This window comes from Mastigoproctus giganteus, chromosome 5 (genome assembly GCF_048544385.1).
Source record: "Mastigoproctus giganteus isolate SK-2022 chromosome 5, ASM4854438v1, whole genome shotgun sequence".
NCBI lineage: Eukaryota > Metazoa > Arthropoda > Arachnida > Uropygi > Thelyphonidae > Mastigoproctus > Mastigoproctus giganteus.
In genome coordinates, this window is record NC_143579.1 from 110609939 (window position 1) to 111186654 (window position 576716).

General features: G+C 38.2%; 2 protein-coding genes across 3 annotated transcripts; both read left to right on the forward strand.

Annotated features, from left to right (window-relative positions):
• The first annotated feature begins 15002 nt into the window (after positions 1-15002).
• On the forward strand, positions 15003-307712 carry LOC150085638 (transforming acidic coiled-coil-containing protein 3-like). 2 transcript variants are annotated; one of them, XM_090374148.1, is made up of 14 exons: positions 15003-15114; positions 39109-39642; positions 109010-109175; positions 147482-147534; positions 163780-163849; positions 169765-169807; positions 203601-203784; positions 215912-215965; positions 218114-218295; positions 246615-246726; positions 261673-261765; positions 269555-269661; positions 286565-286685; positions 307086-307712. In XM_090374148.1, exons 2-14 carry the CDS (start codon positions 39127-39129, stop codon positions 307149-307151), a joined length of 1767 nt encoding a protein of 588 aa, XP_090230274.1. In that variant the 5' UTR covers positions 15003-15114; positions 39109-39126; the 3' UTR covers positions 307152-307712. The 2 variants fall into 2 exon arrangements, with proteins under 2 accessions (XP_090230274.1, XP_090230275.1); XM_090374149.1 differs by lacking the exons at positions 15003-15114; positions 39109-39642 and adding an exon at positions 85153-85300.
• Positions 307713-366472: 58760 nt separating this feature from the next.
• Positions 366473-422081, forward strand: mspo (M-spondin). Its single transcript, XM_090373403.1, has 5 exons — positions 366473-366704; positions 389760-389968; positions 403741-404133; positions 420708-420876; positions 421347-422081. Exons 1-5 carry the CDS (start codon positions 366515-366517, stop codon positions 421550-421552), a joined length of 1167 nt encoding a protein of 388 aa, XP_090229529.1. The 5' UTR covers positions 366473-366514; the 3' UTR covers positions 421553-422081.
• Positions 422082-576716: the final 154635 nt, after the last annotated feature.

Genomic DNA, 576716 nt, shown 5'->3' on the forward strand with positions numbered 1-576716 from the left:
CTTAACAAACCCATATTGTGTCCTAACTATAACAAGCTTTGTCTAGATGATCTTGCAGTGATTTAACCAGTGCCTCCATTAATTTCCTCCGAACAGAACTAACAGGTCTGTAATTATTCGTGTCATCCCTTGATTCCCCTTTGTGAATTGGGGACACATTTGTGCATCTCCAGTCCATGGTGACCTCCCCCACTAGTCCAAGGAAGCTTTTATAATGTTCAATTTCTCTTCCACTTTGCTCTCAGTTATTACAAAATCATTTAGCTCCCTGCTAGAGTTTGACAAGATTCTGGCCTTCAATTTCCTACAGACTTCCTCATGTGTGAATGTAGATGCAAAATACTCATTTAATTTGTCAGCTACCTCAGCAGGTTCAACAATTGAATTGTCGATATCAAGTGGACCAATCTGATTCCTTTTAAAGTTTACATAAAGAAGTTTTTGCTGTTTGGTGGTCCTGGAAAGCACAGCTAGGATCAATTGGCTAGTAGGGTTCGGGACAGGATTCAGGATGGCAGTGGTGGGGCTATGGTGTCTTGGTTGCACTGGTGTCCTATTCCCAAGCACATTTATTGCTTGCCTGGTAGTGGGCATCCCGCTCCTGAGTGCATTTATTGTTTGCTTGGTAGTGAGCATCCCTTTGGGCTCCATGTTGGGTGGCGAGCCCAGGCACTGGACAAATACAAAAATTAATGCTTCAGGTGCCCCAACCCTGTCCCTATCTGCAAATATAGACGGAGAGACAAATAGCGCTACTGCTGCAAAGAGACAGCGAACTGATCTACAATTAGGGCCTGTTCGGAGGTTTGTAATTATTCTTTCAGCCAGCGGGAAACCTATTGGAAAACATTTTTATACAGAAAATGTTAGCAGGCTTCCCTAATTCAGTTAAGAGGCTCCATTCTGCGGACCTTAATTGAAACAAAAAATAATAGGCAATCTGAGCAGCTACTCCAATCAGAGGAATACCGATAACAGTGACACCATGTGGAACACTCAACTCATTGAGAGGTGTCATTTCAGAGTTGGACCTCAAAGTTACCAAGGAGGAAATCTGCTCTGAATTAAAACCACAGGGAGTGATTGCCGTTAAGAGAATTAAGGAGCATAAAGTTGGAAAAGTTGTTTCCACTAGAAACAATCCTGACTTAACTCACTGACCTGTCCTGATAAGATTAAAGCTAAGTCAACTGTCCAGTGCATCCATATGTTCAAAACCGTTTACAGTGTTTTAGATGCCAGAAATATGACATCCTCAAATGGCCTGTCGTGGAGTCCATGCATTTGCTCGATGTGGTGCAAAACACTACGAAACATCATGTTTGGTCATAAAACCCATCTGCATTAACTGCCAAGGAGAACATCCAACCTACTCACGAGCATGCCAGAGGTGGAAAGAAGAAAAATATATGTTCAGCTCTGCCTTCATCTGTTGAAGGCAGAGCTGAACATATATCAGGAGGCAAGGAAGATGGTGAAACCTCTAAATATCAACAAACCCACCTATGTTCAGAAGGTAGCAGGGAGATGTTTTATTGGACCTCAGATGGATATAACCCATACCTCCAAAAGTGTTGTTCATTCCCATCCCATGTTACCTCTTAAACTCATTTAGATTCAAAAATCTGCACAGAAAGATCAATTAGCTGCCACACCCATATCGGTAATGCTCCAACAGTAAAAAGCAATTGCCAGTGATAAGATCAAAAAAGTTTGAAGTACCCCTAGTACTCGAGAAAATCTGGATGTCGAGGAGATGGAGGTACAAGAGGATTCAGTCTTGGAACTTTGCCGAGGAGGAAATGGATACAGGACTGTCCATACTTCCCCAAAAGAGATAAACCCGATTCCGAAAAATAAGCCCTCAGTACCTCGGAAGCTTCCTGATGGATCCAGCAAGCCAAAATAATGGCTGAATTCCTACAATGGAATTGTGAATTCTGGTGAAACAGTGATGACCAAGGCCCTCCTGCAAAAGCATGAACCAATTTGCTTTTGCCTACAGGAGACATACTTGAAGGCAAACGAAAACCCTTTCTTTCATAATATCACCACCATCATTTGTAATGACAACTGGAGATGGACCTGCTCGTGTGGCTGTTGCTATTCTGGGCAACCATACCCCATGTCAACCTATTCTGCTCGCCACTAACATAAAAGCGGTAGCAGTTTGCCTTACAGTAGGGTTTTACTAAAAGTTTGTTCAGCTTATTTGCCACCTGGGGCCGACATCTGAAAAGACCTTGATTTCATTGTACAGCTGCCTACTCCTGGGCCGATTTCAATGGACATAACACCCTGTGTGGTTGTGCTGACATTAATGGAAGGGGACCGGTCAGAGTATATGCTCACTGACCTTTCACTTTTAAATGTGGGAACTAACCTTTTTCCACATGCCTACTTGTATGTTCTCTGCTATTGATCTTTCTATATGCGCCCCCTCTATTCGCCCTTCCCTGACTTGGGAGGTAAAGGAGAACCTCTACAGAAGTGACAACCAGCCTACTTAATGGGAGGCCATGTCCACCTTTTAGGTTACCACAATGAAAGATTGATCAGGCTGACTGAAATGCCTTTCAACATCTGGCAGCCTGTGAAATCAGTACAGTCAGTCAGGAGCCTATCAATGATGCAGTGGTATGTCAAAGAAAACATTGTCAATGCAGCTGCAACTGCAATTCTGAAAGTATATACCTAGTAGTTTCTGCCATTTCCAAAGCCTTGGTGGAATGCTATATGCACAGCAGTAAAAAAAAAGGCACAAAACAAAGCTAGGGAGATATTTTGACGATATCTAACCAACAGCCAATCTATTAGCCTACAAACGTGCACGTGCAAAAGCATGCTATATTTATAGCCAGAACCAAAAGGCATTGTTGCTCCACTTTACACCCACTATTACTCAATCAACCAGCACTAAAGCTGTCTAAATCTGGAAAAATGAAGGGGAAATATAATCGCGCCCTTCATTGGTCCTGGAACTTAATGGATGTGTCCTTGCAGATCAAACAGCAATAGCCAGTACTATTGGGGAGACCTTTTCTATCATATCGTCAACATCTTACTTCCAACAATTTCTGATCCTGAAAGACAAACTCGAAAACAGCCAATTAATTTCACGTCTAAAAATTCATATCCTTATAATCAGCCCTTCACCAGAAAAGAGTTAGAAACAGCTTTAACTCTTACCAACACAAGTGCTGCTGTACCAGAACACAGCCATTACGATATGATCAAACATCTGTCGGCAAAATCCATGGACAACTGCTGTGTCTATACAACAGAATTTTGTAAAAGAGCAGTGTCCGGATTTCTGGCATAAGACGTTCTTGCCTTTCCTAAGCCAGGAAAAGATCCCAACAACCTACCATCCTTTGCTCTGACTAGCTGTCTGTGCAAAATCCTGGTAAGAATTTTGGGCTCCTCTCCAGATTGCAGTGCGGCTTCCCAAGGAATACAATGGAAAAAAAACTGCGTTACCTTAAAAAAGTAACGTTTGTAGTGAAATGTATAAGATATTGTTTCAATACAGTCATTTTGTTTGTCGCAAAGGTATTGCATCAGACAGTAATTGGACAGTATCCTGTTTTGCGGAGGTGTAAACATTGCTCCATGTGTTCAGTTGACACCACGAACTATCCAAAGACAGCTTTCGGATTGTGGTCTCTATGCATATTGTTGCAAAGCGCTTACCATCGCTCCGCTACTAACCCCCATCTCATATTATTTTATTATACCGAAATTCATCGTGTTAGTAATCCTATTAAATATGCTTTATTTTTTTAAATTACGTAATTGATATTATTAATTGGGAAAATTATCAGAAGAATAACTAATATTGGAAATCGTGGAAAGTCATCAGTTAAAGCTGATGAAGCTTTCTTTTACTAGTTAATACTAAATTGTATTCTTTCATTTTACTCACGAAATGGAACAATAATTAACGCTACATCATTTTTGTTCCACGCAAGGCAGTTGTCTTTTGGACAACTGCCCTTGAAAGAATGATGAAGTAACCTTAAACCTCACAAACAAGCATGTGTTGCGACGATATCCAATAATTACACATAATTATTACCGATTATTGTATTGTGTCATGATTTCTTAGCCATATGCTATTTTGAATTCATAAACGGACATAAAAATCGTGAGTTTGCTTACGAAAGCCTTATTTTTTCAGTAGGAAGTTAATTTAGAACTTTCTAAAAGACTTTATTGTTCTCGTTTATTCTAACGTTATGAAAACTCTAAAGTAATGAAAGGTTATTAGATAATTAGTTTAATGATCATTTTTCATCTACATGAACAGGATGCCGAATTAACATAAGAACGTAATCAGTTTTTATAAACTCGAAGTAGCGTACTGCCCGTAAGTTACGAGCAGATGTTTTGTCAAGGAGTAGAAAGAGAAATAGTTTTTTTACACACAATTATACTAGAAATGTGTAGGAAGGAGAAACGCCTTGAGAACTTTGAAATGTTAGACGAGTCAGCTCTAGGTAGATCTTATCGTGTCTAGAGAGGGTGGTCAAAAGCTTTATCCGACGAATGGGAAAATTCCGTTATTTTGATTGCCACAAGAAAAGGCATAAATATGAGTGCACTCTTTTGTGTGGTAGGAGAAAAGAAGGAAAGGAAGAAGTGAGAAGTTCTCAGTAAAAGTTGTTTTGTTCTTAGTGCGACTCGACTGAAGAAGTCGCAGGACGCCGTAAGGAGGCTTAGGCCGAATCCACCCTTTTCTAATGTATGATATGCTATTGAGAAAGAGTATCAACTAACGTTAACATAGTAAAACATGAATCTTTAAATATGCATCTAGTTTGCGTTAAAGTTTTCTGTTATCACCGAACCTTGAATACAAGAAGAGAGTATAACGACTCCAGATCGACATTTCATCTGTAGGGCAAGTTTCTCTTCGCAAGTGTTTAGTTATGGTTCATCAGGGTATATAATCTCCCTAGCTTATATACCGATCCCTTTTCTTTCGGCCTCTCTATATTTAAAAGTATATTAATCATCTTAACAAACGAAACTTAAAATATGAAACTCTATATCCAAAAGTACTGTACATCAAAAATCTCAACGAATGAAACTTAAAGAAAAAGCTGTACTTGTTCATTGACTATTCTTGAGCTCTCCAAATATTTTTGGCTACATTACCGTTATTTTAAAAGCGATTTGGTATTTGAATTCATAAGAGTAAGGATAGGGAAGTAACTACCTTATCTTCATTTGATTGAAAGAGCAATTAGTGACCCTCATTGATTCAAAGTGGAATAAAGTCAAACAAATGAAAGTAAATAGAACTGATTCTACACTAGTTGTCTAGAGGTCCACACTGATAAAATTTTCTGCTGTAATGTTGTTTTTAATGATAGTTTTTGTATCAGTTACGAAGCATTGTATCTACTTTCTTTACCTATTAAACTTGTTACGTTTATAGTTACACAGTTATTGTTTCTGTCTTCTTATTTAGAACAAAACTCAACTTGAATTGTTAATTGAAACCTTAAAATTGAAGAACGCCCAAGTAAACTTATATCACTTTAGCACATAGAAAATTGATAACTTGTGAGAGTTAAATTGACCATGAAGGTCTATGTTCCTAGACCTTGGAATTATCTGGGTTAATGCGGACCTTATTCAAATAAAAGTTAGGACAAACCCATGATGGACATAATAAGGTAATAAACACAACGCAAACTATACATTTGTCTCTGCAAGGAAGGGCACACCCCTTTTGATAGGGGGCAAATCTGTCCTAAACTCCATTGCGAGTTAAAATCACTATCCCCCTGCTACAGGTTCATTTTCCCTCTTTTTAATCACGCCACCTCACTGTAATGATTAACAAGACAAAAATAAATAAGCATCCTGAAACCCCGAACCTGCCAGCAATATTGGACCAAGTAATGAAGAAGCGACTTGCTTTGAGCTAAAATGCATGTTTCTTGGACAAAAGAGAGCAATGCGACACTATCATCTTTTCTGACGAATCGAAATTCAACCTGCATGGCTCGGATGCGAAGCGATATGTCAGAAGACGAAAATCGGAGGCATACCATCCTGACTGCACAACACCGACTGTAAAGTTTCCTGCCAGTCAGATGGTCTGGGGATGCATAGAGGTGGGGCGAATTAAGTTTATTGGTGGAATGGTGAATGTAGAAACCTATAATGCTTGGAAAAGTGCCTGAAACCCGTTATTAGGGATCACACAGATGCCCAAAACTGCACTTTTAAAGGGACTCAGCACCTTTCCACACGGTAAAATTGGTTAGTTTTATGCTATTCACCGGTAGATTTGATGATGAGTTTGGCTTCTTGTCTCACAAGGCTTAAAATGAGGGAAAACACCAATGTTTTCCCTCATTTTTCTACCTTAAGGTGCAGTCATACCTCAGAAATGCTGGCATTACAGTGTTGGACTGGTCTAGATTTGAACTTTATTCAAAATTACATAATGTCCAAAATTGCTCTAAAGAAGCCAACAAATAAGATTCAGCTACAGGAGAACATTGTAAGGGTGTGGTACCATGAAATTGGGCAACTGTATATCCAGAAGTTGATTAACTGTGCCAGATCGTTGAAAGACTCTAATTGCAGCTTGAGGAGGAACAACAAAATATTGAGGACTTATTTTGCTGGTTTACAGTACGTAATACTATTTTTTTTTTTTTTTTTTTGGGTCAGCATATAAACGTCCCACATTTATATGCTGACCCCATATAAATGTGGGAAGAAGGCGAAGATAAAGAAGACAGTATGTAATACTATTATGTCAACTTGTCATTTTAGTTTTTACACGTAATGCAATAACATGTATATTTGGTTGCCATTTGCATGATTTCTCATATTTCCATTAATTATGCATTTTACTCTTTGGGAAGATATTTATGGCAATTAGGTATATCACGTGGAGTGTTTTTATTTTATTTCATTCACAGAGATGTATGTCCCATCTAAAAAATGCATTTCAAACATTTTTGCAACCCACAATGCAGCGCAAAACACATTATTTGCACAAGTGATGCAGTTTTTTTTCTGACCGCCACTCTAGGTCCACAGATCTACTCTTAGTGCCAGCATATACAATATCACCCTTTGTGCCCTTAAAAGATATCTGTTTTAAAATGTCATCTACTTTTCCCTGACAAACATAGTCTGGTCTTGTTCCACCTTTTTGCACAACATATTTCCCATCTCCCTGACAATAGTCAACAACAATAACTGTGTCCTGTGGGACTAGTGCATTTTGCCCTGAAGATTGCAGCTGTTCCCAATGCATTAGAGTGAGCTCTGTCATTGAATTGGGCAGCTGAGTGCTTGATGGGTTTCCCATTTTAATTCCTTCCTACCCTACTCTTCAAAATCTCATGGACCCCCATTAAGAATGCTAAGTTGGTGCAGTTTCTTGACACTCTCTGCACAGCACACACAAAAAACATCCTCCTTGGCTAGGTCATGTACTGTTCCAAAGAGTGCAAAAATATCACAAATCGTACATTTTTTTTAGGGTTGTGATGCATGATAGAATTTCCCCCTTCCGTTTACTCCCGATCCACAGCACTTCCTCTACTTTGTGGACATTGCTTGCTGCTCTATTCTGGGGCTTGATTTCCGTTTAAATTCGAATTAATTAATTAACAATGAAAATTAATAAAGTTAATAAATTTAATTTATTAATAGACTATGCTACATTTGACTATATAATACCATACTAAGCTAATGCAATGATACGTATTATGCTATCTAGTTTTATGTTATACCTTACACTGCCTAAGTTCGAGATATAGGCCATCAAGTTACGCTATACCATAACAATCACAATGTTTAATTGGTTACAGCATATCCTTTTCTACTGGTTACATGCTACCGTACTCGCACCCGAAACTCCAATACAATAATGGTATGAGTAGCGACTCGTAACCTACAAAATCTCTAGCTAAATTTAAAAAATAAGCTAATGAACGCTACTAAGCCTATTTAATCTATTTGTAAAACACAAATTAATATGATAAAATGTGTAAGAAAAACTTATCGTTTCAGAAGCTCAAGAAGTCTACCAATAGGCAGACTAATACTGATTTAAGGGAATTATAAAATCTAAAAATGGGGAAAAATTCCATAATGCTTTAAATACCAGTTTTTACCTAATAATGTTAATTACAGTGTTCTCTTTGAATGCATTAGAAAATGCTTACTTTATACAGACTTCTTTATATAATGCTATGAATTGTGCTCCTAAGAAAAAAAGAATTTCAATGTATAATGTTCCGTAGTGGTCTGTTCAGTTGAGCAGATTGGGAAAAGTGGTATTTCACAGATTAAGCTAATACTGATGCTATAGTTTTTAAGGGAATATATAAAATTAAAAGAAGGGAGTATCAAAAAGCTATTTACTTATAATCATAAGCATAAGGCATGGAAACATTTAGTTTCTACTGTTGATAATAGTAGCCCATGGGGCCTACTGTTTAAGATAACTAGGAATAAGTGAAATATCAGTAATTTCATTAGTACAGTAATATATCTGATAATATTGAAACAAATAATTGGTATTCCAGTATTGTCACAATTACTAACAAATTATTCTTAACTGATAATTTTTTTGAAGATACTAAGCAACGGGTTGTAATTTGATGGCAGAATTGTCAATATATTGGATCCTCTGAGTTTGAGTTATTTACTATTAATGAAGTTAAAACTATCAGTGGTAGTATTAACATAAACCAAACAGCTGCAATTGATTTGATGGAAAAAATGGTATCAAAAATGCTGTTTTTTCTTGAAATATTGCTAAATATGTGTACTATATGTATAATTCAGACAACTTTCCCAAGGTTTCAACCAATACTTCCAATAAAAAAAATAAAATAAAAAAAATTATTATTTTTAGGCCACTGAAATAATTAAATTCATCTGCGGTGCTGTGTTATGTCTATTAATTGCATGTGTTCTGTGGTCGATTTCACCCCAGTTTCTGGGTGAAAAACCTTGCTATCTACGCCTTCCAATAAACCAATACTTCCATGGGCACTGTTCTTCTGAATTGGCTTCTATAATCCCCACTCTCTCTCTTTCAAAATAGTCCGAACAGGTGCCGTCAACCAACATCCATTTACTATCCAACTTCAAACTCACAACCAACTTTTCATCTTCCTCATTTATTCATTCAACTGCCGTTTTCTGGAACAACCTTCATACATATTTCCTGAAAATTACAGTCTACAGAAGTTCAAGTCCAATGTCAACAAATATCTTCTTTCGTCTTCTCAACCTCCAACCCAAGCACGGTACTAAGTACTATAGGTTCTAATACATCTCGTGTTTGTGGTTTTCATAAAAAAAAAAAAAAATATATATATATATATATATATATATATATATATAATTTAAAACTTATCGTTTGCGGGAGCTGCAAAACTTGTCCAACACGTGGATTAGATACCCTTATCGATACTAAATAATAGCCTACAAAATCTCTATCTAAGTACAAATTAAGCTAAAGTATTGTTAGTAGGAATATAAAGCAACTCTAGAAAATAAATTAATATGCCAATTTAAGTCAATAAAAAAAGCAAAAATTTAAGAAAACGTCTCTATTAGCTGGAGCCGTAAAAACTTTGATTCATTGATTTATTAAAAAAGAGATCTTTTGTATAGTAAATACAAGTCCCAAGCAGTTATTTTGCACTTGGAAAATGCAAACGTGGCTGAGTTATTCAGCTTGAGTCAGAGTTGTCTGTAGTTTTCCTTCCTGGAAACTTGGGTTTTTCATGTAGCAAACTGGAAATAGACTAAAGCCTTCTTTTACAAACACGATATGCTTTAGTTGCTTTAGTTGCACATCTCCCAGCTTTAGTTGCTTAACTATATTTGCGGCAATACCTGGAAGTTTTCCTCATGTTCCGCGAACCAGTCTCAAACAATCCGGTCAGTGTGGCATGGCGCATAATCCTACTTAAAGACGGCACTACCAGAGGGGAAGACCCTTGCCATGAAATGGTGTACCTGGTCAGCAATGATGTTTAGGTAGGTGATAGACGTCGTAGTGCCTGGCACATGGATGACTGGACCCAGGGTATCCCAGCAGAACATCGCTCAAAGCATGACATTGCTACCACTAGCTTGTTTTCGTCCCACAGTGCATACAGGCGCCATCACTTACCCGTGTAAATGATGCACACGTACCTGGCCGTCCACATGGTGCAACAGGAAACATGATACATGAAACATGATACATGACCTGGTACATGATACATGATCAAATGTGTGGGAGCTATATTTCCCATTTAGTTTATTTCTCGGGGATGCAACTGCTGTCATTGGCTGGATTCACAAGTTGACACGGGCTTCAAGGCTAAAAATATTTTTGAGGAACTCAGATTTTTCTGTTCGAACAGAAATTTTGTTAGGCGTGACCAGAGGAAAATGGAGGAAATGCTAATAGAAAAATAAATTACAAGTAAATAATCTGTTTTGAGCACACTAGTAAGAATATCCGAAAACAAATAACAACATTAAGGACATTGCACCTGTGCCTATTATGGAGCATCCTCCACTTTGACCAGCTACTCTACATACTCACTGCAAATGTTCAGTCACAGGGACGTCCAAAAATGGCCAAAGGAGGAAAATAGACCAACAGTATTAAAGTTAACAAATTTAGAGGACGAACAAGTCGATCATTTCAATTTGCACAACTCATAACAATTTCTTACAAGTTCAATTTTTAGCGTTGAGAAGTAGTTTTTGTTATTAAATTTAATTTTAAAAATTTGTTTGTATTTTATAATTATTATTATTATTAGTCATATGGTGAAAGGAAGCCTGGGGCTTATGCTGCACCAGCCAAAAAAAATTTTTTTCTGAATTACCCCGAGAGAGAGGGAATCACCAAGAAAAAGAAGAATGATGATATCCAGCTCAGAACCCTGGGTGTGCCAAGATCATACTCACCAGATTTTGATAGAATAACACCTTATTCAAAATTAACCTTACAGTATTTCAATTTTTCATACAACTAATTTTTCCATAGCACTGATTGAATTTAGAAATTGCGTATTTTGTCCTTGAATGTCAACCTTAATTAGATTGTATAAGAAATTAAATTCTTCTTTATTCACCCGTAAGTACAACTTAAACGCTTTTCATCTTTTTCTAAGTCCTGCAGTAAATGATGGAATTCGTGTTTTTATTATTGCATACTCTCTTTTGTGTTCCCAACTATAAAAAGGCACATGCATTTTTTTTTTTCTTCAAAATCTGAAGAAGAGGATGAACTGTAGCAATTCATTTCGCTTCAGCTTTCCTCTTTGATGAAAGCTGAAGTGAAACATATACAACGTTACAGTAGGGTTTCCAGACGCAATCCATTTCGGTGTATAATACTCCTTTTTTGGAATTATAATAAATTTCCAAGATACCCTTTTTTTAAATTTGAAATGTGGTATTTGAAAAAAGCAGAAATCATAAACCACCCTGTTTGGATGATTATATAGGAAATAATTAATTGTCGATAAAGTAGTTGAAATGCCCCCTTAAAGACTCAAAAAACGACATTCTATCCTATTTACAAAGAGGGTTTTAGAATATTTATATTACGCTCACTTTGTAACATTTTACATTCTACTTGACTTCTTTTTTTATTTCATTGTAATGTTTTAAGACTCACCGAACAAACTCTTTTTTATTTAAAATTCCCAATATTGATTTACTGTACGAAAAATATGTTCTGTTGAAATCACTCCATAGAAATATTGAGACAAAAAACTTCAAAAATACCACAGATGTTTGGATAAAATATTTAAATACATACTACGTACGTAATACAGAAAAAAAAATATATTAATTTTGTTTTTGCTTTGCCTCACTCAAGCGCAATGAGCGAGCGAGTATTTAGCGTAATGTTTAACGCATCGGAAAAGGATAGAAATAAATTAGACCTAAAGAATGTGGAAGGAGAACTGTTGGTGAAAACAATTCACAATATCACATGCTAAGAATTTTACACATATGCACTAAAAATGAAAAACTGTTAAAGGAAATTTGCTCAAATGAAAAGTATTGCTAGGTAAATATATACAGTATATATATTTTGATAAAATAAATTAGGTTTACTGAATATGTACTATAAACAATTATGTAAAACATTTGATGTTAAAATTTATAAAAGTTTCCTTTAGTGTTTATAACTCTTGCAATAAAATTTTCCGAATTAAAGCACAGGCTATAATTCGGTTAATTTTATTAAAATTTGACTAATTTTCTATTCCATGAACTTGTAAAAATCAATAAAATATTTGTTATTAAAATTGTTCGTTTTTCTTAAGATATAATGCGAGTACTCCAAAACGAGGAATGAAAACCCCCAAACATAAGCATGAGTACACCTAGATCAAAATTTTGATCTGGTCACCCCACGTTACAGTGATGTTTCTTCTAAGACCGACTTCACAGTTTACACTAAACAGTGACATGACGAGAGTCCCGTGACGTGATAATAGTTCTTCCGCCTTAAGTTTCGTATAATGGCAGATGTGCAATCCACTGATCTAAACGAATGGTTATGCTTGATACTACGGAAAGCTAGCAATCCTTCTTGGGCAGCGAGACATTTCCGTTCACCATTTACATCTCTTTATTATTATTATCATTATTATTATTAGCTGTATGATGCAATGAAGCCTGAGGCTTATGCTGCACCAGCCAAAAAAAAAAAAAAAAAAAAAAAAAAAATTTCTGAATTACCCTGAGAGAGAGGGAAGTAGGAGAAGAAGATGGGAATCAAAAAAGAGAAGAATGATGATATCCAGCTCAGGACCCTGGGTGTGCCAAGCCCATACTCACCAGATGTGAGCCCATTTACGGCTTGCACTTTTTCCTGCAACTTCTTTGTACTTCTTTTTGCAGTGTGCTGTGAAAACAAACTGAATTTATAATTAATTACTATATGTGAAAGCCATCTGAATCACATCTTACTGGATTATAGTGCATCTATTGGAAATAGGGTAAGCTCTTTTAATTAGTAATTCATTTTAGGAATTAACGTTTCCATTAATCTATGGTCTAATTTCATTTATTAATGCATCAGTAACTAAGGCCATAAAGCAAAGCGTAATTAGTACTTAACAAATTACATTTTTAATTACAAAGTAGTATAAAAATGCGTATTTTACTTGGAAGAAATTTAGAATTGCCTTCAGGGTAATCCCCTCCCCAAATTCATCTTCCAATTAGAGATTTTGTGAAGTGGCAACTCTATTTATGCTTCATCATAGTTTTAGTTGCTTTAATGTAAAAATGTGAAAACAAAAGAGTTTTTATCACGGGGGCTCACTTTTTATAAAGTTGAATTCCTGAGACAGTCTGCTTCTGGTCTTACTAATAACATTTTTTTTTTGCATTTTTCTTTTTCTCTTTTTTTTTGTAAGAGCTTGTGCTTTTATTTGTCAGTAAACTTTTCTTTTTTTCTATTATTTAACTTGATGAACCATCTTATTAAAAGTGGTTTATTACGAATATAAATTATTATAACTGTAAGAATCTATATTAGTAACTTGCAGCGTGTATTAGTACATACCCCGTAAGTCAGAAACGATGCAATTTCGGGTAGATGTTTATATAAACTTTTTTTTTCATTGTTTTCAGGTGCTGGATCGATCCTGAAAATACTGCCCTGAAACATCCTTTCTATGGATGGATTGAACTCTGTTTTCAATTGTAACCGAAATACTGAAAAAGTGGATATAGTACCTCCTTATGATGTTAGAGGTTATCATATTTTATTGTCAAAGCTGAAGTTACTGATGAGTAGTGGCACAGCTTTACAAGAGGTCTAAGATTGTCGTGGAGTGGGGTAACAATGCAATAACTGTGGGTCCAGGCGTAAGACTGCCATATTTTAAAAAATAAGAAACTGAATATACTTGCAGAGCTGTGGAATGAGGCGTGAACCAGCATCGTGCGCATGAAAATCACGAACATGTAACTGCAAAGTAAACTATTTTTGAAATTTACAGTGTCTACCTCAGATGACTCTTTGTTTGACGTACACTGCTGTTGCATATTACAAGGGCAATGTATAACAGCAATGTAAACGTTGACAGGTGAATCAATAAGCGACCGACAGGGCTAGCCGAGTGGGTAAAGTACCTGCCCGGCAACCCAAAGGTCGCGGGTTCGATTCCCGCCTCGGGCTTGGATCAAAGTACTGTAAAAACCTTGGGAGGTGCAATATGGCCACAGAAGCCGATGCGCCAACAACTACCAAATCAAAAAAAAAAAAAAAAATCAATAAACATTATTTTATGATGGGTTTTCTTTAAATAGATTTAACCTGAACCTTATCCATATAATACGTGTTACCAATGCCAGATTTAGGACCTGACACTTATTTCTATAGGCACTCTAAAATAGGGTTGTGGAATCCTTGGGGGTTGTAACCTCAGACCAACAGGATTACTGATAGTGTAGGGCTTCCACCACCTTGGCGAAATTGAGCAATTGCACAACTGCAACTCTGTAAATCAGGCCTTGCGTGTTACTTATAAAACGATTGCTATAAGTGCTTTAGTCCAAACAGTGACTCGAAAAAAAATATTTCCACTTCTGAAATGCGTCAATTCAATTTTTGACATCAATTTTTCATTGTAACGAATAGAATGACAATGTTGAAAAAAAAGAAAAGAAATAAAAAAAAAAAAAAAACAGGACGACTTATCCTCCAGTTTCATCATAGTCCAGACAACAGAGTCACTTCTCTCAAAGGGGGGAACGTCTACGGTTCTTTCCGCGACTTTGTTATTAAGGACTAAAAATATGCGCGCAGATCCCAGACTACCTAAAGCGAACATTCTCTTTGTATGAAGCAGGGTCATGCTTTTGTATATTCGTACCTGTTTGTTTCCTTTTATTTTTTTCTTTCTTCCCCCTTTTTTTTTTTTTTTTTTGTTTTAAGTTATTGTAAATTTTGCCGGTAGGAGTAAATATGACTCTTCCGTTAAGAATAGCGGTTGATTAACGTTACTCATTTCGGGTATGTGTTGGAATTTTGTAATATGGGGTTGAGAACTGGACTTGTGAACATGCCTATAATAAAGGTTCAACAAGGTAAATTAATTTATGCCTCTGGTATTTATTTTTTAATATAGGAATTTCAGATATTTAAATTCAGTGGCAGAATAGGATTTCGTCAATCGTGGCTCGTTACATTCGAAATGACGCGTGATTTTCCTAACTTGAATCGTATATTTCCGATATTCAGATATAAGTGACAACGGGACACATGACATAACATAGTTACATCACGAAACATCGGTTGTTGCTGAACTGGAGTTTAGTGCACCTTCCCGAAGTAGCAAGTTTTATCAGTGCTAATCAAATATCCATCCACCTACACATGGAAAACGTTATCCTCTCTTGGATTGGGCCCTAGTTTACAATGTTTCGATGGACAACTCTCCGTGGTGGTCAAGTACAGTGCAGAATAATCAGTATCATGATGTGAAAAACAAAAGGTTTTATTGTTTATAGGCATGTGGTCAATTTTGAAAGGATGGTCACATTTTCATTGGACTGATCTTCAATTTTGAATACAGAACCAGTATATTCTGTCACCAGTACTACTGCATTCTGACTTCCAGAAGAAAGTGGGGTTATGTTTTCAAAATATTTCCGAGTTGTGTAATTTTTTTTTTGGCTGGTGCTGTATAAGCTTGCTTTCTTGCATCATATGCCAGTCACTTATACATAATAAAACCTTCTTTTAGTTTTTTGCATGATGATTGCATATTTAAACAAGTCGTATTTATTGTAATGCCCACGTTATTTTGTTAATTGAAAGATGAAATAGTTACTTTATTAGATTAATTTGAATGGAAGTATAATAATGCCTCACACATAGCTGAAAAGTCAGCATGATCACCCCAGGGGCTCACATCTGGCGGGTATAGGCTTGGCACACCCAGGGTCCTAAGCTGGATATCATCATTCTTCTCTTGGTGATTCCTTTCTACTTTGACTCTCTCTCAGGGTAACTCGGGAATTTTTTATTTTTGGCTGCTGCAGCCTATGCCTCGGCTTCCTTGCACCGTATAGCTAATAATGTATTTTAGAATATGAGGTGTGATCAAAAAGGTTTGAGGACCGACTTTGTATCTTGAAATTGCAGTGTTATAGAGAGTTGGCACATCACGTTTGTTGATTCATCTAGATGACAATCATTATAATAATCCATGAATCACCCATTTATCTGCACTCAATTAGCACTTGATGAATAGTAGGTGATTTATGTATTCTCTTGCATTTTTAAAATGATCAATTTTTATTAAGCATTGTTTCTTGAACTTTTGTTTCAAGTTAGGAAAAAGTGCAACAGGATTTGTGCAGTAGAATGGGAAAGTGCCACAGTGTTAGAAACAGATTGTGGAGAGGATGCTATGCGTCATTTAAAGACTTTTCAGTCGTTCTCAAAGTTTAATAGATGGCTGCTTGTTCATCTGGCGCTTCCGTAGCTAGGTGGGAAGGAGCAGCAGTGCGTAGCATATGCTTCTTGATTAGACCGGGGTTTGAGCCCGTCACCACCAAATACGGAGGATGCGGAAAGGTCAGGGAATGACCACCGCATATTCCCGGAGCAATATGGCTTTAGTTGCTAATGCTCCTAAAAACAAATAAAATAGCTTGTTCATCTCAGTGAACCTAGTTCTGATAGCTCATAGACTTCAGAAGCTTATGATTCAGTTGCTCATGTTTGTGATCTAATCACGAGTTACTGACATTTAATTACACACAGAGTTGCAAATGAAATTGGTATTTCTAATGGGACATGTCAATCGGTTTTAACACAAGATATGGTAATTTGATGTGTTTTAGTCAAGTTTATGCCTAGAATCCTCATTGATAATCACAGAGCAGCAAAGTTTCATATATCAGGATTTTTTTCAGTCTGCTAATGATGACCCACACTTTTTCTTCCATCATTATTGTTGAAAAATCGTGGATATATATCTTATGACAAGGAAATAAATGGCCAGTTCTCTCAATGGAAGATGTAATCTTCTCTGAGGTCCAAAAAAAAAAAAAAGCATGTTTATTGTATTTTTACCTCAGCTCATTATGAATTTTTTCCCACATTGTGAAACAGTGAACCAGCAATATTACAAAGAAATTCTATGCTGGTTCTTTGATGGCATCTGGAAAAAAAATCGTGGATATATATCTTATGACAAGGAAATAAATGGCCAATTCTCTCAATGGAAGATGTAATCTTCTCTGAGGTCCAAAAAAAAAAGCATGTTTATTGTATTTTTACCTCAGCTCATTATGAATTTTTTCCCACATGGTGAAACAGTGAACCAGCAATATTACAAAGAAATTCTATGCTGGTTCTTTGATGGCATCTGGAAAAAAAAGTCTCTTTCATTGTGACAGATTGCTCTTGTGCAATCTGTGCTTTCAAAATTTTCTGGTTGGCAGGGTGAAAGGGGCCCTATCTGCCCTGCTCACCGGATTTAGCTTCCTGTGATTTTTTTTTTTTTTTTTTTTTTTTTTTTACACTTTCCCTGTCTTAAGTGTAAAGGCCTCTTGAAGGATCATATTTGCAACAACCAAAGAAATTATTCAGAATGCAACAGAAACAGAAAAAGCATGTGGCTTCCTTGCACTATATGGCAATACTTTTACTATTATTAGTAATTTTAAAAATAGTGTATTCTTCCAAAAGTTTCAGAAGTGTTGAAAGTAGTGTCTACAGTGTCAAGGAGACTACTTTGAATGATAGCCATCTGAATGAGAAACTTCATTTCTCATTAGTTCACTCCCTGAACTTTTTGATCTTTGATATTTGACCTTTTACGTTTTGGCACAGTTAGTATTGTGGAAACTGGGTTGAGGTAATGTTGCTGTCTTTTATGCTTCTCCAGGAATTATTATATTGAATAAAAGGGAAACTAATAAAAATTGTTGTTTTTAGTCTTATAATATTGTGGCAATAAAATTAAGATTAAATTAGCATTAGTAGTGGCATATGATGCAAGAAAACAAGCTTGTACAGCATCAACAACAACAAAAAAAGACACTGCACATTTCACCTATCCATTTCCTCCAAAAGTTTTAGTTCTTCCTTGATTTATTTAAGCTATCAACTTCCACAATGATCAATGGAAGTTTGTGCCAGCAGTCAGCCACTTGCTGGTTAAAGGCAGATTTCTGCAACCGCCTTTCCTCACTTTGAATTTATGTCCTTTCAAGTGCGTAATATGAGCAAGAGGTAGAATTCCATCAACATTGAGCTTGCTCAAACCATTCAAAGCCTTAAACACCTCAATCAGATTGCCTCGCAGGTGCCTAGGCTCTAGATACTGAAGCCTTTCTTTGTAAGAGCACCTCTATATTCCCCTCACTGATATTATTGCCCTCCTCTGTACTCATTCCAGCAGCACTACATCCAGTGGCATGCTGAAGCCAGATTGCACTGACTCGCATGAGGTGATTGTTAAATTTTCAAGAATTTTGCAAGCCAGTTGTTAAACAGACAAATGTGGACATGTTTGTGGACATGTGTATATGTAAAGGGTGGCTCCTAGAATGTTTGTTCAACTCCGCCTTGTATCTCTGTGAAGAACAGTATCACTACAAATAGGCCAGATATGTGTGTGACATCGGTTTGTGTGTATTATGCATGTGTTCTGTTGTTCTGTTCTGGCCGCTTGGCTACCCAGAAGCATCAGTCACCTGGACAGATGATTCTTGGTACTCGTCCACACCACGGGAAGGTGGGCCAGTCCATGTAAAGCACATACTGTCTCAAGAGAGACTTTGACCCACCTGATGTTGTCAGAAAGTAGGCCAGGATCCTCTGGGGCCCATTCCAGAGGAAAAAAAAAAAAAATGATCACCCATGGTGCTGGCTATGGAACCGAAATTATTAAAATAAAACATTTATAAAAATAAATTAATTAATTAAATCAAAATAAAAATAAAAAAAGCCAAATAAATTAGTAAACAGGAAAAAAAAAAAAATTTATGATAATATATAAATGCATAAAAGAAAGTGATGCTACTAAAAAAAAAAAAAGATAATAATAAATAAATACATAAAAGAAGGATAGTGGTGCTGCTAAAAAAAAAAAAAAAAAAGAAAGAAAGAAAGCACTTAATTTTGTCTGCAGGCTGAGGGAAATTTTCACTTCTTGAGGATTTGAGTTTATATATTATTAAAGGAGATCTAACCAGCTATGCATCAGCAGGACCATTGTGCTGCATCCTGTTAAGATCTGTCGACACTGAACGCCTTCGAAGAAATATGCCTTGAGCGAAAGCCTGAAGAATGAGATATGACGCTGAGCTTTGAAGCAATGACGACTCCTGTCCTAGTTGAAAATTAGTAAGTGCATGAAGAGGATGTCTGAGATCCTACAGGGAGCAATGAAACAAGATGTGATCCCAACTCTCTGGTGATCCACACAAACAGAGGTCTTTTTGTGATAAATTGAACCTAAAAAGACTCTGGTTCATCGATCCATGCCCTGTCAATAGGTAGGACGTGAATATGTCCATGCAGAACCACAATCGAACATGTTTATCAAGGAGAAATGAAACTTGTGGTATAAATTTTCTTGTTGTTGCACCAACGGGAGCTGTATCCCATCAAGACTGCCAGATGTTAACTAACTCGTTCCACAATCTCTTTCTTTCTCTTTTAGCATCATCTTGAAGGTTGATGGTTATTCCAAGAAATTCAGTCTCAATCTGCTTTTTCAGTCTGTGTAAAAATACTCTATAAGTAACTTGCAAGTCTAAAGATAATGTTCTGGCTAGTACTTGCAGAGCTTGCGTCGAGACTGCCCTGCATGCTTTAACTAAACACTGCAAGGTGGTTCTCTGCAATGAGGCGAGTTTTGCTTTGAAGTGTTTGAGCCGTGCCCTGTGAAACCATGTGCCGGCAGCGTACGTGATTAGTGAGAGGAAAACTGCATTGTAATAGATCCTTAAAATTTTTCTTGGGAGTCCCCATTCAACACGGCACACCCTAACAATTGCACCAGTAAATCTACGTATTTTAGATGATAAGTTTGTCAAGTGAGGAATAAAATTGAGACTGGAATCAGTTACCACTCCTAGAACCTTGTACTCTTTAACTATGGGGAAGATGAACATTGTTGATCTTGACCAATGGAGGACGAGAGATATCCAACTTTGATCGAAGAATCATCATCTTTGTTTTTGACAAGCTGATTTTAAGCTTATTGGTCACAGTTCAATCGTAGAGATCCCGGAGAACAAAATTTGCGGTAGTTTCATGATCAGCCCTAGAGTTACCATTTACCAAGATGGTGAGATCGTCTGCATACGCTGTTATTTTGATGTTATCGAAAGATTGGGAGAGCCACTGCTGCAGCACCATGTTCCATGTAAAAGGACCCAATATAGAGCCCTGTGGGAACCCTCTAGATACTGATCTTGATACTTGGCTATGTTTAGCCTTGACTATTATGGTTCTATTGGCAAAGTAATTATGGATTAAAAGGTAAAGGTGGTTGGAGCACCTAGCCGATCGCAGACGCTCCAGGATGCTCTCCCACCAAAGGGAGTCGAAGGCGCCCTCGAAGTCGATGAAAACGGCCAGTGTATATTTATGTACCGAGTTTTGAACTGAAGAGACAAAGTCCACAAGAGCATCCTCGCAGGAACGTCCGGGACAGAACCCATATTGACTCCTTGAAAGCAGATCCTGTTCTACCAGTAGGGTATTCGATCTAATGGCCATTAGTCGCTCTAGCAATTTACCCAAATTAGCCAGCAGAGCGATCGGCCTGTACGATCTAGCCGTTATGGAAGGCTTATTCGGCTTTCTGATCAACTTAACTAGAGCGACCGTCCAAATTTCCGGAAAAGTTTCTTCCTGAAGGCATCTGTTGAATAAGTTTAGAAGAACATAAGGTTTTAATTTCAAGACTCTGATAATAAAAATATTTTCTACAAGATCTAGTCCTGGGCACTTCTGAACATTAACTTTATGCGAGACAGCCTGCAGTTCATCCAACGTAAAAGGTTCGGTGGTTGTTGATTACACATAAAATTCATTGTCTGATCGGATTTTAGAATGAACAGCCAAGTCTGAGGTAGGATCATCCAACAGAAAAAGAGCATCTAAGATTGCATTTGCAGAATCATGCCAGTTCAGTGTTTCCACGGAGTGCGCCACAATTGAGCCAAATATGTTAGAACAGAAGTTTTTCCTCTTACAATTTTGTATAGAAGACCCCAAGGGTTAGCATTTCCAGAGGTGTGAACGAAATTCATCCACGTTTCACGCTTTTGAGAGGCAATCAAAAGCTACGTGAAGGCCTCTTTTGAGAGGCCTTCACGTAGCTTTTCCTCAATGAAGAATACTGCTGGTAAAAATGATTAACGTCCGCTTGGGGCCAGTCTCTATGCCTTTGGTAGTACCTATGGGCTCGATGAACTTCCCTTCTTAACTGGGATAACTCCACCACGAACACAGAATCATGCCTTTGGTAGTACCTATGGGCTCGATGAACTTCCCTTCTTAACTGGGATAACTCCACCACGAACACATCTTCTGATTAACCCTCTTTTTCCTAGAAGACTTATATGACACTTTTATTATAGCATTTTAAATATAGTTCACTTGATGAGGAATAGGTGTGGTTTCAAAAGAAGCAAGTTTCTATTCATCAAGGTCCAGAAGAATGGAAGAGTCAAAAGCATTCCAGTCAATATTTCTGATGAAAAATCTTATTAATTCTGGCTGTGAGAAAGTGTGTGAAGATGGAACGGCAGAATCAGGGGAAAGCATATAATAGATGACTCTATGGTCACTGGTGCACCAGTCCCTATAAATGACTCTATGGTCACTGGTGCACCAGTCCGTATACACAGTCCATATGAGAGTGATTAGGCTTGTTGTGAATTGAAACACAATGATTAATTATGAAGTCCTCCAAGAGAAGGCCACGTGCATCTGTAGAAGAGCTGTACCAAAAGTTTGATTTTGCGTTGACGTCCAATGAGATCAATATATTGCTATTCGGTCACTAAGTATTTATCACAGTCTCGAGGTAAGCAAGAGAGTGATTAAAGTCCTCCGATTGAGGGCAATAGAGAGAAATTAAGTTTTTTTTTTTTTTGGTAGTTGTTGGTGCATCAGCTTCTGTGGCCATAATGCACCTCCCAAGGTTTTTGCAGTACTTTGATCCAAGCCCGAGGCGGGATTCGAACCCGCAACCTTTGGGTTGCTAGGCAGGTACTTTACCCACCTAGCTAGCCTGGTCGGCGAGAAATTAAGTAAAAATTCATTACAGAGTGTGTGACAAGAATGCAGGTAGAGAACTGAGTGCAAAATCCATCAAGAACCGTGATGTCTAAAGAGTCATTAAGAATTAATATACAAGATTTGGGATTCTGGTCAACGGGTTGTATTATTCTTATTTTTAACGAGTAACCCAGGATTTTAGACTGTGGTCCAGACTGGACGCGTGCAAAATAAGGCTCTTGTATAGCGACAATATCAATACAATTTGTCTCGGCAGAAAGCCTAATCTCGTCAGCTACTGCCCGAGATCACTGCCCATTTATCTGCATAATCCTCAGACAGCCTTTCTGCCTCACAGAAGAAACTGGCGTAGAACCATTTAGAGAGGTAGTGTTGTTTACATTATGTACAAAGTGATGAGTCAAATTATTCATAAGCGGTCCTTATTCTTGCGGTTTCTAATGCTCTTTTATATTCAGGACATTCACTGTCCTTTACAGAATGGCTGTACTCCCATTTATGTCGCTTGCAGTTTGCGCAGCAAGCCGCCTCTTCCTTATGAGGGCACTCAGAGAAAACATGACCACTGTGGGCACAGTGACCGCACGAAGGGGATTCGTGGGAACAAAACTGTGCAGTGTGCCCATATCCTAAGCAGAGGTAACACTTGGTGGTTACAATTGTAAACCGACGGAATTTGTGAGGACTCTAAGATAAGAAAATCCTTTCTTGTGACAGAAGGCGTACATTCTTGGCGGGAAGCTTATTACCCAATTCAAAAGTGACAACGATCTTGCACGGGTAGTAAATCTGAGAGCAATTTCCTATTTACATTCCTCTAAGGAAAATCCATTGTCAGCCAAGTTTTTCACATGAAGATTTTCGATTATTTGTTAAACAGACAATGGCTATAAACTGTAGTGGCATGCACTTCCACAATGGCTAGCAACAGTTGGGTGATACGCTTGTATGTGATGACATGGAAAATCTAGCCATGGTGCGCTTATTTCAGCATCCTTTGTAACAAGCAAGTGTGTTTACAGAAAAGTACAAATGGCTTGAAGTAAAAGAAGGTAAATTAGGATGTAAGAATTGTTCAAAAGTTATGTATTTAGGAGTAACAGCAGAAAAAACATGTCCATGTGTCCAAGGAATGGCATGTATATTTAGTAACCACAAATGGCAATAATAGAAATACAAGGCAAGCTTCTTTATGAAAAAAAAATTAGGGAACATGATGTGTCTAAAGTCCATATTAAAATTCAAGATTTGTTAAAAGAATCGGCTAATGACTCAATTTCAAATTTAGTACATAAATTAAATGATAAAAATATTGTTGCTACCGTAAAAAAAGTTTTCAATACTCTTTATAGTTTGGTAAAATGTACCTGGCCTTTATCTGATATTGAGGTCACGTTGGAATTACAAGAAAAAAATGGCGTAGATATAGGCATTTGTTTGTATATGCGATACAGTGCAACAAGAATAGTGGAACATATCGCAAATGTTACATCTGACTACATCCTAAAATGAGATCTCCAGACCTGTTTGCAGTACTCAAGGTGTGGCCTGACCATTGCCTTATACAAATAGATAAATTACCTCATTATCTAGCAAAATTCCTGTATATCATTGACAATACCGTATGAGCTGTTCTAGCAGCCTGTCTGCAGTGTTCAGAAAACTTCATATATGACTGCAGAATTACCTCCAGGTCTTTTTCATTCTCCACTACTGTGATTGTAGTACCAAACAGTTGGTACGTTACTCTGGGGTTACTGCTACTTATATGCAGTACTTTGCATTTGTCAATGTTAAAACTTCATTTGGCACTTCTCAGCCCATCTGCCTAACTTTTCTAGATCCTTTTGCCATTACTGTCATTAACAACCCTTCCAACCTTTTTATCATCTGCAAACTTGGACATTAAGCCTGATATATACCTTCATCAATATCATTGATAAATACAGAAAACAACAATGGGCCCAACACTGAACATTGGGGGAGTTCTCTAATGACATTAGTCCACAAAGAGCACTGCCCATTGATTAACAATCTGTCCTCTCCCACTCAGCCATCCCTTTAACCATAGCAGAACTTGCCCTTGCCTTTTAGTGATATGATAGTTTTGCCACTGAATTGTTATACATTTTTAACCCTTTTTCTGAAAGTGTAATGTGTTGATTTACTGCATGTGTGTGTGTGTGTATTTGCACTCCAGTTCAAAACAAATTTATACTACATTGTAGAAACCATATAAATTGCATTACTATAAATTGTTTTGCAAAACAAGCATGTGAGCTGTCATGATTGCTCAAATAGACTTAATTTTCTTATCATGAATAATTAAATATTGTGTTGGTAACAGAATTTACAAAATCACCTCTTTAGATGTACAGGCTTTCCACAAACCTTTACAGATTAAAACATTATTGTATGAATAGGATACATGATACAAGCCTGAAACCATTCTAGTGATAGATGTTATTCTCAAGTTTTAATTAGACATCTCTGGCAACATGGCAGATTACTTCACAAATATGTTCTTAAGTTCCATAATGTTTCCTGGTATAGGTGAAATGTATAGCTAGTATTTCTTCCTTATCAAAATCAGCTCCCATAGTTCAATATCTCTTATACACAATTTCCACCACCTTATATGCAGATGACTTTAGTATCTCATGCTAGTAAATGAGAATAGTATAGCAAAAATTGTAAGGAACCAGCAGTAAAGTAATGACATAGATTGAAAATAATGGTTTCCACTTATCAGGCCAAAAGACTGTTTGTGTTTACTTTTTTCAGAAAACTAAATCTCCAAGATTTATGAAAAAAAAAAAAAAAAAGGAAACACTAAATCATGTTGCAAATCCTGCATCTTTTTTATGGCTAAACTTGGTAAGGGAAAGACAGTTGTAGGATAGATGTGCAGAAGTTTGCGTTTAGCCAGCGGGTGGTTGATTGCTGGAACAAACTTTCATCTGTCGTTGTAGAAGTTGATAGCTTAAATAGATTAAAGGCAGGACTTGACAAACATTTGGAGTGAGTGGGTGGGTGAAATAAGGGTGCTTTTTTTTTTTTTTTTTTGGCTGATGCTATATAAGCTTGCTTTCTTGCATCATGTGCCTATGCTAATGCTGAGGGGCAATTCTGCTCCTGTGTACTAAGCCAACCTAAAAATAAAATCAACTGAAATAAAATAAGGAAGATGAAGAAAAAAAAAAAAAAGCAATGCACAGCACTAGTAGCACAAACACATGGCCCCCACCCAAGGAGAACACCCATGGTCACTAAAGAATGGGTGACCATGTTTTGTAAATGAATAAAAATAGAAAGAATTGGAACCTGTAAGCAGTACCTCTTCAAGGGGACATCAGTGCATGTTATGGCTATTGCCTATATATGTTATTTTAACCTATAGAGGGTAGTGGGCATCACATGCTTTTTAAGTTTGCACTTTTAATTATTTACAGTCTGGTTTTAGTTGTAGGGACATCCATTGGTACATGGTTGGAAAGTGGCCAATGACAAATATCCTTTTTGAAGTTCACATATGCTAACGTGCCCCTGAAGAGGTAGTGTTTGTGAGTTCCTAGTTATTTGTTTTATTCATTTAAAAAAAAAAAAAATCTTTTTTATCTCCTGCACAACCACTCAGTCAAAGGCATCTACAATCAATTATTTTGACAATGAGTACAATCAATAACCATATTTAGTAATCACATGTTTTTGAACTGCAATCAACTCAACCACATGTACACATTAGTACACTCTTGCCCTTGAAAACTTGGCTATGTTGGATCTAGAGTAGTGCTCCTTTGTTGAGTGTGGCCATGCATCTTGGGCAGGCAGTTGTGTGTTTGCATTATGTGGTGATGAGTGTTCCTTTTTTTTTTTTTTCTTTTGTCTTCCTTATTTTATTTCAGTTTATTTTGTTTTGCATAGGAGCAAAATTTCACCATGCCAAGTTTAGCCTTAAAAATATGACAGAAATTTTATGTTTTTGTAACATGGTTTAGCATTTCCTTTTTTCATAACTTTTGGTAATACCCCAGGGGCTCACATCTGGTGAGTATGGGCTTGGCACACCCAGGGTCCTGAGCTGGATATCATCATTCTTCTCTTTCTTGGTGATTCCCTTCTACTTTTGACTCTCTCTCTCTCTCTCTCTCGCTCTCGCTCTCAGGGTAACTCGGGAATTTTTTATTTTTTTTGGCTGGCGCAGCATAAGCCTCAGGCTTCCTTGCACCATGTAGCTAATAATAATAATAAAATCAATTCCTATAGTAAAATATAGTGACAAAAATCCATCCAGGTTTAGAGCTGAATCTAGGAAACCATGTGATTCATATTTTTCCCATGTTTATTTTCTTGATTTTATCTTAGATATGGAAGCTGAATTTCTTAGTTAATATCAAGTAGCTGTGAATAGTGTGCTTCTAAACACCAAATATTCTGAGTCTTAACAGCCACTTTATATGGAGGGGATTTGATTGTCACATGTTGTTATATATGTACCATGCCATGGTGCAGTCACACCTAGACTATGGGTCTCTTATCTATAATAATTGCTAAATTAAGTGCTTTACCATGGCTCTGTACATCACAGTACCTTAAGTATTGCTCTTCATGCCTACTGCACATGTCCAATCCAAAGTCTGTATACTGAAGCTTATTATTTTCCACTTTTCCTCAGTGGCAAATTTTACTCTTGAACTATCAAAATTGAAAAGTTAACCAACCCAAGTTTTAAATATTTATTTTCCCCAAAATGGGGAAACATGCCAAGTTTAGTGAATGATCTTGAATGCATGCCAACAGTGACATGTCTCTTTTGAGAAAGTGCACACCAAGAAAGTCAAAGAGAAAGTGCACACTAAGTGCACTTTCTCTTGCACTTGTTGTGTCCCCATCTAGTGGAAAGCTGTTTTGAGTGAACGCTTTCTTGTCATGTTTATTGAAAATGATGAAATTTGAATGGTGTGTGAATATTAAGTTTTGTTGAGATCCTTAAAGGTCAGCTACAGAAATACGCAAAATGCTCATTACAGTTTATAGAGGCAGTGCTAATGATGATGAAAATAAGTTCTCAAGCAGTTGTGAGAAAAATTTTTTGCTTCAATGTGAAGAAAGAAACAGTTTCTTGTCAACATCTTGAAAAGATCTAAACATCAATGAAATCCACACCATCACTTGACAGATTGATTTATGTGAGGAATTTCTTGGGAGGAATGTTTCTTTCATTTGGCTTAATTCAGGCCATTTTGACTAATGAATGAATGAATGCCAAGTGTATTGCATCCATTGTCACTCAAGATCAAGGACTGTATTGAGCCCCCATTTTGTCCGAGTTGTCGGTGATGCAAGCTGTGTTAGGTCTTCCATTTTTAATATTATTTATAATAGATAGAGTTTTAGGATTATGGATATGATGTATAGACTTTAAAGCTAGAAGACAATATCATCATCAAGGCCAAAAAATGCATGGCAGTCAATTTCATTACCATGCTGATTGTAATTTTTTTGACAGTCATTCGAATTCATTTTGCAGCGTGCCACTGTTAATGCAGTCTACTACCAAGAAATGTTTAAGTGGTTAAGGGAGGAAATGAATCACCTGAAAAATATCCAAATTTTAGCTCCATCACTATTGTAGGTGTGTCAAATTTTACTTGATTTGGTACCATACAACTTTTGGCTATTCCCAGAATAAAACAGGACATGAGAATAATTGAGTTGATTCCAAGAAATCCTGTCAAACATGATTGACCACCTAAAGGCATTCACAAAAGGAAACTTCCAAAAATTTAACTAGTGGCAGATGTGATGAAACAAGCATGTCGAAGAATATTAACTACATAAATATATATCATTGAATAAAATTATTTTTTTTTTGCAGCATTCACCAAGAGTTTTGATTGCAGCTATCTTCACTGTTCTGCCTTGTGTACTCTCACTCTCTCTCTTCCTGTCCCACCCACCCACCCACCTTTTGCATTTGGGATTTCCTTTTATATGACACACACACACACACCTATCTACCTCTTACTGTGCAGTACAGTTCTTATAAATATATACTGAGCTCTCCAAAACTGAAGTAAGTACAGCTGTCATTCTTCTGTTCCCCAATTTTTCTACTCAATTACTACACTGCAAGATACCTGGTAGTGGTGATAGTTTTACGCAGTCTTAATGATATTAGAGAGCAGAAAGATTTCACAAACTTTCATCCTGTGTTATTTTTAATATGAGCTGCTTGCTCTGCAGAAAAGAAATTTCCCAATTTTTCTACTCAAATACCACCACTGCAAGATATCTGGTAGTGGTGATAGTTTGATGTAGTCATGATATTAGAGAACAGAAAGATTTCACAGAATTTCATCCTGTGTTATTTTTAATATGAGCTGCTTGCTCTGCAGAAAAGGACATGTCAGTTGAACTAATGAGACTAATGGCAGAGAAAAAAAATGCATGGGATGCATATAAATTATCAGGCAACACAGAAGCCTATGGTAGATATCTAGTCTGTGATGAAGTCACAGAGGAGGTTAGGCAAGCGAAGGCAGATTCTGAGAAATCTTTGGCAAAGGATGCAAAGAAAAACAGCAAAGCCTTCTTTACTTGTGTTAACTCTAGAAGGAGGGGGGGGTGAATCAGATTGGTTGATATCGATGGTTCGACTGTTGATGATCCTGCTCAGGTAGCTGACAAATTGAATGAGTATTTTGCATCTACATTCACACATGAGGAATTCTGTAGGGAAGTGGAGGCCAGAAGTTTATCAAACTTTAAAAGGGAGCTAAATGATTTTGTAATAACTGAGAGCAAAATGGAGGAGAAATTGTTGAAGTTAGACATAAGAAAGGCACCTGGGATGGATCTATCCCATATATTAAAGGAGGCAGCAAAGGAAGTAAACAAACCCTTAGTCATAATTTTGAGAGCATCCTTGAATTCAGGGGACCCCCCCCCATGGCCTAGAGATGTGCAAATGTATCCCCAATTCACAAAGGTGATCAAAGGGCTTCTGCTTCCTGTGCATCCTTTTTCCAAAACATTAAAGCAAGTGCAGAATGGCATAAAATGTGCCGCTCCTTTCCATACAACCAACCCTTTACGTTAACAGAACTCAAAGAATCATTAAATAGATCATCCAATAGTGCTGCTGCCCCGGATGGTATTTGTTACATTATGCTGAAGCATTTACCTGAAAAGGACTCGCATACCTTGTTGATCTTCTACAATTGGACCTTCAGTGAAAATGCCTATCCTTCCTGGTGCCATTCTTTTATTATTGCCATACCAAAACCACGCAAGATCCTTCCCTGGTTCAAAATTATAGGCCATATCTCTCACAAGTTGCTTGGGTAAAATTTTTGAAAGGATGGTCCACACAAGGCTCACTTAATCTTGGAGTCACAGAATCTGCTGCCAGATCATCAGTACGACTTTCGAAAAAGCGATCTACCTTAGACTTGCTCATCAGATCCGAATCTCACATTCACAATGCCTTTGTCAGGAAACAGCATCTAGTTATGGTCAACTTACACTTTGAAAAGGCATTTGACATTACCTGGCATAATGGTATTCTTATGAATATTTACCATCTGGGACGACTTAGGGGCTGTTTGCTTGAAATAATTCAAAATTTCCTGCGATTGCATTGTTTTCAGGTCCAATATAAAAACTCTCTTCTTCTCACATTCAAGAAGAAGGAGTCCCGCAGGTATCGAAACTTAGTCCAACGCTATTTGCAATCAGAGTTAGCAGCACGACAGAAGATATCCCAAAAACTGTTGAAACATATATGCATGCAGATGACCTTACCATTTCCTGTCAGTCTCAAAGTATCAATACCATCGAATGGCAGCTCCAACTTGCCATAAACAAAATAGAATCCTGGACTTTGCGGAGCGGTTATCGACTATCAGAAAAGAAATGTACCGCAACTCACTTTTGCAAGTGATGAGTTCTCCGTCCAGATCCTGACTTGCGAATAAATAATACTCCAGTCCCACTTGTCACTATCATTAGATTTCTTGGACTGATATTAGATAGCAAGCTGAACTTCCAAGCTCGCATTACTCACTTAACTACATGTCTAAAGCATTTGGACATACTTTGATCAGTCTCGTCCATGTCTTGGGGAGCTGATCGGTATACTTTAATGCATCTTTACAGAACTTTAATCCGGTCATGCTTAGTTATGGTTGTCCAGTATATAACTCTGCCAGAGGCACTACTTTACAACGTCTAAATGTGATCCAGCACAGTACTCTGAGGACTGCTTTGGGTGCTTTCAGGACTTCTCCAATCCAAAGTTTTATATTGAAGCACTTGATACTCCATTACATCTTTGTAGGAAAACATTACTACTACAATATGCTGCTAAGATCCAGACTCTTCCATCGCATCCCAGTTGGGAGTATCTTTATAATACTAAGTGGGATTTTTTCTATGAGAGCAAGCCAAATGAAAATAGAACTGCTTCACTCAGGATTAAAGAGCTTGTTCAGAGCTGGAATATCAATTTCAGTGATATTTTTCAGGACACAACTGCACCTGTTCCACCTTGGACGTACATTTCTGCCTCCTACAATGTACACTTTGTTCAGTGGGGAAAGAATGTCATACCCTCCTGCAATATCAGGCAGTTGCACTCAGCTCACTCTACTCTGACCTTCCATACCTATAAAATCTATATTGACATTTCGAAAACTGCCAGTACGGTTGGTGCTGCTGCAGTGTTTCATTCACTTACTGTTAGTCTCATTGCTATTAGCATGCAGCATCTTCACAGCTGAATTATATGCCATCAAATTAGCACTTAGTAAAATTATTGAGCTTTCCATCTCACCTGCCATAATTTACACCAACCCCCTCAGTGCTATCTCTATCATAAGGAAGAATTTCTCATCCTATCTTGAAAGACATCCATTCCCAGCTAATCTCTTGCAGCATGTCCAATCAGTTTTTGACTAATTGGACTCTGGCTATTCTGGCATTCCAGGAAAGTGCTGATCTTACTGCTAAACATCCCTAATTATCTCTCTCATAACATCCTCAGGTTCTTCACACTGACTATAAACCCAATATTCGCAAAGCATGCTTCAGTAATTGGTCACATATCTTGAAAAGTAACACCAACAATAAACTGTACCAAATAAAAGAAGAACCAAAGCTATGGCTCTCTGGCTTAAGACGAGACAGACGAGAGGAAGTAGTATTGGCAAAACTCATCTCTTCCTATTATTGGGAGAAAACCCACCTCAGTGCTAATCTTGTCAGATGCAACTTACAGTCTGATTTTCTGGTTGATTGTCCCTTGTATTCAACCATCCAGTCAAACACTTTTCAATCACTCTCCATGTTGATTATATCACCTGATTTATCTAATTTCTTAGGAAATGAAGCAAATATTGAAGAACTTTTACTGTATCTAAAACATATTGGCTTGTACAGGAGCATATGATTTAACATCTATAACTATATATTGCCTATAAATAAACAATGAACAGACACATTTTGGCCTCAGTAGCCCTTGTGTCGTTAAGCCCAACAACAACAACCAGATAGCATCAGTTATGAAATGATTAAGCATATTTCACCAGAATCTGAAAGAGAATTTGAATCAGAAGGTATTTCAAAAGACCTTTGTAGACTTGGCCCTGGAGTCCCCATTTTTATTAAAACTGTTATCACATCAATTTTTCCAAGTTTATGTAGGATCCATTTTCTCTTGGGCCTTTCTGCTAAGAGGAAGGAGTGCTTCAGGAATTTGGTTAGGCCACATCTTGAGTACTGTATACAGGTCTGGAGGCCTCATTTCAAGAAGGATGTAGAGCTGCTGGAACGGGTACAGAGAAGGGCAACAAGATTAGTAAATGGAACAAAGGGTTGCTCTTACGAAGAAAGGCTTAAGTTTTGCAAATTACAGAGTCTGGAGACTAGGCACCGGCGAGGTGATCTGATAGAGGTGTATAAGGCTTTGAATGGTTTGAGCATGCTCAATGCCAATGGGATTCTTCATCTTTCTCAGAATAATCACCTCAGAGGGCATAAATTCAAATTGAGGAAGGACGGATGTCGGATAGATGTGCGGAAATTTGCCTTTGGCCAGCGGGTGGTTGGTTGGTGGAACCGACTTCCATCACTTGTTGTTGAGGTTGATAGCCTAAACAAATTTAAAGCTCAACTGGACAGGTATTTCGAACGAACGGAGGGGTGAAATGGGAGAGGGTTTTTTTTTTTTTTTTTTGGCTGATGCTGAATAAGCTTGCTTTCTTGCATCATATGCCTCTACTAATGCTAATGCTAAAATTTCATCCTGAACCTGATTTGAGGCCTAGACAAAATGCTATTCCAGTAGTTCTCTTGTTGCCTCTCAAACATGCTGCTGTAGAAAACTCATCCAATAAATCCACATATGCCTTGCTAGTGTATGAGTGACCAATCCACATGTTCCAGTCTATATCTGAGAAGTTAAATTCCCCCTTATAAGACACTCTGATTTACTGGCCCACTCTATTTCTGTGTATAATTGTTGATTGTACTCATCAGAGTCATTAGGCCTATAACAAACTCCTACACTACTTTTTGCTTTCCCAGTGCTTATGTTACACTGAACTGACTAAACATTGCACTGTCCATCTATGTCAACTGGATGCACTTCCTTAGATTTTGTGTTTCTTAACTAACAACATAACCCACCCCCACTTCCCATCCTTTCTGTACACATTGTACTCCTCAAATTCCAATTCTGCATCCCTTATATCTGAGTCCACATCTCTGATATCCCAACAGTATCTGCCTTGGATGTCTTAAGCAGAATTTCAAATTCATCAAATTTATGTACTATACTTCTAGCATTGGTGTAAATGTAAGTACACATGCACCTGTTCTTAATATTAGCTACTCTAACACAGCTTATGTATTTACTTGTTTCATGACTCCCAGCAGTTCCTGAACTCCCCAGCAATTTGCTTTCCGGGCTGCTACTCATTCCGATAGAAGCAGTGCAAGAATCATTATCACTTCTGCCTGCGGCTACTGTTAATCTATTAGTCTGTGAATACTCCCCCACCCCAAGGTAGCAGTTTTCCGACTCGCCTAACATTGCCTCGACAGGATCAGCAAATATTCTTGCACCCTTTATATTTAAGTGTATCCCATCACTGTAAAAGCAAACAAGCACAGACCACACTGAGAAAAATTCTACCACAATCTCTCCAGGGCTGAATTGATTGATAAGGATCTCATCATATACTCCCTCCTATTATATCTGGGCAGGATTGCAGACACTTTCAAATTTAACCCCCTAACTTGTGACTGTTTTTCAAATAGACCTGTACTTGCTAAGTAAATCTGTAGATTTCCTACACTTAATGTCATTAGTGCCAACGTGTACAACAATATTACCTTTTGTGCCCTTAAAAGAATATATCTGCTCCAAACGTCATCAACCTTTGCCCCTGGCAGACATACCCTGGTCCTATTCTGCCTATCCTTTTTGCACAATATATTCCCTGTCCCCCTGAAAATAGAGTCACCAACAATAACTAGTTCCTGTGGGACCAGTGCATTCTGCCCTGAAGGTTGCTGTGTTGCCTGGTGCATAAGAGTGAGCTCTGGCATTGAGTTGGGCAGCTGAGATCTTGATGAGCCCCCCATTTTAATTCCTTCGAGGGCATCCACCTGACTCTTCAAGCTCTCATAGACCCCCCATCAGAATGCTGAACACTTCATGGGGGGTGCAGACCAATTCAACTTACTATGCCTTTATTGTGCACTAATGCAGTCTAAATTAGACTTTGGGTCTCCAGTATATGCATCTTCTGGCAACAGTGTACCTTGATTGCTTGATTCACCATCAGGCTATCCATATTGCTGCTGGAACATTTCCAACATTTTCTGTCCAGAGCCTATATGTGAAAGCAAATGAAAACCATTGTTATCACTCCCATGGAAATAGCCTTTGTATGCTTTTAAACTGAAATCCCTGCTGGACCATTCTAAGTAGACATTTGGTTTTGAGCCATGATGGGAAAACATAACTAACTAATAAACAGAATGAAGCTGATACTCTAGCTTCTCTATACTTGTAGCTCTATTTCGGTGCACTGAGCTGAGCATTTTGACTTCTTGCAGTTTAAGATGGCTCAAAATTGGAATTTATGGGATCTGCTGTCTTTCAAGGCGTTATATCTGAGCAGATTCTCCATGAATGCAGCAGCATCATCATCATATACATTGCAGAGCTCCACTATAGAGTTGGCTTTGGATCACATAAGAACTTGCCAATACCAGTGGTTTTTTATATATATTGATTCTTTGAGCACATTATAGGTTTTATTATCATTGAGGTACAGATAAATCAGATAGATAATCTCTGCATAGATAGATAAATTCAGCAGATAAATCTCCTCTAATATAAATTTGATGTTTGTTTCTGCTGTATCCCTAGCCATATTGGCTAGGAATACAGTACAGCAATTATTTACATGAAATTATTTACAATATTTTAAGACCCAATAAAAATTAAGGGCTGTTCAATACTGTAGTACATTTGTGGTGAGAATTACTTTTATGGTGAACAGGTGTTATTATTTCTTTTTTACTTTTTTTCCCACTTGCATTTCTCATCTGCATTCATACATGAAGTTTTTAGGAATGGGAATACCAGAATTGCATAAAGTTATAAATGGGATCTAAATGATTTTGCTATACCTGAGAAGAAAGTAGAAGAGATATTGCTGAAGCTAAAAGTAAATAAGGTACGTGGCACTAATGGGGTCTAGTTATGTTAAAAGAAGCAGCAAAAGAGGTAAGCAAACCCATGGCCATAATTATGAGAACATTCTTAGATTCAGGTGAAGTTCCTATAGGTTCAAGGTGTGCAAATGTGTCTTGTATTCACAAAGGGTGACGTGAACAATTATAGGGCTGTAAGCTTAACATCTGTTCCAAGGAAAATAATGGAGCCAGTGATTAAATAAGTATTGCAGGATCATCTTAACAGGAATGGAATTGTATGGAAATCATAACATGGGTTTGATAATGAGTAGGGATCCTGTCTGACCAATCTAGTTAGCTACTATGAAGCAGTAACAAAGGAACTGGATGCACATAATTTTAACATCATATATTTAGATTTCAGTAAAGCTTTTGACACTGTTCCACAGGAAACTGCTGTACAAATTGTAGCAATGTGAAATTAGGGGCAAGTTACTGCTATGGATAAGGGGATGGTTGAATGGCAGAAGTGAGAGGGTAGTCATAAGTGGTACTGCTTTTCTTGGACAAATGTTAGCATTAGCATTAGTAGAGGCATATGATGCAAGAAAGCAAGCTTATGCAGCATCAGCCAAAAAAAAAAAAAAAACTTTCACTTCACCCCTCTGTTCGTTCCAAATACCTGTCCAGCTGAGCCTTAAATTTATTTAGGCTATCAACTTCCACAACAAGGGATGGAAGTCTGTTCCACCAAACTAACTGCTGGCTAAAGGCAAATTTCCGCACATCTCTCCTGCATCTGTCTTTCCTCAATTTGAATTTATGTTGTTAGTGGAGGCCCTCTTGGTTTTGTGCAAGCATAACTATTTGCTGTTTCAATATGAAAACAGCATTGAATCGAAGGCATATCAGGCTTATTTGTGTAAATTTCAGATGATACAAAGGTTGACAAGGTAGTTAATGATGGTAATTAGAATTGTGAACTCTGGAATAATTTTGAACAACTCGTATTCGATACTCCTTTTTTTTTCATTCTTGTGCTGGACTGGAGTGGGAAGGCAGCAGAAATAATGCTGGACTGAAAAAAAGGTTAATAAATATAGAAAACAATAATCCCAGCACTGAACCCCTGCGGGATTGCACTAATAAAATTAGTCTATGAAGAGCAGTGTCCATTAATAACCACTCTGTCTTCTCACACTCAACCATTCTTTTATCCATAGCAATAACCTGCTTTTAATGCCACGTTGCCCTAGTTTATACTGCAGTCTTTTATGTGCTACAGTATCAAAAGCATTGTTCAAATACACGTATATGATATCAAAATTATTTTCTGCATCCAGTTTCTTGTTACAGCATCATAGCACCCAGTCAGATTGGTCACACAAGATCATCCCTTAACAAATCCGTGCTGTTAATGCAGTATAGTTACATGTCTGTCTAGATCAGGGGTGGGCAACTTTTTTCGTCAGGGGCCGAATGAAATTTTCGTATCATGATGCGGGCCGAATGAAATTTTCGCATAATGATGCGGGCCGGAATAGATTGAACAATTTAATAAAAAAAAATCAGAACCTAAAAAAATGTTATATTACTTGAATTACCAAATTATTAATGTATTTTTAAAAAAAATATCTGAATGTCCAATTATCATTGAAAATGCGGCATTCGGCATCAATTTTTCATTTTTTTTTAATTGGCTCATTTTATGGGCTATAAATTATATTAAATTAAAAATTGTAATAATTAGAAAAGGCATAAAACATAAAATATCTCGCACCAATATTATTTTTTTCAATAAGAAGTCAAACCCAAAGGAACTTCGTTCGATCGATGCTACAATAATAATTAGGAAATAACTCTTTGACGCCGCGTAGAATCACTTGGTTACTGTTGTACTGGCTGCGATTCCCGATTGAACTGAATTAAGCCGAACGTTTACGGCGAGTGTAGTCAGGTATGGATTTTCTATATTTATGCATTTACCGAGGGGGCTGGATTCAACATCGTCGCGGGCCGGCTGTTGCCCACCCCTGGTCTAGATGGTCCTGCATTACTTCTTTAACCAGTGACTCCATTATTTTCTGTGGAACAAGTTAAACTAACTGGTCTGTAATTACTTGTCTCTTTTGATCCAAACGGTGTTGCGATTATAATACATTTCTTATTCAGGCCACTTTTACACAAGGTCTCATAAACATAGCCATAAATAGTAGCTGTAGTCTCATCTGACTTGCTATTTAATTCTGTTAGCTTAATCTTTGAGCCACCATTTTTCCAGTCAAAATAATGCACAAGAATAGGAAAAATTTTTAGAAATCCATGATTAGTGGCGTCAGTGGAAACTCCAAAAAACTGTACATTCTGCAGGGACTTAAATTCTTCAACTGGATAGGCTGTTAAGACAGAGTTAATTATGACTTCAGTCTTTGTTTTTCCACAAAAGTAACCTCCTAGCAGTATCTGAATTAGAGCATATTGACTTTAATAATTCTGCTGTATAAGGCATCGATTTATAACTGTGGCGTTGTGCCGCTGTATGAAAGGAAAGGGTTCCTTCAGCAACAGAAACTCTTGCATCAAGCCTTTTAGGGGCATTTACTAAAAAGGCCGTTATCTTGCTGCAAGATTTTTCAAATATCATGTTCTTATGTTTCTCTGAATTCATGTGGTGTCCAAATCACCTGAACACTTGTTAGCAACCAAGATGTAGCTTTCCAGACTACAAATGATACATTCTGCCTCCTCATCTACTCTTCCCTTTCGAAAACCTGGATATTTCATCCTAAAATCATCTGTAAACTTGCACTTCCTTTTTGGCATAATGGATATTCCTGAATTTATGTAAATTAAAGAATTATATTAATTTAAATAGTAGAAATAAAAAATTATTTGAAGAAATGACTGATTACTTCAATTGATAATTAAGAAATATTGCATTCATAAGAAAGAATAAATTTGTGACATTTTTAAAATTTTCATGAAACATTAATAGTTGAAACATTTAAAATTATAAAGCCATTTTGAAATGTCTGTAGGTTTTGTAAAAGCAGTATTTTTACAATTAGATATTACAAAAACTATGCTTACTCATAAATAAATATGACGAATTTAAGCTGGACATATCAAATTATTGTTTATACCAACTGCTGAAAGAAGAATAAAAAATGTGAGATCTCTTAAAAAAAAAGTGCAATCGTTATTTTAATTTAGAATAAATTCACTTAATTAGAATGAATTTCAGGTAAAATAAATAGCAAGATAAAATTTATTTTGAATTGTCTACTCACCAAGAATGTAAAAGAGAATAAAAAAAAAAAAAAAAAAAATGGAGTGAAAAAGTCAAAGTCAGAAGTAAAATTCATTTGCACGAACAAAATGTCAAGAACTCTAAATGCATGATAAACTCCTCAATGTCTGATCTGTGTTGTTTACAGCCTGAAGTGGAGATTTTTGGGATTACTTCCACACATCTGATTGGTGTACACCTTACAAATTTTACCAATGATAAGGATCATGAGATTTTCAAATTTTAAGAGCCAAAATTCCAGATATTTTCAAAATTTTAGAAATTCCTCCCAGACAGTTCGTGACATAAAAAATGAGGACATGTCTGGGAAAATGAGGATCGATGGCAGCTCTAGCTTTGTTGTCTCATAGCCTTTTCACCATATTACTGAGGTCCATAATATTTCAAAATTGAATTGTTCATGTTCTATAATTATGTTATTTTGCCATAAGTAGTTAAAATTTGTTTTCAAGGGGTTTCCACATAGCAGTTGTAGTTTTTTTTTTTTTTTTTACTAATTGTGGTATTGTTTTTTTTTTTTTTTTTTTTTTTATAGGATGTGATGAGATATGTATGCTTACTAGAAGAGCCTCTCATTTCACAACATATTAAGCTTCTTGATTTTGCTTTAGAAGTTGTGAAGCATGGGCACTTGGTGAACTAGTTATATTTTACTTAATGCTAAATTTTAGTTCGGTACATTTAAAACTTTTAACCTCCCATGCTGTAGATAGCATTTATTTAGAACATTTAATACCATTTTTGTGCTTGAAAATTTCATGGATATTCATCCTTGTATTTATAGACTTTACCCAGAAGAAAGATGGCTGAAGATAATATAGCTACACCAAAATCTACATACAAATTTCAGTTAGATGAAAATATTAACCCATTCCAGACTAAGAGTAAGTTACAAAGTTCGCCTCAACAATCACCATCATCACTGTGCAATGAGGATAACCAAAATGTCATTCCAAGCAGCTCTCCATTGCCATCACCAACTGTGAATAAATCAACTCCTGCCAGATCTCAAACACATGCTGCCTCAAAGCGTAAAAAGGATGTAGAATGTCCACATGCACATGCTTTGCCTTCTCAGAACTCGGAGCAGTTTTGTACTGAAGCTGTGTCCTGTGATTTAGGGACACATTGTAGTCTTCCTGGTGGTTCAGATTTAATTGAAAATCATTTATCAAATGGTATTGAAGAGATAGTTACAGAGAATTCATTTTCTGTTCATAGTACAACAGACATCTGTAAACAAGTAGCATCAGTGAGTGCTTTAGTTCGGAAAGCCTTTGTAAGCGATGAAACATCAGCTCACTCCTTTCGAGAAATGGTAAGCTTTACTTTAATTTAATTTATGGCATAGCATAATTTTTAAATGTGTTAAAGTAATTTCATTATAGTTTGCTTAGGTCCAATTCAGAGAATTATTAGAACAAATAATTACATTTACAAAATAATACTGCAATGTAAATGCCAAAAAACTGTTATGGCACATGTAACAGTTTTTTGGAATTTCATATTTACAAAAGAAAAAAAAAAAAAAAAAAAATGTAGTGGAACACGAGGCGGCAGCAGGAAGCTGAACTGTAAAATTAGCTTTTTTTCTGGCTATCTTGTCTTTCAAGTAGATGGTTGCCTTGTTTTCCATTCATTTGTAGTTATGAATTCATTGTAGTAATACTAGAGGAAAATTAAAATTTTTATTCATCATCAGCAAGTAAGGTACCTCTGAAAATTTTAACACTTACATTTAGCTACTTTAAATTCTGAAATTGGCTGTCCTAGTTCTAGATGCATTTTTACTCTCCCTAACATGTTTATCCTCTTCTAAACCTACATTCGTGATGATTATGAAGTAACCAGGTGAAAGTGTAATACTTTGCAATATTATAAAATTTTCTGTTATTTATAAATGTGACTTAAGTGATCTAGAGCAAAAATGAATTGCATAATTTAACATTATAGTTGCGATATAGTTGATATAGTTGTACACGTTGGCACTAATAATATTAAGAGTAGGAGACCGGCAGAATTACTTAACAAGTACAGGTCACTGTTGAACAAAATCCGAGAATTAGGGTTGAATTTGAAAGTGTCTGCAATTCTGCCCAGACACGATAGGAGGGAGTATATGATGAGAGCCTTGTCGATCAATTCAGCCCTGGAAAGATTGTGCAAGGCTCAAGGAGTAGAATTTTTTTCAGCCTGGACTGTACTTGTTAATAGGAGAGATTGCTTCTACAGGGATGGGATACACTTAAATAGAAAGGGTGCAAGAATATTTGCTGATGCTATCGAGGCAGTGTTAGGTGGGTCGGAAAACTGCTAGCTTGGGGGGAGACAAAGACCAATAGATTGACAGTAGCCACTGGCAGAGGTGAAAGAGATTCTTGCACTGCTTCTATTAGAATGAGCAGAAGCCTGGAAAACAAGATGCATGGTATTTCAGAGACTGCTGGGAGCCATTGCAGTACCAGTAAACACATGGGTTGTGTTAGGGTAGCTAAGAATAGAAACAGGTGCAGGTATACTTGCGTGTACACCAATGCTACGAGTTTAGTAAATAAATTTGATGAATTTGAGGTATTGCTCAAAACATCAAAGGCAGATATTGTTGGGATATCAGAGACGTGGTGTCACACAGATATAAGGGATGCAGAACTGCAATTTGGGGAGTACAACGTCTACAGAAAGGATAGACAGGATAGGAAGGGGGGAGGGGTTATGCTATTAGTTAAGAAACACATAAAAACCAAGGAAGTGAAGCCAGTCGACATCGCCGGACAGTGCAGTGTTCAGTCAGTTTGGTGTGACATAAGCATTGGGAGATCAAAATTGAGAGTAGGAGTGTGCTATAGGCCTAATGACTCTGATGAGTATAATAAGGAACTGTACAGGGAAATAGAGTGGGCCAGTAAATCAGAGAGTCTTATAATGGGAGATTTTAATTTCCCAGATATTGACTGGAATTTGGGGGCTGGTTACTCACACACTAGCAGAGCTTTTGTGGATTTATTGGATGATTGTTTTCTACATCAGCATGTTCGGGAGGCAACGAGAGGGAGTAATACTCTTGATTTGATTATCAGCAGTGATTCTTCATGCATTAAGAATCTGCAGATAAATGAACCGCTAGGTGGCAGTGATCACAGTGTGCTGAAGTGGGATTTACTCAAAGAGGTAACTACCATTAGGGGTAAAGGGAAGGGTTATTACTTCCGTAAAGGCGACTACGATGGACTGAGAAAGTATTTAAATTCTATACAGTGGGACCAACTGATGATGTTACCAACAGCAAATTCAAAATGAGAAGCATTCAAAGAACTTATCTTGGAAGCTACTAGGCTTTACATACCAACTAAGAAATATTGTTCAAGGTTTAGGCCAAAATGGATGTCAGATGAACTAATGAGGCATATGGCAGAGAAGAAAAATGCATGGGATACTTACAAATTAACACATGACACAGAAGCCTATGATAGATACAAGTTGATATGCAACCAAGTTACAAAGGAGGTTAGGCAGGCAAGGGCAGATTACGAGAAATCCTTGGCAAGGGATGCAAAGAAAAACAGCAAAGAGTTCTTTATTTATGTAAACTCTAGAAGGAAGGGGATGAATCAGATTGGTCCACTTGATATTGATGGGTCAACTGTTGATGATCCTGCTCAGGTAGCTAACAAACTAAATGAATATTTTGCATCGACATTCACACATGAGGAGTTATTCAGCAAGGGGAATGCCAGAGGTGTATTCAACTCTAGCAGTAAGCTACAGAATCTTGAAATAACTGGGAGTAAAGTGGAGGAGAAACTGTTGAAGATAAACACAAGAAAGGCACCCGGGGTGGATGGGATCTATCCAGTTATATTAAAGGAGGCAGCAAAGGAAGTAAGCAAACCCTTAGCCATAATTATGAGAGCTTCCTTGGACTCAGGGGAGGTACCCATAGACTGGAAATGTGCAAATGTGACCCCAATTCACAAAGGAGGATCAATGGCTGACACAAGTAATTATAGACCTGTGAGCTTAACTTCTGTTCCAGGAAAATTAATGGAGGCACTGGTTAAAGAAGCACCGCAGGATCATTTAGACAAGACTTCAGTTATAGCTCAGACACAGCATGGTTTTGTTAAGGGGAAGTCTTGCCTGACCAACTTGATTGGATATTATGATGCAGTCACAAAAGAACTGGATGCAGGGAATAACTTTGATATTATATACTTGGATCTTAGAAAGGCTTTTGATACTGTTGCACATGGAAGACTGCTACACAAATTGGAGCAGTGTGACATTGGAGGCAAATTGCTGCTATGGATAAAGGGGTGGTTGAGGGGGAGAAGACAGAGTGATAATCAATGGACACTGCTCATCGTGGACTAATGTTATTAGTGGAGTCCCTCAGGGCTCAGTGTTGGGTCCATTATTGTTTTCTGTATTTATAAATGATATTGATGATGGTATATCAAGCTTAATGTCCAAGTTTGCAGATGATACAAAGGTTGGCAGGGTTGTCAAGGACACTACTGACACTATGCTGCTGCAACAGGATCTGGAAAGGTTGAGCAGATTGGGCTGAGAGGTGGCAAATGAAGTTTAACATTGACAAATGTAAAGTACTACACATGGGAAACAGCAACCCCAGAGCAACGTATCAACTCTGTGGTACTACACTGACAGTGGTAGAGAATGAAAGGGACTTGGGGGTGGTTGTGCAAGCAGATATGAAGTTCTCTGAGCAGTGCAGACGGGCTGCAAGAGTAGCTCATGGAGTATTGTCAATGATATACAGGAATTTTTCCAGCAGGGATAAGGAGGTGATTATTCCATTGTATAAGGCAATGGTCAGGCCACACCTAGAGTACTGTATACAGGTCTGGAGGCCTCATTTCAAGAAGGATGTAGAGCTGCTGGAACGAGTACAGAGAAGGGCAACAAGATTAGTGAATGGAACAAAGGGGTGGTCTTACGAAGAAAGGCTTAAGTTTTGCAAATTACAGTGTCTGGAGACTAGGCACCAGCGAGGTGATCTGATAGAGGTGTATAAAGCCTTGAATGGTTTAAGCATGCCCAATGCTGATGGGATTCTTCCTCTAGCTCAGAATAATCACCTGAGAGGGCATAAATTCAAATTGAGGAAAGACAGATGTAGGATAGACGTGAGAAAATTTGCCTTTAGCCAGCGGGTGGTTGGTTGGTGGAACAGACTTCCATCCCTTGTGGTGGAGGTTGATAGCCTAAATAAGTTTAAGGCTCAGCTGGACAGGTATTTGGAACGAACAGAGGGGTGAAGTGGAAGTGGGTTTTTTTTTTTTTTTTGGCTGATGCTGCATAAGCTTGCTTTCTTGCATCAAATGCCTCTACTAATGCTAATGCTAATTATATGCTCCTGTTGCATTGAACTCGATTCCATAGTATGTTCAAATTAATATTAATCGAGATCAGTGAATAGTGCCATATGGTTCCGCGAAAATCACTTAAATTTTACCTGGGTGGTCAGTTAAATTCACCGGGTGGTTCTCCCATTTGATAGGTCCTGGGGAGAACACTGCATGGAAGTCATGCATTGTTAATCTGCTATAGTTTGGCTGTATGGGATATTGTCAGCCTGATGAAAATATATATAGTTTATTTACATGTAACTGCTTTACAAAAGAATTAGAAATGTTGATGTCTTTTTGGATTATCGGTTGAACATTATTGTTATGTGAATGTAGATATCAAGTTTATTATTTTATAAATTTTAATTTATAAAAGTTTATAAATATATACATAATTATTTACTAATTTATTTTACTGTAATACAGTGATATTAAAAAAAATATAACTAAGATAAACTTACTGAAATGCTTTGTAATAGTAGCAACTTCAATAATTGAAACTCACTAGATGTCTCTAGTTAGAATTAGTTAGTGTTTTTTTTTTTTTTTTTTTTAAGAAAACCGCAAACACGAAAGGTATTAGATCCCATAGTATTTAGTACTGTGAAACTGTGATTGGGTTAAAGGTTGAGAAGACAGCAGATACTGGTTGACTTTTGACATCAATTTCTCTAGATTGTTATTTTCATGAAATGCACATTAAATTTTTTTTCTAAAAACACAGGTTGAAGAGATAAATGAGGAATAATAAAAGTTGGTTTGTGAGTGTGAAGTTCGTTAGAAAATGGATGTTGACTGGTTGTGGCATGTGTTTGGAAGAGATTTTAGATGCCAATTCAGAAGAACTGTGCCTGTGGAAGTATTTATTAAAAGCCGTGCAACAGAGACAGAATATCTATGAGACAGAGTAGAGAGACTGTAAGGGATGGACTATTAATTAAACTGATTGCCCTCTTTCAAATGGAGTCTAGAAGCCTCAAAGAAGTTTGGGTGCACCACCCCAGATGTGGGAACTGTTCTATGGTAGGGCATGTTTTGACATTTGTACAAAGTGAGTAATTGTTTAGAAGAAAAGTAACATTGAGTGCGAAAGAGAAATCCTAGTTTTTTTAGATGCAGAGGAGGCAATATTTGTGATGTGCTTATGCCAAGAGAGATTAGAGGTCAGGGTAATCGATAATAGAGATATGTGATCTTGTCAAGGGGATATAGCACTATTTTCAGGCTATTATTGGGCAAGGTTTCTCAAACTTGAAGGTGAAATAGAATATGCTATTATCAGCAAAATTATGAATAGGATTTCCAATCAGTAGAAGAGGGTCATTTATATACAAGAGGAAAAAAGTTTTTTTTTTTTTTTTTTTTTTATGAAAATCCCAAACACAAAAGGTATTTGAATCTTTTGTACTGTGCATGCATTGAATTCAGATTCAAAAGGTGAAAAAAGATAATTGACATTATGTAGGTTGTAATTTTAGGGAAAAACATGTAGGGGAGGATCCATAAAACAGAAGTTGAAGAAATAAACGAGAAAGAAGAAAAGTTGGTTCTGCGAGTTTGAAATTGGAAAGTAAAAGGATACCGACTGGTTGTGGCATATCTTTAGGCTGGTTTGGAAGAAAAGAGTGGGAATTATAGGAGCTAATTAAGAACAGTGCCCATGGAAGTAACTATAGAAAAGGCATGCAGCAAACAGAACATCTGTTAGACAGACTGGAGAGACTTCATAAGAGATGAGTCATTAATTAATCTAATTGCACTTTTTTTTTAATGAAGTCTAGAAGCTTGAGAGAGGTTATGGGGGCATTGTTCCAGATGTGGGAACAATATTCCATGGTAGGACAGATTTCAGATTTTTACAGAGTGGGTAGTTGTAAAAGTTTTGGAGAAAGGGAAAACAGTTTTTTAGATGCAGAGGAAGCAATATATGTTAAGAATGAAAGAGAAAACCCAGTTTTTTTTTGATGGAGCCGAAGCAATATTTGCGATGTGCTTATGCTGAGAGAGAGAGATAGAGAGAGATTAGAAGTCAGGGTAATCCCTACTAGAAATATGAGATCTTGTATACATATCTGAGTGTCATTGAAGAAAAACAGGAGCAGAAGAATCCTTTTTGTGAGATATAAGAGGTTTGAGTTTTAGAAGGATTGAAATTAACTAAGTTATCTTTGCCCTACTGATGAATTACCTGGAGATCAGCTATAAGGAATTGGTAATGAATAGTCAAAAAAGCAGGGCAAGGTTTCTCAAACTGGAAGGTGGAATGCAATTTTCTATCATCAGCAAAACTATGGAAGAAAGCCATTAATATACATGTGGAAAAGAGTGAGAGAAAGAACTGAACCTTGGGGAACACCAGTATTAGTGGGGAAGGGAAGTTAAAAGATAGAGAGCTATCTACCATCACTCACTGCGATTGATGGTAGATGGGTGGCCAGTTACAAAAAACAATTCGCAAACTATAAAATGGAAGCTTATTTAGAAGATGTTTATGCCAAACACAATCAAAAGACTGAAATTTCAAGAGCAATTTCTTGAGTTTTGCAAAATTTTTCTTTTCAATGTGTCTATAGATGGGTAACATAAGCCAGAATATCACCAGTGGATAGATTGACGGAATCCATACTGGTGATCGTTGATCAGATGGAAGGTTTCTAGATAGTTTAAGAGTTGGCAGTTAATGGATTTCTCAATTACTTTAGAAAGAGTAGAATTGCATTGTTGTTGTTGTTGTTATTTGGTTTTTAGGAGCATTAGCAACTAAGGCCATATTGCTCCGTGAATATGCGGTGGTCATTCCTGACCTTTCCTCATCCTCCGTATTTGGTGGTGACGGGCTCGAACCCCGGTCTAATCAGTAGAATTGCATTGGGATGATAATTGGATGGAAGGGATTTGTTATCCTTTTTTTAGGAATTGGTTGGATATAAGCAAATTTCAAAGCAGAAGGAAAAACACCTTTAGAATAAGAAAGCAGCAGAACAGGAGTAAGTTTAGGAGTACAGGTTTCAAGAACAAGTGGAGAAATTCCATCAGGACATGGAGCTTTCTTAGCATCAAGACTATTCAAAATTCTTCTGTCATTCTTGAGACAGAAGATCACTGGATTGGGTATAATGAGAATGGTAAGAGGTAATTTATCAATATTATCAATACAAGAGTTAGAGGAAAAGCAGTATTCTAGCAGGTCAGGTTTATCTTTAGTTGAGGTGGCAAAAGAACCATTGGGTTTTAACAGAGGTGGGAAAAAGTTGTGGCCAAAAGCTTGCATGAGACCAGAATGCTCAACTACCATTTGAACAAGAGGCAAGTTTACTGCTCTTAGCCTGTTCAAAATCTAGTTTGAACTGATTAATAACTGCTTTACAATTGTAGAGAGCTTTGGTGTAGGCAGAAAATGAACCTAGAGATTTGAATGCAAGCCAATTACAGTGTGTAACATTCTTATCCTGAACAGCCTTAGTGCATTTATTGGAAAACCAAGATTTAGATGAAGGACAAGATTTTACAGTTGAGCATGGAATAAAAAGGATTTCATTCCTGCAAGAATAATTTCACTGACATGATTTAAAAAAATGTAATCCATCCATGGAAAAGAAGAATAGAAAGCTGGCAGATCATCCCATTTGGCATTCTTATAGTGCCAAACAGCACAAGTTTGAAAATGGCCGTGAGAGATTACTGTGATTACTGCACTGTGAGCACCCACGCGCTCCATGTGCTGGTGGGATGCCTTCTCCTGGACTTGGAGATTGCGTGCTGGGGGTTGCTGTACCAACATTCCAAAGGAAAAATAGTCTCCCATATAGGATTCACCACAGACCCAGCAAACTCCAAAACTGTGGAGAACAGACGGATTTTACAACATGTGAAATCACTATGGCAAAATTGATGGAACCTCACTAACAAAAAGCTCCATTACTAAGAGGTTTATACCGAATGTTGGACAAGTATATCCACTCTCCATTGCCTGGTTTTCGCCCAGACTCCAAATCACCTACCTATTGACCGGCCATGGCTCATTTAGAAAGAGGCTATATGACTTTGGAATCTCAGCTACTTCGCAATGCTCCTGTGGACAGGAGGAGTCGTGGGAGCACCTGGTCTACGAGTGTGACCACTCGTAGACCAGGTGCTCCCTGGACCTCAGATGTTAACTATACACCAAGATTCACTTGCTTCTTTGAAACCAGGAGGACATCATTCTGCAAGAGGAAGAGACCTACAAAGCCTTCACACTTTTTGCACAAAATCTGTTCAAAAGACAATGGACCCCTTCCCTTGAGTGGAGGTATCACAAAAGTTCACAAATAACAGGGGAAAGAAAGCACCGTTCGAGACAACAGCCATCTCTCAATGGCCAGAGTAATGGAAAGACTGTGACTCAACTCGGTCAGAGACACCACAGAAGACAAGAAGAATCATCTTGCCTTGTTGGGCACCTGGATTAAAGGACATCCAAGGTGGTCATATGACTCATCATACACTGTTTCTATCTTAAACGGTGCTTTCTTTCCTCTCCTGTGGGGAGTGGGGGCTTTGTCCCCACCACTCCTTCCCTTCCCCAAATCTCTTCCCTATGGTGGGGCACGGGCCTGCTCCACTGCAGTCGCGGGGCCATCCTCTCTCTCTCTCTCTTTATCGGCCACTTAATTCCTTTTATTCCCTCCAGTCTTCACCTCCCCTTTACTGTTGACTTTCACAGCATTTTCAACGCTATGCATCAAAATTTCTTGTCCAACCCATTTAGGCATATAGAAAATATTATTTCAGCGTATAGCCCCTTGCCAACTTCTAATTTATTCTAACAATTGGTAATAACTAACCGCGAGGACTTTTTTTTTTTTTTTTTTTTTTTAGGTTCTAGCCACTGAAATCCCAGGAAAGTAGGTGGCAGGACCTGCCAGAGTATTATATAGGTAACACCCGGCCGGTCTCCCCTTGGTGAGGTATGGTAACGTCGGGTCCCATTAGGGGTCTGGCAACTAATAGGCCAGATGAACAAAGGGCACAACATGCTACATACCACATGACTCATATACTTTTGAATCCCTGGGATGTCCGATACAGTGTACATACGCGGAGATGGGAGAAATCCCAGGAGCCATTAGACCCAAATATACCTATACCCATCTGGCAAAGTAGAGGCAGCGAGATTATACACTAGCTGATTCAGATGCCTCCTAGAGGGTTACCAATATGTTCAGCCTGGTGGACTATCTAGTGGCTGACCTGTGTAACTATTTTAGAGTTATACCCTTGAAATGTAAGGAAGATTAGATCTCGCCATGATGCCCACCATAATCTCAAAAGACAACAATCATACTGTATGATGCAAGAGATTGGGTTTTGCTGGAGACTAAACATGGGTTTCACTACTACAAGCCTCCAGTAAGCAAAGTGGTTGTATTGCACTGGTTGATAAGAGTTATCTATTACCTAGTATTGCCTGGTAAGAAAGAGGGATGCCATTCCTTTTTACGGTGCGAACACTACTACTTTACCCCTGCTTATGTTGGTTCACATCCTGGGTAGTCACTACCACTGTATTAGTGCCATATTTCAAGACCTGCACACAGGGGTTATACCTAGGGTTACTAATAGTCACACCATTGTGAAGGTGCAAGAAGAGGATTTGGTTGTTGCAGAATGACCAGACTCCTCTGAACTTCGGTCCACTTGACTCAAGTGTTACCTGGATATCAGTTCCATCAGCATTTTAGATTCCCAGGTAGCAAGCCCAGCTTGTCAAACCTAAGAGAATTATTGGAGAAGTCATAAAACAGAGAGCTGTCTACCATCACCAGCTTAGAGTGGCCGACTGGGCTAGCCAGGTGGGTAAAGTGCTTGCCTGGCAACCCAAAGGTCGTGGGTTCGAATTACGCCTCGGGCTTGGATCACAGTTGCGAAGACTTTGGGAGGTGCATTATGACCACAGAAGCTGATGCGCCATTGACTAACAAAAAAAAAAAAAAAAATAAAGCTTAGAGAGTGATCAGAGAGAAACTGTATACCCAATTGCAAAAAACGGCAGTCCATAAGATGGAAGCTTATTTAGAAGTCCGTTATTTCAAACATGATCAGAAGCCTTATGTCAAGAGAAAATGCTTGAGATTTGGCAAACTTTTCCATGATGGGTAGTGTGGGCTAGTAAATCAGAATGTCTTATAACGGGTGATTTTAACTTTATAGATATTGACTGGAACGTGTGGGTTGGTCACTCTCACAATACCAAGACTTTCGTGGATTAACTGGATGACTGTTCTCTACAGCAGCATGTGCGAGAGGCAACCAGAGAGAGTAATAGTCTTAATTTGATTATACACTGGTCAACACAAAATGTTACAAAAACGAAAATACCCAATCTTGTCTAATTTTATGCTGCTGAACACGAAAATCACATTAAAATTTGGTGTTTGGTTCTTGTTTTTGAATTGCAGTTGGGGTCCCATATTAGTGAGTTACTCTACATTATCAACTACAGCTCTCAACAAAACACACGACAACACTGCATTTCAGTACCACCACAGTCTTATCACATGTTTGGCAACTGTCGCCTTGCTGTGCATCACATGAGAAGTTGTTACCTGAAATGAGTCTTCATTTGTGTTGCTGTAATCCTTGAATACTGCTTGAATACTGGTGATTTGTTCTCAGTTAACGGTTGTTCTCTGCGAGATTCCTATTTTTTGCATGGTATTTGTGCTCTTATCACATATTCGGCAACTGTCGCTTTGCTCTGCATAACGTGATCAGTTGTCTCAAATGAGTCTTCAGTTTGTTGCTATAATCCTCGAATACGGCTATGTACTGAGTGATTTGTTCTCAGTTAACGGTTGTTCTCTGTGATTTCTACTTTTTGTACAGTATTTGTGTCATTTATGATTAATATGCTCCATAATTGAATAGTTTGGATGACTTCTGTTACGTATGTGGAGTAGTCACTTTAGTTTCAAGAAAGCATCCCTTAACTCGAGCCATAAAAAAGGCCTGCTTCTCGAACTTTGGGTGTATTAGCTGAGGCCAGAAGTTTACAAATTCATTGTGACTGTTTACATATTGAATTATTAGTGGTAGCTGGATTTTCAGCACCACAGTCACTCCTTGTAGCTGTGCAACCACTGGATCACGGCTAGCCCCCAGTTTTATTCTTATGTTCAGGGCTTTTCTGTAAAATATAAACTTCCAGATTGCTGAGGAAGTTCCCTAGAAAAAGGGGAGCTCGGATCTCCTAGGAAAATTTTTAGAAAATCATGCCATATTTTCTAATTTGGGAGTTTAACAAAGTCCTAAGCAGTTAGTTTTGAATGATTTCCCCCAACCCCTGAGATCTCAAGAAAAAAAATTATATTATTATTTTATCATTTTGGCTGCTTGTTGCTCTTTGCTGCTTGCCCTGCATTCTTCTTTATTTGTTGCAATGTGTTTAATAAAGTTACCTTTTCCTTTATTTTATGCTTCAATAATATTGCACTTACACAATAAACAGTATATACATTCACAATCATCCCCAGTGATGCTTTTAATCACTGAGCATTTTCATTAAGTGCTAATTTGACATTCACATAACAAAAGTGTAGTAAATTGGAAAAAAATTAATTAATAAAACTAATTCAATAGGTATTGTTTATTGTTCAAAATGATTTTATAAAGATTTCCACAGAAAAAGCATGTTATCATATTTCTTATTGCGATTTTTTTTTTTTTTTTTTTTTACTGTTTGTCTATGGCTAGATGATGGCCCTGAATAAGCCATAGTTTTATTAAGTATTGTGATTAGTGAATGCTTCGGTAGATGAGTCACAAAGTCAAGCTGTGCATCTAACTTAATTGTCTGCTGATGCACAATGGCATTAGTAATAATAAATAATTTTTATTTTAAAATATACTGCCATGGGGGATGTCTTTGTGTGTGCGCGATGCAAGGAGTGTATCGATATCAGGCAACAACTCAGCATTCTTGTGGGCCTATGAGAGCTTGAAGGACAGGGTGGATGCCCTCGAAGAAACTAAATTGAGGGGCCCATCAAGCTCTCAGCTGCCCACATCAACGCCAGAGCTTGCACTTGGGCATCACGTGACACAGAGGCAACCGCCAAGGCAGAATGCGCTGGTCCCAAAGGAACTAGTAGTTGTTGGTGACTCTATTGTCAGGGAAACGGGGAACATGCTTTGTAAAAAGGATAGGTGGAACAGGACCAGGGTATGTCTGCCAGGAGCAAAGGTTGATGACGTTGTAGAGCGAATATCATCTTTTAAGGGCACAAAAGGTGATATAGTTGTACACGTTGGCACTAATGATATTAAGAGTAGGAGACCGGCAGAATTACTTAACAAGTATAGGTCACTGTTGAACAAAAGCCGAGAATTAGGGTTGAATTTGAAAGTGTCTGCAATTCTGCCCAGACACGATAGGAGGGAGTATATGATGAGAGCCTTGTCGATCAATTCGGCCCTGGAAAGATTGTGCAAGGCTCAAGGGGTAGAATTTTTTTTCAGCCTGGACTGTACTTGTTAACAGGAGAGACTGCTTCTACAGGGATGGGATACACTTAAATAGAAAGGGTGCAAGAATATTTGCTGATGCTATCGAGGCAGTGTTAGGTGGGTCGGAAAACTGCTAGCTTGGGGGGAGACAAAGACCAATAGATTGACAGTAGCCACTGGCAGATGTGAAAGAGATTTCTTGCACTGCTTCTATTAGAATGAGCAGAAGCCTGAAAAACAAGATGCATGATATTTCAGAGACTGCTGGGAGCCATTGCGGTACAAGTAAACACATGGGTTGTGTTAGGGTAGCTAAGAATAGAAACAGGTGCAGGTATACTTGCGTGTACACCAATGCTAGGAGTTTAGTAAATAAATTTGATGAATTTGAGGTATTGCTCAAAACATCAAAGGCAGATATTGTTGGGATATCAGAGACGTGAAGTCACGCCGACCAGGCTAGCCGAATGGGTAAAGTACCTGCCCGGCAACCCAAAGGTCGCGGGTTCGATTCCCGCCTCGGGCTTGGATCAAAGTACTGCAAAAACCTTGGGAGGTGCAATATGGCCACAGAAGCCGATGCGCCAACAACTACCAAATCAAAAAAAAAAAAAAACGTGAAGTCACACAGATATAAGGGATGCAGAAATGGAATTTGGGGAGTACAACGTCTACAGAAAGGATAGACAGGATAGGAAGGGGGGAGGGATTATGCTATTAGTTAAGAAACACATAAAAACCAAGGAAGTGAAGCCAGTCGACATCACTGGACAGTGCAGTGTTGAGTCAGTTTGGTGTGACATAAGCATTGGGAGATCAAAATTGAGAGTAGGAGTGTGCTATAGGCCTAATGACTCTGATGAGTATAACAAGAAACTGTACAGGGAAATAGAGTGGGCCAGTAAATCAGAGAGTCTTATAACGGGAGATTTTAATTTCCCAGATATTGACTGGAATTTGGGGGCTGGTCACTCACACACTAGAGGGCTTTTGTGGATTTATTGGATGATTGTTTTCTACATCAGCATGTTCGGGAGGCGACTAGAGGGAGTAATACTCTTGACTTGATTATCAGCAGTGATTCTTCATGCATTAAGAATCTGCAGATAAATGAACCACTAGGTGGCAGTGATCACAGTGTGCTGAAGTGGGATTTACTCAAAGAGGTAACTGCCATTAGGGGTAAAGGGAAGGGTTATTGCTTCCGTAAAGGCGACTACGATGGACTGAGACAGTATTTAAATTCTATACAGTGGGACCAACTGATGATGTTAACAACAGCAAATTGTAAATGGGAAGCATTCAAAGAACTTATCTTGGAAGTTACTAGGCTTTACATACCAACTAAGAAATATTGTTCAAGGTTTAGGCCGAAATGGATGTCAGATGAACTAATGAGGCATATGGCAGAGAAGAAAAATGCATGGGATACTTACAAATTAACACACGACACAGAAGCCTATGATAGATACAAGTTGATATGCAACCAAGTTACAAAGGAGGTTAGGCAGGCGAAGGCAGATTACGAGAAATCCTTGGCAAGGGATGCAAAGAAAAACAGTAAAGAGTTCTTTACTTATGTAAACTCTAGAAGGAAGGGAATGAATCAGATTGGTCCACTTGATATTGATGGGTCAACTGCTGATGATCCTGCTCAGGTAGCTATCAAACTAAATGAATATTTTGCATCGACATTCACACATGGGAAGTTATTCAGCGAGGGGAATGCCAGAGGTGTATTCAACTCTAGCAGTAAGCTACAGAATCTTGAAATAACTGGGAGTAAAGTGGAGGAGAAACTGTTGAAGATAAACACAAGAAAGGCACCGGGGTGGATGGGATCTATCCAGTTATATTAAAGGAGGCAGCAAAGGAAGTAAGCAAACCCTTAACCATAATTATAAGAGCTTCCTTGGACTCAGGGGAGGTACCCATAGACTGGAAACGTGCAAATGTGACTCTAATTCACAAAGGAGGATCAAAGGCTGACACAAATAATTATAGACCTATGAGCTTAACTTCTGTTCCAGGAAAATTAATGGAGGAACTGGTTAAAGAAGCACTGCAGGATCATTTAGACAAGACTTCAGTTATAGCTCGGACACAGCATGGTTTTGTTAAGGGGAAGTCTTGCCTGACCAATTTGATTGGATATTATGATGCAGTCACAAAAGAACTGGATGCAGAGAATAGCTTTGATATTTTGATACTTGGATCTTAGAAAGGCTTTTGAAAAGATACTGTTGCACATGGAAGACTGCTACACAAATTGGAGCAGTGTGACATTGGAGGCAAATTGCTGCTATGGATAAAGTGTGGTTGAGGGGGAGAAGACAGAGAGTGGTAATCAATGGACACTGCTCATCGTGGACTAATGTTATTAGTGGAGTCCCTCAGGGCTCAGTGTTGGGTCCATTATTGTTTTCTGTATTTATAAATGATATTGATGATGGTATATCAAGCTTAATGTTCAAGTTTGCAGACGATACAAAGGTTGGCAGGGTTGTCAAGGACACTACTGACACTATGCTGCTGCTGCTGCAACAGGATCTGGAAAGGTTGAGCAGATGGGCTGAGAGGTGGCAAATGAAGTTTAACATTGGCAAATGTAAAGTACTACACATGGGAAACAGCAACCCCAGAGCAACGTATCAACTCTGTGGTACTACACTGACAGTGGTAGAGAATGAAAGGGACTTGGGGGTTGTGCAGGCAGATATGAAGTTCTCTGAGCAGTGCAGACGGGTTGCAAGAGTAGCTCATGGAGTATTGTCAATGATATAAAGGAATTTTTCCAGCAGGGATAAGGAGGTGATTATTCCTTTGTATAAGGCAATGGTCAGGCCACACCTAGAGTACTGTATACAGGTCTGGAGGCCTCATTTCAAGAAGGATGTAGAGCTGCTGGAACGAGTACAGAGAAGGGCAACAAGATTAGTGAATAGAACAAAGGGGTGCTCTTACGAAGAAAGGCTTAAGTTTTGCAAATTACAGTGTCTGGAGACTAGGCACCAGCGAGGCGATATGATAGAGGTGTATAAAGCCTTGAATGGTTTAAGCATGCCCAGTGCTGATGGGATTCTTCCTCTAGCTCAGAATAATCACCTGAGAGGGCATAAATTCAAATTGAGGAAAGACAGATGTAGGATAGATGTGCGGAAATTTGCCTTTAGCCAGCGGGCGGTTGGTTGGTGGAACAGACTTCCATCCCTTGTAGTGGAGGTTGATAGCCTAAATAAGTTTAAGGCTCAGCTGGACAGGTATTTTGAATGAACAGAGGGGTGAAGTGGAAGTGGGTTTTTTTTTTTTTTTTGGCTGATGCTGCATAAGCTTGCTTTCTTGCATCAAATGCCTCTTCTAATGCTAATGCTAAAAATAAATATTTTGTTGTTGTTTTAACTCCCACTTTACGATTGGTTCACTGTATGATCAAATCACTTTATGATGGACTCTTCAGAATACTGTTCCCTATAAGGGACAGTCAACGTGATCATGTTTTTGCAAATTGAATATTAATTCTATTAAATGGCGATATCTTTACTTTTATAGATATTGTTACTTTATTACCTTACCAATTAACAGTCTGTGCAGGTAGCACAGTGGTATCGTCACTGTCCTCCCCACACTTGCATCATGGTGCAAGGAACCTTTATGGACTCTTTTCATTCTGTGACTGAGTTAGTCAGTCTCAGGCACAGATAGTAAGGATTTTTCCCGAGAAACTGGGGTTTTTCGTTGAGCAAAACAGGCAATTCGACCCGAGGACCCACGCAATTTACAGACACAATACACATGAGTACAGTGGGACCTCGTACGGCGAATGCCCCATACGATGAACCTTTTGCACCACGAACCCGGCTTCGTGGGCCCAGGCTTTAATTTAACCTCTTCCCTTACTATTTTTCCTTATTTTCATGTCAAAAAAATACAAATTTTTTAAATAACGATTTTTATTGCTTTTATGCCGTGTAATACGGTGCTGATTATGGAATAAATTGAAGTATTCAATGAGATATTCAGTGTTGTATATTCCTAGAATTATCATCCCGATCAGAACAGCAATATTCTTCAGTCATTATCCATTATTAATTCTTGAAAACAAAACAGACAACCTCGTGCAGCACAGTGCTCAGGAAAGAACACCAGGTGACAACAATATGCAAGGTATCAGCAGGCGTCATCTGACGCTTGTCTCAGATAAAAATATTCCAATACTCCAAGAAAAGTGCCCACCGGCGAATGGCCACAAGAGCCATATTGCGATGAATACGCTACTTTACCATGTGCCGATGGCATCACCCAGGTGACCCTTCTGCTTCTGACGGCTTCACTCAGGTAAGTATTGAAAGAACACAAATTTGTACACGACCACGAGCTATCTCGGGATAATAATTTGACATTAAAATGCTAACCCAAGTTAACTCGGGATAATCAGGGAAGTGGTTAATACAAAAACAACACACAATCTGTTTTATTCACCATGTCTTTATTTTGTTTCAGGAAAGTTCCAAATTTGTTTTTTTGATAAGAGTTTAAAAAAGATTTTGAAAAGATATAAAAAATGGGTCCTAAGAAAAGTGTAAGTGTAAGTCAGCCCAAGAAAAAACACTCAAGAAAATCACTATTGAAACCAAGAAAGACATCATTGCCAAGCATGAAAAAGGACTAGGGTAGTTGATCTGGCAATTGAATATGGAGTCAACAAATCCACTATTGGAACCATCTTGAAGAACAAGGAGACCATCAAGAATTGTTGAGGTTGTAAAGGGAGTGACCAGATTAAGTACCCTAAGAAACTCTATCATTGAAGAAATGGAGAACTTGCTGCTACTGTGGATCAACCAAAGGCAAATGGCAGGAGATACCATCAGCAAAGAAGTCATCTGTCTGAAAGCCAAGCACATCTATGCTGACCTGAAGGAAAAACCCCAGGTCCAAGTTCTGAAGAATATGAATTTAAAGCAATTAGGGGGTGGTTTGAGAAGTTTAAGGGGAGGACTGGCATTCATAGTGTCATAAGGCATGAGGAGGCAGCAAGTGCCGATAAATTTGCCAAGAAATTTCAGAAGCTCATGAAAGATGAAGGATATCTACCACAACAGGTCTTCAACTGTGATGAAACTGGGCTTTTCTGGAAAAAAATGTGCAGTAAAACCTACATCACAAAGGAAGAACAAGCTCTGCCAGGCCACAAGCCTATGAAGGACAGGCTGACCCTCCTCTTTGCTGCCAATGCTAGTGGAGACATGAAGATCAAGCCTCTCTTGGTGTATCATTCTGAAACACCAAGAGCATTTAAGAAGCACTTAATTGTCAAAGGTAAATTTGGAGTCTACTGGAAATCTAACCCAAAAGCTTGGGCTACTAAGCTTCTTTTCAAGGACTGGGTGCTTGAAGTCTTTGCACTTACAATGAAGAAATACCTGGAGGGAAAGAACTTGCCACTGAAGACTGTCCTCACCATGGATAATGCACCTGGCCACCCATTTGATTTAGAAGATGCTCTGGAATTGGAGTTCAGCTTCTTGAAGATTGTTTTCTTACCTCCCAACACTACACCTCTAATTCAGTCAATGGACCAGAATGTCATAGCAAACTTCAATAAGCTCTACATCAAAGCACTTTTCACCAGGTGTTTTGAAGTTTGCCATGCTTCCAGCTTCATGACATTGAGGAAATTTTGGAAGGAAGAATTTAACATTGTGCCCGCCATTAGACTCATAAAAAAAAATCTTGGTGTGAAGTGTAAGTCAGGAACCTGAACTCTGCTTGGAGAAATCTGTGGCCAGCCTGTGTTCAAGAACCTGATAATGGAGCCCAAGTCATGAAGGTCATTGTGGCAGTAGCTAAGGACCTGGACTTGGAAGTGGAAGAAGATGTGGAGGAGTTAATAGAGGAGCATGATGTGCAGCTGACCATGGAAGAACTGAAGGAGCTGCATAAACATCTGGTTGGGGAAATGGAAAAATATATTTCCTCAGAGGAGGAGGAGAAAGAGGAAAATATCACCAAAAGTCCTATGCCATCAGCTATTATCAAGGAGATTCTTCAGGACTGGAAGAAGCTTCACAATAGGGTGTTGGAGTGGCACTCCAACACAGCTGAAGTGAACAGAGTGGGGGACCTCTACAATCACATAGTGCTTCACTATTTCAGGAGCTTCCTTAAAAAGAGAGAAAGGCAATCAACACTGGATAGATTCTTCAATGCTAAAAAGTAGAAACAGGCAGAAGAACTTGAAGAACCTGAAGTTTCTGAACATGAAGAACCTGTAACCATGAAGATGAATAAATAGTGTATGTAGATGGTGGCCTTTTTTTGTGGAGGGTCTGGTACCAATTAATTTATTTCCCATAGGATACTATGGGACATCACGTTTCATACCACGAACTGGTTCGTGGAACGAATTAAGTTCATGGTACGAGTCCCCACTGTATATGAATTAACTTTCCTGGTGATGTTTTTTTTTTTTTTTACCAATTAACACAATTAAATGATATGTGAAAATTGGAAGAATATTTTCTACAGGTTAGCAAAATAAAAATAAATTTACGCTTATGTACATAGCTTAATTAATACTGTAATATGTACATACTAATTAATTGATATTTCTGGTTGACTTTTTTTTTTTTTTTTGTTGTTGTAAAATTTAAAACAATAAAAAAAGATAAACAATTAATAACAAAGAACACAGCACGCACTAATTGCAACTAACACAATGCATGCAAGAGAGAGATAGATATGGAGTAACAAGTTTACGAGGTTTAAAAAATAGGAATGAAGGGAAGATTCTGAAATTTGTTTTTTATATGATTGAAGATTTCAGTTAAGGGGAAACACATTTCACCACAATAACATAAAATATCGCAGAATTCCAGCTATCAGTGTTATTGCAATGCAATAAGATTGAGTTACTACCCGTTTATAATAGATTGCACTAACAGAAAAGCCCAATAAACTGCAAAGGGCAAATTGTTTTTATTGTTATATTGCAGTGACTACGATCAGCTTACGATTGTCTCTGACTGGACCTTCTCCTTCCTCTCAGACAATAGCAGGGTTTGTAAAAGTGTTGACCATGTATTTTGTTTTTGCATCCTTTAGCTGAAGTGATTTTTTGTGTTGTGCTTATTTTATGTAAATTTACTGTATTGAATTCGTTTACGTACAACATTCTGTAAACTGATATGTCCCCTAAAGAGCACGGTAAGAAGAAAATTTCAACTTCTAAAGTCTTGGAATGAATTACCAAAAAACAGTGTGTTATTGGGTTCACATTATGATATTTTCATGATGCAATGGTGTCTCTGGAATGGATTAATATCGTCAAGTGGGGAGGGGGGGGGGGTCCACTGTATTTTTTTATTTTGATTTCTTTTAACTTCAGGAATGCTATTCTGGCAGAAAAAAATCCCTGTTTATGTTCCTAAATCCAGATTTATTGTTCCTCTGAATTTTAGTAGGCACGTTGGAGCTTCATTTAACAAAATATGTTTTATCAAATTTAAAATTATTTCTTTTGTCATAAATATATACAAGGGCTGGACAAAATAATGGAAACATTTGATATGAAAGTAGAAGATTTTGTAATGGCTATAGGTATTTATGAACATGTAGTGATGGCTTTTATTTTTATTTTCTTGCATGTAGTACTGTGAAGGAAAGACGATAAACGCTGACATTTATTTAGGGGTAATATAAAAAGGTACATGAAGAAAGAGACTGACCTGTCTGAATTCCAAAGAGGTCAAATTGTTGGTGCATGTTTACTAGGGACTTAGGTGACTAAGACTGATGAATTGTTTAATGTATCCAGAGCAATTGTATCAAAAATGATGTCTGCATTCACCAAATATGGAGAAGCAAAATCTTATAGAAGAATTGTGGTGTGGCAGAAAATCAGAGCTGACTAAATGAGATCACTGGATCTCAAAACATAAAATTACTGCTTCAGAAATAACTGCAGAACTTAATGGTAACTGCAGAACTTAATTTCATAAAACTGAAATTATGGCAAAGTCATTATGTCAGGCCACTCATTACTCGATGATTGGAAACATTTTTATATTTTCAGAAGAATCATCATTCACACTTTTTACAACATCAGGGAGAGATTGTTTGGTGAATGTCAAAGGAAATGCATCATCCTGAACTGACTTGTGCCAATCATCAAGCTTGGGGGAAGATCAACAATGGTTGGGCGGCAATACAATATCTTGATATTGTTTATCCTATCATCATCCTTAATGGGTGAATTATTGCCACTGATTACCTTGATATTCTGAGTGACCAGGCCCATCCCATGATACAAACATTGTTTCTTACAAATAATGCCCTGTTTCAAGATATGCTCCAATACACACTAGCAGATGTGTTCATTCTTGGTTTGAGTAGCATGAAACTGAGGCTAAGTATCTCCCATGACCTGCACAATCAACAGACTTAAATGGGCATATTTGGAGAGGTAACCAAATATGTCCATTTAAGTAACCACCGTTTAAGTAAACTGTAACCACCGTTTTTCAATCTAAATTTGTGTTATCCAAGAAAGTGAGGGTGATATCACTATTTAATTTACCAAATCTATTTAAAGCCTTAAAAAAAATCCCTTTTTCTTATGCAGTCGAAGCTTTATATAACAATCCCATAGGGGAATGAGAAAAATGGTGTTTATATTGGAACGATGTTATACCGATTGTTCATAAAATCAGCAACAAAACAAGTAAAAGCTTGAAAATTTAATTTAATGCTACTAATACAATATAGTATATGATCTTATAATATGTATTACAGTATTAAACAAGAAAATGATTGTAGACTGCAGTAAGGTTACAATTAAATTGTAAATTTTGCTATATAGGCTACATACCTATCAACATCTAACAAGAGAATTGTTTCATACTTGAAAATAATTTGTCAAAACATGCTAATTTGTTTTAAAAGAGAATTATGAAGGTGCACGATAGCAATTATTTCACTTTTGCAGTTAGGCTGCACTTGAAAAATTCAACGTACAAGTTCTAATCCTTGATGACCACCTTTCACTGAAACTTGTTAAACTACAGTACATTCCTCATCTTCACCTACAAATTTCATAAGATTCCATTATGTATGCAATGAGTTCCTCTTCATTCGAGCATATCCTGAAACATTCAATGCCCACATCCACTTCTGTGTAATATCTTTGAAGCTTAAGTTTTCTTGTAAGTTTAGGTGATGACTCACATGCTCAAATATTGCTTCTTTATTATTGTATTGTTCTTCGCAATTAATAGAGAAAAAAGCATGCAAAACTTCATGCATTGCATCATTCAAGATGTAAATCCAGCATGTTTGAAGCATTTGGCGATCACTTTTTCATCTCATTGCATCCCATGCTGAAACACATAAATACATTGCCTGCAGGATGTCAATTTTGCATCGAATTTTGCTTTAATAGCACAATTTTGTTTAATAGAATTCTTCGGTAGTTTTTCTTAAAATTACTTTCCTTCCATTCATTTTGTAGTGTCCATGGCTGCATTTTCGCCCCACTTTTTTGACCATGACTAGTCAAGTTTCTGGAACCATCCATCTGAACTTTTGAATTCTTCAATATCCATTTGATGTGCAAACGATTCGACTTTAGCTTTTAAAAGATTACCATCTACGGGAATGTTTTCTGCATGCATCATCACTAGCCATTCCAAAAGTACCGTTTCAAGATCCGAATACTTTGCCTTTTGTGCTTGAATCCTACCTGGTGCAGCAGATATTTCTAAACTTTCAACTTTTTTCTGATGTTTCAGAATAGTGAACAGAGTACTCATAGGGAATGCTGAAATGTTTGGCTGCAATTACTTTAATGTATTTGAAGCATTCTGCCCTATTTAAATGCGAATATTGTAATAAAAAAGTAAAAATTCAGATTAAGAGGTAGACATTTATAGTCGTTATATAGAGAAATCCTTTTATTTTCAAGGTTATATATACTGAATGTAAAATAGCATTAGGTTAATGAGAAATTGGCTGGGACCAACCATATAGGACATTTAATGTGTTGGGATGTTAAAAACAGGGTTGCTGTAAAGAGCTCGACTGTAGATGCTTTGTTTCCAGGTACTGCGATTTGAGAAACTGAAGTCTTTCTTGGTAAGAATACACTGTTTTTTTCTTGCACTGTTGTCTGTGACTAATCTTGCCTGCGTTTGTTCCAAAAGATTCACATCCTTCCTAAAATGTGGCATCCTAGACAATGGATGCAGTACTCAAAATGTGGCTTAACTTGTAGCCTTATACAAATGATAATCACTGGCAAACGTGCTTGAATATCATTGAGAGAATACCATGAACTGTTCTAGCAGCCTATCTGCACTGCTTAGAGAACTTCATGTCAGACTGTACAATTACCTCTGTGTCTTCTGTTTTTCATCTGATACAACTGGTATGTTGTTATTCTGGGATTACTGCTGCTCATAGTACAGCCACTACCCGACTTACATAATACTTGACTTACAGAAATTTTCCTTTACATAAGTTTTTGCCGGCTGGTGCAAACTTAAAAAAATCGTGGAAACGTATTTTGTATTGTAGGAATAAATGGAGGTATAGTGAAAATATCGTAATGTGAACCCGATAGCACATTTGTTTTTTTGTTTTTTATTGTTTTTTTTTTGGTAATTCGTTCCAAGACCTCGGAAGTTGAAATTTTCACTATATATAATTAAGCTATTTATCTCCCTAAAAGGTCATGTTTATAATGGAAGTTGCACTACACTTTCATCATTATCATATGTTCCATTATAAGAATCAGTTTTGAGAATGCCTTTGTAATATTTTTCTAAAGCATATTTCTGGAAGTCACTACCATAAAACAATTTGCACTTTCTGGTTTATTGGGCTTTTCTGTTAGTACATCTAATTATAAACAGGTAGTAGCTCAGTCTTATTGCATTTGCAATAAACCTAATAACTGGAATTGTGTGAGTTTTTACGTTATTTTGATGAAATGTGTTCACCTTCACTGAAATCTTCAATCATATAAAAAACATAAATAAATTTTCAGAATCTTCTCTTCATTCCTATTTACTTATTACAATGATGAAGGGAAAGCGACCAACGGAAATCTTCAATCGTATAAAAAACAAATTTTTCATTAGGAAATGAGACAAAACAAAATTGATTTAGAAATGAAGATGAAAATGATTAAGAAGTATGAAGCAGGACAAAGTTTGTCATCTATTGCGCGGAATTAGTTCTCGCTGCTTCAACAGTGAATACTATTTTAAGGGACAGTGCATGTATAAACGAACATGTTAAAGGATCAACGTATTTCACACGGGGGACAGTCCGCCCCCAACAGTGATCACAAAACAGCGTTCAGATGCTATATTGAAGATGGAAAAACTATTAATGATATGGATAGAAAATCAGATTCAGAAGCAAGTGCCCCTGAATCTAACGGCCATTCAAGCAAGAAGTATTTATGAAGATAATGATAAGTACGAACCCCAAGCCAAGTTCATGGCAAGCGATGGGTGATTTAATAGGTTCAAGCATCACGCTAATTTCCAAAACAAAGTATGCAGTGAAGTCGCTAGTTCCGATTCTGCAGCTGCAGAGAAATTTTGTGATATGTTGGGAAAAACCCTTCTAAATCTCCACAGCAACGTGCTGATCAGCTGGAGTGTTAATTCTGGCAACAATGCTCGAAAGGTAAAACTTGCTGACTTTATGCATGTCTCCTCTCTCTTTTTGTTGTAATTTTATAATTTCGAAAGTTTTGTAATTTTGTACACTTGTAATTTTTCCTGCGCATGAGATAAAAAAATCGAATAATTCTATTTACGTGTTTGTCTGTCGAACATTTCTTTTTTGCTTCTATCAAATTCAGCGTGTGGAATTTCCCTAAATGCTTATTTAGGGAAATTCCGACGAATAAAATTCGACTTCCGTATCGTTCCCGCTAATGCAACCCTTATGTTAATCCAGGAGTGACTGTAATACCTTGAATGCATTTATCAATGTTTAACATCAGTTACCACTTCTCAGTTAATCTGCCTAATTTTTCTGTCTTGTTATAGTAGTTTGTCATTAACCCACTAACCTTTGTATCTGAACACTTAGACATAAAGTTTTATAAGCCTTCATCAGTATTGGTAATAAATCCTGAAAACAGGAAAGGGCTCAGTACTGAACTCTGATTGACTCCGCTATTTATTATTATTCCAAGAAGAGCATTGCTTATTTATAACCACCCTGGCTTCTGCCAGTCAATCATCCTTTTATCCATAACAGTAACTTGCCTGTAATGCCATACTGCTCCTGTTTGTATAGCAGTCTTTAATGTGGAATAGTGTGAAAAACTTTATTGTAATCAAGTATATGACATCAAATTATTTTTATATCCAGTTCTTTTGTTACTGTATCATAGTAGCTAATCAAACTGGTCAGACAGGATCACCTTTTAACAAATCCATGCTGTGATTTCAGTAGAACTTCATTCCTGTCAAGCTGATTCTGCCATACCGCTTTAACCTTTGATGCCATTATTTTACCTGGAACAGAAGTCAAGCTTACAGGTCTATAATTACTCACCTTGCCCTTTGATTCCCCTTTATGTGAATAGGAAAGATATTTATGTGTTTCATCCTTTACTTTTTAGCATTAGTAGAGGCATATGATGCAAGAAAGCAAGCTTATTCAGCATCAGCCAAAAAAAAAAAACCCTCTCCCATTTCGCCCCTCCGTTCGTTCGAAATACCTGTCCAGTTGAGCTTTAAATTTGTTTAGGCTATCAACTTCAACAACAAGTGATGGAAGTCGGTTCCACCAACCAACCACCCGCTGGCCAAAGGCAAATTTCCGCACATCTATCCGACATCCGTCCTTCCTCAATTTGAATTTATGCCCTCTGAGGTGATTATTCTGAGAAAGATGAAGAATCCCATTGGCATTGAGCATGCTCAAACCATTCAAAGCCTTATACACCTCTATCAGATCACCTCGCCGGTGCCTAGTCTCCAGACTCTGTAATTTGCAAAACGTAAGCCTTTCTTCATAAGAGCAACCCTTTGTTCCATTTACTAATCTTGTTGCCCTTCTCTGTACCCGTTCCAGCAGCTCTACATCCTTCTTGAAATGAGGCCTCCAGACCTGTATACAGTACTCAAGATGTGGCCTAACCATTGCCTTATACAAGGGAATAATCACCTCCTTATCCCTGCTAGAAAAATTCCTGTATATCATTGACAAGACACCATGAGCTACTCTTGCAGCTCGTCTGCACTGCTCAGAGAACTTCATATCTGCCTGCACAATTACCCCCAGGTCCTTTTCATTCTCCACCACTGTCAGTGTAGTACCGCAGAGTTGATACATTGCTCTGGGGTTACTGTTACCCATATGTAGTACTTTACATTTCTCAATGTTACACTTCATTTGCCACCTCTCAGCCCATCTGTTCAACCTTTCCAGATCCTGTTGCAGCAGCATAGTGTCAGTAGTGTCCTTGACAACCCTGCCAACCTTTGTATCATCTGCAAACTTAGACATTAAACTTGATATCCCATCATCAATATCATTCATAAACACCGAAAACAACAATGGACCCAACACTGAACCTTGAGGAACTCCACTAATAACATTAGTCCACGTTGAGCAGCGTCCATTGATTACCACTCTCTGTCTTCTGCCACTCAACCATCCCCTTATCCATAGCAGCAATTTGCCTCCAATGCCACACTGCTCCAATTTGTGCAGCAGTCTTCAATGTGCAACAGTATCAAAAGCCTTTCTAAGATCCAAATATATAATATCAAAGTTATTCCCTGCATCCAGTTCTTTTGTGACTACATCATAGTATCCAATCAAACTGGTCAGGCAAAACCTGCCCTTAACAAAACCATGCTGCGTCTGAGCTATAACTGAATTCTTGTCTAGATGATCCTGCAGTGCTTCTTTAACCAGTGCCTCCATTAATTTACCTGGAACAGAAGTTAAACTAACAGGTCTATAATTACTTGTGTCAGCCTTTGATCCTCCTTTGTGAATTGGGGTTACATTTGCACAACTCCAGTCTATGGGTACCTCCCCTGAGTCCAAAGAAGCTCTCATAATTATGGCTAGGGGTTTGCATACTTCCTTTGCTGCCTCCTTTAATATAACTGGATAGATCCCATCCACCCCAGGTGCCTTTTTTATGTTTATCCTCAACAATCTCTCCTCCACTTTCCTCTCAGTTATTACAAAATCATCCAGCTCACTGCCAATGTTTACTTTACCTACATCATTCTCCTTCCTGAATAACTCCTCATGCGTGAATGTAGATGCAAAATACTCGTTTAGATTGTTAGCCACCTAAGCAGGATCCTCAACTGTTGAACCATCAATATCCAGTGGACCAATCTGATTCATCCCTTTCCTTCTCGAGTTCAAGTATGTAAAGAACTCCTTTCTGTTTTTCTTTGCATCCTTTGCCAAGGATTTTTCGTAGTCTGCCTTTGCCTGCCTAATCTCCTTTGTGACTTGGTTACAGACCAACTTATATCTATCATAGGCTTCCATGTCACCCATTAATTTGTATGTATCCCATGCATTTTTCTTCTCTGCCACATGTCTCATATGGGCGCCTCCGTAGCCAGGTGGGAAGGAGCAGCAGTGCGTAGTACATGCTTCTTGATTAGACCGGGGTTCGAGCCCGTCACCACCAAATACGAAGCATGCGGAAAGGTCAGGGAATGACCACCGCACCGGAGCAATATGGCCTTAGTTGCTAATGCTCCTAAAAAAAAAACCCCCAACAACATGTCTCATTAGTCCATCTGACAACCATTTAGGCCTAAACCTTGAACAATATTTCTTAGTTGGTATGTAAAGCCTGGTAGCCACCAAGATTAGTTCCTTGAATGCTTCCCATTTTGAGTTTGCTGTTGGTAACATCATCAGTTGGTCCCACTGTATAGAATTTAAATACTGTCTCAGACCATCATAGTCGCCTTTACGAAAACAAAAACCCTTCCCTTTACCTCTGATGGTAGTTACCTCCTTGAGTAAATCCCACTTCAACACACTGTGATCACTGCCACCTAGTGGTTCATTTATCTGCAGGTTCTTAATGCATGAAGAATCACTACTGATAATCAGATCAAGAGTGTTGCCTCACGAACATGCTGATGTAGAAAACAAAGTATAGTGTCAGTATAAGCAAAAAATTCTTTTCTACTTTTCCTTGCCTTCCTAGCCAACGACTTGTCAGCTTACTTAAATCTCTCCTCCCTTGTTTGCACATTAGTTTATACTTACTGTTGGTTTCTATGTCCTCTGCTAATTTTTAAACATCCTATGCATTTTTCTTTTCTGCAACTAGTCTCATCAGTTCATCTGACACCCATTTAAGTCTGAACCTTGGCCAGTATCTCTTAGTTTGTGTGGAAAAGCTTAGAAGCTTCTATCATTACTTTCCTGGATGTTTTCCATTTAGAATTTACAGTTGTTATTGCTGAAAAGAATTTAAAAACTGTCTAAGGCTTGTAGTCTCTGTTATGAAAATAAAACTTCTTCCCTTTACTCTTGACAGTAGTTATATCCTCAGATGAATTCTACATAAATATATTATGATTTCTGTTACCTGGTGATTCCTTTACCTGGCGATTCTTAATGCACGAAGATTCATTGCTGATAGTCACATCAAGAGAGAATATTGCTTTCTTTTGTTGCTTCTCTATCATGCTGCTGTAGAAAACAGTCATTAATAAATGTAGAAAATTTCTGCTACTGAGTGACCAGCCCAGTAATGTTGGTCATTAACTGGAAGTTTAAAATCCCCAGTTACAACTATATAGACAAAGTGTGCTTTGTCTATATAGTTGTTCATTATACTCATTGCAGTTATTTGTCCCACACTCTATAACATTCTCCCACACTCCTTTTTGCTTTCCTATGGTGGCCAAGAAAAAGTCCTTATGCCACACCAACCTGATTAAACATTGCATTTGTCACACACATCAACTGGGTGCTCTACCTTAGATTCCATGTGCATCTTAATGAAAAGCATAGTCCCCTCCTTTGTTGCCTTTTCTGTACAGGCAGAGTCAAAAAGCACATTGAAAATATAACAAGAGCCACCCTAAGCGCAAGTAATGCATTAATGAAAAAGAGAATACCTAAAAGAAATTATGTGCTTTGGTGATGCCAGGAATTGCAGGACCTGAGGAAAAGGGTCCATCATGTTTGTATTTCCTGGACCCGGGCAGAAGTTGATGCCCTCAGGGAGTCTTATAAAGCCTTTAGAAATGAATATACCAAGTTAATAAAAAAAAAAAAAAAAAAAAGCTCTTTCATGGAGAAATTTGGTATCCACTACAGGAAATGCAGATTCCTGGGGGTGTTATATATATAGGATCATGACTAGTAAATGTCCCAGAGGGGAAATTATACATACTACCATTACCTCTGATGGTAATCAAACACAAACTTGGGAAGCATCTATAAGTAATATCCTAGATGCACTATTCCTAAATAATGACTAGCCTTTCTCAGAATCCCAGCAGCAGATTCTAACTGAAAATGCTTTGTATAGCACAGACCAGATAGAACTGCCTTTCACACAGGAGAAACTGCAAATGGCTTTGGAGAGGATGCAAGATAATGTCTGGGGTGTGTGTGTGTGTGCACTAAAAAGTTTGCCACACAATTTCCTGATCACATACTTGCACTGGTGAACAGATGTTTAAGCATGGGATAGTTTCCAAATACCTGGAAGCTAGCGAGTCTAAAATTCCCACTAAAGAGTCCTAAAAAACCTCCAACAGAAACCAAGGTCATATAGACCAGTTGACCTCCTCCCAGTCATGGGAAAACTATTAGAAAGACTCTTACTATAAGATTTGCTAACTATTACAGTGAAACATTTGACAGGCAATTTGGACTTAAAGGGGTGTCTTGCACTGAAGACACAATGACCTACTTAATAAATGTTGTACATTCTTGCTCAGCAGAAGTACGTGCTGGTCATATTTGTGGATTTTGCAGATCATTTAACACAATATGGTGGCCAAGAATCATAAGGTGCATGTGCCATGCTAATCTCTCTCAAAACCTATACAGATATGCCAATAACTATCTAAATAATAGTCATTATGGTAAGGACTTGGTACTGAGAAATCTCCCGGTATGTAACTAGACTATGTCCTCAGGGATCCTTCTTCTGGTCTGTAATGCTTGACGAATTTCTATCAATGGACATAAGACAAGTAGACAGTATTACCTATGCAGATGATGTCATCCTAGTCGTAAAAGTACATAACAGGGTTTGCCTGGAAACACAGGCAAACTCTGCCCTAGATAAGCTTCATGTTGAGCTTGGACCCACAAACTGTGTTTTGAGCGAAAAGACAATGCTTCTGCCCATACTCACCAGATGTGAGCCCCTGGGGTTGGTGCCTTCGTAGCCAGGTGGGCAGAAGCAGCAGTGCGTCGCATACGCTTCTTGATTAGACCGGGGTTCAAGCCCATGACCACCAAATATGGAGGATGCGGAAAGGTCAGGGAATGACCACCGCATATCCCCGGAGCAATATGGCCTTGGTTGCTAATACTCCTAAAACCAAATAACAGCAACAACCACCACCACCACCCATGGGGTTTTGCAACAGATTTGGGAGCAGTGTTCCATGGTAGGGTGGGGTGGGTTTGCAATTTGTTCAGAGTGAACAGTTGTTTGGAAGAAAAGTAATACCGAGAGCGAAAGAGAGAACTTAGTTTTTCAATGCAGAGGAAGCAATATTTGTAATGTGCTTATATGAAGAAAGATTAGAAGTAAGGGAAATCCCCAATAGAGATATATCATCTTGCCTAGAATTCAGAGTGTTGCTGAAGATAAGCATAGGAGAAGAAGAATCCTTTTTGCAAGATATAAGACAGGACTGTCTTTTAGAAGGAGTGAAATCAACTAAGTTATCTTTGCCCCACTGGAGAATTACCTAGAGATCAGCATTTAAGGAATCGGTAGTGGATATTTGAGAATTTTAAACTGTTTGTGCATGGCGCAGTTTCTCAAACTGGAAGGTGGAATGCAATGTGCTATCATCAGTAAAACTATGGATAGGATTTCCAGTCAATGGAAGATCATTAATATACAAGAAGAAAATAGTGGAAGAAAGAACTGAACCTTGGGTAACTCCAGCATTAGTGGAGAAGTTAGAAGTTAGAGAGCCATTTACCATCACCTGCAGTGAGTGGTCAGAGAGAAAACTGGATACCCAATTGCAAAAATCATTTGGCAAAACATAAAATGGAAGCTTATTTAGAAGACCTTTATGCCAAACACGATCAAAGGTCTTTGAAATATCAAGACCAACTGCTTGAGTTTCACCATACTTTTCCTATTTATTTGCCCATAGATTAGCATTAGAAGAGGCATTTGATGCAAGAAAGCAAGTTTATGCAGCATCAGCCAAAAAAAAAAAATAATAAAATAAAATAATAATAATAATAAATAAATAAATAAAAAATAACCACTTCCACTTCACCCCTCTGTTCGTTCGAAATACCTGTCCAGCTGAGCCTTAAACTTATTTAGGCTATCAACTTCCACGACAAGGCAATGAGGAAAGAGGAAGAATTATTCTGAGCAAGAGGAAGAATCCCATCAGCATTGAGCATGCTCAAACCATTCAAGGCTTTATACCTCTATCAGATCACCTCGCCGGTGCCTAGTCCCCAGACACTGTAATTTGAAAACTTAAGCCTTTCTTCGTAAGAGCACCCCTTTGTTCCATTCACTAATCTTGTTGCCCTTCTCTGTACTCGTTCCAGCATCTCTACATCCCTCTTGAAATGAGGCCTCCAGACCTGTATACAGTACTCTAGGTGTGGCCTGACCATTGCCTTATACAAGGGAATAATCACCTCCTTATCCCTGCGGCGCCTCCGTAGCCAGGTGGGAAGGAGCAGCAGTGCATAGCACACGCTTCTTGATTAGACCGGGGTTCGAGCCCGTCACCACCAAATACGGAGAATGCGGAAAGGTCAGGGAATGACCACCGCATATCCCGGAGCAATATGGCCTTAGTTGCTAATGCTCCTAAAAACCAAATAACAAATAACAAATAACCTTATCCCTGCTAGAAAAATTCCTATATATCATTGACAATACACCATGAGCTACTCTTGCAGTCCGTCTGCACTGCTCAGAAAACTTCATATCTGCCTGCACAACCACCCCAGGTCCCTTTCATTCTCTACCACTGTCAATGTTAAACTTCATTTCCCACCTCTCAGCCCATCTGCTCAACCTTTCCAGATCCTGTTGCAGTAGCATAGTGTCAGTAGTGTCCTTGACAACCCTGCCAACCTTCGTATCGTCTTTAAACTTGGACATTAAGCTTGATATACTATCATCAATATCATTTATATATACAGAAAACAATAGTGGACCCAATACTGAACCCTGAGGGACTCCACTAATAACATTAGTCCACGATGAGCAGTGTCCATTGATTACCACTCTCTGTCTTCTCCCCCTCAACCACCCCTTTATCCAAAGCAGCAATTTGCCTCCAATGCCACACTGCTCCAATTTGTGCAGCAGTCTTCCATGTGCAACAGTATCAAAAGCCTTTCTAAGATCCAAGTATATAATATCAAAGTTATTCCCTGCATCCAGTTCTTTTGTGACTGCATCATAGTATCCAATCAAATTGGTCAGGCAAGACTTCCCCTTAACAAAACCATGCTGTGTCTGAGTTATAACTGAAGTCTTGTCTAGATGATCCTTCAGTGCTTCTTTAACCAGTGCCTCCATTAATTTTCCAGGAACAGAAGTTAAACTAACAGGTCTATAATTACTTGTGTCGCTCTTTGATCCTCCTTTGTGAATTGGGGTCACATTTGCACATCTCCAGTCCATGGGTACTTCCCCTGAGTCCAAGGAAGCTCTCATAATTATGGTTAAGGGTTTGCTTACTTCCTTTGCTGCCTCCTTTAATATAACTGGATAGATCTCAGCCACCCCAGGTGCCTTTCTTGTATTTATCTTCAACAATTTCTCCTCCACTTTACTCTCAGTTATTACAAGATTCTGTAGCTTACTGCCAGAGTTGAATACACCTCTGGCATTTCCCTAGCTGAATAACTCCTCATGTGTGAATGTCGATGCAAAATATTCAATCAGTTTGTTAGCTACCTGAGCAGATTCAGCAACAGTTGACCCATTGATATCAAGTGGACCAATCTGATTCATCCCCTTCCTTCTACAGTTTACATAAGTAAAGAACTCTTTGCTGTTTTTCTTTGCATCTCTTGCCAAAGATTTCTCGTAATCTGCCTTCGCCTGCCTAACCTCCTTTGTAACTTATTTACAGATGAACTTGTATCTATCATAGGCTTCTGTGTCACGTGTTAATTTGTATGTATCCTATGCATTTTTCTTCTCTGCCATATGTCTCATTAGTTCGTCTGACATCCATTTAAGCCTGAACCTTGAATATTTCTTAGTTGGTATGTAAAGCCTAGTAGCTTCCAAGATAAGTTCTTTGAATGCTTCCCATTTTGAATTTGCTGTTGGTAACATCATCAGTTAGTCCCACTGTATAGAATTTAAATACTGTCTCAGTCCATCGTAGTCGCCTTTACGAAAGCAATAACCCTTCCCTTTACCCCTAATGGTTGTTACCTCTTTGAGTAAATCCCACTTCAGCTCACTGTGATCACTGCCACCTAGTGGTTCATTTACCTGCAGATTCTTAATGCATGAAGAATCACTACTGATAATCAAATCAAGAGTATTGCTCCCTCTAGTTGCCTCCCGAACATGCTGATGTAGAAAACAATCATCCAATAAATCCACAAGAGCCTTGCTAGTGTGTGAGTGACCAGCCCCCAAATTCCAGTCAATATCTGGGAAATTAAAATCCCCCATTATAAGACTCTCTGATTTACTGGCCCACTCTATTTCCCCGTACAGTTTCTTATTATACTCATCAGAGTCATTAGGCCTATAGCACACTCCTACTCTCAATTTTGATCTCCCAATGCTTATGTCACACCAAACTGACTCGACACTGCACTGTCCAGCAATGTCGACTGGCTTCACTTCCTTGGATTTTATGTATTTCTTAACTAATAGCATAATCCCTCCTCCCTTCCTATCCTGTCTATCCTTTCTGTAGACATTGTACTCCCCAAATTCCAGTTCTGCATTCCTTATATCTGTGTGACACCACGTCTCTGAAATCCCCACAATATTTGCCTTTGATGTTTTGAGCAATACCTCAAATTCATAAAATTTATTTACCAAACTCCTAGCATTGGTGTACATGCAGGTATACATGCACCTGTTCTTTTTCTTAGCTACCCTAATCCAATCTATGTGTTCATTTGTACCCCAATGATTCCCAGCAGTCTCTGAAATATCCTGCATCTTATTTTCCAGGCTGCTGCTCATTCTAATAGAAGCAGTGCAAGAATCACTTTCACCTCTGCCAGTGGCTACTGTTAATCTATTAGTCCTTGTATCCCCCCAATCTAGCAGTTTTCCGACCCACCTAACACTGCCTCGATAGCATCAGCAAACATTCTTGCACCCTTTCTATTTAACTGTATCCCATCCCTGTAGAAGCAGTCTCTCTTGTTAACAAGTACAGACCAGGCTGAAAAAAATTCTACCCGTTGAGCCTTGCACAATCTTTCTAGGGCCGAATTGATCGACATGGCTCTCATCGTATACTCCCTCCTATTGTGTCTGGGCAGAATTGCAGACACTTTCAAATTCAATGGCTTTTTTTCAACAGTGACCTGTACTTGTTAAGTAATTCCGCTGGGTAACATAAGCCAGAATATCACCAATGGATTGACACTGACAGAATCATTATTGATTCTGTCAGTGTCAATCATTATTGATTCTGTCAGTGTCAATCTTTACAATTATTGATCAGATGGAAGTGTTCTAGATAGTTTAAGAGTTGGCTGTTAATTTCTCCATTACTTTAGAAAGAGTAGAAGTAATTGCAATTTGACGTTAATTGGATTGGAGGGATTTGTCATTCTTTTCAGGAACAGGCTGAATGTGTGAAAATTTCCTAGCAGAAGGAATAAGAAAGAGAAAAAGGGCAACACAGAAAAGGAGCAAGTTCAGGAGCACAGGTTTTGAGAACAGGTGGAGAAATACAATCAGGAACTTGAGCTTTCTTAACATCAAGATTCGTGAAAATCCCTCTGACATCCTTTTGACGGAAGACCACAGGAGGCATTGAATGGAGTGTACTCGCAATGGGGAGGTGGTTTGCCTAAATCATCAATACATGAGCTGGAATTTCAGATCAGCCTTATTTTTGGCTGAAGTTGCAATAGAACTATCTGGTTTTGACATGGGTGGGAACAAAGATGTGGAAAAAGTTGCTGCGAATAGCTTTGGCAAGAGACCAGAAGCTGAATGTCTTATTATGAGCAGACTTTAATCTGCCCCAGATTGATTGGAATAAGTGGGAGAAAAACTCATAATGGGAAAACTTTTTAAAATAAACTAGATGATTTGAATCAGCATGTTAGAGAAAGTACTAGGGGTGAGAATATTCTTGACCTCATCATTGTCAACAATTCAAATAATATCACAGGGCTTAAAGTACAGGAACTATTGTCATGAAATGATCATGCATTTGTCAGCTGGAAGAAGAAGAAAGACACAGTAGTTAATCTGAGAACTGGGCAGATTGCTGAGGGATTGCAAATACATTTGAATTATGGAATACTTTTAAAGAAAAAAATCACAGAAGCCATGTAGCATACATACCTTTAGAAAATACTGCAGGAGGAGGATGATGCCGAAATGGATGACTGCACAGCTGGCTGGTCAAATAGAGCAGAGAAAGATAACATGGCAGAGAGAGAGAGAGAGAGAGAGAGAGAGAGAGAGAGAGAGAGAGAGAGAGAGAGAGAGAGAGAGAGAGAGAGAGAGAGTTGATGTGTAATAGGTGAGGGAGGCCAAGGCTGCATATGAGAAAGCATTGGCTAAGAGAGTAAAGAATGGGGGACAAAGAATTTTTGATGCAAATATATGGAAGAAAAAAGCGAATCAGATTGGACCCTTGTGCACTTGTTGTGAGAAAATCTTAGACAACCCAACTGATGTTGTGATGACTTGAACAGGTACTTTGAATCTCAGTATTCTCCCCAGAAAATTTTGCCAGCCAGGTGGCATTATGAAGTAGCTGGGTGGAAAAGTGTAATACTTTGAAATATATTATAAAATTTTCTGTTATTTATAAATGTGACTTAGGTGATCCAGAGCAAAAATTAACTACAGGGATGGGATACACTTAAATAGAAAGTGTGCAAGAATATTTGCTGATGCTATCGAGGCAGTGTTAGGTGGGTCGGAAAACTGATAGCTTGGGGGGATACAAGGACTAATAGTTTAACAGTAGCCGTAGGCAGAGGTGAAGGTGATTCTTGCACAACTTCTATTAGAATAAGTAGCGACCTGGAACAAGGGATGTTGGGGGTTTCAGGGACGGATGTCAGTCATTGTGAAACAGGTGGGTATATGGGATGTGTTAGAGTGTCTGGGAATAGGAATAGGTGCATGTATACCAATGCTAGAAGTATAGTAAATAAATTTGATGAATTTGAAGTGTTGGTCAAGACATCAAAGGCGGATATTGTTGGGATATCAGAGAGGGTGTCACACAGATATAAGGAATGCCGAACTGGAATTTGGGAGTACAATGTGTACAGAAAGGATAGACAGGATAGGAAGGGAGGAGGTGTTATGCTGTTAATAAAGAAAAACATAAAATCAAAAGAAGTGCATCCAGTTGATATAGATGAACAGTGCACTGTTGAGTCAGTTTGGTGTGACATAAGCACTGCGAAAGCAAAAATTAGAGTAGGAGTGTGTTATAGGCCTAATGACTCGAATGAGTACAATGAAGAATTGTACAGAGAAATAGAGTGGGCTAGTAAATCGGAATGTCTTATAATGGGGGATTTTAACTTCCCAGATATTGACTGGAACTTGTGGGTTGGGCACTCACACACTAGTCAGACTTTTGTGGATTTATTGGATGATTGTTTTCTGCAGCAGCATGTTCGAGAGGCAACCAGAGAAAGTAATACTCTTGATCTGGTTATCAGCAGTGATCATTCGTGTATTAGGAATTTGCAGATAAAAGAACCACTAGGTGTCAGTGATCACAGTGTACTGACGTGGGATTTACTTAAAGATTTAATTACCATCAGGAGCAAAGGAAAGGGTTTTTGCTTCCGTAAAGGCGAGTACAATGGTCTCCGACAGTTTTTAAATTCTGTACAGTGGGATCAACTGACGATGTTACCAACAGTATATTTTAAGTGGGAAGCATTCAAGGAATTAATCATGGAGGCTACTAAAAGTTTCATACCTATTAAGAAATATTGTTCAAGATTTAGGCCTAAATGATTGTTAAATGAACTAATGAGACTCGTAGCAGAGAAGAAAAATGCATGGGATGCATATAAATTATCAAGCGACTCAGAAGCGTATGGCAGATATAAGTTAATCTGTAATCAGGTCACAAAAGAGGTTCGGAGGGCAAAGGCAGATTATGAGAAATCCTTGGCAAAAGATGCTAAGAAAAACAGCAAAGATTTCTTTACTTATATAAACTCTAAAAGGAAGGGGATGAATCTGATTGGTCCACTTGACATCGATGGTTCAACCGTTGATGATCCTGCTCAGATAGCAAACAAACTGAATGAGTATTTTGCATCTACATTCACACATGAGGAGTTATTAAGGTTTGAAAATGGCAGAAGGTTATCAAATTGTAGCAGGGTGCTTAATGATCTTGTAATAACTAAGAGCAAAGTGGAAGAGAAATTGTTGAAGTTAAACGTAAGAAAAGCACCTGGAGTGGATGGGATCTATCCAGTTATATTAAAGGAGGCGGCAAAGCAACTAAGCAAACCCTTAGCCATAATTATGAGAGCATCCTTGGACTCAGGGGAGGTTCCCACTGACTGAAGATGTGCAAATGTATCCCCAATTCACAAAGGGGGATCGAAGGGTGACACGAGTAATTACAGACCAGTTAGTTTAACTTCTGTTCCGGGTAAAATAATGGAGTCGCTGGTTACAGATGCATTGCAGGATCATCTAGACAAGACTGCAGCAATAATTCAGACACAGCATGGGAAAGTCTTGTCTGACAAATTTGATAGGATATTATGATGTGGTTACAAAGGAACTGGATGCAACAAATAATTTTGATATCATATATTTGGATTTCAGGAAAGCTTTTGACACTGTTGCGCATGGAAGACTATTGTACAAATTGGAGCAGAATGGTATTAAGGGTAAGTTGCTACAATGGATAAAAGGATGGTGAAGTGGGAGAAGACAGAGGGTGGTAATCAATGGGTGCTGCTCTTCTTGGACTAATGTTATTAGTGGAGTCCCACAGGGTTCGGTGTTAGGTCCACTGTTGTTTTGTATATTTATCAATGATATTGATGAAGGTATATCAGACTTAATGTCGAAGTTTGCAGATGATACAAAGGTTGGCAGGGTTGTTAATGACAGTAATAGCACACTGCCATTACTGTTAATGACAGTAATGGCAGTGTGCTACTGCAACAGGATCTTGATAATTTGGGCAGATGGGCTAAGAAGTGGCAACTGAAGTTTAACCTAGACAAATGCAAAGTACTGCATATGGGTAGAAGTAACCCCAGAGAAACGTACCAACTGTGTGGTACTACATTTAAGGTGGTAGAAAATGAAAAAGACCTGGGAGTAATTGTGCAGTTAGATATGAAGTTCTCTGAGCAGTGTAGACAGGCTGCCAGGGCAGGTCATGGGGTTTTGTCAATAATATATAGGAATTTTGCTAGCAGGGAAAAGGAGGTGATTATCCCTCTGTATAAGGCAATGGTCAGGCCACGCCTTGAGTACTGCGTACAGGTCTGGAGGCCTCATTTTAGGAAGGATGTAGATTTACTTGAGCGTGTACAGAGAAGGGCAACACGATTGGTGAGGGGAATCAAGGGATCCTCTTACCAAGAGAGGCTTAAGTTCTGCAAATTGCAGTGGCTGGAGACTAGGCACCTGCGCGGTGATCTGATTGAGGTATACAAGGCCTTGAATGGGTTGAGCACACTGAATTCTGATGGGATCCTTCCACTTGTTCAGATTACGAACCTAAGGGGGCATAAATTCAAATTAAGAAAAGACAGATGTAGAATAGATGTGCGGATATTTGCCTTTAGCCAGCGGGTGGTTAATTGCTGGAACAAACTTCCATCTGTCGTTGTGGAAGTTGATAAGTTGAATAAATTTAAGGAGGAACTGGACAGGCATTTGGAGGGAATGGTGTGATTTTTTTTTTGTTTGGCTGATGCTGCATAAGCTCATACGTTTGCTTTCTTGCATCACATGCCACTACTACTACTACTACTAATTACATAATTTAACATTATATGCTCCTGTCACATTGATCTCGATCACATAGTATGTTCAAATTAATATTGATCAAGATCAGTGAGCAGTACCATGCGGTACTGCTCACTGATCAGTACCGCAGTTTAAGCAATTCTCACAGTACCGCATGGTACTTCGAGAATTGCTTAAATTTTACCCAGGTGGTCAGTTAAATTCACTGGGTGGTGCACCCATTTGATAGGTCCTGGGAAGAACGCTGAATCTCTTTACTGACGAAAGACTTTTCATGCTGAGAAGAGGCTCTGCAAGTGAGATGGAGCCATATGAAGTTATTGATGTTGTAATTATAGGTGATTGTTTATTAGAAAAACTTTTGAGCATAAAGGGAAGTAAGGCTTCCGGAGTTGATGGCATATAACCGCTAGTTTTGAGGGAGGTGACAAGGGCATCTTTGGACTCGGTGGAAATTCCTTTGGATTGGAGAAGTGCCAATATATCATCAATACATAAAAGTGGTTCTAGGAGTGAAGTTGATAACTACACACAATTTAGTTATGGTGGTAAGAAAAATCTTAGAGGCAGTGATTAAGAGTGCAATCCAGGGACATTTAGAGAGATATGGCATTCTGAAGGACACACAACAAGGCTTTGTTTAGAGTAAATGCTTAGTAACTTAGTAGGCTGTTTTGACAGAGTTACTTATCTGGATTTAGGGAATAATTTTAGTATAGTATAAGCTTTAACAGTTTGGGATTACTAGTAAGATTCTAAGATGGATTGCTACATGGCTGCAGGGCAGAAGACAGGGTTGTGATTAATGGATATTGTTCAGATTGGTGTAACTTCAGGAGTGGGGCCCTCAAGGATCACTTCTTGGACCACTGTTATTTCTCATTTCATAAATGACATCGATGAAGGGATAGAAGGCGTGAAGTCAAAATTTGCAGATGACATAAAGATTGGCAGTGTTGTTAATGATCAGTGCCAAGCAGCACTCCTTCGGTATGACTTGAGCACACTTCAAAGATGGTCAGAGGGCAGCTATGTTTTAGTGCAGCTAAATGCAATGCTTACACTTGAGGAATAGCAGCTTACAAATAAATTATAAACTTGGTGCGGTTTAATTAAAACCAGAGGGGGAGGAAAGGGAACTGGGAGTTACAATACAAGCAGATATGAAGTTTTCTGAACAGTGTAAACAGGCAGCCAGGAAACCCATGGTGTTCTATTGATGATTCATCAAATACTATCCTGTAGAGATAGGGGGATCGTAATCCCACTGTATAAGGCAACTGTAAGATCACATTGGGAATACTGTGTTCAAGTATATGGAGACATCATCTGAAAAAATACATCGAACTTTTTGATAGTTTCCAAAGACGGGCAACTCGAATGGTGAGATTGGCAGAAGGATGACCATATGATGAAAGACTGATTATGTTGGCTTCAGAGCTTGGCAACTAGGCACCTCTGAGGTGATCTGATTGAGGTTTACAAGGCTATGAGAGGGATTAGTAAAATAAATGAAGGTGGAATGCTCACTGTTCTAAAGAATTCCAGAACTAGGGGTCATTAATTCAAATTACAGGGCTTGAGGTTTACATTAGATTGTAGGAAATTTTCTTTTAGCCAGTGAGTTGTTGGAACAAATTGCCATCACAGGTAGTTGAGGTTGACAGTTTGAATAAATTCAAAGGTCAACTGTGTGACCTTTGAACACCTGTGTGAGGAAGGAAGCATATAATTTGTGTTTTCTTATCTATTTAGTAGTTTTTTTTTTTTTGCCAGTGCAGCAAAAGCCTGTGGCTTCCTTGCACTATATGTATGGCAATTACTATTACAATGCTTAGCTACCATTTGAACAAGAAGCAAATTTACTACTCTTAGCTTGTTCAAAATCTAGTTTGGACTGATTAATAACTGCTCTACAATTGTTGTCAGCTTTGGTGTAGGCAGAAAATGAACCTGGTGATTTGGAAACAAGCCAATTACTATATGAAACATTCTTCTCTTGAACAGCCTTACTTAGCACATTTATTGGAAATCCAAAGTTTAAATAAAGGACGAGATTTTAAGGTGGAGTGTGGAATAAAAGAACAATTTCACTGACACTATCTGAGCAAATGTTGATATCAGACGTTTTGAAACAGTAATCCAACCAAGGAAAAGAAAAAGAAAGAAATCTTGTATCAACCCATTTTGCATTCTTGTAATGTCAAACGACACAAGGTTGAGAATGGCCACCAGAGAAAGGCTCCATTGGAAAAGAGACCATCACCAATTTGTGATCTGAGGCACTTAGGGGGACCACTCACCTTGACCATGTACTTAGAAGGGTCGTTTGTGAGAAAAAAGGTCAAACATGTTGGCTGTACGGTTAGGATTGTCCAGTATTCTGGTAGGTAAATGAACAATCTGTGTTAAGTCATTAGTGATTGCAAAAGCTAGCTGGGTCCATGTAACTAAAAAACAGAAGCCAGCTGGAGTTGTAAACGTTAAAATCACCAAGAAAAATTACCTCGCTGTTAGGAAAGTTGGACCGGAGAAAATCAAGTTTCAAAGAGAGGAAGTCAGAGTTCCAAGTGATTAGTGGAATTGGGAGAACAATAGAGGCAACAGATGTATGTGGTAGAGAGATTTTAAGCCAGAGGAGATTGAAAAGAAGAGATTCCAAATTACTAAGTCTCTAACAGGGAATGTCAGAATGGAGATATGCATAAGTACCACCGTTGAAGCGAAAGGAATCATACAGCGAATAAATCGGACCACTGAGATGAGCTGTGTTGAATCAACTGATAATTGGGATTCTCTCAGAAAAAAGTACATGGGGTTTGGCAGACTGTAAGTGGAAAAGGACATCAAGTTGATTAGAACTGAGACCAGGTATATTTGTGAAATTAAAGAGGAAGTGTTTGAGAGCTTTAGATCTTTTCCAGATAAGTTTGTTCTATTAGTTTGACAATTGTGGTGTATTCAGTAGTAAGAAAAGGTGGGGGGGGGGGACATTGTATGAAGTAATGAAATTTTTGGATATGTTGTACATGATAAGAATATACCTGGCTCCTTGGCATAACGAGGCCTCAACACACTACTTGGATTCCCTCCAGTCACCTCCAGGCAGAGTAGAGGCAGCAAGATTATACAGTAGCTGATCCGGAAGCCTCTGGGAGAGTTACCAATAGTTTCGGTCCAGTGGGCTATCTATTGGCCGGCCTGTGAACACCGTTTTAGAGCTGTACCGTCGAAATGTAAGGAAGATTGGACCTTGCCCTAAAAGACATCAATCATACTGCATGGTGGATGAGATCGGAGAAGGTTTCCTGTAACTTTGCTCTGGAGACTAAACATGGGTTCCACCACTTCAAGCCTCCAATAAGTAAAGTGGTGGTATTGCACCAGTTGATGAGGAAGCCTTGTGCTGCACCAGCCAAAAAAATAAAAGAAAAAAAAAAGTAATGTAATAATAATAAAAAAATTAAATTAAATAAATAATAAAAGAAAAGGAAATAGAGAACCTATGCATTTCCCTCCTCCCATAGATAATTATCCAGCTGTCCTTTGAATTTCCCCAAACTGTTGGCCTGTATCACCCATGTAGGTACTTATTCCAGTAATTTATAACTCGCTGGCTAAAATAAAACTTCCGAAATCCAGGGGCCATAAATTCAAATTAAATGTAACTTGAATTTATGGCTCCTAACTCTAGAAACATTTATAACCATGAAAATTTCACCTTCATTCATTTTACTTTTGCCTCTAAGAGCCTTAAACACCTCAATCAAGTCATCTCTAAGGTCCCTAGTTTCCAAGCTGTGCAACCCACATATTCAAAGTCTTTCCTCATATTGGTGCCCTTTTGTCAATCTCACCAGGCAAGTTACCTGTCTTTGGACCCTTTCAAGAAGCACAATGTCTTTTTTTTTTTTTTAGGTGTGGTCTCTGTACTTGAACACAGTATTCCAAGTGTGGTCTAACAATAGCATTATATAATGGAATTATGATATCCTTATCTCTACTAGCAAATGTTTAATAAATCATCAATATGACACCATGGGCCTTCCTTTCAGCCTGTCTACATGCTTGGAGAACTGGATGTAGAGCTGTTGGTTCTAGTACAGAGAAGGGCAACAAGATTAGTGAATGGAACGAAGGGTTGCTCTTACAAAGAAAGGCTTAAGTTTTGCAGATTACAGTGTCTGGAGACACTGTAATCTGCAAAATCAGATCATGTGCGTGGTGATCTGATTGAGTGTATAAAGCCTTGAATGGTTTGAGCATGCGCAATGCTGATGGGATTCTTCCTCTTGGCTCCTAGCTCTAGACTATAAATTCAAATTGAAAAAATACAGTTGTAGGATAGATATGTGGAAGTTTGCCTTTAGCCAGCTCGTTTTTTTTTTTTTTTTGTTTTTTTTTATGTAAACCCCAAACACAAGAGATATTAGAACCTATAGTACTTAGTACTGTGCTTGGGTTGGAGGTTGAGAAGACGAAAGAAGATATTTGTTGACATTGGACTTGAACTTCTGTAGACTGTAATTTTCAGAAAATACGTATGAAGGAAGGTTGTTCCAGAAAATGGCAGTTTAATGAATAAACGAGGAAGATGAAAAGTTCGTTCTGTGAGTTTAGAGTTGGACAGTAAATGGAAGTTGGCTGTTCAGACTGTTTTGAAAGAGAGAGCAGGAATTATAGAAGCCAATTCAGAAGAACAGTGCCCACGGAAGTATCTGTAGAAGAGGCATGCAGCAGAAACACTACTTCTATGAGACAGCAAGTGGAGAGACTTTGTCAAAGATGAATCATTAATTAACCTAACTGCCCTCTTCTGAATGGAATCAAGAAGTCTGAGAGAGGTTTTGGGGGCACCACCCCAGATGTGGGAACAATATTCCATGGCAGGGCGGATTCTTGATTAGACTGGGTTCGAGCCCATCACCACCAAATACGGAGGATGCAGAAAGGTCAGGTAATGACCACTGCATATTCCCGGAGCAATATGGCTTTAGTTGCTAATGCTCTTAAAAACCAAATAACAAACAAACAGTGGTGTTGTTAATATATACACAGGTGAAAGAACAGAACTTTTTTCTTTAAGGCAATAAATATTGGAATCCATAGTATTCTAGTATCAGAAAAAATGCATTGATATTAGAGAACAGAGTCATCTACCAATACATAGGGAGCTCTCAGAAAGAAACTAGTTACTCAGTTGCTGCAAAAAATCAGGTGATAGAAATATGCATACATGGGCTTTATGGCAGATCCAATTGAAAAATCATAGAAATGTCTAGAACAATTGCAATTGGACTAGAGAAGTGACAAAGGACATGGTATCACCTGTAGATAATATTGGTGGAATACATTTTCATGATAGTTAGTCAATTACAAACAAAGAAATGTGAATTGTGATTAAATTTTTATTGTCTTGTAAACTGTTAAACCACTTAATGATCCAAGGAACAGCTTTTGTTTCAAGATCTGCTGAATGCCCTTCTTGGGTTATTAAAACAAAATAAATTTTCTGTTTATGCTCTGGGATGACCATGCTGTCAGAGGAGTTCACAAGCTAGAGAGAATATAAGAAACAGCACCATATTTATCAGTCATGGGCTTGAAGCATGTGTACATATGCACCCTCGTGTCTTACCGCTCAGCTATGGTAGTCCTTATTAGATGATAATTAATGAGTTGGAAGATTTCAAGGTAATGTAAAGGCTAGCAATTAATGAATTTCTCCATTGCTTTACAAAGAGTTCAGGTAAGGACAGTTGGCAGAAATTTAAATCCCCTTCAATGGAGGAAATAGTAAAATAACTATCAATGAGGAATAAATAATATTCCGCACTTTCACACATATTCCTCTTTTTTGCTTGCCCAGAATTAATCAAACATTATATCATTATCAAATTTTATAGGCAGGCCTCTGATTATATCATGTGTGAACAATCCCTTATTTCCTTATTTCCAGCTGTTTCACTGGCTTCATATAAGAAATCAAATGTCCTTGAAATTTTTCATAAATCTTTTTTTTTTTTTTGAATAATTGTTAATAAGCTGAAATAGTGGTCTTATTAGCCGTTATATGGGATTGTAGGTCTGGGATGTTGCCCCAAAAATGTCACTATTATTCCCTGTGCATCCCCTTCCACTATTACCAAAGATAATACAAAAAAAACAAAAAAAAAAAAACTAGTAATCAACTAGTTTGGTTTTTTTTGGATAGTTGCATCTGACTTGAAATTTGCCTACAAAAGAAAAAATGTTAATACATCCACTTTGCTAGTAATTACTCATCTCCATAATTTTTGGATTATTTATTTAGGAAGCTGGTTTGGCTTTATTATTTTCTCTTCAGGTTTGTAAGGATTATTTACATATTTTTTTCATTGTTAATTGTCTATATAAATGTTTATTACAGACCAGGAAGGCTGGTGATAGGTGCAATGTTTTGCATTATTTACACCTATCAAAATGAGGAAATATATCTATCACCCTTGCCACATTTGGTAGTACGGAGGACACAAGGGAGGAGTGGGCTATGCAATGATCTGTAGGTGTTACCGTCAGACAGCGCTGTTGTCGGTTACTAAGGAACGGAAAACCGTAGTAGAATACAGTTGGTTATACAATATATATCTAGTCGTAAAGAAATTGGAGTTACGTGTTAGCGTTCAAATTATTAATGATGACCTAGTATGAGGTTGGTTAACACGTCTAGTCAGGCAAGTAACTTACAGTTCAGTTGGATTTCCTTAAAAATTCCCTTACACACTAACTGTGAAGCAGTGCCGTGTGGATAAAATGATGTGAGAGAAGCATGTTTGTGGTGATCTCATGCCCTGCATTGAATCGATTTATTTATGTTCATCCGAGGCTTTTGGAATATTATGTGTGTATTTTCCAATATCTTTGAGGTTATTCACAGTATCTTGCAGTTTGACGTAATTGATTTGAATAGATAAAAGCATGTGGCCATACAAGCACGTGGGTGGTTTGTGTTGCGCTTGCAGTGAGACTTCTCGTGTGTATATTACTTTAAGCCCCCCTCCTCTTTTTTTTTTTTTTTTTTTTTTTTTGAATTATTTCATTCGTTATTGGGTTAACAGTTAAATTCAGGCCACTCTGAGGCGCCAGTGGAATTCGTTCACTATTCTGAATTTCGTGAACTGATTTTAAAACTAGAAATTTCCCTAGTCATTTTTAATTAAAATGGCTTGTACCTGAAACCTCCATTTTGAATTGGCTTACGTTTGTGTTGGAGTTACCAGTTAATATTCCCTCCTCCTTACCGTTTACTTCCGACGTAGACATTACTCTAGAGCCAAGAATAATCTAAAATATCTAGTATTGACTTGAAATATTAAGTCTTGTTGTTTATTACAGTAAGACCCCCCGTATCCGCGGGGGATACGTTCCAAGACCTACCGTGGATGGCTGAAACCGCGGATATAAGCGAACACCTGACCCCACATATAACGTGATTTTCTTGTACATACATACGTATAATAAAGTTTAATTCATAAATTAAACGCACAGTAAGACATTACCAACATTAAATACGGTAATAATAAAGTACAGCAGACTCTCGATTTTAGGGATTGGATTAACCGGGACACTTCAAGACTCCAAATTAAAAAAAAAAAAAAATCAACCAGAAATCATCAAATTCTAGTAATAACCAGAATAGGTATAAACAGATATTTTGCAAGTCGTAATTAAGCGACTTGCAAAATAAATGAGAGAATTAAGCGGTTCTTGTCACTTAATTCTCTCCATGTACCGTGTCGGACGTTGGCGATCATGGTCTTCAACATCTCTCGATCTTTTGCTGTTCTCAGTAGGTCTAGACTTCGTACATTCATACAGTTGGTCAGATGAATGTACGAAGTCTATACCTGCTGAGAACAGCAAAATATCGAGAGATGCGGAAGACCATGATCGCCAACGTCCATAATTAACGGACACGGTACATAAAGAGACTGAGAATTAAGCGCCAAGAACCGGCGTTATAAGTCGTCATTGGGAGATTAGTTTACCTATTATCTTGCAAACCCCTGCTGTCTTCATACCTACCTCTGAAAAAAAAAAAAAAAAAGACCAAATGTTTAGTTTGATTTAGTGTGTCGAGTCGATTGTTGTGTCCCGTCGTACCGCAAAAGGACAAATTTTGTTTCGTTTTTTATGTCAGGGATGTCGGAATTTTTTTTTTTTTGTTTAGAAATCGCGAAAACGAACGGCCAACGCAAGAGTTATCATTATAATTAGCCATATGGTGCAAGGAAGCCTGAGGCTTTTGCTGCACCAGCCGAAAAAAAAAAAAAAAAAAAAAAATTTCTAAGTTACCCCTGAGAGAGAGAGAGAAATAGAAGGGAATAATCAAGAAAGAGAGGAATGATGATATCCAGCTCAGGACCCTGGGTGTGTCAAGCCCATACTCACCATATATGATTTCCTGTGCTTTCAAATTAAACAAAAACTTGAAATTATTCAAAAGTTTGAAAACGGTGCATCTGTTAAATCTCTAAAGAACCATTATAATGTTGGTGACCAAACCATATGCAACATTGTAAAAAATAAAGGAAAGCATCATATTGCACATGCGAGTTGTAAGTTGAGTTCTTTCGTTTTTTTTCCATAGTTAACCCCGGGTAACTGAATCAGCAGATACGGGGTACAACTGTACATTTTTTTTATTGGAAGAGGTGATTATCTTTTGTCGATAGGAATTTGTTATAATTATGCAATTAGAAAATAAAACATTGATTAAAACACTGCTTTTCAAACCTCTTTTGGTTGCAGAACCATTTTGCAAATTTGAATTGTAAGAATTAATTAAATCAAAATCTGTGATTTAAAAAAAAAAAAAAAATTAACAGAACAAGCCAAACCTTTGGGACCTCCCGAAACAATTTTTAGAACCAAAACCTTTTCCCTTTTCAAAAAAAAAAAAAAAACCCACAAGAAAAGGAAACAAAAAAAATAATAAAAATACAGTCGGTAATCACAATTTGAAATATATATATATATATATATACACACACACAGTAAGTCCTCGACTTACGCGATTAATTCGTTCCAGCGATTTCTGCGCAAGTTGAGAAACCACGTAAGTCGAATAGTGCCTAAATATGATGTATATTCGTTTGAAAGGAAAATTCAAGAAAATCAACTAATATTTGGGAAAACTTTTTGGAAATAAAACTATTCAGTATCCTATCGAGTACATACTTGTATATAAATATAAAAACATAGTTGAAAATACCCATTCTAATTGTTTATTATTATGTTCTCAGACTCCGGAGATTTTGATGTGTCTTGAAGTACATATCCAATGATGTCTGCACTGTAGCTCTTTTTTTTTTTTTTTTTTTTTTTGTTGTAAATCAGTTGGTAACATGCAATTGCTTCAATCACTTTTTCAAATCGTTCGGTGTCTGGATCCTGAGCTTTTAAGCCAGCTGGTCCCTCGTTGATCATTTTAAAGCATTTTGCCATTTCCTTAGTATCAAATCATTTTCATGGTTCAACTTCTTGTACATCCTCCGAAACCTCGTCTTCATTTTTATGATCATCAAGCTCCATTAAATATTCATTGCTTAATTCCTTTCTTTGACTTCGCAATAATTCAGTGAAGTAATTTACCTCTAATTACATCTTCATTTTCTTCACTTTGCAAAGCATCTTGAACAAACTGGGAATGGGGGGGATTTTCTTCCAGATGGCATTCATGGTTGATACTGTAATTTCACTCCAGGCAACATATGTTTTTAACAGCTTTGTAAATGTCGAATCCTTTCCAGAACTGCTTCAGTGATCTAGCATTCTGTCCTTCAGTGGCCCTTACTGCCTGTCCAAATGTTGTTCATAGATAATACTTTTTGAATGTCTGTATTAGACCCTGATCCATGGGTTGAATGAGGGAAGTTGTATTTGCAGGCAAAAATACACCTGTTATGTTTTCGTGATAGTCACACATAGTTATTTGGTGACCAGGTGCATTACCAGCTAGCAGTAATATCTTAAATGGTAGGTTGTTTTTTTTTGGCAATATTTTTTAACTTCTTGCACAAAATGATGGAGAAACCAGCTCTGAAAAATTTCTTGTCACCCATGCTTTTGATTGGACTTTCACACAACAAGTAGCAATGCCTTAGAAATTTTTTTGAAGGCCCTTAGATTTTTGCTATGGTAAACTAACATTGGTTTTATTTTGCAACCTCCAACAGCATTTACACCAAAAATAAGGGTTACTCTGCCCTTTGATACCTAAATCCTGACATAGTTTTTTCTTCTTGCAATGTGTAAGAACGATCTGGAATTTTTTCCCAATGTGAACCAGGCTTGTCTACATTGAAGACCTGTTGTAGTAGGTAATCCTCGTTTTTGATAATTTCTGCCAAAGTCTTGGGGAACTTCGTAGTGTAGCTACTACTATGTCTGCACAAGCAGCCTCACCTGTAACTTTGATGTTAGCCGAGTGGTCAGGAGCGGCAGTGCAGTAGCACACACTCTTTGAGTAGACCAGGGTTCAAGCCCCTGACTGCTAAATACAGTCGATCTGCCAACCCGCACTGGACCAGCGTGGCAGATTATGGTCCATTTCCCTCGGCATGAATTGTTGAGGAGGTTTCCATCCTGCAGTGGGTTGATAATGGCTGCAGTTTTAGTGTAGCACGGCCCTTAAATCTTTGAAACCATCCTTGGCTTGCAATGAATGTTTCACTAGCAACATTCTCACCATGTTTGCACTTTAGTTCTTCAAAAAGACTCGAGGCTTTTTCTTGTGTGAGCATATGACTAATCGGCATTTGTTGTTCTTTAATGTCTTCTATCCAAATCATCAACAATTTTTCCATTTCTTTTATTAATAAGCCTCTTCTTTTGAGTGTGATCATAGATTGTACTGTATTGGCACAGAACATTTTACGTGCTGCACAATCCAAACTTTATCTTTTATAATGGTTTTAATAGTCGATTCATTCTTTTCATAATTTAATTTTAATTTAATTATGAAATTAAATTATGATTAATTTAATCTAATTCCACTGTATACTGAGTATTTTTGATTCATCAAATAAAAAAGCAAGATTCTCATTAATGGCATGGAATGCTAATTCTGATGTACCTGCTCTAGCCGCATGCACTAAAGCCAAATGTTGTCTCGTTCTCATATTTATCGTACTTCTTGTGGACCCTTGGTACGATGAATTTAATTCCTTATGAAATGTTGTATATTATGTCAATAATTTATGTTGAAAATGGCAAAAGTATTGTTTTGATTGTTTAGTTCAGTCTGTAGTTTCCAAATGGGTCTAGACACAATTTTAAACTCCGTATCCCTGAAAAGTCTATTTAGTTGTTTGTGCCAATGCTCTGTTTATGGGAAGGAAATAAAGTATTTTTTAGGATTATTATTATTGATTAAGATTTTCATTTGCAACTTATTTTTAGCTTGTATTTTAATCAGATCAATGATAGGAAGAGGGTAGCCTCTATTTGAAAATCTATGAGTTAGTTTGAATTTCATTGGTTAACAATGTTTCCAATGTTGAATATTTATATACGTTCAGAAATTGATTAAACATAACAGATTGTTTGTACACAAACAGATAATAGCTGTCGTAATGAAGGTACATGCCTGTATTTGTCGGTTTCCGATAAATATTAAACTGAATGCTGTTAATGAGTGTAAAATTCAAGAAATTTAATGATTTTGTTTCAGAGTTCTCCTTTTCAAGTGTGAAACGCAGTCTCAGGTGGATGTTATTAAATGATTGTAAGATATCCTGAATAGTATTCGTGTTAGTGATACATAGAATATCATCCAAGTATCTGCCATAATACATTACATCTGGTAAAAAAGGGTTCAAATATACATGTTCAATATTGTTGAAAGGTAAATTTCTGACAAGTGATCACTAAGGTTCAGGCCGAGAGAATGTTACTTCCTTTATTAGACAAACAAAGTAACAAATTTAAAATTGAGAAAGGAGTTTGACAAGGAGACATATCTTTGAAGTTGTTTATTGCTGCCCTTGAGGAAGCTTTCAGAAGATTAGAGTGGTCACAGAAAGGAGTCAATGTGAATGGAGTTCCTAAACCATTTACGATTTGCACATGACATTGTGATCTTAAGCCATAATCCCAAAGAATTAGAGGAAAATATTAGTTATGCAGAGTTGGTAAGGATTTCAGACTAAAGATGAATATGGCTAAAACAAAAGTAATGATGAACAAGTATGCCACAGAAAGGGATATAATCATTGAAGGAGCAGTAATTGAAAAGGTGGATTCATATACTTATCTGGGAGAAGTCATTAGCTGTAATAATGATAAATGGCTGGAAGTCAATTATTATTATTATTATTATTAGCCATATGGTACAAGGAAGCCTGAGGCTTATGCTGCACCAGCCAAAAAAAAAAAAAAAAAAATTCCCGAGTTACCCTGAGAGAGAGAGAGAGAGAGAGAGAGAGAGAGAGAGAGAGAGAGAGAGAAGTAGAAAGGAACCACCAAGAAAGAGAAGAATGATGATATCCAGCTCAGGACCCTGGGTTTGCCAAGCCCATACTCACCAGATGTGAGCCCCCGGGGTTAAAGAGAAGAATAAATTTTGGATTGATAGCATTCAGGAAATATAGTCACATACTGAGGAGCAATATCTCAATTTGTCTGAAACGTAAAATATTGAACTAACGTATACTCCCCACCATGACTTATGGAAGAGAAGCTGAGAACACAGCAAAGAATGGAATGAATTATATTAAGAATCAGACTGTTAGATAAGAAGAGAAACACTTGGATTAGGCAGCAAACTCAAGTAAAGGACGTCCTTATCAAAACTAAAGAACTAAAATGGTCTTGGGCAGGACACAGCTCGAAGACATGATGACACATGGACTAAGAAAATAACAGAATGTTACCCAAGAGGAGCTAGAAGGAAACCTGGAAGACAAAGGCGGAAATGGATAGATGAAATTCATTGAGTTTTTGGGTAGTAAATGGATGACCATTGCACAAAGAACTGGAAAGTTGCCGGAGAGGCCTTCATCCTGCAGTGGATTGAAAATGGATGATGATGAAGAAGGTTTAGGCCCATTTGTAATCCAAAGATTTGTTTATATATTTTATCGCTAAATATTATAAAATTAGCTTCAATCAGGAGTTTAATAAATTGAAAAATTTCTTTTTTGGTAATTTTGGTATGATTGATAGGTATTGTGTTGTGACTCAACATGTCCCATACTATATCTAGAGCATACTCAATGTTTACGTTCGTATATAGGGATATACTATCCAGGGAAAACTGGTTATCACTATTTTGTAATTTGCAGCTGTAAATAGGGATGTTACATCCCTATAGACAAATGTAAACATTGAGTATACTCTAGATATAGTATGGAACATGTTGATTAACAACACAATACGTATCAATCACACCAAAATTCCCAGTAATGAAATTTTTCAGTTGATTAAACTTCTATTTGAATATAATTTTAGAACATTACGCCATAAAATATATAAACAAATCTCTGGATTACCTATGTGCATGAACCTTATCGGAAATTTAATTTAATCGGACATCAAATATACACGATTGAACATGTATAATTGAACCCTTTTTTACCACGTGAGGTATTATGGGAGATACTTGGACAATATTCTATGTATCACTAACACGAATACTATTGAGGATGTCTTACATTCATTTAACATCCACCCAAATGGTATCAAGTCATTCAGAATTACTTCAAATATTAACACTAGCTCCAGTTAGTTGGTCCATATAGAAAACAATGGAAGAGTTTAGTGTCTCAGAAAGAATGGTCAAGAAAGCTAGAAAATTTAAAGCAGAAGGAATCATGGCCACACCTGGGAAAAAAGGAAAAATTCCAAACCATTATGAAGCAGTGATTCTATATCTTCACACTCTTGCTTTTTTAAAGTTGTACAAAGGGTACTAGGAAAGTTTTGCAATATGACGCAACAATGAATCACAGGAAGCTGCTTGTTGCTGCATGTTGAGACACGTTCATACGTGCATAGTAGCCGCCGCGCCAAGTCGATGGGCTCAGTTATTCATTAGTAGTGAGAGTGTAAAGTGCTTGCAATGGCATCGTGGTCACGAAATGAGATAAGGACAGTTTTGCGGTATAATTTCGTGCGTGGTTTAACCATAGACCAGTGCTTAGAAGAAATGACTCTTGCACTAGATGATGATCGTCCACATCGTACAACGATATTCAGGTGGTATAGAGAATTCCAAAGGGGAAATTTCACTCTTGAGGATTCGGAGAGGCCGGGAAGGCCACAAACATCAGTTACGGAGGAAAACGTTACTGCTGTGAGGAAAATGCTTGACGAAAACAGGCGAGTGACCTACCAACAGATAGAGGATACTTTGGGCCTAAATGCACCAGCAATTCGTTCGATTCTGCAAGATCATTTGCACGTGAAGAAACTTTGTTCTCTCTGGGTGCCGCATCAACTGACTGAAGAGCAGATGACACGACGTGTGACTTGGTGCCGGGAGATGTTAAAAAAGTTTGATAAGGGACAATCTCGGTATGTGAACAACATCGTGACAGGTGACGAGACTTGGCTATACTATTAGGATCTGCCGACCAAGGCTCAAAACAAAGTTTGGGTCTTTGATGATGACGACACACCCGTAATTGTCAGAAAATCCCGATCTGTAAAGAAGAAAATGATAGCTGTATTTTTCAAATCGAGTGGAATTGTGGAACGTGTCGTTTTGGACACGCAGAAGACAGTCACAGCTAAGTGGTATACTGAACAATGCCTGCCTAAAGTCATTGGATCTATGAAGAACCTGCGGCCAAGTCAAGAATGGACACCTGGTACCTCCATCACGATAATGCTGCAGCTCACCGTGCCAAAGCCTGCACCGAATATTTGACCACGACAGGACTGAAACTTCTCGAGCACCCTCCCTACAGTCTAGACCTTGTTCCCGCATGTGAAAATGAAGCTAAAAGGGAGGCGGTTTTCCAGTGATGAGGACCTTCTACGGGCTTGGGACAACGAGTGTGATTTACTCCCTAGTGAAACTTGGCAGAACTGGTTTAAAGATTGGTTTCGGAGGATGGAGAGGTGTATTGAATGTAGAGGAAATTACTTTGAAAAAATTAAATAAACAAAGCTGTATTGCAAAACTTTCCTAGTACCCTTTGTATTGTGTTTTAAATAAATTTTGTTGCAATTATAACTTCTTTCAAGCTTAGAAACCAATAGAACATCATCGTTATGCTTGGAATCCTGAATAATGACCACTTTTCAGGCTTGGGAACTTGCATTAAAGAAAACCATGAATTTATTTTCTTGGGATTTGCACTCCCATTGTAAAATTTACAGATTTTTTGTGCATTGGCAATATATACTTTCTCCTTAAACCAAAGGGCAGAGTAATTGCAAAAAATTTCACTCTTGTAAATGCAATAGTTCGGTCCTTATGAAACTTCACCATCAAATAAGTATGCAAATACAATGCATTCCGGTTATTTGGGCCACCGGTTAATCGGGGCAGCCGTTTATTTGGGGCAAATCTTAAAAAACAGAAACCAATCGAGAAAATAGCTGGGGTTTACTTCGCTTAATTGGGACAAAATGCCGTTTAATCGGGGAGATTATCCTGCGATTGTCTCCGACCGTACCACGTAGTTCGGTCGGATTTCTGGAGGTCACAGCCATAAAACAATAAAAACAATTAGCAGTCACCTGTTTATTGGGCTTTTCTGTTAGTGCAATCTATCATAAACGGATAGTAAACTCGATCTTATTGAATTTGCGATAATACCGACAGCTGGAATTCTGTTTACATTTCCATGGAATCTTCAATCATATAAAAAAAATAATTTTCAGAATCTTCTCTTCATTCCTATTTTTAAAGTTTTGTAACTCGTTACTCCGTTCTCACTTGCGGCGTATATTGTGTTACTTGCAATTTGTGTGTGCCGTGTTTTTTGTTATTAATTGCTTATCTTTTTAGTGTTTTAAATTTTAACCCCAACCCACAAATGTCAGTGAACAGAAATGTCAACTAGTTTAGTTAGTATGTACATATTACAGTGAGTATTAATTATTCCGATTTTCACGTGTATATTCTTCCGAATTTCACGTATCATTTAATTTTTTAATTGGTAAGGTAATAAAGAGTAAATTTGTGCTTAATATCCTGTTTTCGATAATTAGAATCGCTGTTTAATTGAATTAAAATTAAATTCACGAACGTGATCACAATGACCGGGCTTACTACACATCGTATAGTGAACGGTACTTTGCTGTAGTGAGTTCGTCGTAACGTGATTTCATTGTACAGTGAACTAATTGTAAAGGGGGGGGGGGGATACATTGTATTTTTAACCATTTCCGTGAAACCTCCGATAATTGGGGCAGCTGCTTAATCGGGCCAAAATGCACTAGTCCCGATGTGACCCAAATAACCGGAATCGACTGTATTATGTGGAAAATATAAAATGCTTAAGGCCATTTTTTAGATCTTAAGTAGCAACTGAAAAACCATGATTCTTGTTGCTTAAAACCTGCACTTTCCAGTGGTGGCAAAAACAAGAGAATTGAAGGTGTCCCACATTAAGATATTTGCCCCTAAAGATAGGTCAAATTTTGACTTTCTAATTTTGAGTATCTTTGAAGGAAAATATCTCAGCCAGCAAACAAGTATAAGAGCTCATATTTAGTTAGGCTGAATTCGTGCAGATGTTAAATGGAATGCCCAAAGAAGAAGGTACCAAAGGTTTTTATTTCAAAGTTATGACTTTCAAAATCTTGCTTAAATTTGGCGCGACAAATTTTGGGTGCCAGTTTTTTAGGACCACATTGTAAAAAATGTGAAGGTTTTTGAGCCTGGACACCAAAAGTTTTGCATTCTGTGCAAAAAGTTAATTAGGTATACCAAGTTTCAGTGCACTACCTCTCAATGTTGTTCAACAGTAACACTTAAAACTTTGAAAATTTTTTGTGATTTGCTCTGCATAACACAAGTGACCTCCACAAAATAGGTGCTGATGCCTCAAGCATACTATATTTTGAACTGAATTTTTGCACAGCTTCTTTGAAAACCTGTTTAAACATCTACACCAAGTTTCAACAAAATTGAAGATGATTGAGCAGGGACCATCTTCAAAATTAGGCCACTTGACATGGAATCACCCAAAAGCCAAAATAACAATTCTTCAATGAGCGGTCCTGATATTGCACTACTTTCAAACAAAATGGCTAATATGCCATTTATTTCAAAGATGAAACACTTGTGTGATACTTCTTTCTGGACTTGCTGAAGCAGCCGACAAGCAGCTGCTTCAGTTATTCACTAATGGGTTAACTACATCACCAGACAAACGTTAACATGTTAAAAAATGTGTGTTCCGTTTAGAAGACTGTTTAAAAACAAGTCCTTTCATTACTGTATTTCTCGTAATAGACACAAGATATGTCTGTTACAACTTTAACTTGAATGCACCTCATAAAATGATGTTAAGTAATTTATCGTTTATTACATAATGCACCAACGTATATTATGAAATCAATTTTATTGCAGTCTAAATTTTAATTGTCCTCAAAGAGAAAATAAAGAACATTTCACTTTTAATTAAATAATGGTAAATTCAGTTATTTCTAGTATAAATCTTTTAATAGGGTTATGAGAATGTCTAACCAGTTGGAGATCTGTTTGCTAGTTTCAAAAATTTTAATAAATTCTTGGTAAAAGCTTTTAGTAATTGGTTTTTAACCTTGTAGTTCAGTTCAGTTTTATTTTTTATACTTGAATACTGTATTTCATAAATAGCAATTTGCTTAAACATACACATGCTGTCTCTCTTGCTCTCCCCCTTCCTGATCACTGGATTTTGACCACCGCATAGTTCGCAGCATTAAAAGCCAAATGGCTTTGCATTAGAGCAGTGGTAATTTGCATTTGGTCGTGCAAGTCAAAGTGATCAGGTAGCAGTTATGGGATATAGTAAAAGAGTTTCAAAAGGATATGATTGTGGGAGCTTGTACATCTGTTCCAGTATAGAACGAAGAGTGATTCCATATAGGAAATAGTATGTCTTGTCGATTGCTCACGGCCTACTTTGGTTAAGGTATACAAAGTATGGTGTTGAGAGGTTAAACCACCTCCTGCCAACAGAACTGTAAAGGAGTACACAAGATGGATGTTCATGGTAAACGATGGCTGCAGCTGGCTGTATTGGCTCAACGGCAGGTCACTGTGAGACAGTTGACATCTCAGTACAATATGGGGAATGCAGAAGAATATCCCGAATGATGATGTGCTGCACACTCAGATGGGATTCCATAGCAGGCAACTCAAGAAATGCCTTCTCACTGTTAATGCCAACTATATGCTGGTTAGACACCGTAGCATATGGTCCAACGTTTCACTAGTGAGGTCTACCAGCAGCTATTAGGAGACTGTGCACTTTGCCGTGTTGTATTTTTTTCCCCCTCCAGACAGAAACTGGATCTTCCAAAACAATAATGTGCCGTGTCATTGTGCCCGCACTGTGCGAATTGTTTGTGGAATGCATTGAAGTTATCTTCCATCTTGATTGGCCTCCAAATTTGCCTGATCTCAATCCTCAATCCAGTCAAACACCTGTGGGGAATGGGAAGTGGAACATATGGACATGCAGCTGTCATCTATTTTAACACTGGAAAGCCTTGCAGTCAGCGTTGCTGCAGATCCCCTATGGACGTCCATAGACATGTATTTGAGTCATGCCTATGCGAATAGTGGCTGTTATTGTAACCCAACACAGTAATTAGGTAGGTAGTCATAATTCAGTGATCGCTATGCTTGGGATCACTGAATTATGATCACACACACACAGTGTGATCATAACACAGTCTGATAATCATGTCCTTCATAAGATCACACCTCACATTCACTTTTAGGCTCTCTTGAATGTATTCTTGGATACAGTGTAGGTTTTCAGAACCCCATATTTGAATATTGTGTTGATTAACTTTTTCCCAAAAAGTGAAATGTTTCCTCATTGGAAAACATAACATGACTCAAAAAAAATCGTGGTTTTGGTTGATGTGATCAAGAATATTGATAATGAAGTTTTGTCGCTGTGGTTTGTCACTCGACTTGATTTGTTGAATCATTTGCAATTTATAGGTGTACAGATGTAGCCACTTGTGTATGATACTGTGCAGAGTTGCATGGGGCATGTTCAATTCTCTTGATGTACTCTTGAATAATTTCCACGGGCTATGAACAAAGGCAGTACATACCTCTTCAACTTGCTATTCTGATATGCTTTTTTTATGACTTCCATGTTGCTTCTGCACGATACTGGTGTTAAAAAATGTTCCGTACCATCTGCATATACTTTGGATCAGGTAATTTGCATTTTTGTTGAACACACATCTAAATTGCCTTTGAACCTGACAACAGATTTGTTCTCTGCAAACCCCACTATTGCCTGCATTTTCTCTTGTATTGATACCATTTTTACACAAACGACAACAGCACTGGCCACAACAGCCTTGTGACCAAGGCTGTGCCAGTGCCATTCAAAACATCAGCAATGAAACTTGACCATACTCCCCCCCCACCGGGGGGGGGGGGCTTCCACTACGTTGCCATAGGTACAATACATGAATTTTAACCAACTTTTAAAATCAGGGACATTCAAAAGGGATAGATACCCTGTATGTGTTTTGCCAAATATATGAATAATAATAATAGTTCACCCAGATGATAAGGCACCCTGACTGAATCCTAGAGTCTCTGATTCAAGATATCATCAATCTAAAGGCTAAGGACGAAGACACCACACACCCGGCAGAGTACAGACTGATCACCTGCTTCCCAACAATGTTCAGGATCATGACCAAGGAGATGGACAGCTTGGATTGCTAGAATATCATGGCCAACAGCAGAAAGGATATAAGCAGATAAGCAAAGGATGCAAGGAGCAATTGACCATTGATGCAGCAATTATGGAACAAGCCTACAAGAACTACTGCAATCTGTACATGGCCTACATTGACTACCACAAGGTCTTCGACTTCATACCCCACAAAGTCAATGGGCGTCTCCGTAGCCAGGTGGGTAGGAGCAGCAGGGCATAGTACACACTTCTTGATTAGATCGGGATTCGAGCCCGTGACCACCAAATGCGGAAGATGCAGAAAGGTCAGGAAATGACCACCGCATATCCCTGGAGCAATGTGGTCTTAGTTGTTAATGCTCCAAAAAACCAACAAACAACAACAAAGTCAACCTGACACTGATACACTTCCTAGAAGCAACTATGGCAAAGTGTTACCAGGGTGCAATCACTCTATAACTCTGGGAAAAAAAAAAAAATATATATATATATATATATATATATAAACAATTCAAAGGATACCCAGTAAAAATTTTTTGTGTTCAGGAAGGTACAGAAAATCACAGATTTTTATTGCTAAGCAACATTAAAGCAGGCTTGTTATTTTTAAGATGGTCCTCAGAAGTGTAGTGCCACTGTTCTAGGGTTAAGAACCATTTAATTTAACATAATTGTTAAGAGGTATAATAATGCATGGTATTGCTCAAATTGTAAAATAAGGTTTCAGGGACATTGCAAAACTGAGAAGACATTTCTGGAATCTTCGAGCATAGCTTGTCAGGTGATCCTTTAAAACTAACGATCCTGCATTAACCATTAATTAATGATTAAATATCTGAAAAATTTTTTATCTTCCTAAATATGGACAAACCGTTACTGCAGTCATCTGAAGTTTTTTTTATATGTTGTTTTCACAGAGTTATTAAGTCAAAGTCAATGCAACAAGGCATCATATGTTTAAGAGTATAAATAATCTGTATACTATTGGTGTAAATACACCATAGAAAATTCTTAAACGAAAAAACTACATTTGTAGCGTGAAAGGGCATCATTTTATCTGTATCTCATATTGTGCTCATCCTTCACAACGAGTTGCCTTGTATTGCACTACCTCGAATAAGTAATGCTTCACTAAAAGAGAAGACTTACTTATTTTCAGTGGGCACCACCACCCAGATGGCACCGTTTCAAGGTTTGTTTGTATATGTGTGGGATAATAACTCTACTATCCACTTGTTCCTATTAGACTTAGAAAAGCAAAAGGTAGAAAGTTATAGTAGGAGTGGAAGAAAAAAAAGAAACTGTGTAGGAGAATGAAAGGGACAGTAACTCCTTCAACTCACACCACTCAAAAACTCATAAATTCCTCGAATAGGCAATGCTTCCCCAGTAGAAGACTGTTGTTCTTGGAAACTCCGTGAATATTAGTCTCCCCCGGTGACCGTTTCAAGGATTTTTTTATATGTGTGGGATAATAACTCTACTATTCACTTGTCCCTATTAGACTTAGAAAAGCAAAAAGGAGAGGGAAAGTTATAGTAGGAGTGGAAGAAGAATGAAAGGGACAGTAATTCCTTCAACTCACACCACTCAAAAACTCAAATTCCTTGAATAGGCAACGCCACCACCACCACCACCACCACCCAGACGGCACTGTTTCAAGGCTTGTTGGCCATTCAATTCGTCTGACTGCACAATTACCCCCAGGTCTTTTTCATTCTCTACTACCCTGAATGTAGTACTACACAGTTGATACATTATTCTGGGGTTACTGCTACCCACATGCAGTACTTTACATTTGTCAAGGTTAAACTTCAGTTGACACCTTGTCAAGATCTACGTGACAGTTTACCTTTATATAATATTGATACATAATGCAGATATTTCGTCAGGGGATTACACCTGATTATGTATCAGTAAACTGCATTTCTGTGCCTATGTATAGTTATGGAAGAAAAATATTAAAAGGAAATTCAGTGCGGAAAAAAAATGTTTTTTTATTAAACAGGAGGGCAAAAGAAGTAAATTCTTCCATAAAAATAGGGAGGGTAGTCCCAATACAGCGTTCGTGAAAAATTAAGGTAATAAAATTAAAACAGATCAATGTGTGTAGACAAAGTTGAATCTGAAGGAAGAGTAGTTTTTTTAAATAGGACTAATTTAGTATGCAAACATTAGATATGCAAAGAGAAACTGAAATCAAAATAGGTATGTGGGCATGTGGTATGGGAAAAGGAAATAAAGCGAGGTAAAGGAGGGGAAAAAGGATGAATAAAATGAGGTGAATATACCTATTTCGATTTCTCTTTGCATATCTAATTTTTACATACTAAATTAGTCCTATTTCACCAAACTACTCCTTCTTTAGATTTGACTGTCTACATACACACTGATCTATTTTAATTTTATTGGCATTTTGTTGCTTATTTTATTACCTTAACTTTTACGAACACTGTGTTGGGACTACCTTTCCAGTTTTTATGATAGAATTTACTTCTTTTGCCATCCTTTTTAATAAACAATTTTTTTTTGTTCCACACTATTGGAGTTTCCTTTTAAAATTTTTCTGTTATAACTATAAGTAGGCATAGAAATGCAGTTTATTGATACAAGTCATCCACATTATCTTCCGAGTCACTCCCTATGTCACTGCACTTCTATTTGTCGATTATCTTTTGACTGTTCACAGAGGCTGCAATTCTTTCCTCACTCGGGTTGTGCACAACGGGAGCTTCTGCATCCACTTCAGTCCAATCCAGGTCATTTGCTTTTACACTGCCGCCAAATATGTTACAAGCAACCTTTTCTTCTTGTTCTGGAAATGCTTCTAATTCAAGGTTATTATTAGTGATCTTGTCTTTTCCAATACACTTTTTCCAGCAGTTTTCAATTGCTGTTGAGCTTAATTTCTCCCATGCTAACCAATATTTCATTGTTAACATTTTCAGAAATTTTAAAATGTGAATTTCTGAGTTCAAAGCACAAGGAAGTAGCTCACAACGGTGTAGAAACACAACTCTGATCTTGCCATCTTTTGATTTCAGGACATCAGCTGAAGGATGAGCTGGCAGTGATCCAACAATAATAGAGCCTCTTAGAGTTTTTTAGAAAGCAAGTGGTGGTACTAATTAATTTTCAAACCAAGTGGCAAAAATATCACTCATCATACTTGTCGGGGGGGACGATTATGGTACAGCCCTGTTTCATTACGGTTGTATAACTGTTTGTCTGTGAATTCACCATCTTGGATCACTTTATGCAGAAATTCAGGAAATGCTGCTGTAATGTCACCAAATGCAGATTTGCTTACAAGACTAACCTGGGTTATCCCATGACAAGCCTTCCATCTCCAAAGCCACCCTTCAGAAGCTTTAAATGTATCATCATCATCTCCACCAAGTGACTTATAAAATTTACGTGTCTGGAGGGCGCCTCCGTAGCCAGGTGGGAAGGAGCAGCAGTGCATAGCACACGCTTCTTGATTAGACTGGGGTTCGAGCCCGTCACCACCAAATACAGAGGAGGCGGAAAGGTCAGGGAATGACCACCGCATATCCCTGAGCAATATGGCCTCAGTTTCTAATGCACCTAAAAACCAAATAAATAACAACAAGTGTCTGGTGCTTCAAAATCATTATGCTGCTGTAGAAACCACTTGTATAAGTGGTGCACACGACTGTTTTCACAAAGGCTAGATTTCTTTCTTTGGAGGCATATTTCATTTAGTACATAGCTTACAAATGAATGCAATTTTTCTCTCTCTTTCATCCAGTTACAGATTGTTTCTTCTGGAATTCAAACTCACAAAATATACTGCATTTTGTTTCTCCATTCTTAACTATTTCAATAATCTTTATAACTTTTCTTCAACTGTGTAATATTTTATTTTGGTGGCCACGCAAGTGTTTATTTTTGATGTCCTAGAATATGCTGTATTTTGTGAAAACTGAATCAAAACCAGACTGCCTATCCTATCATACTGCTGAAATGAAGTTGTGATTTCTCCAAACATCACTTGTTAGTTCATATATATTTTTGTCTAGTTTATTCCTTAGCAGTTTTTGCTGTCCTGTGTAACTTCTAGTTGAAGAAAGGATGTCATATGCTGTTATTTGCAAAAATTAATTTGTAACTAACGTAATGCACATAATGAATAGTAGCCATATTCCCTCCACAGATATCTGTTCGTAATTAGTGTTACACTGATATACAGTACTCTTTTATTGCATATGTAGTTGAGGGGAAAAACTAGGTATCTACAGTAATTAGGCTCTGACAAGCCCTGTTTATAAAAATGAATCTGCAGCTGAATATTGAATATATCGAAGCAAATATACAGCTAATTTTCCGGTATTCACTTTTTCCGATATGAAATCGCTAGTTTTTTAAACACACTACTCAGTTTTAGTTTTTAATAATAAAAAAAATAAAAAAAAAATTTAGTAAATACAGTAAAACTTCTATTATCTGAACCATCAATTATCCGAAATCCCCCCCCCCCCCCCCAATTACATATCTACCTTTAGTGCACAGGTTGTTATGCTGAAATATTACTCCTCTTGTTTAATGCATATGTTTCTGATTACTGTATTTATTTGAAGGTATATGCAATATAACATAGAAATAATCCTAATTTGTCATTACAGGAGTTAAAAAGCTTTTAAAGTCTTTTTGAAAATGGTGGAGGTACATTGAAGGATGACGTTTACAATGCAGATGAAACTGGTCTTAATTGGAAGTCACTCCCTCTTAAATCACTTGCATTGCGACATGAAATGGCTGTTCCTGGTTTCAAAGCTAACAAACAGCATGTTACAGTTATGGTGTGTGCAAATGCAAGTGGACAGCATGTTTTACCATTGTTGGTGATTTGAAAATGCAAGAATCCAAGATGCTTTAAAGGTGTGACTTGCCTAACAGTACGATATAAAGCACAGAAAAATGCTTGAATGAATTCCAATATTTTTTTTGGATTGATTTAGCCAAGCTTTTATTCCAAGTGTGAAGAGGCATCGCAAAAATAAGGATAAAGCTGGTAAAGTTTTGCCAATTATTGATAATGCTGCCCTCCTCTTGAAAAACTGAATTAAATTGATGAGAACTTCATTGTCAGGTTTTTATTCCCAAACGTTACAGCGCTGCTGCAGCCAATGGATCAAGGATGTTATAGAAAGACTAAAAAAGAGGTACAAAAAAAAAAAAGCCTTGGGTCACTTGCTGCTACCAGAGGGGAGATGAAGAAACCGTGGTTGAGTTTTCAAAGAAACTCAACATTGGATTGTTGCTACATGTTAGCAGAACCCCAGGGAGGGCCCTCACATCTGGTGAGTATAGGCTTGGCACACCCAGGGTCCTGAGCTGGATATCATCATTCTTTGTGATTCCCTTCTATTTCTGATTTTCTCTCTCTCACTCACTCACACACACACACACACACACACACACACACACACACACACACACACACACACACACACACACACACAGAGGGTAACTGGGGATTTTTTTTTTTTTGGTTTGTGCAGCATAAGCCTCAGGTTTCCTTGCACCATATGGCTAATAATAATGCCTGGAACATGTCGGAGGGAAATCTGAAAAAGGCATGGCATAAACTTTGAGTGCTGCCAAAGAGGTGGTCTCACACACATGCAAGATTTGAATGACAATGTAGGTGAGATTGTAACTTTTATTTCAAGGAATTCGCCTGTTTTGTGAGTGTGGGCAAGATGATGTAGAGGCATGGTGAAACAACAATGCTGACAATTCTGTTTATAATATTTTAACCGAAGAAGAAATTGTTGCATTAGTCCAGGGTGAAGTATGTGCTGACTTTAACCAAGGTGATTTTGATGGCGAAGAGGAAGCAGGGAGCTGGCCCACTCATGCGAAGGCCTTCACTGCAATAGAAACTGCAACGGCATGGCGTGAGCAACAGTCTCAATGTAGTTCTATGGAGACACTGCTATTAGAGATTGAGAGACCTCTCCGGAAAAAAAAAAAAAAAAAGTCCGAATGGTTCAAAGAAAAATTCAAGATTACATATTTTAAAAAATAAACCTTCCCAAGATTCATTATACTCTTATTTGTGTGCAATTACTTGTTTGTTTATTTCTGTTTATGTAAAAAAAGTGTGATTTATAGTTGAAATCATGAAAAACAATTAGGTAAATTAAAAATAAATATAATATACATTATTTCTTCAAAACATTTTGGTTATTATTTACAAACCATTTCCCAAATCAATTATTTTTTATAATACTTCATATTTCAAAATACAGTAGTAATAAACGTGCGTACAATAAAGTATACAAGAAGGCTTAGTCTTAGCTGTGTCTACAGTAATGTCAGGACTGTTGTCATTAAAATGATTAAATTTGAACTCCTTGTCAGGATGCTAATGCTGACATAATAGGGCTAACAGAAACAGTGTTACTCAGAAGTAAGGGATGATGAGTTGTACTATAGGGGTCTGAGGAGCATTATTTAAACTGGTGATGGTACAGGTATGGTGTCTTGGTAGACATCACACTCCCGAGGACATTTATTACTTACAGGTAGTGGGCACCCCCATCTGGGCTCCATGTTTGGTGGGGAGCCTGAGCACTGAACTAATACGAATCCTGATAATCTAAACTTTTCTTCTGGGACCCCAACATGGTCCCTACCAGAAAAGAATAACACTGATACAGACAACATCACTCTAGCAAAGAGGCCCAGTACTGAAACCCTATTAGGTCCATCACCCAAATACCTGATAATTCACTGAACTGTTGAGAAGCCCATGAGGAAATTGTCAGTTCTTTATTCAGGAAGGGTTGGCAGGCTTTTCTAAATCTGTAAAATGGTTGCATTCTGGGGACATACTTAAATACGATAATCACTCCAAACAACTTCTCCAAGCTACCTCCACTTGGGAAATGCCAATTATGATAATACCCCACAAGACATTGAACTCGTCCTGAGAAATGTGTGAATTGAATCTTCTTGAAGTCTCTGAAGAGATCTGTTGTTGTTTGTTATTTGGCTTTTAGGAGCATTAGCAACTAAGGCCATATTGCTCCGGGGATATGTGGTGGTCATTCCCTGACCTTTTCACATCCTCGTATTTGGTGGGCATGGGCTCGAACCCTGGTCTAATCAAGAAGCGTGTGCTGCTGCTGCTGCTGCTCCTGCTCCTGCCCACCTGGAAGAGATCTGATCTGAGCTAAAGTTGCAATGAGTAGCAGCTGGAAATGATAGATGGAGGGGGAGAGATTGGTTTTTAAATTTTGTTTTGATCATAGATGGGCTGATCTTGGGGTTTGTCATTGAAATGTCTCCCCCCCCCCCCATTTCTACTATTTTCTGTGCTGGAGGAGGAGTTGATGTCGGTGTCAAGAGACTGCAGTTTGTTTAGCAGCAATAATATATTTTCATAAACATCATCGCTTCATTTTTCTTCAAAGAATTTCTTAGGTCCTTTGATGCTTTCAGGGGCATTATGTACATTGAATTTGTTTCCTGCATCATTTTGTTTATAACATTAATTTTATCTAAAACATCATGCCAAATTAGTACTGAGCAAATAAATTTAAAAGTGGATATTTTCGAAAGTTATACCATTGGCCTGCATTCTAGAATCTATATCTTTATTTATATCAGCAATTTCTAAAAGAGTATTGAATACTGCCTCTAATTGAGTTTTTATTGGCATATTGGCATCAACTTGACTTTCCTGTCGTGTATTCAACAATGTTTTAAAATTTGCTTGGTAAATGAGTTTTCATAATACTTAGTTTTTTTGAAGCCGAAAAGTAGTATAGTTCTTAGACAATATAAAATAAATTCAGTGGTGTCAAAAGAGATTTTTGCTGCATCGTTCACTTCCAAGTTTAAATAATGTGCAGAATAAGGAATATAGAATACGCAAAAATTTTTTGAGGATCTTTTGTCGCAATCCGTTGTTTTCCATGCATATTTGTGACGTTGTATCCTTGGCTCCTCAAATTATTCAGTTTTTGCAAGTAGTTTACTATAAATATGTATAATCCTTCTGCAGTCATGTCATCTACTGTACAAAATCCCAAAAAAAAAATTTTTACATATATAAATATTTTAATTTTGGAAATCCACAAATCTGACAATAATTGCTATCTGTTCTACATGGCTTACATCAGGGGTTGTATCTAAAATAGAGTAATATTTAGCCATTCTTACCTTTGTCAAAATGATTTCATTCATTGCATCTGCTATAATTTTAGCTATTTGGTTTTGTATTTCACCTCCTAAATAATGTGTAATATTATTTAATGTCGATGTTTGTATTCTGTGTAAATGTTCTGCCATAATGTTATAAAATTTTGCTATGGTTTCTGCCAAATGAACAAAATTCCCATTATAACTCTCATAAAGTTTCTTGGATGTCTTCTGAGCACTATAGATTGCCTCACCAAAACCTGAATCATGTTTATTGTGCATTCAACTTCAGCACACAAATATTTTTTCTCATTTTCATATAGTCTGTCTTGTAGCATCGATCTTTATTTGTTATTTTTTTTTCTCTTTCAAATCAGATTTCGATTTTGAATACTTAACAATATTCTTGATGCGCATGTCACTTTATTCATGTTTACTAAGAATATGTGATAAATGCTGCCAATCTTTGCACCATCCCTGAAGAGTTTGGAATATAGATAAAATACAGAATCCTTTGAGGTAGAATAAAGTAACCAGGATCTAGTGATTTTTTTTTTTTTTTTTTTGCCATTTGGAAGAATTCATGTGTAATAAGTTTCCAAAAACTTCCTACCTGTACTATCTCTTGGAAAGTTAAATTTTTTTACTTGAATTTGATAATTTTTAAGAAGAGTGTCCCCTTATTTAATATTCGAACACATGGCTATGTACCTGGATTGCCAGAAAATACATTCAGTTTAATAGATTCTTTGGGTTTTTCTCTTCCAGTTCTTGAAATTCATCAGTTATGGAAGTAAAAGTTAAATTCACATCCTGCTCCATCAATGACTGAACTGTGCTGAAACTAGTAACTGAAGGCGTTTCCTTGTTTATGGCATTCCATCTGTTTTCCCCAAAAATTTATTCAACAAATTAAATCATTTTCTTTCATTTTGTTCTCTAATAGCTTTCTGATCCCAATAATTTTTTAAAATTTTCTTTCTGACATCTGAAGTAAATAATATAATAGCTTAGTATTTTTTCTTAGAATTTGTAACATTTTGAAATAATATGTATGTAACAAGCCACTAAAAATTTTCATAACAAATAAACAATTGCTATAATATAATTATCCAATCATTATGTAGTAATCTTTAGTATTAGTATTTAGTATTAGCAATGGCCACATGGTGCAAGGAAGCCTATGGCTTATGCTGTACCAGCCAAAAAAATAAAAAATTAATAAATAAATAAAATAAAAAAATAAGAGAAAAGTAAATAGACAACCTATGTGTTTCCCTCCTCCTGTAGGTAATTTATCCAACTGACCTTTGAATTTCCCCAAGTTATCAGCCTCTACCACCCATGTAGGTAAACGTATTCCAGTAATTTATACTGGAATAAGTCACTGGCTAAAATAAAATTTAAATTATGTCTATGTAATACTTTGTTAATTGTTAATGGTGAATGAATATTAGCATATACACGACCTAATGGTCATTTACCCTATTTGCTAGTGATAACAGGGGTTTCATCCACATTCAGCTTGAGTGTGTTACTGCTCTTCTGCATTGACTACTTGACCACTTCAGGTTTTTTTTTTTTTTTTTTTTTTTGTAGTTGTTGGCGCATAGGCTTCTGTGGCCATAATGCACCTCCCAAGATTTTTGCAGTACTTTGATCCAAGCCCGAGGCGGGAATCGAACCCGCGACCTTTGGATTGCCAGGCAGGTACTTTACCCACCCGGCTAGCCCAGTCGGCACTTCAGGTGTAAAGTTCTCTGTTTTATATTCTGTTATGAACACACAGATTAGAGGACTTTATATCTAGTTAGTTGGCAGGAATGCTAATCTTATTTAGTGATGATTTGGGCTCAAACCATGGTTAATCCCATGGACCAAATCATCTAGATGATCTAGCATATAATTTGCTGTCGCTGCTCTGCCAGTTTTGATTGGGAGTAGTCAGAGTAGTGTATATGCACTGCAGAAGCCACCGTGGTGTGTTAGAGTTTGGTCCTTGCCATGTGTATAACATATCTAAATACTCTCATCCATATATAGTACTATTAACCAACAAGAAAGAAATTAGCAAGAAATATTCAAAAATAGGTATGCACTAACCCTTGGGTTGTGTCACAGCCTAAGGTGATGATGATGACAGCAAGCTTCTGGATTTAGTGCCAACTTAAACATACATGAAGTTAAGGTTCTGTTTGTTTTAATCTGTAGCTAGCAGGGTGTATTTTGTTTTTTAATTATTTGTATTTTGATTTTTCTCAATTTTCAGCTGTATGTGCAGTTCATAACATACCAGATTTGTACATGATGAATTGCAACTTCATTTTCCACATGGATTTGTTATTTATTTATTTTTATACATTCTTACAGGTGGTCTCATCAGCTGCAGGTGATAATTTAGAAAGAAAAGTGACGGACACAGAAGCAACAGAAGTATATTCTACACAAATCTTAGAAGAATGGACAGAGAATCAAAGTGAGGCTGGCCCTGATGTTGCTGAATTAACAGCAAAGGAATTTAGAGCTGCCACAGAGTGTATGTTTATTTTGACTGTATTTAATCACAGTTTAGTTTTATACTAATATTAGTGAAAGTCCTGAATTCTATGCTTACCGTGTGGCAAAAATGTCACTGACTCCTAGCTTAAGTACTTAATATATGATGATATCACATGGTCTGGATCCCCAGAAAGCTCCTTTGCTGATAATTTCAGTAGCACCTGGCATGTAACAAAGATGCTTCCTTCACTTTGGCTTTAATATTTACATTATTATAACAGGTAGAAACTTTAAATCTTAGTAAGTCGGGAGGTGTCAAGTATAGTAAAGTTGGTGACATTTGAAGGATAAGGTAGCTATGGAAATCCATTCCATTTAGCAGGCAGATTCATTTAGGTCATCTACAGCTATATGAAAAATGTCAGTGCAGCGTGCTAAGCCTCATAACCATTTATGTTTCCCGTGATTGGTAATTGGGGTGGGGGGGCTTCTACATATACAGCATATTAGTGTTATACTGTTGCAGGCCCATTGAAGAAGTAGTTTCGATAACTAACTAGTAGACATAAGCTCCTGTCATGGATGAGGACAGCAGTTCATTGTGTATTTGTTGTGGGGAAGGGGACCATCGTAACTTGGTATACGATGGTGAGAAATGTGTTAACTATTTCCAGAGCAAGTTCTGTGAAAGTGTTGTCGTGGAACTTAGCAGTGAGTTTTGAACTCTTGAAAATTCATAAAATGAAAGCTTTGTGTATAAATGCTTTTAAATATGAATTTGTTCAGCAAGCGGCTTTTTGAATTAATAAATATTTGTAAAATGAAAAAAATTTTTTTTGTATATCATCATCAGCCATTTTCAATCCACTGCAGGATGAAGACTTCTCCAGCAACTTTCCAGTTCCTTCTGTTTTGTGCAATGGCCATCCAATTACTACCCACAAACTCATGAATTTCATCTGTCCATCTCTCTGTTGTTGTCTTCCAGGTTTTCTTCTAGCTCTTCTTGGGTACCATTCTGTTATTTTCTTAGTCCATTTGTCATCATGTCTTCAAGCTATTTGTCCTGCCCAAGACCATTTTAGTTCTTTAGTTTTGATAAGAATGTCCTTAACTTCAGTTTGCTGCCTAATCCATGTGTTTCTCTTCTTATCTAACAGTCTGATTCCCAAAATAATTTGTTCCATTCTTCACTGTGTAGTTCTCAGCTTCTCTTCTATTCTGTGGTGAGTGCCCAAGTTTCACTTCCATGAGTCATGGTGGGGAGTATACATTGGTTCAATATTTTATGTTTCAGACAAATTGGGATTTTGTTCCTCAGTATGTGACTATATTTCCTGAATGTGTATCCATCCAAAATTTATTCTTCTCTTGACTTCCAGCCATTTATCATTATTACAGTTAATGACTTGTCCCAGATAAGTATATGACTCCACCTTTTCAATTACTGCTCCTTCAGTGATTATATCCCTTTCTGATGATGATGAACAAGTATGCCATACTTGTTCATCATTACTTTTGTTTTATCCATATTCATCTTTAGTCCAAAATCCTTACTAACTCTGCATAACTGATTAAGTTTTTTCCTCTAATTCTTTGGGATCATGGCTTATGACCACAATGTCATCTGCAAATCGTAAATGGTTTAGGTACTCTTCATTCACATTGACTCCTTTCTGTGACCAGTCTAATCTTCTGAAAGCTTCCTGAAGGGCAGCAGTAAACGACTTTGGAGATATTGTGTCTCCTTGTCAAACTCCTTTCTCAATTTTAACTTTACTACTGTCTTTGTCTTGTCTTGTCTAAAAAAGGAGGTAGCATTCTTATATATTTTCTTCAAAATCATAATATATGGGGTATCTATGCCTTGTCTTTCCAGTGGCCGAAACGTTTCCTTATGGAGTCAAATACCTTTCATAATCCACAAATGCTAGACATAATGGTGTTTTATATTCATTTGCTTTCTCCATTAGCTGTGATTTTTACATGAAGGTGATCCATAGTTGGGAATCCTATCCTAAAGCCAGCTTGCTCTTTCAGTTGATTCTCATCAAGTATTCTTTATAATCTGTTAGTAATGACCCTTGTGAACAACTTGTAGAGGTGGGATAGCAAACTAATTGGTCCATAATTTCCAGTTTCTGATTTATCTCCTTTCTTATGCAGCAAAACAATGATTACATTATTCCCCTCCTTAGGCATCACACCTTTTCTAATGCATTTTGTGAAGAGCCTTGCCAGTTTTTGTGTCATGTGTCTTCCTTCCAATTTTAGCAACTCTACAGTAACTTTATATTCCCCCATGGCTTTCTGATTCTTCATTTTCTTCAATGCGTGTTCTACCTCATCAGGAAGGATATCAGATATGTTGTATGTGTTACTAATTTGTGATCCCTCTTCCCCACTGCTGGCATCATTCCCTCGCTCCTTGTATAACTCTTTATAGTAATCTTTTGCTATTTGAATTCTGCCTTCTCTGCTATTTATAAGTACACCATCGCTATTCTTCAGTTTCAGTATCATTTGTCTTTCTATATTACTGCTCATGGCTTCTGATTTAAATCCTTTGTTTTCCCTTAATGTTTGTTCTACTTTTCTTGTGTTAAATTTTCTTATGTCCTCTCTGAGTCTCTTTCTAATGGCTTTGCATAACTCAGTATACTCAATTTTTTCCTTGTCAGTGTTTTTCTTGCTCTTCATTTGTCATCTTCAGTTCATCATGACAAGTGTTTCTTGACTAATTTTTTCTTCTTTGGATTTCCTTTTACCTATAGGTTTCTTGGGCTTTATCACTTTCAGAAAGTTGTAATATTCCTCGTTGATATCTTAATCCTGAACAGTCTGCAGAAGCTCAAACTTGTTCTTAAGTTCCAGTACATACTGCTTTTTCTCCTCTTCTGTTATCTTGAAGTCCTTTGCATTATTTACTCAAGTCAGTTTTTTCCTTTCTTTTCTTACATCTATATCAAGTGTGTATCTTATCATTCTGTGATAACTTCCAACATTTAACTTGTTCAGGACAGTAACATCATTCACAATATCTTTTCTGTTAGTGAGGATGAAGTAGAGTTCATTAGTTGTTAATCCATTTGGGCCCTTCCATGTCCACTTTCTGTTCCCCCTTTTCTTGAAAAAAGTGTTCATTGTCTGTTTTAGCATTGAAGTCCCCCGTAATGATAGTGTAGTGTGTTTTCTGTTCATCTAGAAAACTCAATTTCGGTGTACATTTCTTCAACCTCTTCATCATCATGGCTCGATGTTGGTGCATAAATCATTATAACTTAATCATTATAACCTCTTAGAAATCATGAGTAGTAGTCTTGACACCCTTGGTGATGTACCTTTGAATTCCAAAATATTTTTTTATATCTTTATGGATAGAAATGCTTTTTTTTTTTTTGTATATAAATGCTTTTAAATATTAAATACTGTTTAATGTTCTTGTTTTGACTTTGTTGCTCAGTATTATAGTGAAATTATCTCAAAAATCAAATAAATTTTTAAAAAAATGCACAAAAATCTATAAATGATAACGATGACTACATCTTCTGTTTTCTGCATTTTACCATCTCTGTTTTCTTGCAGCCATCAATTATAAACTTGGCTAATGATTAACTAGAAACATATACACTCAATGAATGCTAAATTATGACCATCCCATCTGTAATGGACTATTTTATAGCTCGCAGTATAAAATTCCGAACAGCTTTGTACTCTAGAGTATTGGTAATTTGTATCTGGTCATGCAAGTCAAAGTGATAAAAAGTATCAACCTAGTAGTTATGGGATGTAGTCAAGATGTCATGGAGTTTCAAAAGGGCGTTATTATGGGAGCTTGTGTCAGGCTCTTCCATATTGGAAACAGCACATGTTGTCATTTGCTCATGGTGCACTGTGGTTAAGGTGTACAAAGAATGGGGTCGAACAGGCCAAACCATCACCTGCCAACAGAACTGTAAAGGATTACACAAGGTGAATTTTGTGATGAGCAAAGGATGCAGCACGTTGTATGAGTGGAATGGCAGGTCATTGTGTGGTAGTTAACACAACACAATGGGGGAATGCAAGAATAATATCCCAAATGATGATGTGCTGTACACTCAGATGGGGATCTACAACAGACAACCCAAGAGACACCTTCTCCTCACTTCTGGTCATTGTTGATGGTGAATGCTGTGGTGCCAACTACATGCTGGTTAGACACTGGAGGACTGGAAATGAGTGTGCTGGCTGGATGATCCAAATACCTGGTGCAACATACCGGTGGATGCCTTTGTGAGTGGTGCAAACAACAGGTCTGTGGATCCGTTGTGCATGGTGTGCCCACTCTCTAGGCAGGTGGCAGTGTTTTCTTAATGAAGGGTGTGTTTTGCTGGCAAGAACTAGGACCCTGTGGTGCGTATGGACCAATGTTTCACAAGTGAGGTCTGTTGGCAGTTCTTGGGCTATACTAGATGGGTGCTTAAAGTGACTGCGTCAGCTGGCATTGTGAACCTCCAAAACAGTAAACTAAACTTAACATTCCTAACGTCAGATCGTTTCAAACTAGGTATGTTTCTAATGTTTCATTGGATACTACCAGTGACTCACCTTTTCTATTGTCAGTTGCAAGATGATGTATGTTCAAGTTGGATGTATTGCGCATTTATGTATACAGTTGATTGCGAGTAGAAAGAGAAAACGATGATAGTGGATTCATCCGGCAAATTCTAATAGGTTAAAAATAGGACAGTTTTATATTATGTTTGAAACACAGGAAGTTTACCGAGAAGCTTTTATTTTACAGAATGTCGATACAGTGTTTTGATGAACTTCTAATGTAAATTAATGAAAAAATTGCAAAAGTTGATACAGTGTTGTGGAAATCAATACATGTCAAGAGAGTTGCTGTTACATTAAGGTAAGTTAAAAATAAATAAATAATATTTGGAAAATTGTTTGTATTTTTTATTAGTGAATATTAGAAATAAGTTAATAAAGTTGAATTGAATTATACATATCTTCTAATTCATTTCTGGTACATATTACTGAAAACAGTGATGATTCCAAATTTACAGTGAAGCTACAGACGTATCTGCAATTTTGGTTTGACTGTTTCTTGAGGTGGCCAAAATATTTGTGAACACTTCTGTAATTTTACGATGGGCTTCAACTGCATTTTCTGATGTTAAGCTATCCATTATCAGTGCAAATGATAACAAAAATGCCCTGTTTAATCCGTCACTCTGCCTCTCCTCCCCCTTTGCATTGCCATTCTTTCTGAGAGAATATTTGTAATGTTATTTGTTGCGGTGACCAACAAATCTTCCCTTTTTCTTTTCATTCTTGCTGACGTTGAATATTGAGAAAGTAGTTTTCATTTTGTGGTTTATTTTTGAAACCAGTATTTCTTTCATTAATTATGGGAGCTCATGTCGGAAACAGCACATGTTGTCATTTGCTCATGGTGCACTGTGGTTAAGGTGTACAAAGAATGGGGTCAAACAGGCCAAACCACCTCCTGCCAACAGACCTGTAAAGGATTACACAAGGTGAATTTTGTGGTGAGCATGTTTTGCACTTTTATTTTCTGTTTCATCTGTACATTCAGGTGATGGAATGTTTGATTCAGTTACATTTTCACTTGTAACAATAGGAATCGAAAACTTCATTTGATTGAATTAAATGTATCATTTTCTTTTAATTGGTGGTTGTCCACTTAAAGTTTTCCTCTGAAGTTTCATATATGTAACAGATTATGACGAATGTTTTTCCACTTTTTCATTAGGTCTTTCCTTAGAACAAATAACATAATTAATTAATCAATTAATAATAAAGATATAAATTATTTATGAAACTATACATTGGATTAATTTGAGTTTTACTTTTTTTTACAGATATTTAGCATCAGGAATGACTTTTACGGAACTGGAGTTTGATTTACACATTTCGAGAAAAACCATACCATTCATAATAAAAGAAACGTGAAAAGCAATATGGGAAATTTTATCACCTCTAGAAATGCGAATTCCAAATGAAGAATTATGGATAAAAATCGCACAACAGTATTTTGATACCACCCACTTTCCAAACTGCATTGGAACATTGATCAAAAGCACATCAGAATTAACTACCCTCCCAACTCAGGATCAGAATATTTTAATTATAATTTTTTTTCCCCTCAATTGTGTCATTAGGAGTGGCAGATGCAAACTATTGTTTGTTTGTTTGTTATAAGGCCATATTGCTCCGGGGATATGCGGTGGTCATTCCCCGACCTTTCCTCATCCTCCTTATTTGGTGGGCATGGGCTCGAACCCCGGTCTAATCAAGAAGCATGTGCTACGCACTGCTGCCCCTGCCCACCTGGCTACGGAGGCTCTACTGTTTCACTACAATAGATGTTGGTGCTTATGGATGCGATGGTGATTCGTACATTTTTTTTTAAATTCAGATTTTGGAAGAAGATTGCTAATGAAACAACTTAATTTGCCATTAAATAGAGCTCTCCCTGATACAAATGAGCTGGCAATGCCATTTCTTTTTGTAGGGGACGCAGCATTTGGACTGACTGAAAAATTAATGTGCCATACCCATCAAAAATTTTGAGCAAAGAGTGAAGAATTTTCAATTATAGATTAACTCGAGCAAGGCGACTTGTAGAATGCATGTTTGGAATACTGAGCAGGTAAGGGAGTGCATTTTTCACTCTAGTGTAGTACCGAATCCCCATTCTGCTATCAATGTAGTAAAAGTTTTGCATAATTTTGTGAGAAGGGATAGATATGATTTGGAAGACACATTAACTTGTGAGATGGAGTATTGAAAACAACAGCAGTTGGAGAGTGGTCTTCAGGTGTGTCAATAAGGAATTCTTTTTCTACGTATTTCACCGGTGTCAGCACCCTTTTATGGCAAAATACTAGAATATAAAATAACTTTTTAACTTATTTTTAAAAATAAATATTAGTATTTAGTAGAAAATTAATATTCTGAAAAATAAGAAACTGTGTACAATAAATTTGAATAAATGTATGTGGCAATCAAATTATTTATAAATTATTTAATACTTTGTTTCACATATAATAACTTTCAAAAAAATCCTTTTTTAGCCCTCTGGGGTAATTTTTACCTGGTTCAAATTTCAACCAATAATTAATTTTTGAAATGTGTATCATTATAAAAATTGCAATATTTGTAACAATACAAAGAATGCTACCACTAATGGATTGTTCACAAAATATTGTTATTATTTTTATTGTTACAAAATATTTCAGTATTTTCTTGATGTGCATTTGATGTTATTATAGAGTTTTAAAGGAGAAATTCTTTTTGAGTACACAAGCCAAAAAAATTCGCCATCCAGTGTCATGTGCTGTTATGAAGTTTTCATTTCCTGTTCTGATCTGCAATATTCCCTTTGGAATATTTGCTTTGTAAGTAATTGCCAGTATTCCATTTGGGAATATTGGAATTACTTATATCTGTTAAAGAAGCAGAAAACGAAGGTATTTTGTGGAAGAGAATTTTTCCTTTTATTTTCTTTTATTTACTTATTTCTATTTGAATTTATATTATTTATTTTACCCCTGTACTTTAGCATTACTGGCAATTGCTGCAATTATTTTTGTGCAACAGCTCCCCTCAAGCACTAAGGCCCACAAGATAAAAGGTGTCCGTGATTTTCCTTTTAATTATCTTCGGAAATATATGATCAGTTGCTGTGATCGTAGCAGCAAATGGTGTGGTAACTCACTAAGTTTTATTTGACGCATCAACAGTGACCTTGGCTGCACCGTGAGTGTGCACAGAATGACTCCTACGTGCACTGCCTCAGTTAGTGTCAGTAAGATGGCCACTGCCAGTTTGCTTAAACTGATTAAACCAATATTATAGTTTTGTCTGTTGGCACGTTTTATCTGTAACACATCAGTATTGATGTTGCACTGTTATGACAGATTTAAATTCAGCATACCACAACACACACTGCACTTTCTGTTGCACGGTCACCATCTTACTGACACTGAGTGAGTGAGGCAGTGCATGTAGGAGTCATTCTGTGCACACTCACGGCACACACACAGCCAAGGGCATTGTTGAGGCATCAAATAAAACTTAGTGAGTTACCACACTGTTTGTTCTATATGCTGCTCTATATGAATGTATAATTTGACATTCCCAGAACAGAGCTAAAAACACAGATTGGCCCCCTTCCCAGGAGAGAACATCTGTTCATCACAGAAGAGGAAAACTATAAAGCCTTTACAACCTTCACACAGAAAGCATTTGAAATGCACAGAATTATCCAAAGAAAGGCAATTCAACCTCCCCAACAACTAAACAATAATCAATAGTAAAAATTGCCCACGTTTCCCACCACACCCAGTATTCTGAACCCTGACAGAAACCTGACATGACAAAATCTGATTGACATGGGTACTCCTCAGGACCACTGCCACGTGTAGGAATTTGGAGCACACCAAATAAGCAAACATGTAAGGCATTGAGATGTACAAGCAGCCAGTGAAGCAGATTAGCTGAAAAATATCAGTAAGCTAGTAGCAAGGGGATGCAATGTAGAATGAAAGACAGAATGAATAGGGTGGGCATGGAGTGAAAGAGTGAATTGGGAATTATGGTAAAAGGGAATAAATATCAGTTTTGGTGAAAGAAAGAGTGACCCAGCACGAGGGAAAGAGAGTGTGAATGAGTGTTATGGTGAATGGGAATGAGTGGAAGAGAAAATGTAATTGGCCAAAAGAATACAAAGTTAATTACTTATCTTATTTTATATACTAACAACACAAACGCTATCACTGCATTCTCCCCTGATCTGCAAAAAACTTGCGGCTAGGCCTGCACTACAACTGAACAATAACAGTAAGTTGAGGTGCCCAGAGAGTGCAGTGCAGAAAGCAAGAGTCGAACAAATGAAATGAAAGCCAGAAGAATGAATGAGGGAGTAAGTATGTGAGAAAAGGAACACAAACCATAAATGTTACAGTTAAGTACACACTAACTCTAGTTTTAATCTTTTATATTCTTGCTTATTTAGCTTAACTATTATGCATTAGTATTTAAATTTACATTTGTAAAAGAATAAGAGAAGTTTACCTCAATATGATATGTAGAACACTTCCATATGATACTGTTCAGAAATTAAAACTAAAACAATTAAAAACTCTAAAATCTTACATTACAGTAAGTAATAATTAAAAATCAAATGAACACCGTAATGTAAGATTTTCGATTTTTTAATTGTTTGCATTTTAATTTTTGGAGAGTATCCTGTGTAAGTGTTTTGAGGTAAATTTTTTATTCTTTTACAAATATTGATATCAACGTAGTTCGTATTGAGCATTATAGCTCTGGTTCATAATATTAGATTTACGTTACACACCATTGCACTCCCCCCCCCCACCTGGTGTGTGCCAAAAAAGATAAATGAGTGAGTGAAAAAATAAAAATAAATAAATAATATATATATATATATATATAGGTAACCCTCATATATTACAGTAGTTTGTTTCCTACAAAATCTCGTGTTATGCGAAACCGTATTTATGTGGGACTAAGACTAGTACAAAAAGAGGGGTTACGTTCCAAAAGCTAACAAAAATACAACTTTTTTATTTAATAACTATGGGAAACTTAATTTTTATAGAAGTAATAACTTAATATTTTAACTTTATTTTTATAGTAGCAATAACTTAATAAATATTTTAACTTTCTTTTTATAATAGTAGTAACTTATAGTAATAACTGAACAAACATCTTGCCTTGCAAACTGTGATACCTATATGTCAGATAATGTACGGTCATTTAATTTTCTTCCTCTTCATTGCTGCTAAGCACAATCTCTTCTGCTGCATCTAGATTTCGTGTACCTTCTGCTCTCTTTAAAAGTCACGAACTACACGCTTCGAAGTTACAATTTTTTATGGTCTCAAACAAGCACAAATTCAATAGCACAGAACCTAACCCAGAGATCCCCCAACAAAATATAGTGGACCCCAGCTTTAAAGATGTAAACACAAATTTAACTTTATTCTCTTACTAATTAACAAAGTTAAATGATACTCGAAAATTTTTCTTATGCCAAGAAACAGTTGCTTGCAATTTTTTTTGATGTATCACATTGGCAATGAAGCTGTTACGTTTCAGCTTACTGCTTCCTTTCGTTGCTTTCACAATAATTTTCACAAAAAAAAAAAAAAAAGAGAGAGAGACAGATGTTATAAAATTATTTGAGATACAGAAAGACACCGAAGTTAAGTTTGAAATGAAAAGTTCAAAATTCGTTTTGGAGGGTGGCGTTTTGTTCCCTTCAACATTCGTTTTACTATTTCAGTGGATATTCTTCAGCAACTTTCCTACTGCTTTGATCTTATTTAATAATAATAAGGCTCTTTATTAACTTAAATTGTATACATTCATGATTCAGTACACAGATAACCAGAGAAATCTAACAATAAATCGTCCGTACAAATCTATACTTCTATTCAGTACTGTTTTAGAACAATACTAAAATAGAAGTAATATTTAAAATAAATACGGTAAGCGCTGGTTATAGTGATCCTGTTTGCAAATTGAATTTTGATTCTAATAAGCGAAAATCGACAAATATTATCCAGAGGCTATAAAGATAAAGATATAAAGCACAAATTTACACTTTATTACCAAAGGTTTGTTACCAATTAAAAGATACGTATAAATCGGAATATTTTTCCAATTTTTTGTGTTCCGAACAAAATAAAAATAAATTTATACTTACAAATACGTACAAAGCTTAATTAATATACATTAATTAAACATAACACTTTGTAATATGATTATAATTTAAAATAGTCACTTATTTTAGATTGCTTTAAATTATCGCTGCTAAAAGTCTATAGATTTTTTAATATTGTATAACAGTCTATATTCACAATCACTTGCACCAGTTTCTTCCAGTGCTCTCCTCAGGATGACTATAGTTTCATGAGTTTGCCATTTTGTAACTGGAATTTGTTCGGGTTCATCTTCATTTTCCTCCTCCTCGGCAAAATTATAAGTAACAGACTGGGCAATTTCTTCATCTGTTAAAGATGTAGATCATCCTCTATGTCCACCCAATCATTAAACTGTTCACCCATGTCTCTAGGCTTTTCAATGTCATCAGTATCATGACTTGGTTGCCCATCACGAATAATTAATCCACATTTTTTAACAGTTGCTAATGCAGGTTTCGGAAACTTCATTCCAGCCATTCATTGTCACATGAAGTGCATCCAGAATAGTTATCTGCTTTGTGATATCGGATGATGTTCCCAAACCTTCATCTATAGACTGGATGATTCTTCACCTCATATGCGATCTATAAAAGGTCTTAAAGGTTTTATTATTCCCTGGTCGAGAGGTTGAATCAGTGATGTGGTATTTGAAGGTAGAAAAACTAATTCAATGTTTCTGAACTTTAACTTTGGATGAACTGGGCAGTTGTCCAAAACCAATGCAATTTTTTTGTTTTTCTTATCCAATTTCAATTATTGGCATATTCAATAGGGAGCTGTTTTACTCATTTAAAACATCTAGGCAATTTACTCTTTCTGATAACTAATGGCTTTATCTTGATTGTTCCTGTCATGTGGCATGTTAAAAGAACTGTAATCTTGTCCATGATCTTCTTTCCTGCAGATGCAGATTAATTTTTAAAAATCATGCAGTGGTCTGGGGTAGCCCTGTAGTACAACCCTGTTTCATCTGTATTAAAAATGTCTTCAGGATTATAAGTGCCTAACACAGTTTGCCAAGTTTTCAACCAGGTATCAGCTGCAGAACTATTGGATTTCTGTTTTTCTCTGTGAAGTTTTTTGCAAACAATGTCATGTCTCTCCTTCCATCTTGTCAGCCATCCATCTGTTGCCTTAAACTCTTTGTATAGTTTTTCAGAAAAATCATTAGCTTTTTGAAGAAGAATGCCACGATTGATTGGTGCATTAAATGAGCTGGCCTGTTTGAACCAAACGAACAGCGCTTCATCTACTGTTTGGCATTTCCCTTCATGCTTCATTTTTCTGGTTTCACTAATCACTTTAGTGTTTAATGTGTGATGTGATTTTAACAATTTTGAGAAAGATGACTGAGGCATTCCTAATTTTACTGCTGCTTACCTTTGAGACATATTGCTTAAGTTTAATTTATCGTACATTTCTATAATTCGTAACTTATCTTTTACACTCAAATTCACTTTCTTTCTGTTCACTGACTTTTTTTTGGTAGTAAAATTTAAAACACAGTAAAAAGATAAGCATTAATCAATAACAAAGCACATGGCACACACAAATTGGAACTAACACAACACACAGAAGTGAGACGAAGTTTAGCTATAGAAATGAATTGCAGATTTCAGTGAAGGGGAAACACATTTCACCATAATAATGTAAAAACAAAGAATTCCAGTTATCAGTATTATCTCAAATGAATAAGATCGAGTTTATTACCCATTTATTTCACTAACAGAAAACCCCAATAAACCGGAAACTGCAAATTGTTTTTATTGTTATGGTTGTGACTGCCAGAAATGTGCTTTAGAAAAATATCACAGAGATGTTCAAAATTGATTCTTATAACCAAAAATGTGATTCTAGTAAACGATGAAAGTATAGTGCATTTTATTGATTTGGATCAGTTCTTTGAAATTTGATTCTATTGAACAGCTAATTCTAATAACCAGTGATCACTATAACCGGCGCTTTCCTGCAGATGCAGAGGAATTTTTAAAAATCATGCAGTGGTCTGGAACTTAACTTTCTGATTCTTCTCAGCATTATATAGGTCATCCTAGTTCAGAAACATTTCTTTTCCGATTTAAATACAACATTTTGCCTTTATTTCTTTGTTGGAGTAGTCTTTTAATGCTGTGTTATACAAGGCAGGCCTCCTTTCCATCTCACAAATAAATTTCTATATGTCAAACATCATCCTCCCCATGGAATAACAAACAAACAAATGAAGGCGTAGAAGGAAAATGTCAAGTTGCTGGCATTTTCAACGCCTCTGACAGCGTTAGCAGGAGTTGAATGCCAACTAACATCATCCAACATGGGGTTTATAACATCCATCTAGCTTTTCCCTCTGTTTGCAAAGGCATTTCCAATGCCGCACTTTTAAGTGCCCATCTAGTACAACCCTTAGGAGACCATGTTGCATTTTTTCTCCCAGACATAAATGGGATCTTCCGTGATGATGTGCTGTGTTGTCGGGCCTGCTCTGTGCACAAGTGGTTCGTGGAACACTGAAGATATTACCAATTTTGATTGGCCTCCTACTTTGCATGTCCTCAATCTAATTGAATACCTGTGGAATGTTTTGAAATGGGAAGTGAAGCGTATGAACACTAAATGATCATTTATTCCAACACTGTGGAAAGCCTTGCAGGCAGCATGGCTTCAGATCCCTTAATGGTGTTTTCAGACATCTTGTGGAGTCAATGCCCAGCTAACAGCAGGCTGTTATTTGTGCAGACGGTGGCCCAACACAGTATTAGGTAGCTGGTCATAATTCCTTTATCACTGAGTGTATAAGAGATTAGCAAGAGCACATGATGCAAGAAAGCAAGCTTATATAGCATCAACCAAGACACACACACGCGCCATTCTCATTTCACCCATCTACTCACTCCAAATGGTTGTCTAGTTCTGCCTTGAATCTGTTTAAGCTATCAACTTCTATGACAGATGGAAGTTTGTTCCAGCAATCAACCACCTGTTAGCTAAAGGCAAATTTCCACATATCTATCCCACAACTGTCTTTCCTCAATTTGAATTTATGCCCTCTCAGGCGATTATTCTGAGCAAGAGGAAGAATCCCATTAGGGTTGAGCATGCTCAAACCATTCAATGCTTTATACACCTGTGTCAGTTCACCTCACAGGTGCCTAGTCTCCAGACATTGTAATTTGCAAAACTTAAGCCTTGCTTCGTAAGAGCAACCCTTTGTTCCATTCACTAACCTTGTTGCCCTTCTCTGAACTCGTTCCAACAGCTCTACATCCTTCTTAAAATGAGGCCTCCAGACCTGTTTACAGTACTCAAGGTGTGGCCTGACTATTGCCTTATACAAGGGGATAATCACCTCCTTATCCCTGCTAGAAAAATTCCTGTACATCATTGACAAGACACCACGAGCTACTCTTGCAGCCTGTCTGCACTGCTCAGAGAACTTCATATCTGCCTGCACAATTACTCCCAGGTCCTTTTCGTTCTCTACCACTGTCGGTGTAGTACCACAGAGTTGATACGTTGCTCTGGGATTGCTGTTTCCCGTATGTAGTACTTTACATTTGTCAATGTTAAACTTCACATGCCACCTCTCAGCCCATCTGCTCAACCTTTCCAGATCCTGTTGCAGTAGCATAGTGTCAGTAGTGTCCTTGACATCCCTGCCAACCTTCGTATCGTCTGCAAACTGGACATTAAGCTTGATATATCATTTATAAATACAGAAAACAATAATGGACCCAATACTGAACCCTGAGGGACTCCACTAATAACATTAGTCCACGAAGAGCAGTGTCCATTGATTACCACTCTCTGTCTTCTCCCACTCATCCATCCCTTTATCCATAGCAGCACTTTGCCTCCAATGCAACACTGCTCCAATTTGTGCAGCAGTCTTCCATGTGCAACAGTATCAAAAGCCTTTCTAAGATCCAAATATAGTAAACCCCCACTATTCGCGGGGGTTACGTTCCTGAGAAATGTCGCGAATACCGAAAACGCAAATACTGTGTTATGGCTCCCATAGTAATAAAGGAGTTCCGTTCCAAAGTATGAAATATATAAGAAAAACTAGTCTACAATTTTGTCTACGTATGTATTATATGTACCTTCATAATATGACTATGTACATAGTGAAATGCAAGCATATGGCATCGAAATGAAAATAAGAAACAATTTAATATTAAATGTAATATTTTTAGAAATTTCAAACCAGCGCCTTTCCTAGCAAAAAAACTTATCCCGCCAGTGCTATCACCAGTTTCGCTAAAGTGTTGATAAAGGAGTTTTCCCTTTTCACGAATGATGAGTGAACTTAACGGAATTTTATTTTCAGTTCGGTCTTCTATCCACAGATTTAAAGCCTTTTCCATTTTTTCTAATTTAACATCACGCATTACAGAGCAAATTTTTGAAACAATTAGCATGTTTTCACGGACACTACGGCGGATTTTTTCTTCCGATTTTTTGATTGATCGTACCGTTGACTCATTGATTTTATAATGTTTTGCCACTGAGGAGACACTTTCATCATTAGAAATTTTGTCTAATAACTCAATTTTATTCGCTAATGTCATCACCTTCTTTGATATTTGCACATTTCCCTTGTTATTCATAGCGATATTTTTGTACGGGTTAGAAAGAACTTGTCCACAATAAAGTCACTTTCTTCCGTTAACACACTCGAGAAAGTCTGTTTTACACTGCAAAACGGTAGATTTATCACTTTTGTAAGCATATCAATTTAAAAATTGATAAATTTATTCAATTTATAAGCATATAAATTAAAGGCAAACGACGAAAACTTCCATGGCAAACGCATAACGTATACAGAACAAGGATTAGCGAGAAATATCCACTCTCGCGATTTTGTCACCCCTCTCCCCTCACCCACTGAGCGCTGTTTTGACCGAGAAAGATAATTTTAGCCATGCCCATGTTTTTTTATGGCGGAAAATGTTCACGGCACTTTAAAATTCACATTTTTTTAGGTTTCATTTTATATTAAATCAGCGATTGCGAAACCGCGAATACAGATACCGCGAATAGCAGGGGTTTACTGTATATGATATCAAAATTATTCTTTGCATCCAGTTCCTTTGTGACTACATCATAGTATTCAATCAAATTGGTCAGACAAGACTTCCCCTTAACAAACCCATGCTGTGTTCGAGCTATAACTTAAATCTTGTCTAGATGATCCTGCAGTGCTTCTTTAACCAGTGCCTCCGTTAATTTCCCTGGAACAGAAGTTAAACTACCAGGTCTGTAATTACCTGTGTCTCCCTTTGATCCTCCTTTGTGGATTGAGGTCTCATTTGCACATCTGTGGTCCATGGGTACCTCCCCTGAGTCCAAGGAAGCTCTCATAATTATGGCTAATTATGGTTTGCTTACTTCCTTTGCTGCCTCTTTTAATATAACTGGATAGATTCCATCCACCCCAGGTGCCTTTCTTATGTTATCTTCAATAATTTCTCCTCCACTTTACTCTCAGTTATTACAAGGTTATCTGGCTTACTGCATTCCCCTCCCTGAATAACTCCTCATGTGTCAATATAGATGCAAAATATTCATTTAGTTTGTTAGTTACCTGAGCAGGACCATCAACAGTTGACCCATTGATATCAAGTGGACCAATCTGATTTATCCCTTCCTGTAGAGTTTACATAAATAAAGAACTCTTTGCTGTTTTTCTTTACATCCTTTGCCAAAGATTTCTCGTAATCTGCCTTTGCACAGATTACGTGCAAAGAGTTCTTTGCACGTAATCTGTACTTGGTTACAGACCAGCTTATATCTATCATAGGCTTCTGTGTCACCTGTTGATTTATATGTATCCCATGCATTTTTCTTCTCTGCCACATGTCTAATTAGTTCATCTGGATTTAGACGGGAGCGCTTACTGAATCATTTTAAGACAGTTTGTTCCTAACAATCACTGCCATTGATATTGTATTCTTATAATTGAAACTACCTTGAAAAACATGTATACACTGAGTTGGTTTTGCATTAGCAACACCCCCTTGTGTATGAATTGACTAGTCTGTGTTGTTTGTGAATTATCAAAGTCAGGAATGGGTGATATAAGATTGTAGTTTGCATATGCGGCAGTCAGTTTTTTAAGTGTCTGCGAGGAAGAATAGGTCAGTTGAGATCTTTCTGCTTTTGAACCTGGAATGATTGTGTGGACTGGCCTACAGATGCTATATCTTGACAACAGCCATCATGGTTAAGTGCTCACATCCTGTAGTGTCAAAGTGTACTGTGACTGGCTCAACGATTAATGAGCCAAAGGTTATGTGGGATAGCCATGTGTGGTTAGTGCCTGTGGTGAACATAGTGTCTTGTCTTATTACATGCCATTGATGCAGCCCATTAGCCCAGCTAACCACCCAGTATGATATAGGAATAGCAAGACCAATATCCACGTAGCCTGTGCTGAACGTTAGCTCATGCAGACCATGCCAATTGACAGCTGTGACGAGTACCCATGCTCACTGCGAGAAACAAGACCTGTGCTTTGCTTGGGCACGTTATGAGCAACACTGGACCTCCGACATGTGGAAACTTGTGGAACCCAGTCTGATGTATCCTGTTTCCAACTGAATCGCAGATAGGTGTGTGAATGAATAAATAATACAAATTAAGAATAAATAAATGAATAATAAAATTAAATACAATGACCTACCTGTTTGACTCCCTCCTCACTTAGGTACCTATCCAGCTGACTGAAATCTTCCCATGCCTCATCCACCCATGGAGGCAACTTATTCCAGTAATTAATCAACAATTCTCCAACTAAAAGAAAACTTCTTGCAATCGAGTCTAAACCTCTTTCCCTTTAATTCGAATTTGTGGCCTCTAGTTTTGGTTTAAGTCTTTCCTTGTATGGTTGCCCCTTTTTTTCTGATCTCATCAGGCATGTGTTGCCTGTCCAGAGACAGGCATATAAGGGAACTCAGTGTCTTTTTTTTTTTTTTTAATTTTATTATTTTTTTTTTGATGCCTTGTACAGTGGGATTATGACTTCCCTATCTTTACAAGACAATGTTTGATAAATCATTGATGCAACACTATGGGCTCTTCTTGTGGTCTGTATACACATTTGAATGTCATCTGACTGTATTGTAACTCTTAAATCAATTTTTTCCTCTACTGTTTTTAATTCATCTCCACCAAGTATATACACTCCTGAGCCAAAACATTATGACCACCTACCTAATAGCATGTTGGTCAGTCTAGTCACTGTGATAGCTGCTTGCACCCAGCACGTCATTGACTCCACGAGACTGCAGAAATTGTCTTCAGATATCCTTGACCAGCCAGATAGAGGGACATCCCAGAGTTCAGCAGTGGAGGAGTTTGCCTGTAGACGTGGTAGCGAGCGGACGTGCACAAGTGTAGAACTGCTTGATTGGTGTACAGCAGAGATCACTGGATCGCAATTGTTTGCAGTTTTGGATATTTCAGTGTTTTTAATATGGATTCCTGGATCACAAAGAAGTATACAGATGAAGAAAAGTAGTTTTATTCAAGTAAGCTTTATTATTAGCAGTTGTGTTTACATATTGTTGGACTTTTGAACACATTTTTGTGCGGTGCAATCATACGGCACCAGTGGTAGAGATCCTACTGTAGAAGACCACGTTTTTGGATCCGCTCAGGAGTTCAATAATTTTGATTGTTTTAAGTTACAAATTAGCTCTAACCAATTATTTTGGTTGGGAAACATGAATATGACACAGCTTTAAAACTATTTTTAGTTTTTAGAGCACTTTTCTTAGTTATAGATTTAAAACAGCCAAAAATCTGCCAAAACGGAAATTGCTACAAACTAAGATTTTAATGGGTCTAAGCTAGCAAAAAACATATTGCTAGATTATTTAGAGCAACTAGAACCACTCAAGAAAGTGAATTAAAGTCGAACATAATGCTGAAAAAATTATGAAAAACATAGACATGGAAAACGACTTGGAAGACCTCCCCAAGCTAGAAGCCAGAATACTCAGGAGAGAATCCCCAATGAATACAAAAACGAAGATCTAGAAACTGTCCTCCTGACCCCCTTAGTATAAAGAAGGCTAAAAAAAAGAGAGGAATCAAAGAGAGAACAAAAATTTTAGAAGGTGAATCTTAGTAAACTGAAGAGAAAAAGACACTTGACGAGCGCCTCCGTAGCCAGGTGGCAGGAGCAGCAGTGCGTAGCACACGCTTCTTGATTAGACCGGGGTTCGAGCCCGTGACCACCAAATACGGAGGATGTGGAAAGGTTAGAGAATGACCACCGCATATCCCCGGAGCAATATGGCCTTAGTTGCTAATGCTCCTAAAAACCAAATAACAACAACAACAACACTTGACAAATTGACTACCTTTACTGACCATGTAAAACATGAAAAAGAAGTCAAAACTTTACTTAAAAGAATCCATGCACAAGCAGACCAACAGAATAATTTTTGCAGTAAGACTACAGATAGTTAACTGAGTCTACACTTGAACAGAGGCTAATTGAAGTAAATATTGAAAATCAAGTACTTGAATCAAAACTTGAAGTGATTACTGAAGATAAAAATAATTACAAGACCATGAACACACTGACTTATGCTGAAGCATCAAAGGCCAATGGCAAAAGTGAACCTACTCAAGCTAAAAAAAAAAAAAAAAAAAAAACAAATCAGGGAAATGCCATCAAAGAAAGAAACATAATAATATTAAAAGCAAAGACAGGCTCTCTACATGAAAGAGCAGTGAGGCTGTGAAAGATAGTCATCACTAAGCTCAAGCCCCACCTGAAAGAAGTGAAAGTGAATGCAGTGAGAAAGATAAATAATAATGGGACATTGATTAAAGTTGCAAACAAAGAGGACACTCACAGAATAGAGACTAATCCTGAGGTCCAGAAACTAAGCCTGCAACCTGAAAAACCTAAAGGGAGAAATCCCAATATACAGCAATACCCTGCATTGCACTGATAATTGGTACCGAAACTGTTCCGTGTTATGTGAAACCGTGCTAATTGAGGTATAATTATATAATGAGTTTTAATTGAATGCATACCAGAGAAAGTCTATAAATAAATTATAATAAATTTATAAACAATTTGCACTTGATAGCCAATTAAAAGGATTTGAAATAAAAAATATTGCAAAAATTTTATTAATGAAACGGTAACTTCATGAAAGATGAGGAAAAAAAAGCTTTATTGTTTATTTTGGTATTTCAGTAATGAAGTCATCTCTTCTTTTTCCCAGCGTACAAGTCTTTGTAGCATTGAATCCCATCTTGTAAAATTTGCCTTATTTTGACACTACAGTAAACCCCCGCTATTCGCGGGGATTACGTTCCTGAGAAATGTCGCGAATACCGAAAACATGAATACTGAGTTATTGCTTCCATAGTAATAAAGAGGTTCCGTTCCAAAGTATGAAATATATAAGAAAAACTAGTCTAAAATTGTCTATGTATGTATTATATGTACTTCATAATATGACTGTACATAGACAGTACATAGTGAAATGCAAGCATATGGCATGGAAATGAAAATAAGAAACAATTTAATATTTATTAAATTGTTTATTAAATTATTATTAGAAATTTCAAAAAAATCTTTCAAACCAGCGCCTTTGCTAGCAAAAAAACTTATCCCGCCAGTGCTATCACCAGTTTTGCTAAAGTGTTGATAAAGGAGTTTTGCCTTTTCACGAATGATGAGTGAACTTAACGGAATTTTATTTTGAGTTCGGTCTTCTATCCACAGATTTAAAGCCTTTTCCATTTTTTTCTAATTTAACATCACGAGTTACAGAGCAAATTTTTGAAGCAATTAGCGCGTTTTCACGGACATGGCGGATTTTTTCTTCCAATTTCTTGATTGATCGTACCGTTGACTCAATGATTTTATAATGTTTTGCCACCGAGGAGACACTTTCACCTTTAGAAATTTTGTCCAATAACTCAATTTTATTCGCTAATGTTATCACCTTTCATATTTTCACATTTCTCTTGTTATTTGTAGCCATATTTTTGTATGGGTAAAAAAGAACTTGTCCTCAATAAAGGCACTTCTTCCGTTAACACACTCGAAAAGGTTCGTTTTACACTGCAAAACGGTAGATTTATCACTTTTGTAAGCATATCAATTTATAAATTTATTCAATTTATAAGTATATAAATTAAAAGCAAACGACAAAACCTTCCATGACAAGCGCATAACACATACTGAACAAGGATTAGCGAGAAACATCCACGCTCGCGATTTTGTCACCCCCCCCCCACCCACTGAACGCTGTTTTGACCGGGAAAGATAATTTTAGCCACGCCCATGTTTTTTTATGGCAGAAAATATTCATGGCACTTTAAAATTCACATTTTTTTAGGTTTCATTTTATATTAAATCAGCGATCACGAAACCGCGAATACAGATACCGCAAATAGCGGGGGTTTACTGTACATTCAAAATTCGGATCTCCATTCATAATCGCCTCGCAGGCCATGTGAACCCCCTCAAAACTTGTTTCTGTTGAAAATTCTTTTGGTGCCACTTCAATGTTATCCACTTCAGAATTGTTTTCCTCTTCTTCATCTGCAGTTTGCTCGTCAATTTCAAGGAGAGTTACGTCATCTGAGTCATTTCTATGTGATTCAGTGCAGTCACATACATTGGCAGTGTCCAAAGTTTCGAATCCCAAGTCTTTTCTGATTTTCACAATGTCCTTGAGATTTGGCACATGTGCATGTGAGACAATAGAGTTAGCACCACAGCCTATATGTAAGCATACCTAGGCTATGACAATGCAGCATATATGTAGAGTATGTGTCTAGGCTATTGAATGAATTTTAATATGTACAGTAAATTTTCTACTTAACCTTAATTGAAAACTGTGTTATAGTGAAACCCGTGCTGTTTGAAGCCGTGCTAAGCGAGTTATTGCCGTACTTATTTTTGATATAGTAGAATCCACCCCTGAAAGCTAATTAATGACGGACATATACTACAAGAATTTTAAAGACATAATGACCATTGATGAATTTGCAGAGCAATTCCAGTTAAAGAGAGGCACAGAGCCAAAAAAAAAAAAAAAGGCAGTTGAATGTAATAGCAGAAATACAGCAACAATTAAAAGGACAACAGAGAATCTATGCTGGCTGGACCAGCTATAGATTCAGGGAACACTTCCCTGTTCAAGTGTTATTACTGTCACAAATATGCACATTCTGCTTGTGATTGTAGCCAGGAAACGTGTCTGTGGTCACTGTGCAGCCACTGACCATGACTTTGAAAACTGCAAAAACAAAAATCAGCAGGCAAAGTGTGTTACTTGTAAGTCAGCTAGGCTGTCTGATCATTTGCACAATATCTGGTAACAGGGGCATATAAAATGCCCCTGTTACCAGATGACCTGAAAATAATCAAATTAATCCAATCTAGAACCAATTATGGATCAGATTGAGAACATGAATGTGACAAGGGCTCTAAATATCATCCAGTTGAATGCTCAAAGAGCACATGCAGTTGTTGATCAGATCAAACTCAAGTTAGAGGAAAATGATATAGATATCTTGGTACTCCAAAAACCCTACACGCATATGGGTAAAGTTTGGGGATACCCAAGAGGCTATAAGATCATAAAATGCACCACAGGTGTCCCGTCCCTTCTACTGCAATAGTTGTAAAAAAATACTGACCTTACTGTCACAAAGTTGGGTCACCTCTGCTCCCCAGTGGCAGTGTGTGTGCACATATCACCAGTGCTGTGTTTTGTATTATTTCATTGTATTCCTGACCAAGTGAAGATAAAAATCACACTATTGAATATCTACAAGCACTTATAGATTTTCTACGTAATGCTAACATTATTGTGTGTGTGTGTGTGTGCTGATGTCGAGAAGACAGCGAGCAGCCCTGTAAAACAACACGCGGAACACGCTACCAGCACATGGATGGAGCTGCTGGTTAACCTTATGGTATGGCCATGCAGAAGACAGAGCAGACACACAATTACCAGTCACTGAATATATAGTTACGTCCACATTTCAATTATTAAATCGGCCATATAACCTAACAACCTTTAACAGCACCACGTGGGAAAGTGACATTGGTGTCAATTTTGCTACAAATTCAATAACTTATAAAATTACAGACTGGTGTGTCCAGCCATCGCGGACCACATCAGACCACAGAGCATGATCATAGAGATCATGGACCACATCAGATCATCAGACTTTCAAACTAAATAAACAGTTACAAACAGCTGAATAATCACTGTTAGATATCAAAGGTATAACATAAAGAAAGGAAATTGGAATATCTTCACAGAATTTACAACAGCCGAGCTGTAAAAGCAGAAAATTGAATGGTCTAGGTCAGGAGTGGCCTACTTAATATGTGATGTGATCTACTTTTTTCCTTCAAAATGTGCCGCAATCTACCATCTCAAAAATTACATTGCACAAGGTGCACAAATCGAGGGATGACTGTATATTTAAAATTTGTCGTGATCGACCGAAATTAAATCCACGATCGATTCATTGGCCACCCCTGGTCTAGGTCAAACAACAATTATAGCCCGAGCAACCATGCACTGATTATAACAAATGTCTTAGAAGACGAAATGCACAAGGCGTAATTCCTTATAGGTTTAGGTAATTAACCATATAATATCGGTGTAGATACACCATAGTTTACCCATAAATTTGAACTACGTATGTTTTTTTGTTTGTTATTTGGTTTTTAGGAGCATTAGCAACTAAGGCCATATTGCTCCGGGATATGCGGTGGTCATTCCCTGACCTTTCCGCATCCTCCGTATTTGGTGGTGACGGGCTCGAACCCCGGTTTAATCAAGAAGCGTGTGCTACGCACTGCTGCTCCTTCCCACCTGGCTATGGAGGTGCCTACTACGTATGTAGTGTAAAAAAAGGCATCATTTTAATAGCTCAAGCTATCTCATTGTGAAGGCACCCACAATATGAGATACAATTAAAATGATGCCTTTTACACTACATAGGTAGTTCAAATTTATGGGTAAACTATGGTGTATCTACACCGATATTATATAGATAAATGTCATAATAAAAACAGCAAACCTGTCTATCCAAAAGAAAAAATTGAGGAAGCAGGTAGTTCCCTGGTGGTTCCCTGAACTGACTGTACTCAGGAGAAGGGTACACCAGGCAAGAAGACATTTTCAAAGAGCCAGAACGTCTTAGCTACAAAATGAAGTTGATGCACTGAGAGAGTTTTACAGAACTCTCAAGCACCAATATACTTCTCTCATTAGAGAAAAAAAAAAGAATCCTGCTGGTACTTGGTGGGAAGTTGTGGAAACACTGACCCTTGGGGAGTTGTCTACAGAACAGTGACCAACAAGTTGCCAAAAGGAGATGTAATAAACTACAGTTAAACTAGATGGAACTTCTGCCTTATGTTGGGCAGAGTCTGTAAACAACATCTTAGAACTGTTATCCAGACTGAGGCTGGGGATTATTCCCCTAATCAGATTGGCATTATAAAAGAAAATATTCAATATGAAAATGCCAATATAGACCTCCTTTTACAAAATGTTGTAAAAGGAGGTCTATATTGACCTTTTACAACAGAAGAATTAGAAAAAGTCAAAAACAACAAAAGCCCTGGTTTTGACCTAGAGGTTGAAATCATCAAAAAATTAGCTGAAATATCACCAGATAAACTAATAGCCTTATACAACCACTGCATGACAGAGGGTACATTCCTTGAGATCTGGAAAAGGGAAATACTAAGATTAATCCTGAAGAATCCAGAGAAACCTCCCACATATAGACCAGTAGCTCTGCCACCAGTACAGTCAATCCTTGTATAACACGGGTTTATATTACACGAATTTGATCATACACGATTTATAAATAGGGGAACGATATCTTATATAACACAAACCGAATTCGCTTATGCACGAATCGCCTTTGTGTTTACAAGAAATGGCAGTCGAATGCAGAATCACCCCAACCGAACGCAATACGATAGGAATGAAGAGAAGATTCTGAAAAAATGTATTTGTTTTTTATATCAGTAAAGGGGATACACATTTCACCATAATAACATAAAAACCAACACAATTCCAGCTATCAGTATAATCGCAAATGCAATTAGATCGAGTTTACTAACAGATTCCACTAGCAGAAATGCAACTGGAAATTGTTTTTATTTTTTTATGGTAGTAACCCCTAGAAATGTGCTTTAGTAAAATGTGAGGTGTTAATAGTGTATCTCTGCCTTTACGGTGTTGTTTATTCAGTTGCTACAAGCGTTCAGCTTTGTTTATGTGTATCAAGCGTGCCTCTTCGTTTTCTAATTGTGCTTTATTCCCTAAAAGTGATAAAATGGGCACATGTGAAAAGGACGCATCCTGGCGAAGACACTGCAGATTCAGAGAGAAAAAGAAAAGCAATATCGATAAACAGAGGCGGACTGGATCAAAAATTCTTACCCAGAAAAATTTATAGTGGCCTCATACTATGGTTTGTGGCCAAAATCACACCGGCCTCTGGCCCACTGGGGTTTCCCCGGTAAGGCTTATGGCCAGTCCGCCTCTGTCGATTGAGAAAAAATATGAAATTGGGAAACGCTTTGAGCGAAATGAAAGACCGTGTGATATTGCATGTGCTACAGACCTAAATGAGGCAACGCCGAGAATTACGAAGAATGCAGAGAAAATAAAAACGACTTTCATAGCAGGAACAACTCAAAGTGTAATTTAAAATCCATTAGATTAAGACACAAAGAATTGAAAGAGATGGAACGGCTGTTATCTGTTTGGATAGAAAATCAAACAAAAAACAAGTCTGCTTACAATAGAAACAAAAGCATTAGCAATATTTTATTACATAATAGTCGTAATAAAATACATAAGTATTTTATTACGACTATTTATTGTGTTTGGTAATGTTTTGGTTACAAATGTGTGTTCAATCTTGGGTGGTCGGCACCTTACCCTATTTTCCCATAGGGCCTGTTGTTTATATTGCATGATTTTATTGCATGATTATATTGCATGATTATTGCATGATATTGCACACAAATATCGTGCTATATGAGGACTGGCTGTACTAGGGAAAATATAAGAAAGACTAGTTTACAATAGAATATCTGTGTATTTATACAGAAGCAGGCTTTCATTCAAACAATCAGTGTGGTTTTAAGCAGGGCAAAACCATACTGATTGACAAAAATTGACAAAATTACATGTTGGCAATTTTTGTAGACTTTTCTGGGGCATTTGATTCACTCTGGTGGCATAGTGTCCTTTGGAGACTTGGTCAGACAAATGCCCCACAAAATCTCTATAAGGTAATAAACAGCTACCTTAAAGACAGAAGTGTCTCAGTTCGCACAAGATTCCAGGAATTGAGATGCCCTGTGAACAAAAGTTGTCTGCTGGGCTCAATCCTTAGCCCCTTCCTCTGGACAATTATTCTAGATGAATTTCTGGCCTTGGATCTGGGCCCAAGTAAGCAAGCAAGTATGTTTTAAGATAGGGTGGCCCATATAATGTTAGTTCAACTCCTCCTTATTTCACAATTAAATAAAATCTATTTAACAATAACAGAATCTCCACATTTAGCATTAACAATGACATTATTAGCAGCCAATACTTAATCCCCAAAATAGAGGACAAAATTACAGTGTAGTATTAACTGAACATTTTAAAGTTAATTTTTAAAAAAAAGTTTAAAGTTAAACAACTTCTTTAAATTTAACATAAATTTAACATTTTAACATTACAACTTTTATCAAAATTCACAAGTAGATCCAAATAGATATGACTGCTAACAAAATGAGTGCTTTAATCAAAGCTGAATTCGATTTCAACAGTGTATCTAATCTTAATACAAATTGTGAATACTTAGTCATCACTTCCACAACCATAAACACCTACATCCTTTTTATATACCTAATCCGGCAGCCGAATTGAGTGCATGGGTACAAATCGTAAGATAAAATCATGAAATCTACAGTTATTTACAAGAGGTAAAAGCCACTTAAAGCTTAAGATACAAAGTAACTTTATTGCACCTCGTTGCAGTGTTATTTGTGTTGGCCAGAAAAGCACACCTATTTGGAAAGTGTTCCTGGCAAAAGTCTGCAAAGACCGATAAATTGTTCTGCGATGATCTGTTTATCAAGGATCTTAATTCCTCCCTAAAGTAGTCATACAAAGGTGAATGATACAATGCATGCTTCCAACTCTTGCTTTCTCCACAGCTACATAAGTCAGTTCTGGAAAGTCTGAATTGAAAACGTTTCTGGTTCAAGGATCCATGCCCCGTTATGCTGTAAGACGAGTAGATGTCAAGAAAAAACCAACAATTTTGCTTCTTATTAATAAAATGGTGAATGATACAATGCATGCTTCCAACTCTTGCTTTCTCCACAGCTACATAAGTCAGTTCTGGAAAGTCTGAATTGAAAACGTTTCTGGTTCAAGGGTCCATGCCCCGTTATGCTGTAAGACGAGTAGATGTCAAGAAAAAACCAACAATTTTGCTTCTTATTAATAAGAAAGGAAACTTCGGGTATAAATGTTCGTCACCAGCCTGGCTGTAGTTGTATCCCTATTGGTCTGCCAAATGTTCACACATTCATTCCAGCAACGAGATCATTCCTTTTTTAACATCCATCTGTAAATTTAACGTTATGCCCAAAAAGTCAGTAGGTATTCTCCTCTTTTTGATACAGTAACAAAGATCACTGTAAGCCACATAAACATCTAGAGTCATTTGGCCAACTATAACCTGCAGAGCCACCATAGAAACAGTTCTGCATGTTCTCAACGTAGATAATAGCATAGTTCTCTGAAGCGAGGCAAGTTTTTTTCTGTATCCGAATAATTCCCACCTTATGAAGCCATGCACCAGATGCATAAGTTACCATAGGGAGAAAGACTGCATTATAATAGAGTTGCAAAGTTTTCCTTGAAAGTCCCCAGTCAGTGTGTGATGCTCTTGTCAAACCACCAGAAAATCTCCTGATTTTTATCATTAAGTTCGTGATGTGTGGAAGAAAAGAAAGATTACTGTCAATGATGACACCCAGAAGCTTAGTCTGATTGACCAGTGTAAGTCAGATGTTATTTATTTTCACTAACAGTGCTCTGTTTGTTTTCAGCTTCCCAGTGGAAAGCCTAGTCTTTGCTGACGATTTTATTCTCCTTGTAAAAGGAAACACAAGAGTGGTTGTAGAGATCAAATGTCGCTCTCATCCAACTGCAGGAGTGGGCACAAATGCACATGCTCAGAATATTACCTTAAAAAACTAAATCCATACTGTAGAAAAGAAACCTAAGGAGACCTCCTCAAATTAAAATTACTGAAAAAAATGGTATCACAACTAAAATACCTAGGGGTTGATTTTGACTCAGAATTAACTTTTTATCCCCATTTGGCATACTTGGCAAAAAAAAAAGTGATAAACTCTGCAGGCAGGATTGCCAGGATCAGTTGGGCTGTTTGGGGCTCAGAAGGATCCTGGCAATCATATACCAAGCAGTGTTCTTGCCTGTCATCACCTATGGAGCCGGTGTGTCAATTACCTGCATTGCCATAATCAGAAACAGAAACAAATTAGAGACAATAAAGAAAACAATACTTCTCACTATCACCAGAGCATGTTGCACTGTGAGCACATTGGCACTGCAGGTGCTGGCTGGTACTCTCCCATTTTACTTGGAAATAGCCAGAGGAGGCTTGTACTACAGTCTTAAGAAGGGCATACCCATAGAAATTCTGGGGATAGCCCTTGACACAGCCAATAACATCAAGGCTGAAAGGAAAAGAATAGCCACAAAGCTCCACGAGCTATGACAAACAAATTGGGAGCAGGAAACCATAAGTCTGGTTACCAAAGGGTATCTGCCACAGGCAGCAATGGTTAGCCCAAAGCCACCAAAGTGGTACCCGCCTCGACTTTTCACAACCATTTATATTGACAGGTCACAGCTCTCTAAAGGCTAAATTAACTTCCTTAGGGCTGACTGATGACCCATATTGCACCTGTGGCAAGAGTGAGGACTGGACACACATTCTTTATGAATGTACGATTTATGACATTCCTAGAACTCAGTTAATAACAGAAATTGGCCCCTCACCCGGGGACAAGAACATTTATTCATAATAGAGGAGGACAAATATAAAGCTTTAACAAATTTCACACAAAAGATATTCAAAATGTGAAGAAATATCCAAAGAAGGGCAATTCAGCCCCCCCCCCCCACAGCATCTAAACAATAACCCATAGCTAAAATGCCGAAGTCCCCCACCACAGTGATGATGACATATAAAAACTGATGCTGACTGTATCCGGCACCCTGACAGGCATCAGATTTTGACTAAACTGTGTTGACAGCTCCCCCCCCCCCCAAGACTTACCCTGCCTTGTGTAGGATCTGGGGGGGGGTGTCCCATACCTAAAGAAAACAAAGTTGGGGGGTGTACAAGCAGCCAGGGCATCAACTTAGCTGAAAGATATTAGTAAGCTAGTAGTAGGATGATGCAATGCAGAATCTAAGAAGGATGAATGAAATGAATAAATGAAAGAATCTAAAAGCATGAGTGAATGTGCTGGGCACTGAATGAATGTGGTTGAGTGAAACCGAAATTTTGGTGAAAGGCTAAAAATGTGAAGTTATGGTAAAAGAGTAAGCAAGAGAGAATGAAAGTAATTTTGGTAAATGAAGATATGAATGAGATTGAGAACATGAAATACAAATCAGTTTAGTATAGGTGATTAGAGAATAACACCAACACATTAAGTTAACTACTATCAGCACAACCGCTGCATACCTCTTTGGCATGCAAGATATATAGCCAGGACTGCACCCAAACTGAAAATTTAATAGTAAGTTCTGGGGGCCTGAGGTAGCAGTGCAGTGGGAATGAAATGGAATAAGTGAAAGGAATGGACGTATGAGTGTGAGAGAATATATCTTTAAAATTTTTAATAAGTTACATAAATACTAACCCATAAACATCTACTTAATTTACCATATTTAACTAAACTTATTTTCATTGTGCTACATTACACTATACACCATTGCATCCACCCCTGGTGTGAGATTGGAGATGGTGGATGTGTACAAAAAATACAAGAAAAAAAAAAAAAAAATTAAAACTTGACAGAAATGCAAGAAAAAGTACAAAATAGTATAAAATGGAAGCTGAGTGTGAATGTAGATTATGAGTGAAGTAAATTGTCATCCTCCCCAGGTAGGATGATGGGCAGAAGACTCATTATGGCCCCCTGCCCATCCAAGCAGACACCATGCCGTTGCTACTCATCCATCGTGTGAGATGATGACACTGCTCAGGACTAAACCCTGAGCAGTGTGGGACAGAGCACCACACCAGAGCTCCAACATAGGGATCCCTTTCCCTGTGATCTTTCATTCCTACTACCTGCTTTGGTTGTTCTCTCACTCCCTTATTCTTCTCCCCCAACCTGTGTGGCCCTTTGTCTGGTGGGTTAGAACCTTGAACCACTGCCATCTGTCAACTCCCACCCCAGGGCAGGATGGGCATTCTGTCTTGGGGGCCTCTACTGTCCCTTCAACCAGGTGGGTGCCTTTACTATTGCCCCCCCCCCATTCTTTCTCTATACCACTTTAACCACCTCCCATTTCCTGTTTTCCCAATACTACTGTCAAGCTTTTACTTTTTTTTTTTTTTTTTTTTTTTTTTAACTGGGCTCTCCCTGTCTGTATCCTTGGCTATCACAGGGTTCACCCTGTCAGTGCTTTACACTCTCTACTGCCTGACCTTTCCTCCTCGTGGTGCTGGATGGTAAACTAGAGGTTTTTGTGTGAAAATACAGGCCCCCTGGGCTGAGGCCAGATGAACGACACACACACAGTAGCACTACATGAACTCACTAGCCTACATAAACCTGGCCTTTACAGAGTTTTGTATTCATCACATTGCCTGATGTGGAGTTGGGGGGACCCCCTGGAGCCACATTACAATTAACATTATACACTATACAGTTCATCAATGGAGCAAGCCACTGGTATGGACTGGTAAATAATGCATCCCACAAATGTTAAATGGGATTGATGTTAGGGGAAACTCAGTGGCCAGGGGTGCACACAAAATGCTTGGCCATGATCCATTCCTGCACAATGCAGGTTTTGACAGGGGTGTTGCTTTGTTGAAAGGATCCAGTGCCATCTGGATACATGATCACCATTTTGAGCAAAACTTGGTTTGAATAAAGCCAAGTTAGGATCTTGGCGTGAGGATTTGTTCAGTGGGAATGGGAGACCCAATGATGTTTATGAAAGAATCTTCTAAACCATGATACTATTGCTGCCAACCTGTTTTTGTCCAATCATGCAAGTTGTAGTTGTTCACCTGCTTGCTGTCAAATTTACACCTGTCCATCAGCCTGATGAAGCTGGAACTGAAATTCATCAGACCGGGCAACTTTTTTCCAGTTGTCCAATGTCCAGGAATGGTACTCTCATGCCTGCTGTCAGTGGTAGTGTTGATGACTGTTGGTCAGCATGGGCACATGTAGGGCTATGTGCAAGAGCATCCGCTGGATGGTGTGCTTGGAAACATTTCTCTGTGTGTCCTGGTTGTTTGCCATTAATTGGGTGATTGTGGGCTGTCTGATGGGCAGATGGCTCAGCTGGTCACCACTTGCCAATCACTGTTCTCCTCGACTACTGGCTAGTGATGGTCTTCCTGTTCTGACATATTGGGTGGTTGTGTGTCCCCTCTTCAAACTATCCCACCACACCACTATGGTGGCCCTCAAACAACTGGAGTGCCTGTTGTTGCTGAGATGCTGCCCCCCCCCCCCATCTCTTTATAGCACAACAAATCATTTTCCATTCAAACTATCAGGTCCTTCCATTTTCCCAATTTGTGGGCTCCATACTGACAAGCACTATGCGTGCAGTCACTATATATGCTTCCTTGATCAATGACGTCATTCCTGTGTGCTGTGGGATGCTTCCAATTATAGAGACAGGGATGGTCATAATGTTTTGGCTCATGAGTGTAAGCTATTTTGGGTTGTATATAAACCTTGAGGTGAGAAGTTCAGCTTTATGTTTGGAGAGGACTAAGTCATTCAACTGATTTTGGGTAAACAGGTTGAACTCTGATGTCACATTGTTGGCTATGTACTCATAATCGGCTGAATATATCAGGTCTCTGCCAATAGCACCTCTCTTGCATTCCATTTCACCTTCTAAAACATCTAGTCCATTTCATAAATGTACCAGAATTGGCATACTATCACCTAAGTATATATCATCATCAACCAGTAATTCAGCCTTGTGACTGGTCTGTTCCTCTGATAAGCTGTCTCCACCTCCTCTCTCTCTCTCTCTCTCTCTCTCTCTCTCTCTCTCCTGTGCCGTTTAAGTTCTTCAAAACTACCCCCCCCAGGTATTTTATTTTCCACTACCTTGAGTGTGGTACCACATGGTACGTTAATCCAGGATTACTGCTCCCCATATACCATACCTTGCATTTAACAACATTAAACATCACTTGCCATTTCTCATCCCATCTGCATAATTTTTCTAAATCTTTTTGCAGTAGCATATCTTGATTGCTAGCATTAACCACTCTGCCGACCTTTGTGTAATCTGTACACTTAGACATTAAGCCTGATATACCATTATCAGTATCATTAATAAATAATGAAAACAATAATGGGCTCGGCACTAAACACTGGGGAACTCCACTAATAATTTAGTCCATGGAGAGCAATTTTCATTTATTACCACTCTTGTCCCACTGAACCATCCCTTTATGCACGACAGTAACTTGCCCTTAATGCCACCCTGTTTCAATTTGTACAGCAGTCTTTTATGTGCAGCAGAATCAAAAACTTTCCTAAAATCCAAGTACAGGTAGCCCTCGTTTTGTGCTGGTCTGATTTGCAATAGCGCCGATCACTAACCGCAATGCCATTTTTATTTAAAAATAAAAATGGCATTGTGGTGTGTGTTTTTTTGCACTTTTTTTATAAATTGAAAGTTTAAAATCGTTAGACAAAATTTATCGGCATCATACTGTGCTATGTATCGTGCACTGTTCACGTGATTTAGGACAATCTGAGCCTATCAGAGACAAGAAAGATTCCCGCCCTCAAAGTAACCACCCGTGGATGCAGGTAGCAAAGGTCCATTGCGGTGAAGCATTCAGTTGGTTGTTGTTTATGCTATTTACATGTGTTGGAAATTTATTACGCTAACATTTTTTTATTAATTGTGCTATTAATAAATTAAATAATAATGATAGTCATAGCCGTATGCAGTTTTTTTCCGATCGTGTTATAAAGTTTTTTTAATTTAATAGAATAAAGACACGCCATGTCTGGTAAAAATAGTTAATTGAATCCTAGCAATATTCGGAGGATGGAATCTGTTGAAAGCCACCCTAATGTGTGTAGGGCTATCGACTATTACTATGAAGAATGCTAATAAAATAAAACAATCTATGCACAGTGGTAGGTAAAAGTTTTGGTGCCCGGAACCTAACCCTGTGATTTCCAATTGACTCCATTATATAAAGGGTTCCATTTGTGCCTGTCCTCCCAGGAACCTAACCCCAACATAAATCGAGGGCTACCTGTATATGATATTAAAATAATTTTTTGCATCCATTTATTTTGCTATTGCATCATAGTATCCAATGAAATTGGTCAGATAAGATTGTCCCGTAATGGTTCTTGAAGTATAACTGCGCTACTGTCCTGCAATACTTCTTTAATCATTGACACCATTATTTTCCCTCGAACAGAAGTTAAGCTAACAAGTCTGTAATTACTCGCATCACCCTTTGATCCCTCTTTGTGAATTGGGGATATGTTCGCACATCTCCAGTCCATAGGGACTTTCCCTGAATCCAAAGATGCTCTCATAATTATGGCTAAGGGGTTGCTTACCTCCTTTGCTGGCTCCCTTAATACAATTGGATAGATCCCATCTGATACCCTTGGTGCCTTTTTTTGTTTATCTTCAACAACTTCTCTTCCACTTTCCTCTTAGTTATCACAAAATCATTTTGTTCCCTATTACAATTTATCAAACTTCTGGCATTCGCTTCCCTAAAGAATTCCTCATGTGTGAATGTAGATGCAGCATACTTATTCAGTTTGTCAGCAACCTGAGCAGGGTCATCAATAGTGAAACTATCAATATCAAGTGGACCAACATGATTCATCCCTTCCTTCTAGTGTTTACGTAAATAAGGTCTCTACTGTTTTTCTTTGCATCCTTTGCCAGGGACTTCTCATATGCTGCCTTAGCTTGTAACTTTATTGCAGATTTCACCATAGGCATCTGTATCACCTGGTAATTTATATGCATTCTATATATTTGTCTTCTCTGCCTCAAATCTTATTAGTTCATCTGTCATTCATTTAGGTCTGAGCCTTGAACAGCATTTCTTAGTTGGTATGAAAGCCTAGTATCTGCTGTGATTATTTCCCCGAATGCTTCTCATTTAGAATTTGGTGTTTTTAACATCATCAGTTTATCCCACCAAATAGAATTTAAAAACTGTCTGAGACCACTGTTTGTTTGTTTGTTATTTGGTTTTTAGGAGCATTAGCAACTACGGCCATATTGCTCCGGGATATGCGGTGGTCATTCCCTGACCTTTCCGCATCCTCCGTATTTGGTGGTGACGGGCTCGAACCCCGGTCTAATCAAGAAGCGTGTGCTACGCACTGCTGCTCCTTCCCACCTGGCTACGGAGGCGCCTTGAGACCACTGTTGTTACCTTTGATGATAGTTACATATTTCAAGTAAAACTCATAGTACACTGTAATTGCTGCTACCCTGTGGTTCTTTTATCTGCAGATTCTTAATGCATGAAGAATAACTGCTGATAATCAGATGAAGAGTATTGCTCTGTCTTTTTGCCTGAATAACATGCTTCTGTAGGAAACTTTTATCCAATAAATCCACAAAAACCTTGCTAGTATGAGAGTGATAAACTCACAAGTTTCACTTTGCAGATATGGTAATAAAACATTTATTACCATATCTGGAAAGTGAAAATTTCCCAATATAAGACATTCTGATTTACTAGTCTACTCTATTTCTCTGTATAGTTGTTCATTATACTCATCACAGACATTGCCTGTATATGTAATGATTATTTTCCCTGCCATTGTTTTAGTAGCTGATAATGGGATATGTTGCTTTAAAAGAATTTTAATTTTTTAAAGGAAGTTCTTATTTTGTCATTTTTGTTAGTTCCAGTAATATATACTTGTCGCTGTGCACATGGCCTTTTTATCTCCCCCCATCTCTTAACTATTCAAAATGGGGAGGGGGAAAGCAGCTCACTAATTAAGGCAATTTACTGATTAAATAAACTAACCCCTGAACATTAAACTGCAACTTTTTATTTTTTTATTTTTTTCACTGTTATACCAACTTCCATTGCATTTTGTATACTTCCCGTGAAGTAAAATGACATACTTTGGATGTGTGTTGTAAAATTATATTAAATGTGTAATAGTACTAAATCTTAAATTTATAAGGTGTATTTTCCAATATATATTTGAATGTAGTTGAATTTAAAAAAAAAAAAACATTTATTACCATATTAAATCATCAGCCAATGTAAGGACTAAAATATCCATCTCAGGAACATGTACTCTTATTATAAAATTAATGATATGAGCAAATTTTATTGATAAAGTAAAGAATGTGAATAGTCAATTTACAAATGTGTATTTTTACACAATTCTAAATTCAGTTTGAAATTTATTTAACTTGAATTGAATAATTTGGAAAGCATGATTTGAAATTGCAGTCCGGAAAATAGCATGTAATCTAGGCATGGGAGGGGGATCAAATTAGAGAAGTTGTTAAAGCCAGTGTTACACAATTTGGCAAGTACCTTGAAAAATGCCAGTTCCATGTGCATTGTCAGAACACAGTAATTGACAGCTTATACCAAATTTGTCTAAACAACAATTATTATTTGTCTGGCAGATGTGCCTTAGATTTCTTAAAAATTAAAAAAAAAATAAATAAATAAAATAACTACTTGACTGTTATTTATGCAGTTTTAAATGGCTTAATAGAGTTCCTGAAATGGAAATTAGACAAAAGATTTAAACCTATTTCCTATCAAAAGGTGAGTCCAGTGTACTTAATAATATTGCATTCTTATTAACATTTCATATCCAACTTTGAGTATCTGTTATTGTGATAAATTGAGCAGATAACAGGCCTCCAATTTTGCTTCCAAGCATTCCTGGAGTAAGAGTACAGATCTTAAAATTTTTTGCAGTGACAATGTGAAACCCTTGAAGCTGAAGGAGCAGTTTCTTCAATTCATTCTGGAATTTCTTAGATAATCTTTAAAAGCATTTCAGTAAAAGAATGCCCAATTTGGGTCATCAGGTGTCAAAACTTGGATTTGTTCTGGTGAAAGAACCTTGCTTCTTGAAGCATCTTACAAAGTTGCTTTTTTAATTGCAAGAATGACATCACACACTGCAGAAAGTCTGAAGGTAATAAGACGTTACCGAAGTTTTGTTCCCTTCAAACGGGTGAGCTGGTGTATGTTAAAAAAAAGCAAAAGATTTAAGGTAACTTCTTTACAGAAATAAAATTATTCATTTTAGAATTGCTGTTATGGCTTCAGTATACTGAACAAAGTCTGGAAGAATTAGAAACTAGCTCTTATAATATTAAAAATAGCAAGAGCTTTTTAAGACAGACAGACACCTCACTGTCTGTCTGTTTGGTTAAATAATCATTAAAAGTAGATGAAAAAATTTTAGTTTAAAAAACTGATCCCATTAATACTAGATCAGTAAGCCATTAACTAGAAGTCATTGAGCTAGTTAAGTGCAAGCTAGCCTTTTTAACTTCAGTTTGTAACGGCAACTGGATGAAACTGACTGCACTATGACACACTGGTAGTTTCATCCAATTGCATGCTGAAATTACAAAAGCTGTCTTGCACTTAATTATAGCTTGATGATTTGTAGTTAATGAACATTTGTATTTGGTGTGTAGTTGTTGGTACCATAAAAGAAGCCACTTTTTTGACCCTCTTCTTGCAACAACGCAAGCTTCAAACATTCCTAGAATAATGAGCAGGAATGTCTTTGCCAAACAAGTGTTTGAATGGAAGAAATGTCAATTTGATATGCACAGATTGTCTTCCACATGAGATTTTGCCACCTTGATAAATAAAGCTCGTCATGCTTTTTACATCACTGCAGTCATTTTAGGCAACACTACATCACTGTAAACACTGATTTCTACTCCATGTTCTGATGCTACATCACTGTCAGAGACAAAAATGGCCTGATAATCACTGTACAGATGAACGTCATTTGCACCAAGGTGCCACGCCATCACCAGTTAAGTATGGACAGTTGAAACCCATTGGGGGAAGGGTTATAACATACTGGAGAAAAGCTGTTCTGGAAGAGACATTATGCAATATACTCTAATTGTGTGGTGAAGTGAAAATATTGTTGTTTACTTTGCTTGTTAGTGCTAAATTCGTGTGATTCAAACTTTCTAAAGCAGCAAATGTTAGTTAATCTCATGCTATGATATCTTTGAATATCTGTTTTTAAATATCTATTCAAAGAATATCTATCTTTGCATATCTATTTAAAGATATCATATTCAAAGAATATCTATTAAAGATAGATATTCTTTGAATACGAACAATCTTTGCATATCATCACTTTTTCCTCGATCATTAAAAAAAAAAGTTAAAGCTTGTTTGAAGATAATAAAGTGCTCAAAACCTATTGGTATTATTATGTTTATTTTCAAACTGGAAATATATACATAATGGAATCAAACATTTCGTGGTTTTTTTTTCTTACCATTTCTTCAGTATCTTTGCAATATCACCAAAAGGTCACTCCGGTTACAAGAACTATGTACACATTTCCAATTTGGAAATAAACATAATAGTACCAATATAAGTTTTGAGTGCTTTATTATCTTAAAACAATGCAGTTTACTTATGCATCATGTTGCTCAAGGAAAACTTTAGGTTAAAGTTTGTTGCACTTGATGTTGAATAAGAAACTAATTACGAAAATGCTCTGTAGTTGTCTTAATTGAATGCGATTGGTTGTGCTATTATCCATAATATCTTTGACAGATGAGATTGGTTCTGTAAAATGTCAGTAGTTTAGCTTCCATACTGTGGAGTCCTTAGCTGAAAGTTGTTCCAATATTTGTATGATACAGGCCATAGCCACTAGACTGACCACCTATCGAATGTTGCTTGCTGAGCCCTGGGCTAACTCACTCCCATTGTTCATCCCCAACACACACACACACACACACACACACACACACACACACACACACACACACACACACACACACACACCATTGTTTGAAGTCAGTTGAAAATTTCTGTATGATATAGACTACCGCCCAATCAAAGATTATAATTATCAGATTGATTTTTTTTAAGGTTACATCATTGACTGAGTCAGCCATTGTATTTAATGGTAATTGAATACTTAAATAAAAGTATTAAGAGAATGTCAATATATTTTTTAAAATTCTTTGAGAAATATTAAATAAAAACTTATTTTTTCTCGTAGTCCTGAAAGATCCCTCAGCATTTGAATTCTTGCAGAGAGCTGGAAATTCAAAAGTGAGTAGAAGTTAGCATACATTTTGGTATTGAGAGTTAATGACCATAATAATCCAATTAATTATTAATATTTAACTTAATATTAAACAGATATTAGTTAGTAAAGTTGGCTTCTTCAAATGCTAATTTGAAGAAGCCAACTTTGGATAGCTCTGAATAATTTAACAATGGACTCTCACTTTTGCCGATTTTTGAAATATCCTTTGTGGGGGGGGTACCTACCGAGTAAATCTGATCGGTCACGTAAGCGACATCACCTGCGGCATCTGCTAGAGGTGCTTCCTACACTGAGGTCACTAGTCTGTGCAGAACACTCACTAGTAATATGATTAGATTAGAGCGCGTGATGCATTTTTCGTGACCAGTACGATATCTCGAGTTCTAACTTTTTGGAATTTTTGAATAGTATGACATCACAATTTTGAAATAAATTGTGATGTCAAATAAATTGTGTTTCAAATAAAACATCCTTTTATTTGCAAAGAATAAAAAAGTCGGGCAGACGCGCAACTTTTTTATTCTTTTTTTTTTTTTTTGCAACTAGGGAAATATAATGGATACATTTTTTTTTTTTCATGAAAAAATTTTAATATTGAGAATAAAAAATAAAAATATTTCCCATATTACAAATAACGAATTATTGCAAAACATTCTAGAATATAAAAACAAATATTACATAAAAAACAAACTGTTCTAGAAAAGGTACACAAAAATCACAGATTACATGAAAAAAATATTGCATAAATATTCAAGAAAATTTTATTCTAAAAATTGCCATATGCAATTTACTGCTTTATTAATATTTGTTTTCGATCTTCTTTGCTCAATAGCTGAGCTGTTATTACAGAAGAATGATTTGACATAACGATCCGGATCAAATTGAACCAATGGGTTTCCATTTAGATGTATGATCATCATAATCTGCAATGTGTTTAATTGTCAACATTATTCATTCAGATGATATTATTCATTACCCAGAAAGCTTGCTCAGCTTCAGCACTGCTAATCGCATTGGTTTCAAAGATATTTCTGGCTTTCTTAATTGTAAAGGGAATTTTACTCTTTTAAAGATAAACTGTCTTCGACAAAATCTCTAAAATCATTCATTTTTATTTCATATTTTATCAGAAAACAAATTTCTTATTCCGTTTTCACAGTCTTGCCACCGAGACGAAAGTTCTTTCAAATTCCACGATTTCCAGTAGAATATGTTATAATATCTTAGTTGTCTCAGTCCCAAACCCCCTACGTTGCTACTGTCATTAGTTAATACTTGAATCACTCAGATATTCAGCTACTGTGACCATGTAAACATAGACGGAGAAATTTACTGAAACGCGTGGATCACTCACTTCTCCGAAAAACATACGCCCGTTTGTCGGAGTAAAGGGGAACCACAACACAGGTTGACCAAAGGCTATTATCCATGTCCGAAATCTTAATTCTCTGACTGGCTATGGAAAGCAGATTGACAAGCACGACTTCTCGGAATGTGGCTGCATAAGTTTTACGAACACCGCTAACGTAGAACGGTAATCTTTTCACCTTTAATTCGTGCTTTCTAATTACCTAACGGCCAGAGGTGAGAACAATGCATACAAAGTTCTCTCCTAATCTGTTCGTTATATGGAAATTATTTTCGTTCTACGGAAACTACTGTATTTTAAATGTAATTACCAAGGGGAATTTTAAAAAATAATTCGGTATAAAGAAGTTGGTTAAACAGAGATCCGACTGTAATTAAATCAAAAATGAAGCAATTCTAAAATACATAACCGATCAATTGCGCCATTAAAATGCTGGGAATGGCCCCCGCTCGTCCCACCTCAATAATTGCATCCAGGATGTCATTTGTAAAATAAATGATCGTCTCAACAATGGGCTCGCAAATTTTTTAAAAAAATAACAATGGGCTCATGCGAGCCCACTATAGCTCACCACTGCTAATTACTGTTTTCAAATGTCAGCATTTATAGTGTTTTAATCATGCATAATAAGTTCTTAATATTCTTCCCCGGCAAGATTACCAATTTCAGCCCATTAAATTTCAAGTTAATGAAAATGTGAAATTCTATGTCAGTGGTTTTCAACCTTTTTTTTTAATAATGGCACCCCTCAAGTAACAAAGCACCCTTTGTTTTGTTTTGCGGCATCCCCACTCTTTTCTGCCTGTTAGATCTGATTCTCTCTCAAATATATATATATATATATATAAAATATTTAAAAAATATATGTTATATGATAGTTATTACAATAATATAATTATAAAAATTACATTTCATATTACAAATTATATATATATATACAGTATATAATTTTATTCTTTATAATAGGTACTCCGTAAACATCAATTATGGATCACCACAAAATTAAAAAGATACTGTATACCTTTTTATAATGAAATAAACATAATTTTTTTAAAAAATAAGTTTAAGTAACTTAAACCCAAATTACATGGAACCCCTTGAATGTTGTTGTGGCACCCTTAGGGTGCCACAACAACATTCAAGGGGTGCAGTGGCACCCTTAGGGTGCCACTGCACCCCGGTTGAAAACCGCTGAATTAGGTTGTTATTATGTTGTATTCTTTAAAACCTAGATGACTAAACTTTGTGCAGCCGCCTTCAGTCAGTTGCAGGAGGTGGTCTTCAGCAACTGGCTAAAACTGTACTAGATATCATGAATTTATTTATGCCAGGATTAAAGTTAGAGAACAAAGTTTAGGAACATGATAAATATTACCCAGAACTTTTCTAAGGAAGTTCATAATAACAAGTTATTTAAGTCATTTGAAAGAACACTTATACAGGATAGTTGTAATTAAAATTCAGCAATTTGAAAGACTGTAGAAATGAAAAATGTTAATTGCACAGAGTTGATATTTGAAATGGATAAAATCCAATGTGGAAATGAAAGGCATGGAAAATGTATTAGTTCAAAAGTGACATAGATTAAAATTATCACTGTTCTCTTGCTAGTTGTTAGTTCAAATCACATAGTATAGGTTGAGTGCTGACTAAAAAATCTAAGGGAAACAGTCCATAAACGTTGTATGCATAATGTTTTATTCTTTGTATGTTGGAGTTGCTCATCAATACACACACACACACACACACACACACACACACACACACACACACCGATGAGTCAAAAAATTATGATCGAAGCAACTGCAGGTGAACTACGGCATGGGTCAGGACACGGTATAAAAAACACCTGATACTGAGCTCCGTTAATCAGCGTTACTCTTGTTCTTCAGATGGGAAAGGCAGCAGACTTAAGCAAGTTTGACAAAGGCCAAATTGTAATGGCCAGACGACTGGATCAGAGCATATCCAAAACAGCAGTCCTGTCCATGCCATAGTTCACCCTGGTATGTGGTAACAGAAGGGCAACTGTGGTGCAACTCGCTGCTAATTGGAATGCTGGTGACGTGACGGGAATAATGTGTCATAACATACAGTACATGGAACCCTGCTGAAAATGGGACTGCGCAGCTCAGGCTGCTCAGAGTGCCCATGCTAACCATGGGTCACCAGCGCCAGCACCTACAATGGGCACGCGAGCATCAAAACTGGACCTTGAGTGACTGGAATAAGGTCGTCTGGTCCGATGAATCATGTTTCTGTTGCACAATGTGGAAGGCTGGGTACATGTGCATACATCGTTTACTTGGGGAAGTGATGGTGCCTGGATGCACTATAGGATGAAAACAAGCTGGTGGTGATGGTGTCGTGCGTTGGGTGATGTTCTGCTGAGAAACCCTGGGTCCAGTCATCCATGTGCCGGGCACTCTGATGTCTACCACCTACCTAAACATCATTGCTAACCAAGTACACCCTTTCATGGCAGTGGTCTTCCCCTCTGGCAGTGCCGTCTTCCAGCAAGATAATGTGCCATGCCATGCCATCCAGATTGTTCGAGAGTGGTTTGAGGAAAATGAGGAAGACTTCCAGGTATCGCCCTGGCCTCCAAATTCCCTATTAATCCCATCGAGCATCTGTGGTTCATGTTCGAACAGCAACTCCGGTCTGTGGCGTCCCATCAACAGACCTTACAGGAGTTAAAGGATCTGCTGGTTACGTGTTGGTACCAGATACCACTAGACACATTTAGAAATCTTGTAGTGTCCATGCCTCGCCGGGTACGAGCTGTTTTGGCTGCTCGTACCTGTCCTGTCCTGTCCTTGCAAAAATCTGCGATTACATAGTCAGTGAAAATCTTTAGCTCGTAATCAGACAATTAGGGTCTTCAATAACCTGCACAAATTTTGATCCGTACTACTGAAACTCCCAATGGCTGTTAACAAAATTTCAAAAATTTCTATAGTTCTCATGTAGAAATTAAAGATTTCTACACGTCTCAATTAGTATTAGTAACGGCTGCATGGTGCAAGAAAGCCTATGGCTTATGCTGCACCAGCCAAAAAAAAAAAAAAAACCTGAACAAAATAAAAAATAATAATAATAAAATAAATAACTAAATAATAATAATAATTAATAAAAGGGGGGGGGGAATTAAACCTATCATCCTATGTGCTACCTTTACCCGAAAGTACTATCCAGATGACCTTTGAATTTCCCCAAACTGTTGGCCTCTACCACCCATGAAGGCAACTTATTCCAGTAATTTATAGCTCGCTGGCTAAAATAAAACTTCCTGCAGTCCAATCTAAACATTCCCCCCCCCCCCGTAACTTGAATTTATGTCCCCTAGTTCTAGCATCATTTATAATCTTAAAAATTTTGTCCTCATTTATTTTACTGATGCCTCTCAGAGCCTTAAACACCTCAATCAAATCTCCTCTAAGGTGTCTAGTTTCCAAACTCTGCAACCCACATATTCGAAGTCTTTCTTCATAAGGACGCCCTTTTGCCGATCTCACCAGGCGAGTTACCTTTCTTTGCACCCTTTCAAGAAGCTCGATGTCTTTCTTTAGGTGCGGTCTCCATACTTGAACACAGTATTCCAAGTGTGGTCTAACGTAAGCCTTATATAATGGAATTATCACGTCCCTATCTCTACTTGCAAAAGTTCGATAGATCATCGATAGGACACCATGGGCCTTCCTTGCAACCTGTTTACAATGCTCAGAGAATTTCATGTCTGACCGTATCGTAACACCCAAGTCCCTTTCCTCCAGTACTGGGTTTAGTTGAACTCCACCAAGTGAATAAGTTTTTTTGGGATTACTGTTTCCCAGGTGTAATACCTTACACTTTGTTGGCTTAAAGCACAGCTGCCATTTTTCTGACCATTCCTGAAGTCTATCTAGGTCTCTCTGAAGAAAGCTCAGCTTGACAGTGATTATTAACTACTCTACCAATTTTAACATCACCTGCAAATTTAGACATCACGCCTTCTATCCCTTCATCAATGTTGTTTATGAAAATTAAAAACAACAGTAGTCCTAATACTGATCCATGGGGAACCCCACTTCTTACATCAACCCAATCTGAGGAATAGCCATTTATCACAACCCTCTGCCTCCTGCCCCGAAGCCATCCTTCTATCCATCTAAGGATTTTCCCAGTGATTCCAGCCTGTTCCAGCTTATAAAGCAACTGCTCATGTGGGACTGAGTCAAAAGCTTTGCTGAAATCTAAATAAACACTGTCGAAATTATTCCCTAAATCCAGCTCGTGAGTGACCCTTTCGAAATAGCGAACCAGATTTGTTAAACATGATTTTCCTTTTACAAAACCATGATGAGTATCCTCGAGAATTTCAGTTCTATCCAAATGATCCTGAATTCCACCCTTGATCATTGCCTCCATGATTTTCCCTACTACTGAAGTCAGACTGACAGGTCGATAATTTCCAACTTCACTTTTAAAGCCACCCTTATGTATGGGAGATACATTTGCACTTTTCCAATCCAAGGGAATCTCTCCAGAGTCTAGTGATGCTCGCATAATTAGCCTCAATGGTTCAATGCACTCGCTTGCCGCCTCTCTTAAGATTATAGGATATATTCCATCAACTCCAGGAGCCTTACTGGTCTGTAGGCTCGAAAGTTTTTTCATTAAATAATCTTGCGAAATTTCAATATCATTAATTACATATTTTTTAACTTCGCTCCCACAATTTCCCATTGCCACAAAAGGCTTTTCATTTGTAAATATCGATGCAAAATAACTGCTGAGTTCATCTGCAACGGCAGCTGGTGTATTTATTACTATCCCCTTTCCCTTACGTAAAGGTCCCATCTGGTTTGTCCTGCTTTTCTTGGCATTTATATATGTGAAGAATTCTTAACCCCCCTCTTTGCTTTGTTTGCTAGTGATTTCTCATTTACTGCCTTTGCCTGTCGAACCTTTTCTGTGGCTCTATTACACATCACCTTGTGGCTGTTATAGGTTTCAGTACTTTTTATTGCTCTGTAACCTTTCCATGCCACCTTTTTCTGCTCAAGTAATGCGGCAACTTCACTATTCATCCAACTTGGAACCCTTCTCGTGGAGTATTTTTTTAATGGTATATACGCATTCAAGGCATCTGTGATTAATGTTTTAAAAGCGTACCACAGTTCAATTGTATTCATTCTCTGCGCAATATCTACCCAGTTAATAGAGGCCATGTAGTACCTTAAGGCATCGTAATTTCCTTTTCTGAAATTAAAACCTATTCCTTTGCCTTTTACTTCTGCTACCTCTCTCGTCATCATCCACCATAGAACTCCGTGATCACTTCCTGCTACTGGTTCCTCTACTGTCAGCCCTGTTATGTCATCTGATTCATGTGTGATGATGAGGTCTAGGATATTCTTTTCTGTAGTACTTTCCCTGACATGTTGATACAAATAATAGTCATCTAGTTGATTTAAAAATTTTTTTCCCCATGTCGAGTTTCCTTCCCATTTACTCCAATCAATTAGAGGCAAATTGAAATCACCCATAATAAGGCATTGACGCTTACTTGCCCAATCCATTTGCATGTAGAGGCTTTTGTCATAATCTTCACAATCACCTGGTCTGTAGATTACTCCTACTCGCATTATACCTTTGTTTCCAACTATCAATAATCATATACATGTGCTAAAAAAAGTGAATTTAAAATTAGTGCTCATCTAATCATTGAAGCATGCATGCTTAAAACTTGTAACGAGTTGGCCCATGTTCAGCTGTTGAAGTGCTTGGACCTTCGACAAAAATAATAATGGAAATAATATTCAAATTTAGAGAATAAAAAACACGTCTATAGCATTGCAAAGGTATATTTTCAAAAAATAATTTAAAACAATTTGTTTTTAATTTAAAAAATGGATTTTTCATAGCTGTGTTTAGAAAAGATTGAAAATAAAGGTGACATAAAAAAGGAAACCGTTTTGAATTTTTTTCTTTAAGACCACACACTTGTGGTCACTTTGGTCCTTGATGCCTAGAGGAATAACGAATATTTGCATTCCCAGTTCAGGGTACAGAAGGGGCTGACATCAAAGACATTATCAGGATATTGCAAATACATTAGATGATGATGTTCCATTATATTTAAATTAGATGATGATGTTCCATTATATTTTCCATTAAACTGATGCATTGCCCTAGATGTTTGGAACTGTCATTTCAGTTGAAATTGTTGATCAGATCCATCACATGATAAAAGAACAAGAAAAGCAGATTGCCCACTGTGTAGTCAATACTCTTAAAATGTTAGAGGAAAGAGTTCCACACACTCTGGGTCATGTCCTGGGAATGAAGAATGCTTCTGGATGTTAGGTTTTTAAAAGTTTTGATACCTGATTAAAACAGTTGTGAAACAGACCCACAGTGAAGCATCTTTGTCATTTTGAAGTGGATACAAATGATGTTATGATTAGATTTGTCACTATGGATAAAATCCTTGTCTTCCACCTGCAAGGAAGAAATCAATCTTAGTGATAGAATTACCTGTTCTATCCCAATCTAAAGGCCAGGTCCATTTCTTCAGTGAGCAAGGTGATGGGATCAGTTTTCTCTGATTCTGAAGATATGCTATTAAGGGATTATTTCGAAAAGCACCCAAGAGGAGTCAGAATGGATGAATAGGTATTATAATACTGTTCAGACATATTTGCATAAAATATGGACACTGTTCATCGTGGACTAATGTTATTAGTGGAGTCCCTCAGGGTTGTGTCCATTATTGTTTTCTGTATTTATAAATGATATTGATGAGGGTATATCAAGCTTAATGTCCAAGTTTGCAGACGATACGAAGGTTGGCAGGGTTGTCAAGGACACTACTGACACTATGCTGCTGCTGCAACAGGATCTGGAAAGGTTGAGCAGATGGGCTGAGAGGTGGCAAATGAAGTTTAACATTGACAAATGTAAAGTACTACATATGGGAAACAGCAACCCCAGAGCAACGTATCAACTCTGTGGTACTACACTGACAGTGGTAGAGAATGAAAGGTACCTGGGGGTGGTTGTGCAGGCAGATATGAAGTTCTATAGCAGTGCAGATGGGCTGCAAGAGTAGCTCATTGTGTATTGTCAATGATATATAGGAATTTTTCTAGCAGTGATAAGGAGGTGATTATTCCCTTGTATAAGGCAATGGTCAGCCCACACCTAGAGTACTGTATACAGGTCTGGAGGCCTCATTTCAAGAAGGATGTAGAGCTGCTGGAACGAGTACAGAGAAGGGCAACAAGATTAGTGAATGGAACAAAGGGGGTGCTCTCACGAAGAAAGGCTTAAGTTTTGCAAATTACAGTGTCTGGAGACTAGGCACCAGCGAGGTGATCTGATAGAGGTGTACAAAGCTTTGAATGGTTTGAGCATGCTCAATGCTGATGGGATTCTTCCTCTTGCTCAGAATAATCATCTGAGAGGGCATAAATTCAAATTGAGGAAAGACAGATGTTAGGATAGATGTGCTGAAATTTGCTTTTAGCCAGCGGGTGGTTGGTTGGTGGAAAATTTTAACCCCCACCCACAAATGTCAGTGAAAGGAAATTTCAACTAGTTAGTATGTACATATTATAGTACGTATTAATTATTCCGATTATCACATATTCTTCTGATTTTCACATATCATTTAATTTTTTTAATTGGTAAGGTAAGAAAGGGTAAATTTGTGCTTAATATATCTTTCCTTTTATAACCTGTGGAAAATATTCCTCCAATTTTCTCTAATTAGAATTGCTGTTTAATAGAATTAAAATTAAATTCACAAATGTGATCACATTGACCAGCGCTTACTACACATTGTATAGTGAACGGTACTTTACAGTTGTGATTTCATTGTAACGTGATTTGATTGTACAGTGAACCAATTGTAAAGTGGGGGGTTCCTTGTATTTTTAACTATTTACGTAAAACTTCGGATAATTGGGCCAAAATGCACTAGTCCTGTGTGCAAATAACCGGAATCGACTGTATATGATATCAAAATTATTTTTTGCATCCAGTTCCTTTGTGACCACATCATAATATCCAATCAAATTGGTTAGACAAGACTTCCCCTTAACAAACCCATGCTTTGTTTGAACTATTACTGCAGTCTTGTTTAAATGATCCTGCAATGCTTCTTAATTAGTGACTCCATTATTTTCCATAGAACTGAAGTCAAACTAACAGATCTGTAATTACTTGTGTCACCCTTTGATCCCCCTTTGTGAATTGGAGATACATTTGCCCTGAGTCCAAGGATGCTCTTATAATTATGGCTAAGGGGTTGCTTACTTCCTTTGCTACCTCATTTAATATAACTGGATAGATCCCATCCACCCTAGGTGCCTTTCTTATGTTTAACTTCAACTATTTCTCCTCGACTTTGCTCTCAGTTATTACAAAATCCTTTAACTCCTTGTTATAGTTTAATAAGTTTCTGTTCTCCACTTCCCTATAGAATTTCTCATGTGTGAATATAGATGGAAAATACTCGTTCAGTTTGGTAGCTATCTGAGCAGGATCATGTACATCAAACCATCGATATCAAACAGACCAATCTGATTCATCCCCTTCCTTTTAGAGTTTATATAAGTAAAGAAGTCTTTGCTGTTTTTCTTTGCATCCTTTGCCAAAATTTTTTCGTAATCTGCCGTTGTTTGCCTAATCTCCTTTGTGACTTGATTACAGAATAGCTTGTATCTACCATAGGCTTCCGTGTCACCCGACAATTTTTGTGCATCCCACTCATTTTTTTCTCTGCCACGAGTCTCATTAGTTCATCTGACATCCATTTGGTCCTGAACCACCCTAGAACAGTATTTTTTATTTTGAACAAAAAACCTAGTAGCTTCCAAGATTACTTCCTTGAATGCTTCCCAATTAGAATTTGCTGTTGGTAACATCATCAGTTGATCCCATTGTATAGAATTTAAAAACTGTCTGAGACTACTGTAGTCACCTTTATGAAAGCAAAAACCCTTCCCTTTATCCCTGATGATAGTTACACCTTTAAGTAAATTCTACATCAGTACACTGTGATCACTGCTACCTAGTGGTTCCTTTATCTGTAAATTGTTAATACATGAATGATCACTGCTGATAATCAGATCAAGTGTTACTCCCTCTTGTTGCCTCCCTAACGTGCTGCTGTAGAAAACAATTATCCAATAAATCCACAAAAGCCTTGCTAGTATGGGAGTGACCAACCCACAAGTTTCAGTCTATCTGGGAAGTTAAAATCCCCCATCATAAGACACTGATTTACTGACCCACTCTATTTCTCTGTATAATTGTTCATTGTACTCAGTCTTTAGGCCTATAACAAACTTCTACCCTCATTTTTGCTTTCTCATTGCTTTTTTCGCACCAAACTGACTCGACATTGCACTGTTCATCTATGTCAACTGAATGCATATCCTTAGATTTTGCATTTCTTTACAAACAGCGTAACCCCTCCTCCCTTCCTATGCTGTCTATCCTTTCTGTACATATTGTACTCCTCAAATTCCAATTCTGCATCTCTACATCTGAGTGACACCAAGTCTCTGATATCCCAGCAATATCCACCTTGGACGTCTTAGCTAGCACTTCAAATTGATCAGATTTGTTTACTATACTCTTAGCATCGGTATACACGAACCTGTTCTTACTCTTAGTTACTCTAACACAGCCCACATAGTTACTTGTTTCATAACCCCCAGCATTTCCAAAAATCCGCAGCAACTAGTTTTCTGGGCTGCTGCTTGTTCCAATAGAAGCAATGCAATAATCATTTCCACCTCTGCCTGTGGCTACAGTTAACCTATTAGTCTGTGAATCTCCCCAAGCTAGCAGTTTTCCAACCCACCTAACATTGCCTCGATAGCATCACCAAATATTCTTGCACCCTTTTTATTTAAGTGTATCCCATCGTTGTAGAAGCAGTCTCTCTTGTTAACATGCACAGATCATGCTGAGAAAAATTCTACCCTGTGAGCCCTGCACAATCTCTGCAGGGCCGAATTTATTGACAAGGCTCTCATCATATACTCCCTACTGTCGTTTCTGGACAGTATTGCAGACACTTTCAAATTTAACCCTAACTTGCGACTTACCTTCTGGATCAAGTCTGGAATGCTGTTTTGTTTTTATAGCTGTTAATTTTGAGAAACCAACCTGACATAAATATGTAGACCTGAAAGGTAGCAATGCTTGTATAGCCATTTTCGATAATTGTGGATACTCATCTAGAAAAGAAAGCCAAAATTTTTCACAAGGTGCAGCTCGGTGAGATCTTCCTTTTGCTGAATGGTAATTTCTGTTGATGAAGAAATTTCAAAAACAAAGGGATCACAAATCTAATACAACCTTTTTTTTTTTTTTAGAGATACATTGAATCATTTGGAAAAATTCTTAATTAGCATTGTTAGGGAGGTGGCACTAATAGCCTTTGTAAAATGTCAATATTATTAACAAAATCAGAAAAACATGAACATTTCAGTATTATTACGCTCAAATTCAGTTTTCCAAAGATTAAGCTTCTATTTTATCACTGAGTATTAATTATATTTGTTCCCTCTTCTTGGGGACTTACATTTAAATCATTAAGTTTTTCAAATATATCAACAGGGTAACTAAGTTTTCCATTTTTGATATATAAACAAGAGCAAGAATCTGATTGTTATCCGATAAAAACAATGAAACTTCATGTTTGAGGTCAAAATGATGTCACAACACTACCACTGGACTACCACCTCTTTAGTACATAAAAGAAGCACTTTATAAGCAGATCTCATTTCGAAGTATGGTGAAAAGTCTGCTATTTAAGCTTCTACTTTTAATAAAGCTGATCACACTTACTGTATCTTTAAACACTTCACAGGGAGAACAAGAGATTCAGCAATAGTGTGTAATTGCAATTGTTTTCCTATTACATATGAAACTTCCAACAATGCTCAACACTTCTAATTGAGATGTATAAAGCCTTGAATGGTTTGAGCATGCTCAATGCGGATGGGATTCTTCTTGCTCAGAATAATCGCCTGAGGGGGCATAAATTCAAATTGAGGAAAGACGGTTGTAGGATAGATGTGCGGAAGTTTGCCTTTAGCCAGTGGGTGGTTTATTGCTGGAACAAACTTCCATCTGTCAGTGTAGAAGTTGATAGCTTAAACAGATTCAAGGCAGAACTTGACAAACATTTGGAGCGAGTGGATGGATGAAATAAGTGTTTTTTTTTAGCTGATGCTATATAAACTTGCCTTCTGGAGAAGTAAGGGGTGTTTTTTTTTTTTTTTTTTTTTTGGCTGATGCTATATAAGCTTGCTTTCTTGCATCATGTGCCTATGATAATGATGCTCCTAAAGCTTTACAAGAAACTGCCATATTTCTTTCTTTTTTTTTTTTTTATTGAAAAATTTCAGACCTTGTATGGCACCTTTTCTGTTTTTAAAAATGGATTCAGTTGTTTTTCATTAGCTTTGGGCGTTTCATAGGTAAGTGTCTTTTTAATTTAATAGGTTTCATGCTTTCACTAGCCAGTTTTTCGTAACATATTACGCACACAGGCCATTGCTCATCATGAACAACACTAAATGAAGCTGTACTTTATAAATTCCTCTTCATATTTTCTATTCTTTTGCATTCCTTTTGATTTGGAATATGATGGCTCTCTACCAGAAATTGGCGGTTGCACTACTATTTAAATAATGTTAGTGTACAAATTTTCACATGATATATTTATTACCATATTAGCTTCTGAAGTATCTGTAGCAAAGTTATTGTCGTTACTCCTTGGCCGTTTTTCTGATTACCTGATTGTTCAAGGTAAAATATATTTTTTCTTCTTAAAAACAATGATAAAGCATGAAACGAGCAATATAAAAAGTAGAAAAGTAGCAAAAGAATGAAAAACACATCCAGGTTGACATGAAAGCACCGAATTATGAATCAGAATAAAGCGTGTGTGCAGCAGACTTGCTATTTAAAATATTTATTGTCACCACCACGTATTTGCACCTTTAGCCAATTTGAGAATATGTTCTGTAGGAAACACGAATTAAGATCTAAAGGGATTACCGTTCAGTAAGTATACTGAGAAGTATTACTACATACTGAGAAGTTGCACTAGTCAGCTGCTTTCTGTGTGTGTGTGTCCATAGCCAGAGAACAAATTAAGGCGTATTCACAATGCGGACAATAATAAAGAATGTCACCCTAACAAAATAAAGTGGCAGTAGAGTTCATTCGTATCTCAGACTTAGAGTTGCTTACGTGATGTGTAAAAAGTAATTTTAGCAACAGTTTTTTTTAGCTTTTATGTACACAAAAACTAATTTTATTTAAAAATTGTCATGACTCCTTTAATTTATCCTCCACAGTTTGCACACCCGTGACTTAATCAGCTTCAAGACTGCATGGTGCCTCTTGGCACCATGCAGTCTTGAAGGCATCTGTATGTGCTGAAGGGAGACCTCCCAGTCATGCTGCTAGTCTTCCAGATTAGCATTACTGGGATCTAATGCTCACAGCTTAGGTTCTAGTGTTTTTGCCGAGCACTGTGACCCATGGAAAGGGGAGCCTGGTGGTTGAGGGCCCAGCTTCAACACACCACTTTAGCTCATACTTCGACAAGACAGGTGGTCCTGGAATAGCTTTCTCAGGATTAATCAGCTAGTGGGTTTGCCTGAAAGAGTCAACCGTTTCAATGTCATGCCCCTGCTGTCGTGGTCTGAAGGACAGGATTCAGGCTGGCAGTGGTGTGGGTATGGTGTCTGGCATGCCCGAGCACATTTATTGCTTGTCACATGGTGGGTACCCCATTTGGGCCCTGTGGTGGTTGGAGGAGCCCAGGCATGGAACCAAAAATAAAAACTAATATGAATCCTGATAATCTAAACTTTTGTTTGTTTAGATTTTTTCTGGTAGGGACCTCCAACACGGTTCCTACCACAAAATATTGGCACTGATGCAGACACCACCACTTCATAAAAGAGGTGCAGAACCACCACAATCCTATCAGGGCCAACAGCTAGATATGTGAGATTTCATTCAACTGGTAAGAAGCCCATAGTGAAGACGTTTCCCTTCTTTATTCAAAAGGGTTGGTAGGCTTCCCTAAATCTATAAAACAGCTGTATTCTGAGTAATGTATCTTTAAAACATTCTGAATTCAAATTTTTTTTCTAGACTTGTAGAAACAAAATTTGAAAAGCACTTTGAACAGCTCCTCTGAGCCACCCTAGTGGGAGAAAGGCAATTATGATAACTCCCCCACAAGACACCAAATTCATCTCGAGGTGTGATCTCTGAATGACATCTTCTTGAAGTGTCTGAAGATATATGTTCATAGCTAAAATCTCAAGGAGTGGCAGCTGCAAAAAAAATGTACGTACATGGAGATGGGAATCAAAGCCCACCTAGAAACCTCATCCTTATTTTCAGTATGCCAGAGCCTCATAATTCAGTCAGATCTTAACAGAAAAGTACGTTCATGTGTTCCAAACCTGTTAAGGTGTTTCAAGTGCCAGAAATGTGGATATTTGCAAATGACCTGCTCTGGTACATGTGCTCAGTGTTGGTGCAAAGGACCATGCAATTACATCATATTCAGCTACAAAAGCTCTTTGCATTAACTGCCAAACAGAGCACTCTTCACACTTGTGAGTTTGCCAGAGGTGGAAGGTAAAAAATAAAAATACAGTGGCAGAGCCGAATATTTTATACCACGAATTGAGAAAAGTAGTAAAATTGAAACACAGTTTTTCAGAATGGTTAACATGCTACTTGCAGGAATACCAAATTTTAAAGCAATTTATTATTATTTTTTAATGCCCCAATCTGCACTATTAAGCACTTCCATTTTTTCACACTACACTCAAGGATTTCTTAGACACTAAGGTTACTTGCACAGCAGCTAAAACAAAATTGATTTAGAGACCACTTGTACCTACGATGTAAACAGAAACAGGTGAAATTTAGTGACAGTGTGGATGACTCATTTCTGTAAAACAACAGATGAATTTCCAGGATAAAGGAAAATCATTCTCTCCTAATTCTCTAGTAGGATGCTTACAGTAGGAAATAGGTTGATCAGACACAATGTCCATATCGGGAAATTGCCTTAATCTTTGCCAATGGCCATGGACACAGTGAGTGGTTGACCAGCACCACTTTTCTGTACAGTAATGTATAGGTTTTACTTCTTCTTTTTAGCCATTGCTGACCCACTGCTTGGCAAAGACCTCTCCCAAAACCTTCCATCTTTTTCTGTCCTGCACGTGGTTGGCCAGTTTCCTCCTGCAGGGTTTTACTGCCACCACTAAATTGTAAAATGTTTTAGATCTTAATTTGTGGAATTCATCCCTTTAGCTCTTGAAAGCTAAAGGATTAATTCTTAATTCTTTTAGCTCTTAATTTGTGCTTTCTACAGCATCAGTTCTATTGCCTAAAGGCCAGAGGTGCAAACAGTGTGTACGCAGGTCTTTCGAAATCATTCGTTATATGGAAATTTTCTTCGTTATATGGAAGGACCAGGGGGAAATAAAAAAAAGTTTGCTACATAGAAAAAGTCACTATATGGAAGTTCATTAAAGAGAGATACGACTGTATTTATGATTTTATTTATAGTGTTTGCTTATTTTCATCAACTGTGATGCAGATCAATCTCCAGTTCTAAAAGAAACTAGCAAAGAATAATTCTTGAATAATCTTTCAAAGAGTATTCTTGAGAATATTCTCATTCTCTGAGATTCTCTACATGTCTTATTGTAACTTTTATCTTTTCCTTGATTCAGTTAAAGTTATTTAAAAATTAAGATTAACATGAATAATTACTTGTAATTATTACTGTTAGGAACTGAATTTGTGTTGATTAATTTTATCCTAGGCTCTTCAGGATTCAGCCTTAGCACGATTATCACTTTATGTTAAATTTGATCCTCTCCTGAGCAAATTAAGTAAGTTATTTCTTAAGTAGATATTCTTTAAACATTAACTGTTTACTCTTTATTTACTGTTCATTTTCTAGTTGCTTATTTTATTATTATTTTTTTTATATTGGATATACTGATTTGATTAAAAATAAACAGCCTTGGAAATTGAAGTTTCTATGTTATTTAACTTGTATGAAATTACGTTTTCACTGGTAATAAACAATGAAGTGCCACTGTAGTAAAGCTTTTTACTTTTTTTTTGGTGCAGGTTAGCCAAGTATAACTTTCAGGCTTAATCACTATAATACAAAACAAAAGAAATATCAAAAATAAAATTCTTTTATATAACCCTGTGTGTATAGTACTTTTAAGAATTTTATAACCATTCATGGCACCCCTAAGCCTTAGCAAGATATGTACAGTCTGTCCTCGTATAGCACGATAGTTGTGTTCCTAGAAACCCTCGTGCAATGCAAAATCGTGCAATATAAACAGCAGGCCCTATGGGAAAAGTGGGGTTAGGTGCCGACCACCCAAGATTGAACACACATTTGTAACCAAAACATTACCAAACACAATAAATAATCGGGTAATTTTAATCGTTATAAAATACTTACGTATTTTATAACGACTAAAATACGTAATAAAAAATAATATAATATTTTTATTATAATATAATAAAAATATTTATTTTTTTATTATTTATTATATTATAATAAAGAATTTTTAGTATTTTTTAATACTAAAAAGTATTTTTTACGAATAAAATACTTACGTATTTTATAATACGAAAGTATAAATTATAATAAGTAAGTCGTAATAAAATGCTTGCGTATTTTATTACGTAATAAAATATTGCTAATGCTTTTGCTTCTATCGTAAGCAAACTTGTTTTTTGTTTGATTTTCTATCCAAACAGATAGAAAATCGAAAAACAGATAGAAAAGACAGCCGTTCCATCTCTTCCAATTCTTGTGTCTTAATCTAATGGATTTTAATTACATTTTGAGTTGTTCCTGCTATGAAAGTTGTTTTTATTTTCTCCGCATTCTTTGTAATTCTCGGCGTTGCCTCATTTAGGTCTGTAGCATGTGCAATAATCACACGGTCTTTCATTTCGCTCAAAGCGTTTCACAGTTTCATATTTTTTCTCTATCGACAGAGGTGGACTGGCCATAAGTCTTACCGGGGAAACCCCTTTGGGTCGGGGGCCGGTGTGATTTTGGCCATAAACACTAGTATGAGGCCACCATAAATTTTCCCGGGTAAGAATTTTTGACTCAGTCCACCTCTGTTTATCGATATTACTTTTTTTTTTTTTTTTTCTCTCTGAATCTGCAGTGTCTTCTCCAGGACGCTTCCTTTTCACACCTTTTAAGTATTTTACTCATTTTTAAAACACAATTACAAACGAGGAGGCACCCTTAATACACACAAACAAAGCTGCGCGTGTGTAGCAACTGAATAAACAACTCCGTAAAGGCCGAGATACACTATGAACACTTCACATTTTACCAAAGCACATTTCTGGGGGTTACTACCATAAAACAATAAAAACAATTTCCAGTTGCGTTTCTGCTAGTGGAATCTGTTATAAACTGGTCGTAAACTCAATCTAATTGCAATTGCAAATTATCGATAGCTGGAATTGTGTGGGTTTTTACATTATTATGGTGAAATGTGTTTCCCCTTCACTGATATAAAACACATAAATACATTTTCAGAATCTTCTTTAGTACTATTGTGTTGCGTTCAGTTGGGGTGATTCCGCGTTCGACTGCCATTTCTTGTAAACACAAAGGCGAATCGTGCATAAGCGAATTCGGTTCGTGTTATATAAGATAACGTTCCCCTATTTATAAATCGTGTATGATCGAATTCGTGTAATATAAACACGTGTTATACGAGGACCGACTGTACACCTAAAATTATCAGGAGGCAAAATGTTCTGCTGGATGGATTTACCTGCATTGATTCAGAGTGATACAAAAATATTTTTGAACAGAAATAGGACCAGAAAGAAAGAATAGATAGCAAATTCAAAGAAAGAATAGATAGCAAATTCAGATAATAATCTTATCAATTGCAGAGTAGTTGGTAAGATATTCAAAAATAGTTTTTGCACGATGAGTAGGGACATTGTCAAGGAGTAATTTTTCTTGCCCCAGATCAGGTCTCCATTTTGATTGCATCTGTTAATAACATGACTTCCTGGTTTAAATTCATAATGAATTTTGCCTTTAAAGCCAAAAAAAAAGAATTTCAATATAGCTTTACTTTTAGATCTGTTAATTGGGATTTTGTTCTTCCTTGGAGACATGGGAGGCTTCCATTCAGAGAGGATTGATGTTTTATTTGCTAGTCATAAAGATAACACTGTTTTTCATTTCCTCTCACTATTGTGCTTAGAAATCCTGTATCACAATGACAAATTTCAACTAGCTTAAAATTCAAATTATTTTGAGTTCACTTCTTGCTCTTTTCACTGTTTAAAAAATTAAGATGTGGTAAGTTGGCAGCTACCATGATATCCCTCTTGATATGCAATTTCTTCCATTCTTTAATAATTGATACAAGTAATGCTTCTAAAACAGGACACATTCATTACACATTCATTATAAATGTAAACTCTCCCACATTTATAAGTCCTCTGAAATAAAAATATATGAAAGACTAATTTACAATAGGATATCTGTGTATTACACAGATGCAGGCTTTCACTCAAATAATCAGTATGGTTTTAAGCAGGCAACTCTACGGAGGAAGCCATACACCATCTACTGATAACAGTAAAAAATGCAGTGTTTGGGTGGCCTCCAGTGGTTTCCCACACCTGTGCAGTTTATTCTGTGTGGTGGTACAGTACATTGTAAAACCAGAGTTGTCTGTTGTTTTGTGTAGTGTTGGGTTGTGTTGTACTCTGGCTTTTTGCTGCAGGGGCGGCTGTTGGGTCCCCACATTACCCACCACTAACCTCTTGGAAGTAGCCAGGCAGTCCCAAATTTCTGGCAGGGCCTGCCGCCTAATTGCCTGAGCTTTCAGTGGCAAGGACCTATTTAAAAAGGAAAAACAAAAGTGTAGCTAGAATTAGGGATATAAGATTGAAGAGGGGGGAAGACAGAAATATGGGGATGAAAGAGAAGGCTTCCCCAAGGAAACAGTGGAGACTGGTCTCCATCAGGCGAAAAGGAGAGATAGACATGGGGGTTAACAGTAGCTGTGTTAGGGTGCAAAGCTGTAGGTCACCCCGTGCACTGTATGGTCAGGATCGACAGTCTAGTACTATCAGAGTAATTGTCCAGTCCTGTAGTAGTGGAAGTGTTAAGTACAATTGTTTTATGTTCATCCTGGGAAGGAGGAACTCCTTCATTGGTCTTATTAGGTATGATATTGATGCCTAGTTAGGGCTCTTTATGGTAGGCATCCCACACAGAGTTGGCCACTATCTGCAGTAGGTGAAGAGCATTTATGCAGCAGTGGTCTTGCTGGTAAGGGTTATTTTGTTGGTGGATGTGCCCATGGTAGGGTCTTTTGCCTTGTGAACAGGTCTTGTGCGTAATGAGTTAGTGTGACATAGTCTCTTCTTCCCATTCAAGGATGTGGTGTTCCTGGGTTTTTTTGGGAATTTTTTTTATCCTGGTCATGAGGAAACGTCTCAGGTCCTCATAGATGTCACAGTTGTACATGAGATGGTCCCAGCTCTCATGGGAACTGCAGAGGCAATATAGGTCGTCTTCAATCCCTAGCGATGTAATTTTCCCTCTGATGGACCCATTGCCTGTTGGCAGAAGAATAGCATACATGCCAGGGGAGAACCACTTTGGGGATTTTTGATACACTGTAGCAATCCTCAGAATAAATTTCCTTGTGACTTCCCCTTTTAGGGACTGTGACCATCTAGATTGCCATACCTATTGCGTGTGCATTGTGAGTTGCTTTTTCTCCACTTTGTTGTTGGTGTGGTCTGTGGTAAAATCCAAACAGGAAGTAGAAACTTCTTTAGAGAGCTTGGAGAACATTCCACGTCTGATTATTTCGAGATCTAGAGGTAGTGCACCAGCCAGTACTTTGAGAGCATGTGGGTAAGGTGTCTGGCATGCCCGAGCACATTTATTGCTTGTCAGGTGGTGGGTACCCCATTTGGGCCCTGTGGTGGTTGGAGAAACCCAGGCATGGAACCAAAAATAAAAAAATAACATGAATCCTGATAATCTAAACTTTTGTTTTAGATTTTTTCTGGTAGGGACTCCCAACACGGTTCCTACCACAAAATATTTACACTGTTGCAGACACCACCACTTCATAAAAGAAGCCCAGAACCGCTGAAACCTTATCAGGGCCAACACCTAGATACGTGAGATTTCATTCAACTGGTGAGAAGCCCATAGGGAAGAAGTTTCCCTTCTTTATTCAGAAGAGTTTAGAAGGGTTCGTAGGCTTCCCTAAATCTATAAAACAGCTGCATTCTGAGTAATGTATCTATAAAACATTCTGCATTGAAATGTTGTTTCTACACTTGTAGAAACAAAATTTGAAAATCACTTTGAACAGCTCCTCAATTATGATAACTCCCCCACAAGACACCAAATTCATCTGACCATGCAGCAGGCCCTTGTATAGGTGAGAAGGATGTTGTTTTGAATCATGTCTAGTTTTCTTCTGTTGACAGTGGTGTATGGAGTCTACCATGATGCAGTATGATGAATGCTGGTGTTCGTCACATTTACAGAATTTTGCATTACCGGCACCGGATTTGTGATTCATGATCATGCCCGTCAACTCCTGTTATTTTTCTGACATACACTGAATGGACAGAATTCATGGGATACCCGGTTCCTGGGCAGCGGAACAGTGATCCCTCTCGCTAGTGGATGAACCCACTGCTTGGTAGGTATATAGGTACGCTGCATTCATGTAGATGGTGAATGCAGTGATGCAATAGAACCATCTGGTTTTGACAGAGTTGAGAATAAAAATGGGCAAAAGTTGCATATGTGGTATTGTTGTTTATTATACTTTGAACAGCTCCTCAATTATGATAACATAATTGAGGAGCTGTTCAAAGGCACACTATAGCCATAGCACATTAGCTGTTATGGCTATAGTGTGCCGGCAAAAGTTGCTGCCAATATCAGGCGAGAATGCTTGACTACCATTTGGACAGGAAGCAATTTTTCTACTCATAACCTGTTTTAAATCTAGTTTGTACTGATTAATAACTTTTCTTTGCAATTGTTGTGAGCTTTGGTGTAGGCAGAAAATGAACCTGTAGATTTGGATACAAGTCGATTGTGATATGCAACATTCTTATCTTGAACAGCTTTAGCACATTTATCTAATAAAACTCTTAAAATATTGTTTATGAGCTACATAAAAAGTAATTTAGAAGTTTGTAATGCAAATGTAAGTGAATAACAGCTTACAAAACTCACAAAATAGAGGTTCTAGGTACATAGTTTATTAAAAAACAAGTTATCATAGGAAATGTGTGAGAACAAAGTTATTCCCCACCCAGATTGAGGTAATTAACACCTAAATATCTTTATTAACAAAACTTCAGCTGCTGCTCTGTATCATGTTATCAAACTTAATTTGTTTGTAAATGGAATGTTCAATATCAAGCCGCCCCACCTAAATAAACTACGTAACAAGTAGGTAGTTTATTGTGTGTATGGCATTATATGGCAGCATGATTTTATTATCTTTTAACTCTATCTGATAATTTGGGTTTTGAGAGCGAATTTCTGAGTCATATTCTATAGCTTCAAATTATGAGATGAATTATTAAAAAAACAAGTTATCACAGGAAATGTGTGAGAAATAAGTTATCCCCTCCCCCACCATTTTCATTTTCATTGTATCATAAAGCATTAAAAGTAATGCTAAGTGAATATTATATATATTTTTTATGATAATGTTGCTGAATTTTATATTTTTAGGTAACAAGACACAGACAGCAAAAGATAAAGGCTGTCAGAATAGGTAATAATCTTTCTTTTAATATCAAAAAGTTGGTTTTTCCACAATTCATTTAAATAGTATATTCCAAAATTAGACTTCCTGTAGTTATGAATTCTTATTGTTAACTATCTTCTAAAATGTGATAGAAAAATAAATTCAAAACAATGGTTATCAAACTGTTGAGTGTGTTCCCTCTGGTGCACAGTGACATTTCAAGTGGCACATGCTATGGTAATATATATTTTTATTTGCATGAAACCTTTGCATTTCTTTCTTTATGGTTATTTGAAATCAGAAATTAGTTTCACAACCTCTGATTTTTCCACAGGTATACCTCACTTAATGATCATTCATTATAAACAAAACAATTGAATTAACTAATGGGACATGATTATTATGAGTATTGACTGAGTGGCATGCGAGTTTTAAAAAGGAAAATGTTGCTATCAAGTACTTTTGTTTATTTAACATTTTTATTCCTAGATTTATATCCTATCCAAATGCCCATACACAACCAAATGTCTGTTTGAATTTGAAATATTAAAGATGTAGCTGTCAACTCTCCAGATTTATGACAGTGACTCTTTTTTATTCCTTCTCCTGCACACAGTCCTGGCATATTTATTTATACAGGGTGTTTCAGTTAAACGTTTCAAAACTTCTAAGAGGGGTAGGGTACATCCTGACAACTCGAAATCATATAGCAATGTGGGGTCGGAAATGCTTTCCTGAAGCGGTGTTGTACACAGAAGCACCATAAAGAAAAGACACCGTAAGTGAGAAATCGTTTTAATAATACATGAAAAGAAGCAAAAAGTACACGGATTACCGTAGGTACATGGATTATCAAGTAGATAGGTCTAACCGGACCTATCTACTTGATCTTTCTGCAGCAAGTATTGCCACAACTTTTGAGAGATGAACAGGTTTCTGCATCGACGCAACAGACAATGTGGTTCCAACACGATGGAGCCCCTGCCCATTATAGCGGAGATGTTCGTAACTACCTGGATGTCACATTTGGTCAACAGTGGATCGGACGTGGTGGTCCCGTGCGTTGGCCTGCTTGGTCACCCGACCTATCATGTCTTGATTTTTATTTCTGGGGTCATATGAAATCGCTAGTTTATGACACCCCTGTTGACAATGCTGAGGAGCTGGTTGCAAGAATCGCAGTAGCTGCCGAAGAAATTCGAAATTCGCCTGGAGTATTCCAGAATGTTCAGATGTCCATGCGTCGGAGATGTGAGGCGTGCATTGTAGCCCGTGGAAGAAACTTCGAACACTTACTTTAATCCATGTACCTTTTGCTTCTTTTCATGTATTATTAAAACGATTTCTCACTTACGGTCTCTTTTCTTTTTATGGTGCTTCTGTGTACAACACCGCTTCAGGAAAGCATTTCCGACCCCACATTGCTATATGATTTCGAGTTGTCAGGATGTACCCTACCCCTCTTAGAAGTTCTGAAACGTTTAACTGAAACACCCTGTATATTTAACTATGGCTTCTCCTGGCATATTTATTTATTTTTACAAAAAGTTATAAATATGCTGCTCTGCTATTAAATTTTTAAAACAATTCTGTGAATATCTGTGCATAATTTTTTTCTTCATCTCTGGTTAAGGAATTGGCAGTTGTGTGTGCTAATCTATGTTGCATGTGGTATGCGAAACACTTGGTTTGTTACATAGCACAGTGTAAATGTGATATGTAACAGCAAATTGCCGCATATCACAGTGTACAAATTTGACTTTGTGGTGGATATGTTTTAATGCTGAACTGCTTAAATGTGTGGTACAGAGCTAAATTTGATTTAACCATATCCTGAAAGATACAATGGAAGTACATGCAGTATTTAAGAAGGCAGCATATACACAGGATTTTTTCCATTTGTTATAAAATTTGAAAGTAACAAAAGTAACGCATTTGTTTAGATTTTTCAGTGTTAAGTGGTTGAAAGTGCAATGTAATAAGATATTTGCACACAAATAAGTGAAAACAACATTCTCTGTGCGAAAATAAATGCTAAAATAAATGTAGCATTTCCAAGTGAAGATGATAGCATCTAATGCTCTTTTTGTAACACCCTTCCCAAATCCCTCTTATCTTTAATTTGAACTAGCATCTATTGCACTCCCAGTGTAGCCATTGGGCCTGTTAATAGTGGATATAGAGGTACCAATAGGGAAAAAAACAGATAAAATATCCCTCATAGCTGGATTATAATTTTAACATTATAAACAGATGTTATCACTTGGGTTATAAATTATTTTAATAATAATTTGTTTTATGATGCACAACTATACTAGGCCCCGGGTGCCAAGCGAATGTGATCGAGCGTTTTCTCTGTACTTAAAAAGTGATTATCAAAAGCGATCTAAAGTTATATTAAGTTACTGTCCTTAAGAAATTTATTTTTTATATCAGCTACTGTCACAAAAAGTACTTGTACAGAGCAAGAAAGAAAAGCTACCTTTCTTTATTTTTCATACTTCTTTTACTAACACCTAATACTCTACGCTTGGTCACACCAGGCACTGCTCCTGCCTCCCCGTGGCGGGGCCGGAAGTCTTGGCAGAAAAGCTCATCTGCCAAGGACTAAAAGGAGCAAACATGGATCAACATGCCTTTCCGCCTCTCGAGCCGACAAGCTCTCGGCCAGAGTTAGACAACGAGCATAACACGTCGCAACCCAAGAGGATGAAAACCACTTCCTCAGCGACAAATTGTCCTGCATTTCTAATAATGCACTCTCTTGGAGATCAGCCTCTCAGTAAGCTCTCTCCGTTTGTTATCCAAAAACATCTGGAAAGTCTGGCAGGATCGCCTAAGACAGTCAAGAGGCTGCAATCAGGCGACCTACTAGTGGAGACAATAAACCATGGACATTCGCAGAAACTACTAAACCTTGCCAACTTTGCTGGAATTCCAGTAAAGGTTTCTCCCCATGCTACCCTAAATACATCCAAAGGGATTATATCCAGCTGGGATCTTTTGAATGTCACGGAGGAGGAGATAATGCAAGAACTTCAAGACCAAAATGTCATTGCAGTCAAAAGGATTAAGACTAAAAAAGACAATATACTTGCACCTACAAGGAACATTATCCTCACTTTCAATACACCAAATCTACCAACATCGATAAAAGCAGGCTATCTACATTGTCGAATTAGGCCCTACATTCCTAATCCTTTGAGATGTTTTAAGTGCCAAAAGTATGGTCACTCTCAAATGGCATGTAGAGGAAATCAAGTTTGCCCCAATTGTGGGTCCTCTGAACACACTCAAAGTGATTGCTCAGCAAAAGAAATGGCCTGCCCCAACTGTAAAGGCAACCATCCTGCCTATTCCAGGTCATGCGAGAAATGGAAAACTGAAAAGAAAATTGTGACATATAAGATTGAAAATAAAGTAAGTTTTCAAGAAGCAAGGAAAGTAATTGCTCCCAGTTTAACTAAGCGTACATACGCCAGTATTGCGCAAAAGTATCAATCAGTGGGCACCCAAACCGATGTTACAATACCTACAAACACTTCAATTTCTGACTGGGCTCGGGCTGTTCTCTCCCAGCAACAATCCAATACCCCTAAGCAGATGAACCAGGCAAATAATACTGCAATTACAGTACCAGCAACATCTCCTTCTCCACCCACAGTGACTGCTTCTACATCAAATAATCGGAGCTCACATTTAAAAAAGAATATCCCAGAAACATCTATGGATACATTCGACTCATCTAGACAAGAACCTATATTAGAATTACATGCGGAAGAAGAAATGGACACCGGTCGACCATTCTTTTCCAAAAAAGACAAACCAAAGCCTGAACGTCACAAGCCAACCACATTAAAAAAGCAGTCAGATACAGCTTCTTCTACTAAACACCAATAATGCCTTATATTCTACAGTGGAATTGCAGAGGATATCGTAGCAACCTTAATGATATTCAAGTCCTAATTCACCGCTATTCTCCAGTTGGTTTCTGTCTACAGGAAACCTACCTAACTCCACAAATTTCCACCAACATTAAGAACTATGTCATCTATCGACAAGATCGTAATACTTCAAATGCTGCCCGTGGAGGTGTGGCCATCTTCATCAGCTCAAAGATCCCGACCAAACAAATTGTTTTGCAAACTGATATTGAAGTTGTTGCCGTACGTCTGATAACCCAGATTGCGTTAACACTAGCATCGGTCTATCTCCCACCAAGTCATACTTTCTCTTACCAAGATCTTGAAAACCTGCTAATGCAATTGCCACCCCCGGTCTGTCTGTTGGGTGATTTCAATAGCCACAATCCCTTATGGGGATCAACAAAAGTAGATACACATGGCCGATTAATTGAAACTTTTCTAGACAAACAAAACCTTACTGTTCTTAATACTGGTGCACCCACTCACATACAATTGCCAACTGGACAAACTTCTGCAATTGATCTATCAGTATGTTCCCCGACTCTGTATCCAATCATAGAATGGTCTGTTTTAGATGACCCCTTGGGCAGTGATCATTTTCCCATTATTTGTGATCTGCTCACTGCTCAACCACCATTAGTCAATCCCTGCAGGAAATGGAAGTTTTCTCAAGCCAACTGGGTCAAATTTAAATCTTTAGTCACCCTGGATGAGCAATATATACGGACACAGTCGATAGATGAAGCCACAGATTATATCACTTCACACATACTATCTGCAGCTAAGTGTTCAATTCCATTGTCGAATCCGCATTCCCGACAGCACCATAATTATTGGTGGAATGAAGACTGCACTAAAGCAAAGAAGTTAAAAAATAAAGCATGGAATATATTTCGCAGATCACCAACCACGACTAATCTAATCAATTACAAGAAACTAAGAGCGAAAGCACGTCTCATTCAAAGGCAAGCCAAGAAGAATTCTTGGATTCATTTTGCATCTACCATAAACAGAAACACTAACTCCAGGTTAATATGGAAGAAAATCAGACAGATTTCTGGAAAATTCCCTACAACCCCCTCACCTATTCTTTCATGGAATGGGCAGGAACTCTCAGCTCCTGAGGACATAGCAAATGCTTTGGGCGAAACGTTTGCTAAAGTTTCAGCGGTGTCAAATTATTCGGCGGATTTTCAGAAAATAAAGACCAAGACTGAAGAACGAGCTATAAACTTTCGAACCTCAGTCTTCCTTCCGTATAACCAGCCTCTTCAATATCACGAACTCCTACATGCCATGAAAACGACACACAACGGTGCTGCTGGGCCAGATGGCATATCTTATATCATGTTACAATACCTTGGTGACAAAAATTTACAAATACTACTGGTCTACTATAACAGAATATTTATGGAAAACATTTATCCCATCTCCTGGCATCATGCCACAGTTCTTGCCTTTTTGAAACCTGGAAAAGACCCTACAAGGCCAAACAATTACCGACCAATTTCCCTCTCCAGTTGCCTCGGTAAATTACTTGAAAAAATTATTCATAATCGACTTGTTTGGACCATCGAAACACAACACCTAATGAGTAATAAACAGCATGGCTTTCGTAAGAACAGGTCCTCCTTAGATCTCATGATTAAAGCAGAGTCTGCAATTCGCAATGCCTTCGTAAAAAATGAACATCTGGTTTTGGTTTCCATTGACATAGAGAAGGCATTTGACACTACCTGGCGTCATGGCATTCTCAGCGACCTCCATGCCCTTGGTCTAAGGGGCAACCTTCCTATATTTATCAGAAACTTTCTCCAGAACCGTTCGTTCCAAGTCCGATACCACAACTCTCTTTCTAAGACATTTTTACAGGAAGAAGGAGTGCCACAAGGTTCTGTATTGAGTGCAACCCTCTTCGCCCTTAAAATTGATTCTATAACAAAAGAACTCCCAAATACAGTTGAGACCTATCTTTATGCGGATGATCTATCCATTTCTTGCCATTCTCAGAATATGAGATCCATTGAACGGCAACTGCAGTTATCCTTGAATAAGGTGCAAAGTTGGGCAGGACTCAATGGCTATCGTCTATCTCAGCAGAAAACTGTTGCAGTCCACTTTTGTAATCAACGAAAAATGCATACAGATCCTGAACTTCAGATGTCAAATTTTCCCATTCCAGTGACCAACAATATCAGATTCTTGGGATTAATCCTTGACAGAAAATTAAATTTCCTTGAACACATTAAATCGCTACGTACTTCCTGCCTTAAAAAACTGAACATACTGAGAGCTTTATCTGCAATGTCTTGGGGAGCAGACCGTACATCTTTGCTTCTGCTATATAGAGCATTGATCAGATCCCGTTTGGATTATGGTGCTCCAATCTACGATTCTGCCCGAAAGAGTACACTACGCTGGTTAGATCCTATACAGCATAGTGCACTGCGGATTGCCCTTGGCGCATTCAGGACATCCCCTACCCAAAGTTTATATATTGAAGCACATGAGCCCCCTCTTTGTCTCCGCAGGAAAACACTACTTCTTAAGTATGCAGCCCGAATACAAAACTGCTGTCAGCACCCTATTGGGCCGTATCTCTTTAATCCACCACTGCAAAACCTTTATAGAAACAAACCCAGTAAAATAAGACCGGCAGGCTTACGACTAATTGAAATAACACAGAGTTGGAATATTCCTAATGTCAACAGGCTAGACATAATGAAATGCTCACACCCACCTTGGACACCTCCTCCACAATTAACTTGTGATACTTACCTTCAAAAATGGGGAAAGAATCTTTTACCGTCACTGAACATGAAACAACTCCATGCAAGCCATATTCAGAAATATGCTAGTTTATTGCCAATATATACTGATGGCTCCAAATCACACTCAGCTGTTGGAGCAGCAGCAGTATTTCCCTCTACAATCATTTCTACTTCCCTTCCACCTGAGTATAGCAGCTTCTCTGCAGAACTTCATGCAATAAAGTTAGCTTTAGAAAACCTGAATCTCTACCCATCTCTAAAATATATTGTATATACTGACTCTCTAAGCTCAATTACAGCAATACAAAACTTTCGTTATAAGGTTCATCCTATATTAAACCAAATCAGAAGCCTATTATTAAAAATTGAGGAACGTCATCAATCAGTGACCTTTTGTTGGATCCCAGCCCATTCGGGGATAAAGGGGAACGAACTCGCTGACAAAACTGCCAAAAATCCAACAACTTATGATTTAACCCTTGCTCCTATTCCAATCTATGACTATAATCATATCATACAAACAACATGTCTTGCGATGTGGAAAGAGATATGGGACACCCAAAGCAATAATAAACTTTATCAGTTGAAACAGGATCCACAGCTTTGGCGCTCTAGCATCAAAACAGTACGAAGAGAAGAAGTAGTGCTTGCACGAGCACGGATAGGACATACATATCTGACTCACCTTCACCTACTTACAGGAGAGGATCCTCCTCATTGTCCACACTGTTCCTCGCACTTATCAGTCAAACACATTCTCGTTGACTGCCCTCACTATGATCAGGACAGAATATCCATCCTCCTTTCCCTAAAAAATTTTCCGGAACCGAAGACATTAAAAAATATTATAGGTGACGATGCAAACATCAATGAATTCTTCTCTTTTTTGAAAAAAATTGGATTGTATCATAAATTTTAAAACATCACTCTAATAAGCCATAAATTGATTCTATCCAAAATTTGAGTTTTATTATTTTCCTATGAATAGGCACACTATAGCCCCAGCAGCTTGTGCGCCATTAAACCCCCATCACAACAACAACAACAACAACAACAACTATACTAAAAAGAGGAGAAAAAAAAGAAGTTTCAATTAAAAAAAAAAAAAAAAAAAATCTGTATTTGTGACCAAGTTATGATTATCTAAATATGGAGTTCTAAGATAAATAAAAATTAAGTTAAAATCTAAAAAAAAAAAAAAAAAAGAGAGAGAGAGAAATAAAGGAAGAAGATACAAAAACCGTTGCAAACCTTATGACACAGTTGGTAAATGGAGAGTATGAATGCTCCATCAGCCACAAGGATTCCGTCTGTGTGCTTGGTAAACAGAGAGCATGTGCACTCAGTGTAATGCTCAATAAAACAACAAAGAGCAATTGATTGCAGGTTGGTGAGTTGGGTTGTAGCGAGTACAAACATTGAAACACCAGTTATGGTGTTTCAATGTTTGTACTGCTCATTACTATGAAATTCAAATGCATTCTACTAACTGGCCATTTTGTAAAATTCTCTAACTTGTCCCATTGTAATGAAATGTTTAATTTTACACCGGGAGATGATTGCTGGTTGGTAGCTAATATAACCAGCTGCCAAGTGGGAATGTTTTACATGGCCATATGAAAATTTTCACTAAATGAAGAATACCCCCATTAAATGTAGTTCATTTCAGTAATTTACATATTCACAAGTCTGCAACATGAAACTAACATCTATAATAGCTAGGCAATCTGAGTTATTCTGGAAAGTGACGATACGTGGTACTCTATAGAAAATGATATTTAATAATTTGATACTAATGCAAAAAAAAAAAAAAAAAAAAACCAAACTTATGTACAAATGCTAAGTACATTCTATTGGAGTGGTTACAAGAGGACAAATTAATCACACAATACAAGTATCTTAACAGTAAGGTAACGTTTTGAAACTGAACTGAGTAACATTAGGCCTAAAGGGAGTAACAAAGGTAAGTTACAATTAAAATAAAAATTAAGTTTATGAAATGATTTAAAAATTAAATTTTATACCAAAAAAATAAATATAGGGTGTTCAAAAAAACCGCTGTTATTATTATTGTTCAATAGGTTATAATAAGCCTTGAATAGGTTTTTATGTACATTGTGAACCTGTGACCCTCTTACAGCTCTGAGGATGTTAAATCTGTACTCAACCTTCCACCGTATATTGCTTAGATAAAATCAATGTGATTATTTCAGTTATTCTGATTGTAATGTTCAAAAATCAGGAATTGGTGTTGTAAATATCCTATCCTTAACATAACTCTTCCAAAAAAAAATCGAGCAGAGTTATATCAGGTTATCAAAGTTGTATCGAGGTTCAGTTAGTCCACCATGACTAATCGAGCAGAGGAAAACTGAATGAAGAATGGTATATACAGCAGAATACCAGTGAGGTGGGGCGCCTCCATTTTGTTGGGGGAAAAGCATTCAGGCTAATATTTCTCCAAGTTTAGAAGCATATAATTCTCTAAAAGGTCAGGGTAGATTGCTCTGTTAATTGGATTTTTAGGGGGGAAAATGGACCAGTAATCAGATTGACAAAGCCCACATCACACTGACCCTAGGACTACCACACATTTTTTCTTGCACTGCATGGGAGTTCTCAGACCCCCGTAAATTCAGACATTTTGCCAATTTACATGTCCGGAAACACAAAGTTGCTTCTTTAGGAAAATATGCTTTTTTAAATAACCAATATCTTTAATTAACTGCAGCATTGTGGTGGCAAACAATGTGATGGCCTGCGTTTTGGCAATAAATGCTGTACCACTTGAACTTTATAGGCAAATAATTAAAGCCTTTTATGGACGACATCACATACTATTATTTCTGTTTTAAATTATCGTAAAGCACGCCAAATTGACTTTCTTGGCTTTAATAGAACGCATTAAGAATGTTCTCTTGAATTTTTACGGATTATTGTGGCTGTCCTTTACCTTTGTCATGCAGTAGATTTCCAGTTTTCTTGAACATTTTTAATTGATTCATAAAAGGTTGGAACACTTGGGGGATCATTCCCAAACATCTGATGATAATTACTTTGAACCTGAATCAGTGAATTTGTAGCAGCAAGCAGCAAAACACATAGAGCTTTCTCTTGGAAAGTAGAAATTTTGTTTTATGACCTACTGATGCTACCTTCAAACTAGTGATTGATGGCACACCCAGGGTCGTGAGCTGGATATCATCTCTTTCTTGGTGATTTCCTTCTACTGCTGACTTTCTCTCTCTCTCTCTCTCTCTCTCTCTCTCTCTCTCTCTCTCTCTCTCTCTCTCTCTCTCTCTCTCTGGGTTACTCAATTTTTTTTTTTTTTTTTTTTTTTTTTGTCTGGTGAAGCATAAGCCTCAGGCTTCCTTTCACCATATGGCTAATAATAATTACATAGGAAACTAACTTTTTGAGTTATTTTTTATAATGATAAAACTACATCTGTTATTTCTTATCAGATCCAAATTTATGGACTTTTATAATAATAAACTTTTTTTTGGATACCCTATATTATAAATAAGGTGCTTAGAGGGGAAGAGGCATTCTGCGTGTTATCAGACACTCAGTCTAAAACACTGATGGATCCAATATCTTTCTATTTCAGAAGATTTAGGAGAAGTCCGGTTGTTCTGCCTCTCTAAAATCCACTGGTGGCAATGAACGTGTAGATTGGTTCTCTTCAAGACGTCTGGTCAGCGTGAAGAGAAAAGACCAAACCCTCCAACACGACAAAACAAATGGCCATCAGTCCCCAGCAGCTTTCACGCCTCCTCTTACAGCAGCAAGAGGATCAGAGTGGAAGCGAGGGTGCTAAGAATCTCTGGGTACGACCAGGCTGCCATGCACAGAAACTGAACTTGGCCTGTTACAACGTAAGATCGCTCATCAGTGAAGACAGGATATTAGAGTTGGAAAAGGAATTAGAAAATGTTAATTGGAATATCATCGGTTTGGCTGAAACAAGAAGAAGAAATGAATCACTTAAGTTTATTATGTGGAAATCTGCTGTACACCAATGGAAACAGTGAAAGGAGCGAAGGTGGAGTTGGGTTTCTGGTCCATAAAGGTATAAAAAACAACATTTTGGAATTCAAACATCACCAAGGATGTCAAGACTACTACTCAGGATTTCTAAGAGGTACAAGCTAAAGGTTATAATGATTTATGCACCAACATCGAGCTATGATGATGAAGAGGTTGAAGAAATGTACACCGAAATTAAGTCTTGGAGATGAGCAGAAAACCCACTACACTATCATTATGGGGGACCTCAATGCTAACATTGGAAAGAGACAAAATAGCGCAGAAAGGGGAACTATAGGAAATTTTGGAATTGGTGAAAGACTTGTGGAATTTGCAGAATCTTAAGGATTGTCAGTAATGAACACTTTTATTTTCAAGAAAAGGGTGAACAGAAAGTGGACATGGAAGAGTCCAAATGGATTAACTACTAATGAAATCAACTTCATCCTCACTAACAGAAGATATAGTTTGAATGATGTTACCATCCTGAACAAGGTAAATGTTGGAAGTGATCACAGAATGGTAAGATGCACACTTGATACAGATGTAAGAAAAGAAAAAACTGACTCAAGTAAATAATAAGAAGGTCTTTGAGATAACAGAAGAAAAGCAGTACGTACGGGAACTTAAGAACAAGTTTGAGCTTCTGCAGACTGCTCGGGACCAAGAAATCGACAAGGAATATTACAACTTTCTGAAAGTGATAAAGCCCAAGAAACCTATAGGTAAAAAGAAATCCAAAGAAGAAAAAAATTAGTCAAAAAACACTTGTCATGATGAACTGAAGACGACAAATGAAGAGCAAGAAAAACTGTGTCAGCCTTTGATCCTCCTTTGTGAATTGGGGTTAAATTTGCACAACTCCAGTCTATGGGTACCTCCCCTGAGTCCAAGGAAGCTCTCATAATTATGGCTAAGGGTTTGCTTACTTCCTTTGCTGCCTCCTTTAATATAACTGGATAAATCCCATCCACCCAGACACCTTTCTTGTGTTTAGCTTTATCTTCAACAATTTCTCCTCCCCTTTACTCTCAGTTATTACAAGATTATCTAGCTTACTGCCAGAGTTGAATACACCTCTGGCATTCCCCTCGCTGAATAACTCCTCATGTGTGAATGTCGATGCAAAATATTCATTTTGTTTGTTAGCTACCTGAGCAGGATCATCAACAGTTGAAATCATCGCTATCAAGTGGACCAATCTGATTCATCCCCTTCCTTCTAGAGTTAACATAAGTAAAGAGCTCTTTGCTGTTTTTCTTTGCATCCCTTGCCAAGGATTTCTCGTAATCTGCCTTTGCCTGCCTAACCTCCTTTGTAACTTGGTTGCATATCAACTTGTATCTATCATAGGCTTCTGTGTCATGTGTTAATTTGTAAGTATCCCATGCATTTTTCTTCTCTGCCATATGCCTCATTAGTTCATCTGACATCCATTTTGGCCTAAACCTTGAACAATATTTCTTAGTTGGTATGTAAAGCCTAGTAGCTTCCAAGATAAGTTCTTTGAATGCTTCTCATTTTGAATTTGCTGTTGGTAACATCATCAGTTGGTCCCACTGTATAGAATTTAAATACTGTCTCAGTCCATCGTAGTCGCCTTTACGGAAGCAATAACCCTTCCCTTTACCCCTAATGGTAGTTACCTCTTTGAGTAAATCCCACTTCAGCACACTGTGATCACTGCCACCTAGTGGTTCGTTTATCTGCAGATTCTTAATGCATGAAGAATCACTACTGATAATCAAATCAAGGGTATTACTCCCTCTAGTTGCCTCCCGAACATGCTGATGTAGAAAATAATCATCCAATAAATCCACAGAAACCTTACTAGTGTGTGAGTGACCAACTCACAAATTCCAGTCAATATCTGGGAAATTAATATCCTCTATTATAAAACTCTCTGATTTACTGGCCCACTCTATTTCCCTGTACAGTTTCGTATGATACTCATCAGATTCATTAGGCCTATAGCACACTCCTACTCTCAATTTTGATCTCCCAATGCTTATGTCACACCAAACTGACTCGACACTGCACTGTCCAGTGATGTCGACTGGCTTCACTTCCTTGGATTTTATGTGTTTCTTAACTAATAGCATAACCCCTCATCCCTTCTTATCCTGTCTATCCTTTCTGTAGATGTGGTACTCCCCAAATTCCAGTTCTGCATTCCTTATATCTGTGTGACACCCTGTCTCGGATATCCCAACAATATCCACCTTTGATGCTTTGAGCAGTACCTCAAATTCATCAAATTTATTTACCAAACTCCTAGGATTGGTGTACACGCAAGTATTCATGCACCTATTCCTATTGTTAACTACCCTAACACTACCCATGTGTTTACTTGTACTGCAATGATTCCCGGCAGTCTCTGAAATATCCTGCATCTTGGTTTCCAGGCTTCTGCTCGTTCCAATAGAAGCAGTGCAAGAATCACTTTCACCTCTGCCAGTGGCTACTGTTAATCTATTACTCCTTGTATCCCCCCCAAGTGAACATTAAAATCACCAAGGAAAATTACCTCACGGTTAGGAAAGTTGGACTGGAGAAAGTCAAGTGGCAAAGAGAGGAAGTCAAAGAACTCCAAGTGATTAGTGGAGTTGGGAGAACGATAGAGACAACAGATGAATTTGACACAATGAGGTAGAGAGATTTTCTGCCAGAGGAGATTTCAAATTACCAATTTTCTGATAGGAAATATCGGAATGGACATATGCACAAGTACCACCTTTGAGGCAAAAGGAATCATACAGGAAATAATTTTTGCAACTCAGATGAGCAGTAATTGAATCAACCAATAACTGAGATTCTGTCAGAAAAAGCACATGGGGTTTGGCAGGCTGCAAGTGGAAAAGGACATTGTTGAGATTAGAATTGAGACCATGTATATTTGTGACACGAACTAGGAAATGTTTAGGAGGTTTAAATCTTTTCACAAATAAGCTTACTCTATTAATTTGACAATTCATGGTGTATTCAATAGTAAGAAAAAGTGGGGGGGGGGCATGCTGTATGAAGTAATGAAATTTTTGTATAGGGCGTACACATGGTAAGAATATACCCAGATCCTTGACATAACGTGGCCTCAACAGTACCCCCCGCATACACACTACTCGGACTCCCTCGAGTCACTGTCTGGTAGAGTAGAGGCAGCAAGCTGATCCAGAATCCTCTTACAGAGTTACCAGTATGTTCAGTCTAGCTATATCCTCGAAATTTAACTAAGATTGGATCCCGCCGTGATGTTCATCCGAACCTCAAAAGTCATTAGTCATACTGCATGATGTAAGAGATGGGGAAGGATTGTCTGGAACTTAGCTCTGGAGACTCAACATAGGTTCCAACACTTGAAGTCTCCATAAACGAAGTGGTGGTATTGCACCGGTTGATGAGAGTTTGGCTGTCACAGACTGTCCGGACTTTGCCGAAATTTGGTCCACTTGACTTGAATGTCCCCCGAATATCAGTTCCATCAGCGTTTTAGACTCCCTGGTAGCAAGTACAGCATGTCTGGCGTATGTCTGTGACAACCGCAAGGACCAGATTCTGTTCTAAATAAAAAAAATTAAAATAAACCATTATGGATATAAATTTAGTCTCTTCTGTTATCTATTTTAGAAAACATATGCATGTGAAACCTCAAACTTGCACATTCACACAGTTATTTAAAATAACAATACACATTATATATACGAGGACTGTTCAATAACGAATGATCATAATTCCTCCCCTCCAAACATACTTTTGTTAATCACCTATATTTTGTTGGTCATTTTCCAAGTAGTCTCCATTTGATGAAATGCACTTACTCCAGTGTTTCTGACATGCTGTTGAGAATTGTCTCCGATGTCTTTACAACTTCATTCTGATGAATGGAAATGCTTGCCTCACAGCTCCTTATTGAACTTCGTAAATAAAATAAAAGAATTGAAGAGTGCAAGATCAGGGCTGTAAGGCAGATGAGAAATACATTTGACAGTAATTCTGGCAAGTACTCAATGAGAGTATGAGCAGTGTGAGGTCTCACATTGTCGTGATGCAGCATCCACACCTTCGTGTAGTTGTGGTTGTTTGTGCCAAATGTGATCCCACAAAGTGTGCAGCACAGTTTTATAGTAAGGTCCTGTAATAGTCCTTTGATGTGGCAAAACATGCTGTTAAACCATTCCTTGGATGTCAAAAAAGGAGATGACCATAACCTTTCTTGCAGAAGCCACAACTTTTGCTTTTTTCGGTGTTGGTGATGATGTAGATTTCCAAACAGAGCTTTGTTGCTTGCTGGTTGGGTTGAAATAATGAAGCCCTGTCTCATCCACCATCATCACCTTATGCAGAATCTCACCATTTTCAGTAACTATCTGTTGGAGCTCCTGACGAACCTCTATGCAAACTTGCTATTGCTCAGGTGTGAGTAGTCTTGGCATCCAGCATGCACAAATACAAGTCATATGCAAATAGACATGGATAATACTGTGCATGCTTCCTACTGATATTCTCAACATCTCAGCCACTGTTTGCTGTATACAACAATTTTCTCTTACAATTACAGAAACAGTGTTTAAGCTTTTGTGTTTGGTAGAACTCCAGGACCATCAATTTTTGTGATTGAATCATGTCCATCTTTAAATATTCTAAACCACTTGAAAACTGTGCTATATGGAAGCATAGATTCATAAGCCTCTTTTAACATTTCATATGCTTTAGCTGATGTTATCTTGAGATGGAAACAAAATTTGAGAGCACTCAGGTCAGGAGGCAGGGAGAGATTATGCTTTTAGTTAAGAAGCACATAAAATGCAATGATTCAGCTGACATGGTTGGCCCGTGTGGTGTTCAGACAGTTTGGCATGATAAGCACTGAAAAACAAATGACAGTAGGAATGTGTTATAGGCCTAATGACAGTGATGAGTACAATGATCTTCTGGGGCCCTAACAAGGCCCCTACCTAACCGAGATGATAACACTGACAACACCTCTGTCAAAAGAGCCAGAACTGAGGATAAAACACCATCTGTAACACCACTTTTCCTCATTCTCCATTCGACTGGAGAGCAGCCAATTGGGAAGTTGTCACCCTTCTTTATCCAGAAAGGATTAGAAGGGTAGGCAGGATCACCCAAATCTGTAAAACGACTGCGTTCTGGCGATCTTTTGGTCGAAGCTATAAATATAAAACAGGCAGAAAAAATCCTAAAAGCCACATCAATAGGGGGAATACCTATCATCATAATCCCCCACAAAACTTTGAACTCTTCATGAGGTTTCATATCAGAGTGGGACCTTCTTCGTGTTTCTGAAGAAGAGATCTGCTCTGAATTAAGAACAAGGAGTGACAGCTGTCAAAAGAATATCAATGAGAAAGGATGGGAATCTCGTCCCTACCCGAGTTCTCATCCTAAAGTTTAACAACCCACGACCTCCAAGTTCCATCAAGGCAGGCTATCTAAACTGCCCAGTGAGGATTTATATCCCAAACCCACTGCGGTGCTTTAGATGCCAAAAATACGGCCACTCACAAACATCTTGTCGTGGTAATCCTGCCTGTGCTCAATGTGGTGTTAAAGACCACGAGAGCAAGGAATGCTCAGCTCCAAAACCTATCTGTGTCAATTGCCAAGAAGAGCATCCCGCCTACTCTAGAGCATGCCAGCGGTGGAAGGATGAAAAAGAGATCCAAAAGTTAAAAACAGAACTGAATATCTCCTACCCAGAGGCCAGAAAACGTATCTAACCAATAAATAGTGGGACACCTTCGTATGCCCAGAAGGTTTCTGCTAAGTGCACTATCGGTACACAAACTGAGATGACTATACCACCAAAAGAGTCATTCACCCCGATTGCACGCTATTTATTGAGCTCACAAAAGCCCACCAAAAAAACACAGTCAGCTGCCACTCCTGCATCTGTACCTCCTAGTGTTTGGCGCCTCCGTAGCCAGGTGGGAAGGAGCAGCAGTGCGTAGCACACGCTTCTTGATTAGACCGGGGTTCGAGCCCGTCACCACCAAATACGGAGGATGCGGAAAGGTCAGGGAATGACCACCGCATATCTTGGAGCAATATGGCCTTAGTTGCTGATGCTCCTAAAAACCAAATAACAAATAACAAACCTCCTAGTGCTCCACCACTACCAAAACCAAGTGGTAAAGAAAAGCCAAAAGCTTCACAAGAGTCATCCATGACACCAGAAACAATGGATGTAGAGAACAAGGAGGTACCGGATGAATCAGTCTTGGAACTCTTTGCAGAGGAAGAAATGGACACGGGACAGCGTCCATTCTTCCCCAAAAAAGATAAAGCCAAGACTGATAAAAGTAAGCCCTCAGCACCTCGGAAGCTGCCTGATGGACCCACCAAGCCGAAGTAATGGCTAAATTCCTACAATGGAATTGTCGTGGATTCCGGCGAAATACTGATGACATCAAGGCCTTCCTGCAAAAGCACTAGCCAGTTTGCTTTTGCTTGCAGGAGACTTATCTAAAGGCAGATGATGATCCCACCATGCATAACATCACAATCTTTCGTAAGGATAGAATTGCGGATGGTCCTGCTCATGGAGGAGTGGCTATCCTTGTGGGTAATCAGACCCCAGTCAGCCCTTGCTAATTACAACCAGCATAGAGGCTGTTGCAATTCGCCTTACAGTGGGATTTTTATTAACCGTGTGCTCTATTTATTTGCCACCTGGGACTGACATCTCCCAGGAAGACCTTGATGATCTTGTAATGCAGTTGCCTCCCCCTTTCTTACTTCTTGGGGATTTTAATGGATATAACACCCTGTGGGGTAGTGCTAACATTAATGGAAGGGGACGAGTCATAGAGCGTATGCTCAATGACAATGACCTTTCCCTTCTAAATATTGGAACAAATACCTTCTTCCACATGCCTACCCATACCTTTTCTGCCATTGATCTGTCTATCTGCTCCGCTTCTCTACTCCCTTCACTCACTTGGGAAGTGGAGGAGAATCCATATGGAAGTGATCACTTCCCTGTGATAACCTTGTTACACAGTGGGAGCCCATGTCTTCCCTTCAGGTTACCACGGTGGAAGATTGATCGGGCTGACTGGACTGTCTTCCAACATCAGGTAAATTTTGACCTCAGTACGGTCAGTCAGGAGCCGATCAATGATGCAGTAACGTACATCACAGAAATTATCGTCCAAGCAGCTGCGAATACTGTTCCAAAAACAACCACCCGGTTTCCACCATATCCCAAACCTTGGTGTAATTCCCAATGCACAGCAGCAAAAAAGGCTCAAAACAAAGCGTGGGGGATATTCCGCCGATATCCTACCACGATCAACCTTATAGCCTTTAAATGTGCACGAGCCAAAGCACACTATATCCGCCGTCAGAGTCAAAAGGAATCGTGGTTCCGTTTTACATCATCTATTAACCAGTCTACCAACTCTAAGATTGTCTTGGATAAAATCTGGAAAGTGAAGGGAAAATATACATCCCACCCTTCTTCAATCCTAGATTGTAATGGATGCACTATTGCAGATCCAACTGCAATAGCCAATTCTCTCGGGGAAACATTCTCTAACATCTCTGCAACATCTTCGTATTCCCCAGAGTTCCTGGTCCTGAAACCTAAACTGGAAAAACAAGCACTTAATTTTAAGTCTAAGAGCATCTATCCCTACAACGTAGCATTCACTATGCAGGAACTGAAAAGAGCCCTCGCTCTTTCCAGAGCAAGTGCTGTTGGACCAGATGGCATCCATTATGAAATGATTAAACATCTTTCACCAAAATCTATGGATTATCTGCTCTTTCTATATAACAGAATCTTTATTGAAGGGCAGTTTCTGGATTCCTGGCGCAAGGCAATCGTTCTTGCCTTTGCTAAGCCAGGAAAGGATCCAAAATTCACTACCAATTATCGTCCTATTGCTCTGACTAGCTGTCTGTGCAAGATCCTGGAGAGAATGGTTAATTCTCATTTAATGTGGTACTTAGAATCAAATGACCTTCTCTCCAACATTCAGTGTGGCTTCCGAAGGAACCGGTCCACTTTGGACCATCTTATTAGACTGGAAACATCCATCCGGGATGCCTTCCTAAAACGCGAACACTTGGTGTCGGTGTTCTTTGATATGGCGAAAGCGTATGACACAACTTGGAGATTTGGTATCTTAAAAGATCTGCATAGCCTTGCTCTTAGGGGGCAACTCCCCATTTTTATTAAAAACTTTTTAGCCAATCGATCTTTCCAAGTTCGTGTGGGATCCTCACTCTCTCATCCCTTCAGCCAAGAGGAGGGAGTACCACAAGGATCAGTATTAAATGTCACGCTTTTTGCCATCAAAGTAAATTCCATCACAGAACAACTTCCTCCAACTGTAAACAGTGCCCTCTATGTTGATGACTTTAGCATACTTTGTCAGTCATGCAACATGAGGGTTATTGAAAGACAACTGCAGAAATCCATTGATCGCCTCAACTCCTGGGTACTTGCAAATGGCTTCAGGTTCTCGCCGGAGAAGACCGTTTGCATACAGTTTTGTCGTAAGCGTAATCTTCATTCCGAACCTGAATTAAGGCTCGGACAATATGCTTTTCCAGTAGCAGCGGACACAAAATTCTTGGGACTCATATTTGACAAAAAGCTGACCTTTCTAGATCATATCCGTCAGCTCCGCACAAAGTGCACAAGATGCCTTAATATTCTTCGCTCTCTCTCCTCTACATCATGGGGTGAGACCGATGCACCCTTCTACGGCTTTACTGTGCACTTGTGCGATCCAAATTAGATTATGGGTCCCAGGTATATTCTTCAGCCAGAGACAGCGCCCTTCGATGGCTGGACCCTGTCCATCATCAGGCTCTTCGTATCGCTACTGGAGCATATAGAACATCTCCTGTTCAGAGTTTATACGTCGAAGCAAACGAACCACCGTTATCGCTTCAACATAAGCAGTTGTCTTTAAAGTACGCTTTAAAACTGAAATCCCTGCCAGATGATCCAACCTGGCCATTCGTTTTTGAGCCACGATGGGAAAATTTATACAATACCCATAAGACTGCCAATCGTCCTTTTGGTATTCGTCTCCAAGAGCTACTCAAAGAACTTAATATCAAGGTAGACAAGGTTGCCCAAACACCAAAGCAACCCCTTCCACCCTGGCATGCTCATGTCCCGGCATGTGACTTATCCCTTAGAAATTGGAGAAAGTCGGATACTCCATCATCAGTCTACCTGCAGCTTTATTCAGCACACCAAGCTGAACATTCTGACTTTGCGCCAGTTTACACAGACGGTTCGAAGTCGGAATCATGTGGGATCTGCTGCTGTCTTTACAGACAGCACTACATCAGAGCAGATTCCCTCTGAATGCAGCATATTTACTGCAGAGCTGCACGCTATAGAGTTAGCCTTGGATCACATCAGTAAATGCCAATACCAATGGTTCATTTTATATTCTGACTCTCTCAGCGTGTTACAGGCTTTAATAACTGTGAGATATAATTCTCATTCAGTTCTGTCTAGCATTCAGCAGAAGATTCACTTTCTCCATGAACGTGAATATGATATCCTCTTCTGCTGGATTCCCAGCCACATTGGGATTATGGGAAACGATTTGGCTGACACCGCAGCCAAATCAGCAATTCCCAGTAATAATCGCTGCCTGTCAGTCCCCTATACAGACTACAAGCAAATAATACACGAGAAAATACACTCCCAATGGCAGGATTCGTGGAATAGACAGACTGCGAATAAATTATATCATATAAAGCCTGTAATTGATCCGTGGCAGTCTAGTCTGCGCAGGAATCGTAAGGAGGAAGTTGTTCTTGCCCGGACTCGCATAGGACATAGTCATTTGACACATTCTTTTTTGCTGAGGGCTGATGACCCCTCCTATGTGTGAGTCTTGTGGCACAATTTTATCAATTAGACACATTTTAATTGATTGTCCAGATTTTAGTAATATCCGTTTTACTGCTTTTAATCATCTGACTGAGCCTTATACACTCAGTCAGATTTTATGTGACAATGACCATGTGTCTGCTGTTTTTAGCTTTTTGCAATCAGTAAACCATTTTACTCATATTTAAAATATCTACTTTGTTATTGTTACTTGTTTACTGATATTTGTCTTTTACCGTTTATACTTGTTTTTTTATACTTTGACTTGGTGACCTAATTCTTTAGGCCACTGAAAAAAAAAAAATAAATAAAAAAATATTTTTTAATGACCAGTTTTTGGCACATTATAGCCTTAGTTGTGCGCCAATAAAACCCAAAAACAAACAAACGAGTACAGTGAACAACTATACAGGGAAATAAAGTGGCCAGTAAATCAGAATGTCGTATAGTATATAGTGTGTTTAAGGTCTAACGGCACCAAGGGTTTCCCCCCATCTCTGCGTAGTTTACATTGTTGTGTGATACAGTACACTGTACAGGCCAGAGATTTAAAAGTGTACGGATATTGTTGTGTGTAGTGTCATGTACCATTGTTCTTTTAGCCATTTAGCCTCTGGGACCCTGGTTGGTCCCAATGTTTCCCACAGTAAGCCCCGTGGAGGCAGACCAGGTACACCAGTAATTTGTTTTACTCTGGCAAGCCCTGCCACATAATTTCCTGAGATTTCAGTGGCTAGGGCCTTAAAAAAAAAAAAATTAGGGAGATAATGCTAGAATTGGAAAAGCCTGGTAAACGCGGTTTAATTTTGTCAAATTTAAATCTGGACGTGTGCTAGTGTACAGACAGAGTAGGGGAGAAAGAGAGACTGAAGGCTGGGGCAAAAGTCAAAAGTATGGAGATGAAAGAGAAGATGACTCCAATGATTTCCAGTGGGGCATGCCCATGCTCCACCAGGAGAAAGTGGAGGGGAAGGAAGGAGACAACAGATCATCTCCTCCCCGCCCTCCACCAGGATAGGGAAAGAAAGTGGGTGAGGCTAGGTGCCCTACCCAGATTGCCAACTGGCGAGGTAGCAGCTTAGCTCCATTCAAAGTCTTGGTTTTCACAAGGTGTCCAGCCAGGGCCGCCAACTGACAATATGGCAGCATAGCTGTGGTCTGATTGGAGAGTCCATTTCGGTGTTTGTCTTGTCTTATGATAAGAGGAAGATGAGACATTGGTTTTGACTTCAACCAGCACAGTTAGTTACATGCAGTTTTGGGCCGACCGGGCTAGCCGGGTGTATAAAGTTCCTGCCTGACAACCCAAAGGTCTCGGGTTTGATTGTAGCCTAGGGCTTGGATCAAAGTACTGCAAAACTTTGATCATACATTATGGCCACAGACCATACATTTTGCTCAAAATGCCATACATTTTGGCCATACATTATGGCCACAGAAGCCTATGTGCCAACAACTACCAAAAAAAAAAAAAAAAAAACATGCAGTTTTGGTCCTGATGGGATGGGAGTGTGTCTAGTTTAGTGTTTGTTACATCAGATCTTTGTAAAGGAAGTGAAGAATCTGTTCAGTTTTGTGATCAGATTTTTTTTTTTTTTTTTTTATAGCAGGATAGTGGTTGTTTCTTATTCAGTTTTGCCAGTGTTGCTGTTCAAGCTGTGGTTCAGTGCAGGATTCATAGTGATGAGGTCATGCTAAGTGGTTGCCAAGTTTCTTGGTTGTGGTAGGGTTCTGCGCCTTGTGAACAAGTCTTGGGCAAACTTTGTGAATGGTTCGTCATCAAGTAGGCAGTGTTTCTGGTTCCTGGGATTGTACTGGAGCTGAGCAGTGAGAAGGGCCCAGAGATCTTACAGATGGCAGTCGAACATAGAGTGGTTCCCAGGAGCCACATGCACATAAGGGGTTGTTTTCGATGCCTAGCATGGTTAGTTTGCTGTGGATGGTGCCATGTCCAGTTAGAAGATAGGTAGTTTGTAGTCCTGGTGAAAACCAGATTGGGGACTTGGGAAACACCCTGTCAATGCCCAGTACAAATTTTCGAGTTATTTCTCCTTTGGTGGAGATTGTCCACCTTTCCTTCCAAATTTGTTGTAGGTAGGTCGGAAGTCTTCTTTTCTCGCTGGGTCTGTTGCTTAATGGATCTGTTGTATGGTCGATATAGGTAGTGAGTTTGTCTCTACTGAGTTTGTAGAGCATTCCAACACACATGACCTCCAGGTCAAGGGGTAGCACCCTTGCCAGTACCTGCAGTGTGTGTGTGTGCGTGTGTGTGTGTGTGTGCGTGTGTGTGTGTGTGCGCGCTAATCGTTTTACATGCCCTGGTTATGTTAAGAAGAATTGGCCTGTGAATGGACTCCAATTTTCTCTTATTGACTACGGTGGAGGCCTTGTCAAACCATCCCCCACAGGTGTTAAGGGATTGTGGGAATGAATGTGGCTTTATAAAAGAGAGCCAGCGTGCGTTTTTTCCAACCCGCAGTCTTGGCAGGTCACCCAGGCCACCATTGCTGTGTATGTCCTGATCTTTCTTTGTATATAGTTCAGGTGTAGAAGGAAGGATAAGTTCTTATCTATTATTATTCCTAGGTGCTTTAGTTCAGTGACAAGTTTGACTGTAATGCCATGGATCTTGATCTGTGGTGGTTTTGTTGGTACCAGGGAGCCTTTTAGCAAGATGGATTGAGATTTTGCGAGTGATATTGTGAGGTGGTGGAGTTGTACCCAGTTCATAAGGATGGTGAGGATGCGATTTGCATAGGTTTCAAGTTGAGCCCTTGAGTCAGCGACCAGTATTAGTGATAGATCATCTGCATAGGACTGAGTGCGGACCTCCCCAAGGTCCATAACCAGGAACTCGTCCAGGACATAGGTCCAGAGCAACCTCCCAAGAACCGAGCCTAGGGACTACCTCGGTAGATTTTCCTCTTCACTTGGCAATAAGGTGCCTGGACTACTACACTTCTGTTTGTTGGGTAGTTTTTTTATGCGTTATAGAGGTTGTGGAGTTACGCTTGCCACAGTTGGCCAAGGATGCTCGGCGGCCAAAGAATGTCTTATAATGGGAGATTATTGATTTGGAACTTGTGGGTTGGTCACTCAAACACGAGTTTTATGAATTTATTGGATGAATGTTTTCTACAGCAATATGTTAGACAGGCAACAAGGGAGAGAGAGCAATATTCACGATCAGATTATTAGCGGTGATTCTTCATGCATTAAAAATCTGCAATAAAAGAATCTCTAGGTGGCAGTGTTCACAGTGTATTGATGTGGGACTTACTTAAAGATGTAACTACCATCAAAGGTAAAGGGATGGCTTTTTGCCTTCATAAAGCAGACTACATTGGTCTCAGACAGTTTTTAAATTCTGTACAGTGGAACCAACTAATGATGTCACCAAGAACAAGTTCTGAATGGGAAGCATTCAGGGCAATAATCATAGAAGCTACTAGGCTTTTCATACCAACTAAGAAATACTGTTCAAGGCTTAGACCTAAATAGATATCAGATGAAGTAATGAGATACATGGCAGAGAAAAAAATTCATTGGATGCATATAAATTGTCAGGGGATACAGAAGCCTATGATAGATATAAACTAGTCTGTAATCAAGGAGATTAAGCAAGTTAAGGCAAATTATGAGAAATATTTGGCCCAGGAATCAAAGACTTCTTTGCTTATGTATACACTAAAGGAATTGGGATGAATCAAATTGGCCAACATGACATTAATGGTTCAACTGTTGAGAATCTTTTTCAGGTTGCTGACAGACTGAAATAATTATTTTGCATCTACATTTACACATGAGGAATTCTCTTAGGAAGTGAATGCCAGAAGTTTATCAAACTAATAGAGAGCTAAATGATTTTGTAATAACGGAGTGGAAGGTAGATGAGAAATAGTTGAAGTTAAGTGTAAGAAAGGCACCTGTGGTGGATGGTATCTATCCAGTTATATTAAGAGTGTGAACAAAGGAAGTATGCAAATCCTTAGCCATAGTTATGAGAGTATCTTTTGATTTAGGAGAAGTCCCTGTGGACTGCAGATGTGTGAATGTATCTTTAGTTCACAAAGGGGGAGAGGATCAAAGAGTGATAAGAGTAATTAACATGACCTGTTAGCATTACTTGTGTTCCAGGGAAAATGATGAATTAAAAATTTACTGATTTAAAAAGTGATGCAGGAGCATCTATAGAAGAGGGCAGTTATACTTAAATCACAGCTTGGGATTGTTAATGGAAACTCTTGTCTGATCAATTTCATTGGATACTATGATGCATTTACAAAAAGAACTGGATGCAAAAAATAATTTTAATATCATATACTTGGATCAGGAAAACTTTTGATGCTGTTGCACATAAGGCTGTCATACAAATTAGGCAGTGTTCCAATGGGGACAAATTACTGCTGTATAAAGGGATGGTTAAATAGAAGAAAACAAGAGTGGTTATCAATGGACACTACCAGTTTATATTGGAACCATAAAACTGCACTGGGCAAATATGGACATGATATTGGATTGGACATGATATTGCCAAGGGGGATGTCTTTGTGTGCACGCGATGTAAGGAGAGAGAGGAAATAAGGCGACAACTCAGCATTGTTATGGGCCTATATGAGAGCTTGAAGGACAGGGTGGATGCCCTCGAAGGATCTAAATTGAGGGGCCCATCAAGCTCTCAGCTGCCCACATCAGTGCCAGAGCTTGCACTTGATCATCACGCAACACAGCGGCAATCCCCCAAGGCAGAATGCGCTAGTCCCACATGAACTATTAGTTGAGTTGTTACTGACTCTATTGTCAGGGAAACGGGGAACATGTTATGTAAAAAGGATAGGTGGAACAGGACTAGGGTATGTCTGCCAGGGGCAAAGGTTGATGACGTTGTAGAGCAGGTATCTTTTAAGGGCACAAAAGGTGATATTGTTGTACATTGGCACTAATGTTATTAAGAGTAGGAGACCAGCAGAATTACTTAACAAGTACAGGTCACTGTTTAAAAAAAGCTGTGAATTAGGGTTGAATTTGAAAGTGTCTGCAATTTTGCCCGGATACGATTGGAGGGAGTATATGATGAGAGCCTTGTCAATCAATTCGGCCCTGGAAAGATTGTGCAAGGCTCAAGGGGTAGAATTTTTTTCAGCCTGGTCTGTACTTGTTAGCAGGAGAGACTGCTTCTACAGGGACGGGATACACTTAAAATAGAAAGGGTGCAAGAATATTTGCTGATGCTATCGAGCCAGTGTTAGGTGGGTCGGAAAACTGCTAGCTTGGGGTGGGGGATACAAGGACTAATAGATTAACAGTAGCCACTGGCAGAGGTGAAAGTGATTCTTGCACTGCTTCTATTGGAATGAGTAGCAGCCTGGAAAACAAGATTCAGGGTATTTCAGAGACTGCTGGGATTCATTGCAGTATAAGTAAACACATGGGTTGTGTTAGGGTAGCTAAGAATAGGAACAGGTGCATGTATACTTGCATGTACACCAATGCTAGGAGTTTGGTAAATGAATTTGAGGTATTGCTCAGTACATCAAAGGCAGATATTGTTGGGATATCTGAGACGTGGTGTCACACAGATATAAGGAATGCAGAACTGAAATTTGGGGAGTACAATGTATACAGGAAGGATAGACAAGATAGGATGGGAGGAGGCGTTATACTATTAGTTAAGAAACACATAAAATCCAAGGAAGTGAAGCCAGTCGACATCGCTGGACAGTGCAGTGTCAAGTCAGTTTGGTGTGACATAAGCATTGGGAGATCAAAATTGAGAGTAGGAATTTGTTATAGGCTTAATGACTCTGATGAGTATAATAAGGAACTGTACAGGGAAATATGGTGGGCCAGTAAATCAGAGAGTCTTATGATGGGAGATTTTAATTTCCCAGATATTGACTGGAATTTGTGGTTTGGCCACTTACACACTAGCAAGGCTTTTGTGGATTTATTGGATGATTGTTTTCTACATCAGCATGTTTGGGAGGCAACTAGAGGGAGTAAAACTCTTGATCTGATTATCAGTAGTGATTCTTCATGCCTTAAGAATCTACAAATAAAGGAACCACTAGGTGGCAGTGAGCACAGTGTGCTGAAGTGGGATTTACTCAAAGAGGTAACTACCATCAGGAGTAAAGGGAAGAGTTTTTGCTTTCGTAAAGGTTACTACGGTGGTCTGAGACAGTTTTTAAATTCTATACGGTGGGACCAACTGATTATGTTACCAACAGGAAACTCAAAATAGGAAGCATTCAAAGAAATTATCTTGGAAGCTACTAGGCTTTACATACTAACTAAGAAATATTGTTCAAGGTTTAGGCCTATATGGATGTCGGATGAACAAATGAGACATGTGCCAGAGAAGAAAAATGCATGGGATACATATAAATTAATGGGTGACAACCTATGATAGATATAATCTGGTCTATAACCAAGTCACAAAGAAGATTAGGCAGGCAAAGACAGATTATGAGAAATCCTTGGCAAAGGATGCAAAGAAAAACAAAGTTCTTTACCTATGTGAACTCTAGAAGGAAAGGGATGAATCGGATTGGTCCACTGGATATTGATGGTTCAACTGATGATGATCCTGCTCAGGCAGCTAACGAAATAAATGAATATTTTGCATCTACATTCACTCATGAGGAGTTATGCAGGGAGGGGGATACCAGAGGTGAGTTAAACTCTGGCAGTGAGCTAGACGATTTTGTAATAACTGAGAGGAAAGTGGAGGAGAAATTGTTGAAGATAAACATAAAAAAGGCACCCAGGGGGATGGGATCTATCCAGTTATATTACAGGAGACAGCAAAGGAAGTAAGCAAACCCTTAGCCATAATTATGAGAGTTTCTTTGGACTCAGGGGAAGTACCCATGGACTGGAGATGTGCAAATGTGACCCCAATTCACAAAGGAGGATCAAAGGGCAACACAAGTAATTATAGATCTGTCAGTTTAACTTCTGTTCCAGGAAAATTAATGGAGGCACTGGTTAAAGAAGCACTGCAGGATCATCTAGACAAGACTTCAGTTATAGCTTGGACACAGCATGGTTTTGTTAAGGGAAAGTCTTGCCTGACTAGTTTGATTGGATACTATGATGTGGTCACAAAGAAACTGGATGCAGGGAATAACTTTGATATCATATATTTGGATCTTAGAAAGGCTTTTGATACTGTTGCACATGGAAGACTGCTGCACAAATTGGAGCAGTGTGGCATTGGAGACAAATTGCTGCTATGGATAAAGGGATGGTTGAGTGGAAGAAGACAGAGAGTGGTAATTAATGGACACTGCTCATCGTGGACTAATGTTATTAGTGGAGTCCCTCAGGGTTCAGTATTGGGTCCATTGTTATTTTCTGTATTTATAAATGACATTGATGATGGTATATCAAGCTTAATGGACAAGTTTGCAGACAATGTGAAGGTAGGCAGGGTTGTTAAGGACACTAATGACAGAACGGTGCTGCAACAGGATCTAGAAAAGTTGAGAGGTGGCGAATGAAGTTTAACATTGACAAATGTAAAGTACTACATATGGGAAGCAGCAACCCCAGAGTGACGTATCAACTCTGTGATACTACACCGACAGTGGTAGAGAATAAAAAGGACTTGGGGGTAATTGTGCAGGCAGATGTGAAGTTTTCTGAGTAGTGCAGATGGTCTGCTAGAGTAGCTGATAGTGTCTTGTCAATGATATACAGGAATTTTTCTAGCATGGATAAGGAGGTGATAATCCCCTTATATGAGGCAATGGTCAGGCTACACCTTGTGTACTGTATACAGGTCTGGAGGCCTCATTTTAAGAAGGATGTAGAGCTGTTAGAATGACTACAGAGAAGGGCAACAAGATTAGTGAATGGAACAAAAGGTTGCTCTTACGAAGAAAGGCTTAAATTTTGCAAATTACAGTGTCTGGAGACTAGGCCCCTGCGAGGTGATCTGATTGTGAGGTGTATAAAGCCTTGAATGGTTTGAGCATGGTCAATGCTGATGGAATTCTTCCTCTTGCTCAGAATAATTATTTGAGAGGGCATAAATTCAAATTTAGGAAAGACAGATTTTGGATAGATGTGCAGAAGTTTGCCTTTAGCCAGCGGGTGGTTGGTTGGTGGAACAGACTTTCATCTTTTGTTGTGGAAGTTGATAGCCTAAATAAATTTAAGGCTGAGCTGGACAGGTACTTGGAACGAACGGAGGGTTGAATTGGGAGCATGTTTTTTTTTTTTTTTTTTTGGCTGATGTTACATAAGCTTGCTTTCTTGCATCATATGCCTCTACTAATGCTAATGTCCACAAGTGGCCCATTAATGTAATTATATACGATCTGGCGTCTATGCCACCAACATGGTGGCCTAGTGGCTGGATTTTTCTCGGTGTCCTGGTGGCCCAATCCATCCCTGGGCACTACCCTCCTTGGAATAATGTCATTAGTGGAGGTCCCCAAGGTTCAGTGTTGGGCCCATTGTTGTTTTCGATATCTGTTTGATATTGATGTTAGCCCATCAGGCTTAATGTTTAAGTTTGCAGATGATACAAAGGTTGGCATTGTTATTAATGACAGTTGAAGATATTCTGCTGCAACAAGGTCTAGAAAAATGAAGCAGATGGGCTGAGAAATAGCAATTGAAGTTTATCATTGACAAATGCAAAGTACTGCATATGGGTAGCAGTAATCCCAGAGTATTGTACCAAGTCTCTGGCACTACACTCAGGGTAATGAAAACAACATGGCCTGGTGGTAATAATTGTGTAGTCAAATATGAAGTTTTCTGAGTGGTACAAATCAGTCTCTCAGGACAGCTCATGGCGTTTTATCAATGATATTTAGGAATTTTGCTGTCTGGGATAAGGAGATGATTATCCCATTGTATAAGGCAGTTGTCAGGCCACAACTTGAGTACTGTATAGACGTCTGGAGGCCTTATTTTAGGAAGGATGTAGAGCTGCTGGAATGGGTACAGAGAAGGGTAATGCGACTGAAAGGTAAAAAAGGATTGCTCTTACCAAGAAAGGCTTCAGTTCTGCAAATTGCAGCATATAAAGACTAGGCATCTGCAAAGTGATCTGATTGAGCTGTTTAAGGCTTTGAATGACTTGTGCAAACCCAATGCTGATGTGATTCTTCTCCTAGCTCAGACTATACACAAGGGGACAAATTCAAATTGAGGAAGGATGGTTGTAGAATAGATTGGGAAGTTTGCATTCAGCCAACTGGTGGTTGATCGTTGGAACAAGCTTTCATCCATTGTTGTTGAAGTGGCTAGCTTGAATAAGTTTAAGGAAGAATTAGACAAACTATTGAAGGGGATGGATAGTTGAAATGGGACACCCCCCCCGTTGATGCTGTATAAGCTTGCTTTCTTGCATCAATTACCACTATAAATACTAAGATCACTACCTGTTAAGAACCACTCCCTGTCTTCTACCACTTGTGCATCCCTTTATTCAAGCAGTTATTTGCATCTAATGCCACACCAATCTTCATTAGTATCTTTTTTGATGTACCTTATGTCAGAGGCGCCTCCGTAGCCAGGTGGGAAGGAGCAGCAGTGCATAGCACACGCTTCTTGATTAGACCGGGGGTTCGAGCCAGTCACCACCAAATATGGAGGATGCGGAAAGGTCACGGAATGACCACCACATATCCCGGAGCAATATGGCCTTAGTTGCTAATGCTCCTAAAAACCAAAACAACAAACAAACAAACAAACCTTATGTCAGAATTATTTTTTGCATCCAGTACTTTTTTTGCTATGCTGTAGTAGCCAAAGATCGGTCAGAGAAATTTCATTAGTTATTATTAACCATATAATGCAATGAATTCTGAGGCTTATGCTGCACCAGCCAAAAGAAATTTTCCAAGTTACCCTGAGAGAGAGAGAGAGAGAGAGAGAGAGAGAGAGAGAGAGAGAGTGTCAGAGTCAGAGTCAGAAGTAGAAAGGAATCGCCAAGAAAGAGAATGGTGATATCCAGCTCAGGACCCTGGGTGTGCCAACCCCATACTCACCAGATGCGAGCCCCTGGGGTTAAATGAATACATACTGTGATGATTTCTGTCTAGCTGCATTTCTATCAAGAATTTTTCCTGGAACGGAAGTCAAGCTTACAAGTCAGTGGTTACTTGCTTCTTCCTTTGATGACCCTATATGAAAAGAATAGACATCTCTAATCCATAGGGAGCCTCTCCAGAATCTGTTCTGTGATAATTTATCTCATCAGTTGATGTATCATCCATATAGGTATAAACCTTGAACATTATCTTTTAGTTGTTACAAAAAGTTTGTAGAAGTTGGTAGCTTCTACAATTTCTTCCCTGTATGCTTCTCATTTAGAATTTTTAGTTGATAACATCAGTTCTCCTCCACTGAAAAAAATTTGAAAATCTAAGAGCACTGTAGCCATTTTTGTGTAAGCAAAATCCTTCTCTTTGCCTTTGACAGTAGTTACACCTTCAAGTATATTTCATAATAAAAATGCGAGGAACTCTAGGACTTCTTGTTATCAAGTTTAAATAATAATTGTTCATTAACATCTTCAAAAATAACTCGCCCCTGCTATTGTGCAAGTGAGCAGCCCACAAGTTCCAGCAATTATCTAGAAAGTTAAAGTCCCCCTAATTATAAGACATCGATTTACTATATAGCTCTTCATTATACTCATAACAGTCATTTGGCCTATAAATATACCCTTTCGCTCATTTTTGTTTTTCTACTTATGTCACATCAAACTTAGTCAGCATTACACTAGGCACCTACATTAACTGGGTGAACTGATTTAATCTGCATGCTTCTTCACTAAAATCATAATCCCCCTCTCCTTTCCTTTCCTTTCTGTAAATGTTGTGCTCTCCATCTGCATCCTCCTATGTCTGAGTGGCACCATGTTTCTGATATTCCTGCAATTTTCACATTTGATGACTTAACCAAAAATACTTAAACTACATTAAAATTCATTCCTCCAATTTATTTATTATACTCCTGGTATTACTGTACAATCTGTGCACCTATTTTTTTTTCCCCTTAGTTACCATAACACATCCCATGTAATTGCTTGTCCCAGTGGGCCACCAGCAGGCCATATAATTCCCCAGACTTGTCAACTTGCATCCATAGCATGCCACAATATATATATATATATATATATATAGTAGATATGGCAAATAGTTAACAGTTGAAAGGTAAAATATTCAATTGTGAAGGTGATGCAAACAGTGGAAACTGTAGCAAAAACCAAAAAATCAAAGACCTAATAAAGGTGAGAAGAGCTGATTAATGCCATCAATGTCTAGATAAAACATTACATCAGTCTTAATAACTATGAACATAGTATGAACGAGTAGGTGGTAACTAAGGGATGTGATATCAATCCTAGCTGACTTTGGTCCATGGTATAACCTAGTAGGGAAACATATAATTGTTATAGGCAAAATAAAACAAATAAATAAGGATAATTACTAAATTCCCATGTCAAGCCAATTGCAGTATAGATTGGTGGATACACATTACAAAGGACTTTATCGAGGGCTAACCCTTGCAATGTGTTTACCTACAATTAGCGAGCTATCAGTTTCTGTTGTCCTCTGCTTGTTATACCTGATGAATCATAAGGTATCATAAGGATATATAATTCGTTAAGATATACTAGATTATAGTATGAGATATTTAGATAAGGTGGGGGGGGAAACAATTTTAAGGTGGTTAACAAGCTAGATGACTTTAGCCCGACCGATAGCCCAGACCATGAAAACAATGTAAAAACCAAATAATGGTGATAGTAGAGAACCAATAATGCTTTATAAACTTGTTATTTGATGATAAAAGATAGTCAGCTATGCTAAAGAAAGGAGAACGGAAACAAGGTTATAGGAAGGTGATAGTACCTCAATCCCCCTCGAATTGCTCTAATAGTTCTTGAGGTATGAAATGTAGAAAAAGATAGTGTATAGTTAAAGTGAAGGAAGAGTGGTAAAGCAATTACTTCGGAAAATACCGGGAGCGTAACTTCCCGTCTCTTGTAGTAAGAGAACCTGGTATTGCAGTAGAGTTGTATAGCCAAAATTTGGAAAGCATAAAATAATATAAAATAAAATAAAATCAAATAAAATAACATAATAATATAAATTATTGAATGAAGAAAAGAATGGCTAGTTCCTGATTACTTACAGCAATGTGTAACTAGTAAAGCAGACTTACCACAAAGCTACGACGCGGGAAAAAAACCATGTTGTGGCATGCGTGTTAAAATATATAGGTATTGTATATGATGCCAGCGCCCTCTTACTGGCAAGTAGTTGGATGCGAAAATAATTTATAGCTTAAACCAAGATGGCCTGCGAGCCAACGGTAAGCTAGGCAGGTGGTAGATGGTTCTCCTGAAAAATGAAGGAAGAGTAAGGCAAGAAAGAAGCTAAGAATTGATTACTGCCTTAGAAGCAAATACAGGTACAACTTTTTCAATGAGTGTAAGCTGTATTAAATATGCTCCTAAGGCAGTGCCTAGTTATATACATATTTACATAGTTACATATTTACATATTTACATACCTAGTTATATACTGTTTTCCTTAGTTACCACCTACTCGTTCATACTATGTTCATATATATATATATATATATATATATATATATTTTTTTTTTTTTTAAGTGTTACAAATGAAAGTAAAATAAAAATAAATATAGATGGAGAAGTTATTAAACACACAATGCCAAGCCTAGTTGAAGAGAAAAAAGAGAGAATGTTAAGAACCTATTAAAAAAAAAAAAAAAAATCATTAAGTAGAATTAACAGGCTAATCATATGAACAAAAGCTGAAAGAAAGAAAGAGGGGAGGATAATAGAGATAAAAATTATAAAATTCATAAATAAAAATTAAAGAATTAAAAATTTTAAAAAATTATAAAAAATTGAAAATTGGTACATAGATCAGGTATTTCATCAGGGGGCTACACCTGATCATGTACCAAACACTGTATTTCTATGTTTTTTTTTTTTTTTTTTTAATCTATATTTATATTTTATATACATATATCCTGTTTTGCTGCTTGGCGCATTCAGGTACACGTACTGTTTTCCTATTTTTCCCCCCTTCCACTTCTTCGTTTTCATATTTCATATATATATATATATATATATATATATATATAAAACTTTAATTTTTATTATTTATTATTATTTATTTATTTATTTTATTTTTGTTTTTGTTAAGTGTCTCCTTGCCCATCCAGAATTCTGTAGGCTGTAGGGAGGAAGCTATAGCTGAAGTTGATGCTGGAGGAGATGCAGAAAGACCAAAGGATGCAAACCAGTCAGTGGAAATTGGAGTTGACGGTGCTACTGAAACCATGGCAACTAAAGAATTAATAGATTTTGGTTCATCTCCTAAGAAGAAAGTGAGTAACGAATCTCTTTAGATAATCCCTGTTTTTTTTTTCTTTCTTTTTTTATGGAAGTCTTTTAAAATTTCTTGCTGTATGATACAAATTTTATGTAAAGTACAGCTTAATAATACAGTGTGTGCTACTGCTGTGAATGGAATTTTTCCCCAATCTAAACATCCATGTTGTAAGAGTGTCTGTCCCTCGATGCTTGAATCAAATTGATAAATTTGATTCAAGACAAATTACAATTAGCATTCACCTGTTTATTGGGCCTTTCTGTTAGTGAAATCTATCATCAACGGACAGTAAACTCGATCTTATTGAATTTGCGATAATACCGACAGCTGGAATTCTGTGGGTTATTTTGGTGAAATGTGTTTACACTTCCATGAAATCTTCAATCATATAAAAAAATATAATTTTCAGATCTTCTCTTCATTCCTATTTTTAAAGCTTTGTAACTCGATACTCCGTTCTCAATTGTGCATATTATGTTACTTGTAATTTGTGTGTACCGTATTCTTTGTTATTGATTGCTTATCTTTTTACTGTTTTTTATTTTAACCCCCACTCACAAATGTCAGTGAACAGAAATGCCAACTAGTTCGTATGTACATATTACAGTATGTATTAATTATTCCGATTATCACGTATATTCTTTCGATTTTCATGTATCATTTCATTTTTAATTGATAAGGTAATAAAGGGTAAATTTGTGCTTAATATATCTTTGCTTTTATAGCCTGTGGATAATATTCCTCCTATTTTCGCTAATTAGAATTGCTGTTTAATAGAATTGAAATTTAATTCACAAACGTGACCAGTGCTTACTACACATCGTATAGTGAATGGTACTTTACTATGGTGAGTTCGTCGTGATTTGATTGTATAGTGAATCAATTGTGGGGGGGGGATACATTGTATTTTTAACTATTTACATGAAACTTTGGATAATTGGGGCAGCCACTTAATCGGGCCAAAATGCACTAGTCCCGATGTGTCCCAAATAACTGGAATGGACTGTATATTTTTAATTAGTTCAATTAAAAATTTTATCTGGGGATGGCGGTGAAGTAGCCAGAGTGGCACATAAGAAAACATAAAAGGAAGAAAAAATGCATGCTAGTACTGTAAAAACTGATGTGTTTTGTAGCTTTGGTTGTTATGGTTGACTTCATTGGTACTGATTCCTTCACCGTTTCTTGTATTCTCTCTTTCTCATTTATTATCATGTTCACTGTTGCCACTGACAAATCTGAATTCCCTGCGATACTTGTTAATGTTTGGCTATTTTCATACATCCTTATTATTTTAATTTTCCGATCCAACTCGATCACTTTCCTTTACTCGATAGATTTACTAGTACCACTGTCACTTATTCTCTTAGTCAGCACCATGATAACAGTACAAATTAAATATTCTGAAAAGAACTTCACACGGTTAAGGTGACAACTTGCTATTATCACCCCACATGAGCTCACATTTTACTAAAGCATATTTCTGGAGGTCACTACCATAAAACAATAAAAACAATTTCCACTTTCCGGGTTACTGGGCTTTTCTGTTACTGCAAGTCATTGTAAACGGGTAGTAAACTCGATTTTATTGCATTTGCGATAATACCGATAGCTGGAATTCTGTGGGTTTTTAAGTTACAGTATTATAGTGAAATATGTGTACCCTTTACTGAACTCTTCAGTCATAAATAAAATATAAATAATGTAACACAAGTCTGAAGCTATGTAAGTCGGGGACTTACTGTATCAAAAAATGTTCAGCAACCTACGTAAAAAGTATGGCGATAGATAAAAAAACTTACCACATACTACTCGCATGCCCGATACGATGTTTCCTTTTATTTTTTATGATGTTGATTTTAAATCTAATAGCTTCCCTTTATTTTTTACAGTGTTACATATAGTTTAGTCACCAGTATTAGAATGGTTCATTAGAGATTTATCGAATGCACCATTTTCAAACTTTTGAATAATTTCAAGTTTTTGTTTAATTGAAAGAACTCTTCGTTTGCCCATTATTTTTGTGATTTCTGAACAAAAAAAAAATAATAATGAAATAAATTGAATTGAATTGAATAATAATAATAATAATTCCGATATCCCTGACATAAATAGCGAAACAAAATTTGCCTCTTTTGTTGTGCTGACTTGAATACAATAATCAACGCGACACACTAAAACAAGCTAAACATTTGGTCTCTCGCTCTCTCTCTCTCTGGTTTTTATTTCTTTTTTTTTTTTTTTTTTTTTTTTTTTAGTGGTGAATGTTGAAGACAGCAAGGATTGCAAGATAATAGCAACCCCTGCTATTATCTTGCAAGGGATTGCAAGATAATTCCCAATGACGACTTATAATGCCACTTATATACACAAAACATTTGCTTATACCTATTCTAGTTATTACTTGAATTTAAGATTTCTGTTTTTTTTTTTATTATAAATTTGGAGTCTTGAAGTGTCCCGGTTAATCCGATCTCAGTAAATCAAGTCTGCTCTACTTCTATGCCAAAAATAAAACTCTTGAAAATTTTAAGCGCAACTTCATCAGTTTGACTGAACTTTACCATCACATTTTTTTTCAAAAAAGTAAGTTACATAAGCCAGTATCTCATGATCGGATCAACAATGATGGAAACCATATTAGCAATCATTGATCAAGTTAATGGATTTCTGCATAACGTTTTAAGATTAAAGATAATAAGTGTACTGCAGTGAAGGAATGATTTTGTCATCCTTCGTGTTGGAAGTGACTGAATATAAGAAAATTTCCATGCAGAAGGAAAAACATCAGTGGATTAAGTTTAAAAAGTGACACAAAACAGGAGCACTGGTTGGTTTTTCAAAGAAGAGGAGATGCCATCGGGACCTGGAGCTTTCTTGGTCTCAAGAACTGTTCAGAATTCTTCCAATTTTTCTGATAGAAGTGATTTAACAGGATCATTGATACAAGAGTTACAACAAAATTAAGATGCTAACATGTCAGCTTTATCTTTAGCTGAGGATGCACTTCAACCATAAAGTTGTAATGGAGGTGGAAGTATAGATGGCATAGCTGCCAACTTTCCAGATGTACAGTGGTGAATCCATATTTTTTACCCTTCTCCCTCCTCGTTGATGACAAAGATTGTCTCTTTCTCTTTGAAAAACTCACCTTTTCTCTGTTTTTCTTTTCATATGAAAATAATAAAACTACTTTAAAAATTGATATATATATTTTTTTTTTCTTAATTTTGAAATTTGTGTTTATTTTTATTAATGAACTGGCTGTCAGTTGTTCTGTTGTAGTCATTTTGCATAATAGGAATACAAAATAATAGCATTGTTCTATCATGCACAGTCATTTCCTAATACTTACATAGTGAGTACTAGGGAATGACTAGTAAATAGCTAATAAATAGTCTTTAAGAAGATGCAAGATTTTTAATTTACTATAAAATCTGAAAAATGGTAAACATGTTTTTAGTCTTGCTAAACATGTAAATGTAAAATGCCTTGCGTAAATGTGATTTTTCAGTGTCAAGCACTAGGAAATGTGATGTAATTAGACATTTTCAAACAAATAAATTACAACAGCATTCAGTGAATGGAAAGAAATGCAAAAATAGATGTTGCATTTCATTGTGATAGTGATATCGTAATGTAAACTGATGTTTATTTGCATATTTTGTCATAGAACATAATCTTCCTCTGAGTTGTGTCAGTCATGCAGGGGATGATTGACACATTCTTCAGATTACGTTTCCCAGTAGTGAAATAGTAATAGTCATATATTGCAAGGAAACGACCTGCTTGCTGTCAGCTTCAACTACCTGTGGAGGCAACTTGTTCCAGTAGTCAACTTGTTGGCTAAAAGAAAACATCTTACAATCTAGTCTAAATCTCTTCCTCTGTAATTTGAATTTATAGACCCTTATTCTGGAATTCTTTTAACAGTGGAAATTCCACCTTCGTTCATTTTACTAACTCCTCTCAGCCTTATAACCCTCAATCATCTCTGAAGTGCCTAGTTGCTAAGCTCCTGTAGCCCATATAACTCAAGTGTTTACTGTTATGGTTGCCCAGCCAATTTCACATGCAGGTTATCTGTCTTTGGACCCTTTAAATTGTATGAATAGGGAAAGAAGAGGTACCAGTGACTGAAAAATAAGCCATTTTCAGTTGCTACAGATGGTAGTAATCAAAATGATTCCAAGCTATATTCCATTGTGGTAACCTTTTGTAATTATAAAAAAAAATATTGTGAAATTGAAGGCAGCTTGCGGTCATTGCCAACACTGGAAGGTGGCTGTACAAAGTACAACAGTAAACCTCTATCTTCCGAACAACTTTAAAGCATGTGAGATTCCTTCAAAAAAACTCACTTATTATTGATAATGCACCTGCTGTAGGAACTGGAGTAGCAAAGATACTAAAAGATTGAGCATGATGTAACAGGTTGTCCTTGTCATATAAAATTTTAAGCTGAAAATTCTGAGCTGTATGCCTTTTTTTTATGAAAGCAGATAAATATTTGGTGGAAATTTACCACTGTCTAGGAAAAAAGTGCCAAAAAGGAAAGACAGAGATTTAAACAATTTCAAGTGATTCATGCGACTTATGTAAAAGAGATTCTGCAGTGAAGCAAAGTGTATACACATTGGTTGTTGTTAAATGCAAACTTTTAAGACTGGTAAAACAGTTTCAACCATTGACAAGTCTGTTTAAAGAAGAGATTAGAAGTGGTGAGAAAAGCAATATGAGCACTCTTCCAAATTATAAAAAAAGGGAAATTGAAAAAATACAAATTGATGAATTCTGATAAAAGCAGTCCTAAACGGGCCAATTGAGCTGATAATCCTAAGCATATTTTGCTCACTTGTGGAAAGTCTGCTCAGGTTTTTCTCTTCTGTCTTGAATAAACACCATTTTCAAATATTCCACTTCTATGTTGGAAATTAATTACCATAGCAGACTAAACCAGAAGAATGATTCTGACTTAGTCACAGTCATTTCCTGCCAGGAAGAGAAGATTCTGTTCTCTTGCTCAGTATTGAAGTACTTTGTTGGCTGCATGTGACAACATGGTGCAGAAGTTCCATTGAAATATGATGTTCCTATAAATGCTTGGTAGCACAAATTTCATCAAATGGCATCAGTTTTGAAATTTTTTTGTGGACAAGTTTCTTGTACAATTACACCAAGTTTCCTTTTAATTATACCAAGAAGGTGCAATTAAAGATAAAGAAATAAATGAAGCAATAGATGTTTTGCAGCATAATTTCTGTCAGTTTCAGTGTTAGAACCGACTATAAATTGTTTGGCATTCTAACAATTACTCATAGCAGTCCTGAGTTTGAGAGAATATTCAGCTAGCTTAGGAAAACAAAAACTGAATTAAAAGCTTCCTTTTCTGGCAAAAGCTATGGATATGCAATTGACAGCAAGGCCAGTGTGGTGAACAAAATTTCTGAAGAGTTGAAACAACTTTACAAACTAAACAAAACTTTCCTGTTTGCAATAGTATCTTTTTTTGAAGCAGTCATAACCAGTTAATGTGTAATGGAATATTCAAACAAAAATTTGCAGACAGAAAAATGTTATGTACTGGCAAACACAATCCAAATGGCTGTATTTTAATATAAAATGTGCTTTCTCAGTGAAATTTAATTTCTAGTGTGTTCAGAACTTTAAAAAACCTGATTTTTTCTGAAGTCAAAATTTGGTAGCTATGGAATGGGCAGAAGTTGCTGCCAATAGCTTTAGCCATAAGGCAGAAAGCTCAACTATCATTTGAGGAAGAAACAACTTTTTTATTCTTGAATTGTTTGAAATTGAGTTTAGACTGGTTATATATATATTTTTTATTTTATTTTATTATTTTTTTTTTTTATAGCTGTTGCAAACATTAACATAGGCAGAAGATAAAGCTAGAGATTTGGATACAGGCTATTTTTGATATGCTAATTCTTATCTTGAACAGCCTTAACACATTTATTGGAAAACCAAAATTTGGAGAAAATACTTGTTTTTAGATTGGAGTGAGGAATAATGGATTTCTTCACTGCAAGAATTATTTTACTGACATGATCTGAGAAAACATTAGGATTGTAGATTGGTTTAAAACAATAACCCAATGAAGGAAAAGTGGAATAGAAATTATGCTGCTCATCCCATTTCGCATTCTTGTAATACCAAATGGACAGGAGTCTGAAAGTGACTATGAGAGAGAGAGAGAGAGAGAGAGAGAGAGAGGACTCCATCGGAGAAAAGACCATCTGTTTGGGATCTGAAATACCTAGGGGTCCACTTACATTGACTGCGTACTTTGAAGAGTCGTTGGTGAAAAGATGAACAGTGTGATAAGGATTGTGTGGTGTTCTGGTAGGTAAATGAATAAATTGTGTAAGGCCATTGATAATTAGTTGTCCTTGAGGGTGCCGCAGACATTCTCTCAGATGAGACATGTGCTTGCTATATGGGAGTCTAAAACGCTGATGGAACTGATATTCGGGTGAAACTCAAGTCAATTGGACCTAATTTGCAAAATCCAGTTGGTCAGTGCCAGCCAGATATAATGCCCGGGTGCAAGTCCTGAAATACAGCACCCAGGTGCAAACCAGTGTAAGCAGGGGTAGAGTTGTGGTGCCCACACCACATGGAGGAATGTTGCCTCTCTGTGTTACCAGGCAATACTAGGTGGTAGGACTCTCGTCAACGAGTGCAATACCACCACTTTGCTTATTGGAGGCTTGAAGTGGTGTAACCCATGTTTAGTCTTCAGAGCAAAGCTCCTGTAAAAACCTCCCCCATCTCTTGTCATGCAGTATGATTTGATGTCTTTTGAAGTTATGATGGACATCATGGCGACATCCAATTTTCCTTACATTTCGAGGATACAGCTCTAAAACGGTGTTTGCAGGCTGGCCACTAGTTAGTACACCGGACCGAACCTATTGGTAACTCTCTATGAGGCTTCCAGATCAGCTAGTATATAATCTCGCCGCCTGTACTCTGCCAGATAGTGACTGGAGGGAGTCAGAATAGTGCGTATGTGGTGGGGGGTGGAATTGTTGAGGCCATGTTATGTCAAGGATCTGGGTATATTCTTACCATGTGTATGCCATATCCAAAAATTTCATTACTTCATACAGCATGCCCCCCCCCCCCCCCACTTTTCTCAATACTGAATACAACATGAATTGCGAAACTAACAGAGCAAACTTATCTGTGAAAAGATCTAAACTTCCCAAACACTTCCTCATTCATTACACAGATATACGTGCTCTCAGTTCTAATCTCATGATATCCATTTCCACTTACAGTCTGCCAAACTTGACATACTTTTTCTGACTGAATTTCAATTATTGGTTGATTCAACAACTGCTCATCTCATTTGTCAGAATTATTTATTGTATGAATCCTTTTGCTTCAAAGAGTGGTACTTGTGCATATGCCCATTCCGATTTTCCATGTCAGGGACTAAGTAATTTGGAATCTCCTCTTTTCGATCTTCTCTGGCTTAAAATCTCTTTACCACATTCTGTCAAATATCTATTGTCTCTATCGTTCTCCAAACTGCATTGATCACTTGGAGCTATTTGACTTCCTCCCTTTGAAACTTGACTTTCTTCAGTCCAGCTTTCCTAACGGTGAGGTAATTTTAACGTGCACAACTCCATCTAGCTTCCGTTTTCTAGTCATACAGACCCAGCTGGTTGAGATGCTGAGGCTTTTTCAATTACTAATAATCTTGCACAGATTGTTCATTTACCTACCAGAATACAGGACAATCCCAACCATACAGTCAACATGCTGGATCTTTTTCTCATAAACAACCCTTCTAACTACACAGTTTAGGTTAGTCTTCTTGTTAGCACCTCAGATCATGGTCTCTTCTGCAATGGAGGCTTTCTTTCACAAAATTCTGTTTGGCATTACAAAAATGCAAAATGGGATGATCTGCATGATTTCTTTTCCTTGTAGGAATGGAATCCTTTATTTCACACTCCACCTTAAAATCTCGTCCTTTATCTAAACCTTGGTTTTCCAATAAATGTGCTAAAGACTGTTCAAGAGAAGAATGTTGCATATTGTAATTGGCTCGTATCCAAATCTCCAGGTTCGTTTTCTGTCTACACCAAAGCTCGTAACAATTGTAAAGCAGTTATTAATCAGTCCAAAATGGATTTTGAACAGGCTAAGAGTAGAAAACTTGCTTTTTGTCCAAATGGTAGCCGATCATTCTTGTCTCTTAAGCTATTGGCCCCAACTTTTGCCCATCGCTGTTCCCACCTGTGTTTAAACCAGATGGTTCTATCGCCACTTCAGCCAAGGAATTGAGTAAAAGTGAAACTTATTGCCTTAAGAACAATAATTTTTAAAGCTATTGACTGAAAAAATATATTCCTGGGATGGCTAACTGCTGTCCCAGGAATATTTTTTTTTCAGTCAATAGCTTAAAAATTATTATTGTTCTTAAAGCAGTAAGTGGTTCCTTTTCTGGAATAAACGCATGATGATAATAATAATAATGAAGCTGGCCTACTAGCATCCCAATTTTCTTCTGACTCGCGTATTAATGATCTTGGTAAACCGCCTCCCACCATTCCCAGTACATTTAATTCAAAGCCTCTTGTGGTCTTTTGTCAAAAGGATGTGAGAAGGATTTTGAGCAGTCGATGCTAAGAAAGCTGCAGGTCCTGGAGTTATCTCTCCACTTGTTCTCAAAACCTGTGCTCCTGAACTTAGTCCTGTTCTGTGTCATCTTTTTTTCACTTTCTTATTCCAAAGGTGTTTTTCCTTCTGCATGGAAATTTACTCACATCCAGCCAGTTCCTAAAAAGGGTGACAAATCCCTCCCATCCAATTATCGTCCCATTGCAATTACTTCTACTCTTTCTGAAGTAATGGAGAAAACAATTAACTGCCAACTCCTTCTGTCTAGAAACCTTCCATCTGATCAACGATCACCAGTATGGATTCCATCAGTGTTGATTCACTGGTGCTATTCTGGCTTATGTTACCCATCTTTGGACAAATTCAGTGATAAAGTTTGATGTAACTCAAGCAGTTGCTCTTGATATTTCAAAGGCTTATGATCATGTTTGGCATAAAGCTCTTCTAAATAATCTTCCATCTTATTGTTTTGTAATTGGATATCCAGTTTTCTCTCTGTCTTCTAACTTCTCCACTAATGCTCGTGTTCCCCAAGGTTCAGTTCTTTCTCTCACTCTTTTCCTCTTGTATATTAATGACCTTCCATTAACCAGAAATCCTATCCATAATTTTGCTGATGATAGCACATTGCATTCCCTCTTCCGGTTTGAAAAACCTTGCCCTACTCAAACAGCTTCATCTCGAATATCCACTGCCAATTCCTTAAATGCTTATCTCCAGGTAATTCTCCAGCGGGGCAATGATAACTTAGTTGATTTCAATCATTCTAAAACTCAGTCCTGAGGCGCCTCCGTAGCCAGGTGGGAAGGAGCAGCAGTGCGTAGCACACGCTTCTTGATTAGACCGGGGTTCGAGCCCATCACCACCAAATACGGAGGATGCGGAAAGGTCAAGGGAATGACCACCGCATATTCTCGGAGCAATATGGCCTTAGTTGCTAATGCTCCTAAAAACCAAATAACAAACAACAAACTCAGTCCTGTCTTATATCTCACAAAAAGGATTCTTCTGCTCCTGTGGTTATCTTTGATGACCCTCCGATTTCTAGGCAAGATCATATATCTCTATTGGGGATTACCCTGACTTCTAATCTCTCTTGGCATAAGCACATAACAAATATTGCTTCCTCTGCATTTAAAAAAACTGGGTTTTCTCTTTCACTCTCGGCATTACTTTTCTTCCAAACAGCTGTTCATTCTGTACATATCTGAAATCTGCCCTACCGTGAAATACTGTTCCTGCATCTGGGCTGTTTCAAAAGAGGGCAGTTAGATTAATTAATTACTCATCTCTAATGGAGTGTCTCCACTCTGTCTCATAGACATTCTGTTTCTGCTACATGCCTTTTCTATAGATACTTCCATGGGCACTGTTCTTCTCAATTGGCTTCTATAATTCCCTCTCTCTTCAAAAGCAGTCCGAACAATGCTGCAACCAGTCAGCATCCTTTTATTGTCCAATTTCAAACCCATAGAACCAACTTTTCTTCCTCCTCGTTTGTTCCTTCACCTTCCTGTCTGGAACAACCTGCCTTCATACGTATATCCTGAAAATTACAATCTACGTAAGTTCAAGTCTAATGTCAACAAGTATCTTCTTTCATCTTCTCAGTCTTCAGCCCATGCACAGTAATAAGTAGTATCGGTACTAATACCTCTTGTTTGGGGTGGTCATTAAAAAAAAAAAAAAAAAAAACAGCAACAATTTCTGAACTTCAGCATCTCTAACAGCTGAGTCCATGTGATTAGAAAATTGTTGCCAGCTGAAATCATATATATTAAAACCTTCAAGGAAAATCATCTCACTGTTACGAATGTTAGACTGCAGAAAGTTGGGTTCCAAAGAAAGGAATAGTGAGAGTTCTGCGTTATTAGTGGAGTTGGTAGAATGATAGAGGCAACATATGAATTTGTCAGAGTGGCATTAGAGAGATTTTAAGCCAGGGGAGATGAAGAGGAGATTCCAAATTATGAAGTCTCTGACAAGGAAAATCAGAGCAGACATATGCACAAGTATCACTTTTGAAGTGAAAAGAATCACAGAGTGATTAGTTAGGTCATCTAAGATAAGTAGTGGTTGAGGCAAGTGATAATTGAAATTCTTTCAAAAAAAAAAAAAAAAAAAAGTAAGTGAACCTTGGCAAATTGTCACTGGAAATGAATATCATTGAGATTAGAACTGAGACCACATATATTTGTGAAATGAACAAGAAATTTTTTGGGTTTGGTTTAGATCTCACAGATGATATTGTTCTGTTAGTTTGACTCTTCCATGATGCATTCTGTAGATAAAGTTAAAGTGGTGAGGACTGACATGTATAAATTAATGAGAATTGTGACTATTTTTCATACACGGAAAGAATATTCCCTGCTTCTTTACACTGATTTGCTCTGTAGTCTTAAACATGATTATCATCACTTCAGGTCTCCAATAAGCATATGGTGGTATTGCACCAGGCAGTAATCAACTGGTACTTCGGTGGGCAGGAGCAGCAGTGCGTAGCACACACTTCTTGATTAGACCGGGGTTTGAGCCTGTGACCACCAAATACGGAGGATGCGGAAAGGTCAGGGAATGACCACCACATATCCCTGGAGCAATATAGCCTTAGTTGCTAATGCTCCTAAAAACCAAATAAAAACAACAACCAGAACAGCTAACATCAGTGAACCTTATGCCTTGAATATTGAGTACTTGATTGATAATTAACCTTGGCAAATTGTCACTGGAAATGAATATCATTGAGATTAGAACTGAGACCACATATATTTGTGAAATGAACAAGAAATTTTTTGGGTTTGGTTTAGATCTCACAGATGATATTGTTCTGTTAGTTTGACTCTTCCATGATGCATTCTGTAGATAAAGTTAAAGTGGTGAGGACTGACATGTATAAATTAATGAGAATTGTGACTATTTTTCATACACGGAAAGAATATTCCCTGCTTCTTTACACTGATTTGCTCTGTAGTCTTAAACATGATTATCATCACTTCAGGTCTCCAATAAGCATATGGTGGTATTGCACCAGGCAGTAATCAACTGGTACTTCGGTGGGCAGGAGCAGCAGTGCGTAGCACACACTTCTTGATTAGACCGGGGTTTGAGCCTGTGGCCACCAAATACGGAGGATGCGGAAAGGTCAGGGAATGACCACCACATATCCCTGGAGCAATATAGCCTTAGTTGCTAATGCTCCTAAAAACCAAATAAAAACAACAACCAGAACAGCTAACATCAGTGAACCTTATGCCTTGAATATTGAGTACTTGATTGATAATTAACTCTATGAAAATTATATGCTATTAAATTTCTTTATGCGATTAACTTTTATCTTTATGTTCATTTATTTATAAATGATGTATTAGCTATTGCAAACATACTAAAAAATGTTATATCATTTGTTTCCAAATATTTGAAACAACACTAGCTATAAATTTAATTACTGCTTTCATAACCATTTTTAGATGGATGCCACCATTACCAGCAGGCAGTCATTGTCCACTTCAGCAACACATCAGGTTTGTATTTATCTTTATATTTCCATTATATTTTGATTATAATTTATTTGTTATGATTGTCATATTCATTTGATTCTATGTTTTCACCCCATATACAAATGACGGCCATTTTTAGATAGGAGCTGGAATCGGTTATGAATGTTCCTACCAGATTTTATATTACTGGTCTTATTTGGCTAAGGTTAGAAATACAGCAGACTCTCGATTTACTAGGATCAGATTAACCGGGACACTTCAAGATCCAAATTTAAAAAAAAAAATCAACTAGAAATCATAAAATTCAATTAATAACTAGAATAGGTAATAAACAGATATTTTGCAAGTCGTAAATAAACGACAAGAAACGACATTATAAGTCGTCATTGGGAGATTAGTGTACCTATTATCTTGCAACCCCGCTGTCTTCACACCCACCACTCAAAAAAGAAAAAGATTACAAATGTTTAGTTTGTTTTAGTGCATGGATTGTTGTGTTCCGTTGCACCACAAAAAGACAAATTTTGTTTCATTATTTATGTGAGGGATGTCGTTTTTTGTTTTTTTTTATAATAACTTTTTTTTGTTTATAAATTGCGAAAATGATGGATAAACACAAAAGAAGTGCACTTTCAGTTTAAACAAAAACATGAAATTATTAAATTTTTTTTGGAAATTGTGCATCCGTTAAATCTTTAAAGAACCATTATAATGTTTTTGACCAAACCATACGCAATTGTTAAAAATAAAGGGGAGCATCGTATTGGACACACGAGTAGTACATGGCAAGTTTTTTTTATCTATCGCAATATTTTTTATGTAGGTTGCTGAACATTTTTCGATACAGTAAGTCTCCGACTTGAGCAACTACGGATTTACTTAAATTTTTTTTTTTTTTTTTTTTCACTTTTTTTTAGGATTGTAAAATTAAAAAAAAAATAATAATAATAAAAAGCAATCAATATCGACGAACACGGCATGCACAAATTGCACAAGTGAGATACGGAGTAACAAGCAAAAAAATAGGAAAGAAGAGAATATTCTTACAATTATTTATGGTTTTTTTTATGTGACTGAAGATTTAAGTGAAGGGGACGCACTTAAATCATCCCTTTACTTAATTTCCTGCATAAGTCAACATGAGCATGTTGACCTAGGATAACAGGCTTTAAATTCTGCAGTTATTACTCTGATCCATTGGCTACAAAAATGAAAGAGGGGGGAAAAAAAAACGTCAAATGAGTATTTGGGAAGAAGAATTCAAAATTAATTTTGCATTGAAGTGATATTGCTAAAATAGTAAAATTTTAAAAATCTGTATTCTCCTTGGAAATGTTAGTGATTGGGTTGGGAATGGGGTTTGATATAGCGAATCATTGCCCTTGCGGGCGGGGAGGTCTTGCTGTGATAAACAACTGAGGCCTTCACTTAATTTACTTCAGTATTGCCACCGAACAAAATGTTGATATGATCCTTTGGAATGTTAAAGCCTGGTGCAACTTTTTTTCATCATGGAAAGTGTATTTGATGGCATTCACTTTAATATTTTTGTTTGGCTGTAAACTCTTCATATTCTTTTTCAGCATAGATATTATTTATCTGCCACTTGATTTACACTAGCAGAATCACTTTTTTTTCTATAATTTTAATGCCACATAAAGGTACTGCCACTTCTATAAGCACTCAAAGATAACAATTTTTAAGACAAACGGTTTTAGGCTTGATAAAAATAGTCCCTTTATATGATTTCGTAGTAATATCTGCTTTGTTGTTATTTGGTTTTTAGGAGCATTAGCAACTAAAACCATATTGCTCCGGGGATGTGTGGTGGCCATTCCCTGAAATTTCCACATCCTCCTATTTGGTGGTCATGGGCTCGAACTCTGGTCTAATCAAGAAACATGTGCTACGCACTGCTGGTCCTGCCCACCTGGCTACGGAGGTGCCAAAATCTGCTATATGTGAAACTTCAATGTCAGATGAAAGGTGTCTTTCATTGAATACCAATAAAGTCTTCTTTGCGCAACTGCTCATTCCATTTTCACAGGGGAAATGGTTTTATACATTTCCATGAGGGCTCTGTTGCATCTCTTGCTTAAGGCTTAAAAGAAGAATTTGTGTATTTTTCATATCTTTTCTTTTGTTCTTTACTGTTATTATCTCTATTTCCAGGTACAGAAATTATTTAGTGAAGAAGAACTGAACCAAGCATTAAAGATGCAGGAATTGCTTTTTCAAGACAAACTAATAAAGAAAGATGCAGAATATAAGGAGAAGATTGAAAGTTTAGAAAGCACTCAGCAACAAATTATTAATCAACTTCTTTCTCTTCAAAGAGCATTGATCACCACAAGGTATGGTTTTCATTTTATTTAACAGTTTCATTTTACATGTACATAAAAAGCAGACATTGACTATGAAATTTGATGTCTCATTGGGTCATAAAGCATTAGTTTATACCAGAAGGTTTCCAGATTAATGAATCTCAGTTTTTATTAATGTTTTAATTATCAACTTGTAATAAAGAATAAAATAAAGCATAGAATTTTATTTCTCTTTAAAGAGCATTCAGATTTTCTTAACTGCACCAGTTAAATATTTAATTTAATCTCATTCAAGGTAAGTCCATTTAATCCTGCTGAATTTTATTAATTGAATTTTGTGCATGACGTTGAGGAAATTTGATCCACTGTTGTTGTAGGACATGTTTTCCTTAAAAAAAATTTGGAGGGTTTTGCATGTCGGTTAATTAATGAAACTCAATTTGATGAAAGGCTTTGTGCTCAAAACACACATGCATATATGTGTTAAATATATATCTTAAATATAATGCCTGTGGAGAACACCATTTTCTCATATAGATCAAGAATGAACAGCAATAGCATCTTTTCAGTAAGTTTTCCCCTACCCTGTTGCATACTGAATTTTGAAAGAAGCACCTGAAAGTTACTGAGTTATACCAAGTATATGCTATTCATATGATAATGGAAAACCCAACCTGCTATGCAGGCAAACAAATTGTGATCAGCTGTAAGCATGCTGTGAATAGTGGTGGTGGAGAGGGGGAAATAACTCACAAAACAAAATTATAATTTCAGTTGAGCAGTTGACAGACAAGTCATGAAAAAATGATCAGTAAGCAGATATCTGAAAATCCCAACCTCCTAATCTGTGTAGCATTAAATAAAAAAAACTACCTGTTTCACCAACACAACTTCTAAATTCTGAATAAATTTGGAAGATTTCCTTACCCTAGACTAAAACTTACAAAAACATAACTGACTGGTTCAGAAGATAAAAATAGCCCATTTCACCAACAAATTTTTAAAATATATTCAAACATTGCTTAGCATAGTCACACTTAGCACAAGCTTGAATAATGTCCAAGCTAAACTGAAAACACTATAAACTGCAACAATAAGAGGTGCAGAGATTTTTATATATAAAGAGAAAGAACATTACAGCATTCCTTTGCTTTTATAAAAATTTTGTGAATTTTTGATAGGTTTATTGACAGGCAGTAATGTTTTTTTTTTATTATTTTTTATTATTATTTTTAAAATTAGTGTCAGATTAGTGCTTAATTGTTTTATTTAATGTCTAACATGTAATTTGTTATTTTCAGCAGGATTTTTGTGTTCCTCTCTAAATCTCTCTCCTTCTCTCTCCCTCCCCCCCTTTGTCTATTTCTGAAAACTTGGAGAAATAGAGCATTTATATTTATCATACTTTAGTGAATAGTCCATATGTGTATATTACACAACAGTCATAGGTCATTCTGCCTATGACTGTTGTGTAGTATTTATATTGGATGGAGGCGCCTCCATAGGCAGGTGGGAAGGAGCAGCAGTGCATAGCACACGCTTCTTGATTAGACCGGGGTTCGAGCCCGTCACCACCAAATACAGAGGATGCGGAAAGATCAGAGAATGACCACCGCATATCCCGGAGCAATATGGCCTTAGTTGCTAATGCTCCTAAAAACCAAATAACAAACATATTGGATGGAAACAGGAATGTTTGCAGTCATTTCTAAATTATTGAGAATTATGGAAGCTAACTCTAATATTCCAGTACAATTTTCCTGTAAATTGCATGGAAAAAGGTAGGGGGGGGGTTATGATGAAATCAGTATTTTTTTATGGTTTTTAATGTCTTTGCAATTATTTTTCTTTTTTCAGTTCAAGCGATTTGAATGTCACACTTGGAAGCCAAGATTTCACAGCTGCATGACAAACTCCTTAGTGCCTGTGAATTCACATACTCACACATTGAGTTGGATGATGCAGTCAGTTGTTTGAAATAAAAGCTATTGGCCATAACTGTATGTAGCCTGCCCTCTCTTGCTATGTTATTACTACAGGATTAGACTTTTTTGGCCATGTTAATGGTTTTTGAAAATTTCTGCATCTGACAATATCTGTTTTAAATGCGGTACATTTCATTATGTTTGTGTTATTTATTTGATGTATAGGACTATTATAGTTTGGTGTTAATTGAGTTGGCTTATAACAAAAAGAAATAGTACTTCCAAGTGTAGTGCACACTGAGACAAATTCCTTAATATCTAAGTTGTATAATGGGAAAGGACTTTTTTTTCTGCATTCATAGATGCCATAACATTTTTCATTGAGAAAATAGCATTATGCCAGTGTACTGTTTCCTAGCACAATATGAAACTGAAAAACAGACTCGAAATGCCTTTTGCAAAACAATAAAATCAGCTTGAATATTAATATTTTATGTGAATTACTATTAGGCAATAAAAATAATGCAGTTAATATTCTGAGAAAATTATACAGTGAAAGCAATAAATAGAAAAAGTAAGGTTTCTCAAATATCAAAATGTTACTTGATCAGTTTTGAAGTGCTTGTCTGAACTTCTCCACTTTCAGGAATAAATTGGTTATTTATAAAGAAAAGCATCATTTGTTATAAAGTCATATTTATATATAAATGTGTTTCATTTTTCTTTATTTCTTAAAAACTTCAAACATAATAAATAGGATAAATACACACATGGAGGGGGGTGATTCACCTCCTCCATTGGTACAACACAAAAAAGTTGTGTGTTGTACCGATGAAGTAGTATAATATGTGCATAATCAGGCTTTTATATATAGTGCCTTTGCTTACACCATTTGTAAGTTGATTTATTTTGTAATTGGTCCTTTTCACATCGAATACAAAAGTCACAATGCAAAGCAGTAACTAAATTTGCTTTTTTAAACTGGATGACACTAGAGGCTTTTCTTATGGAGAAGCCATTTGAACAAGTTTTCCTGGCAGACATTAAGAAAAATTACATTTCTTGCAGGATATCTAAAAAATATATTTATAAAAAGTTTATCAGACATTTGTTATTCGAAAATTTACTGTATGCATGGTTAGTGTTTAGTGATATCTGAAAGTGTTTTTTTTCTTCTTTTGATTCAACCTGTATCTATATTCTCCTAAATCTTGTGCTTGAATAAATGTACATTGTAGAATAGGGAAGCATTCTCACTTGATTCTAAATACACACATTATGTTGGATTTAGGGTTGTTGTTATTACTTTAACATGCTATGCTAAGACTGATGTAAATTATGCTACAAGTTTAATATTTGTTTACCATTATATTGTTGCTTTATTACAGCCATTTTCATGTAGCTGAGTTTATTTGTAGTGTTAACTTATTTATTTATTTTTTGATATAATTTATTGTTCAGTTTTCATTAGGAACAATTAACGAAATACTCTCCTGCCAAAATGTATGGGATATTTATAGTTATGAACAGTGTATTTATTAAAAAAACTAATAGTATGTATACCCATCTTTTGGCTATTATGATTCAATAAGATTAGTAACAACACAGAGCTGCAGAGCTCAATGACTTCTACGTTATTACAATATATTTAAAAGAGTAAGAGATTACCTCAATCTTTTGCGTAGAATGCTTCCAGTCAGTGCTCTCCAAATGTAACAAATAAAACAAAATAAATGGATAAAATAATTTAATGAATTCTTTCACTCATAGAGATATGACCAATTCAACATGCAACAGAATTGAAAGCCAAGAGCCCCCATCCGATCCCAAAACACATCAAACCAACTCAGCAAGACCATGAGTGTTAGAAGACATTGTGTCAGAATAAATAATTAAAATCATGATTAAAAATTGGATGAACACAAATTAAATGAAATCACAACTTTTCCCTTCCTTATGCAGATGTCATAAATGAAGTTCTTGAAAAAAAATGTTAATTACTGACATTCCTCAAGAAACTGCAAATTCCAAAATTTCCCATAGTTTCCATTTCTGTGTTGGTTTGTCTTTTTCCAACCTTAGCATTGAAGTCACCTAACTGTCACATACTAAACCTTAATTTAAAAAAACGCTGCTATAGTGACAACAGGAAACTTATCTTCCCCAACAAGTGTTGACTCCAGAAAATGTACAAGGCACCACTGAATGAATGGCTAAGTTTCATATTTATAAAGTTGACAGAAGGAACAAACAAGATGTTTCCTTCAAGTCAAGAGAGAACTACAAAAAGGCTTTCCACACAGAAGAAAATAACTTAAGCATTGGCTGTTCTTGTCATCTTATTAATTTGTAAGCTGGAAATGGAGCTTCATGCTTTCATAGTGGATGAATATTTGGTGGAAATTTACTAATATCTAGAAAGTAGTGCTAAAAGGAAATATAAAGTACAGGTAACTCTCGTATAACATGGTAGTTAAGTTCCCATAAAATCTCATGTAGTGTGAAACTGCGTTATACGGGACTGAGAACCAGTACAAAAAGTTAGGTTCCTATAAAATCTTGTGTAGTGGGAAACCACGTTATACGGGACTAAGAACCCATACAAAAAAGGGATGGGGTTGCGTTCCAAAAGCTAACAAAAATACGCCATTTTTTTATAACTATCAGAAACTTCATTTTTATTAAATGTAGTAATAACTGAACAAACGTCTTACAAACTGTAATACATATATGTCAGATAATGTATGTTCATTTAATTTATTTACACCTTTCATTGCACGAGAATTAGAGAATCTATAAACTAGTATAGGTTTTACAATGTGATCTCCTGATGCATTACTGCACATGTGTAATGTTATACAATCTTTTGATGCCTTAAAACTTAGTGCAGCTTTCTCTCTTTCTCTCTCTCTTTTTTGAAATAAATGTTCTGTTGGGCATTTTTTCCCACTGGCATTGAAAACTTGATGTGGTGTGTATCCGTGCTATTCAATAATTTTTTTGAAATTCCTCTGCATACTTCTTGGCAGCTTCATTATCAGCCAAAATTATCGGCCAATGCACTTTTCCCTTGAATTCTTATGTTATGTAATGAGAAGTGCTTTTTAAATCACTCAAACTGGCAACAAACTGCAGATTAACTGGAAGATTCTCCATTTTATTTTAAATGCCTATTAATTTTTATAAATATTGCTGTCTAATGGGATCATTTTTTACTGCTATTGTCAGTCCAAATACTGTCAGTACAAATAAGAGTGACTCCATGTATTTGGTCCACTCCTCGTGCATGAGTGCATTAAGGAGTTTGTTAATTGAGATGTCCAATGACTTTAGTTGGTTAAGACCTCAAAATTACTGCTAACTCCAAGTTTAATTGAGCAACCATCCTTTTTGTTGCCTCTTATGTGCTCTTGTGGAGTACCGTAGATATAAACACTGTCCTCCCACACCACCAAGTAGAAAATACCCAGCTCTAATCCCATCAGTGAAACAAGGAATTTAATGGACTTTTTTTTCACAATGAGTTAATTGGTCTCAGATGAGGGTTGCATCAATTTTTTTATCCCCAGAATTTCAAGTTTTTTCAAGAAAATAGGCAAATTGACCACAGAATACATGCAGTTTACAGAATATTCTATTGCCCGAAATCCTTAGTTGTTTTGGGACTTAACACCCCCCCCCCCTCCACCCACCCATGCCCTCTTTTGTGTGATTTGAAATGGATGCACAATAAAAGAGCTAGTTTATTTGGGATCGCCACCTGGATATTTTGCCTGTACTGTTTCTAGTCACAGCTGAAGATTACTGGGTACACCTGGTATACCTTTGTATCATAAGACATAGGAGTTTTAGACAACAATATTTGGGGGGGGAGGAGTGCTTCTTACGGTGGGAAAAATAAATATTGAAAGTACATAGAAACAAAATAACAAATGAGTAGATTTCCACTGCTGCCTATATTCTTTATCAACTTTCAACAATATTGTTAAATTTTGATTTGGTGTCTTTTTTGACAGCTTTTAAAATTCAGAAATTAAATTAAAGACAGTTGCGATTGAGACATGCCAATAGATAGCAGAAACTTCGTTTATTACAGTACACCCTTGATAACTCACTCTGACAATTTCTGATCAAAACTGCCACAGGAGTAGTGTTTTAAAATTCTTAATTTAAACTATGTTTAATAACTCAACAATTTTGCGATTTAGTGCTGTAAAATTGTCACCCCAAAATGTTTTTGTAAATTAAATTCAGGCAATTCCAATATGAGTGTCAGTGGCACATTCATTACATCAGTTCACAAGGCATTCATGTGCTCCCTCCCCCCTTGTGTGTGTGCATGCATGTTTTAATCACTTTGGTAAAGTTATTTAATATTTTATTTCTGAGCATTGACCCTGAGTTGCATGGCTTTTACTGTGTGTTGTGAATTGGCACATTAAACACTGCCAGTGCATTCTCTGTTTCAGTCTGTTTTGTACTTTTTTCTTTTGTACTAGATGTATATACTCCAGAGAGAGTCACAGCAGTGCAAGATGACACTAAACTAAGAATCTGATTATCTTGTATACAGCCCTTCAGGCTGTATACAAGGGGTATAACAAGAAGAAATTTTTAATTTGTGCTGAATTTGAGATTTCTCCTGATATGTTCTCAATTTATCCACAAATAGAACTGCAGGGCATCCAGATGTAGACCAGTGTGTATTAAAGTGGTGTTTTTTAGTGTCAAGATCTTTCCTTTAAGTGGTACTATAGAAGGATAATCTCTCAGTGTAAAAATTGTCATTACTGATATAAGCTTGAATTATTAGTTGGTTATGTTATTATATGTTATGAATCTAAAGTTACTTGATAGAGATTATTTTGATTGAATTAATTCATCGCTGTATTTTGTTAAAATAATCTTTCAGCATTAGATGAATTATTAGATTGTTATGTAAAGCATATGGGCTTACCTTGAAAAAAACTTACTTTTTCACTGACAATTAGTTGTTTTGGTTTCACAAGTATGAGCAAGTGTAGCCCATCCTATATAGTGCCATCACGAGTGTATCAATAGAGGAATGACTAAATATGGTTAACGTACCTTCTTAAAGTTTGGTACATGGTTAAGGCAAAAGTATTGTAATGATAGTTAAAGATATTACAAAATGTTTAAAAAAAATTTCACAATAGTTGTAAAACAAAGCTTACCAGATGGTTATATGTGCACTTGGATTCTAAACTGTTTAGGACCAGAGGTGCTCAGATATCAAAGGATTAAAACTTCATAGTGTAAAAAACATTCTAAAAGTGAAAAAAAGAAAAGGTCTCTTTATTCTCTTTTTCCTCCTCTGCCATGTGTACAGACAAAGTACCACGTCTCTCCCCACCTCAAGCTCAGCTGGCCATCCATGCCAACTCCTAATTCTGTATCCTTTGCTTACACTCAATCTTCAACTTCTTATACTATACTACTATCTTACATCCATCCTGAGAAATTTCCAATACATCCCCTTTCATAAATCATTGATGGACACAGCATGGCAAACCGTTACTTGGGACCTTGGAGACCTCCACACTGCGGCCGACCGGGCTAGCCGGGTAAAGTGCCCGCCTGGCAACCCAATGGTTGTGGGTTCGAATCCCGCCTCGGGCTTGGATCAAAGTACCGCAAAAACCTTGGGAGGTGCATTATGGCCACAGAAGCCGATGTGCCAACAACTACAAAAAAAAAAAAAAAAAAAAACTTCCCCACTGCAGGCCATCCAAAGAAATGAACAAGCTGTCAGAAAAAAAGGCTGGCCAAAAGCTGCTGCAAATCAGATAATTGAGACACTCAACAAGGACCATAATATGATTATCCATGCTGAAGTATTGAAAATTGAGGCCCACTTATGCTTCACTCAGGATTGATTATAACCTTGCTGACTTTTTCTATCCCCTACAATCCCGCCTTGTGGATTCAAGGGATCTCACAAGTGGTTTTATGATGCTGTGATCTACTCTGTCAGAATATCTGTTTCATTCAGTCCACCTGACAAAATGGAGCACAGTCTAGAAAGCTGACCCAATTGCCAACATGATGCACCTGAATGTGAACTGTTGGTTACTTCAGATGTGAATGATTGCACTATCCCTGTAAGAGTGTCTAGGTGATCTTAGCCATTTACCTCAAGGACCTGCCAACCAAAATACCCCACTTGCACAACTGTTAGTGCTGTGAGACCAGAAAGATCTGTTATCAGAATACAAGAAGCTTGAGTGTCCTTGACCTTCCCTCTCCATATGCAGATATTTTTTGTATTTCTGAAATCCAGCTGGGCCAGACTGAGGAATTCTTGATTGTAGCAGGTTTTGGTTACCCATTTTCTTTTGGAATTCTATGGAGAGGTGGCATTTCTTTTGCAGAATCTTACTCCTCTTTCCAGTCACTGAAGGATCCAGCAAGTTTCTGGAATTTGAGGTAGTTAGGCTTACTCTCAAACATGGGATGGGAATGCTTGATGTGGTCATTCTGTATATCTCCCCCCATCCCTGAATCATGGTTATCTCACTATGGTTCAAATCAACTCCATGCATTGCTATGTGAGTTGTGTGTGGAGACTTAACTTCCTCTAAAGCTGAATTACCTGAAAGTCTGCCTCACATATAACCTGGCAGTTTTAGACATTCCATCTGGCCACATCTCAGTCAACAAGAGACAATTTGACTTTGTCTTCTCTTTAATAACTATATGGGTACTATCCCTGCCAGTTACCTCCTTTGCATTAGATTGTGATTCTGTTGCTTTCCTAGCTTGTTTGTCAGCATGCAGTTTTAACCAGCCGCAGAATACCAGAAAAATGTCTTTCCGTGAACTTGCTTACCTTGACACCAACAATTGCAGCTTTGCTGTCTCAATCATCTGCCATATGTTGGAACAGGACAGATGTGGAGCCTACAGTCTGTCTCCTTACAGCATGGCTAAACTTTGTAGCAAATAACAATACCTTCAGTCTGTAACCCTCTCAGCAAAAACAAGAGTGTGGTGGTGGTCATCTGAATTTATAACTTTGTCCAGGCTTAATTAAACTCTGCACCAAAAATGGAAATCATCAGGAATATCTAAGGTTGGATTGTTTTTTCAAAAGCCAGAGATATTTTCGATAGAACAAAATTCCAGTGAATAGGATGCTACATCCACCACTCTTGATAAAGGTAAATGTCTTTTCACAGAACAAAATCAGGAATTTCCCTGAAATGCTAAATCCTATTCTTTAGCTGCCTGAGAGTATTAGTCTGTGCAACTCTCAGCAACTGCTGAGTTATGTATCCTGGATGTCACTAATTCATGTGTGTAATGAAATTCTAGGCCTCCACTATTTCCTACCAGAATAAAATATTTACATAGCCAGATCTCTTCCCAAAATTGCTACACCACCCGACGCCTCCATAGCTAGGAGAGCAGGAGCAGCAGTGCATAGCACACGCTTCTGGATTAGGCTGGGGTTCGAGCCTGTGACCACCAAAATATGGAGGATGCGGAAAGGTCAGGGAATGACCACTGCATATCCCTGGAGCAAAACAGCTACACTAACCCTCACGATCCTCTTCAGACCTAGAACAAGGGCATCCTGTTTTCTCAAACTGTTAGAAAAAACCTTGCTACTGATCTTAACTTCTCAGTTTTCTCCAGATTATCCTTCATAAATACATTACTTCATAAAGAATAGATCATCTGTCACAAGAATCTTTGACTGTAGTAATTCTAAAGTTCTCTTTAGTTGAGGCTCCAGTTAGCCGCTCTCGGCTGGAGAGACTAGGTTTTTTCTTCCCAGTGAGTTATTCTGAGTTTTTCAGCTCACAAAACATGCAAATTGGCCCATGACCTGAACAAGAGTCCTTGAGGGCCTTTGAGGTCAAAGAAGCAATGGTTATAACATATTCAGGCTGCATTTGATTTTGCTAGTGTTGATGCACTGCTTAAACTGAAAATTTTTGTATGGTCAGCAGAAATGTGCTGCATTTCATCTGCTCCTGCAGTTAGACATCCGTGGCGAATCATTTAGCTGATCCATCAACAATGATCTGATGGGGAAATCATATCTAGGCTGCTGTTTTCAACACTTTTACTCATCTACGTCTGAAGCAACAATGAACTTATGCTCTGCTAATGATGTAAAAATGAAGATTGTAAGTAAGTTACTATTGCTTGCCTCAGTGACACCTCAGACCTCTTCACTGAATACCCAGGCCAGTTTGGTCTCAGGATAATCCAGACAAATTGACAAAGATAATTGGAAACAGACACCATCTCACACATTATTCCAGTGATCTGAGGAAAACGAATTCCAGTAGTTGATATGCATCCAGACTTGGGAATAATTGTCGAGAATAAACTCAGGTTCTGCCATCATATTAAAGCAGTGCAGCTGAAAATGCTTGGAATGCATTTGATAAAGAAGCGACAACACGTATGCAACCAGATCGTAAGGAAACATTCTCTTGCAGTTTTGTACAAGCCAGTAATTTGAGTAGCAGTGTAGCAGTGCCCTAGACAACTTTGAAACCTCTCTTTGCAATGAGATACTCTATGTTGGGCTTTCAAACACAATTGCCCTCTTGTCAGAAGCGCAACAGTACTGTCCAGAAAGTGGACATGGAAGAGCCCAAATGGATTAACAACTAATTAAATCGACTTCATCCTCACTAACAGAAGATATATTGTGAACGATGTTACCACCCTGAACAAAGTAAATGTTGGAAGTGATCACAGAATGGTAAGATGCACACTTGATGTAAGAAAAGAAAGGAAAAAACTGACTCGAGCAAATAAATGATAGGATCATCTAATCTGATAAGTGCACAGCTCATCAATTACAAGTAACCCTCATATAACACGGTTAATAGATTCCTATCAAATGTCGTGTTATGCATGACTAAGAAGTACAAAAGGGGGCGTTACGTTCCAAAAACTAACAAAAATATGCCATTCTAGATTTCGTGTATCTCCTGTTTCTCTTTAAAAAATAAGTAATCTGGGTTTGTTTGCTTTTGCTGGATAAATTTTTGTGAATTTCATCGTTTGGAGCTAAGCGTTTTTGAAGCTCCCTTTTGAACTTTGGGCTCCTTTCATTCAAGAATCGGCCCCGAGTGCCAAGCGATAGTGTCCAAGCGATTTTCCTAAGTGATATATAGTGCTCTTTCTAAGTGATTTCGTTATATTTTCTCTCCAGTGCTTTCTCATCCTTATTTCTTTATAAGTGGTTCTGTACTTAACAGATCCTAAGTAAGAACCCAGAAAGGAAAATTACCTTTCTTTTCCTAGTATATTTATTAATTTTCGCACTAACAAACTAACCTCTCCAACCGCTTGGCCACTAGGTGGCACTGCTCCTGCCTCCACGTGGTGGGGCTGGAAGTCTGGGAGAAGAAATCCACTCTCCCAGGGCTAAAAGGAGCAACAATGGACAAAAATAAACAGTCCTTGTGTGGATCTTATGATTCAGAGCTAGACAAACATAATCCAGATCATGATGACACAAATGTATCCCATGCGAAGAGACAAAAAAAAGAAGGAATGGATAAGACCACACCACTCTTTCTAATACTACACTCCTCCACAGACCAACCATTGAGTAAGCTGTCCCCATTTTTGATACAAAAATGTCTCGAAAATGTGGCTGGCCCTCCAAAAATGGTTCGGCGATTAAGATCCGCAGATTTATTGATCGAAATGTCCGAACATAGACATGCTGAGAGGCTATTGAAAATATCTACTTTTGGTGGAATTCCCACGAAGGTTACCCCACATGCCACCTTAAACTCCTCTAAAGGGATATTATCAGAGTGGGATCTATTAAACATATCAGAGGATGAACTTGTGCATGAACTAAGAGACCAAAACGTGGTACGAGCCAAAAGAATTGTTATTAAAAGAGATGGAGAACCTTCTCCCACACGGACGGTGATCCTAACATTCAAAACGCCAAATCTAAAACTTGTCATCCATGATTTTTTATTAAAGGTGTAGTGAACTTCCAAAGATTTTATGCATCTAAAATATCTTGGGTTTTTTGATTTTCCGATGACTAAAAGTCTTAATTTTTCACTTTCTGTCATATTCATCCCTAAAAGCAAGTGTTCTATTCGGTAAACATTTAAAGAATAAACCCATTTCGTCAGCATTAAAAACATCCTTAGGTTCATATTCTTCCAAAATCTTCTTTAAGGTATTGTTCCTCCAGTCTTCTTTGCTTACATTAACACTTTCTCCACAAATAACCTTTTCCACAATTCTGTGGCGCTTCTTAAATTTATCTAGCCACCCAGTGATCGCATTAAATTCTGTATGTCCAAGGGACTGAATAAATTTCAAGAGCTTGTTGCTTAATAATTGGACCCAATATTGGTATATTCTTTTCACGTATCATTTGCACCCATTTTAGAACAGCTTTATCAACATCTTCGTATATACACAACTTAATTCGCTTCTTGTCTGCTTCTCCTTCAATTGCATTTAAAATTGATTCTCGATTTTTTAAAATCGTAGATAAGCTGCTTGCAGGTATGCCATATTTCTCCGCAACATCTTTTTTCTTAAAACCGCGGTCAATATCATGAAGAATCTTTACTTTATCATTAATACTTAAACACTTTCTCTTCAACATTGTTTTCGCAATTGTAAAAATCAGCTCTTGCCAATACACACACCGCAAACTTCATGCGCTGGCCATATAGCGAATTGTTAGTACCGCCTACTTAATGACGTTCACTTGCCAATTCAACAGTATCACGTGACCTTTCCTATCAATCACTTTGAAGAAATATACAACTTTGTGAGTTTCTTTTATTCTGCTTTCATTCATATATACACGAAAGAAAATTTATGGTTAATGTATGCTGTATGTTACTTTTCAGAAAAAAAATAAAAATACAAGAGCATATAGCCTATGTAATTAATGACATAGTTCTAAAAGAACAAAATAAAAAAAAAAATAATAAAAATTCATGAAAACCATCTACTGGAAGTCCAGTTAGATGAGAACGGACATATCATATAATGTTTGACAGGAAGGTCATATGGTACGGTTGAGGTGAGAAGCGAATGTAACTCAGTAGGCGTTACTAAAATCCGACTATGGTAGCATTCTATGTATTGCCGCTGCAGCACACTAAATGTTTACCTCAGCGAATTTCATTTTCCCCTGAGCCAACATCAATTTACAAATCTACCCTATTTATTGTAAAGTTTGTGACCACTTTTAAGAAACCCATTCGGTTTTATAACTGTAACAAAAATGAAACAAAGGCTGTCCTACGGGCATCAATGGTCACAAGTATTCACTAAAAGGTTGATTAATTCCAGATGCTAATGCGCCATTTGGAGGGATGGGGGCCATATATTTGAGCTGCTGTTTAGCAGTAAATGCTTGAAAATCTTCAAAAATGCTATTACTAATTTTTTTAAAAATTCGTTATAGAGAGACTAACACTCCACTATATGGGGTTAATTTTACATTTCGTTTCAAGGTGCAATGTTTTGCAAAAAAATTCGTAATATAGAGAAATTCGTTAAATAGAAGTTCGTTATAGAGAAGTTCCACTGTGTGTGTATATATATATATATATATATATATGAAATGTAGAAAATTAATAAATAACTTATGTAAAGTTAACTAAACAAGAACTAATTAATGCCATCCATCCATATCTAGATAGAACAATTCATCAGTCTTATTATATATTTTTTGTATAGTTTAAGTACAATTAGTAAAATAGGTAAGATATATTTCATATAGGATAAGCTGGTAGCTACTTAACCCTATAATAGCCATAACTGGTCCACGAGGCCAAACCTAGTAAAGGATGATCATTAGTCAAAGCAAAAGTAAAAATAAAACAATTAATAAACATAGTAATAATATATATCAAGTCAATTATAGGTAATAGGACACATTGAAAGGGACTTTATCGAGGGCTAACCCTTTCAATATGTCCCCTACAATTAACCAGCTATCAGTTTCTGATATCATCTGCCTGTTTAACACAATCAAAAGGTAATTCGTGCGATAAATGGATAAGTATAATTAAAGTTAGCAATAATTTTGTTGTTAACAGGCTGGATGACTTTAGCCCGACCGATAGCTAAGACAGCAAAAGCATATGTTAAGGAAGAAGAGAAATAAATGAGAACCAATATCCTTCAATTAATATCATATTAATAAGTACAAAAGGAGCATAAGCTAAAAAAGGAGAACGGATTCAAGGTTTAAGAATAGCAATAGTACCTCAATCCCCCTCGAATCACTCTAATAGTTCATGAGGTAAGAAAAATAGAATATGATAGTAAAAGTTAAAAGTAAAGGGAAAGCTATAATGCAAATGTACGTCAGATTTTACCGGAATTGTAACTTCCCATCCCTCATAGAAAGAGATCCTGGTATATCATAAGTATAATGAAACAAAATATGATAATATAATGTATTTTGTGGAAAGGCTAATTCCTACATGCTTAAATCGTGGTAAAACGTTACGTTAAGAAAACCAAACTAATTAGGCAAAATCCAACTTACCACGAAAATGAAATATAAGAAAGAACACGCTGTAGTGCACGTGTTATTTTATATCCAACGTTAGCAGATGCCAGCACCCTCGCAGTTCTGACATGTAATTTAGTTGAGAAATAATTAAATAAAGTAAGCCTAATAGCAAAAAAAGGGACCAACAGCATAATTCGACATTTGGTACTAAAATTCAGTATTATATTAAGAGGTGAAAAAATAGTTAGATATAAGGTTCTCAGTAGAAAAAGATGGCTAAGGGGGAAGCCATGAATTGATTACTACCTCAGAAGCAAATATAGGTACAACTTTTTCAATGAGCGTAAGCTATATTAGTATTGCTCCTGAGGCAGTGCCTAATTATGTACATATGTACAGGCTCTGTAGATACCACTAAAGTCAACAATACAGTAGTTGAATAAGTACCAATAAGGAGAGTAAAATATTAATGCCGCAAAACTTTCTACATTTGCTAATTAAGATTATTATAAGAAGAATAATATTTTATAACAACACATACCTATTTTGGCATTATGCATGTTCACTGGGTTGATACTGGTGAGGGTATCTTAGTAGGATGTTGAATTAACTATTAAGGCTAGTAATTAACATTACTAGCCTTACAGCATTCAATGCTTTAGGCCCACTGGAGGACTGTTATGCCAATAATGTAGTAGCCAAGGATAGTACTGCTCATAATAATACACCTAACAATGTTGCTCACAATGGCACGCACCCAGCTAATATAACACCTATAGATAATAATTTCTTAAAATTCAATACCTGTAAGGACATACGTTGTCAAACCTGCCCTTCTTTGAATACTAAGCATTACACTAACAATACAGAAGCTCAGGCCTTTTGCCATGCTACTGGTATTGTATACCTTATTACATGCAATACTTGCGAAACTAAATATATAGGACAAACTGGGGGTGAACTGCACATTAGAATAAATGTACACAGATCGCATATTAAAAACTATGTCAACTTAAAAGACATAGAACTGCAACACTTCCAGTTGCACAGCTTCAATAATATCATGATCACCATTTTAGAAATAGAGCATAATAATAGTACCAGGTTAGAATTAGAAAACATTAGCATATTGAAATATAAAACACAGTATCCTTATGGACTTAATAGCTTATTCAATGGGCATTGTTACACCAATAAAATAACAGATTCATAACCTCTTTCACATGATTAAAAGACCCATACCTATAATCAAAAAAGTAAAAACTACCTCCAGTAAAACTACTAATACCTTTAAAGCAACCCATTTTTTTAATAATACACTAGGTAGATTTATAGATGTGCTAATATCATGGGATGAACCTATTATACAAGTTTAAAGCATAGCAAACTTAGAGCTTTAGCAAAAATCAATGCAACTTATAGCCATAATAACATACATCTAAACCACCTGCTTAATGATATTTTTAAATACAGATTTAGCAAGAAAAATAGTATTACTAATGAATATATCAACATTAAATTTAGCTATAACTTGTTGGATCATATAGGTATAAATAAACTTATAAATATATACAAACACGATCTACCTATTACCAATTTGAACATTTATACCAGATTCAGTTATAATAAGCCAATAGGACTTACAGTCTGTAATTATAAGCAGGTTGCCTGCAACTTAGAAAAGGGTGATATTGAGGCAGAATGTTTTTGCCATTTGCCTCAATATCATAAGTATGTGGATAAGGATCACAAGCATATCATTACAGGTGACCTTAGTATTATTACTGACCCTGAATTATGCACATTGCTATCCTATGGATTTAAATATAGACCTAACACTATCTGCAATACCAATAAGATGTATAAACAAATACATTTAGGCCTCGTGCACTTTTGCCTAAAATTAACATATAAGCACAACATACCATTAGAAGCCTTCCACAAATGGATAACCCTTACATATCAAGCTGTTTATAAACAGGTTGGCATTATACATAAAAATAAACAGCCTACCAAGACCTTTGATATGTTCAAAATAAAGCAACTTTTAAAAATGTTGCAAGCTAAATTTATTATAACTACCATATCTAGTATTACCAACATTATCATGTTGGTAATGCTAGATAAACATGATTATATTAATAAGTTAGATTCAGTTGTGTCTGATACCTCCACTTATCGTGAAGTAGACCCAGCACTGTTTACCAATTTGGTAAATCAATACAATAAAATGTTAACCACGTATCGTAAAAACGACTACATTACTATGGTTCAGTTGAAGGAATTGAAGTCCAGCACATATTCCTGCACATTTCGGTCAGGTAAAATTACACAAGACTGGATTTCCTATTCAACCTATTGTTTTCTACAGGAACTCGGCATTTTCAGCCTTAGCCACACATCTATATAACATTATAAAACCTTTTAGACAGGTTATACAATTTGGGATTAAGAACTACGATACTTTATTTAATAATCTTAAAGGCCATAGACTCGGCGACAGTGACAATTTATTCTCACTAGATGTTACTTCATTATATACGAATGTAAGCGTTGAATACACATTAGATATTATTTGGGATATGTTAAATAAAAACTCGACACCGATTAATTATACGAAGCTGCCTATTAAGGAAATTTTTCACTTAATTAAACTGTTAGTTGAGGCTAACTACATCACCTTTCGAGACAAGGTGTACAAACAAATTTTTGGATTACCAATGGGTTTGAACCTGAGTGGCTTAATGTCAGAGATCTATCTCTCAACGATTGAGCAGATACATTTGACACCTTTTCGTCCCCGTATCACATACTATGGGAGGTATTTAGACGATGTCCTAGTTATTACCGATAGTAGTACTATCCAAGACATTTTACATTCGTTTAATAATATTCATTCTAGACTTAAATTTACATTGGAAAGGGAAGATACGGATACAAAGTCATTAAACTTTCTAAATTTCATGCTTACCCGAGACTCAAATAAAATACAATTTAGCATCTATCGAAAACCCACAAACACCGGTATGCTTCTACATTATAATAGCTATCACCTGTTCACCTACAAAAGATCGATTATCTTTAATCAATTTCTAAATGCCTATAAATATTCAACTACGGATTCTGCTTTGGACTCGGAAATACAAATATTAACTAGCAGATTCTTAAACAGGGTTATTCCATTACCACAATAAATCGAATTAGGGTACAAGCTAAGGATAGGATACAAAATACTACACCAATCAACAATAGCAAAAAATACTTTATTTCTGTCCCATATGTTGAACAGTGGCATAAACAGCTTAACAGATTCTTTAAAGATAACGAATTTAAAATTATAGCTAGGCCTATACGGAAGTTACACACTATACTGAACAATCGCTCGGTTCTTTCCGCGTTCGCAACACAAATTAATGATCTGGTATACAACATTTCTTGCGGTGATTGTGACTCGTCTTACCAAGGTTCGACGTGGTTTTCTCTTAATATTCGACAAATCAACACGAAGCCTCAGTTCGTGCTTCTTGTTCAGCAGCATCAGAATTAGCCTTTCATGCCATTAACGAAAAACACAATTTTTTATTTAACGAGGCCAAAATACTTAACGTTCAATGTAATTATACGCGACTATTAATTGCAGAAACCGTTGAGATTAAATTACACGAGAATTCTGTTAATGTTTGGCGGCCATATTTGATCTCCGATGTGTGGACCTTTACGCGCATGCGCGAAGACATATAATCACTATTTAAGTTGCAGGTTTAACCCGATTCGGTAATTTTCATTCCTGTGATCACGACATACGGCCGAAAAGCGTTGTCAGCTTTAGGAAGGAAAATCTTTTTGAATATTTTCGTTAGATTCTTTTAATTGCGTTAATTTGATTTTTAATTGTTTTAAATTGATTTTGAATTGTGTTAAATTGATTTTGAATTGTGTTAAATTGATTATTTAATTATTTATATTTTTACTTTAATGTACCGGTAAGTTGTCGGTTTTTTTCGTTTTTTCCGTTTTAATTTCTGGAGAGTATCATACAGAAGGGTTCTACGTACTATATTGAGGTAAACTCCTCTTATTATTTTACTAACATTATTATCAACATAGAACATATTGAGTATTACAGCTCTGAGTCATACTATATATACATTGTATATAAATTCCATAAATCACCCACTAGTTTTAGATTTATCACTTCCTGTAGGAATAGGTACTCAAAAATTCCACATAAAAAAACTAGTAGAACTACTAAGTATTATTTTTAAAAATATAAATAATTGTAGAATTATTCTCAACAATAACCCCATTTTAGAATATTTAAACAACAATAATCATGCGATTGAACATATCAATACCTATGACTTCAAATATCTGTTTACCAGCATTCCACACAACAGTTTAAAATATGTGTTCAGTAACTATTACACAGAATATAATAATATATTGCCTTGCATGCAACAATATTGGAATGACCTAATAAATCTTTGCATTTTCAATAGGTATATCTACAATGGTACCAATATATATTAGACAACATACTGGTATTGCTATGGGCGCATGTAGCTCTTGCCTGGTTGCCAATCTTTACCTGCATTACTTTGAAATAAAAATTAATAAGGAAATAACTATGTACAGATACATTGACGATTTAATTGTATTCAATTATCCTAACTTTCTCACCGAAATTTGCAGCTATTACCCACAGGAACTAGAAATAGTAGTTACTAATAAGCTTAGTACTAAAATAGCCACATACCTGGACATAAACATACAAGTACAAAATAATAAAATAGATACCTATGTTTACGACAAGCGTAATGCATTTGGATTTAAATCCATTGACCTAACCAATTGGCATTCAAGTATCTCCATAAGGATCCACAAAAATATTATTTTGTCACAGGGTATTAGAAGAATCAAAATATGCAATAATGCAGATAATATAATCAGCACACTTATAGATTTTAGACATAAGCTAATCGACAATGGATTCCCGGAATGTTTTATTAATATAAACCTACATACAGCTATTTTGATAGCTTTAAATAAATACAATTATCATCTTAACCAGCAATACATCATAGCCAAAGTTTTGCGGCATTAATATTTTACTCTCCTTATTGGTACTTATTCAACTACTGTATTGTTGACTTTAGCGGTATCTGCAGAGCCTGTACATAATTAGGCACTGCCTCAGGAGCAATACTAATATAGCTTACGCTCATTGAAAAAGTTGTACCTATATTTGCTTCTGAGGTAGTAATTAATTCATGGCTCTCCCCTTAGCCATCTTTTTCTACTGAGAACCTTATATCTAACTATTTTTTCACCTCTTAATATAATACTGAATTTTAGTGCCATGTGCCGAATTATGCTATTGGGCTCTTTTTTGCTTTTAGGCTTACTTTATTTAATTATTTCTCAACTAAATTACATGTCAGAACTGCGATAGCGCTGGCATCTGCTAACGTTGGATATAAAATAACACATGCATTACAGCATGTTCTTTCTTATATTTCATTTTCGTGGTAAGTTGGATTTTGCCTAATTAGTTTGGTTTTCTTAACGTAACGTTTTACCACGATTTAAGCATGTAGGAATTAGCCTTTCCACAGTCCGATCTTTTCCATAAAATGCATTATACAAAGGGTACTAGGAAAGTTTTGCAATACAGCTTTGTTTATTTAATTTTTTCAAAGTAATTTCCTCTACATTCAATACACCTCTCCATCCTCCGAAACCAATCTTTAAACCAGTTCTGCCAAGTTTCACTAGGGAGTAAAGCACACTTGTTGTCCCAAGCCTGTAGAAGGTCCTCATCACTGGAAAACCGCCTCCCTTTTAGCTTCATTTTCACATGCGGGAACAGTGCAAAGTCGCAGGGAGCAAGGTCTAGACTGTAGGGAGGGTGCTCGAGAAGTTTCAGTCCTGTCGTGGTCAAATATTCGGTGCAGGCTTTGGCATGGTGAGCTGGAACATTATCGTGATGGAGGTACCAGGTGTCCATTCTTGACTTTGGCCGCAGGTTCTTCATAGATCCAATGACTTTAGCCAGGCATTGTTCAGTATACCACTTAGCTGTGACTGTCTTCTGCGTGTCCAAAACGACACGTTCCACAATTCCACTCGATTTGAAAAATACAGCTATTATTTTCTTCTTTACAGATCGGGATTTTCTGACAATTACAGGTGTGTCGTCATCATCAAAGACCCAAACTTTGTTGTGAGCCTTGGTCGGCAGATCGTAATAGTACAGCCAAGTCTCGTCACCTGTCACGATGTTGTTCACATACCGAGATTGTCCCTTATCAAACTTTTTTAACATCTCCCGGCACCAAGTCACGCGTCGTGTCATCTGCTCTTCAGTCAGTTGATGCGGGACCCAGAGAGAACAAAGTTTCTTCACGTGCAAATGATCTTGCAGAATCGAACGAATTGCTGGTGCATTTAGGCCCAAAGTATCCTCTATCTGTTGGTAGGTCACTCGCCTGTTTTCGTCAAGCGTTTTCCTCACAGCAGTAATGTTTTCCTCCGTAACTGACGTTTGTGGCCTTCCCGGCCTCTCAGAATCCTCCAGAGTGAAATTTCCCCTTTGGAATTCTCTATACCACCTGAATATCGTTGTATAATGTGGACAATCATCATCTAGTGCAAGAGTCATTTCTTCTAAGCACTGGTCTATGGTTAAACCACGCACGAAATTATACTGCAAAACTGTCCTTATCTCATTTCGTGACCACGATGCCATCGCAAGCACTTTACACTCTCACTACTAATGAATAACTGAGCCCATCGACTTGGCGCTGCGGCTACTATGCACGTATGAACATGTCGCAACAAGCAGCTTCCTGTGATTCATTGTTGCGTCATGTTGCAAAACTTTCCTAGTACCCTTTGTATTATCATATTTTGTTTCATTATACTTATGATATACCAGGATCTCTTTCTATAAGGGACGGGAAGTTACGCTCCCGGTAAAATCTGACGTGCATTTGCATTATAGTTTTCCCTTTACTTTTAACTTTTACTATCATATTTATTTTTCTTACCCCATGAACTATTAGAGTAATTCGAGGGGGATTGAGGTACTATTGCTATTCTTAAACCTTGAATCTGTTCTCCTTTTTTTAGCTTATGCTCCTTTTGTACTTATTAATATGATATTAATTGAAGGATATTGGTTCTCATTTATTTCTCTTCTTCCTTAATATATGCTTTTGCTGTCTTAGCTATCGGTCGGGCTAAAGTCATCCAGCCTGTTAACAACAAAATTGTCTAACGTTAATTATACTTATCCATTTATCGCATGAATTACCTTTTGATTGTGTTAAACAGCAGATGATATCAGAAACTGATAGCTCGGTTAATTGTAGGGGACATATTGAAAGGGTTAGCCCTCAATAAAGTCCCTTTCAATATGTCCTATTAGCTATAATTGACTTGATATATATTATTATGTTTATTAATTGCTTTATTTTTACTTTTGCTTTGACTAATGATAATCCTTTACTAGGTTTGGCCTCGTGGACCAGTTATGACTATTATAGGGTTAAGTAGCTACCAGCTTATCCTATATGAAATATATCTTACCTATTTTACTAATTGTACTTAAACTATACAAAAAAAAAAAAAATATATATATATATATATATATATATATATATATCCAATATTTCAAATTAAATAAAATAAAACATAAGCCAGTAGTATGGCAAAAACTGTAGATCGAAAATTAACATAAAAATAACCCAAATAAACAATCGAATGAAATATACAAGGATTTCTGGGCTACTATTTATATCTATTTTTTCTTTTCGTTCGAATTGTTTATTTGGGTTATTTTTATGTTAATTTTCGCTCTACAGTTTGTGCCATACTTACTGGCTTATGTTTTATTTTATTGAATTTGAAATATTGGATGTATTTCAGCTTCATATGGAGGAATTGCATGTTGCTGCCTCTAATGAATGCTTAATTATTTATTTTTTGATTTCATTATAATATAACTTTATTTAATATAATTCAATGATAGTATATATATATATATGTGTGTGTGTGTGTGTGTGTGTGTGTGTGTGTGTGTGTGTATTTCATATGTATATGTTTACATCATATGCGCCCCATGTTTCATGATTATTAAAAATAATAAATAAATAAATAAAAAACTGCAGCACATAGCACAGTTGTAAGCAGAGCTTGACTGAGGAACAGGCGTAGGGCTCCCAGCGGGAACCTGGAAGGACGATATTATAAGGATAATTCTCCAAATAATACTCAAACACAAATACTTAGAAATAATATATCACTATTTACATTTTCTCTTTCTTCTATATGTTAACAGTCACAAAGTCTTGTGAATGAAGTTTTTGCTGCTAAAGCATGGAAAAAGATTTTGAGGACTGAAAGCTATAAAAATTAGATTTGGCTTTGTCATCACTTAATAAAGACAGATTCAAAGTATTTCAATGAAAGGTCACAATCATTAAACCTGAATGTAATGAAACCTATTCAAAGGAAGTTCCTTATTCTGGATATGTAGGATTTCTGAGGAGGAGAAAAGGGAAGCGAAGGTTATTAGTTAACAGTCTTTGACAGTTTTGTGGATGAAACAGAATAAAGAACAGTTTTCTTTAGTGAGCAGATTTTTATTGTTCATTAGGTGATAGTGTGGAAGAACATCAGTGAATTCTATTATGAAGTAAGTTTTTCAACAAAAACTCGTGTAACCAAACATTTGCTTTTTTAATGAAAGAAAACATATTCTCCCTTTCTTTTACTGAATCAGTTAAAAATACCATAAAATATTGAAATACCAAAAGGTGAACACTAACCAATTTTTGTTTTATGAGTTATATCACCAACAGATTGTCAGATTTTAAAAGGGGTAAAGAAAATATTATTATTCATGTGGGGACAAATGATATTAAACGTATACGATCTGACGATTTGTTGGAAAAATACAGGACCATGCTGAGGAAATGTCGCGAGCTAGGCCATAATGTCTATGTGTCTGCAATTCTGCCCAGACACGATAGGAGGGATTATATGTTAAGAGCCTTGTGGATTAACTCAAGACTTGAAGGAATCTGCAAGGCTTTAGGGGGTAAATTTCTATCAGCATGGCCCACACTTGTAGGTAGAAGAAATTTGTTTTGTAGAGACGGGATACACTTAAGCAAAGGTGGTGCAAAAGTTTTTGCCAGTATTATTGAGGATACCTTAAAGGTTCAGGGAAACTGCTGGTTAGGGGGGATGTGGGTAATACTGACACACGTTTATCTGATAATATTGGTCAATGTAACTCTTGCACATACCTTAAGAGTTCTTATCTGTTACCCCAACTGGACGTATTATCTAGCTGTTCTGGGGGCAAAGACGTTTCACGTGAGCGGGTAGCTAATATCAGAGAAGAGGGCCTAAAAAACTTCAAGGGTTGTGTTAGGGTTGTTAAATATACAAGAACAGTAAATCTTAATCGTTTATACAGTAACGTTAGAAGTGTCGTCAATAAAATGAGTGAATTCGAACTGCTGGTTAAAACAAGTAACACGGACATAATAGGGCTTACAGAGACGTGGTGCCACCCGGAAATTGGGGATGATGAGTTTCAGTACGGCTTGTATAATGTATTTAGGAAGGATAGGTTAGATAGCAGGGGTGGTGGGGTAATGCTTCTTATCAGAAGCAGCCTGAGTCCGATGATAGCTTTCCCGGATTCAGACATTTCACATGCTAGTATAGAGTCTGTATGGTGTGAGATAGTTGGAAACAAAGGTATAATGCGAGTAGGAGTAATGTACAGACCAGGTGATTGTGAAGATTATGACAAAAGCCTCTACATGCAAATGGAATGGGCAGGTAAGCGTCAATGCCTTATTATGGGTGATTTCAATTTGCCTCTAATTGATTGGAGTAAATGGGAAGGAAACTCTACATGGGGAACAAAATTTTTAAATCAACTAGATGGCTGTTATTTGTATCAACATGTCAGGGGAAGTACTACAGAAAAGAATATCCTAGACCTCATCATCACACATGAATCAGATGACATAACAGGGCTGACAGTAGAGGAACCAGTAGCAGGAAGTGATCACGGAGTTCTACGGTGGATGATGACGAGAGAGGTAGCAGAAGTAAAAGGCAAAGGAATGGGTTTTAATTTCAGAAAAGGAAATTACGATGCCTTAAGGTACTACATGGCCTCTATTAACTGGGTAGATATTGCGCAGAGAATGAATACAATTGAACTGTGGTACGCTTTTAAAACATTAATCACAGATGCCTTGAATGTGTTTTTAATACCATTAAAAAAATACTCCACGAGAAGGGTTCCAAGTTGGATGAATAGTGAAGTTGCCGCATTACTTGAGCAGAAAAAAGGTGGCATGGAAAGGTTACAGAGCAATAAAAAGTACTGAAGCCTATAACAGCTACAAGGTGATGTGTAATAGAGCCACAGAAAAGGTTCGACAGGCAAAGGCAGTTTATGAGAAATCACTAGCAAACAGAGCAAAGAGGGGGGGATAAAGAATTCTTCACATATATAAATGCCAAGAAGAACAGGACAAACCAGATGGGACCTTTACGTAAGGGAAAGGGGATAGTAATAAATACACCAGCTGCTGTTGCAGATGAACTCAACGGTTATTTTGCATCGATATTTACAAATGAAAAGCCTTTTGTGGCAATGGGAAATTGTGGGAGCGAAGTTAAAAAATATGTAATTAATGATATTGAAATTTTGCAAGATTATTTAATGAAAAAACTTTCGAGCCTAGACCAGTAAGGCTCCTGGAGTTGATGGAATATACCCTATAATCTTAAGAGAGGCGGCAAGCGAGTGCATTGAACCATTGAGGCTAATTATGTGAGCATCACTAGACTCTGGGGAGATTCCCTTGGATTGGAAAAGTGCAAATGTATCTCCCATACATAAGGGTGGCTCTAAAAGTGAAGTTGGAAATTATCGACCTGTCAGTCTGACTTCAGTAGTATGGAAAATCATGGAGGCAATGATCAAGGGTGGAATTCAGGATCATTTGGATCGAACTGAAATTCTCAAGGATACTCAGCATGGTTTTGTAAAGGGAAAATCATGTTTAACAAATCTGGTTCGCTATTTCGAAAGGGTCATTCACAAGCTGGATTTAGGGAATAATTTCGACATTGTTTATTTAGATTTCAGCAAAGCTTTTGACTCAGTCCCACATGAGCAGTTGCTTTATAAGCTGGAACAGGTTGGAATCACTGGGAAAATCCTTAGATGGATAGAAGGATGGCTTCGGGGCAGGAGGCAGAGGGTTGTGATAAATGGCTATTCCTCAGATTGGGTTGATGTAAGAAGTGGGATTCCCCAAGGATCAGTATTAGGACCACTGTTGTTTTTAATTTTCATAAACGACATTGATGAAGGGATAGAGGGCGTGATATCTAAATTTGCAGATGATGTTAAAATTGGTAGAGTAGTTAATGATCACTGTCAAGCTGAGCTTCTTCAGAGAGACCTAGATAGACTTCAGGAATGGTCAGAAAAATGGCAGCTGTGCTTTAATCCAACAAAGTGTACGGTATTACGTCTTGGAAACAATAATCCCAAAATAACTTATTCACTTGGTGGAGTTCAACTAAACCCAGTACTGGAAGAAAGGGACTTGGGTGTTAAGATACGGTCAGACATGAAATTCTCTGATCATTGTAAACAGGTTGCAAGGAATGCCCATGGTGTCCTATCGATGATCTATCGAACTTTTGCAAGTAGAGATAGGGACGTGATAATCCCATTATATAAGGCTTATGTTAGACCACACTTGGAATACTGTATTCAAGTATGGAGACCGCACCTAAAGAAAGACATCGAGCTTCTTGAAAGGGTGCAAAGAAGGGTAACTCGCCTCGTGAGATCGGCAAAAGGGGCGTCCTTATGAAGAAAGACTTCGAATATGTGGGTTGCAGAGTTTGGAAACTAGACACCTTAGAGGAGATTTGATTGAGGTGTTTAAGGCTCTGAGAGGCATCAGTAAAATGAATGGGGACAAAATTTTCAAGATTATAAATGATGCTAGAACTAGGGGACATAAATTCAGGTTACGGGGGGGAAATGTTTAGATTGGACTGCAGGAAGTTTTATTTTAGCCAGCGAGTTATAAATTACTGTAATAAGTTGCCTTCATGGGTGTTAGAGGCCAACAATTTGGGGAAATTCAAAGGTCATCTGGATAGTACTTTCGGGTAAGGGAAGCGCATAGGATGATAGGTTTAATTTCCTTTTTATTTATTTTTCATTTTATTTTTTTTTATTTATTAATTATTATTATTTAGTTATTTATTTTATTTATTTATTTTTTTTTGTTTTTATCATTGTTTTATTCGGATTTTTTTTTTTTTTGGCTGGTGCAGCATAAGCCATAGGCTTTCTTGCACCATGCGGCCGTTACTAATACTATATCTGATCTGAGTAGTATGTTTAAAATTGAAGCCGATAATTCTTCGTAAAATTTTTGTACCCATGTCAGTTTCTGCATAACTTTATGCAAAATTACTCATTTTTATTATTATTATTTTTTATTTATTTTTTTCCATAATCACTGCTCTGCAACCTCATATTTGCATTCATTCCATTGTATTTTTTATGTATAAATGACATTTATATAGTATGAATCAGAGCTGTAATACTCAGTATGTTCTACGTTGATATTAATATTTGTAAAATAATAAGAGGAGTTTACCTCAATATAGTACATAGAACACTTCCGTATGATGCTCTCCAGAAATTAAAACGAAAAAATTGAAAACTTACATTAGAGTAAAAAATAAATAATTAAAAACCAATTTAACACAATTCAAATCAATTTAAAACAATTAAAAATCAATTTAGCACAATTAAAAAGAATCTAACGAAATTCAAAACGATTTTCCTTCCTGAAGCTGACAATGCTTTTCAACCGTATGTCGTGATCACAGGAATGAAAATTACCGACTAGGGTTGAACCTGAAACTTAAATAGTGATTATTTGTCTTCACGTATGCGCGTAAAGGTCGACGCATCGGAGATCGAATATGGCCGCCGAACATTAACAGAATTCTCATGTAATTTAATTTCTACGGTTTCTGCAATTAATAGTCATGTGTAATTACGTTGAACGTTAAGTATTTTGGCCTCGTTAAATAAAAAAGTATGTTTTTCGTTAATGGCATGAAAGGCTAATTCTGACTTTTAAATTGATTTGAATTGTGTTAAATTGGTTTTTTATTTTTTACTCTAATGTAAGTTTTCAATTTTTTCGTTTTAATTTCTGGAGAGTATCATACGGAAGTGTTCTACGTACTATATTATGGTAAACTCCTCTTATCATTTTACATATGACATTTATATAAGTATGCATTTTGTAAAATTTCATTAAATGAAATACATAACTTAAAATCAATGTTGAAATAAGAAATTAATCCGTACTGGGTGTTTGTCATTCACTATGGAAACTTTTCCGTAACACCCCGAAGCAATTTCCTGCTGCCAATCAATTTTATATTGTGATATTATTGAACAGCTCATTTTAAATGGCAGCAGCTATCAGTTGTGGATTGGGATGTCTTTAAGAATCATATACAGTGCTTGGTTGACATTGGGAAATGCTACCTCATGAAGCTACAGCAAAGTTTCACATGACCTTGTATAATTTACAGTTGCCAAATATATTAATTTGAATAGTACTTAAATATGCTCAGGACCTAGAGTAATTTCTTGATTACTGAGAATTTTTTAACATACTATTTATTTTTAAAAAAAACCAAGATTTATGAGATTTCCAAACTATACTTCTGAGTTTTATTTTTGAATAGGTATATATTAATGTCTTTATTTTGTTTAAAATAATCTGGTCAAGACCTAAGAACAACTTTTTTTTTTTAATTATGCTTTATAGGGAGGTGACAGAAGAACTCATTAGGGTGTTTGCATCATATAAATCAGCAAAAGATCAGGAAAGAGTTGAAATGACTACTGATAGTCAGAAAATAACAAAAGAAAGAGACCAGGTAAAACATTAAAGAAAGCTTTGTTATTCGATGGATTAGTTATTTCCTGAGTTAACCCATCTGAAATATCGAAGTTTATACAACTCAGATTTTACTTAAATAAAATGTGTAAATCAGCAAAACTTATTCCTTGATCTTATAGTTCTAGTTTTCTTTATTTACAACTTTTTCAGTTTTCTTGTATACTTCCAATAATCTTGTGTCTTTTACAGTTGTAGAAATTCTCTTCTTCCAGATATTAGTTGAGTTCATTTTATATTTCAGATACACATGTTTTTTGATGATAATAATAATAAAAATTATTAATTTCATTTCATTATTATTTAATGATCTTCATAAGCATAGTGTACACTACAATCTTGGTGTAAACATATGCATTGATCTGTTCTGAACGACATACAGGCTTAAGGGTTCATCATTCAGACACATAAAAAAGCATAAAAAAATTGAAAACATATTTTTAAATAAAATATGAAACTAACAGAAGAGTATAACAGATTGAGAATTATATTGATACAGGGGATCCTCATTATCTGAGGATAATTAGTTCCAGAAAATTCCACTTAAAACGGGGACCAAATTTTCATAATGTTTATTTTTTAAATAAATGAAACTAGGCATATTTTAAGAATTCAAGATTCTATATCTATATAATATCAGTGTAGATACACCATCAACAACTCTTAAAGAAAAACTACGATCGTAGAGTGAAAGGCATCATTTCATCTGTATCTCATATTGTGCTCATCCTTCACAACAAGCTGCCCACGTATTGCACTACCTCGAATAAAGTATCGCTTCACTAATAGGAGAAGACTATTGTTGCTTATTCTTGGTGGGCACCCACCCAGGCGGCACCATTTAGTGAAACGTTACTTATTCGAGATAGTGGTAACTCGTTGCGAAGGATGAACACAATATGAGATACAGACAAAATGCCTTTCACACTACTACCGTAGTTTTTCTTTAAGAGTTGTTTATGATGTATCTACACCAATATTATATAGTAATGTTTATTATGTACTTTTACATAGTAAAAAAAAAAGATGAAGGAACTGAAAAATGAAAAAATTATTTTATTAGACATTTTTTATTATAATATGTTACACAATGTAAGGTTGATTGAAGTTGCACTATTTTTCAGTTGTACGATTAAAGAATGAATCCGAAGTTGTTCGGTTTTTTTTTTTTTTTTTTTTGCTGTTTTTTTTTTTCAGATAAAATTGTGTTGTAGCATTTAGTTATGTATTTAACTTTGCACCTAACTTTTGTTGCATGATCATGAAGAAGATCATTCTTACAAATAATATTTAAGTGCCTGGTCAATTTTCTCAAGGGTAAAAAACTTTAATTTTCAAATCCTTGTAACTGCAGGGACTCGGATAATGAATACTCTGATACCGAGGACCCCCTGTAGCGTAATTTGGGCAGTTCTTATTTTACAGAAAAACTATTCAAAATCAAATTTGTTAATGAATTTGATAAAAGGAATCGACAAAAGCCTGTCAAATCAGAAAATCTTATTACACAGGTCAGAGAGAGAGAGAGAGAGCACTTAGACTTGGTGTTTTTTTTGGGGGGAACATGAAAACCAATTTTATTCTGGCTAGATGGAGTGGAAACAACTGAATTATACTTTGAAAAACAGTGTTAGAGACTTACTCCCATTAATTGTAATACGGGAAATATACCTTCAGTATATTGCCCTTATTAAAAGTAATGAAAATTAATAATATAAATGGGAACTCTGATATCACATAGGTCCATTTTAGTATATGTTACTCTGTCCCAAGCAGCAGCTTAAAGTGTTAGTTAGCTGCTGCTGACCAGATGAGAGAACCATGGTGCATAAGTGAGAGGAATTGGCCTGCACATATTTCATAATGATAGTTGCTTGTGAAATATAAATTAATTGCTGTTTAAATTTGAATAATTTTAACCTTAGATTTCAGATAGGATTTAAACAAAAGCCTGGATTCAAAAAAAAAAAAAAAAAAAAAAGTTCCCTGATTTAGTTGGTTTTTCAAATGTGGATTAAAACGAGTTTTTTTTTTTTTTTTTTTTTTTTAGAAACAGATAAATGAGCCAACTTTTGAGTGTTAAGATACAGTTCAAAATGCAGAGGAGGTCTTGAATTGTTTGTATGATCAGATTAATTAACTGTACTATTATGAAGAGCTTCCTTGGTTGGTTGGTTGTTGGGTTTTATTGCTGCATTATCAACTATAATGTGCCGAAGAGCTTCCTTGACAGATCAAGAGGCTTTTCTGAATAATACTGTTATTAAATAATTAATGTTACTCTTTATTATCAACAGTGTTCACAATAAGGATCCTACACATTCTTTTGGTGGCATTGATCTATCAAGAAATGGAAATTGGTGAAAATGAGCAGTTCAACCTGTGTGGAGTGTAATTGGCTTTAATTTATAAAGAAATTGGAAGGAAATCTTAACAAAACTGGATCAAGAACAGGTATAGGAAATGCAGACTATACAAAGAATCCTTCATTATTGGCATAATCAGCAATATTACCCGAAACAAAGGCATGCAGTTAGACATTAACAATATGCAAATATTCACAAGTGCAGAGTAATAGAACAGATAAAAAAAACAAAAATAGAAACCATAATAATTATACCTTAAAAAAGATCCTGTCCTCCTAGCATAATCTCGAACCTACCCACAGAACTAAGACACTCAAAAATATATGCCACCGAACAGATATCTACTCCTACAATATCCAAACACCATTTTTTCTTCTCTCTCTGATTATTCTCACCCTCAGATACAAATTGGCTCAGGAGACCTTAAGATGAGTTTTGATTCAAACATTTTTTTAGTTTGAGAGTACAGTATAGAACATATAATTAATTTCAAAACCGCTGTCTTGGTATGTGAGGCTGATGATATAAGGACAGCATTACAAAAATGTAAGTATTCACAACTATCTAATTAATTGGAAACATAGCCAGAACTGTTTAAACGTTTGGCATAGAGGTGCTTCAGTTTGTTCAGATTGTATCATTTCAATAATCAATTACTTAAATCTACCACGTGATATAATAGTAGTCGCAATTAAACAATCAATTAATTATATCACAATCATAGACATCTGTGTATTTAAGTTTAATTAAATTTAATCTAATTAACTAAATTATTTAAACTGTTAAAATTAGCCTTTACCTGATGTTTACTAAAAGCTGTCAGTTGACTAATTCAGGATCTATTATGCATATAATTGCTAAAGGCTAAACGTTAATGTGTAATCAAATTAACAGTTCTATGTAAATCACCATAATTTACTAGTTCTGCTATCTTTACAGTCAGTGAAGAAGTGGTATAGGAAGTACCACGAAGCATCTGAGAATAATCTGTAATTATTTAAGAAATAAAGGCAGATTACAGCCGACGAAGGTTTATGTGCTCGTTATTTCTCCAATTTACATTTCCAGTGTAGGCAATAATTTGTAAACTGATTTGAAAATAGTGGGGAATGATGAGAGAAAAAGAAAAGAGCATTATTATTATTATGCCTAAGGTGGCACCTAGACTTCCGTCTATCTTCACCTGATAAATTCAGTTTGTGCAGAACCTCTGCGAAACAGACCTGTATAGCAGGCCTCTTTGCACATCATGGAGCAGCTGGCACCTGGACAGCTGCTCCTTAATGGCCGCCCCTAGTCACTTGGTACCGGGCCTGGTCTACTATTTTAACAGTGGCTCATGCACCAAAATCCCGTACCCAACGTAATTAGTGCCATACTGGTGGGTGCCAGCGATCCCGCTCCAAGGCTGCCCGCATCTGAGAGCCAGCAAAAATATATATATATATATATAATAATAAATAAATAAAAAAAAAAAAAATATATATATATATATATATACAGGTAGTTCTCGACTTTACAAGTTAATTCATTCATAATGTGCACTCGTGAAGCGGGAATTGTTTCTCATAGACATAAGGTTAAAAATAGGGGTTACATTCTCAACAATGAAATTAGTTTTAGTTTAAACAGTGATTGATTTATCGAAAGAAAAGAAAGCACAGCCTGTAAAGTCAAGAAAATTATAATAATAGAGAAATTATTTACGACTTACAAATGTTAAAGAATATTGATCACTCATTATTGGCTCGGCACTCATTGGTTTGTTGCACAAGGAGTCATCTTGAAATGTTTCAAGAGGCATTTATTTCCATGATAATCTTCTCTTATAATTATAAATTTCATGATTGCATGCATAAGCATTTTTTAACAGCACACACAAATTGCAACTAACACGATTCGTGTGGAGTAACAAGTTTACGAATCTTTAAAAAAAAAAAGGAATGAAGTGAAGATTTCAGTAAAGGGGAAACATTTCATCATAATAACATAAAAAACCACACAATTCCAGCTATCGGTATTTTTGCAAATGCAATAACATAAGAGTTTACTACCCATTTACAATTGCTTGCAGTAAGTAACAGAAAAGCCCAATAAACTGGAAAGTGCAAATTGTTTTTATTGTTTTATGGTCGTGACCTCCAGAAATGTGTTTTAGAAAAATATCACAATCTATTCAAAATTGATTCTTATAATGGAACATATGATAACAATGAAAGTGTAGTGCATTTTAATGATTTGAATTGGTAACTAATACAATTTACAAACCACGCTCACGACCTTTTATATAGTCTTAAGGTCACGCTCATGACCTTAAAAATGACATTTTAAAGAGTTAAATAGTTTAGTTATACAGTGAAAATTTCAGCTTCCGAGATCTTGAAACGTATTACCAAAAATGAATGTTATTGGGTTCACATTACAATATTTTAATGATACGATGGTGTCTCCGGAACTGATTAGTATCGTAAAGTGGGGTACACTGTATTGTATAGCTACGCATGTGGTTTGGAATGCGGTATTTATGAATGTTTGACATTCATTTTTTGCAATTCATGTTCATATTTTCAATTTTGTTGATACTTGATACTTAGGGGGGGGGACTCGTAAAGCAAGAACTGCCTGTGTGTGCGTGTGTGTGCATGCGCGCGCACACAGTGCATTCCAGTTAATTGGGGCAGCCGTTTATTTGAGGCAAATCTTAAAAAACAGAAACCAATCGAGAAAATAGCCAGGGTTTACTTTGCTTAATTGGGACAGCATGCCGTTTAATCGGGGCAGGAGACTGCAGCACTGGAGATTACGATATGATTGTCTCTGGCAGTACCACGTGGTTCAGTTGAAATTCTGGAGGTCATAGCCATAAAATAATAAAAACAATTAACAATCACCTGTTTATTGGGCTTTTCTGTTAGTGAAACGGACAGTAAACTCGATCTTACTGAAATTGCGATAATACCGACATCTGGAATTCTGTGGGTTATTATGGTGAAATGTGTTTACACTTCCATGAAATCTTCAATCATATAAAAAAATAAAATTTTCAGATCTTCTCTTCATTCTTTTTTTAAAGCTTTGCAACTCGTTTCTCGGTTCTCACTTGCGCGTATTGTGTTACTTGCAATTTGTGTGTGCCGTGTTCTTTGTTATTGATTGCTTATCTTTTTACTGTTTTAAATTTTAACCCTCACCCACAAATGTCAGTGAACAGAAATGTCAACTAGTTCGTATGTACATATTACAGTACATATTAATTATTCTGATTATCACGTATATTCTTCTGATTTTCACGTATTTTTTAATTGGTAAGGTAATAAAGGGTAAATTTCTCCTTAATATATATCTTTGCTTTTATAGCCTGTGGAAAATATTCCTCCTATTTTCGCTAATTAGAATCGCTGTTTAATAGAACTAAAATTCAGTTCACAAACGTGATCACAATGACCGGCGTTTACTGCACATCGTATATTGAACGGTACTTTACTATGTTGAGTTCGTTGTAACATGATTTTATTGTACAGTGAACCAGTTGTAAAGGGTGGGGAGATACATTGTATTTTTAACTATTTACGTGAAACTTCTGATAATTGGGGCAGCCGCTTAATCGGGCCAAAATGCACTAGTCCCGATGTGTCCCAAATAACCGGAATGGACTGTATATAAAAATAGATAAACAAACTAAAAATAATAATAATAATAAATAAATAATAATAAAAAAAAACACATAGCTAATCAAAGTGTATATAACCAGATCTTAATTATTAAGCATTAAATTATTTCAATGTCTTCTCTGTTGAAAAACATTACACAGAACTCTTGCAGTGCTTGAAAGTTAGCCTGATTAGGAGTAAAATCACTTTCACAGCCTCTAACTAAATTCCACTCTGCATTTTTAGCCTTTCTCTATGTTCAACATACGAACTACAGTCATATAATAAATGACTCGAGGTCTCGGGTTGACCGCAAGTACATAAAGGAGAACTGACTAGAGCAAAGTAATGTAGTTTAAAATTCAATAACCCATGGCCAGTTAAAATAAACGATGTTACCATAGAAAGAAAAAACCATTTGTTGTTACTATCATAAGTAAATGTAACCGTTGGAATGAACAATCTAGTCACCTCCCCAGTTACACTAAGATCCCATCTCTGTTGACACATACCAATCAACTGTGTTAGAACATTTTTCTTAGCTCTAGATATCTCTAAAGTTAAGAAATATTCATGAAAGAAACAACTATGCCTTTTTTTTTTTATGTAATAACAAAAGGCCTGATACACAATATACAAGTCTAGAGGCAAATGCCCTTGCCAAAACCTGCATAGCATTTGTTGAGATTGTTCTGCGCAAACTAGAAATAACATAAAGCATTGTGCACTGAATCGATAACAATTTCTGTTTAAATTTAACGTTAGTAACTCTGAAGTACCATGCTGAGGCTCCATACGCAGCTATGGGTAAGAAGACTGCCGTGTAGTATAAATTTAAAACTCTCCTTTTGAACCCCCAATCTGACCTAATTAATCGAATTATTGCTGCACTACGTTTTTTAACTTTTTCGTGTAAGTAATTTAAATATGGATAAAACGATAATCTATCATCAATTCTTATACCTAGATATTTCACCTCAGATACTAGGGGAATCTGCCTCCCCTTAATTAAAGCTTTTGGCAGTTGCGCATAATTTAGTCCCCTTAAGCAGCATCATAATAGTTTTAGTTGTAGATATCAATAGCTTATGCAGATCAGCCCATAACACTAGACTTTCTAACACCTGGGCCACTCCTATTTCAAGCACAGACCTGGATTTACCAGTAACACATAAAAACCAAATTATCTGCATAAGCAATCTTATGCAGATTTTCAACTGATTGTTCTAGCCATAAATTAAGTACTAAGTTCCAAAAAAGTGGACCCAATACAACCCTTGAGGACACCCTCTCAAAAGATGCCTATTAAATTGTAGCTTTAAGTATAATTTTCGTACCATACAAATAACTCTGCATCGTTCTATACAATAAGTCTGGACATTGCATACCCCTTAATGCAGACAGAATACTCTCATGCCATACCATGTCAAAAGCTCCAGTAAAATCTATTAAGATGGCTAACACATATCCTCTGCCTGGTTGGTGAAATTCATGAGATCATTAATGTCATCCTCCGTAGAATGCCCTCTCTTGAAACCATACTGATAAGGCAGGGTCAAACTATTTTTATGCACGACTTGGTTTAGTCTTAAAAATAACAATCTTTCAAAAATTTTGCCAAGATTGGCCAATAACGGAATTGCTCTTGGGTCATTCGATTTGTTTTTTTACCCAGCTTAACTAACAGCTTAATCAAACCAACTTTCCAGATCCCAGGAAAGGTACCTTGAAGTAAGCATTTATTATATAAGTTTAACAAGATATTAGGATAAAGCTCAATCACTTTAAGAACAGTGATATTCTGTACTAAATCAATCCCCGAAACTTTAGAAATGTTAATTTGCTTAGAAACGGCTCTTAATTCCTCTAAAGTAAATAAGCCAATATCGACAGACCCAAGGTTTGTTAAAAGAAAAGAGCAGATAACCTTTAATTTTAAAAATGCCTTGATCCAAAATAATTATGGTTAAAAATAGAATTTGAGATAAAACAGGATTTCACCACAGGCAGCACAATAATCATATAGCAGTTTGATGAAGCAATTACAGTTAACTACAGCAATAACCAAATAAATAAGATTGAATTTTTAATTTCATTAATAGCATTTTGGTAACCAAAAAAAAGTAGGGAAGAATGAAGTACAAGTGGTTGAAACATCCTTCCTATTATAATGATTTTTTAATGATATTAAACAAACATGACCTGACAATTTGGATAAATATAGGACCATGCCAAAAAAATGCTGTGGGTTAGATCAGAATGTTTATGTGTCTGCAACTTCTGCCCAGACACAATAGGAAGGATTATATACTGAAACCCTGTGGATTAACTTGAGATTTGAGGGACTTTACAAAGCTTGGAGGAGGAGGAGGGAGATTTTTATTAGTGTGGCCCACGCTTGTAGATAGAGCGAATCTATTTTGTAGAGACAGTATTCATTTGAACAAAGGTGGTGCAAGGATTTTTGCCAGTATCATTGAGGATACCTTAAGGGTTAGGGTAAATTCTAGCTGAGGGATTGTGAAGGGTAATATAGACAAATGTTTATCTGATAATGAGTCAAAGTAGTGCTTGCACACATCTCAAGAATTCTTGTTTGTTGTTACAACAGCCGATGTTGGCAAGACGTTCTGAATGTACCAATGTTTCAAATGAACGAGAAGATAAAGCTAGGGTAACAAGTCTAAATAGCTTCAAAGGGTGTATCAGGGCAGTAAACTAGAAGAATATTTAGTCTTAATTGTGTCTACAGTAATCAGGAGTGTTGTCAATAAAATGAGTGAACTTGTACACTTGGTTAGGGCAACTAGATGACATAACAGGGCTGACAGAAACATAGTGCTACATGGAAATTGGGCATGGTGAGTTCCATTATGGTATGTATAGTGTATTTAGGAAAGATAGAAGGTGTGGTGGGGTTAATGCTTCTTATCAAAAGCAGCCTGATGCAAAAAGAGCTTTTGCCGATTCAAGATATATTTTCCAGCATACAATCTGTGTGTTCTTATAGTTGGAAGCAAAGGCATAATGCGAGTAGGAGTAATCTACAGGTCAGAAGAGTGTGAAGAGTACAACAAGGATCTCTACATGCAGATAAAATGGACAAGGAAATGTGAATGTCTTCACATTTGTGAAGTGGAAACTTCAATCTGCCCCAATCGATTGAATAAGTGGGAGGGAAAATGCACCATGGGGAGAGAAAATTTAAATTAACTAGACGATTATTATTTGTACTAGTATGTTATAAAAAAGATAGGTAAGAATATCATTGCTTACAAAGCTTAAAGTATAGGAACCACTGGCAGTAGTGATCACATAAGCTTCGAAGATGAAAAAAGATATTGCAGTACTTCTGGTATCAACATGTAACCAGCAGATCGTTTAACACCTGTAAGGTCCGTGGTTAAAGGAATATATTTTAATTTCATAAAATGGGATTATGGCATTTTAAGGGCTACATGGCATCTATTAATTTGGCAGATTGCAGAGGGAGGGCACATACATTACAATAATGGGAATATCTTTAAAACAATAATCACAATCATGAATGCATATAAACGATTAAGAAAATATAGCATGAGGAGGATGCTGAGATGGATGAATACAGAGCTAGCTTAGATTTTTCAGCTGTTCTAATAGCATGAGGAAGCTACAGAGCGATGACAGTACTGAAGCCTACAACAGCTATAAATTGACCTGTAATAGTACCACATATAAGGTTAGGGAGGCCAGTGCTAAGTATGAGAAAGCACTAGCTAAGAGAGTAAAGAATCGGGACAGAGTTTTTCATGAAAATAATTTCTCTGTGAAAATAAGAAAAACGAGATCTGACTCTTGTCTTGCTTGTCATAGGAAAGTCTTAGATAATCCTGCTGATATTGCTGATGAATTGAACTTTCCATCAGACTTTACTAACAAAAGGCCCATTATGCAAAGGAGTGGCTGTGCAATTGAGGCAACAATATAAAATTAGCGATTTTGAAATGACAGATGACTGTTAGAAAAAAAAATTGAGCCTAAAGGTAAGCAGGGCTACTGGAGTTGATGGCATATACCCAGTAAATTTAAGGAAGGCAGCCAGAAGTATGTATTGAACCATTGAAGTTAATTGTGAGGGCGTTGTTGGACTTGGGAGACATTTCCTTTGGATTGGAGAAATACCAACATACTGCCACTACATAAAGGTGGGTCTGCAAGTGAAGTTGGTAACTGCAGACCAATTTCTCTGATTTCATTAGCATTAGTAGAGGCATATGATGATGAAAGAAAGCAAGCTTATACTGCATCTGCCAAAAAAAAAACAAAAAAACTTCCCATTTCACCTATCCATTCACTCCAAAAGTTTGTCTGCTTCTGCCTTGAATTTATTTAGGCTGTGAACTTCTACAATGATAGATGGAAGTTTGTTCCAGCAATCAACCACCCGCTGGCTAAAGGCAAATTTCCATACTTCTATTCTACAACTGTCTTTGCTCAATTTGAATGAATTCATGTCCCCTCAGGTGTGGAATCTGAAAGAATCCCATCAGATCATTCAGCTTACTCAAACCATTCAAGGCCTTATACACCTCAGTCAGATCACCTCTTTGGTTATTTGACTGAATCAAAGTAAGTCTCTGAAGGCCTCCCATTTAGAATTCACCGTTGGTAACATTATCAGTTGATCCTACTCTATAGAATTTAAAAACTCATTGAGACCTTTATGAAAGCAGAAAAACCTTTCCCCTTACCCCTGATGGTAGTTACATCTTTAAGTTAATCCCACATCAGTACACTGTGATCACTGCCACCTAGTGGCAGTGATCACAGTGTACTGATGTGGGATTAACTTAAAGATGATTTCCTTTATCTGCAGATTTCCTTTATCTGCAGATTTTTAACGCATGAAGCTTGCTGATAATCAGATCAAGATTATTATTCCCTCTGGTTGCCTCTTGACATGTTGAAGAAAACAGTCATCCAGTAACTCCACAAAAGTCTTGCAAGTGTGCGAGTGACCAACCCACATGTTCCAGTCTGGAAAGTTAAAGTCCCCCATAATGAGACATTCTGATTTACTGGCCCACTCTATTTCTCTGCACAATTGCTCATTATACTCATCCGATTCATTAGGCCTCTAACACACATCCACTCTCATTTTCCCTTTCCCAGTGCTTATGCCACACCACACTGACTCAACATTGCATTTTCCACCAATGTCAATTGGATGCACTTCCTTAGATTTTGTGTTTTTCCTAAATAACAGCATAGCCCCCTCTCCATTCCTATCCTTTCTGTACACATTGTATTCCCCCAAATTCCAGTTCTGCACTTATATCTGTGTGGCATCACATCTCTGATATCCCAACAGTATCTGCTTTTGATGTCTTGACTAGCACCTCAAATATATCAATTTTATTTACTATGCTCCAGCATTGGTGTACATGCAAGTTGGTCCTTGAGACATTCTCTCAGACATACCCGACAAGCTGTGCTTGCTACCGTCTAAAATGCTGACGGAACTGATATTTGGGTGACACTCAAGTCAAGTGGACCCAATTTCGGCGAAGTCCAGACGGTCTGTGACAGCCAAATCCTGTGCTTGCACCTTCACGATGGTGGGACTGTTAGTAATCCTGGGTATAACCTCCATGCACAAGTACATGGTGGGTGACCACCCAGGTGTGAACAAATGTAAGCAGGGGTCAAGGTGTGGCACCCACACCACACGGAGGAATGTCGCTCCTCTGTGTTACCGGGCAATACTAGGTGGTAGATGATGCTAATCAACTGGTGCAATACCACCATTTTGCTTATTGGAGGCTTGAAGTGGTGGAACCCATGTTTAGTCTAGAGCTAAGTTCTGGTCAACCCTTCCCCATCTCTTACATCATGCAGTATGACTGATGTCTTTTGAGGTTATGATGAACATCATGGCGAGATCCAAGCTTCCTCACATTTGGAGGATACAGCTCTAAAACGGTGTTTGCAGGCCGGTCACTAGTTAGTACACCGGACAGAACCTATTGGTAACTCTCTAGGAGGCTTCTGGATCATCTAGTGTATAATCTTGCTACCTCTACTATGCCAGATAGTGACTGGAGAATGTCCGAGTAGTGTGTTTGCGGGGGGGGGAGCATTGTCGAGGTCACGTTATGTCAAGGATCTGGGTATATTCTTACCATATGTATGCCATATCCAGAAATTTCATTACTTCATATAGCATGCCTCCCCACACACTTTTTCTTTCTATTGAATACACCATGAATTGTCAAACTAATAGAACAAGCTTATCTGCAAAAAGATAATCTCAACGATGTTCATTTCCATTTAGTCTGCCAAACCCCTTGTATTTTTTCTGACAGGATCTCAGTTATTGGTTGATTCAACCACTGCTCGTCTCAGTTGCCCAAATTATTCGCTGTATGATTTCTTTCCCTTCAAAGGTGGTACTTGTGCATATGTCCATTCCAATATTCTCTGTCAAAGACTTGGTAATTTGGAATCTCCTCTTCTCAATCTTCTCTGGCTTAAAATCTCTCTACCTGATTCTGTCAGATTCATCTGTTGTCTCTACCGTTCTCCCAACTTCACTAATCATTTTGAACTCTGTGACCTCCTCTCTTTGCAACTTCATTTTATCCAGTCCAACTTTCATAACAGTGGGGTAATTTTCCTTGGTGATTTTAATGTTCACTACTCCAGCTAGCTTCCATTTTTTAGTCACTGAAACCGAGCTGGTTGAGATGCTGAATCTTTTGCTATTGCTAATGACCTCGCACAGATTTTTCATTTACCTACCAGAATACTGGACAATCCTAACATACAGTCAACATACCGGATCTTTTTCTCACAAACCACCCTTCTAACTATGCGGCCTAGGTTAATCTTCCTCTAAGCACCTCAGATCACAACTTGATGGTCTCTTCTGCAATGTAGCCTTCTCTCAAGGCCATTCACAAACTTGTGTTGTTTGGCATTACAAGAATGCAAAATGGGACCTACAAGATTTCTTTTCTTTGGTTGGATTACTGTTTCAAAACTTCAGATGTCAACATTTGTTCAGATTGTCAGTGAAATTATTCTTGTAGGAATGGAATCCTTTATTCCACACTCCCCTTTAAAATCTCATCCTTTATCTAAACCTTGGTTTTCCAATAAATGTGCTGAGGCTGTTCAAGAGAAGAATGTTGCATATCGTAATTGGTGCTGGGTGGGTAAAGTGCCTGCCTGGCAATCCAAAGGTCGTGGGTTCGAATCCCGCCTCGGGCTTGGATATCACAATGGTGCCACACTATCCGGTTGGTTCTCTCGGCCACGATAAACAAAGGAAGTAGGAAAAAACTGGTTCCTTCGTGTATTGCTCACATCATAAGATTAAAAAAAAAAAAAAAAATCGTAATTGGCTTGTTTCCAATTCTTCAGTTTCATTTTCTGCCTACACCAAAGGTCGCAATAATTGTAAAGCAATTATTAATCAGTCCAGACTAAATTTTGAACAGGCTAAGAGTAGAAAACTTGCTTCTTGCCCTAATGGTAGCCGAACATTCTGGTCTCTTGCCAAAGCTATTGGCCACAACTTTTTCCCATCTCTGCTCCCTTTATTCCAGTGTCCTTTGTATGATGACTTTAGAGAGAAATTAAGAAATTCCTTTATCTGCAGATTTTAAACGAATTGTTGCCGAACAGTTTTGCTCTGGGCAGTGAATATGTCCTCATTCAGGATGCCGGCTCTTATCGGTCTTTGCAGACTTTCGCCAAGAACACTTTCCAGCGTAGGCATGTGCCTCTGGTCAACACAAATGACACTGGTATAAGTAACAAGGTATAAAGTTATGTTGTGTCATTACCTTTAGCGGAGATGGGAGAAATCCCAGGTGTCGTCTGACACAAACATACCTTATGTATCATTATAGCTTTAAGTAGATTTTACCTCTTGTAAATAACTGTATATTTCATGATTTTGTCTTACCATTTGTACCCATGCAGTCAATTCAGCTGCTGGGTTAAGTGTATAAAGGATGTAGGCCTTTATGATTGTGCAATTGAGGGCTATGTATTCAAAATTTGTGTAAAGGTTAGATACATTGTTGAAGTCAAATTTAGCTTTGAATACAGCACTCATTTTGTTAATCATCATATATCTATTTTTATCTGTTCGTAAAATTGGGTAAAGTTGTAAATGTCAAATTTAAAGAAGTTGATGTTACTACTTTTTTTTTTTTAAGTTAACTTTAAAATCTTCGAGTAATAGTACTACATCGTAATTTTGTCCTCTATTTTGGGGATTAAGTATTGGTTGCTGATAACTGTCATTGTTACTGCTAAATGTGAAGATATTGTTATTGTTAAATTGATTTTATTTATTTGTGAAACAAGGCAGAGTTGAACTAACATTCTAGGAGCCACCCTGCTGTCCTAAAACATACTTACTTACTTATCTCTGCTCCCACCTCTGTCAAAACCAGATGGTTCTATTGTCACTTCAGCCAAGGATAAAGCTGACCTGCTAGCAACCCATTTTTCTTCCAATTCTTGTATTAATGATCTTCATAAAACACCTCCCACCATTCCCAACACGCTCCATTCAATGCGTCCTGTGGTCTTTCGTCAAAAGGATGTCAGAAGGGTTTTGACGAATTGTGATTCTATTATTAATTCCAGTATAATAAGAGTGTGTAAAAATCTTGATTGTGCAATATTGATACCTTATTTGAAATCTCAATCTCGTTTAAATCAAAGAAACATGTTCAAGGAGCCAAAAATGTTTGTTTTGCTCCCTTTAACTTTGAATGAATGTGGATATACTGTATATTTCATTTAAAATATTTTTTGGAAACAAGTGCATTATTTATTTTGTGCTCTCAATCAACTTGAAAATAGACAAAAGTTTTAAACTTTTTTTTTTTTTTTTTTTTTTTAATCCCATAGGCACTTGAGGATATGCAGAGTGTAGAAACAGCATTTTCTGATTTACATCGTCGATATGAGAAAATGAAAACAGTTTTGGAAGGATATAAACAAGTATGTTTTACAAATATTACAATATATATATGTATGAGATATATTTATTATAAGACAGAAGTACGATGCTCAATATGTTCTACATTGTATTTCAATATTTGTAGAAGAATAAGAGAAATTTACCTCAATATGATAAGTAAAAACTTCCTAATGACACTCCCCAGCAAATAAATGAAAATAAAATTAAAGCAAACTAATTACAGTAATAAAATTAATTTAAAAAATTAAGACGAGTTTAACGCAATTTTGAAAACTTTCTTTTGAAAGGTTTTTCAAATTGTTTTTCAAAATTTTAATTTATTTAATTAACTGATTTTAATTTAATTTTTTAAATTAATTTTATTATTGTAATTATTTGTAGAAGAATAAGAGAAATTTACCTCAATATGATATGTAGAACACTTCTGTATGATACTCTGCAGAGATTAAAGCAAAATGATACAGTAAAAAATCAATTGAAAACAATTTTAAAAAAAATTATCCTGAAAGAGGCCTCTGAGGTCGGGAAAACTCATGTCTAAAAATATATAAATTCATACACCGACCATTGAATAAAATTTAAAATTTAATATGACTACAATCTTTACACAAAAATATTTACAATGAACTATTACGGAATGCTAAAAACTGTATTAAAAGATCATTTACAATAAAATTTACTAAAATATAAAACATCAAAAGCGCTAAAAACCTGAAGCTTTCGGGAGCGTCAGCTCCCTTCTTCAACAGTAATATGACTTCCTGCAACATCTCCTTAAGTATCAGGCTCACGGTACCTCCACACGTGGTATTTCTCCACGTGGTTCAATCGGCACATGGTCAGAACTGGAAGCGGAAATGTCTCGGGAACGTGGCAAAGAAAATCGTTCATCCGACCTTAATATAATTGTTTCAAAGATAGGATTAATATGTATACCTCTATCTCTATCTCTATCGGCTTAATTTTTCTAGATCTTGTCACAGTAGCATGCCATCATTACTGTCATTAACCACCCTGCCAATCTGTGTATCATCTTCAAACTTAGACATTAAGCCTGATATACACTTCATCAGTATCATTAATAAATTAAGCCTGATATACACTTTATCAGTATCATTAATAAATTACAAAAATGACAGTGGACCCAGCACCAAACTCTGGGGGACTCCAATAATATTTGTCCACGAAGAGCAGTGTCTATTGATAAATTTGCCTTCTCCCACTCAACCAGCCCTTTATCCATAGCAGTAACTTGCTCCTAATGTGAAAAATCAGATTATACTACATTGTGCAACCAATTTAGACTAATGGAGTTACCACCATTAAACAGTCGTGCATGAACTATCAAGAACAACTATGCACGTGTCTAGACTGGTTGCAAATCATATGTGGTCATCTTGGAGTATAAACAGAAAATTTATTTATTTATAATAGTGTTGCCAAGCTTCATATTGAATTTCTTCTGTTTTTTAAACCATTTCTAGGTTTTTGCTGTTGGAATAATTTTATTAATATATTTGATTCAGTGGTATTCGTTTTCTGACGTTACTTTAAATGTTGGTGTTAGTTGAATGTTATTTTCACAATAAAACTGGATTTGGCTAATATCAAAATAACTCATCAAACAAATTTTTGAGAAGCTCAAAGGGAATATGCAAAGAAGCCTTTGCACATTTTTAGTGTAATTTTATTTAAAAACTCTATAAACTGATATTTATTACTTGAACAGCAAGCGCATTTATTTATTACCTTTACTACCTGAACAGCAAACACATCTCAATGAAATTAAGGCTCCAGGAGAAGTCAGTTACCAACTCTTATAAATTAAGCCTGATATACACTTTATCAGTATCATTAATAAATTACAAAAATGACAGTGGACCCAGCACCAAACTCTGGGGGACTCCAATAATATTTGTCCACGAAGAGCAGTGTCTATTGATAAATGGACCTGGGGTAATTGAACTGGGGTATTGATGAAGGTATATCAGGCTTTCTTTTAATTGATCACTATACAGTAAAACCTGAGTAATTTGGACTAATAAAGAGAAGGGGTAGTTCGAATTAGTGAAAAGTCCAAATTATAGAATATAAAATGTAAATATTTAATGATGTAGTTCATAAAACCAAGCAAATTTATTCACACCCCCAACAAGATATGTTAATTTAGATCAGGGGTTCTCAGTGGGGGTGATATCGCCACCAAGGGAGCAAAAAAATTATGGATATTACAATGGTTTGTGGCCCTCCAAAGTTCAACCCTACCCGACAAAATCTTATTCCTTAATATTTAATTTCTCTCATTGTGTTTTCCTTTCCCCCGAGACAACATTTTTAACACATAGGTACTGTATATTATATTAAAAGTGAATGAGAAATTTTGATAAAAGGAAGATAGCAGGCATGATTTAATTCAACCACCTTTGCTTTTCATAGGCATTAAAATGCCTAAATGCTTTCAGAGGGTAATGTCTCTGCAATCCTTGGCATTTATGCCTTTCCAACATGTGACCTTGGCGGCGGCATGGTTTTTTTATTTATTCTTTTGTTTCTGTGGTCATTATGTGAGGCATGGATGGGATGAGGAAATGTTTCAGTCTGTCGTTTCTACTTTCTAAGCAACAATTAGTATTGATTTATTGTTTCCTTGTGGAAGTTGTACACTTAATAAGGCCGCCGTAGCCTAGTGGTTAGGTGCGCTGGTGCATAAGTACACGTGCCTTGAGTGACCGGGGTTCAAGCCCGTGACTGCTGAATACGGTGCTGTTTCTTGTATTCTGTCTATCTTGTGAACTCCTCTGACCGTTTGGTCGTCCCGGAGTATAAACAGAAAATTTATTTTTTATTTAATACTGTTGCACATGGAAGACTACTGTACAAATTGGAGCAGTATGGCATTGAGGGCAAGTTGCTACAATGGATAAAAGTATCTTTGAGTAGGAGAAGACGGAGAATGATAATCAATGGATACTGCTCTTAGCGGACAAATGTTATTAGTGGAGTCCCCCCAGGGTTCGGTGTTGGGCCCATTGTTGTTTTCGGTAGTTATCAATACTATTGATGAAGGTATATCAGGCATAATGTCTAAGTTTGCAGACAATACGAAGGTTGACAGGGTTGTTAATGACAGTAATGATAGTACTACTGCAACAGGATCTAGAAAAGTTGGGCTCTGAGGTGGCAACCAAATTTTATTAGTATTGATTATTGTAACCGCAGAGTAACGTACCAACTGGGTGGTTCTACACTCAGGGTAGTGGAGAATGAAAAGGACCTGGGGTAATTGTGCAGTCAGATATGAAGTTTTCTGAGCATGCAAACAAGCTGCAAGAGTAGCTCACGGGTCTTTTCAATGATATACAGAAATTTTCTAGCAGGGATGAGGAGGTGATTGTTCCCTTGTATAAGGCAATGGTCAGGCCACACCTCGAGTACTGCATACAAGTGTGGAGGGCTCATTTTAGAAAGGATGTAAAGCTGCTGGAAAGAGTAAAGAGAAGGGCAACGAGCGTGGAGCTAGTGTGATCGGAGCAAAGGGTTGCTGTTACCATGAAAGGCTTACGTTCTGCAAATTGCAGCATCTGGAGACTAGCCACCTGCGAGGTAATCTAATTGAGGTCTATAAGGTCTTGAATGGTTTTAGCAAGCTCAATGCTGATGGGATTCTTCGCCTTGCTTAGATTGCTGACAGTGGAGACAATAGATGTGTGGAAATTTGCTTTTACCCTTGACAATAAGGCCCTTTAGCCAGGGAGTGGTTGATAATTGGAACATACTTCCATCTGTCATTTAGGAGGTAATTTTATTTAAAATTACCTCCTAATTTAGAAAAACAACTTAAATAAGTTCAGGGCAGAACTAGACAAACATTTGGAGTGGATGGATGGGTGAAATTGCTATATAAGCTTGCTTCCTTGCATCATATGCCTCTGCTAATGCTCAAGTTGTTTATTTTTGATCCACAGTGCTTTTGTGAGTGACATGAGTATGAGAGTTAAATAAAAGTGGTTTATATTTTATTATTTAATTCTTTGTAGTTATTCAACCCATCATCTATCATGTCAAGTGCTGAAAACAAAAAGTATTGATAGCATCTGGATGAATATCTAGCTTTTGGTTTTATTGAAAGCCCATTCAACTAAAGACAGCCAATGTGTCTTATGTTTAATAGTTCTTTTTCAGATGTCAGATAACATTGAAGAACAGCTAATTGAAAAACTAAAAACGAGAAATTTTTCTTATAGATGGATGAATCCACAGTTATTGACAATAAGGCCATTGTAATGGCATGTTCGTTATTTCCTGGATGAAAGTCACATGGCAAATATGATATGCTGTGTGACCTTTTCAGGAAATTTTGTATTGATAATGAAGAACTGTATGCGAGGCTTCCTTTACATACAGAAGTCAGATAGCTTTCTAAAGGAAACTGTTTAACAAGATTTGTAAACCTTTTTGATACGATAATTAGTGTTTTAGAAAGCAAAGGGGAGACAGATTTAGCAAAGGAGATCAACAAACACAAAAACAGCATATAATAAATGGCTTGGATTTTTTGAAAACTTAATGAAGTATTACTTCAACTTCAAGGGAAATTAAGTGCAGTGATGGACTACAAACGCGTATTAAAAGCTTTCACTGAAAAACTGGAAATATTTGAAAGCAATTTAACGCAAAAACAATTTCGTAGTATGCAAGAGTTAGCCGAGGTCAATGAATCTCTCACCGAGAATGGTTTTATTGAAAGATTTTGAATAATTTTTAAGAATTATTGAGATCATTTGTGTTCGTTTGAAATGAAGCCATGGATGTTAGATCCAATTGGATACAATGCTGGATCTGCTAGTGAAGAAATTCAAGAACTCATTGAATTAAAATGGAACAAAGAGTGCAAATATAAATTCTAAAAAGGTGTATGGCTGAGTTGTGGGGATCAAAAACAATTATACTTTATCCAAGCAATGTGGTCTGAAAGGGTCAAAGTACTTCTTTGTTTTCCAACGTCTTATGTGATTGAAAGTGGTTTTAGTTGAGTAAATAAAATATTAATAAAGGAAAGAAACAGAATTGATGTATATTCAGGAGGAGACAGAATTAAATTTACTAACATCGTACCGAACATTGAACTTTTAGCTAAGAAGCGTCGAGCTCAGGGATCCCATTGAATAAAAAGAGTAAGTATAAAGTATTTTCTTGTTTAAAACTTCATGGTGGGACGATTAGGAAAAAATATTGTCTAAAATAGCCCTTTAGGGGCCGATAATTAAAAAAAAAGGTGAGAAACACTGATTTAGATGGTATCAGGCCCAGATATGATGAAAAAAGAATAAGAAACATTCTAAAAAATATTTGTGCAAAACAAAATTGAATACAGAGTTCAGACAAATAATTTGACCTTTTTATGTAATAAATTTTAATTAATGCATTTAATGTAATAATTTAACAATTTAAATATATGCAGTGATTCCTTGCCATTTGAATCCATTTTTTAAGAAATAATATTCCTATTGCATTGCTTTTCACAACATTGTTCTTTATTTCTCTTCTTCAGCCACACTAAGGAGAAACCTCAATTATCAAATTAAGGTTTCTCACTAGGGTGACCGATGAGGAATATTTTTATCCTCTTAATTTTTTATAAGGCAACTTTTGTCTTTGTGTAATTTAGAACTTCACAACTTTTTTTTTTTTTTTTTCCTACTCCCAAACCACTGTTACTATTTCTTTTCTATTATCAATGATAGCTAATATTCTTATGTCTCCAGATTAATATCCTTTGCTACTGTTGTGTGTGTGTGTGACAAATTTTGATTCTAAGTCAGTGAGAACACTGTCATTAATTAATCTTTTTCACTGCACTTATTGTACTCTGTTTCAATGCATTCCACCTTGCTCTGCAATTGCAGACAATACTTACATTACTCTTTTTGTATAACATAAAGAGAATAACATTTTATCATATTCTGTTGTGTAGTTGGAATGCCATCAATGCTTCATCTCTTCAGTCTCATTTTGAGTTTAGGGAAGAGATTAATGGGGAGGGTAAGGTCAGATGAGTATAGAGTGGAGTACTACAGGATTGTTTTTAATATAAATTCTTAACCCTAACCTCTTTGTAATTGGCTTTGTTTACCTTTGATCATTCTGCGCAAATTCATAATGAGCAAAACAAAGACATTGAAAAAGAAAAAAGAAACATTGTTTTTGTGTTTGACCCAACCTGTTATACTTGTGTGTGTTTTTTTTTTTTTTTTTTTTGAGGGATCAGTTTTCCACTGAGACAAATAGCATTTTATTTTGGGGTCATAGCTGTACATTCATATTTTCATTACTAACAATGCAATTGATGAAATATACTAAACTTTCAGAAAGTTGCCCCCCCCCCCACACACACACAGCTATTGATGTCATTAAACTCGCAGCAGTGGTTCATGGACCTCAGCAAAATATATATTGCATATCGATTGCCATTTGTCTTTTTACCTGTCCTGGATAACATGCACTGTTACTTTAGTTTTGGAGGTCACAAGTTATTTTTTATATAGATAATTATGTGAAACATGCTAATAGGCACCACACATTTGTGTTTACCTATTTTTTTTTTTTTGCTAGATTTTTTCCTTATGATTTGTTTGCTATTTTCAGTTCATTCTAATGTATGCAAATATAATTGCTGCTGGACAGATGCCGTTACTGCTACTGAAATTAGGTACAAAAAGTTCATGGTTAATTATTATATAAGGTGGTTTCTTGTCTCAGTTATGATGATTATTATTATTATTTATTTGTTTATTTCAGAAAATGTTATGTGCATTCATAGGTAAACTTGAAAGTGGAGTTGGCATAGTTTCATGTTTATAGGGGTTTTGTTTTTTATTAAGGAGAAATAAAAGTTTTGCTGCTTTGGAAATAAGACGTATAAAAAATGCAAAATTTAAAATTTTGCATTTTTTTACACGTCTAGTAAATTTTTTATAAAAAAACATTGCGTTTAGTAAGTGCTGCAATTTGTTAATAAAAGATGTAGTATTGATATGGAAACAGAATGCAAAAAGAAAAAGAAAACTTTATTCAGAAATTAAAAGAAAACGTTGGGATCTGTGAGACAATCAGAGCTGGTAGCCCTGATGAGACGATTCAGCTTTGAAGAACCTGAAGTGTCAACTCCTATATTTGGTACATAATATAAATAATAAAAATTCCTTACTGATCATAAAATCAGTGTCTTCTTTACATATCTGTACACTACAACAAAATGCCATTTAAAAATTATATTAAGTTTACATTGAATTTAAAGTTTTTTAAGCAGGTCTTTTAATTGATTAACGTATAATCTTTGTGCTCTCTTAACTTCTTTAAAACTTCCTGATATTAAGCATAGTCAAGGTCTTACAGGTGGGGTAATCTCAGTTATGCCAGTAATCAAACTTATTACTGTATTGAGTTTTTTAAATTACTTTTACAAGATGCGGTCTCAAATAATTGGCCGGATTAATTTAATTATTAATCTTTCACATGTAATTGCAGAAATTAATAACACATTACATAGGGTGTGTGGGGGGGCACAGACAGACAGGTGTGAGGAGAATATATGGTTCCTTTTAAGCAAGTAGTTTTAGCAATTTTATGAATGTTCAGAAGTGCAATGACCTTTATGTAGAATGACTGCCTGAGGTAATATCATGATGTAGCCTATCAGTAGAAATTGGAAGATTTCCTCATTATTCACTAATTTTTGACTGTCTCATATTTACAATAGATCAAAAATTAATAATAGTTTATGAGGAAATATTTTAACTTTACTTTAAGAATGAAGAAAGAATGAAGCAGCAGTTCATAGAAACAGCAACAAAATTAAAACAGCAGGAACAAATGTATGAGATGTTGCGATCACGAACTCAAGAAAAATTAGACAGGTAAGATGTAATTCTCTTACTTCACAGTATATATGAGTATTCCAATATATTTTGTTATGTGCAAATAAGTGTAGGGTGTCTTCATTAAAGAAAATTTGATTGTTAATGGTAAACCTCATCTCAATATATGTTGCATTCCATTCTTTATAAATTTTTCTGTAAACTGCCAAGGCCTACCAACTGAAACAGTGTGGTGAAAACTTATAGAAGCTTAACAAATGTGAAACTATGACTGTTTTTCAGATATTAAAAGCAGGTATGAATGTAATAGCCAACTAAAATAAAATTGACTTTTACCTATAATGATAACTTTAAAGCTGTTGCATCAGAATGGTAGTAGTCCTCCCCCACATGGAATTCTTTTGTCTGATAGGAAAAGGGAATTGTTTTAACTATTTAATCAAAATGGTTCTTTTCTCTTTGCACAAAAATGGTGAGAAATTTGAGAAAAACAATATATTTTATGTATTACATGATCGAGGACATCTACTGGTCGATCATTGTGTTTACTAGAACTGGTACTAGTCTTGTGGCAACCCTCCATTCTCTGCTGAGTTACCGCCTTCCTGAGTAGCACAGTTGGTGTACTCGTCATCCTCCTCGCACCAGGTGGAAAAGATCTGAGTTCAAATCCCGTTAATTCCTGAGCTGTCCTCAGTCGAGAGTTACATGACAGATGCCCTCATGGGTAGCACAGTTGGTAGAATCGCCGCACTCCAGACACCAGGTGGAAAAGACCTGGGTTCGAGTCCCGCCAACGACAAGAGGAATTTTTATGGGCCTTTTTCACAACATGGCTGAGTTAGTCTCAGGCAAGGGTAGCATGGTTTTCTCCTAGAAACTTGGGTTTTTTGTCCAACAAACAGAAAATCAACCACAGAACACATGCAATTTACAGACAGTATATACGGAGCAATATGGTTTTAGTCACTAATGCTCCTAAAAACCCAATAACAACAACAACAACTACATGGCAGATTGACTATAGAACACATGCAATTTACAGACATATATAGAGACAATATTGTCTAAGTTGTTGATGTACCTAAAACCCTACAACAACAACCATCTGTTCAGTTGTCTGTAAAGTGCTATGAGCTATATCAGTTGTTGTCCTTTCAAAATACACAATGTAATTGCTGACCCCACAGACACATGCCATATTTCTGTGGCTAGGATTGTAGGAAGAAAATTTGAGAGTATGATAATTTTTTGACTTAATAAGGAGCATATATGTAATAGCAAAGTCATAACAGGGGATGAAAGCTGTTTTTTAAAGTTATGACCCAGAAAAGCAGCAGTCTTTCCATTGGAAAAGTCCATCTCTCCATGCCAAGAGCATTCTGAATGTTTTCTTCAACAATGAGGGAATTGTTCATCAGGAATTCCTTCTGGCAGAGCAAACTGTAGATCACCAGTTCTATATTGGAGGTCCTCAGGGTGGATTTTAGCAGAAAATGTCCAGAAAAATGACACCCTTGGGATCACCTACTAGACTGTGAAAATGCACGTCCACATAGCTTTGTCAGTTCAGCATATAAAGCTAAGCAAGCACTTCACTGAATCTGTTGAAGTGCCGGGTAACACTGAAGATGTCTGAGATTTAATATCACAGTATGACCCCATATGTATACAGGTGACCCCGCTTAATGCTGATAATTCATTCCGGAAAAATAGAGCGCTAAGTGAATCCGTGCTAAGCGAGCGCCACATTCCCATAAGGTAGCATATGTATTTGTAGGTTGCAGTCGGTGCCATAGGATATTTCCTAATCAATAATAAACGGTAGTGAAAAGATGCACAAATGTCGGTCAAAATATTTAATATTCAAATATTTTACATATAAAATATTCTGCATTGCATATGTATATAATTGTGGTAACTACTTACGTATCAAAAGTAAACTTAAAATTCCAATTAAAATCATGATTTTAATTGATTTAATTTAATCGATGAATTTAATCATGAAAAATGTGTCGATTTTGGGTTGAACTTTGGCCCTCTTCTAAATGAACTAAAAGGGGTATTAATTTTAAATCCCCCGCAGCGTGACCACCCAACAATAAAGTCACCCGATCCTTTTTTTTTTTTTCTTTCAATATGAAATTTCTTTTAGGTATTCATTTCCACAAACGTCCTGCTTCATCTACGTTATAAACTTGTTCAGAAGTATAACACACACACAATACCCCTCTTCAATAATTTTAACAAGTTCTTTTTTGAAAGTTTCGGCTCCTTGATCTGCACTTGCGGCTTCTCCCTAGATTTTAAATCTATTCAACCAGCCCTTACCAGTTTTAAATGGTTCCACATTTTTTTTTTTTTTTTTTAGGTGAGTTTTCTTCATGGCTAATCTCTCTCTCTCTCTCTCTCTCTCTCTCTCTCTCTCTCTCTCTCTCTCTCTCTCTCTCTCTTTTTTTAATAATATCTAACTTAACTGAATATCCAATGCAGAATTATCTTCAATAAAATTAGTTAGTCTTTCCATTTCAATCCTAATAGCCAGCCTAGCCCTAGTTGCTTGTAGTGGAACAGCTATCTTTCCCCGCTGCTAAAATTAATTCTTTATTTTTTTATAATTGTTCTTACAGTTAAACTTGCAGGTTCTAAATTATGGCACACATCTGCTTGTCGTTGACCGGAATCAATTCGCTTCAAAACGTCTAATTTAATTTTCAAATTCAGTCTTTTTCTTACATTTATAGTCTTCGTACTGCACTCAGACGTTGCTTTTTCATTCTTATCGGCCATTATTAACTCTTCGAAAATGTAACTGCGTTGGTTGTATTAATTACGATACAATGTTCAAGTAAACTGTCTGTTACGCAAGATGTCTAATACTGTACTGAGTTATGATTAGACTTCGGATAAATGCATATAACTCAAATATTACAAGCAATATACTTGATCATTTTTAAAATGTTGATCTTGGAACTACGTAACAAGTGACTACCGCAATTAAATTAGCATGCGAGAAAATTTCACTGAGCGTGGGAAAACTTCTCAAGTCGGCGTGGGAAACGTTTTAATGCTGTTTTGCTATTCATTTTCAAGCTATTGATTTCATCAAACGAAACGATTTTGTTTATTTTTTTTTTAAATATGCCAAAACTGCAATCTGTAAAAGAGCGTTATAGTGATCTGTGACAGCGTTATAGTCAGATACGGATTATAATATAAGAACAGCGTTATAGCGAATCAGCGTAAAGAGAACCACGTTATAATGGGGGTCTGCTGTATATATATATAAGTATAGCCCCATATGTATATAAAGTTCCTACTATTAAATAGGAATTACTTTATATATATCAAAAAGACAGAATTAGTGGCAGCACTGCACATGGAGAAGTGGCATTACTCGTGAAATTTCAGATTAAGACAATCTCTTTAAAATCAGACCTGGAGACTGTACCTATGCACATTGGAGCAAGCTTTTATATCACAGTAATCTCCACATATACAGTCGAAGCTCTATATAATGACCCCCAGGGGAATGAGAAAAACGATCATGTCGGAAGGGCGTTATATCAGTTTTTCATAAAATGGTATTAGGTTAATGAGAAATTGGCCCGGACCAACCACATAGGACATTATAACGTGTGGACTGTTAAAAAGAGGGTTGCTACAAAGATCTTCGACTGTACATATATACAACAATCCCTCGCCATTTGTGGGATTTTTTTTTTTTTTTTTTTCTCCCCCATAGTTGCACTTATTTGGTCGCTTTTTATGTGTAAAATGTTAATGTGCTGTTACCTACAGTTGCAACAAAGTGTTCGGGATTACTAATGTTAATTCAATTGCGAATGCGAGTAATGTTAATTAAGTGTGAAATTGTCAGTCTGTGTTATGCATTTGTGGCAGGGGTGCACGTCTATCTTGGTCAACCATGTGACAGCTTAATTTTCTATGAAAATATGAATAAAAAAAAGGGAATTGTTAAAAAATTGACTTTATCAAGCAAGATTGCGTTAGCATTAACATTAGTAGAAGCATATGATGCAAAAAAAGCAAGCTTATATAGCATCAGCCAAAAAAAACCCATTCCCATATCACCCATCCATTAAATCCAGATGTTTGTCTAGTTCTGTAGTTCTGCCTTGAATATATTTAAGCTGTCAACTTCTACGACAGATGGAAGTTTGTTCCATCAATCAACCACCCGCTAGCTAAAGGCAGATTTCCGCACATCTGTTCTACAATTGTCTTTCCTCAATTTGAATTTATGCCCCCTCGGTGACTAATCTGGGCAACAGGAAGAATCCCATCAGCATTGAGTTTGCTCAAACCATTCAAGACCCTGTACACCTCAAGATCACCTCACAGGTGCCTAGTCTCTAGACACTGCAGTTTCAGAACTTAAGAACTTTCTTTGTAAGTGCAACCCTTTGTTCCATTCACCAATATCATTGTCCTTCTCTGTACTCGTTCCAGCAGCTCTACATCCTTCCTAAAATGAAGCCTCCAGACCTGTATACAGTACTCAAGGTGTGGCCTGGCCATTGTGTTATACAAGGGGATAATCTCCTCCTTATCCCTTCTAGAAGAATTCCTGTATATCATTGACAAAACACCATGAGCCTCTCTTGCAGACTGTCTGCACTGCTCAGAAAACTTCATATCTGACTGCACAATTACCCCAAGTCTTTTACTAACCTGAGTGTAGTACAACCCAGTTGATACGTTACTCTGGGGTTACTGCTACCCACATGCAGTACTTTATATTTGTTAATGTTAAACTTTAGTTTCCACCTCTCAACCCATCTACTCAACTTTTCTAGATTCTGTTGAAGTAGCGTACTGTCAATATCAATAACAACCCTGCCAACCTTCGTATCGTCTGCAAACTTCGACATTAAGCCTGATATACCTTCATCAGTATCATTAATAAATACAGAAAACAACAATGGACCCAACACTGAACCCTGAGAAACTCCACTAATAACATTAGTCCATGAAATCAGTGTCCATTGATTACCACTCTCTGTCATCTTCCATTCAACCATCCCTTTATCCATAACAGCAATTTGCCCTTAATGTCATACTGCTCCAATTTGTACTGTAGTCTTTCACATTCAACTGTATCAAAGTTGCTAGATAAACTTTCAAAAGGAGGGAGTTTAGTTTCAATTGCAAACCATTATAAAATCAACTAATGCACTGCCAGATCCATTAAAAAATCAGAAGAAAAGATGACTCTGAGAGTGCACCTATAGCAGCAAAAATACATATCATGACACATGACATTAAAATTTTAAAAGAATGGAAAGGCATTAAATATTTGGTTTGAAGATCAAACAGAAAAAAGTTCCATTGAGCATGCTTATCATATGTGAAAAGGCAAATAAAGCTATACAAATACTTTAGCGAATCTGACGAAAGCCTAGTGGCACAAGTTTTTTAGCTAGCAAAGACTGGTTTGAAAATTTAAAAACTTCACTTTTGCAGCCACTAGACCAAGGTGTTGATTGTGGCTTTTAAAACTTATGTCAGAAGAACATTTATCAGCTTGCTAAATAAACCAAGCTTAACCATAAGCCAAAGTTGGAAAAATTACAACATTGCTAATTGCCTGATCAGCGAAAAGAAGTTGGTTGAAGGTATAAAGTAATTACCACTAATGCATGTTGATGAAAATTATGGCAAGAAGTGGTTAACGATAGATGAATCTCCAGTATGGACGATGTGATAGCAGAGATTGTAATGATTGCAAAAGGAATAGAAAGCGAGGGATTTGATGACACAGAGACAGTATACATTCAGGAACTAATTCAGACTTGCTGAAGAGACCATCATAGAGGAGTGTGATGAAATGGTGGCAACGTCAAGCAAGAACCAAAAGGATCCTGAAGATGAAGTGCTTGACAATGTTAGACGAGAATTTAACATCAAATTGTTATATAAAATTTTCGCATTATCCAGACAACTTTCTGATAAAGTGCTTGAGTTGAGTCCAAATGTAGAGAGGAGCATCAAGTTTAAGAGTGAATTTGATCACTTTCTCACACCTTATAAAGAAGTTCACAAAAAACTTGAAAAAAAAAAAAAACAATTATCCATCAGAAGTCTCTTAGTCGATCATCATGTATTGTTTGACAATTTCAATAAATTATAGTGAATTATATTTGACTTTAAAAATTTGTGAGTTTATTAGAAGCCACAAATATTTAGATCCATATTTCACTATATTTAAATATAATACATAAATAGACTTAAATTTAGGCTAGTTTCCTCTTAACCCCTTCCCAGAAGATTTTTTCCCTAAAAATGTGCCATAACGGATCAGCTTTTTTTATTTTACAGATTAAAAAATTTCTCGTAGAAAATACATGGGAGTAATTAACCCATTTGGGCTATCCCAAGTTATCTCATGTGCAAATTATATAGATTTTTTTTAATAAATTAACGCTTGAGCTAAAAGAAAGGCACAGAGAAAAGTCTTCATTACTCATCATATAAATAAATTTAAAAATCAAGAACGCACTTCTTGTGCGTTCCACTTGATTTTTTAAGGCCACAAGCAGTAATCGCGAACTAACTACATTCTAACACACAGCCGCCACAAGTGTACAGGTGAGGTAAGCGTCGCTTATGGGCAGCAGTTCAAGAGGGTGCCAAAATATTTTTCGATATTGTTTTTGTGAACTATTTTCGTGGGTTCAGTATTCTGCATTTAGGATGGCAAATTATATTTTACTTACTGGTGGCACAGGAACGTGTGCTACTGTTCTGACATTGCTGTACAATATAAGTAAAACAAAAGCCAGTCGTTTGCTGCCAGGTGTAAGAAAATCCTGAGAAAACTCGGGATTTACCTGCCTAATGCAAAATTAGCCAGATAAATACGTTTCAGCCCTCAATTTCGAGGTATTATTGTTTGCTTCGGATATTATTGTATCCCGAGATATTTTGTGTAGTTCCAAATAACATTTAAAACTGAAAACGAGATATCTCGGGATAATCCATGAGGGGGGTTATATTTCATATTTTAGAATATAACCCCTAGTTTCGTATGGGTGCTGAACCTTGTTATTCATGGTTTCCCTATTTGTGACATTTCTTGGAACCGAATCCCCTATGAATAGCGAAGGATTGCTATGTATACACACCTCCAGAAGACATTGAATTAAAAGCTTTGTCAAAATTCAACTACCAAGAGAACAGGGCAAAATATAGAAAGGCTGATTGACAGAAACAGTTTAACCCTCTTAATTGATGGAACACACATGCATGCAATTCCAACAGGTACTATCACCGTGATAGATCCATTTGTTTGATTTTTTTTTTCCTATCCTCAAATAGTTAGCATATGAAAATCCTCTAAATAGCAAGCATTACCCCCATTGTAACAACCCTGACTTGAAATACTCCATTCCACTGAAAGAGAAATCCCAGATAGAGGCCAAACAAAGCTGACTAGAAATGATAAAGGCAGCTAGCAGTATTAGACAAGAAAACTGGTAAATAAATTTGATGAATTTCAGGTGTTGGTCAAAATATCAAAGGCAGATATTGTTGGGATATCAGAGACGTCGTGTTACACAGATATAAGGAATGCAGAACTAGAATTTGGGGAGTACAATGTGGATAGGAAGGGACCAGGGGTTATGCAATTAGTTAAAAAAAACACATAAAATCCAAGGAAGTGCAGCCAGTTGACATTGCTGGAGAGTGCAGTGTTGAGTCAGTTTGGTGTGATATAAGCACTGGGAAATCAAAATTGAGAGTAGGAGTGTGTTATAGGCCTAATGTATAATAAAAAATTGTACAGGGAAATAGAGTGAGCTAGTAAATCAGAGAGTCTTATAATGGAAGATTTTAATTTCCCAGATATTCACTGGAATTTGTGGGTTCCACTTACACACTGGAAAGGCTTTTATGGATTTATTGGATGATTGTTTTCTACCTTAGCGTGTTCGGGAGGCAATTAGAGGGAGTAATACTCTTGATCTGATTATCAGTAGTGATTCTTCATGCATTAAAAATCTGCAAATAAAGGAACCACTAGGTGGCAGTGATCACAGTGTGCTGAAGTGGGATTTACTCAGAGGTAACTACCACCAAGAGTAAAGGGATGGGTTTTTGCTTTCGTAAAGGCACCTACAGAGATCCGAGTCAGTATGTAAATTCTATACGGTGGGACCAACTGATGATGTTACCAACAGCAAATTCAAAATGGGAAGCATTCAAAGAATTAATCTTGGAAGCTACTAGGCTTTACATACCAACTAAGAAATATTGTTCAAGGTTTAGGCCTAAATGGATGTCAGATGAACTAATGAGACATGTGGCAGAGAAGAAAAATGCATGGGATACATATAAATTAATGGGTGACATGGAAGCCTACAAAGATATAAGCTGATCTGTAATCAAATCACAAAGGAAATTAGTCAGGCAAAGGAAGATTATGAGAAATCCTTGGCAAAGGATGCAAAGGAAAACAGCAAAGAGTTCTTTACGTATGTAAACTCTAGAAGGAAGGGTATAAATCAGATTGTCCACTGGATATCGATGGTTCAACTGTTGATGATCCTGCTCAGGTGGCTAACAAACTAAATGAATATTTTGCATCTACATTGACACATGAGGAGTTATTCAGGGAGGGGAATGCCAGAGGTGAACTCTGGTGGTGTGCTAGATGACTTTGTAATAACTGAGAGGAAAGTGGATGAGAAATTGTTGAAGATAAACTTAAGAAAAGCCTGGTGTGGATGGGATCTATCCAGTTATATCAAAGGAGGCAGCAAAGGAAGTAAGCAAACCCTTAGCCATAATCAAGAGAGCTTCCTTGGATTCGGGGAGGTACCCATGGACTAGAGATGTGCAAATGTGACCTCAATTCACAAAGGAGGATATAGGGGCGACACAGGTAATTAAAGATCTGCTAGTTTAACTTCTGTTCCAGGGAAATTAATGGAGGCACTGGTTAAAGAAGCAGTGCAGGATCATCTATAAAAGACTTCAGTTACAGCTCGGACACGGCATGGATTTGTTAAAGGGAAGTGTTGTCTGACCAATTTCATTGGATACTATGATGTGATCACAAAGCAACAGGATGCAGGGAATAACTTTGATATATTTGTATCTTAGAAAGGCTTTTGATACTGTTGCACATGGAAGACCGCTGCACAAATTGGAGCAGTGTTGCATTGGAGGCAAATTGCTGCTATGGATAAAGGGATGGTTGAGTGGGAGAAGACAGAGTGGTAATCAATGGACACTGCTCTTCATGGACTAATGTTATTAGTGGAGTCCCTCAGGGTTCAGTGTTGGGTCCATTGTTGTTTTCTGTATTTATAAATGATATTGATGATGGTATATCAGGCTTAATGTCCAAGTTTGCACACGATATGAAGGTTGTCAGGGTTGTTAATGACACTAATGACAGTACGCTGCTGCAACAGGATCTAGAAAATTTGAGCAGATGGGCTGAGAGGCGGCATCTTAAGTTTAACATTGACAAATGTAAAGTACTACATATGGGAAGCATAAACCCCAGAGTGATGTATCAACTCTGTGGTACTACACTGACAGCGGTAGAGAATGAAAAGTACCTGGGGGTAATTATGCAGGCAGATATGAAGTTTTCTGAGCAGTGCACATGGTCTGCAAGAGTAGCTCATTGTGTCTTGTCATTGATATACAGGAATTTTTCTAGCAGGGATAAAGTGGTGATTATCCCCTTGTATAAGGCAATGGTCAGGCAATACCTTGAGTATTGTATACTGGTCTGGAGGCCTCATTTTAAGAAGGATGTAGAGCTGTTGGAACGAGTGCAGAGAAGGGCAATATGATTAGTGAATGGAACAAAGGGTTGCTCTTATGAAGAAAGGCTTAAGTTTTGCAGATTACAGTGTTTGGAGACTAAGCATCTGCGAGGTGATCTGATTGAGGTGTTATAAAGCTCTGAATGGTTTGAGCATGCTCAGTGCTGATGGGATTCTTCCTCTTGCTCAGAATAATTGCCTGAGAGGGCATAAATTCAAATTCAGGAAAGACAGTTGTAGAATAGATGTGCAGAAGTTCGCTTTTAACCAGCGGGTAGTTGATTGGTGGAACAGACTTGCATCTTTTGTTGTGGAAGTTGATAGCCTAAATAAATTTAAGGCTGAGTTGGACAGATATTTGGAACGAATGTAGGGATGAAATCGAAGCGGATTTTTTTTTGGCTGATGCTGCATATGCTTGCTTTCTTGCATCGTATGCCTCTACTAATGCTTATTCTAAAAAATCCAGTGGTTGATATCCATGAGTTCAGCAGTTGAATATGTAATTGGTACGTTGGTTCAGCTGCAATTGTATCAATACCAAAAACATCAATAAGATTCTCCATACACACTCGCACTCAAAAACATAGTGGAATGAGAATACCTGAATGCAAAGTGTAGAACTCCTTCTGCAAGAGTCCCACTACAGATAATGTGTATTTTATATACAGGATTGTTAAAATTGAAGTATCGCTCTGGAGCGAGTTCTAAGGCTCGTACTGAAGAGAAATTTGAACAACAGGTACAATAAAGAATGCGCTCGCCATTTATCGGGAAAAAAATTAGTTACAAAATTTGTTCCTATATGGCGCTGTGGCAGTACAAATCACTTGAACAGCATTTTCTACAGCAGACCATAACATGTCAACTGGAATAGCCAGCACATGGCGTCTAATGCCATCCTTCAGATCTGCCAGAGTTTGACATCCTTCCCGATACACCTGATTCTTCAAAAAACCCCACAATCAGAAGTCGCGTGGGGTGAGGTCCGGTGATCTGAGTGGCCAAGATGTCTGGAAACAACAGCTGATGACTCGTTCATCTGTAAAGTGTTGCCTTAGCAATCTTTCGGCATAACGGTGGATGTGGGGTGGCGCACCATCTTTCATGAATATGGTATCCTGAAGGCACCCATGTTGTTGCAGCTCTAGTATTGCAAAATTTGCCAACCTTTAATAATATCGCTGTCCAGTGATGGAACAGATGCGGGGTCCAGTTGGTGTTACCTGTTCGTTGCCCAATCATGAATGTGTTCGTAAATCCACACTACACTGTTACTTTTGGAGAATGTAACGGGACCTCTTGGATAATTTGAGGGTTTTCTGTTGCCCAAATGTGACAGTTGTGTGTATTCACTTGTCCATTTAAGCACAAGTGGGCTTTATCACTCCAAAGGATGTTCCATGGCCAAGTGATATCCACTGTCATTCGCACCAGAAACTGAAGTGCATATGTGACGCGAATATCTGCATCACCATGCTCTAGCTGCTATAGCATGTGCATCCTGTGCAGATGGTACTGCAACACCTTATGCATTACTAGCCTTACGGTGGAATATGGCATGTCCACTTCACGAGAAACAGCTGGTACACTTGCGCTACCACATGGAGATTGACTTGATAAATCCACGACAGCCATAGCCACACCTTCAACATGGGAGGGTTCCCACTCATTTTCGACCTCTACCTGGTTGAACACCAAGATGTCCTTTCGCTTCAAATTTCACAATCATTTTGCGGATGGCACAAACAGTCATAGGTCCACGCCTTATGCGCTTCTGATGCCGGAATTCTCTGATAGCCGCAGCTGCATCGTTGCTGTTCTGATAGTACAGCTTCACTAATAGCGTTTTTTCCCTGCAATGTTGACATTGCTGCTCTGGTGTAGGAAAACATCTATTGTATGATTTTGAAGAGACCGCTTTGCTTTTACACAGTATAGTAGAGCTAAATAGTGGTGCTGTGGGAATAACTTAGGATTATGCTAATAACTTATGTTATTTGCATAATCATAACTAAGATAGTTACGTGCCATACAGTGACAATTTTTTTTTTTTTCCAATAAATGGCGAGCACTTGTTTTTATTGTACCTGTTGTCCAAATTTCCTTCAGTATTAGTCTTAGAACTCGCTCTAGAGCCCTCTACATAGGGATAACTTAATTTTAACAACCCTGTATATATATTATAAAGACCAGTAGCAAAAGCCAGATATGCATCAGACATACATTTAGAAAGGCATTCTGGATCTGTTTTGCCTCAACAGTAAATAGTTCTATGAACACACAAACTGAAGGCACCTCCGTAGCCAGATGGGAAGATGCAGCAGTGTGTAGCACACGCTTCTTGATTAGACCGGGGTTCGAGCCCATCACCACCAAATACAGGGGGTGTGGAAAGGTCAGGGAATGACCACCGCATATCCCGGAGCAATATGGCCTTAGTTGCTAATGCTCCTAAAAACCAAATAACAAACAAACACACAAACTGAATGGAACAAAATCAGCAAAATATTAAGCCACAAATTCTTAACTGAAAAGGAAAGAACTAAACTTGAGAATATATGAAATGCCCTCAGGTAAACCTTTTTCCAAAATATCTGTGAATACATCTTATTGTTCTGCAGAAACATTCTGTGGTTGCATTGCTGCTGCAGTCACTATTGTTGCCTGTTGTTGAATGCTCTCTTTACCTGCTTGCACTGGTTTTTTTTTTTTTTTTTTGTTAATTGAAGCTGTTCATTGCTTTCCTCACTCCCCACCCAGCACCCACCTCGGGTAAGCTGTTTTGAGTGCTATTTTTACCTCTTAGTTATTCAATTTTATATTTTAATATATTGTTTTATGTTTAATTATGAAGGATTGACAAATCTGCAGTGCAACATTCAAATATCAAATTATCTTATTTGTGTTTCATGTTGAGGGATGTTTTGTTTCTCTTGTTATTCTGTAAAAAATGCAAAGAAAAAGTACAATGCCTGGGTTCTTGGTGATGCCATACTTGCAGATATACTCATCTGCTTCCCTTTCCCTCTTCATTTCATCGTGGACAGTGCACCTGAGAGTGAACTTGCTAATACATCAGCTGTTCCTTCCCTAACTTCATCATCAAAAGCAAAAGAAACAGTGGTTATTCCTACTGCTCAATGTCTTGACAGTTCCACCAATTCAGAAAGTGGAAGTTAAAATTTCTCTCTCTCTCTCTCTCTCTCTCTCTCTCTCTATATATATATATATATATATATATATACACACACACACATAATCTAGTAACATTAAGCTGGTCACCAGTTCATTTTACATAGCTGTAATAAGCAAGAGTAGTTTGGTGTTTATGTTGTTATTTACTTCAGTAGTGGCAAATCTACAGGACAGAAGTGTTATTTTTTTTGCATGGATTACACAGCAAGTAATATTTCAAAATATGGATGCTTTCTCTTTAGAAGGTATATACAATTATACATACTAAAAATGCACTGCTTGATTTTAATGTCTAGCTCATATATATTGAGTTATATGACTATTATTGTGGTGGTAGAAGAAAAATTCTGTGATCTGTTATGGGAAGAAAACGATTTCACATACCTTGTTGTGAATTCCTTACGAAGAATTAAATTTTAAATTCTCCATTGTGAAAGTATTTTTTTCTCTGAGCACATTTATTATCATTCTCAAATTCAGCACATACATGGAGACACGTGAAGATGCACAGTACTGACTTTGGGAAATCACGCATGTATTATTAATTAAAGATTTCTAAACTATTTGTAAATAGTTTAGACACATTCTGAAACCATCTTGAAATGGTTTTAATATGTGAGAGAACCCACAAGTGAAAATTATATATGCAGTAGAGCATCGAAAATCCAAACGTCAATAATCTGGACAAGCCAGCATTTATTTATTAATTTTTTTATTTTTTATGCTGGTCGCATAAAATCATTACACTAAGTGCCAGTTATTGTGATCATGTTTGTAAATTAAGTTTTGATTCTAGTAAATGGCAATTCTCATAAGCAAAAATCTGAGAAATATCCACAGGCTATAAAAATGAAGATATAAAGCACCAATTTACACTTTTATTACCTTACCAATTAACAAAATTCAATGATGTGTGAAAATCAACAAACAAACTGAATGCTGTCCAACTCAACTACTCTTGTTGAAAGGAGTGAGAGGTAAAAAAAAAAAAAAAGATTGGAAGGTAGCCGAGTGGTCAAGAGCAGGAGTGCAGTAGCACACGCTCTTTGAGTAGACCGGGGTTCAAGCCCCTGACTGCTGAATACGGTCGATCTGCCAACCCGCACTGGACCGGCATGGCAGATTATGGTCCATTTCCCTCAGCATGAATTGTTGAGGAGGCTTCCATCCTGCAGTGGGTTGATAATGGCTAGTCTTGTTGAAAAGAGTGAGAGATCTGGCAGTACAGAAATGGAGTTCAAAAATGGTGCAACAAAAAATAAGTATTTTCATTAAAGGCCTATGCATGTGTTATTGTGGCTGATAGTTCCATTTGTTTTGTTGTTACCTATGAATAAAAATACGTAAATACAACTTTAGTGTTTTTATTTCTAAATGTACGCATTTTTTTTTTTTTTCTCCAGAACAGTATTTTTTGATAAGTTCGAAAATCTGAGCAAATTGGACTCCCGCACTACCCCCGGTCCCAATTAGTCCGGATTATCAATGCTCTACTGTATGAATGGGAAGTTTCAATTAAAATATACTAGGGATACTTAAAAGATACTTATCTTGGCTATTTTTATGTTTAGGCAATTTGCTGTATAGTTTTCTTTTCCCCCCACGTTTGGGCCCAAATTTTTTAATTTGGTATTAAAATTGAACTAAGCATTACCCTAACCACACACCAAACATCATTGATCTTTTTTCTCATAAATAACCTTCAAAGTACTCGGTTGAAATGTGGTCCTCAAGGTACCAATCATTACCTGGTGATAGTCTCTTCTCCAATGGAGCCTTTTTCTCATGGCCATTCTCAGCCTCTCTTGTGTTGTAAAATGGGATGATCCATGGATTTCTATTCTTCTTTTCTCCTGGCCATTCTCAGCCTCCCTTGTGTTGTAAAATGGGATGATCCATGAGATTTCTATTCTTCTTTTCCTTGGTTTACTGTTTTAAATCCCCTGATGTTAGTATTTGCTCAGATTGTGTTTGAAATTATCCTTGTAGGAATGAAATCCTTAAAATCTTGTCCTTTTATCTAAACCTTGGTTTTCCAATAAATGTGCTCTGATTATTCAAGATAAGAATTTTGCATATCACAATTGGCTTACACCCAAACCTCGAGCTTTATTTTCTGCCTACACTAAAGCTTCCAACAACTGTAAAACAGTTATAATCAATCCAAACTTGATTTTGAACAGGCTAAGGATAGAAAATTTTCTGCTTGTCCAAATGGTAGAGCATTCTGGTCTCTTTCCAGAGTTGTTGGCAGCAACTTCTCTCCATCCATATTTACACCATCTGTTAAAACTTGATGGTTCTATTACATCCTCAGTTAAAAATAAAGCTGACTTACTAGCATCCTACTTTTCTTCTAACTTCTGTATTGGCAATCTCAATGAACCACCTCTACTGCACCATGTACACTTCACTCAGTGCTATCTGTGGTCCTTTTGCATTTGGAGTATTCATTAAAAAAAAATCATGTTTATGTCTGAAATTAACATAAACCAACTTTATTTGAATTTAAAAAAAATAATAATAATAAATCAACAGTTTTGAAGCATGAGGGAAGACAGAACAAACTGCCCCTATACAGCCAACTATTCACAACTAAACCATACAGGATGTTTCACCAGATATCAGACACAACTGTTGTGTGCTTTTCTTCTTCAAATAAAGTCAATTTATTCATATAAGAAGTACACTGTTTACATCTCTTGAATAAACTAAGGCCTGCTATTATTTTATCATTGAGAACAAAATAATTGCGTAGGCAAAATTTAAATTTAGAAATCGTAAAATCTAAATAGTAATGCCTAGTCCAATTTTAACTTCAAAGTTAAAATTTTCAGTCCAGATATGACAAAAGATGAGAAAACACAAATAGTCTAAACCTAAAAATAAGCAAGATAGACCCTGGTGCCTTTTATTTGAAACACCCTGTATGTACTCCACAGAACTCACATGTGAAAAATATATTTTTACAGATAGTAATTGTCATCTTCATTGTTGATCACGCACATGAATATCAGTATTGTGTTGATTCTTTTTATGTATAAATAATTGAAATGATTTTGTGAGATTTTATGGGTTATACAAAACATTAAAATATGCAATGTTTTTCTGGTAAAAATGTCACATGTGAATACATTTTGTATAACCCATGAAATCATTTCAGTTATTGAATGGCAGCACTGAAAGCATGAAACCTAACTCTGTCATCTAGCATACCTAGAACTTTTGTTTGAAAATTAATGCTATTTATCCCATCCTTGTGCACAAAGTGAAAATTTTCCATATTTTACTATTTCAAAGCAAGTAACCCTAATCTGTATATATATCACATCCATATTTTGAAGAATGGATTGTTTGTTTTGTTGGGGAAAAAAACCGTGTTAGTTTGCCCATTGAAATGTTCATTTAAATGAAGTTTATTAATAATGTTAACACTTTCACAAGTGATCTCCCTATTATGAGTTTTTGATGCTGGGTCTCTGTGGAGGGAGCGATTTTAATTTCTTCTTATTTTGACTTGATTGTCCATCATTAAGGTAAAATTATTGTTAAAAAATTCATCATTACTATTTTGTTTTAAGCAATAATGCTGACTGCATCAATTTTCGTTAACTTATGGAGCCAACCAAAAAATTTCAGCTAAAAATTCAACGAAGGTAGCGCATGGGTACAATGTCCCCCAGTTTTCAACGTTATTTTCATGCTGCTGTTGTCTATAAAAATATTGTTTGCTACTAGTTAGAAATGCAGATAAGAAATGGTAGTGCACACTAAAAATTTTCAAAACAATTTGTATAGAAATGGACATTATTTGATATATACTTGAAATGTCCTTCAGACATAGATCTGTTATTTACTCCTGAAAGGGTTAACAAAGTGTTTCTGTAAATAATAGATGGTTATCTATAATTATCTCCCTTTACTCTTTCCTATTTCAGTGCAAATGCAGAAATTGAAAATGCCAAGAAATCCGTGGAGGCTGAATTGGCAGCTCTCAGAGCACAATTGAAGAAATCAGAAATGAAGATAACTAGTTTAGATAAAAATTTGGAGCAAAAAGTAAGTGCTTATTGTAGACAAAAAGTAAAGACACTTTTTTTTTTTTTTTTTTATAGCATACACTGACCTTTTCCCTATACAATAAAAGTAAAAGAAAGAAAGTTAAAGAGCTCAAAAATGGTTTTATTTTTATTCAAAGTAATCACCACTTGATTGAAGGCACTTATTGCACCATTCTAAAAGTGTCTGAAAAGAGTCGGCAAAGGTATCTGGAGAGATGATGTTTGGTAGTTACGTTTTTCTTTTTCCTCAACATAAAGCTTTTACTGGAATGTGCAACAGCCTGGGAAGCAAGGTGTCAGCGATTAGCATTAGCAGGGCCAGGTGATGCAAGAAAGCAAGCTTATTTAGTATCAGCCAGAAAAATAATAAAAATCCTTCCCATTTCACCCATCCATTCACTCCAAAAGTTTGTCTACTTCAGCCTTGAATTTATTTAAGCTGTCAACTTCCACAACAGTTGGAAGTTTGTTCCAGCAATCAATGTCACCTGCTAGCTAAAGGCAAATTTCTGCACATCAATTCTACAACTTTCTTTCCTCAATTTCAATTTATGCCCCCTCAGGTGTGGAATCTGAGCAAGAGGAAGAATCCCTTCAGCACTGAGCTTACTCAAACCATTCAAGGCCTTATACACCTCAATCAGATCACCTTGCAGGTGCCTAGTCTCCAGATGCTGCAATTTTCAGAATTTAAGCCTATCTTCATAACAGCAACCCTTTGTTCCACTCACCATTGCCCTTCTCTGTACTCATTCTATTAGCTCAAAATCTTTCCTAAAATGAGACCTCCAGATTTGTATTAAGTACTCGAGGCATGACCTGACCTGACCTTTGCCTTATACAAGGGAATAATCACCTCTTTATCCCTGCTAGCAAAATTCCTATATATCACTGGCAAGACCTCATGAACTACTCTTGCAGCCTGTCTACACTGCTTAGAAAACTTCATATCTGAGTGTAGTACCATACAGTTGATATTTTACTCTGGAGTTACTGCTACCCATGTGCTTTGATGTTGAGGCCTTCTGTGAGTCATCATGGAACAAATAAATACACAGGCACTGGTAGACTAATTAAGAGTAAGAAGAGGTGCATATATACTTGCATGTACACCAGTGCTAGGAACATAGTAAATAAATATGATGAATTTGAATTGAAAGTCAAGTCATATGCAGACATTGTGGAGATATTGGAGATGTGTTGTTCAAAAGCAAAATGAAAGTAAGATTGTGTCTTATATGCCTAATGACTCTGAGTACAATAATCAGTGTATAGAGAAATAGTGTGGCCAGTAAATCAGAATATTTTATAATGGAGATTTCAACTTTTTAGATATTGACTGGAACTTCTGGATTGGTCACTCACCCAGTTGCAAGGCTTTTGTGGCTTTGTTGGATGACTGCTTTCTGCAGAAGCATGATATAGAGGCAGAGAGAGAGAGAGAGCACAGTAATCTTTCTCTGATTATCAGCACTGATTACCCTTGCATTAAGAATCTGCAGATAAAAGAAGTAGATTGAAGTGGGTTTTATTTAAAGCTGTAACTACCATCAAGGGTAAAGGGAAGGGTTTTTGCTTTTGTGAATGTGACTACATGGGTCCCAGACAGTTTTTAAATTCCATGTAATGGGACCAGCTAATGATGCTATTAACAACTAATTCTAAATGTGAAACATCCAGGAAAATAATCATAGAGGCAACTATGCTTTTCATACCAACTAAGAAATACTGTTCAAGGCTTAGATCTAAATAGATGTCAAATGAACTGAGACATGGTAGACAAGAGAAATGCATGGAATGCATATAAATATCAGAAGATGCAGAAACCTATGGTGGATATTAGCATTAGTTGAGGCATATGATGCAATAAAGCAAGCTTATAGAGCATTAGCCAAAAAAAAAAAATAAAAAAAACCCTTTCCATTTCACTCATCCAGTCACTCAAAATATTTGTCTAGTTCTGCCTTAAATTTATTTAAGCTATCAACTTCCACGACAACAGATGGAATTCTGTTCCAGCAATCAACTACCCACTGGCTAAAGGCAAACTTCCGCACCTATATTCTGCAACTGTCATTCCTGAATTTGAATCTATGCCTCCCCCTCAGGTTCTTTGTCTGAGCAAGTGGAATTATCCCATCAGCATTGATCCTTATACACCATTCATTGCCTTGTACACCTCAACCAGATCACCTCTCAGGTTCCTAGTCACCAGATGCTGCTACTGACAGCATTAAGCCTCTCCTGGTAAGAGAACCCTTTTGTTCCTCTCACCAATCTTGTTGCCCTTTTCTGTACTCATTCTAGCAACTCTATATCCTTCCTAAATTGAGGCCTCCATACTTGTATGCAGTACTCAAGGTGTGGCCTGACCATTGCCTTATACAAACGTTTAACACCTCCTTGTCTCTGCTATCAAAATTCCTATATATATCATATAAACTAGTCTGTAAGCAAGTCACAAAGGAGATTAAGCAGGCTAGGGCTGATTATGAGAAATCTTTAACAAAGATTGCAAAGAACAGCAGCAAAGACATCTTTACTTATTAAACTCTATTAGGGAGGGAATGAATCAGATTGGTCCACTTGATATCGACGGTTCGACTGTTAATGATCCTGATCAGATATCTGACAAACTGAATGAGTATTTTGCATCACGTTCACACATGACAGATTCTTTAGGGAAGGAGATTCCAGAGGTTTATTGAACCCTGACAGAGAGCTAAATGATTTTGTAATAACTGATAGGAAAGTGGAAGAGAAATTGTTATTGATGTTAAATATAAGAAAGGCACTTGTGGTGGATGGGATCCATCCAATTATATAATAAGAGAAATAGCAAACCTTAAGTATAAGCACACTCTTAACCATAATTATGACAGCAATCTTGGTTTCACAGGTGGAAGTCCTGTGGACTGGAGATGTGTGAATGTATCCTTGGTTCACAAGGGAGGGGGGTTTCAAAGGATGACACGAGTAATTTACAGACCTATTGTTTAACTTCTGTTCCCAGGAAATAATAATCACTGGCTAAAGAAGTAATGCAGGGCCATCTAGAAGAGGAGTGCAGTTATACTTCACTCACAGCTTGGGTTTATTAGAGGGAAATCTTTTCTGATCAATTTTGATTGGATACTGTGACACAGTCACAAAGAAACTGGATGCAAATAACAATTCTGATATCATTTACTTGCATTTCAAGAAAGCTTTCATCACATAAAAGACTCCTGTACAAATTAGAGGGTGTGGCATTAAGAGCAGTCAGTAATACAGTCACTCCTCATATAACACGGGTTTACATTACACGAATGGTTGAGTCGGAGATAGAGAAAGTGGTTATCAGAGGATACTGCTCTTTGTGGACTAACATCATTGGTGGAGTCTGCCCAGGGTTTGGTACTGGGCACATTGTAATTTTCTGTTTTTATTAATGATATCGATGAACATATATCAGGCTATATCTAAATTGACAGATGATACAAATGTTGGCAGTGTGGTTAATGATAGTATGTTATGATCAGATCTAGAAAAATTAGACAAATGGGCTGAGAAATGGCAATTGTAGTTTAATACTGACAAATGCAAAGTATTGCATACGGATAGCATTAATCACAGGTACTGCACTCAGGGCGATGGGAAATAAAAGACCTGTGGGTAATTGTGCAGTCAGATCTGAATTTCTCTGACAGTGCAGACAGGCTGCCAGGACAGCTGATTGGGTTTTGTCAGTGATATACAGAAATTTTGCTAGCAGGCATAAGGAGGTAATTATCCCATTGTGTAAAGCAATGGATAGGCCACATTTCGAGTACAGCATACAGGTCTGGTGGCCTCATTTTAGAAAGGATGTAGAAATGGTACATAGAAGAGGAAAAGATTCTTGAGTGAGAAAGAAAGAGGTGTGCTCTTACCAAGAAATGCTTCAGTTCTGCAAATTGCAGCATCTGGAAACTAGGCACCTGCAAAGTGATCTGATTGAGTTATTTAAGGCTTTGAATGAATTGAGCAAAGTCAGTGCTGATGGGATTTTCTCTTGCTCAGACTATACATATGAGGGGGGCATAAATTAAAATTGAGAAAGGGTGGTTGCAGAATAGTTATGTGGAAGTTTGTCTTTCTTTGTCTTTACAATGGAACAGACTTCTATCTGTTGTGGAAATGGATAGCTTGAAGAAATTCAAGGAAGAACCAGACAAACTATTAGAGCAGGATAAATAGGTGAAATGGAAGGGTGTTTTTTTTTTGCTGATGCTGTATAACACTTGTTTACATTACACAAATTCATACATTATTTATAAATAGGGGAATGATATCGTATATAACACGAACTGAATTCGCTTATGCACGGTTCGCCTTTGTGTTTACAAGAAGTGGTAGTCGAATGCGGAATCACCCCAACTGAATGCAACACGATAGGAATGAAGAGAAGATTCTGAAAATGTATTTATGTTTTTTTATATCATGAGGGGGAAACACATTTCACCATAATAACGTAAAAACCCACACAATTCCAGCTATTGGTATTATCGCAAATGCAATTAGATTAAGTTTACTACCCATTTGTAACAGTCCACTAGCAGAAACACAACTGGATTTTGTTTTTATTGTTTTATGGTAGTAACCCCCAGAAATGTGCTTTAGTAAAATGTGAGCTAGTGAGGTGTTTATAGTGTGCGCTGCCTTTACAGTGTTGTTTATTCAGTTGCTACATGCGCACAGCTTTGTTTATATGTATCAAGTGTGCCTCCTCATTTTGTAATTGTGCTTTATTCCCTAAAAATGGGTAAAATAATTAAACGGTGAAGACATTACAGATTCAGAGAGAAAAAGAAAAACAATATCAATAGACAGAGGCTGACTGGGTCGAAAATTTGTAGTGGCTTCATACTAGCTTTTATGGCCAAAATCACACCAGCCTCCATCATCTTCTGGCCTCCAGCCCACCTGGGTGTCCCCGGTAAGACTTACGGCCAGTCCGCCTCTGTCGATAGAGAAAAAAATATGAAATTGTGAAACACTTTGAGCGAAATGAAAGACCATGTGATATTGCACGTGTTCCAGGCCTAGCCAAGGATTAGGCAGTGCCAAGAATTAGAAAGAATGCAGAGAAAATAAAAACTTTCATAGCAGTAACAACTCAAAGTGTAACAAAATCCATTAGATCAAAACAAAGAATTGGAAGAGATGAAACATCTGTTTGGATAGAAGAACAAGTTTGCTTATGATAGAAGCAAAAGCATTAGCAATATTTTATTACAATTATGTATTGTGTTTGGTAATGTTTTGGTTACAAATGTGTGTTCAATCTTGAGTGGTCGGCACATAACCCTATTTTTCCCATAAGGCCTGTTATTTATATTGCACGAGGGTTTCTAGGAACACAACTATTCTGCTATGAGGACTGACTGTACTCACATCCTGAAATCTCTTTCTGTTGAAGGCAGAGAGCAGTTTTCACCTTGGGAAAGAATAAGAATTCTGCTGGTGCTACATCAGAAGAGGAAAGGATGGTTGATCTGTACAATACTATATTTCATTAAAAATTGTCTTCACTATAAGTGCAGAATGAGCAGGGGCATTGTCATGCAACAAGAACCAATTGTCCTCTCAAAATTTTCGCCTCACATAGGAAAAGCACTTCAATAGTCTTCAAGCATCTTGTACATCGAGTGTATCATTGGCTCTTTCTCCTTCAGGTACAGATTCCTTATGAATCACACTGTTGAAAAAAATACCAACATTGTCTTGATCTTAGACTTCTGTAAATGAGACGTTTTGCACCTTGGTGAAGATTTTAAAATCTACTGCATTCTCTGATGCTTCATCTCTGAGTTGTACTGAAATGCTCAACACTCTTTTCCAGTGACAGTTACTGTCAAGGAAATTAAATTGCCTTGACAAGTCGAGATGAAGTCTTTTCATGGTGACTCTTCTCATTGCTTCTGCTCATCTGTGAAGCTGTGCATCACAAGTTTTGCGTAGGTGTTCCTTTTCCCTAAATTGTCATGAATATTTTGATGAATCGTCTGCTTATTCATATCCAGCTGATTAGCCATCATTCTGAGCATCAAACGATGATCCTTTCCGCAGTAACCTAAACTTTTGCAACTCTGTCCTCATTTCAAGAGATTGACTTATTCCCATTTGGGTCATTCCCAGACATCTTCACATCTGTTTTTGAACCACTTATACCAGGGGTGGCCAACTTAATTTGTGATGCGATCTACCTTTTTTCTTCAAATTGTGCCGCGATCTACCATCTCAAGAATTTCATTGCACATGGTTAATAAAGTTAATCAACACATATTGAAAAACCTTGTTTATAAATTTTAAAATTGAATACACTTCAGAATTCTTATTTTAAAGTCATATGTATTTAAATTTTTAATTTGCGAAGTTTGTGTCTTTGTGTCATCTGCCAAGCTTTCAAAATTGGGAATATACTGTGATAAGGCCAACTGTAAAGAATCTAATGTATGCAAGTCTGTAAAAGTAGAGCGTGTTTTTTTTTTTTTTCCCCCCTCCCAAATATGAAAAGGCCGATTCACATAGATATGTGGAACCAAAACAGCAATTAAAAAGTTCATTGCATCTTTTTACATTTGGGTACTTTTTCAGCAAACATATTTCCAAAAGTTTTTTTCTGATGATCTGGCTTTTAGGAAGATATCGTTTCGCAGTGTAATAATTTCATTTTCAAGTAATTTTTTCTCCATAAGAAAAATCCTTGATTTTTTTCTGTAATTTGTTTTGTATCTAAGTCGACATTAAATGGATAAGAAATATATTGAACAATATCTTCAATTGTTTTAAAATCACTGAATCTGGTTTCAAAATCATCCGAAACTTTCTCACTTTCAGAAACATATTTCTCAGTATTAAATTCAAAAACAGAATATTTTTGCAATGATCTTGCATCTTTGCAAAATGATTGATTTTTTTTTTTTTTTTTTTTTTTTTCCCTCTCTCTCTTTGAGATCCTTAGTCATTGCCAAAAATTGATATTTATATGCAGAAATACTACTAATCATGTCATCCACATTTTTATATCTTAAGATCACTTAATTTACTGGTAAAATCTGCCAAAAAAACCAGATCACACAACCACTCCGTATCTTGCAGCTGCTGATAATCATCTCCTCTCTGATCAACAAATTTTTTAATTTCATTCAGAAATTTTCGAAATCTCTGTAGAAACTTACTGTGACTCAGCCACCTCACATGTGTGTGATATCAGATCTGGTTCATTTTTATCGAGTCGCATTTTGAAAAGTCTCTTTTGAAGAGATTGTTCTCTGATGGAATTCACAATTTTGAAAGCTATGTCCATAACACTTTTAGTATTTAATCCTTTGCTGGGTAACACATTAGCCAGTAAAATATGATACAGTACTGTGGTAACTCAAAAAATCTGGGAATTCATCATCCTTTTGGCACAATTCAATGAATCCGTTAAGATGCCCCTTCATTGCTTTAGATGCACCTGTTGTTATTGATACGAGCTTAAATAGTGGTAATTTATTGTTTTCAATAAAATTTTTGAATGTGTTAAATATATTAAGACCTCTAGTGTTTTTCTTTTAATGAAACCATACCCAGCAATTCTTCCCTAGTGGCAGAATCATCGAAACCCAGACGAATAAAAACTAGCAGTTGAGCTGTATCACTGTCTTTAGATTCATCCAGTTGTAAAGAAAAGTGCACAAAATTAGCAATATGAGCATGCCATTGTTTGCTCACATTTTTACTCATTTTTTCAATGCGTCACATCACAGTATTTCGAGATAATTGCAGATCTTGAAGAGCATTTTTAATTTCTTTCTTTTTTTCCTAAAATTTTCAAAAAGAGAATCTGTTATTTTAAAAATACATCTTTGATGATTGGCCATCAGAAAATGGTTTGTATTTTTTTTGTAAGAAGATAACTCTTTAAATGATGCAATAGTTACTGCTTTAGATTGTAAATTAGGTGTCATGAAGAAATTTTGTTGGGCGAATAATCTGGATTTATTCCTTTAATTTGTTTTTTCTAAGGTCATTATTAGGCGGAAAATCTGATTAGTATTTACCATTGATTGCGCTGAAGTGGCTTTCTAAATTTCCTTTTTTGGATATAGCCATGGAAACATTGCAAATCAAACAACATTTTTCTTTTATCATTACAAAAAAAGTATTCTAGTTCCCACCCTTGATGAAAATGATACGTTTTACTCTTTTTTGTAGTATTTATTTTAAGTCAAATATTAAAGTAACGCAAATATTAAGTACTGTCCGGTTATAAATATTAAGTAAGCTAAATAAGGATTTTACGCATACACTATGCTCTCCACAATGAAACTGCGTGAATTTTCACTAAACAAGCACACTAGCTGCGCAGCAACAAGAGTAGTCACATTGTTCAACGAATTTGTAATAAATGTATGCAGTGGGACGCATAATAATAATAATAATAATATTTAAATTTTGACTAATCTGTTTTTTATATACATTTAAAATTTGTCGTGATCCACCAATATTAAAGCTGCGGTCGACTTGTTGGCCACCCCTGACTTATACCATTCAAACACACTGGCACAACTTATCATTTCATCACCATAAATATTGTTTAACGTTTCATACCTTTCCCAGTTTAATAAAAAAAATTGACATTTCGTCAATTCTCCATTGCAAAATCGTGACAGTGTTAAAACTACTAGTGAAACTGTTGTTATTTGCAACCTGCCAGCCTACTTGACAATCTCTATACCATCCATCTGCTGGAGGGAGTTTGAACTACAGCATACTACTTCCATATATTTTCAAACTCATTGAACATGAGTGCAACAACACCAGTTTGGGAAATTTATTTCCACACCTCGTAATCTATATCTAGCTTTGGATTTTTTTAATTTAGATTATTAATTTTTTTTTTCTATTTTTCCTGTTTTAGTGTTGCCTATGTGACATATTATAAAATATGAAACATGAATAAAATACAGAATAATCAATGATTAATTGATTGACAATAATCAAAGACTGCATGGAAAAGTTAGAGCAATAAAAAGTACTGAATCCTGTAACAGCTACAAATTGGTCTGTAATAGTGCCACAGGAAAGGTTTGGCTGGCAAAGGTTATGAGAAATAAGAGAGCAAGGAGTGTTGATAAGGAATTCTTCACATATATAAGTGCAACAAAGAGGACAAACCAGATTGGACCCTTATGTAATGGACGCGGGATAGTATTAGATACCCCAGCTGAAGTTGCAGATGATCTCGACAGTTACTTTGCATGGATAATTACAAAAGAAAATCCCTTTGTGTCAATGAGAAATTATGGGAGTGGTGAAGTTGGAAAAAAAAATGTTATTATGATTTTGAAATTTCGCATTTTTATTTAATGAAAAAACTTTTGAGCCTACAGGCCAGTAAGGCTCCTGGAGTTGATGGCATATACCCTATAATCTTAAGGGAGGTGCAAGTGAGTGCATTGAACCATTGAGGCTAATTATGAAAGCATCACTGGACTTGGGAGTGATTCTGTTGAATTGGAAAAGTGCCAATGTATCTCCATATGTAAGGGCAGTTCTAAGAGTGAAGTGGGGAATTACTGGCTGGCCAGTCTAACTTCAATGCTATGGAAAATCATGGAGACAATGATCAAGGGTGGAATTCAGAAGGATACTCAGCATGGTTTTGTGAAAGGAAAATGATGTTTAACTAATCTGGTTAGCTATTTTAACAGGGTCACTCAAGAACTAGACTTAGGGAGTAATTTCGGCATTGTTTATTTGGATTTCAGCAAAGCATTTGACTCAGTCCCCCATGAGTGGTTGGTTACTTTATAAGCTGGAACAGGTTGGAATCACAGGGAAAATCTTTAGATGGATAGCTGGATGGCTTCATGCAGAGGGTTGTGATAAATGGTTATTCCTCAGATTGGGTTGATGTAACAAGTGGAGTTCCCCAAGGGTCAGTATTAGGACCACTGTTGTTTTTGATTTTCATAAATGACATCAGTGAAGGGATAGAGGGTGTGATGTATAAATTTCCATATGATTGGTACAGTAGTTAATAATCACCAAGCAGAGCTTCTTCAGAATGACCTAGATAGTCTTCAGGAATGGTCAGAAAAATGACAGCTGTGCTTTAATCCAGTAAACTGTAAGTTATTACACATGGAGAACAGTAACCCCAAATTAACTTGTACACTTGGTACAGTTGAACTAAAGCCGGTAGCAAAGGAAAGGACTTGGGTGTTATTATATGTCAGACATGAAGTTCCCCAAGCAATGTAGACAGTTTGCAAAGAAGGCCTGTGGTGTCCTATCAATGATATATCAAACATTTGCTAGTAGAGATAAGGACATCATAATCCCATTATGTAAGTTTGTTGTTAGACCACACTTGAAATACTGTGTTCAAGTATGAAGATCACACCTAAAGGTGCTCACACGTAGAACGCAGGTGACCGCTTACTTGGAACCAGCAGCAACACGCACCTGAAGCTTCTCACTGATATGTGAACGCATAGAAAGCAGTGACCGGTGCAACTTCTCACTGGGGTAGGTTTTACGGGCGCTACTGCATTGCGGAGCAGTAATCCCTTTAGCTCTCGGGTAAACCGCTACTGTAAAATTTCCAATTATCTCTTCCTGCAATTCAGCTGGTGTCCCGTAATTTTCAGGTGAAAACTTATCAAAAGATAAATAATTAGAGGAAAAGAGAGGGAGCGGGTTGTTTACTAATGCCCATTGCAGTATATTCGTTGGAATGAGCACTGAAATAATTGAAAGAGGAAGGGAATAATGTTTCTGAAGGGGAAGAATTTAAAATTTATCAAAGAGGAAAAAAAAAAAAAAACGCTAAAGTCGTGAAGTGTTCAGAAGTTACTGCATATGAATACGTGTTATGTATTGATGTTTGAGTTGAGGAGAATGAAAAAAAAAAAAAAAAAAAAAAAACTGGAAAGATGAGAGGAGGTAGCATAGCTACAAATCGAAAAATGAAGCATAACAATCAAAGACAAAAAAATAATATATTTTAAACGTAAGATAGAATTATATTCATAAGTATATTGTCTGACGCCAAGCAATCCTGGATTGTCTTCCAGTGTGAAACACCAGAATTGCACAGGATAAAAAAAATAAAAAAAAAAAAAAAAAATGACAATATCGATTTTCTTGCAATCATTCTTTTTTAAGACTTATCTCCAAAAGGGTGGGGGGGGGTTACGATATGAGATCTAGATAGAATTAAAAAACTACGACATTGAGTTTTAAAATGATATAATTATTATTAAAAAATATGATACTTATCCTTACTGCCAATCGTTTTCAGTAAGTTCAGATTACAAAGTAAGTAATTATAAAATGTTTTTCAATCCATTTTGAAATTATATGCACGAAAAAGTTATTAACAAAATACTATTCACAGTATTTGTCTCCATATTATTTATAATGTTGCTCCATTAATGAAAAATACATGCTCGACGTTCCATTGTGGGCAATATATATTGAAATGAAATGTATATTTAAAAGCTCGGAACATATCTGGGATTAAAGTATCCAGCCTTAAAATTCATTATTTGGTCAAATAATCTAATATCATCGATTTTCAATTATACAAATGGTGATACAGTCCACACAAATATTTATAAAAAAACCAGCGTAATACAAATATTAACCCGGTTATATAATTCTGTGCCTTGTACCATATATATATAATATATATATGTATTAAAGATATTTTACTGGATTTAAACGTTATCGTTATTTAAATATATATGTATAGATGTTATATATATTTATGTATATTTATGTAACACACTGCATACATAAATTGACAAATTGTTATAGAAATATATAGTGATTTTTTTGAATTGTAATTGTAAGTTTCTGTTGTAATTAATTTTCTTGGCTTATTTCTTTCCAACATTTCTCCACAGCATTCCTGTTTGAATGTTTACTAATGATATTAAGAGTAGGAGACCGGCAGAATTTCTTAACGAGTACAGGTCACTGTTGAAAAAAAGTCGTGAATTAGGGTTGAATTTGAAAGTGTCTGCAATTCTGCCCAGACACGATAGGAGGGAGTATATGATGAGAGCCCTGTCGATCAATTCGGCCCTGGAAGGATTGTGCAAGGCTCAAGGGGTAGAATTTTTTTTTCAGCCTGGTCTGTACTTGTTAACAGGAGAGACTGCTTCTACAGGGATGGGATACACTTAAATAGAAAGGGTGCAAGAATATTTGCTGATGCTATCGAGCCAGTGTTAGGTGGGTTGGAAAACTGCTAGCTTGGGGTGGGGGATACAAGGACTAATAGATTAACAGTAGCCACTGGCAGAAGTGAAATTGATTCTTGCACTGCTTCTATTAGAATGAGCCTCAGCCTGGAAAATAAGATGCAGGATATTTCAGAGACTGCTGGGAATCATTGGGGTACAAATAAACACATAGGTTGTGTTAGAGTAGCTAAGAAAAAGAAAAGGTGCATGTATACTTGCGTGTACACCAATGCTAGGAGTTTAGTAAATAAATTTGATGAATTTGAGGTATTGCTCAAAACATCAAAGGCAGATATTGTTGGGATATCAGAGACGTGGTGTCACACAGATATAAGGAATGCAGAACTGGAATTTGGGGAGTACAATGTCTACAGAAAGGATAGACAGGATAGGAAGGGAGGAGGAGTTATGCTATTAGTTAAGAAATACATAAAATCCAAGGAAGTGAAGCCAGTCAACATTGCTGGACAGTACAGTGTCGAGTCAGTTTGGTGTGACATAAGCATTGGGAGATCAAAATTGAGAGTAGGAGTGTGCTATAGGCCTAATGACTCTGATGAGTATAATAAGAAACTGTATGGGGAAATAGAGTGGGCCAGTAAATCAGTGTCTTATAATGGGAGATTTTAATTTCCCAGATATTGACTGGAATTTGGGGGTTGGCCACTTACACACTAGCAAGGCTTTTGTGGATTTATTGGATGGTTGTTTTCTACATCAGCATGTTCAGGAGGCAACTAGAGGGAGTAATACTCTTGATTTGATTATCAGTAGTGATTCTTCATGCATTAAGAATCTGCAGGTAAATGAACCACTAGGTGGCAATGATCACAGTGTGCCGAAGTGGGATTTACTCAAAAAGGTAACTACCATTAGGGGTAAAGGGAAGGGTTATTGCTTTCGTAAAGGCGACTACGATGGACTGAGACAGTATTTAAATTCTATACAGTGGGACCAACTGATGATGTTACCAACAGCAAATTCAAAATGGGAAGCATTCAAAGAACTTGTCTTGGAAGCTACTAGGCTTTACATACCAACTAAGAAATATTGTTCAAGGTTTAGGCCTAAGTGGATGTCAGATGAACTAATGAGACATATGCAGAGAAGAAAAATGCATGGGATACATACAAATTAACACGTGACACAGAAGCCTATGATAGATACAAGTTGATCTGTAACCAAGTTACAAAGGAGGTTAGGCAGGCGAAGGCAGATTACGAGAAATCTTTGGCAAGGGATGCAAAGAAAAACAGCAAAGAGTTCTTTACTTATGTAAACTCTAGACAGAAGGGGATGAATCAGATTGGTCCACTTGATATCGATGGGTCAACTGTTGATGATCCTGCTCGGGTAGCTAACAAACTGAATAAATATTTTGCATCGACATTCACACTTTAGGAGTTATTCAGCGAGGGGAATGCCAGAGGTGTATTCAACTCTGGCAGTAAGCTAGAGAATCTTGTAATAACTGAGAGCAAAGTGGAGGAGAAATTGTTGAAGGTAAATACAAGAAAGGCACCCGGGGTGGATGGGATCTATCCAGTTATATTAAAGAAGGCAGCAAAGGAAGTAAGCAAACCTTTAGCCATAATTATGAGAGCTTCCTTGGACACAGGGGAAGTACCCATGGACTGGAGATGTGCAAATGTGACCCCAATTCACAAAGGAGGATCAAAGGGCGACACAAATAATTATAGACCTGTTAGTTTAACTTCTGTTCCTGGAAAATTAATGGAGGCACTGGTTAAAGAAGCACTGCAGGATCATCTATAAAAGACTTCAGTTACAGCTCGGACACGGCATGGATTTGTTAAAGGGAAGTGTTGTCTGACCAATTTGATTGGATACTATGATGCAGTCACAAAAGAACTGGATGCAGGGAATAACTTTGATATTATATACTTGGATCTTAGAAAGGCTTTTGATACTGTTGCACATGGAAGACTGCTGCACAAATTGGAGCAGTGTGGCATTGGAGGCAAATTGCTGCTATGGATAAAGGGGTGATTGAGGGGAAGAAGACAGAGTGGTAAATCAATGGACTCTGCTCATCGTGGACTAATGTTATTAGTGGAGTCCCTCAGGGTTCAGTATTGGGTCCATTATTTTTTTCTGTATTTATAAATGATATTGATGATGGTATATCAAGCTTAATGTCCAAGTTTGCAGACGATACGAAGGTTGGCAGGGTTGTCAAGGACACTACTGACACTATGCTACTGCAACAGGATCTGGAAAGGTTGAGCAGATGGGCTTCGAGGTGGCAAATGAAGTTTAACATTGACAAATGTAAAGTACTACATATGGGAAACAGCAACCCTAGAGCAACGTATCAACTCTGTCGTACTACACTGACAGTGGTAGAGATGAAAGGGACCTGGGGGTGGTTGTGCAGGCAGATATGAAGTTTTCTGAGCAGTGCAGACGGTCTGCAAGAGTAGCTCATGGTGTATTGTCGATGATATATAGGAATTTTTCTAGCAGGGATAAGGAGGTGATTATTCCCTTGTATAAGGCAATGGTTAGGCCACACCTAGAGTACTGTATACATGTCTGGAGGCCTCATTTCAAGAAGGATGTAGAGATGCTGGAACGAGTACAGAGAAGGGCAACAAGATTAGTGAATGGAACAAGGGGGTGCTCTTACGAAGAAAGGCTTAAGTTTTGCAAATTACAGTGTCTGGAGACTAGGCACAGGCGAGGTGATCTGATAGAGGTGTATAAAGCCTTGAATGGTTTGAGCATGTTCAGTGCTGATGGGATTCTTCCTCTTGCTCAGAATAATCACCTGAGAGGGCATAAATTCAAATTGAGAAAAGACAGATGTAGGATAGATGTGAGGAAATTTGCCTTTAGCCAGCGGGTGGTTGGTTGGTGGAATAGACTTCCATCCCTTGTCGTGGAAGTTGATAGCCTAAATAAGTTTAAGGCTCAGCTGGACAGGTATTTCGAACAAGCAGAGGGGTGAAGTGGAAGTGGTTATTTTTTATTTATCTATTTATTTATTTATTTTTATTTTTTTATTTATTTGTTTGTTTATTTATTTATTTTTTGGCTGATGCTGCATAAGCTTGCTTTCTTGCATAATGTCTCTACTAATGCTAATGTAATTTTTCTGTTTTGTCCCATATTGGTCATCGAAGATACGCCTTGGAAATAAAAGCTTCAATGTCCATGTTGCAATGAATGTGTGGCATCGACAACCAGCAAACTTAAATAAAAATTCATTTAAGCAAGCAGGTGGATTAGCACAACCAGCACTAATCAATTCCGATACGTTTTTGCAGACCCCACTGTCTCGTGTGACTTGGTGGAGAGGGGGATGAATCACATTTTCCATTAACGGATTAAATTTGGATGATTATCAGTGATTTTTAGGTATAGCTTAGTAATGAAAATCGTACAACATGCATTTTTCAAATTAATTAAGTTTCATTTATTGTTAACTGCAGAAGGAAAACCGAGATTAATTAGATGGGAGGAAATATGAAACCGACTGGTGTTATCAGTTACTGTCTTCATTTAAAGTATAATGCATATTTTATACACCGTGCAGGCTGCAATTTGTTGTACAAAGCAAAACAATAAGAAACTTTTATTAAAAAAAGTTTCTTATTGTTTTCAATGATAATAAAATTTAATGTGATGTTTTTAGAAACAAGTATAAATCTAGAAACTGAAGTAATGAAAAGTTCATTTTAGATATTCCAAAACTATTTCTTCGTTGTCATAATGATTATTTATTTAATTTTTTTTTCAAGATTTGAAATCAATAAGGAACTGATGGGCATAACCAATGTCTGTACATTACAGTAGGCAAAATTTTGAATATCATAATTTATGTAACAAATTGGAAGTTTCTAAATATTCAGAACGAATAGAGAAATGCTTTGTTTCCAATTAGAATAATAAAAAGACTGACTGACCGACTATTTCTACATACAGTATTTATTAGCACTTTACAAATAAATATAAGAAGCAAACAAAGAACTGTTGAGAAAATAAAAAAATATAATGGTAATTTTTTTCATTGTTTTATTTATTTATTTTTATTTTGTTTTTTGTCAGCATTTCTCCATGGTATTCCTGTTTAATGCAGTTTGACACTTTTGTCCCATATTGCACGTTTGACATAAATCCATAAAAGTCAGTCTGAAATCAAAATTTCAGTATCCGTGTTTAAAACTTTTGGATTACAAGTTTTCTCTACATCTCCGTGAATTCCTGCTTTCTGCAGCAACAGCAGTTCTAAAAATTGCCTGAAGGCCAGATTTATATCAGAGGCGTGAACAATACATACCCAGTTGAGTGACATCTGTACTTCCCTGAGAACCAGTAAGCTTAATTTGTTGAGGTAAGCTGGGGGATTAACACAAGAAACGATGCCGCTGTCCACACGCTCTTATTGTATGCACTCCCATTGACTTACATTGTTCATTTAGGCTGCTGGTTCCAAGTAAGTGGTCACCTGTGTTCTACGTGAGAGCACCCTAAAGAAAGATTGTGCTTCTTGAAATGAGGAAAGACTTTGAATATGTGGGTTGCACACCTAAACATATAGATGTCATAGAATCGTTCCTTGGTTTTCTCACTATTACTGATGGATCAGCTACTGGAATAACATCAATTATTTGCGACTCCGTAAATTCAAATGATCTGGATCTTTAAAAATGTTGTGGGCAAGGGTATGATGGAGCAAACACAATGAGTGGTGCATATTCAGGAGTACAATCCCGCCTAAAAGAATTACAACTGAATGCATTGTGCAATGCACAATGCATTCAGTTGTAATTCTGGATTCAGTTGTAATTCCAACTGAATGCACAATGCATTCAGTTGGGGTTATGCAGTAAATGGAGTACATGAAATATCCAACTATTTCAGCATTGTTGTGTATGTGTTTTTTGGCTACAGTATCAACTGTTAGTATCTCAAATTACAAGTGATTGCGATATTGTATTATAGAAATTAAATCCAACTTGTTGGTCTAGTCAGCTTGCACCTATAATTGCTACAAAATTGAGATTTCCCGATTTGCTAATGGCATTAAATAAAATTATCATACAATCGTCAAAAAGCAATGATAAGTCAGAAGCCGTCCGGGTTGAAAATACTGATAGAAAAAATCTTGTCTAGTATTAATTCAACATCAACGTTCTTGCCAAGAACGAATATAGATATTGGTCAAGCTACATTGGGCATAGAAACATTGTATAATCAAGTGAAAAAATTAAGAAATGAAATTGAAAATATCGTCAAGGAAGCATCTATTGTGCAGAAATGGGATTATTACCGTGTCAGTTTGCAAATGAATGGAGGTGATTTGTTAAGAAAATTTTGAACTGGCAGAGGACTGCCGATTTGAAAATGGAGAACTGCTCTTTAAAGTTAACATTTTTTTATCATGTAATTGACTTAGTGACTACCCAACTGCACAAAAGGTTTCAAGGACTAAATACTTTTTCTGACTTGTTTGCATTTCTTTTTCCAAGTCAGTTAATCCAAATGGATGAAAATTCCATTATAAAAATTCAGAGAAGGTGCAAAAGAAATTTCAATTGACTTTTCAGAATCATTTTCCATGCAATTACTACTTTGCATAAAGTCACTAAAAAGTGAAATTGCAAAAATTAAAACTATTTGTGAATTTGCAGAACTAGTCATAGTAAATTACTATGATATGAGTGCTAATTTTTCTTAAATGTACTCCTTATTGATATTATTTTTGACAATTCTGGTTACTATCAACCATGGAATGCTCTTTCTCGAAATTAAAATTAAGAATTATTTTAAGAAACACCATGGCACAACAACATGTAACAGCACTAACACTGCTTAGCATAAAAGTGCAAGAAGCTGAAAGAACGATGTTTCTAAATTAATTAATGCCAGATCTAGACAAAACAGTCCTAAATTACGTAAATCAATATATTACTTCATTTAATTTTCAGAATTTATTTTTAATTTTTATGTTTACAGAATTTAATATTATATTTGTTTTTATATTGTATTGATAAAGATTTTAAATATACGTTTACTGTTGTATTGTTATTTTTTTTATTTTTACCAAAACAAATATTTTCAGGGGGGCTCCCCACACTGAACTTTGAATTGAGGCCCACTTTTTCTAGTTACGCCACTGCTACTAGTACATAGTGTATCATTAGAGTTTCTTCATCTTTTTGTAATAATGTACTTTTATTCCTTTTTATTTTTGCAAAAAAAATAAAAATTAAATAGCTACAGAAAAATCATAAGTTTTTATATATTCTGTTTTCTTATTTTTGTTAATAAACACCTAAGAATAGTTTGCCGTAGTTGTGCAGTTAGCCATAAAAGAAGTCAGACTTTATTCTGCAGGTTTTTCATTTCCAATCCAACATGTAAGATAGAGCCAAGGAATGATACCCTCTCTCAGTTTAGAAAACAATAAAGATTAATGAACCAGCTTAAGTTTATTAAACACTAATATTAAAGGTATTTATCCAGATAGAACTTTAAGTTGATGTGCAGTATATGGCATACATTTCATTTCAATATGTTTAATTCTCTTGATTAGCAATTAACAGATATTTGAGGACTGCATTGTAATATTGCTCTGATTCATTAGTGTAATATTCTCTGATGTATATGTGCCAAAAGCATGTGACCTGTAGGTTTCGGGTCTTTTGTTTTGCATTTTATATGTATAATGTGTTATCCAAAGTTGAAGTGACATCTAAATTCACATTGAGTACTCACAGTCACCCCATTTAAAAAATGTTTTCACAGCAAATGCACAATGTTTATTATACTACCACTGGATTTTTACTGGATGCGTTAATATACTCTTCGCAAATGCAAACCACAGTACCCCACTGAAACTACTACAAAATGGTTCACTTTTAAGGTAGGTAATTGTTTTTGCCCAGCCGCTGTATAAAACAGTGGTTTGGCCACATGTCGAGTACTGTATGCAGGTCTAGGGAGAAGTGTAAAGAAAAGCAACAAGATTAGTCCTCTTATGAAGACAGACTTAAGTTCTAATTGCACCATTTGGAAACTAGTAATAAGTGAATTGAGTAGACTAAATTCTGCGAAATTCGTATTCATTTTTGGATGGCACACACACAAAAAGGGACATAAATTTTAATTGGAAAAGTATTATTGCAGGATAGATGTGTGGAAATTTTCTGTCTGCCAAAGAGTAACTGATTGTCATAATGACCCACTTCCACAAACACCTGGTGTTTGTGGAAATTGACAGTTTGAATAAATTTAAAGGAGGATTGGACAGATTATTATAAGTGATGGGCAAATGATGAATGATACACAAAGAGATCCCAGTGGTACTGTATTCATTTTGCTGCTTCTATGAACTGACATTTGGTTGAAGTATCTTCCATGTTACCATGGCCTTGAGTGCACAGCATTTACTAGGCAGGAACTTGAAAGACAGACAGAACAGTTGTCCACTCAAACACAGTGTTACAAAAAAAAAATATTAAGTGTGAATTACAAAGTGTATTAATATAAATAAGATAATTATGCCACCTAAGAAGGAAAAAAAAGTTGGGATGGCACTTTATAAAGAAAAATATTCAAAAGACAGAATGTGGACCATCATCAGGAGACTGCAAAATAATTACTAAAGAATTTCGGGAAAACGCAAACTAAGATGAACAGAAGGCAGATGATTGGACTATTAAAGAATTTGAGAAAAAAAATAGACTTCAGTGATCCATTGTTTTGGAACTTGTCTGATAAGTGCAGGGATGCAAATATATGTCCCCCATTCAGTGATGGTTGTAACTTCAACAAAGACTGGTTGCACAAGCTATTGCCAAACAGTGAAAAGTAATACAGAAAATTGCTCCTTTCTTCTGCTAACAAAAATACTTCCTATGTTTAATTTCAAAAAAGTCACATTCCAAGCAATACCATGGCCTTGAGTGTGATATATTTATAAGAAATATAATATGTAATCGTATGAGCATGAATGTTATTTTTTAAAGTTATAATAGTTGTTTAAAAATTGTAAAACATACAGCAGATCTTGATAGAGCTAAATTGGTCAAAAGCGACTGAAATATAATTGAAAGCTAAGTAAAAATATTGTTGTTTTATTCCTTTCAATTTTTTTATTTCAGACAAAGGAAAACATTGAGCTCTCTAACCTTGTTGATGACTTGGTTGCAAAAGTTGGAAGGCCTTAAGGACCAAATCTGTCCAAACATGGTACATATAATTTTGTGTAGGAAAAAAAAGTAATAATAAAGACTCACTATTTCTAGTACCGTGTTGAACACTTCTAGAAGAACAGTTAAGTTTTACAGCTGCCATTATAGGTCTTGTAGACTTTCAGTGCCGAGACATGTTGCACATCCTTGAGTAGATTTTCACTCTTGGGATCTCCTACACAAGGCAACTGTTTATAACAATTTTAAAATTGTTTCCAGCTTTGGGCTTCTGTAAATAACAACACCAGTATATAAATGATCTGATCTGCTCTGTTCTGTGCAATGGAATTTTTTTTTTTTTTTTTGTTTGAGGTTTGATATATATACAGAAAAACAAAATCATTCCCTAATAGTTCAAAGAATATATTTCATATTGCCAATTTAGAGCATTTTGAGGACCTTGTAATTATGAAATAATTCTGCCACACTTAAATGTGAAATGAGTTGTCAGTCTGCACCTTCACTTAAAAAGATAAAATTTGCTAACCTGGATATTTTTAGCACACCTTTATGTATACATTATAACATCAAAAGGACATGGGCAATTTATAATTCTACCATTAAATATTTGTATGATTATATGATTTGCCCATTATATGAAAATTAAGAATATTTGGTTTAAAATAAAAAAAATTATCATATTTTAAGAAATTTTTGAAATATTTCTGTTTGAAAACATGTAAGTGTAGCATATCATTTCCCGTAAATGCGTATGTCACTAATCTTAGCTTTGTTATACAAAATATGCTTAAAATTTCCATTAATGAGAGCCATACTCTAAAAGAATTTAAGCATACCTGTTATTATGCTTTATTTTTTACATTATAAACAGAGCATGGGTTGATAAACAGAAAATGTGAAATATATATTTAAATTTGTTTGCTCTTTATCGTTGGTAAACAAGTTTCCTTTTATTGTAGTTAATGGTTGCAACTGATGCACTAAATAAAAATGCTGTATAGAATGTTTTATATCTTTTGAACTTTTTTTTTTTTGAACTTTCATTTATATGTATGAAACTACACAGTTACATTGGAAAGCTACACAGAATTCCGAATTGTTAGTTATAACAGCTATAGAAACTGTTAAAAAAATCCCACACCTGGTCCTTAGTTTCTTTATTAATTCTACAAATTTAATTAGTTTTAGATGGATTTTATTGTCAACTAAATGCACACTGAATTGCCAACTCCATATAAATTACATCCAGTGGAGATCAGAATTTTCTGTAGCATATATTTGTTTTAGTCATATTTAGGAAAGCTTTCGATTCCACCAACCAATGTAAAAATTGTTTAAAATGTGTAGAATTTTCAATTTTTAAAGAAGTGTTTTTTGTGGTCATCTTTTAATTTTGGAGGTAGTAATTACACTTAGTTTTTAAACAAAGTTGCACAAAAAAAATTGTACATGTTGATACATACACATCACTATCTGAACTACAGGCAGTTCTCGCTTTGGCACTTCCATAGCCAGGTGGACAGGAGCAGCAGTGCATAGCACACACTTCTTGGTTTGAGCCAGTGACCACCGCATATCCCCAGAGCAATATGGCCTTAGTTGCTAATGCTCCTAAAAAACCAAAAATAACAATCAAGTTCTCGCTTTACGAGTTTTTTTTTTTCTCCAAATATCAAGTAAAGTATCAACAAAACCAAAAATATGAACATTAATTGCAAAAAAATGAATGTTAAACATTCATAAATACCGCATTCCAAACCATGTGCATATCTATAAAATACAGTGTATCCTGCTTTACGGTATTAATCAGTTCCAGAGATACCATCGTATCGTTAAAATATCGTAATTTGAACCCAGTAACACTTTTTTTTGGTAATTCATTTCAAGGCTTCAGAAGTTGAAATTTTTGCTGTATAACTAAGCTATTTAAATCTCTAAAATGTCATTTTTAAAGTCACAAGTGTGACCTTAAGGCCATATAAAAGGTTGTGAGAGTGGTTTGTAAATCGTATTAGTTACCAATTCAAATCATTAAAATGCACAACACTTTCATCATTATCATATGTTCCGTTATAAGAATCAATTTTGAATGCCTTTGTGATATTTTTCTAAAGCACATTTCTGGAGGTCACGACCATAAAACAATAAAAACAATTTGCACTTTCCGGTTTATTGGACTTTTCTGTTACTTATCGCAAGCAATTGTAAATGAGTAGTAAACTCGATGTTATTGCATTTGTGAAAATACCGATAGCTGGAATTGTGTGGTTTTTTACTTTATTATGGTGAAATGTGTTTTCCTCTGTACTGAAATCTTCAATCGTATAATAAACATAAATTTTCAGAATCTTCTATTCTCTTCATTCCTTTTTTTTTTTAAAGCTTCGTAAACTTGTTACTCCACACGAATCATGTTATTTGCAATTTGTGTGTGCCATTAAAAAATGCTCATGCATTCAATCGTGAAATTTATAAAGAAAAGAGAAGATTATCTTGGAAACAAATGCCTCTTGAAACATTTCTGAAGAAGGCGACTCCTTGTACAACAAACCAACGAGTGCCAAGCCAATAATGAGTGATCAACAAGCGTGCATTTAGTTGGTGATGAAGAAGAATAAACATTCTTTAACATTTGTAAGTCATAAATAATTTCTCTGTTATAATTTGCTTGATTTTACAGGCTACATTTTCATTTCTTTGGATAAATCACTCATTGTTTAAAAATAAACTAATTAGCTAACTAATTTCATTGTTGAGAATGTAACCCCTAACCTTATAACCTAACCCTAACCTTTTAACCTTATGTCTATGGGAAATAAATTCCCACTTTACGAGCACGCACTAGGAATGAATTAACTCGTAAAGTCAAAAACTACTAGCAATCATATATTAATGTTATTTTTGTATTTTTAATTAGCATTAATGATTTCTGGCAACATGCTGAAGAAAATGCACCGCTTAATTTTCTGAGCATGTTAAAGTTATTAATATATTTAGTTGATTTGATACTTCATGCAGTAGAATCAAACCTTTTTTGCTGAGAAGCCCAATGCAAGTTTAATGCATTATAGTAAAATTTCAACTTCATCTAATGGACATCAAAATCTATATCACTGATTAATATTCTTTTGTATGATAACAGTTATCAGAAATCGAAGGAAACTATCATAGACATCTGTAACTGATTGTAGTTGCAGTTGTCTGTGATAGTGGTTGCATTAGTGTTAAAAAGTACTCCAGAAGCAAAAAATTAAGTACGGTTAGTTCTGCTATAACACGGTACATGTGTTCCTAAAAATCTTCAAGCTATGGTATTTTGCACATTATAAACACAACAGGACATGGGAAAAATTGGGGGGGGGGGGATATTCAGTCAGGTTAAGTAAAACAGTAAAAAAAAGTTAGAAACCCAATAATATTGCTAACACAGGTTTAAAACATCTTAAATTTCTAATAAATAAATATTACAGTAAATATATTTACTGTAATACTGCACTTTACCCTGACAAGATATGAAGTTTGTTTGATTGATATTTCTGTTATGTTGTTTGTTATTTGGTTTTTAGGAACATTAGCAACTAAGGCCATATTGCTCCGGGATGTGCGGTGGTCATTCCCTGACCTTTCCACATCCTCCGTATTTGGTGGTCATGGGCTCGAACCCTGGTCTAATCAAGAAGTGTGTGCTACGCACTGCTGCTCCTGCTCACCTGGCTATGGAGGCACCAATTGATTGATATTTCTGAAAATATATTTGTTTTTATACGATTGAAAAGGAAGGGGGAAACACATCTCGCCATTATGTAAAAACCCACCGAATTCCAGCTATCGGAATTATTGAAAATGCAATAAGATCAAGTTTACTAACCATTTATAATTAAACTGCACTAACAGAAAAGCCCAATAAACTGGCAATTGTAAATTGTTTTATGGTAGTGACCTCCAGAATGTGCTCCTCCGCTCGCGCTATCCCGCCTCATGAAATTTCTGTTCGAACATAAAATCCTGTGAATACAGTAAATGATAAGTTTGATAACAGTGTCTTCAACCAATACAATTACAGTAAATAAGAAATATATAGCTCTCACACATTTGAGGTTTGACATTTTTTTTAAGCTTCGTGAACTTGTTTGTATTGCTGCGCAGGTCGCAACATTCAGCTTGGTGCTTGGTTTTGTGTTCATCCAGCAGACGAAATTGCGCATGAGCCAATTTGAAAATTGTGTTATAGTGTCATTGTTACCTAATATATCAATCATATTGGAGCAAATTCATGTTGCGAAAATGCACATTATAGCAGAACTGACTATGCGAATTTTAGTGTTTCATCGTGGGCTATTAGTGCAATATGTACTAATATCCCAAATTTATAAATTTTTTTTTCATTATATGTTGCAGGGTTTTTTATTTCAATGAAGCAGTTGAAATAAAATGTGGCTTACAGACATGTTTGCCATTCTGAAGATGTGGCCAAACTATTTCCTTATACAATGGCATAATTCCCTCCTTATTCATTCTGGCAAAATCCATGTGTATTATTGACAAAACTCCATGAGCTCTTCTGGCAGTCTGTTTGCACTGCTCAAAAACTTCATATATGAGTGCATAAGCTACTCCCATATCTTCTTCATCCTGCACTACCCACATGAAGTAAATTGCATTTCTCAGTGTTAAACTAATTTGCAGTTCTCTTCCCATCTGCTTAATTTGTTTAGATCTTGTTACAGCATTATAACCTAATTACTGTCATTAACCACCCTTCATGTCATTAGCATTAGTAGAGGCATTTTGTAAGAAAGCAAGCTTATACAGCATCAGCAAAAAAAAAAAAAAAAAAAGAAACATTTCTCATTTACCCATCGATTTGCCCCAAATGTTCGTCTAGTTCATCCTTGAATTTATTTAAGCTATCAACTTCCATTTGCTGGAACAAACTTCCATGACAGATGGAAGTTTGTTCCAGCAATCAACTACCTGCTGGCTAGAGGCAAATTTCTGCACATCTATTCTACAATTGTCCTCAGTTTGAGTATATGCCCCCTCACCTTCATAATCTGAGCAACAGGAGAGTCTGAACAGCATTGAGCCTGCTCAAACTATTCAAGGCCTTATACACCTCAGTTCGATCACACATGTGCCTAGTCTCCAGATGCTTCCATTTGCAGAATTTAAGACTTTCTTGGTAGGAGCACCCCTTTGTTCCCTTACCAATCTTGTTGCCATTTTCTGTATTCATTCTAGCAACTCTACATAGTTAAATCCTAAATTGAGGCCTCCAGACTTGTACGCAGCACTCAAGGTGTGGCCTTATACAAAGGGATAATCGCCACCTTATCCCTGCTAGCAAAATTCCTGTATATATCATTGACAATACCCCATGACCATCTCTTTTTCATTCTCCACTACCCTGAGTTAGTATATTTCTCTGGGGTTACTGCTACCATATGCAGTACTTTGCATTTGTCAGTGTTAAACTTCAGTTGCCACTTCTCTGCCGAACTTTTCTAGATCCTGTTCCAGTAACATACTTTCATTAACAATCCTGTCAACCTTTGTGTGATCTGCAAACTTCGACATTAAGCCTGATATATAGGTTGACCTCAATGCAATTAATTCATTCCGTGAGCATTGTGCAAAATGGAAACGCGTTAATCGAATATCATAATCAATGGGAAAAATTATAATTGGTCCTTGACCTTCAGGAATGTCCATAAAGAATTTTAAAAATACCTTTTGAATAACTTTTTAACTGTATACCATGTAAAAGATAATGAAAATATTTATGGAAATAATGTATATTGCATAAAACAGCAGTTCCCAAACTGTGTGACACGGAATATTTTAAATTTTTGAGGGAAACACAGTGATACTTTACATCTATCGGACACCACGCAAACTACTAGCTTGAGATATTTCACAGTTTCAACATTTAAGTTGTTTGGACCTAACTACTTTATAAACAGAACTGTTAGGTATTTCTTTTGGTTTAGGTGTGCTGTGAAAAAATTACTGAGACACTAAGGGTTCCGTGAACCGAGAAAGTTTGGGAACTTCTGACATAAAATGCACAATGAAGAAACAATTTGTTACAGAAATATTTGAACAGAGTTGTCTGAACAGCATTGACTTTCTCTTTTCATCAATCAATTTCCGATAGCAGACAACAATCTTCTCTGGGCCCTGGGGAAATAAATATCGTAGAGAACTTCAAACCTTTTGTTCAAGGTTCTATGCGATACGAATGATTTCATCTAGTTCTTTTACTGTTATCTCCTTCTTGGTAACATTTTCACTTGGCTCATTTTAAAAATTAGAATTTTTAAATGCAAGTCTGTATTGAATTTATTGGCGGAAGACAAATATGTAACATATCTTCTTCCGATGGTTGATGAAACACACTGAGGTGGGCAGCAGGCAAATGTTTGTTTATTACCCATCCGATGCGTGGTAAGCTTAACGCACAATTCAAATCTTTTTCAACTATCACAAAAAAATAATAAAATTTGCATTAACTAGAAATTTGGTAGAAATTTTTCGATTAATGCGTTTTTCAGTGGTAGCTGAAAACGCATTAATCGAACTCGCGTTTAGCGAAGTCTGGCTGTACCTTCATCAATATCATTGAGAAATATACAAAACAACAATAGGACCAACAATGAACCATGGGGGACTCCACTAATAACAGTCCATGAAGAGCAATGTGAATTGATACCACTCATTGTCTTCCCCCGCTCAACCATACGTTTTTTCCATTATAGCAACTTGCCCTTAATGCCATACTGCTCTAATTTGTACTGTAGTCTTCCATCTGCAACAGTATCAAAAGGTTTCCTGAAATCCAAGTATATGATATCAAAATTATTTTTTGCATTCAGTTCCTTTATGACCACATGATTAGCATCCAATAAAATTTTTCAGAGAAGACTTCCCTCAACAAACCCATGCTGTGTCCGAATCCGAATTATTACTTACGTCTTGCATGGATGATCCTGAAATGTTTCTTTAACAAGTGACTCCCTCATTTTCCACGGAACAGAAGTTAAACTAACAGATCTGTAATTACTGATGTCATCCTTTGATTCCCCCCCCCCCTTTGTGGATTGAAAATACATTTGCACGTCTCCAGTCCAAGAATGCAAATAAAGAAGTCTTATTTTTCTTTGCATCCTTTGCCAAATATTTCTCATAATCTGCCTTAGCTTTCTTAACCACCTTGGTGATTTGATTACAGACTAGCTTGTATTTACCATAGACTTCTGTGTTGCCTGATAATTTATATACATCCCGTGCATTTTTTTCCCTCTGCAATGAGTCTCATTAGTTTTTCTGACATCTATTTAGGCTTAAAAACCTTGACAATATTTCTTAGTTGTTATGAAAAGGTCTAGTAGGTTCTAAGATTAATTCCTTGAATACTTCCTATTTAGGATTTGCTGTTGGTTACATCATCTGTGTGACACCATGTCTGATATCCCAACAATATCCACCTTTGATGTTGTGACTAGCATTTCATCATCTGATCTCACTGTATAGAATTTAAAAACTGTCTAAGACCACCGTAGTCACCTTTATGAATGCAGAAACCCTTTCCTTTACCTCTGATGGTAGTTACAACTTTAAGTAAATCCCACATCGGTACACAATGATCACTGTCACCTAGTGGTTCCTTTATCTGCAAATTCTTAATGCATGAATAATCACTGGTGATAATAAGATCAAGAGTATTACTCTCTCTGGTTGCATCTTGAACATGCTGCTGCTGAAAACAATCATCCAAGAAATCCACAAAATGCTTGCTAGTTGTGTGAGTGACCAACACACACACAAGTTCCAGTCTATATGTTATTAGTGGAGTTCCCCAGGGTTTGGTGTTGGGCCTATTGTTGTTTTGTATATTTATCAATGATATTGATGAAGGTATATCAGGTTTAATGTCCAAGCTTGCAGATGATACAAAGGTTGGCAGGGTAGTTAACGACAGTAAAGACGGTAGGGCTAAGGCATCCAGTGGATGCCTTGACCCTACAATATCCGATTTGGATATTGTAGGGATGTCTGAGACATGGTGATAAGGGATACAGAATTTAAATATGGGAAGTACATATTGCCCTTGCAATGTTCAACACAGCACTGGAGAGGGGTGAGTTATGTACCCAGTTGACAGAGGTGACAAGTGCTATGTTGAGTCAGTTCGGTGTGACATAAACACTGGGAAAACAGAAAGAGTAGGAGTATTATAAGCTAGTGACTGTGTTGAGTATAATAAAAAATTTTACAAATAGAATGTGCCAGTAAATTAGAATGTCTTATAATAATTAGTATATTATATTGAAATTAGTATATTATCTTATAATAATTAGTATGTCTTATATTGAAACATTATAATGCATTAAGAAACTGCAGATAAAAGATCAACTAGGTGGCAGTAATAAGTATATTGATGTGGGATTTACTTAAAGATGTAACTACTGTCAAGGGTAAAGCAAAGTGCTTTTCTTTTGTTGGTAATGATGTTACCAACACCAAATTCTAAATGGGAATAATTCAAGGTTTAGACCTAAATGAATGTCAGATGAACTGGTGAGATTAGTGGTAGAGAAGAAAAATGCTTGTAATACAAATTATCAGGAGGTGCAGAAATATGCAGTAGATATATACTAGTCTGTGCAATCAAGACATGGTACTTTGTGCAGAAGTACAGAACCTCGGTAAAAGCCAGAAGAAGTGCAATGTCTGATTTGTGTCAGAGTAGTGCTATGTTCTGTTGTTGACTACTTGGCTGCAAAGCCCCCAAGTGGGACTCTTTCCTGCCAAGGTTGCCTGAGCTTCCTGACAGAGACCAAAAAAGAAAGACAAAGTTTGGAAGGAATGAGTAAGGAAATAGTGAAGAAAGGTGGTTCAGAAAGTGAATAAGAACAGGCCACGGCAAAGGGGGGCCTTCTACAGATGGTAACAGGGAGGAGTGGGGAAGGGGATTGTCCAGTTGTGCCAAGGTTTGCACTTAAATCCCACGTGGATGAGAAGGATGTATCCAGATCAGGAAGGAGAAGAGAATGAGAACACATTCAGTAATAACTTAGAGAAGCAAAGCTGAAACATTATAGGTGACTGGGATCTGGTTTTTGGAGGAGCTGACATCATAATTTCCTTAGTAATATAATGGTATTTTGTTTTATAGTGATATTTCTCTGCTCAAAGTAGTTGGTGTGGACAGATGTCCAAAACTGCATTAAATTGAGTTCTGATTCCCTGGCATCCTTGAGAACACTGGGGCACCACATGCTATCAAATGCTCTATGGAAATCAACAAAAACTGCATCACCTTAAAAAAAGGAATATTTGTAGCGAAACATATAAGATATTGTTTGTTACAGCATTCTGTTTATCGCAAAGCAAAAGTATTGCATCAGCTGTTTCTATAAATACAGAGTTTGAAGGGTATACTCGCTCATTAGTATCCTGTTTTGTGGAGGTATAAGCATGGCTCCATATGTTCAGTTGACGCCAAGAAAAAAAGTAGCTGTTGCTCTGTCCCAGGAAGGGCTTTCTATGCGTGCTATCACTGATAAAATAGGCTGCCACTGGTCAACAGTATCCCGGGTACTGAAATTAAAGTGAAGAGAAGACCTGCATTAGGCTGTAAGAGTGACTATGCTTCCCAGATTGATATTTGAAATGGCTATGCCTTCATAATCGCAATGCTAGTCATCCTGACATAAAACTGGACCTTGAGATTGCCTCTGGTGTTGTTGAAACAAGTGCACGAACTATCCAAAGATGGCTTTCGGAATGTGGTCTGCATGCCTCTTAGTCCAAGAAGCAGCCTTTATTGATCCAAGAAATGAGAAAGAAACAAGTTGCTTGGGCTAAAACTCATATTTCATGGACAAAAGAGCAGTGGGAAATGGCCATCTTTTCTGATGAATCGAAATTCAACGTGCATGGGAAGCGATATATCAGGATGAAAATCGAAGGCATACTGTAAAAACTAAAGTATCCGGCCGGTCAAATGGTCTGGGGATGCATAACAAGCAAAGGAAGGGGTGGGGCGAGTTAACAGAACAGTGAATGCAGAAACCTACACTGCTATCTTGGCGGAGTGCCTGAAACCAGTTATTAGGGATCACCACAGATGTCCAAAACTGCACTTTATAACAATTATCAGCACCTTGCCCACAGCAAAGTTGGTAAGTTTTATGCTATTTAGATATAATGATGAGTGTGTTCTTGTCTCAATTCTTAAAACATACACCAATGTTTTCCCTCGTTTTTCTCCCTTAAGGTTCAGTCACACCTCAGAAATGCTGGCATTGCAGTGTTGGACTGGCCCAGCAACAGTGCAGATTTCGACCATATTGAAAATTGCTGGTACGTAATGTCTAAAATTGGTCAGAAGAAGCCGACAAGTAATATTCAGCTGCAGGAGAGCATTCTAAGGGTGTTGTACCACAAAAGTGGACAACCGTATATCCAGAAGTTGATTAACTCTATGCCGTTTCGTTGCAAGGCTGTAATTGTAGCTTGAACAACAAAATATTGAGGGCTTGTATTGCTGATTTACAGTACATAATACTATTATGTTAATTTGTCATTAGCATTAGTAGAGGCATACGATGCTTATGCAGCATCACCCAAAAAAAAAAAAAAAGAAAACCCTCCCATTTCAAACCTCCATTCGTACCAAATGCCTGTCCAGCTCAGCCTTAAATTTATTTAGGCTATTAGCTTCCTCAACAAAAGATGGAAGCCTGTTCCACCAATCCAACTACCTGCTGGCTAAAGAGAAATTTCCACACATCTATTCTACAACTATTCTCAATTTGAAACTGCCCTCTCAGTTTCTTAGTCTGAGCAAGAGGAAGAATCCCATCAGCATTCAGCTTGCTCAAGGCTTTATACACGTAAATGAGATCACCTCAGGTGCCTACTCTCCTGGCACTGCAATTTGCAGAACTTTGCTAAGAGCACCCCTTTGTTCCCCTCACCAAAATTGTTGCCATTCTTTGTACTCGTTCTAGCAACTCTACATCCTAAAATGAGGCCTCCAGACCTGTACACAGTACTCTAGGTGTGACCTGACCATTGCCTTGTATAACGGGATAATCACCTCCCTGTCCCTGCTATCAAAATTCCTATATATCATTGATAAGTCTCCATGACCTGCCCTGGCAACCCGTCTGCACTGCTCAGCAAACTTCATATTTAACTGCACAATAACCCCCAGGTCTTTTCCACTTCACTCAGTGCAATACCACACAATTGCACTTTCAACGTTTCTCTTCAGTTATTGCTACACATATGCAGTACTTTGTATTTGTCAATGTTAAACTTCAGTTGCCACTTCTCAGCTCATCTCGTTAACAACCCTGCCAACCTTTGTATCATCTGCAAACTTGGACATTAAAACCTGATATACCTTCATCAGTACCATTGATAAATATACAAAACAGCAATGGGCCCAACACCGAACCCTAGGGAACTCCACTAATAACATTTGTCCATGAAGAGCAGTGTCCATTGATTACCACTCTCTGTCATCTCCCACTCAACCATCCCTTTATCCATTGTAGAAACTTACCCTTATTGTCATACCTCTCCAATTTGTACAGCAGTCTTCCATGTGCAACAGTATCAAAAGCTTTCCTGAAATCCAAGTATATGATATCAAAATTATTTTTGGCATTCAGTTCCTTTGTGACCATATCATAGTATCCACTCAAATTGGTCAGCCAAGACCTCCCTTTAACCAACCCATGCTGTGTGTTAACTATTACTGCAGTCTTGTGTAGATGATCCTACAATGCTTCTCTAACTAGTGATTCCGTTATTTTCCCCGGAACACAAGTTAAACTAACAGGTCTGCAGTTTCTTGTGTCACCTTTTGAACCCCATTTGTGAATTGGTGATACATTTGCACACCTCCAGTCCATGGGGACCTCCCCTGAGTCCAAGGAAGCCCATAATGGCTAAGGTTTTGCTTAATTCCTTTGCTGTCTCCTTTAAAATATAACGATAGATCCCGTCCACCCCAGGTGCCTTCCTTATGTTTAACTTCAACAATTTCTCCTCCAATTTGCTCTCGATTATTACAAAATCACTTAGTCCCTGGCACTCTCATTGAATAACTCCTGTGAATGTAGATGCAAAATAATCAGTTTATTAGCTACCTGAGCATGATCATCAATAGTCAACCCATTTATGTTAAATGGTTCAACCTGATTCATCCCTTTCCCTTCTAGAATTTACATAAGTAAAGAACTCTTTGCATCCTTTGCCAAAGATTTCTTGTAATCTGCCTTCGCCTGCGAGGTTTCAGTTTGTACACGTAAATGCAATAAAATATGTTTGGTTGTCGTGATTGCCAGTTGCATGCATGATTTTTCATATTTCTGTTAATTATGCATTTAACCCTTTGGGAAGATATTTATGGCAATTAGGTATATCAGGTGGAGTATTTTTATCTGATTTCAATCACAGAGATATATATTCCAAAATTTCTGTAACCCAAAATGCAGCACAAAACATCATTTGCAAAATTCAGAAGTGATGCAGTTTTTTTTTTGTCTGCCACTGTAGATTGTAATGACCTAACAGTGAAGAAAACAGCATCCAAGGTAGATCAATCTGGCTTGAAGCCATATTAAAATGAGGCACTTATCTGTTTCTTGTCAAAATGATCGCAGACTGGTAAGCAGAATCTGCTCAAAATAATGAATCACTGGTATGACATATATATATATATATACAGGAAATCCCCGACTTACGTAACGGTTGCGTTCCGTGGAACGCTATGTAAGTCGGAATTTCCCCCATGGTTGTGCAGCACTTAATTTTTTTCTCATGCGTAGGAAAAATTACAAAAACCTGCAATTTAAAAAAAATATAAAATTACAAAAAAAGAGTGGTGGCAGGTATAACGTCAGTAAGTTTTACCTCTCGTGCATCGTTGCCAGAATCGACGTCTTCAGCTGATAAGTACGCCGCTGCAGAGGTTGAGGGCTGGAGATTTAGAAGGATCAGACGCTTTTTTTCTTTTCATCATAGATTTCGTTAGCAAGCATTTCATTCATCCGTCTGTTAACTTTTAAGAATCGTTCGCTGTCAGGATCCATCTTCTCAAACCTCGCTATTGCTGGTGCAATTTCACCAAATGCCATTGCCGTCTCTCTCGTGATGAAGCATCTCGGCTCCTCATTTGGTTCATTTTGAGCTTTGTCGGCATTTTCTTCTTTTACTATCGCTGCCTGCAAGTCAATGAGTTCTTCATTAGATAATTCCTTCTCTTCTTTTTCTATTAACTCCATGTCTTTGGCATCAATCTCCAACTGAAGTAGCTCTGCAACCTTTACAATCTTATCTGTAACCTCTTCATATGATTCGTCTTTTTCAAATCCTTCGAGGCCTTATACATGCTGTGGGCATATTTTCTTCCATGCGCCATTTAAACAACTTTTAGTAATTTCCACCCAGGCCTTATTAATGTTTAAAATGGCGTGGTAAATATAAGATTTCCAAAAGTCTCAACATGAAATTTTTCTAGTCTACTGCAGACAATGCCTGAGAAAATGTGCGTAAATAGTATGCATTTAAATTCGAAATAACACCCTGATCCATAGGTTGGTTGTGTGAAGTCGTGTTTGGCGGTAGAAATATGACTCGCATGTTAGAATTGAAATCATCTAGATGCGTAGGGTGTCCAGGAGCATCATCTAATAGAAGCAAGATCTTGAAAGGAACGTCGTTCTCTTCACAATATTTTTCAACCTCAGGAATGAAGCAGCATTTAAACAACTCCTCAAAGAGATATATTGTTATCCATGCTCTCTCTGGTTCAATCAGAAATGCACCCGTAGGGTGGCTTTATTGATGCCCTTAAATGTATGAGGAGTTCAAGAATGGTACACAAGCAATTTTCAATCTGTAATCTCCTGCTGCATTAGTCCCGAGCAAGAGCGTAGCCCTATCTTTTGACGCCGTGAAACCTGGCAATGTATGTTCGATCTGGCATTTTTTTTTTTTTTTTTTTTTTTTTTTTCAATACAGAGAAGTCTCATCAACGTTTAAAATCTGCTGTGTTGAATAGCCAGCCGCCTTCATCAGTAATTTTTTCCCACACATCACAAAATTTCTCTGCAGCTGCAGAATCGGCAGTGGCGACTGCACTGCATACTTTAATAAATAAATGATAAGATCTTTATTGTACGGTTCACCGATACATGCAGGTACCATGACTCTACAATACCCTTCACAGCATTAAGGCCGGGAATATAAAAATTAAATTTTAGCCAGATGTATACATATATAAAAAAAAACTTATAGCAGATATTGTTGACTTGGAAGGAAAACTAATAGAAAATATAAATAACTAAAATAATACAAATTGTGATAACAAAAGATAGTTTCCTTGAGTCTGGTTTTCTGTGAGAATCTTGCCCATCCATAACGATCTGAGATCAGTTGGTAGTTGTGGAGACCACGTGCAGAACTAGGATAAGCCGTCTATACTTTTTATCATCTATTATTTTAAACAAGTCAGCATCCAGTGATTGAACTAGATGGGGCTTCTGATAACAGAGGAACCAATCTTTAAAATGTAGCCTCGAAGGAAGAGCAAGAAGCTTGGGATTGGAGCGGAGAGCTGGTTGGGGATCCACCAGCACACGATGTCTGAAATGCTGGGTGCTGAGACTTCCTGTGATATATTGTGGAAACCACCGTGATGCTGCTTGCCACGATCTTGGGTTGGGGTTTGCCATAGTTATCCTTAATATCTTTATAAATACTTTTTGCTTGAATGGTCAGACTCAGAGGCACTCACTTCTGAATCTGATTTTCCATCCATATTATTAACAGCTGTTCCACTTCGATATAGCACCTGAATGCTGTTTTGTGATCACTGTTGATCTTAAGTGTGTTGATCCTTTGACATGTTCTTTTATACGGGGACTGTCCTTTAAAATAGTATTCACTGTTGAAGCAGTGAGCCCTAATTCCCTTGCAATAGATGACAAACTTTGTCCTACTTCGTACTTAATCATTTTCATTTCTAAATCAATTTTGTTTCGTTTCCTGGCACTACAACCACTTTCACATTTCATTGGTCGCTTTCCTTTCATCGTAATACGTAAATAGGAATGAAGAGAAGTTACTGAAAAGTTGTATTTTATATGATTGAAGATTTCAGTGAAGGGGAACACATTTCACCATAATAGCGTAAAAACCCACACAATTGCAGTTATTGGTATTATCGCAAATGCAATTAGATCGAGTTTACTAGGGCTTTCCTATTTCGTTTTATGGTAGTGACCTCCAGAAATGTGTTTTAGAAAAATATCACAAAGGCATTCAAAATTGATTCTTATAAAGGAACGATGAAAGGGTAGTGCAATTTCCATTATAGAAATGACCTTTTAGAGATAGAGATAAATAGTTTATAGTAATATAGCGAAATTTTCAACTTCCAAGGACTTGGAACGAATTACAAAAAAAAAAAAAAAAAAAAAACCGTGTTATTGGGTTCACATTACGATACCTCCATTTATTCCTACGGGATGCAAAATACGTTTCCTGATTGTTTTTTTAGGTTTGCACCGGCCAGCAGTCGAATATCCGTAAGTCGAGTATTACGTAAATCGGAGAGTTCCTGTTTATATATATATATACAGTCCATTCCGGTTATTTGGGACACATCGGGACTAGTGCATTTTGGCCCGATTAAGTGGCTGCCCCAGTTATCCGAAGTTTCATGTAAATAGTTAAAAATACAATGCACCCCTCCCCCCTTACAATTGGTTCATTCACTGTACAATCAAATCACGTTACGACGAACTCAACATAGTAAAGTATCGTTCACTATATGATGTTCGTTCACTATATATCGTTCACTATAGTAAGCGCCGGTCATTGTGATCACGTTCGTGAATTGAATTTTAATTCTATTAAACAGCGATTGTAATTGACGAAAAAAGGAGGAATGTTATCCACAGGCTCTAAACTCAAAGATATATATATGAAGCACAAATTTACCCTTTATTACCTTACCAATAAAAAAATTAAACGATACGTGAAAATCGGAATAATTAATACGTACTGGAATATGTTGACATTTCTGTTCACTGACATTTGTGGGTGGAGGTTAAAATTGAAAACAGAAAAGAGAAGCAATCAATAAAAAGAACGGCACACAAATTGCAAGTAACATGATACGCGTAAGTGAGAACGGAGTAACAAATTACGAAACTTTAAAAATAGGAATGAAGAGAAGATTTTGAAAATTAATTTTTTTATATGATTGAAGATTTCATGGAAGTGTAAACACATTTCCCCATAATAACCCACAGAATTCCAGCTGTTTGGTATTATCGCAAATTCAATAAGATCGAGTTTCTATTCATTTATGATAGATTGCACTAACAGAAAAGCCCAATAAGCAGGTGACTGGTAATTGTTTTTATTGTTTTATGGTTGTGACCTCCAGAATTTCGACCAACCACGTCGTACCGTCAGAGACAATCGTAGGGTAATCTCCAGTGCAGCGGTCTCCTGCCCCAATTAAACGGCATGCTGTCCCAATTAAGCAAAGTAAAGCCTGGCTATTTTCTCGATTGGTTTCTATTTTTTTTAAGATTTGCCCCAAATAAACGGCTGCCCCGATTAACCGGTGGCCTAAATAACCGGAATCCACTATATATATATATATATATATATTAGTATTAGTAACGGCCGCATGGTGCAAGAAAGCCTATGGCTTATGCTGCACCAGCCAAAAAAAAAAAAATAAATAAACCTATCATCCTATGCGCTTCTCTTACCCGAAAGTACTATCCAGATGACCTTTGAATTTCCCCAAACTGTCGGCCTCTACCACCCATGAAGGCAACTTATTCCATTGCTAAATATTAGCAATGGCCACATTGTGCAATGAAGCCTATGGCTAATGCTGCATCAGCCTAAATAAAATAAAATAGAATGAAATATAAAATTAATATATTGTTTTATATGAAAGGAGATGCATTGCCTGATTAGTTGTGGAGTTCACCCATGTACCAATGGAAATGATGTCATGGTATTCAACTAGTGGCTACAATGAGAGAACCAGCAAAGAACAATCAGTGAAGCCAAAAAAAAAAAAATACACTGGGGCATAGACCACGTGAACGTAAAAATGAGAAAACGGCTTTTCAGTCAGTTACAAACCATTCCTTGCTGAATAACACGAACCCTTTTTCATCAGCACAACATTCGGGGAACTCTGGACAACCTCAAGCCCCTTGCTATGGATGAAAAAGATGAACCCTGTTAAAATAGAAGACCAGGCCCAGTACCAAGTGACTATGGGCGGCCATTAGGGTCTCTTCGCCACTAGGGAGTGTGGTGAAGAGACCCTAAGGGAGCAGCTGTGCAAGTGCCAGCTGCTCCCTGGTGGCGAAGACACTTGCCATACAGGTCTGTTTTGCAGAGGTTCTGCACAAATTCAGTTTATCAGGTGGAGATAGACGGAAGTCTGGGTGCCAGTTTAGAAATAATAATAAATCTATGAGCGACTTCTACACCGTTTCCCTGTACTGCAGCCCAGGAGAGGACATCCTACTGCAATCCAGTACTGGCGGTTACAAAGATTGTCATCTGTGCTGACGTCAATTTCCGCTCCCCTCTCTGGCATAACGAGAACCCAGGGTGCAGGGGTGCTACAAATGGGCAGCAGTTGGAAGAGTTCCTGGCCAATGAGTCTGGAAGTTATTAATAGGCCCAACAACCTGCTGACGTTTTCCAGCTCACTTTGGGAAGCCACCATTGATGTGACTCTTCACAACGTTCTATGCCCAAATTTCTGTCGGATTGGACCATGCGGGAGGGCTGGTCCACCTCAGACCATCGAGCCATAACTTTCAATATGAACAGATCGATCACTTAGTCTACAATTCTTAGTCAGAAGCAACACAAATACGCTTAGAACAAACCTGACTGGGACCTGTTTAAAGAAACACTCACCAATGGGATATTGCATCTACAAACCGAGAATGTGCAAGATCAGCATCCAGACTCCCATCAGACATAATTACGAACGCTGCAAATACAGCAATAAAACGGAAAAACCCCATCCCTGGGGGCGGTCCCTTGGTGATCAGGGGAGCTTCAGGCCTCAGACGTGAAGTAAATCAAAAGAGGCGTGCATTCCACTGGGCCAGGCGATCCTGGCCCCCCGCAGGAATTGAATACCTCCGGCAGGAGTACAAAGAGACTCAAAACGCCTACAACGCAATGATCAGGCAGCGTAAAAGACTGTCCTGGGAACACTTGGTATCAACAGTCGGTGTCATGTTCAATGTAACAAATATACTGCCAAGAGGTGAAGTTATTCACTCCACAAGGCCACGTAACCACCACTTGGAAGCATTCAATTTCAAACATACTTGATCACTCTTTCAAACAGCTACCAGACGACAATTCTCCTGAATAACAGCAGCTTTGCCTTGACAATAACAACTATAACTCAACACTCGTGGAAGAGCCTTTCACCGTCGAGGATCTCTCTATGGCCGTTGAGAGACTGAGAAAAACAAGTCACTAGGCCTGGACATGCTCGAGCCCGAAATAATTAAAAAAAGTTGCCGAATTCGCTCCGGAAACACTGCTAACCCTCTTCAACCATTGCCGGCTAAAGGGATGATTCCAACTAATTGGAAAACCACGTCCATTCGGCTCATACTCAAAAATCCAACTAAAACCCACAATCGACATGATTCGTACAGACCTATTGCTCTCCTCTCTGTGCTGAGTAGGTCTTTAAGCAGCTCCTTAGATGGAGATTAGACTGGGGTTCGAGCCTTTGCCCACCAAATACGGAGGATGCGGATAGGTCAGGGAATGACCACTACATATCCCCGGAGCAATATGGCCTTAGTCGCTAATGCTCCTAAAAACCAAATAAAAACAAACTTAATTCCACACTGTATAACTTAAAACTTCTTTGGTCTGACCCAATCTCTACTGCACCCCTCCCCCTTTTTACTACTGACATTTAATTTATTGATTTTATTAATTTAAACTACCATGCCCCGAACTAGAGCAGCAAAGCAACGGGCACAAAGTGGCAGGAGTGTTGTGACTCGGGGGAGAACTGAGGGGGGCGATTCTCCAACGCGTCACAGCCTAAAAAAATGTGCAACTTGTGAAATGTTTGCCGAACTCTCTGGAACGGAACATGATATTGCCATGGGGGATGTCTTTGTGTGTGCGCGATGTAAGGAGTGTAAGGAAATCAGGCGACAACTCAGCGTTGTTATGGGCCTATATGAGAGTTTGAAGGACAGGGTGGATGCCCTCGAAGGAAATAAATTGAGGGGCCCATCAACGCCAGAGCTTGCACTTGGTCATCACGCAACACAGCGGCAACCCCCAAGGCAGAATGCGCTGGTCCCACAGGAACTATTAGTTGTTGGTGACTCTATTGTCAGGGAAACGGGGAACATGCTATGTAAAAAGGATAGGTGGAACAGGACCAGGGTATGTCTGCCAGGGGCAAAGGTTGATGACGTTGTAGAGCGGATATCATCTTTCAAGGGCACAAAAGGTGATATAGTTGTACACGTTGGCACTAATGATATTAAGAGTAGGAGACCGGCAGAATTACTCAACAAGTACAGGTCACTGTTGAAAAAAAGCCGAGAATTAGGGTTGAATTTAAAAGTGTCTGCAATTCTGCCCAGACACGATAGGAGGGAGTATATGATGAGAGCCTTGTCGATCAATTCGGCCCTGGAAAGATTGTGCAAGGCTCAAGGGGTAGAATTTTTTTCAGCCTGGACTGTACTTGTTAACAGGAGAGATTGCTTCTACAGGGATGGGATACACTTAAATAGAAAGGGTGCAAGAATATTTGCTGATGCTATCGAGGCAGTGTTAGGTGGGTCGGAAAACTGCTAGCTTGGGGGGATACAAAGACTAATAGTTTAACAGTAACCGCAGGCAGAGGTGAAGGTGATTCTTGCACAACTTCTATTAGAATAAGAAGCGACCTGGAGCGAGGGGTGTTGGGGGTTTCAGGGACGGATGGCAGTCATCCTGGAATAGTTGGGTATATGGGATGTGTTAGGGTAATAAGGAATAGGCATAGGAGCATGTATGCTTGCATGTATACCAATGCTAGAAGTATAGTAAATAAATTTGGTGAATTTGAAGTGTTGGTCAAGACATCAAAGGCGGATATTGTTGGGATAGCAGAGACGTGGTGTCACAAAGATATAAGGAATGCAGAACTGGAATTTGGGGAGTACAATGTGTACAGAAAGGATAGACAGGACAGAAAGGGAGGAGGTGTTATGCTGTTAATTAAGAAAAACATAAAATCAAAAGAAGTGCATCCAGTTGATATAGATGGACAGTGCACTGTTGAGTCAGTTTGGTGTGACATAAGCACTGCAAAAGCAAAAATAAGAGTAGGAGTGTGTTATAGGCCTAATGACTCGAATGAGTACAATGAACAATTGTACAGAGAAATAGAGTGGGCCAGTAAATCAGAATGTCTTATAATGGGGGATTTTAACTTCCCAGATATTGACTGGAACTTGTGGGTTGGTCACTCACACACTAGTCAGACTTTTGTGGATTTATTGGATGATTGTTTTCTGCAGCAGCATGTTGAGAGGCAACCAGAGAAAGTAATACTCTTGATCTGGTTATCAGCAGTGATCATTCGTGTATTAAGAATTTGCAGATAAAGGAACCACTAGGTGGCAGTGATCACAGTGTGCTGAAGTGGGATTTACTCAAAGAGGTAACTACCGTCAGGGGTAAAGGAAAGGGTTTTTGCTTCCGTAAAGGGGAGTACAGTGGTCTCAGACAGTTTTTAAATTCTGTACAGTGGGATCGACTGACGATGTTACAAACAGTAAATTCTAAGTGGGAAGCATTCAAGGAATTAATCGTGGAAGCTACTAGACTTTTCATACCGATGAAGAAATATTGTTCAAGGTTTAGGCTTAAATGGTTATCAAATGAACTAATGAGACTCGTGACAGAGAAGAAAAATGCATGGGATGCATATAAATTATCAGGCGACGCAGAAACCTGTAGCAGATATAAGCTAGTCTGTAATCAGGTCACAAAGGAGGTTCGGCAGGCAAAGGCGGATTACGAGAAATCTTTGGCAAAAGATGCTAAGAAAAACAGCAAGGATTTCTTTACTTATATAAACTCTAAAAGGAAGGGGCTGAATATGATTGGTCCACTTGACATCGATGGTTCGGTTCGACTGTTGATGATCCTGCTCAGATAGCAAACAAACTGAATGAGTATTTTGCATCTACATTCACACGTGAGGAATCATTACAGTTTGAAAATGGAAGAAGGTTATCAAATTGTAGCAGTGTGCTTAATGATTTTGTAATAACTGAGAGCAAAGTGGAGGAGAAATTGTTGAAGTTAAACATAAGAAAGGCACCTGGGGCGGATGGGATCTATCCAGTTATATTAAAGGAGGCGGCAAAGCAACTAAGCAAACCCTTAGCCATAATTATGAGAGCATCCTTGGATTCAGGGGAGGTTCCCACGGACTGGAGATGTGCAAATGTATCCCCAATTCACAAAGGAGGTTCGAAGGGTGACACGAATAATTACAGACCAGTTAGTTTAACTTCTGTTCCGGGTAAAATAATGGAGTCACTGGTTAAAGATGCATTGCAGGATCATCTAGACAAGACTGCAGCAATAATTCAGACACAGCATGGGTTTGTTAAGGGAAAGTCTTGTCTGACAAATTTGATTGGTTATTATGATGTGGTCACAAAGGAACTGGATGCAAAAAATAATTTTGATATATACTTGGATTTCAGGAAAGCTTTTGACACTGTTGCGCATGGAAGACTACTGTACAAATTGGAGCAGAATGGTATTAAGGGTAAGTTGCTACAATGGAAAAAAGGATGGTTAAGTGGGAGAAGACAGAGGGTGGTAATCAGTGGGTGCTGCTCTTCGTGGACTAATGTTATTAGTGGAGTCCCACAGGGTTCGGTGTTGGGGCCACTGTTGTTTTGTATATTTATCAATGATATTGATGAAGGTATATCAGGCTTAATGTCGAAGTTTGCAGATGACACGAAGGTTGGCAGGGTTGTTAATGACAGTAATGGCAGTGTGCTACTGCAACAGGATCTAGATAATTTGGGCAGATGGGCTAAGAAGTGGCAACTGAAGTTTAACCTTGACAAATGCAAAGTACTGCATATGGGTAGAAGTAACCCCAGAGAAACGTACCAACTGTGTGGTACTACACTTAAGGTGGTAGAAAATGAAAAAGATCTGGGAGTAATTGTGCAGTCAGATATGAAGTTTTCTGAGCAATGTAGACAGGCTGCTAGGGCAGGTCATGGGGTTTTGTCAATGATATATAGGAATTTTGCTAGCAGGGAAAAGGAGGTGATTGTCCCTCTGTATAAGGCAATGGTCAGGCCACGCCTTGAGTACTGCGTACAGGTGTGGAGGCCTCATTTTAGGAAGGATGTAGATTTGCTTGAGCGTGTACAGAGAAGAGCAACACGATTGGTGAGTGGAATGAAGGGATCCTCTTACCAAGAGAGGCTTAAATTCTGCAAATTGCAGTGGCTGGAGACTAGGCACCTGCGTGGTGATCTGATTGAGGTCTATAAGGCCTTGAATGGGTTGAGCACGCTGAATTCTGATGGGATCCTCCCACTTGTTCAGAATACGAACCTACGGGGACATAAGTTCAAATTAAGAAAGGATAGATGTAGAATAGATGTGCGGAAATTTGCCTTTAGCCAGCGGGTGGTTAATTGCTGGAACAAACTTCCATCTGTCGTTGTGGAAGTTGATAGGTTAAATAAATTTAAGAAGGAGCTGGACAGGCAATTAGAGGGTATGGTGTGATTTTTTTTTTTTTTTTTTTTTTTTTTTGGCTGATGCTGCATAAGCTCCTACACTGCTTTCTTGCATCAAGTGCCACTACTACTACTACTACTACTACTAAATTAGGCGGCAGGATCTGCCAGAGTACTTATTTAAAAATACTGGTGTACCTGGCTAAGTGTGGGCAATGTTGGGCCTCACTAGGGGTCCAGCAGCCAAATGACCAGATGAACAACGGTACACGACACTACACCCAACAATATCCATACACTTTTAAATCTCTGGCCTTTACAGTGTTCTGTAACACGCGACAATGTGGACTACACGGAGATGGGGGAACCTCTGGTGCCGTTAGACCCTAAACACACTTTACACTTTACTTTTTATCCGGCGTGGAATTGATTCAACAAGATGTCAGAAGCATTCGGGAGGTATAACCAACCAAGTTATGTGTAATGCACCCAGAAATGCAGGTATGGAAGTGATGATGTATCCAGATGACTGATATGTCTTTCCATAGTGTCTCACAAGTGCTCTATGGGATTGATATCAGTGGAAATCGGAAGCCAATTGATATGACGGAAGTCAGAACTGCTTTCCTCAAACCATTCCTGAACAACAAGTGCCCGATGGCTCAGTTCGGGAAAAAGTGTAACATAGCAGGGTGTACACAGTCAGCAAGCAGTTGACGATAGCGGAGACCACTGATACGTTGTTCCACATGCACCAGGGGTCCAGGTTTCTGCCAGTTAAACATGCCCCACACCATACAACCATCTCCACTGACCTACACTTTTGATACCATGATCAAGAGCCTCATATCGTTGACGCCAAATCGGTACACGACCATCCACAGTGTGGAGTAAATAACGTGACTCATCCCACCAGCACACCTTCTTCCAGTCTTCTAATGTCCAACTTGCATGCTCTTTGCACCAGGCGAGTCTTTTACGCCGATGAACCTTGGTTAGAAGAGGATGTTGTAGGGGTCGGCTGCTAGTATAGCCCATACGTGCGATCATGGTCATGCCAGATATTGTTCTGGGTTGGCCCATGTTGTATTGGATAGTCAACGCTTCAACAGTGCTTCGCCTGTACGAGTCGTCGGACCCGGCGCTCACCTCTAACCTCAACTGTTCGCTGACGTTTGCTGTTGGGTCGTTGTTTGACCATATTGACGCCAGTCCTGGTACACTTTAACTACAGCGGCCCTCGGACACCCCACCAGTTCAGCCGTTTGATAAATCGAGGCACCATATATATATTCATATACAGGGTGATTCACTACCAGTGCGACAAACTTGCAGGAGGTGTAGGGGCCACAAAGACGAATGGGAATCACATAGCATTGCAGGGTCCGAAATGCCTTCGTCATGCGGTAGAGGACGTTGAACGGAAGGTCGCGTGAACAGTGATCCCGCTGGAAGTCAGCATTTGCGAACTGGTTCCCGAGGCAGTAGGATGGATGAGTATTCAAACGTTGAACTGGCCGACATGCAACTCGCGACTGGAGCTGCGGACTGTAACGGGCGCGCCGCTCTGCGGTTGTACCAGGAACGTTTCCCGCACAGGCGTGCTCCTCATCGTACATTCATCTCACGTAACCTCCTCATCATACGATTAAAATCGTATGATGAGAAGGTTATGTGAGACTGGTTGTTTCACGAGAGGTACCATGAATCGAGAGATAACGACGAGGACGCCAGACAATGAGGAGAATGTCCTACGTCTTGCAGAAGGCAATCCGAGTACGAGTACTCGCGCGATAGGCCAACGATTGGGTATTTCCCAATCCACTGTATGGAGGATACTGTCAACAAACCAAATGAGTTCATACCATCTGCAACGCGTCCAGTCATTGGAGCCTGCGGATTATCCACTCCGGAAGACTTTTGCTACTTGGTTTCTTCAACAGAAACAGTTCGCAAATGCTGACTTCCAGCGGGATCGCTGTTCACGCGACCTCCCGTTCAACGTCCTCTACCGCATGACGAAGGCATTTCGGACCCTGCAATGCTTTGTGATTCCGATTCGTCTTTGTGCCCCCTACACCTCCTGCAAGTTTGTCGCACTGGTAGTGAATCACCCTGTATATACACTCAGTGTGTATATATATGAATATATATATACACACTTGTATATATATATGAATATATATGTACATGTACACACTAAGTGATCATTGATGTGCGTATGTTATATGTAGTGATCCGTGAACTTTTTTTGATTTTTGAAAGGGTTCGTAGATCTCAATAGTTTGGGAACCACTGCAGTCAGTGATTCACGCTATCTCTTGCAATGGTTCAGTTAAATATTTTAAAATTTCTTTTAAAGCTCATTGGAAAGTTTGGTAGCCCGAAACAATATATGCGATCCTCTCTAATTTTAATCGCTGTCGTAATCTTTTGTACAGACAGTAATTAGGCTGAATGGATAGCTCCATCGAGGTTTCTTCTCAGTCAAGAGCATCGCATTTCTATTTGAATATGACAAGTATTTCTCTAAAATACGCCAAACTTGAGCTGCTGATTTTGATTACCCTTTATGTCATTCCGTTTTTCCAAGAATCTTTCATTTTGGTGTACTGTTTCCGGTGAAGGAAGAAGATGACCCATATAACACGCTTTAGCGAATTTGTTCCGCTAACCTTAATATTTTGGAATTATTGCTGACAGATGGCGACATTAGTGTCTCGAATTGTCATTCAGTTTACATGTCGCGGTGCATATCTGCCAGTCTACATTTCACGGATCTGTGTTAACATTACAGAGAAATCTTTTTGTTTCTTTCTTTAAGCAGCTGTTACCTGGGAAAGTGCCATCCCACATTGCGGACAAATAACGTCAACAGTTCTCCCACCATCTGGCACTTCTTGTCACGTAGTAGACCAGACTGTATGTTTGCTAAATTAGTTGAGTCTGATTTTCTCATTTGTCTTCTTAAACATGCGCTCAGCTGTGAGTCAAGTGTACTTGTTTTAGAATCTTCCGAACGAGTAATTATTTTTGGCACGAAAGAAACGGCACGAATTTGAATATATTACTCTGACTTTTTTTTTTTGCAACCAGTATATCCTGTTTTTATTCGAGACCATCACAAAACTCGTAATTACTCGTCTTCTTAACAAACTTGGACAAAATTCAATATAAACATTTGGCGCGGTGGATAATCTGTTATTTGATCTTTGGTGGCCATCAGTTAGGCAATATTAATTATCCATTGCAGTAGTCTTAAACGGCGAGTTGCAAACGCATTATTCTCAAAAGGGTCACAGCGATTTTGAAATTTAGATTAATATTTCTTAGTGTACTTTTATCATGTAATAATTACAAAAGTCCAGTTAACTCAGCAGTTCTATCACATCTATGACAACGTTTCGAGCTCGCTATTTTTTTTTATTTTTATTGGTTTTCAATTCTAGAAATTTCAGGAAACACTTCGTTAGACCCTGCACCTTAGCACAGTCAATACTGCTTGTGTATCAACTCAAAACTGTTACGGTACATATGTCCAATAAAAATAAATTTCAGTCAAGTTTCGGCGTGATAATGAATGTCCACTGAACTCGCTTTCTTTTTGGATGATTTGTTCATGAAAACTACTTCTCAATATAAAGCCTTGAAATCCAATTACAGTAGTCTTATGAAGACTGAAACTGGACTCACAACAACATGCCTTGCTCGTTCCTGTCGCAGTTTTCTTGTGGAAGTCTGCCTTCCAGGTACATCTGGCACGGTAATTAATCTTCTAGCGATGTAGAAAGTTTCTGTTAAATGGAAAAATATAGTTAATAGATTTCCAAATTAGTCGGGTATTGAGAACGAATGAATATTGTTTAAGAAACATTAATGAATAACAATTATGATTGCGTAAGTAAGCTCTTAGAGTGTCGATCAATATGTTGTAAGGACTATTGTAAATCTACAGTAGTTTCTTTATGTTCAGATTTTGATTAAAGCTGGAAACTTGTGAAAGGTTGACTGAAAACAAAGAACGATAACGCCGCGCTACTTAGATTTATATATCAATCAGATACTTTCGAAATCGTTTCAAATTAGTTATGTGCATACCTGCCAACTTATGTATGACACTTCCATGATTCTTTAATTCTTTTTTCGCCCGCATAACACCCACCCACTCACTCGCGCGTGCACACACACACACACACACACACACACAACGCCGCTTTTTAATGTCAGACACACCCATAATATGGAGAACGCTCAAGTACAGTTGGGGATACAGAACTGGTGATAATACGTGTAGGCGAAATTGGAAGGTTGTTTTGCCGCACGTTGCGAAGCAGTTCCGGTTGTATATCTTATCACAAAAATCAGAAGGCAATAGTCAGTCATGAAAAGAATACAATGGTCAAGTTGCAAGCGGTTGGGATTTTAAATTTCGTACACTACAAAGCATATACAATTTTTTTTTTTTATTATTCAATTCTAGTTTTTGCCCTCTTCTATTCTTGTTTCAAAAGAAGCCCAGTGAAATAGGATAGGAATGAAAGTAATATTTGTATATTTTATTTATTATTGATAATGTGTAAGAAACTGGTCAAAACTAGTTTAAAATTCTAGTACAGAAATTTCTCGTGCGTTGTTGTGTAAACAAAGAGTAGGCTTTCGCCTACTCTCTGTCTACACCAAGTCTACTCTCATGATGAAAATGTGTAACTGCATCATTATTATTCAATTTTAGAATGTTGAAAGTTCCTGTTTAATTTAGCAGTTCAACGAGTTCAGCAGCTGTCTTCTGTGGAAATTATCGCCCACCTTTCCCCATAAATTTAGATAATAATATCTCTGACGCTAGGTTCTTTAATTAAGAGTTGGGTATTTTCCCAAATGTAAATTTTAACACAACGAGTATAATGGATTTGTAGAAGAGGCATTCTTTCTAAAAATGCATTATACCATTTTTAGCTAATTGTAATCAGTTAAGAATAGCAGAAGTGGAGTACGGATATTATGTATCATCTGCACGTAATTGTACTTAAATCTAACTCTTACATTTGACGTAAAAGTTCATTATAAATGGTGTTTTGTTTGCGCTCAGTTTCTTAATGCAAATAGTTTCAAATCTGTCACACGAACTCTTCTAGCTAGTAGTCATTCACCTACCTTCATAGGTGATGAATGACTACTGGTGAGAAGAGTTCGGTGAATATGCGGGTTAGTCAGCCACTGTCATTCTACTCTTAAAGCTATTTACGAAACACAAATATTTCCTTAGTATTGAAGATTCTCCTAGCTACCAATCATATTGTCACATGCACTCATAGCTTTCCAGCCTCTTTTATCGAATCAGTCGTAATGTTTCTGAATCATTTCTGAATATGATCAATCTACTTATTACGCAGTTTGATTACTTGTATGTTTTAATCTCCCATTCAACAAACGCCAAGCCTACGCTGGCAAGAATCAGAGTAGGACAAAACCACTCTTAGATTTTCCTAACACAATAATAGTTGATGCATAAATCTTCCATTTATTTTTTAAATATCGCAATAGGTGTTTCTTTTTTTTTTTTTGATCATACGTCATACATCAATAAAATAGTCATACCTTAATAAGAATGCGAACTGCGTCAACTCTATTAATGTACATCGCCCTGCTTTCACTGCTAAAAAACAGCAGTAATTTTACTTTGAACCATGAACAATTCTGATTTGACCTGAAATTATCAAATTACCCGGCCTTCAATAAGAGTGTACCAATTGTATAAAAGAGGTGGGCGCAATTTATAAAATCATAAAAGTTCCTAAGTCAAACGAAAACATAAATCTCCATTCCAGTTCTCTGATGAAGAATTCAAAAAAGCGTAGTTCGATTAAGGAACTTAAAAAAAAAAAGTTCCAAAGTTGAACATCCACCTTTCTTATATATCCACCTATCTTATATATTCGATATACGTTTATATCGAATTGTTCAAAACGGATACACTTCTTGTTTCATATCGTGTTGTAGAGGTGTTCTTTAAGATACATCATAAGACCTTTATTATTTAATGTACTGAGTATACACTAATTTGGCCATTTGTTGAATTCCTCAATGGGGAAAGGCGTTATTGTATACGCTCCTTAATTTTAAATCTGCATTTATTTATTTACTTCCTGCTAAAGGTATCGATTGTGTTTCGTTACAATTAACACTAAGAGATAAAAGCACTGAGATGATACTTCTAATCTCATTAATACGGCTAAATGCCAAAATGCTTCATTTAAACGTTCAAGTTAAAAATATCCTCCATTTTATTTACAAATTAAATTAAAATTCTTCGGTTATTAAGAAAACTGAAGTATCCGTGGTCTATTCCTTTTCAGCTCATATCAATTGAACAACGCAAGCTTATAAAAAAAAATTGGTTTTAAAATTAGATTTCTACGTTCCACAATCCTTTACTCTAAAAAAATATATATTATTCAAATAATCGCATAGCCATTACGGGGTTCTTCTACCCAGCATCGATTTCCCCTCACACTACACGCATGTAGAAGAAAGAACAAGTACAAAATACACAGAGAAATTTATTTTTAATCTTGATGAGAGCGCAAGTAATGGAGTTTGACTGACATTCATAATCCTATTTTTCCATCAACTTTTCAGCAAATTCATTGTGATTTTCACTCTTAATGTTACCAAGAAAGCAATTCCTACAAGGCGAACTGACTGCGCCATTTCACTCAGCATGTCATTTTGTTTTCCAGTTGTTGTTAAGCCAATATGTTCTTAATTTGTGAATGAATAAAAATATCACCTTTCGCTTCGAATTCAAATTATTTTATTTTATTAGAATCACCCAGAATTTCTTATATATACTCATTTATGTAATGTGTCTGTAAATTGCGTGTTCTCTGGTCGATTTGTCAGTAAAACAGGCAAATCGACCAGAAAAACCCCAGTTTCTGGTGAAAGTGAAATCTTGCTATCTACGCCTTAGACCGACTAATTTAGCCACAGAGTGACAAAGCCCATTAAAGTTCCTCGCGTCATCGACTGGATTCGAATTCTGGTCTTTTCCATCCAGTGTGGGGAGGACAGTGACGATACTACTGTGCTACTCCCGCAGACTCTCTTTTGAATCAGACAATTTTGGAAACGTACACCGCATATGCTTGATGATGGGACCTTGAGGCTCCAGTGCGTTCACATATCGTTTAACCAGTGCCAGCTGGGTACGGAGTAGCGGAAGTACAGGCTGTAATTTAATTCTAGCAGGCTTGCAATGTTCATTTACTGCCCTGCCCAAAGGCAGAGAAAGCAAGGGAACTTAGTCAAGCCACTTTGCCAACCGACAAACAACCAGCAGCTTATATTCCTCACAAACATCCCATTTAAACTGGTCATACTTTGTCTTCTCTAACACTTCACACTTCCGTAGTGGTTTTTAATATGAACAGAGTGCGCAGTGGATGTACAGTATATTTCCATTGTGAAATACACTGAGTGGACAGAAATCATGGATTACCTAGTAACGGGTAGGCTCACCTTTCGCTCTGATAAGGGCAGTCACACGACGAGGCATTGAGTTCACTTGTTCACGAAAGCATTTCATGGGTATTTCCATATATGTTGCTGCATGGCTATCCATAGTTCCGTCATTCCTGGGACGGATTTGGATTCCAAGATCCAAAGCTCGAACGGACCTTACCACTGCATCCCAAAGATGCTCTACAGGGTTCATGTCCGATGAACGGGGAGACCATTCCATGGTGGTAAAATCTGCAGAATGCTCTTTGAGCCATGTTCTAGTCACCACAGCTCTGTGGGTAGGCGCATTGCCCTGTGGGTGCACGATTACCATGAGGGGATGCAGATGGGCTGCAAGGTTGGACACGTAACGTGGACCGTTCAGAGATGCGTCTAGATGTACCAGAGATCCCAACGTGTGCCAGCTGAACACGCCCCAGACCACTACCGACCGTTCACCTGCCTGAACAGTTCCTTGTTGACATGATGGGTGCATAGCTTCGTGCGGTTTCCGCCAGACACACACCTTCCCGTCGACTCGAAATAATTGGAAACGGGACTCATCGGACCAGGAGACTCGTCTGTAATCATGCAAGGTCCAGTGCCGATGTTCTTTCGCCCAGTTGAGGCGTAGAATCCTGTTTTGTGATGTTAGCAATGGGACTCTGGTGGGTCGGCGGCTCCCATAACCTATTGCGGCTAATTAATGCCTGATGGTCTTGATGGAGACATTTCTAGTTCCTCCCTTTTTGAAGTCGACAGGGATTTGTGCCACTGTCGCTTTCTGGTTGGCTGAAACAATGCGAGACACAGACGTGGACGGCCACGTTCATCTACCACCTTTCTTCGCCCACAGTGCTGTCCATGATGATATATTATTCCGGAAATGGGATATTCTCGATACACTCTTGATATTGTTGAACGGGGATAGTGCAATTTCTGTACAACCTCCACGATAGAGTGATCCATGCGTCGGGCCCTCACTGTCATCCCTCTTTCATAGTCGGTTAACTCACGACGTTTATCCACACTGACATCGAATGACCATCTACGTGGATGCAGTGATACCGTGTCCCTATATACCTGCCAAGCGGTGGGTTCGTCCACTAGCAAGAGGGGTGACAGTGTACTTTGTGTGTTATTTTGCTATTTATTTTTATGTACAATCTTTGATCTTCCTGCGTATTTTACTTTAACTGAGCGCATGCCTGTTGTGTATATTTTATGTTAATAATAAACAAATAAATAAATAAAGACGCGGCAATTTGCAGAACTGACGCCTTTCTTGATAAGAGCACCCCTTTGTTCCCCTCACTAATCTCGTTGCTCCTCCCCGTACTCGTTCCAGCAGCTTCATATTATTCCTAAAATGAGGCCTCCAGACATGTATGCAATAATCAACATGTGACCTGACAATTGCCTTATACAATGGAATAATAACCTCCTTATCCCTACTATCAGAATTCCAGTATATTGTTGACAAAATCCTATGAGCTATTCTAGCAGTCTGTCTGCGTTGCTCAGAGAACTTCATATGTGACTGCATAATTACCCCCAGATCTATTTCCTTTATCACTACCCTAAGTGTAGTACCACGCAGTTGGTATGTTACTCTCAGGTTACTGCTACCCATATGCCGTACTTTGCATTTATCAATATTAAATTTCAGTTGCCATTTCTCAGCCCATCTACCTAACTTTTCTAGATCCTGTTGTAGTAGCATACTGTTATTAACCACCCTACCAGCCTTTGTATCATCTGCAAACTTGGACATTAAGCTTGATATGCCTTCATCAATGTCACTGATAAATATAGAAAACAACTATGGGCCCAACACTGAAACTCGAGGGACTCAACTAATAACATTAGTCCACGAAGAGCAATATCCACTGATTACCACGCTCTGTCTTCTCCCACTCAACCATCCTTTTATCACTCGACCACACTGCTCCAGTTTGTCTGTGCAACAGTACTAAAAGGTTTCCTGAAATCCAAGTATATGATATCAAAATTATTTTTTTATCCAGTTCCTTTGTGACCACATCGTAGCAACCAATCAAATTGATCCAACAACATTTCCCCTTAACAAACCCCTGCTATATTTGAAGTATAATTAGATGGTCTTACATTACTTTTTTTTACCAGTGATTCCATTATTTTCCCTGGAACGAAACTTAAACTATTAGGTCTGTAATTACTCGTGTCATTTGATCTTCCTTTGTAAATTGGGGAGACATAAAATTGCACAACTCCAGTCTGTGAGGGCTTCTCCTGAATCCAAGGGTGCTTTCATAATTATGGCTAAAGATTTTCTTACTTTCTTCGCTGCCTCCCTTAATATAACCGGATAGATCCCATGCACCCCACCCTCGTGGGTAGCAGTGTTAGTAGAATTGCCGTCCTCACCACACCGGGTTGAAAATACCCGAGATCGAGTCTCGTCAATGAGGTGAGGAATTTTTATGGGCCTTTTTCACAACGTGGCTGAACTATTCGGTTTCAGGCTAGGCTAGCGTGGTTTTCTCTCCCGGAAGCTCGAGATTTTCGTCCAGAAAATAGAAAATCGACCAGAGAACACATGCAATTTAGAAACAGTATACGCGGAGCAATATGGCTCTAGTTGCTGATGCTGTTATAACAGCAGCAGCCATCCGTCCCAGGTGCCTTTCTTATGTTTAATTTCAACAATTTCTCTTCCACTTTCCTCTCAGTTACTACAAAATCATTTAGCTCCCTGTTAGAGCTTGATAAACTTCTGGCATCCCCTTCCTTAAAGAATTCCTCATATGTAATTGCATATGCATAATACTCATTCAGTTTGTCAGCCACCTGAGTAGGATCAACAACAGTCAAACCATTGATATCGAGTGGACCAATTTGATTCATTTCTTCTAATATTTACATAAGTAAAGACGTTTTGCTGTTTTTCTTTGCATCCTTTGCCAAAGATTTATCGTAATCTGCTCATCTTGCGCGACCTTCTTTGTGACTTGATTACAGACTAGCTTATATCTACCATAGGTTTCTGTGCCTCCTGATAATTTATATGCATCCGATGCACCTTTCTTCTCTGCCACGAGTCTCATTAGTTCCATCTGATATCCATTTAGGCATAAACCTTGAAGAGTATTTCTTAGTTGGTATGAAAAGCCCAGTAGCTTCCACAATTAATTCCTTGAATACTTCCCATTTAGAATTTGCCATTGGTAACATCATCAGTTGATCCCACTGTATAGAATTTAAAAACTGTCTGAGACCACTGTACTCACCTTTACGAAAGCTAAAACCCCTTCCTTTACCATTGATGGTAGTTACACCTTTAACTAAATCCCAAATCAATACACTGTGATCACTGTCACCTAGTGGCTTTTATTATCTGCACATTCTTAATACATTTAGATGCATTAGTTACGCAAAGGAATTTTAGTTCTCGTAACGAAAAACTATTGAAAACTTTTACGTTTCTAAACGTTCGTCTTTACACAATCAGTGTCACGAGCTTACTAGCCCTCTCTTTATCTGCGCTAAATCAAGCTAAAAGACGGAAAATAAATCTTTGGGTTGCCTTCACGATTGAAAGCTCTGTCATAATTTCTGGAAATTTTTACATTGTTTTTTTTTGCTTCATTTCTGAATTTTAAGATCGATTGTATAATTTTTAATATTGTTTTTACATTGGGCATCCGACTAACAAGAACTGTGCTTTCAATAAGTGGCACGATGCCACAGGTTGACCATCCCTACTTCTCTGCATGATAGGTGATCCATGATGATGCTGCGCAAGATACTTTTAATGTAGAATTCGTTTGTCTGTTGATGTACCAGTTGCAGAATGCCTGATGCATCCGACTGCAGTAGGAGTCCCCACAAAATAAATTAAGGACAGTAGGTATACAGTGATATAATCACCGTCCTCCCCGCACCGGGTAATAAAGACCTCAGTTCGACCTGACCATGGTTTTTTATCCCGGAAACTAGGGGTTTTAGTCCAACAAACAGAAAACTGACCATTAAATATGGCCACGCAGTCTACCGCCACAATCATAGCCTATTAGAGATAGTAAGCTGTGGATACAATACAGTGACGTCTCATAGCTTTAGTTGTGTTTGCGCTTAATGCACGCAGGCACACACACACACACACCTGCAAAAGTCAGAGGAGAGTGTACTTAGAACTGTCAAAAACATTCTCTTTTTTCAAAATGAATGAAAGTTTTCTGGGTAGAATATTTTTCCCTTTGACAAAATAAGGAGAAATAATACTAAATGGAAAAATTATACGCTGTAAAGTATAATTTTTATGTTAATTATTCTCTGTTATGTCGTGACTTTTACGTTACGATTTCCCCGGGGTGAGTTTCCCCTCAAACTGGAATTGAGTGCTCAGTCAGTTTCTGGTTATACAGTACTTGATCTCGATGGATTACTAACCCGAATACGACACTTACCACCAATGATATTTGCAAGTTAAAGGAAGTCCGTGCTTATAGACAATCCATTTCGGCAGTCGGTCTTCACCTGGAGAGATATTGTAAAGAGTTAGGAGAAGACTGCGGAAATTCATTTCTCTGGAATAAGAGGTTGTGCGATAGATAGATAACTCTGTTGATGATTTTAAGAGGTGCGTATTGTCGACTGGATGGCAAAAAGTGTGATTACTCACTCTTTGAAGTTCATTTGGAGGCATCATTGTATATTCACAATGTCTACTTTATTTTCCGAATAGTTAAGCCTACTGTAGCAAAACCAAACTGTGATATTAAGCGTCTGATAATAGTGCAGGCCCTAAAAACGCGATGCTGAAAGTTACCACATTTAGGACATTTCCAGCGAGAGAAGTCCCGAATATGGTAACTCTCTATGGTAACGAATGTGGTAAGAAATTACGCCAACAGTGACGTTTGTGGAGTTGAATGCGCATGTAAACAATAATGAAAATATCATATTGATAGGTCCATCACGTGTTAGTCCCCCTCGCGAAGGTCCGTGTAGTATGACTGTTAAGGGATGTTCTAAAATCTCGCTGGACAGCGGCGGCGAGGAATTTTTTAGTTTTACCTCTGGCATAACAAGTAATAATTGGTTGAAATTTCATAAACAATGTACAAATGGGAGATGATCGTGGGGAGATATTTCAGAGCTGAGCAAACTGAATATTACTAATTTTTAACATTCCACTAGGCAACAACAAAAAATGTGGAACAGTTTGTTAGAGCCTCTATATTGAATCAAACGATGTGAACCAAATAATCATGTCTACTTATGATCGTATACTTTTATACTTATAAGACGTGAACCAAATAATTATAACATGTATGTTTGAAGTTTGCAAGGTACAAATAGGTCTGTAGATTACAAATGTAAGGATGGATTTTCTATTGATTAAGCATTTTTTCCCTCATTGGCAACTTTACCCCTGGTGCACTTGAAAATGGTGTAGAATAGCGAATAACTTGCGAGATTCGTTCTCGCGATTGCTGATTCAAGTCATAGTACATCAGTGGTTCTCCTTATTTACTGAAAACTCCGGTAGTAAGTTGTATTAGGCTGTTTTTCATGATGGAAAATTCAAATGAGTTTATTAATCTGACTTTAATTAATACGACAATGAATACTCTTTATTTGTCATTTTTATTCCCGTGGGCTTAATGGTAATGCTATTTTCAAGCTTACAAACTCAGTGGCTTATAACAGATAAGCATATAAAAATTTTAATGTGATTTCGATGTGTGTGATTTCGATGTCTGTCTATAGAGAATTATGTGTTGAACTTTATAATGAGCATGCCATTTTCAGCTTGGCATTCTTCAGTTATCGTAGATAAAAATTAGGCTCGATGGACTACATCTACAATTCGGTGTTGAGGCGTTGATGTAAACCGTGTCTGAAATACGGTAGTTGTCTGAGTTATCCGGCGCTTAAATTAGTGTGACAAGAAATGATTTGCCAAACTGAGTTAGAACTTGAATATTGTGTTGCCAGCTAAATGACGTTCTTACCGAGATACCAAAAATTCCATCAAGAGAAAGTGCTGCCGTGTTTGAGGCACTGAATTACTTATGGAGATGTGGAGTAGATTGGTGAACAGTGATTGCTCGTTCACCTGCTACTAAATGTCTTTTGCTGCGATCGTAAAACTAGGCACCAGCCTGACTGATGGTACAGGAAATGAAAAACTCGACTGGCGATGCATAAACCGATAACAATGCAAATGAGGAATTCGTATATGTCGTATTCGTGGCACGCGCGGCTGCATATGTATTTAAAGGTCCTTGGATGACTGGAAGAATACGTTCGCCAGGAAATAGTTGTCCATTGAAAGAGTCGTTTTAAATGGTCACCGGCATTAATAGCGCGTGACTAATGGAAAAGATATTATTGTTATCGTTGTTCAACATTACTGCACGAGATCATTGAGGAGCCACTAATTTCCAGAAGAGTGCCTTCGGAGGGAAAGGCTGCAATCATATTTGACCTTTGAGTTTAATTATTTGAATTTAATTTATGCTTCTGGACATTCCCAGTTTATGTATTTATTCCCTAATAAGTTGACTAATTCAATTTATTTTTCTTCCAGTCGGACGTTTTTATTTCTCTGCCACTAAAATACAACTAAGCAAACTAAACCATTTTATTTCTCTTCGGACAGAAATGCTCCCTGACAAATATTTAGTTTTCCTAAAGTTAGAGTTACTATTAGACATTTATTTGACTCTTCTCTTAGATATTTATGTCTGCCACGAAACAAAATCAGATGACGTTGTAGAGCAGATATCATCTTTTAAGGGCACAAAAGGTGACATTTTTGTACACGTAGGCACTAATGATATTAAGTGTAAGAGATCTGAGGACTTACTTAAGAAGTACAGGGCAATGTTGAGAAAAAGTCACGAGTTAGGACTGAATTTGAAATTAGTCTGTCCAGACACGATAGGATGAAGTAGATGTTGAGTTGTTGTTGTTGTTTGTTATTTGGCTTTTAGGAGCATTAGCAACTAAGGCCATATTGCTCCCGGGATATGCGGTGGTCATTCCCTGACCTTTCCGCATCCTCCGTATTTGGTGGTCACGGGCTCGAACCCCGGTCTAATCAAGAAGCGTGTGCTAACGCACTGCTGCTCCTGCCCACCTGGCTACGGAGGCGCCTTAGATGTTGAGAGACTTGTCAATCGGTTTGGCCCTGGAGAGAATGTGCAAGGCTCATGGGATAGAATTTTTCGCAGCATGGTCTGTGTTTATTAACAGGAGAGACTGTTTTTCCAGGGATGGGATATACTTGAATAGAAAGGGTGCAAAAATATTTGCTGATGCTAGCGAGCCAGTGATAGGTGGGTCGGAAAACAGCTAACTTGGGGGGGGGGAATACACAGAATAATAGCTTAACTAGAGCCTCAAGCAGAGATGAAATCGATTCTTGCACTGCTTCTAGTGAAACATGCAAAAGCCTGGAAAGCAAGGTGTCAGAGATTTCTTGCACTGCTCTGGGTCATGACGATGGAATAAGTAAATACACGGGCTGTGTTAGGGTAACTATGAGTAAGAATATTTGTATGTATACGTTCATGTACACTAATGCTGGGAGCATAGTAAATAAATTTAATGAATTTGAAGTACGATTAAGTCATCAAATGCAGAAACTGTAGGAATATCAGAGGATGGTGTCACTCAGATATAAGGGGGTGGAATTTGAATATGGGGAGTACAATGCATACAGGAAGGATATAGTGACATAGTGTTAATTGTCTGGCTGCACTGGAGCTCCACCCCCCCCCCCCCTCTGCCTAGTATCTCTGTGATGCATACAGTTTTCATTGTAAAAGTCAGATTGTACAGTGTGGTCATAAAGTCCTGCACCGGTTTTAAATTTTAATAATTAATTATTAAATTTTAAAGCTAAAGGGGCACAGTAAGTGGCTGTGCGGATGGTGTCTAGTATTTCATTTGGCCTCTTAGCCTCGTTTTTGTTGAGGTAATCCAGTATTAAAGTTATACAAATTATAGAACCATTTAGTCAAAATTATATGAAAGTTGAAGTCTTTAAAGTTTTATATATAATAATTTCATCCATGTAAATCTGATTTTTCTTTTGTTGTATTTATATTTTACATTTTATCAATTTCTCGTTTATTTGCAGATGTTGAATGACCCCAAATGGCGACAATTGAAGAAAAAGTTAACTGCGTGCTCCGGCTTGCAGAGTTTAAATCAATACAGTACTATTATATTTAGGCCACTCGAATAATTAAATTCATCTGCTGTGCTGTGTCTAATGTCTGTTAATTGCGTGTATTCTATGGTCGATTTGTCTGTTTGCTGGACGAAAAACCCCAGTTTCTGGGGGGGGACGTTGCTATCTACGCCTGAGACCGACTAACTCAGCCACGGAGTGAAAAAGCCCACTAAAGTTCCTCGCGTTATCGACAAGATTCGAACCCGGGCCTTTTCCACCCGGTGTGAGGAGGATGATGAAGATACCACTGTGCTACCGCGCAGACAGATTAAATCAATGATGAGTAGTGAACTTTCTTCTCATAGCTGTTATTGATTTAAACTATGCAAGCCGAAGCACGCATAGTTTAAATCAATGCGTGCTTAACTTTTTCTTAAATTATCACCATCTGGGGTCATTAAACATCTGCAAATAAACGAGAAATTGATAAAATGTAAAATACACTGTACCCCATAAAAAGTCAATAAGTAGGTGGATGAAAAATTTTAAACTCATCATCATCATCAACCCAAGAGCAAATCGACCACAGAACACACGCAATTTACAGACATTGTATACCGCGCAATATGGCGCAGTTGCTGATTCGCCTAAAACCCTACTGCTAAGCCGTAGCCTAGTGGTCAAGCGCGCGGGTGCATAAGTACACGTGCCTTGAGTGACCGGGGTTCAAGCCCGTGACTACTGAATACGGTGCTGTTTCTTGTATTCTGTCTATTTTGTGAACTCCTCTGACCGTTTGGTCGTCCCAGAGTATAAACAGAAAATTTATTTATTTATTAATTTTCTCTTTATGGGATTTTTTTCCTCCCTCGAGTACACGTACCAAGTGCATGGAGTGGTTTGTTGGTTGTGTCCGGTTACTACTATTATTTATTACTATTGGTCGAGTAATTCTCTGACTATGTTACAGGTTTTTAGGATCGCGGCTGATTATGCCATATGGATAATGGTGGTTCCCTGCAAATAGTAGTCAACCAATGTGGCGCGAAGTAGTTAGGTACTATCATTCTGTTAGACAAAAAAAGATCCCATTCCATCTACATAAGAGTACAGAATGTCATCTCATTACCTCTACGTAGTCATTGTGTATAGTGTACCTCACTCGTCGCAACCTCTCCTATACCCGATCCATCAATGGTGGTGTGCCGCAAGGTGGCGTTTTATCGGGGTTACTTTTTACCGCCCTCCTTATTCCGTTTGTGTGTAACAGAGATGATGTTATTACCTACGCCGACGATATAAAGTTCCTAACGGAAATATCACCATCAGCCGACAGGGGAGTGATCACATCGGAAATCTGTAATAAGATCACAGCTTTCTCTAGCCATTTCAACCATTTCGGTCTTAAACTGAACCCCCAAAAATCCGTTATTATGGTTTTTTCACTGAAGAAGTGTCCCACATCCATACAACCCTCACTGCAGGGTGCAGTTATTCCAAGTGTAACTAAACACAAAGATCTCGGTGTAACCTTCGACCCAAACCTTAGGTTCAACTGTCACATCGAATGTGTTCTACGCAAGATCAGCCGAATGCGCTCGATTGCCCGTCAACATCTTCTTCATAACACAGACGCAAGAACCACAATCAGATATCTGGAAACCGTTCTGTATCCTACCTTTCTGTGTGCCTGTGAAATATGGGCATCCGCAGTACCTTCTCTCATGAAGCCCATCTTCGCCATTGAATACTGGATATTGAAGTGGGCAACCCACAAACATCGACATCACGTGTACATACCTTGGTGTACTGTCTGCCTCACAACTATATACATACTCATATCTATTGAATGGCTAATGTTATGTTTTTAATTGTTATGTTATCTTTTATACTGTACATATTTTTATATTACCCCATATCATTGTCAAGCCCCTGGCCTCCTGGCTGTGGCGGGCACATTATTGTATCTGTATCTTTACTGTACAATAAAGATTTCTTCTTCTTCTTCTTGCACAGGAAACACTTCCAGTTGGTTGGACTGGATGGCCCTGCCCTCCAGTTGTGGTAGCCGTACGGAAGACAGCGCCAGTTGCTCCATTGTCATCCGCCCGAAACTGTCTCCGAACTTTCGAACCAACTCCGCCGCGCTTAAGCACGTTTAAAGAAATACCTGCCTATCATGCTGCATTTCAATTATGTCATCGGAGCAATACCGATTTTTTAGTTGGGCAAATGGGCTGAGAAGTGGCAACTGAAGTTTAACATTGACAAATGCAAAGTACTGCATATGGGTATCAATAACCGAAGAGAAACGTACCAACTGTGTGGTACTACAATTGTGCAGTCAAATGTGAAGTTCGCTGAGCAGTGCAGATGGGCTGCCAGAGCAGGTCATAGAGTCTTGTCAATGATATATAGGAATTTTGCTAGCAGGGACAGAGAGGTGATTATCCCATTATACAAGGCAATGGTCAGGTCACACCTAGAGTACTGTGTGCAGATCTGGAGACCTCATTTTAGGAAGAATGTAGAGTTTATATAACGTGTACAAAGAAGGGCAACAAGATTGGTAAGGGGACAGAGGGGTGCTCTTACCAAGAAAGGCTTAAGTTCTGCAAATTGCAGCGCCTGGGGCGTAGGCACCTGCAAGGTGGTCTGATTGAGGTGTATAAGGCTTTGAATGGGTTGAGCAAGCTGAATGCTGATGGGATTCTTCCTCTTGCTCAGCTTAAGAACCTGAGGGGGAACAGTTTCAAATTGAGGAAAGACCGTTGTAGAATAGATGTGCGGAAATTTGCCTTTAGCCAGCGGGTAGCTGTCTGGTGGAATAGACTTCCATCTTTTGTTGTGAAAGTTGATAGCTTAAATAAATTTAAGGCTGAGCTGTACAGGCATTTGGATAGTCAAGATAACTATTCAAATGCCTGTACAGTGAAAAGGGAGGGGTTTTTTTTTTTTTTTTTTTTTTTTTATAGTTGTTGGCGCATCGGCTTCTGTGGCCATAGTGCACCTCCCAAAGTTTTTGCAGTACTTTGATCCAAGCCCGAAGCGGGATTCGAACCCGCGACCTTGGGGTTGCCAGGCAGGCACTTTACCCACCTGGCTAGCCCGGTCGGCTTTTTCCATTCGAAGAACAGCATTTTCTACAGCAAAACGTAACATGTCAACTGGAATAACTAGCATATGACGTCTAATGCTGTCCTTAAGATCTGCCAGAGTTTGACATCCTTCCCGATACACCTGGTTCTTCAAAAAAACCCCACAGCCAAAAGTTGCATGGGATGTGGTCCATTGATCGGGGTGGCGAAGATATCTGGAAACAATGGCTGATGACTCGTTCGTTTGTAAAGTGTTGCCTTAGCAATCTTTTGACACAACGGTGAATGTGGGGTGGTGCACCATCTTGTATGAATATGGTATCCTGAAGGCACCACGTTGTTGCAGCTTTGGTATTGCGAAATTTGCCAACGTTTCATTATATCGCTGTCCAGTGACGGAACAGGTGCGGGGTTCAGTCAGTGTTGCCTGTTCAAAAAAAAAATATGGCCCAATCATGAATGTGGCCGTAAATCCACACCACACTGTCAATTTTGGAAAATGCAACGGAACCTCTTGGATAACTCGAGGGTTTCCTGTTGCCCAAATGCGAGAGCTGTGCGTATTCACTTGTCCATTTAAGCAGAAGTGGGCTTCATCACTCCAAAGGATGTTCCATGGCCAAGTGATATCCATTGTCATTCGCGCCAGAAACTGAAGTGCTCATGTGAAACGAATATCTGCATCACCATGCTTTAGCTGTTGTAGCATGTGCATCTTGTAAGGATAGTACCGCAACACCTGACGCATTCCTAGCCTTACAACTATTATTTTTAACTATTATTTATTTAGGCCACCCGAATAATTAAATTCATCTGCCGTGCTGTGTGTCATATGTCTGTTAATTGCGTGTGTTCTATGGTCGATTTGTCTGTTTTGCTGCACGAAACCCCCCAAATTTCTGGGGGGGAGGAACCTTGCTATCTACGCTTGAGACCGACTACTAGCCTTACAGTGGAATATGGCATGTCCACTTCACGAGAAACAGCTGGCACACTTACGCTACCACATGGAGATTGACTTGATAAATCCACGACAGAAATAGCCGCATCTTCAACACGAGAGGAGTCCACTCGTTTTCAACCTGTACCTGGTTGAACCCCAAGATGTCCTGTCGCTTCAAATTTCGCAATTATTTTGCGGACAGCACAAACAGTCATAGGTCCACGTGGGCCTTATGCGCTTCTGACACCGGAATTCTCTGATAGCCGCAGCTGCATTGTTGCTGTTCTGATAGTGCAGCTTCACTAATAGCGCCTTTTCTTGCAACGTTGTTGGCATCTACTGTATTATTTTGAAGAGACTGCTTTGCTTTTCTACAGTACACTAGAGCTGAGTAGTGCACTGTGGCAATAACTTACGATTATGCAAATAACGTAAGTTATTTGCATAATCGTAAGTTATTGGCATAATCGTAAGTTATTTGCATAATCGTAAGTTAACTAAGATGGTTACGCGCCATACAGTGACAAATTTTGTAACAAATTTTTTTTCCCAATAAATTGCGAGTGCATTCTTCATTGTACCTATTGTTCAAATTTCTCTTCAGTACGAGCCTTAGAACTCGCTCCAGAGCCCTCTACATGGGGATACTTTAATTTTAACAACCCTGTATATTAGTAAGCAGCGATAAGTTTTGTATATTATCCTTTTGTATACAGTAGTAGCAGCAGCAGAACGCCCTAAAACGTTTCTTAATCTTGGTGGAAAGTACTGAATGTGCAATACGGGGATCATCGATAGTAAATTTTCTGTTATTCACCCTCGTTCCCAGCCTATCCAGATTGTAAAGTGCATATGGTTTGAAAGAAGATCATTCTCTTTCTTTGTGATTAAAAAATCAATTTTATTAGCAACAAGAAATTTACATTGCGAATTGCGAGTACAGCTGATTAATGATACAAAAATACTCAATAAAACAATCAATAGCAACTGTACGCCATTGGCCTCCTTTCCGCATCACTTCAACAGATTCTTCATTTGTCCATCCCCGATTCAAGCAAGCATCCTGGATGAAGCGGTCCTCATAGTTTGGAAATCCGTCAATCAGCTGATGTCTAAAGGGAGAAAACAATCCGCAATTAGTTAACTGGATCCGTAGAGGGGATTGTCCTTACGGAAGGACACAAACAGATGAGTGCACCGTATACCTCCCCCTCGTAACGGGCAAACGTCTGCCGCACTAGTGCCCCCACCCCACTGTCGGGATCCAGTTCGTCCGTCTTGAATAAGCCCACCCTCCGCCGTGTTCTTACAACGCAACAGTTTTTCTGTTCCTCTCCCTAACTACCTCCCCCCCCCGATGAGCTCCTCTGATGGACACATTGCGTTTCTACTGTGTAGTACCTCGTTTGGGAATAATGAGCGTGTCCTCTATCCTCCTCACGGGCATCATCCGTACAGCAGGGTGCTGCTCAGTTGGCATTCAACACATCCATCGCTCACAACATTTACACTCCCTAAACAAAAAAAAAACAACAGAAAACGCATACTTACGAACTAATATTGCTATATTAGGAAAAAGTTCTGTCATAAGAGATAACTATAATTTTAAAATAAAAAAATATTTTAATTACTCATTTTTAAGTATTAGTTAATAGCTAACTATCAAAGGCAACGGAAAAATATTAAATAGTTGCACCAATACACTGGTGTGCAAAACTTAAGGACCAACACTATTTCTAAAGGATACAACCCACAAAATCTTTACTTAAGGTACTCTTTACTGATGAGAGTAGATTCAATCTCAGCAGCGATTCTGGACGTCAGCTAATCTGGCGAGAGGTTAGCACACGGTATCATCCCACAAACATCACTGAAAGGGATCGATATGGCGGTCGAGGTATTCTCGTCTGGGAAGGCGTTATATTGGATGGACGTACACAACTCCAGATACTGGAAGGTGGTACTGTAACCGGTGCACGCTACTGTACTGAGGTAATTCTTCCCCATGTGCATCTGTTCCGAGGTGCAATTGGCTCCGAGTTCGTGTTTATGGATGATAACGCCATATCCCATCGCACTGCAGCTGTTGATATGCTTTTGGAAAGTGAGGACCTTGTTCGTATGGATTGGCCTGCCCGTTCCATCGATCTAAATCCCATCGAACACATATGGGACGCTCTGAGGAGACACCTAGCGGCACGTCCACACTCACCAGAAAATGTTCACCAGGTGAAGATGGCGCTGACAGAGGAATGGACGATGTTACTGCAAGAACTTGTCAACAAAATTGTTTTAAATATGGACAGGTGGTGCGAAACCTGCATCGACATTAGGGGGTGGCCATATCTCCTATTGAAGACCACCTCTTCCTTTTGTTCCATCTTTGGCAGTGAAGCATACCAAATGAACCTACGAGGTTCCTTTGATATGCTTTTCCCATATCCAGGCCACTCCTATGAGAAGCTACAGGTGAAAACCTGACTAGTCCTTAAGTTTTGGACACCAGTGTACTAATGGTTATAAATAATTTATTTAAATTATTTTAAAATCAGTTTTAGTCCATGGGGAGATACAATCATCTTCCAGTTGAGTAAATATTCTCGGATGGATGGTTGCGATATTACGTTGCATTCTTTGCTGTTTCCGACAGAAAAGCAGCGGTAACTTCCATCCGAGGATATTTGATGGTTTACCCACTTCCTACACTGCAGTTCCTCTTGGGTAAGAAGGGACACCTTGCTGATGATACCTCGTAGACTCGGTCAATGCTCCAAAGTTATAGATCTGAAGATTTTTTAGTCAACTTGAATAGCTAATCGAACCAGCTAAAGGGATGACGATTACTCTCAAGTACTTTAGTGGTGTTTACCACATCAACATGGAGTTTTCATTATGATTTCATCTGCAGTAGTCCTAATTAGTGGATTGTTAAAAGTTTCAGATTCCTTATAAGAATGAAGAGAAACATTCGAACAATGAAGGTAAAGTATATTGTTGGAAAATCAATGCCATGACGAAGGTAAATTGGAAGAATATTTCTAACTAAAACAAAGTTTTATCGATGGCTCAACGATAAATCAAATGTATAAATAAATAGCATGGGGCATACGAGGATATTGTTTTAAGGGTGAAAGTTGTTCAAATTAATTTAATTTAATATGGAATTTTTCAAGAAAATTTTAGGAATTTAAATTTTGATCAACATTCTCTGTTCATTCCCCCCCCCCCCCTATTTTTTTAATCTTCTGTTCATTGTACAGTTCGGCATGAAATTTTTGTTAGCAGTGCAGACAGGCTGCTAAGCCAGCTCATCGGGTTCTGGAATTTTTTCAGCGGGGTCAAAATGATTATCCTATTGTATGCGACGACGGTGTATCCGGAGCCTAACCATCGTCATCAGTTACTGCATTTCAAGAGGGACATGGATCTGTTGGAACGGGTGTAAAGACCAACTCGATTAGTCAGGGGGCGCAAATGGTAGATGCTAACTAAAACTTTTGCATTAGACAATTTGGGAAAATAGACTGCATATTATTAAGGATCAAATTGACCATCCTTCAAGCATACAGGAGAATCTTCAGTTGGATACTCCAGCTGAAGATTCTCCTTGAGGATCAAATGCTTTAAAAAAATTGCTTGATACGGAGTGATTAAAATGAGGCTATTTCTTTGAACCAATTGATTGTTTATTCATTTTATGCGTCAAGCTGTAATTAAACTGGCAGACTATTCTCTTCTACTGTAGTACGGATCTACTGCCCTGCTGCTCTCCTAGAGAAAGGAGAGAAATCAAGGGAGTTAGAGAAACCACCGTGCAAACCCAGAAGGAACCACAGCATCTTGAAATTTCAAACAGACATTCCATTTAAGCTGGTCATACTGCAGCTTCTCTTACCAGTGCTTCACATTTCTGTAGTCTTTTTTCATGTGAACACAGTACGCAATCGATGGGTGTATATTCCATTGTGAAACAAGCTTGCTTATATATATATTACACACGTACATATAAATACAAATACTACGTAAGTTTTTAAAAAACTTGTTTTTAGAGAGTTTTATTCGTCCATACATTGATACATATTTTTCTGTCATCTGTAAAAGCTATTATTATTATTAGAAATTTTTATTACTACTTTAGAAATTATTTACACTGAAAATGAGGTCCCTCTACGGGTGAGGCCACCGGTTTGACCGTAGCGTTAACGCGACCCTGCTCCTGACACTGCTTCCATAATGCCAAGAGGATTTTTCGTGACACAGTAAGTCAACATGCCACCTCCCCCTGCAATTACCCAGCTTCAAGTCGTCGAACCACCCGCCATCTCAAAGGATCATCTAAACGATGAGGACTTGCCATCCTGAGTACTGGAGATGTGGATATCCCACTGAACAAGCCAAAAAATGGGGAATAAAGTGATGTGGTCGCAACCCGTGTTTTTATAGGCATGAATAATTTGCATAATGTGCAGCTCAGTAAGGTAATATATCGATTTATATTAAATCTCGGAATTTGAATGCCAGGATGCTCATTATATCAACTATTCGCATTCGGCGACACCGTTCACAATAAAACATTCATGAAAAACATTTTGTTCTGTAAATTTGTCGAGCAGTGTAGTATTAACGGTATCTTCCCAATCTGCGGTCTCTGCAGAATTATAAACTACTGCACCAAAGATGTTGGGAGCTTATACCTTATTCCTTGAGATCTTATGTAATAACCCCCACCGGTGTTTGTTACCATAGCTTTGGACAAAATTGATCCAAGACTGTAGCTTTGTCGTATTGCTTCTTGACAATAATATGTTAACTGTAATATCTTTGTACCTCTTCAGGAGGCCAGTTACGATGCTCTTGGAATTTTCTGGTGTTGATGTACCTATCTACTAAAACGAGTAAGATCTTGAGACCACTATGGGCAGGTCCTTTTCGTAGTTTTCTTCTTTTTGGATGCATAATACGAAGCTTTAATTGGTAACTTTTGTAGTTTCTGAACAAGTTGAGTAGAGAATATCATTTAGAATTTTAAGGTCAGTCTCGGGATAATCAGTAGTTAAATCAATGTTTTCTTGTGGAAAATCTTATTAATTCAGGGGTCAAAGCTATTTCAGAATCCAGAGATTCACTGTCTGTTCAATATAGAAAAAGTAATAACTGTGTGAACTCTGGTAGTCCAGTTATCTGGACTACCAGCACTTGAAGATCGGAAGAGAATGTGATTTATGTAGAATGGTGTACGAGCTCTCTTTTCCCTAGGTTTCGGTCTTTTTAAATACGAAGCCCAATAACTCATGAAATGGTCGGAACTGCTCTGTACGGTGGCCACCCAATCACCCAGTCTCACAGCTTTCGTTTGGGATCACATGAAATACATGGTTTATTCTGCGCTTGTTACCACGCAAAACGAACTGAGAAATTTCATTCTGGAAACTGCTGAAACTATTAAAGGATAATTTTAAAACGATAAGACATGCCAGAGAATTGTGGATTTGTCGCGCTGAATGTTGTATTGAACAAAATGAAGGTTGCTTTGAACAGCTGCTTTAGATGTTTTCCTTTTAGAGGTTTATTTCAGTTTCTTTTTATGTTTTTCATTTATGATTGATGTTTAATATCTCGGAAACAAATAAAGACTTTTAAGATATAGGTTTGTAGGAACTTTTGTTTCTTATTTTTGTCTGTTAAATGTTGAATCCTCGCCCAAAACCAACTATCTCGGTCACAGTGGCAAAAAAGACGAGAATTATCTCTTTTTGATATTATTTTTAACATCTGCATTCCTTGTCGCATAATGATCGGACGTTGCCACCATTAAACAAACTGTGCCTTCCTCCTAAAGTCGCTTCCAATGAATTTTAACAGAAATGCGTGATGGAATTTTAAAGAATCACTGATTAAATCGAAGATTTCACTAATAAAAACACAGAAATATTTAATTATTTACGTGAAGGAGGGACATCTTTTTACATGTGGAATATGAGTATTCCTAACTTAGGAAGGTTAAGGTAGAGGGAGAGTTTACCAGGATCGCGGTAATCGGGAGGAAGAGGCAGTCTCGGCTTGGCATATAAGATATCTCCTTGTAAGAAAATTAAGCAATCATTGACAAGATAGGAGCGAATGTTGTTGTTGTTGTTGTTGTTTTTATTTATTAACTCATAAATTCAATTTTAGTTTCTGCTTAAAATCGTGCTATTTGCAATGTAGTCAGGATGCATAAACTGTAAATCGGGGGGGGGGGGAATGCATAAAAAAAAGCTACATATGCTTCTGTTATAAAATCGGAGGCGTCCATTACACGAGGGCAACGAATAGGCCATAAATGCCGTATATACATATTACTAGTAAAAAAAAAATTGCTTATCTTGAAGCATCATCAAATTTTCTAACCTTATTTGCAATAGCAGTTCCATACATTATAAAAGCGAAGCCTATAATAATCGATTATTAAAAGGCTTTGCTAAAATATCGATTTATATAACTATATTGTATTGTATTTTATTAACTATTTATTCGAGCAAGTTTAATAGCATTCGAGGCAAGTTTAATAACATTAAGCGAATTGGACAATTAACGCAATGTCGAAATGTAGACTGTGCTAGATGAAACTTGAAAATTTTCGGTGTTGAGAATGACATCTCATCCGCTGGTGTTTTCGTTTCTTGAAAACACTATAGTTGCACCGAAAATGTTAACTGAAGTTGAGAATTTCGCTCTAAGATGTCCCGAGAAACTCCTTCAGGAAACAAACATAAAAAAATTTGAAAAGAAATTCAATAAACTTTATTAGCCTAGATCATGTCTGTAACGACAGAGGTGAAAAAAGAACGGGTCAAGGACAAAGAACTTGTACGCAACACCCTGTTTCTAGAAGTGTCTCGCACACCACCCAGGGTAACTGGTATCCCTGGGCGACAGTTTCTCATTGAACTGTTACATCATCTTTGCCATAACGCCGAAGCTTGTTTTAGAAAGTAGAAAGTGATCCTGTATATAGAAATTGCGATGGGGGAAAGACAACCCTCCCTTTCCAGCATAAAGAAAAGAAAGTAAAATGCCAACTGATGACAGCTAAAGAACGATGGGGAAATTCATTAGGCCAAGAAACGGCGATGTTAATTCATAATTAGATCGTTTTTATTCTTTGAATCGCTAACTAAACCGAGAGATTTTCTTTCAGGTTATACGAGATGATCTTGCTTTAAATAATTCCTTGTCCATGAATGCCAATCTCTTTCGGCATTGAGGTGAGGTGTCCCATATATAAATATGGGCCACCTCGTAATGTTTTAAGATATAATTACAGCATCAGTTTGACCAAGGAATTTCTCGCTTGTAACCAACTAAAGAAAGCTGGAAGTTCGTTTTTAGACTCCCAAAAGAAATGCTTTTGTATTCTGTGTGTAATATTTATAGTGGGGCTGAACTAGATTTATTTACCACCATGAATGTTGGCAAAAGAACAGAATTTAGACCTTTAACTTTCAAACGCGCTAAAGCGGTAACAAGGTGTTTGAAAGGTGTACAAGTAATTTTGTATTCTGTATGAATAAGAGACTCCTCTAAGTATTCATGATTAAGTATCACTTCATTTAGCTTGATTACAGATATAGAGTATTTTTGATATACAGAGAAACACAAAAACTCGGCTCCAGCACCCACTGTTACCAGGCTGAAAAGTTCAGAAGAAAGTTGGATAAAGTTTAACAACTCTTTTTTTTTTTATCTTCTCTTAAAACTTTTGGATGTGTAGATGACGGAAATCAACTGAGTACGGGAATAAAAACTATGGTGACATCCGAAAAGTTGTATATCTTTGATTAGACACTGGAGTGCGTTGGGCGCTCCTAAAAAGATAAGTAGGCTAAAGACGTTCTTCCTACGAGAAAGAAAATACTTTTGTGATTATCAACATACATCTGAAAAGGTATCCCTTGGCTTTCTTCTTCTTCTGCTGTTGCCAGAAATAAAATTCAGGGAATCAAACTCCCGAAGGACCTGCATTCAAAGAGCACGAACAAGTTGATGGGATCCGGTAATTTCCATCTAGAGGTGCAGGTTTTCCGGGGGTAGTCATAACTTATATTTATGATTTCGTTATAAAAGTAGACTAACCAAACGAAGTGAACTAAACAAACCAATGAAAGCAGTCACTGTCAACGAAACACGAAATACTTCTAAACCACCGCCTCCACCTGTGGAAGTTGTTTCTCGGACATCGTGCAACTCTTGTCCACGATTGACCGCTATAAAAAGTCTATAAAAGTCTTCAATACAACAGCAATCGAACTTTTTCCACACGATGCGAAAGGACAAAGATTGAAGTCATTCTGCTAATTCGAAGACTCTATTTGCAAAGATTTGTGAAATTGTCAACAGGGAACGGTCGTCCATGAAGACTATCCCTTGCATCGGGATGGTCTTTGTGGACGACCTGCGCACATGAACCGATTATCAAAAATGTGCTCGATCACGGTTTCAGTGGTGCCGAACTCGAAGAAACTAGATATTGCAGGATGCTTTCTCTGGAGTGATGAATCAGGACATATGCTGTTTCAATCTAATAAACAAATTTGGGTTCGGCCATAGCCAGCAAAGCCCTTTCAGCTGGACTCCAATATCTCCGCTGCACTTGCTGTGTTGATGGAATTTACAGTGAAGCACGCACCCGTTTTTAGCAAGACAGTGCTTTTTGCTGTACTGTATTGAATAATGGAACGACTTGGTTTAAAGATGACAAGGTGGTACCACTAGAATGTCAGAGCTCCGACCTTGACCTACTGAGCATCGGTGGAACAAATTGAAGAAGAGTGTGCGAAACGGACTGTGGAGATCGACTTCAAAAGCAACGTTGAAAGATTTCTGAATGAAGAATGGCAAAATAATGTGGGAAGATAAACTGTAGGAAAAAATATTGAACACATAGCAGATAGAGACTTTTCTGCAAAATAGTAGAAACTAATATATATAGAATATAAACGCATTATGAAAATGTGGAATAGTGTAACCAATAATTGTAATAGTGGAAATTATATAAATTAGAAGTGTTTAAACGGTGAAATAATATTTTAAGTATATAAAAGGGCAGAGAGAGAGATGGGGAATGCAAGTAGAATGTACCGTGGAAAGAATAATTCAAAAAGTTTAATAATGTTCAAAATGGATAAAAATCAAAATAAAGAATTTTGCCAGCTACAGATAAGTATATCGGGACCACTAAATTCGTGATGCCCCCCCCCCCTCTCTCTCTCTCTCTCTCTCGCTCTCTCTCTCTCTCTCTCTCGTATCTTCAGCTATTCTCCTGTGGCTTCCAAATTTATTCCTTTAGGTTTTTTTAATATTTTTATTTTTACTTTGCCTTTTTGTTCAAGACATCTCGCGAATAGATTCATCCTCCTATCATAACTAAATATTATGCTTTGTATAGATGAAGATTTCTTTATGTTTTCCATTGATAACACATCGCCTGAAAATCCTCAAAAAACTGAATACATGAATCCTAGTAAAATGCCTTCTGATAGACATCCCTTTGTTTTTATAGGATATCTAACAATACACTAAGCTGTTGGTTTTGTATATATATATAATCGTCATCTGTAAATAATGCGTTTTTTTTATTTTTCATTGTGTAATTTTAATGTATGGTATCGATGCTCTGTTAATATATTTCAAATTGTGTCCTTGCATGATATGCACAAAAAAAAAAAAAAAAAAAAAAAAAGCACATGTTCTTGGTAGATTTCCTTGCCATTCACGCCTGAGACCAACTAACTGAGCCACGGGGCTCAGTTAGTTTCATTATTGTCTCATAAAAGTTCCTTGCGTCAATGACGAATTCGAATCCAGGCCTTTTCTACCCGGTGTGAGAAGGAAGACACTGCAGTACTCCCCCAGATGTCCTCTTGCGTAGCATAATTGGTATAATCACCGTTCTCCTCATACCGGGTGGAAAATACCTGAGTCTGAATCCCGTCAATGATGCGAGGACTTTTTTAAGCGCCTTTTTCACAACGTGAAAAAGGCGCTTAAGTTAGGATTTGGATTAATTATCCGATATTGGAAGGGGATAATATCTAATCAAGGTATGCGAAATGTATGTCATATGAGAGTGTAATAAATGTAATGTCGTTATGCAGAATTCTTATGGAATAATGCCACTGTTGAGGTTTCTGAGTTCTATGACCATAATTTAATATTATCATTAAGTATATAAAAACAATGTCGAAAAGACGGGATGATTATTGCTGGGACAGAATATCTAAAAGAATATTACCACTAATGCAATGATCAAACGAAACTACGTTAAAGAGCTTGAAATTTTTGATATTTAAGACACCGAAATGCTGGAACCGGATCGCTTCATCGCAATGTGTAATAGGAGTGAAGGATCCCAATTTGTTTGTTGTATGGTAATGTTTCATTATTGTCTTAGCAAATGCAGTCATTCAAAGAAAAAAAATACAGCTATTTAAAGATAGGATTTGTGATACCAGCTTGTTTTAATGATTTTCCATTGTAAAACATACAACGCAGTTCCAATAAATATGCGATCATTTTTAATAAACCATGCCATAAACCAATTTTAATAAACCTTACGGTTGAATGGTTTATTAAATGTTGCTGGCCGTTCTTTTAACAAGATATTTAAATATTGAAGGAACTGTTGTATATTCGCTAGAAATAGGGAATTGTTTAAGCTTTATCCGAGGGGAATTTATTGGAGTATAAATCAGCTTTTCGGACTGGCATTATCTCTGTGTCTGGGTTCAATTACTGCACAATATCTTCGATAAAATGAGAATGGAGATTTTAAAGCCCCATTTTGCAACGACAAGGTGTATCACCTCCTACTGATCTTCTTGTCCGCCTCCACCTAGTCGTAAATCTCTCAGAGCAGGTGCTTGTGGAGAGACGCCTCTTTGTGGACGCCTTCCGCTTTAATAATGGCTACTTCTCTGTACATATCTCTTGTTTATCTCTATACCATGCAGATCGTCCTTCTTGAATGGTTCGAGTAGTTTCTGCAAGACCGGATACTAAACGACACTACTTAGTTAAACGGACTCTTCAACTCTTAGTGTTTATCTGCATTGCGTACAAGCTGTGGAAATTAGCCAGTCGTGGGGCAGCCAGACTTTAGGGATTAAATCATTACAAAAAGCGGACTCTCTGTCAGAAGAAGTGAACTAGATACAGCTAGAACCCGCTGAAAAAGTCTGGAGGAAGTTTTTTTTTTTTTTTTTTTTTATAATTTGATATCTTTTGAAGCGATTTATTCTGTCTTTTCGCCACTGATAAATTATTCAAAAATTAAAAATTTAGTGTACTGAAAACGTAGGTTTTCACGTGGTATGAGTTTCTTGGCATGAGATAAATACTGTACGCTTTCCTGACTAATCTTAGTTGATTGGGGAAGACAGCCGACCTTTCCGATTTTCAGCTAGGGGTTGTTGTTGGAGGGAGAGCTGCAATTGAAAGCAACAAACGTTGTGTCGAAAGAAACCATTTCTAAAGTATACAATAAGCGGAAGAAAACGAGAATGCAGCTCGAAAAATAAGAAATGCGCCGGTACTCCAAGAACGAGACCACAGGAATTTAAAGCAATTGTGAGTCAGAAGGGAAGGTCCTGTGTGTGTGTGTGTGTGTGTGTGCAGCAAATGATTAAAAAATTCAATTTAGGCAACGAAGGACCCGTTTACAACCGAACTATGCTGTAGGCATAGTTCGGTTGTAAACGGTAGTTTGGTAGTTGACAACTACCAAATCCAAGATTGAAGAATCTTGGATTTGGTAGTTGTCTGTCGTATTACGAAAACCACTTTTTCTTTCTGTGAAAATTTTAAAAATTCAACTGGAGTTGCGCCGCCAACGCAAGACTGCAAAAGATCATGTGGTCTGACGAGTCTCGATTTACGCTTTTTTGGCACTAATGGTAGGATTAAAGCGTGGCGTGAACCCTTCACAACATAAACCTCATGAAGCCAAGCCTTCAGACTATCTCGTGTCTACCGCTTAAGCGGCTGAAGGTGGTATTATGGTATCGGGTTCTGCTCGTACGGATTTGGTCAATTCATACCTTTAGCAGGTCGTGTTACCTCCATTGAATATCTTTATATCGCAGCGCACCAACTTCGCCTTGCAGTGACCGTATGTCTCCACTGGAGTAGCGCAATACGAAGGCAACTCGTGTCGAAGTGCATCTGCAATACGAGATCGTTGGACTAAGTAGCAAACCCACTTTGCTCACATCTATGTACTGAAAGAGGCCGTGTACAATGACGTTAATTCTTAAGTTAAAATAAAACGATGTCAATAAGTAGTGTTTGGTCGCGGACCTACTGTTCGTATCAACGTCGGAACACGTTTCTCTAGGATCCCTCAAAGTCGGAAGGGTCCCGAACGAACTCGGTTAGTGTAATTAATTTTTTTTTTAGCTTTTTATTGCATTTCATTTGCTGTACTTATTCTTGCTTTCGTTTACTGCGTTTGAATCTGTTTTTCGTACCCATTCTTTCAACTTGTTTTTATACAGGCACGACCGCCCGCCAGGTCAGAGGAATTACGAGAAATTATGAATACATATTTAGTAATCATGTGGTTTGAAAGTCCTGTTCATATTAAAATGCTCCGCGAACCTGTAAAGAGCTCCTTTTCTAATGTTTGCCACGTGGACAAACGTTTGAAATCTATGTACATTAATGAAAGTAAATTTCTCATGTATTAAGGGAGAAAGAAACATCTGATCGACACTAGATTTCTACCGCATGTTTTTAATGGCTCCCAGAGAAATGTCGGGTACAATTCCGATTCCATGGCCTCTCCCAGTTTTCCCACCTTCAGAGAAACGCTGCGATAAATTTCATAATTTCAGATAATGATTCTATTGATAATATTCTTAGAGGATTTCCCTACCGCATTTCAGGCAGATGGGTTAACCATTTAACACTGTTCACCTGTCCTCCACATTAAAAATAACTGCTACACAATTTTAATTCATGGCTATTTTAACATCTGAATGCCACATGGTGAAATTTTTAGCACACACTCTAGAATTAGTTTTTAAATGCTGGAGTACCTTGTTTGATAATCTAATGCGCCTGAAATGTAACATAATACAAAGGGTACTAGGAAAGTTTTGCAATATGACGCAACAATGAATCACAGGAAGCTGCTTGTTGCTGCATGTTGAGACATGTTCATACATGCATAGTAGCCGCCGCGCCAAGTCGATGGGCTCAGTTATTCATTAGTAGTGAGAGTGTAAAGTGCTTGCGATGGCATCGTGGTCGCGAAATGAGATAAGGACAGTTTTGCGGTATAATTTTGTGCATGGTTTAACCATAGACCAGTGCTTAGAAGAAATGACTCTTGCACTAGATGATGATTGTCCACATCGTACAACGATATTCAGGTGGTATAGCGAATTCCAAAGGGGAAATTTCACTCTGGAGGATTCTGAGAGGCTGGGAAGGCCACGAACGTCAGTTACGGAGGAAAACGTTACTGCTCTGAGGAAAATGCTTGACGAAAACAGGCGAGTGACCTACCAACAGATAGAGGATACTTTGGGCCTAAATGCACCAGCAATTCGTTCGATTCTGCAAGATCATTTGCACGTGAAGAAACTTTGTTCTCTCTGGGTGCCGCATCAACTGACTGAAGAGCAGATGACACGACGTGTGACTTGGTGCCGGGAGATGTTAAAAAAGTTTGATAAGGGACAATCTCGGTATGTGAACAACATCGTGACAGGTGACGAGACTTGGCTGTACTATTACGATCTGCCGACCAAGGCTCAAAACAAAGTTTGGGTCTTTGATGGTCAGAAAATCCCGATCTGTAAAGAAGAAAATGATAGCTGTATTTTTCAAATCGAGTGGAATTGTGGAACGTGTCGTTTTGGACACGCAGAAGACAGTCACAGCTAAGTGGTATACTGAACAATGCCTGCCTAAAGTCATTGGATCTATGAAGAACCTGCGGCCAAAGTCATGAATGGACACCTGGTACCTCCATCACGATAATGCTGCAGCTCACCTCGCCAAAGCCTGCACCGAATATTTGACCACGACAGGACTGAAACTTCTCGAGCACCCTCCCTACAGTCCAGACCTTACTCCCTGCGACTTTGCACTGTTCCCGCATGTGAAAATGAAGCTAAAAGGGAGGCGGTTTTCCAGTGATGAGGACCTTCTACGGGCTTGGGACAACGAGTGTGCTTTACTCCCTAGTGAAACTTGGCAGAACTGGTTTAAAGATTCGTTTCGGAGGATGGAGAGGTGTATTGAATGTAGAGGAAATTACTTTGAAAAAATTAAATAAACAAAGCTGATTGCAAAACTTTCCTAGCACCCTTTGTACGTATATCACCTAACTTGTTTTCTTTATACCAACTTTGATCAAAGCTGGCAATAAAGCAAAGCTCTATATTTTTTTGTTCGTGGTTATCCTAACACAGACTTAGGTTAACGAGTTTTAGATTTCTGGATTACTTGTAATTGTCTAGAAACGGAGTACAACAATGGCGAGATGGAAATCTCACTCATGAATCATTTTAAATTCAAATAGATTGTCAAAAATAAAGTAAGGTGTGGATAGCACAGGGCTAAGAAACTGGACAACAGAGTAGAAAAGCCTTAATTGTTGTTTTGTGGCGGAAGGATTGAATTACATCTATTGGAACCTAAAAGAGTCTACATCAAGATCTTGGATATATTGAAGCATTCAGTGTGGCCGGAAAAGTTCTGATCTACGGAACATGGAGGACTGTTCCTTTAATGTTTTTTTTTTTTTTTTTTGATTTGGTAGTTGTTGGCGCATCGGCTTCTGTGGCCATATTGCACCTCCCAAGGTTTTTGCAGTACTTTGATCCAAGCCCGAGGCGGGAATCGAACCCGCGACCTTTGGGTTGCCGGGCAGGTACTTTACCCACTCGGCCAGCCCGGTCGGCTCCTTTAATGTGTGGAGACGGATTCGTCAACTGCACATGTTCCAAGTCAACAGAATTATTAGGGTTTATGGTGTGGCTGACGATATAATATAAATTATCTTGTTCTAGGATGAGCGAAATTATTTTTGTCTGTATATAAAGTAAATAATCATGGAGTGAGAAAAAGTACTGCGCTGTATGTTTTTTTACATTAGAACAGAAAAAATACTATTCTAATTTCCAAATTAAACATGAGTGTAAATAGTGCTTTACAAAAGAATCTACTAGATCAGGCATCGGAGTCCATCGATCCACGTGCCACAAGGTGGCTGGCAAAGAGATTTTTGGGGTTACCCCAGTGCTTATTCCTTAATTTCATACACATTGATATGACACGCTACAACGCTGCTGGCTTGCTAGCTTAATTATAAGGAGTACGTATAATTAAGTATAAAGTGAGCGAGTAGCAAGTTTATTTTGCTTCTTACCCTCCGAACTGAGAATCAAGGAGTACATGGCCGTACAAAAGGAAGCAGAGGATTTAATTAATATCATTTTTATGATACGATAATCTTCAGAGCCCCGTTCCAGCCCTATCGTATACGCCAGACGTGCAGGCGCCATTAGGCTTCATGAAATTTCCGTTGCTCACTACATCACTGTAATGACCACTGAGAGGCGATACACCTCCAGTCGTGTCTATACATCGGGTACTTCCTGCACCCTCCGGAATTGCCAATTTGTGGCCTATTATTAAACTATTTTCCCACAGTTCCAGGAATTCGAGCTCAGTAATTGCAGTAGATCCACCTGGGAATTTCCTATGGTGGTTGGCTTTGGTATGGCGCTTAGTGTAAAGGTAGGAAAGGATGTCTTTGCTTTTCTCTCCAATTTTATTCCTTTTGGCTCGTTGGAGATTCAGAAAATCAAAATGGCTCGTTGGAGATTCAGAAAATCAAAATGGCTCGTTGTTGAAGGCTACAGTCATTGTTCATCCACTTTCCATCCTGCGGAGAAAATATATTGGTTCAATTCCCGTCGATAATGGAAGAATTTTTTTTTCACGCCGTAGGCGAAGGTTGTATAGTTTTTTTCATGGAAAATATAAACTAACCAAACGAATAATATATACAATTTAAAGATACAACTAGTGACTGCGCATGGCTTCAATTGCTTCCTCTCAAAGTCTAAGCAAAATACACCTCTTTATCGAAGATAAGAATTGTTTCACTCTTGATATTCTCACTACTTTTAGACTAATCCAGTTTCTGGTATTTACTAATGTCCAAATGGTCACGGGTCATGTGTGACTCATAGTATTATTGTTGCTGACAGAATAAGATTAAATAATTAGTACACTCCTTATGTGATAGGGTTCTAATATTTTTCGATATATAGTATATTCCTCAGCTAATGCGTGCATTTATTTCTTTTCTTTTCTTTTTCCTTTTTAATTATTCATGTATTTTCATATTTTTCATGTATTTGTGATGGTAGAAAAGATACCCAAAGTGCATTATTAACAATTTTACTTTAATACCAATTAATCAATACCATATGCATTTCTCCATGTAGTTAATGTTTTGTGTTATGTAAAATACTGATTTAATTATTGTGATTAACTTTACTCATAATTTGTGTAACTGTTTTCTGTTGGATAACTGCTCGAAAGAGAGAGAGAGTCGTTGCCTGGCAACGAACTCCTCCTATCCCGAGTCTTGGTAGCAAGGACAGAAGTCTCACACGTGAGTGACGTAGCGGTAATGCAAATAACCCGTAGGCTATAAAGGAGGGCAGCATGGTGTGAGTTGAAGGAGCGACATATTGGCGGAACTATTGACACCTGCACCAGAGCAAACCAGAGTGGACTCGTGGAGAAACTTATTCGCCGGCCTAATGTCAAGCCCAAATTTTTTATTCCTTCTGTCAACTGTCACTCTTTACGTGATGGCAGAGGCCCAGTCAGGGTGTCCCGCAGACCAACTGGCTGTGTACAGAATGATGCTGCACACCGAGTGGTCAGAGGAGAGATTTCCTAAACAGTACCCCAAGTGGCGCCCTCATGCTCAGTGGTCAGTCCTCGTTGGTAAGTGCATCGGCTCTTTCTTACTAAGCACTATAAAAATTTGTGTTTGCCAAACCTGCCTCACGTTTGTGATGTTAATACTTTTACTTTTAATGTTTGAAGTTTGGTTTTCATCATGAGGACATCCGATACTGGGTATCTCTTGTCCTACATGGCTTACTGAAAGTAATTTTATGTAAGGAAAAGAAAAGAAGCGCAGGTCAAAATGGTATCACCTAATCAATTTATAGCATGACTTTGACAGAAAATTCTGTAATGTTTCTTTTATCATCGAAATTAATTTTATTTATTTATATTTTATTTTATTAGCAATTTTGTTTACTTGTTCCTATAGATCCATGAAAATGGCTAGAAAATGTATCATTTTTCTGTCCATATTTGGCTCAAATCCTAGAAACCATGCAACCTTTTCCCAAGACCGACTAACTCAGTTGTAATGTGGGGGAGTATAAAAATTTCCCCCTTCGCGATAGTTCGAACCCAGGTCTTTTCCGATGTTGAGAAAGAGCGATCGTCCACTGCTCAACCATGCCAAAATTTGAAGTAATTTCACAGTAATCCTGTAATGGTGCGGTTCTTTTTATAGTTATCCTAATAATATAAAGTATGTAAAATAATTTTCCTAACCGAAAATATTTAAATAATAGCAATAAGCTTTAAATTTTGAGGCCAATTATCTTTTAAAATTTAATACATTCCACTAATTATTCACTAATCTGTCATATGAACTACAGTAGATATTTTATTTGTTTTTGCTTTGTTCTAGCACGGATAGAACTCCTTAAACTCCTAACAAAATATTAACTGAATGAGACGATCAGTATATCTCAGTTCCTTTAATTCATATGAGAGCCAATCAAGTCTGGAACCCGGGGATTCAGTTTTCACAGTTCAGTACTGAGAGAGAAATAACAGTATCTTTTGAATGTCAGGACCAATATTTTCAAGGATTTCTAGACACTGCCTGCAAAGAGGGAAAAAAGTAAAAGCTTAAACTATCCTAAACATATCTGGTCACATTACGATAATGACACTTGGTGTCTTTCACGTAATGCGAGTTTAGCCACGAAAAACATGAACTGCTATCAGTGTAAAACTGAATTAGACACGTCACACCCGTTACTCCCCAAGGGATAATGCTGAACTGCAAACCCCCCGAAAGACAAACTAAAGTACGAGAAGATGTAAGGAACTGATTACCATCAACGTGTCGAATATTTCTGTTCGCACAGCAGCAAAATGATTGATTTCTTATCACCATTGGAGACCGGGTTCTCTCCGTCTTCTGACGAACTCCCCGGATGGCGATGTGTTAATGGAGGATGATTCTCAGTGAACGAAAGAAAAAAAAGTCTTGACAGCTGACAGAGATATTATCTCTTGCGGTGTGTTATAAATGACAGGTTTGACAGTGTTGTTTGCCAACTCCTAACTGTCATTCGACAGGAAAGAACTGCGGCGATTATAAGTTGATTATGTTGAAGGTAAAATCGACGCTATTCATTAACGTGTAAATAAAACATGAAAGCAAATAGCCATCCTTCACGTGACCGCTTTAACCTGCCGAGGTTCCACTTCAAATCGCTAGCGCTTGCGGTAGCAAAGTGGTTACGCACCGTGTGGAAAATTTCTGGGTTCGAATCCCGTCAGAAACTAAGTCATTTTTGAGGGCCTTTTTCGTCGCCGAATTAGTTGATCTCGAGCGAGAGCTGAACGAGTTTGCTTCCTGGAAACTCTGGTTTATTATCCAACAAAACATGCAAATCGAACTATACAACAAACGCAATTTACAGATTCAGTACACCAACGTCTGATGGCGAAAATTTAAACAAGTAAACTGCATATTGCAGAATTTTCTGGGGAACAGAAAAAAGTGGCGTTTACCCTTAATGTCTTTGAAGCAGTATAAAACACTTTTCTTTTTGCGTAGTCCGTAAAGACTGTTAACTACTTCTTATATATCAACTTTAATAAAAATACAACAATGATTAAGCTTCTTTGCCATTATTTCAGCAAATCGACTACGTACTAGTATTAAAAACTTAAGATGATATTAAAAACTCACACTACGTGTGGGAAAACTGCTTGAACTTTAAAAGGAAGGCTAAAAAATCACAGGAGTGGTAGAAGATTTATCAAGAAATTTGAGATCTTACAGAAAGAGCTCATTGGACCTTCTAACCAGAATTAGATACTGTATTTATGAAATTCAATGTATACAGTACGTTCGCAGTATTTTTATTAGAAATAAAACTACAGAGACTCTTAAATATGAACATTTATGCTTGGAAGGCTAACAAATTTCACAGAATGAAAATTAATGCGAGTCCTGTATCTCGAGCCAAGTAATTTTTACCCTAAGATCTCCCCGTTTCAGGCTTCTTCGAAGATTGGGATCGACTTCAGAATTCTTTCTTTCTTTATGATAAAAAAATTGTATGTTTTTTCTTTACATTTTGCCCCAAGTCTTAGGTCCTGACTGAAATCTCAGGAGGAGTCACCACCTCACTGAAGTGTTCATAATTATTTACAATTTATAGTTACGATATGCACCCAGTATGTATCCCCATCTTTACCTATGTTATAATCCAAATGATTTTTATTGGGTTTCATCGCGTTCCCTAAGTACTCTGTTAGAATGAGGCCTTCAGTTACTGTGTCTAGAAAAAATAAATAATAAATTTCCGTTTATAGTCTGCACGACCACCGCAGCCAGAGAAGTTTACAGTAGCTTTGGAACTGTTTCATTGCAGCGATCAGACCACAACAGTTGCCACTGGGTCGTGTATGTTTTCGTGCGTTACTCCATGAACCCGCAACTAGTCCACAGTTTCTTCAAATTAACAGTCGATGAATTTTAAGAATTAATTGTTATTACTTTTTTTTTTAATCTGACTATTCCCAGGTTAATCAATATGTTCACTGCGACTTAATTTTGTAAAAGATAATTATTTTTCGCTTTGTAGGACGGAGGAACAAAGAAATACGGCAGTCCACAAGGATCGGTTAACGGATGTTCCGAAAAACAGTGACCACAGCCTTTCCTTTTGATGACACGTTTGTACTTTAATACTGGTTCATCCACATGATGGCCCACGTCCAAAAAATCTTTATGGACTTCCAGCCTAACTGTCAAGTTTCTTTGGAATCTCTGTGAACCCGCAGAATTCGTCACCCAGCATTATTTGCGAAAGGAATTTGTTTTCGGGCTGTTTGATACGGCTGGAGAAGTTCCGAACAGATCCCTTTACTCTCCGCTTTGTGCCTACAAAGCACAGACAGTACTGTATTCAAGCTTGCTGGTGATTAACTCGATAGCATTATGGCAGTTACCGACAGTGTCACTCAATTCGACTTGAGTGATTAAACAGTAAAATTTCTTCGATCTCAGCGGTTGCTGTTTGTCCACTTGCGAAAGTCACACCTCTCGGATGGCCATCCGAGAGGTGTGACTTTCGAAACTGTTATCCACTTTTTCATTGTCGATGCTGCTAATCCAAATACTGGTTTAGGCGCACTACCAATTATAGTAGATAAAGCCTGGAATGAAGGAAATAGCAAATCGTTAACTGTGATGTATTTTAACGTGCATACATAAGAAAGTACCGAATTTATCAAAATAATGCCGATTGATTAATTAAGAAATTTAGGCATTGCTATTTGAATGCAGATCATTTTATTTGATCGGAAAGGAGCCATTAAGTTGTCAGAGACAATTGGAAATTAACAGAAGATTTTCCATCTGCGATATTAGCATCCAGTGGGAAAAAAAAGGAGGCTTCTTGTGACCAAGCTGTTTGGGAAGAGAAAGAAACGGGCAGAAGAATGAGTAGGCGTTTTTTTATACTTTGTTGTATCTGATAGAAAATGTGTTGTGGGTGATGATGGGGGAGGGGGGGAGGAATATAGCCTTTGTGGAAGAGCTCCACCTTTGTTACGACACTCCTTTGGTTAAGGCTACCGAAATTACAGACACTGACCTCATTTACCAACTGTTCTGCACCATACCAACGACAAATGGAACAAGCTCTATTTAGATCAAGATTTTCAGCTTTTTCAGCTTCAAGATTTTCAGCTTCAAGATTTTTAGATCATTTTCAGCTTGGCGTGAAGAAATAAGAATTAAAACAAGCATCCGTTACAATATATTTGCAAAATGATGCGATATTAAGGAGTTGGAACCATCTGTTTTCCATGAAGGAATAAGCCATTCGAATTTTCAATTTTTATGAGCGAGGACAATCGAAAATGCTTTCACCGAATCTCTGCTTTCAAAAGGAAAATTTACCAAATGTGATTAAGTGTGTTCGAGGAATGTCACATTTGGACAGCTAATGATACAGATGCACAGTTAAAAGGTGACTGCACACATTTCTCATTAGCTCTCCCGATCTATTAAAAGTACAGCAAAATTAAAAGAGTAAAGGAATGGTGATAAAAATTGTGTATCAAAGAAGGGTTGGATGATGTATTCTGGAAAAGAGAATATGCCAACCGCTTTGCTTTCCTTTTACACTGAAATTCTTCTTAACTGGTCAGCATTGAGAGAGTCAGAACTTTTTGTAACTCTTGGAAGGCTCCAGTAATCAAACTAAAGTAAATTTAGTTTTGCAATGCGTTAGCTGACCTATTTTTATGACTTCAAGGTCTTATATGCACACATCAGGAACTTGGGTTCTGTGGTGGAATACAAAGTAAGACGTTGGTTTTTCACTCGCAGTTACCAAATTCTAACCGCTAAGTCTAACAATTAAAAAACAAACAAACTAAAATCCCCTAAAAAGATCGTTCCCTACAAAAATAAACCTACCGTTATAAATACACCAAGCTAGTTGTCTGTCCGTAAATTCTGTTTCTCCTAGGATGAAGGTTGATACTTGTTCTATCCGTGGGTGAGTGACTCAGACCTGCTGTGACACCGCACCTTCTCTTACTCACCTCCGGTTATAAATACTGATGACACCAGGGTGGATGAATGACACAAGTTCGTGCATCTTGTCTTTGCCTTGAGCTCTTTTTTTTTTTTTTTTTAATACGTAATCTTTTCCGTAATGGACGAGAAGAGTTAGTGACCCTTGGAGAGAAACTTCGGGAAAATCTGTTTTAATATTCCATCAATGTTTATGACCCTCGAGTTATAGTCACGGGACCGGCGTAGGTGTTTTGCCTTATTTAACCCAAACAACGTAACTGTGCAAAGCAGCCATAATGAAATCCAATAGAATGAAGGATTTTAGGCTAGAAAGTTGTAGTCAATTGTAATTCATTATTATTGTTGTTGTTGCTATTATTTAATAATTTTAACAATTTATTTTTATCAAGTAAAACTAAAATAGAATTAAAAACTGAATAAAATTGAATTTAAAACTAAAATTGAGAATAATTTGAGCATAAAATTAAGAACAATTACTGTTATCAAAGCCCAAATTGAACATTTGATGTGTGAGAAGTATTAACTGTCCAATACCCTGTTTGTTTTCATCTTCCGAAGTGTAAATCATTTGGCTTTTCTTTTCTAGATTCAGTTTTCGACGTCAGAGAAAAAACTTGGCTAACTGCTTAATTCGGCCATTAATTTAGCCGCATGATAAGTGTGTGGAAAGAGGGAACCAATATTTGCTCGGATTATACGTCGCCTGTATTTTAGGGGCATTACGTTAAAAAATTCTGAAGAAAAGGAAAAGACATTTTATTTCCTACAATTATGCAACGTGAAATACGTAAGGTCAATACCGGAATCTTTTTTTTTTTAAACCCGGCATTTCTGAAGAAATCAAATCGGTCTCTACAACTTAGAGATGCATTAGCAATACAATTGGCATGCCACTTCCTCAATCTGCCTTGTAAGAAATGGTTTCATTCGTTTGGAATTCAGAAAGAGGCAGGCAGGAAAAAATCCTGAATGGAGAATGCAGCCGGATGCCAACTAATTTGTCTGTTTTTGTTGGGTTTCTTACGAGTCATTGCTCTGACAAAGGGTGCACTCGATGACTCATAACGCTACATCGTACGGCGACAGCCGCTGTTCTGCGTGAATGACAAGGATATTTATGACCTCCCAAAAACTTTCAATTTATTCTGGGATTTTGCCAGCGGCAGATTTCTGTCCCTGTGTGGTTTGAAACCACTTGGATAAAAAGTATAACTTCTGATGAATTCTTTTCTTATGAGGCACTGATGCGCTGACGCGCTGACTTTGCCAGAGAGCCAAGCAAACCATTTATTACAATTGAAATTGTGCCTGTCCAGGGAAATCTATTCTAACCATGAGGATTCGACACCAAGTTTTTATGGAGCAACAATTCCATATCAGTTGTATTAATATTACATGCATCAGGAATATGAATAACTGTTTTTGATTAGCTAACGACTTTAAAAAGGCAATTCATCTTAAGGAGGTGTGGGTGGGTGGGCGGGGACGATATCACTTTCTTTTGAAATTTAAACTTTCAAGAAATTCTTTTCTACTGCAAATTTTGAATGTGCATTTTGATATTAGCAATTATTATTATTATTGCTGCTCTTATATTATTTTCTCCCCGATTGGGAGTTCCACCTCGTGACGGGTATTGCTACCAAGTACACAGGGTGGTTGTTGTTGTTATGTCTGGTGTCATGGTTGGTCGAGGAACTCTCTCACTATCCTACAGGTGTTCAGGATTGCGACTTTCTGGAGTTTCTTGTAGGTGTTCGCTGGGAGACCTATTGATGCTAGGCTGTTATGTAGGGTCTTTGACACCATACCGGTGGTTGGCACGATGATCGGGATGGTCGCAACTTGTTGCATATGCCACATCTCTTTGATCTCCTAGGTCTTAGGTTCGTGTACTTCCTGATTTTTTCTTCGTGGGTTTTCTGGAGGTTGCCAGTGTTGGGCACTGCTATGCCAATCAGATAGGTAGCCTTTTCCTTCTTGTTCACAAGGGTTATGTCCGGTCTATTGTGCGGAATTATCTTATCCGTTTTTATGGCTCGGTCCCAGTACAGCTTGTGGGTTGGTATCTCTAGTACTGCCTGGGGTTCGTACTTGTAGTATGGTACGCTTTCTTTGGTCAACTGGTATTTCCTCGCTAGCTTCTGATGTATTATCCTGGCTACCTGGTCGTGTCTATGAGTGTACTCAGTCTGGATGGTCACCTTGCATTCCGCAGTAATGTGTTAGATCGATTCTGAGGCCAGGTGGCATCGTCGACATGTGTTATCTGACAATCCGAGCTCCTTGGCGATGTATTTTCTATAGTTTCCGGTGTTGATTACTTGGTCTTGGATGTCGAGCATGAATCCTTCAGTCTCGGGGAAGAGAGATTTGAGCCATGCATTGGAAGCAATTTTATCTATGTGATCTTGATGAAGATCATTGTGGTGTCTGCCATGGAGTGTTTTCCTTGCCCATCTTTCTAGCTTCATCTCGCTGGGAGGGGACTCCTAGCTTAGGTTGAGTGGGGTATACCGATCTTCGGGTGGTGTTGGAGGCTCTGGTTTGACATTGTCCTTATTATTATTATTATTATTATTATTATTATTATTAACGACTTTTCATGCTTTATGCGCTTGTTACATAAATGGTAATTTAGTTTTGATTTAATTATTAGAACTATAAACATTACTTAAATAATTAGTTGCAATTTTACTTTAGAAATTGCTTCTGTAACACTGAGAACGGTACGGACATGTCAAAGACACAAGAAATAGATCTGAATAGAAGATAGAGGATGAAGCCAGATGAGGGCTTGATACTGAAGATGTTGGGTTGTCCAAATCTTAAAGGATGAGGCCAATATTCATATTAACCTGTACTCCTCAGATTGCCCATACGTTTGTATATTAAGATGAAAGAAAACTCTCTTATGTACTTTGTGGAGCTCTGATTTTACCTAAAACGACCGCAGGTTAACTAATGGCGAGTTGCCTACTGTCATTCTCTGGTTTAAATGCTTTAGAGTAATGCTAGTCAATTGTCGAAAGGTAGATGGCCCCGGAAACCTAGAGCCATCTACCTTTTCTAAACAATTGGGAATACTCATCTAATCATCACCTGAATTGGAATAAGGTGAAGGCCAAGCATAACCTTAATTATCTAAGTGAGAAACAGGTCAGGTGCCCATTGGCCTTGAGATAAAGTGAAGTTGGGCATGGAAAGTTATTTACTTGTGTACCACCACACCTGGGATGCTCAATTAATATTGGTAACAGCGAAGATCCATTACACAAGTTTCTTTTTCGTAAAATCCGGATAAAAGGCTTCATTTAAAATGAATTAATGACTAATATTATGTTTTTCTTATAAATTCATTTTAATTCTGGGCTACACGCATTTATAATTTAATTTCGAAATGCAAATGAATTACAAAATTATCTAGTAATCCCCTAAGGAAATTATCTAGTAAGTTCCTTTAGTTTCAGTGATGTGGACATATATATATATATTTTTTTTTTTTTTTTATGAAAACCCAAAACACGAAAGGTATCAAAACCTATAGTACTTAGTACCGTGCATGGGTTGAAGGAGAAGTATGGGGGGATGCCGGAAACTTTGCTCTAGAGACATATATATATATATATATATATATATATATATATGAGAGAGAAAGAGAGAGAGAGATGGCTGACCAATACTGCTCTAGAAGACAGCCATAAAGAGACGAGTTGAGCGAGATGCCAGAGTTAAGAAAGCAGGCTAGATAATAATGGAGAATGATGACAGGTTAGAAGATACCAAATAAAATAAAAACAGTAGTATAACCTGCAATATTATATGGAACAAAGATTTGACTTCTGAGAAAAAGAAAGAGGCGCAGTGAATAGGATTAAAATTTAGTTGGGTAGTCAGAAGATCATAAAAACACGAAGACTTGCAGTATATTTCAGGAATGATGAAATAATAAATTTCTTCGGAGCAGAGAACACGCGCAGTTAATGGATATAATACACATAGGTGGATAAGGTTATTCTCGGATGGCCGTAATACGAATGTTTTTCTTTTTTTCATCCCTTACAATTTAATGAACCCGTTGGATTAACGATCCCGCCTTTACAAGAATATTAAACCCCTGCTATATTTTTTATGTGAAATTTGTGCCCTAAATACGCTGATGATGCATTTCCAGAACTCCTTCCTTGATACTGTTGGATCTCCAGTTATGAAAATTGAAAAAAGAAAGAACTTAGTCTCATATCGGACACAAATTTAACACTTGAGGATCTCGTCAATCGTCTCAGGGCCAAATACTTCCGTTTAATGTGGAACATAAAGCAAGACCTCGTCCGAATTCCTGATCAGAACATCCTTGTGCTGCCAGATGAATTAATCCAGTAATTTTATATACATCAGTCAACTGGTCTTCTCCCCTCCCTCGTACCAAAAACGCGCCTTCTTCGGATTTCGTTCCTCTTTTATGGTTTGTTATGTTGTCCTGAACAGCAATTCACTGGAGAAGATTCTGTTAATTAGATCAGGTTATGGCGGCGTGGATTATGTCCACAATTGTGTCCACAAGACCCCTAAGGATTGCACAAACACCGTTGTTCCCTCAACGCGTCAAAAAGGCCCGAATTCGAATCTCGTCGACGATATTAGCAATTTTTATGGACTGTTTTACATAAGGTGGTTGAGTTGGCGAAGGTTGCGTAGTTTCTTCCCTTCTGATTTTTTTCCAGAGAAAAATCAGCGAAAAATCACAAACAGTAAACCGACTGAACAATATACGTAATTGCAGACATAAAACAACTTTGTATTTTTATGTATAACTTCTTTCTTAATTTGTTGGAAATATTGCCGTTTATGTATTAATTATTCCGCTGTGTTGTATTATATGTTTATAAAACCATATTATACGTATAATTCTATTGTGTGATTGTCTTATAAAAATCGAGTGTGTCTGCTTAGCAGGATGAAAAAGAAAGTTTTCTTCTGCTGAAAATGTTTTTCGGCCATCGGCTAAGATTCAACTCGTGAATTCCAAGGCTTCTCTTTTGCAGCACGCCTTATTACCAATTAAGCCACGAAGGGCCGGCCACCTTGAGAAGAGAAAGAACAAGAACCATTCAGAGAAGCTGTGATTATAAAAGTGAAAATTATAGAAATATATATTTTTAAATACCTAATTTATATAGAAGTGCTCAAGCAGTAAAGAAAATGGTATTATTGATTGCGAAAAGCATTTCTGGGAAGGAATAAATTTAAATATTTATATCGTATAGAAAAAAAGCAATTTATAGAATATAAATTACCTAGAATATTACTTTCACACTTCTCGTTGATTTTTTTTTTTTTTTTTTTTTTCAAATAGATCGCTCTCAATTATTATTATTTGAGGAACTGTTTAAGGCGTGACCAATCATATTCTCTATTCACGATGAAGACCTTTATGTGCTAGTTATGTCATTATCGACTGAAGCAGAAACAAATTTATACGACGCACGTGGAATAAGTTTGGCCCTTTTAATAGAAGAGCTTTTTGCCTTCTTTTTTTTTTCCTTTCGAGAAGTGGCTTGATGTAGCGACACGATTACAGTGTCGTCTTCGTAAATGCACGCTGTCTTACACCAGAGAGCAAGCAGCAGCGCCATGCTGTCTGCCACTCTGAAAGAGGCTGATGCAACCGCGCCCACGACGCTCTTGGTACACACACCAAACAGGTTTGTCTGGAGTTGGCTGACTGCAGTATCCTCAGTTAATCACTCATCTAGCAGCTCTTGCTGGTCTAGACACGCGCTGCACATTATACTGAATTCGAGACTAAATGTTCTGACAAAAATGCTGCATTTCAGCTTATCCTTAAACATTGCCATCTTTTTTCACACATCGAGTTAACACAGTGTCACACACTTTTTCACTACACCACGGGCAGGTAGGCTACAACTGCACATGTACCGTGGTCGTCCCCGAAAACCCCTGTTTTCGGGGACGACAGAGCAAATGAACAAAATATAAAAAACAGTTATATCATAATCTGCCTTTGCCTGCCTAATTTCCTTTGTGACTTGGTCACAGACCAGCTTATATCTATCTTCTGTGTCACGTGTTAATTTATATGTATCCCATGCATTTTTGTTCTCTGCCATGTGTCTCATTAGTTCACCTGACATCCATTTAGGATGTCAGATGAACTAAACCTTGAACAATATTTCTTAGTTGGTATGCAAGATAAGTTCTTTGAATGCTTCCCATTTTGAATTTGCTGTTGGTAACATCATCAGTTGGTCCCACCGTATAGAATTTAAATACTGCAGCATACCGTAGTCACCTTTACGAAAGCAAAAACCCTTCCCTTTACCCCATTACCTTCCGCAGGATAATAATAATAAAATTCTTTATTCGTAGAAATGTAGGACACGATTCCCGCTACAGGCAACCAGAAGAATCTTACAATTAACTGTACACATTACATTCAGTACATAAAAAAACTACGAGAGCACAGCAAATACATAGAATGTATTTACATAGACAGTGACTTAGACAGTGACATAGAATACAAAGACGCCTGGCTGTGAGCACTATTGCAGTCAAGATTGAAGAGATACCACGTGCAACAACCGGTGAAGGGAAGGACTGCCTCATTTTGTACATTTCTCTCATGTTTTTGTAATTTATAGCACTTTTGAGAAAATAATATCCTTTATTTCTTTCAATTATGTAAAATAATAAACACTGTAAGTTCTGTACCTTTCGGGTTAAACATACATGTGCCCCATGTAACCGCCGGACACATGTCCCTGGCTCAACCTTTGTATGTTGTAAATATCACCCCCCCCCAGCTTCCTGCTGTCCAGGGGGGTAGCTCTTCGGCAGAGCAATAAACAGATTTAATAAATAAATAAATAAAATAGACAGACAATATACACAGCTAATATTGCAATAAATAGATTTTATAGTTATAATAATAGTTTGATTATACAGAGCTTATATTGCCTTACAGTATATAGGTTTTATGCAACACATTGAGACAGTCTGGAAACTTTCACGCAAATGGACGTGCCCGGGCGCATTCGTAAATAGACGTCCGCTGACAATTGCAGGAATGCTGAATGCACTATGCATTTGTGCTTTTCTCTTCTGTAGGCAGAATCTCTGAACCATACCAAAGATTAAACACCCAAAATTGGCTAAGGATTACAGACCAATTTCTGTCAGCTGCACCCTACAGAAGGTATTCGAAAAAGCACTGCTTCCCACCATCAATCAACACTGCTTCAGCCATAGACCACCGCATTTGCACTCAGTTATTTCGGGTAGATCAACAATAACAAACTTACTGGAAACCCTTTTTCGCGTGCAGAGAGCACTAAATGAGAAGGAGCAAATTGATATTATTTTTTTGGATATCTCCGCAGCCTACGACAACGTCTCAATTCCAGCGCTCATTGCGATTTTAAAGAATTATTTTAATGTAAGAGGAAATTTGTTAACTATAATAACCAGCCTGCTAGAACATAGAAAACTTATTGTTAAGCACCAAAAGCTACAATCTTGCTTTACCATCTCGCGAGGAGTGCCACAAGGGGGAGTTCTTTCGGCTACTCTCTTCGCGGCCGCCCTGGAGCCGTTTCTTGCACGGTACTACAATTTTATAACATATGCTGACGATGTAAAATTCTTCATCACTTCCAAAGACCATGAATCAGCAGAAGGTATTTGTCAGATAGCAAATAGCACAATCAGAGAATTTGAGAGCTACCTGGATTGCATCGGGCTCCGTATTAATGCGCAGAAGTCTGCCCAAATGACCATAACTTGCAAGCAGAATAAAAATGACATCTCGATCTCTGTGAACGGGTCTAATGTGGTAAAAGTGCACTCTCACCTGGACCTGGGTCTTAAGTGGGATGACAGACTCACCTTTGCTCAACACTTCGCCCATATGAAGACAAAAATATTCGCCGCTTTATGGGCTACTAGACAGGAACTGGTAGGAATTAGGGATCCTCAGCTAGCGACCAAGTACATTTTAATGTGTGTCCTGCCAATTGCAATGTATGCCTCGCAAATCTGGTCTTCAGCTCCAGATTCACATTATAAGTCCGTCCTTGGGATCGAGTACTGGTTCTTGCGATGGCTTAACAGAATTGCTGGCCACCCTTTTACTATCTCAAGGGCCATTCTCTACTCAAACCTTAACATCACACCCTGGATGCAGCGGACAATTAACAGGAACATACACACTCTCGCACAAATGCTCACAGGCAGAGTGGATGCTCCAGTCCTGGATAATATTCTAGTCAAACCGCGTGCCACTGCTAGACGTTGCGGGGAAGTAAATAATCCACTGCGTCCAGTCCTGAACAATCTTAGTAGCCTGCAAAGATTCTTCCCATCAAATGCAGCGAAAATATTTAACTCACTACACATAGATGCCGAAAAACTGTGTGAGGATGCAACATACCGGAAAGAGATCTTCCAGGATTCGTATAGACTTACCAAAATATGAATCGGCTGCAAAGTACCAAAGAATTTAGAGTAAAAGAGAAACTTTCTGCTTTCAGAACAATAATAATTTGTTGACTGTAAAAATATACCTTCTGTAACAGTTATGTAAATATGTAATTTATAGATGGAATTATTAGTGAATTGTAAATATATCAGTTGTATAATGTATGTACAGAATCATCAATGTGTAAATACTATATATATTAAACATAAAATGTGTATATAATATTTCGGGACGAGACTACGTGTTCAGTATATGTAACCCACTGCACGTAGTATCTCGTACCCTGATATGTACTTAGCACCCTCCTGGCACTTTGCCGTCCCGGGGTGGTTTCCTTATGGAAATAAACGGATAATAATAATAATAAAAAAAAATAATTTTGAAGGGATTTGCGTTACCTTTTCAAAAGAGCAGGTGAAAATACAGTTATGCATCATATACCTCCCTCCCACCTGAGCACACAAAGGAGACAAGAAACGAACTCTATGCTTGGCTTGCTGCAAATCTAAAGCCATCAGTTGACACAATAATAGCTGGAGATTTTAATTTGCCTCTTCCGAAACACAGGGAAGCCAAGAAAGAGCTGGATGCTACATTGGGTGCATTGCACTTAACGCAGCTTCCGACACCAGTGACAAGGGGAATGCAGCAACTTGACCTGTTGTACCATAGTTTCTTAGACATAAGGCTAACGCAAAACTGCATAAAATTTAAGTCGGACCACAATCCCATTGAAATAGAAGCAGCATTGAAGATACACAAATACATGCAGGGTAAGCACACGAACTGGGAAAAGCAAAGTAAGTATCTTTTCTCCGTGAAGTATATTAATGCAGAGGTCATTCTCAGTCACCTGACTAGTTACAACTGGAATGACCTGCAAGAAAAGCCAGTAGACGAAGCTTTAGAAATGATCACTAAAAAGCTATACCAAACAGCATTGGAAGGAGCAGCAAAAGAAATCAAAATATCTGAGAGAACAAAAGAATGGTTTAACCCACAACTGAAAGCAAGTTTCCTCAGGAAGCAAAAACTATATAGAAAATGGCAAAGAACGGGTCATCCTGCCGATCACATTCGTTATAAGAAAGAAAGAGCACATTTCATCAAAGCAAAACGACAGGCACACTGCAGTGTTGTTCATAATAAACTAAAAAGAGCAAAAAGAATTGCTAGCAATACAGAGAATATGACCGAATGCATTTTCAAGGAATGGGCTAATAACACTTTTAGTAACCTGCATGGACTGAATCAAATTGAGAACACTGATAATGGTAACAAAATTTTTGAATTCCTGAAAGATTTAAACAAGCGAAACTATTCGGCAATAGAGGAACCAACAAGACCTCCTTTGAGTGAAATACAAATCACCAAAGAGAGCGTAATGAAAGCAATCAACGATCTGCCCAATAAGGCCACTGTTGGACCAGACAAATTTCCAATGTTCATCCTTAAGATAAGTAGCCCATTTATAATAGATCTATTACTGCACATCTATCAGGAAATCATTAGGTCAGGAGCTTTCCCGCAAGCCTGGAAAAATTACATAGTCTGTAATCCTTAGCCAAAATTGGCTAAGGATTACAGACCAATTTCTGTTAGTTGCACCCTACAGAAGGTATTCGAAAAAGCACTGCTTCCCACCATCAATCAACACTGCTTCAGCCATAGACCACCACATTTTCACTCAGTTATTTCGGGTAGATCAACAATAACAAACTTACTGGAAACCCTTTTTCGCGTGCAGAAAGCACTAAATGAGAAAAAGCAAATTGATATTATTTTTTTGGATATCTCCGCAGCCTACGACAACGTCTCAATTCCAGCGCTCATTGCGATTTTAAAGAATTATTTTAATGTAAGAGGAAATTTGTTAACTATAATAACCAGCCTGCTAGAACATAGAAAACTTATTGTTAAGCACTAAAAGCTACAATCTTGCTTTACCATCTCGCAAGGAGTGCCACAAGGGGGAGTTCTTTCGGCTACTCTCTTCGCGGCCGCCCTGGAGCCGTTTCTTGTACGGTACTACAATTTTATAACACATGCTGACGATGTAAAATTCTTCATCACTTCCAAAGACCATGAATCAGCAGAAGGTATTTGTCAGAAGGCAAATAGCACAATCCGATAATTTGAGAGCTACCTGGATTGCATCGGGCTCCGTATTAATGCACAGAAGTCTTCCCAAATGACCATAACTTACAAGCAGAATAAAAATGACATCTCGATCTCTGTGAACGGGTCTAGTGTGGAAAAAGTGCACTCTCACCTGGACCTGGGTCTTAAGTGGGATGACAGACTCACCTTTGCTCAACACTTCGCCCATATGAAGACAAAAATATTCGCCGCTTTATGGGCTACTAGACAGGAACTGGTAGGAATTAGGGATCCTCAGCTAGCGACCAAGTACATTTTAATGTGTGTCCTGCCAATTGCAATGTATGCCTCGCAAATCTGGTCTTCAGCTCCAGATTCACATTATAAGTCCGTCCTTGGGATCGAGTACTGGTTCTTGCGATGGCTTAACAGAGTTGCTAGCCACCCTTTTACTATCTCAAGGGCTACTCAAACCTTAACATCACACCCTGGATGCAGCGGACAATTAACAGGAACATACACACTCTCGCACAAATGCTCACAGGCAGAGTAGATGCTCCAGTCCTGGATAATATTCTAGTTAAACCGCGTGCCACTGCTAGACGTTGCGGAGAACTAAATAATCCACTGCGCTCAGTCCTGAACAATCTTAGTAGCCTGCAAAGATTCTTCCCGTCAAATGCAGCAAAAATATTTAACTCACTACAGATAGATGCCGAAAAACTGTGTGAGGATGCAACATACCGGAAAGAGATCTTCCAGGATTCGTACAGACTTACCGAAATATGAATTGGCTGCAAAGTACTAAAGAATTGTGAATAAAAGTGAAACTTTCTGCTTTAAGAACAATAATAATTTGTTGACTGGAAAAATATACCTTCTGTAACAGTTATGTTAATATGTAAAGTTATATATGGAATTATTAGTGAATTGTAAATATATGAGTTGTAGAATGTATGTACAGAATCATCAATGTGTAAATACTGTATATATTAAGCATAAAATGTGTATATAATATTTCGGGACGAGACTACGTGTTCAGTATATGTAACCCACTGCACGTAGTATCTCGTATCCTGATATGTACTTAGCACCCTCCTGGCACTTTGCCGTCCCGGGGTGGTTTCCTTATGGAAATAAACAGATAATAATAATAATAATAATAATAATAATAATAATAATAATAATAATACGTGAGCGTGCGCATGCGTAAGTAGACATGCACGTGCGTAAATAGACGTGCACACGCATATACGTAATAGCCATAGCAATAGCTGTGGCTATTACGTATATGCTATAGCCATAGCATTATGGCTATAGCATTATGGCCATATATTACGTAATGCTACAGTCATAGCATTACGCATATACGTAATACAAGCAATACAAGTTTGATTAGAACAAGGAAAGGCTCAAAGTAAAGCCCGTGGTGGACTTGTTACATATCTGTTACATATAACTTTGGATTAACATGTTAATCCAAATTATGAAGAATATCATACAAGTCATGAAGTTTCTCAAGCAAAATATTATTCTATTCAAGTTGATTCGACACACGATAATTCATTATTATTCGGTATGCGCTTAAAGGTGTTATCTGTGAGCGACTACTTTCAGTTCTGTCAAGTAATGATAGTACAGGAGAAGGGTTTTTTGATCTATTGACATCTTAAACTTGATCCCAAAAAATGTTTATCTGATAGTACAGATGGAGCTGCAAGCTACCATGGCCAGTTTACAAAGTAAAATTACTGATGTGGCTGATCAACATGTTCATATATGGAGGACATTTTCAAAGCCCATGTTTTTAATAGCACTTGCCCATCGTGTGTACTAAAAATTCTGGCATCCAACAGACTTCATGACAAGACATATGATGCCTTTATGAACTTTGTAAAGTCATCAGCACGTTATCAGTTACTTAAGTCCAATGTGAGAGGACATTTTCAAAGCTAAAGATCATAAAGACAAGGCTAAGAAATTCACTCTCTGAGGAGAACTTGGAAACATACACATTGCTATCCATTGAAAGGGAATTGTTAGATGAATTGGATGCGGAAGCAATGGAGTTTTGTAGTGAATTCAAACGATTGCTCTTAATAAAGTGGACTGCATGAAATATTTTTTATTTATTTATTTATTAAATCTGTTTATTGCTCTGCCAAAGAGCCACCCCCTGGACAGCTAGAAGCTAGGGGGGGGTGATATTACACACAGAGGGACAGAGGACACAGAGGATTAAGACAGGGACATGTGCCTGGCGGTTACATGGGGCCCATGTATGCTTAACCCGACAGGTACAGAACTTAGTGTTTATTATTTTACATAATTAAAAGAATTAAAGGATATTATTTTCTCTAAATTGCTATAAATTACATAAGCATGAGGGAAATATACAAAATATAAAGAAATGAGGCAGTCCTTCACCGGTTGTTACACGTGGTATCTCTTCAATTCTTCAATCTTGAACGTAATAGTGCAGCCAGGCGTCTTTGGAGTAGTAGATTCTAAGTAAGAGAGGACCAGTGATGGCTTCACCTATCTTTAACGGGATGCATTGTGGTGGCATTTTCCTTCTGGTGACGTCTCATAAGTGTATGCTTGCATATGTGTCCTTTAGCTTCTGACGTCTGTATGAATGCTGTTCGCAGAATCTATCCAGGTCAATGGCTAGATTGTTCATCATGCTTTTGAACTACCTGTTAATGTGTAAAATATTCAGTACAGGCAAACTACAGTTGACTCTCGATTTTCCAGGATAGACGGTAAAAAACAAATCCCGGATAATCGATTTCCCGGTTAATCCAAAAATACAAAAGTCCCTGACATACGTAAGAGATACGTTCTAGGACTTCTTACTTCGTCGAGTTTTACGTAACTCGGGAATGACTAATAACATATTGAGGCCGCCGTAGCCTAGTGGTCAGGCCCGAGGGTGCATAAGTACACGTGCCTTGAGTGACCGGGGTTCAAGCTCCGTGACTGCTGAATACGGTGCTGTTTCTTGTATTCTATCTATCTTGTGAACTCCTCTGACCGTTTGGTCGTCCCGGAGTATAAACAGAAAATTTATTTATTTATTTACTATATTATTATTGACAAATCTGAATTCCTCGCGATACTTGTTAATGTTTGGCCATTTTGATACATCCTTATTATGATTCATTAGAGATTTAACAGATGCGCCGATTTCAAACTTTTGAATAATTTCAAGTTTTGTTTAACTGAAAACGCAACTCTTTTGCGTTTACCCATCATTTTCGCGATTTCTAGACAAAGAAAAAAAACTTTTTTTACTATAAAAAAAATTCCGACATCCCTGACATAAATAACGAAACAAAATCTGTCCTTTTGCGCTGCAACGGAACACAACAATCGACGCGACGCACTAAAACAAACTAAACATTTGGTCTCTCTCTCTCTCTCTCCCCCCCTTTTTTTTTTTTTTTTTTTTTTTGAGCGGCGGGTGTGAGGACAGCGGGGATTGCAAGATAATAGGTGCACTAATCTCCCAATAACGACTTATAATGCCGCTTGTCGCTTACCTGACCAAAAAAGTGCAGGTATGTATGTTCTGGCCTTCAATTCCTTTAACTGGGACATGGTAACATAGTCATTTTTTGATACATGGTTAATGTTTTATTGTACTGATTGACCAAACTGGTAAATAGTACCGGGTCTACCTCAATATAAGTCGAGATAACTGATATAATTAAATCTTACTTATTAACATAATAAAAATATAGTTTTATTATGTATCTACTTTATCTGCTCTCTGAATAACAATGTCTTTATTTTCTCGAAGTTCACACAAAGCTGAGCTTTCCCGTCTATTCAATTTAGGCAGTCTCATGTCTTTTATATTATTCACCACTTGGTTAACTTGTTGAATAAATAAATCTTTTTGTGGAACATTATGAAGACCAAATTCAATATCTATTTAACTTGCGAGGCGGTAAATTATAATTTAATCCTTTGGATAAAAGTGCAATTTGGTCCTGCGATAGCGTATACAAGAAAAGATTTAACCTTTTGATAGGTATGTTACACGTTGGATGAGGGGGTATTCCAGCACTAGCTGAAGCATTCTGATTGTGTGATAGCACGTTGTACTTCTGTTGGGGGGTCGGCTACGAACTCGTATGCACTTGGTCAAAGGCTCGCGTTAATCTTTTATTCGTTTTAATTTCTGGAGAGTATCATATGGAAATGTTCTACGTATCATATCGAGGTAAATTTCTCTTATTCTTCTACAAATATTGATATCAATGTAGAACGTATTGAGCACCTGTTATATACTATCACTGCTCCAATTTATACAGCAGGCTTTAATGTGCAACAGTGTCAAAAGCTTTCCTGAAATCTAATAATGTCAGAATTATTTTCTGCATTCATTTCCTTTGTCACTATGTCATAGTATCCAATCACATTAGTCAGACAAGACTACCCCTTAACAAATCGATCTTGTGATTGCAGTATAAATGAACTCCTGTGTAGATGGTCCTACATTACTTCCTTAACCAATGATTCCATTATTTCCCCTGGACCAAAAGCCAAGCTAACGGGGTCTGTAAATATTCATGTTACCCTCTGAGCCCCTTTATGAATTTGGGATACATTTTCGAATCTCCGATCCATAGGAATGTTCCCTGAATGTAAGGATAAAGGTTTTCTGACCTTGTTTGTTGCCTAGCTCAATATAATTGGATAGATCCCATATACTCCAGGTACCTTTTTTTTACATTTAACTTCTACAAGTTGTCTCCTTACGTGTGAGAAGTGGCAATTGCAGATTAACATTGACAAATGTGAGGTACTGCATACAGGTAGAGTAATCCCATAATAATAAACCAGTTGGACAGTACACACTAAAAGTAATGGAGAGTAGGGACTAAGATGGAGACAAGGGGACATAAATTTAGGAGGTGATTATTGCATTGCACAAGATAATGATTAGGGCCATATCTTTGGAACTGTAAATGGGTCTGGAAGCCTCATTTTAGGAAGGATATGGATCTGCTGGATCAAGTGCAAAGAAGAGCAACAAGATTAAGCACTTTTACTGAGAAAGACCTGAGTTCTATAAATTGCAGCACCTGGACACTAGGCACCTGTGAAGAGGACTCATTGAAGTAATTGAATAAACTAAATACTGTATGACATCCTTATTCTTTCTCAGACGATGAACACAAGGGGACATAAATTTAAATTGGAGAGATACGTTGGTAGGACAGATATGCAAAAATTTGCTTTCAGCCAGACAGCAATTGATCATTGGAACAAACTTCCATCTGATGTGATGTGGGTAGTTTGAATAAATTTATTGAAAGATTTTATTCAAGTAGATGGAGAAATGTTATGAGCAGAGGTTTTCTTTTTCTTTGCTGTATATGCTTGTTTCCTTGCATATATATATATTCCGTGTGTGAACACACACAGTAAGCATTTTTTGTTGTAATTATCCTAAGTAAAATTTGACTACTTTGAAAATGTTACTTAATTTTAATATTACAATCTGGAATTTTGTCTAGACTTGATAGGAGGGAAGCACATGAAAAGATCCTTGTAAACAATTCAGTCCTTGAAAGACAGGGAAAGGCACATGAGGTAAAATTTTTCTCAGCATGACATGGTTTTTTTTACAGGGATGGGATACACTTTTAGAGTATCATTCTATTTAGAATTATTAGTAAATATTCTAGTCTTCACAACTTTTTTTTTTAATTGTCAAAGAGAGAAATAAATTTATCATAATAATAAAGAACCTTCTTAAACTTTAATTAGATGAAAAGCAGAAATGCTCCACTCCCACCCATTGTGCCAGAATATATTGATTTGAATCATATGATCCAAATTAGTTATTCTGGTTATAATAGTTATAATAATTTGAACCATATAATATCTTGTGTGACAGATATTCTGCTTGTAAACTTCTCTGATACTGTGTCCCCCAAATAAGTGCACAATTTATTGTTGTCAACAATGGATTAATTCAGGGATAGGTGGCAACCCTAGTTGAAACAAGCAAGCAGTTCACATTTTCTCTTGTTTGCCACTTTTTAACAAAAAAGGAAAGGTTTTAAAGGAGCTATTCGTCAAGAACGACGTTCCAGATGAGTGGTCCAAGAAGAGAGCCCTGAGGATAGCCTCTAGTGACAGAGCGGGAGACAAAATTAGACCCAGAAATAATAGAAACTATACGGTTTTCAAAATAACTTCTTAGAAGGTTATGAAGAGAAAGAGGACAATCATTAACACGTAAATGCGCAATCAGACTTATACTATAACAGATCAAAGGCCGCAATCGCAGGAACATACTTAGAGTTTGCAGAAAGAAATCGAGAAATAAATTCAACGAGTGCTTATTCAGTACCTCGTTCGAGTCGAAAACGATATTGATTATCTGATACAAGAGAGGTATTAGTGAAAGAAGAAGTGAACTTTATAGCAATCAATCTTTTGGCCAAATGAGATAACGGAGCAATAGGACGAAAGGATTTCCACTCGGGATGTTGGAAGGTTTAGGAATTAATTGAAGAAGAGCCGTCTTCCAGATAACAGGAAAAGTACTTTCATTCAGACTTTTGTTGAATAGAGTCGGAAGAACTACTGTATTGGACGGAGTATGTGGAATTGCTTAATAAAGATGCCTTCATGAAGGTCGAGGCTTGGACAACCAGAATTATTAATTTCTAGGACAGCTGTGTCCACTTCCAGCTGCCTAAATGGCTGAAATGCAGAAGTTGTAGGAGTGGTTGAGCTGTCTTATTTGTTGATGAATAGTCAGGTCATCCTTAGAACGATCAGAAGGAAGCAGCATGTCCAAATAGTGTTAATGCTGTCTTTCCAGATGACAGTTTCAATATCGTTTGCAGGTAAGGAACGATAAAGAGCAGGAAAATGGAATTTGCATATACTAGTTTCTTATCTTGCAGATAAGAAACTAAAATTAATAACATTATTCTAAAATTATTCTAACAGCACACTTCCTGAGATAAAGGCAAACAACGTTTCTAAGGATCTATCCTTCAGTGACATAATAACGCCATCCAGATTCAGACATGATCAGAGTGTAATATACTCGTGTGCCATATTCTTTTCCATTTGATTCATGAACCAAAATAACAAATTTCCTGCAATATAGATAATAAGAATTATTATAAATTACATTCAAATTACATTCCAAACATTTCATTAATATTCTTAATAAAATTTATAAAAGTAGCATTATTAATATGTCTGGCATAACATTTGCCTGTGTGGGCATCGAATGAGCAAATATCCCAATACTTTTTTAGTATTCTATAATATTCTATACCTCTAAATTACTAAACGTGACGAATATACTAGTTTGATTTGGAAAGGTAAACGTCTCCAAAGTAAATTAAGAACGTCAATATCTTTATTTGTAATTATCAAATGTTATCAGCTCAGTGGTGATTGCTGCCAAAAGAGAACTACAGTATCACTAAAGGGGTCAACTATTCTTGCCACGTTTTTACAATTTACTTTTTTTTTACTACAGGTCGCACTCACAACGCCACCTACAGACTGTGGAAAGTTGGCAGCATTGCAACAGATGCTCTAAAGCAGTTTGCAGAACAGGGTAAGACGGACATGCTGAACGAAGAAAGTCAAGATGGTGGAATATTCGATGTGTTCTATGCGCCTTCAGTTTTCCACGGAACTGGGCAAACTACATCGACTTTCTTCGTTGATGGAAACCATCCCAAGGTAAATTATCTGCCATAATTCTGCCAAAGTTTTTCATTCTGTTTTCTTTATTTGCCACTGTTATTCCGAAATTACTACAATGATTTAGGGAAGATAAGCCTTATCATTTTGATAAGGATAAGGGATTGCAAGGGGTTGCCTGAGGGAAGCAAGGGTCGAATGTGTCAGTCAATCCACCTCACTCATATCATCTAAGATACAGAATGATTACTAATTTTGTTGTTTCCTAACTTCATCGACACCCGTCCTCCACCAATCCCTTAAATTCCTGGTGACGCACTGACTTCCAAGTTATAAGAGCTTCTTCACCTGTACACCTTGAGGCGCCTCCGTAGCCAGATCGGAAGGAGCAGCAGTGCGTAGCACACGCCTCTTGATTAGACTGGGGTTCGAGCCCGTCACCACCAAATACGGAGGATGCAGAAAGGTCAGGGAATGACCACCGCATATCCCGGAGCAATATGGCCTTAGTTGCTAATGCTCCTAAAAACCAAAAACAACAACAACAACAACCGCTGCCAGGGTCGCCTGAGCTTCCTAACGGAGACCAAATAAAAAAAAAGAAAAAAGAAATTTGAAATGAGTGGCTGCATCTCGGTGTAAACAATTTCATGGTTCCAAGACTGGGCCATAAAAATGTTTGACCATATTTATAGCAAAACGTTTTGTTAAAGCATTGAATCCTCAAGGTAACACCTTCAAGACATATGGAATATAGGTCTCCAAAGCAGTGCAATGCAAAAGTGAAGGTGTGTGGCATATTTATTGGTTCACAAGTTAAGTGAATATTGGCTTCACCACCGTCCATTTCAAAGCTATGTGAAACAGCGAATAAAAGTAGTTAAATAACAGTAGGCCACGAAGAATGGGGCCTACTAGAGATGGAAACAAGAGATGTGGAAAGGGAACTGGCTTCCAGGGGGAAGTCATGGGAGACAGATGCTCCCATGGAGCGCCATAAAGCTCACATGGCAGGTATCAATCCTACTCCAGAAAAGGTTAGCGATTTAGCCTACACCGGAAGGTGTAGGATAAATCGCTAATCTTTCGATAAATCGATCAGCAGCTGAAATTACCCTGGAAGGGGTTAGTTACTCCTACGGACTACTTACCCCGGAAGGGGTTAGTTACTCCTACGGACTACTTACCCCGGAAGGGGTTGGTCCTTTACCCAGACGAGGTTAGGGTCATTTACCTCCGAAGGGAGTTAGCAGAGTTATCCCGCATTCCAACAGAGTGCCAGTGAAAATCCTTCCCCAGCTGAGGTTAGCAGGAGGTTAATCCCCGGAGAGGTTAACAAGGTGGAGAATCCTGCACTCAGGAGATCAGCATATGAATTTTACACGGGCTGGGGGTTGCATTGCCGCAGTGCCAGCAAGAATCCTATCCCAAAAGGGTTTTGCAGGGGGAGGGGGGTGAGATCCCGCACAAGCGTTATGCTAGCATAGAGGTCTTTAGCTCAAATTAGATTTGAATGCCGTGGGCAGTATTTCTCAATGAAATAACAGTAGTTGTGATCACCAAAGTACATGTTAGTTGTCAAGGCTTGGTCATTGTCAAGGGTTATTGCTTCCTATATAAAGTTCCTTTGTGAGAAGGGGTATAGAGCCTTTAAGCACTCATAACTTGGTGACAGGGGTTTTACCCCGGTGTGAGGCTAGGTATCTAGAGGCTAGGTTTGTAGGCTAGGTATCTCTTCTTTGTCTTGTTGGCCTAAGTTGAATAACAATGTGCAAACTCTGAAAGATCTGCGTAGCGATGTTCATTCTGAAGGACAACCTGTTCATGTTGGCGGGGGAGGCCCTGAATTTTTGTCAATATCCTGAGTCGGAATTCCTCGGAATTCGGCTTAGTCTACTCTTAATCACTTCCAAGTAGAGGGTTAGGCAACCAGCTAGGATTGGAAGGTTGGCGTGCTCACAATGCAAGCAAGCCCTGGTGACTGTGAGTAACATTGCTCTCTGGATCCTAGCTTCTGTTTACTACGAGGTAGTGTAACTCTGGTAAACCAAACCGCTGCTCCATAACAAACGATTGGTAAGTATATGACGTTGTACAGAAAAGCTATTGCCTTTCTTTTGATGTCTCAGTCCGCACAGCAGATACTCGTTATCACTGCAGTGTATTTACGTATTTTTTCAGTGAGGTGGACAAGGTGAGGATGGCAAGTAAGTCTGCTGTCTATAATAATACCCGAGTATGTCACTTCTGGGTAGACCTTGATGGAAGTGTTGGCTATTTTCATAACAAGGAGTCTTGTTATCTGAATGTTACCCTTGAGAAGAACCGATTTGATTTTTTCTCCAGATATTTGAAGACTGTGTGTGTGTGTGTGTGTGTGTGTGTGTGTGTGTGTGTGTGTGTGTGTGTGTGTGTGTGTGTGTGTGTGTGGTGATCCAGTCCTGTAGGATCCTAAGAGCATGGTTTGCCCAAGTTTTCAGTTGATTTCTGGTGTCATCTTGGACGATCAAGACCAGGTCGTCCCCAAAAGCGAGGGACTTAACACACACGAGGTTCTTCCCAAGAAACTCTTTCAAGACAATGAACCAAAAGAACCGAGCCTTGGGGCAACCCCGCGTGACCAGCTGGTAACTTGCTGGTACCTGGTCGAAATGAAGACCTTATGGTGGTTCAGTTAAGAACTGATGCACCTGTACAGATTTCCTGCGAATACTAGGCCACCACAGGCTACCAAAAGCGCCTGCGAATGCGCAGCACGAATCGATGGGCGTATATTCCCATTTTGAAGTAACACAGCTTTCAAATTTTTACTAGAACTGCCTATGAAAAGGCGCTATTCTTCTAGATTTTGACCAATTCCAATTTCTCCATAGAGACCAATCACCTCAAAACAATAGTACAGGAATTCTGCAACAATGTAAAACTTGCATAAGTGATATGTGTCTTTATGAGAATGTAACCTGGGATCCAGTAGATTACACTCTTTTAAACGAGATGTCATGAATTCTGCACTGTATTTGGTTAAACCCAGTCCCTCGCTAAGTCTTCCAGCTGTTGCTGATTTTAGAAATGTGGCGTTTTACTTGATCAGGCTTCTGAGATGTCATTCCAATCGTCACAAGATTCATCATCCAATTCTGAAGATTCTTCTCTGGAAAGTGAATGGGGAACTGGCAGGTCTTCATTGTGAGGTACCAGAGTGCACTGAAATGTACTGCAGCTTTTCGATCCGCAGATGTCTTAAACTTTGACATATCCACCATATAAAAGTCACATTGTGGTGGCTGTGATCTCTCCGAATATTCGAATTATAGAAAATGGCATACACTTAGGATTACCACGAAACTGAATCGACTATTACATTAAGAATGAAGGCCCACAACTTGTGTTGCTCACCCACAGGCATTCCAAAACAGCCATTCCTTCACCCTTCGGATCGTTATTATTCACTAACATAATTCCTTTGCCAGTCACATAAATAATCAAAATCAAACGGAAAATAAAAAGCGTAGGGAGGTTAAAAAAAAAACAAAACTAAAGTACTGAAAGGGGAAAAAAAAAAAAGTCATTATTCATTTTTACTTTGGCAAATCATTAAATACACATACTGGCATGAATGACTTGCATAGCTACACAAAAACAAAATTTACATGATTCAGAACCGCCCTCCCCTCCATCTCCCGGTTATCCGAATATACGGGAAAGTGAAACATAGTATACTTTTGTTTGATAGCCATGGCAATTGCCCTTTGCATATCCTTAACCTCCAAGCAGCCCGTTTCAGCACTCATCGACTTCCTAGAGAAACACTTTGAAACCTGCGAGGACGTGCTGTGGAACATCACAGAAACAATCCAGGTAGCACTACCACAAGGAGATGGAGTGTTACCTGGATTCTTGGTCACAGTCGTGTCACGGACCCTTAGAGGATCCCAGATACAAAATGTGCCCGTACAACACAAGCTTAGGCTTCGAACTCAAGTGACAATTCGACAGTTCCATTAGAAAAATATCGTTAAATTCTCCGACGCGCTGGTTAGAGAAGTACAGCTTCTCCTCTTTTGTGAGCCTGAGGTAATTCACAAGTACATAACCACCTTCCTCTCTGCGGGAATCCTACATGTAGGCCACAGGTGCGCACACTAATGTGAAGAGCATTTGTTCCAAGGAATATTGGTTGGAAAATGTACCAACCACAGATTACATCTTCTTCTTCCTGCACAACTGAAAGCACAAGAAATGGGATTAAGGAGGCTATCAAATTTGGTCGAATACTGAAGACATATTCACTGTCGAAGTATTCATGGGCATTTAAATCGGAGCTCAATATCTAGGAAGCATGTTCATAGCGCATCTCCCCTTCCCGTCTAAGATCGACCACACATCCATTATGCATTCTAACAGGCTCACCATGTCAGACCATTTCCTGCCTAATCAGACCCGCAAAAGAATATAAAAACTGGATGTTGACCTCCATCTATTTTCCACCACCGCAGCTTATAGACGTCATCTGCTTCTTACAGCAAACTGCCCTGCTGACTCGTCATCATAACTGAAGGAACAATTCAATACTAAACAGTTTGCAACTGGCTTCAGCATTTCCAACTGTGGATGGATTGCCCATCACAATCTCGGTGGGTTGCCCATCCATTTGCGAATTTGACTACGCCTGCGGCTGCCAACAGTGTTCCCTAGGACTGTTTATATGAACTGATTATGTTGTACCTTCCTCTAACTGCAAATGTTCTGTACATTTTTATAATATTTAATTTTTCGTTGTTATTTAATGTTTTATTTTTCCACATGTATTTTTGTGTATGAAATATCCATTTATTTGTGAAAACCGCTGGCAACTTGCCGTAATGGGAATAAAAATTATTTATTTAATTTTAATAGAGTCCACATATAGGTTTGTTGAATTATATCAATATATCTGTAACGTTACTGGCATTCATATTCTAAATAATTTATAACAAAATATCGATTCTGAACTTTACACAGTGCTTTCAGTTCACGTATTTAGATAAATATAATATTTGAAACATACCACTCAAATATTATGTTAACAAAACAACGATATTAGATTCTTTCGATCTTGGATCTAATACTATGCAGCGCATCCGATGGTTTCTTGATGATTCTTCCATTGCAGATTTCTGCCCCGCGATGTCTATGTAGAAAAGAACTCTCGTTTTGCTGGAATTTTCATTTGTTTTGCTCATCCAACCATCGGTTTTCTTCGAGACTTACTGGTGATTTTCCGTACGTTCTGCAAGACGAATGGCTCCCACAGAATTCTTCCAGTTTGTTATTTTTAGCGAAAATCAGAGCGTATTAACCTGTTTTATCGTGACGTTTACTAATTCAGAGCACGCCCACCATTAACTTTTTTTTTTTTTAATATTTAAGATTATCGTTGACAAATGCGAGCACAAGATGTCCTATTTATTTGTGACAATTACGACGAACCTTGACACAGTCCAAATAGCTGGAGAAACGGAGAATGTTAAGTGCTTAGGGTGCTCTGATAATTTAAAAACACCAATTCATTATTTGTCCATGATGTAAGTGAGTTGCAGTCACCGATAATCCTCTAGTTTATGAGAAGTACTCTCAAGAGGGAGTTGAATTAGTTGCCCTACTTCTTGTGTAAAATGAGATGTAGTAATTACAAAGCAGCTTGTTGGCACATCTCTCGAAAGATGGGTAGGAGTAAATGGAAATGATGCCTTCAGCTTTCACCTGAAAGAAAATCACAAATATTAATTTATATAAATCGCTGCTGGTTTAAATTATAGGTTAACCGAAAATGAAGAAATTTATCGCAAGCAATAAAAAAAAACTACGCTTTTCCAGAATAAGTGAAAAAGTTGGTTTTTTTTAGTATATGTATTCTCAATACATATACTAAATGTATTGCTCCATTCGCAATGCACTTTGGAGCAATACTTTCGTGAAACTAGTATTATAGTAATCTAAGATCCTGTATGTTGCAGCATTTTACTTAAGGAACTCAATTTTCGAAGAAAAAAATCCAGAAAAGACGAAGAATTTAGAATAAGATATATGGACCTTAGTAAGATACATGGACACATCAGAGACGGAATCCTTCTGGGAAAGAATTACTATACTTGACTGAAAACACAGCATTCAAAATATTTAACCGATACGAAAATGTCAGGGGTCTGCTGGAAAATTGAGATCTCATTTAGCTGGAATGTGATGAGGAAAATACTAACCACGTATCTTCAGCAGCCGATAAAATAATAAAAGTCCAATTTCTTTTTAAAGAGACGCACTTTCAGTGCTGCCATTGCACTTGATCTTTCATTTAAATTCCCTTGCCTCATCGAATTTTATATTTTCTGGACATAGGAACTGGCTGATAAATATCAATTCACAGAAACGATGAGTGATAAAAATCCTACAAACTTTTAACTCTTGCACTCATTGATAAAAATCAACAATATTTTTATTTAGACTGTGGTTTTTGAAATTTCAGCTTGTACTGCGTCATGGCTTTTAAGTCCGTTCCTTCCAGAAGTGTCGATAACATATGGATGGTCCCTGATAACTGTTTCCACAACCCAAATTTAAACTGCTGTAAAGAGCCGAGAGCATGAAGGCTCAACTTCTCTAGAAAATAATTTGTATAAAGATTTAAAGTTATCTTTCAGCCTATTTATAGTAGTAGCATTTGCATTTCTTTCTTACTCAGTGTAGAAATAGACTGACTAAAAAATAAAAGGAAGAAATAAAATACAAAATGCTCTGATTTCATATTTTTTAATATATGGAAATGTTCATATTTCTGTAATATAAAGCTTGCGACGAATGATTTTAATTATGTAGCTTGCTGTCCTCTTGAATTAGCTCACCGTTTTGTTCACAATATTATTTAACTGCATGATAATAACAATACTGTGGGGGGGTTTGTTGGGGAGAATATTTTATTTTATTATTTTTTTATTTATTTTATAATAAATCACGTTATCTTCCTGTTTACGAAATTTTCATCAACTTCGATGAACTACAGGGCGTCTAGAAATTTCTAGATATTTCCTTGTGATCATTCCCGATTCACTTACCGCCATTAGTCCACTCTGTTTTTTCTCTACCGCTCCTTGAAATTAATAAGTACTCAAGGAGTCGGTCTGTTTCGAATAGCGGCAGCCATTTCTACATAGTGTATATCGCATCCAGGGTTTTCTTCACCCTCCTAGTTCTTAAAATCTTCCTCTCCACAAGGGGGAGTCGGTTCCCTTGTTCTTTCCTTCCAAAGAGCTGCTCACTTTCTGTTTATGCGACCATGAACTGGCCTTGCGGTGCCCCCTTTGTACTAGTGTTCCAGTGCTCCCATTGTCTTGTGTACCGTCCTGCTACCTGCCGTTGTTACGTTAATCCTCCCCTACTTGACTGTATGGTACGGAGCGATCGCAATCTAAGCTTAAAATCATCCTATGTAAATAATATTATTTACTATATACATCTTTTTTTTCTTGTTATGTTATAATATTTATAACATAACATTCGCTAGGATAAGTGTAAGAATTTTGTTCTTACATTCCTTCCGCCTCCCTCTAAAATTTATATCCCCATTATAAATTTTTTACAGGTTCCCTGCTTGTGCAACTACTTCCATGGTCTACTTATTAACAACAACTCTATATTCCCTTTTGATCTGTTTCTAAGCAAGTACATGGCAACTCCTTTAATTGCCCTTCTAGATTACCCTAAATACTATAATATACATGTACACTACTTAAGTGTATATTTTGGGCTTCACTAAAACTATTCCCATCCCATGTTTTCATTAAATGCTGCTCCTAAACACATTTGTTGTAGCCTGTTTGTCTCTTTCAACTTGAGGGCCCTTTTCCCATAGGAAGTTTCAGTTATGTGGTTCCATGGCCATTCGATTCTTTTCTGCTCTGTTGATTCATTTACCAAGTTGTCATTCTTTTCACCTCCACTTTCTTCCACTTTATTTAACAGTTCGCTATCTTCATGTTTCTCTTTATCTTTCTCCTTTACTTCTAATGTTCCTACGTGTAGTGTTTTGGTTCTATTCCGCCGTCTGGGTCCCTTCTTTCGCCCTTTCACATCAATTTTTTCAGTCTCTTTCCACTTCCTTTCTTTCTTTTCAATTACCGAGCTTGATCTCTTATCGTTTCTCTCACCTACCGGACTTCCATAATTCATCTCTCTCATTTCTGGCCTATCCTTGCACTCTATTGGACCAAATATGAAGTTTCTTGAGCGCCAAGGATAAAATCGACCTGTCTTGATCTTCCATGACTTTCTGGGATCAGTATTCCCATACTTGACTCCCTGATCCACCATCTGAGTCCGGCAGAATCTGGCTATATGCCCATATCTGCTACACCTATAACACTTCATCTGACCTTGATGATTCCATTTATGTCCTCGAGTGGCCAAAACTATTGGTTCTTTATTCATAAACTTACTTCTATTTGTGTGTGGCATCGTCCTTGTGCTGCCTGATTTATTCCTCTCTTTTTCACAGGAATTATTTTTCCAGCGTCTAAGATGCAGAGCATTCATGCTTATATGCTGCCCTTGATTTGTGCCCCTGTCTTGGCAGTGTTCATTTCTGTCCCCGTGATATCTATCCCTGTACCAGCAGTCCTTAGTCCAGTGATTGCTTCGCCCGCATATATAGCATTTCTTTCCATATCTTTCTCGCCTAACTTCTTTGACTTCTCCTTTACACCCCCTGCTGTATCCACCTCTTGTGATCTGCCCCGTTTGAGTGTTTTCGCCCCACTGTCTATTATTTTGATCTTGAGAGTTTTTTTTTGTGTTCAATTCACCTAATAATCTATTTAATTTAACTTCCATCCCAGCTATCTGTCTCTCTAGCCCCTCTAGCTTAATTTCGCCCCCTTTTTCTTTAGTACTGCTTGGTTTTGTCTCTTCTCCCGTTGATACTATATTTATGTCCCTTCTAATTGCCCCCCGACTTTGGAAATCTAATTTTTGTTCTTCTACGGCCAGTCCCAGGGCCTCTGCTAATGAATTTGGTTTTCTCCTCAAAATTTCTTTTTTGTATTCATCCCTGACCCCCATCAAAAACTGCCCCATCAGGATTTTGTCAAAAGCGCTACTTTCTTTTTCCGATACTTCTGTATTTAATTTTACATTTATAAATCTTTTATGATATTCTTCTACTGTTTCCTGACTTGTTTGAGAGTAGTTATTTAATATACCTATTCCTTCTAGAAAAGAGTTTTTCGGGGAAAATAGCTTTCTTAATATCTTTTCAAATTCATCTAGGGTTTCCACCTCCATCGCTTGGGTCTCCTCTAAATATTTAGTCTGGGCCCTGCCCTCCAGCTTGAATTCTGCCATCACGACTATTTCCAGTTCAGACAGGCCTTCCTTTTCTTTAATCAGTTTTAGTCTCCGTAGAAAATAGTCTATGCTTTCTGATGGCTCGCCCCTAAATGTTTTTAAAAACTTACTTAGTTTGAGTGTCCCCCTATTATCGTTCCCTACACTGGAAATAATAGTTTCTACTGATGTCTCCCGTCCATTATTATTTTCCATTTCTCTATCCCTACTGCTGTTCGCTCTCCTTGTAGCCATGACTTATATTTGGGGGTTTAACTTAACTAACAATCTAATTCCTCTTTAATTCCAAAATTATATATATCTTAATCAATTCACAACTATATGCACATTACCTCAGATTAATCAGCCTATTATACTTACTATTTTTTTTTCTGGCTCGCCAGCTGAATTTTTTCCTCAGTTTCAGCAACTGAATTACTTTTTATTCTGTCGTTCTGAACACCAGCCTTCCATCGTGAGGATATATCCTGGCTGGCTCGCCAATTGTGGGGGGGTTTGTTGGGGAGAATATTTTATTTTATTATTTTTTTATTTATTTTATAATAAATCACGTTATCTTCCTGTTTACGAAATTTTCATCAACTTCGATGAACTACAGGGCGTCTAGAAATTTCTAGATATTTCCTTGTGATCATTCCCGATTCACTTACCGCCATTAGTCCACTCTGTTTTTTCTCTACCGCTCCTTGAAATTAATAAGTACTCAAGGAGTCGGTCTGTTTCAAATAGCGGCAGCCATTTCTACATAGTGTATATCGCATCCAGGGTTTTCTTCACCCTCCTAGTTCTTAAAATCTTCCTCTCCACAAGGGGGAGTCGGTTCCCTTGTTCTTTCCTTCCAAAGAGCTGCTCACTTTCTGTTTATGCGACCATGAACTGGCCTTGCGGTGCCCCCTTTGTACTAGTGTTCCAGTGCTCCCATTGTCTTGTGTACCGTCCTGCTACCTGCCGTTGTTACGTTAATCCTCCCCTACTTGACTGTATGGTACGGAGCGATCGCAATCTAAGCTTAAAATCATCCTATGTAAATAATATTATTTACTATATACATCTTTTTTTTCTTGTTATGTTATAATATTTATAACATAACATTCGCTAGGATAAGTGTAAGAATTTTGTTCTTACAATACGATTATATCATCATTAACTCGCGTGATAATAAAATTATATGAGGAAAATGTTCGAATTTCATGATATCGGCTTACTTGAATAAAAATTAAAAGCGCCACCGCTGTTTCACTGAGGTCTAATATAAAATATTAGACTTCAGACCTCCATTTTTCGTACAGCTTATAGAGTATGCTTCCTCCCCTAATTTTTGGAATGCTGATTCTTAAAATCAGCCATATTCTTCATAAGAACTGGAAGTATTTTTATGCATTTACATATAAAATTTGTATGCGAAGGGTTAAATACCCAGGAATTGCGATTTTACTCATTTTACCTCTGCGTTGAGTCGAGATCTGAAAGAAAGTTTAGAATTTACGAAAGTTTAATGAAGCTTGTTGAGGCACTAGTGTCCTTTATCCCCTCTGCCCTACCTGCAGAAAAGTCCCTTGTGTCTTTGCAGGTAGTCTTTCGAAGGTCGCTGGATTTTTGAATAAAATAAAAATAGAAAAGGATAAAATTAAAATGCAAATGAAATAGAATAAAGGTTTCGTGTGCTGGGCCTTCATCTGGGCAAGAACCACAAAGGTACAACGCCAAGGGACAGAACATTTCAACAACCTCCATAACTTTTAGCCCACTCGTTTTATGAAATATTCTTAATTGTGAGGAATTTTTAATGTGAAAAATGAGAATGTGTGAATTTTCATTTTCATATAAGTTGCGAAATTGGGTGACTTGTTAGAATAAGTGCTCAGGTGGGTGTAATTCTGGTCACTTTGCTGTTTGTGGAGTGAAATTTCCGCAAACAGCAGGCACCAAATAGTTTTTCCTTCCTTGAAATTTTTTTCAAGCAGCAGACTCTTTCATCCTACTGACAGGCATGTGATATTTCTAGCAGAGGTTGGAAGTGCGATGGGACAGGGGTGGACGCCATCCTCCGTTTCACTGTTTTTTTGAACACCTATATTGATGTTCTGAGAATTAAGCATATCTTCCTAAAACCACGTAAATAAAACAGCCTCCTTTTGGAAGGATGTTTATTGAGTAAATTCCTCCAAAATTCTCTTTGAGATCGATTTGAAAGGCCTTGTTGCTAATTCCTTTGAGAGGAAAGGGAGGGATTTTACATATATGTATTTTTTTATTTATTTTATTTTTTTCATAGGGGTCGATTTCATTGTCTCAGACGTGGGTTGCATTGTCCCCCCCCCCGGAAACTCGGGTTTATTATCAACAAAACAGGCAACCCGACGATCACACACACACACACTATACACTAACGCCTCATAACCTTTGCTTCCTCGGCGGGACGCAAATGTTAAACAAACCACATCAGCAGCAGCAGAAAATGTGCACCTGAGCTCACACAGTCCTGGATATGCGACTGATGAACACAAAGCAGAACTCGTCTCTTCCGATCATCCCACGCCAGGGCTCTGTGGTCCTGGCGTGGGATGATCGGAAGAGACGAGTGATTTAGTCGGCACTTCTTTAGTAGTGGATGGCATTGAACCAGTTTTAGGAAGGGCATTTTGTTTATTTATTATTATTAAAAAAAAAAAAAAAAAACTCTGAAGACAAATTTTTGTGTCTTGGCGCTGGTTGTCCAGCTTATAACTGCATTATCATTCATGATTCTCTCTCTCTCTCTCCAATCTTCTTTTAATAGTTTTGTTTTTATTTAAAACAAACGTCACTTAGATAATTCATTATCCGACAGTCAACTTTAACTGACCTTCGTTAGAAGGATCTTTTCTTCATAACCCCCGCAGTTCTTGACCCCTTTGGGTGTTAGGCTGGGAGAGACCGTCGCAATGAACGTTTCTAATTGCTTGACCTATAAAGGTGTAAATGTAGAACGTGCCACTCCCATTCGTTCAGTGTCAGGTCATAAGATGACTGGGGAGATGTCAACTACAAGGTGGCAGGGGTTTGACGGTTCAGCAGGGCACTGCGGAGTCACAGCACTCTACGACTCGATGCTCTGAAAACAAGGAGATTGTTGTTGGCTTATTTGCACGTGCGCCGTGGATGTAGGAGTACAGCTGAGGAGGTAGCGAGTGATATCCGAAGACATGTTTGCGTCTTGAAGTCAAGAAGATGGATTAATTCAGAATTGAGGGAAAAAGTCTGAAGACCATCTGACCTCAGTCGTAGCAGTTGGCGTCAGGGGACTCTTAATGAGTTTATGACAGCTGCAGAATACGAACGAAGAACAAGAAACATACCGAAACGCATTTGTCTTGAAGAGCCATGAAAAACGGGGCTGTGTGAAAAAGCCAGCACCCCATATGTTTCATTCCATGTTTCCATCACGATAATTTTTTATTCTACGTACAAAGTAGAGAAAAAGTTTTCTTTCATTTTACAGGGAAAGTTATATTATTCTGAGAGAAAATAATCCTGGTGCCTTGTTGCAGATGTGGACTTGTTGAGACCTAGTCTGCATTAAATTAGATAATTTATGATCTACAGTCTGTGTACTCTATGCAGAATTCTAGTTTCTTGTAATTACCGTTTGGGAGAAGTCAGTTGGTTTCGCGAGTTTGGACTGAGAACCAAAATAATACTAAGCACCAGAATACAAATTACTGCACACAAGTGCAACATTGTGAATTCCGTTTCAAGACAATTAAAAAAACAATGAGCACAATCTGTTATAAGCTTGTATACAGTGCATGACAATACCAAAATAAGTTAAATGATTTTAACTTAATTTATTAACTGATTTTATATTTAACTTATTTCGTTAGCACTATATAAATGGGTATTCTGCATTTCGCATCCTGTACGTTCAACTGAACAACATTATCGAGTATATGCTGTGTTTTCAGATTAAAACTCGCATCGAAACTAAACTCCAGCGCTGTCGTTCAAATACCAGTGCTTAGAATTATCTTCACTCCACCCTTCCATTCGCTGCACATTTGTATAACGCGCAGTTTATGTGCCACTCCCATAATTTAATAGCCCAACTGGCTATTAAAGAGCCAGTTCGGCCTCTTTTGGTATTATTATTTATTGCTGATAAATAACAGGGAGCTGACGTGTATACAAATTAGACTGCGTCCTATGATCCGACATGAATCACGCCGGAATCAGGATGTGCACGCTCTATCTTGCCGTTTAGTTTTTCTTTTTTTTTATCGCTCGAACCGACTGAGTTCATTCGACTACACCTGGTTAGCCAAAATTCAGTAAAACTATTCGTTTCGTTGCATAATGTTGGACTTCACTTCACATAACAGGACCAAAAAACGCCCTTCGATTTGTTTATCTTCGAAAATATTGCTAATTTTACATTCTCCTTTGTTCATTATTTCCAGGTGTCGTTGATGTCCCGAATCGTGCCAAGTCCCGATTGGTTCGTTGGAATAGACAGCTTTGACTTGTGTGTGGGCAGGAAGTGGCTAGATGGCATTACGGTAGACCTCGAACCCATAGACGCAGGTACGGACAACGGCTTCACTTTCACTTCCCCTAACTGGGATACCGTTCCTCGAGCCAAAATATCCCGAATCACTTCTCAAAGTCCTAACCACCCAGCCAATTCCTTTCATTATCCACACCTTAAGAGTCTGCCAAGAATAGCCTACTTGAGACTCGTCAAGCTGAAGGAATACGATTTAAGTAAACTCTATTCCTTCGAATCTGGAGACAGCCGGAATGTGCTAACGGCAATGCAGAGAAGCACGGGCGACTTTAATTTTACGCCTAAGGTAGGTTTTCTATTATTCTTTTGTCTTAATTTATTATTATATTTTGTCATAATTCATAATACAATAAATAAATTAATAGCATATATTTATTATATGCATATAAAGTTGACAGTCTCCAATTTTAGTAAAGAAATAACTGTAATTTCCCTTGAAATCCGTATTTCCAGGGAAGGTTCTTCTACCGCTCTAGTTTTCAGGATTTTAATCCTTCCCACAAAACCTCAGACCCCACTTTCCTCTGTAAACGAGCGTGACTTAATATATATGCGGAAACATCAAAAATATACAGCGTATGATGCCCTTCATGAAGATGGTGAATCTCTTTTATAATTCTCTATTTTACTGGTGATGAGGATGACATTGTTCATTCTTTATAAGTGTAGACTGACCTGCCGCTTATTGTAATTAGTTTTATAATTAATGAAGGCTCTTAAGATTTAGATAAGCATCCTTGATGTTCACAACAAGCTAACTGGTTCCCTCAAAATCTCTTCTTAGTCTCGATGGTCAAGGGTCTGTAAATCAGCAGTTCTCAACCTTTCTGAGAATTCGACTCCTTTGACAATTCAGTGATCTCTTGCGATGCACATCCAGGAAATGGGGAAGGGTCCTCCACCAAATATGTTTTTTTTTAAATTATGGCGTGAACTGCGCCAAATTGAAGACTGTTCTCGTATTACAATAAAGTAAAAATGCGCCTCCTTGCTGTAATTATCGAAGTAAACGCGTACTTGGTGTATTTGTCAACATACCTTTTCTCTCAAGCTATTTTTCGAATAAAGGGGGAAATACGATATACATTACTCGGCTTTTATTATTGCCACAGCGGAGTAATGTAAATCGTTTTTCGCCCTTTAATGCATAAATAAGACTGCAAGAAACAAACATCAGATAGCTGTTTTACTAAAGAACATGTGTGCGAGAGAGAGAGAGAGAGACTCTCTCTCTGACATTGATAACAGATAATAGTTATGTCGATTCAGAAAATTACCTGATAGATCCGGTAATCAGTGCACGAATTACACTCAGTGAGTGGTAAGTTGAACTCTCAAATCAGACACTTACTCGCCAATTCAATTTACATAGAAAGACTCCTATCGTAACAGTTGTTATAATGTTACTTGCAACACATGCTCCACACTCCAAACTTTCTTTTGCCACTATCTCGCAATAACAAGACTCAAGGCTCTCCTAAAGTTGTTCCAAATCAGAGTATGACCTTACAGCATTCAGGCAGTTTTTCATCAGAAACATACCTTTCTCTCCCCCCTCCGCCATCTCAAAAATGAAACTCATCACGAAACTGAGACGGCGTTCCCGTATTAGGGAGACATGAGACTAGACGATTGATATCGAAGCTTGAATTATGAATACTCTGGCGTCGCTGGACTCTCGAGTCTCTGCAAAGTCTCAGTAAACTCTATTAATATCAGTTCCTGCAGACCAAACCTTTAACTCCAGTTCATCTGATTTATTTATATATGCTAACATTATATAAACAATAACTTATTTGCTTGTTATTCACCTTGACATCTCTTGTGATTACAGAAGCATATTATGCTGTTGCTACCCTATCGTATATTATTTTCGTCAGATTCTTTAACGTAATTAATCAATGACTGATCACCAGTGGAACTTTGAGGCCGTGGTTCACCCTTCATTCTGGAAGCCTCTCCCTCAACCCTCGAGGCGAGCGACCTGTGACCTTGGCCCATACCATTAACCAATTGCATGTCTGTCTCCTCAACACCTCCCTCTCAATTAGCAGTTCCCCTGAACTTTTAAGACAGCTCCTTCAATGGCAGCGACAAGAGCCCTTACATATCCTCTGTTTAAATGTATGCCATCCCAACAAAATAAATTTCTTCTATAAAAATCTGATAAATCTTTTCAGAGTCAATCGAGCCGTGAAATTAATTGACAGGGCTTAAGAGACTTCAGGGATCATAAGGTAAACCTTGTCCATGTGGACAACCAAAATCCATCGGTTCCCTGACTTTTGGTAAGTGATATCATCGATTATTGCACAAACAGACATAGTTCTGGACTTGACTTGATATTGGAGATTGAATTATGAATACTTGAGTTCCCACCAAATCCTCATTTATATTTTGCTATGGGGCATCGACTCCTTATCGTAGTGATTCAATCTTTTATATTAATGCAAGTCTCAATTTCAGATTGCTACACTCCCCGCATTTCATACACAGAAATGAGTCATCAGCCTTATTGCTCCTACGCAAGAGTGATCTGTTCTTCCCTGATCTGATCCTTTCTCCAGAATATTCTCTCTAATACCGACAACAGCTCGAAATTAAGTTTATTCCATTTCTGCACATTAAAAACAGAAACTGAATACCAACTTGGAGACAGCTTTATTTCGCAAATGATTTAGCATAATTCCACCGGACGCCCGAAAACTAACGTGCCATATTTTCTGTGTAAGATCTCATTAATTTTAACATCGATTCCTGTTGTTTATTATCGCAAATATCCCGGTTTTGTTCTTCGTCCGGATGTGAGTAATCGCGTTACTTTTTATATGCCGCCTCGTCAAAATAATTATATGTCGGCTTGTCCTTTATTCCGACGTACATAAATAATTAAAGTCCATCGCGGAGACATTTCTGTAACCGTAATAGGTTTGAAAAAAGCAACTTCGTGCGTCGCTCATTTTAAATTGATCTCTTTTTTTTGTCATTATTTAACTCATTATTTTTAATGAAATATCGGTGTTTTGTAACGAACGTTTGAAATTTAGTTCTGCGTGCTTCGCATGTGCGAATGTTTCTCAAATAAATTAATAAATAAATACATTTAATTATTCGTGTCCATCAGTTTGTTTAAAGCCATTATTGGTAATAAGAATTAATACGAAGTTGTTTTGGCTGTGTGTCGAGGGAACTACGTCAGGATGCACTTTCTTCTCCAGTCTTTTCTTGGGCTCGTGCTGATCATTTCATCAAAAGAAAAAACATACAACAGAGACTGGCGATAACTGGAATAGGAGTTCTAGGAAAGGGATTTCTCAGAAGTAATTTGTCTTAATTCGAAAAGAAGAACGAAGACATGTTTAAGATCAAGGTTGAGGAATAGAAAGAATACAATTTAAAAAATGTCAAAAATATAGTAGTTGCTTTCGAATAAGATCCTTATCTTCAGTGTATTGTTCTTGAATTTGAAGATGAATGGGGCGGATTTTATTTGCTATTTTTGTCCACTTTACGCTGTCAAAACCGAACAAAAAATAAGTCATAAATTTAAGGATATAAATCTTTAGTAAATACAGATGGAAGTATTTTAATACAATTCGATGTTCAGAAAGCTGCTGGTAAAATTCACTTTAGGTTTTGAAAAAGCAATTATCGTCGTAAAAAAGATTTTTGAACAGAGACATATTGGTGAAGAGGTCCGTAATGATTCTAGCTGCTCGGATTGAAGTTTCTTTTGGTATAAAAAATTTTTGAGAGTTTGACAGTGAAAAACAAAACAAAACTCGTAATTCTTCTATTAACAAAGAGAAATTTAAGGTAAACTTAAACGCGATTCGGATTATGGCGATTGCATTATGCTCGGAATGTTTGAGATTGTTAATGGAGTGGAATTCGACTGCGGGAAATTCCATTCAAGGCTAATATGCATCATGAGTGGTTATTGCCACATATTGAGGTGCTATATATATATATATATGACACTATACCCAAGTTAATATATTTAAATTATGTATACAGTCAGAGATAAAAAAAAATAGTCGAGGAGTACAGAATGTACGCAAGAGGGGAGGGTATACCTAGAAATATGAAGGATGCAGACAAAGGCATCCTCAAAGTAATAAATGGAGTAATAAGCTCCATCAGGTAAAAGGGGAACCCCATAGAGGAGGATAAACAAGACATACAGCAAGAGAGCTACGTGTAAGTCGCCGTTGATTATTCAAGTGGCTTGAGGGCCACTTAATCCTACCCAGGTTAAGTCCGGTTGGCCAGTTAGGTTAGGAACGATGAGGTCTCGAATCAGATGTCAGAAGAGTTCATATTCTGCATTGCGAATAGGGTGTTCCGTCTGGCGAAGAGTACTTGGGCAAACTTAGTAAACTCGTAGCAGTAGTTTTCTTCTGTGATATATAAGTGTTCATTTCCTTGAGGGATATCTTGTATACGTGTAAAAAGGATGCCGCGGAGGTCCTCATAACATTGACAGGTATATACCAGATGGTTCCAGTCTTCTATTTCATCACATGCACACCACATGTCTATGATTCCCATGGATGTTAGTTTGTGATTTATTAATCCGTGTATGGTAATGAGGTAGGTGGGACAAAGACCGGGAAAGAACCAATTTGAAGACTAGGGAAATACAGCATTTACATCAGGTATACATTTCTTAGTGATGGGGCCCTTTGCCCGTAGCAATCTACGAGGGGTTTCCAAAAAGTAAGGTAACACATTTTTTTTTCTCTCTCGATGATGTTTAATAATACAAAGTTGAAATTACACACCAAGAAATAAGTGAACAGACACTACTTCTCCACAGTCTCCAGTTTTATTGATGCACTTGATGTCCCAACAATGGATCAGTTTATCAATAGCAGTGCTGAAGAAGTCCGTGCCCACACGCAGTAACCAACATCGCACTGCCTGATGAACTTCCTCATCCATGGTGAAATGCGCTTTCCTGAAAGGTGTTTTTTCAGAGGGCCGAACAAATGGAAGTCTGAAGGCTCTAAGTCTGGGCTGTAGGGGGGATGTGACAGAGTTTTCCAACGATTACGGCGCAACCACTCACGAGTGGTGTGGGCAGTGTGTGGAGTTGCGTTGTCTTGCAACAAAATCACGCTGCTTGTCAGGAGTCCTGGTCGTTTGCGTCGAATGTTGGCTTTCAGTTTTTCCAACGTTGCACAGTAAAGCTGTGCATTGACAGAGCTTTACTGTGCAACAGAACGCCTTGGTGATCCCAGAACACTGTGACCATGACTTTTCGGACACTGGGAACACAGGAGATTGTGGATGTTTCCAGGTCATGGAGTCTTGTTTGCTCTCCGGGGTAAAGTGATGAACTCACGTTTCGTCTGTTGTGACTATGCGAGCGAGAAAAATCTTCTCCTTCGTCGCTGTATCGCAACAGGTTCTCCAGACACATCCCCATGCGTTTTGCTTTGTCCTCCTCTGAAAATTGTCGGGGCATCCAGCGGCAGCACACATTTTGAAAGCCAAGGACATGTGAACAATTTCGTGAACAGTCGACTTACTCACGTTCACTATTTGTGCAATTTCACTCGCATGTTTTCAAGAACGATGCCCATAATGCGTGAAATGTTGTCTTCTCGAATGTAGGCCTGCCCAATGTCGATCTTCAATGTCAACACGGCCCGCTTAAAATTCATTGCACCAAAAACACACCTGCTTCTTTGTCATCACCTTTTCGCCATACACAGCAACCAGTTCACGGTGAAGTGTAAAGTGTATTCGTGTCAAACGGGATCAGGGGTTCCCCCCCCCCCATCTCCGCGTAGTATACATTGTCATGTGAAACAGAACGCTGTTGAGGCCAGAGATTTAAAAGTGTATGGATATTGTTTATGTGTACTGTCGTGTACCGTTGTTCGTGTGGTCATTTAGCCACTGGACCCCTACTGAGGCCCAACGTTGCCCACACTAGGCCCCGTGGAGGCAGACCAGGTACACCAGTATTGCAATTATTTAATCTGGCAGGCCCTACCACCTAATTTCCTGAGATTTCAGTGGCTAGGACCTTAAAAAAATAAAAAAAATAAAAAAAAATAGGGTAGACGCTAGAGGTTTAGGTAAGGCCGAGATAAGTTTTAAATGAAGGTTAGGTTAATTTTTTACATTGAAGTTTAGCAGCTTGCAGTTGGGACATTCACGGTCGTTTGATAAAGGTAGAGTGGGGGAAGACTGAAGATTGGGGGGAACAGGTAGAAGTATGGGAACGAAAGAGAAGGCGATCCCAGGAGTGCCAGTGGAGCAAGCCCCACCAGGAAAAAAAGGAGGCAGGGGAGGGGATGAGACAGAGGCCCATCTCTTCCCCTTCCCTGCCTAGGGATGGGGTTTTAAAAGTGAACTGGGCAAAGGTGCCAGTTCAGAACGCCAGGCGGCGTGCTGCAGCAGAGCTGCTGTGGTCATGTCCAGTCGTTGCGGGCGCAATATGGCCTAAGTAGCTCTTGCACCAGAAAACACCACCACAACAACAACAGTCGAGTCGCACATGGGAGAAAGAGTCCCGTCCAGAGAGAGATCATTATCTAGTAGGAGTCCGCATAGATGGTGACGGATCGTCTATCCTTTGCGATGGATGTTCAATCCTGGGAGAGAGAGTGAGGTCCCACTATAACGACCATAGTCTGGTTCAGTTTGGATGCTCATGTGCAGGGAGCCCTGGGCTAACGTCATGCATTATTGATTGCAATTTGTGTTCTCCTTTTTGCAAATAAGTCTTGTGAAAATTTGGCGAGCGCACTACATTCATCGAAGCTGTCCAGGAGATGATGTTCCCGGTCCTGATGTAAGTAAGTTAGTCTGGTGATTAGGATTCCACGTAGGTCGTCGTACAGTGGGCATTGATGCATCAAATGTTGCCAGCTCTCGCGTTCCCCACATGGACAATGTGGGTCCTCCACAAGCCGAAAGGCTGCAAGATTTTCATTGAAAGGTCCGTGACCCGTCAGGAGGCAAGTGGAGTGCAGTCCTGGGTGGAGCCAAGGCGGTGATTTAGGTTAAACTTTGTGTATGTCCGGAAGAAATTTCCTTGTCATTTCTCCTTTGGTGCTGTTTGTCCAGCGGGTTTGCCATTCTTGCTTCAGATGCCCCAATAATCGGGTCTTTTCGGTCTTTCTGGCATTTGTAGGTTCGATGGTGTACCCCATGAATGTGACGGGCATCCGTTTAGATAGGTAATATGACAGGCCACACCTGACAATCTCCAGGTCCAGCGGGAGAAATCCCGCCAGCACCTGGAGCGCCTGCGTACTGACAGTCCTGCATGGGTGGGTTATTGTTAGAAGGATTGATCTCTGGATTGAATCAAGAATTCTTTTATTTACGGCCATGGCTGTCTTGTGGAACCAGATTGGAGCAGCATATGAAATTGCTGGTATAAATGTAGCCTTATAGTAGAGGGAGAGTGTTCACTTTTACAGGCCCCAGTCACGCCTTGTAACACGGGCGACAAGTGCAGAGTAGTTTCTAATTTTTATTCTTAGTTGCTTGAGGTGAGGTTGGAAGGAGAGATTGTTGTCAAGGATGACACCTAGATATTTCATTTGGGTGGTAAGCTTTACCGTTTTTCCTTTTATTTTAATTTGCGGAGGTCTTCTGATATTTAATGATCCTTTGAGAAGGATCGACGTTGTTTTTGTCGGTTCACGGTGAATGTCACTTGGTGAAGACCCTTTTGCTTGCAAAAAGCGAATAACTTTCACGAACTCCTGTTTTGGACCACACTCGCACGGTGGCCGCCATTTTGCAACTGGAATCTGCTGTGGAATCCGCAACACTGCACTGGCGGTCTTTTTTGAACGTTATTAACGGGTCTATCCGTCCACCGCGTTTCATCTCATTCCCTTTCACCATTATTAAGAAAAAAAAATGTGTTACCTTACTTTTCGGAAACGTCTCGTATCTGTCCTGCCAGATCTGAAGTAGTAGGGTGGCAATTTGTTTCTTTTCCTGTCTGATTTTGTTATTGATGGAGTATCAGAGGATAATTGCTGGTATGCCCCTTGATAGACAGTAGTGGAGGCTCCTGCGAATAACCTCCAGATGGAGCGGAAGGACGCCCGCAAGAACCTGAAGGGCCAGGGTACTGACCGTACAGCGGACTCTAGTAATAGTAAGGAGGATGATTCCCAGTTTACGTTGGTTATTGTAGAGAGTTGCCCTGCAAAACCAGACCCCAGATCCATCCATTATGAAGGGAAGGAAGATGGACTTATACAGAAGTGTAAGGGTGCGTCGGTTCAGTCCCCAATCACGACGCCTCACGCGTGCAATGAGGGTAGTGTAGTTTCTCATTTTCGTGTGGAGGTGTGCAAGGTGTGGAGAGAAAGTGAGCTTAGGGTCAAGTACTATTCTCAGTAGGTTAAATGAAGAAACTAGCTTGATGGTTTGGCCTTGTATTTTGATGGTGGCGGAGATCCAATAGGCTGTAGTGGACTTTCAGGAGAATGAAGTGTTTCTTCTGGGGAGAAATATGTGTTATAAATCGCTCAGAAGTTCGTTATTTTATTTAGTTATTTTTGGTTACGGAGTGATAAAAATTAAGCCCAATAATTTTTAAAAAATTGCCGCGGACCCGGTTAATAAGAAATCAGAAGAAATGAAGGTGGAGTCCCGTTCCTTGCTTGACAATACGGTATGTATGGGATATACTTCTTAGACCTACTTCTCTATAAAATTTAACATAACACTGTTTAAATTGAATAATACAAAAAATAACCTATTATAACAATGAAATTGTCTTAAATTAAATTTTAAAATTCAACGTGGTGTAATCAGATAATGAAATCATAAATTAAGGGTCTTTATACCGTTTCGTTTCATAACAAGTATGAAAATTGCTGCCAAATTCAAGAAATACTTCTTGAGACGTGCTAATTGCAACCAACCAAGCAATTAAACCAAAATTATAAAAGAAACAAAATTAATGAGCCGGAGGCAGTGCTCATTGGTTATCGATGTCAGAAATGAAACAAAATTCGATATTTAATTTTTATTATTAATAGTAAAAAAAAAGAAATAGAAGTCGCCTGCTGCTTGAAAGATTAATAGATACACTGAGAAGTTATTTGACCGAGTAAAAAAAAGATGACCACTAGAAGGGCTAATTGCGAAAGAGATATGTAAGTATAGATTAGATGAAATAGAGATTAAACGAGTAGTCTCAGAAATCGAATGTTGGCAAAGGTAATATTGTGAAGAAGCCCGGATATCGTCAGCAATGATATTAAATTTGATTATGTACATTATGCATGAATAATTTGCATAATGTGTGGCTCTATAAGGGGGGGTGGGTAGATAGATTTATATTGGATGCTAGAATGCCAATTACATGAAATACTCAGTTTGTATGCCAGAATGCCGATTACATGAAGTATTTGCCTTCGGCCACACTGTTCATAATAAAATATTCATTAAAAAAAAATAATTCTGTTACTTTTTCGAGCAGTGTAGATACAAGAATTAGTTTTAAATTCGTTTAAGGGTGAATGAAACTATTTAAATGACATTTGTAGTAAATCGAAAGCTTTTCTTATGGTTTCTTTTGGTTTGGACATATTTTCCAAAGTGTGGATTGGAGATTTTCACTATATGGTGTGGAGTTTCTTGGGCGAAGTTAGCATTAACATTAGCAGTGGAAAATGATGCAAGCGTATAGAGCATCAGCAAAAAACAAAATAAAAAAAATAAAAAAAACAAACACGACACCTCCCATTTCAGTTCATTTTACTGTTGGCATTCGTGCCTATTAGAGCTCTTCCTAGACACAGCGCAGAAGTATAGATAAGAGGGGATTACAGTAGGATTTCAAAGGTTATTTAGTATATTGTAAAGTTTATTTAATAAGTTTTTTCTTTTCCTGTAGTAGTTTGATTTTTTTAATAAATATAATTATTTGAAAATTTCTTTTATTAATAATTACAAGATCCGCCTTGAACACTTCGTCAGAGGGTACCATGACTCATACGGAAATAGCCGATGGCGATTCCCGGGTGAGTCATCATTTTATCCCTTGCAGAAACCTGTGGCATATATTCCATGGTCGACCTAGTAGATAATCCTAGCTCACTTGGAGATTCTTTTCTTTGTCACCGTTGTAAGGAGTGCATCGAACTTAAGTTACAATTTCGTGCATTGCTGGAACAATTTGAGTCACTGAAAAAACGGGTGCTTGCCCTCGAGAATAATATAACTGAGAGCTCGTCAGGGACTCAAGACTCTAGCAGCATACCAAGTGATGCACTCCCGATTCGGGCCCCAGAACAGAATAACCAGGTGCAAACTACTCTGGTTCGAAAGGACTTAGTTTTATTAGGGGAGTCCATTGTCAGGGAAACGGGAAACGTTTTTTGTAATAAGGATAGATGGACTAGAACCAGGGTATGTCTGTCGGGAGCAACTATTAATGATGTCACCAATAGACTGTCAGATTTTAAGAGGGGAAAAGAGATTATTATTATTCATGTGGGGACGAATGACATTAAGCATACACGATCTGACGATTTGTTAGACAAATATAGGACCATGCTGAAGAAATGCCGCGATTAAGGTCACAGTGTCTGTGTCTGCAATTCTACCCAGGCACGATAGGAGGGATATTATATATGAAATCCTAGTGGGTTAACTCAAGACTTGAAGACTCTGCAAGGCTTTTGGGGGGAAAATTTCTATCAGCTTGGCCCGCACTTGTAGGTAGAAGGAATCTGTTTTGTAGATCCAGAATACATTTAAACAAAGGTGGTGCAAGAGTTTTTGCCAGTATTATTGAGGATACATTAAAGGTTTAGGGAAACTGCTACTTTGGTGGGACAGGGGTAATATAGATTACCCCTGTCCCACAAAATTTTAAGCGCGTTAATCTGATAATATTTGGTCAAATTAACACTTGCCCATACCTCAAGAGTTCTTGTTTGTTACCACAACAGAACATATTAGCAAGATGTTCTGAGGACAGAAACGTTTCAAATAAGCGGGCAGCTAATACCAGGGAAGCGAGCTTAAATAACTTTAAGGGGTGTGTCAGAGTAGTTAACTATACAAGAACACTAAGTCTTAATTGTTTATACAGGATTGTCAGACGTCGTCAATAAAATGAGTGAATTCGAACTGCTCGTTAGGACAAGTAACGCTGACATAATAGGGCTAACGGAAACGTGGTGCCACCCGGAGGTAGGGGATGACGAGTTTCGGTACGGTATGTATAATGTATTTAGTAAGGATAAGGAAGGTAGAAAGGGCGATGGGGGTCATGCTTTTTATCAAAAGTAGCCTGAGTGCGACGAAAGCCTTCCCCGATTCAGGCGTTTCGCATGCTAGTATAGAATCTGTATGGTGTGAGATAGTTGAAGGCAAAGTATAATGCGAGCATGAGTAATCTACAGACCAGGTGATTGTGAAGATTATGATGAGAGCCTCCACACGCAAATGAAATGGGCAAGCAATCGTGCATGTCTTATTATGGGCGATTTTAATTTGCCTATAATTGATTGGAGCAAATGGGAGGGAAACTTCACATGGGGACAAAATTTTTAAATCAACTAGATGATTGCTATTTGTATCAACATGTCAGGGAAAGTACTAGGGAAAAGAATACTCTAGAGTCTAGACCGATGGACGTCAACCTGGTGCCTACCGCCCACTAGTGGGAAATTCAAGCTTTCATGGTGGGCGGTGGGGGTTTTTGTCCGTTACAAATTTTGTTCTTCCTCCATATATCGAATACATTGCTAACAACTTCGCTAGTTTGACTTTTTAAAATATGCTTTTGCAATTTACTTTTGAATTCCATCTCTAAACTTTGAATATAGATATAATTCACCGGACACTTCACGAAGTATACCCGTGGACGAGGGGCTAAATTAAGTTACTGCGGCACCGGTGGGCGGTAAGGAAATTTTACCATCAACAAAGATACAAAAGTGGGCCGTAGGAATTAAAAGGTTGACCCCTACTCTAGACCTTATCATCACCCATGAACCAGATGCCATAATAGGGCTGACAGTAGAGGAACCAGTAGCAGGAAGTGATCACCGAGTTCTACGGTGGACGATGAAGAGAGAGGTAGCAGTAGTTAAAGGGGACTAATGGGGAAGGGGTTATAATTTTAGAGATTAAGTGCTACATGGCCTCTGTTAACTGGGTAGGTACCTCAGAGAGCGAATAAAACATTAATCACCGAAGCCTTGAATGCTTATATACCATTAAAAAAATACTCCACGACGAGGATTCCAAGTTGGATGAATAATGAAGTTGCTAGCTTATTTGGGCAGAAAAAGACAGCATGGAAAAGTTAGAGAGTAATAAAAAGTACAGAAACGTATAACAGCTACAAAATGATCTGTAATAGTGCCACAGAAAGGGTTAGGCTGGCAAAGGCAGATTATGAGAAATCGCTGGCAAAAGGGGGGGGGGGTTATAAGGAATTCTTCACATATATAAATGCAAAGAAGAGAAGAACAAATCAGATTGGACCCTTATGTAGTGGACGTGGGATAGTATTAGATACCCCAGCTGAAGTTGCAGATGAAATCAACAGTTACTTTGCATCGATATTTACAGAAGAAAAACCCTTTGTGTCAATGAGAAATTATGGGAGTGAAGTTGAAAAAAAATGTAATTAATGATGTTGAACTTCATATGTTTATTTAATGAAAAAAACTTTTTAGCCTACAGGCCAGTAAGGCTTCTGCTGTTAATGGCATATACCCTATAATCGTAAGGGAAGGGGAAAGTGAGTCCATTGAGGCTAATTATGAGAGCATCACTGGACTCGGGAGTGATTCTGTTGGATTGAAAAAGTGCCAATGTATCTCCAATACATAAGGGCGGTTCTAAGAGTGAAGTGGGAAATTACAAGCCGGTTGGTCTAACTTCAATAGTAGAGAAAATCATTCAGACAGTGATCAAAGTTGGAATTCAGGATCATTTAGATAGAAATGGAACTCTGAAGGATACTCAGCATCTTTTTGTAAAGAGAAAATCGTTTAACTAATCTGTTATCTATTTTGACAGGGTCACTCAAGAGCTGGACTTTGGTAATAATTTCGACATTATTTATTTGGATTTCAGCAAAGCATTTGACTCAGTCCCACATGAGCGGTTGGTTACTTTATAAGCTGTAACAGGTTGGAATCACAGCGAAAAATCGTTAGATGGATAGCTGGATGGCTTCAGGCAGAGGGTTGTGATAAATGGTTATTTCTGAGATTGGGGTGATGTAAGAAGTGGAGTTCCCCAAGGATCAGTATTAGGATCACTGTTGTTTTTAATTTTCATAAATGACATCAATGAAGGGATAGAGGGCGTGATGTATAAATTTGCAGATGATTGGTACAGTAGTTAATGATCATCACCAAGCAGATCTTCTTCAGAATGACCTAGATAGACTTCAGGGATGGTCAGAAAAATGGCAGCTATGCTGCCATATTTCTGACCATATATTGCACCTGGGGAACAGTGACCCCAAAATAACTTTTACACTTGCGGAGTTGAACTAAAGACAGTAGTGGAGGAAAGGGACTTCGGTGTTACGATACGGTCAGACTTTAAGTTCTCCTAGCATTGTAGACAGGTTGCAGGAAAGGCCCGTGGTGTCCTATAGATGATGTATCGAACAATTGCTAGTAGAGATAAGGACGTCATAATCCCATTGTATAAGGCTATTGTTAGACCACATTTGGAATACTGTGTTCAAGTATAGAGACTGCACCTAAACACAGACATTGTGCTTCTTGAAAGGGTTCAGAGAGGGGTAACTTGCCTGGTGAGATCGGCAAAAGGGCGTCCATATGAGGAAAGATTACGAATATGTGGGTTGCAGAGCTTGGAAACTAGGCACCATAGAGGACACTTGATTGGGGTGTTTAAGGCTCTGAGAGGCATAAGCAAAATGCTTAAGGACGAAATTTTCACGGTTATAAAAGATTATAGAACAAGTGGCCATAATTTCTAATTACGGGGTGTTATTTAGACTGGATTGCAGGAAGTATTATTTGAGCCAGCAAGTTGTAAATTACTGGAATAAGTTACGTAAATGGGTGGTAGAGGCTGACAATTAGGGGAAATTCAAAGGTCAGCTGGATTACCTACGAGAGGAGGAAAACGCTTAGTTGTCCATTTACTTTTCTCTTATTAATTAATTATTATTATTTTAATTTTTTTTCTTATTATTTTTATTTTATTTTATTTGTTTTATTATTATTATTTATTATTATTCTTTTTTTGGCTGGTGCACCATAGGCTTCCTTGCACCATATGGCCATTGCTAATACTAATATTCATTCACTCCAATAGTCTTCCTTGTTTTTCTAGTTCTTCCTTGAATTGATTTAAGCTATCAACTTCGACAACAACAGATGAGTTTGTCCCAGCGATCAACCACCCTCTGGCCAAAGGCAAATTTCGGCTTACCTATTATGTAACTGTCTTTCCTCAATCTCAGTTTGTGTGGTCTTAGAAAGAGGAAGAATCCCATTAGCATTGAGCTTGACTAATTCAAAGTATTAGCACCTCAATCAGATCACCTCGCAGGTGCCTAGTCTCCGGACGCTGCAATCTGCAGAACTAGAGCCTTTCTTTGTAAGAGCACCCATTTGATCCCCTTACCAGTCTCGTTGCCCTTCTCAGTACTCGTTTGGAGGCCTAAAATGAGGCCTCCAAACCTGTATCCAGTACTCAAGATGTGGCCTTATAGAATGGGATAATCACTTCCTTATCCCTGCTAGCAAAATTCCTGTATATCATTGGCGCAATCCCCATGAGCTGTTCTGGCAGCCTGTCTGCGCTACTCAGAGAACTTCATATCCGACTGCATAATTACTCAAAGTCTTTTTCATATTCCACTACCCTGAGTGTAGTACGACACAGTTGGTACGTTACTCTGGGTTTAATGCTACTCGTATGCAGTACTTTGCATTTATCAATGTTAATTCAGTTGCCATTTCTCAGCCCATCTGCCTAACTTTTCTTGATTCCTGCAGTAGCATACTGTCATTAACCACCTGCTAACCTTTGTATCATCTGTAATGTTGTTCGTTAAGCCTGATATGCGTTCATCATTGATAAATATAGAAAACAACAATTAACCCAACACCGAGCCGTGGGAGACTCCACTAATAACATTATTCCACGAAGAGCAATGTCTATTGATTACCACTCTGTCTTCTACCACTCAACCATCCTTTTATCCATTATAGCAACTTGCCCTTAATGCCATATACTGCTCCAATTTGTACAGCAGTCTGTTTTGTACAATGTTATCAACAGTGTTCCTGAAATCCAAGTATATGATATCAAAAATATTTTTTGAATCTAGTTCCATTGTGATCACATCGTAGTAACCAATCGAACTGGTCAAACAAGATTTCATCTTAAACCCATGCTGTGTATGAAGTATAATTGCAGCCTTGTATAGATGATCATCCTTTACCAGTGACTCCATTATTTTTCCCTGAACAGAAGTTAAACTAACAGGTCTGTAATTACTCGTGTAACCCTTTGATCCCCCCCCTCTGTGAACCGGGGATACTTTCGCACATCTCCAGTCAGCGGGTACCTCTCCTGCATCCAAGGATGCTCTCATAATTATGGCTAAGGGTTTGCTTACTTCGTTTGCCGCCTCCTTTAATATAACTGGATAGATCCCATCCACCCCGTGTGCCTTTCTTATGTTTAACTTCACAATTTCTCCCACTTTCTTCTCAGTTATTACAAAATCATTTAGCTCCCTGTTAGAGCTTGATAAACGTCTCGCAACCCCTTCCCTAAAGGATTCCTCATGTGTGAATGTAGATGCAAAATACTCATTCAGATTGTCAGCTATCTCAGCAGAATCGTCAACAGTCAAACCATCGATATCAAGTGGACCAATCTAATTCACCCCCTTCCCGCTAGAGTTTATATAAGTAAATAAGTCTCTGATGTGTTTCTTTGCAACCTTTGCCAAAAATTTCTCGTAATCTGCCTTCGCTGGCCTCACTTCCTTTGTGACTTGATTAGATCTTTTTAGATGTTCTAGCCTGGCTCTGTAGTTAACCCCTACTCACCTTCAAATGATCAGCAAACTTTGACAGCTTACCTTGGATACCACTCGTCAAAATCATTTATGAAAATTATAAATAGGAGAAGACCCAACACTGATCCCTGAGGGACTCCATTTGTTGAGGTGATCCACCGCGAAGACCGACCATTTATGATAATCCTGTCTCCTTCTTTTAGCCAGCCTGTGATCTAGCTCTGGATGTTATCAGTAGCATCAGTTTCTTCCAGTTTAAGCAGCCTTCCATGGGAGACCATATCAAAAGCTTTACGAAAGTCTCAATATATAATGTCAAAATTGTTAATTGCATCCAAATGCTTAATGACTGCATCATGGTGATTTACCAGATTGGTTAGGCATGAAGTCCCCTCAACGATCTATTTAAGATACCATTCTTGTTCAGATAGTCCTGAATCGCATTCTCAACTATCCACTTCATGCTCCTGCATATCACAGAAGTCAAACTCTGGGGAGAATAATGCGAAAGTGATGGACTGGTCCACTGAGAGTCAATGGGCCAGTCCATCACTTTCAGAAACGAATAGAAAGGTGCAAGGGTTCGTCCATGGATAACACCACTTCAGTAATCCAAAGTATTCTTCACGTTTAATTGCTTTAAATTTTTGTTAAATAAAATCTAAAAAAAAAACTATTTTGCCTTTTGTTTTATTTTTAACCCCTCTCTTCTTCCAGGTATACTGAAAAAAACATAAAACACCTTTTTTTTTTTTTTTTTTTTTTTTTTTATTCCTGTTTTCATTAGTCAAATGTATTTTATTTTTATTTGTCAAATGTACTTGCAGATCACGTCGAGACTACATGGGATTATTAGAACCGAAGAGACAGTGTCACACGTTACCGTGAGAGGGCAGCACAAGCTTGAAAGTTCTGTGTCAAATGTACTGCAGTCCAAAATTGACAAGAAAGACATCAGCAAAATGAAAAAGCGGCTACAAAGACAGATGAACACAAGTAAGTCATTTATCGAAGGCCAGTGATTTGTCATCATTGTTTTCGAAATAACGCGGTACATCTTCTGCTGTGTGTCATCCCCACGTCCATCGAGGTCATGTTGAAAGATTTGACCTCAAGGCAGGAGGCGCATTTTTAATTTGCACTACCCTAGACTACTTGATTACTATTACACGTGCCCTAGACAAAATATCCGTATGTGGCCCGGCTACAGAGGCCAATCTGAGGAAATTTTTCGAGTAATGACGCAAAAAACATTAAATTATAAGCTGTTTTTATTTAAACAACAGTTAATGGCGTAGCACGTGCTGTATTTTATAGCACGCGTCTGATTTGAAAAGATAGCATTAACATTTTCGAAGATTATATTTCAGAATATTGTAAAACAATCGGTCAACTCTTCGGAATGAATTCAGGTTTAATTCGACTTTTATTTGCATTTTCTTCATTTTTCTCAATTTCTTTTTCAGGAGGACCTCGTCCGTGCAGAGTTGGAGAGTGGGCAGAGTGGAGTTCGTGCAGCAAATCGTGCGGTTTTGGAGAGACGACACGGTCGCGAAAGATTCTCAAGCACGCGGGTCGGGGTGGTAAGCCGTGTCCCCCTCTGCAAGAAGTCCGATGGTGTGGGAGTGCACGCACGTGCCGAAACAGCACGAACAACTATTTTTCGTGGTGACTTTAATCACTAGTGGTAGTGATGTGCGTACTCTTGTGGGGAAGGAAGAGTGAAGTCTGTGATCTCCTTAACGTAAATTAAAAATGTCCAACTTTTACTGCAAACTGGGATTATCGAGAACTTCGTCTGCCTCCATAATGATTTTTAAAATAATCAGATGTTCGTCTGTCTGAAGTTTTTGTACAGATTGTAGCATACTAAGGGAGGGAAAGAAAATCATTCTATTTAATATTGTACTCAAAATCTGTTGAAAGAAACAAATTGGTGAGTTTAGTAATAGAGAGGGAGTGAGTCCTTCAGCATACAGTTCCCGAAATCAACCAATCATGACGTGTTTCCTCAGAAGCCAAGCACCTCAAGGGAATTTCGGTCGAGCTGAGTGTAGTAATGAAATATCAGGGAAGAAGACTTTGCTTGTTTACATAAAATGGTGAATGAAGGTAAGGCATGGCATTAAAGCTTTTGAATACGAATGTATGTGATATAGCGGATAGTTTAAAGAATTTCTCCCGATGATCTATTTGCCCACAGACAGGGATAATTATAAATTAATTTCTTTATTTTGAACGAATTATAAAGCATTTATGGATCACAGACAGACCGATGTTGCACGAAGTCGCTTGGATATGCCTGCCTGTACAATCTGTGTGAATTTCAAATAATGTTATTTTTATTTATTAAACAGAGTATTATAAATTTCCTTAAATAATGTGTTGTTAATATTTTGGATGTTTATATTAATGTGATTATAAAGTACACTAAAGATTGAACACAAAACATATTCAATAGGAACAAGATCAAATAAGAAATGAAAAACAAAAACAGAGTTATACTTCATTCATCTCGTAACTAAAGGGGGCTTTACAAACTTCTGTTCCCTAATTTCACGTTGAGTTTTAATTAAAAATGTTAGCAGTTTGTAAGTGTCGATTGTAAATTGGGAGTAAGCGAACTGGTTCAAAACGCCCTCCAATATGGCCGCTGTGGAAATATCCATTAAGTGCTAACAGATTTATGTCCATTGAGTCACTACAGCAGTCTACACAGTCAATTGAATGTCTTATTAAGGTTTTAACATTATAAGACTGGGGAAAATCTGGAAACAAAGCAATTTCAGTGTATTTTCAAGGTGTTTTCCAACAGACATTTGGACGAATCTTCCCCTGACCGGATATATGCATTATCCTGTTCTTTTACTATTTTGCAAAAAGAGTTCGCAAAATGTTGTAGTTCTGCAGAAAAGGGCAATCGAGCTAGCTTCGTGTTGCTGCTGTAGTGAACTAGCTGTTTCCTAAACTTTATCGGAAAGCATTTTCCAAAAGTATCAGAACATCCAACGTCCCTTTCACCTTGGCAACCAGTTAATCAATTACATCGCTCCGCATGGTTTTCGATGTTTCTAAGTAATAGCAGATTTTAACTCAGTTTTTTACGCTGATTTAAGAAATGTTATTCATTTTTTTTCTATCACGGGCTGTTTTTACAAATCACTTAAGTTGATATCGTGAGTTGTGTTATTGAATGATTAAGTTAGGAATAAAACGGTGACCAAGATAAACAATGGACTCCGCATAATGTTTGCTGAACCTGTGTTGAAGCATTCAGATTGTGGAAAAATGGTAAAAAGAAGGCTATGCCTACAAACCACTGTTTACTTTTGCTTGGTTAATGTAGAGGGATACAACGCAAAGAGTAATAAGGGTATTGAGTATCCTAATATTCCATCTGCTATTAGACAGTCCCACATGGAGATGACCTGCCGTTTCCATGCCCTCCATTTATATTGGAGAATATAGCAGCAGCGAGTGCTGAAAGTGAAGCTTCTGAACATGAAATTGAAGTCTACGCGCCTGAAGACATTGAGTTCCTGCTGTGAACTGTTTTCACAGCAGGAACTCAATGATCTGGTAAGAAATTTAAATTTACCAAAGGAATCTGCAGAACTCTTTGGTTCTAGGTTTAACTCAAAAAATCTTCTACACACACGGGACATTTTTATAATGGTACAGAGAACGAGAAGTAGTCTCCTACTCTTCTGAGAATGATTCTATGATTATTGCAGTAATATGACTTAATGAACTATTTAGCAATTAGACCCAATCCTACACAGTAGACTTCTTATTGACTCATCAAAGAGGAATCTCAAAGTTGGAAGTGTTGCTGGAAATGAGTCAATTCCAATAGTTCACTCTGTGCATATGAAAGGAAAATATGAGAACTTGAAGTTGTTGACAATTATTAAGTATGAATAACATGCATGCTAAAGTCTCAATATGTAATGTCAAAATTGCTAATTGTAATTGTTAATTATATATTATACAATAATGTTCATAATAATTGCAAATCGTTAAATGGTTGGTTGGTCTGTGCTGACTTTAAAGTGATAGCAATCTGGCTACACAAAAATGCCTTGCTTTTTGTGTGAGTGGGACAGTCGGGCAAGGAATATGCATTGGGATATCAAGGTCTAGCAAAACAGGGGCAATATGTTGCCTGAATCAAAGAACATAATTCATAAACCACTGGCAGATCCGGGCGCCTCCGTAGCCAGGTGGGAAGGACAGCAGTGCGTAGCACACGCTTCTTGATTAGACCGGGGTTCGAGCCCGTCACCACCAAATACAGAGTATGCGGAAAGGTCAGGGAATGACCACCGCACCGGAGCAATATGGCCTTAGTTGCTAATGCTCCTAAAAACCAAATAACAACAACAACTGGCAGATCCAAAAACTGTCCTCCTTGCACATCAAACTGGGTTTGATGTAACAGTTTGTAAAAGCTTTACCCCAGGAAGGTCCCTACTTCAACTACTTTTGTACTAATTTCTCATCGATTACTCAAGAAAAGCTGAAACAAAATATTTTTGTTGGACCTCAAATTCGCAAACTGATGAGGGACTGGGCTTTTGAGGAAACTATGAATAAAATAGAGAAACAGGCATGGATTAGCTTCAGATCTGTTGAGTACTTCTTAGGGAACAACAAGGATCCAGACTACAAAAATATAGTGGAAAATATGTTGGGTACTTTTTTTTACATTTAACATATCGACAACTTCCCAGAAAATCTAGGAAGTGCTAGTGAAGAAACGAGTGAGAGGTTTCACCAGAACATTAGACATAGAGATAACGTACCAGGGAAGGTGGAATGTCAACATGATGACTGAATATTGTTGGATGCTGAAAATGGGCTATAAAGTAAAGGATCTGCAAGACCTTTATAATAGTGTTTGCAACATGTATTTAAATAGGAAAGTTTGGTAAAAGTTGCATTTTATTGTAATTCAGTGCAAAAATTCTGCCAAAATTAATAAAAATTAAGAAATTAAATTTTCTTTCGTGATTTTTGGAGAAATGTGACGTGGTGGAAACAAACAGAAGTCATTTTTGAAATTAGCATTAGAAAACTATTGGGAAACACGATTTTCTGAGAAAACAGCGGATTTTTTTTTCAAAATGCAGATTAATGTTATAGGCAGAAACGTTTCCACGATTATACTGAATTTCTCAATATCTAGAACGAAGAAACGTTATAGAAAATCTAGAACGTGACATCACCGCGAGAACCATCAGCAAAGTATAAAAATGAAGATTTTCCTATACCTTTGTTACCATATGTAGCAATGTAGTTTCTTAACAAAAGATAAAATTTGGTTATCAGCATAAGAATGCCTAAAATAATCCCGTTCTTGTTGGAAGTTGGTAATACATCGCTACCATGAAATTCCAATCCACATATTACTAAAAATTGAATAATTACAACGATATATTGGGAAACGTTATGTCAATATTCCTCCTTTATCAAACTGTTAAGGACAGTTACCAAAAACTTCATCGTCTTATGCAGCAGATCAGCATTGTCCAGAAAGTTGTGGGGGGATGAATAATTTCGTGTCTCATTTTAGTGGCGATTTTTGTCAATCCACGGACGCATTGCATGTATACTTGCTCTATACGCCTTACAACGCTCACTACAGTGGCTCCCGCTCTACGAATGGTTCAATCGTATCAAATCAGTTTACGATGAACGCTCCATAACAAAATACCGTTCACTATACACTGAGTGGACAGAAATCATGAAATACCTACCTAGCAACGGGTAGATCCGTATTAGGTATTAGGTATGTTCGGGGTCTGACGGCACCTGGGATTTCTCCCATCTCCGCGTATGTTCTCTGTATCGGACAAGCCAGAGATTTAAAAGTGTGTGGGATATGTACTGTGTAGTTTGTTGTGCCCATTGTTCGTCCGGCCTGTTAGCCGCCGGGCCCCTAGTGAGACCCGACGTTACCAATACCTGCCACAGGGAGGCCGGCCGGGTGTTACCAATATTTGTACTCTGGCTGGTCTTGCCACTTACTTTCCTGGGATTTTAGTGGCTAGGACCAAAAAAAAAAAAAAAAAAAAATCGAGGTTGATATTAGTGATACAAGTTAGTATTAATATTGCGCGACGTGGGGCTGTGCGGTGAAAGTGAGTTTTAAAAACCAAATAGGTTCGGGCAAGAATTTTGATGTTCTCTTTTGATTTTGACATGTAGGGCTAAACGCTGTGCAAGACAAAAGTTTGGGGGGAGGATGAAGACTGGGGGGAAGAAATTGGAAATAAGGGGCCGACAGAGTAGATGGCCCCTGCAGGTAGTGAGGCATGCCCGTGCCCCACCAGAGTGAAAAAATTGGGGAGGCAAGGAGAGGCAAGCCTCTCCTCCCCAGGAGTTTGGAAAGAAAGATCCGCTCAAGAGAGTGCGGATTTGGGTCGCCAATAGGCTGTTCCGGCGGGAGAGTGCCACGTATGTCGTCTCCATCAGTTTGCAGGCCCTAAAAAATTGGCCGTTGAGTCTCATCTAGGTGGGACACTAATAGGGGATTAAATCTGGATGTCATCCTTCCAGACTGCATGTGGTCTGGGGCTTATTTTCTGGTCATTATCTTGGGGTCATAATCAAGTCTACTGGCTGTCATTATGGGGTTTTATCCCTTCCGTGATGTTTGCTAGTCCTTACACTACCTTTTGTCATTATGTAGTGGGTCTATGCTGCAAGGTCTTGGGGCAGTGTCCCTTTGTTCTGATGTCACGACTATTTAAAGGTGTTTTTTCGCTTCTATTGGCGGTAATCATGACTCTTGTAGTTCGACAATCTATTGTCACTTGTCTTTTCCTAGTGCATTTTGTAGTCAGTCCAAGGTCTGTATAGTCGGTTCCTCTGTGTCGTCTCGCAGCTATTTGCAGTTTTGTTTTGTCTCATTCCGTTAAGGTCTTCGGTATATGGCGGCTAGTGTTTGGCGCCTGCTAAATAATCCCTGGGCAAAATCAGTTAAGGCTAAATATTCTTCTTGTGTATCTAGTAGATGTGACTCGAGATCCCTCGGTAAATAGTGAACTCTAGTTATTAGTCTGCATCTAAGGTCTTCGTATTGGACACACTCAAACATAATGTGCACCCAGCTTTCTTGTTCCCCGCAAGTACAACGCGGATCCTCCACTATTCCCAATGCTGTAAGCTTTGCATTGAAAGCCCCATGACCCGTAAGGAGGTAGGTCGTGTAAAGTCCGGGTTGCAGCCAGGTTGGAAGAATGGGGTATACTCTGTCTACGTCCGGGATGAACTTTTTGGTGATGTTCCCTTTTGTTGTGTTTGTCCAGCGGTATTGCCAGGTTTCTTTTAGGTATTTCTGCAGCCTGTTCTTTTCAGCCTTGTGGGTTGCATTGTTATCCACTGTGTAGTCTTGGTGGGTGCAAGGCATTCCTTTGGTTATATAATAGGCTATTCCAGTACGTATGATGTCCAGGTCAAGGGGAAGGGCTCCGGCCAAGACCTGTAGGGCAACAGTGCTAGTGGTGCTACAGGCTCTGGTAATGGTTAACAGGATAGTTCTATGGATTGAGTCGATTATGCGTCTATTTACGGCGGTTGATGCCTTGTGATACCAAACCGCAGAGGCGTATGTTATAGCTGGTAGGAATGTCGTTTTATAATATAAGGAGAGCACGCGACGTTTAAGTCCCCAGTCCCGACGAACCACACGTGCTAACAGTGCAGAGTACTTCCTTATCTTTGTTCTTAAATGTGTGAGATGCTGCTTGAAGGAAAGATTACAATCTAATATCACCCCCAGGTACTTAAGCTGGCTTTGGAGTTTCACTGTGGTGTTGTTCACCTTTATTTGAGGTGGCCTGTGCAGGTCAAGGGAGCCTTTCAGTAAAATTGAGGATGTCTTAGTTGGTGAGATTTTTAGGCAGTGTAAGATGGTCCAGTCCTGTAGTATCCTGATGGCATGGTTTGCTTTTACCTCCAACTGGGTTCTACTGTCGGCAGCAATTTTCAAGATTAAGTCGTCGGCAAAAGCTTGGGTTTGGACGTCACCAAGGTCCATGGCCAGGAACTCATCCAAGACAATGTTCCACAACAGCGGCCCCAGGACAGAACCCTGGGGGCAACCCCTGCAGACACGGCGGTTTACCCTACCATAGGGTGCCACGACACTAATACTCCTGTCGGTAAGGTAAGACTTGATAGTGAGATACAAATTGCAGGGAAGGTTGGCCCGCCTTAGCCTTGCCAGGACACTTGGCCACCAAATGGTGTCGAAAGCCCCGGCAAAATCTATGGAGATGATTAGGTAGTATTTACTGTTGCAACTGGCCACACCGTGCAGCAGATGTCTAAGTGCCTCTACTGTCGAAGACTCAGGCTTAAAGCCGAACTGGGTAGACATGTGCAGTTCAGCACTCTTGTAATGTGTGTCAATTCGGGCATATAGCATTCTCTCAAATAGTTTGCTGATCACTGGTAGCAAGATCCGTATAAGGGCAGTCACACGGCGAGGCATTGAGTCCACTAGTTCACGAAAGCATTCCACAGGCGAAATATCCATCCATGCTTGCTGCACCGCTGTCCATAATTCCGTCGCATTCCTGGGTGGAGGATCCAAAGCTCGAACGGACCTTTCCACAGCACCCCAAAGATGCTCCACGGGGTTCATATCCTACTGGAAGAGTCCATTGCCCTATGGGTGCACGATGACATTGAAGGGATGCAGATGGTCTGCAAGGATAGACACGTAACCTGGCCTGTTCAAGAATGCGTTTAGAAGTACCAAAGGTTCCAATGTATGCCAGTTGAACACGCCCCAGACCATTACCTACCGTCCACCTGCCTGAACAGTTCCTTGTTGACAGGATGGGTGTATAGCTTCGTGCGGTTTCCGCCAAATACGCATTCTCCCGTGCACTCGAAACAACTGGAAACGGGACTCATCGGATCAGGAGACCTGTCTCCAATCATCCAAGGTTTTTTTTTTTTTTTTTGATTTGGTAGTTGTTGGCGCATCGGCTTCTGTGGCCATATTGCACCTCCCAAGGTTTTTGCAGTACTTTGATCCAAGCCCGAGGCGAGAATCGAACCCGCGACCTTTGGGTTGCTGGGCAGGTACTTTACCCACTCGGCTAGCCCGGTCGGCAATCATCCAAGGTCCAATGTCGTTGTTCTTTCCCCCAGTTGAGGCATAGAGTCCTGTATCGTGGTGTTAGCAATGGGACTCTGGTGGGTCGGCGGCTCCTATAACCTATTGCGGTTAACGATCGCCTGATGGTCTTGGTGGAGACATTTCTGGCACCTCCCTCGTTGACGTCAGCGGTGATTTGTGCCACTGTCGCTCTCTGGTTGGCTGAAACAATGAGACAGACGTTGACGACCACGTTCGTCCACCACCTTTCTCCTCCCCCCCCCCACAGTGCTGTCCACGATGACATGTTATTCAGGAAATGTCGTATTCCCGATACACTCTTGATACGCAAACGGGGACAGTGCAAAATCTGTACCACCTCCGCGATGGAGTGATCCATGCGTCAGGCACCCACTGTCATCCCTCTTTCAAAGTCGGTTAACTCACGACTTTTTATCCATACTGACATCGAATTGCCGTCTACATGAATGCAGTGGTACAGTGTACCTATATACCTGCCAAGCGGCGGATTCGTGCCCTAGCGAGAGGTGTGACAGCGTCGCGTTGCTCAGGTACTAGGTATCCCATGAATTCTGTCCATTTAGTGTGCGTTATGTAAAAAAAATGTTCTTGTTTATACTTCGGCACGGTCAGTGGGGTTTACAATAAATCACTCAATACAAATATTAAACGTATTTAGCAGTCACGGGCTTGAATCCCGGTCCACTCAAAGAGCGTGTGCTATTGCACTCGCGCTCCTGACTACTCAGCTACATCCAAGCGCAGGTCATTGTGATCACGTTTACGAATTTGAATAATCGAAAATAGTAGGAATATTTTCCACAGGGGCTCAAAGTAAAGATATAAAGCACAGATTTATAGTTTATTACCCTTACCAATTAACTTCGGTGATAAGACGATAACCGGTGCATTCAGCCTAGTACGACAGTTGGCTGTTCAGCACCTCGAATGCGTTTACTTATGGCTTAGTTTGTTCTGTCGCATTTTCGTTGCGGTTTTTTTTTTTTTTTTTTTTTTTTTGTCAATCCACGAACGCAAGTTGCTCCCACCTGACATGACTGAAGCGTGAAAGAAGTTTCACTTCAAAACTACCACACTTAGTCAGTCACATTTAAAGCCGTTCCCACACAGTGTTCAGTGTCAAGCCGCATCCTGGATCTCCCCCAACTCCGCGTTATAACTCTGTGATGCATATTGTAAAGGCGAGAATGTGTAAGTGTAAGGTTTATGAAGTGTAGTGTTGGGGTATGTTTTTCTTCTGGCTTGAGCCTGCTGATAACATTTACATGAAATGTACAACGGATGCTCAAGTGAGGACTGTTTCACCATTCGCTCCTGTCCAGTTCGCTGTCCATCTCAACTGCTGTCGGTTTTTGAAGAAACACCGCAGTATATGTTACGTAACACAATTACGCTAATGCGGACGACTTTTGTCAGTTTTCAGCAGCGCACCACTTAGCGAAGAGCAATCGAGAGTCCTTTAATAATCTTGTTTATACTACAGTTAAATAATTAAGATGGAGCGAGCTGAACAATGAAATAACAATTCATGAAATTGAACTGCGTAAAACCTGCAGGACGCCATATTCTAGGCACCACTTATGAACAACTGACGAATCACAGGCGCGCACTCCATTTCTTGGAATGCTCGCGTTGTTGATGCACTTTATTTCTGAACTTTTTAGTGTAGCACGCACCGTGAACTCGCTGTTAGTTACTGCGGAATGCTCCAACGTGTAGAAATAATTAGAGGTGAGCAAATTGCCTACTACATCCACCATACAAAGTAGCACATTAAGTAGTTTCGTACATTCTAGATTTTTCTCTCTCTTTTTTAAGAGAGAGAGTGACAATTCGTGAAAATAGAATTGATAAAATGAATACTGTCACTTCGTTCCTTCAATGGCATAAATACGAAGGCAGAAGTCAATACATAAACCTGAATACTTTAAAAGTTCAAACTGAATATGATGCGTCTAAAACTACAAAAACAACAACAGCTGGACGAGAAACCAGAGTTTCCTTGGGGAAGGGAGGGGACAAGGGGGGGGGGGCACGGGATTATATCTGAGTTTCAACATTCTGTCGAATTTTCTAGCTGTGCAACTGTAGGACTGCCATTTTAGTCCATTATTGCTATGTTCATTCAGGGATGTTTGCGGTTAAGGGGAAAAATTATACTGAAGATAAAAATAAAATAGGAATAAATAAAAATCCATCCAAAGAGCGATTAAAATATTAACAAAAATTCGCTTTCGGGAGATTTTAATGGGTCATATCACGTCGTTTTGAGTTCTCACAATCGAAGCAGTACTCCAAGGAAATGAAATTTACCCTACATGAAAAGCTACCACGTGGAGTAGCACAGTGGTTATAATCATCGTTCTCCCCATGGGGAAGAGGACAACGAATCCCGTCAATATTATGAGGAATTTTTATGGCCTTTTTTTTCACTCACTAGCTGGATTAGTCAGTCTCAGGCAGCAAGGTTGTCTCCTCCCTTCCTCAAGGAAACTCAGATTTTTCTAGCTGTTATTTTTTTAGTTTTAGGCGCATCAGCGACTTAAGGGCCATATTGGGAGTTCTGTGGTCGATTTGCTGTTTGTTGGACGAAAAACTCTAGTTTCAATTTTTATTGAAAAAGATCAATAAAAATTCCTCACGTCATGGACAGGATGCAAACCTAGGTCTCTTCCATCCGGAGTGAGGACGACGGTGATTATACCAACTATGCTACCCACGAGGGCCTTTTCGTTCAAAACAGGAAAATGGACCATAAAAAGCCGGAATTTATCGACATAATACACATGGACAGGTGAACTGGTTTTTGGGTGGCCCTAAGATGAACCTTGTGTGTGTGCAAAGGCTGTAATCTTAAATTGGAAGAAATTGCATGAGTCTCTTTCTGGAAAATTAGAAATTGATTCACGCAGCAGTTGCCCTCGCGGGTAACACGCTGATTATAATCGCTGCCCTTCCCACGCTGGGTGGAAAAGGGTTTTGTTTGAATCCGTATGGTCTGCGAAGAATTTTTATGAGATTTTTTTCACAACGTGACTGAGTTAGTCAATTTCACGTTAGGGAAATGATCTTTTCTAGCTGAAACCCAAGTTTTCCGTACAGTAAACAGGTAACTTAACCATATAATACACGCAGTTTACAAACAGAATATACTGATATCTCATAACGTTAGTTACTCTTACGTTTAACTCACACCAAATGGACTTTTCCACAGAGTTTGATATATCGAAGTATTTCATCGCCCCATATTTTAGCCCTCGAGAGTAGCACCGTTCGTAGGATCGCCGTTCCACCCCTATCAGGTGGAAAAGACCTGAGTTTTGAGTCTTGTCGATGAAACCGATGGTAGCATGTTTTTTTTTTTTTTTTTTTTTTCCGGAAACTCGGGTTTTTCGTCCAGCAAGCAGCAAATCGATTACGCACACGCAATTTGGAGACATTACTGTCGATATATACAGCGCCATATGTACTATGTCGCTAATGTGTCTAAAATCCCTAGAAAAAACAAACAGCCTCACTCTTCATATGGGCCCAAAGTTTTATTGCTAAGATTAACTTTTCATCCCCGTAATAGTGGTTAAAATTATGCGTTTTATTGGTTCATGTGTTTTGCCAACAAATGTGCTAATGCTGTTCCGCTGAACAAAGAATATCAAAACTGACTCGCATCGAAATTAAAGAATTATTTTGGTCCATACACACCAGTCCATGGTGCAATCTGTGGAAGTCTGAGCGGTAGCGCAGTGGCATCATCGCCGTCCTCCCCACACCGGGTGGAAAAGGCCCGGTTTAGAATCTTGTCGATGAAGCGAGGAACTTTTATGGACATTTTTCACTCTGTGGCTGAGTTAGTCGGTGTCAGGCGTAGACAAACAGGAAGATTTTTTACCCGGAACCCGGGGCTTTTCGTCCTTTTCGTCCTTGGGAAGCATTCAAGGAACTAATCTTGGAGGCTACCAGGCTTTACATACCAACTAAGAAATGTTGTTCAAGGTTTAGGCCTAAATGGTTGTCAGATGAACTAATGAGACATGTGGCAGAGAAGAAAAATGCATGGGATACATACAAATTAATGGGTGACATGGAAGCCTATGATAGATATAAGTTGGTCTGTAACCAAGTCACAAAGGAGATTAGGCAGGCAAAGGCAGACTACGAAAAATCCTTGGCAAAGGATGCAAAGAAAAACAGAAAAGAGTTCTTTACATACTTGAACTCGAGAAGGAAAGGGATGAATCAGATTGGTCCACTGGATATTGATGGTTCAACAGTTGAGGATCCTGCTCAGGTGGCTAACAATCTAAACGAGTATTTTGCATCTACATTCACGCATGAGGAGTTATTCAGGAAGGAGAAAGATGTAGGTAAAGTAAACATTGGCAGTGAGCTGGATGATTTTGTAATAACTGAGAGGAAAGTGGAGGAGAGATTGTTGAGGATAAACATAAAAAAGGCACCTGGGGTGGATGGGATCTATCCAGTTATATTAAAGGAGGCAGCAAAGGAAGTATGCAAACCCCTAGCCATAATTATGAGAGCTTCTTTGGACTCAGGGGAGGTACCCATAGACTGGAGATGTGCAAATGTAACCCCAATTCACAAAGGAGGATCAAAGGCTGACACAAGTAATTATAGACCTGTTAGTTTAACTTCTGTTCCAGGTAAATTAATGGAGGCACTGGTTAAAGAAGCACTGCAGGATCATCTAGACAAGAATTCAGTTATAGCTCAGACGCAGCATGGTTTTGTTAAGGGCAGGTCTTGCCTGACCAATTTGATTGGATACTATGATGTAGTCACAAAAGAACTGGATGCAGGGAATAACTTTGATATTATATATTTGGATCTTAGAAAGGCTTTTGATACTGTTGCACATGGAAGACTGCTGCACAAATTGGAGCAGTGTGGCATTGGAGGCAAATTGCTGCTATGGATAAGGGGATGGTTGAGTGGCAGAAGACAGAGAGTGGTAATCAATGGACACTGCTCAACGTGGACTAATGTTATTAGTGGAGTTCCTCAAGGTTCAGTGTTGGGTCCGTTGTTGTTTTCGGTGTTTATGAATGATATTGATGATGGGATATCAAGTTTAATATCCAAGTTTGCAGATGATACAAAGGTTGGCAGGGTCGTTAAGGACACTACTGACGCTATGCTGCTGCAACAGGATCTGGAAAGGTTGAACAGATGGGCTGAGAGGTGGCAAATGAAGTTTAACATCGACAAATGTAAAGTACTACATATGGGAAACAGTAACCCCAGAGCAACGTATCAACTCTGCGGTACTACACTGACAGTGGTGGAGAATGAAAAGGACCTGGGGGTAATTGTGCAGGCAGATATGAAGTTCTCTGAGCAGTGCAGACGAGCTGCAAGAGTAGCTCATGGTGTCTTGTCAATGATATACAGGAATTTTTCTAGCAGGGATAAGCAGGTGATTATTCCCTTGTATAAGGCAATGGTTAGGCCACATCTTGAGTACTGTATACAGGTCTGGAGGCCTCATTTCAAGAAGGATGTAGAGCTGCTGGAACGGGTACAGAGAAGGGCAACAAGATTAGTAAATGGAACAAAGGGTTGCTCTTACGAAGAAAGGCTTAAGTTTTGCAAATTACAGAGTCTGGAGACTAGGCACCGGCGAGGTGATCTGATAGAGGTGTATAAGGCTTTGAATGGTTTGAGCATGCTCAATGCCAATGGGATTCTTCATCTTTCTCAGAATAATCACCTCAGAGGGCATAAATTCAAATTGAGGAAGGACGGATGTCGGATAGATGTGCGGAAATTTGCCTTTGGCCAGCGGGTGGTTGGTTGGTGGAACCGACTTCCATCACTTGTTGTTGAAGTTGATAGCCTAAACAAATTTAAAGCTCAACTGGACAGGTATTTCGAACGAACGGAGGGGTGAAATGGGAGTGGGGTTTTTTTTTTTTTTTTTGGCTGATGCTGAATAAGCTTGCTTTCTTGCATCATGTGCCTCTACTAATGCTAATGCTAATGCTAAAGCAGGCAAATCAACCAGAGAGAGAACACACGCGATTTACAGACACAATACACGTAGGTAGATGAAATAACGTTCCGGTTCCGGGTTATAAATAGTTTTTTTTTAATTTTTTTAGTGGACATTGTTTTGTAAATGGCGGCTCCAAGAACGCCAGTTCAACTCCGCCTCCTATCTCTGAGAAGAAAATTAACACTGCAAAGGGGGTAGATTTGTGTGTATTAAAGTGTGTGTTTTGGCCATTTTTCCACCCAGAAGCATCAACCACCTGGAGAGATGATTTTGAGTACTCAACTCACCCACACCACCAGAAGGTGGGCCAGTCCTGCTGTTTCAATTCGAGACTCTGGCCCACCTTTTGACAACAGCAGGTGGGCTGTTATTTCCCCCCCCCCACAGAAGAGTCTGGGGTACACTCCAGAGGAGGGGGGGGGAAAGATAGAAGGAAAAATGTTCCGGTGGTGTTAAAAAATATATACAAAAAAAACATAAAAATGTTTATAAACATATAAAAAGTTTAATGAACTTTTATTTATTTAACATTTATTCAAACACTTCTCTTATACAATCATCGGGTTCTGCTGGGAAACTCCTGCAGATTATAAACTATCTCACATAAATCCATAAATAGCAATAAAACACTCCAAGACTACAGAAAACATGGTTACAACTATTTAGTGTAGCGACTATTGTTTACAGAATGCTCTAGTTTGATCACATGTAAATCACATGTGCTTTGTGTGTGCCGCCCCTGAACCGGGAAGCAGCAAAGGGGTACCCATCTTCAACGTGAGGAGGTGGCCCTGTATTAACTTAATTTCACAAAAAGAGGCAGATCCAGCACCAACCGAAGGCAGTGCTAAATCGGTGGGTGCCAGCAGATTTCTCTAGTTGTCCAAACTAGAGAAAAAAAAAAAAGGAATAAGTCACTGAAGGCTTCGTGAATTTCAGTACTACTAAGGATAATCGTGAAAAGCAAGCAGGATCCGAGAAATAAAGCATCCATTCATAATGATGCGTCGTTGGAACTCATCGTGGAAGTTGTTGGTGCGGGCTGTATGTTTTCTGTCTATGGTGTCTAAGCATATTCCTATCTCCATCTAATGTTTCTGTGATGGAATATAGAATCTCTGTAAAACGGGCCTGACATAGTATTAGTGTGTTGTTTATGTCAGACCACTTTGCTACCAGGAAACAGCTAATACCTGGATAGCTGATTCCTGGTGCCCAACCTTAGCACGTGGAGCAGGATTTGTACCAGTAGTCTGTGCTGTAACGCACCAAATCCCGCATCCGGTAGGTGTGCCATACGGGTGGATGTTAGCAATGTCGTATCCAAGTCGTCCACACCTGTGTACCAGCAAAAAAAAAAAAAAAAAAAAAAATCTGGAACTCCCATACCTAGGTACCAGTTAAAAAAAAAACAAAAAAACTTGGGTCCCGCAACCCATTAGTTGCCAGCAATAATGCATACCTATAGGTAGCAGCAATAAAATAAGAAAATAAAATACAGTAAATACAAAAAAAAAAAAAAGAAGAGTGCGCGTAGATGTGAAGTCATGAAGAGCTAATTAACTGTTCCTGTTCACTGTCCCAGGACCGTCAATATTCACCAGGTTTCTCCTTCTAGCGCGAATACAAAACTTCTGTAATGCATCGAAATTACTAACCTCAGCCAGTAACGACTGTTCCGTTCCTGGCTGTAGTTGTGGAACCTGCACCATCGGTTCCTGCCTCTCGTCCAAGTAATGCGGACATTTATATAGCACATGTGCCCAGGTCTCTTCTAAACCACAATCACACTGACTGTCAACCTCTAATCCGAAGTAACACAACTTAGATTTAAGAGACCCGTGTCCAGTTTTGGTGCGGTTTACTGGCAGCTCTTATGAGACCATCTGCGCCCTGCCATGTTGCATTTTTTTCACACAGAGAAACGGAATCCTCCAAGACAATCATGCGCCGTGTCATCCGGCTATCACTGTGCACAAGTGGTTCGAGGAACAATATGAAGATATCACCCATCTTGATTGGTCTCCAAATTCGCCTGGCCGCAATCTAATTGAACACCTGTGAGAGAAAGTGAGGCGTAATTAGCATTAGTAATGGCAAATGACGCCACAAAGCAAGCGTATACAACATCAGCCAAAAAAAAAAAAAAAAAGTAATAAATAAAATAAAATAAAACACTTCCCATTTCACCAGTTCATTCCCTCCAATAGTTCTTCCTTGAATTTATTTAAGCTATCAACTTCCACAACAACAGATAAGAGTTTGTTTCTGCAATCAACCATCCGCTGGCTAAAGGCAAACTTCCGTATATCTAATCTGCAACCGGCTTTCCTTTATGGTGGATGTTAGCAATGCCGTATCCAGGCGCGCTATGTATGTGGTCTGAACAAGAGGAATTCCACCAGCATTAAGCTTGCCCAATTCATTCAAAACAGTAAACACCTCGCAAGGTGCCGTCTCCAAACACTGCAATTTGCAGAACTGAAGCTTTCCTTGGTAAGAGCACCCCTTTGTTCCCCTCACCAATCTCTTTGCCCTTCTCTGTACTCACTCTAACAGCTTCACATCCTTCGTAAAATGTGGCCTCTAGACCTGTATGCAGTACTCAAGATGTGGCCTGACCATTGCCTTATACAATGGGATAATCACCGCCTTATCCCTGCTAGCAAAATTCCTGTATATCATTGACAAGGCACCATGAGTCTCCTGGCAGCCTGTCTGCATTGCCCAAAGAGCTTCGTATCTGACTACACAATAACTCCAGGGTCTTTCTCATTTTCCACTACCCTGAGTGCAGTACTACACAGTTCATAAGTTATTACTCTGGGGTTACTGCTACCCATGTGCAGTACTTTGCATTTGTCAATGTTAAGCTTCAATTTCCATTTCTCAGCCCATCTGCATAATATTTCTAGATTCTGTTGCAGTAGCATACCGTCATTACTGTCATTGACCACCCTTTGTATTATCTGCATACTTGGACTGATGTTTCATGATCCAGTGGCACAGAAGCACTATATAACTATACTGATTTTGAGACCGGTCAGCCTGATGCAAACGGGCCAATCACAAGTGGAAGTTGCAAGGGTTCTGAATGTCCATCAAAATACGTACACTGGTATGCAAAACTTAAGGACCAGTCAGATTTTCACCTGTAGCTTCTCATAGGAGTGGCTAGATATGGGAAAAGCATACCAAAGGACCTCGTGAGGAACAGAAATGATGAAGGAAACAACACCGACACAACAGCGGACACAAAACGGTACAGAGGGGCTTTATTAAAAAATGGCAACGTAGCACTGCCTGCTATGATACAGATGCATCACTGCCAAAGATGGAACAAAGGAAAGAGGTGGTCCTCAATAGGAGATATGGCCACCCCTAATGTCGATGCAGGTTTTGCGCCACTTGTCCATACTTAGAACAATTTTGTTGATAAGTTCTTGCGGTAACATCGTCCATTCCTCTGTCAGCACCATCTTCAACTAGTGAACATTTTCTGGTGGGTGTGGATGTGCCGCTAGGCGTCTCCCCAGAGCGTCCCATATGTGTTTGATGAGATTTAGATTGGCGGAAACGGGCAGGCCAATCCATACGAACAATGTACTCACTTCCCAAAAGCATATCACAGCTGCAGTTCGATGGGGTGTGGCGTTATCATCCATAAACACGAACTCGGGGCCAATAGCACCTCAGAACAGACGCACATGGGTAAGGATTACCTCGGTACAGTAGCGTGCACCGGTTGCAGTACTGCATCCAGTATCTGGAGTTGTGTACGTCCATCCAGGATAACGAGGTGTGCTCGCCTCCCCAGACGAGAACACCTCGACCGCCATATCGATTCCTTTCAGTGGTGTTTGCGGGATGATACAGTGTGTCAATCTCTCACCAGATTAGCTGACGTCCAGAATCGCTGTTGAGACTGAATCTACTCTCATCAGTAAAGAGTACCTTACCCCATTGCGCTGCTGTCCAGTCCTCGTAATCGATGCACCACTGTAAATGGTGTCTCCGATGGGCAGATGTTAAAGGGACACAGCGTACTGGCCGTCGCGCAAACAGTCCACTTTTGTGGAGTCGCCTGGTCACAGTAAACCGCAATATCCTGCACCTTGTGCTCCTGTGCAGCTGGTTTGCAATGGATCCCACTGTCTGGTGTCTGTCCCTCTTGGCCTGTAGGAGTATATAGCGGTCATCATTGGGGGTTGGTTTTCGTGGACGACCACCACTGGTCCTTCAAACAGCTGTACCTGTCGTTCTGAAGGCCGACCACGCACGTGAGACGATGCTATGGGCGATACCGAACTCTGCAGCTACACTCCTCGCACTTCGAGCTTCCCAATTATTCGACCGCGGGTAAAGTCTTCCAGATGTTGTCTACTGGCCATTTCGCTGTCTGTAGCACTGTATGAAACCAATCGAACGTCTGTAACAATCGTGCTCACCATTCGGTAATTTGCACATAACTGCTGAACTGCTGCTTTTATCTGTTTATGTGAGCCCTCTCATCACGATTCAAATTTTTGCATTTGCAACAGCTTTCTACTGAACGGCCACAGTTATGCAAATCGCCACAGGCTGTTTCGTTTGATTTTGTGGTTGTAACCTTTAGAAATTGTGTTGGTCCTTACGTTTTGCACACCAGTGTATGATGCGGTCACAAAGGAACTGAATGCAAAGAATAACTTTGATATCATATATTTGGATAAGCGCCGTTTCGCATGGAAGCCTGCTGCACAAACTGGAGCAGTGTGGCATTGGAGGAAATTGCTGCTATGGATAAAGGGATGGTTGAGTGGGAGAAGACAGAGAGTGGTAATCAATGGACACTGCTCTTCGTGGACTAATGATATTAGTGGAGTCCCCCAGGGTTCAGTTTTGGGTCCATTGTTGTTTTCTGTATTTATTAATGATATTGATGAAGGTATATCAGGCTTAATGTCCACGTTTTCAGACGATACGAAGGTTGGCAGAGTTGTTAATGACACTAATTGCAATACGCTGCTGCAACAGGATCTAGCAAAGTTGAGCAGATGGGCTAAGAGGTGACAAATGAAGTTTAACATTGATAAAATGTAAAGTATTGCATATGAGAAGCAGCAACCCCAGAGTAACGTATCAACCATGTGGTACTACACTGACAGTGGTAGAGAGTGAAAAGGACCTGGGGGTATTGTGCAGGCAGATATGAAGTTTTCTGAGCAGTGCAGACGGTCTGCAAGAGTAGCGTCATTGTGTCTTGTCAATGATATACAGGAATTTTTCTAGCAGGGATAAGGAGGTGATTATCCCCTTGTATAAGGCAATGGTCAGGCCACACCTTGAGTACTGTATACAGGTCTGGAGGCCTCATTTCAAGAAGGATGTAGAGCTGGTGGAAGAGTACAGAGAAGGGCAACAAGATTAGTGAATGGAACAAAGGGGTGCTCTTACGAAGAAAGGCTTAAGTTTTGCAAATTACAGTGTCTGGAGATTAGGCACCAGCGAGGTGATCTGATTGAGGTGTATAAAGCCTTGAATGGTTTCAGCATGCTCAATGCTGATGGGATTCTTGCTCAGAATAATCGCCTGAAAGGGCATAAATTCAAATTGAGGAAAGACAGATGTAGGATAGACGTGAGGAAATTTGCCTTTAGCCAGCGGGTGGTTGATTGCTGGAACAAACTTCCATCTGTCGTTGTAGAAGTTGATAGCTTAAAGAGATTCAAGGCAGAGAACTAAACAAACATTTGGAGCGAGTGGATGGGTGAAATCAGAAGTTTTTTTTTTTTTTTTTGGCTGATGCTATATAAGCTTTTTTGCATCATGTGCCTTTACTAATGCTAAAACAGTTTTATCAAGTGTCGGAAATTTCAGTAGAAGCATTGTTATGAACTACGGACACATTATTAACAGAGTATGCCAAAGTAAGGACTGTTGTCTCAATGTGGGTTCACCAGTATGATTCAGATATAAAATTGCAAATTTTGCAATGGAAACTTCATAAAGCCATCTCCAAATAGTTCAAGACATGGAAAGGTTACTCTTCTGATAAACGTTTTGGATAGGGACTATTATTTCCAGGCATTAGTGTGTAATACCACATCATTATAGGTTGTAACTTCTGCCCGTTACAAAATTCAAAAATACTTTTTGAAACGTCAACATTTCCCTGATGACAATGTTGTGCCTATATACAGTTTTCTTGATGATAACTTCTTTAGGAAGAGCACTGCATACCTGAATACCGTTTGAATAAATGATTAGTATTAGGGGTGATTACGTTGAAAAAAAGTAGTTTTAACGTTGGACTTCTTTTCTTTATGTGTTGGAGTACGAATTTTTCTGATGACCCTCGTAATACCTCTCCACCTAAGCTGCTCAACTTTCTTTAGAATGAAGGTGTTTCTCATTCATATCGAACTGCTCTTATCAAAAACTTTACATTCATTTCGAACTGCTCTCCCAGAAAACTGGGCTTCAGCTTTCTCAAGTTCTGTGCTCAAGTTTTATTATTATTAACAGCACACGTATTGATATTGGAGTCTATATTGAGACTGCTAATCGGTCTCAAATGAGGTATACAACTGCGTTTCTTTTTCTTGAATATATAGTAAAATAACCGTAAAATGCATGCGTACAGACACACCATACTGATGCATGGTCTTAGTTGCTTCGGCACTTATTCCAAGCAATTGAACTCAATCTAATCAAACCTGGTTTGCACGTTGATCAAATAAATAACATAATTGTATATTCATCACATTTTCTTAATACCAAAAGTTTCTCCTGAATGTCGCACGGGGGCTCTGCAAGTCTTGCGTTTAACGTTACTGAAGAACGGTTGGACAAATGTGAATCTACTCCGTTTAATTGAATTTTAAGTGTTCTTTGTGTCTGTTATGTTCAAAGACATTTTGTGATGAAGAAAGAAGTTAAGCAGTTGGGGTGTTTCCGGAGCAAAGTAAGTACAGAAATTTTTTTCTTGGTTGCATATACAAATAAGAATGCTAGTTGAGGTGAATATGAGATAAGCAGAGGGTGTCCATCTTATTATAAGTAGTGTACTGAAATGCAATGAGTGTAACTTAAAAAGTAAGCTGGAGAGGTAGATTTCAAGCGGATAAAAGTTTAAATATTTTTAGAATTAGTAATGAGAAGGCTGAGAATGAACTACAAGGTGGTAGTAGGTTGTTGTTACAAGCGGGTTTGCTGCATGAGAGCACTGAGGCTTATGGGACAGTCAAAAGTGTTATCGACAACGACAGATAGCTCACATTTTTAGGGGGGTTGGGATTTGTAATGAATGAAAAGAAATTTTTACGTTTATTTTTTCGTCTTCTCATCTCGGCTGATGTCCTTCAGGGCCTCAGCATGGGAACTCCATTCCTCTCCCCCCCTAGCGGAAATCTTTGTTGGCAACCCTAGATTCTTCCTTAGACCAAGAAACAAGACTACCCAATTTATTGATCAGATATGCAGATGGAACCCTGTGGATGCTGCTTTTTTAATACTCCGTACAATTACGTATTGTATTGATATTTGAATAATATAATTTGTAAATTAGGATTTATATATAATTTTCTTTAAGTCAACCTGAGAGAATTCACTTGTGGAAACCATTCATTGAACAGAGAGGTTAGCCTTTGTCGTTCTGTATGTTTTCAATCGAAGAGAAAGTTGTGTGCTTATTTTGGTTGGCTCGCGTTATGACTTGAGAGTGAATTAGCATATACACGTGTTGTACACTGCTTACCACTCTTATTGCTACTCTCCAGAACCAACCAATGAGATGCTCTTTGGCTAACAGCGCACCAAGCAAATGAGAGAGAGAGAGAGAGAGCAGTGGTTTTGCTGTTAAGATCCGGGGGGGGGGGGGGGTGTTTGAACCTCAGTAGTTTCCTGTTCCATTTAAGAATGTTGTACTTTTCGAATAAATTGAACGGCAGACTTTAGTTTGAAAACGTTTTGAAATTAAGAATACACACAACTCTTTTTTATTCTTGTTTATCGCTTCTTCTATGGTTTGTATTCAGCCGACAGCCCATTCGAAACGATATTGCCCTTCGAAGAAAGCAAACACGCCACTAATTGATAGTTAATGTCATGTGTACCACATGACATTAACCATCACCCACCCCCCCAAAAAAAATAAACAAAACAAGAAGCCTGAATATGCCAGTACATCATAGTAGGTGCTAAAGAGAGCTTGCTTCTATCACAAATGTTTTGTTAGTCCCTGATAAGCTTTTAAGGTTAGTCCTAGCCCCCCCCCCCAAAACCACAGAAATCTATTCCTATAAAAGAAAGAACACTTCGCATATTAGTGTAGAACGAAAAGTCAAATTGAGGCCATATTTTGAAACTGTTCTTCTTTTGGTCCTTGGGAAAATTTCAGATCCACTTAATGATTTCATAGCCCTCGTTTCTTCCCCCCCTACAAAAATTGGCATGAATAAAAATTTGTCTCATTAATCGACAAGAAAAATGTGGTCGCTACCAAACTTTCAACATGTATTCTGTTGACCCCTCGGATGGTTCTAAAGTTCGATTCCGATATCATAGCATTCCGTTTCCTCCTACAGAAATATTACTACAGATTTGGAACAGGAGCTCTGATCTATTTTAAAATTCAATGCTTACTAAGAATATCTTAGGAATCTTCTTAAGTTTTCATGTCGATGGTTGACTTATTTTGTTATAAATCATGAATTATTTGCTAACGCCCCTAAAAAGTAACGCACTGCGTACATTAACTAACTTGTGTATATTTTATTTATTTATATGAAACATTTTCTGTTTTCGCTTTCGAAACAATGCAGAAGATAAATCAACGAATGAAATGATAAGCAGTCTGACTGTGACGAAAGATAATTTTTCATCTTCAGTCTTATTAAAGTCGGTAAATTAAATTGTACACCACATTTTCTAGTGCTGCCATCTAGTGCTCTTCAGAGCAGCCCTTATTTTAATACTGGATTTTCTCGCGTGTAACTTGGGCTTCCATTTTGAAGAATACACCTTATCCCAGAAACGGTCTAAATTACCAGGGAGGGGAAGAAGGTATTTTTAAAAGAAGACAAGCAAAGAGGGTCACATTACTTCAATTCTACGGCTAGTTTGGATAAAATATGAATCTTGTACAAAAAAAACAAAATTTGCGTTTAGGACTACTGACTACTATTTCATTTTTTTTTTCTTGTTTTCTTTTAAAGATATCGAAGTAGATCTCTTACCAGATCCGAACCCTGATTTAATAAAAAGCCGCTGACTTTATTTTCACTTCACTTTAACTAAACTGCGCTGGAAATTGATTAAAATTTCCCCCAAATTAATAGGAACAAACAGCGCAGTGACGAATATTTTTATTTTAATTTTTATTTTAAAACAACGGAGGAACCAGAAACATCTCTGAAGACTATGTAAGTCGTTCTGTCATGAAGGCTTCAGGGATGGATGATCACATAAGCATCTGTTTTAATGCTGCCAAGTGCGAGGTTTCACACTTCGGGAATAAGATTCCAAAACTGAAAAGGGTGGGTAGGAAGAGAGAATTTGGGGATGATGGTACAGGCAAGCATGAAGTTCTCCATTTCCTGGTCACGGCTCCATTAATGAGAAGCTATTTCAACTGGGACTCTCAAACACGGATCGATGCGGATGTGGGGGAAAAAAGAGAACTGGGTCCACCTTCGACTGCACTCAATATGAAGAGCAGCGAACACAACTGAAAACTATTGTGACAAACCTTGACCCTAGCCATATTGACCAACTTACAACCTGAGGGCCTTCCAAACATTTGCTAAGGAAGTTTTCACCAGATGCAGACACCTAAACCTGACTAGAACTAATGACCACCAACCGAGGACTTGAGCTGACTGAAAGATGATAAATCTCTTGTCATACATTTTTTTTTTGCTCTCCCTTTGCGTTTTACCATGGGTCTGGTACTAGTTCCTCGATCCGGAGTAGTAATAGCACTCTCCTATTATTCTTTCCCTTTCTGTTCCGAGCGGGATGAAAAATATTATTATTTTATTTTATTTGTTTTTTCCTATCTATCTGTTGGATGCTCAATGCCCCCTCCCCTATTTCCGCAATAGGGATGCAGGATTTAAAGGGTGTTTTTTTTTTTTTTTTTTCGTTCTCGCGTTCTGCTCTGTACCCGGACTCCCCAGGTCAAGCTGGAGTTTCCTGGTCTTACCTTGACAGAATCTGTAAAAAATCGAACAGAGCAGCGAGGCGGTGATGACCTTCTGTTCTAGGAACCGTCCATACAAAAATACAATTCAAATGAAGTTCTCCATGCAACATACACAGGTGGTAAGGAGGGCCCATGGTGTCCAGACATTATTTATCGAACATTTGCTTGTCGAGATAGGGATAGATATAATCACTACTACAATATGACCATGGCTACAAAGTTTCTTTATTTGCTTTCTCAAGATAATTTTTTTCTCTTCTCGAGTTCAAGCCCCTGGCGTAGCCGCGTTACCTGCGCTGGATTATACTCTGCTGTATAAGGCAATAGTAAAGCCGCACTTAGAATACTGTGTCCAGTTATGGAGGCTGCATCTAAAACAGACATCGAGTTTCTTGAAAGGATCACCAGCATTTTCAGCCAGTCTGGCGAGATCGGCTAAAGAGTTCCTATATGAGGAAAGACTTTGAATATGTAAACTACAGAGAGGATCTAGTTGAGATTTATAAGGCTCTGAGAGGGACAGTAATTAAATGAAGGTGAAATTTTTAGGTTTTAAGTGATACCAGTACCAAGGGATATAAGTTCAAATTAATGGGAAGGAAAAACGAAAGATAATTTCCTTCAATCAACAAATTGTTAATCATTTGAATAAGGTGCCACTTTGGTATGGCTTTCTGGATAGAAATTACGGTTAGAGAGGTTTATTATTTATCTATCTATGTATTAAAAAAGTTTTCCTCATAGTGATATTTATTCGAGCCATTGGGAGAAATGGCGAGGCAATTACATCACTACAACTGCCTCCATAACGTTCACCAACCTCATGCACGTAATTCAGTGTCTAACATTTGATGTTCCATTGTAACGTTTTTTGTATATTAATGAATATTGTATATTTGTAAATATTGTAGTTTAGTATTTTTTAAATATTTGTTTAGTTTGTATATATTTCGGTTAAATATTTTAATCGTTCCATTTCGGATGCAACAATTATTCCTCATGCATTATGGAACTCGAAGCAAAAGACCTTTTCCTAAGTGACCTATGCAAACGCTGATAAATAATTACATAGTGATATTTATTCAACCTTGAGAATACCGCGTGGTGGGGTAGCCAATGGGAGAAAAGAATGCGGGTCACGTGGTTCAAGTTGACGGGACAATTAGGTCACTACAAATGCACAGGGCGCCTCCGTAGCCAGGTAGGAAGGAGCAGCAGCAGTGCGTAGCACACGCTTCTTGATTAGACCGGGGTTCGAGCCCGTCACCACCGAATACGGAGGATGCGGAAAGGTCAAGGGAATGACCACCGCATATTCCCGGAGCAATATGGCCTTAGTTGCTAATGCTCCTAAAAACCAAATAGCAAACAAATGCACAGGTAAATAATCACATAGGTCATTTCCTGATTAGATATCTGTATATTTTACGTAGAAAATATTTGACTTACTCCGCCATACCTCGACATTTTGGGTAGAAAAGCATGCGTGGGGGTTGACGAGCAAAACCCCCTAATTATTATTATTATTATTTTTTTATTGCTAGCAGAAAGGAGTCTGCACTAAGTAGTACACACACACATTATCATCATCAAATGAATCGCTTTTATTTAAATGACTTTAAAAAAAAATTGAAAGGTGATATTCTATTGCTGAGTGATCTTGAAATCACGGTTTTCAAATACTGTATGTTCTTTCATCCACCCATAAACCTTTTCTATTCTCACCCTCATTTCTTTTTGACCAAAGCAAAGGAGTTGATTTATTTTTTGAGAATCGCCGCAACCCCGGAAGAAAGGGCTAGTGATTCCTCTGGAAGGGATTCGTCTCGCACGGTTCTACAACTCTTTTTAATTAAAACTAGCCAAATATATATTTCACGAAGTGGGTTATTTAACTAAATGTTTGTACCGTTGATGGAGAAGAATGACCTCTATAGAGTCGGAGGTATTTTAGATTCCGGAAACTGACACGCCTGGCAATTGGCCCTTCATAGTAGAAATTTTTAAGAAGGTATACAAAATAATTTGTCTTTTTAAAAGGCATACAAAGTGAAAATAATAACAATAATTTCGGAAAAGAAAATCCAGCAAACTTGATTAGAAATTTCCCTCTTCGTGACTTGCATTTTGCTATTTCGATTCCCTTTTTGTGACTTCGTTAAGTGGAATGTTTATAATCCGTTTTATAATCATAATTAGAGTACTAAAACCTCACAACTGCCTTAAAGAACTATAAAAATATACTTTTACTTTAAAATATAAATACTAAAAGCAATGTTTTTGGATGTAGAGTTTGTTGTCATAAAAGAAAGCATATTTTGGTTAGCTTAACGCAACTGATCTTTTGCTTAAATGTAAAAGACAAGAGGATTACAGAAAGCATGATTTTCAACGTTAAGATGGATTTCTTTATTTTCAACTTCTCAATGTTAATCTTTGATCAAAAGAAAATTGCTTTTTTTTTTGTCTACTTTGAGTTATCTTATACATCTTGAACATAGTACATCCATCTTATGCTGATCAACGTTTATTGTTCAAAGTTTTATTTTTTAAATAGGATAGCACGATTATAAATCTGAAATCGCAAGTTATCGCGGGATGGTGTGGGCCATGCCCACTTTCAGCAAACAAATATGCAACATTAGGTGTGATTAACATTTTAGGATGACACAACTACCAAGAAAATTGACGGATGCAGATAGGCGAACATTGAACAGGATGGTCACATCATCCCGAAGATGATGTCCTTATAAAACCCAATACAGTAGCTGTGTTCAAAGTATCAACACTTTGAACATCGACCTTAGGCTTCCTAATAAGTCCGCAAAATGTGGGTCGGTAGTTAATTGCATGGGCTTGATTTTCATTGGAGATCTGTAACTCACAAACCACAACGTTTATTTGTTAATAACATAATTATCCTGTACATAACACGAATGAGCACGCATAACGTAGTTTCTGATCAATGAAACAACCACCTTTAGTTGCTGATTTTTTATTTAGAATGCAAAATACTTTGAAATTTTGGACTATTTGGATTCACTCAACATTATCGGACAAATATTGTTGGTAGGAATAATTGGTAGGGAGCTCGTGTCACAATAACAGCAGAACAAAATAAAGACACCGAGTATTTGATTAAAGCTGAATGCTCGGGGAGATGAACAGATTCTGTGGCTCTTCCGAAATAAATAACCAAATACTATTTGGCGACTGCCTGTGGCACTTATGGTAGAACCCATAATTAACCTCGGATTCAATGTCATATTATTCTCTTCGAGCCAGATCGAAATCTGGCTGAAACAGACTGCATTAACACTAAAGAATGCCAAACATCACTTTGATCAGAGCATTATCCACTTCTACGAATGAATGAAGTGTTTGAGTTTAATGCCCAACTCATAAACGATCCACACCTTCGGGAGAGGAACTGCGACTGGCGAAGAACGAGCTCCTTTAATGCATTTCAGTCTCCCAGTTCCTTCTAATGGCTGATAATGAAAATCTCTGATTAATATGTGACATTAATTTGTTAGCATCGTTGTTAGTGCTGCCTAGCTCTCAAGGGTATGATTATCCCTTAATAGGAGAGAGGAAGGGTAATCATACCTCTCCCCTATTAAGGTATACACATTTCAGGTATGCCTAGGCACAGTTACCCTTTGGCCTTAGTTACCCTTGTGCCAATAAACTACAATTAAAACTAACCAACCAGGTATGCCTGAGCTAATTTGCATATATCATAAAAGATGTTTTTTTTTTTTCCAATTTCCAAACGACACGCTGCCATCGTAACACAAGGCACTTCCAAGAACCAAATTTCACCGACTTATCACTTATTTTGCAAACTACTGTACTTTTGTCATCACTACTTTAACTTTTGTCTTTTCTGTACTAATAGGGCTTGGCTTGTTACCTTAAAAGTGAAGAAAGCGACGGATATGCTCAGAAGATGAAGTGGGGGAGAAGAGGGGGTTTGTCTCGTTAACTAAATGCATTCAGACGAACGCCATTTATTTCGCGAATGATTCATTGCGCATAAAGTAAGCGGGTTTGGTAAATTTTGGAAGAGGATTTTGGTGGCTTTGCATGAATACTTGAACGAGTGTCGGGTGTGTGCGCGATGGCCGAGAACGAAATTACCTGCCATTAGCAGACGATGAAAAGCACGAGGATTGGTAATTCCCGAATTCCATGCCGCCCAGGCTCGTTTTAATTTCTATGACCTTGAAATCCTCCCATTGGTGAACTGAGGCGAAACGTGCAATAGTTCTGCGCATTCTTTTTTCGCGATTTGTAATTAAAGAGAATGGTATCGATCGCTTAAACACTACGGTGCAGTTTGTACGAGGATATGCTTAATTTCTCTCGTTTAAAGATTGGTAATTTATTTAGTAGGCGACGATGTGTAGAACTAAATTTTACAGCTGAATGTTGCCCTTTTGACTCGACTGCAGATTCTTTGGCTGTCAGATCTCTTCTGGCCACCAAATAATCGTAGTCCATAACTGTCTCTGGTTTTGTTACTTTCAGGTATTCGCCAATCGCTGACCAAGCGATCAGGATTATCTTGTGCACCCTACAAGTTCCTCTTGTAGAGTGCAACCATATAGCAATATGCAGTAACTGGAACTTCCAAAAAAAAATATGCGCGCATAAGAGGAGAGTACAATATTCTTCAAGAAAATTGTAAGGGATTCAATTAGCAAAAAGAGTTTGAATATCAGCGGCTTTTGTTCCCCAGATGGCTCTGTGTTTGGATTTTAGGCAGTCTGACAAGAGCTTCTTCTAGCTAGCCGGAAAACTTTTTTTTGAGGGAAGATCAAGAATACACGAACTGGGAACTTGGCAATTAATTGCGTGGTTATATCCACATTTCAGGAGGAGACGTGGATATAACCTCCGAGTTAGTGGTAATTGCTTACCAATTGCAATTGGTAAGCAATTGCCGTCAGTCAATGTACATGGAAGATAACTTGTAATTTAGGCTTATTGGGGTGTGAATATTAATCATATGGTTGGGAAGTGTTATGCTGGAATCTGGCAACAATTAATCCGTTGAGATGGATATAATTTTAGGGATTACCCAACCATTTGCTTTTAAATACAAATTACAATAAAGAATAGAAACCCTATTAGTTATTGAATGCGAGTAACATAGTTCTGCTATCGTAATGGTGGAATTAAGAATATATAAATACATGTATTTTAACGTTTTGAATTTCCAATTTCAATTCTGCTGTCATAGGGTCTAGGCCCGTTAAAATCCAGTCCATTAATGGTCCCAATAATTGTGATGTAATATAAGTGTATTTCCATATGAATGACCCGTGATAAGCCCTTCACGAGTCCAGTTATGAGTATTTGGGCAGAAACTAATGGTCAACTTAGAGATTATCGCAACTGCAGTATCACTTCGCGCATTTTGAAGAACTGAAATGTAAGCTCGAGTATAAAATGCTTGCAAAAAGTATCCATGAAGTCTTGCACTTTGACAAATGACCTTCGTCACAGCTAGTTGCAACGTGAACCATTATAATCGCATTAACCCAGCACCAGCTATTACGCACTGTGATGAAACCCGCCACTAACATCAAGAAAGCAAGCGTAAACTCTAAAATAGAAAATTTTATAAAAACTAAAGTTAGAATATTTCCAAGAAATGAAAGCGTGCGTGGTATCACGTATCTTTTATACGGGAATAAACAAAATATCTGAAAGATCCCGAAGACAAAGAAGATAGGGCAGTGAGTGAGATTTAATACCATCAGCCATTTATTGTGAATGGGCTTCGATTTCTTTTTGTTTAGCGTATTCGTTTCCAAACTGGGTGCACTTCTATCAAGCGCAAGATGATGTGTGGTAACTGGTTTCGTGGGATTTTTTGTGGATAACTTGCTGGAAATAGGCCAAAGTGCTAGATATCGTGGGAAAGCTCTCATTCTAAAGTTTCCATCCAAAACAGACATTGGGGGTGATCTGCTTTCAGATCCGGTTTAAATATAAATAAACGGTTATTTAATAATGTAATAAACGGTTTAAATGACTATGTAGGGGTTACACGCAATTAATTCATTTCTTTCACGAGTGGGGGGGGGGGATATTTTCTGGAGATAGGGTTAGAAAGGCGAGTGACCACTCGGCGCATGAAAGAAGTTAAAACTAAGACTTCAATAAGCTTTCGCCGTGTCCACCGGGAACCATTTAGGTAACTAAGTCCGAGGCCTCGCCTTCCATCTCCGCTGTCCGAAATCGGCGGGCAAAAGCAGGAGTGATGGTCTCGCATGTAGCGAATGCCACTTCTTTCCAACCGCAAAGCAAGTTCCCTGGACCAGGAGTTTCATCTGCACGTTCGCGCCGTCATTGCTCACTGTGCAGCTTAAACGGATGACAAATCTGCCGTCACGCACTCAAGAGAAGCGGAATTCTTCTCGATGCTTGCAGCGCCACCTCTAGGATGGCAGATATCTGTCTGGCCTCCTAATGGGCCACATTTCAACTATAGCGAATGGAGACAAAGCGGAAGAAGGGAAAGAGAGAGAAGAACACAATGAAATAATGGAAGCCCGCAAGAAGGAGGTAGGGAGGCGACGACTGTGACAGTGACATGCATTACAACATGTCGTTTATGCTGTACGGAGAATCAGAGGGTGTCAGGAAGAATGCAGTTATCTTCATCAGGGACGTGGCGATGTCGTGTCGGATTATTTACGGTCCGTATGGGAGTCGAAGGAGCTGCGGATCGTCCGCAATAACCTCCTTCACCAATCAGGATCATTCATCTTCACTTGACCCGATGGAGACGGATGGGTACGGACTCGAGAATGGTGCTGGCGAGGGAAATGTCCGTGACGTCATCAGGACACATCTGCGCGGTTAACTAATCAGAAGAGACGACGCACACTTGAGGCCTTGTTAGTTCTTCATTCCAAGTGTTAACTAAAAACTAATACCACACGAAGCCCCTTAATACTCGTATGCTATTACTTATATGTATTCTCTCGCTGCTTGTCCATTAAAGTTTCAGAAGGGATTTCCGTCGTAGGAAGTTGCATATTTAATTTCGTTCATTATTTCGTGTATGCTTCATCAGTTTCATCATTCATTATCCCCAAGAGTTTGATGTCCAAATAAAAACCTTGTTTTGCCTCACATGTCACAAACCGATATTACAAACTCATCTATTGTTATGACCTTCAATCTCCAACCTTTGAACGCCTAGTTAAGCTCGGAGTGAAAGTGGAAGTAATGATTCTCGCGAAAAGATGTCCCAATATTCTGAGAGTTCACCTATTTCACAAACGACAGGGCCGATGTCCCTTTCAATTATCCCACGACCACAGTCAAGTTTTCCAAGTCAGATAATTTTAAAATCCAATATTAAAGTTTTGAACACCTACAACTCTAGTACCTTCAACTTGGAAGGAATTTCTCTACTGATCCATGTTAAAGATGCTCTGCTTCAAATTTATAATATTTATATTCCACCTGGACCTGCTGATGACATCATTAATGGAGTAATAACCTGGATCACTACTGTTCATAAGCCTCAAACGAACATCATTATAATGGGCGACTTATAATGGGCATTATAATGGACCTGCTGATGACATCATTAATGGAGTAATAACCTGGATCACTACTGTTCATAAGCCTCAAACGAACATCATTATAATGGGCGACTTTAGCCTTCCCCTGCCCAAATATAATTTACAAATGACGCTGCTGTCCGACTCATTTTTAGTTCTAGGAGCAAAAAAAATCAACGTCCCTGTTACAAGAGGTAATCAAGCGCTTGATCTTGTATACTCTTAACTTTCCACTGCATGAAAAACTTAGCAGGAACATTACATTAAAATCTGACCACAAAAGTATAGAAATGCAAGCAACAGTTTGCTGCGGGAATCCTCGCCCTCCTCTGGAAATCACTAAAAGAATATCATCAATTAAATTTCTTCAGAAAGAAAAGCTTTTGCAGCTCTTAAAATACTACCCATGGGATTCTCTCAAAAATATTCCTATACAGGACGCCACCTTTCTTCTTATAAAATGGCTGACTCGACTGAAAACAGAGTCGGCATCCAAACTTGTTAGAATATCTTTTTACTCCAAATCTGCCGACCGGGCTAGCCGAGTGGGTAAAGTACCTGCCCGGCAACCCAAAGGTCGCTGGTTCGATTCCCGCCTCGGGCTTGGATCAAAGTACTGCAAAAACCTTGGGAGGTGCAATATGGCCACAGAAGCCGATGCGCCAACAACTACCAAATCAAAAAAAAAAAAAAAATCAAAAAATCAAACTCCAAATCTTGCTTCAAATCCCACCTGAAATCATACTTTAAAAGTAAGCAAAAATGCCACAGACAGTGGAAGAAATACAGCACTTTATCTGCACACAAAATATAAAAAAAGATGGATAATATGCAACTCAAAAAAAATTCAGTCAAACAAAAATTATGTCCACGCTAAAGCACAATAAAAGAGCATTTTCTACATAAACAAAGCTACCTTACAGCACGATCTAGTTTTCGAATGGATAAAATGCAATATGGAAACAAGAAATTTTGACATCTGGACTGAAGGTATGCAAAACAGATTTAAAGAATTCAATTCTTATGAACAAGCAGATAGCGTGCAACATGATATGCCTCCCGGTGGTCAAGCCCTGCTAATTAACCAACTTGTGAATAAGGATACAGTTCAGCATGTAATTAGCCAATATGCTTTTAAAAAAAAAAAGTAAAGTGCAGCCATTATCAACCCACTGCAGGGTGGAAGCCTCCTCAACAATTCATGCTGAAGGAAATGGACCATAATCTGCCACGCTGGTCCAGTGCGGGTTGGCAGATCGACCGTATTCAGCAGTCAGGGGCTTGAACCCCGGTCTACTCAAAGAGCGTGTGCTACTGCACTCCCGCTCCTGCCCACTCGGCTACGGAGGCCGTTATAATATGCTTTTATCATTACCTTACATAAAATTAAACCTCAGCTCCTGCTACTGTTGTTTCCCACACTCTTGTTTCTCACAAATCTGGAAAACTCCACTACTCCGTCTCATCGCCAAGCCTGATAAACCAATTACAGAGCCGAGATCCTTCAGACCCATAGCGCTTCTGGTCAACTTGGGAAAAATCCTAGAATGGTTAATAGCTCTGCGCATTACAAATCTGTTTCTTTCTCAGAATCTGATCTCGCCTGTACAATATGGATTTACCCCAGGTAGGTCTTTTGAGGTCTCTCGTATCTGGTCCTCTATCTGGAGATGTCCAATTACAAGTATGAAATGGCCCTGTTCATTGATTTTGAGGGGATCTTCGACAACGTGTGGTGGGAAAGCGCCCTGGAACGCCTCAGATCGGTAGCATGCCCTCACAATCTCTATTGGTTACGAAGCTACTTTTCAGAGCGACTGACGACCATCGTAAAATCTAAATACCAACATATCCACAGGCTTATTTATCGGGGGTGTCTACAGGATACGGTTCTGGGACTCTGGTCTGGAATATGGTGCTTCAAAACTGTTACAAATCATTTGAATATACTAAAGTTATTGCATTTGCCGATGATTTGACTGTCATCTCAGGTCATTCCAGATCTGTCCTTAAACTGAGAGCGCAGAAAGTCTTGATAGCCTCACCTCCTGGGTGACGACCAACAAACTTCAGATTAATCCCACCAAAACAGATGATTTTTAAAACCAAACTTGACGTAAGAAGGTCCCCCCCCCCCAGGTCAAAATTAATGGTATCCAGCTCCCCCTGGTTGTACAGGCCAGGGTCTTGAGCCTGACCATAGACCACAGGCTATCATTCCTACCTCATCTACAACACCTTCGTGAAAAAACCAGGAAGTTTACAGCCTTCATCATTAGAATTTCAAGAAATGAGTGGGGCCTGTCCAGGCGGACTCTGCTCCTCTACTATAAAGCGGTATTCCTTCCCATAGTATCATTCGCGACCGGAGCTTGGTTCCACAGAGGGGTAACCGTCAAAATGAAGCAAAACCTCAACTGGATCCAGAGGACAATGCTACTAGCAACGCATCGCATCTGCCGAAAGGTCTCCACTGCGGCAATCCAAATTATTGCAGCGACTCTCCTGTTAGACTTATATGTAATATTTAGAAGATTATGTTTCAGGCTCAAAAAAGGAATACCTATCTCCATCATGGATATAGACCTATCACTGAATGATGACAATAAATGGGAAAAAGCTCGATGCTTTAGCGCGCTAATAAACGTCTGGTAAACAAGGTGGAACAATTCAACTGTTGGCACTGTAACCAGAAATTTCCTACCGGATGTCGAAGAAGGTTAGCTCATGGTTTACAGCTAGTCTGGAAGCATCGTATCTTATTACTGGGCATGGGTCCCTTAACGAAAAACTCCAGCAGCTACGCCTGTTAAATACTGACCTCTGTTTCTGTGGAGCAAAAGAAAACTGGCAACATTTCTCTAAGAATGTGACTGCTATGAAGACATTAGGAATGAGCTGCGAAATGAAGTCGCATCCTTCAACATAAATCAAGTTGACCAACTTGTTCTGACCCCAAATCACTTGTCTGCACTCCAGGCTTTTTGCAGCAGCTGTCTTTGCCAGAAGGAAAGATATGCTTACAACTAATGCGGTAGCCACATAACCTCAAGCACCATTCAAAGATCAACCTATTGACCTTTTCAGGCATATTATTATTATTCATTTGTTTATTTTTCCTTTCCCTGCCTCTCTCTCTCTCTCTCTCTCTCTCTCTCTCTCTCCCTCCCCCCCCCTTTTTTTTCTTTTCCTTTTTCTGTTTTTTTCTTCTTTTTTTTCCATTTTGTTTTTGTCTCCCTCAAAGCCTGCACCACGGGTAGGTGTTTTTTTGTTGTCCCTCTGGAACGGGCCTCCAGAGGATCCTGGTCCACCTGTTGGCAACACCAGGTGGGTCAGAGTCTTTTGAGCTGGGTATGTGATATACTGGGACTGGCCCACCTTCCGTGGTGTGGACGAGTACCCAGAATCATCTGGTCAGGTGACTTGCTTCTGGTGGCCAAGAAGCCAAAACAGAACATACGCACAAACCTACCAACACATTTCTGGCCCTTTACAGTTGGTTCTGTTCTTTACAGAGACACGAGGCGGAGCTGAACAGATGTTCCAGGTGCCGCCCTTTACATATAAACATGCCCACTTGTACGAGTTGATAGTAGTGAAGGCCCTGACGGCTTCCCTAGTTTTATTATTAGATTGTCCAGTGCATATCATTTCCAGGTGCGTTTCCCAGCCATTACTTCCAACACAATGGAAAACTTTCAGGGTTACGCTGATTCCTAAAAAGCTTGCAGCAATAACCATACAGGCTACCGACCAATTGCAGTTTCGTCAATAATTGCTAAATTATTGACAAAAAAATCATGCTCCCATATCTTCAACATGCAATCTTCGCTAATTCACCTGTCAACGTGCATTTTGGTACTAGAGGACTCTCCACAACTAGCCTATCTGACACCATCGTGCGCATACAAACTGCGTTTCAAGATAAGTCACAATGCGATGTATTTCACTTAGACATCAAAGTTGCTTTCGATAACATAGATCTGAAGAAAGGTTTTGAAATACTAAAAAAATCATTTTCTCGTTGACACAATGATTATTTCCTATCTTTAATACAGCCTAAATCACAGATTTCTCCTCTTCCCCACTAGTACTCACAATATTCTCGTCACAACCTCAACAGGCATTCCTCAAGGAGCCGTTCTCTCCAGTACTATATTTTCAGCATCTCTTCAACCTGTCTACAAGAAAATCCAAATCTACTGGCATATGCCGATGGTTTAAAGTTATTCATAATCTCCAAAGCTAGTGATGGTATTCGCAAAGTTATCAATGATGCCAATTTACAGACTTGTGAAATCAAGTATCTGAAAGATCTCAATCTGACTATAAATGCAAGCAAATCTGCCCAAATCACTTCCTCCTTTCAGAAATAACCCAACCACGTAGAAATAAAAATTTCAGATGTCCCAATTCAAAATGTCTATGCTCACAAAGACCTTAGAGTTGTTTTTGATAATAAAATTAATGATAATAATAAAATACTATTATTATAGCCTTGCAAATAAACTTTCCGAGGTCATATGATTCCCTTCCTCACAAACCAAAGCCCATCACACGTAGTACGTCGAATGGTTAGGTAAGGGCTATTTTCATGGCAATCACTAAAGATACTTTATGGCTTTGAAAATATGTCGAAAGTTACGATGTTTATTTGAGAAAAAGCTCTTTCCTTCTATAGCATCCTCTCCCTCCCCAAGATCTATTTCACTAATACACTACACCGTGAATTCCTTTTATATTGCATTCTTAAGTCTCTCAGAATCCGCCATATTTACTGCTGTTTTTATGTCTAATTTCTCATCAAAAGGTCAATAGATTCACTTCGTTACTTCCACGTGAATGGAAAAAAAAAGTAATCGAATATATCGAAGTATAGCTGTATGTTATGTCAATGTTCTTGTGCACTATGGATGCAATTCTGATAGGCACAATTGCTTCCTATTGACTGGACATAGTTTGTGGTTCAGGCTGTGTAGCGTGGACTGACGGAGTCAGAGTTATACATATGTAATTTGACAGAAATTGGCCTCTACTTTGTGTAATTGTTCCAACCATGTGGATCTTTTTGTTTGTCTGGACTAGTAACGATCGTACTGCATGAGGATAAATTATGAGTTATTTATGAATAGAGATTATTCATAAACAACGTTGAGAAAGTTTTCAAAAGAAGAGCAATTTTAATGCCAAAGCAGAAGGCCCACCTCCTCGAGGTAAGCACGGTAACGAGGGCATGGATGGAAACATTGTCCTCTCTGCCTTGGGGCTGAGTGGCCCAGCTCTTTCATTTCAGTTGAGTCGCTTTGTTCAATTGTGTTGTTTTATTGAGTTATGTTTTGAATTTTATTCTGTCTTAAACTGTTAGAATTATAAAAGTATAAGGTTGATTAGCATAAAGGCTTCGGCCTGTGGGGTGGGTTACACCAACCTCTTTTCCGATCCAGTTGGAAAAAAGGAGTTTCGACCTTTACAAATCGTATCTGGACCTCCTTTCTGGCTACTCAAGATATTAACTGAAACTCTCAGCTCTTTTAAATTTACTTAGATGCGTCCTCAACTTCATTCTTCTTTATTCGAGGATGCAATAGCCGATCCCAGGCGGAGAGAATAGTTTTTTTTTTTTCTTTTCCATGAGTTATTTATTATTTTTCGACACACACTACTTGCAAATGTAGAAGTGTGTTCACAGCTTGTGAACACGCTTCTGCAGATGAATTAACCAAAAATGCATATAAATGAGCTACAAGAATTCAAATTAAAACAATAATTCAATTTTTTTTTGGAGCAGTATGGGAATATAAAACGAAATTTATTTATCACATGGTCTAATATCTGGATTTTTTTCTGTATACAAATTGGCAGTCCAATTTTAGAACACAGTTTGAATACGTGTTGCAATTCGCTTTATTTATTTTACATTAGACTGAAAACATTTTCTTCTTAAGCAGTCGTTTTAAAATACAAAGGGTACTAGGAAAGTTTTGCAATACAGCTTTGTTTATTTAATTTTTTCAAAGTAATTTCCTCTACATTCAATACACCTCTCCATCCTCCGAAACCAATCTTTAATCCAGTTCTGCCAAGTTTCACTAGGGAGTAAAGCACACTCGTTGTCCCAAGCCCGTAGAAGGTCCTCATCACTGGAAAACCGCCTCCCTTTTAGCTTCATTTTCACATGCGGGAACAGTGCAAAGTCGCAGAGAGCAAGGTCTGGACTGTAGGGAGGGTGCTCGAGAAGTTTCAGTCCTGTCGTGGTCAAATATTCTGTGCAGGCTTTGGCGCGGTGAGCTGGAGCATTATCGTGATGGAGGTACCAGGTGTCCATTCTTGACTTTGGCCGCAGGTTCTTCATAGATCCAATGACTTTAGGCAGGCATTGTTCAGTATACCACTTAGCTGTGACTGTCTTCTGCGTGTCCAAAACGACACGTTCCACAATTCCACTGGATTTGAAAAATACAGCTATCATTTTCTTCTTTACAGATCGGGATTTTCTGACAATTACGGGTGTGTCGTCATCATCAAAGACCCAAACTTTGTTTTGAGCCTTGGTCGGCAGATCGTAATAGTACAGCCAAGTCTCGTCACCTGTCACGATGTTGTTCACATACCGAGATTGTCCCTTATCAAACTTTTTTAACATCTCCCGGCACCAAGTCACACGTCGTGTCATCTGCTCATCAGTCAGTTGATGCGGCACCCAGAGAGAACAAAGTTTCTTCACGTGCAAATGATCATGCAGAATCGAACGAATTGCTGGTGCATTTAGGCCCAAAGTATCCTCTATCTGTTGGTAGGTCACTCGCCTGTTTTCGTCAAGCATTTTTCTCACAGCAGTAACGTTTTCCTCCGTGACTGACGTTCGTGGCCTTCCCGGCCTCTCAGAATCCTCCAGAGTGAAATTTCCCCTTTGGAATTCTCTATACCACCTGAATATCGTTGTACGATGTGGACAATCATCATCTAGTGCAAGAGTCATTTCTTCTAAGCACTGGTCTATGGTTAAACCACGCACGAAATTATACCGCAAAACTGTCCTTATCTCATTTTGTGACCACGATGCCATCGCAAGCACTTTACACTCTCACTACTAATGAATAACTGAGCCCATCGACTTGGCGCGGCGGCTACTATGCATGTATGAACATGTTTCAACATGCAGCAACAAGCAGCTTCCTGTGATTCATTGTTGCGTCATATTGCAAAACTTTCCTAGTACCCTTTGTACAAAATAAAAACAACTTTGTTCCCTTTTTGCTTGTTTGAAGCGTTGAATTATTTTGCGAAATATTTTATCCCTTTTTTGACTGTTGAATCGTGCCTAAGGAGAAAATGAAAAAAAGTACTCTGCCTTCTCCATTGAGGCAGCGATGAGAAAACAGTGGCTTTCAGTCTCTTTGCAGCAGGGTCTACACAAGAAAAACCTGGAAGAATTCACGGAACAACTCGTACCATTGTAAAATCTCTTAATCCATCCTCCTGTTTATTTCTGGAGATATAGGGTTAATCAATCCTGATGAATTCACCGTAGCTAAGTTGGGTTTATAAATGAGAAATTCAGTCTGCTCACCATGACATGATGCGTGTTGCAAGTTTCTGAAGAATATGATTGTGAGAAAGTTGAGTGCCTTAAAAAAAAAAAAAAAAAAAAAAAAAAAAAACTCAGCTAGGCCTCGACTTCTGGCGTACAAAATACGATAAAGAACTATACTTGTTTAATATTTCTCGATTTGTGGATGATTTTCTCGAACTTTGTGGCCTAAAAGTAGAAATGCTGAAAAGGTACTTGTGATGGTGACCAGTGCTAGCCCCTACACTGTGAAGGCAGCAGGATCACCCCAAGTGTTCTTTTAGATTTTTTTACTCAGGTCCTTCTGCATGTAGAAGGACCTGAGACGTCAAGGACCTGAACTTCAAGCCAAGCGCTCCCCAGTTCTTGTCCAGGGGGCGCTTGGCTTGAAGTTTCATTGCATCATCAACAGCTGGACGATGTCGAGGAGTGGGTTTTTCACTTTGATGCGAGTGATGTGTTTGTATTACAGATACAAATTTATTTTTCCTGTACAGTTAATGCATTAAAATTTCTTAAGACGTGTCGCTGTGGATATCATTCAGTTGCTGTGGATATCATTCAGGAACGGGTGAATGATGAACTGCATAAAAAAAAACAAACTCAAAATGCTACTCAACTGATACCATGAGAGTAGAAATGTCAGATCCCTCATACCAGATAATTGAACAAGTCCAACCATAAGGCACTACAGAACCAATCCTCCAGACGCACATTCCAATTAAACACACCTCATTGTCAACTGGCCAACCAAGCCAACGACATTTCCCAGCTGACTAATTGAATTGGCACAAGAACAATTCATTGAATACCTTCAGTTAACCACCAGCAAAACAACCCAGTTGGCCTTCAGGCTCTTCCAGTAAAGAGACATACACCAAGGTAGTACAGATGCACCCAGTAAAAATTGAAATATTAACCTCAGGATCAGTAGATGCATTTTCCTCTTCACACTTCAGGCAGTTAAACCCGCAATCAACTGATGTGGTTCATTTCAGTTACTAGACTCAAATTTTACTTACGCAAATGGATACTCTCCGGACACCAGACCAACGAATCTTCATGGAATTCAGCAACCACGACACCTCACTTCAATTTATATCACGGCTGTCACAACTCGAGGGAAAATTTTTGTCTTAAGACCGAGGCTAACTTGATGTTTGCCAACAAAGGGGTAAACACAAGACGATGTTGGCTGCTGAGTATGCAGCACATGTAGAAGCGAAATCTCAGGGCAAAGTGCCCTACTTAATGCTTCTTTTGTCACCTGTCCATCAGATAAACATGTGATTCTAGATCCTAATATTTGGCCACCAGGAACCTTGTAAAACCACATATGTATTTGATAGAGGGGAACAGTTACATCAACGAAATCAACTGTTCGGCATAGCAACCAAAAAACTGGGAACATCTTAATTCCAAATACCTTCAACTTAAATGCCTCATCCAGAATCTAAGAACTCTCGTCAACAAACTAAATACATAATAAGGGCTATGAAGAAGAGATTGTCGATCCCTTAATGTTAAGCTTCTGTTGTCAGTATTTTAAAGAGAAAAATTAGTTATGATAAAATCATTTATGTTATGATAAAATCATTAAACCTTCCATTAAAGTCATGCAATTATTGTATGATTTTAGTGGAAGATTTTTCTGGCTGAAGAAGATTTAAGGCGAATAAGGTTACAAAACTTTGCGGATGGTGACGCTTGCAAGCACTTGTAAGATGTCACCATTCTATTGTATTACAACAGATATCACTGCGTAATTTACGACGCAATTGTGTTTTATTGTAACAGATTCCCATAATGCAGTTGGCATGTACGTTTAAAAAATTGTTAATTTAGGAATAGCAATAACATTCATTAAACGGCGCAAAATCTTACTGTGATGCGCTAAACTCGCCATATTTATTGGAAAAAACATTCTTTTTGCTGTCTGTGTAAATTGAAAAAAAGAAAAGCGAATATTTTTGTAACGATATGAATTTTTATGGTGCTAACGAGTAGTTTCATAAATTTCGCAGCTATTTTATTAAAAACGTGGTAGTTTTAATTTTTTGAGACTGAAAATGGAAAATAATCGGTACAAGTAATTCGAATAATATAAAGGACATTTAAGTACAATGTTTATTTAAAAAAAAGTTAGAATTACTTAAAGTACTGCAACAGTTTTTAATATAGTAAAACCTCTTTAATTGGAATCTTAGAAGTTGCGTCTTCGACCAATAGAATTCGATCTTGCGCGTTATTCTAAATCCTTTAAACGTGGAATAAAATTTTTACTTAGACGAACGTCTTAATCCCTTCAGCGTGTGCAACTTTTACTTCGTACTTTTCTCGTCAAGTTTCAGCCTTTCTGCCAAAATTTTCCCTTTTTTTTTTTTTTTTATTCGCAGGAACTAAAAACGTTTTATGAACGTTTATGAATCGTTACTAGTTTCAGAATATTTTATTTTCTTACTCTTCGTACTATGGGTATCATCGTCATCTTTAAGTTTACGGAAGCGATGTTTTAAATCATGGAAGTTTACTGTAAAAGACATTCTATTTCTTTGCATTAAATCCTTCAAACAATCCTGTAAATGAGGTTTCCAGATTTGTATTCCAGAAGCCAAAGCTGCGTATGAGAAAGCACTGGCTAAGAGAGCAAAGAAAGAGGACAAGGAACTTTTCATAAATGTGAACACAATGAATCTTGGATCCTGGAGTACTGCGTGTGGGAAAGTCTTTTGATGTTACTGATGAATTGAATAGGTACTTTGTGTCGGTCTTTACTGACGAAAGACCCTTTTTGTTGAAAGGCAACTGAAGCTCCTGAAGTTGATGGCATATATCCAGTAGTTTCGAAGGAGGTTGCCAGAGAGGTATTAAGTTATTGAGGTTAATTATGAGGACTTATTTATACTGGAGAAGTGCCAACGAATTTCCAATACATAAAGGTGGTTCTAAGAGTTAAACCGGTAACTATAGACCAGTTAGGGTGATTTCAGTGGTGGGGAAATCATTAGAGGCAATGTTAAAGAGTGCACTCCAGGAACATTCTGCAAAAACACATACCATGGCTGTTAAGGAACATCATGCTTAACTAACCTAGTAAGCTATTTTGATATAGTTACTCATGAGCTGGATGTAGAAACAATTTCGACATAGTTTATTTCAATTTTAGCAAAGTTATTGACTCAGTCCTCTTATGAGAGGTTACTGTATAAGCTGGAACATGTTGGGATTACTGGAAAGATTCTAAGATGGGTGGCTGTAGGGTAGAGAGTTGTGATTAATGGATATTCGTCTGATTGGTAACGTCAGAAGTGGGATCTCCTAAAGATCTGTTCTTGGTGTATTGTTTCTGATGATATTCATATACAACGTCTACGAAGGGACAAAAGGCGTGATGTCAAAATTTCCAGACGGCGTAAAGATCGGAAGAGTCTTTAATGCTCAGTGCGAAGCAGCGCTCCTTCAGGAACGGTCACAAAAGTGGCAGCTGTGTTTTAATGCAGCAAGATCGTCTTACACTTGGAAAATAGCAACCCTAAAATGAATTATACCTGGTTGAATTAAGAACAGTAGAGGAAGGAAAGTTACGATACGGGTAGATATGAAGTTTTGTAAACAGGCGTCCAGAAAAGCCCGCGGTGTTGTATCGACGATTTATCGAACATTAACCGTCTGTAGAGATTGAGAAGCCATAATCCCCACTGTATAAGGCAATTTTAAGACTGCATTTGGAATATTGTGGCCAAGTATGGAGCCCTCATCTGCAAAAAAGACCTTGAGCTTCTTGAAAGGGTCCAAAATCGGGCAACTCGCATGGTGAGATAGGCAGTACGAGTGACCGCTAGTTATGAGCTACAGGGCTTGGCAACGAGGCACGTTGGAAGAGACCCGACCGAAGTTTATAAGGCTCTGAGAGGGATTAGTAAAATGAATGAAGGCGGAATTTTTACTCTTATAAAGAATTCCAGAACTAGGGCCTATAAATTTAAATCACAGGGGTTTAGACTAGATTGTAGGAAGTTTTCTTTTAGCCAGCGAGTCGTCGATTACTGGAACAGTTTGCCTCCACAGGTAATTGAAGCTGACAGTTTAAAGAAATTGAAAGGTCACTGTATAACGAGGGAAGTGCATTATTTGTTGTTTCTTATCCTTTTTTTTTTTTTTTTTTTGTGACCGATGCTCGAAAAGCCTGTGGCTTTCTTGCATTATTTGGGTAGTACCAATTCCCAAATTTTACTGTTGGATGGTTTCTGATTATCCATTGCAAGGCAAATCACAGTTAATACTCAGATTATGGACAAGTAAAAATGCTTTATTTCTATCTGCACTGTTTTTTGTGCTAATTTCAATTCTTTTATTGGTGCTAACATATTTGCAGTTCAACACAAACACCAACATAAAAATTACCGAAGTTTATAAGGCTCTGGACCCCAGTACTTCAGGCCCATTTGTCAACATAAAAATTATTATAAAAAATTTAAAAAAATACACTAAAATTTCAAAAGTAAATATTCATTTAGATAATAATCTTAGCCCGAGTCTCCTACATCAAAAATTCATAACCCGTCATCGAGAAATGACGCAAGAGAAAGCTTGCTTTACTCTAACAAACCAGAAAGCATTTGGAAGTTGAGAATCGCTTGCGAACTTTACAAACTCAAATTCAGGTGGAAAAGTTCGAATTAAAAAAAAAAAAACAGAACTAACGTGGATTTTGTTTAGTTTCTGCCGTCGGGTGGCGTAGTATAGGTAGGGGTTAAAATACACGGAGTTAAGTCTTTCTCATTAAAACGGCAGCAGCCAGCCGAGGAATTCTCCTGGCAGCGTGCCCCCTGCCACCGAGAAGTGTTCTGGAGGTCAGAAATAATGGAAAGCTGTTAACGTATTACTTTCGGAACTGAACAACACACCGCGTCGACCTGAAGCTTATTGAGAATTCTCCGCGGTGAGATTCGCTAGAAAAGAGTGAAGTAAATTGTCGCTTCCTTTTGTTTTTCCCCTTGCCTAACAAAGTGGGGAATAAAAGTCTCCAAATCTTAGGAGAGGGCAAGAAAGTGAGACGAGTATATTCACTGGAGGAATGCGTGTCACTTCCATCTTCACCCACGCAGGTCTCTCTCGCAAGAACAAGAAAAAAAGGGGGAAACTGATTTTTGAAAGCTCTTTTTCTGTCTTCTTTCTTAGAGCTGATTAACGTGGAGCGGCTAAAGACTTCCAACTGACTCTCCCCTTCCGACGTCAGTCTCCAAGAAGATTGGCCTCACTTTGTAAGTAATCGAATGGCGTTGCTGCAATCTAATCCTACTGATACTGCGAAGCAGACGAGGGCCCGTGGGATCCCCCTATTGAGCCGCAATTGCTCGCGATCGCAGAGCTAGCTCGTTTGTAACGTCTAATGTTCTGCCACTAACAGCTCCATTTATATGTCGGGTTGTTTGTTGAACGCCTGCCTGCTGCTGGCCTCTGTTTTTTTTATTGCTGCGCCATCTAACGTTGTCGTTGTCGTAATTGTGTCTGGTTACCTCGTTCGCCTTCTTTAGTTTCTGGCTAAAGAAGGTGAAATGGAGGAGAAAATAAGAGGCACTTTGTTTTCATCATTCCCCTCTTCCCTAAATCTCACTCCCCCCTCTTTGTTATTGTTCGAATTACACAGACTTCGGTAAGTTCTAACAGACAGCCTATAAGAACACACTCGTTTCCGATGGCTGCACGAGATCAACCCACAGGAAAATCGCCCACTAAACATTCAATTCGTCGGTCTGTATATTCTACGCGCAGTATATTCTGCAATGGACTTTGCGGGGAAGTCGCATACGTAGTTTTGAAAGACCGTTGGGTGGTGGTTTGCGTTGGAAGCCATCCACGTAGCTCGTGACACTCTTTTTAATAATTCCAATCGCCCGGTAACTGCCGATATTTAAGGTGGGAGAATGAATTTCGGGTTGAGGAATAATCTGAGAACTGTTCATCAGAAACAATTATAAATATCTTGCGTAAAATCATTAAAATGCGAACATAAATCATCAGAAAAACTGCCGGAAACCTTCACGTTGGTACAGCTAGGAGATTACTCTGACTAAGGCAAGAGCACTAGAAATCCAGTTGCTGAAGAGTGTCAAGGTTTCCTCCTAGTTCATGGTGCATCTGACTGTCAAAGCTTGTGCTAACCAAATTTGCGAACGTTACATATCCAACGTACACTCTCGCCTAAAAGCTGTGGAATTACAGTGAACGACAACAGTTTCACATTGGTTTTTTTTTTTTTTTTTTTTTTTTTAAATTTTTGAAATGGGATATGGCAATATAAAGTTTAATATGAAAGAACAGCACACTACAAAGTATTTAAAGATTTTTTTTATTAAGCATTGAATAATTTACAACAAAAATAGTGAAATAATTAATAAATAAACAAATATTTTCTGTTTATACTCCGGGACGACTACAGGGTCAGAGAAAGTCACAAGACAGGAAGAATACAAGAGACAGCACCGTATTTAGCAGTCACAGACTTGAACTACGGTCACTCAAGGCACGTGTACGTATGCATCTTTTAGCTGACCACTCGGCTACGGCTAATATTAACAAGTACTGATTTTTCATCCACGGGATTTCATCGCTACCTTGCACAGACGTGGCATTCTGACGATTAATTTTATAATGTCTTGACTTTTTTTTTTTATGTAAACCCCAAACATGAGAGGTATTAGAACCTATAGTAATTAGTATACTGTGCTTAGGTTGGAGGTTGAGAAGACGAAAGAAGATATTTGTTGACATTGGACTTGAACTTCTGTAGATTGTAATTTTCAGGAAATACGTACGAAGGAAGGTTGTTCCAGAAAACGGCAGTTGAATGATAAACGAGGAAGATGAAAAGTTGGTTCTGTGAGTTCGAAGTTGGACAGTAAATGGTTGTTGTCTGGTGGCAGCATGTGTTCGGACTGTTTTGAAAAAGAGAGCGAGAATTATAGAATCCAATTCAGAAGAACGGTGCCCATGGAAGTATCTCTAGAAGAGGCATGCAGCAGAAATAGTACGTCTATGAGACAGCGAGTGCAGAGACTCTGTTAGAGAGGAGTCATTAATTAACCTAACTGCCCTCTTCTGAATGGAATCAAGCAGCCTGAGAGAGGTTTTGGGGGCACCACCCCAGATGTGGGAACAATATTCCATGGCAGGGCGGATTTGCAATTTATACAGAGTGAGCAGCTGTTTGGAAGAAAAGTAACGCCGAGAGCAAAAGAGAAAACCAAGTTTTTTAGATGCAGAAGAAGCAATATTTGTAATGTGCTTGTGTCAAGAGAGATTAGAAGTCAGGGTAATCCCCAAATGAGATATATCATTTTGCCTAGAAATCGGAGTGTCCCTAAAGATAAGCATAGGAGCAGAAGAATCCTTTTTGCGAGATATAAGACAAGACTGAATTTTAGAAGGGTTGAAATCAACTAAGTTGTCTTTGCCCCACTGGAGAATTACCTGAAGATCACCATTTAAGGAATTGGTAGCAGATTTTTGAGAAGTTGAAGCTGATTGAACTGAGCAAGGTTTCTCAAAATGGAAAGTGGAATGCAATGTGCTATCATCGCAAAACTATGGATAGGATTTCCAGTCAATGGAAGAAGGTCATTAATATACAAGAGGAAAAGAGTGGGGGAAAGAACTGAACCTTGGGTGACACCGGCATTAGTGGAGAAGTTAGAAGACAGAAAGCCATCTACCATCACCCTCAGCGTGCGATCAGAGAGAAACTAGATAACTAATTACAAAAAGCAGTTGGCAGACCATAAGATGGAAGCTTGTTTAGAAGACCTTTATGCCAAACACGATCGAAAGCCTTTGAGATGTCAAAAGCAACTACTTGTGTTTCACCGAACCTTTCCATTGAATTACTCCATAAATGGGTAACATAAACCAGAACATCACAAGTGGATCGACACTGACGGAATTCATACTGGCGATCAGACGGGAGGTTTCTAGGTAGTTTAAGAGTTGGCGGTTAATTGATTTCTCCATTACTTTAGAAAGAGTAGAAGTAATTGCAATGGGACGATAATTGGATGGGAGTGATTTGTCACCCTTTTTAGGAACTGGCTGGATATGAGCAAATTTCCAAGCAGAAGGAAAAACACCTTTGGAATAAGAAAGTGAAAAAAGGCGGCAAAGAATAGGAGTAAGTTCAGGAGCACAGGTTTTGAGAACAAGTGGAAAAATACCATCGGGACCTGGAGCTTTCTTAGCATCAAGATTCATCAAAATCCTTCTGACATCCTTTTGACGGAAGACCACAGGACGCATTGAATGGAGCGTGTTGGGAATGGTGGGAGGTGTTTTACCAAGATCATTAATACATGAGTTGGAAGAAAAAGGGGATGCTAGCAGGTCAGCTTTATCCTTGGCTGAAGTGACTACAGAACCATCTGGTTTGGACAGAGGTGGGAGCAGAGATGGGCAAAAGTTGCAGCCAATAGCTTTGGCAAGAGACCAGAATGCTCGGCTACCGTTAGGGTAAGAAGCAAGTTTTCTACTATTAACTTGTTCAAAATCTAGTTTGGACTGATTAATAACTGCTTTACAATTGTTGCGAGCTTTGGTGTAGGCAGAAAATGAAACTGAAGAATTAGAAACAAGCGAATTACGATATGCAACATTCTTCTCTTGAATAGCCTTGGCACATTTATTGGAAAACCAAGGTTTTCCAATAAATGACGAGATTTTAAAGTGGAGTGTGGGATAAAGGATTCCATTCCTGCATGAATAATTTCACTGACACGATCGGAGCAAACGTTGACATCAGAAGTTTTGAAACAGTAATCCGACCAAGGAAAAGAATAAAAGAAATCTCGCAGGTCATCCCATTTTGCATTCTTGTAATACCAAACAACACGAGGTTGGAAATAGCCATGAGATAAAGGCTCCATTGGAGAAGAGACAATCACCAAGTTGTGATCTGAAGTGCCTAAAGGACCTCTCACTTCGACCGTGTACTTAGAAGGGTTGTTTGTGAGAAAAAGATCAAGCGTGTTGGCTGTATCATTAGGATTGTCCGGTATTCTCGTAGGTAAATGAACAATCTGTGCAAGGTCATTAGTAATTGCAAAAGCCTCAACATCTCGACCAGCGTCGGTGTGACTAGAAAACGGAAGCCAGCTGGAACATTAAAATCACCAAGGAAAATTACCTCACTATTAGGAAAGTTGGACTGGAGAAAGTCATGTTGCAAAGAGAGGAAGTCAAAGAGCTCCAAGTGATTAGTGGAGTTGGGAGAACGGTAGAGACAACAGATGAATTTGACACAGAGGTAGAGAGATTTTAAGCCAGAGAAGATCAAAGAGAGGAGATTCCAAATTGCCAAATCTCTGACAGGGAATATCAGAACGGACATATGCACAAGTACCTTTGAGGCGAAAGGAATCATACAGCGAATAATTTGGGCATCTGAGATGAGCAGTAGTTGAATCAACCGATAACTGAGATTCTGTCAGAAAAATACCTGGGGTTTGGCAGACTGCAAGTGGAAATGGACATCGTTAAGATTAGAATTGAGACCACGTATATTTGTGAAATGAATTAGGAAGTGCTTGGGAGATTTAGATCTTTTCGTAGAGTGTAGAGTGTGTAGACTGTGTTTAGTGTCAAACGGCACCAGGGGTTTCCCCCATCTCCGCGTGCTATACATTGTGGGTGTGAAACAGAACACTTTCTGGGAAGGATCCCTAGGTTAGGCATTCATTGAACAGGTTAAGCAGAAATTGTGGATTTACCTGGGCGACCTTTTTTAGTATTTCTGGTTCAATGCGATCCAGTCCTGGGGATTTTTTTATCCTTCATTTTGCCAAGGTCTTGCTGCAGTTCTTCAGTGTTAAATTCTTCCTCCACAGAGTCAATGTGGTAATTGTCATTATCTAGACAATGACACAATGCTGTTGTGTTGCGAGATGATCGGCGTCGCTGATAGAGTATCCAAGATATTCATCATGGATTGCTCCCATTCCACAATAACACCACGAGGAATCATGAAGTTGTCATGATTCCTCGTGGTGTTATTGTGGAATGGACTACTTCTCCTCTTGGCAGTTTGTTGGTAGTAACTCGGTACTCCACTCCCCAAGGGTCCGAGTTACCAGTGATGGTAACCAGCCGCTCCCATGTAGTTCTTTTTCGCTGCCTGATCATGGAAGTGTATTGGTTCCTGAAGTCTTCACGAAGGGCTTCCGCATCAGTAGCTGGCCAAGAGGTGCAAGCTCTCTGAAAAGCTTTCCTCTTGTTATGAACAGTTCAGCGTAGGCGTTAGAGTTCTTGAGACCACCATGGTACAGCACTTGGAAGAGGTTTTTTCTTGGGTATAGATTGATTGCAGGAGAGGGTGATGATCAGTGACAAGCTTTTGATGCTGCTCGGGATTCAAGGAAAGGATATCAGAAGGGTGATCCATGATTATTGACTGGAGAGAGGGGGTGAACAGCTCCCAATTGTCTTTGCTGATGGTATAGCGGTTGATATCGTAGTGCGGAGTAGGAGTTGATTCTATATTTCTTGTGAGGCTGTATGTAATTGCTCTATGTTCGGAGGTGTCCAGGCTTCATTGACCTGCCACCCCGACACCTTACTTGAGATTGATCTTGTAGCAGTTATGTCTATTGTAGACTTCCACTGGAGAATGTTGGGAAGTTATTGGGCCTGTTTATTATATTAAATGGTGGGGTGGCTAGAAAGTCTTCCAAAAGCCGCCAATTATGGCAACCAGGTCGGTCAGCTGTGAGGCTGCGCCAAGCAGGAGAACGGCAGTTAACATCCGCCCCCAGCGTTAGTAGAGTAGTGGTAACGGTTCTTAGGTAGTCAATAGCTGGGCCGATGTCTTGACTGGGTCTACAATAGAGTGATATTAAATAGAAGGCACCTAAGGGGCCAATTACATGGGCACACACTGCCAAAACTGTGCAGAGAGAATAGATTTTGGTGACTATTATGTTCGGCCGACTACTATGGCAGCCCACGGATTATTTTATATGTGAGAGGATAGCTTCTAACTTTCTTGGAGTGGGTGTATGGTTCTTGCAGTAGTAATATATCAATGTTTTCTTCATCTGGTGGTGGGCAGCGGCTGCCTAGGTGTTGGCTGCTCCTTAGTGGCGAGGTGGACTGACACAAGCAACACACCGTGTCGCTTGTGTCAGTCCAAAATAACAAATAACAATAACCATATACTAATACATAAAGCTTTGCAGTTTCTGCTCCTGCAAGAGACTTGCAAGGTGGAGATGGGCTTAGGCCTAGGAGCCACCCTTGATACAGGTAAAACACACACACGTCTCATAAGGCATTGTTTCTGCTGCATGCATTTTCTATAGATACTTCCATGGGCACTGTTCTTCTGAATTGGCTTCTATAATTCCTGCTCTCTCTTCCAAAGCAATCCGAACACGTGCCGCAACCAGTCAACATCCTTTTACTGTCCAACTTCAAACTCACAGAACCAACTTTTCTTCTTCCTCATTTATTCATTCATTCAAGGAACAACTTTCAATGTTACGTATTTCCTGAAAATTACAATTTACAGAAGTTCAAGTGTAATGTCAACAAGAATATTTTTTTTCATCTGATGTAGAAAAAAGCATGACTGTGAAGATATATGTTACAGGGCTTTTATCTGCTTATAAAACTTGTATTTTTTTTTTAAATTTCGTATAAATGGCATTTGTCTGAAATAAAATGTTCCAGGAGAGAATAAATCATCCATCGATTCGAATTATCGTAAATAGAAATACTTCGAGGAGTATTTAAAGCAATGATATAGGAAGTATAACGGACAGCAGTGCGATTAATTAATGAGAGGCCTCTATATAAGGGGGTGGACTTCAATAAAGCTTGAAAACAAGTTATTATATAAACATGGGCATACACTAGTTTTCAGTAAAATCGTCTCCTACCTTTTCAGATTCATTCCAGAAGAAAAGTTCTGGTCAGCATTCACCTCTTTATCACGGACTTAATCCATACATTTGCGACGGCCCTTTTTTGATTGAAGGTTCATTCAACTGTTTCAAGTATTCCTGCTCTAGATCAACCAGGAGGCCGATATTTATCTGCTATACTTCATAGAGTATTTCTGCACAATTCATTCTTTCATTTTTAATAATAAAATACAAAAACGACACCCTACCATGGACACGGTAACATTCGAAAGGGTTAAATTTTTAGAGTCAATAATCGAATAACACTTCGCTATTCAACGACAGAATAGCCTGAAAGAACAGCTGCCATTTAAATAAAAAAGAGAGGGGGCTCATCAGTGCCAACTTTATACATTCAAACATGAAATAATAAGGATGTATGGAACATTTATACGTGGGATATAATTTAGGAAGAGGGTTAATCCTCATTTATTGACCCTCACAATATTTATTATTATTATTTAAACTCGCAGACTTAAGATGAAAGCAAATTATATTACCAAAATTAGGCATATTTAGGTTAAAATTGAGAATCTATTATAAACTGAGAAATATAAAGTGGGCATCTTAAACTAGCAGCTCATCAGTTTCAGAGGATGCATTTCGAATGATGAAAATCGAAAACCAGCTTTTAACTCTCTGAAGAGTGATCTTAATATCCAACAACGAGACAATAATGAATTCTGAGGAAGGAATTTGCGAAATCCAACTAGGAATTTTGAGCGATGCAAATTCAGTCTGCCTGAAGTGAGAGGTGAGATTTTACTCCGGTGCTCAATCCCCAGGAACACACAGAGAAAGCCTATGGAGTAAGTACCACTTGGGCCAATTAATAAAGGCTAGCATCTCTCCAAGCAATCTGTGTACTCCTGGTCCACACGGGATGCTGATGCACTCAAGACATATCGTGTTCCCGGAATCCCGGCCAGTTGGGAACCGTCAGACTGAAACACACCATAAATCAGGCGTCGAACGCGAGCTAGTCAATACCCCAGAGTGCAATCACTTGACTTATAAATCAGATTGGCTGGTAATGGCCGACTGAGAGGGGTGCTAAAATCCAATCCCGACTTCGGGCCTATAACACGAGGCGTTATTAGTTTCCTGGCCCAGGTCCCCTATTGCGGCACCGAGCTCAGCGGGCACCCATTATTATCAATTTGGTCTATCAAGGTTTGCGTGGGGGCAGCTTATTAATGGCTTGTGTATTCGACACACAACCAGCGGTGGCGGTGTAGCTGTCGGGAGGTGTTAAAAGGGTGGGAGTTTTATTAGATCGCAGGTAGCTGGCGGAATATTTCTCCTACCACCTCCCACTGCATAAATGACGTGTCACAGAAAGTGAATTCGTGCCATTTTCATTCTCTTCGGGGCCCCAAACGCCCTCGAACTGTGTATTTTATAGCCCCAACTTGTGTCTCACCTGTTGTTTTAAATGGCAAATTCTTGTACGGGTCCTATAAAAATTAATTCAACTTTGGACCATTTCAGAGTTCGAGGAAGGGATGGGGAAGGTGGCGAGTCTTCGTAACGGTAAAATATGACAAGAAATATAAATTTATTCCCTCTTTCGTGTAAAACTGTACAGCGATCGGATGAGTCGGTTTTAAAAACGGTTTTATTGCAGTAGATGTGGGTGTCATTTTAGGCACTGCGAAATTTCAGGATTAAAAGAGGAATTTTTTAAAATTATATATTTATTATTAGTACAATTGGTCAGTATTATTAGTCAGTTTGTACAATTTTGGATTTAAGACGGCAAAATGCAAGACGTAGGATGAATTTGATTATTATCAAACTGAAACGATTCCATTCGCCATTTTGTGAGGGTGGCCATATTTCAGTGCCAGTAGCTGTATACTGAGAGAAACAGAGAAAATTTCTTTTTTCAATACAATTTGTATGGAAAAAGAAAGTCATAGATTAATATAGTTTTAATGCAGTATTGTTAGCTTTAGACGGCCATGTGTGAGACTCGAGAACGTGGTGTCACTTGTGAACACACATTTACGAGGTGTGGATATTAAATAATGAGACTACGCACGAATTCATCACCAAGTGCCACCTGGAAGTAAAGGAACAGCAATTGACCTTGTGTTTTTTCAGTTTTCCAAAAAAATGACAGACAGAAGAATCAAACAATGAATCAACCTCAAATTTTTAACAAAACTGCGAAACAAACATTTCTTTCACCGGTGGTGCTTGTTGATAGTGACCACACCTGGTATATTCACACACACTGGTTCAAAGAACGTGCATCACCCCTTAAAATTGTAATTGTCGTCCAAATAACATAAGTATATGACAACAGATTGCATCAGATAAGATTGACACGCGTGGGTGATGACGTAATATTGCATCAGCTGTTACTTTCAGCTATATAAGCACGCTCTGCAAGAGTTGCAGTCATTCTTTGCTTGTGTCAGGATGGCGAGTTACGTGCAGTTGACGCCACAAAGAAAGAGTGCTATCGTTGCTTTACGTGAGGAAGGCTGTTCTTCCTGTCATAGAGTCTTGTAATCAGTCGACAGTGAGTAGATTTCGTTCCAAACTCAAGAATACTGGTTCTGCTGATGGGGAAAAAAGGAACCAGACGCAAACGAGTCTCTACGCCAAAACAGGACCGCGTTTTAAAGCGCTTATGCCTTAAAAATCGTAAAGCTGAAAAGAGAATGGGAAGAACATACAGGAGTGGTAGCAGTTTTTGTTTTGGTAGTTGTTGGCGCCTAGGCTTCTGTGGCCATAATGCACCTCCCAAGGTTTTTTTGCAGTACTTTGATCCAAGCCCGAGGCGAGAATCGCACCCACGACCTTTGGGTTGCCAGGCAGGCACTTTACCCACCCGGCTAGCCCGGTCGGCACAGTAACAGTCAGAAGGCGCCTCTTCAAAAATGAACTTGTAGCCCGTCGTCCTAAGAAGAAGCCCCTCCTCACACAAAAAATGTAAAAGGCCCGATTAATTTAGTGTAAGGAGTATGTCAATGTGGACATGTGTTTTTGCAAAGGGCGGCTCCTAGAACGTGAGTTCAACTCCGCCTCGCATCTCTGTGAAGAACAGTATCACTACAAATGGGCCAGATGTGTGTGACGTCGGTTTGTGTGTATTGTGTGTGTGTGTGTTCTGTTGTTCTGTTCTGGCCTCTTGGCTACCCAGAAGCATCAGTCACCTGGATAGATGATTCTGGGTACTCGTCCACACCACGGGAAGGCGGGCCAGTCCCAATGGAGCATGTACTGCCTCGATACGAGACTCTGAACCACCTGATGTTGCCAAAAGGTGGGCCAGATTTCTCTGGAGGCCCACTCCAGAGAGGGAAAAAAAATAAAAAAAATAAAAAATAAAAATTAAATAAACTAAAAACAGAAACAAAATGTATTTCCCGTGGTGCAAAAAAGACAAAAAAAAAAAAAAAATAAATAAATAAAATAAAATAAAAAAAATAATAAAAAAAAATAAATAAAATAAAATAATAATAATAAACAAATAAATAATTATAATAATTCCCCGTAGTGAAAAAGAAAATATATTAAATAAATAAATAAATAAAAAAAATAATAAATAAATAAAATAAAAATAAAAATAAATAAAAAAAAATAAAATAAAAAAAAAGTATGTCAAATGGACCCCAAGCAGTGGAAGTCAGTTATTTTGTCGGGTGAGAAGAAATTCAACCTGCGTGGCTCTGATGGGAGACAAACGAATCGCCGTAGACGTGGTGAAGAATACCATCCAGACTGTATGGTGTCTACAGTGAAATTCCCTACCAGCCAAATGATAGGGGGGTGAATTTCGTATCACGGAATAGGTCATATCTGCAGTTTATAAAAGGTTCCGTAAACGCCAATGGATACCTGGCTATATTGGAAGGCAAATTGCTGCCAACCATTAGAGACCATTTCAACCTACCAAGTCACTGCATCTTTCAGGACGACTCTGCTCCTTGTGATCGGGCGAAAAGTGTAAGTAGGCACTTCTGTAGTTACTTTAGCTTCATTTCTGCATTAGAGGTTCGACAGTAATGTGTTTACATTTGTTACTGGTATAAAAATGGTTGGAAGAACGGTCCATTACAACTGTTAGCTGGCCAGGAAACAGCTTGGACCGGAATCCTGTAAATACTGGAATCTGCAGTTGCCAGAAAGAAACTAAAGACCCTTCATGAAGTTAAGGATGCCATAATTCGTGTTCCAAACACGAATTATGGACCACGAACTATCAGTTGATGATCTTCAGAAATTGATCTTGTCAATGCCTCGACGGTGTGCTGCTGTCATCAGGGCCAGAGGCGGGTTTGATAAACTGAAGCAAATTGAGAGTTTCTGATAACATTTCAGCTATAATTGTGGTGTTTACCAAAACTTTTGTACAAAGGTTGCAAATGCTCATTTCGGAATATTTTGAGAGCACCTGTAAAATATTACTTAGCTTTGCCTTAACTATTAATAAATATCTTTTGTTTACATTTCTATTTGTGATGCTAGTCATTAATGTTACATACCATCGCGAAAAAGGATTAGAAATGTCAGGATTAGAAATACAGTGGTGGATAAAAAAAACTGCATCACCTTAAAAAAAGTAACATTTGTAGTAAAACGTATAAGATATTGTTTGATTACAGTAAACGTATTGCGTCAGATAACGCTTCTATTGCATCAGCTGTTTCTATAAATACGGAGTTGGAACGGTATACACGCGCGTTAGTATCCTGTTTTGCGGAGTTGTAAGCATATGTTCAGTTTATTCCAAGAAAAAAAAGTGTGGCTGTTACTCTGTCCCAGGAAGGGCGTGTTATCGCTGATAAAATAGGCTGCCACCTGCTGATAAAATAGGCTTTAATTTCAGCACCCCGGGTGCTGAAATTAAAGCGTGAAACCTGTGATGTGAAGAGAAGACCTTAACCAGGCCGTAAGAGAGCGACTGCGCTTTCACAAGATCAATATTTGAAACGGCTATGCTTTCGTAATTGCCATGCTAGTGCTCCTGATCTCAAAACTGGCCTCTGGTGTTGAAACAAACTTTGAGATGGCCTCTGGTGTTGAAACAAGCGCATCAACTATCCAAAGACGGCTTTCGGAATGTGGTGTGCATGCCTATCGGCCCAAGAAGAAGCCTTTGTTGACCCAACAAATGAGGAAGAAGCGACTTGCTTGGGCTAAAACGCATGTTTCATGGATAAAAGAGCAATGCGACACCGCCATCTTTTCTGACGAATCGAAATTGAACCTGCATGTAGACATGTGTAGACATGTATAGTATCTTATGTAGGACGGCACCTGAACGAAAGTTCAACTCCGTCTTTGTACACTGTGATGGTTACAGAAAGCACTGTAACAGGCCAGAAATGTGTGTAATATTATGATCGTGATCGTGCAATGTGTGTTGTTTCTGGCCGTTTTCTCACTAGGCAGGCGATCACCTGGAAAGCCTACCCAGTGTCCGTCTACACCACGGGGAGGTAGGCCACAACTGCGCATGTACCATGGCCAACCTCAACAGTCACGCACTGAATGTCCAAAGATAGTTTGGAGCTATTCAAAAGAACCCCGTGCCAGCAAGCCGGCAACAGCACACACACAGTCATTCCCAGGAGACAGGACAGCAGAAGACGAAGAAATAAGGATGAGAATAGCATAAAGTTAAAAAAAAATAATAAATAAATAAAATAAAAAGAATAAAAAAAGAAGAGAGAAAGAAAAAATATATATATAAAAATAAATAAAATCTTTATCCATTTCTTGCCCACGTCTTTATGCAGTGCTGCCCAAAGTGGTCCACAAAGAGAAAAAGGTGTATTGTCAAGAAGTAGTAGTAATGTCATTCAAACATGATCGGCAGGAACAAGTTCTAGATATAATTCTGTTAATCTGGAGTGGTGTCAGAAGTCTCTGGTCGATGACGGTATCACTGAGCAGAGGAAGGATTTAGTTGAAGAGAGTCTTGATAAAGGATGAGTCAGAAAAATGCAGCATCTGTTAAAATCTTTGCGTGTTCTTGAAAGCCACAACAATTTTGTACATGACGTCATCAGGACGGCGAGGCAGCACACAGTTGTATTATGATTTACGATGTGTTTTCAGTTTGATTTCTTGAATTAACATGGAGGTTGAGAGGCCTTCCTGCGATTAAAAGCAGAAGATTTGAAGGGCCTAGAAATTGTTGACAGAAATGACACTGTTGCCTTAAGAGCCGATCTTAGATCCTCGTAAATGGAGCATTCAAAAAGTACGTGAGGAGAATCTTCCGGTAGCCCATATCGACAGGAGACTGTATTGGAAAGTCTGAATTGGTAGTTTTTTGCATTAAGCGAACCATGTCCAGTTAGTATGTAGGAGGTAAACAGTGAGGGTGAAAACCATTCTCTAGTGGATCATGAAAGTAGTGCAGTTACGTCGGAAACGAATTTTTTGGTGATAGCTCCTTAAATTGAACCTGCATATCTCGGATGGGAAGCGATATGTCAGAAGACGAAAATCGGAGGCATACCATCGTGACTGCATAACACCGACTGTAAAGTTCCCCGCCGGTCAGAGGTCTGAGGATGCATAACAAGCAAAGGGGTGGGACGAATTGAGTTTAGTAACGAAACGGTGAATGCAGAAACCTACACTGATCTTGGAGGAGTGTCTGAAACCCCTTATTAGGGGTTTCAGACACTCCACATAGACGTCTAAAACTGCATTTTTGAACCTTGCCATACAACAAAATTGATAAGTTTTATGTTATTTAGATTTAATGATGAGTTTGTCTTCTTGTTTCACAAGGCTTAAACCATACTTACACCAATGTTTTCCCTCGTTTTTCTCCTTTAAGGTGCAGTCATACTTCAGAAATGCCAGCATTTCTGAAGTTTTGGGCTGGCCCGGAAACAGAAAATTGCTGGTACATAATGTCTTCTAAAATTGGTCAGAAGAAGCCAACAAGTAAGATTCAGCTGCAGGAGAGAATTCTAAGGGTGTGGTACCACGAAATTGGGCAACCGTATATTCAGAAGTTGATTAATTCTATGCCAGATGGTTGCAAGGCTGTAATTGCAGCTCGAGAAGGAACAACAAAATATTGAGGATTTATTTTGCTGATTTACAGTACATAATACTATGTCAAGGACTCGCGTGTTTGAATGGCATAAAAGATTTTTAGATGGAAGGGAGAATGCGAAAGATGATGAACAACCAGGCCATCCGGTATTCCAACTGATGAAAATGTGAACTAGGTAAGGATTTTGATTAGAAGTTTGTAAAAGTGTAGAAAAAGTAAACGTGTGTGCCAAGATGGTGCCAAAATTTTAAATGAAGATCAAAGAATGAGAAGACTCCACGTTCGTGCAGATGTTTTGAAAAAAATTTAAGAAGATCCACATTTTGAGTATTGCAATTACTTGCAATGATAGTTGATTGATCCAAGACGTCACAGAAACTAAAAGACAGTCAGTGCAATGGAAGATAAACAATCTCCAGACAAAAAAAAAACAAAACAAGAATGTCAAAATCAAAAATGAAAATCATGCACCTTGTTTTCTTTGCTATTAAAGGAATTATTATGGCTAAATAAGTCCCACCAAACCAGACTGTCAATCAAACATAATGCGTGAAAGAATTCGAAGACATTGTGGAAGGATGCTGGAACATTGTGGAATAATGCTCCAGCAGATGACGCGCTCTCTGCTCGCCTGTTTCTCACGAAAAGAAGAAATTCCTGTGTTTTAACATGCATCCCACTCGCCAGATCTAGTCCTTTTTTTTTTTCCAGTTTTGTTTTCTGTAAAGTATGCCTTAAGGGAACCCATTTTCAGTCCACTGAAGACATTCTGAAAAAAACAACCGAAATGTGAAAAGGGCTTATAAAAGATGACTTCCAGAAATGTTGCTGTGCTTGGAAGAAACGTACGGAACAGTGTGTGCAAGCCGAAGGAAATTATTTTGAAGGAGATCACTTGTAAGGTACGAAATATTTCATTATTTTTATTTTATTGCAAGGATCTCATTGTTTAATAGCCGCACCTTGCACACACACACATCACCAACTTTATATTCTTCCTTCATACACTTTTCGCTTTACTCCAAGTAATTTTCACACACTCTGGGCTATTAGTTTATACGAGGACAGGGGTGTATTTCTATCCTAATTCCTTACCTAATTTCGCCTCCTCTTAGCTACAGAAAAATCTTATAAATAAAAGAGAGAGAGAGTAGTAAATGAGAGAAGAGATTAATTGGAATTAATTATAACTCCATACAAATTATCCAGTTGTAATTACTTTAAAGTTCTAAACACCTGTTTCCAGAACGCAAAACTATAGTTTTATTAATAATCTTAGTAATTAATTGAAGGAAAGCTGTAAGATCAGTCATAACCTCCTCTGCTTCCCCCCAACCACAGATATCTATTCATATAAATGAAAATATATGTCGTGTATTACTCTAGAACGAAAAGTAGGGTCGAGGTCAAATTTTCAACTTACGTTCTGTGTTGGCCTATCGGAACATTTCAGTTCCGATAGACCAACAGTTCGATTTGTTAAATCGAACAGTTCAGTTCGATTTAACATCTCTCGTCCCTCCCACCACCACGCAAAGAATGGGCACAAATGAAAGCATTAATCGACAATAAAAATGTGGATTGCTACCAAACTTTCAAGCCGACCGGGCTAGCCGAGTGGGTAAAGTACCTGCCCGGCAACCCAAAGGTCGCGGGTTCGATTCGCGCCTCGGGCTTGGATCAAAGTACTGCAAAAACCTTGGGAGGTGCAATATGGCCACAGAAGCCGATGCGCCAACAACTACCAAATCAAAAAAAAAAAAAACCAAACTTTCAACATGCATTCTGTTGGCTCTTGGGATACTTCTAAAGTTCGATTCCGATTTCACAGCGTTCCCTCCCCGATCCGCTAACTACAGTACGATTGAAAAGCTCTTTTAGAATTCCTGTAATCTGTGGTGGGATGTGAACCCAGACCTTTCCAAATGAGTGACAAGTTCGACTGATTCTCGTCACTTCAAACTTTTTCTGACGCATTGTGACCTTACACTGTCGAAGGAGTACAAACCTTGGAGCTGTGTTCTCTCGGCTGGACACGCAAAGTGAGATTTATGGCACATAATGGCACGTTCGACTTGTTATATGAAATCAGTGGACAACTTAATAAGTTGTCCACTGATTATATGAAAATAAGGTGATCTTGGTATCTCTTTCATTCCTCAGGACAGAAAGCCAGATCACCAATACGGGATTGTGCGGATTCGTAAAAATCATTGGAAGTGAAATACTGTGGAAAAAAACGAATCCGGAACAAGTGTTGCTGATTGGTCAAGAGCAGCTTTGATCGCCGTCTTCCACCTCTGTTTCTTATTCTGCTTAAAAAAGTACGCACCAAATAATAAGAATCCACGAGCTAATTCAGGTCTGGGGTTCTCGATACTTTTCAGGGTCCCCTCGACTGTCAGAGTTGAAGGGAATCGTATTCATTACTTATGACATCATTACCTTGCCTTTGGGGATAATTCTGTGCCTGACCACACCTGAATCGCTGACAACTGAGCCCTTATTTACGCTACTGTGGTTTCCGTTAATTAATATTTCTCCGTCAACCCCAAAGCAGAATAAGAATGCTCGTAAAATGATCATTGTTATTCAGGAAAACGTTCCTGGTGGGGACAAAATGAACGATAAATATGTCACTAAAGAATATGATAAGGGCGTCTAAAATTGTTCCTTCGAGCGTATATTTTTGTCTTCTGACGACAGCTGTAAGCAATCCCTTTGTATCACACGCTCTGTTTTCAGTAAAACATACAAACTATTGCTCAAAGTCCCTCGATTAGTTCACTAATTTGATGACATAAATTGAATTAAACCTTGATCTCCTTTTTAACTACTTTCATGAGAAATAGTTTCAGGTCTGTAATCACTTCTCCTTTGCTTAAACCGAGAAGGGAAGAAAATTAATGGTTATAATTTTAAATAAATAAATTAAAATTTTAAATTTGTTGTTCGTATTTTTTCTGTACATTGTTATGGAGCTTGTGCTCTTGTATTAAAAATTGAAAATAGTTTTTCAGTTCAGAACATAATTGTTCTATTCCCGTGTCATTTTAGTTGATAATAGGGTGATAACTACTCTTAGTTGACCTCTTTTCAAGCCCTAATACAAAAATAGTGATTATGCAATTTACATAGCCTTTTTTTATGGTGGTATCCATTTGAAATTGGTTACAACAATTTTTATTTAAACGGGTTCCGGTAGATGAGAAAAGCGAAGAAATATTTTCGATTTTAAAATTATGAAAGTTATGAATTTTCATATCTTATATTGGAAATATCAGATTAATAGAATACGAACTGGAAGTTTCGATCTTATCTTTATAATCACTTTTAGTGGAGTCATGTGGTATAACAGTGCTCGTAATACCCTCCTGAAACCCTTTCTGATCTCTTACATCTGCCCTGATACCATCCCTACTCTTTCTTCAATTACTGTCCTCTTCGTGGTTGTTACCCTTCAGCGTTCAAAGATCCCGATACATAAAAATTAGGGTGATAAAGCTATGCCTAATAACTACCGACCTATTACTATACTGAATACAATTGCGAAATTTTTGAACTCCTACTTTATAAATATCTTCGTTTCTGCCTTCACCCTTTTATCAATATGCTTTTCTTCCCAGGAAATCAAGTATTTCAAATCTGGCCTTGTTCTCTCATTTCCTACAAACTAATTTGGACAAAGGAAATCAAATTGATTCGATTTTCCTTGATATTTATATATTTTGCTGTACTTTTTTTCACATAATGATAATTAATAACAAAAGTAATACAATTATAATTATTGACAACGAAATTTACATATTAACAACTAATAAAAAGTATAAATGGAAAATTAATTAGAAAATAAACAAAGAAGTAAAGGTTATACATAGAAAAGTATTGTTTATTCATAGTTTATTCTTCTTGGCAATTTCTGAATTATTGAAACAATCTTTTTCAATACTAATCAGACTCAAATTTGTTAAACCTTTCTTGCGTCGCAATTCGTGTATCTCTGATCATGTTTAATGGTAATTTCTGCGTCCCTATACACAACTTTTATTAAGCACCAAGGCTAGTAGCCGAATATGTACATAAATTTAATTTTACTATTAATGCAGGGAGGTGAAAACATCGAGTACATGTTAGCGATGTTCTCCCCTGCAATAATAGCAGAATTTGATTAATTAGATAACTCATTTGCATAGAGGTAGTGGGAGGGGGTGTTCGGGTCTGTATTTGTGTGTGTACATCGGTCAATTTTGGTTGGTGAGGGGGGAAAAACCCCCCCCTCACAGGGCCCGGCCCAAGATCGACTAACTTGGTACCGAAAGAAAAAACCTCTGGAAACTCGTCCAGTGGGATTCGAACCCAGGTTGTTTTCAGTCAGCAAGCGCGCTGCCGCCGAAGGCACTACGCTACCGAGCCCCTTGCGTACACTCGCGAAGTTCGCTTACTTGAAGTCTGCGTGCACGTGCATTACAGTTCATAACGGAGTTTGCGTTGTTCGGCTAGAAATGTAGTGTCTTGTTTCAATCTAACCGTCATCCCTCTTCCCACGTTGATCATGTGATATATTATTAGACTTCCAAACTTCTTCGATAAATTAAGCATTCTGTCTCCATTTTCAAGAGTGAAAAAGTTATTTCCTACCTTATTTTCTCTATCTTTATGTGCAATTTGTTTATTTGACAATCCATATTTATAAAGATAAAATTCAAACATTTATTTACAATTCTGTTTTTCTTTCGTGATTATTACTAAATTGCGGAATAATCAAAGAAAAATTTCTACCGAATTTGTATTTCTTTATCCAAAAAGAAAAAAGTTTATTTTACTACAAAAAAGTTAAATTTATCAGTTATTCGGCGATGATACATTATTTGTTTCTAGAATAATTATCACGGGAAATATTTGTGTAGAGCACCATATTTTATGAAGATTGAATTTAAGGACTTTCACGACATCAATTATACATTCCCATCGCGCTTCACGAGTAAATAAATAAATAAATTTTCTGTAGGTTTAAATGTCATCGTTGGAAGTTTCGATTTTAAGACAGTTCGACGATATGTTGATGCTGAAAATAAAACGAAAATTTCATGGACAATGCTAAAAAAATCCCGCACAATTTCCTAGAAAGGTACTGCAAACAGTGATTCAGAAAGTAGAGCAATGTAAAAGAAGTTGGAGCCCACCTCGACCACGCCCGAGTATTGAAGGGTTAAATTGAAGTATTGAAGGCTCGCATCAACAAAAGTTCAGTAACATGTTTTAAAATTTTCTTCATTGCGTATCTAAATTCCACTTTTTCAGGCCCCCCTTGAACATTGGTGCCTGGGTGCAGTGCAATCTTGGGACCCTCGGGATGTTGTTTGAAAGCGGCAAGGTCTCTCAGTTGGAATTGTGAGATTATCCCATCAGGGAAGGAGCCGATTTTTAACTCTCTAAACAGACAACTCATCTTTAGAACTCATTGGTTACGTACACAATGCACTGACGCATTATGGCCTTAGTTGCCTTTCGCCAGTTATAAATAACCCGAAGCTCCGCTGAGAAAGGCAGAAGCTCTGCCATCTATCGGCACGATGGGAAATTAGAGAGTGAATCAGCACCTGGAAGGCTACCTACTGGTAGATTTGTCCCGAATCGAGATAGGTCCCGCGAGACGTCAGACAAGAGGGTGTGGGTCAACAGTGAATGAACATCATTAATCTCTTCACTGCCAAGACACGTCATCGAGCGTCAGGTGAATTATTTATCACTGCTGCGCGTTCTTTATCCATTAGTAGCGTCCGTCTCCTCCGACAGCTTCACTCATCATAACACGCTACATTTCAATGGGCTCTAAAAGCAAAAGCTAGTCAATTCACCAGAGTGACATCTAGCGACCATATTAGGAACGGCAGAAAGTTATTTGGCACAAAAGAAAATTGAGGACGCCCGCAGTTGAGTGTCGCCAACATTGAAAAGGTCCGCACGAGCTGTGCTACTTAAAACTTCTTCAATATATCACGGAATACACTTTGTACCTTTATTCGGTACCAGACACATACACCGCACAACTGATAGAATGGAACTTTGGGCGTGAAACTCTTTCTCCAATACACATATCTGCACGCTCTCGAGGTTAGCTTGGACTTCTATTCAAGTTCCAACTTAAAAGTTTCGAAATTCGTTTTTCAATTTCCAGTGCGTGTGTGAATAAATACAAATCTTTATATATATATATATATACACACAAATGGAACTTTGTTGCATATGCAAAGTTGTGTCTTTGCAGGTTCAACAGCTTTGAAAGCACCCAAGTGCAAAACAGGAGTCAGCTAATTGAAACTGCTCGATATACCAGTTTCAGTACACGGATATAACACGCAAAACACAGGATGTTTGACGTTTATTGCTCGTTCCATTGAATTTACTCGAGTTTGTGGCACACGTGGTTAAGCTAATCGTGACTTGAATCACGTGTCTGAATTATGCGGGTCAAAAATTTTTAACAGGGTTTCGCCTCGTATATTTTTAGTTTTTCAAGTACGTGTTTAAAATCTTAGATGACTATTGCGCAACGATCTCGCCATGGTAACTATCACTGATTGCGTCCTCTGGATTGTTAAAGAAAGGAATCGTAGGACTGGAAAATGAACTAGGAAGAAATGAAGATTTTTTGTATGGTAATAATAGTCGTGAGAAATGAATAAATAATTTACAGCCTAAAATAATGATGGAAAATAAGTAAATTGATGGTTTCCTAAGCCTTAAAAGCGTTAATTTCCTGTTCGAAAGATATTTCGGCCAAGACAAATCTTTAATGATTCACTTTTGAAATGGTTTGTCAAATATTTGGTCACTCCACCAAGTGCTTGTTAATTGGGACAGACACTACGTGTTGGCAATAATTTAATTTGGATTAAGACTTTACCAAGTTGACTTAACGGATTTAATCTTTAATGATTCATTTTTGAATTGTGAAATTTCATTGTTAAATTAATAATAACATTTGTTTGAAGATTTCAAAAATATGGGAAAGTTATTCGGCGCCCTACGGTTTATAAGCCTCGTGTCTGACGTCTTCAAAAGTGAAATATTTTTACTTCTTTAATATTTTTATGCAACTCCGAAGTTTCTGTTAGTTCTGTGAATACTCTTCGAGAAAATTGCTGAGGCGTAACTTGGTCTTGAAAGCTGTTCTGTAGCGAGGTGTTAAAGCAAGACACGGAAGACTGCTGTAGAACTTTTAAATCTTAAGTGAACCTACAGAGAACCCGAAGTAAGTTTTACGTTGTTCACACTGGCTTAAGATCGATAGGAGATCATCTGAAACGAGTCTGAATTCGGTGTTACAAGAAGTTGGAACAAATTAGTAAGCTGGCTGGATGTGAGTTAAGATGCTTAGAAGTCAGTAATGGATGCGGTACTTAGTGGGGGTGTGGCTAGCACCGGGATAACACTAACCGAAGAAAATTACACCCACATTGATTGAGAATAAAGCACGAAATAGTCAAAAAAAATCTCAGCGTTCTTGTTAAGGAGTGGTGCTAATCTTGCTATGCTGCTGAATCCTGATTTCAGAAATTACTCAGCTGGCTAAGTTCACTCAGCGACTTGGATATTGTAACTTCTGCCGGCATCGACAGACGCTTCGGAGGTTTTCTAATACGAGAAAATCTCCGCCTCACTACGAAATGCGCGAAGAGCTTTCAAATTGAGCTAATAATGAGCCAGACATCAGATAAAGCTCGAGGAATGACGTAGCATTTAAATTTTAGCGTTTTAAGCTAGATGGGGGACATCCACTTGACGAAATTTTACGCGCGTTATTTCACAATGAAGTCTACCAAATTGCACGGGAGAAAATGTACGTGGCTCGTTTATTTGGACGCATTCATTTCGGTTTATTCGTCTTTATTTCAATTAGAAAAGAGGTAAGAGTATTTAAAAATTCGATTAGTTGTCTATTAAGAATATCCTTCGATAATCACAACTGAAAATCTGCTTAGGGCTCTAACAAGACGTGTAGTTGTTTACGTGAATATCTCCAGAGTTCTGTACCATCTAATTGTTAGATGGTACAGAACTCCGTACTATCTAGTTGTATTTATTTATTTAAACTATTAAATGTATTCTTCTTAATTACTGCTAATTCCGATTGCTGAGTCGCCCATAAAGACATACGCCTGCCTATTTGAAAAGTTTGCGTTTATTTCTTACATCAAACAGATTAAAGCAATTCAACAATAGACTAGATCTTCGAAGTTAGAAATAATATCTTTTTGTGTATATCTTAATATAAAAAGGAGTATTATATATTACATACAGACACATAGGATAAAAAAATTAATAATCTATGTAATTTGTCAATTAATGTCTAACTCCTCCCTTAGCACAAATTACTTAACGAATTCTCTTTGTTAGGGATTCAACTGCTCCTTAAATAGTTAATATCAATATTTGGCTATTTTGAAAACAGTTGAGACCATAATTAATTCATATTTCATTCCTTGGATTTTTGGAGAAAACAGCCCCATATGTTTTCTACAAGAATAAATTCCTCGTGCCATTTGAAAGCAGCAGAGGCCCTGAGACAGAATAGGTGTCCTGGAATAAAGGAGAATCGAAATCACGAGTGTCCCTGAAATGTTCAGCAAAAGGCACAACTTGATCATTCAGTGTATTTGTATGGCCTGTCTAATTCATTCTTGTTGGTATCCCAAATAGAGAATCCACTTCATAATTGTTAAAACATCCTCAAAGCATCCCTGACCCACCAGCTTCGATGAAATTTCTCATTGCTTCACCTGCGAACTCTGTGTCTTGCAATGTTATTAAGGCAAAACTAGGATTCGTCAGATCACATCAATACTTTACAATCAATAGTCCAGTTTTTATTCCTTTTAGCCTATATTAACCGGGATTTTTTTATGCGCAGCTGTTAATATTCTTTATTGGGGATGCCCCTACTCCAGATATCCAGGTTATGCAATTTTCTTCACAATATTCTCTCAAAAATCGGGCTGATGATGACGTTCTTGATTAACTGTTTACAGCAGTTCTCATCTTCTTTGAAATCGATTTTCATTTACTAGACGCGATATTTGTCGCCGATCAAGATCATTTAGCATAGACCTTCGACAGCAATTCTGCTGCCTTTCTGGTTGATTTCGACTCTCACCGTTCCTTAAACACTCTTATTACTGTTCTTTCTAAAGCACCAGCAAATTCTGACACCGCTTTCCAGCCTTTTTAGACTTGGCAAATGCTATCACTCCATGTTTCTGCGCCCATCTTTCATGGTGGAAATCCCTGATTCTTCAGTCACAGCTTGTACACTCTATAAATAGAGAAAACGGGTTAGCCTTATACCCTTAACTTCAGTGCTGTCACCAAAACACGGGCAGTAGATACACGTGTTCGATCTGATATGCCATAAATACCACAAGTAGCTAAGTTTCTGTCTATATATGAATACCTGAAAATTATCTATATCATCTGTATAGCTGAAGCTTATCAATTTTATATTACAAAATAAACATCTTCTGGAGATTGGTTAAAGGATTTCGCAAAAATATGGTTAGTGCGTAGTGTCCGCACCTGACAGGTAAATTCAAAATTAGACTTCTGAATAGAAATTCTCCCAAATACAGAAAATATAAAATCACGAATACTGACCGCAATTTTTAAATTGAGTACAATTTATATTTCCATTCAATATTTAATAACAATAACTTTCTGAGTAAAAGTACATATTTATTTATTCATTATACTACGCGATCCCAGCCAGCTTTCCTGGCAACCTCGCCACCTGTTTACAGTGCTGTACTATTGAACCTAATCTTAGATTTCCACTTAAAGGGTTAATTCGTTGTTCATATAATGCTCATGCCACAATGCAATACCGTGAAGGTATCAGCCACTACAAAGTCCCAACATGAGGATCTCCAAGGATCCAATTGACACTTGTAGATCCACCATGAAGATTCAAAATCATGAGTTGAAGTCCAGTCCAGGATGTAAAGTCTAAACCAAGAATTGTGACAACAATTCCTGTTAAGAAGCCAAGCTTCCTCAAACTTAAACAGTCCCAACAGTACAGCAGTTAACAGTAAAGAGTAATAACTCAATCAGTCTCCACGTACATTCCCTGGAACTATAATAACACTGCATTATCAGAGGTCATCCATCGAGGAAGCAACCACAATGCAATCAAATTATCTCGTGGTTGTGGACCCTCTCCACTGGAGCCCCAATTTCTCCGATACAAGCCTGCTCGAAAAGCGTCAGCGGTCTCCTCAACTGCCCTGAATCACCTGATAGGACAATTTCTGTTTTCTTGGTGGCATGTAAATTTCTATGTGCGTATATTACAACCATGCGACGATGATGCAGCAACCTTTTTTCTACCTTTTTATTTTTTAATCATACAAGACAAGGAAATGTGCCGTCCCCCATTTTACAATGTGTAAAAAAATTCAAGGTATGCATATGGCACCCTGATATCCTCAAGTTCTATGACAAAAGTGTAATATTCTGCAGAATAATTAGTACGTCCATTAAAATTGCGAAGAAAACACTCTAGGTTATGACGTAACAGTATTTACTTTACGAAATAAGTAAATTAACTCTACCAACCTGAAAATGAATAACCTGTAGACCTTTAATCGAGAGTACTTGTATGATTATTTCTGGCAACTAGGCAACATTCGCGATGGGTTCTCACACTGTTAATGAGAGCATTCGAGAGTACCAGCGATACTGAAGCCATGCCCTCTTCCAGGATGGGCAATTCGTGACGACTCGAAAGTTCTCTCTCCAGAACACATTGCTAGATGGATTCTGGTCCGGACTCAAAAATGTCTGACATAGGTGGTGGTGGTTGTTGTTGTTATGCAAATTTCACGACACAAGGGCAACTATGGCCAATATGTGTCTGTCAGAGTCGCTATGTTCATTTTTATAATTTAAGGATGGATATATCAAAGTGTATTTATTATTCCAAGATGTTTAATATATTTAAAGAGCTCACTTGGGTTTGCTTTGTCACCAAGTATATGAAAGAGGGTTAGAAGAGCTTGTAAGTTTGCTAATGATTGGAAGGAAGTGGTTCGATTGGCTGAATAGGATGGACAATCAATCAGGAAGTGCCTTACTGTAAGTTGTATCTGACAGACAGAGCAGAGCGGAGGATTTTCTCTTAGAAGTAAATGTTTGTGAGTGAGGAAGGTACGCCCAAAGCGCAGTCTTGTCAATACAACTTCCTCCTGTCTATTTGTACGTGAGCTCGAACGCCATGAACATAGATTTTTTTTTTTATTCTGCGGAGTTTATTGCACGGTAGATCCCTCCAAAGTTGTTTCCAAATGGAAGTATAATTAGTACGAAATACATCCCTATAATCTGTAAATGGTACAAACTGAAAGTTATCTTGTATATTAAGATGTGGATTTTTTTTGCGGCTTGGTCTGCATGATTATTTCCTGGGATTCCAACAGATAGACACTTGTTTTCTTGCTTTATGCAAAACTCTGAGTTGTTCTTTGAGATGCTGAATCAAGGAATTTGAGGAATATTTGCTATTCTGTAGAGCTGCTACTGCACTAAGGGAGTCAGTATAGATTAGAGCAGGTAGCAGTTTATGCTCGGTAATATCATCCAGTGCTAGTTTAATAGCATATAATTCTGCTGTGAAAATACTGCAAACATGAGGCAAGGAGACAGATATAATATATTCCGGTAAAACTACTATGGCACCTACTGGTTCGATTTTGAACCATCCGTGTAAATCTGATGACTGTTTCTATTTTCAAAACTGTGCAGTGCGTGGAGCTTCTGTATAACGATTGGAAAGATCTCTCTTTTTTATTCCTGTTTGTAAGATGTGATACGGACAAAGACACAGTCGGAATCCAAGGAGGTTCTGAGTTTATATCTACTGCAGAAATGCGCTGGAAATGTATTTCCCAAACTCGAGCTAAGTGTCTGAAACGCAGTCCTACTGGTTTATTTTCATTTGGCTTGCAATCATAATTACTCGTCCATGGTGGATCGTGAATAATGGACCAATTTGGATGTGATGGCACTGTATATTTTTGCCGCATACATGCACAGTAGATAAGACTCGTCGAAGGTACAGCGGGGTTTCCGATGCATCTGCATACAGGATGTAAATTGGTGAAGTTCTAAATGCTCCTAGAGCTATACGGAGAGCATTATGGTGAATGGTATCTAGGCGATGTAATATGCTCCTTCTTTCTGAAGCATATACAGGAGATCCATAATCCAAACGGTATCTAATCAAAGTTTTATATAATTGTAGTAATGTGTACCTGTCAGCTCCACAGGCCATTGAAGATACTGTGCGCAAGATGTTAAATTTCGAGAGGCAACTACTTCGAAGTCTTAGTATATGTTCATGAAAGTTTAGTTTTCTATCTAATGTTAAGCCCAAGAAGGAGAAATTTTGAACAACAGGTAGAGCAAGTTTATTTAAGTATAAGACCGGTTCAGGATGAAGACCACGCATTTTACAGAAGTGTATAACAACTGATTTTTTCTCAGATATTCTATATCCATTATCTTTAGTTTATGGATAATTGGAGCTGTCGTTCAATCGACTTCATGCTTTGTGATTGAAATGAAATAGAAAGATCATCTGGGCCGCCTTAGCCTAGTGGTCAGGCGCGCGAGTGCATAAATACACGTGCCTTGAGTGACCGGGGTTCAATCCCGGTTCAAGTGACCGGGGACTGCTGAATACGGTGCTGTTTCTTGTATTCTGTGTATCTTGTAAACTCCTCTGACCGTTTGGTCGTCCCTGAGTATAAACAGAAAATTTATTATTTTTATTTTATTATATATTTCCAGTAAAGGTGGTATAACCTTCGTGATATTGTTCACCCGCAGCGCAAACAGGGTTGCACTTAATACTGAGCCCTGGGGGATCCCTTCCTGTTGTGTATATATTGTAGATAAACAGCCTTTATATCGAACCTGAAATGTTCTGTCAGTAAGGAATTTTTCTATAAATTGTGGAAGTTGTCCTCTGTATTCTAACTGAAATAGATCTCGTGGGATTCCGAATCTCCATGTTGTGTCAAAAGCTTTTTCAAGATCTAGATTTACCATCACCATAAGCTGCTTTCTTATAAATGAGTTTCTAATATTTGTTTCAACTTTGACATGTATATCAAGTGTTGATCTATTTTTCCTAAATCCAAATTGGTGGGGTGATAAAACATTCTCTTTTTTCCGGCAATGTCTGATATAGGGTTGTAGATTTTGTCCCTGTACCTCACAACAGCCGCAAAGGGTTCCCCCAACCCCCAAAGACTCATTCGATATAACGACATATCGAGAGAGGTGGTGGAAGTGCTTCAACCAATTCTGTTAACAGCAGTGATAGTTCAAATATTCGTCTCTGGGACATAGGCTATCTGTATACGTATGATGTAGCTGAAACACTGGATACTGTTTGTTGCTGTGCGCTGGTTGAAGGAATAAATGAAAAATGTGGTGGATGCGCAGAAACGAAATGTTCTCGATTCGCTCATAAAAGGCTGATCAAATATCTCTAAAAGAGCTTACAGAAGTTAAGACAGATTAGGTCCGATTTGTTACTTTAAATATGTTCAGCGTCTGTCCAAGAAAAGTGCAGGGATGCCGGGAAGATGCTGTAGGCTCTCAGGAACAGGAGAAGGAGCGCAGCTACTATTCTTATGACATCGAGCTTTGAAACGAAAGCATAAACATGGCAATTGATAATAATGTGGGTGGTAGAACAGAGGATTGCTGGAGGAGAGGTACCTTCCAAAGTTACGCGGGACAGCTTCGAGTCGAATGAATATTCCTATAGGGATTACAAACAACGGAAGCGTAGTCAGTAACTGGTATAATGGTTGCTTTGTGGGAAAGGACATCTGTAATCTTTAAAGTGGAAAGTATTCCTCTTGAATCCAATAATTTTAAAAGATTTACTAATGACATGCCAAAATCTGATTGTCAAATCGGCAGTTGCTTAAGAAGAAGACTCCTAAATCGGTAATTTGATCACTTTTTTTGAAGTTGCAAAAGGAATTGATTGGATTTATTGAGAGCCCTTTGTCTGAGACCCACTACACAAATTTGTTTAGAGCTTGTTGGAGTTCAATTCGTTTCACCACCGAACCCGTTGACGAATTTTTAAATTCTCACTTTCCAGCCTTCACAAAATGGAAGTTGGTCCGTGAAAGCACACTTCAACAGACATGGTACACTGGCGCAATATGGCCTTAGACGTTCAGAGGCGTTGAAAAAGGAAGGAGGGGAGGCAAACAGGTAAGCTGCCGAACCAGTGCAATACGCAGAACAGAAACTAGAGAGAAAGCGGGCTAGGTCAAGCTGATTGATTCGGAGATGCGTTCTGACTCTCAACGCTTCTGTAGATGCTAAAGCTCCTTAAAGCAAAAAATCAGGAGCAGCAGCGATGTGGTGCTACAGCAAATGACCTAATAAATATTGCTGAAGCACGCTGCCCATCTTAGAAATGTACAATATCTCACAACGTTTGGGGAAGACGACGGCACCGTTGCTGGTATATGGAACAAATTCTGGAATCGTTCCAGAGCAAGCACGTGAAAATATAATCCCGAACCAAATTTGGGGATTATGTATGTGTGTGTACAGCACTACGGGGGCGTTTGTATACACCGACAAAATTATAGAGGTGGTTCAGCCGTTTATATAAAAACATGTATCCGATCGTGAATTACGCAGCTATGGCTGTTTGAATTTTGAACGTTAAAAATAATAAATAAGAATGAGATGACATGTATCTAATAAAATGTTTATTCATTCTAGGTACGAGTCTGCTTATTATTATTTATTGTTCATTATTTTAAATTCTCAAAATTCATATCTCCATGATTGTTCAGAATTGGACGTACGTTTATATGAACATTTTTACTTGTTTTGACACGTACAACCACCATTTAATTCTGTCGAAAACACGAACAGAATGGTTGTATGTGACGCTCACTCTTCGGTACAGCCGGACAGCTGTACAAGCTGTAGCTAAAACGTCTAAATATTTCTGAATTTAGAAGAAATTGAGTTCAGATCAACGTTAAGTTTATTCAAGCTGTAAATCTGCATTCGTTCTTAATCATCGACTGTATGTTCACGCACAACATCGCCATTACTTCGATACGGCACAACTGCAGCTTGTTCCGTTTCTTCGCAGCAGCAGCCATCCCCACCGTCGACATTCATTAAGTAGCCACGTGCTCCATCCGATTAGCTGCGCGAAGAACAAAGCCAAATTCTCATTAAATCCTCTCTCTGTCTCGGCGTACGCGTTTCTTCTGCCTTAGCTAACGTGACCTCCCCAAAGAGCTTGTGCGGCACATTAGAAGCGGGTTGTTAAGAGTCGCTGACAGAGAGCCTCGCGCAACAAACACCATTCCGGTCATCCGTATTCATTGCTGGAGTGTCGGATGTCACGCAAGTGAGACTCGTAATAGAATTAAAGAGAGAAAAATGGATCTAACTCGTTCTTAACTAGCAGAATTCGACTCAGATCGAGATCTACTTTCTTCCTCCTCTTTCGCTCGACGAACCCCCATTGGGAAGGTGCGAACGGGAGTTATTTTCAGACTATCAAGGATTTCTCTGCGGCGGGAATGGCGGTCTTTAAATCTTGTCCTGTCATTATTAGACGTTTGATTTCTTTGAAAGCGGAGGAGGATTAACTGCTGGAGAGAACGCAGCGCGCGGAGAGAACGAGCAAGAGCGCCGAAAGAAAATCCTTTGGCAGCATTTATAAAGATGCTAGGGTTTCCTTTCTGGACACTTAGCGAGTTCCTTTATTCGACACTTTGGACCACGAACGCTGTAATCGGACGTGGCAGACATTAATTAAAATCGTTTCTGTTTGGAAGAAATACAACTCGGTATTTCGCGTTGAGGCGAAAAAGGGGTTTAACAAAAACAAGGGAAGACAAAAGTTAAACGTTGAAACCTAATACAGTAGATAAGCGGCTCTCAAACTTCAGCGACCCTCTTTAAACTTGGCGATGGACGCCCGAGCTTAGCAAAATTGTTTTATTCTTTCAGTTTCTAAATATTTTTAAGAACTTTCGGACATTATTCGCTGACCAAAAGTATCTCTACGGACCTACTCCCTCCTCCCCTTTCTGGGGTCCGCAGACAACAGTTTGAGAGACACTGCAATAGATAAGTAGCGAGGGGAAAAATTAAATAATGAAAGTAAACTGCCATAAAATAAACGTGGAAAAAGTGACAAGCTATTGCAATATTGGTATGACGCAAGTCCAAAAGAAGGTCGTGTTATAGGGAATGATGTGCGTGAAAAGGATTCGATGTATACCTTTAATTCTATGTAGATTCCCCAAGGTGTTCGCTTTTGTAGATAGTCAAAATGCGAAGGTGGAGATGTTTCAAAAGCTGACCAAATTCGCGTTATGGATGGGTATCGATGACATCTCGATTGTACTTAAATCCAATCAAGAACTTGATCATTTGGAAAGGCCATTAGATTGCGGAAAGAGCTACCAACGAATGAGAGGGGAATTAAGTGCCCCCTTACAGGAATTCGGCTTAAATACCGAGGATTATTTCTCTCTTCGAGGACGAACATTGCAGAGACAATGCAGTAAGGAGGACGAACGCGCTCCTCACTGCATTGCCTTACTTTGCTATGGCAGTATACTCGCACTCAGTTAATGTTCTCTACATTACTTCCAAAATAGTAGATTATTTTATTTCAGTAAAAAAGGAATTCATAAATTAACAACTATTGATTACCTCAGAGCTTCGTCTAACAATTTTTTTTTCTCACCGCAAACACCGCTTGGTTATATCACTAACGAAAGCTTCTTACTGGAAAGCTTTCTGAAACTGGAAGAAATACAATAGTAGTTACAAACTTGAACGAAAAAAAATAAAAACAAAATAGGCTCATCTGTGAAAAGCACCTGGAGCTGATGGAATCTGTTCGATTATGATTATTACTATAATTAACACCACGTGAGATTAATACTGTAATATAGTTTATTAAGCTAATCGCCTAAATCAATATACAATTTAAGGTGACGTTTCAGGCATCTTACCGATACCCGTCATCAGATTATGCTCTGGTGGGTATCGGTAAGATGCTGAAACGTCACCTTAAATTGAATAGTGGTTCAAGCGATTAGCTTAATAAACTATATTATTAATTTCACGCGGTATTAATCATAGCAATAATCTTAATTGAAAACAACCGCGTAACGTCCTTCACTAACTATATTAACGTCTGAAAAGACGCAATTTGCAGGCAGTTTACAAGGGCAATATGGCCTTAGTTGCCAATACTCCTAAAATCCAACTACTGCTACCACCACCTTCGGGCAGCATGTTATAGATCATTGGAATAAGTTACCTGCCAAGAGATAAAGGTGGAGAGTTTGATAAAAATCAATGCGGAATAATTGGGTAGCTACTTTTTTTTAAGTGATGGAAAAAAGTATAAGTGATGGAATTTTTTCCCCTTTTTCTCTTTTCTGGAAGATGCTGAAACAGTCCACTTTCTTTCCATTCATTAAAACAGTAATAATTATGCCAGTTAGCTTTTAAAAAGAATATTAAGATAGGGTAGATCGTCCTCAGTAGTATTCAAATGGCAGAAGCGGGTGATAGTGGTTGTTTAAAGCTAGACCAGCAGTAAAAGTCGTTGTTTGAGTAAAAGAGAGAAGAGTACACCCGAAGTGAGCATTGGGAAAAGTTCCTGATAGTTAGAGCATAAAAATTTCGAATCTCTTTTAAATAAATACGTGCATATCATTGCCTCTAATGAAGACCAATGTGGTTTGAGCGAACACCAAACATAACGTAAACATTCGTCTTTCATCCCGGAGCCTAATAAAGACTAATGACCGCGTTATTGCTGGCACGGGAATGTCTTGAGTTTATTTAGAATTGCCTTTCCTCCACTCCAAATTTGTTGCGCATCTGAAAAACTGCCGGTGCAACAAACGTATGACCCTTCGCTCCGAAAAAAATTGTCGCCAGTGGCCTCCAGGCGAACATCGCCGACATAAATAATAATCCATTCCTACTCTGTGTGACATCGGGTTTCGAAGAAATAAAAGTGAAATTTCCGGCGAGAAGTTTTGCGTTTCTTTCTCGTTAGGAGGACATTGCCGAGTCCTAAACGCGTTGCTAAGATTTATCCGCATTTGCGGCAGATAAACGCAACTGGCTGTCCGTCCTCATAAAGCCCATCTTCCCTTACGGCATTAACGCTCTTTTACAAATGAAACAAGACTAACTTTGTCGCGGCTTGTCTCTCCACTTCGCTATTAACATGTTTTACGTTGCCCGCGTTTTTTTCGCCTAATCCCGGCCTAATAACTTGCGCAGGAATTCTTTTATAAAGAGGCAGTTACCCGGAAATGAGTTTGCGAAGTTTTTCAGCTGCACAGATGATTATTCGAAGAGAAAAACTCATTTCTGGACCCTCACACGCGGGTCCAAATTGTTAATAGCCTGATGGGAGAACTTATTACTGAACGCTGTAAATAGCGCCACCTGAAAACTTTAAACGACCCTCTCGGAAACACTTCAGGGCCTATCATTGACGCACGAATAAGTGACAATCGATTTTTTTCTGTCACTCTACACCTCTATGGTCGGGTGGACATCTCCAGAAAAACGTTATGTACAGCCATAAAACCATGTTTTACACGCGCGCGCTCCTTCTCTTAAAGCCATCGCTGGAAATCAGCAGTTCTTCATGCGGACAGGTGCCCCCTTTAGGCTAACAGGTAAGCTTTCTTTAGTACCCGGTTAGGCTTGGCGGGTCTATCAAACCTGCCCTCATAAACCAGCGTCCGTCATACACCGATGGCACTAGTAATGGAGCGTGAAAGCCGGCGCATGCCCGTTAGCACTGCGCAAGCGCAAGGGACCGTGGTAGGTCCCTCCCCGATCATTGAACAACGCGCGAGAAACCATTAGATATTGGAGAGGAAATTAACTCGGGGAAGTCGCTCGGCCCCTACGGCGCGCCGGTATCATAGCGATGACCACGTGACCTTACCTTTAACGCTAAATGTCAACCCAATCACGGAGGTCACTTGTCAAAGCTGGGATGGGGAGGTGGGAGGGGGGGGATGAAAGATGCTCAGGAACAGTTTCTGAATATCGTCCGAATGTGTCTCGAAGGGATGTTCAGGGTTTTCGCCGCTTTATCCGACGATGCTACAGAAACGGGAATTTAAGTTTTATTTCACTCTGCAAGTTTATTTAAAGATCGACACGAGTCGAGAGTTATCGAGATTAAAAAAAAAGAAAAAAACCCTACATATAATATGTTACGTATTTCTAATGATCACTCCCTCGGCTAAGAGCAAGAGTGGGTTGTGAGTAGATTCGTTGTTCTGGGAGGGCCATTAATGCAGCAAGCGGCTGAACGCGTCTAAGGCACTTAATACAACGGTAACGTAAGTTCTACTGGATGCTGCTAAGTGGGACGGGTATAACAAGTCCACCTAAATCATTCTTTACCCTCGTTAACTCACACATTTTAAATTGGATCGAACTGGTGCTGCAAATGGATTACTCTTCGCCTTCAGGGAAGTGGGCTGGCGTGGGCCACCGGCTCCTACTCTCTGTCGTGTGTACTCACTCTTCCTCATTTCTACCCGATGAAGCCACGAACTTCAGTATTTCCATCTGGCCACACGAAACACTGATCCGTCCATTGCTGTACAGATGTAAGTGTCCAAGCTGCACATGCAGAGTTAAGTGCGCAGGAACTAGCAAATTCTTCCGTGTTCAGTAGCATAAACAGTGTGTTTATATATTACACTAAACATCCAAAAGGCCAGCCAAGGACGCTGTTCCATCTCATTCATTAAAACATAGCTACTTTCTAGCACCTTCTTAGGTTCTGAATTTTCTCGTATACCCTATTATGTCTACTATCACGATCTCCCACTCGTGGAGACGGAATCACGGTTTCCCTTCGACAGTTACCGTTTACAGATTCGCGTCCTACAGTCCTCATTTTTCACCAGTGGTCTCCATCAGCTCGAGAGGAACGACAAAGCAAGAGATTGAAATCCATCAACTATTACAGAAATGATCTATATCAATTGCCCATTTTCATTATTCAGATACCATTGATCCGACCAGTGTGCCTCCGTCTTTTGAAGGACCCTTCCAAACCATTGTTTTTCAAACAATCCGGCTCAAATCGTTTCTTTTCCAACACGTCAATCATATCTCGACTAAATATTTACCACTCATCCCTCTCCGTTTCTTCTGAGCATTCAGTTCTTCACTCCAATCTTGTATTAGTCATTGTAGGCTTATCTTTCCATTACTTTTACCCTTAATCATGCATTAACTTCCATAATTATAGCTCAGTTGATTAGAAGTCCGTTGAGTTAAAAGTGCCAACAGCAGGTTCGGCAATGATCATGAACCCACACTTGTGCCCTCCGGGTAGCAGTGGTTCTAATGATGTGGTAAAGACTGGATTCGAAGCCGTATTCGATAGGAGGAGCTTTTATAGATCTCCCCACTGGCCCTCGTGAGTAGCATCCAACTTCAGTTGAGGGGAAAAGACCTGAGTTCGAACCCCGTTGATGATGCGAGGAATTTTTATAGGTGATTTTCACAACGTGGCTGAGGTAGTCCGTCTCAGGCGAGGGTAAAATGTTTTTTTCTACAAAAACTTAGATTTTTTGTCCAGCAAACAGAAATTGACCTCAGAACCTCGTTAGAGCGAGGGTTACACTCTGTACAACCCTCGCTCGGAACGATAAAAAGAGAGTTTCATCCCACTAAAACATGAGCAATTTACAGACAGTTACGCCTCGCAGCCTTAGTTTCTTTGGCACAAAATTATAGCGAAAACAAACCTCACTCTTAAAAGATTTTGAAAACTGAGATAATAGCCAATATGCTAGTGGACATTATCTGTTTTCAAAATGGACTGTGGTAGGATTGAAGAGAATTCTCCTCAATGAAAAACTGATACGGTATTGAAGTTTTTTTTATACGACCGAGGCTGTAATTCTACCATTCCTTTTTCTTGCTGATGGCTTAGTGTATTTATTTCACAAAGTTTTCTTGTTGTGACCTTTTCTTTTACTTTACCGTATACATTTAAACAAGCGTGTGGATCGTGCAAGAACTTTGTTGCGTTTTAAAGTATCAAGTTTAAAATTATGGAAATCTCGACTTTGTAGAGTTTCTCTAAAAACGTTTTTGTTAAGTACATATCAAATTACTTATCGAACCTTATTAAAATGTTTTTTTTTTTGTTTTTTTTTTGAAATCTCTTAAAAACAAAGTTTTATCTGAAACACGATCTCTCGGATAAAAATGTATTCGAGATTTCACAGTGTATTTTGGGTCGTGGTTTTGTTGATCCTTTTCTCCATTATCGGAAACATGATCCTGACAAGTTTATCAGGATCATTAACCGGATGGATCGTACAAGTATTCATACGTTCGTATTCTCTAATGTGGTTATCCATCAAGTACAAATTAATAGGCAAAGAAATTCTCTTAAAGTAGATTGTGATCCAAACTAGAACCAAAAAACTCGCAATTTACGAATTTCCCATCTGATAAATAAAATATTCTTCTTCTTCTTCCACTAACCTCCGCTCCCATCCTGGATTCATAAACATAGTTGCAAGTAGATTAAGCTGAACATCAATTTCATTTTATATTTTTTATGAAACCGCAAACACGAGAGGTATTAGAACCTATAGTACTTAGTACCGTGCATAGGTTGAAAGAAGATATTTGTTGACATTAGACTCGAACTTCTGTAGATTGTAATTTTTTGGAAATATGTATGAAGGAAGATTGTTCCAGAAAACGGAAGTTGAAGGAATAAACGGGGAAGAAGAGAAGTTGGTTCTGTGAGTTTGAAGTTGGACAGTAAAAGGATGTTGATTGATTGTGTTCTGACTGCTTTAATCGGCTGCCGTAGCCGAGTGGTCAAGCTTAAAAATTCAAAAGCACACGTGCTTTGAGTGACGGGGGTTCAAGTCAGTGACTGCTAAATACGGTGCTGTTTCTTGTATTATCTCGATCTTATTAACTCCTCTGACTGTATGGTCGTCCCGGAGTATAAACAGAAAAAAAAATCCAACTGTCCTCTTTTGAATTGAATTTAGAAGCCTCAGAGAGGTTTTGTGGGAACAGTATCCATGGTAGGGCGGATTTGCGATTTATACAGAGTGACAGCTGTTCGGAAGAAAAGTAACGCCGAGAACGAAAATGGTCATTAATATACAAGAGGAAAAGAGTGAGAAAAAGAACTGAACCTTGGGGAATATCACCAGCATTAGTGGAGAAGTTAGAACATAGTCATCTACCATCAACTGCAGTGAATAATCGAAGAGAAAACTGGATACCAAATTCCAAATTAAAAAAAAAAACAGTTGGCAAACCATAAGATGGAAGTTTGTTTAGAAGAATTTTATGCTAAACACGATCAAAAGCCTTTGAAATGGCAAGAGCAACTGCTTGAGTTTCACCAAACTTTTCCATTGAATTTGGGCATAGATGGGTAACATAAGCCGGAATATCACCAGTGGATAGACACTGATGGAATTCATACTGGCGATCGTTGATCAGATGGAAGGTTTCTAGATAGTTTGAGTTGGTGGTTAATTGACTTCATTATTTTAGATGGAGTAGAAGTAACTGTAATGGGACGATGATTGGATGGAAGGGATTTGTCACCCTTTTTAGGAAATGGTTGGATATGAGCAAATTTCCAAGCAGAAGGAAAAACACATTTGGAAAAAGAAAGTGAAAAAAGGCGACACAGAACAGGAGAAAGTTCAGGAGCACAGGTTTTGAGAACCAGTGGAGAAATACCTTCAGGACCTGGAGCTTTCTTATCATCAATATTGATCAAAATCCTTCTGACATCCTTTTCACTGAAGACCACAGGTGGCATTAAATGGAATGTACTACTTGAAGTGGTGGGAGGTGTTTTTCCAAGATCATCAATATACACATGTTGGGAAAATAGGATGCTAGCAGGACAGCTTTATCTTTGGCCGAAGTGGCAATAGAACCATTTGGTTTTGACAGAGGTGGCCGTAGCCGAGTGGACATTCGCACGGGTGCATAAAAAAAAAAAAAAGTACACGTGCCTTGAGTGGCCGGGCTTCAAGCTCGTGACTGCTGAATACGGTGCTGTTTCTTGTATTCTCTCTGACCGTGTGGTAGTCAAAAAAAAAAATAATAATAATAATAACCAAACTATAACATTTAGGCCATCGGAATAATTAAATTCATCAGCCGTGCTGTGTCTTATGTCTGTTAATTGCGTGTGTTCTATGGTCGATTTTCTGTTTGCTGGACGAAAAACCCCAGTTTCTGAGGAAAAAAACTTGCTATCTACGCCTGAGACTGACTAACTCAGCCACGGAGTGAAAAAAGCCCATTAAAGTTCCTCACGTCATTGACGGGATTCGAACCAGGGACTTTTCCACCCGGTGTGGGGAGGACGGTGACGATACCACTGTGCTACACGCGCAGACTGTGTGGTAGTCCCGGAGTATAAATAGAAAATTTATTTATTTTAACAGAGATGGGCAAAAGTTACGGCCAATAGCTTTGGCAAGAGGCCAGAACGCTCGCCCACCATTTGGACAAAAAGCAAGTTTTCTACTCTTAGCCTGTTCGAAATCTGTAGTGGATTGATTAATAAGTGCTTTACAATTGTTGCGAGCTTTGGTGTAGACAGAAAGTGAACCTGGAGATTTGGAAACAAGCCAATTATGGTATTAGTAATGCCCATATGGTGCAAGGCTTATGCTGCACCAGCCAGAAAAAAAAATTAAATAGTATATAAAATAAATAAATAATAAACGAAAAAGAAATAAACAACCTATTTGAATTTCCCCAAACTGTCAACCTAAACCACCCATGTAGGCAACTTATTCCAGTAATTTATTAACTCGCTTGCTAAAATAAAACTTCCTGCAATCCAGTCTAAACATCTTCCCCCCCCCCTCCCGTAACTTGAATTTATGGCCCCTAATTCTAGAATCATTTATAACCGCGAAAATTTCGTCTTTATTCATTTTACTTTTGCCGCTCAGAGCCTTAAACATTTCAATCAAGTCTCCTCTAAGGTGCCTCGTTTCCAAGCTGTGCAACTCACATATTCGAAGTCTTTCCTCATATGGACGCTCTTTTTCCAATCTCACCAAGCGAGACATTCTTCTTCTTCTTGAACAACCTTAGCACATTTATCGAAAAACCAAGGTTTTCCAAATAGATAAAGGACGAGATTTTAAGATGGAGTGTGGAATAAAGGATTCTATCCCTATAAGAATAATTTCGCTGACACGATCTGAGCAAACGTTAAAGTCAGAATACTTGAAACAGTAATCCGACCAAGGAAAAGAAGAAATGAAACCTGGGAGATCATTCAATTTTGCATTCTTGCAATACCAAACAATACGAGATTCAGAATGGCCGTGAGAGAAAGGCTCCATTGGAGAAGAGCCATCACCAATTTGTGATCTGAGGTGCCTAGAGGACCACCTCACCTCGACCGTGTACTTAGAAGGGTTCTTTGTGAGAAAAAGGTCACGCGTGTTGGCAGTGTGGTTAGGATTATCTGCTGTTCTGGTAGGTAAATGAACAATCTGTGCGAAGTTATTAATAAATGCAAATGTCTCAGCGTCTTGACCAGCTGGGTCCGTGTGACTAGAAAACGGATGCCAGCTGAAGTTGTGAACATTAACATCACCAAGGAAAGTTGGTCTGGGGAAATTCGAGTGTCAAAGAGAGGAAGTCAAAGAGTTCCAAGTGATTAATGGAGTTGGGAGAACGGTAGAGAGAACAGATGAATTTGACAGAATGTGTAGAGAGATTTTAAGCCAGAAAAGATCGAGAAGACGACATTCCAAATTACCAAGTCTATGATAGGGAATATCAGAACGGACATAAGCACAAGTACCACCTTTGAAGAGAAGGGAATCATACATCAAATAATTTGGACAACTGAGATGAGCAGTAGTTGAATCAACCGATAGCTGAGATTCTGTCAGAAAAAGTACATGGGGTTTGGGAGACTGCAAGTTGAAATGGACATCGTTGAGATTAGAACTGAGACCACGTATATTTGTGCAGTGTGTGTGTTGTTTAGTTGTTTCTGGCCTCTTTTTCTTCAGGCAGGCGATCACCTGGAAAGCCTGCCCAATGTCCGTCTACACCACAGAGAGGTGGGCCATGTGGTGTAGACGGACATGTGGCGGACCTCGAACAGCTCGTACTGAATGCCCAAAACGAGTTTGGGATCATTCAAAGAGAAAAAAGAAATGTAAAAAAAAAAAAAAAACATCCAAAGTCCACCGGTTAAGTGCAAGGCTAGTGGATGCTACGATCTCGTACCTAGGGAGCCCGAACCCAGGCACCAGCAAAATTCCGCACCCATAGACAGTAATGAGTCCTTGGGTGCCATCAAAAAAAAAAAAAAAAAAATTTAATCTCGCTCGCATCCAATATGGAGAAAGCAGTGAGTGCCAGCAATCCTGTACCAAAGGAGACCCAAATCCTGGGTACCAGCAAAAGAGGTCGCCTCGTGAGGCCACAATTTCTGCCCCTTTAGGAGCTGTGGAGAAACAGAAAATAAAACTCCGATCCATGGAAGTAGAAGGCAAGTTCGTATTGTCAGGTAAGTGCAGCCAGTAAAGTCCAGTCGGATGAGTCCTATCGAAAAGTCATTCTGGCTTGAAATTAGTTCTTCTGGGAAAAGAGAAATATCATAGAAGTATTCTATCTTAGGTACGTCCTGTCAGTTTAGTAGGTCCATTTTATAATATAACCGTGATAGGTGCGCTGAATACTGAGTATTTGTTTCAATAGAGTCCAAGAGGTAATCAAGTATCAGCATAAGTTTTTTTTTTTTTTTTTTTTCCTTCTCCTCTTCTCTGTTGTTTGAAGTTTAGGATACATTTTTAGATAAATGCAAAGAGCCTATTGTACAGTTAACATTCACTTAAGGTAGTGGTCGGAAGTTTAAGAGTTTGTTGTAGATGGCGTAGGTGTATTTGCCAGCGGTCCGACGGTTGAAGCAGGAGATGGAGCAGCCAACTTCTCTTTTCTTTTTTGTGAATACTTCTAATGCAAATTTTTGAAATGTCTGAAAGGATTTTCATTTTCCACGAAAATAGCTTCATTTCCCTCAGCAAAATTATTATGATAAGATTTTGTTGTTGATCTTTGATCATTGTAGTTGGAGCAATGATAAATCACATGAGCCCAAGTTTCCTCGGACCCGCAGGAGCAAAGCTGTGAGTTAACAAGGCCGAATTGAAATAATAATTTTCAATTTAGGGATCCGTGACCAGTGATTAAGTATAAAGAGTACAGACTAGGGCTGAACCATTTCTTAACATCTCTTCCCGTGGCAAAGGTAACATCTGATATAAAGTTTCGTGTCACATGCCCAGTTTGGCTGGTATCCCATCTGGTTTGCCAGATGTTTATCAGTTTTTTCCATATTCTGAGTTTTTCTTGCTTCACATCTGCATCTATATTACAAGTTATGCCAAGAATTTCAGTGGGAATTCTTTGTTTTATTCGGTAGCAGAGACCTTTGTACACGAGGTGAAGGTCCATTGGAAGCACACCTCCTAAGGCTTGCAGTGCAGCAGAGGATACTGTCCTGCAAGCGCGAAGCATGGAAAGGAGCATAGATCTTTGAAGTGTGATTAGTTTACCTTTAAATTTGATGTTTGTTGCCCTGTGAAAAACAGCCTTGTAATATAGGGAAAGAATTTTCCTATTTAATCCCCATTCAGTCTTGGTAATTTTGATTAGAGCGTTAGTATACTTTTTTATCTTTGAAGTTAGATAGTTGACGTGGGCCACAAAATTCAATCGGTCATCCATAGTAACTCCTAGATATTTGAGCTGTGGGACCATTGGGATGGAACGGCCATTAATTTTAATGAGCGGAGATCTACTGTAATCAAATTTTCCCCTGAAAGTCATCATCTTGGTCTTTGAAGGAGATATACTCAGTTTATTAGTGGCTGCCTAATCAAGGAGATCAGAAAGGACCATGTTGGCGAGAGATTCGAGATCCGAGCGAGATTTGCCTGCAAAGATGAGAGTCAAATCGTCGGCATATGCTATTGCGTGTGTCTTATCAAAACTGCGAAGTAACCAACTGTCTAGGACTATATTCCAGATGATGGGTCCCAAGACAGAACCTTGTGGACACCCTCTGGAAACTTTACTTGTTAGAGACTGCTGTTTTGAAATAACTCTGATATATCTGTCTTGAAAGTAGCTTCTAATTACTTGGAACAGTTGTCGGGAGCAATTGGCCTTGATGAGTCTATCGAGGGCGCTTTCCCACCAAAGGGAGCCGAAAGCGCCCTCGAAGTCAATAAAAATGGCTGAATTCATATCGTATAGTTTTTAATAATTCATATCGTATAGTTATTAATAGGTTCGGTCCGGTGGTCTATTTAGCGATCTGCAAACACCATTTTAGAGTTGTATCATCGAAATGTAAGGAAGATTAGATCTCGCCATGATGTCCATCATAACCTCAAAAGACTTCAATCATACTGCAGGATGGAAGAAATAGGTGGGGAGGAATCGCCAGAGCTTTGATCTGGAGAGTAAACACGGGTTCTACCATTTCAAGCCTCCAATAAGCAAAGTGGTGGTGATATTACGCCAGTTGATGAGAGTCATCTACTACCTAGCATTGCCTGGTAACACAAAGGCAGCATTCCTCCGTGTGGTGTGGGCACCACACCTCGACCCCTGCTTACGTTGGTTCCCACCTGGATGGTCCCCTACAGTGTACTAGCTGCCGTATTTCAGCACTTGCACATGGGGGTTATACTCAGGGTTACTAACTAACAATCCCACCATCATGAAGGTGCAAGCAGAGGATTTGGCTGTCACACACCCACCGGACTTTGTCGAAATTAGGTCCACTTGACTTGAATGTCACCCGAATATCAGTTCCATCAGTGTTTTAGACTTCCAGGTAGCAAGCATAGCTTCTCATATCTGAGAGAATATCTGCGACAGCCTCAAGGACCATAGGTTATTAACATTTTATTTTAACGAAAACATCTGGGCAGGTCCGGTTCGTGTTTGCATTCTCTGAGCTTCACACCATATTTTTTGCATTCTTCACGCCATATTTTGAATAATAATTTTCGGAGCTGCTGATGTATTTATGAATCGTGGACACAAACGTACGGTACCTCATCCACGTCTCTGTCTATAAATGTCAGCTGAGTTTTCCTTCTTTGAGTGTCAATTTCAAATTCTCCGTGGTTGCACACTTTTTGCTCGAAAGGGTTCTGGACCTCTCTTGGCTTTCCTAATTTTTTCCCTCCCGCGGTAATTTTGATAAACTTCCCAAATACAAAAGACTATGGTGTTTTTTTTTATTTATTTTTCTTCTTTCATGTGAAAGAACCAAAAAATACTTCCGCGCTATTTCTTTCTGTTTGTCATAAATGTAGTGATTTTGCAATGTTGGATTTCCTTGCGTGTTTTCAGGCAGAAGTCGTGCCCTGTTTTACACAGAATATTTGGTTGCTGTGCTTCCTTGTGGCAGAATAAAAAAAATAAAAAAAAAAAATGGGCCCTTGCTTAATTATTCCGATATTTAATTAAATTTTTTTTTTCATTAAGTAGTTTGGATTTTTTTGCTTGAATGTAATAATTAGCACGTTTTCTGCATTACTCGACGCCATTTGCAATAATTTCTAAACGGGTGTTTAATTATGAAAATCATTTGATGCTGCTGGAACGGATACAGAGAAGGGCAACGAGATTGGTGAGATGAACAAAGGGGTGCTCTTATTAAGAAAGGCTTCAGTTCTGCAAATTCCAACGTCTGTAGATCAGGTACTTAAGAGGTGTTTAAGGCTTTAAATGGATTGAGCAAGTTCACTGCTGATGGGATTCTTCCTCTTGCTCAGACCACACACACACATGAGGGAGCAAAAAATTCAAAATGAGGAAGGATGGTTGGTTGCAGAACAGATGTGCGGAAGTTTGCCTTCAGCCAGCAGTGGTTGATTGCTGGAACACGATTCCATCTGTTGTTGTAGAAGTTGATAGCTTAAATAAATTCAAGGAAGGACTAGACAGACAGATTGGAGGGAATGAATAAGTGAAATGGGAAAGTTTTTTTTTTTTGGCCGATGCCGTATAAGCTTGCTTTCTTGCATCATATGCTTCTACTATTGCTTAATGCTAGAACATTAGCTAAGTTCCTACTGCTGTAAGTTAGCAGCCAACTTCACAGCTTGACACCGAAATAGTTGGGCTTTTATGGTATGATAAGTGAACTTCAATTCCTCTTTTCTTTAAAAAGTTTATAAGATTCTGGCGACAGTGGGCAGGTTTGTAATCGTCGAGCGTTGTGGGATAGAATAGTGAATCTGTGGGTTGCTGATCTCTGAACAGATGGTGAGTGAGGGAGTGATCGATCAGCTGGTGATCAATCAAACCAGACGTAGTTTATTAATTGCTTTCATGGGAATAGCCATCCTGTGCCACCTTGACTTTGTTGTACAAGATCTTAAGGGGTAAGATTTTGTTGCTGCCATACTTTCAGTGCCCCGTACTTTGTGAATATCATGACGCCTGTTTTTAACTTTAAATTAGCGATGGAGTGAATAATGTGAATATTGATCTGATTTGGTAGGTTTCCTTCAGACCGCAGACTTGCTTTTCCCTTTCTTTGCATTTCCTTCGAGGCTACAGTTTAAAGATCGCTTCCTCCGGTATCAAAAGCTCCATCTAGTTCAATCCCTGGATGCTGACTTATGTAAAATCATAAATGATATAACGAACCATACTTTAAATTGCAGTAAGAAATTATTAATTTATAATTAGGATTATAAGCAAGTCTGCTGTTCTACATGACAGCAACTTGTTGCGCTGGTTTCCCACGGGATGATTTCATTGAATGGTCCTAAACATTCGTAACAAAAACGGATAAGCTGGCCTTTTCTAATTAAAATGGCTCTCCCTAAATGCATTTCAAAAAATCCTCTTTCACTCTTAGGTACATCCAATTTTTCAAAATACAAGTAGTTTCCTAATGCACACCCCTCCCCAGGTCCGGCGCTAGGAGTGTGCAAGTGAGGGCTTGCTACAGGCGCCGCTAGATGCGCTACTGCATGTATCTATGTGTGTTAAGATACGATATGAATTGGGCGCCGATACAAGGTTTTGCGTCAAGTTCCACAAACGATAGCGCCGGCCCTGCCCCTCCCTCCCACTCACCCACCTAGATCAGAATCCAGGCTACAGTAAATCCGTCATAGAAGCGCCTACCTACACAAGAGGGAACTCCCAAATGACTCCTGATCTCTGTGAATGTATACTTAGCGACCTAATTGTTATAAATAATTGCGCAAAAAGAGGTCACTTGAGGACTAAGAAATTTGAGGAGGGAGAGGAAATTATCATGACATTGTATTCGCTTGCAGTGTAATTTACTGACAACTTCCGTTACATATTGTGAAACTGGATCATATAATCTTAAAGTTTTATGCTTTCTGAGCTTCGAAAGATTAAATCCAGTGTCTCTGTTCTTTTTTCTTAATCTCCCAAGAAGATGTTGTTGTAAAAGGTGAGCACAAAGTAGATTTTTATAACTTTTAAAGCACGCGAAAATTTCGAAAACTTTTTGACGACTACCGAATGTGTAAGTGCCAAAAATAATTTTGTATCCCATCTAGAATTCTTGTAATTATTAAACACTCCACCCATTCCTCTTTTCCCTCAACTTAAAAACATACCGCTGCTTGCCATCAACTCAAAAATGAGTTCTTTAAAGGAAATAAGTGTAAATTTTCTATGTATTTCTCAATAATTGCTTCTCAACCACTCAGTTGCATCATTACAAATAGTGAAAGGAAATTGAACGAAAAAAAATGCTGATATGATGCAATATCATTTTGGGATATTACGCAACACTTCAAGGTGTCGTGACATCCACTTTGGAAAGCTCTGCATTAAGGTACGCAAACATTTCGTCCATCGCAGTATATCGATGTAAAGCAGACATCCCATCGATAATTTCTGCGGTGGCATCAGAAATCTCCTTCTTCACTTCGTTCGCATTTCCCATGGCAAGAGTAGCTGGAACAGGTCTTACAAATCCCTATAAAAATAAGTCGAGTGTGGCGAACGAGGAGGCCAAGAAATTAGCCCACCTCCTCCAACGAAGAAAGTGGCCATTTATAAATCAGATGCTCAGCCATCTTTGTGTTGATCTTTCGTAATTTTCCAAGGAGACGGCAAGCTGGATCAACTGGACGTTGTAATCCATTCCAAGTCACGTCCTTTCGCCTCATGCCTCGCTACTGTGCAGATTCATGGCCCGATGTCTAAATAATCATATTTATATAAGGTTGTGTTCCAAAATTGGCAGGTAGGGCAATTTTCAGGGGAGCTTACAGTTCAGGTTTTAAGTAAATAATTGTTCCTGCAAAAAAAAAAAAAATCAATCCACACGCCTCTGCTGCTCCTAAGTTGATTCCAACACAGTTATATCCAGATATAACTACGCTGAAAACACAGAGTAAATTTATATCGCAAAGTTTTCCAAACAAAGTTATAAACATTGTATAAAGTTGGCAAAAGCCTCAGCAGGGTGTGCGCAGCTTTCAAAAGCAAACTAAGGTTGCCCTTGGCTATTCACACAGCTGAGGTCCTCACAACTTCTGTCGCAATGTTTTACGTCTTACGATGTGCGAGTTTAGAGGAAACTCTTCTGCACTGATGTTCGAGAACCACGCAGTTTTTATCTCATACGACGGATAATAGTTTTCAGTGCAGGTTTTGAAAATGATGGCCGATTTCGGTATATGCCTATCCGTTTTGTGCGCTGGCAAAGCACTTCTACTTAAACTCGATTTCCCCTGTTCAGCGTCATTTTCTACACGTACCACGATTCGTTGCTAAGGCAGTACAAGCATGTAACGATGGTTGCGTACATTAATTTTAGCGAAGTCAAAATTTCACGGAATATGCAAAGATGCGTTTTACATCTGAAGCAAAAGCTGTTGTGAAATTGGAGAGAGGATTAATAATAACAGATGTTATATAATTTACACGTATTGTTATAGTTTATTGAAATGGCACATTTTAATACGAGTCGTTTGTGTATGCTTCGAATAGTTTCGCCCCCGTTTCTCTTAAAGTTGGACAGCCCCGATATCGCAATACGAGTCCCCACCCCCAGTAGGGTGGTGAACAATTTCTGGAGCCACCAGCGTTTCTCGGCGTGCAACTCCGATTACGCAGAACATCCGAATGCTGATAAATTTCGATCATTAGAAGGGGGTTAGTGAGGAGCTCGTGCTGTGCCAATCCACAAATGCGGTGTTTGTATCGCCTACGGTGCGCTGACCAGGAGTCTGCCGGCGTCCTGTGAGCGGCAGTTAATTATCCCAATGGCCATCGCGCTTATAGCCGGCCCTAATACTGACGGATGAGTTGCTGTTGCCCGATACAAAACTTCAAACGTCGTATATGTGTGAGTGCGCGTGCTGCTTCACGACCGAAGCGGTCTTCCGAGGATTTTCGCATACGTGCCGATGTCGCAACACCTGACACCGGAAATATATTCCTACCGTTAATGTAAATTAGCTCCGAAGATCCGGACGACACAATAACAATCAATTCCCCCCAAAATATTAGCGCCGCACACACACACATACACTTACCTTTCGCTGGCAGCGGCGACCGGAGGCATTCGTAGCGATAGTAATTAAACAGCGTCTCGCCCGTGATTAAGGCAACGAGTCGTGGCCAATTAAGCAATACCCGTCATTAAATCCACATTAGTTTTATGGCTTGTTTAAACACAGACCCGGTATCGAGTTAATGGACCCGAGAGCGAATCTGGTTCCTCGCTAACGGGGGGAGGTCGTAATGTGTAATTCTAAATGTAGGAGGACGGGGGGGGGTACCAAAGAAAGGGTGATTTTCCTTATGGTTTCACTGAATCACCATTAAGTGCGTGTTCTATGGGCGAGCGCATGTTCGACGTCATCTCCTTCAGATTTCCATAAACGTTTATCAGCTCCGACAAGTGGGCAATTTTGTTAATCAAATTAGTTGAGCGGTAAAATGTTGTCTCCTTCCGCCCGTTTGATTTAAGATGGCAACCTTAAGACTTCTCAACATGGTGAGACTTTCTTTAGCCTCGCGTGTTTGTAACGTAATCCCTTTAATATATACGCTGGATACTCTCGGAGCATAAACAAAATTACAGAAGTAATTAAAGTTGCGTTTTGCATCTTTAATTTTGCTTCTGTACTGGAGAGGAATTCGTTCACCTCACCAAGATGCATTATGGCAAAAGGAATAAAAGTAGTCCCGTAATCCGCGTTGCCTTTTTCGCTCTACCAGGATAACCCGAGAGGTATTTTATTCAAAAACAAAGGTTAACTAATGTACACGAGGGTTAACAAATTAATGAGGAGATGGTCTTTTCTGGAACAGGCTTGTGGTTTCTTAATTGCTCGTGGGCATTTGTCAGTTGCCTTTTATATCCGAATAAGCCCCGTTCATTGAACAACCGCTTAATTTATACGGAAAGCGACCATCTTTCCGTTAATCCACCCTTGCCATTTACTGATGAGCTCACGTAAACTAATAAACGATTTAAAAGAAAGTTTCTACACTTAAAACTCAGTGACTTTCTTTAATATTATTAAACGAAAGAGATACTAACTGAAGTGGTAAAAGGAACCGTGCAACCCACCCAACTTCCATCTTTGTATTTCAACAGTGGAAAAGTTAAGGTCGCTAATTATGCAGATTAATATTCGGATTGTCACTTCCATACTGTGGTATCTGTTGGAAAGAAGACGATGACAAAGGGTGAAGGTGAGGTTTCGTGTTTTAGTAATATTAAAATAAAGTATCTCTTATTTAATGGAAGCCTTCGAAGTTTCTTCCCGGCAAATGCAATAAAAATGTTTAGATCCCTGCAGACAGATGCTGAAAAATGGTGCGAGGATCCAACATATCAGAAAGAAATCCTTCAGAATTCTTAGGGATTTAAAGAGCGTACGAACCAGAGTGTAAGACATCTTATATTCTTCCCTTTACAAACAAGCCTGCATGTACAGTATGTGAGAACCATTGCGCTTGGAATGTAAACCATCCTCCTGGCATCTAGCCTTACAGGGATGGTTCCTGGAAGTCTAGATGCCAGAAATTTTGAAAATATCCGTTCTGAGTAATCGATTTTTCTCTGTTGCTTTCTTATAATGTTTATGTATTTATCACTATTTTTACAACCGTATGACAAGAATGTTATAATTGCCATGTAATAATTGCTGAATTTTCAAATTTAATTATTAAATGTAAATATAAACGTGGATAACAAAAATTAAATTCTATTTCGGAAATGCTCGATTTGTGGTAAGGAACTGTTCTTTCGGCTGCCATATGAACTTAGCCTGACGTAGCCCAGTGGTCAGGAGCGAGAGTGCAGAGCACGCGTTCCTTGAGTGGACCGGGGTTCAAGCCCGTGACTACTAAATACGATAAATATTTGTATTGACGATTTATTGTAAACTCTACTGACTTGGTTGTCGTGCCGGAGTATAAACAGACTATTTATTTATTTATTTAACACTTGAGGGATTATTCGAGGCTTTTGGGGGAAGTTTTTATCAACGAGGCCCACACTTATAGGTAAAAGGAATGCGTTTGAACAAAAGTGATACGAGGGTTTTTGCCAATATCATTGAGAACACATTAAGGGTTCAGGGACGCTGCTAGTTAGGATGGGGGTAATATACTGTAGATTCGAGTTTATCAAATGATATGGATCGAAGTAACGCTTCATTTCAAGAATTCTTTTTTGTTGCCACAACATCCGATATTGGCAAGATGTTCAGTAACTTCAAAGGGGTAGTAAATTATAGAAGAATGATGTCTCGACAGTAATGTCAGGGGTGTCGTCAATAAAATGAGTAAATTCGAAATCCTGGTTATGGCAGGGATAGAAACGTTGTGCCACCGAAGAAACAAGGGCTAATCAGTTTCACTAAGATATATACGATGTATTTAGGAAGTATAGAGAAGGTAGAGGGGATGGTATCGGGTCATACTCTTTTCAAAAAACAGCCTGAGCGCGGCAGAAAGTTTTCGTAGATTCAGAAGTTACGCATGCCGGTATAGAATATTTGTGGTGCGAGTTAGTTGAAGTAATTTACAGACTAGAGATTATAAAAATTATGACGGGGACATCTACGTGCAGATATTGTGGGCAAGCAAGGATGAATGTCATTATTTGTGATGTCCCTTATTGATCGGAGCAAATAACAGGGGAAATCTCCATGGAGGACAAAATTTTTAAATCAACTAGACGATTGTTATTTGTATCAGCATACTCGTAAAATAATAAGAGGAGTTTACCTCGCTATAGTACGTAGAACACTTCCGTATGATACTCTCCAGAAATTAAAACGAAAAAATCGAAAAACTTACATTAGAGTAACAAATAATTAAAAACCAAATTAACACAATTAAAATCAATTTAACATAATTAAATATTGTGTTAAATAATTAATCGGTATCGAGTTATTTAACACAATAACTCGATACCGATTAATCATACGAAGCTTCCTATTAAGGAAATTTTTCACTTAATTAAACTGTTAGTTGAGGCCAAATATATCACCTTTCGAGACAAAGTGTACAAACAAATTTTTGGTTTGCCAATGGGACTGAACCTGAGTGGTTAATATCGGAGATCTATCTCTCAACGATTGAGCATATACATTTGACGCCTTTTCGACCCCTTATCACATACTATGGGAGGTATTTAGACGATGTTCTTGTTATTACTGATAGTAGTACTATCCAAGACATTTTACATTCGTTTAATAATATTCATTCTAGACTCAAATTTACATTGGAAAGGGAAGATACGGATACTAAGTCATTAAACTTTCTAAATTTCACGCTTACCCGGGACTCGAATAAAATAAAATTTAGCATCTATCGAAAACCTACAAACACCGGTATGCTTCTGCATTATAACAGCTATCACCCATTCACCTACAAAGGATCGATTATCTTTAATCAATTTCTAAATGCCTACAAATATTCAACGACGGAATCTGCTTTGGGCCCAGAAATACAAATATTAACCAGCAAATTCTTAAACTGGGGTTATCCCTTGCTACAATAAACCGAATTAGGGTACAAACTAAGGATAGGATACAAAATACTACACCAACCAACAATGGTAATATCAAAAAATACTTTATTTCTGTCCCATATGTTGAACAGTGGCACAAACAGCTTAACGGATTCTTTAAAGATACCGAATTTAAAATTGTGGCCAGGCCAATACGGAAATTACACACTATACTGAACAACCGCTCAGTCCTTTCCTCGTTCGCAGCACAAATTAATGATCTGGCATATAACATTTCTTACGGTAATTGCGACTCGTCTTATCAGGGTTCGACGCGATTTCCTTTGAATATTCGTGTTAATCAACATGCGGTCTTAGTTCGGGCTTCTCCTTCAGCAGCGTCAGAATTAGTCTTTCATGCCATTAACGAAAAACATACTTTTTTATTTAACGAGGCCAAAATACTTAACGTTCAACGTAATTATACGCGACTATTAATTGTAGAAATTAAATTACACGAGAATTCTGTTAATGTTCGTCGGCCATATTTCATCTCCGATGCGTGGACCTTTACGCGCATGCCCGAAGACAAATAATCACTATTTAAGTTTCAGGTTCAACCCTATTTGGTAATTTTCATTTCTGTGATCACGACATATGGTCGAAAAGTGTTGTTAACGTCAGGAAGGAAAATCGTTTCGAACATTTTCGTTAGATTCTTTTTAATATTTTTAATTGCGTTAAATTGATTTTAATTGTGTTAAATTGGTTTTTAATTATTTTTTTAAACTATTTGTTACTCTAATGTAAGTTTTTCGATTTTTTCGTTTTAATTTCTGGAGAGTATCATACGGAAGTGTTCTACGTAATATATTGAGGTAAACTCTTTTTATTCTTTTACAAATATTATCAACGTAGAACGTATTGAGCATCACAGCTCTGATTCATAGTATCAGCATACTAGAGAACGGATTAATGGGGCCATATTCTCCTCCCCATAATCAAAACAATGTGATTTTTTTTTTTTTTTTACTGCTACATGATGATTAAAGCTTAATGATTCCCCTGAACACAGCTTTAGCTGTCCCCCTCTAAAAAATCCTGGGACCATCTCTGGTGGCAACCGAGTACTATATATAATTTTGGTTGGACCGTCGCCAGGCTAATTGAATGTTAGTTCAAAACGGTAAATATTAACAAAATTTCTAACCATGAAAACAACTTAGGACTCTGGTTCGCTCTTTAAAACAAGTTCAACTGCCGAGTTTCAATCTCTTATCTAAACTAAACACGTGCAATTCTACTCTGGTCTCCATGAAATAAATCATTAAAGCCGCCACCAAAATTCTCGAAGACAATTAATTCTCCATGTTTGACTAAGAAGTAAAGACGCACTTGTATACAACCTAATTTTGCACGCAATTTCAATACTCAAATTTAGACTGGGCTCTTTTCAATATAATATTCCAAGCTCACTTTGGCGTAAGGGTTCGTTAACCAACGAATTATAAATAGGAATATCAACAGACAACTGTTTTCCATCGTTATTTTCAACTTTAACGTTGTTTTTACCGACGGACTGATACTGATTAATACATTTCTAGTAGTGCAAGGAATATCGTATTATTTTCACACTGTCTCAGGTCGTGGTTATCCAAAACACTACCAATGGACCGAGATTGGGCCTAGAAGACCTTTTGTAAACAACTCTAAAACATACTAACGTTTTATTTTCTTCCCATCTGCTATTCTGCCTGCTCAGAAGCAGTGGGTGGACGGAACCTTAGAAAACATGATCTGGGTTCATAATGCGGGCGTTTATTCTGAAACCATCACATCTGTGTTTCGTATACATATTAAGTTACGAATTCCCCTGTCCATGTCGCATCCCATAGGAGACATCCACAAATGAGAACAAAGCAGCACGTGAATTTAATACTGTGCACGCCCAAAGCTCTTTGTTTCCAAACAAACATCGATTTGCAGATAGGGACGATGGTTTCAGGTCCGTGTAAGTGAAATGACGCTTCCGGAAATGGATTTTGAATTCATTTATGATCCACATAAGTATTGCCATGACACTAAAGTATATAGCATTTTGCATACAGCAATGTCTACTAGGGTTAGGAATAAATAACTACCGGAACGCCTATATAAATCTAAATCATCTTTAAAAATTGAACTACTCAACGCACAAGCTCTCGATTAAAGTATTCAAATTTGGAGCTCACCAAAACGAAGAAAAAAGTGCCGAATCTGGTATTTCGTCAGGGGTGATTGGATTCTTAGACGAAAAATTTCCAGGTCGATGGATCGGACGCCGGGATTCCTTTAAAAGGCCACCGCCCTCCTCGAATTTAATGGGATTCTTAAAGGATAAATTTTAGTAATAAGCAGAGGTCCCTGCTGAAGCTTCTGCAGTCAATAGTTAAAGAATTTGAAAAGTTTTCTGAAGAACTGTCTTGCTCTATGTGTCGCTCTGTGCCCAAAAGACTGCAATTTTGTAAAGACCAAAATGGCGGCCATATAGTTTTTGTTTTTTGAGTTTATGTATGCCCTTTCTGCTAGCATTAATTAAAATATATATTTAAAATAGCGTTGTTGTTTACAGTTAAACATGTTTTATTACTTATGGACCATCCTGTGTGTGAGATATTCCATTCCACTTAACTATTGAATTGGGCAGAAGACGAATGCTACGTTGAAAGCACCGAAACGCGCCTGCAGAAAAATTACAAAAAAACATTAAATTACTATGCTCATAGAGATAAATATTTGCTCAGAATGTTTATGATGTTATTTAATCGAAATATAGTGTTATAAATCAGAAGTACACTATTGTGAATAATTGAGAGTAACTTTGAGTAGATTTAAAATTGAAAATACAATGTATAACAACTTGTTTTCAGCAGTGTTGTTTATTTGAAATGCAGGATCGAGGCAACCCCTGGCAAATTGCTTCATAATAAGAGCTTGATGTAGAAATGGTAGTTGTTTTCACCCGTGTACACAAAGACTCTCTCCAACTAACGTACGATAATATTTTATACTGCTGTTAACATTTCTTTTTAACATTCACCTAATCTTCTTTTCATTATATTGGGTTGGTCTGATATCCACTACAAATGGTGACGAAGCCTTAATTTTTCATATGAAATCTTCGTGCCATTTACAGTCTGTTAACCTTAATGTATTCGCAGTAATTCTGCTCTTATTTGTACCCACATAATAGACAAACATAAATTCTTCATCAACGTGTTCCTGAATGGGATGCATTAAACTAATGGACACCGACCGTTTTTCCAGCAGATGGATGTGGAGTTAGATCTAAGCGATAAGTACGAAACCGGAGATGGTTCCTCGCCGAATAAGCACAAATGAGTCTCTCGAGGATACCAGCTGTTTACTGGCCTCCCTATCGAGTGCTGCCGAGCAAGAGGGATGTAGTGATGTGTGAGCCGGGTACGATATGAAAGTAGGGATCTTTCATAAAGACATCGCTCGATTTTGAGGTACAAAGAGGGGCGGAGAAAGAAAAGGGATGCTTTGGGGAAAACATTTTAATTCGCGTTTAATGGAAAACTTTTAATGTCGTCGGAAATTGTCGTTATTGGTCATATCGCAAATAATTTAATGGCAAAAGCTGATAACGTTTTATTTTTGGCGTCCGACAGGAGTTTGCTTTGGTTTCGGAAACGTGCCAGTGATCAAGATAAGTTACAGTCCACGCGGATGAAGTGTGGCCCCGATCATTCTGCCATCCAGAACGAACAAGCTGTTTGTAAGTTGGGTCACATGATGTTCGCTTGACGCCAGTTCAGTGGAAAAAAAGAAGAGGTGAAAAATCATTTCCCTGTTTATTCACTGCTACAGGGCTTCCGGATGAACAGGTGTGCCGTGACCCCTTGCCTACCGAATAAAGGCAAGGGTCACTGCATAGTTGAACCATTGAAAGCGTGTAACACAGGACCAACTAATTTTAGATTACAGACGATGAAAAGTTGTAATTTAAAATTATCGAACTTATCTTTATATACACGAAATTTCATAATACATTTTATATATTTTTCAGTTTTAATTTTTACCAATAATATTCCGGAATAAGAGAGTGAAATTTAATGTTTATTGACATTGAAAGAGATTTCTCCTGACAATAGATCAAAAGGGAGATGAGGTGTCAATTTTGGGTTATTCTTTCTGTAATTGAAATTAAATAAGTATGAAGATTATAAAGTGAATAGGATGGGCCTAAATAATCCATGTATTTTTTATTAACTTCTGTTGGACCTCACTGCTTTCTTAATATCATGTTCGCAACTCGGAATGATAGGTTCCAGGAAATATTGTTCATACCAAATATGCAAATAGAGAGCACGCTTCCCCCTAAAAACTTTCATTTAAAAATCCGGTGACATTTTGGAGTGCAATGCTGTGCTCATACATATTAATACAGAGAGAGAGAGAGAGAGAGAGAGATGTACAAATAAGTGCATATTAATACGCAAAGACGTACTAATTAAATGGAAATAAACTGTAGAATTTCAAACAGTTTAGATGACAAAGAAGACAAAATGGAAAGCACAATGTATATTACAACTGATCTTTAAATTCCCTTTTTTTTAATACTTTTCTTCTGAAAAATATGTTGCGCGTCTTACTGGAGCATAGCATTTCGATTCAAGTGGCAATTTGTGGATATTTCAACATACAATTAGTGATTCATAAATACTTCCAAGTAAAGGAAACCTTTACAACTGTTCAGTTGCAGGTTTCGTGTTGTTTTCGCAAATGCGTTCAGAAAATTAAGATCCAAATTTAATTTTTTGAACGCATCATAATCCACTCATCCATAAATATTTCTATATTCTTCTTCTTTTGGTTATTGGAGTTAAAAAAAAAAAAAAAAAAAAAAAAAAAGCTTCATGTCTGAACAGAATATTATCAATAACTACGTTAAAAGTCTTAAATCTTAAAATACTTAAAAGTCAGTTGGGATCCCTGAGGAATTTGCTGAGTGTTGTACGGAAAAAGGTTTAATATCCTTGTGTGCTCTCTTCAAACCCAGAAACCAGGAGAGCGTCAGAAGCGATTTCGTACGAATAACTACAGCTCTTTCCTTGGCTTTCCGAAGTTTTCTTTCTTAATCTCTCTCTCTCTCTGCTATATTAAACCAAACTCTTTTCAGTGAAACCGCTCCCCAGTCTTTTCGTACCACATACACTCTAACTTCTGAAATTTTGGAGTATAACCTATAAGAAAACCTTCTTAATCGTTTTTTGTGTGAAGATTTTTTTATAAACAGGAACCGAACAAATACTCGACCAGTGGTGCATGTTCTCATAAGGCACGTGTATCACCGTTTGAGAACAGCTAGTATTCCGTATCTTCTTCACAGCTGTTTGTGATAATACTAGTTTCAACACAGCACAAACTATATAAAGTTACACGTATTATACAGTATAACTTGATGTCCATCAACGCGCGAGAGAAGGTCCTGCTAATTAGCATTTTTAATTAATTATAGAAGACTGTTGTTCAAGGAAAACTATTAATAACGAGTCATCGTAAAAAAATAAGATGAAATAATGTTGATATCCAGATTTCTGAATTATTTAAGTGGATTTGAACTTCCACATCTGTTCCAAACCACTAGCAGCGGCATCAAAATAGCTTTCCTGGAACGGGATCGTTAATACAAGGGACCCAACCATAGTTCTTATTAAAAAAATAATAATAATAAAAATGACTCTCACGGAATGAAGAAAGAATCGTTGGCGTTTTGAATTTCTCGACGAAATCCACTTTGAATATTCAGCAAAGCAGCACCATCAAGTACAACGAGACAAGTTTTCTCTGGTGCCTACAATTTCTTCTTTTGGGAAAACATTTTTGCAACATCCTTGCGATAGATTTAGGACTTTGTTTTCAAGTTTTGTCAAAGGTAGGTTTACCAGATGTCCAGCAAAGACTGGACAATTCCGGCGTTTCTTCTTCTGTTCCTCATCCGACCAGCATTTTAAAATTCGGTGATATGTGTATCTTTTCTCTCCGGAAAACATTGATGGATCCCTTTCATATATTACACTGATAGTTATAGCGCGAGCCTACTGAATGAAAAGCAGATACGAAGGTAGGAAGGGTCTTTCACTCCGAAATGTTTACACAAAGTATACAACCACCTGAGAGCTTGTTTCCAACAGGATAATCGGCACTGGTACTCAGAACTGCTGGACAACGTTTCTTTTCGTTTCAAGCGCACAATTATTTAGCGAAATACCACCAAACTATTCCTTATCAAACTGACTTGCATTGGAAAATAATTAAGCACCGTACCTACATAAAGTATTTATGACATATACAAATTAGTAGACTGTATAGCGAAGAACAAAATATCTAGTTTAGTACACTTCCTCAAACCTTCTATTTGGATTATTTGATGAAAGTATATCTATTTAGAAAATAATAAACAAATACAAACTAGTAACAAGAATTTAAAAAAAGAAAGTTGTTTCTAAAACACATCATTAATAGCTTTTCCCCTTTCATTTGCCTTTCCTGTAAAAATGAAGGAATTTTTGAAGATTCTGTGAAAGCCAAGATATATTTAACCTCAGTCTACAATAAGTAAGACATCGTAAAAAGCCAAGTCATTGTAACAACAAAAAAATTACGAATAGCTGTTGCGTTACTCCTGCATTAATAGTCTATTTTCATCTTTTTAATTCGGGTATCTGGTGACCCAAACCAAAGCCCACGATGTACAGTCGCTCTCAGCTATCAACCTGCTGCATACCAACCATAAACAGTAAACATAATGCAAGGTCACTGATTGTGTCACCCCCTTATGTTTTGTCCCCACATTACTATTCTACCCTATTGAACGAATCTGTCATTTATTGATGGCTGTTACCCATTACTTAAATTCCAGATAATAATTCCTCAATTCGTACTCCGATTAATAGACCGGTGAAACTGTACGTTGGGAGCAAAACCATTTTATCTACTGGGAACTCAAGAAAAGGAATACGAGAAATATTTGCTTGCGGTTACTGAAGCTCAGAAATCAATAGTCACTGTTAGCGATGTGATTGTGGACAAACTCTTCAGGTTTCATCACTGAACGACTATTCTGCTCATTTGTAAGATGCGACAGCGGCGGTTAAACTACGTAGTTGAGAGAGTGCACCCTCATCTTAACGGTCTGAATTGTAAAACACTTCTTACAATAAACAAATTATTAAAATAAGATTTGTTTTACTCCAAACTGACCCCTAAAAGATGACACAGAGCGAGATCTGTTTGGTGGACATCGGCAGTAGAATCTTTTCGGTACTTCAATCAGTCACTTAAGTCTTCAGTTTAAATCCAGCGGTGTTACGAATAATTTTAATGATGTCTAGTGAATGATTCTGCTATATAGGAGTTACGTAAATGCTGCCCACTGTACAGCGTTGAGCCTCTTCGATCTCATTTTGTCATTGATCATCTTGTCTTATTACATCGACTATTAAAACTACGTTTATCTTACAGCAAAAGGAACGCGTCACGTTCTGCCTATACGAAATAAAAGTAAGGTGTATCTTAAGGTAGAAATAAAAGTGATTTATTTAAGAAATATTACAAAAAATAAATGAAAATCATATTTTTCTGTGAATTGTGCATTTCTGTGATTGGCTTACCTTTTTTTCGGTTTGGTAAAAGTGGACTTGTGATCTAAAAATCCATGAACTAGTTATGACGGCCATATTGGGGTGAAAATTGTATATTCCTGTAGCTTTTAAGGATGAAAAAAAGGTAAACTAATCTGATGACTGAATGAGAGAGTCACTCCATCGCCCCCACCGCAAACGTGGTCTTTATATCATACTCGATCAAATTCCCTTGTAATATCAAACTCACGCCCCCCCCCCCCCAATGGAAAGAATTCCTCTTTTAATTTAGATGTTACTTGGTGACGATGAAATTACTTTAGATAGTGCTGGGTTAAAAGCAATAGGATTATAACTGGATAGCAGAGTTTTTCCCTCTCCTATTTTCGGAACAGCCAGAGAAATTTTATCCTCTCAGAATTTGAGAAAAATATTTATTTATTAACAGATACAGAATTTTTTTAAAGCATTTCATTCACCAGCAATGAAATCATACAGGACACCCACGAACATATGCGTCCATTTATGGTGATGACGTCCTGTACAAGACGCTTGATAAGAAGCGCAAGAATCGTCGTATACTGTGAAGCTTAATCTCACGAAGCATCCATATATTCTTAAACTTCTGTCACTGTCAGCGATCTACAGCAATTACCCCGTGATACGAATAACTTACGTCGGATACAATGATTCCCACTTGACTCCCAACTAATGAGTTACGTATTCTATTAGTATTTCATTGAATTAAGACTTGAAAGAAAGAAAAAAAAACGAAAAGGGAGACAAAAATTTTGTAGAATGGGATTTTGTACTTTGGAGTCCTTTGTCCTCGAATTCAGGCTGACGCGAGTCCTCCAAGTTGAGTGAACAGATGATTTTTCTTTTGTAACAGTACTGCAGATAATTTGATTCCTCTACAGAAGGGCAGATCAATGCATTCAGACTTTTGGTCGTTTCTTTGTGGGTCTTATTTTCCTGAAAATCGAAATGAAATAAAGCAGTTATGCAGATACAGCAGAATATTTCAAATCCGGCAATACGTTATTCAGAACCACCTATGTTCCGGAAAATGAAGAATTCGATAAACTACCGGAGAGAGAGAGAGAGAAAGAAATCGACAAATTTCGTTCTCAATTGTTTTTGTTGTTAGATTTAGAGAGTATCGGCATCTTAGGCCATATTAAGCCAGCGTTTTATATCTGCACAAGTGTGTTTATGGACTGAGTTATACGCTTTCTGAGTGTGTGGTTCTCACGTGTGTTATCGTGACCTGAAAAAACTGGAATAACTCACGGGGGAAACTCTCTTCGCTCCATATATTAACTAAAGCAGAATTTCAAGAGTTTCTCATTTCTCACGAACCTCTCCAAACAAGCGATAGTGGCGAAACCATATTAAGACATGATTGCGACTCTTTTTTACATTTTTTGTTAAGGGGTAAATCTGTAAATTGTAAATGTACGACGAAGGAGCTCCTTGTTGCTAACGTTTGATGGGGACCGCTTAGTACAATAATATATACCGTAATATCGGTGTAGATACACCACAGTTAACCCATAAAATTAAATTACGTATGTAGTGTAACGGCATCGTTTAGATTTTATCTCATATTGTGGCTACCTTCACAACGAGATACCAGGTATTGCACTACTTCGAATAAGTAATGCTTCTCTAGTGGGTGGAGAAGACTACTGCTACTTATTCTCAGTGGGCACCACCACCCAGGCGGCACCGTTTGAAAAATGGTATGAGATAAGCTAGAGAAGCGTTACTTATTCAAAGTAGTGCAATATCATGGCAACTCGTTGTGAAGGTAGCCATAATATGAGATATAATTAAAACGATGCCTTTACTCCACTACGTAGTTTAATATGGTGTATCTGCACCGATATTATACAGTTAATTTAAACCCATATGGAAGTATGTCTTGTGCATTTAGTCTTTAAATAAATAATAAAAAATCATGGAGGACTGTTCTCGGGTGCCCACAAGGTTTTGTGCTGGGACCTCGGTTTTGGAATTCTGTGTTGGACCAGTGACTCTTAAGACTTGAGGAATATTGCTTAAAGTTAACTTATGCTGGCGACTTTAATCATTTGTGTTCCAGGTAGATCCTGCAGGGTTCTTGAAGAACGAGCAGCACACATTTTGAGGGTGTTATTAATTCGACCAACATAAATAAACTTTTGATCTCAACCTCAAAAACAAAACATGATTTTTGGTAAAAGCTAAATTATGGTAACCCAACCAAGGTAATTGAGAGGTCTACCATACCAATGCAAATAAATTCCACTCGTTGAACCGATAAATATTTGGGAATAATTTTAGATGACAAATTTTCTTTCATGCCTCATGTAAACAATTTATCAAACAAAATTAAGAATCTCACGGCTTCTGTATTCAGGATTTCAAGAATTGATTGGGGACTGAACGATAAAACTTGATCCTTATACTACAAAACAACCCTTTTGCCGATGATGTCCTATGCTGCCAGAGTTTTTGGTATAGGAAGGTAACTTACGTCAGTACAACGCTTTATGTTTTTGGCCTGTTATCGTTTTTGCAAGTTGTTGCTGGAACGCTCCCTAAATTTAGACCTTTATATTGCACATAAAGGCGTCACATACAACCTGAAAGGAGGTAGAACGTCAATCTTAGGTATAACTTACAATCCAATTATAAATTACAAACAGGAGAGTAACAATATTTTTTCTCTGTGGCAGGCGAGATGGCAAACAAGCCAAACAGGGTCTCGCATACTTATAAAAGATGTCACTTTTGCTACCAACAAAACAATTAAGAGAGAGTTTTTATCCTAACAAGAAAACTTCCTAATATATTGCTGTTCACGGTTCTCTTAGTTCCAATTATTTCAGCTTGGTTTAGTCAACAGTCTCCTCTGTCCTTGTGGAGAACTGGAGGACTAGTCCCATGTACTCTTAAATTGTGCTCTCTATTAAGAACTTTGACAAAAACTATGATTTAAAACCTGACTTATCTCTGGAGAATATTGACTTTTTAATCGTAGACGCCAAGAACTTTAACGTCTTTCAGACCTTCTCTGCCCAAATCTTCCAAAAAAGGAAACATATAATGTCTATTGGACAACCATGAACTCATTGTCCTTCTTTTGATAACGTGATTCCGTCTATTTATGAAACGACAGATTGAAGTCCTAATAAGTTATTATAATTAACAGTAACTGCCTATCTAGTTTTTGTTTGTTCATATATATTGTAGTTCCTGATTAACTTAAGTAATGCAATTGGTAAAACTGCATATAAAATTGTATATGTGGATTTATGCATGTGGCATAAATTGTTTAAATATGCACAAAATATTTAAATTTGTAAAAATGCGATAATGTGTTTATATCTGTGTACAAATGTGAATAGAATTTAATTACTTCTTTTTTTTTTTTACCCACAGGTATTGCACTTCCTCTTGTGCGTGTTTTTTGCTAGTGAAAATTGCACTGACAGTGCTGGATTTTTTTGTCTCTCTTCGATATCCAGGTCTGGGCAACCTGGGTACTGGGTTATTGCATTCACTAGTTTAACAATACAGACCCGGCTCCTCGTGCCTGGTATGGGCACCAGGCAGTAATTGTCCAGGTGTTGGCTGCTCCCTGGTGGCAAAGAGGCCTGGCATAAACAACACAAACTACAGAACATGCACTAACACTTACTAAAACGCCATCTAATCACATCAGGCCCGTTTTACGAAGTTTCTGTAAACCTTTGCAGTGATAACAGGTAGAGATAGACTATTGCCTGGAGGCACCATAGACAGGGTACACATACAAAAATGTCCTCGGTGGCAGATTAGTCGGCAAGATATCGTATCCGAAAGAAGTCGCAAATGTCCATAACGGGTTTATTTTTATTTTATTTATTTATTTTTACACTACAAGTGCATCCTCTTCCACTGCAGATTCCTATAAATCACTTTTCCGGAAAGATCTTTAGGACGATACCGCATCTCTCTCTGATTCTGATCCATCCTCCTGTATAACCACCATCTTCATTATCTTTTTAATACGTCATCGTCGGTGATTTGATTTTTTTTTTTTTTTTTTTTTTGTGCAATCTTGATATAATGCATGTAGAAACATGTTTATATTTATTATATGTTATAGTAAGCACGGTTATTACATAACTTCAGGGATATGCTGAAGGGGTGCTCAGGAGGCGGGAAGGGCTCGTGCGAGTTCCTTGTTAAATTTTTGAGGATTATTCGAGCCCCTTAATAAATTAGTTTGATAAAATTTAACAGATATTTTAATGTGGATGATCCTTAGCTGAAATTCTTCTCGATCGAGTCTCTGCGTTAATTCCTATTAATCATGACCACGATTTCTTCAGAAAAAAAAAACCTTGATTTCTTAAGAAATCAAGGAGGAAGATCTTAAGAAAGATCTACCAACAATTTTTTTCCAAAAGAAATAGTTTCTGTTTATGCTGCGGGATAAGCAATTAGAGTTAGAGTAGCTTAAAAATATAAACTACACGGACATTACCGTATTTAATAATCACGTGGACTCGAACAACGGTCAATTCAAATGCGTGTACATAACCTAAGTCTGACCTAAGCGGTTACCACCATTAGTATATCGGTTGAATAAAGGAATTCTTTCATAATTTTAAAGGGTTCTGTGAAAGTCATTATTTAACCACAGTTCGAACTAACGAAGCCACTAAATAAGGTAATGTTCCAATATTGTTTATCTTGTAAAAAGTACAAGACGTGTTCTCCCTTGACTCTATATGGCTTCCCTGGAGTATTAACAGAAAAAAAAAATAAATAAATAAAATAAAATAATGGCAATAATAACAAATACTGCACTGCTACGTCAAGTCTAAAAGCTTTGTTTTTAATATTCGTAGAGGATTTCCAGAATGTATCCTCCCCGGCGGATAGTGCGGATTTACTGTGTTTATAAAATTACTTGCGTGTCAAAATGAGCTTTAATCACTGGATCCAGATAATGCGCTGTGTGTGTACAACACTCACCATGATATCAGAGCTTCGTCCCATGTTAATTGATTGGAATGCCATATAATATCTCTGCCCTCTTCCTCCCAACTATTCCTCTCCACTCATGTAAAGTCAGTCCTGTCTACTTCGCTTTCGTTACCATTTGTCCGTGAGAACTGTTTCCCACGGAAAGTGGTTCAAAGTTACACTGAATGCACGACATGTGAGAGTCCAGTGGCGAAACTGACCTCCCCCCCCATCCTCCGCGAGGTCTTCCTCCCTCCCACTGTGAGGGAGTGAGACCTGGACGGTGGTTTGGCATGTTGTAAAGAGCAAGGGAGCCCGTCATTGAATCTCACGGAATCAGTCTAAATAGGAAGGGAAGGACCACTATTACTGTGACCCTACAAAGATGTGCGGGGGAATAGTAAGAAGTAGAGAACCATTAACCCTTACTGTAATTACCTTTTTCAGAATCACATCCCCTTAATGAAACTGCAATGAGTTATCTTTTTTTTTTTTTCAGTCGTATCTTGTGCACGCACTCTCGGAGAAGGGTCAGTTTCTGGAGGACGCTCACATGCACGAAAACGTTGTTGTTCACTCTGCAATAGAATGCAACTTGCTTCCATATTACAATATAGAGGCAAGTTGCATTAATCACTCCATCCATCCTTCTCTCGCGCCTGACACCTTGGCGAATGGGAATCACCAACATCGACAGAGAGATCCTATCTCGTGTTATTCTGGCTTCTTTAACTGGGTACTACTTCTGAGGAGTTGCTTCCAACCCTTTAAGTAATTCAAGTAAGACCATAGTCATAGTGGTGTTGAGGATAAGGTGCCACTGGAGGTTTCCCACAACTGCGCATTCAAATAAAGACCATTGAAGTCGAGGACGATTTCAATGGATTATCATGATGCGTAAAGCTAGTTTTCTACTCGCTTTTCTTTACGTTCTGTGTTTCGCGCCACGTGAAGACCGAAAGAAGCACAAAACGTCCAAATGGAACGTATTTATCATCTGGAAAGTTAAATGAATGAAACGGTGGCACTCTACAGAGTTCATCAATATATGCAGCGGTTTGTTAGTCGTAGTTACATTCGCAAGCATCGTGCACGATGTTTCATCTATTATTTAAAATGTACTTTTCGGCATCTTTCCCCATTGACAAGTTCCTCAATTAGATGCAATGTCTTTTAAAAGTTTTCCAGGAAAGACGAAGCAAATTGGACTTATGAAATATAATAAATGCGGCTCTTACTGTGGTGAAATTACAAATTCTCTTCTTCCCCACCCCTCCCACAAGAGATCCATGGACGAACCGCGGTAAATTCGATCAACAGCAGAAATTTAATAGCATGTTTAAAGATGAATTCCATCTTGGAGAAAGTGCCATGGTTTCCTAAGTGAAGTTGTGTGTAATAATTGAAAATATCGTGCCAGAACTATCATTTTCCAAGAGACTGTTTATATATTAATCCCATAATGTAAACTTAGGAATGTAGGCTTGATGAATGGAAACGAAAGAAGGAACGACATCAGCGCTCACCAGTAATCCAGTTTTATTTATCATTTTATTTTTTGTTTGTTTTCCGCAGGGAAGACGTAATTACAACAAGCAAAGTGAAAGAGAATTTTTTTCCCCCTCCAAAGTTCAAATGAAGTACACTATGTACACTCCGGACTTGCTGTTTCGCTTCTGGAATGCTTGAGCCAACCAAGTCCTTGGCGAATAACCCTGGTTTAGTGTGTGTGCCTGTACACAACATTGCACTGATGGTTTCACCCATGTCCGATTGGCCTACAGCTATACACACAATAAAGTGATTTCGTCTATTGTCCACTGCCCACTGCTGCCCTCTAGTGATATATCACCTAAATGCTAGTGACTAGAAGAATGCAAAGGCAGGTGGTGTTGCTGGAAATCTTCCGTAACCCTTCTCGGCGAAAGTTACGCAGTCATACGAGACTCGGAAGAGCCGACCTCACAGATGAACCTTGACCCGAACTGTACGAAGGATGAAAATATAGTGAGGAGTAATTGGGCAGTGCCGCTGAGGTTCCGACGGAAAGTGACGGAGATTCGGCTGGCTGAGTAGCTGAAGGCGGACCGCTGTCGTGGTAGAGAATGGGAACGCGAACCATGCGCTGTGCTGCAGCAGCATGTGCTATGTTGGCCGCTTCCAGTTCCGCCGCGATCTGTCGCTTCCACTTGTTGCGTCGATTCTGGAACCAGATCTTGACTTGCGTCTCCGTCAGATGCAGTGACGCAGCGAGTCCTGCACGTTCCGAACTGGACAGGTACCTCTTCATGTCGAAAGTAGATTCTAACTGGAACACCTGACTGCGCGTGAACACCGTGCGTGTCTTCTTCTTCCTCCTGTTTTTCTTATTCTTGTCCTCGAGGCTTCCATCGTCATTTCCGGTGACCTCCTCGCTTTCAGCATCAGCTGGATCAACCGCACCTTGGGTAGTTGACGGAGAAGATTCCGGTGATGACGTCCTACTATCGGCTTGAGAATGGTACGGCCTTATGTGACAGAGATTCTGCTGGTGTATAGTGGCGCCACCTGAAGTGAAACAAATGAAATAAACTGTAACTATCCAGGAGTACACAAATACATTAATTTAGTAGGTGGCATCAGTGATCACCTTACAATTAGACATAGAAATGCAATGGTCTGTAAACAGCTGCTCAGATAATACAGGATAGGATTTTGATCATGCGTATTCATATGTGTATGAATCACCTTTAAGCATTGAAAATTGTACCCAATTCAGAGTCGTGTTCAACGAGGGTATAGGCCTCGAACAAATACTATAAATTCTGTGAATAACCTACCACGATGCTAGCAAGTGTGGTCTAGCAGCTTATCACTAATAACGTCGATAGAAAATAGGATCAAAAATTCACTTTTTCATCGAACTTGAAATTCGTTCAAATGTCAAGTTCGATGAACGAGTTTTAACGATCTTATGAATTTGAACATTTACACGAAGCATCAAACACGCGGTTCCCCACTACTCCCATAATTGTTTTTAGATGGCTTTTATCTTATTACGTTGATTGATAAATTTCTGATTACACTGAGAGTATAATTCGTTAAAGAAGCACACATTTTGAGCACAGAATAAATGAGAGAGATAGAAGGGAGTTTAAGCACATTTGCATAAATGTATTATACACTATCCATAAGTGCTGTAGACCTTTCTTAGCCTGAATGTCGTTGAAGGTTTGTACGGAAATGGTATTTTATTGTCTTGGACAAATATACAAATATTATTTAAAACGATGAAACAGAAATATTGAAGCAGTTGTGTAGCGCATTTCCAATGTACAATTGTTTTGTATTTCTTCCACAGCTACTATAATTCACCTACTGAAACATATTCTTTGTCGATGTGAAGAAATCATCTTTTTCTGAAATGGACAAAGGGTTCTTTCTATAACTCCATACGGGACTGTAGTTAACCAGCCTCAGCCGAAAGGAGGCTGAGAACCCCAGCTATCCGGATTCTTCTTATCTCACATAACAGGAAAAGTCGGCCCGTTAATGCGCAACTGTACAGATATAATACACGACAAAATCAAGAAATAGTGCCCCCTTACCCATATGCACAGTGGTCCTTTGTGACAAATCTGGTCCTCTGACCGTACTCATTTCACTCGCCTCTCAACTGAGCTCAGCATGGCGACATTCCAGTCTACCTCGAAAATTCTCATCAGTTTTTCTGATAATTGTAACATCAATTCACTTTTGTAATGATTTCCTTCTATTAAATAAAAATTATTGGCCTTTCAGTTGCTTTGATAGCTCATGGCTTAGTTGTTGTTGTTATTATTTAAAAGCTATTGGCGCAAGAGCAGCTTAGGCTATAATGCGCCTAGCCTAAGTATCATGGGCTGGATGATAACTACAGCTTGCTCACGAAACACCCCTATTATTTTGCTTCATCAACGACTAGTGACACGATAGATTCTAACCGACTACCCGCCAGTAAACGCACACACACACACTCTTAATATTGATCTGGATTTTTGATCCAGCTGTCATGACTGTTGACAGGAAGTGTTTAAGTTAATATAGGTGTGTAAGTGAGATATCTGACGACTTCGTAGAGTCTAAGTATGGATGCATTTGTTACTTCCCCTATACCTTTTGTATTAATATTATAAAGGCTCAACTGGTCCCCTCTGTTTTAGAATCTAATGGTTGTTTGTTTGTGAATTTACAGCCAAACAATCAGTAAGGCTGTTTGGTTGATAAATTCAGGCTGCAAAAGTCACGAAGTGTCACATGTCTGAAAATTTAGCAAATTCTACGAAGCCTCAGCTGATGGACGAAAAACCTATGTCGCGCTTGGCTTTTCATTCAACAAAGAGTAGAAGATGGACCCTGAGCAAACTTAGCCCCAGACCGATTAACTCGACCATGAGAAAAGCTAATAAGTTCTTCCTGTCGAAACGGAATTGAACCCAGAAATATCTCTAAGGTTTGGGGCATGGGTCATAATTCCTATTCTACCTGCGAAGATATGTTTTAACTTTGTTATTCTCCTCTCGAGTCACGGTAATATTATTTTGTTTGATAAAGAGCATTATTGTTATTTTAGTAGCCATAATAATCTTACGAATTTCAACAAGTAAAGCAACTAATTCCAATATTGACCGATCCATTTTTAAAGTCGGTCTTGGGCCAACCCGCCTAGAAAATTAAATTCATTATAGAAGGCATAGTGACGCTTCGTGTCCAGATTTATTTATATTAATTAATGGAGGTCTCGCTGCAATGCTGAAAACCTGGGGAGATACAGAAAGTACACTCGTTTAGAATGGGATTTATTCGAAGTTGAATTTGAAGTGTCGTAACAAATGCGACTCGGATCTATTTACAGATAAACTGAATTTACTGATAACTAAATTATAATGACAGGGATTTCAGCATAATAATGATGTTTCAGAATGTGCATTAAAGTCGTACGGGCGATATTTCAACTATTATATCCATCTGATTAAAGTTAAGTAACTTTGTAGAAGATTCGTTAAGATACGTTTACGATCTGTGTACAAAGTAACTGATGACATTTCTCGTTTTGTACGACATTTAAGTCGCGACAAATGCAGTAGCTTTGTTCTACATATTCCATTCTTGATTTGATTTAGGGAAATATATGAGAGTGGAGTGCCAAAATCAAATTTAGTTCAGAAATTCAGTTCTCCTCCAGAGTAGAATGCAAAGAAGCATGTTAGGTAGATGGGAGTGATAAAAGGGTAAAAACAGATAGACCAGAATAAAAATAACTTTAAGAGATACAATTGTATATGCGAAGTATTCAAAATGTAGATCATTCTGGCATAACGCCTACACGAAAGAGGCTGACAGGGGAGGAGAACGCGATGAGGGCATGAGGCGGAGGAGATGACCGGAGTGCAGTGGATGACAACAGTCAGAGATGGATCAGCTTGGTGGCGTTTGGGGAAGAACTGCGAGCAGTGTACTGGTGATAGCGGTTGCGAAAGAACAACAGATTACATCATAAATACTAAGTTTTATATAAGATAAGCGACATATTCTGCAGCTATGAACACGTGCTGACAGTTTCTGTATTATTAAAAAAAAAAAAAAAAGAAAAGAAAGATCGTAGGCCTACTCAGTTTTCGCAATAAATTAAGAGCATTTCCTAACAGGAATTTTAATTACAAAATTGAAACAAACTAGTGGAGAAACAAGTATACCACCAAGACTGTTACCGCGTAGGATGGGAGGAGGGGTGAGCGTCGATAGTATGCTTTGATATAAATTTTAGTTCTGCACTCTGTATACACGCGAGACAATCAGACGAATTTACAACTTCATTCTAGCTGTTCGTGTGGATTTGTGGCAATGTACGAACTAGTAAATGTACCTGCCAGTATTCGCATACATCACTCAGACCACAGATAGCTCCTTCATATTTTTAAAGAGTAGATGCTTTGAAAATCTCGTAGGGAGGACTGGAATTTGCAGTTAGATTCCTAGAAATTGCTTTAACTAAAACCTTCAACATGAATATCGTAGCAGCGAAGGAAACTGGATATCGGCAGAGGGCTCATTCTAATGGTAAAAATTAAACAGTGGTCCCCCCCCCAAAGATTCTTGCTAGCTTGAATATTTGATATGAATGGATGAAAGCTTTGTGATCTTAATAGCGCAACAAGGGATAATTCTAGTACTAGCGTAAATATACGTCAATGGTCATGCTTATCATTTTTCGTTAGGATTTGTATAGAAATCAGTGCAAAACCATGTTCTATGCAGCGTATGTGGATAGTGATCTAGTTAGATACACAGTGGCGCAACTTAGGCCATATTGCCACATTGTGTATTATGTCTGTATAAGTGTTCACAGGCCGATCTGAGTATTGTGTGGACTGAAAAACCCGGAATAACTCAGGCTGGGCTATTACTCTCTCTCTCTGTCTGAGATCGGATAACTTCTTACCACAGCCCCAATTGAAGGGGCCTTTAAAAATCCCTCCAATCTATGACGGGACTAAAACCCACATCTCTCAAAAGAAGTGACAAAACCACTATGCTGTAATGGAGGACTGTGATCTAGCAGAGGCGTTGTTGCGTGATGTTTAATTCTATTACATTATGTTTCCTTTTATAAATCTACTTCCTCTTCCAACTTCCCAGTGATTTCACTAAATAAACGTGCGAATAAATTTATTAGGGGGGAACGGATAATCAATTAAATCGCTTTAAAACTGAATTTTTAAATGATCAGGAGCCACATACAGAATTCGATCTCAATTCATTTTTTAAATATGAGAAGGCAGTTCTGACTTTTATCCTTCATTAAAAAAAAAAAAAACTCCTTGCTGATTTCTGCCTGTTTCCCAATTGAATATAAAAATGTGAGTAAAACTTACCGCATTTTGTAGCGTTTGTGACTCAGGCAACACGGCGTGACTGTGGGTTTCAGCTATCACGGCATTGTGGCTCCACCAGACTATTTTCTATTTCCAAATATCAAGAAGGACTTGACAGGACAAAAATTCAACAATGACAACGTTGTGATGAATGCAGTCAATGACTGGTTTGAGTTAAAATCTTCTGAATTTTATTTGAGCAGGTTACGAAAGCTAGTGGATCATGTCGGAAACTGTGTTGACTTAAGCGGGGGACTATGTTGAAAAATAAATGGGTTTTCACAACTTTCCAGCATACTTTCTGTGAGAGGCTAGAAAATTTTCAACCTCGTGTATCGGAGCACCCTACTTCTTCCTTAAGCATGGCCTTATGAATCTGATGTGCGAACTTTTGGAGACAACAGAAGCATTCGGAACGAGATAGCAAGGGCAATATTCGAACTCTTTATATTTATATTTCGTCCCAAACTTAAAAGTTTGGGAAATAACTTTACAGATCCTCCTTCTCGAAGATGTATTTTTAATCATTCTGCCGGAAACATGGCTTTACTACCCTTGTAAATCTTACCAAAGGACTCATAAACGTGGAGGTGAAAATTTTACGCATAAGAGCGTTGGGACTTCTTGTGTTACGAGGAGCACGACAGAAAGATTTGAAGCTATTTGCCTCACCATCAATAGGACACGACCCAGATGCAAATATGAATCATCTAACTTCCCCAGAACATACAAAGTAAAGACTGGAAACCCTCTCCTGGTTGGCTTGCCATTTGAAGCAAACACTCCATCCTCTCACAGGGCCTCGACCGCGATACTCAGTTACGAAGTCAGAGGATGACATCTGTTTTCGATCTTTGGGATTCGAATCATTACGAATGCTTTCTCCAGTAGGGACCCAAAATACTGATTTAATTTCTCATAACTATTAAAGAAATTGACTTGTTCGGTCGCGGTTGAGTGGCTATATTCGATTCCCTGTGAAGACTTGAATGATGCCTCCCAAAACCGCCTTTTCGACCAAATTTATAAAAGAACGGATGTTGGAAAAACTAAAAACCAATTGGCAGGAACTTCATTTAGGCGCTGACTCTCTCATTTGTAGATCTACAATTTTATTCTAGTATATCACAGTAGTTGTGTTATGCTGTAATCAAACCCCTTCAGGGCGGAAGTAAGTTTTATTGGTTTTTTTCATACCATGACCGTGTATGTCAACGTTAGGCAAGGTTTTCGTTGGGCAGGTACACTAACCAACAGAACTATACCCTGGAGAACAGAAACCATCTATAAATATATTAATTTACAAGGTTCAATCCATTGACACTTTATATCTTTCGCTGCTTTCGCGTAAAAATTTCAAAATTAACAAACACAGCAACAGTCAAATGTCTATCTGTTCAGTCTAAGTACAACAGCTAAGGAAGGGACAAGAATGATAATTAGCATCGACAAACGAACTAAGTCAATTTCTTATTCAGTTCATTAATGAAGCAATCAAAACTTATTTCTTTGCCAGACGGACAGCGTTTCTAGTATGGCACAAATAAACAACACATGAAAATTATGCCAAATTTGAGAGAGATGTGTCCACGAAACTGCAATACGGAAGCTAACAAAACAAAGCTATTTCCAAAAACTTTTCACAGTCATCAGAAGCATCGCACAACTTTGACTTATCATGCCATTCCTACTCCTTAGAAGATCATGCTCCCCCCCCCTCCCTAGTCGATATCTTTAAACGAGAGCTTGTGGAAACCATCAGTGGACTTCCCAATATGCACAGTTAGTCCAGACTACTTCCAGCTTTCTATGGTGAAAATATGCAACTCAGAGATCATTGATCTATTGCTGCACTCAAAAAATTGTTGAAGCACAAGTTCCTCATCTCCTGATACAGTAAAGCTCATATCAAAGAGCAGCAAACCCATTACGTGGAAAGAATGTGCAATTATATCCATTTAGTGTAACTTCTAAGCCTTTTGGATACAATTTGTCGTCCTGTGAAAACATCATCCCACATGCGGATAACCTAAACGTTTATCTAATCGCAGAAAAACGCAATGTCCCGCTTTTTTGCGAGAAATGGCAGTTCTTCCTCACAGTGGAAAACACCTAGGTTCAAATCTCGTTTCGACGAAAGTTCAACCATGACCGACACCAACTTTACAATGTGGTAAAATTGGTCGGTTAAAGTTGCATAGTTTATTTCCCCAAAAACTCGAGTTTTTTGTGCAGCAACAAACAAAGGGAATACATGCAATTTATAAACAGTATATTTCATCAGCATAAGTTGTCTTAGCGATTAACACGCACAGTCCTATCCCATGTACATCATTCTTCAATTGCAAAACTACACTCAGAAGTAGTGTCTTTAGTGCCTTTGGGCACGGAAAAAAGTACTGCGCTACGCTCAGAAGTAGTAGACTCTTTGCGGATACTCCTACGCATGGGTGTATAGTGTTGGTTGTCAGGCGGCAACGGGATACTCCCCCAATTCCGCATAGTAACTCTGCGATGTATACAGTACAATGAAAAGGCCACAATGTGTGTTAATGGATTATGTTATTCTTCTGGCTGTTTAGCGGCGGGGGCCCTAGTGGGACCCCACATTGACCGTTATTACCTCGGGGAGGTAGTCTAAGTAGTACCGGGCTTAAGATTCTGGTTAGATCCGACAGAGTCGTCTGAGCTTTCAATATCGGGAAAAAAAAAAAAAAGAAAAAAAAAAAAAAGTTGAATAAGAACGCAGGGAGATAAGTTAGCGAGGGAAAAATATAGATGTACAATCGAAGCCGCTCAAATTCCGTTCCTAAACACGGACACACTGACTAATTATGTCATCGCCAATTAATAATGTAACAAATCAGCACGACGTTTGCGTTTTTTGGGATCAGACTCGTATCTAGTGCACTGCCAGGAATGTTTCTCCATTCTCCATCACGCAACTCTCAACGCTCTGCAAACGAACTTGAAGTTTTCTTAACATCAAACATTGGCTGTTCGTTAAGTAAAAGCATCCCAAAAATCATTTACTATTTCGAGGATTCTTTGTGTCATTCTCGACTGGACACCATGACGTTACGTTAGGTTTGATATGCTCTCAAAAGATAGTGCAAATCAGATTAAATCTAGAGTACCCCAGTATTTAACGAATATATATACTTTTCCGCAGTTCAGTTTGATCTTTACTTTCACACATCCCCATTTGATAAATAACTGCTGCCTCTCTTTGTTAGAATACAAAGGAATAATAAACTACTTCATGTACTGTCAAAATAGTCGCTGTTAGGATTCAGTTAAAGTTCAGCCAGTTTGTATAAATATGCTAATTGAGTGTTTTTAAATATAATTAGAGGAAGGGAGAGAGAGAGGAAAGCACAACAATAAATTTTGCTTTAAAAGAACCCTAATTTAAAATTAAATCCCTCCCACAAAATAACAAGCATCTTCTATTAAGATGGAGAAAGAAAGAGAGAATTCAAACTGGCTGTGCCATAAGATATTCCTGATTTCCTGACTATAAGCACACGAAGAATTTGACAGAAGTTGTATTTCCCTATCAGGAGCCATTTAAAAGTAATTTTCAATCGTGCCTAGTCGTTATCGAAAGTGCTATTGGAGAGTATCACAAATTTCTGCTTTCGGAGTTTGTGAGAAGATAAAACAGCGGTTATTCTTTTGGACGTGTGGTAAACATTGGGATAAAATTATTCGTCATCTTGTAGAGGAAATGTAAATGATCGTGTTCTTTGCATCGGCGATTGTCCACCCAAACTAATGCTGACGAATGGTCAAGAGAATGTAAAATTGTACAGGCGTTTGAGTTGACCATGGTTCGAATCCACATGACCGCAAAATACGGTTAATGATAATATCCTTGACAAATAGCTAGTTGTTAACCTCTTTGATCTGTGCCGGAGTAGAAACGGAGCATTAAACCCACAGACTTTTCTTCTGTAGAAGTTTGTCGTTTAGGTTTGTTGTATGCGCTGTAGTTTCAGATTTTTTCAGAATTCGGCTGAATACCAAGTGTAGAGTTGCAGACTTCGACTGATGGACATTGACTGTACTACTAGTTTTAGTTTATTAGTAGTAATAATCATTTTGTGCTCGAGCAGAGTAGCAGATCTGCACCTTACGGCAGAGTTTAGATATGAGTTTAAACAAGATTGCGGCGTGTAGCCAGTCAGTTAACAGCGGGCTCGCTTATAAATACGTAGTCCTGTTGAATAAGAGTCGATGGTAAGGAACAAAAGATGTCGAGGGAACAACTTCCTCGAAATTCATACGTAATTCAAGGATGGGATTTTACACGGCACCGAATCACCAGTAAATGCCGTCGACTTACAGCAGATGTGAGAGAAACTGAGATGTGGTGAGAGAGATTTCCGATACTAAGAGAAATCAAAAACGTGGAGAAAACTGCGAATTGATTCGTATTGTTTGAACAGCTAGAGATAAAAACAGAACTGGGGAAAGCGTTAAAGAGATGGAAAGAAGGGAGAGTACGAAGGTGGAAGTGGCACTGCATGATAATATCCAAAATGAAATTCGGGGTGGGAATTTTCCATTGGAGTTAAAATGGAATGGATTCCGGGTACCTTCTGCACTCACATTGCTTTTCTTGAGCTCTAAGTGAACGAGAAGAAAATTTGTGCGCCGCTGAATCTGTACTTGACCTGCTGTTGGAATATGTTCCGATTCGCTAATAAGTACAAGATTAGGCAACAAATTGGAGTTTTGTCCTGAAACCGGAATTGTGAAGGAGCTGTTTCTTAAAAGCTCCTTCACAATGCAGAACTTCTCCCTTCTTCCATATATTCGTTGTATATAATTATGTTCTGGAAAATGTAGCTGAAAGTAATCTCCTATTTTAAGGCTTGCATCCTTGGAACATTTTATTTTTTTAATATGTTCGCATGCTTTAATGTAACTCGTCTGCAATGACTTCCAATCTATTTCCTCATCTTCCTTGTTTGTCACCAAATCTGTATTAAGAAGAAAAAAAAAATCTGCCAGACCCCCTATCCGAAGCGAAGGGAGTTTTCTGACCCAAATAGTTGTCATTGAGACAGAAGATCTATACGGTTAGCTACTTATTTACACAAGTTTGTCAGGTAAACTTTTGAACTCAGGCACGATCACTAGTTCAAATGACTTTACAATTAATCATTTCGACAATGATTGCATTGTATAGTCTAGTGAAACACGTGTGCTAGTGCACTCTTGCGTTCTCGACAGCTTTCTTATCTATGTTTTCCCCTTCTTTTTTTGGCCCATGTCGCAAAAGCTTGTGGCCTCCTTCCACTATGAGTAATACTAATTCTAAATATTGTTTGCCATCCATCTTTCTGGCAAAGACCGTCACTCATCGGTGTCTCTGGGTAATTGTTTGTATAGAAAACGGATCTCAATCTAACTGCAAGTGATGCCTTCCAACTGAGATAAATGGTAGAATTCTCCGTATTCACAACAGTAAAGTACGAAGAAACGTCTCTTACCAGCAGATCAATGGTTTGTTTAGCAATCAATGGTTGGTCACAGATAAATCAATGACTGTTCTGTTTCCTTCATTTTTACATGCATGGATTCGTCTGGAAAATGAGATCTGATGTTGAAAAAATGTGTTTAAAAGTGAAGTTTGTGAATTTCGACACTAAATTGAGTCATGCTCATCACAATATCATTTAGCAGCCGCTTTCCCAGTGAGTCATCAACTCTGAAAAATCAGGGACTTTAAACATCACATGTTCAAGACTTCTTCAAATGATGCCTTTTAACTTTTTCTTTTTATAACGCACCCCACCTAAGGATTCTTCACTTAGCTTCTCTGTTGTTCATATTCAAGTATAAATCTATATAATTACTCATAAACTCACATTTATTTAATCACTAAAATATCCAAATTATAATTCACAAAAAGAAGTACTTTTTCGTTATTACATATTTTATTTTTTAATGATACGTGCGTTAAAAATAAAATATAATTTAAAATTTCGCTAACCACAGGTTGAGAAAAGCTGCCCTAGTGTTTTAGGTCACGTGGTGCCATTCCCCGCTAATTTGAAAGAGTGCACACCGAGCGCGGTCCACGTGAGTTCTATTCTTCCCGTAGGCTTACATCTCTCTCTACATTATCAAAAAAGATCGTGATCGTAATTTTTCTTTCTCTCTAACCGTCCGTGAATCGTGCCCTAGGGAACTCGCCTCTATTAGGATGATGCCTTTACACTCTCCGTATTTTAATCGCTCTGTCATTTCCGTTTTTCTTTTGTAAATGTTTGGCTTATTGCTTTGTTCTGGCCATCAAATTACTTCTGAAACTAATATAAGTGAAGCGAAAAAAAATTCTTTTGTTGTAAATGAGTACACCTTGATGATCATGGCCAAAAGACCGAGAAGCCATTGTAAATCAATACTGTACGTTCCAAGCATTTAGTTTAGGGATTCGGTTCGCAAAAAAATTTAAACCACTTATCTCCAGTTGGATTTCGATCCCTAAATATCAACAGCATATATGCATTGAACTCACTCATTCACGTAGTACGTTAAATTTTTGGTTAAAGTTAATTGTAAAATAAAAAAAGGAATGAATCATTTGCAGTCGACTGAGATATTCTGTGGAGGATGCTATTGAGTGCCAATGACACTTAGGGTGTTTCCATAGACGTGGATGTAGATTTTTCAGATATTCAGTATCGACTACCACATAATCTCTGTTCTTTAGTGAACACGTGCCACAGAGCAGTAAATAATAAATCTGATAATATTGTCACCCTTGGGGAACACCTGTGTCCACTCTTTAATGGAAGTCCTGTTTTCAGCGAGGACCCTTCAAAAATTGAAGACATCTTCCTTGAAGTAGAATCTGCATTCGACTCCCAAGTGGTGGCACTGACCTTAATGGCGTATAATGCCGTTTGGAGGTCAACATACATTATGGTCATTTCAATGTGGTAAGAAGATTGGTCAGCGTGGATTTGTTTCTGCCATTGTGTTGGGGGAAGTGGCTGCGGGAACAGTTTGTTGGTATCCATTACGGTGCAGTTTTTAAGAGACGACGGTTGTGCCATTATTTGTATCGTTTCATTAAGGTATTGGTATAGTGGGTAATAATGAATTATTACTAAAATGGCTGAATGACGCTCTTTCTTGGTTGCTTTTGCGTGGAATTGGCCTTGGACTGATATACTCATATAGATCATTTCACTTAGGTGTTTACAACTGTTATTAAAATATACTTATGTTTTAAAATTAGGGATAGTTCGGACTTCCGATTGGTTTGGATTTTCGAACTTATCAAAAATACTGTTCTGGACACTAATTTAGTAAGTTTAGAAATAAAATCACTAAGTTGTACTTACGTATTTTTATTCATAGGTAACAAAACAAATGTATAGCCTTTAACGAAAATAATTACTTATTTTTTGCTGCGCCATTTTGAATTTCGTTTCTTTGCTCACTCACTCTTTTCAGCAAGAGTAGTTGAGTTAAACAGCATTCAGTTTGTTGCTCGTACCAAGCCATCGCTGTTTCTAAAGCGGCGAATGCCTCAGCATGCGTAGGCCCAGTGTTGACGTCATTTTCTTCGTCCGTATCATTTTCAGGAGTTCCAGTTTCGTGTTCATTCATAATTTCGTTTTTTATTAAAAACATCAAACCCTGTAGCATCAATATCATTTTCCATCCATGTCCTTGCATCACAATCTTCAAACGCAGGGATTGACTGAAACAAGTTGATCATCTCCTTCGGTTTGTTCTGCAATAGGTCACGGTTTTTAACAAGCATTTTTTTTTTTTTAATTTCTGGGCAGTGAGTGATTTCCACACGTCAGCTAACATGTGTCCATGACTCTCTGCTCCATCGCTTGGAGGAGTGCGGTAAGGTTTGATGGAAGAAGCATGACCTTGAATCTATTTTGTTTAATGCTTCCACTGAAGGATGAGATGCCACGTTGTCTCGAATAAGCAAGGCCTTGCCCACTTTGCCTTCTCGTTCACGATACTTCTGCATAAAATCGTTGGTAAACCATATCAGATTACAAAGTGTTATGTTTAGTTAGTACTGAATGTCGTAGGGTTTTAGGAGTATCAGCGATTAAGGCCATATTTGCTCCGCGTATATTGTCTACAAATTCCGTGTCCTCTGGTTCGATTTTCTGTTTTCTGGAAAAACCATGCCACACTCGCCTGACACCAACTAACTCAACCACGATGTGAAAAAGGCCCATAAAAATTTGTCCCGTCATCGACGAGACTCTAACTCAGGTCTTTTCCACCCGGTGTGGGGAGGATGGCGATACTATCAACTGCACTATCCACGAGGTCTAGTTAGTACTATATGAATATTAATCCTTCTATGTGTGTAAGTTTAAATTTATTTTTATTTTGCTAATCTATGGATAATATTCTTCCGATTTTCACGTCTCATTTAATTGTGTTAATTGGTAAGGTAATAAAATTGTAAGTAAATATGCCGTGTGTGTGTGTATCTATATCGCGTTGGCAAGGCTACTACGTGAGTATTACCTCATTGGTGGAGACGTGCTCTGGTTTATTCAGACAATGCTGGAGAATAGGACCATTATTGTTCGCGATGGCAATCTGCGCTATACCAGGACTATTACAGCTGGAGTCCAACAAGGCGGGGTCCTGTCCGGAATCTTGTTCTCAGCTGTTCTCGTGCCATTTGTGACAGGCCGAACTGATATCCTCACCTTTGCCGATGACATAAAACTGTTTACTCCCATCAGCCCTGGATACACTGCTGAATACATCAATACCTTAATCCTTCAGAAAATCCGGAACCTTGAGGCCTTCCTCTCCGGTTTCGGACTTCACATCAATCCTGAGAAGTCAAAACAGTTGACTTTCTCTTTCAAACGGAGCCCAATAATAGTACAACCCATTTTAAGAGGATGCGCGATTTCTGCCGTCCAACAACATACAGATCTGGGCGTTATTTTTGATCAAAAGCTCTCCTTTCCACCGCACATAGACCACTTGCAAATAAAGTTCTGTCGTCTCCGGTGGATGATTAAACAACAACCAATGCACGTCCATGACCAGGCTGTTGGGTGCAGATATATTAAGACATGTGTTTATCCAGTCATACTCTATAGCGCCGAAGTCTGGACTTCAACTGCTACGACCCATCTTAGACGGATTTTCGCGGGGGAATTCTGGCTACTGAAGTGGGCCATATGGAAATTTCGGCTTCCCTATGCACCAAGGACCATCGAGATGGCGGCAGCTCTCAACATGAGACGTCTTCCTGCCATCATTCACGAGAGAAGACTCGTCTTTGTCATCAAAATGATGGTCGGCATAATTTCAGTACCAGATTTCTGGGCTAACTGCGGATGGAGGATCCCGGTCGCAAGCCTTAAGGCTAATCCAATCCTATAGGCCATTCCAAACCGGTTAAAGCTAACTGATCGGTTCCTATCCGTGCAAATGCTGCAAGACATACAGTCCTTGGACGGCGACCTCTACAAATTCGCAGTCGACAAGGAATATAGGCAGAAAGTACTCGGTCGACTTCCTTCCCAGGACCACGTCAGAGGACATTAGAACCTGCTCCTGGAGATCTATTCATCACTGACTTGAATCCATCATCCCAGTTTTCATACCTTTCAGGAGTCACAAACCCTGGCTTGTAGCCGTGAAGGGAGTTGTATACAGCAATGTGCTCTCTGTATATAATAAAGAGTTCTTCTTCTCTATATATATATATATAAAATACGTTGCATAATATTGAAGACAATACCAAGATGGATTTAAAGAAACGCAAGCGATAAAGTAAGGTTTGTATATATATATATACATAAAACTTATCGTTGTCTACCCACAATCTAAGTGACTTCATATGGGGCCAACCGCCCAGACTGAAGGCAAAAAACGACAAGGAGTTCTCTGTTTCTGAGTGATATCTGCTACGTTATATGAAATAATAATAGTATTAAATTTAGAGATTAAATAATTTGAATCTAAACCGATTAAAGGTAGTTAAAATTTTTGAATCAAAAGAAAGATAATATAAAATATTAATGCAAGCACATATTGAACATCGTCGACCCGATAGAGAACTTAATTTAATAATTAAAATAAGAATAAATGTAAAGTATGAGGCATATCTACCGTATCCAGGACATAATGTAGTAACAACAATAGTCGTCATGAAATAACAATCCCTCTAGTGAGTTAATATACATGTGGCGACCCCTAGGTGATGGATATGGTAAAAATAAATAATTATTTAATTAAAATGAAGTTAACGCAAAGAGAAACATGCTGATAGAAAATTGAATAAAAACTAATAGAGTAGGAATATTAGAACCTGAACTCCATGAAGGAGAAAATATAGTAGTACAAATAAGAAGTAGTTTCTCCTACATCCTCGGATTACCCTAATAATTTCGGAGAAATAAGAACAAAGAGTGTAGGACAGCTTAAAGACAATGCAAGGCATAAGTTGTAGTTCGGGTAAGCCCGGGATCGCAAACCCGTTCCTATAGTAGGACCCTCAGCTGAAATTTCCCACTTCTAAGAGTGAAGTGGTAAATTACCCGAGTTAAGGAAAATCATCGAGACTTTGGATCAAGAGTGAAATCAGAACATTTAGATAGAAATGAAATTCTGAAGGATATTCAGCAAGGTTTTGTAAAGGGAAAATCATGTTTAACTAATCCGGTTAGCTATTTCGAGCGTCACTCAAGAGCTGGATTTAGGGAATAATTTCGACATTGTTTATTTGAATTTCAGCAAAGCATTTGACTCAGTCCCACATGAGCAGTTACTTTATAAGCTGGAATCACTGGAAAAATTCTTAGATGGATGGCTTCAGGGCAGGAAGCAGAGGGTTGTGAAAATGGTTATTCCTCAGGGATCAGTATTAGGACCACTGTTGTTTTTGATTTTTTTTTTTTTTTTATAGAGGGAGTGATGACTAAATTTGCAGATGATGTAAAGATTGGTAGAGTAGTTAATGATCACCGCCAAGTAAAGCTTCTTCAGAGTGACCTAGATAGACTTCAGGGATGGTCAGAAAAATGGCAGCTATGCTTTAATCCAGCAAAGTGTAAGGCATTGCGCCTGATGAACAGTAACTCCAAAATAACTTATATACTTGATGGAGTTGAACTGAAACCAGTAGTGGAGGAAAGGGACTTTGGTGTTAGGATACAGTCAGACGAAGTTTTCCGAGCATTGTAAACAGGTTGCAAGGAAGGCCCGTGGTGTCTTATCGATGATCTATCGAACTTTTGCAAGTAGAGATAGGGACGTGGTAATCCCATTATATAAGGCTTATGTTAGACCACACTTGGAATACTGTGTTCAAGTATGGAGACTGCACCTAAAGAAAGACATCGAGCTTCTTGAAAGGGTGCAAAGACGGGTAACTTGCCTGGTGAGATCGGCAAAAGGGCGTCCATATGAGGAAAGACTTCGAATTTGTGGGTTGCACAACTTGGATACTAGGCACCTTAGAGGAGACTTCATTGAGGCGTTTAAGGCTCTGAGAGGCATAAGTAAGATGAATGATTACGAAATTTTCATGGTTATAAATGATTCTAGAACTAGGGGCCATAATTTCAAGTTACGGGGGAGGGGAGTTTAGACTGGATTGCAGGAAGTTTTATTTTAGCCAGCGAGTTATAAATTACTGGAATAAGTTACCTACATGGGTGGTAGAGGCTGACAGTCTGGGGAAATTCAAAGCTCAGCTGGATAATTACCTACAGGAGGAAGGGAACGCATTGGTTGTCTATTTCGTTTTCTCTTATTAATTATTTATTTTTTAAAAATATTTCTTCTTATTATTATTTAATTTATTTATTCTTTTGGTACGGCATAAGGCACAGGCTTCCTTGCACCATCTGGCCATTGCTAATACAGCATATATATTAAAAATAACGAAACTATAAGTATTGCCTAAGATTGAAATTCTAATAAATTTATTTTTTAATTTTCAGTAAATATTTTAATAATATTTGTTTTTCCAAGTCTTTAAAAATCCAGAAGGTATACGCTATTCACCTCAAAAAATCCAGAAGGTATACGCTATTCACCTCAAAAAATCCAGAAGGTATACGCTATTCACCTCAAAAAATCCAGAAGGTTTACGGCGTATACCATCCACTACAGCCCTGTGCGTATATATACACTGAGTGATCACTGAATTATGACCACCTACCTAATACTTCGTAGGTCCACCTTTTGCCCTGAGTACAGCAGCTATTCGACGTGGCATTGATTCAACATGATGTCGGAAGCGTTAGGGAGGTATGGCCAATCAAGCTGTGTGTAAAGCGGCTAGCAATGGAGGTGATTGGTGTATCCAGACGCCTGATATGCCTTTCCATAGTGTCCCACAAGTGCTCTATGGGATTGATATCAGGGGAGTTAGGAGGCCAATCGATATGCTGGAAGTCAGAACTGTGTTCCTCAAACCATTCCTGCACAACAAGTGCCCGATGGCTCGGAGCATTGTCATTTTGGAAGACACCATCGCCATTCGGGAAAAAGTGCAACATAGCGGAGACCACTGATACGTTGTTCCACATGCACCAAGGGTCCAAGTTCCTGCCAGTGAAACATGCCTCGCACCATACAACCGCCTCCACCGGCCTGCACTTTTGATACCGTGCATGATGGATGAAGAGCCTCGTGTTGTTGACACCAAATCCGCACACGACCATCCACAGTGTGGAATAAATAACGTGACTCATCCGACCAGCACACCTTCTTCTTCCAGTCTTTTAACGTCCAACTTGCATGTTACTTGCACCAGACAAGTCTTTTACGCCGATGAACCTTTGTTAGGAGAGGATGCCGTATGGATCGTCTGCTGGTATAGCCCATACGTGCGACGCATAGGCATGGGAGATATTGTTCCGGGTTGGCCCATGTTGTATTGGCTAGTCAACTCTTGAACAGTGCTGCGCCTGTACGAGTCATGGGACCCGGTGCTCACCTCTAACATCAACCTTCAGCTGACCTTTGCAGTTTTGCCGTCGGGTCGTTTTTGACCATTTTGACGCCAGTCCTGGTACACTAACAATGGCGACTCTGGAACACTCCACAAGTTCAGCCGTTTGGGAAATCGAGGCACCAGCTCTTCGAGCACCCACAATCTGTCCTTCATCAAAGTCCGATAAACCTTTCTTTTACTTACCCATCACCTCGGAATTTTACTACCTACTGAACCACTGACACCTTATCTATGCTACGTAGTCGACTATCTGCGCACTCTCGTACCTCACGTGGTCAACGGGTCGCATTCAGTTTTCATAGGCATGGTCTTAATTCAGTGATCACTCAGTGTATACAGTATAATGTATAATACCAATTATGCATTGCATATTAATAACGTATTTATAAAATATATTTATAAAATAGGAGGTTATGCTTTTAGTGTGGAGAGAGAACAGCAAGTAGTTTAATCAACCGAGTTAGATAACGTGGAAAGGCAGTCATAAAATAACACAATTCGAACCTACAACACAAAAAGTCGAAAATTTATTTTTACTTAATGCTGTACTTCAGATGATTTCAACGTGGTTCACGAGGGCCAGGCATCAAAATCAAGCAAAATGCAGCAAAAAGTAAATACTGTATATGTATATATGCGTGCTTTTTCATCAATGGGAAAGTTGTTCTCCGTCTTCGGTTAAGTCTGAAACGTCATCAGAGTTCTTCTGAAACAAACGTAAATCCCCTTTATTTGAAACAAAAATGAAAACAATTACAACGGATGCATTAGAAGAGGAGATGACACAACTGCAGTCGCTCCGAGCTAAATTTGCAGAATGGCGGATATTACGCAACTAGTTGTGTTTTCTTTATTATTTTTTTAATTCGAATAAAATAAAATCGGTTTAGCTTAGAACCGTCCTCCCCCTCTATCAACTTGGCCTTTCAACCCCACAAATAGTCCTTAAGTTTGCCTAACCAACTGAAAACAACTTTAGAACTGAAAAAGAAACAGTTGATTTTGCAAAATTTTAAATAAATCGTACAATCTGAACGGTGGAACTTACTGCAATTTTAACAACAGATTCAGAGGACAAATAAGACTAAACTTAAAATATTCCCTTAATACTGGTCCCTTTAATTGAAGCAGCCTCTATGTACTCTAAAATATATCTCGCCATCTATATGACGAAACTCAAAGATGCAAATATTCAAAAGGTTAATGCTCGGAGCAAGTTGTTCAATATTTATTATTGGTCGTCTTTCTAGAAAAGATGGAATTGAGAGTCCGTTTTTAGGATTTCATTCGAGCCAAATTTGCACTTTAAGTAAGTCAAATATTCAAAATTCAAATTATTATTTTAAAGGGCAGCGGAGCTTTTCACTCATATTCACATCGTGTACTTGTGTGTCAGGTCGATTTACATGTTGTGCAGGCTTGTTAATTTCTCAATTCTCGCAACAGAAACTCGGGTACCCCTTTCTCTCTCTCTCCCTCCCTCCCTCCCCTCGCCTGAGACCCGATAACCACAGCCTCCGTCAAAGAAGACCTCACAAATTTCTCCGGTCATTAACGAGCATCGAACCTCTTGTTACGTCCCGTCGAGTCGGTTTCGACTCCTTGTGACGCTATGGACAAGCGCTCTCGAAATGAGCGGCAAGTGGCGTGCCTTCTAAGCTGCCACGCCACTTCAGACCGGAGGCAGAAATTGAACACTTCTTCAGACGAGCAACGTGTTATAAAAGTCTGTGTTCGATTCCTGTCTGCTGAGTAAGAAAGCTACTATCCCTTCGCGGCAACCCACTGAGCTGGGTGTGGTGACACTTCAATTACCTCTTTGTTATTTTATCTTTAGTTTTTAAGGCAAGGAATATTTATATTTCTTAATTATCTGGAGCAGTTACTTTTAAGAAATTAGAATACATCTTTTTCTATTACTATATCTTTGAAATACGAAGGGAAGAAATGTTCAGCTATTTCATTGCCCAGTCACTGGATGCTGACCTTAATAAGTTTGCTTGTGACATGGGGAATAAAGACGCCACATCTTTGAGTTGTATTCTCTGATCCTTCTCTTCGAAGCTCATCTTAATGCCAAAAGCCAACAATACCACTTACTACTTCTGTTCAGTGCAAAGAACGTTATCTGTTTTGTTTTATGATATAACATTATTTGTTTCAGCCTATACTTCTTTTATATATTGTGGTGTATATAATTGTACTCCGCTTTGAGTTGTACTTCATTTTACGCTTCCATATATGTATTTCCCAATGTTTGATTAAGTGTTCTCTGTTTATTATTATTATTCATCCATTTCTCTTACATACTGAATTATCATTGTTAACCCCTGGCCTAGTGGCCGGGCAATATTGCAATGTATTGATTCGTATTATTATTATTACAATAGAGATTTTCAATTAATTACTAAGATTATAACTTTATGGAACACTTAAAAAAAAAAAAAAGTACAATCTCTAAACTTACGTTCGGTTTAATTACAACTGTGGTAATATTATTACTCTTTTCCCATATACTTTTAAGTCTATTTTCTCTCTCTCCACACAAGCGACACCTCATCAACGAGTCTTAAATAACATTATACGCGAAGCGTGCACAAACTGTAATGCTGACAATACTGCATAAAAATTCATAGATTAAATGTAATATTTAATCTATGAATCCCTTTTTTTTCCCATAAAATTTGTATGGAAAAAGTAAATAATAATTACCCGATTTTAAACAAAAATTTGCAATGGCCCGACAAACATAAACTTTATGAAAATCCGTCCACTGGCAGTCCCTCTTTTACATGTAGATGGACGTGGCAAAGACAATCGATGCATGTATGCGAACACGCCTAAAAAGACTCTTTTTTTCCTTAATTCAGTACAGCTGAATGCAATCAGCGTTCGAATTGGAACGGTCCGATTTCGACTGTTGTAAATGGCGCGAGGAACCCGAGGTCAGCTCATCTGTTGCCGCTACTGTTTGGTCTCAGATGAAGGTGTGCGGTTCTTCTAAGAACCGTCTTACAGTGGCGCCTCACGGTCTGGTTAGATTCAGACACGGAACGCACGCCGATGCCTAAGTAATTACCCCATTAGTGGAAGTTGCCGCACACGCAGAAACTACTCAAAAGGCACTTTCGTGGGCTTTAAGGAATTTCAGCCAGGTCTGAAGTTTTCACACCTCCACTGCAGTCAGATTTTATCACTAGGTCTCAAAGAAGTAATAAAATCTGATAAATTTTGTGTATTAAGTGGTATTTCCCTGACAACGGTAATAATTTTCACAGCCCACGCCTCCTAATTTAGATCCCATCTGCCAAGCTAATTCTGCAGTGGATGGAAAATAGAGAAGAAAAATAATATGTAAATATGTGCTGCTGATACCATCACAAATATGCATCAAAGGGGTATTTCAGCATCCTCTGAAACACCCTGGTCACTTAACAAGATCACTTAAATGCTTCTGCCTATGTGCACCCTAACTGGCAAGGTATTAGGTTTGAGTATAATGTACCCAGCCTCGTAAAGGTACTTCAGGCAATGAGGCATTAGCTACGTCGGTACTCGTATATCAGAACATTAACCAAAATATACCGATAGCGTTATATTCTGCCATTTGCCTCGCTCATTCAATAAGCTCAGATCAGTACTTATTAAAAACGACTGCGGTTACATTACTACTCACGAATTTACTTCATCTTATATAAAAAAAAATCTGTTTATACTCCAACACAATTACATACCTCAAAAGAGTTTTTCAACTAATCATTTTGCCAAGAATACAATAATTACTGTATTTGACAGTCACATAGGGTCGAACCACAATCAACTGAAACCGATACTCTCACGAGGGGGGTAACTAAGTGAGTGCAGCTGCTGCAGTGACCCCTCGGCTACGTTACACCTTATTTGTGGTTAATGGCCTTTAATTTTCAAAGTACAATAATACGTACAACTTCAGTAACACCGTGGAGATGAGAGGGGATCATTTACTACCTTTCAGTAATATTCAATGGTTTTGATTTTTTCAAATTACAGCTGAAAAAAAAAAAATCACACCTTACTATTCGGTATACTTGTAAGTAATTTCTAAACGCACTTAAAGTCATTGCTTGACTCGCAATTTGCGATTACTGGATTAAAATAACTTAAGGGCTTGTGGCCAAATGACAGAACGCCAGATAAATGGTGCGTGGAAATGCACGAATTTGAAATAATCAGCAATTAAGCATTGGTAGCCCATTCATTAAATCAATCTATCAAAGCGTACAGAGCAAGCTACAGTGATTGAATCAATGATCCACTCGAGGACACCTTCACGCCCGGAAATCTGCCCTACACAATGAAAAGCTCATCTGTTTACGGACAGCAGCAAAGTGATCAGAAATCCTTGAGAAACCATCGGGCTCTGCGTTTAGAGGAGGATTAACGAGCAGCTGTAAAACAGTTGGTAATTTGGAGTAGTACTGTAGTTATGGAGGCTACTAGAAAAAGTTAGGCAAGTTTAGCGTAAGTAATAATGTTACTTGATAGCAGAGTCCAAGTTATATGACAAGGTCATGAAAATGGGTTATTCCGAGGAATTCCTTGACGTAGTCACATTACGAATGTGCGGATATATTTTAATTATAACGTGCATAACAGAATTAGATTACATTATGCTAACACAGCTATTTATTTTGTAGTAAATTATGAGGATTGTATACTATTGGTTTGCCCAATCGCGTATTAATTATTTGGTTTTCAGAGCTCTGCGTACTCAGTAGTGCTCCGTGCAATGTACTCTGGAATTCACTAACAAAAGGCCATTGAATTCCTGTTCCTAGAGGTACATACCGCTATTAGCATCCATTACAGGCTGCCTGATGTACCTGGCAGAGAGAAAACTGATGCCAGTAAAGGAGGGATGAGAAAATTAGGGAGAAACAAGCATCGAGGAAAAACTACGACTTGAAAGGTGTACTGCAGTGGTAGACGCAAGTGGGGAAAATGATTTTCTTTCTGTTGAGCAATCTCACTCTCAGGACGACGGTTCAAGAGATGTTACCTGGAAGCGGGATTTAAGATTTCAGAAAGTGAGAGTCAAAATGTGTTGAAGATCTTTTACTCTTCTCAGGACTTGCATGTAAATTTTGGAGTCTGTACCTCACATTATAAATTTGGAATTTATGAAGCAGGAACAAATATATAAATATTTTTTTCTTTTCGTTTATACTTGGAGACGATCACACAGTATTAAAAGTATTTTTCGCATTTTTTGGTATCACGTGGATCAGAACACGCGGCTTAACTTTGTACTTTACTTTAACACTGACCAAGACGGTCATTTTGGGGCCTGTTAACTGAAACGAAATAATTGTACCAATGTTTAAAATGTATCCACATTTCTTTGAATTACCTTTGGAATTCAAAAACAGCGTCTGTTACTTTTTGATGATCCGCTGGTTTGAGAATAAGTAATGAGTATCCTTATCGATCTCGTAACAGAAGCAGAAAAAAAAAAGGAGTAAGCTTTTATTAATTTCCTCCACTGCCGAATCTTCAATTGCCATTCCCGGAATCGTTTTTAGGATAACGGTTTCAGTCACAGACCGTTTTCGTTAGCGGTTAAAGGAGTGGACCGGTTTCGTATCTCGCCGAAACAACAGTTTAACGATAACACGTTCTATTGTACTTCTGGTGATCAATGATGGACAGTCGCATCTTTCCAGCCAACTGCTTCGTAGATGCCAACAATCATCGGAAGCAGCATCTAGTGATCGAGGCAAGGATTTCGGTACAAGTTGTGGCCAATGTAAACTTGGTCAACACAACTACAAAATAAAACCTTTCTTCAGATAAATGGGCTAACTGGGTCGTTTCTAAATTGCGCAGGAGAGTTTTGTGCAGGCTATGCAACAGGAACACTTCACTTTGCGAAATAAAAGGGGGAACGAAAAACAATGAGCTTCTTTACTAGCATTAAATGTTCTATTCTAAGTCTGATTTGACGTTTAATAATAATAACAACGATACAATACACCGCCGTCTGACCGAGTTCTGGGTCGAATCCGTCGACAACTGAGGAATTGAAGTCCTCTTCAAATCGAGACCAGTTAGCCGATCTCAGGTGTTTTCCGTTTGAGTTATTCTGGGTTTTTCAGCTCTTTCAAAGTGCAACTCGGTCTGCAAACGCACGTGTAGAGGCATAATAGTGTTGTGAGGGCTCCCTTGGGATCGTTAATATCAATAATATTTAATAATAATGAAATGGTGGGAACTGTTGGCGTGAAGCTTAAAATAGTCTGTAAGAATTAATTGATCAGCTGTGCGTTGCTAGTGAATTCCTAAAAACATGTAATCCCAGACACCAGACGGTACCTAGCAGATAAATTGAACCGGAAATCTGTAACCCTTTGAATCAGGTCTGGTTAAGGGAATATGGAGTCCTCGAGCACATAAAATCGGTCATGGGGGGAAGGGTTCTTGAACCAACAGAAATGAGTTATTTGGAATAATAGAGAAATCGTGTCAGTGCACCTCCGTAACTCTGGCTTTGCTTTTGATACTTCCAAAAATGGGAGTTTATTTGTATCTAGTGCAAGGTTGGGACATTTTCATTTCTCTTCGTGAATAACTAACTTAATCTAGTCATTACGCTATATATTTTCAATCTCCAGTGACGTTACTTTCTAGAAAAACTGTTCGTTATTATTACGCAAGTAAACACTTAAAACATTCATACCAAAGTTTAATAAATTGACTGAGCGCCATCAGGTCATTCCCTAAAACGTGCGAAAAGATTCATATTCAAAGATTTATTTATAAAGAATCAGAACTGTCATCAGCCTTACCTGACAGAGGGCTCTGAGATAACTGACCCGTTTCTGCAGTCGCCTGGGACCATGGACACCACGGAGTTGGTTTTCGTATTACGGGGGCCACGACCGAACTCACCGGTAAGAAAGAGTGCGGTCGGACAACGGAGAGCTGAGAGTCAAAATAAAGTCTTTGTACAGTCTGAGTTGCCGCACATGCAGATCCCTCAAGGCACACCACCAGAGGGGAAACCTTCTTGGGATCTTTCCGATTCAGAATGCTGGTTATGGAGAAAGGGTTTTTGACAGAGGATTCGGAGTGCTTCTCTGGTTCTGATGTCCGTTTCACATCCGGAGACGTGGACGAAGAAATTGTTCTTTCTCCGTTACGGTCAGACATAATTACGATCAGTTCGCTGGTTGTGAATGCAGAGTGCCGTGACCCAGCGTTGATTGGAAAGTGCGGAAATAAAAAGAAAAGAATAAGTTAAGGATGTGAAACTACGGGAACAGATATCGGCGAACACTTCTCAATGTCGCAACTTATCATAATTGCCAAGCGCAACATTCGGGTCTTCCACGCACGTGCACCATAACAGTCCCATATAGCCACGCTGTCATCGCGTCAACACGACAGACCTCATTGACACTAAAGTGAAACTTTCTCGGAGGAACTGTGATCCGAACGGACACTGCGCGTTCGACAGGGACTCACTCAGCCAATGACGTTTGCACCGAGAGGCCGGGGAAAGATCTGATTGGTCCATTTCGTGCACCCAAAAGATCGACAGACGTCACTGGCCCTGCTTTGGCTCGTTTCCTGCAACGCGAAACGGTGAGGTGAATGAAGTGCTCTGTGTATGCACTTATTCTCTTTGTCACAATAATGCTATTAAGAGTGTCCGCTGTCCTGTTTTCTCGAGATTTGTAAAACATCAATCGAGAAAAAAATTAAACACTTTTCTAAGGGCAGGCAAAGTTGCCTTCAAGGATTCTTAGTGTTTTTGAAGAAGGAAGTAATTTGACGAAAGGTTCTGAACATTTAATTGTAGCGGAGATTGTAAAAACATATAACGGGATCTTAGTTTTGAACTGTGCTCTTTTTCAAGAAAGGCAGCGTTGACTGTTTTCAGACAGGGCGAAAGGTGTCCATAGTCGGAATCCGTTTTAATGATTGATTTTTAATTACGCCGATTAGGGGTTGAATAACTAGTATTTCGTCTGCTAGAAAGCCAAGATTTGGAATTTTTCAATTTGAGAATAATTAGCTATTTTAAAAGCAACAAACATTACTGTGCCTGATTTCATTCCGTTTACACTGTCTTCCCATAATAACAGGAACGTCATCATTTTCAAATAACTTAGTGCACGACACGAGAGATGCCAAAAGGTGTAAAAATTGCGGGCGTTCATCCAACAACTGGGTTGTCACCTCTTAACGTTCGGTTTCCCTGCGATGACTGAATAATAATCCCCGAAATGGTTTATTTGGGCAAGGACATTCACTAAGAATGGCGTATTGCTGCTAACACATCGATCTGGTTTCTTACTTCATTTGTCCATATTCAGAATTCTGAAATTCATTTGGCTTTTCGTAACCAATTAACAGAATCTGTTAGAGGCAAAACGAAATGTTGTGACGTGTGCGTTATCATGCAGTTATAACAACAACAGTCGCATCGCGATAAGGCGTTAATGCCACGTGGCATGTTTCTCTTTAATCTCGAGGATAAAGAAGACGAACCACCACCTGACTAAATACGATGACGCCCTTGCATTCTCTCTATATTCTGAACTCCTGGCCTTATGCGATCGTCCCTGAGTATAAAGAGGTTATATAATTTTTCGTTCTTTTGGTGTTTCTGAACATTAAATGGCACGGTTGGCTCCCGCTGGCAGGACTAGCATGTGCACCGAATCTGTTGCCCAACTAGCAACGTGTCGCGCAGCTTCCTTCGGCAAACGTCACGAGACGTTTTATTGGGAAGGACATCGGAAGGTAATCAGCGGTGGAGAACCAACTAATCTCGGAGATAGTCCTGGCAGATGTTCCATTAGGGAACGTAATCCCCGTGTTGACAGTCCCTTGTGCAGCGAGAGAGAAAGGAAACATTTGTACATTTCTACAAAACTCTCATGCCGAGCTGAAGCACGATTTTCAGTGTCATTCAAGGCACACAAAACTTGTAAAGAGCATTATCGGGTGACAAAGGCTCCCTCTAGACCTCATGGTGACGGAACTTTTGTTCGGTGTTAAGTGGTCCTCATGGAGGTGTGCACATCTCCCCTCAGTCCGTTGTAGCGTCGTAAAATGCCTCTGTTCTCCTCCATCCTTCAGATACAAAGACCAAGGTAAGCAAAATCTCGTCCACTCCCCTCTTCTTGTCTTCCCAACTCTGGCAAGGAAAAGAGACGACATACTCCCCGTCGAAGCGTAACAGCGGTGTTCGTAAGAAGGGTGGAGAGCCGTATTTCCGCGTAATTAGGCAACAGTTCATTTACTCACTAACTGCCGTGCCCCACCTCGCTGAAAGCAGCACTTAGCCGGATATTTAGTCCTGGGAACCTGTGAATGGATTTGTAGTGAATTCAGTTGTACGCCACGTCCTACCCACTGGTCTGCCCCCTCTCCCAGTAGTGTTTATAACCAGATCTCCTTTAGAACGCATATGTTAGTGAAAACATTGCCTAGAGGCTGCTGACTTACATAAACAGTTCACTTCGATGACATCATATACGCACCAAATACCATAAACAGCGCAGGTCCTCCTCCTAAATTTACAGACTAGATGTAGAGCCTTCGACAATCAAACTATTACTACGTAGATCTTCATGTCCAGCAAAGTAATTGTGGTAGCTGTTTTTCACGCGTATCAATTGGCCTGGGTTCGATACGTGTCGGAACGAAAAGAACTTTACTGGGCTCTTTTCGCACCGTAGACAGGCACATGGATGTTCAGAAATGTGGATGTTCCATCATACAAACTGACCTAGAAAAATATAAAAAAATTCTCCTTAAGAATATATATTTGTGGCCCGTCTCAAATGAAGTTAACCCCCCCCCCCTCGTTAATTTCACTGATCCCCTTCAGAGTCATATACCTCAATCAGACCTCCCCCTCACCAGGATGTGTAGTCGCAAAACTTTTCAGTCCGTACTATCTTCTAAGCTATTCTTCATATTGACATCGATTAGCACCCCTCCACTCCGGTTGTGTTTCTTTGAACCCTGTCTTCCTCTAGGCCTGAACGCAATCACCTATAAAATTTCAAGAATATTGAAAACTCTCAACTTTATAAATGTGAATTGTAAGCTTTAGAGAACTTGGATTATACTCAGGTAGAGTCCTCCATGGCGGCTGAGTCTTTACGAAACTTGTCATTCGTATGGAAAGGTCTCAGTTTGATTCCGAATCAGGGAACTTTCCATCGGAATGGCAGCAACTTTTAATAATGGCAGACGAATTAATTTCTCAGAGGGAAGTGTTTTTCTCCCGCAAACCGTCAACAAAATTCGGGGAAATTCAAAAATCAAACAATCCACAACATAACAGCATATATTTAATGGTTAATATAATTTTTATTTCAGTCTCTATTTAACGAGAAAGGCCATCAGTACATTTCTCCAGAAGGTGGACAAACATTAAATTCCAAAAAATGGCATTTAAGATTGACTGTAAGCGTTTCTTAGGATGACACGGCCTTCTCATGGCAATGAATCTTGAAATCATAAACTTATTTAGAATTGTCAAAACGGGATGGTCCCTGAAACTTTACTTGACCGTTCGCCCATCATGGGGATTTAAAATATTCGATTATGAGCATACTCCGAGCCTCAGAAAACGACATGCGGCGTTCTTCTTAAACAAGAAACACCATCTGTTGGACATCTGGAAATGAGAAGCGGCGACAACGTTGTTATCAAATCGAATTCCATTAAGTTCTCAATAATTACCACTTACGAATCGTCCTGTACAGGCTGAAGGCTTAACTGTCTTGTTGGACTGTTCTCCAGCTTTACTTGTTGGAAAACGGTCCAACCCAACTGAATCTTTGGGATACTAGACATTGAGAAGATTATCTGCTTCAAAAAAAAAGTCACTAAAACAGGCGGGGGAAGGGTGCATTGGATAAGATGCACCGTTTCCCCGAACCAGAAAAGGGCATAAACATTTTTTAATGGTTATAACATAATTTAATAAAAGGGAACCCCAAAACCTAGCATCCACCCGCTCTCCCAGATACCATTGCACGGGCCCGAAAATAAAAATTAATTGAGCAACGAAGAAAGGGATAATCTGAATTTATGGAAAATGAAACAAGTTACTGAAAATGTTTCTAACAATGCGCTTAAATATTCTTATTCCTAGCAAAGTAATTCTGGGACAAGAGACGCGCTTGCAATTAGAAACAGCCACAACAGTATAAATTGATCAAATTGATCTAACCAGCAGCGAAAACCTACATTTGCGTGTCTGACGAAGCCTTTAAGTATTAATTATAAACTTTACGTTCAATCCATTCGATTAACTTGTCACCTGCAAATACAGCGATTTATTTCCCTCCCCGCTTGCATCGAGTCTCCCGGTCTTCGCAGAAATGGCGTTTCCGTTGCGCCTGCCAGTATAAGATCCAGTCATTATAATCTCCGCGTAAGCACGGCCTCGAGAGTTAGGAACGCTTCGAACATCTCAAGAGTATGGCCGGTAGCGAGCCTCTTTCAGAGATTTTCTGACAAGCTGACGACGTGTCCTGTCGCTCGTGCTCTGTAATAACCACCGCCGTCGACGTGGGTCAGGTGACAGCAACTCAGCTAGATGGGAGTGCTTGGGAACTGGCGAGTAGCGGAACAATCGTCGGCCAGTTAAGTCGGTCTTTTCATTGGCAGGTTGCTTGCTGGCGGAGATCAGGTTACAGCGTTTTGTGCCGCTAATGTCGGAGACAGACTTGAGTCCAGGACAATTGTAATGTCAATCTGGATGCTTACGGCTGGCCTACGAGGTCAGATTACTACTGTCATAAACGATATGGAAGCATCCTTCCGAACTAACGACGACGAAAGAAGTTTTTAAGAAGAGCGGTCGATGAACGAGGAAAACTGCCACAGTTTCAGGCTCGTCCCAAACTCTCTCTCTCTTTCTCTCCCCCTTCACCCGGTCTTTATGAAGGAAAAATCATTTCTAAGGGATACAGTTATTCTTGGCTGGCTTGCGCAAAGTTATCAATGCGTGCCAATAAATCCATTAATTGCGAGGGATTCGGTTGTTTTCTGTAAATTAATTTAATTTTAATTTAAGGATTAATTAATCTGTAAATTGAAATTAATTTACGCGGTTGAGGCCAGTTTGCCCTTTTCATATTCCGAGAATTGGCACTGCGAAAGGGTTCTGTACGCTGATCTAAAAATAAGTAGCCGAATCTTCAGATTCTCAAAGGATTGCTATTGAGAAACATTTTAAAATAAATATTCTGTTTATACTGCGGAGGAGTTTATACGATATAAAATATACAAAAACAGTATTTAGGGCCACCAGTTAGAAGCACGGTCAACTCAAACGTCTGTATTACTGTACCCTCACGTTTTATCATTTTGATTTTCAGGATTCAGACTGATTTTTAATGGAGATGTTCTCCCAGTCACATAAAGCTGACTCTGTTTTGTATCGCTACTGTTAAACTAAAATTTGCTCCGCTGAAAAGTATTATAATATGTAAATATTCATTCACATATACATAAAAAAAAAAAATAATGAAATGAAAGAAGAATAATGCGACACATTGTATATAAACATACAATGGGCAGGTGCAAGGGTGCGCAAGTATACTTGCTTTGAGTGAAGGGTTCAAACCGTGGCTGCTAAATACGGTGCTATTTCTTGAATTCTCTCTATCTTGTGAACTCCTCTGACCATGTAGTCGTCCCAAAGTATAAACTGAAAATTTATTTATATTCTTTTCGAACCTGAATTTTGATTCACTGTTTTTCAATAACGGAAGATTTTTGAATCGGTAGGAAATTGGCAGAACAACATATTTACTACTTTTAAATCAGTTTTATTAAACACTTTTGTTCACCCACTGACAGCCTGCGGGCTCAAAGGATGTACGATGTTGGACATGCACGATGAAGGTACATCAGCCTTAATGTCCAAGTATGCAGATGATACAATAGTTGGCAGGCTTGTTAATGGCAGTGTGCTACTACAACAGGATCTAGAAAAGTTGGGCAGATGGGCTGAGAAGTGGCAACTGAAGTTCAACATTGACAAATGCAAAGTACTGCATATGGGTAGGAGTAACCCCAGAGAAACGTACCAACTGTGTGGTAGAAAATGAAAAAGACCTGGCGGTAATTGTGTAGTCAAATATGAAGTTTTCTGGGTAGTGCAGTCACGGGGTGTTGTCAGTGATATACGGGAATTTTGCTAGTAGGGAAAAAGGAGGTGATTATCCCTTTGTATAAGGCAATGGTCAGGCCACACTTGAGTACTGTATACAGGTCTGGAAGCCTCATTTTAGGAAGGATGTAGAGTTGCTAGAACGAGTACAGAGAAGGGCAACAAGATTGGTGAGGGGAATGAAGGGGTCCTCTTACCAAGAGAGGCTTAAGACTTAGGCACCTGCAAGGTGGTCAGATTGACTGAGGTGTATAACTCCTTCAATGGGTTGAGCACGCTGAATTGTGGTGGGATTCTTCCGCTTGCTCAGATTACGAACCTGAGATGGCGCAAACTCAAATTGAGGAAGGACAGTAGTAAAATTGATGTGCGGAAATTTGCCTTTAGCCAGTGGGATAGTTAATTGCTGGAACATACTTCCATCTGTCGTTGTGGAAGTTGATAGCTTAAATAACTTTAAGGAAGAACTTGACAAACTTTTAGAAGGAATGGATGTGTGTGTGTGTGTTTTTTTTTGGCTCATGCTACATAAGCTCATACGCTTGCTTGCTTGCATCACATGCCTCTGCTACTACTACATTAAAGTGAGATAACAATAACAGAGCCATAAAAACATTATACAGGGCGTTTCAAAAATGATGGTCAATAATGTAAAGGTGAACTGTACAGATTTCAATATGCAAAAAAGCCTAGTAAACATGGGTCCTTAAATGAATCGTTTTCGAAATATTCCACATTTCCAGTTGGGATCTACCACTGACTTGTTTGTTTAGGTTATGCTCATTCTCTCCCTTTTCCTTCTCTCAGTGCTCTGAGACGTAGCGGGCATACTAGTACTTGTCAACGGATAGTCAACATTGAAAGAGGTTACAGCAACGAAGCTGTAACCTCTTTCAATGCGGACATGCACTTCGTGTATGGTAAAGCCAACGGCAGTGTACTCGAGGCTGCACGTTTGTACCAAGAAGCATTTCCCCGCCGAAGGCAGCCCAACAGGCGCACATTCATCAGGGTACATCAATGCCTTAGAGAACATGGGCGCTTTGTACATCGAGTACGAGCAGGTAGGCCCAGAAGCATAACACCTGATGTTGAGGAAAGGGTGTTAGAAAAGAATATTATTATTTTTAGGCCACCCGAATAATTAAATTCATCTGCCATGCATTGTGTATTATGTCCATAAATTGCGTGTGTTCTATGGTCGATTTGTCTGTTTTGATGGACGAAGAATCCCAGTTTCTGGGGAGGGGACCTTGCTATCTACGCCTGAGCCCGACTAACTCAGCCACGGAGTGAAAAAAAACCCATAAACGTTTCTCGCGTCATCGACGGATTCGAACCCGGGCCTTTTCCACCAGATGTAGGGAGGATGGTGTGGATACCACTGTGCTACCCGCGCAGACTGTTAGAAAGAATAGAACAAAATCCAGGAATTTCGACAAGGAGGATTGCTCTGCAAGAGCGTATACCGAGTTCATAGTAGTGTGTGCGAATTTTACATCGCCAATTACTGTACCGCTACCATATCCAGCGTATACAAGGTCTCAGCAATACAGACTACCCTCCCAGAGTGAACTTCTGCCAGTTGATGCAAAAACAGTGTGTTCTGAACCCCCAATTTTTAAACAACATTTTGTTCACTTACAAAGCTAGGTTTACTCGTGATGGTATTTTAATTTTCATAACTGTCACGTTTGGTCCGACGAAAATCCTAATGCGAGTCACGACATCAGCAATGTTTCTCGTTGAATGTCTGAGTAGGACTACTAGGAAACCGTCTAATTGGACCACACTTTCTGCCAAACAGACTAACAGAAGAGCTGTACCTTCAGTTCCTGCAGAATGTTCTTCCAGACCTCCTTGATGATGATAATGTTCCACTTCAGCAACGCCAGAACATGTGGTTTATGCATTATGGTGCACCGGCACATTTTGCTCGAGTTGTGACTCTGTATCTAACTAGAAGGTATGGCCAACGGTGGATAGGTAGAGGTGGGCCTGTAATGTAGCCTCCCAGATCAACAGACGTAAATCATATGGATTTTTGTATCTGGGGTCATGTAAAAAGCTTGGTGTACACTTCTGACATTAAAGCAGTTGAGGAATTGCAGCGTCGGGTTGAAGGAGTCTTTCAGCAAATCAGAAATGACCCAGGAATGCATGAGAGGATTCGCAACTCAATGCAGAGAAGACAACAAAGCTGAGTACGGATGCAAGGACAGCATTTTGAACACCTCTTGTAAAATCCTGTGGTGTTGAAACCAAAAATTAAAAATGTATTATCTTACGTTTAATAAAACCACCCTTACGAAAGGATTCACAGTTTTTTGCTGAACTAGTGCTGCCATAGTCGGTGGCGGATCTTAGCAGAAAATGTGCATTATCTTGAATACGGTTCATTTGCGGCCCGATGTTCACTGGGACTTTTTTGCTTATTTTAGTTTGTACTTTTCACTTTTAAATTATTGCCATCGTTTTTGAAACACCCTGTATAACAGTATATGTAATAGCTATTATTGAATGATAGGTAAGGAAATGCCAAACAGTCTGTTGCCTCATTATCTACATAGCAATAAGCAGGTTTGCTATTGAGTGCATTGATGCCATGCTGTGGAGCGGTGTGTAGTGCTTTGAACACAAAGTTCTTTACGCTGTTACGTTCATCGGAATTTTTTGATGCCCTAATAGGATCTATACCTCGACGATGTCATTTCAGCTATCCATGTACCAAGGAAGAGCATTCACTGGTAGACACTATGACGGTGATTGCAAAGGCCAACCGTACTGGAAATTGTATACATTCTCGATAGGAAAGGGAGGTCCCATGTCGTCATGGATGTCCAAATGAATATGAGGTATGGAAACGTATGAGCACATAAGAATCCTGGGAACGTCATGACGCACAATGAGACGTATTCAATTGGAAAGTCCAGAAATAACGCCCATATTCATTGATATAACAACAGCACCAATGTTCAATCTCAGATCCTCTGGTGAAAAACCCAGCTGGAATCTTAACGCAATGGCAGATCAAAGCGAGACCACTGTGCTTATTTTTGTTGCTATCGTTCGTTTTGTTGACACTGTAATTCCTCATTTGTAGATCCAATCCTAAGTTGATATATACTTGACATAGATCGCACGTCGAAGTTCTTGTGTCAATTTGAAATTTACAAACGTTTGACGTGAAATAATAATAATAATAGAAAACTACCACACAAAACATGTAAATTATGAATGAATAAGCCAAATTTTCTTACTCAACGCTAATAATGCAAATATTCGGATAGCTTCAGAAGATAAAAACAATTTCAAGAACGAATAAAATACACTGATAGTTTTCCATCTCATGTGCTTAGCGTAGACTAAAGGTCCACAAAATATCCACCTTTAACGGCGAAGAGTAGCCTCAGATGAGCTTTATTATATATATGTATATATATATATATATACAGGGTGTTTCAGTTAAACGTTTCAGAACTTCTAAGAGGGGTAGGGTACATCCTGACAACTCGAAATCATATAGCAATGTGGGGTCGGAAATGCTTTCCTGAAGCGGTGTTGTACACAGAAGCACCATAAAGAAGAGAGACCGTAAGTGAGAAATCGTTTTAATAATAAATGAAAAGAAGCAAAAGGTACATGGATTAAAGTAAGTGTTCGAAGTTTCTTCCACGGGCTACAATGCACGCCTCACATCTCCGACGCATGGACATCCGAACATTCTGGAATACTCCAGGCGAATTTTGAATTTCTTCGGCAGCTACTGCGATTCTTGCAACCAGCTCCTCAGCATTGTCAACAGGGGTGTCATAAACTAGCGATTTCATATGACCCCAGAAATAAAAATCAAGACATGATAGGTCGGGTGACCGAGCAGGCCAACGCACGGGACCACCACGTCCGCTCCACTGTTGACCAAATGTGACATCCAGGTAGTTACGAACATCTCCGCTATAATGGGCAGGGGCTCCATCGTGTTGGAACAACATTGTCTGTTGCGTCGATGCAGAAATCTGTTCATCTCTCAAAAGTTGTGGCAATACTTGCTGCAGAAAGATCAAGTAGATAGGTCCGGTTAGACGACACGGTAACAGGTAAGGTCCGATGAGGTGATCTCCCATAATACCGGCCCATACATTGACCGAAAATCGAATATGTGCTGCACGACGTCGTATTGCATGCGGGTTCTCGACCGCCCAGATATGGTCGTTATGCGTGTTGAAAATTCCTTCCCTTGTGAAGGAATTTTCACGGTCATATGAAATCGCTAGTTTATGACACCCCTGTTGACAATGCTGAGGAGCTGGTTGCAAGAATCGCAGCAGCTGCCGAAGAAATTCAAAATTCGCCTGGAGTATTCCAGAATGTTCGGATGTCCATGCGTCGGAGATGTGAGGCGTGCATTGTAGCCCGTGGAAGAAACTTCGAACACTTACTTTAATCCATGTACCTTTTGCTTCTTTTCATGTATTATTAAAACGATTTCTCACTTACGGTCTCTCTTCTTTATGGTGCTTCTGTGTACAACACCGCTTCAGGAAAGCATTTCCAACCCCACATTGCTATATGATTTCGAGTTGTCAGGATGTACCCTACCCCTCTTAGAAGTTCTGAAACGTTTAACTGAAACACCCTGTATATATGTATAGAGAGAGAGACTGTTCCAAAAATTATCTGGACACCCGTGAGACTTAGGAAAAATGAACTGTACCGCCATCCATGTGTCAGGAATGGGTATAAAAACAACTGTCTTCAAGTCTACAGCCTTGGAGTGGATGGGTCGAAGCGTTGAACGTAGTAACATCAACGGGAATTCGTCGTCGGTTGCCATATCACCAACCAATTCTGTTTGTGGCATTGTAGCAAAACAGCAACAGCCAGATCAACGATTGCTGACATAATCACCAAATGGAAAGCCATGGTGGCACTAAAACCGGGAATCGTTTAGACTGCAGATATTGATGGAAAGAAACCACAGACCAAACATCACAACACGCAGTGCAATTTCGACTTGCCTAGTGACCAAACCATTGTAATTCGTCCCTTGAACGTGAAACCAGTGTTATGGAGGGACGATACACGATTTTCACATCTGACGGCCATGCTCATATAGTCTGGCGGATGCCGGGAAAATTATTTCCCCTCCTGTCTCTGCTGAATTGCGAGGTTTGGCGGAGATGCTACCGCCTGGAGTTGTTTCGGCTTGGACCATTAGCCATCGTTCTTGGGAAAATGAATACCATTCGATACATTCTGGATAATTACCCTTTTCCCAGATAGTGGCATCAGTATGGGTAGGGCCCTTTTCCGTATCAGCACGAAAATGGATCATATCATATACTGTATAGTGTGCAGTGACCAGGTTTGAAGATATAGACCTGCAAAAGCTTCAGTGATCTTAATCCCATTGAGCATCTTCGGAATAACTAGACTGTTGGCTTCGGGTCAGGCTTACATGCCCGCAATCAGTATCTGAAATGACCGTTGTATTCAAAGAAGAACGAACCAAAATACCGCCTTCCTATTATCACAAAGTGGTTCGGATTCCGCCGAAGTGATTGCAATGCGTGATTAATGGCCAAAGTGGGCCAACACGTTATTAAATATTGTGTTCTTTGAAAAATGCAGGTGGCCGGTTACGTTTGTCAATATAGTGCATAAATTGACTGTGTCCAGTCACAGTCAATGGTTTTATTTATATGGGGGATTATTTAAATTGGAAATACTTGACAAAAGTGACCGAAGTTGGTGATTCCGGCATATAAGGGGGAAGGTCAAAGTCTCCGAGTGAGAAATCAAGTAAATATAGCGGCGGCGCTGTTTTAGTTTTGCAAAAATTGTCTGAGTGCGGCTATACATAAATATTGGCCTGGCATAGTCCAGTAATCAGAAGCGAGAGTGCAGCAGCAAATGATCTTTGAGTGGATCGTCCACTCAAAGAGCTTGCACTACCAATCCATCCAATTATACTTTGAACTTCACCTCTGCCACTTTGGAAGCAACTTCGAGTTTTTTGCTCCAAAATTGGAAGTTCATTCCAAATGGCAGAGGGTTGCTGATTGAAAATCGGAAATCCGCTGCCCGAAGATTATAATTTCATGAGATCCAGTCCTTTGTTATTTCCAAAGATTTTTTTAAAAAAAAGTTGTATACCTGTCAGATTTTCCCTTAGACGTGTAGTTGTCAAACGTTGCAGTCCAGACCTTCTAAGCAGTTGTCTAAATGTGTATCGATTTGTACACAAGCACATTTACTTGTTTGCAATCCAAAATCCGATAAATCCTGTCTAGGCTTTACGGGATTTTGAATAAATAAATCCTCAGATTTATTTATTTATTCATCTTTAACCCCTGTACAGTGTATTATTATCTTTATTTCCTGCTAAGAGACACCCGCTTACATTAACCAGGTGGTGCACATTCATATATACAAATATAAGTTATATACATATCATTGTCTTAATTATACAAATTATACATTGTCTAATTAATTATATTATACATATCATTGTCTCATTTTTACATGACAGGCAGATAGAGAACATAAGCATAATTTGCAATTTTACAAGAAATTAGAGAATGTTCACATCTACAGCACTATTTACAGCGAGATAACAGAAATATAAGACGAATAATGTAAACATAACAGGAGCACCACTGCGGAGCAAAAACAGTCCCAACCAGTTCATTCTTCATTTCCTGCATTCTCTTTTGTTTTCATCTGTGGGCTTCACTCAACATTTATAGGTGGAGTAATGCATTCTGAAACATTTCAGTCCTGTACCTCTTCTCTGTGCAAAGCCTTTCTGGGTCTGCTTGAAGATCGTTGTACATCTTAATGGTGTTAGAAGGAAAAAATCTCTGAAGGCTTCCCAGCTACGTGAGCGCGCTACTGAGTGGAGGGGATGGTGTCCTATTCGCCCACCTTTGAGTCATGCCGGGCCGAGTCAGCAGATAGTCAGTTTTCGGCGAGTCGAGTCTCCCGGTCAGCAGTTTTGCAAGCGTGAGGATGTTCTTGGTGACAATAATGTGAGACCAAGGCGTGACATCCAAGTTGGCATATAAAATGGCTGCGTAGTGATCCGGTTTAATCATCTCAGCATCCAGTGCTCTAAACCCAGGAAAGCCTTGATGGTAGCATCTGGGGCAGAAGACCAAATCTGAGATGCGTAGAGAGGGATGGGGATAACGCATCTTAAAATATATTGTTTAACAAGGTCAGGGTTCCTGATTCCTACCAGTTCCTGTCCGGAGGTCCATAGCGCTGCGTAAGTTTTCTTCTTTACATGTCCAAAATGGAGTGTGAAGTTTTGGTTTTAGTCCCATTTCAGACCGAGATCAATATGTGTCCTGACTTTTTTTGACCACGCTGCCATTCACGCGTATTGATATGTGGTTCTTTATTACCGTGTTGGTGAAAACCATTTGTGCTGTCTTGTGTTCATTTAGGCGGAGCCCCATGCAATTAAGATTTTCTTGCAAGTCGGCGATTTTGGAGTTTGCTTCGTTGTTGCTTTGTTGTGTTTTGGTCATTCGAGGTGATGAAAAATCTCAAGTCCTCTGCATATACGACAAATTGTTTTTGATTTTGGGTCAGGAAAGGATGAAGTGCTGTTGCAAAGAGCGTAGCAGAGAGGACACCACCTTGTGGGACTTCCCTGTCGACTTAGAAGGGCTATTTGGAAGGAGTTTATCATATCATGTTGGCAAATATAAAAGTTTCACATAAAAGATTTATTGACTTTCCTATTTTTAAACAAACACGTAGGAGGTATATCTCCTAACACTATATTCCGAATAGAGTACATATGTTACCCACATAACCTTGCGGGGTAGAGATACGTCCCCCCATGCTCTTTTAAAAATCAGTAAAGTGATGATCGGGCAGTGATCATTTCTTGGTTCATTCACTTTGTTGATTTGTAAACAAGGGCATAGGGGGATATATGTTCAAGTAACAGGGGGCGAATATGAACGAAAATATGGCTATGTACTTGCTTCAGACAGACCAACCAACTATTTTATACACAAGCAATATCCGATACGTAGACATTAGTTGGATCTGATGTCAGAATTCAGATATGGATTAAGATGCACACTTCGATTAAAGGAATGACTCCCATCAGCTGTTGGAAACAGATTCCGAGTTTTCTGACAGAGGTTGAAGGGCGCTAACGTTGTTCACTGCAGCGGGAATTCAGATTCTGGAGTTACAGGTCGAAATAATTTTGTCCCTATAGATTATAACTCTTCTGTATAAAGCCCGACGCAAAGCCAAATCAAAAAGCATAACGCAAGCACATGTCATTGATATTGACTGAGGTATTTTTAGACAGGTGCCGCGTAAATGGATTTTTCACGAGAAGAACGTGTAAAAGTCAAAATCGATTTTGCAATGCCACGAGATATTCGAACCAGTACGAAGGAGATAAAAAGAAAAAAGTAAAAGCGATTTGAATTTCAAACTAATATTCCGAAGTTCATCATATTTACTACGTTGTCGGACAGTGTACATCTGTATCGCCAGCACTCATTTTGCTTAAGTACGACTCGCATTTCCCCATCCTCGGGGGGGGGGGGAGGAGAATCTCTGATATAAAAGGACTCAAATCGAACTCTACGACCAGCCCTGGTTATGAAGCGAGGCACTGAATCTTTTGCAGAGTGCGGTTTCAGCGAGTTTTGCCTCTTCTTAATTTCTACATATTTTTCTGAATTATTTTGCGAAATTTTTGTTTTAAATATGTATTTTATTAACGATCAACGGTGCTGTTTCGTCAACTCCTCTGACCATGTGCTCGTCCCGGAGTATAAACAGAAAATTCATTGTATTTCTATGTACAAATTTTCAGCGTTCCTTTACACTTAGAAACAGCCAGAAGCTGAAGTAATCAGTTTGAGCAGAGGTGGGTTAAAGCCACGATTCATTCCATTTTTTCTCTTGCAGTGTGCGCCTGAGTAGAGTATCCATCACATTTTTGAGTAAGAATTGAGTCTTTTCTAGCTAATCTTCCTCGAGTGTAATTTTATTTTGTCTGAATCAAGATCATTGGCTGCAGTTTAAATGTAAGTATAGAATTATAAATCAACAATTTTGGAAATAATTCTGCCTTTAAAGAATCGCTAAATATCTACTCTACAAATTGCACTCCATAACAGTAGATTTAATTGCGAATAAATCTGACAGCGTTGTTTGAGAGGCGAGTATGCGCTTATGGGCCAATCGATTTGGGTAGCTGAGGGAAGGAAGACACCTCACAGCACTCGGCCCAAGATCGACTAATTTGGTACTGAAAGAAATAGACCTTCGGAAACTGGTGGGATGGGACTACATCCCAGGTTATTTTCGATCAGCACGTGTACACCCTTAGCATTACGCTACTGAGGCCCAACGCAAGACCTGCAACTTAGATTATTAGTAGTCGTGCTGCACACATACATTGAGTTGACAGAGTGTGCGTAGTTCGGCCAGACACGTGATGTCAGCTGTGTGACGTGACAATTGTTAAAGGAAAAATTTTTTTCTGCGTGTTTATACCTTCGTACTTTTATAATGTACGAAAATTTAACGAAACAATAGTTCTGTACATACATATTAAATAAATAAATACAAAATTATCTTACAGAAAAAAAAAAATTTAAAGCGTGTGCACGCACTAAAGATGTTTTATGTGGAAACATCCTTGCCTGGGGAGAGGTGAGTGAAATCAATTTGTACAATAGCACGATTGTAACATCGAGACTACATCGGCACAATCATAAGTACGGTTGCCACAAATATTTAGTCTAAAAGACATTTCTTGACTAAAGCCACAGAGTATGAAGTAGTTCACTTATGCATGGGTATTGCGCACTCATCATTTCTACTGCCAAGGTAGTTTTAATTCTTTCTCATATTGTGAATACCTTCACAACGAGTTTCCACGGTATTGCACTGCTTCGAATCAGTGACGCTTCACCTATCGGGAAGACTTGTATAAATGATGTGTGTGAATTAACCCATGCATAAGTAAACTCCTTAATACAAATATTTGACCACAACATTTGCATTTCCATTATATTCCGATGTTAGGTGCCGCTATAGATGTTTTCACATTAAAAATAAATAGCGTTCGTACCTACCTTAACACTGCAATGTGAACTGCTCGATTTGTAAAAGATTGTCCCGTTTTTAAGAACCTTAGCATATATGCAAAATGTGCCTAATGCCTTCCCCACGAAACAACTCAACTCTCGGATTTTCATGAAATTTGTATTTTTTTGTACCTTTTAGAAAGGTTTGTTGAGCATTTCAAATATCATTAAAATCGGACTAATAGAAAAGCTACAATTATTATTTCTTTGTCCGTCCGTCCGCATGTAATAACTCTTCCCGGTGGACGGATTTCAAGGAAATTTTATATTTCGCTCTGTAAGAAAAGACCCTTCTTATATTTCATTAGAATTCTAACAAATATTATTATTTTCTTATTTTGGAATACATATCACATGGGCATCCATATACTATAGCTGAAGCACTGGATACTATGCTTGTTGACATGCGCAGAAACGAAAAATTTTACTTTTATTTTGCGCGCATAAATATTGAATTGCTAACGCGACTAAAATGAAATGCTCTTCGCACATTAACTACCTTTTTTTTTTTTGTAATGAACTCACATTTTTGAGCAGGTGCAAACCCCAGCAATTGATTTTTGCCGAACACCATAATTATTCGCATTTAATCGATGGATTTCAGCTGCAGTTGAATTCCACTGCCTCAGTGCATGCAATGCATTCTTAGGATGCAGAACATGTCTGTCAAATAGACTGCCCGCAACCCACCTTACGATGGTGGCGCGGCTGACCCGCTAACCCCCTTCCCTCAAGAGTAAAGTCCGCAGCGAAAACGCTGCGGACTTTAGTTTACTCGCGTCCCTAGCCTTATCAAATTTTCGTGTACCCCTCGTCGCGAAGGGCGGTTTGTCTGTTGTGAGGGGAAAACCGAAGTCAATCCGGGTGAAAAACCTCACGACCACGGTTTGAGACCGCCAAACTCAATCTTTAATTGCATTATAAGACATAATTAATCCAGTCACGCAATGGTTTACAAACACATAATTAGATTAAACTAAAAAAACACATATATTGGAATTCAGGTATTATACAGACACACTCGTATAAATTATTATAGAGAACTGTAACGTTATTCTTAGTATAACGGTGCAGATCCTGAGCGGTGTGAAGTGGGCCTGGAACCGAAATCTTAGGGGCAGAGCTAGACAAAGGTGAGTCAGGTGCTAGCGGCGTTTAACATCTCGGGTAACAGCGCAGCTGCCCTGACGTGGCATTCTGATTTTTAGTGTCGCTCGGATTTCCTCTCTGTTCTTCTTGTTGTCAACCAAAATTTAAAGTAATAAAAGTATCGCTTTGTGTATTCCTGTATTTAAGAAACGCAAATAATACAGCTGTAGAAAACAAAAGCGAGTGCGTGCTAAGTTATGCAATTGAGGTGCACGTTTATCCATAATTCTGAAGAACATTTTCCAAAAATTGCAATGATTTTGTAATTAGCTTCTTATTTCTAAAATAAAATATAATCCTATAACAAACTCTTTCATAGATCTTAAATGTATTACAATACGCTCATTCTGAGATGCTCACAGTCGAAATAATTTTGTGGGAGGCTATTACTAAAATTCCTCTCTCTAAGTCTAAGGGCTGGTGCTAAGCCAAGTCAAAATGCAAGCACACGATGATATTGATGTGGAGTGAGATAATTTTAGACAGGTGGCAGAAGGAAGCTGCATTGTGTGACAGCAGTTGCATTTGAGGAGTAGTAAAGTGTGTTCGTGTCAAACGGCACCAGGGATTACCCCCATCTCCGCGTTGCTTTAATTGTTGGTGTACCAGTTCACCGGAAAGGCCAGAGATTTAAAAGTGTGTGGATCTTGTAAGTATAGTGTTGTGTATCGTCGTTCCTGTGGCCATTTAGCCGCTAGACCCCAACGTTGCCCACACTATACCTCGTGGAGGCAGACTAGGTACCCAGTAATTTAGATATTTACTCTGGCAGGTCCTGCCAACTAATTTCCTGAGATTTCAGTGGCTAGGACCTAAAAAAAAATCGCGTGTGGGAGGCATCGCTAGAGTTTGAGAGGCCGAGGTCGAAATGGTGTGCAATTTAATTTTTGACGTGTGGTGAATTCGCTTGCGTGCAGGTAGAATAGAGGGAGGAGACAGAAGTATAGGGTCAATAAGGAAGGCGACCCCAGGTTGATGTCAGTGGGGCATGCCCATGCCGCACCAGAAGTGAAAAGAGGGGTGGCAGGGAGAGGAAGAAACAGCACGATCGTCACATCTCCCCCCCAGGGAGAGGAGGAAAATGAGCAGGCACAGATCGCCAGTAAGGCATGGTACCAGTATGTCTGCTGTTTTCTCAAGTCCGTGGATTTTTACATCCGGGACAGTTCACTGACATGAGTTCAGTCGTCTGATCAGTATTTTAAGCATTCCTGGGATGAAGTCCCGTTCTGGGTTGTTTAGTGAGGTCAGCTAGATGTTCATACAGCAGTATATCTACTATTTTGTCGAGTCCGTGAATTTTCGTGTCTAGGATAGTGTCCCACTGTGTGCTTTTTATCCAATCAGTGTTTTAGCCGTTCCTGGGATGAAGTCCCGTCCAAGGTTGTTTAGTCCGGTCAACAGGATGTCTGCAGAGCAGAGCAGAGCAGAGTATCTGCTGTTTTGTCAGGTCTGTGGAGTTCCAGTTGTTTTTAGTTGTCCAGTCCGTATTTTATCCATTCCTGGGATATAGTCGCGTTCTAGGTTGTTCAGTGCAGTCAGTTGAGTGTACGTCCGTGGAAGTTAAGTGTTTAATCTTGTTTAGTCAAGTTGTTCATGGGCAGGGCCCGGCGGGTTTGATATATTCCGGTGATCTATGATGGTGTCAGATTGCGTAGTTCCAGTGAGGGCAAGAGACGAGAAGGGAGATTAGGTAGGTCGTGGTAGCTGTGGTTGTGAGAAGGTCCTTCTTCTGCCGAAGAGGTCTTGTGAGTATTTTGTTAAAGCTTTGTAGCTATTCTCTTCTTCCTGGTTTTTTGGTACAAATTCGGTTTCCATGATGAGGCGGCATCGTAGATCTTCATATAATTGGCAATGATGTATGAGATGTTCCCATGTTTCGATCTGTCTACAGTGGCAGAAAGTCCAAAACCTGATAATTTTTGTCTAATTGCATCATGACCGGTGAGTAGATAAGTAACTGAGTCCTGGGGAGAACCAGTGTGGAAATTTCGGGTAGACAGCCTGAATGCAGCATAGGTTTCTTAATTGGTGTCCACGACAAGTTATCTTCCCTTCCTGTCATCCCACACCGATTTTTTTTTTCTTCCTTGAGATGTAACTAAAGTATGTTACTAGCTTTGGCCTTTACAAAGTAAAAAGAGCGTGGACACCTATTAAATGCTATAAAGAGTGTACGAGAAGAAAAACAACTAACCCTGAAGTGGTGCTGCCTGGGTGGTGATATTCAATTAAAAACAGATCAACAGTTGTCTTCCCTACTTAAGAAGAGTTACCTGTATGCGTTAAATTCTCGCAGTTTGAAGTCGTAAAAAGCCGTAAATTCTTTTTTGTTAGTCATAGAATTTCCTTAAAAATGTACATTTGAATGTTTTTCCCTTTGGTCATGATCATCCCACCTTCCTTGGTACCTCTTCTCCATTGGACGTATGCCTTAGTAGAATAAATAAATAAATTTTTCTGTTTATACTCCGGGACGACCAAACGGTCAGAGGAGTTCACAAGATAGACAGAATACAAGAAACGACACCGTATTCAGCAGTCATGGGTTTGAACCCCGGTCACTTAAGGCACGTGTACTTATGCACCGGGGTGCCTGACCACTCGGCTATATGCCCTGCAAAATTAGTGTCACCAATGATCTTATACTTAGGACTTATAAAATATTCCCAAAAATAATAATAACAAAAAGTCTGGAGATAACTCATACCTTCGTTTGCTACGGTTATCAAAAAAAAAAAAAAAAAAACCCCACCTTATTATAGAAGTACTACAGGCTAGGTACGCACTTATGTAAATGTCTGAAAAACATAAAACCTTCAAGTACTGACACTACACGAAACCCAATGACACCATGAATTCAACGCAAAATACAAACAAGAAGCAGTTAAATGGAACAAACGTTTTTTGTTATATATTGTTATCAACACAACGAATAATTAATTTCTTTTCTAAAAATTTATTATTAATAATAAAGAAAAACAAGTAGAAGATATCCATAAGAAGGCCTTGCAAATCCAGTTGGCAAACAGCTCGTGTTAAATGTCACTGAGAGTCATATCGTTATACAGTACATCTACCAATTTGTTTAGTAAGTCATTATTTATGAAGCTCTGAAGCAAAAACAACAAGAAAAACTGAAATCAATGAATAGTACTGGCTGCTCCGGTTGATTCTGCACAAACATAATCTTCCACTCGCACACGCTTCACAGATAACCGAAGTACCATCTTTATCCTCCGCTTGTTGGCAACAATGAAAATAATAACGGTGATCCGACGCCCAAATATGCCAATGGAGAGTTCCTTCAACACACTTTAAGAACCATCGCACAGAGGTCAGAAAGGTCCATTGTATAACTTAAAGTAAAAACATTCAGGCCCACAAAGACAACAAAGCAGTTCTGCAGAGATAAGACCAAAGATATCAATTTTTATCTATTCGGAATACAGGAATTCCTTCCTTATTGTAAATCGATAATACGGTTTTTCACTTTTGCCAAAATGGTTCTTCCAGCTGTCATTTTCCAATGCTGATGAACTCAACACTACTTCCACATTGTCCTGGTAGCTTGTTCTCTGTATGCACATGCTCATCTTTTAATGTGCAGTAACATCATTGCGAAGAAATTCTTTTGTAACTTCTATCAAGACGCCCACCCACTATTTCCGTTATTTAATCCGACCAAAGTGCGCGCGCTTGCTTCTGTACAGCGCGTGGACGTCACTGTATCATTTATTCGGCAATACAAGTGCCGTCTACTTCATCCGAGCGAACAGAGAAAACTGGCACTGCCTTTCTTTCCGAAACTTGGTTTTGAAAGAAATAAGCAGTCGCTCTTATCAAGAGAGCTACCTTAAGTGTTTGAGAGCCTTTGAAAAATGGTCTTACGAGAGAATTGAGATTTTAGTAATAGATTTACTCATAAGTCAAAGTCCTTTGACGATTGCGAAAGAAGAGATTTCTCCAGCAATCTTATTTCACAATGGGAACTTCGATTAGATTTCTTTACACCACTCTCGCCTTCGAATCATCCAATCTCCAGTTTAAATTAATATCTTTTAAACGCGAAAGAGTTCTATAAGATTTAGGCGTGAGCAAGGTAGGACAATTTTCAATAAAAGATTCACTTTAGAAACTTCATCAAAAACCAG

Coding starts and splice junctions, on each gene's coding strand:
- LOC150085638 (XM_090374148.1), top strand. CDS start 39,127: ATGGCTGAAGATAATATAGCTACACCAAAATCTACATACAAATTTCAG. Junction 147,535..163,779: donor AGAGAGCTGGAAATTCAAAA/GTGAGTAGAAGT, acceptor ATTTTATCCTAG/GCTCTTCAGGATTCAGCCTT. Junction 261,766..269,554: donor TTTTGGAAGGATATAAACAA/GTATGTTTTACA, acceptor CTTTACTTTAAG/AATGAAGAAAGAATGAAGCA.
- mspo (XM_090373403.1), top strand. CDS start 366,515: ATGTCAAGCCCAAATTTTTTATTCCTTCTGTCAACTGTCACTCTTTAC. Junction 404,134..420,707: donor ACTTTAATTTTACGCCTAAG/GTAGGTTTTCTA, acceptor ATGTACTTGCAG/ATCACGTCGAGACTACATGG. Junction 420,877..421,346: donor ACAAAGACAGATGAACACAA/GTAAGTCATTTA, acceptor TTTCTTTTTCAG/GAGGACCTCGTCCGTGCAGA.